Source organism: Denticeps clupeoides, chromosome 14, assembly GCF_900700375.1.
Source record: "Denticeps clupeoides chromosome 14, fDenClu1.1, whole genome shotgun sequence".
NCBI lineage: Eukaryota > Metazoa > Chordata > Actinopteri > Clupeiformes > Denticipitidae > Denticeps > Denticeps clupeoides.
In genome coordinates this window covers 9,760,427-10,257,389 of record NC_041720.1, presented here as the reverse complement: position 1 = coordinate 10,257,389, position 496,963 = coordinate 9,760,427, and the positions used below count along the sequence as shown (strand labels likewise).

At 42.9% G+C, this 496,963-nt stretch overlaps 33 protein-coding genes, 1 long non-coding RNA gene, 2 other non-coding genes and 1 pseudogene across 69 annotated transcripts; 31 read left to right on the top strand and 6 right to left on the bottom strand.

The window, feature by feature from the left end:
• Positions 1-27,956: 27,956 nt before the first annotated feature.
• On the bottom strand, positions 27,957-32,991 carry tmem200a (transmembrane protein 200A). Its single transcript, XM_028952990.1, has 2 exons — positions 32,513-32,991; positions 27,957-30,029 (listed from the first exon to the last, which is right to left on the bottom strand). The coding sequence occupies exon 2, from the start codon at positions 30,007-30,009 to the stop codon at positions 28,507-28,509; it is 1,503 nt and encodes a 500-aa protein (XP_028808823.1). The 5' UTR covers positions 30,010-30,029; positions 32,513-32,991; the 3' UTR covers positions 27,957-28,506.
• A 6,319-nt stretch (positions 32,992-39,310) lies between these two features.
• On the bottom strand, positions 39,311-70,853 carry l3mbtl3 (L3MBTL histone methyl-lysine binding protein 3). Of its 6 annotated transcripts, none has more exons than XM_029002572.1 (22): positions 70,741-70,853; positions 68,456-68,610; positions 67,909-68,020; positions 67,018-67,150; positions 65,570-65,708; positions 65,170-65,254; positions 64,818-64,912; positions 64,222-64,326; positions 62,575-62,710; positions 61,991-62,082; positions 61,477-61,628; positions 58,129-58,205; positions 57,686-57,771; positions 57,265-57,375; positions 53,619-53,733; positions 52,068-52,170; positions 50,237-50,377; positions 49,443-49,541; positions 47,527-47,615; positions 44,312-44,466; positions 43,821-43,883; positions 39,311-41,254 (listed from the first exon to the last, which is right to left on the bottom strand). In XM_029002572.1, the coding sequence occupies exons 1-22, from the start codon at positions 70,775-70,777 to the stop codon at positions 41,111-41,113; spliced, it is 2,424 nt and encodes an 807-aa protein (XP_028858405.1). In that variant the 5' UTR covers positions 70,778-70,853; the 3' UTR covers positions 39,311-41,110. The 6 variants fall into 6 exon arrangements, 5 of the variants coding, with proteins under 5 accessions (XP_028858405.1, XP_028858407.1, XP_028858408.1 ...); XM_029002574.1 differs by lacking the exon at positions 70,741-70,853 and adding an exon at positions 70,454-70,690; XM_029002575.1 differs by lacking the exon at positions 70,741-70,853 and adding an exon at positions 68,719-69,194.
• A 3,853-nt stretch (positions 70,854-74,706) lies between these two features.
• Positions 74,707-78,000, top strand: tmem244 (transmembrane protein 244). 2 transcript variants are annotated; one of them, XM_029002577.1, is made up of 6 exons: positions 74,707-74,869; positions 75,749-75,834; positions 76,485-76,561; positions 76,669-76,794; positions 77,196-77,240; positions 77,726-78,000. In XM_029002577.1, the coding sequence occupies exons 1-6, from the start codon at positions 74,777-74,779 to the stop codon at positions 77,821-77,823; spliced, it is 525 nt and encodes a 174-aa protein (XP_028858410.1). In that variant the 5' UTR covers positions 74,707-74,776; the 3' UTR covers positions 77,824-78,000. The 2 variants fall into 2 exon arrangements, with proteins under 2 accessions (XP_028858410.1, XP_028858411.1); XM_029002578.1 differs by lacking the exon at positions 77,196-77,240.
• A 166-nt stretch (positions 78,001-78,166) lies between these two features.
• arhgap18 (Rho GTPase activating protein 18) lies at positions 78,167-104,031 on the top strand. 3 transcript variants are annotated; one of them, XM_029002796.1, is made up of 15 exons: positions 78,167-78,778; positions 89,212-89,405; positions 92,083-92,318; positions 93,706-93,769; positions 95,057-95,205; positions 95,879-96,044; positions 96,414-96,505; positions 96,761-96,838; positions 97,284-97,443; positions 98,040-98,122; positions 99,513-99,716; positions 100,195-100,341; positions 100,779-100,903; positions 102,206-102,261; positions 102,569-104,031. In XM_029002796.1, exons 1-15 carry the CDS (start codon positions 78,570-78,572, stop codon positions 102,658-102,660), a joined length of 2,055 nt encoding a protein of 684 aa, XP_028858629.1. In that variant the 5' UTR covers positions 78,167-78,569; the 3' UTR covers positions 102,661-104,031. The 3 variants fall into 3 exon arrangements, with proteins under 3 accessions (XP_028858629.1, XP_028858632.1, XP_028858630.1); XM_029002799.1 differs by lacking the exon at positions 78,167-78,778 and adding an exon at positions 81,231-81,495 and having other exon boundaries at positions 89,215-89,405; XM_029002797.1 differs by lacking the exon at positions 78,167-78,778 and adding an exon at positions 81,231-81,495.
• Positions 104,032-105,944: 1,913 nt separating this feature from the next.
• LOC114803173 (enoyl-[acyl-carrier-protein] reductase, mitochondrial) lies at positions 105,945-108,164 on the bottom strand. Its single transcript, XM_029002547.1, has 3 exons — positions 107,287-108,164; positions 106,854-106,985; positions 105,945-106,324 (listed from the first exon to the last, which is right to left on the bottom strand). The coding sequence occupies exons 1-3, from the start codon at positions 107,309-107,311 to the stop codon at positions 106,188-106,190; spliced, it is 294 nt and encodes a 97-aa protein (XP_028858380.1). The 5' UTR covers positions 107,312-108,164; the 3' UTR covers positions 105,945-106,187.
• Positions 108,165-108,288: 124 nt separating this feature from the next.
• On the bottom strand, positions 108,289-231,399 carry lama2 (laminin, alpha 2). Of its 8 annotated transcripts, none has more exons than XM_029002539.1 (66): positions 231,182-231,399; positions 207,535-207,705; positions 205,109-205,221; positions 197,404-197,646; positions 194,072-194,251; positions 193,419-193,508; positions 192,782-192,899; positions 192,337-192,515; positions 191,835-191,934; positions 191,164-191,324; positions 189,640-189,780; positions 188,632-188,796; positions 180,607-180,708; positions 173,331-173,542; positions 172,069-172,180; positions 168,880-168,993; positions 167,085-167,212; positions 166,191-166,277; positions 160,132-160,343; positions 158,763-158,869; positions 157,922-158,185; positions 154,722-154,899; positions 154,137-154,273; positions 153,715-153,951; positions 151,960-152,103; positions 150,213-150,389; positions 149,867-150,052; positions 149,652-149,770; positions 148,432-148,549; positions 147,889-148,023; positions 143,283-143,407; positions 142,780-142,866; positions 141,858-142,051; positions 140,106-140,248; positions 137,308-137,406; positions 135,649-135,760; positions 131,437-131,599; positions 130,339-130,549; positions 129,806-129,922; positions 129,445-129,608; positions 128,691-128,829; positions 128,126-128,228; positions 127,928-128,044; positions 125,832-126,014; positions 124,939-124,944; positions 124,294-124,448; positions 123,526-123,669; positions 122,385-122,518; positions 121,959-122,118; positions 121,613-121,737; positions 121,366-121,528; positions 120,762-120,906; positions 119,995-120,133; positions 119,580-119,591; positions 118,473-118,593; positions 117,544-117,726; positions 115,628-115,776; positions 115,353-115,526; positions 114,086-114,269; positions 111,619-111,731; positions 111,095-111,284; positions 110,613-110,771; positions 110,364-110,517; positions 109,976-110,103; positions 109,075-109,297; positions 108,289-108,794 (listed from the first exon to the last, which is right to left on the bottom strand). In XM_029002539.1, the coding sequence occupies exons 1-66, from the start codon at positions 231,252-231,254 to the stop codon at positions 108,640-108,642; spliced, it is 9,576 nt and encodes a 3,191-aa protein (XP_028858372.1). In that variant the 5' UTR covers positions 231,255-231,399; the 3' UTR covers positions 108,289-108,639. The 8 variants fall into 8 exon arrangements, with proteins under 8 accessions (XP_028858372.1, XP_028858373.1, XP_028858374.1 ...); XM_029002540.1 differs by having other exon boundaries at positions 141,996-142,051; XM_029002541.1 differs by having other exon boundaries at positions 121,965-122,118; positions 141,996-142,051.
• On the top strand, positions 117,162-117,462 carry LOC114803072 (40S ribosomal protein S26-like; annotated as a pseudogene).
• On the bottom strand, positions 163,626-163,698 carry trnak-cuu (transfer RNA lysine (anticodon CUU)). The gene has a single exon. It is a non-coding gene; the product is annotated as a tRNA-Lys (tRNA).
• On the top strand, positions 166,714-167,637 carry LOC114803175 (uncharacterized). Its single transcript, XR_003751890.1, has 3 exons — positions 166,714-166,759; positions 167,428-167,481; positions 167,588-167,637. It is a non-coding gene; the product is annotated as an uncharacterized LOC114803175 (long non-coding RNA).
• On the top strand, positions 222,258-222,364 carry LOC114763987 (U6 spliceosomal RNA). The gene has a single exon (XR_003742461.1). It is a non-coding gene; the product is annotated as a U6 spliceosomal RNA (small nuclear RNA).
• A 781-nt stretch (positions 231,400-232,180) lies between the features above and the next one.
• LOC114763689 (vesicular inhibitory amino acid transporter) lies at positions 232,181-234,606 on the top strand. The gene is made up of 2 exons (XM_028953451.1): positions 232,181-232,459; positions 233,458-234,606. Exons 1-2 carry the CDS (start codon positions 232,181-232,183, stop codon positions 234,604-234,606), a joined length of 1,428 nt encoding a protein of 475 aa, XP_028809284.1.
• A 22,835-nt stretch (positions 234,607-257,441) lies between these two features.
• Positions 257,442-371,838, top strand: ptprk (protein tyrosine phosphatase receptor type K). 17 transcript variants are annotated; one of them, XM_029002253.1, is made up of 36 exons: positions 257,448-257,702; positions 258,658-258,681; positions 284,239-284,361; positions 292,675-292,946; positions 305,833-305,914; positions 308,038-308,150; positions 309,576-309,750; positions 316,484-316,777; positions 337,626-337,928; positions 340,179-340,288; positions 340,906-341,107; positions 343,357-343,462; positions 345,356-345,629; positions 345,958-345,994; positions 350,412-350,547; positions 354,185-354,214; positions 355,694-355,854; positions 356,453-356,488; positions 357,844-357,855; positions 358,956-359,140; positions 360,608-360,695; positions 361,458-361,591; positions 361,731-361,748; positions 362,520-362,556; positions 362,658-362,755; positions 362,950-363,060; positions 363,797-363,951; positions 364,226-364,361; positions 364,827-364,976; positions 365,702-365,875; positions 366,749-366,766; positions 367,103-367,234; positions 367,624-367,749; positions 367,860-368,023; positions 368,646-368,781; positions 370,558-371,838. In XM_029002253.1, exons 1-36 carry the CDS (start codon positions 257,630-257,632, stop codon positions 370,609-370,611), a joined length of 4,479 nt encoding a protein of 1,492 aa, XP_028858086.1. In that variant the 5' UTR covers positions 257,448-257,629; the 3' UTR covers positions 370,612-371,838. The 17 variants fall into 17 exon arrangements, 15 of the variants coding, with proteins under 15 accessions (XP_028858086.1, XP_028858085.1, XP_028858091.1 ...); XM_029002252.1 differs by having other exon boundaries at positions 362,944-363,060; XM_029002258.1 differs by having other exon boundaries at positions 257,449-257,702; positions 361,458-361,534; positions 362,944-363,060.
• Positions 371,839-372,088: 250 nt separating this feature from the next.
• themis (thymocyte selection associated) lies at positions 372,089-375,775 on the top strand. Of its 2 annotated transcripts, none has more exons than XM_028953049.1 (6): positions 372,089-372,359; positions 372,581-372,718; positions 372,823-373,284; positions 373,659-374,707; positions 375,284-375,416; positions 375,548-375,775. In XM_028953049.1, exons 1-6 carry the CDS (start codon positions 372,269-372,271, stop codon positions 375,670-375,672), a joined length of 1,998 nt encoding a protein of 665 aa, XP_028808882.1. In that variant the 5' UTR covers positions 372,089-372,268; the 3' UTR covers positions 375,673-375,775. The 2 variants fall into 2 exon arrangements, with proteins under 2 accessions (XP_028808882.1, XP_028808881.1); XM_028953048.1 differs by having other exon boundaries at positions 372,091-372,359; positions 375,281-375,416; positions 375,548-375,773.
• Positions 375,776-375,934: 159 nt separating this feature from the next.
• On the bottom strand, positions 375,935-379,173 carry leg1.1 (liver-enriched gene 1, tandem duplicate 1). Its single transcript, XM_028953493.1, has 6 exons — positions 378,879-379,173; positions 378,591-378,677; positions 378,212-378,396; positions 377,723-377,844; positions 376,887-377,125; positions 375,935-376,184 (listed from the first exon to the last, which is right to left on the bottom strand). Exons 1-6 carry the CDS (start codon positions 379,171-379,173, stop codon positions 376,033-376,035), a joined length of 1,080 nt encoding a protein of 359 aa, XP_028809326.1. The 3' UTR covers positions 375,935-376,032.
• Positions 379,174-381,509: 2,336 nt separating this feature from the next.
• LOC114763375 (trace amine-associated receptor 1-like) lies at positions 381,510-382,896 on the top strand. Its single transcript, XM_028953022.1, has one exon. The coding sequence runs from the start codon at positions 381,640-381,642 to the stop codon at positions 382,666-382,668; it is 1,029 nt and encodes a 342-aa protein (XP_028808855.1). The 5' UTR covers positions 381,510-381,639; the 3' UTR covers positions 382,669-382,896.
• Positions 382,897-384,101: 1,205 nt separating this feature from the next.
• LOC114763688 (trace amine-associated receptor 1-like) lies at positions 384,102-385,311 on the top strand. Its single transcript, XM_028953450.1, has 2 exons — positions 384,102-384,625; positions 384,698-385,311. Exons 1-2 carry the CDS (start codon positions 384,307-384,309, stop codon positions 385,309-385,311), a joined length of 933 nt encoding a protein of 310 aa, XP_028809283.1. The 5' UTR covers positions 384,102-384,306.
• Positions 385,312-387,036: 1,725 nt separating this feature from the next.
• On the top strand, positions 387,037-388,461 carry LOC114763686 (trace amine-associated receptor 1-like). The gene is made up of 4 exons (XM_028953448.1): positions 387,037-387,043; positions 387,236-387,569; positions 387,642-388,231; positions 388,426-388,461. Exons 2-4 carry the CDS (start codon positions 387,257-387,259, stop codon positions 388,459-388,461), a joined length of 939 nt encoding a protein of 312 aa, XP_028809281.1. The 5' UTR covers positions 387,037-387,043; positions 387,236-387,256.
• Positions 388,462-390,145: 1,684 nt separating this feature from the next.
• On the top strand, positions 390,146-391,200 carry LOC114763353 (trace amine-associated receptor 1-like). The gene has a single exon (XM_028952988.1). It carries the CDS (start codon positions 390,214-390,216, stop codon positions 391,198-391,200), a length of 987 nt encoding a protein of 328 aa, XP_028808821.1. The 5' UTR covers positions 390,146-390,213.
• Positions 391,201-394,710: 3,510 nt separating this feature from the next.
• On the top strand, positions 394,711-396,278 carry LOC114763747 (trace amine-associated receptor 1-like). The gene has a single exon (XM_028953500.1). It carries the CDS (start codon positions 394,905-394,907, stop codon positions 395,925-395,927), a length of 1,023 nt encoding a protein of 340 aa, XP_028809333.1. The 5' UTR covers positions 394,711-394,904; the 3' UTR covers positions 395,928-396,278.
• A 1,056-nt stretch (positions 396,279-397,334) lies between these two features.
• LOC114763748 (trace amine-associated receptor 1-like) lies at positions 397,335-398,901 on the top strand. The gene is made up of 2 exons (XM_028953501.1): positions 397,335-397,367; positions 397,508-398,901. The coding sequence occupies exon 2, from the start codon at positions 397,539-397,541 to the stop codon at positions 398,514-398,516; it is 978 nt and encodes a 325-aa protein (XP_028809334.1). The 5' UTR covers positions 397,335-397,367; positions 397,508-397,538; the 3' UTR covers positions 398,517-398,901.
• An 8,704-nt stretch (positions 398,902-407,605) lies between these two features.
• Positions 407,606-408,613, top strand: LOC114763684 (trace amine-associated receptor 13c-like). The gene has a single exon (XM_028953443.1). The coding sequence runs from the start codon at positions 407,609-407,611 to the stop codon at positions 408,611-408,613; it is 1,005 nt and encodes a 334-aa protein (XP_028809276.1). The 5' UTR covers positions 407,606-407,608.
• An 841-nt stretch (positions 408,614-409,454) lies between these two features.
• Positions 409,455-411,496, top strand: LOC114763682 (trace amine-associated receptor 13c-like). The gene is made up of 2 exons (XM_028953442.1): positions 409,455-410,389; positions 411,439-411,496. Exons 1-2 carry the CDS (start codon positions 409,455-409,457, stop codon positions 411,494-411,496), a joined length of 993 nt encoding a protein of 330 aa, XP_028809275.1.
• A 554-nt stretch (positions 411,497-412,050) lies between these two features.
• On the top strand, positions 412,051-415,207 carry LOC114763681 (trace amine-associated receptor 4-like). Its single transcript, XM_028953441.1, has 4 exons — positions 412,051-412,117; positions 412,160-412,186; positions 413,042-414,016; positions 415,122-415,207. The coding sequence occupies exons 1-4, from the start codon at positions 412,051-412,053 to the stop codon at positions 415,205-415,207; spliced, it is 1,155 nt and encodes a 384-aa protein (XP_028809274.1).
• Positions 415,208-417,700: 2,493 nt separating this feature from the next.
• LOC114763680 (trace amine-associated receptor 4-like) lies at positions 417,701-418,686 on the top strand. Its single transcript, XM_028953440.1, has one exon. The coding sequence runs from the start codon at positions 417,772-417,774 to the stop codon at positions 418,684-418,686; it is 915 nt and encodes a 304-aa protein (XP_028809273.1). The 5' UTR covers positions 417,701-417,771.
• A 3,103-nt stretch (positions 418,687-421,789) lies between these two features.
• On the top strand, positions 421,790-422,908 carry LOC114763679 (trace amine-associated receptor 13c-like). Its single transcript, XM_028953439.1, has one exon. The coding sequence runs from the start codon at positions 421,877-421,879 to the stop codon at positions 422,906-422,908; it is 1,032 nt and encodes a 343-aa protein (XP_028809272.1). The 5' UTR covers positions 421,790-421,876.
• A 1,864-nt stretch (positions 422,909-424,772) lies between these two features.
• LOC114763746 (trace amine-associated receptor 13c-like) lies at positions 424,773-425,913 on the top strand. Its single transcript, XM_028953499.1, has one exon. The coding sequence runs from the start codon at positions 424,818-424,820 to the stop codon at positions 425,853-425,855; it is 1,038 nt and encodes a 345-aa protein (XP_028809332.1). The 5' UTR covers positions 424,773-424,817; the 3' UTR covers positions 425,856-425,913.
• A 1,527-nt stretch (positions 425,914-427,440) lies between these two features.
• On the top strand, positions 427,441-428,472 carry LOC114763678 (trace amine-associated receptor 13c-like). Its single transcript, XM_028953438.1, has one exon. It carries the CDS (start codon positions 427,441-427,443, stop codon positions 428,470-428,472), a length of 1,032 nt encoding a protein of 343 aa, XP_028809271.1.
• A 1,673-nt stretch (positions 428,473-430,145) lies between these two features.
• Positions 430,146-435,886, top strand: stx7l (syntaxin 7-like). Of its 2 annotated transcripts, none has more exons than XM_028953504.1 (10): positions 430,146-430,302; positions 431,133-431,248; positions 431,322-431,391; positions 431,672-431,762; positions 433,103-433,240; positions 433,589-433,635; positions 434,068-434,158; positions 434,446-434,518; positions 434,620-434,702; positions 434,848-434,943. In XM_028953504.1, the coding sequence occupies exons 2-10, from the start codon at positions 431,164-431,166 to the stop codon at positions 434,941-434,943; spliced, it is 774 nt and encodes a 257-aa protein (XP_028809337.1). In that variant the 5' UTR covers positions 430,146-430,302; positions 431,133-431,163. The 2 variants fall into 2 exon arrangements, with proteins under 2 accessions (XP_028809337.1, XP_028809336.1); XM_028953503.1 differs by lacking the exon at positions 430,146-430,302 and adding an exon at positions 430,309-431,039 and having other exon boundaries at positions 434,848-435,886.
• A 689-nt stretch (positions 435,887-436,575) lies between these two features.
• Positions 436,576-437,605, top strand: LOC114763677 (trace amine-associated receptor 13c-like). The gene has a single exon (XM_028953437.1). It carries the CDS (start codon positions 436,616-436,618, stop codon positions 437,603-437,605), a length of 990 nt encoding a protein of 329 aa, XP_028809270.1. The 5' UTR covers positions 436,576-436,615.
• Positions 437,606-443,183: 5,578 nt separating this feature from the next.
• LOC114802998 (trace amine-associated receptor 13c-like) lies at positions 443,184-444,107 on the top strand. Its single transcript, XM_029002213.1, has one exon. The coding sequence runs from the start codon at positions 443,367-443,369 to the stop codon at positions 444,105-444,107; it is 741 nt and encodes a 246-aa protein (XP_028858046.1). The 5' UTR covers positions 443,184-443,366.
• A 1,681-nt stretch (positions 444,108-445,788) lies between these two features.
• Positions 445,789-446,565, top strand: LOC114802997 (trace amine-associated receptor 7c-like). The gene has a single exon (XM_029002212.1). It carries the CDS (start codon positions 445,804-445,806, stop codon positions 446,563-446,565), a length of 762 nt encoding a protein of 253 aa, XP_028858045.1. The 5' UTR covers positions 445,789-445,803.
• Positions 446,566-448,606: 2,041 nt separating this feature from the next.
• Positions 448,607-449,639, top strand: LOC114763675 (trace amine-associated receptor 13c-like). Its single transcript, XM_028953436.1, has one exon. The coding sequence runs from the start codon at positions 448,626-448,628 to the stop codon at positions 449,637-449,639; it is 1,014 nt and encodes a 337-aa protein (XP_028809269.1). The 5' UTR covers positions 448,607-448,625.
• A 3,416-nt stretch (positions 449,640-453,055) lies between these two features.
• LOC114763673 (trace amine-associated receptor 13c-like) lies at positions 453,056-454,182 on the top strand. Its single transcript, XM_028953435.1, has one exon. It carries the CDS (start codon positions 453,056-453,058, stop codon positions 454,088-454,090), a length of 1,035 nt encoding a protein of 344 aa, XP_028809268.1. The 3' UTR covers positions 454,091-454,182.
• Positions 454,183-455,353: 1,171 nt separating this feature from the next.
• LOC114763672 (trace amine-associated receptor 13c-like) lies at positions 455,354-456,121 on the top strand. The gene has a single exon (XM_028953434.1). It carries the CDS (start codon positions 455,369-455,371, stop codon positions 456,119-456,121), a length of 753 nt encoding a protein of 250 aa, XP_028809267.1. The 5' UTR covers positions 455,354-455,368.
• A 1,112-nt stretch (positions 456,122-457,233) lies between these two features.
• On the top strand, positions 457,234-458,253 carry LOC114803053 (trace amine-associated receptor 13c-like). Its single transcript, XM_029002326.1, has one exon. It carries the CDS (start codon positions 457,270-457,272, stop codon positions 458,251-458,253), a length of 984 nt encoding a protein of 327 aa, XP_028858159.1. The 5' UTR covers positions 457,234-457,269.
• Positions 458,254-460,713: 2,460 nt separating this feature from the next.
• On the top strand, positions 460,714-461,706 carry LOC114763671 (trace amine-associated receptor 7c-like). Its single transcript, XM_028953433.1, has one exon. The coding sequence runs from the start codon at positions 460,714-460,716 to the stop codon at positions 461,704-461,706; it is 993 nt and encodes a 330-aa protein (XP_028809266.1).
• Positions 461,707-462,644: 938 nt separating this feature from the next.
• On the top strand, positions 462,645-475,700 carry moxd1 (monooxygenase, DBH-like 1). The gene is made up of 12 exons (XM_029002325.1): positions 462,645-463,126; positions 464,364-464,510; positions 465,486-465,649; positions 465,793-465,880; positions 468,138-468,317; positions 469,161-469,263; positions 469,432-469,598; positions 470,566-470,757; positions 471,170-471,229; positions 471,903-472,045; positions 473,718-473,886; positions 475,327-475,700. Exons 1-12 carry the CDS (start codon positions 462,728-462,730, stop codon positions 475,483-475,485), a joined length of 1,971 nt encoding a protein of 656 aa, XP_028858158.1. The 5' UTR covers positions 462,645-462,727; the 3' UTR covers positions 475,486-475,700.
• Positions 475,701-496,963: the final 21,263 nt, after the last annotated feature.

Sequence of the window (496,963 nt, the reverse complement as noted above, 5' to 3'; positions counted from 1 at the left end):
AGCTGTCTGTCTCGTCCTCCCTGTTAATAAACCGGGCCTCTGTCTTATTGCCGGGGGATCGGTGAGGTTTGTTTAAGTTAGCGGTCAGGGTTGGATCCAACTTTCTTTCAAGTGAAAGGGCGCCTGGAGAGAAATGATCATTTCCCCTGACGAGGATGGTCATTAAGGCCATGGCGTACAGAATCTGGTATTAATGAATATCGTTGGTGGATCAGTGAAGTTGTCGCTGTAAATAATGAATGGATCAGAGCGTGTAAGTGGCTATTAAGAGGAATAATTGAGTTGGTGGTGCTGAACCTGGGACGAGGTGCATGTCGAAACGTCTCTTTCTCAACGTCACATGGAACAATATGCAGTTAGTCCCATCCCAGCTAATGGCTTTGACAGGCGTCCTAATCACCTCCCATATCCCAGCCTCTGATGCCTTGTATTAAGAGGTTTTCTTACCTTGTGGACTACGCATGTAATCTAATAATGGAACATTTTATACAGAATGTCAGCTGAAAGTCATAGACAGTGATAACAGGGAACATTGGATAACTAGTTTAAGTCATATAACGAATTTTCAGTCAATAAATAAAAAGATCAGTAGATTTAATGAGTATGTGTCCAGAAAGTCCTTCTTATATTCATGGAAATAATTTAGAGTAGGAAAGATTGGACTGTGATATTTTTTTTTATCTCAAAGTACATCGTAGTATGAAAGTGAAGTGATTGTCATTGAGAAACACTGCAGCACACAATGAAATATGTCCTCTGTTTTTAACCATCACCCTTGGTGAGCAGTGGTCAGCCATGGAAGGTGTCCATGTCAAACACTTTTGCATGAGGGTAAATTAATGGATTAGGGCATAAAAACCAAGTATATGGCGCCTCCTGGTGGGCTAGAGGCCCCGAGGTGTTACATTAAGGAAACCTAAGGCAGGTTTAAAGATTATGATTTTGATTCTTTGTCACTCCATAACATTTCATTGCACAAAAAGTATTTTGCTTGTGTAATATTAACAAATTCTTGTGCCTTTTCAAATGAAACAGAATTACTAAAAACAGATGTTTTTGAACCAGATTTACACAATTATGTTCAAAAGTTCGCATTCCCCATAAGCTTTCCCCTGGGGACTCCAAATGTCCAAAAACCATCTGCAACTCTGAACAAATCATTTGAAGTTCTTTATTAAAGGGCTTTCTGGTCCGACACTGCGATACCCACAGAAAGAGAGTTTGTGATTGGTTATGGGCAGATGTGACACAGAATGAGAAACAAACTGAAAATGGTCTGATGTGGAATGAGAAAATATAATTAATGGGGTTCCTAACATGTACTATTTAATTCTAAGCCGTGCTCCGATACAATGTCCAGTACATGGCCGAACCTCAGGTCAAGAGTGCTGGTCAGACTGTTTATCCATCTTAAGTCAATGTGAAGTGATTGTCATTGTGAAACACAGCACACGGTGGCACAACGAATCCCATCACCCTTGGTGAGCAGCGGGCAGCCATGACAGGCGCCCGGGGAGCAGTGTGTGGGGACGGTGCTTTGCTCAGTGGCACCTTGGCGGCTCAGGATTCGAACCGGCAACCTTCAGATTACGGGTCTGTTTCTACCATCACTGCCCCCAACCTTAAGGTGGTTATGAAGATTTTTTTCAGGAGGGGGTATTGACACAAGCACTGAGTTTCTCCTAATATTCCCCCTGACAAGTCTAGATTAACGTAAATCCACTACCTCCATTCTCAGGACCTCGTCACCTTTAAATGGCGGTTTAAGTAGTTTGACGACGGCACAATCAGGCCTGTGCAGAGTAAATATTTATTGAAGTAGTTTGGTTCATTTTTAAGCAATGACAACCACAGCCTGGCCAAGAGGCTGGAGGCTTTTCCGCCGGCATGCTTGCTTGGGCTATAATTAGCTGCTTTGCTCCTCTGCATCCAACCCCATGTTTCCTCTGTAGTTCCCATCATGGCCTCGACAGACTCAGAACGAAGTATTATTTTCCGTTCCAACACCGCTGTTCTGGTAATCAGCCAGATAAAGCCTGAAAGGAGTTTCTGAATGCGGATAAAGGAAGAAGACAGCAGGCGTCAAGACGTTAGACATAGACCATCAGATTATTTCATTTAGATTCATTTGTCTGCCGGCCAGCGGGGAGGTGAAAGAGACTCAGAATCTCTCTCAGATTTCCTTTTGCATGCATCATATTCAGGTTGCGAATAATAAAGACAGAATTTGCACACATTGCATCTTTTCCATTGCATCTTGTTTTGAAAAGAGAGAGCAAATCTTGTTCATAGTGCAGACTTAGCATTTGGAATATGAGAATATGAGAAAAGACAAATCCTTCGCAGTATTGACTTTATCACAATACCGAATACATTTTTTACATTTATGAATTTCATTAGATATTGACAATAAAACACTTAATTATTATAAAAAAAATTTATACCCTAGCATCCCGTCTCATCTTCAATCAGCCAAAATACACCCATGTTACACCTTTTCTCACCTCTCTCCACTGGCCGCTCACATTGAGTTCAAGTCCTTGATGCTGCCTACAGGGCTGTAAATGGAACCCTCCTATATCAATACAATACTACCTAGCTACACTCCTGCACACTCTCTCAGATCAGCAAATGAAATGAGACTGAAAATTCCCTCTTCACAGGGTCTCCGATCCCAATCAACTCTGTTCTCCTTTGTTGTCCAGGGCTGGTGGAACAACCTGCCCTCCTCCATTCGACTAGCCGAGACTACCACCACCTTTAAGAAGCAGTTGAAAACCCACTTATTCAAAAAGTATTTCAGACAAATCTAACACTTACACAGGCACATGCACACACACTGCACAAAATAATACAAAAAAAAATATATAGAATCATTTTTTTCTTCGTCTAGCACTTAACAATCTCCGAGAATGTTCTTTGCTGACAAGTTAGGCCTTATCAGGGCTCTTAGTTTTTGTAAACTCAAAATCTATAGAAATCGAACGAGAATTGCTGGTGTCTTCCTCCTGTAAGTCGCTTTGGATAAAGTAAATTAAGGTAAAGATGTAGTCACTGAATGGTGACTAAATTGGGATTTTTTTTCCCTCCAAGACTTACATTTTTTTCAAACTGAGACAGTATAATTTTACACAGGCAGCCCTCCTGGTCATCTGTAAAATCTACACAACAGAGTAAGAGCATCTACAGTGTCAACATTTCCAGTTTGTGCCACCCCACTGGCCTTCTGTTGGCTTGTCTTGCTTCTCTCCTCTTACTCTCAGCGTTCCCGTCCGTATTTCGCTCGTTCGCTTTCGCTCCCCCATCACTTCTCAGCAGACACGGTGTTGACATGTTGACATTTATTATTGCGCCTCTGCTCCTGCAGGAGAATTTACCCCCTCTCCACATCCGGACCCCCGTTGCAAGGGGTGGCCCGGAAATCAATCATGGCAAGAGGGGGATGCATGTAGTGCCAGTGATTGTGAGGACCAATCACGTTTTCACTCCAAGCGTGTCAGAAATGGGAGTGAAAGTACTGCCCTCGGCCTCAACAGTTCCGTTCTTCGCCCGCCAACGTCCACACACACACACGCACACACCCACCCACACACCCACACACAGCGAGTGGCTTAGTACTCTGCGGATGACCCCGTCTGCGCCGGATTTCTTACGCGTCTCTGATAAGCCTTACCGACCATGATTCCCACTCTTCCCCTCGAGAGACCTCATTAGTGATTGGCTAAATTCAACGTTTTTGGGGGCCTTCATTTTGTTATACTCATTCCAGACCCAGACTCGGTGCTCGTGGGAGACGGTGGTCGTTCGTGTGGAATTAATCCCAGATATTAAGGCTACTGGCGAGATTGGCCCTCGCTTCACATCGCATCTTGATCAGTTTCCTCTTCTGATCTGCCTTTCAATTCCTTTTTTTTTTTGGGATGGAGACACCGATTAAGTTGCCATTTAAACCCTTAAATCACAGCACAGATATGCAGAGTATCATTATGATGCCATTATGCCTCCTTTTCCTTCCATTACTGCAGGACCTGTTGGTTTTTCTCGGTATCATTAAGTGGAGTCTATGAGCAATAATGACTTGTTTTAATTGGGAGAAATGGGCCTGAAATGAATAGCAGGATGAGATAATTCCTCCTGGATTGTCAAAAAACTAAATGCAGACCCACACACACACAAAACAATCCTTTTGTAACATTGATTTGTTTGTGCCCTGTTGCCGCGTTTTAAAGGTGAAGCTGGACATTAGATGTCACGTCGACGGGTGTTTAAGTTTCTTGCTTTGTTTGGGACGCTTCTCAATTGGCTGATTTCTCTCCGACTGGGAGGTAAATGGTGTGGGTGGAACGATCCGGGGTGGAATGGGGTGTCATGTTGATGAGAGAAAAATAGGGAATTAAAACAGGAAGGCAAGCGTTGGGTTTGTGTTAACGATACTGCATGGATATATGGACATGGCTGATGTGTGTGTGTGTGTGTGTGTGTGTGTGTGTGTGTGATTGTATAGGGACGTGAGGCATGTCAGGAGAGGTTAGCGTGGCGTGCGTAGCCTGAGGGCTTAAAGGGGCTCCCGACTTTAAAAAACGGGCAGAAGCCCCCAGCAGACCAACTAAAAGCCATTAGGCAACCCCCCCCCTTCCTGGGTTTTTCAGCCAGAAGGCGGCCCAATATACTAGTGTAGAAATAAGCTTCCGTTTTTCATATCCAGAAGAGACTTTGAATGTCAACTTTGAAAACCTGGAACATGATTTTAACTTTTCAGAACAGATTAGAACCAGCGTCCTCGAGCATATTCTGCATTTAATAGTTTATCTGTGCATTTAAACAGCCTGTTTTCAGACACCCAGACTGGGTGTTTGTGACACAGTTCTGGCCCAGAATCCCATTTTGCAACATATGGGCATGAAGTAAAGGTCTGTCTGCTTAAGTCTGTCACACAATTTTGTGTTTAATTTAGCCTTTGATAAAGCTTTCAAATTTCTTCACCCCCAGACCCAGAAAAAGCATATCACATGGCATCAACAATTAACTATTAACCATGTTCAGTGGCCTTGGAGCTGCACCGGGTCCCTCGTCATGGTCCCTCACGGTCCCTCAGCATTCTCAGAACGTCTCTGATTTTAACTCATTGACATCCTCCAAGACAAACACGCAAACAACGGGGTCAAGAGCAGGAGAGTGGTCTCAGGTTCGCTTCATTAGAAAGAGTGTGTAAGGCGTGACCACCCGGCCGTGTCTGAGGAAATAATCACCGCCTCAAAAGTTAAAGTAAAGTGATTGTCACATGTGATACACAGCAGCACAGCACACGGTGCACACAGTGAAATTTGTCCTCTGCATTTAACCCATCACCCTGAGTGAACAGTGGGCAGCCATGACAGGCGCCCGGGGAGCAGCGTGTGGGGACGGTGCTTTGCTCAGTGGCACATTGGCGAATCGGGATTCGAACCGGCAACCTTCTGATTATGGGGCCGCTTCCTTAACCGCTAGGCCACCACTGCCCCTCTGATTTCTAATTCAGTCGCCCACTTGGAGAACCCATTACAGGCACTCACTTTCACTAGTTTTATGTGTGTGTGTGTGTGTGTGTGTGTGTGTGTGTGTGTGTGTTTTTAGCTAGGATGTTTCGTATCTCTCCACAGAAAACGATTTCTCATTCGTCTCACTCTAACTCTGGCAGTCATGCGGAGGGGTTTTTCGGGAGTGTGCTTCGAGTTTATGCATGTATTATTTACCACCCTCTTAGTGTAGGCCTGCGGTAACGTAAAAAATAAGGAACCTGACGGGAGACCAGAAAGGCGTCATCCATCAGGCTTCGCTGGTGAAGCTTCCTGTGAATACTTCGGCGTGAGACGTTTCGGTGTGGGCGTGTCTGCAGTGCAGGTTGGCCCATATTCTCATTCTTTGTTGTCCTTGGGATTTTTTCTTTTCTTTTGTGAGTCTAGTGAATCTGAGTTTTGAGAGGTTAATCCTCAGCTCAACACGACAAGTTTTGTTTTTTTTGTGGTCATGGTATAGTGTTTTAGAGAGATTTGCATTCACAAGTTCACTAATCTATATGCATGAAGGTGCCATGAACTATTGCTATTATACAACTTCTATATTAAAAGAAGTCAGTGTTGCCAGATCAGGAGCACTTGCTTGTGGAGAATAGGTATTGAGGAATACTAGTTTAGTAATAGGTTTCGGCCCTTTGTTTTATTTTCAACATATCTGGCAACACTGCATGTGTGAGTTGTTTTAATAGGGTGTGTGAGTATTGTCTGTCATCGCCATGGGCTCATTGCCTTCCAAAAAGGGACAGGTGGGTAGTTGGTGCTGATATTCTCCTTTATGTCTGTTCATGCTGAGAACGTGCAGGGCAGCACTCTTGTGCGCAGTGGTGGCCTAGTTGGTAAGGAAGCAGTCTTTATAATTGAAGGGTTGCGGGTTCAAATCCCGAGCAAGGTACCCTGCCCACACACTGCTCCCCGGGTGCCTTTCGTCGCTCCCCGCTGCTCACTAAGAGTCACTTTAAATCATCGTCATGGGTTCATTGGTTACAGCCAGTCTTCACTGTTGATTTTGCCTCGTTTTTTGACTGTAAGCATTGCTGAAAAATAATACATGGCTGACCCTTAAGGAGAATGCTTATGTTTTCTAATAATAATTTAGATGTGCACTCCGTTGCATCCAAGGTTTGCATTCTCCGTTGCATTCTCAGATTTAACCCCTTAAAACCATACCCATGCTATAGCATGCAGTGTTGATACCAAATTAATAAAATGTTATTGAACTAAGTTACTAAGTAATATTTTTTTTCTCTTAGATAAGAGAGTGCATGACGAGACCAATAGAGTCTGGAGTACCTATTATATGAAATAGCTTAATGGGGTTAGGAAATAGACCCCCTCCCCAGTATCTACTAATCCCACATCTATAAATCTCCTGTGACGTCCCTGCGGCCATGTTGCTCTGATCCAGCCACGCAGCACGCCCTGACGATCCCACATGTCTCTTGCACCCTGTGTGTCACTTTGTCCCCATCAGGCTGACTGTCATTGCCCAGGGCTGCCCACCACATGTTTGTGTCTGCGCAGTTTGGAAGTCCAGCAGTAAGCATTTCCCTCAGATTGCAGCATCTCTTTTCCTTTACGGAGGGATTTCACTGCAGTCTGCCGGTTTTGGCACCTGGTACCACCAGGCTTTAATGGTAAATTTTTTTTTTTAGGAATAATTGCCTCTGAATGACTTGCATACTGCTCCTTTTTTGTGTAGCGTGTCATAGTTTTTTATATTTTTAATTAAAATTGTGGATGTCAGCAGTTTAAGCTTAAAAACACATATGCAAAGTGTGTACGTGCATGCCTGTATCCTCTCACTCACAGGGAAACTTGTTTTCCCGAATGTTGTCATGGCAACAATCACTGTATTAAAATGTGCTCTCCGTCTCCTCTGCTGTACCGTGCGGCGGGAGGGGAGGATTGAACTTGGCTTTTAGCAGCAGCTCTGCCAGCATCATATCATCCTGCCACAGCCGCTCTGCAGCGCCGCTCCATTTATCCACATCTCTTTGATGGAGTCTGCTGCTGGTGCTGGTGATGGTGCTGCTGGTGATGGGTCCGCTTTGTTTCTTCATCTCTTTACTCGGCCGAGTTAAAAATGGGGCAGTGGTGGCCTAGCGGTTAAGGAAGCGGCCCCGTAATCAGAAGGTTGCCGATTCGAATCCCGATCCGTCAAGGTGCTACTGAGGTGCCACTGAGCAAAGCACCGTCCCCACACACTGCTCCCCGGGCGCCTGTCATGGCTGCCCACTGCTCGCTCAGGGTGATGGGTTAAATGCAGAGGACAAATTTCACTGTGTGCACCGTGTGCTGTGCTGCTGTGTATCACATGTGACAATCACTTCACTTTACTTTAACTTTAAAGAGTTTTTTTGCACTTCGCTTATCTGCCGTTTCTGTATTCAGAGACTGATTGCACGCAGGCTTTACTTTGAGTTTAAGTAATTTATTATTTGCAAACAAGTAATAGATTTCTGGTTAATTAATCATTTATATTCACCATCAGTACTTAATAGAAAAAGGGAAAATAGTGGTGAGATTTAATGTTGCAGTATACTTAGTGGAGTTCATACATACATAGTTTTAGAATCCTAGTTGGTAAAACCAGAAGACCACAAAGTCACAGGTTCAAACCCCACTTCACCCTGAGAGTCTTCACTGATTGTGGGGCACACTGGTGTCTGATAAATGCCACAAATGTGAAAATAGAATGGTGTGGACAGCCTGCAGGTGTCCCAGCCGGGCTCCTGGTGACAGTGAAGTGAAAGTGATTGTCATTGTGACACACAGCACAGCATTCGGTGTTGTTTCGTCTCCACATTTTCACACAACGAAATGTGTCCTCTGCTTCTAACCATCACCCTGAGTGAGCAGTGGGCAGCCATGACAGGCGCCCGGGGAGCAGTGTGTGGGGACGGTGCTTTGCTCAGGGGCACCTCGATGGCACCTTGGCAGATCAGCATTCGAACCGGCAACCTACGGGGCTGCTTCCTTAACCGCCAAGCCACCACTGCCCCTGTGGAATAGACTCCCATACCTGCAACCCCAGTGTGGTTTACTATTATAATTACCATTGGTAGTATAATATGAAAACTGTCATGCATCTATGCAATTTTCTTCAGTCATTTAAGTCTTTTCTGGCCACATTTTTGTTCACTGAAATAATTGTTCTACACTATGTTTTCAAGTTTTCATAAAATATCGGAGGGTTCATAGACTAATTTTAGTCAATTTAGTGGTCTCTTTAGTTATTTTATTTGATTGATGCAGCCCAATATTTTGACCCTTCTGAAGCGCAGCTTTTCTGTAACTATGGAACGTGTCTTCTCACTGCATCAGCTAAGACCCAATAACAAGCTGACAGGCGAAACGTGTTAATCTCTCAGTAATGAAAGAATCAAAGGCAGGACTGTGTATTTAGTACTGTTTCTCAATCCCCATTCCCTGTCAGTGGTTTTAATGCTGTGGCTGACCAACGTAATCTGCATAAATAATCATAGTTGCGTCCGTGAAAATCTGAATTCGAACCTTCATGTTGTAACTGTGAAAATCTTCTGTCACGATTGCGAGTGGTTTTGTGTCCTCGACGGAAATCGTCAACATTCTGCAACTGTTGATAACTGATGATGCTGAAAATAACTGTTGTTACTTCGAGGGGTGTGCGGACAATACATTTAATGGCTGATGTTCCAAGGTAATCCATCCCTATGTATGTTGGAGCGCCACCAATGGCAGCACTGTCACTGGAACACAGGAATTCTGTCTTGTTAGTGTCTGCCGCTGATACCTTGTTATTCCACTCCTGCAAACAATAAGGCACAAGTACAAAATGCTTTCCACTTAGTGAAAGAAAGCCTCACTTCATTTCTTTCCCTCAGCCTGCATGTGTTAAAAGTGCCACATTGTCACAGTGAATGCAAGGTGCAATTGCAAGGTAAACATCAAATTTTACAATAGCTTTTTAATTGTGATGTGTATCTGCATGGCAGATCGGGATTCGAACCGGCAACCTTCTGATTATGGGGCTGCTTCTTTAACTGCTAGGCCACCACTACACCATATATACATATATAAATTTAATGACTCCTTATATGAAGATGCTTTTGATGCTTATCAAAGATGCTGTGTCTTATATATATCTATATGACAATATATTCAGTCATCACTTCTTGCCCAATCTTGATTGTTTCTAATGAAAATCAGTACAATTATTTGCTGTATAAATTCTGGACCTTGAATTTGTGCATTATCAGAAGCCACCTCCCCTCATTTCTGCCCACGCATGAAGGAGAGGCACCGGTTACCTCAGCATCCAACGAGTTATGTCTCCACAGCCATCTTCACACCCTACACGTTCAGCAGTCATTAAAACCTCCCCTGAGCGCTGATCTCCGCTGCAGACGTCACTCCTAATGACCCCCTCCTACCTGCTGCACCCACTGGTCCTAATTATCTAACCAGCGGTGGTTTTTCACACAGAAGATTTAGCGGTGGGGTACAACCCGAACTTCTAGCCTGGGCTGTAGGCTGGATTTGATCCTTCAGCCAAAATTCATCTTATTCATTTCATTTTAATTCCTACTGCACTAAAAATTCATAACTTACTCTGGTAGCTGGTATGACTGTTAATCATGGAATATTTGCTTAGATGTAGAGAGGAACTTTATCAGCAACAATTAGTCTTGAGATCCGGTGTAATGCTCAAGTCCCTTTCCTGTTTCTATTCAAACCCTTTTCCTGTTTCAACAAAACTAACCTTTTTCACCTTTTTTAGTTGTCTTAAGATCACAAAATAGCAAAAGTTGAAGATGAATTATTAGCATAATATAAAATGATAACAATTGAATATTGTAAAATTTGGTATAACCATAAAACAACCATTCAACTAATAGATAGATTTTTATTATATGATCTCTTTATATGAAACATGTCTATTGGATATTTTATATCCACAGTAAATTTCACCGATCTAGAAATTATTTGTTATGATATGAGGCTTATTGTCATGGTACAGAAGGGATACTTGCCATTTCCTTCCTGTCTGCCAGACTGAAAAACCCATTTCCATATGAACCTGTTCCATTTTTCATATGGTGCTGTCACAAGTCTCCCCTAATCATTCACTGGTGGAGTGTCAGTTCCCTCTCACCCCCCCCCCCACTCTCTCTCTCTCTCTCTCTCCCCCCCTACCTCCAGTGGCATAATGTTATTCAGGCATCTGCTGCAACACCCACAATAACAACAGGACATTCATGTTGCCAGGAGGCAGAGCTTTGGTGATGGCTTCAGTAGGCTCCTCATCACTCTGCCGTCACTGGGGGAATCGAAGAATCCATGTGTGGAAACAGACCGGCCACCATACGCTGCACCCAATTTTCTGTAGCCAAAACTGAACGCAGCAGTGCTGCACACGTATTCTGAGCCTTTCGAAATGTCTGCATTGTAAAATACAGTTTTTTAAGGTTAAGTTATACCTGTGCTGTTTGTTTTGCAAAAATGCAAAATTGCCCTGGGTGGTAGCCTAGTGAGTGAGACCCACGCCTATGAACCAGAAGACCACAAAATCACAGGTTCAAACCCTGAGCATCTCCAGGGGGACCGGCCCTTTAACTACTGATTGTAAGGTGCTCTGGATAAGGGTATCAGAGCTCTGAAAGGGAGATATGTGGGTTTTTTTTTTTCAGCATTAGTAGCTGTCACTTTAAAAAAAAAAAAAAAGAAAGTGAAGTGATTGTCACATGTGATACACAGCAGCACAGCACACGGTGCACACAGTGAAATTTGTCCTCTGCATTTAACTCATCACCCTGAGTGAGCAGTGGGCAGCCATGACAGGCGCCCGGGGAGCGCTTCCTTAACCGCTAGGACACCACTGCCCCTAAAGTAGCTGTCACTTCAATTTCTGTAAGTTGCAAAGTGGTGCCTCCATGGATTGGACTAGTTTTTCCAGAATCTCCTACAGATGCTTGCTTGGATTGTGATCTGGATATTTTGGAGGCCAAGCTGTGTTCCAACCGTTCTTGAAATATTTGTGCAGTGTGTCAGGACACATTATACTGGTGATGGAGGGTGCTGCCGTCAGGGAGAATATCCACAATCCAAATGAAAGCAAGGTTGTAATTACTGGCTGATGAGCAATTTACGTTTAATTCTGTGTAATGTAATAACTTTTCTCTGAAGAGAAAAAAAAACTTTTTCTGAATCCTTAAAGGACCTTCAGTGGCAGGCAGATATCGCCAGCATCTCTCTGACTGCCGCGCCCTTGACATGTTCAGTGACAGCACTCCTTTGTTGAGAAATGAAACTGCCCGTCATATTTTCCTGAAAATGCTTATCAGCATGTAGGGTTGTGTGAGGGTGACGAAGTCACGAAGGGACCCTTTAGAGAGACCTGCTGATGGAGTAATTATCCGCACTCCAAGCTTCTTTTACAAACGTCCAACTCGCAGAAGAAAATAAAATCGTAAAAGCTCCACTGTTACTCTTTTATAATACAGTGATGAAAGCACATCTGGATAATTGGCATTCAGCGTTGCTCCACTAGCCGAGAGGACATCTGATGTTTGACACTGTTTCTATGGCAACAGGCCACTAACCTCTATTACACAACGTATTCTTTGCTGGATCAATCTTTAATTTTCAAGTGGGAATCACAGAACTGGGGACAACGACGATGATCACGCCCACGAGCATCAGTTTTCAAACCTCTCCAGACCTCAGTTGGCTGGATGGGCTGTAAAATCTGAGAGGCGTAAAGGTTAAAAGGTGAGATGAAAGGCGCTGGGAGGCAGCTTGACATGATCACGTCAAGGAAGGATCAATAACACCTAGATAGCATTTACCACCAGAACGCTGGATGTATTGACGCAGGCAGTACATTACAGTTTAGCTGATCAACAGCTTATTTGTGTAAGATTATGGTTGTCTAAAGAAAGAAAGATGATCAATTCTGTTAACCACATAAAAAAAGTTTTATTGCTGCATATTCTTTGCAAAGCAGAGAAATTCTTATTCCAAAATTGAGGGTGAAACCATACTAAAATTAAAAATGAAGATTAATTAAAGACTAAAAATCACAACAGAACAGCAGGGATACATAATGATTATATCAGGCTTGATTAATCAGATACATCCGAAACAAAATGAGACTAGACAAATCTATACCAAATAATATATGACTTTTGGGTGAGTGGTCACAAAAGAGGTAACAATGTTTACTGTAGTAACACTGCAGATTTTAGGGGTGCAATAATGTGAGGTGACAGATTAGATATGAGCAATATACTTAATATTAGAGTAAGATGTATATGAACATAGACTGAACAGACTGTACATTAAAGAAATCTAATAAAGTGCAGTGGAAAATGCCCAGTTCAATCCAACCCATTAAGGCAATGCGACAATATGAAGGATGGTGGTTGCAACTTAATTATATCTGACAGATTGGGTGCCAAATTTTTTGGTGAGAATTTAGAATTCACCTCTTATCACTTCTACACTAATTAAACCTTAACACAGATGCGCCTCATACAAGGTAACATTCAGTTCACACTTTCCCATGAAGTGCTGTGCATGTTTATCGTTAGTTCTCCAAGACAATTTGAGTAACATTTCATTTAAAAAATGAAAGGAGCTGCTGATTTGGGGCAGTGGTGGCCTAGCGGTTAAGGAGGAGGCCCCGTAATCAGAAGATGCCACTGAGTCGCCACTGAGCAAAGCACCGTCCCCACATACTGCTCCCCGGGCGCCTGTCATGGCTGCCCACTGCTCACACTGGGTGATGGGTTAAATGCAGAGGACACATTTCACTGTGTGCACCATGTGCTGTGCTGCTGTGTATCACAAGTGACAATCACTTCACTTTAATTTAATTTTTAATGATTTCTAATAAAAAGTGCATCTGGAGTTGAGTTACTAGTAGCTCATTATCGTGTTGAGCCAAGCTGATAGAGTTAACTCATTATCTGATTCCAGGGCAGTGAAAGACTCAATGAGGCTGATGAGTCATCTCAAACTGCACCCCCATTCCCCACAACCCCAACACATGCACACTTTTCAATTAAATATGAGAGGTGGCAGAGACACATTCAGGGTGAATAAGGAATGAGTGTTTTATTATTTTCTCCAGATTAAAAAAAGCCTGGATTATCTGTGTCTGTGCGACTCTACCCCCTGTGCAGAAAAAAAAGTGCCAGCCTTTGTAGCAAAATGCATCTTTGGTTAAGGTACAATTTCAGTTACTTGAAATAAAAAAATTACATGCCCAGTGCTATCTAATGCAATATGCAATTTTTCTCTTTTTAAATAATTTATTTAAAAAGCAATGTCACAGTGAGCAGGTGAATGATGTAATTTCCACAATACAAAAAGTGAGTCATTCAATAAAAAAAAAAAAAAAAAAAAGGCGGTATGATCTAGGCTTACACACACCACGCCAACTCGCAGCGCTGTGCTACGTCCTTCATTCCGGGTTAGAGTTGTTTTCATGGAAAGAAAGGTCAGACTGTCAGAAGGATCTCTGTTAAATCGCACTACATGCCATTTCCTTGGAAAAACACACTCGTTTGTTCTGTAGAGCCGCCGTTCCCTTCGAACCGCTGCACCCCAGCAGCTGGAGCTGGAGCCTTGTTCAACAAAATTAAAAAACCCTTATCACCTACAGTCTAAAAACCTACGGCCATGGTGCAGCATAACACCTACAGTAAGAGGTGAGGTACTTGGGTAAACACAAGGAGTCGGAGAAGACACTTACAAAAGGGTGCCGGTTGCCATGGGATCCAGATTTCAGGTTCCTTAAGCAGTCATTACACATTAGAGCATCCTTTTCTCTCTCTGGGGTGCTGTAGTTTCCATGGGGTGCACGGCTTCAAGCTTAATCTCTTTTAAAGAGAATCTGGCCTTCTGGAAAAAGCTCAAATATGCATATTTTTTAATTTTTTGGTATATTTAACAAAATGTCAATTGGGACTAAAGTAGAATGTTCTACAGCGAACATAGGATCAGTGTGCCACGTACCCCTAACGTGCCCTGTGCCATCTTTCCATCTTTCCGTTGTTTGTACATTATCCCACACACCGCCCCTGTCTGAAGAATGGACCCGGCTCCCGGCACTTGGCAGCCCGAAGCAACATCCAGCGAGTGGGGTGAAAGGCTCCATCCTTTTTTAACCACGCTATTGGCAGCTCGAGAATTCGAACAGAGAACCGCCTTCAACAAGAGGCTGATGGTACACACCCACGGAGCTCACAGGAAAGCATCTTCGGGCTAGGCAGCGGGTGCTGCATTTAATATCCACTGCTAGAAGGTACTGGACTCACCGTTTTTGCCTATTGTTCTACCTTTCGATGTATCTGTCTATTTACTTCTGTTTTTCCTTTTTCACTTTTTTCTCAATCGATGAGCTTGTATCTTTGTAAATGGACACAAGTTCTTTATATTTCTCAATAAAGACGAAACAGTTTGAATCTAATTCCAGTTGTCATTTATTCGAACTGAAATTGGTTAAAACTATAGTGATGTTCACAAGTTAATGCCCACTGTGAAATGCCAATGATGCTTTACTTGAAGGTTGAATCGACTGTAGCGGTGCTCCTACCTTTCTATCTTTGACAAATGCTGGAACTTTGCTACGGTTTTAGAGCTCATAAGATCCCATATTCTTTTGCTGTGATATTAAAACAGCTGCTAAATCACATCCCTCCTTCTGAAGCTGCACGCCACATATGGATCGTAGCGCGACCACCTGACTGTCAGGAATGAGCTCCATGTGCAGCATTCCACGACTCCATGACTCCATGCCTGGTTTTCCTTCTCAGGTGTTTCTTTGTAGCCATGACTGTTGTAAAAAGTGCTGTACTAATCAACCTTAACTGAATCGTACAATCTTTCCACGTTGCTGCACCTCGACAAGGCACGTTTGGAAGATGGATGGACAAATTACTGCTACTTCCACCGCACCATGTCCATGTTGTTTCACTTATTCATCAGTCGCTCTGCTTACTGTCACCCAGACGTGACATCAGGCTCCTGCCTCCGCCAGGCGGCTAATATGGTCAGATAATATCAGACTGTAAGTGTGTGATTTGGCACCTGCTATGGCGGGGGATCAGCAATATGAGATGTGCGTGATTCTCCACGGCAGACGATTAGCACGTCTGGAGTTTGGAGGTCTGAGAGATGTTGCCTAAAAAGGATGAGGTTTGGCCCGGGTTTTGGCACCAGAGGAATAGCTCCCCAGGCACATGGTTATTGATGAGAGAAGAGAGAGGAGAATCTCAACACTCGCTATCCCCACTCAGGCCGATTGTAAATGTCCCTTCAGCTACATCACCTTCATCTTCATTATTTGGCTGTTCCCAGTAAAGAGAGCCTTGCACAAACGTGTTAGTTTAGGCCCCTTTATTGTCCCCAGATGTGGAAATTTGCCTCTGGCTGCCCAGTTACACAACAAGCACAGTGTAGAAACCAATAACACACATGCTTCCAGTGTGAATGGTGTTTACCGATGAAGCAATTTTTTCCATTTTTGTATTACAGACTTAAAGCGTTTCTGAGGCCATCTCGTTTTTGTGATATTTCTTCATGTCTGGTACATGCATTTGCTTGGAGTCGTCAAATTTACTGTGACCTCACACTCTTTTGAATGTCACATAATGAAAATGAATATTGGCCCATATACTCATGCCTTGAACTCATGGACAACCAAATCAGATTTTGGTGGTCAAAGGTCATGGTTGTGTTGTGCGTTATGGAGATGGCCCACTTGCAGAAGCAGACTGGATTTAATTTAAAGAAATCTTTAATGAAACTAACGAACAAGATCAGACACAATTTGTCTAGCCTTTTGTTTCACATGTTGAGGTTTTTTTTTTCCTCTCAGACACCACCAACAGTTTCTTTTATTCTATTATTGATGCATGTTTTTTTGTGTTTAACAGCTCATGGGCTACCGGTCTACTCACAACAGAATCAGTATGCTTTATTTTTAACAGGGACAGGCAGGTTAAGTGCTCTTCAGTATAGGTGCTTATAACCCCCATTAATCTGACTGCTCCCTCCTATTGTTGTGTAATAATGGAGCAGTCGAGGTCTGATGGAGGAGGAACAGAATGCCTTGAAAACAAATGGATATGAAGGATTGTCTGAGTGTGTTAGTGTATGTGTGTACTTGGTTTAGGCACATTTTGAAATGAGGCCGTTTATCTGGTGGCTCTGATCTGACTGAGTCTGCATCTGTCCGTCAATTACAATTTTAGTATGTTTTATGTTACAAAATAAATTCAGCCAGGTTCTGATATAGCAGAGGTGGCAAAACTCCAGGCCGTTCCACCAGGTGATGCATTAGGCACCGATAGAGGGCTTGCATTTGTACAAGCTGGTAGGTGGAGTCAACATGTCCGATGTTACTGACCAATGAACACACCCACACTGAACTCTGTTTAACCCCCATGTAACACATCTCAACATGCAACACTCCATTTAAATCCAACCCGCTCATTTATATCAGCATTTAATATACATTCTTAACCAGAGCGATTCCAGTGGTTACAATGACAGTCCCCCGGGACACGATGGTAGGAACGTAAATTTGAACCTGTGAATTTATGGTCATCTGGTTCATAAGCAAAGATATTAGACTACTGCCACCCCTCAAGTCCTGTAAAGTGACCTTGTGATGTTGTGGCTCAGTTAGTTGAGAGGTGAGTTTCTACCCCTGGATTGGCTACTGCCAATTATATTAACTAACTGTGTAATTCTGATGTCTTTTACAGCTACCAGTGAAACTGTACATTTATTCCAATTAGGCAATGAGATGGATGAATACAGCCCTCACACAGCTCTTGAATGTATTTTCTTAACAGCCACTACCGGGCCAAGAAACCCTTCAAGAGCAAATCCAGGATAATACCCCTGAAAAGCACCAATCAGGCAATGAAGGCAGCAGCAAGTCTTGCCCAGGCACTCCACAAATCTGACCGTTGTGGGAGGGTGGGAAAAACTAAATCCTTTTTGAGGCAACACATTATAATTGGGTTAGACTTGGCCAGAAGGCAGATGGGAGACTGAGAGGCCAAGTTGATGAAAGCTCTATGAACTGATGAGATCAAATTTGTCTGTTCCTCTGGCTTCAGCTCTAAGATGTTTGGTCAAAACCTAAGACGGCGCTTAAACATGAGCATGCTACCACAGGGCATGATGGTTGTGGCACAGAACTGAGGGAATGCATTTGTGCTTCAAGGACTGAGAGGTTCATTAAAATAAAACACTTTGAGACTGACTGTTTTCTTTCTCATTGACTATAAAGAGCTCAAATTCATGCTTTAAACCTATACTACATCTCAGTAGCCATTTCATAGCACTTTGGGGGTCCCAGACAAAAGGGATCTGGAGGGCCCTACATTAAACCTAACCAGAACTGTATATGTTATAGTTGGTCTGGCACATGCTTGAAGCAATGTATGGATTTACCAGTCAGAATGCAAAATTGATGTCTTGTGTTATGTGAGAGATAGTGATATGGACATATGAGACTTGGTTTGATGCCACCGTGTTTCACGGTTGGAGGGATTAATAGATTTTATTTGGCTGTAGAATTGTTGCAGAAAAGAGACAAATATCAATATCTCAGCATATCAGTATGTGTTTCTGTCTTTCTGTCTTTATATGAAGAACCCCTTCAAGAACATGACTGGAAATTTCCTTCTCTGTTTGCTGTAATTCGTTGACCTTCCCTTATTCCATCTATACATCAATTTAAAAAAATCTATTAAAATCTATAAAGTGTATTATACTGCAGATTAATGGTTACAGTGTAAGTAAATAAATCAGATGTTCTGGGGATTTCAACTTGGGGCTCTAGGCAATTGACTTATTTGCTTTTGTGTCACAAAATGGATAATTTAATGCTGAAATTTAATCCAAATGTTCTAAAATATTTCTCATTTAATCTGCATATTACAAACAGGAATACACGTTGTATTGTATCACAACAAACGACGACAAAATGCAAAAATTCTTTGTTTGACAATCCATCTTGTGCTTGAAAATGAGTGCTGATATCACTAATATGACTGATATCACACATTTTACAAAGACTTAATCACAATTAGTGAAAAGAAAAAAAAATTGCTATAATTTTGAAAACTATTACAAAGACATATGTGCAACAGCCATTTGCTCCGAAGCCTGAGTAAATATGGAGGGTTGCGACAGGAAGGGTAAACGAGAAACAACAATTGGTTGCCGCTCATGTGCTCCCTGCAGACATGCCCGCCGAGTGAGTTTACAGTAAACAAGATTAACCACTGTTAACTATGTGCAAGCCATTAAATGGCAAAAAATACCTCACAGACAGCCAAGTGCCTGATTTAATACTTTATAGTCACATCTAGCTCATTCATCCATTCACCGAAAATAAATAGATGTAATAGAAAGGGACCAAGAATCTTTTGGAGGTGAGGTGCTTTGGAGAACTCATTTGGGGTCCTTAATAGGAGCTCAGCTCCCTCTGTGAGGGAACGCAGATGCAGGTCACTTATTCGTCCAGAAAGATGTACATAACTTCTTCTAAACCCCAGATATCTTGTATTGGCTTTTATTGGATTAGGCACCATTTCGATTTCCTTCAATTTGCACCTAGGTTTAGTTATACAGTAAGTCCAGCAGGTTGTAAATAACCCAGAAGTCTTCTGCACCCAGTCCTGTAACACAAGGAAAAAAAAAAATGCGCCGCCTTTAAAACAAAGCAGCAGTCGTCCAGACGTGGAGTGAAAAAATGAAGGGATTTTTCGCGCTTCAGCTCACAGTGCCTCATGCCTATTTGACGGTGAATGTTTAATCACTACAAGGGTCGTTGAGGAATGAAAGAGGACTGCGTTATTTATTTCAAATACTGGGGTACTTGCACTTGAGGATTGCTCAGATTTTTAAGACTTTCAGTCTTTTTTTTATGTCGTTTTCTGAAAGTGAACCGCTTGTATTTAGTGTAAATTGCTGTGTGGTTTTGTTTATTGCGGCAGGAGGTCAAGTTCACTCATGCTGTTCGGTTTCCAAAATCCAAATGAGGCTAATCAGGGAGAGTGGGAAGGAGATGCAAGTTGCTTATTGTTTCTGTTCTTAAGATGTCTGAAAAAACATTCTACACGGCATCAATAGATTAATATAAATATCAATGCATTATTATCCAGCACTTTATTACATCAATGTACTTACCAGTGATTAATTCTATAATATTATGTGTGTCCAGAAGATGACTATATAAAATCTATTTAACCTTAATCACATGACAGTTCATTTACACAAATTTCAAATGTGGCTCTTCCTTATCTGACATAGAAATACCAACAAGCATTTGTACTTTAGAGTTCATCTATTTATTTATGCTTGTTCATTTCTAGCCATGACTGACCTTTCACCTAGTCTTCATGTTTTCAGACTGTGGGAGGAATACAGTGAGAATTCAGTTTAGGATTCGGCCTTAGGTTTCCTTGTCAGAATATCCATTGTGTCTTTGTATAATTAACATCAGTACATGTAACATGTATATGTTAAATGTTATATGTGAGGAATTTATGATGCAGGATGTTAAGAAACAGCATGTCCCACCATTGTTTTTTCCAGCTTCATAACTATGTTATTAACAGACTACTTCATAAAACATTTTATTATACTGATACATTATTACTGTTGGCAAAATGTATGACTGAACCTTTCATTTACACTAAAGTGACATAATCTGCATGCACTGATTATGCTTCGGATTTATTTCACAGTATAATGTGCATTATACTATAAAAAACATGATTGTAATAGCCTATTAATGATTTTTAAATTGCCTTTATGTGTCATTTCCACTAGACCTATATACAATAATGTGTGTTGTCCTATCTGGCATCCCATCTGTATGTAAACTGTATGTAAATGTTGCTTGAGAATGGGTGGGAATGGGAAAATCCTCTTACTGTTTGCACAACCGTACAACTGGGAGAATAAAGATGAATATATCCTTAATGTTATTTAGATAAGAGTTTGAGATTTTGAGATATCTGGTGTCTGGGGAAATTAGAGTTACAAATGCTTATTTACAGTGTTTGATTGAACTATTTATGTTTCCAAGGGATTCCAAGTGTAAGTAAAACCACTTGCTTCAATTCATTTACATGTGCTTCATTTATTTACTGCTGAAGCGGAAAGTGAAGTGTATTTGGTTAGTTGATTGCCAACAGAACCCAGTGACAAAAGCTAGACAGGAAATGGGGTTCACTGGTTTTGGACCCTTGGAATCCAACTGACCTCGGTACAATTAAACAGCGGAAGCTCGTTTAGTGTAGAGGACCATGGCTTCAAGCTGCCCTGGCCGGCCTTCGGCCACCCTCTCCTCCCGCCTCTAATTTAATTGGGTTATCTGGGAGATCGCTGCAGACGGAGCGTGGTGAGGTGAGCGTGGGTGGAAGATGGCAGAAGTTGGAAGGCAAGCGGAGCCGAGCAGAGAGTCGTCACATTAAGAGTGTCGGAGCAGCGCAGTTCCTCGCCACCGTTTGCTCCTGAAGGGCCCTGTGGGTATTGTTATTCAGGGTTTAATAGGATGGCGGCGGTGGAGCCACCATTCAACATCTGTATTAAAAAAAAAAATCCCAGAGCTTCTGGTTAATAAACTAACACTTAAGGTCGAACGGCAGATAATTTTAGTGCAGGGGGGTGAGAAATAGTGTGGCGTGGAGTTATGATTTACCGCTCTAGTTTGGGAATGTGTTTACAGTGTACAGTTTTATTGTACAACCCCATGCCTAACAATGTAAACGCTGAATATTACAACTAAAAATATATATTTTATATGCTCACAGAAATCTAATTCTGAAATGCCGCTGTCTCTGCACTTCATTTATTCTGACACCATATATCACTGTCTGAAAAGATCCAGCTCATAAGGTTGGTCTTAACACTCACACACACACAAACACACACAGCATTAGTTCAGTCATCCATCTCAGCTCATATCCTCTCAGAACTGGTCTTCCTCATTTATTAATAAACACGTGGAGGGAGGCCATGATGAAACATTTCCTGTTCAACAAACAGCATCTATAGGCTGTCGGTTGGCAATGAGGTGAAGCAGAACGCACACACGCACACACACACTCAATGCTGAAATTGCTTCCAGTGTGCTCACATCTCTGGATTAGTATGTTCAGAACATGGATGGATGGAAAAGCCAGATAAATATTACAAGCCATAGGGCAGTAGAAGCTTCCTGGGTGGTAAATATCAAAGTTTCTGTTGTTCTTCGGGGGTTTATAGACCACAAGTGGAGTCAGCGCCACCAAAATGAGAGTGCAAATTTGCACATTTTGGGTAACAGCAAGACTTCTATTTGTCATTGTGAAATACCACCCAATAAAACATAGTGTGTACAAAGAAATGTGATCTCTGCATTCAACCCATCCAAAGTAGGAGTAGTGGGCAGTCATTAGCATAGTGTGTGTAGGCACCACCGCAGTCGAGGACACCTCAGTAGGTTGGTGGATTTGAACCTGTGACCTTCAAGTAACAGGGCCGCTTCCTACCAGCACTGCCACAATATGCATTATTATTGCAGTAATAATTTCCAATTAAAACAAACAAACAAAAAAAAAAACCTAAATAAAAAATGGCTGCTGTGTCAGGTATGACGCGTATAATTTTGCCTGTGATGTGAGGGGCGCAGGCTTTGATGATGAGGAATCGCTCGGATGAGGGCATGACTCAACTTCATTAGCGTAGCGCTCGCCACTGGCCGTTCTGACACTGCCACTCGCTTCCTTTAATCAGGACCCGCTAATTTCCCACGAGGCGCAGAGGGAGTGAGCGTTGGGTATAAAGGCAGTTTCCAAATGAACATTCGGGGCTGCCAAACACACTTCTGTCGGTTGATAAAGTTCTGAAGCCTTTCTCCTGGGAAACGTTGTGCCCTGCAGGCATGTGGATGTTCATGGACACAGTATTCCCCTGAATTTCAGCAGGATTATGCATCCTGCCGCACCCCAAAAAGTGGTCTTCAAAAGAAAATTCTCCAAACAAGTATCCATACAACCAACAAGTATCCAACAACCGATCCATAGACGTTCTACCTCACAACCTAAATGATCTGCTGCCAATGTCTCGTGGCTTCCAGGCCTTGAGGAGTGCGAGCCGTTTTGGGACCTACAGAATGTTAAGTAGGAGGTCAGATGTTGTATTTATTAGTAATTTACTGTGTCACAGAGCCAGTCCCAGGTAACTGGGTGCAATATTATATCAATATATTGTACAATTATATTAATAATTAGGGTTGAAAATGTAGCTCATATGCTCTCCCTCTCATGGGAGAGTGCAGGCCACGCCCACTTCATTCCCTGCACCCGTAGGCACGCGCCACGAACGTTCACCACCAAGTGTGAAGGGAGATGCCGTTTGCGCTCAGCCGCTCAGGGGTTCTGTTTAAAAGTCTTCAGGTGTTGTGTGCATGAGGAGAGCTCCCCCGCGTGAGTGTTGACCTTCCACTTCCCATTCCCACGCCCCCATGCATGTTTATATTTACGTTTACAGCATTTATCAGACCCCCTTATCCAGTACAACTTACAGTCAGTAGTTACAGGGACAGTCCCCCCCTGGAGACACTCAGGGTTAAATGTCTTGCTCAGGGACACAATGGTAGTAAGTGGGATTTGAACCCGGGTCTTCTGGTTCACAGGCGAGTGTGCTACCCACTAGGCTACTACCACCTTTGTTTAAGTGTCAGAAAAGGTTGGTGGAATCCATCTGCGTTCGAGAGCTCCCCTTTCTTTAACATAAACGAGCCATTTAAACGAACTCTTGTTGTGTCGTGACAGGAGTTGACAATCAGTCGACAACGACTGGCAGACAGACACGGCCACTTTCAAGCGCTGACGCGATCCATACGAATGTGCTTACAGTAAAGAAGACACAGCTGCATAAATGTTATACATTTTTTTTAACAGGATCATTTTGACAGCCCTAATTAAGTATTAACAAAGTTCATTATTATAAAAAATATATCTAGTTTTGAGTGTCATCTGATTCCTGTAGAAACTGTAATAAAAGCGCTCTTGCAAGTGACCTGTACCATGCCGGACCCCTCGTTGTCTAGTTTTAACATGCTTTTCATGTCTTTTCATACTGACATGCCACATTTTACGCTCTGAAAGCCGGTGCAGCTCATGCACGTGTCTGAATTATTTACTGAGACAGTCAGTTCTGTCCTGGAAACATTCGACAAAGAGGAGCCACAGAGAGAAGGGAGCGTCAGAGCAGGCCACAGAAGTAAAACTATTAAATATTTACTTACACTGCTCTTACATTTCTGATGGTGTAACCACACCTTGTTCCATATTACAGTAGTCATAAGTGTTTTTCAATATAATGATATTTATAACAATAAATATTGCTCATGCTCGGTATTGTGCAATGCAGGAAAATTGTATCTTTATGAAATGAAATTTAATCATGGATCAAGGGAACAGAAATCTTTCCATTTACAGAACATCAAAAATATTTGGTTGGATGATGGTTTGTTATGATATTTTGCCCACCTCCATTTACAAATTATGGATTTCACTGCACAGTGATACACAAACTGTGAAGTGAAAGTAAAGTTATTGTCACTGTGAAACACTGCAGCACAGCACACGGTGACACAACGAAATGTGTCCTCTGCTTTTAACCATCACCCTTGGTGAGCAGTGGGCAGCCATGACAGGCGCCCAGGGAGCAGTGTGTGGGGACCATGCTTTGCTCAGTGGCACCTCAGTGGCAGCACAGCGGCTCAGGACTTGATTACGGGGCCACTTCCTTAACCACTAGGACATCCACTGCCCAAAAAACAGATCTTTCTGGTTTAATTTATCAGTTTAAAAAATCTCATTATAGGGTGGTAGCAGCCTAGTCGGTAAGACACTCACGTCCAAACCAGAAGGTTCCGCAAAGTCATAGATTCAAAGTCACAAGAACATCTGCTAAATGCCATAAATTAAATTAAATCAGACACAAATGTTGAAAATTGGCTCTGCAATAATACCCACAAAGACTATGAAATATTTCCCTTACAGGCAGAATGTCTGCACCTTGGAGCCATGACTCAGCAGCAGTGTGGGTTCTCATCCGTACCACTACCAGGCTGACAGGTGAGCCTGGTGGGAGGTGAGGGAGGTTTCGTAACGCTCTGGTCAGACTGACCAACAGATATGATCACCTACACAGGAGGGAACAGAAGAAACATAAGTATTTGTCAAACATTGCTTAATATTTTCATATATTTTTTTAAACATTGAACCCACTTATCATCCTTAACCACTTAATCTTGTTAGGATCGCAGCTGCCCATCCTGAGACACTGGCCGCGGTGGGACGAAACCGTAGAAACCAAAGGAAACGAGCTCCAACACAAGGAGAAGATGAAAACTCTGCAAACACAAGGTTCAAGCCGGGATCCAAACTCTCAACCTAGGAGATGTGAGGCCGCATCACTAATCGCTGTGCCACCATGTGGCCCATCATTCAATTAATTTACTCTTATTGCATATGCTACCATTTTTTGTAAATCCCTTCAGTTAAATGTACTTTGATAAAACGTCATATAGCTACCGTGTTTTGTATTATTGCTGTCATAAATAGGCTACTATAGCTTAAAATCGCCTATAAAACTCAGTTAGGCTTCATTTGAGGCCCGGATCAAATATGACTGTAATGAATGTGATAGTATAATGAGATTATTGTGCTGCTGAGTGGTATTTCTGCTGAAGAGGTCAAGTAATCAGGGCACCGTAAGAGCAAGGGGCTGTCTCATTACTCGAGTCTGCAATCATTACAGTCAAATCGCCATTAACCTTGGGAGACACTTACATTGTCTTGCCTTCCAACTTCTTGGGGGGCATTTAAAGGGAATACATGATCCCCAGGCTGAATACTTCGCCTCGTGGATGTTGTTTCTAACAGAAGCTCATCTTTTGCGTCCTCCTGGTGAAAGGGCTTGCATTAGCAATTGCGTTGCCATGGCTGCCATACCAAAGACCTGGTGCCTGCAAAAGGAGCCAAGCTCCTAATGAGCTCCGGGTGTCCAAAAAGGTCTGGTGCCCCTGTAACCCTCGTGGCGTGTAAGATATCCGAGTGAGCAACATAGATCACATTTGAAAGACTCCAGACTGTATTATTCCCGTTTCCAATGTTCCAACATTTGTTTCTGGCTGATTTACAGTGTAATGATAACCTTTTATTACGGTGTGCTGTCAGTCTGCTGTGGATCATTACAACGGATGCGGATGCACCGATGTGCTTTGCAAGAGAAGTAAATGAATATGGCCCACTCAAGAACATCAGAGAAAGGCGCCACAGTCCAATCTAGTTTCTTCTCATTACTTTAAGTGTGTATAATTCAGGTGCTAGTCTTTCATTACAAATGTTATTCAGTAATGCATATTCATGCACTACAAATGATGTGCGGGGGTTTAATGGACCAGGCCTGGCTGAAGGTACGTTTGCAGTTTCACAACATTTTTTGCTTAATTTATTTTTCAGTTATTGTTTATATAACATTCTAAAACAACCTGACAATAATTTGCCAGACCATAAATATCAGAATGTAGATTGTACTGTAGTTAATCCAGCTATCTTATACTGGGGCAGTGGTGGCCTAGCAGTTAAGGAAGCGGCCCCGTAATCAGAAGGTTGCCAGTTCGAATCCCGACCCGCCAAGGTACCACTGAGGTGCCACTGAGCAAAGCACCGTCCCCACACACTGCTCCCCGGGCGCCTGTCATGGCTGCCCACTGCTCACTCAGGGTGATGGGATAAATGCAGAGGACAAATTTCACTGTGTGCACCGTGTGCTGTGCTGCTGTGTATCACATGTGACAATCACTTCACTTTATGTATCTTATACTTATTTTATCTGTCTATCTAAAATGACTGCATTTGGTTGTATGATTAAAATGATCCAAGTTGCTAAGTAGGCAACTATCTGGTTCTGCGGTCATCAAATGGGACAGCCCTCAGTGTTAAACGTAGCATATTAAGTTAATCTTAGTTTAATAGCTACCCCCCAATAATTTTTGACTGCCATGGGTCCTGATGGGAAAAAAAAATCCAGATTTTTAAATAACCGCTCAATGAGCAAGTTAAGGGGGTGAAGAGAAACCAAGAGTGTGTAATGTTGCCGTCCAAGTAAAAGCTCCCTGCTTAAGAGAGACTTCTACAGGCAGTGGACACGGGCAGTGGACACGGGTTCAAATCCCAACTGCCAAGGTGCCACTGAGCAAAGCACCGTCCCCACACACTGCTCCCCGAGTGATTTTATTACATTTTTGTTTATATTATGTTTTCATAAATGAGTTGGTGCGTCTAAACTTTTGACTGGTAGATCCTAAAACTAAGTTTTAAAATCATTTAAAAATGGGCAGTATACTTTGCCCTAAATTACTGGGGGTTTGTCCACTGAAGCACCTGAATCACCTGTGAAAAATACAATTTTCATAATACAACAACAATACAACAAACATAATACAACAAATAAATAGACCGCCATTATTAGTGGGCACACATTTAAAAAGAAGATCTTAAATCTGATTGAATGCATTTTGTTTTATACACAATCCACGTATTTCTGCCATTATTTGCTGGATATCTGATTCTCGTATTCGATCGGTGCATCCCTGATCCCCAGCCGTGCTTCATGTTGGTACACGACCTGTGCCGGCTGCACAAAGGCCAATTCCTATTCTGCCGAAAACGAGAACGATGCATTATCTGACATTTGTAAAGTAGTTTGTTCATACGCATATTTTTGTGCTGAACTGTTTGTGCACAACACTGTCTTGTCGTTTTCACATAAAGAGCACCTTTTTTTGCCTGAAATCTGTAAAAGCTACCACAACAGTGGGGGTGGAATTATAATGTATGGACGAGCGAGGTGGGTGTGAAATGAAATTACTTATTAGGTTGGCCTCTTCTTACTTGGCTTTGTCTGTCTTCACAGCACAAGGAATATAGATTCCAGTGGAAGGTTTTCCATATAAAACACACCCCTGGTGAACAAGTCATCAGCATAACGAACACGTGAGAGCCCCATCTTTTTTTTTTTTTACACACTGTGCGCATTTACGGCTCACGTGTTTTGTGCGTGCGTGTGATCACAGTGCAACAGAGACAGGTCGGAGGTATCCAGTCGAATTCGCTGTATTCGCTTCCTTTGATGCTCAGATGCTTCCTTGGTGTCTCCATAGACTCAAGGGGAGTAAAGCATACAGGAGAAGAAACATGGAGGCTCTCTCACTAGAGCTTAAAATGACACAGACAATTAGGCAGTAATTATTACAATGCACCCTGAGCGAAATCCAAAGATAATTGATATTGTTATATGAAAGAACAAATACATAAATAAACAGACCATCATATATAAATAGAAGATTTAATTAGGAAAATACACTATCAGACAAGAGTTTTCATCTTTATTCTGAAACAGATATCTTACACGTTGAGTTTTGAAATTTTCTTAAAAATAGCCGAGTGTTTTGAACAATAACTTTTAAATTTAAAGCTTTTTTTTCTTTAGCAAAATGCCTAGCTAGCTCTGGTACAACGCACAAACCGTATCAAACTATGTTACTTCCCCGTTTTTTTTTTTGTTTTTTTCAACTCAGTGAAGACAACATATTATCACAATTAAAACACATCAGGTTATTTTTCCCATTTAGGCTGCTGAAATCACTGTGATTAGATTCAAATTCCACATGAATTTGGAAATATTGTGCACAAATATTTATCCTGTGTCCCAGTATGTCCACCTGATTTGATTATACTCGCACAGTAGGCTACACTAATGCAACAACCACACAGTGCTAGAAAGAACGTAACACTTGAAAAAATATCGTTGTATTGCGGGAGAATCTTCATAGCGAAACCACTGGTGCGATGTCGCATCACGGGTCCGTGATCCATTTTTAAAACCTAGTTTCTGAGGTGCCCCTCTTCAGAGAGCCGCTTGTGAAGTCATCGTGCTCGAAGCTGAGGTTGTTGTGGGACCTGGAGATCATTAGTAGCTTCTCCTTCTTGGTGTAGTCCCGCTTGACAGACACCGGTGGCACCAGGAGCCGGTCCATGGGGTCCTCCTTGTTCTCCAGCTTCATGTAGCCTTTGCTGTTGCTGCGGTCGAGCCGGGGCCAGCTGGGGTGCTTCCTCTGCTCCGGTTGCACTGTAAGGGTGGTGTGGCTCCTCTCCAGGTCTAGAGACTTGGAGTGGGCGGAGAGCATGTGGATGGAGGTGTTCGAGCCAAAGTCCTTCCGGGCCGCCCCAGGAGAAAGGAACCTCCCGCTGCCTGAGAAAGGGGACAAGGAGGAGGGGTGCAGGCAGGTGGAAGAAGCTTCTGTAGCCGAGTTGCTCCTGAGGAGCGTGACACTTGGTGGTTTGAAGGCTTTGGATATATCCGGCACAGGCACGGACAGGGACTCCATAGATGAAGGTCTAGTTCTGTCTCTCGCGTATCCCTCGGAGTCCTCTGTGATGCTGTCGATGTCGGGCTCATCGATGACGCAGTTGTTGAGCTTGATGACAGGCAGGGTGAAGGCGCTGATGGAGGAGGAGACGATGGATCCAGTCTGGCACTTGTTGGACCTGTCATCCCAGGGTCGACCACCCTCTGGCTGCAACCCAAAAATGGACCTGGAGCGTTCCCTGTAGTGGGGTGCAAGGAGGCTGGAGCCACCCTTCGCCTCGCTCAGCAGGCTCTCCTCTTCCTCTGCAGAGCTTGTGCGCCGCAAGAGCCGCACGTCGTTGGCCATGCCGGAGAAGGACAGGAGAGTGTTCGCGGCCAGACGCGAGGCACACTGGTTCTCGTGATGGTACGTCCTTGAGATCTCGTGGTCGGTATAATGACCCGAATAGACCCCGCCATTCATGAAGCGGTGCTCCTGGAGCCTCAGGCTGTGGATGTCGATGACAGTGGAGTACATGTCCCTCATGTGGATGACCTTCGTCTCACGGTCGCGGTTCTCGTGGAGGATGGCATTGGCGCAAATGAAGATGAAGATGCCAATGCCCATAGTGAATGGTCCCAGCATCTTCATCTTCTCTGAGTGAAGGTGCTGTTCAAAAAACTGTGCCATCGCACCACCCTGGTCTTGGGTGATCTTAGTCTCGTTGGCCGTCGGTGCCTTCACCTCGGCCTCGGACACCTTCGCATGGTGTTTGTGCGGCCAGTACCCCAACACTGCCATGGCAATGCCCGCCATCAAGATCAGCAGCCCGAGAACCAGAAAGAACCCGGAGGCCGAGTAGAGGCGGATCTTCCCCCGGACGACCACCACATCGGCACGCGGCTTACGCTTGGGCTTCTTAATCTCCTGTGCTGGTTGGCTGGTCTGGATGGGCAGGTGGTGCTGGGAGCGTGCCGAGTCCTGCCTCTTCAGGGCAGCCAGGCCAGTGATCACTCCCCCCGTGGCAATCATCGCCACAGCCGGCGGTCGCCCTGAAATACAAACAAGCAGCCGATGAGCAACAGATGCATGTTTGCGTGTTTACCAGCCACCAATCCAGCAGTAATCTGAACCGCGGTGACCTTGTTGGTGCGCTCCATTTCAACACCTGTCATTCTGCCAGCCGATGTCATTTTAAGGGGCTTTGCATTGTTTAATTGGATGATAATATTCGTGCTTCAGCGTTAATTGAACAGACTTGCCAGATGGGAGGAAGGCATTGCTCTTTCATGGCATTTAAAAAAAAAAAATTATTTAATACTGGCGCGCACACTGGACAACAAATGGTCCCCATTTGTCACGCATTTTACAAATCTTTAGTTCCGTCCTCTTGGCATTTTCATGTGCGTCCATTTAAAACAGCAACGTCCAAAACACACACACACACAAATTTTTTATAAAAATAATAATATTGGTGGACGAGATGCTGTTTGGCAATGCGACTTGACAGCACAAGAACAGCCAAGCATTACTCAACACTGTCACGATCGCGGCCAGATCATCATACTAATAATATGACAACCCCAGGAAAAGTGCACAGTTCCCTGGTAAAACCCCGAGAGGACCCGGCCGAGGCCATCCACACGCTTCATGCCAGGCCTGCTGCGTGAGTTGTGATCCCCGACGCGCCCCACTTCAGGTCTGAAGAGTCACTTCACTGCGTTAAGAAACACGATTGCGGTGGAGGCCGGAATCTAGCGTGGAAAATCTGCCGCGGCGGCGCAAGTGCGCTCTTCGCCGCCGAAAACAAAATGCCTCTAATCCCCGGAGCTGGTACCCAGCGATAGGCCAGATGGTGTTTGGAAACAAGCACCCACAATTTTCAAATGTTCTTCTGGAGACGTTTGTTCCTCGCGCTATTAAAACCGCAAAAGGGACGTTACGTAAGTGCAGAGCTGGTAGTGGATCGCTTAGCGAACTTGTCGCCGGAACGCCGCTCACACCTGAGCAGTGAGTGGGAGGCCAGCGGGGCAGATCTGGCGCCCGGAAGAAGGTGTGGGTGTTATCTGGCCCTTTTGATGTCGACTCCCTATCAAAGCGCCAGGAAGCCGAACAGGGGCGATGCTGTCAATACAGGGGCTCTTTGAACTTCCGCCACAGACCAACTCCCAGCCGTGGCACTTTCTTTCAGCCGGGGCTGCTTCTGCGGTGCTATTTTTCAGCCATTAGAGGAGGAGAGGGCAAGCGACGCGTGTGACACGATTGACATGATTTCAGCCCATTAGTGTTATTCCCCTCATTGCTTACCGGAAGAAATCTGCACCGCTATGACTGCAAATGATTTTCAGGCACAGTATAAAATGCAATCACGTTTTGCACAATATACACTTTGTGGCAAAAAAAAAAAATAAAATCCCTATAATTAAGCAGCAGCTTCAGTCCTCGGTCAAAGCAAACGTCACTAAAAGGGGATCCATCCAGGGAAACAGAATTTCTGAGCGGATTCAAACCAATTAACCACTTTGGGTGAATAAATGAATGCTAACATCACAGGCCCATTAAAAAACGGCAACGCTGATATGAATGGCACGTCCCCTGAGACACAGCGTGCATCCGGATGCCGATAAGAAATTCAAACAGTCCTCTAAAGCCGTGCAATCTCCCTCAGTGGGAAGAAGAACAGGGCCCTGGTTACGAATCGGAATTTTATACAGGATTTTCATACGGTTCAATTGGGAACTTGAACTAAAGTAACATGCTGACGAACTTCATGATCATTTAGTGTATAATAGTATTTTAGTGTATATAATGTAGAATTTAGTGCATGGGGTGGTAGTAGCCTACTGGATAACACATTCGCCTATGAACCAGAAGACCCAGGTTCCATTGTGACACCATTGTCTCCCTGAGCAAGACCCTTAACCCTGAGTGTCTCCAGGGGGGGACTGTCCCTGTAACTACTGATTGTAAGTCGCTGTGGATAAGGGCTTGTGCTTGGGCCATAAATGTAATAAATGTAAATGCCACAAATAAATGTAAATGCCATAAATGTAAAGGATGAAGGCAGAATGACAGGGGAAAACCGTGTAGAGGGTCAGAGAATAAAATAATCAAATCATACACTTATTATGTATGAATCAGTGTTGTGGGGTGCCTCATATCTGTGAGATCCAGTATTATCCAGTTTCATGTAGAGTAACCAACATTAAAGCCACATGGCGCTCAAGACCACTCGAGCTTATTATACACCCCCGCCCTTCCCCCTAGTGGGGAGGCTGCTCCACCACGACGCCACTTTATTATTATGAAGGTAAATAACGGACCGGCCGAATTATTCCTATTACGCGTCGATCCGCAGCGTTACGCGTCACGCCGTCTCCGCGCCTCGGGCAAGGGGGGGGGGGTCCGTCGTTAAAAAAAAAACCCCGAAAAGTCTCCAACTTCCGCTTCCTACTGGCCACACCGTGTCCGCGCTTGGGTAGATTTTAACGTGGAAATGCCCACGGCGAGTTGACGCGTCCGCGGACGGACTCACCGGTGCGACGGAGAGCGAAGGTCGGCCCGAGTTCCCGCTACTCGTCCATTACGCGGACCGGGGACGCGGCGCGTCCATCCCCGCGTTCAAGGTCAATTCGACGGCGCCGGGAGCCGAGAGGGAATAACGCGCGTCCCCTGCCCTTCCATGTCCTGGGATGGCCGGTAAAGGGTGGCACTAAATGATCATTTGTAAAAAAAAAGTATATAAAAGCACACTCCTCCGATAACTTAAAAAAAATCTTCTTATAGTAAATGTTTTATATAAGAACAACCAGCGAGGAACAACTGGTGCGCGCTGCGTAACCGATATTCCAACCAACGCGAAGTAATCCCAAATTCCGCTTCCTCGGTCCTACAAGACGCAGGAGGAGGAGGAGGAGGAGAAGGAGGAGGAGAAGAAGGAGAAGAAGCCGGGTCCAGTTCCCTCCGACAGCCCGAGACGCTCCGAATAACCTGGAGTTGCGTGCGCGCTTTGTGCTCCACTATAAGTGACGCACGTCGGGAGGGAGAGGAGGGGAGAAAAGGGGGATCGAGGTGAAGAGGAAATGCAGATCCTGCAACAGTGATCAGAGTGCAACGTAACTCGTAAAAAAAAAAAAAGAACGACTGTAGTTTTATTTACTTTTTTTTTTTTTTACTCTGGTTAAATAGTGTCTTCGGTTATAATATGGCAGGATTCAGGGTTTTCATGTGTTTAATGCGACGCACAAAGGGTTAAAGAAACCAAAAGCCCCACGCAGATGCCAGAATGTCAGCAATTTCCTGTGTTTCTCAGTGGAAGCGGGTCATTTTCACCAGGAGCCACCGTGGGAGAATGGTGACCCCCGGTCCTCTGACTTTACCTACTAGCGGCCGGATCTTCTTGAGAGGCTGCGGCCCCGCTGTGGCCCTTTTTAGAGAGTCCGATTGCCGTTTTTTTGGGGTCCATAGGGGTTTGGTGGGGAGCAGGGATGTTTATGGGGGTTTCCTGTTGTCCCAGGCCTCAGAGAAACACGAGCTGGTTTGACACCGGGCTCATTTGCCTGGCTTAATCCTTTTTTAACATTTGCTGACTGACACCCAGTGGGTGAAAAGTATTTGTCAGAGCAACTGACCATCACAACCATATCAAGCAGAATGCACTTTTATTCAAATGCGTTATTCATTTCTCTTTATTTGACATTTTAAATTCAGAAATATAGGATGTATTTGGGTGAATAAGACAATGAGTTGAGACTTTTGACATCCTTCTTAAGATTCTTAAACTGCCTTCAGGAGAATAGACCCCAAGGCGCCATGCTGGTATAATTGTTTAGTTCTGTTAATTGCTAATTGCTCAGTGTCTTTGTTTTGCTCTTTGGAAATTGTTAATTAGTATTTTGCTCAGCAGAGCTCTTCTGCTCAGTGGTAGCAGTAGGTAGTCACATTTCTTTGACCATTAGGCTACTACACCCCTGATTTATGATTCTGTTCACATATGCGGTGCACAATTGGATTCATGTCCCCAGGTTGGTAGTTTGAGAGGAACAGGAAGTCTATTAACCAAACCGCATATCACGGTGATCTTGACGTACTCCCAATTACCCTCCTATACTCCTAATTAACTCCATAAAGTGACAGGAGAATGTCATCCCTGCTGGACAACATCTCCCACCCCCATGCAGGAGACCCTGACAGCACTGAGCAGCTCCTTCAGTGGCAGGATGTGGGACGTGGGACGGAGAGATTCAGAAGGTCTTTCCTGTTTTTAACCCTTGGTGAGCAGTGGGCAGCCATGACAGGTGCCCGGGGAGCAGTGTGTGGGGACGGTGCTTTGCTCAGTGGCACCTCGGCGGATTGGGATTGCGAACCAGCAACCTTCTGATTACGGGCCTGATTACTTAACCGCTAGGCCACCACTGCCCCAGAACACACACACATCCAGTACCCAGTGATTTGCATTTCATTGAGTGAAATAAGTATTTGAACCCTCTAACAAAAAAAGACTTAATACTTAGTGGCAAAACCCTTGTTTGCAAGCACAGAGGTCAAACGTTTCTTGTAGTTGATGACCAAGTTTGCACACATTTTAGAAGGAATTTTGGTCCACTCCTCTTTGCAGATCATCTCTAAATCACTAAGGTTTCGAGGCTGTCTCTGTGCAACTTTGAGCTTCAGCTCCCTCCATAGGTTTTCTATTGGATTAAGGTCACTCCATGACCTTAATGTGCTTCTTCTTGAGCCACTCCTTTGTTGCCTTTGCTGTATGTTTTGGGTCATTGTCGTGCTGGAACGCCCATCCACGACCCATTTTCAATTTCCTGGCAGAGGGAAGGAGGTTGTCACTCAGGATTTTACGATACATGGCTCCGTCCATTTTCTTGTTGATGTGGTGAAGTTGTCCTGTGCCCTTAGCAGAAAAACACCCCCAAAAGCACCTCCATGCTTGCGAGTGGGGACGGTGTTTTGGGGGTCATAGGCAGCATTTTTCCTCCTCCAAACACGGCGAGTTGAGTTAATGCCAAAGAGCTGAATTTTGGTCTCATGTGACCACAGCACCTTCTCCCAGTCACTCTCTGAATCATTCAGGTGTTCATTGGCAAACTTCAGCCAGGCCTGCACATGTGCCTTCTTCAGCAGGGGGACCTTGCGAGCACTGCAGGATTTTAATCCATTGCGGTGTAATGTGTTTCCAAAGGTTTTCTTGGTGACAGTGGTCCCAGCTACTTTGAGGCCATTAACTAACTCCTCCCGTGTAGTTCTAGGATGATTTCTCACCTTTCTCAGAATCATTGAGACCCCATGAGGTGAGATCTTGCGTGGAGCCCCAGACCAAGGTTGATTGATGGTCATTTTGTGCTCCTTCCATTTTCGAACAATTGCAGCAACAGTGGTCACCTTCTCTCGCAGCTTCTTGCTAATGGTTTTGTATCCCATTCCAGCCTTGTGCAGGTCTACAATTTTGTCTCTGACATCCTTGGACAGCTCTTTGGTCTTTCCCATGTTGGAGAGTTTGGAGTCTGCCTGATTGATTGATTCTGTGGACAGGTGTCTTTTATACAGGTGACTAGTTAAGACCGGTGTCATTAATGAGGGGGACTAATTGAGTAGGAGTGTCTAACCACTCTGTGGGAGCCAGAACTCTTAATGGTTGGTAGGGGTTCAAATACTTATTTCCCTCAATGAAATGCAAATCAGTTTCTATCTTTTATTTAAAGTTATTTTTTCAATTTTCCTTTTGATGTGCTATCTGTCACTGTTAAAATAAACCTACCATTAAAATTATACTGTTTCTTCGTCATTGGACAAACTTACGAAATCAGCCAGGGGTCAAATAATTATTTCCTCCACTGTATATACACACTTTACGTATGTACACTTACTTAGATTCAATGACTTTTTATATTATATGGTTTCATATTCTCTATGTTATTATTTTTTGCTGGGCTTACCTTGTACTGTCCAAATTGTCTGTGACAATGTAAATTTCCCATTTGTGGGACTAATAGAGGATCATATTATATTGGTGGTTGTGTCTGCCACCCAGGGAGCATGGGCGTGGCAAACAATCATTGTTGAGCTTCAACCAATCATGGATTCATGCTTAACACAGCCAACGTTTCAGGAACCTGTTGGAGCGCTACTAATCGGTCATGAGAAACCGTCTGATCGCTCACCACAAGTGACCATTTTTTCAGGAAATATGCTTATGTTAGTCAGATTGTTTGGTGTTTGGCACTAACTAATTTGCATCTTGGGGCAGATGTGGCCTAGCGGTTAAGGAAGCAGCCTCATAATCGAAAGGTTGCCGGTTCGAACCGCTAAGGTGTTCCTGAGGTGCCACTGAGCAAAGAACCATCCCCACACACTGTTATTGCTGCCCACTGCTCAAAAGCAGAGGACACATTTCGTTGTGTCACCGTGTGCCGTGCTGCAGTGTTTCACAATGACAATCACTTCACTTTCACTAAATGTGGCACAGTGAACTAATCTATTTTGACAGTATCGAATGTGAATGGGAAGCACCTACATACCAGAAGACTCAACCTACTGTTCATCCTCCGGCATTTACTCAATAAAACGTTTATTCTCTCACATCCCACTGCCATGTTGCATGGATGCACACGATGTCCCACATTTATGTGCCATGGCAGAGGCCATCAGGCAGTCGGTCTGCTAACAGCCTGTTCAGAGAATCGTGTCTATGAGAAAAAAAAAAAACGAGACAGGGAGGATATTACCACCTATAAGACAAGCACGTTATTTCAGGCATAATCTTAATTTTTTTTTTATATAGAAGCAAGAAGGAAACGTTTGGAGGTTAATCTGTCTGCTGTGCCATACCAAACGCTACCTTCTCAAACAATAAAAAAAAACAACCTCTTTCTATAAATCACATCCCGCTGCCTGTGTAGGTGTGATCACACCGCTGAGAGAGGGTGTGGGGGAGCAGCACAGATTAGCTCTTCATTAGCATTCCTCTTCCCGAATTAACAGACCGGGATGAAACGTGTAAAGACCGGTGCGGCCGTCTGATTAGAGTCCCTGGATTTAATCTCAATTAAACTTTTGCTTTTTTTTTTTAGTTTCTGAGTTTTAGTTTCTAATTGGTAACTCGTTTCGTTAGTGGATATAAAATTGGACCTCCATTTAATTGCTGCCTTCAGTTTCCCATTGATAAACTGATGCAAACTAGACTTAAAGCAAGACATAAACTACACACCAGAAAGGGCCGAAATTAACTCTACATGGGAGTGAGATAGTAAATTACATTTATTTGGGGTCATTCGGTAAATCTAATAAAATCAACATATGATCTACTTACTCTGTATTCTGTTCCCCCCGCTGTTTCTTTTTAGAAACATTGAGCTAATGTTTTTATTAAAAGAAAAATATTCATATTTTTCTTAAAACAGTGGAATGTACTGGAATAAACAGTGGAATGAATTTCATTCATTTTGCGATTAGCAAAGTAAGTAAAATGCATAACAGCAAATTGGCTTTAGCCTAGAACCCAGACGTCACTGTAATAATGTTAATGGCCATTATATTCAACGGAGGACTGTACTGTGAAGTCGTGGTAAACCTGCCCCATACCTATTTGTATTAAAGAAGAGAACATCAATGGCCTTGGTCTTTTTAAGTGTTTGGAGGTAATCTACTCAACATGAGCTACTCAAATACAGAAAAAAGTAGAAGTGTAAATGACCTCACTCTACAACAGGATGATAAAAGACACTTCAAGGTGAGACACGGACGTGAACCAACAAATTCCAGAGCCGTGACACATTAAAGGTGATTACTGTGGCTCTGGAGGGCAAGGGACATGTATGGTGGCCGCTGGCAGTTCTTCCATAGCTGGCAGGCGTATGACAGCAGATGTGCGGGCCAATCTCCCAGGACAAGGCTGGGACCCCGTTCCCCCAAACAGATCTCTCTCCAGCTGAAAATGAGCCATGGAAACTTGGCCATGATCGGCCACAAGAAGAAATGCATGTCATTCTTTCCATTCTGATAGCTTTGCTGAGTTTGGAAAAAATAAAACTCCTGAAATAAATCTGTTGAAAAAAATAATAAAAAATCCAACAGTCGCAGAGCAGCAAGTTCTAATATTGGCAAAGCTGCAGTTACAAATGTCTGAAGTGCACGTACGCACAAACATTGTTGTAGGATCTCACAGCGACAGCGCGTGAGGTGGCCACTGAGCGTCTCCATGGTGATGATGATGCCTGTTGCTGTGGCAGCGAAGCAGTTGCACGTAAGGGCAGGCAAAGGAAATATCACCGATTCAGTCCAGCACCACCGATGCCGGATCCTTATAAAACCATAAAACTTACACCCCCCCCCATATTTTCTTTGTTTCCTTCGAACATTCATTTTTCATTTCTTGAAGGTTTTTTTTTTTTTGTTAACGTTGCACAAATGAGCTCCCAGAGCTCAAGTTCAGTTAATTTTTTTTTTTTAAAACATATAACATGTAAGAAGAACTGGTTATGTATGCTTGCCTGAAGACAGAATAAAACCTTTGGTTTTAAATAAATTACATGTTCTTGCAGTGTCTGCGTAGCACGTACGGTATGAAACATGCAAAGGCCTCGTGGTCAAAACTGACTTGCAAGATCCTCTGTAGGACATCACATTCACTGTGACTCCTTTTAATACCAGAAGAGAGACCACTGAGAGCGGCTGAGCTGTGCAGGTTTCTCTTGCACTGCTTCACTTTTTTTTTACTGCTACATAAAATACACGTTTTAGAGATTTTGGTAAAGAGTCTGTCATGATGCTCCACAAACCTAATGTGGAATTATGCCACTGCCAACCAAGTGGAAGCTTCTGGCCCACTGCCCTGATGACTGGGATGCTACAAACTTAACTCAAATCCAGAGGGTTCTGTGTTAGCCTCAGCCAGAGACAGAACTCACACATTTAAATACAATAAAAGCAGGACTGTCCATTAAATAAAAAACTGAATAATAATAATCATTAGTCACACTTTGTTTGATTAATTTACATTCACATTTACAGCATTTATCAGACGCCCTTATCCAGAGTGACTTACAATCAGTAGTTACAGGGACAGTCCCCCCCTGGAGCAACTTAGGGTTAAGTGTCTTGCTCAGGGACACAATGGTAGTAAGTGGGGTTTGAACCTGGGTCTTCTGGTTCATAGTGTGTTACCCACGAGGCTACTACCACCCGCATGATTTAATGATTAATGATTTAAGCTTAATATAACATACACAGAGACAAGTGTGGGTGTGCAATTGTCATGAATGTGGGACAAAAGTACCCCCCTTGTCCCTCCAATGTCTCTCAGATGGTCACATCGGCGGTTTGTATAACGTTGGAGGCTGAATTCAAAGGGTGACTGTGACTCCGTGACCTTGGAACTTCCAACACTGGAAACCTACCAGTCGCTCTCATCAGCTGTGTTCCAAAAATCAAACATGTTTATGGCTTTGTTTCTTTTATTATTTTGTATTTGGTTAATAAATTAAGTTTTTTTTTTATGGTCTAAACGCATTATTCAGGATATGACTGACATGCCCAATATGTTGATCAAGATCTTACATTCCTTACAAATCAGACGCAACATGGAAATTTGTGCAAAAACACCCGAAAACCTCCAGCCCTGAATCATCATAAGGAACTCACGGCTCTTAAATGGCTGCGAAAGACGCCCCAAATCTCTTAATAAATAACAGTGAGAGGGATGGAAGAAGCAATGTCCTCAGGGGTGCAATTACAGAGGCGAGAAGCAGCTCGAGTTATCACTATATTTATTTGCAAATCGGTACAGCGGCGAAGCACAGGCTCAGCTCGGCGGATGATCATTTGCTCCGTATCCTCGCTGCGCGTCGCCGTTTGCGATTGCGGACATTCTCCTGCGCTGGCCTGAGCGCTAGCGACATTGAAATCAGTAACCGTTAGTTCGGGTACAGAAATGATCAGGTCTTCTCACGTTTGTTCTGGCAACGCTTTGACGAAGCTTAAAAAAGCACGTTACAGTCGGCAGGTACAATGGGGATGCTTCTTCTCATTCTCTTAACACGGAAAAAAAATAACAATAACTCGAGCGTTAAGGCGTGTTCACTGCTACGTTCTTGCTAGTTCTTGTTCATGTGCTTCATTTTGGAATTTCATGCCTTTTTTATCAGGATTCTTCTTCTATAATAGATAACCCGCTGCATTTGTAGAGCTTCGGGTGCAGCTAAAAATGTCTGTATATAGGGACCGCAAACATCGTTTTAATTTTCTTTTCGCTTTACTCGTGGGAAATGTTAACAGTGGCTTTTGCACCTTGGCCGTGACACGGAGTTGTGTAGTTGTCGTGTGAAAAGAAGAAGAAGTCGTTCAGGAGGCCTCGTCTCTTGCCTCCCTCATGAATTTATTCATCTTTCGAGCCGGAGAGCTGGAAAGCCGACGTGTCCTTTCTCACCCGGAAGCCAGTGATGGTCATGCCCAATCATAAGTGTGGAGTTCATAATCAACAACAACAACAACAAAAGAAAAATGGCGGATGCATTAGCTGTTATTTTGTGTAGCGGAAGGCAACCGTTCTCGAGTCAGCCCTGATACAGAGCCCTACATTCGAAGGCTGTGTAAGACGTGGCGCATGTTGCGAGGTCCATAATGGCACCATTTTTTTAACCTACTATATGAAAATAAGGTTTATCTGACAGCGTTACTGTCATACATTCACGATCCACACGATACCGGAGGATGGCAGCCAGTACGCTATTTTGCATTTGGTGTAAGCGCGTCTGACCGGCGAACTAGTGAATTTGACATTAACGAACACTCCCCATGCGCTACGTCTTATCTAGCGCCCCGAAACAGAACTGAGGGCACAAATGCATGATCGGTTTAATACAACGAGTCTGTAGGCAACATGGTTGCAGAGGGAAAAAAAACAAAGATTTCTGTAGTGCCTTATTTATACAGCCTATATGTAGCTAGGCTACAACTCCTTTTAAAAAGAAACACAATCTTTGTGCAATTCGTATGCGCGTTTTTTGTTTTTTTGTCTTTGCCTTGCATGAGTTCTTCTTCCGAGAAGAGTTGTATTTTTTTGTGCTTGGTTCTTCCTCTTGGAAAAAATCCACCGTTGTATAAAATAACCCCAGTCCCACCTCGCCTAGAGCTCGTTTGACGCCGAGTCCTCTGTTGTCTTGAACATCAGTATGGAGTTGTAGATCTTTAAGGCGGGCCCCAGTTTGATGCTGAGGATCTTCACCAGGTCTACCTGAGTTAAGAGCAGGAAAGCCTCGCCGTCGATTTGCTGAAAAAAAAAAAAAAAAAATCAGAAAACAGGGTATGTGTGTGTCTGTGCGCTTCACGCTCCAATATGTGCATTTTCTCAACTGCAATTTTATTCCTTGAAGAATGTGAAAAATTTTCTTTCCAACTTGTTATTATAGTGCCATTTCCGCTACTTTTCCTTAAAATTTCAATACTTTGTTAAAAAGACCAGTTGTTTTTATAAGGACAGCTTGTGAATGGCAAGTGAATTGATAAGGTCACACTGCTAGTGAATTTGTGCCTTTCCATGACCACAAACTACACTGAATAAGATCTTTTCCAGTTCAAGTCTGGGCCACTAATCTAAATCTGGTATTAAATCTGATAAAAGTCTGATATGAATCGGAGTTCATGTCACTCCAACATGGACGGCTCCAGAAATGAAGTTGGTATGGGAGGACTGTGACATTTTTGATCTTATAAGCATAGTTCAAATTACGGGGGAGTTATGCGAGCTCAACTGAAAAGGACACAAGTTGCCCTTAAAGCTTTCCCCAATCTAAAAATGATATGCCCATGTCGTGTGATTATTTGTGCTGTGGCCTTTATGTAGTGCTGATGTGTGGGTTGAATTTAAATTTCTTGTAATTTTACTGACGGTATTAACTGCAGGCTGCAGCTGTAATAGTACAATGTGTTCTGCTACTGATCGCAATGCCAGTACTTGAATATGTATGTGTGTGCCTGTCATTTGAGAACTGTGACCAGTTCACACTCAAATCTACAATTAGCTCAATTTGAACAATGAAAAAAGTCATTCTCGCGCCTGAAAAAAACTCAAAATTAAGCAGCAATGCTTGCAGTCTGAACGTAGCCTATGAGTTAAGGACTGATTGAGTCACCCAAAGATCACAACCAGTGCCAGATATCTTTATTTAGGGTGGTAGTAGCCTAGTAGGCTACTCGGCTATGAACCAGAAGACCCAGGTTCAAATCCCACTTACTACCATTGTGTCCCTGAGCAAGACACTTAACCCTGAGTTGCTCCGGGAGGGGGACTGTCCCTGTAACTACTGATTTAAAGTCGATCTGGATAAGTGCGTCTGATAAATGCTGTAAATGTAAATGTATTTATATCCAGACAAGATTTTATACAGTTTTGCTGAAGCGTTCAGCCGATGAGAAAGTCTGTATTCCAAATGAATCTAATATAGTCTCAACATCAATCATGCACTATCCCCACCAACTTGCTGCTTGAAAGGGAGGAATGAGTGATGTCAGTTTTGAAACCAATTTCTTTTTTAAATCAATTTCTGCTGAGCATCAAACACCCGACGCACTAAGCACGCAAATAACTTAGGCCAAATTAATTCCCAATTCATTTAACAGTCATGTGCATCCAACTAAAGGCTCCTCAGGTACAAGCTGGACATAGCGGCCCGGAGACAGACAAAGAGGAGCTAATGGGTTCAATGTGATGATAAAATGTTTTTATCAGGACACCAGGGAGGAGGTTGGGGGTTACTGGGTATTATAACAGATGCTGTATGGGGCTTGTATGGGGCTTGCGCTCTAGTGTCAGGTCAAGTAGGTCCTCAGCATTTACGTAATTTTAATGATTTTTTTTTTTTTTAGTGGGAGGAAACCGGTGACTGACAGCTCTGCCTCTTGATGCATCCCTACTTCCTCATTCTGGATTTAAACCTGTGCCTATCAATAAGACACAAAGGCCACACGCAGTGCTGCCGGATACCTGAAAAAATGCACAAAAACACACACAAAACTGACGAAACTCTCTGATGGGGATTTTACTGCCGCACCTACTTAACAAACTTACCAATACCTATTCATAACATATCAAACATAAAACCGGGCGCCAGCTCCTCTCTCCTGCCCTGTTCACCGCCGGCGTCTGCCCTAATAAATCATGCACACGTGGTAAACGAAGCCTTAAACTGCTTGCTTGACCTTATTTGATCTGCCACTGCTTATGTGATTAGAATTACGCAGTCGTTACCGCTGCAGCCCCCATCGCTGAAAGCGATGGAAGTGGCTTCACTGAGGGAATTAACGCTGACGTGTTAATTGTTATTACAGGCATCCGAGTGCCAAATTGTGCTTCGAGTAAAAGTGTATGAAGCTCCTGCATTACTTCACCCCGAGTATTATTTTAACATTAAGCGTTTCGTTTTATTGTTAATAGCTATCCATAGATTACTTCGAGGTCTAAAAAGGAGGTGCTCTGCGTAGCTGTTCCCAAACCAATAACGGCAAGAGGCTTGAAACCGGAGCTGAAATGAACGTAATTGAATTTAAATAGGCCTGTCTGCGGCGCTGGCTCAAGGGAAAAGTGGGACAGAAACAGCACAACATTTTCAGCAGAATTATCAAGAGCTCGTGTTCCCAGTCCGGCACCCCTCCGAGTGAACTGTACATGAATTTCCTCGAACGCGCAGCGAACACCCTCGGAGATACGCACGCACGCTGCTCTGGAAACGCGGAGGTTCAACTCCATTTGAAACGCTAATGTGTGCGTCTTTTTATCCCCTACTGGAACCACAGAGCATCCTCGTGGTTCGCGGGAGAAAAGGCGGGCTGTACCGTACCTCGTCTCTGAACGTGCGCACTTGCTCTTTACACCCGGGTAGAGCCTGGATGAATTCAGTCACCTGCCAAGCAACCAATCAGTCATTAGAACGGTTCACACGGAGAATTCAGGAGTAGCTTCTTCTGCAACAGCCCAGGGAGAGGCAGTTTAGAGGCAGTTAATTATTCAATTAAGTCTCAATTCATTCAATTCACACGGCATGAATTATGAACCCAGAGGCTATTTAACCATAATAATAACAACAGTGTATCTCAAAAAACCAAGTCAATGGAAAAAAAACACTAGCTGGACATTATGAATCCTTTTTTGACCGATCACGGCTAATATTTCACTTTACGTATAATGAAAATAGCATATATGAAGGTTTACCAATTTGAATGAAATTGCAAAAATTCAAGTGTAGTAGCACAACTCAGAGTGTCACATAATACGGTAAACAGGACATGGACGGACCAGCAGTGATATAAAAAAAAAAAAAAACCACGGTACCTGCTCCACCGTCCAGGCGGCTACTTTGCTGGCCGTGATTCCGGCCACCGTGGGCAGCAGCTTGCTGTGCTGGTCCCAGCAGTGCGGTGAGGTGGGCGAGGACGAGCCACTGGGCATGAAGACGGACTGGTGAAGGGCCTGCTGAAGGGTCAGCTCTGTGGGGACACAGCACAGATTTGTGATGTAAACTCCACTAGAGCTAACAAGAGCGTAACTGGGGTGCGATACAGGCTACTCTCACAGGGCAACACACACACACACACACACACACACACACACACACTCAAGAAATCAATGATAAAACACTTCATGTTTGAAACACTTATTGCAAAAAGGACTAAACAATCCAAGCCATTTGTCCTTCAGACCCACTCAGTAGACCTGGAAGGTGTAAGAGCCCAGTGTGTAAGTCCTCCCTCTTATTCCTCTACATTAATTCAAGCCTAATCTTTGATGCCCACTGCTCATCAAGGGTGATGGTTAAATGCAGAGGACACATTTCGTTGCTGTGTATCACCATCACTTTCACAGCGTACATTACAAGCTACATCTGGTTTCCGCTAAGAACAGCAGGGGGCGACCTATTTTTCAGGGAAACTTTAATAACAAAATATTAATACGTCGACAGCACTGACTTTAATGTCATTGCGAATTAAAGAATTAAATGAAGATGAACACATCAGGTAAACATGAGCGTGTAAATAGATGTTGCATGTCAGAAATGTCTTTACTGATGCCTGTACCACTTACCAATACAACAAATCATCCTGGCTAAATCACTTTATTAGTCCATGATTGTCGGTGCTGAGCTTTTCCTGTAGACTCCCCCTAAAGGATCCACAGGCAGTCCCTGAACTTTTAATATTAATAAACCTCTCACGGGCTTTCGAAAATGTACTGAAGCTCTTTGATGATTCTATTCATCTGCATATTACTGTTATTTTTCCCAGATAACGAAAGAAAAGTTTCTGGCAACCGCAGCGCATGGCTCTTGTGCGCGTGGGGGAAGGAACGGGTTTTATGTTACTCGTCGCAGAAACAAGAACCTCTTTGGGGACTGATCCTTGCTTAGAAGCCCCTCTAGCAACACACCCCCCCCCCCCCCCTAACAACATAGCCATTCTAACTGATGACAACTACGGGGCTTTGATAGGAGATGAGAACATTTACTGTGAAAAGGTCTCTGGAACAAACGTCAGAAGTCTGTGGTTAAAAAGGCCTCGAGCGCACTGGGAACAATAAGCACACGGCGGTGAGTATTTTGACAGGAAGGCAGAACGGCGTGGAACCAGGGTCGCAGGCCAGATGGTTCAATTTGAAGCAATTGGTCGTGTAAACTCAGAGAAAAATATTTTCCTTTCCCCCCAAAAAAACCTCCACTGGGGCCAAATAATACAGCAACATGCTGAGAAGGCCCCGGTAAACACCAGGTAATGTCTCGGTGTAATTTACTATAATGGCGATGTTAATGGCTGCTCTTTGTGCCGTCAAAACTGCGCTTTTCTACCCCCCTCCTAACCCGGCCAAGACCTTTTAGCCATTTAATGCCGTTCATCTTTCAGATACAAAAAAGCTCCTCAAAACTTCAACACATAATCGCCTACGTCATTTCTCTTTGGTATACGATGGTCCGCTCGAGCAGGCAATATGCTGGATGAGGGGGAATCCGTCATCTGCAACAAAATATTCAAGCAGCTGAACACACATTTGCCTTGTTTAATTCTCGGGCGACTTACGTAATAATATTTACATATGATTTGTTTAAGGTGCTGAAAGGCATGATGGGTAATGATGCAAGTCTGCATAAACAGGGGACTGGAATAATAAGTGCTTGCGTAGGGCTCGGCGTATATATTTATGCCAGATGAAAGGACGTTGCGTGCGGTGGCAGATCCGCTGTAGAGATCCTGATCAAAGCTCGGCTTCAGTAGCCCGTAGAAAAGAATCTACTTCTGATGGAGTCTGTCGTAACAGATATTATACATTTCTACTGTAAATTCCAGTCAAACGCACCGAAGGCCTGTGCTAAAATAACTGCTGTCACACACAAGCTGTTGTCTCTGTGGGATTGCTGCTATTTTTAATTACTGCTATTTTTTTGCTTTTAATTTTTTTTTTCCTAATTGTATTTCTTATCTCACTGTATATAGCTCCTTATATTTTATGCTGGTGTACTGCTACTAGAAACGGAACCTTCCCGAGGTATTAATAAAGTTCTACCTACCTACCCATCTACCTAATCGGCCTGCAGTGCACTGTTCTCAGGAGGGAAACGACCGTCTGAGAGGCTCATTCGTAGTTTTTCTCTCTCGAAAAAGAGAGATTCGCAGTGGCCCCAGCACTCCACTTGTTTTTGGCCGGAATGGCAACGTGAAACGACTGAATCATCAGCGAGACACAGCCATCCCCTCAATCAAGTCCTGTCTGCTCGGGACCAACGCCAGTGGCTGAGGTGGAAGAATGGCATGGCTAGACTTTGAAAGCTTTTTTATTAGTGAAGGGACAGGATGTGTGGAAATAAGGAAATAACGCCAGTTGTAAGCAGATGTATTATTGCAAGGGCCAAAACGCACATATAAATTACAATCCATGCAGCCTTGTTACATTTAAATTCATATTCATGCCATTTATCAGACACCCTTATCCAGAGGGACAATTGGAGACGATAAGTGTTGCTCAGGGACACAATGGTAGTAGAACAGTGGTGGTCTGGAGGGTAAGGAAACAGACCCGTAATCGGAAGGTTCATAGTTGTGGTTCATAGTTGAGTATGTTACCCACTAGTCTACAACCACCCTTTCTAATGAATTTTTAAAGAAATATTTGCATAATGTATACTATTTGGAGCAGTGGTGGCCTAGCGGTAAAGGAAGCGGCCCCATAATCAGAAGGTTGCCGGTTTGAATCCTGATCCGCCAAGGCGTCACTGGGCAAAGCACCGTCCCCACACACTGCTCCCCGGGCGCCTGTCATGGCTGTCCACTGCTCACTAAGGGTGATGGTTAAAAGCAGAGGACACGTTTCGTTGTGTCACCGTGTGCTGTGCTGCAGTGTTTCACAATGACAATCACTTCACTTTCACGTTTAGGCATGTCATCAACTAAATTAATTTCTAGATTAAAAATACTGACATCGATACTGATATTGAATAGGAAAAAATATTTCGTTAATTTCGTGTCCAAACCATAATAGCCATTTCCGAGTTTCTAAAATACCTTTGGTTTCATTGACGGATGACACCTCGCTCTCCACCCCTTCCTCCTCCACTGGCTCCTCGACCTTCTTCTTGCTCGGTCGGCCCACCCTGACAGAGTACAGAACACGGCGAATGAGTGAGGGCAGGCCAGGGCAACAGCCTCGCAGAAGAAGCTGAGCGTTCACCGTGCTGAAGAAGACAACGGGGAGATTAAAGGGTGGCGATACAGAAGCGTCCTGATTTACAGCTGCACTGGCAGAACCTCCTCCGATCCACCACCTCTGATTCTTCCTCTGCGGCGAGGTACGAGGCTTGAAAGCCCGCTCACGCTCAGATCTTACGTAAGGAGGAGCAGCCAAATCACAGTCAGGAGGTGTGTGTTTCAAAAGTATGTCTGTCAAGGGACTTCTGGGGAGGCTTTTTAAAAACTCTTCTTCTTCTCAAAGTACTCTTCATTGCAGCCGACAGGGGCACCTTCTCCACTGGTGTGTTTCTTTGTAAATGAATCAGGGCACCTGAGCGCACTATTTGGCAGGAAATTACCCCAGTCTAAACATCCAGTAGTGTAACAGTAGTCGTTTTGAATGCTTTCTAGGTGGTGTGCTCTGTCGAACGCTGTCTTCGAGGAACAGCTGGATAAAGCTATGAAGCTTAGTGTGTAAAAAAAGCATCAGAAAAACTCGAATTCATCACCGATGCTGCTTATGTTGCCCTCCTGTGTTACACATGTATGTGTCGAATAAGAGGAACCTGCTAGTTATTTAGTTGGAAATTCTATCACCAGGGGGGTTCTTTCGCTGGTCAGGTGGATCAGAATGAATTCTTTTCTTTTTTATTCTCAAGAACTACAACAAGATTGTAGAGCACACGACGAGGAAGACATTCACTGAAACTCTTTTTTTTTTATTTATAATAATGGACCCTTTTGTCACTGGAGACATTGAGGTTCCTCAGTGCGCCATCTCATCAAAATCCAGCCAAAAGAGAAGTGATTGGGGTCAGACCTGCATCATCTTCTCCCAAGGTGCCAAAAAGAATAACCAGAGAATTAATTTTTAATGTCTCTCAACACTTTTCCAATTTGGAGTTTTATTCGTTTCCAATTGTTCAGAGGTTCTTAACCTTAACCCTTGACCTAAAATTATATGACTGGGCAACATGTCATAAATATGGCATTCAATATATAGAATTTTGTTAAACAATGTCCAAATAAAGCATGTCTTGCTTTAAACATTCCATTAAGGCTTCAATAAAGATGCTGAAGTGGTGGCCTAGCGGTTAAGGAAGCGGCCCCGTAATCAGAAGGTTGCCAGTTAAAATCCTGATCCGCCAAGGTGCCACTGAGCAAAGCACCGTCCCCACACACTGCTCCCCGGGCGCATGTCATGGCTGCCCACTGCTCACCCAGGGTGATGGTTAAAAGCAGAGGACACGTTTCGTTGTGTCACCGTGTGCTGTGCTGCAGTGTATCACAATGACAATCACTTCACTTTCACTATTATATTAATTGGCAACACGGGTATACATATAACATGCATCTGAATAATACTATTTATCATAATCATTATTTTAGACATGGTGATTTATTGTAGACCCAGATCCTGTGAAGCAGGCTGAAGGACAGTGTTGGCAGGGACCGCGAGTGCCAGCACACATCCTCACCAGTGCCCCAGCATTCACACCGTGCATACAACGAAAAACACACATGGCAAGTGACAGTCTTAGCAAGCTGACGTGCGATAAAGCCGTCTAACTGATGCTGCCGAACATTTCATGCAGCAAGTCTGAACACGCACGCTACCGACCCCTCGCCGTGGTTGTGGGACTAATAAGAGATCGTCTTATCTGTAGAATTGTCATGCACGCGCATAGCTCTCAGTGTCGGTGGGGCCCGGAGCCAGAGGGTGAATTAAGTGTACATTAAACAAAACTCACCTTCGCTTGGTTTCTGTGCCCGCGGGCTTCTTCAGCGGCGGCTCCATGCTACCCCCTGCCACGCCAGGCTTCTCCACGCGGCTTGGCTTGTCCAGGTGACTTGAATAAATGGATAAGTGTTTACTGAGAAACCAGTACAGAATAAACACGATTCGGAGCAGAGCTGCTAATTGAACCCAAGCAGGAGTGAAATTGCCTGTTCTGACCATGTTATTGCTGTGGGAGCTTTATTGAGTACAAAAAAGATAAGTGCATAGCCCATTGAGACATACTGTATGTGATTTTGGGCTTTATAAGAAATAAATGTTGTTGTTGAATAGAACAGAACACAAAATGAAAGACGTGCTGAACATTTGATCTGCTTCATTCTGCCACCAACATAAATCAATTCGCTACTTCTCCAATCCAATCTCCAATCTCCAATTTTTGAATTAAAGCACCTTTCTTGGTAAAAGTCCTATTCTTGTCATGTCCACCAACACACTGTGAATAAAGTATACCATGAGAAAAGGATTGTAGGAGATGCAATACTTTGTGTGACATAATTGTCCGAAATGATGAAGTGGGCTGCTCTATAGGCCCCTCCCATTTTAAGCTTTGTTTCTAAATTACATTATTAAATTGAATCTTGCGGGCTGTGTGGGTAGTTAGTTCCCTGTCTCCAAAATACAGATAGTCATTAAGCTCAGCTTTCTTAACGGTTCCTTTTTATTCCCGTATACATACAGATACAAAGCTGGGCTGCACGGCAAACGTTTAAATTAAATTTAAAAAGAAATGGAATTCAGATTTACTCTGCACTGGAGAGGGCATCTGGGCTGGATTCTGCCCTCCTGGGTCGTCCCACTCCGGTTCCTGGCATCTCCCCACTCAACCTGTCTGGCAGCACCGAGCCTTTACTGATGTTGATGTCAGAGTACGGACAGCCCACGGCACTGAAACCAAACCAAACCAAACCAAACCAAACCAAACCAAACCACTTCACTTTAAAACCAGATACAGTGACAAGTGCGGCCTAACCACCAGATTTTACAAAATAACCATTTAGGTAATACACCCTCCCACCCTGCTGTGTTACTCAGGGGGCAAAATGCACAGCAATTCTGGTCAAATAGACAGGCCATTTTTCAGTACACAAACTGATTAGCATATAAATAGTTCGACAGTGGCGCTTGCTCAAGGTGTATCTGAGACGACAGGAGACAGAGGTGCATCCTTGAAACCCCAGTTTTATCTTAATGAGATGGTTTTTTTACCCCAGCTAAAGTTCTTGCTCATTTAACATTTTGCAAAATACATTTGCAAACAGTGAAAAAGCTGATCTTTTATTCTGGTCCCACCAAAACTACAGAAAAAAAAAAAACATCGGCTCTTATTAAAAAAGCGCCCCCTCCTCCCCACAGATGACGCTTTAATCCAGAGCTTGTTTTTTGGTCTTCATTATGCATTTCTAAAAATGTTTTTGTGTGCAGCAGCGAGGGATGGAGGAGGAGAGGGGGCGGGAGGGAGTCGGAAAAGTGTGATGAATACATAATCTAATACGGTGTGGATGTCAGGCGGCTCTCATCTCGCAAGAGCTCGGGAGGAGAGGCTTTATCAAGCTGGTCTGGTCCACCAACGTCAGAAGAACACGCTATGACGAGTTGTGATAACGAATGCCGCTGTATTTTACAGGCACTGTGCAAGAGGGCCGCTACATCGCATACCGTCGGTGCGCACACCTTCACATCTGTTGCATTACCAATGAAATGTTAACAAGAACACGCTGCCGGTGAGGTTCCCACGTTCATAAGCCACATGCTAACCTGGCATTAGCATTTCTTTACAGCCCTTCCATAGTATATACATATCTATTTGAATCACTAGCTAGCTTTGTTATTTAGCATTAGCATGCTTGTTTTTCTGTGCTTAAAAATGCTCTTAATTAGCATGAGCTGGAAAAGGGTGTGTTTCTGAATAAAATGTCTCGTTTGTCACAACTTGACAGATTTGTTTGTTGTCATTTTTCTATTGCCTACAACTCCACGTGGACAATGGAATTACAGTTAAATCAGTGTTACACAAAAAAAGTGAAATAGTATCCAAATGAAACAATTTGCGATAATGAATATTGTTGTTTAATATTCATAATCTTAGGAATTTTCCCCATTTATGTTGTCATGTTTTGAAATACATTGTCTTATTGGTTGAAAAATGCTGCTGTCGAGAGCGCTAAGTCCATGGCACAATGTGAAACAGACACTGAAGATAACCAAAAAAAAAAAAAAAAAGACATATGTGTGAACACAGCCTTACAGCTCTTAAATTAAACATCTGTTATGGTTCTGCACCATATTGGAAGCGTGTCAACCATCTTTCCACCTCCCCCATCGTGCTCACAGATGTTAATTTGTTAATAGACGCAAATACAACACCATACGGGCACCAGTACCTGCACCCATGCAGGCAAAACCCGATCAAGAGAATAAATGCATGCATTGTTCGAAACGGCCAGCAAGTTCAAGTATTTATTCTCTTGATCGGCTTATATAACATATATATTTAATTCCCAATGCTATCATCCCGCCCATGACAAAAGTAACCAGGCCAAGTGACCGTGTGTAGGACTGTATGAAGCTGAAATACCTGTGGTGTCCTGAATATCGAGCCCCTTTGATGTGTCCCACCCCCTTACAGCCAGGCGTGGGGCAGCCCCCCTGCTCCGAGGATTCAAACATCTCCAGAGGACCTGTTCCAGTTGGGGGGGGGGGACAGATGCGTAGACAGAGAGTGGGAAGGAATTAATTCAGAGAGCGAACACCTAAAATATGCCTTTTACATCTTCATTTGCTACAAAATCCTTGACAAGCGCCCCCCCCCCCCACACACACACACACACACACCACTGCCATACTCATGTAGCTCCAGAGCAGACGGCTATGCGCAGACCCACTTTGAATACACATTACCAACAGCTTCTCCCTGTCCCTGAGCAACCTGCCGACAGCTACGGCTGCCTGCGAGCCCGTCCTCGCGGTTACCATGGACACGGTTACAGAAGGAGGAAAAGCAGGATGAGGTGGCTGTAGGAAAGTTCATTGTTTGGCTCCTTTTCTTGGAAATATAGGACCAGACCAGAGATAACCAGGGAGAGGGGGGTCGAGTGTGACAGGAATAAAGAAGAAAGAATTTGGATGTGATGCAGAGAAAGAAAATAAAAAAACGTGTAAACGTCCCAAAATATAGGGAAAAAAAATGAAAAAGATGAACGTAACACAAAAGCAACAAGGAGAGAAGAACTAGACACAGGACAAGACTCGGTGAGCACCTTGATCTATTTCTAATCTTTTTTTAACATGCCCTTTGCCATCTTCGCCCAGAATTGAGCACAATCAGACTGGATCAACTGCCAGAGAGACAAGTTTGTCCATTGACAGCACAGAGACACAAAAGGACACATGAAAAGGCCACAAACGTATGTCAGTGTGTGTCTGTGGGGCATTTTGTTGTCTTGCAACAGGGGGATATTTCTGAGGCTTTTTTTAAGAGGCAACACATTGGATATCTTCAAGAATTCACTAGTTCGCCAAACAGAATTCTTGAACATGAATGCTGCTAATCTATCTGCATGTTTCAAAAGGATTGGTGACGGTGCCAAGAGGCAGTTTTAATATGAGGACAGAAAGAAAATTTGTGTTTGGTATTTAGGGAAAAATATTTATTGAGAATTCATAGAGGTTTTGCAGAACTCAAATCTCAGTTCAGTATGTAGTCCAATAATTATCACATAGTTTTGGTAGTTTTGTGCTTGTTTTGGAACAATTTTGAATGATTGGTACCTGATATGAATGATTGGTACCTGATATGAATGATTGAAGCAACCAGGTATCTGGCAACACTGCACTTCGTATTAACAGGAGTGGGTCTGAATTGCCCAGAGTGAGGAAGTACGGTGCATGACAATCATCACTATGAGGTCCTTCAAATAAATGTAAAATATCATTGAAGTTAATCTTCAGATTGTAAGAAACAATAGCACATAAAGAAAAAGTGCTTGACATACTTGATGTGGCATTTGCTCCCCATGCACTCTGTCTATGAAAACAGGGCTCTCTGTCTGATTTGAGGGGTACACGGTAATAACAGGCATCAGGAAAAGGCACGACCACCCCACTCTGACTCCTGACCCACACTCACTGATAGGAGGCTGAAGCGGGTGGCTGGTTTTGGCGCACCACCCGGCTGGGTGAATGTCAGGGCTGTCCGTGTCCACCCAGTAGTCATACTCATCAGTCCAGCCATCAAAATGGATCTGCAAGGCGAAAGAAGAGAGTAAGGAGAGGTCAGGGGGTTAAAGGTCAGAACAACATTAATGTACATTTCTAGAAAGAGAGAACTGAAATCAGAGCCGAGTTGTAGGCTGACAGCACAGTCAGCGACGACAACAGAAGTGTCTCTCGCGGTCTGAGGTGTTCTTGCTGACAAATAAGCCGGAGCCAAGCCTGCATGTGTGACAGACGCTCTCAATAATTATGTCATCATTGCCACATCTTCCACGGGAAAGAGAGCGCATTGTGGCATGGCAGATAAGCTTCTGAGAACAAATTTTGGCTGTGAAATACACTTGGGCCCACCATCAGATTAGAAGAAAACAAATTCATATTTTGAATGTGGAGTGATTGTCGTTGTGAAACACTGCAGCACAGCACACGGTGATACAACGAAACGTGCCCTCTGCTTTTAACCATCACCCTTGCTCGGTGGCACCTCAGTGGCACCTTGGTGGCTCAGGATTCGAACCGGCAACCTTCTGATTACGGGGCCACTTCCTTAACCGCTAGGCCACCACTGGTCATGACTAAAATCAGGGGAGAGCACAAACGCAGTCCCTGCCCTGTAAGTCTGTAGTACTACATAAATTAACCTAAATACAGGAGACACATGTGACCGTGTGTTTCTTGGTGCTGGTCACCTGCCTGGGTATTTGGGGAAGGTTGGGTCAGGAAGGGCATCCATCATAAAACTTTTACCCCATACACCAGATCTGCTGTGGTGACCCCTTAACGGGGAGAAGCTGAAGGGAGACAAGTCTCAGATCGGCAGAGGCTTGGGGCACCAGAGCTACAGGGGGAACTGCAATAGCAACCGCACAGCGCGCCTAAATAAAATTTAAATTGAACGCATTTTCACATCCACAATGCCAGTATGCGTGGCTGGAATACAATGTAAGTTGTCAATCACAGAAAGAGGCACATTTTTCTCTTACTCCTGATGTTAAGTGAAAGATTTTCCTCTGTGTTGCCTATTATGAGTTTAATGAATTTGATGTTTGAGAAATGAATAGCTATCTATAGCTGAATATCCGGTGTGTGAATATCCATTAGTGTGAAGTGAAGTGATTGTCATTGTGAAACACTGCAGCACAGCACATGGTGACACAACGAAATTTGTCCTCTGCTTTTAACCATCACCCTTGGTAAGCAGTGGGCTGCCATGACAGGCGCCCGGGGAGCAGTGTGTGGGGACGGTGCTTTGCTCAGTGGCACCATTGAGGTTTGGGATTCGAACCTGTGTCCACTGCCCGTGTCCACTGCCTCTCTTAAGCATGGAGCTTTTGCTGAGATGGCAACATTTCACACTCTTGGTTTCTCTCCACCCCCTTAACTTGTATGTGTAAAACATTTATTCTTCAACTTCCTGCTGCAGTGACTATGCTATGGACACATGTTACCCCTTCAAAAACAGTTACATTTAAATTTATACCACAATATATCAAATTATATACCGCAATATATACTGTGTACCGTCTAAGGTTAAATTGATTTCACAGCCCTTTGCCTAATTATTCCAGCTCCACTTTCAATAAATATATATAAACACACACACACACACACACACACCAATCTATCCTATGAACCAGAAGACCAGAATCACAAGTTCAAACTCCACTTACTACCATTGTGTCCCTGAGTAAGACTGTGTCCCTGTAATCCAGTCACACTGGATAAGGGGCAGTCGTGGCCTAGTGGGTAAGGCACCAACCACTAAGGTGCCACTGAGGTCAACATTCAATGTGCCCTTGAGCGAAGTACTGTCACCACTGCGCACTAAGGGTGAGGAGTTAAATGCAGAGAACACATTTTGTCGTGTGCACCATGTGCTGTGCCATGTTTCACAATGACAATCACTTCACTTTCAACCCACTCTGACAAATACTGTAAATAAAAATGTCTCTACATCGACAGAACTGGACTCTTTATTGATGACTTGTCTGCTCTGTGGTTCGACAACAGGTGCAGCAGTTCTGATCATGCTGTGAGCAAAGCTGCAGAATTTGATTAACATATTTATATGCAAACAAAATCTAAAGACTGTGAAGCAAGCTAAGAAGGTAATGCAATCGACTCATAACCGAAAGGTTGCAGGTTCAAATCCCAAACCATCAATGTGCCACTGAGGGTTTTCCTTAATTTTATTTTATTTTTTTTAAAGTGAAGTGATTGTCACTTGTGATACACAGCAGCACAGCACACGATGCACACAGTGATATTTGTCCTCAGGATTTAACCCATCACCCTTGGTGAGCAGTGGGCAACCGTGACAGTCGCCCGGGGAGCAGTGTATGGAGATGGTACTTTGCTCAGTGGCACCTCAGTGGATCGGGAGTCCGGGATTCGAACCGGTAACCTTCTGATTACGGGGCCGCTTCCTTAACCGCTAGACCACCACTGCCTGGTGCCCTAGGTGGCCTAGCGGATAGGGAGACAGGCCCATAATCAGAAGGTTGCAGGTACGAATCCAGAGATTCACAATGACAATCACTTGACAAAAAAAACTGCTAAAAATTATGTGCACCATGTGCTGCACAATCTTTTGCATCACAATGATTTCTTATTACACCATCAAACTAATGTTCTACCTTCAAGTGAACAGGTTTTATAGACTCCGTTTCTGCCGCATCACAGCATGTTATAAATACGTATTATTGGATATTAGGAAGAGATTTAGCATTAGCTGTGAAATTGCTGCCAAATGAACCAGCAACCTAATCAGTGGACGATTCTATATGAAGTTGACATAAAACGGCGTGAGTGGAATGACAATGCCTCAGAAGTATTTCAATCTTTCTTTCTCATCCTCTCAGCTATCGGCGTGATCATCTCTGCCACTGTCCCTGTTGGGGAATGGCCAGCGGTTCTCTATCACAAAGAGCCGTAATGGTGTAATGCTGAGGAGCTCTAATCTCTCAGGTGTGCCGCACTGATAAAGTGCCTCCAAAAACCAGAGCCCTTGGCTCATGGGAACAGGCCCGGGTCCGAGACGTTAGGGGAACGAGGTGAAACGTAATCCCCTAGCTATCCTTTAAGCTTGTTTCTGTCTATTTGATTTGTTTCGATTTACACCTTTACGCAATGTTTTTTGGCAGACTGAAATTTACTGGTGGTAGATATAATCGCTGTGCTAATTAATAACCGGAAGCTTTATTTTGTTTGCATAATAAGCTTCCCAGTGTGAAGACACAGCATTGCATAAATCCTGTTTTTTTTTTTTTTTACTCCACACGAGCAGAGAAGAGCTATCAGAGGAGAAATAGAAGGCTGATCACAGATTACACATTACTGATGATTCAATACTTACAGTCACCATGACAAGCAGGGGCGTGCTGTTATTGTCATTGCCAATGGACGCATTGCAACTAAAACAATACTGCTGTATTTTGCAATATTACCAGGCGCACTGTACAGTGGAACGTTCAGACTTGTCAGTGTTAACATCCCTGTGGCCCACCCTGTCCCCAACTGTGCTGTGTCTAGTCTGGATGAACTTTGAGGCTCCCCCTCACCTTGATCCTGTGGTCGTCGCTGTCCACCACGGTAGCCACCCGCACCAGCATGGGGTTCCTCTTGTCCACAGCCTCCAGTTTCATGTGGATCTGGAAGCTGTGTGGTGGTTTCTATGGGTGGACGAATCATAGTGCAGAATGAGAGCGCATTCTGCACTAAAATAAAGCTTTCTAGCAGTTTCTAGCAGCTGAAGATGTCTGGATCACGTGGTCACAGCAAGGACGCTGAATGATGCCCGACCGTTTGTATAATTTAGACTGTATCATTTACAGCATTTATCAGACGCCCTTATCCAGAGCGACCTACAATCACTAGTTACAGGGACAGTCCCCCTGGAGACACTCAGGGTTAAGTGTTTTGTTCAGGGACACAATGGTAGTAAGTGGGGTTTGAACCTGGTAGATCTGAAGACTGCCTCACCACTTTAAATGCCCGAGCTGGAGCCGGCGAAGATCCAGTCTCTTCGAGGTATTTCTCCCAGGAGAAGTTCTCCTCACTTTGGTAACCTGTGCAACGAAAGCATTGAGAACAAGGTCCAATACTAAAAACAAGTCTGTTGGAGTAAGAAGGGTTAATGTAAGCTTTGTGTTTTCACAAAAAAAAAGAAGATAAAAATCTAAAACCCCACGCTGAATGAATCATCTGCTTTCCCTGCATGTGCCCAAAGTCCACCAACTGCTTCCCCAGATAAATCACAGACCTTCTTGCGATCTGATTATTCACAATAATGTCAACTCAAACATAAGAGTCACTAGAGCTTGTGTGTTCCAGCAAAGTGGATCATTTTGACTTGCTTACTAATATTTGACACAGCGAAATGAATTATGCCTGCTGACTGTTGTACGTTCCAGTAAAAGGTATACCTGGGGGCGTGGTCAGAGTTCTGCCATTCTCCTGACACCAGCCAATGGGATGAATGTAAGGACTAGTGGCATCACACCTATAAACAGGGGAAAATATATACACATATTAATAGAATAAAAGTAAAAGGCAAAAGTGCTTTGTCCTCGTCACTGCATTCACTGCAGCACAGCACCCAACGAAACTGTGTCCTCTGCATTTAACAAATCACCCTTAGAAAGTGGGCAGCCATGAAAGCCGCCCAGAGAGTAGTGTGTGGGGACGATAACTTGCTCAAGGGGACCTCAGTGGCACCTTGATGGTTTAACCCACGACCCTGGTTACGAGTCCGCTTCCTTACCCGCTGGGCCGCCACTGGGCCAGTAAAAGGAAGCTCAGAGGTAGGGGAAGCGCACACAGCGGGCTCTGCAACGATTACGATTACACCACTGAACCGCCACAACATGTTGGGGAATAAATGTGGAGGTGGTGACAAATGCCCCCGATGTTGGGATGGCATACTGACCGTCCACCCTCATCAGCGTCACCATCGCAAGGCTACTTTATTAAATAACCCCGGGGTTTTTAGTCAGCATACTAGAACTCTACATTAAATGTGTGGAATAACACGCTGATTGGCTGAGAGGCTGCCTGGCATTCGCAACATAATTATGATTCTGGTTAGAGCTTTTGTAAATTTATGAAGAATGGGCAAGGGACTGTGGGGGCATTTACTGTGAAAAGGGTAAAAAAGAGGATGATAGAAGAGTGACACAACATGCAATTTGGGAAGAACAACAATGCGTAAAAAAAAAAAAAAACAATGAGAGAAATAAAAAAGCGAGCAAATCAGGAGGGACGGAAGGTTGTTTTATGGTGTACACTTATGCATTTATTGATGAACATGCATAATTGACATAGAGCACAAAACGAGTTCCACACATGCTGCGCAACAAGCTCCAATGAAACCACCATCACTAAACAACCACACAATTACACCCACTTTTCTTACCCCAGGTCACGCCACTGTAAAAATATTGTCAGTTTTGTATAGCGCCACCAAGTGTGAGTTTTTAGTTTTCCATATCGTGCTCGGACGCGGTTCATCAAAATCATGAGAGATCTGGGCAGGATGTTGGCAAGAAGTTGCATTTGAAGCACCGACAAGGACTTTATCCTATGTTGAACCATGTCTTAATGCCGTCATTTTTTCTACCTGTGGAAAGACAGTTTAACCTACATGCACCAAAACCTGGCACACACGTGTGTCGTCTCAAGACAAACACATTTAGAATTGACATCCCTGTGCTAAAATGCATAAGAAGTTTTCTCACGTCCTAAACTTTTATGTTTGGGTCGTTGCCACGACATCCTATAAACACCTGCATCAAGGCAGCAAGTTCAGCATTCCACTTGTCAAATTTTTATTTCTATCTGGGAAGGTATGGCTGTAAATAGGCTTTAAAATGACCTCTTATTTTCACCTCTGATGAGTTAAATGCGACCCGCCGCATACCTGCCCTGCCGGGTGACGGAACGGAATTTAAGACCTGTGAACCAAATTCAATAACTTTTCAAGGCCATAATTTACGAATACAAGCTTTTAAGACCCTGCAGGTACCCTGTACCCACTGAGTGTGGGAGAAACTACTGATGTGCATTGAATGATGCATTATACGTTGGTATCCAGTAATGATGGATCAAAGTTTCAACACTTAAACTGTGTTTGCAGCAGAAAAAATAATGAAGGCAACATCCCCAGACAGTAGTAGAAAAAAAAAAATACATTTCATAATTTATAATCAAAATATCAAATTCTGCTCTTTGGCACTTGAACCTGTGCTTTGTCAGCCACGGTGTCTGATTCGTTGATGATGTGACCAATGAGGATGAATTAAATGGTACTTGTGTTTTCATCCACAGTCTTTCATGTCCACAACATCTACTGTCTAGCTTTTCATCCCCCCGTCTAGCTTTTGAAGGCAAAGGAGCATGTCATGAGTTCCTTTAACTTGTGTGTGTGTGTGTGTGTGTTATGTGTATGGGTAGCAGTGCAGGATGGCGTCAAACCAAATTTTTTTTTTTTAACAATATACGGTTCGCTGCAGACACAGAAGAGCAGGGGCTGGTTTGAAAACCTATTCAAAAATAACGATCATGTCATACGGTTCACCACACTCAGAAACTAGAAAAGTAAAGAGACTCAGAACTTTTTGAGCTGCACCGGGGGGAAAAAATGCAACAGCAATGGTCTTAAAAAATAGACAGTAGCCTGTTGTCTTGTAATACTCTAAATAACATTATCAAGAGTGACACTGACAGAACTTGTTCAGAATTAGATCTGTTTAAATCAATTTTAGTCAGATTACAGTCCTCATTTCAAAATGATCCAACCTCTTCATCGCACCAGTCCTGTCTTGGTCTTGAATGGTGCTGTGTGAGGACATTAAAGCAACTAGGTACCTCTAGGTATGTCTTGTACAGCTTTTAAAAGCCGATGCTGCCCACGTCTTTTCTGGGGGAGCGTCTCTTATTCAGAGCCACTTCAAAATGTCCATCATAGAAACAGACCTACAACCCTTGTAGGTGCCAACAAAAAATGTGTATTTATACTTGGATCTGTCTCATGTACTAATGGAGATCCCAGGTTCAACATTGATTGATTTAAGTGTATACCAAAAAGACACCCACTTATATTCTACACACAATGTACACACAATACTGGCCCCATACAACCATTGAGGTACACCATTATCAATCATTCATTCATTCATTCATTCATTCATCTAAACCCACAAATTCAGGTCAGGGCACCAGGACAGACAGAACCTAGTCCACAGGCAAAAACCCAGGACTGGGAACAACAGGGAAAACAGCTCCATGGTTCACCACCATGCTGCCCATAACATTTCATGATCAAAATAACATGTCATGAAACACTGTATCACGTCAAATAAACATAGAACAATAATTGGTTTTAGCCAGATTATAATTTTTACATCAAGTATTCATACCAAACAGACCATTTCTAATTCCCTTGCTGTGAAAGAGCCTCCATCAGACTTGAGTGGTCTGAGTGGTCGTGTAGCACCATCTAGTGCTCTAAAGCATGAAAGGAGATTTTGGTGCACCTCTGACCTAAAGCAGAATCTGAATATGTGCATGGAACGACAAGACACTAAACAAGGTATCATCAGGTTATAAGATTCCAATATATTTTCAACACTCATCCCCAAAAATACGAAGCAATAATGACTTTAGCAATCAGAGCAATCATGACTTTAAAAGTTATTTCAACTAGAAGTCACTACTATAATATATCTAAAAAAGATATATATATATATATAAAAAAACCTTTCACCGAACATTACCAGTAGTCGTAGCTCTCATCCCAGTTATCAAAGTGCACCAGGAAGCGATTGTCCACCATGTCCGTTACCGTGGCGACGCAGATCAGGGAAGGGTTCTTCTTGTCAATGGCCTCCAGCTTCATTCCGATGCGGAATCCTAGAGGTGTTACCATCTGAGAGGCCAAAAATATGGCATTGTTAATCACAGGATTGAATAATTTCTATATCTAATTTTTGCTGAAATCCAATATTTATGTCACTTTTTGTGGTCAAATATGTCACAAAATTTGGCACATGGGGGTTTTCAATTACTTTTTTGACATTTAGGACATTTCCAGAGAGTCTTGCACTCAGTAGTTACAGGGACAGTCTTGCTTAGAGACACAATGGTTGTAAGTGGGGTTTGAACCTGTGACTTTGTGGTCTTCTGGTTCATAGGTTCATAGGTATTACCTTCTGGGCTACTACCATCCCAATTAACAATAAAAACCTCAACAATGACACAAGTCTGTGTCTGATGGAATCCCAGCCTTACCGTGTTCTGGTTCTCAAACAGGGCTTTGGGTGCTGCCTGGCCTTTGTTCATCTTAACGTACGAAGACCAGCTGAACTCTTCATCTTTCATTCCTGGATATTGGAGATTTGGAAATGACAGACATGCTTTTATACTGAGACATGTATGTTCAGCTTCTTTTCACAAATATTCAACCAAAATGTCAATCAACTGACCCAAAAGGTTATGAGAATGTTATACCACACTTACACTTTCCATGTTTATGAACCTTTGATCTTATATCAATCAATCAAATCATAAATCAGATAATACATTCAGATTGGTCGTATATGTTCACAATTTGTGCTCTTTTGCCGGGCTCACGTTCACGTCAACTCTGCGACCTTGCGCTACTCCGTACCGGGTTTTTCATTTCCGCCTACACGCACTGGCTCACCTGTATCGCCTGGTTCTCATGGCATGATCAAGCAACAGATCTGCAGTTCAATGAGCCTTTTCTGGTCTACCCTCAAAAACTGTAATTGAATCTATTTAAATGAATAATATACTAGATCTCTACAATGTTGTTTTAGGGTATGTTGAAATGCAAAACAGTCTCATTGTACCTTTTGGAGGGTGTAGCTTGTGTCCTGTTTTCTCGCACCATCCTGCAGGATGGATGTCTGGAGAGTTGGAGTTGACCCAGAAGTCATAGCAGTCTGAGTGCTTGTCAAAGTGCAGTCTGATTCTGTGGCCCGATACCTGCAACAAAGATACCAACACACTTTCTTTTTTAGTACAACAGCAAAAAATGTTGAAAAAGTCATGAAATAACACACTGCTCAAAAAATAAGGGAACACAAAAAATAAGACATCCTAGATCTGAATGAATGAAATATTCTTACTAAACATTTAAATATAATTTATCAACCCATGGAGGTCTGAATTTGGAGTCACACTCTAAAGTGGAAAAACTCACTATAGACTGATCCAACTTTGATTTAATGTCCCTAAAACAAGACAAAATGAGGCTCAGTAGTGTGATTGGCCTCCATGTGTCTGTATGACCTCCCTACAACGCCTGGACATGCTCCTGATGAGGTGGCGGATGGTCTCCTCAGGGATCTCCTACCAGACCTGGACTAAAGCATCCGCCAAATCCTGGTCGGTCAGTGGTGGGACGTGGCATTGGTGGATGGAGTGAGACATGATGTCCCACATGTGCTCAATTGGATTCAGGTCTGGGGAATGTGCGTCCCAGTCTGTAGCATCAATGCCTTCATCATCCAGGAACTGCTGGCACTCCAGCCACATGAGGTCTGGCATTGTCTTGCATTACCCAGGGACAACCGTACCAGCATATGGTCTCACAAGGGGTCTGAGGATCTCATCTCGGTACCTAATGTCAGTCAGACAACCAGGGGCCTGTAAGCACCACCCCCACCTGTGGACGTCGGGCCCTTATACCATCCTCATGGAGTCTGTTTCAGACCGTTTGAGCAGACACATGCACATTTGTGACCTGGAGGTCACTTTGCAGGGCTCTGGCTGTGCTCTTCCTGTTCCTCCTCGCACAAAGGTGGAGGTAGCATCCTGCTGCTGGGTTGTTGCCCTCAAACGGCCTCCTCAACATCTCCTGATGTACTGGCCTGTCTCCTGGTAGCGCCTCCACACCATGGACACTACACTGACAGACACAGCAAACCTTCTTGCCACAGCTCATAATGATGTGCCATCCTGGATGAGCTGCACTACCTGAACCACTAGAGTGGGTTGTAGACTCCGTCTCATGCTACCACTAGTGAAATCACCGCCAGCATTCAAAAGTGACCAAAACATCAGCCAGAAAGCATAGGAACTGAGACGTGGTCTGTGGTCCCCACCTGCAGGACCACGCCTTTATTGGGGATGTCATGCTAATTGCCTCTAATTTCCACCTGTTGTCTATTCCATTTGCACAACAGCAAGTGAAATTATTGTCAATCAGTGTTGCTTCCAAAGTGGACAGTTGGATTTCACAGAAGTGTGATTGACATGGAGTTATATTGTGTTCCCTTCATTTTTTACATCAATACATCAACGAAGAAAGAGAACAAGGGAATGCATGCACTTTTGGGAATGGATAGTAACATACTGGCCCACGTCCTATTTCTGATGAGCCAGCATGGTCAGCAAACATGATATCCATTGTCATTGTGTAATAAATGTGTAATAGATAGCAACAAAAGAGATATAATATCATGACCACACTTGCTCAAGAGTAAAAGCTTTACCTCAGCGACTGTCAGTACACAGTACATAGATGGATGTTCCGGGTCAACCCCCTCCAGCTTCATTCCAACCCTGAATCCATTCTTACTCTGAGGGTACGACTGGTGCTGCAACAACACACGAGGGGATTTATTTGATCGGTGCCACAACATGGCTGGTGCACGTGCTTACATCCTCATCGAAAATGAAAACGTGGAAGAACATGCTAGTCAGGCGGTTTTCCGTCCTCTCGCAGATACGTCTCCCAGTAGCTGCCCCTGCATCAGATTCAAAATGCGGATGCTGGCCTACAAAGCCAAACATGGGGTGGCACCAGCCTACCTCAGAGCCCTCATTATACCTAGCACCTCGGACCCTAGAGTACTGCTGGTCCCACTTGGGACCTTCCTCTTTGGAGAACACTTAAGACTTTCTTATAGTCTGACATGACTTATGTGCTGGTCAGGACTTATGTCCTGCCAGCTGATTATGCTGTATTGCCTTTTGTAGACTGATGTTTGCATAAAAGTTAGTAGTGGCAATAAAAAAAAAAAGATTATTATTAAAAGTCACATGAGCTTGCCATGATTTGGACAGGCCAGGAATAATGCTGTCTCACCTCTTTAAATGATTTGCTAGGGGCAGCAACAGATTTTTCTTCCTCCAGATATGAGGCCCAACACCAAGACTTCTTTTTTCCACCGTATGGAACCGCTGGAAACAAAAAAAAGCGCTGCAGGTGACACCCCAGACATCTATGGACCACCTAAATAAATTTATTTTAATATTAATTGCCATATAAAAATGATTTCGCTCATTAATGCTTTTACTTATTTGATGGTGGTGGAGACATGGTATGATTTGCTTTGTTCTATGCTTATTGATACTCACATCTCGGAAATTATTCAATATAAAAGGGACAAGTGGACCCACAACATTTGTCACCTGTCTGTAGGTGCCCTTCTACTCACTGTGCCTCAGCAGCGCTGCATCTCCTCTTCGTTTCCTCCTTCCCCTCTGGGGTCCCCTTGTGGTCTTCCTGTTGTCTTTCTCTTCCTGTTTAACAGCACAGAGTCCCTTTCATCGAACAAGCAGAAAGCTTAAAGGTAGTCGTGTCTCTCCTGTATCACCCAGGACACTGTTAGTCTAGTCCAGTTAAATGACAAACCGTCTTGGCCCGACAATTACCAAACACTTCAGCCGTGGTGCATCACGCAAACATCACCAGAGAGTCTCTGCATTCTAATTTACTCAGTACAACACAGAGCCTCTCTGGCTGTGACACATTTCTGGTGGCTCTGCACGACCCGCCCGAACGTGCTCCATATTCTAAAAGCAGCATAGCGGCAACGAGGGGGTAGGGAGACTCACGTAGTCCTCGTCCTCCTCCGGTGCATCCATCGCGCCGTCTGCCTCTTCGGGAACTTTCTCTGGCTGGAGGTGGCGCTTCCTGCTGGCCCCCACCGTCTCCCAGCTGCTTTTGGGGGCTTCCTTCTTCTGACTCTGCTCCCTGCGATCAAAACACTATTCAGTAACATGAACTCGCGTACTGATATCACGTACCACAATATGTCAAATAAGGGCATCATTAGTGGAGATATTTTACAAAAATAGTTTAGCAGTAACATGTATTTTATACAATATTACAATTATCAATAATTGTTAAAAAAAGTAAAAATATTGCAGTAAATAATCCAAGTTTTTGATGGTTGACCCCATTTCCATAACATTCCAACTAAAAAAATCTTGTTGTATCGTTCTATCAAGACAGGGTACAGAAACATAAAGAGTACTAATTAATTAGAGAATACTCAGTAAGTGTTATTCCTTTTCTTTGGTTGCTCGCCCAACATGGTTTACTTTGCTATTCATATTCAGAAAAGCAAAATAAGAGAGCAAGTCCATTCGCGACTGATAAACCCACAGCAACTGCATGAAATCAGCATGAAGAACAAAATATTATTACTGCGGCCATGCTGTGTGCATTCAATTAATTCCGTAACTAATGAAACATTAACACTCATGATCACACAACGGTCAGTTTCAAACCATGATCCAGTACATCACATTTTCTAAATTGACTTTTTATAAAACCACGAGGCTTTATAACCCCCTTATTTTCTCCTCAGCTTCCTTCTGCCAGTTGTATAGACGTCATTAGCCGCACGAACAGTATGACCTTGACAAATCAGCCAATTCACTTTCATTCTACTCCATATTTACAGTCCATCAGAATAAATGCCATTATGTCCTAACTGGTACAACGCTGGCTGGTTTTTTTCACACTTGCTCCTGCTATCTTTGTGTTGCCATGGCAGTGAAATCCTGGGAAGGGAATACCACTCTCTGTCCCGGATGAACGTTCACTTGGCCGTCTACAAGACAATGGATACATGTGGAGTGATGGGGGCCAATGGCAATGCGGCACTCTCTCTCTCTCTTTCCCTCCAGCTCGCTGCATCAGCGTCAGGTCTTTGCGTTAACAAACTGATAAATTATTATTGCCGCTTTCTGCGCACTCTGTGGCGCATGGTACCGAGCTGAGGGGTTTGGGGAAAGGAAGGGAGTGTTGACTCTGTGAACGCTTGTAAACGTTCAGCGGATGAGATCTGAGCCGGTATGAGATGTGTTACATCAGTGCATACGTCACAATATACACCTACTACAAATGAACGCTGTATATTTAATACCAATAAAACTTGCATGCACTTTTAGCTGAATACTTTGTAATAAATAATCACAGTAATTTCAAACAACATATTCAGCTGATGTTCTCGCTGTTAAAAATAATAAGTGTTTCGGCCTGAAGGGCAACTCACTCCTGCTGGTCCTGCTGCAGGCAGCGCTCGCTGCAGTGACGGCCGTCGGGCAAGAAGTCCACGGCGGAGCCTTTCCTCTGGCAGCGCACACAGACCAGGCCTCGCTGGGCCCAGGGACGCTCCTCTTTCACCGCTGAGGGCGGACAGCAAGAGAAAGCATCACGAATCATCAATTCGTGGCGCACAGGACGAAAAAAAAAGCAGTAAAAAGCCCATTGGTTTTCACTAATATTCACAAATTTCTTTGTGGCATTACAGTGAATATCTATACAAAATATTATCTATATTAGCTATAACATTAACTGTAAAAAAAAAAAAAGGCAAATTGTATGTTTGATTTTATGTATATAGATTTATTATATCCAGTATATTACATTTATTTTGATGTTTTTATTATACCTTGAACTAATTACCTAATTCTGTCTGAATCAAATATTGATCATTTAAACAAGCATGAACATGATTTATGGGCATGGTAACAAACATTTAGTGCAGTTTTTCCAAAAACCCATATTCTTCCATAATTAATTTTCTGCAACAAATAGTCTTGAATTCAAATGGAACGCTGTGTTCACTAATGCTAGTCTGTCACTTTAAAAGCTTCATTAATTATAAGACAAGCTGTTTTGCAATGATCTTAGTACAACAGTTGCACTTATTAAAGACGCTCTCAAACTAACATTTTAAACTTAATGACTTAAGTGACTATTTGTTATTATCCATTTTGGAATATATTTTGCATATTGCATTGTTGTTTTTCACAGGGAAAAGAGAAAACGAAATTGGCCCTAATCACCCCTAAACCGGAGTGTTAACGGCTGCTATTTCACTAGTAGGGAAGTAAATAAAAGTCCATTTTCCTTTGTCCAGCGTGCGGGCGGATTAACTTGCCTTCTTGAGCCGTGGGGACGGACCACGTGGTGGTTGCATGAGCCTTCTTCACGCTATCGTCATCTGCCTCGCTGGTTATGACCTCCAAGACCCCGAATTCATTGACCCGGAACTGAAGCGGCAGACAATAGACATAACGTCTGACTCTCCACGCTGCTCCAGCCCAGCACAAAGCCAAGACCACGGCCGGGACCGCGTGCAGGGAGGGGCCGAACGCACAACCATTTCAGTGCAGCACGCTCAAATCAATGAATATTTGCGATGTATATTTCAAGATATATCGTTCCATTCTTCCGCATGCAGGCTTTTCACAGTTGAAATAGGTTCCCAATAAAATTATACTATCTACATCAATGGTATTATTTGTTTATGCTGTAGTGAGGAGCTGAACAAAGCTTAAGCTCCAGTAATATTTTCGTAATAAAATGATCGAAGGAATATTTAAACACGTTGCCAGATATTTTGGAGAATCGAGTGATTCTTGTCTACTGAAGTAAAATTAAAATAAACCCTGATACTAAGGCTACACCTTAACAGAAAAACACACCTTCGCTCCCGATCGTAGGCCACAATGCTTACGAACCTTCAGCTCGCTTCCAGGCAACGTTCCCACCCCGTCTTTCCAATCCATTGCCCTGTAGACGTCAAAATCAGGAGCGGCTGCGTTCGCGGCGGAATCCTCCATGGCAAATACTGCGAAACCTGCAAAAGGAGCCGCATATCATTACTGTGACCTGCTCGCAACCTTAACATAGTGGCTCTGACTGCTGTAACATACAGATAGTGTGGGTAAAAACTCTTTATATTTACTTTTATACTTATGAAATTGATCAGACGCGCCCTTATCCAGAGCGACGTAGTGGTAGTATTACCCTAGCATGTAACATACTCGCCTGTGAACCAGAAGACCCAGGTTCAAACCTCACTTACTACCATCATGTCCCTGAGCAAGACACATAACCCTGAGTGTCTCCAGGGGGGGGACTGTCCCTGTAACTACTGACGGCAAGTCGCTATGGGTAAGGGCGTCTGGTAAATGCTCTAAATGTAAATGTATTCACATGGGTTTAAGTGTCTTGCTGTCTTGCTCATACGACGGAACATTGAACACAAACGTAGCAAGCACGTCACATTCGCGTGTAAAAGGCATTTTATACTCCGCAGAGCGTTAAATTCATCTTTAGGGCGAATGTGAAAGTGAAGCGCCGCGTCGTTCCGCAGCTGGGAGGCCTACAGCGCTGCGCGGGGCCGCCGCCAGGGGGCGCCACGGGCCGCGTTTCGCAGCGCCGCGCTGGAAACTTTCAGGACCCCCCCCCACACGCACCCACCCACCGTCCAACAATGAAAGCACTACGCGAGAAATGGAGACGCGAGGTCATCGCACGCGTTTTCCGCCGATTGCCGGGTCGCCGCGGCGCCGCCAAGCCCCCCCGCGGCGTCCCAACAACTTGTTTTAATTTATCGCCGCGCTTCCGCCCGCTTTTTCGCCCGCGAGCCGTGGAATTCGGCGCGGGCGTCCGGCCAGTGGCGTTAACGCGGCAAAATCGCAATTTATTTATTTGCCGCGGCGCGAATTCGGCGCAAAGCGGCGGGCGGAGCACGAGTTACCCCCGTCCTGCGTGGACGTGGGGTCGATTCGGACGCGCCGCGCACGCACGTGTAATTATAATGTAATGTGTGGGATTTCATCGGGACCGGGAAGCGCGACGACTCGGGAAAACAGTGCCACGGTTGCCGTCGCTCGCTCCAGCCTACGATAAAAAAAAAAAAACAATTATTATTCCGGGCACAATACTTTTTACACCCCGACAATTTATTTTTATAATACGATCCGGTTTTAAATGTTCTCCCCCCGCCTCCCTCAGTCGGAATAAGTCGGGCGTGTTTTACTGCCACGCAGTCGGCAAAAAAAAAACCCCAAAAACCGCAACTGCGTCCGACAGAGGCAGCAACAAAATAATAAAAAAATTAAAAAACACTTTCCGCCCCTTCGCTCCGACACTATTTAACGCGTTTTTAAAAGGCAGTTTCCCAAAATGGCGGAGCCGGAATATACTCTATATAATTTCCCAGCCGCGGGCCCGCGGAATCGCTGCGTTGTCGGCGCGGAAAATGAATTAAACGAGAGTTTAAAGTGGCGGCGGGGGGACGGACGGAGGAAGCCCGACGGAGGCGAGAAAATGTCATTTGTTGTCATCGTCGGCTTTTTTTTTTTTCTTTTTCTCTCTTGTCCGCCTCGTTTGACTAGCGCCCAGTTTCCAGTCGCGTCCATCCGCGGGAGAGAATGACACCGACGCTGGAATTTGCAAATCGCCAAAATAACATATATATACATCTATATGTATTAACATACACACGCGTATATCGCCGACTTGCTTATCGTCGCCCGGAGAGAATAAAACGCAGGCCGGCTCGCGTTTTTTAGCAACTGCGCTAATTTGCTAAGCTACTTTTTTTTTTTCTTTCTTAAAGAAGAATAATTTGATTTCGCGGATCTGTCGCATTGGAAAAAGACCCCCATTTTTTTTCCCCGGGTGAAAATTACCGATGGCGCGTCCGGCCGTCTTCTACTTTTTATCGCCAAGTTCCGCTCCAATCCCGTCGCCGCGAAGTAAAACGCGACGAAAGTAAAAAAAAGAAAAAAAAAAAACGCGACGCGTCGGGCTTTTGTTTTGGGTTTTTTTTTTTTTGCTCCCTTTTTCTGCCCCGCCGGTCGCCGCGTCCGATTTTGCGACGTCAAAACTCTCTTTTTTTTATATAATATAACGCGCCGCTGTATTTTTTCCCCCCGCCGTTTGGTTTTTTTTCTCTCTTTTTTTGTCCGCTTCTTACCCCAAATTCTCCCACGAGTGCTGCGGCCAGTGCGCATGAGCGGAGGAGCTGGTCGAGGACCGCGCCGCTTCGCAGAACCGACACACGATGCCGGGCGGCGGCGGCGCCGAACTTTTCACAAGGGCGAATTAGCAAAAAAAAAACAAAAAAACCAACAACGACAACATCCGCAATAAACACGCGTTTTCGCCCTTTAACAATACGCTGCGGCCTGCTGGTAATAATGCGGGAATAAAAAAGGGGAACTCGAATGAACCCGATTACGTGCACGCCGCCTGTTTTCGTCGCACGGACGCGAGTCGAGGCGACACGATGCACGCCGGCTACCGAGACGAAACTTTTACTGCTGAATACGAACGTCCGCTGAGTTAAAAACGACGTCGACGTATAGGGGGGCTATAAACAGACGCCCATACCCAGAGCGACTTACAATCAGTAGTTACAGGGGACAGTCCCCCCCTGGAGACACTCAGGGTTAAGTGTCTTGCTCAGGGACACAATGGTAGTAAGCGGGATTCGAACTTGGGTCTTCTGGTTCATAGGCGAGTGTGTTACCCACTAGGCTACTACCAGACCCAATATTCTACAACTCACTTTGTTGCAGAGTGGACTTCAGATGAGCCCAAACCTACATTCACGGCATTCATCAGACGTTACAGGGACAGTCCCACTAAGTGTGACTTGGACGTGTCCTGTTCAGGGACACAGTGGCAGTTAAGTGGGGTTCGAACCCGTGACTTTGTGGCCTTCTGGTTCATTTTACTCGCCAGGCTACTGCAGCTTGTTCTCGTGCTTGATTGCAGGCTTCCGCTCTGTCCAGCTTCTTGCAACACAATCACGACTTTATTTCTTCGTTGAAGTGTGTTGACAGTGTACACGCTTGCTTTCCCACACTTGTGTCCTTAAAATGTGCTTGCGTTGGGCAAAACAGAGTTATCAGTGGCTGTTCCGTGCTTAAAAGAACATGTAGCGTCCACTGAAGGTTTACCAAAGGCCTGTTATATGCATTCCCCGTTACGTTACTTAAACGAACCATTAGACATACAAAAAAAAACCCTGACTGACGCTCCCAAATCGAGCCCATTAACAAATAAAGTTTCTGTCTTCATTTCATCAATCAATTTTAATGCTGACAACAAGTTTCAGGAACCGTGTGGGTCAAAATTGCAGTATAACTACGTAGCCATGAGAAGCTCTGGCCTGCGAGACAGACGGTTGAACAGGGTTTGTTTTTTATTAAATAGCGTTGAATCGCTTTACCTTTAATATGATGACATTATTTAATGAACTGGCAGAAATTCAACACCCATGTTAGATCACGAGAGTACACTAAAGCCACCCCCCCTACCATAATCCACCTTCCATTAGCCCGATGTTGAAAGTAGATACAAAAATGTCTATGGTCAGTCCAGACATACAGAAAGATAACAACAACAACAAAATGTATTTCTTATATAGCCCAAAATCACATACAGTATGTCTGAATGGGCCCTACAGTTTAAACCCCCAACACTTGACCCTTCTGCACACAAGTAAAAACTCCACACAAAAAAAAAGAAAGAAAGAAACAGATATAGAGAGGGACCCCCTTCCAGGGTGAGCCTGCAAGTGGTGTCTGTGTAGTGATTGTCCAATAAGGAAAAGAAAGGCCTACAGTTGTAGAGGTGGAGAAGTCCCAAATGTAGTCCAGAGTCAATGGACATTACATGTCCATTATGATGCTACTGGTCCACTTGAAAATGCCTGAAGCTTTAGTTGTTAAACTAGATGCACAAGTAAATAGTGCAAAGAAAAGTAAAGTAGGACAGTGGGTGGCTGACAACACCGTATTGGTAATAACAGTGTGAAACACAGTATAAAACCAGTTCCAATAGTCAACCATGCCATCATTAGCAATGAGATCTTCTTTGCATGAAGAGCCTTATGAGGTTCAAGCACAATAATGTTTGCACATTTGAGGTCCCATGATGCAACATGGTTCACCAAGTTACGATGCCTGATGGGCGGTTGGGTGAGCTCATGCGGTCCATGTCGTAAGTCAGCGAGGCCAGTAGGCTTTCCTCACTGCGGGCTGTGAAGATCAAGTTTCTTCATCTTGAGTCTTGAGCGATCTCGAACGACCTGTTTGCATTTTATTAGAGCCTGTCGTGTGACACAAAATGGCGATGCTACAGTATTACCGTATTGGCCTAAATATGAGATGACCCCAAATGTAACAATGTAACAAATGTAGGGTGGTAGTAGCCAAGTGGTAACACACTCGCCTATGAACCAGAAGGCCCATCTTCAAATCCCACTTACTACCATTGTGTCCCTGTGAAAGACACTTAATCCTAAATTTACATTTACAGCATTTATCAGACGCCCTTATCCAGAGCTACTTACAATCAGTAGTTACAGGGACAGTCCCCCCCCTGGTGCAACTTAGGGTTAAGTGTCTTGCTCAGGGACACAATGGTGGTAAGTGGGATTTGAACCTGGGTCTTCTGGTTCATAGGCGAGTGTGTTACCCACTAGGCTACTACCACCCTATTAATAAATTGCTCCAGGGGGACTGTCCCCGTCACTACTGATTGTAAGTCGCTCTGGGTAAGGGCATCTGATAAATGCTCTAAATGTAAATGTAACACACTTGTTTTAAAATATTATTTTTGGCACTGTTTTTTTGTATAGACTGTAAATGTTAGACTTTTTAAAAGTATTTTACGAAAGATTCATATTCGGGTCAATGCAGTAATCTGAAAAATCTATATTACACGTATGAGGGTCAATAGATTGCTACTCCAATGCATATCACTTGTCAGCCAAAACATTTACATGGAACAGAAGACCTCTGCAACTGAAGCAGCCTGTTACGTCCCTGGACGTATCCCACCCACGTGTGTCCTGTCTCTTTAAGGTTGACTGAGCTCCACCTACCATCTGCCTATTGGTCACCTCCACCTATATAAACTGGCTTCAGATGGTGTTTGGGAGGTCCCCTGGGTCTACAAAGATCCGCAAGGAGCGCCGTTGGGGATCTCGTTCGTGTGGGTTGTTGCTTTGTGTGATAGACCCCTTGTTGTTAGCCTGTTAGCTTTGTGTGTGTTTATGTGGACTTTTTGTTAAGTTTTATTTTTAAGTTTGAGTTATTCCCTCTTTACCAACCTTTCCCCACACACTGCTCCCCGGGCGCCTGTCATGGCTGCCCACTGCTCACTAAGGGTGATGGTTAAAAGCAGAGGACACATTTCGTTGTGTCACCTTGTGCTGTGCTGTGCTGTGTAACACAATGACAAAATCACTTAATCTAATCCTTAGGCTGTTCTGATGTTGGTTAGCCGTGCTGAGTCTTCTGTTTTATTGTACATCTTGGCTCACTGTAAATAAAAGCACTGTTTGTATGCTTTGTTTGGTTGTGTGTGTGTGTAACCCCTAGACTTAGGAACATGACACAACCATATCAACAGTAGCAGTGGTGGCCTAGCGGGTAAGGAAGCGGACCCCTAATTGGACGGTTGCCGGTTCGACCGCCAAGGTGCCACTGAGCAAAGCACCGTCCCCACACACTGCTCCCCGGGCCCCTGTCATGGCTGCCCACTGCTCACCAAGGGTGATGGTTAAAAGCAGAGGACACGTTTTGTTGTGTCACCGTGTGCTGTGCTATGTCTCACAATAACAATCACTTTACTTTCACTTTGTACTTTCAGGGTGGAAAAAACCTTTAATGTACTTAGAACTCATTCCCAGAATTCAGGAGGTTTTCTACAGTGAAGGAAAACACTGTATAATGATATAGACTAAAAAAGGAAAATACTAAACAGAATATTAATATTAACTTTTGCATGGAGAGTATTAAAAGCAAGAGGGAAGTGGGGTATTTTTGTGACGAACATGAGCTGGGCCTAAGGGGCGGGTCTTACCTCGGCCCAGATCGAGAGAGGCTTTTTCTTTAGGATTATCCCGTTAAGGCCAACCCCTCGATGAGAGCTGTGCATTCGCGCTACCTGCGACCCGCGAGTGTCGTCAGGCACGATACAACGATCGGTGGCCATTCATGTTGTTGGACTACTGCTGCAGGTGCTGCTCTTCTACGTTCATCAAACGCCACGGACACCTGCCAATCAACACCAAGCTGAATGATACATGGGTAAAGACCAGGATTGTTTTTTTCCGTTGTTGAGGTCTTGGCTGGTTTCGGTGGGCTATTTGCAGGCTGAATGTGCGAGTGGATTTGGAGGTGACGTGTGCGCAGGTCAGCTTCCTGTTTATCTTAGACATGTGCAGATGGCTCAGTTCAAGTCAACAAGATATTGAGTTCATATGACTGTATACCGTTATGCTGAACAGTTGTTTGTTTACTGTCGACATGAAGTTCATGATGGGACATTTTTCGTTGCCTTAACAATTTTAAATTTTAAAAATGCATTACAAGTATTAGGAAACTGATAATCAGACTTGTGTGTGTGTGTGTACATATACACACCTTCTCATTCAAATGTGTTTTCTTTATTTTTATGACCATTTACGTTGGTAGATTCTCACTGAAGGCATCAAAACTATGAATGAACACATGTGGAGTTATGTACTTAACAAAAAAAGGTGAAATAACTGAAAACATGTTTTATATTCTAGTTTCTTTGCTCTGATTACTGCTTTGCACACTCTTGGCATTCTCTCGATGAGCTTCAAGAGGTCGTCACATGAAATGGTCCTCCAACAGTCTTGAAGGAGTTCCCAGAGGTGTTTAGCACTTGTTGGCCCCTTTGCCTTCACTCTGCGGTCCAACTCACCCCAAACCATCCCGACTGGGTTCAGGTCCGGTGACTGTGGAGGTCAGGTCTCCACTTTTTGTTAAGTACATAACTCCACATGTGTTCATTCATAGTTTTGGTGCCTTCAGTGAGAATCTACCAATGAAAATGGTCATGAAAATAAAGAAAACACATTGGATGAGAAGGTGTGTCCAAACTTTTGGCCTGTACTGTATGTATATACACATTGTGATACACATTCTGTTTTCTACCAGGTTGTCCTCCAGAACCTACTGATGTGCATGGTATCTTTTTATTCGATATACTTCATTGTGGTCAGCCTGTGCATTGGTGTACTCAGGTGAGGCCGACACATTCTCTTCTGAAGAGCTTCCTCCCCCGTTGTGTGTTGTGGCGAGCCACCGAGTCCCATTTCCTGTCACGAACGAGGCCTCAACAAAACCATTGCTTACAGTGACTGTGCCTAATTCTTTGAAACACTGTTCGTTGAACATGCTACAGATTAATGTTTGCCACCATTATTGTTCTATTAGACCTTTTTGGCTTTAATATCTGCCAAACAGTTAAAGTCAATTCCAATTCCGAATGTTTACATGGGAAAATGATTCACTCCGATAACTGAGTCTCTGAGATCAGTAAACTACAAGAAAAAACAAGAACATGACGAGTCCATGGGCATGGAAGCAGTCTTTTTAAGTAAATTTACTGTTTAACACAGAAAACAGATATTTTACATTACAACTGGAAGCAGTTATGCTATCTAAACTATTGTGGGTACATAATTCAGAAAGAAAAAAGAGAAAAATAACACAAAAAACGAGGGACAATTGAGTTCAACAAAATTCTACCCACGACGGCCGTGTGCCGTCAAAAGGCCTTACGCATGGAGCCCATGCTGATACGCTGGCCGCGGAATTGTGGCCGTCTGACCTTCGGTTGAAACGGGTGAAGCGGCGTATGCGTTAACCATCTTTCATTCCCCTTCTTCAGGGTGGAGGAGGTTGACAGCCTGCTGGCTCCCTTTGACTACACCACTCAGCCGTCATGGCAAAACAAAAAATATTTAGGTGAGTCTAGAATTGTCGCATTTAGAATATCATGAAACCACATTAATGGATGGCGGCATTCAGCGATTCGAATAAATCCTTCTTCTTTATGCTACTGTGCTGCACAGTGAGCGTAATATCCACGGAGGTGACTTATGTCCTGGGAGGCCTGATGTTTGCGTGGATTGTGGAGGAGTGGGTGTGGGACTACGCCATCACAGTCACGCTGTTACACGTTGGCCTGACCGTAGCAGGTGACTGCTGCAATATGAAATGCATTGCCGAAATCAAAAGGTCGGACAAATTTATAGAAAATTAGATCAGTTGCCATGATTACACAACGCATTCTTCAGAAATATGAACATATTCATTAGTTAGTAAGTAACTATTTTCAAATCAATTAATAGGCTCGAACTGAAAGCTGTTCAGACAATAACCAAGTAGTGGAGCTACATCCATCCATTTTGGTATGTTAATAGCGGGCGGTGAGAGCCGCTGTTAAGGCCTAACCCGGCTGTCTCATGCAGAAACCCACTTTAAGGAAAGACTTTGTTAACTCAACGTTTGCAATATAATTTCTTCCAAATGTATGCATGATGAGCAAACAGTAATGTTTTTAAAACAATGTACCATCATTTCCATTTTTCCTGTCCAGTTATGGCTGACTTTCCATCAACAGAGCACTGGTGGATCGCTCTCGGTAAAGTCTCCTCTGATTTTAAACACGTTTACACAGGGCCGGTCTTGATAGCATCATGGCGACTATCTAGAAAGTGAATGTAGACAAAGGGGTGGAGTCGCCTGACAGGACCCCACAGGCGTGACCTCGGGATCTGTGTGTACTCCACACCTGGACAGAACTTTCAGGTCCAAGACATGGGCTGCGTTGCTTTAGCACGTTACTTACCCCAGTCTGCACGGCAGGGCTGTGGAGTCGAGTTGTTGGAAATGAATGAAAGTGTAACTGCCATCCCTCCACCCCCAGCTCTAGCTAACTAGTAAATTGCAATGTTTATCATTATATAAATATTATCATTATAAAAATATGTATCATTATATAAAGGAAATGCCATTTCTGTTTGTACAAAAAGTTCCTAAAGCTGGATTATTTTCTCGCACATACAAATCTAGGCAACAAAAGATGAATTTTTTCTACATTTATGATATATTTCTTCGGTTTTCCAGGGTCTGGACTGGTGATGATGATTTTTGGAGGGCAGCTGCTAGCATATCGACTTTTCCGGAGCAATTTCGTCCACCCCACTGACCTCCAGGACTTCTAATGCCAGTTTTCTTTTCCTAAAAAAATGAAACAATGTACAGTTTAAATTTTTACATTTTATATGGTTTTCTACATTGTGATAGATGATGTGTAAGATGATGGTATGATAGTTTTGCAAAAAAAAAAGAAAAAGATGATAATTACATCATATTTTGTCTGTTTATTTCCTTATTTACCTCCAACGACTGTGAAAAAGTTAACAAAATATTAAATGTAATAGTTTACCATTATAATTACTGTAGGACTCCTGAAAATGAAAAAAATCTGCTAAGTAAATCAATGAAACAGGACGTAGATTATAATTGGCTTGAATGTGCTTTTGTCAATCAGACAAAAATGAGTCTTGTTTGGTGCGAAACGTGAGGGACTCGTGTTGCGTGGCTCGTGTCTAATCCCAAACATCTGCTGCCTGTATAAATCCGGATTATGCGGTCCCTCAGACTCGGAGAAGTCTGTGCGGTGCCGCGCCTCATTGTTTCAGCTGTTGCCCACGTTGGGGAAAGAAAGATCACGCCAACGCCATTCAGAGAGATCACGACAGCCGTATTCGTCAGGATCGTGTCCGAGTCCTGACCTTCTGACATTTCCACGGATCTCCAGGCAGGCGGACCCTAAAAATAGCGTCAGCTCGACGACACTTTCACTTCCAAGTGAAAGGCCGACGAGAGAGATCAGTAGTAATTATTTGTTTAATTCTGTATTTTTTAAAGTGATCTGTGTAACGTGCTACGTGGACCTGTGGTCTCAATGGAGGAGAAGAGCATTAATCATTTAATAAGATTACGGCAAGACGAGCCGGGGAGGGCTGGCCCTGGCAGCACCAGGTTTCATGCCGTGTCACACGGGACGGCCACCCTGGACAAGGCCGTTCCTGCCGCAATGATGGGGAGGTCTGGTGCCTTTCCAACGGCAGACCTCAGGACGGCTGCCCGGCTGGTCTGCTCGGTCCACCTCAGGTACACAAGGCCATGCATGCAACCGTTGCCGCCCCTGCCGGTGGGTGATGTGACAATGACGGACTAGTGGTCCAAGTGGTGCTCTGTTTTGAAGGACTAGTTGGACATTTACTATGTAAGATGGGGGATTTTGAAAAATGTCTTAATAAATGCCAGTGCAATCAAATAAAACGAAAGCTTCCAAGGCGCTTTTTCCTTGGAAGCCATGCAGCGTTGCCTCCACCGCATGCAGCTTACATTTCACCCTGTTCGTGTGGCCCCAAGGTGTGCATTTCACGTTGCTAACAGGTTTGTGCAGATCTTCGTCTCCGCACTGCTGAAGGAGAAGTGTCCCTTCCTAAGTGGACCGAAATCACAATTGTGTTGTTAATAAGTGAAGTGATTGTCATTGTGAAACACCACAGCGCAGCACACTGTGACGAAACGTGTCCCCTGCATTTAACCATCACCCTTGGTGAGCAGTGGGCATCCATGACAGGCCGGGGAGCAGAGTGTGGGGACACTTTGCTCGGTGGCACCTTGGCAGTTCAGGATTCGAACCCGCAACCTTCTGATTACGGTGCCACTTCCTTAACCACTGGGCCACCACTAAATCTTGACGAACAATAATAAAAAAAAAATGGGCTAAACGGGTTATGGAGGGTTTGACGTGACTGCGCCAGCATTAATGAAAAGGGTTTTGATCTTTCATTTATTTGTTCGAGAAATCCCGCTATGTGTGTGGGTGGTTCATTATGGACACAAGGCACATTCGTCTGGTTAATATAGGTGGCAGATGAACGTTCCAATTCAGCTCCACTGACAAATCTCAGTTATTCAAGTGAAGTTTTTTTTATTATAATAACTCAATGAACCGAGTCCTCCCACGTTCTCTGGTGGTGAAAATTTCACGGGAACTCGTGACATCGGCGTGTTCGACAGCGAGGTTAAAGAGCAGCTTTTCGTGCTTCTTACGGGCGGTACGCAGTACGGAAACAACGCGTGGAAGAAACGCGCGCCACATATAATTCGTATAATTCAGAACACATTTTCTCCGCTGTGCTGCCGAACGACTTCGTGGCGTTAAGGTCGGCGTCTGAAAGCACAGTTGATTACAGGATGCGGATTTTTCGTGACGTTTTTTTTGGCGTAAAAAACCTTCCGTGGTTGACACGCGGTTCTCGTTTCCACTTTAATTGTCGGACGTCGCTCCTGTTTATTCTATTCGAAACAAAAGGCGTTTGCTTGGACGACTGCAGTGGCCGAGCGCGGCCGCTAGATGTCGCCGTGTGCGGCGCGAATTCAGCTCGAGGTTGCCAGATATTACTATTTGCGCCAATGGGTCTTTGAAGGGTGACGTAGGCCGAGGTGCATTTTGGGTTGTCCAGAAACTGTACGTATACTGTACGGACCGTATACAACACGACTGCTATATTTTACGTGCTACACATTCGGTTCCCAATGATAATTTCCCACAAACGAGGTGCGCCTCACAAACCTACTTTCCGCAAAACAGCTTAAATTGTTAAATATCTGCACATCTTGATAATGTTATACGCGAGCCCGTTTTATAAGATTGCCCAATAGTTTGCATTATTTAATATTTTTGCCAAAATCAAATCATTTTGGAAAGTATGACATTAAATAAAAAGTAATATCTAAGTACGAGATACGAGGCCACAATCCGGGGTCAGGGCTCATTTATGCATGTTCAGGGCAGATAAGAGGACATTTTAGCAGAGTTAAGGGGAACTGGATGGCTACATATGCTTGTTCTCTATGTGTTCCTGGTTCTCCAATTTCACCGCTTCAAGAGACTACAAAAGTCACGTCGCTGTAACGCTTGCTGAAACCACGACCCGGTTTCTGCCTCTGCTGTGGCCGTTGTTAATTTTTACAAGATCTGGCAACACGATTGGCCTGCTCATGGCCCCAGCCGATCAGATAACAGGCCTTAAGAGTGTTGGAGCAGAATAAAAAAATAAACCCACTAATTAATGAAAAAAAGAGACTTATTTGAGCAGTCGCTGTTCATTTCAGCGACATATGCTGACCCGGATAGCCTGTTTATCTGATAAATGTTTTTTCCCCCATCGTTCTCATTGTAATATGTTTCTGCATTACCTGCAGAGACAATTTCACAACAATACCTGACCCGAACAACTCCCATCCTCCTCCTGGCCAGCCCACCCCTGCTATTTTAAGTGCGGGAAGCGCAGTTGTGTGTTTGTGACCACCAGGCTACTCCAAAAACAATAGCAAAATCATTATCTAAACCCTTTATTTAAAAATCCAACAATCTACGCAAAAATATACACCAAGGTCTTATTTTCAGACAAAACACCACCGACAGATTATTGATAAGACAACAGAATGTCCATGAAGTGTGAGAAAGCCTGGGGGTATTTTAATTTTAATACCCACGATTGAATAACTTTGCGACTGCGCATGCGCACTGCAGGCATCAAGCGACCGGAGAGTATCGGGTGAGATTCGCACGTGTTTTAATCGATTGCGCCCCAGCCGATTGGAAGAACGGAGTCTCCGCCCGCATTTCGCGCGGGGAGGAGGAGCGGCCGGCCGGGCGGGGGGAAGAGGAGCGCGGCTCGGCTCAGTTCCTCAGCCCGCGGCGGCCAGTGCGACATGAGTCGCCAGCAGGACGCGACGGGGGTCGTGCTGACCGGATACTACAGCAGCGGCACAGACTGCGCGGGAGACGCGGACGCGTCCGGCGCGGGGTGAGTCGAGTCGGGTTCAAGTGTAAAGGTCCGCGGGTGCACCGCGCTGGGTATAGCAGACGTGCAGAACTTAAGAAGTAGTTACTTCTTATACAATGGCGAACATGAGTAATTAATGGCAACATGAAGGGTCGTGAAAACCTCTGGACTTGACTAGAGGCACCAGGCAACTAAGAAAAAAGTTGTGCTTCTCTCTATCTGTCCATCTATATATCTAAATATTTATGTCCTATCTATCTATCTATCTATCTATCTATCTATCTATCTATCTATCTATCTATCTATCTATCTATCTATCTATCTATCTATCTATCTATCTATGTCTATCTATCTATCTATCTATCTATCTATGTCTGTCTATCTATCTATCTATCTGTCTATCTATCTATCTATCTATCTATCTATCTATCTATCTATCTATCTATCTATCTATCTATCTATCTATCTATCTATCTATCTATCTATCTATCTATCTATCTATCTATCTATCTATCGATCTATCTATCTATCTATCTATCTATCTATCTATCTATCTATCTATCTATCTATCTATCTATCTATCTATCTATCTATCTATCTATCTATTTATCCATCTATGTCTGTCTATCTTTCACAAGTATATTGATCTCTCTATCCTTTTAGAAAGGTGACCTGATTTGAATGAGTCTTGAAAGCCATCGACTACCTTCTTCCATTCCTCTAGCTGTGGGGTTTATAATTCTAAATTAATCTTCTGCAACTGGCACGGTTCGGGGCCCGTCCTTCCGTTGTTTGTAACCCTACAACCATCGCATTATTACACCGTCTGTGTAAACCGCGTGTGTCTCTGCTGACCTGAGCATCTCCCATCCTCCTCCTGGCCAGCCTGTCCCTGCTGTTTTAGGTGCGGGCAGCGCGGTTGTGTGTTGGAACACCGGTCACGTGACCCACTGTTTACTCAGAGCATCATGCTGCTTCATGCAAAGTGTGCTTTTGAATTCGTGTCCACGGATCCGTGTGAGGCAGGTCAAGTTCATGTTCGTTTTGCTACTTTTCTGACATTTCTTATCTGCTAATGCTGGATTCTATTTGTCTGGATCATGACAGCGGGGCAGAACAGACCCATGCGGTTGAATGGCTTTCTCCGGAAGTTTGGCCGACTTAAACTGGATTCCGGGGACTAAACTCCCACAGATCTCTCCGGTGTGGCCCGGCAAAACAACAGCCGCTCCCTGAAACGGGAAGATGGCAGGCCTCCGCGTCCCAGCCTGCCAGCTGTGTGGCCTCTGCCCGCTGTAAGTGTCCCGTCTGGGCCCGTGGCGGTGTGGCGCGCCAGCTGGCAGTGGCTCGTATGTCCGTTCCTGTCGGAGCGTCCAGGTCTCGCCTGAAGTAAATTACACGAATGCAAGGCGTGTCTTTCTAAACGGACCGATATCTGCATTACGCACCCCTATATTTGCAGAGTATAACCACATTTTGGCATGTAGATGGTTTATCTGGCCGCATAACCACATTAAGCATGTTCATTTGAAGGAAAAAAAAAAATTGTGCCCAGCGATTGCAAATTGCATTTGTCTCGAGCCGCGCTGTGTACACTTGCCATGCCGCGGCGAGTGGGAGAAAGTAACGCGTTTTTATGTCGGGTGTGTTGTGTCGATTGTGGCTTTAATGGCTACAGGTCAGCGGCAGTGTGCCGACCGTGGCTTTTTTTTTTCCCTTCGGGATCCGGGAACAGTTTTTGCCGCGTGCCAAGAGCCATTATGAACACGAGCTCGTTGCCCTTGAGGTCACGGGACCTTGATGTGTAGAGACACACAAACATCATGCATTATTCACAGTCAAGTTCCGCCGTGCTCGTTTTTCTTTTTTTTTTTTTTTTTCATTCGCTCAGCTTCTTCTCGGAATTAGAGATGCCACTCGGTCACTATTTCCCACTGTAAAATGTTCATAAATCACGAAACAGGATGAAAAAACAAAAGGCAACCTCTTCCAGAACTAGACAGTTCATTCCCTTCATTGGTTCGGCAGAGTGTGTTTTCGTTAGCATTAGCATGCAAGTTTTTTTGTTCACTCTGTCACCACTTTTCACTGTGTGTCAGATAATAAAGTCCCAATAACTACAGTTGAACATGACGTGGACAGATACAGCACGTTAAGTAATTATATGCATTGTTATAACGTTATTATAACATAGTTTTGCTGTAAATGTTGCATTAAAACATTCATTAGCCAAATGCTAGTGTAAATGTAGCCTAATGCCGCAGCATTGGTTATTCAACTGTTTTCATGCTTCCTTTTCTATATCATGTACCATGATAAATGCATTTTTGTTACTTTTGATTAATTCTTATATTATGACTGGTACCAAGCTGTAACAATAAGAACATTAATGACCATTGTTCTAGGCCCAGATTCTATTAAGGGGTTACAAATGAAATTCAGGGACAGGAGCATAAAACATTTATTCAAACTAAAACGTGTTCCCTGTGTGATTTACATTGTGCCTGTGTCAGTTCTATTAGGGCCACAGTTCGTGAAGCCCTGTGTGTCCTCGGTGCTCTGTCCCCGCTGTCCTCTGTGTCCCGTAAATGAAGGCCGAAGTGGCGTGCAGATGGAGTCACGGTACAGAATCAACACTGGTTATCACTGCGCCTACTCGTGTGTGCTCTTTGATTATTTTTCCATTCGCACTGTAAATACCCGTTACCCCCCCCCCCCCCCCCCCCCCATACACACGTCCTCCTAATTACAGTTCAGGTACAGGAAACTCGAAGGGACTTTATGGGCACTATTGAACTGTTCTTTTGCCAGGATTCTTTGAGAATGACATGCCTTGTGCTCTGTGGAACCACATTGATGCAGAACAAAGCAGAACCATTAAGAAAGTTGAAGTGATTGTCACTTGTGACACGGTGCACACAGTGAAATTTGTCCTCTGCATTTAACCAATCACCCTGAACTGCACTCTATTTGTGTCTCATTATTTACACAGAAGTGTAATGCATTAATTTTCAGGAACTTTGCTCTCTCAAAGGTCAGGCCTATGGACTTAACATTCAACCTTGTCTTCAGTTGCAGGATTATGAACCATATACAGGCAGAAATGCCTCCAAAACTTGTCTGAGGATTAAAATCCGGCTGAGGTACTATGCGCTACATGTAAAAATGTAGAGTACGGGGCATACTTTGCCACACGTGACAGATTTTACAGCCGTTTACCATGGATTGGCCATATAATGTGTGGATAATAAAGTAATAAACACAACCCAACCCTGCAAACTCCAATAGTCAATCCCAATACCAAATTTGACCAAGCCAATACCGGGGCAGTGGTTGGCCTAGTGTGTAAGAAAACAGACCTGTAATTGAAAGGTTTCCAGTTTGAATCCTATTTGTGTGGTCAGTGGTTCTGTAAGTCACTTGGATCTGACTTGCGCATGGAAAGGAAGACACATTCATAATGGTGTTCAACAGCCATGGTTGCCATGGCGCTGAAGACAAGGTGCTGCATCATCTGCTCCCCCTTTAAGCAGGATACACAGGGCTACACATGACTGTAACATCTTTATTTGGGGACAGTCCAGTTGTTAGGGCAACGGATAGGCATTCGTTCCTTGTTTGGCGATTAAATCACTGCGAATTGCTGTTGGACGTTCCCTTCTTTCTCCGGTTTCTGTTACCTGGCCTTTCATGGTGTTAAATTAGCCGAGGGATAGAACACGTTTGCACATTCACACTGCTTCATGTTTGGTTGTGCTTGCTGGCCCTCTTATGCCTTTAAAGAGACATATTTGCACTTTCCGTGTTCCATGTTTTTCAGTTTCTTTGTTCTCTTCTGCCTGAGAAGTCCCACTGGGACTTCTATTGGGACCAGTTTACAGCTACTTGTATTATTGCATCACCACTTCAATGAGTCTAGTGTCATATTCTTATATATCAAAAGTTTTGTGCCTTTTCTAAGTTATTATAAGAACTGCTACTGATTTGATGATCATTTTATGGGGCATGAGGGGCATATGTTATCATGAAAAATGATATAATTTAAACTTACTTAACAGCAGTTGCCTAGGTTACATGTTACATGTATTTTTTAAACATATATGATAATTCATATTATTCAATTTTGTTCAAGGGATGTGGAGATGTTTTGGCAACTACATGATATTGTTTGTGTATATACTAATAAAATTTATATCAGTATGAATATTCATGTTGCTATCAATTTGAATGATGTCAGGATCATATCAGATCTGTTTCTGTTTGTTGCAATTTCACCTAGCACATGCTCAGCGTAATCTGATATAGTCTCTTTTGTCCCCATTTACATTTACAGCATTTATCAGTCGCCCTTATCTTAGTTACAGGGACAGTCCCCCGTTGGAGGAACTTAGGGTTAAGTGTCTTGCTCTGGGACACAATGGTAGTAAGTGGGATTTGAACCTGGGTCTCCTGGTTCATAGGCGAGTGTGTTACCCACTAGGCTACTACCACCCCCCTTTTTCTGTAGAAAAAGTTAATAATACTGTAATAAATATCATGAAAATGGGAAAAAACACGATGATATTAATTTTAGACCACATCACCCAGCCCTATAATGGAGTGTACTGATAAGCCCAACAAAATAACACGGACGGCCTGAAAGTGAACCTGATCTTTGCCGGGCTCTTGCTTCGTGAGAGCTCTCTCTCTCTCTCTCTCTCTCTGTGCGCCGTGAGTTTCAGATTTAGGCAGGTGTGTGGCTCACCTGCCGCCAGAAATGTCATCCGTCACCAATACCTTGCGTGTTTCCTGTGGCCGTGAGCGGAGGCCTGACTCGTTTTTCACTTTACTTTACTTTACTTTACTTTATTTGGCAGACGCTTTTATCCAAAGCGACTTACAATGGGAAGACACCAGCAATTCTCGTTCGATTTCTATAGAATATCAAGTATACAAACTAAGAGCCCTGATAAGGCTTAGACTTGTCATTGAAGAGCATGCTCGGAGAGTGTTGGGTGCTAGACTAAGAAAAATTATAATGTATTTATACATTTTGTATTTGTTTGTTCAATGTGTATGCATGTGTATGTGTTAAATTTGTCTGTAATATTTTTGGAATAAGAGGGTTTTCACCTTCTTCTTAAAAGTGGTGATAGTCTCGGCTAGTCGTGTGGAGGAGGGCAGGTTGTTCCACCAGCCAGGGACAACAACGGAGAACAGACATGATTGGAATCGGAGACCCCGTGAAGAAGGAATTTTTAGTCTCCTTTCGTTTGCCGATCTGAGAGAGCGTGTAGGAGTGTATCTAGGTAGTAGTGTGTTGATGTAGGAGGGCGCAGTTCCATTTACAGCCCTGTAGGCAAGCATCAAGGATTTGAACTCAATGCGAGCAGCTACCGGGAGCCAGTGGAGGGAGGTAAGGAGAGGTGTAACATGGGTGTATTTTGGCTGATTGAAGATGAGATGGGCTGCCATATTTTGGATCATCTGGAGTGGTTTTATGGTGACTGCAGAGGTTCCAGCCAGGAGAGAGTTACAGTAGTCGAGTTTGGAGATGACCATTGCCTGGACGAGGAGCTGCGTAGCCTGTTGTGAGAGAAAAGGCCGAATCTTGCGAATGTTGTAGAGAGTGAACCTGCAGGATCTGGAGATCGCAGCAACATGATGGTTCAAACTCAGTTTGTTATCTATCCAAACCCCAAGGCTTTTTGCAGATGCCGTGGGTGTTAACAATAGCGATCCAATTTGAATTGAAAGGTTTTGCTGAGGAGAATTGTTGCCCGGAAAGATCAGAATCTCGGTTTTGGATAGGTTGAGTTGGAGGTGTCGCTCAGACATCCATGCCGATATGTCTGAGAGGCAGGCCGAAATTTTTGTTGCTATAGTAGCATCTTCTGGTGGGAATGACAGATAGAGCTGGGTGTCATCAGCATAAGAGTGATAGGAGAAGCCATGTGATTGGATGATGTGACCAAGTGAGCGAGTGTATATTGAGAATAGAAGGGGGCCAAGGACAGAGCCTTGTGGAACCCCTGTGGTTACCCTAGAGAGGACAGATGTCTCACCTCCCCATGATACCTTGAAGGACCTGTCGTAGAGATAAGAGGTGAACCAATCTAGTACGGTTCCTGTGACTCCTAAATCAGAGAGTGTGGTGAGAAGAATTTCGTGGTTAACTGTATCGAAGGCAGCAGATAGATCAAGTAGGACAAGGACAGATGATCTGCGGGCAGCTCTTGCAGCACGAAGGTCGTCCATCATTGCCAGGAGGGAGGTTTCAGTAGAATGCCCTTTCCTGAAACCAGACTGAAAAGGGTCAAGAAGATCATGCTTGTGGAGAAATGAGGAAAGTTGAGCCAGGACTGCTCTTTCAAGAATTTTTGAAAGAAAAGGAAGGTTGGAGTAGCTATCCAGTAGAGATGGGTTTAATGTGGGTTTTTTGAGCAGGGGAGTAATGACAGCCTGTTTGAAAGCAGTGGGGAATGTTCCTGTTGTGAGTGAGGAGTTAAAGACATGTGTCAGAGCAGATAATATGGTGGGCTGTATGGACTGAAGGAGGTGTGAGGGGATTGGATCCAGGGAGCAGGTGGTGGGGTGACTAGACTGGAGAAATTTAGACATGTCTGATTCAAAGAGGGGAGTAAAGGAAGACAGATTCCTGGTTTCAGAGGTAACAGCAGGACGGGGTCTGGGGTTAGGTGGTGAGAATTGTTTGCTAATGTCACCATCTGTGTCCTCTGCTCAGGAGCTTCCTTTCCATGGGCTGCAGGAAAGGAGGGCTGAGATGCATTGAAATGGGACAAAAGAAATTATATTGTCTGCTGCTCTGTGGTCAGATTGGAATGGTGGCTGCTGATCACAAAAAGGGGCGCAAAAACAAGCATTACAGAATATTACATAATCATAATAGCCATTGTTAGTGGCTTATATTTAGCATTTACTGCTCAAAAGGCCAATATAAAATGCCAAAAGGCTGTAAAACAAATATAAAATATGATGATTATATATTTTTGAGAAACATAATCAAATTATGGTAGTAAAATAGTGCATGGTTTATTGGAACTGCTGCGGTATCCTGATGATGTTTTTAATTTTTTTCATGAGGGGGGGTGTAACAGGATGGCATTTTTTTGTAATGAGTTAATAAAGTTCAAAGGCCAGTGAACAGCAGGGGTCTGCGCGAATGACATGCCTCTTGTGCGAAATGGTGAATGGATCGCTGCCCACAAATCTGCAAATAATTAACTGTTTGTCTGCACAACACAATAGTTTCATTCACGCAGTTATAGCAGAACTCTATTTATATGGTAATAAATACAATCTAAAACCATCTACATATGTGTTCTTATTTATGATCACTGTTCTTATTACCTATTGTATTTTTTGTGTTTCAACGTTTCCGAGTCATGCTCGGTGCAGTATCCGGCTGTGCCTTTAAAAGCAAACATCCAGAAATTATATATTTTAAAAGAATGTTTGATGTTTGAACGGTTTCTTTCTTAACAGTACTGTTGAATGGTAGTGTAAATGGTCGCTGTTAAACTGGGTCCATGGACCGTGGTTAAATTAAATTGCTACCACTGAGCACTTTTTTGCTGTACGTGTTGCTCTCAGAGTTTTAATGTTCCTTTAAACTCATTAAAACCAAGATTTGGAATGTGGCACACGGGTGCTGTTAGATTCTTGTAGAGTGACTGATGATGATCATGTTGTGCAGGGGTGTTGAGGGTTGACTTGTCGTCCCTTTCTCTTCCACAGCAGGACGGGCCGCTACTGTGTCCAGAGCCGGCCGAAAAATGCTCAGGAAAAGCCGCCCTACCGTCGCTGCAACTCCCAGGATTCCCTGGATGAGCTGGCAATGGACGACTACTGGAAAGAGATTGAGATTATCCAGCACAGTAGGGAGGGCGAGGTTGAGACTCAGGAGGAGCTGCAGCTGAAGGTGCCAGATGGTACGAGTTACTTACTCACTTTGAATGAACCTGCTTCTCTCTCCGTGTTCTTTCTTCTCCCAAACTAAAGCTGCTTGCAGAACATGATGTATTGATTGTGATCCAAGGACTAAAATGTTTGAAAAAGCAAAAGCGGCTAAGATTTTAACATGCAGAAATTCATAGCGGATTCTTTTAATGAACTCTTTTGACCTTCAAAATTGTTTCTTGATCTAATCTAGTTCATCCTGGTAGTTTAGTTACGTTTATCATACTGCCATTTAATGATACTTAAGTTATGATTGCTTCCATTCTCATTGAGTTCTCATTGAGGTTGAGGGATGTGTTGAACCTTGGTGCAGGAAATGCACGAGACAGGAAAGTTACGTTGCTTGGCCTTGCAGAGATGAGATCTCAGGCCTTCTGGAGGAAACATGCAGGGCGAGTCCGAACCTGGAGGGACAGGATGCACCTACAAACAGGAACCACTGAGGGAGATTGTTCTTCATGAGCATCAATCCTTGTCTAGCAGAACATGTGTGCAAAATGTGTGCACGTCTGCCTTTTTTAGCATCGGGGTAGATGGCATACAGGAAGATGAGGAGGTCTGTTAAACACAACATTACTGTTACTAAATACAGTATGCAGCATGCAACTTATCTATTTTTAGGAAACTGTTGGTATTGAGAGTGCACTTTGTTTCACTTATTTCACTTATTAAATGGGCTTAAAGGTCCCATGACATAATTTATTTTTGCTTTTATATCGGTCTTAGTGGTTCCCTAATACTGTATCTGAAATCTCTTTCCAAAATTCAACCTTGGTGCAGCATTACAGCCACTTTTAGCCAGACCCACAATTAGATTTCCCCTGGATGCGCCATTTCTGTGTCTGTAGCTTTAAATGCTAATAAGGAGGAGAGAGGCGGGACGTTGGTGTGAGAGGCCTATAGAAGCTCGAAATGATGCCATCAACACCATTCACCAACCATGATGTTTGGCATAGACAGGAAGTCGCGTTGGCGTGTTTGCAGAAAAAATAAAATTAACCCACTGCTTAATCCAATGACCAAGCAACTGCAATCCTTTGCTTGTTTTAAGCCACGACGGTCAGGGGACCTATTTTTTTTTGTGGGAGAGGTGCAAAATTCTCTGGGCGGGCAAAGCATGAGAAAGGGGAGGTAACCTTTCCCTGTGTGACATCATAAGGGGCCAAATTCCAGATCCGACCATCTGAGCTGCTGCTCTTTAAACGGCGAATCAGAATTAACAAAGTACTCTTTACACCTATCACCATTTCTATTCACTGCAGGACCCTAGACAGGCTAGGGGAACTCGTATTAATACTAAATTTTCTTCTTATCACTTAAGGTAAAGCTGTCATACCCATGCAATATAATTCTTAGGTGCTAGTATTGCTTACCATTTTATATATACAAAAAAATTACCATAACACAATGAATTACAAAAGTGATTAAAGACACTGAGAATGTATTCACCTGACATTAAAGTGGAATTATTGTCATATTCTTACTAAATTTTGCTTTTCTGCAATACGTTTGAACTTGTTAGTCCAAATTAAGATGTCTGATTTGGTACAATTTCAGTTGACGCAACAGCCATTTGGTCCACAACTAGACTTGGCACCATGCACATGCTACTTGATTCCCTCTCCATGCTTTGTACCTGAAGCAGTAGCATCTGCCTTCAAGTGAAACTGCAAATTCTTATGATAACATGCATCTCATTTTCAAAATAAGTACATTGTACTTATTTTGTACAGGAATGTGAAGTTTACAGTACACCATTGTTTGGGTATCTAGAAGAGACCATTAGAGACTCCTTGTAATCATCAAAGGTCAAGGAGCCTCTGCATATCAGTCTGACAGACAAATTTACTTAATGTTCTAAATCATGGTAAAGACTGCTGTATGTATAAAGGAGAACAATGTGGAGAAATATGAGACACGTATTTTTTGCCAGTTGTGGGACGTGATAGGCCAACTAGGAAAAAGTGCAATACTAACTGAAGTTGCCTCCTATCACAGTGTAGTCAGACACACGTCAGTCAATAGATCATTATCTCATGCTTGTACAATTTCTTAAGTGAAGTGATTGTCATCATGAAACACTGCAGCACAGCACACGGTGCACACAGTGAAATTTGTCGTCTGCTTTTAACCACCAACCGCCAACAAGTGCAAGTGCAACACCTCTGGGAATTACTTCAAGACTGTTGGAAAACCATTTCAGGTGACGACCTCTTGAAGCTCATCGAGAGAATGCCAAGAGTGTGCAAAGCAGTAATCAGAGCAAAAAACTAGAATATAAAACACGTTTTCAGTTATTTCACCTTTTTTTGTTAAGTACATAACTCCACATGTGTTCATTCATAGTTTTGATGCCTTCAGTGAGAATCTACCAACGTAAATGGTCATGAAAATAAAGAAAACACATTGAATGAGAAGGTGTGTCCAAACCTTTGACCTGTACTGTATGTGTGTGTGTGTGTCTGCTCAAATGGTCAGAAACTGACAATGTAAATGACTCAATGAGGGTGGTATGAGGACCCGTCATCAGAGTCTGGAGATGCCGTGGAGAACGTTCTGCTGCCTGTAACGTCCTCCAGCATGACCGTTTTTTCGGGTGGCTCAGTAATGGTAGAGCTAACCCCCTAACCTTTTGTGTTATTTATGCAGAGGGGGAACAGGAAGAGGCGTGGCTGACTGAAGCGGGATTGGCCACCCTGTTCGATGAGTCGGCCTCAGACCCGGAGGACAGCATGGTGCTCCTGTCTACACTAACGCGCACACAGGCGGCCGCGGTGGAGAAGCGTGTGGAGACACTAAAGCAGACACTAAGGAAGCGAAACAGGCCACACCATGTACCTGACGTCAGGGACATCTTCAAGCAGCCCACTGTGGAGGGGGAGCAGGTGGGCGCACCTCAGACCAGCAGATCAACATGGTCCTCAGAGCTACACAAATCTATACGTTCTTGTCTCTGTATACGTCTGGGTCGTTTACCTGTGCATGGATTTTGAATGGAGAATTTCTTAATTATAAGACCAGGGTTAATCCATGAACGGGAAAATGAGCCTCTGTTGGCATCTGGCATTTGTTCTTGAAGATGGATGAATATGGAATACAATCCTTTGTATAAATATAAAATTTCCAGAGCAGAAGCACTAAGAGATGATCTAGTTTGTGGAGGTTTTTCTGTTAGCCAGGGAACACAAGCCAGAAACTGTCCTTTCCTGCTAGTTTCAAGTGATCTTTAAGTCATCTGATCTCCACATAGCTTCTAATCATAAATCAAGGTTTTATAACAAGGAATACCTATAAAATGTAATGTGGGAAGTACCACCATGCCACAGTGAGGTCAACGGTAGAGAAACGTTTTGCACCTCGATAGATGATGACAGGAAGCAACACAATGATGGAAAGATCGTCTGGGATTTCTCACAAAAAACTTTGCTGCAAGCTACATGTAATTCTTCTAATCCTTTCATGTGTGAAAATATCCAATGGTCTGAACGATGTCAAAACTATTTGGCATTGTAAAGTCCTGAATGTTCTGCTGCAAAACCAGCGGTTACCTGATGAAAAATGAAGTTAAATTAAATTATTAAATTATTATTTAGTCATAACCACAGTTTGAGGCACAAAGTAATGAGGAAGGTCTTAAGGAACATCTAAAGATAAAGCAATGTCCCAGTCAAAGCCTGAGTCGAGTTGACTTGGTGACGTTGCCAGTTCATGGTGCATATTGGCAAATCGTGCATCTGTACTGAGTCAATGTATGCATGCATTGATTTCTCAGAACAGCAGTAGGCCGATGCTACTTGTCTACTAAGACTCGCAAAGATTATTTCAAATGTGTTAAAATATACAGTGAAAGGATATTTCAAATAAATGATTTAGCCAGTTGTGATTATAAACAAGTTTTTGCACTGCATACAGTTTGATTCTACCTGCTGATGTTGTCATTGATTAGCAGGCTCGAGAATGATTGAATGGATAACAGTGCATGTGCTTGGTGAACCATGGCTGTGGGAACCCGACAGAAAAAACAACTGAACTATTGCAACACTGCTCAAAACTGAACATGTAACATGTCATAAAATCATACCATATAAGTGCTGTATATGTGAGACAACTTGCTGTTGGACAACCTACTTATTATATTATAATATGCAATAAAATTGCATATTATAATTATAATTATAATTTTTTGAAACATATACATACTATTTCAAATTAAATAAGCCACATATTAGAAACCCTACTGACTGAGTGTATGCGTGCATGTGTGTTTTACAGCTGAGCCACGTCTCCAAGCCATCGAGCAGAAGTGAAAATAGAAAAGGGGATGCTGTGCCGGACGGTATGTGTCACAAGTCCTTCCTCGGCCTGGACATGTTGCTGTTCTCCACTGTTCTTTATTTTTCTCCCTTTCCTGTTAAATCTACTATTGGATCAGAACGTAGCCCTGGCTCAAAAAGATCTTATCAGCATTAAATACATTTTTGGAAGAGAAAAATAACCCATGTGTAACCAGTAAAACATTGACAAGTTCAGTTGTGAGCTCAGGAGCCAGAAATAATGCTGTGGCGATCTCCACTGACCTTTACATGAGCGCTCAGAAGAATCTGGGCTTCTTTGTCTGTTTTCTATTCAGCAGCTCTGCTCAGCCCATTAACTAAGAAACTCTCCATGGGCAGATGGGGCTTTTTGCTGCCACTGGAGTTCCCATTGTGTCCTTAAATGCTGATCATTATTATTATGAAACGCTACATGGTACACTGAACAGAACGTTACTTCTTTGTCACAAAAGTTATGTGAACAGAAATAATGTGAACTGACTAATATTTGAAGTCAGTGAGGGGTTTTTTATTTGAATGGTGCTAAGTACAACTTGTAAGTCTTGTTTGTAGCATATTTGCTAATATTACTTCAAGATACAAAATGTACATAAAACTGCTAGCTAAGTAGCTACAGCTATAATACATCACGTCAATACAATCACAATCAGGGATGAGAAGAGAGGATCCTGTGATGCGATGCTATAATGGTCTGTTGTAAATTGGGGAGGCAAAAGTGACAGTTTCAAAATGTTAAATGGAGAATCACTGCATATAAATGGCTTGGCTGTGTCAGTTTTTAACATTTATACCAATTTGTTTGCATATACATTTACATTTAAGGCATATCAAGTGCGACTTGCAACATGCTTCTATGTTACCATCAATGAAGTGATCAAGTGATCAAAGAATACAAGTAAAGTGATCAAAGAATTTTATTCACTCTGTTGTAGTTAAGACATCTCCACTTGTAATATAATAGAGAAATAATGGAGATGTTTGGCAAACCGCTAATCACAGTACTCATGAAATTGTTGCCTAATTAGCTTTAGCTACCAGATTCTGTGCTTTAATAGCCTTAGTTCCATTAATGTGTTTATAGTATTAATATTGGTGTTCTTTCATTGCCTGAACTGTTAATAATAAATGTCAGTAGTCATGTTTGATTTTAGATATGTTTTCTGAGCTACGATATTAAGTGTGAAGAAGCTGCCAGGACTCATTCACCTTTGCCATATTGCTTTAAACGTATATTTTAACACACCCTGTAACATGTGTGCTTGTGCGTGTCTTTGTGTTTGTGGCAATAGAAAATGGTGCCGCTCCCGTTGACCAGGGTCAGGCGCCGGAGTCGGAGACGGTCCTGAACCTGGAGGTGTCGTTCTCCGAGCAGGCGCTGAACAGCAGGCAACTGCTGAAGGGGAGTGCGGCTCCAAGCGAGGCGGACGACAAGCTGCCGGTGAGAGGCATTAAACATTAACACGCCACCCGGCCGCCTCTCACATCGACCAAAGTTTACCTGACAGAGAGAGAGAGAGAGAGAGCGAGAGAGAGAGCGAGAGAGAGAGAGAGAGAGAGAGAGAGCGGGGAAAAAAACAAGAAGCTGAACCACAGCAAGCTTCCATTGGCTTGCAGGGGGGTGGATGGAAGTCAAATGTTAAAGGAACGCTGATGTTGATAAGGGCAAAGACGGATTAGCTCTTTGCCCCTTGAGGTTATTATATTGCAACTGGAGATGTCTTGTTCATTATAGGCATTAGAAAAAGGCTAATTTTTACACACATTACGTCTTATTTGTTCAGAAAATATAAGACAAACTTATAATAATGACAATATAAAAAAGCTCAACCATTTAAATTAGCTTCAGTATCCAAAAGCCTGTAAAATGTCCTTCAAAATATTTGTAATTTTCAAATATTTAAAAAATTTACAACATTTTCAGCATTTGAGAAGATAGAAATACAAAAATATGCTATATATATATCCAGAACAGTATTCTTATTATGTAACGTTTTTATGTAAAGAAACTGTGTTTGTAAACTTTTTTTTCTCCATTGGCTATCATTATTTAGCGCCACCTGGTGACGCTACTGCATAATTTCATTGTGCACTTTAATTTGCCCACTCACCAGAGTTTCAGGTTTTCCCAGGACCGAACAGGCATGACCAAGGTTGGCGATCTGGCACCAGAGGACATGAAGAAGGTCCGGCGACTGGCCCTTATTGAGATGACCGCTCTGTTTGACACGGTTGGGATCGAGCTCAAGACCCACAAAGCACTCAAGCTCAAAGTGAAAGGTGAGGACAGGGTAATATCAAGGACACACAAAGTGGGTCAGGAGAGATTTTACATACATTACATGTCCACCTTTCAATAAACAAAGGATATGTATTAATATGAGCTTATAAATCACTTATTCTATTAACAGCATATAAATAGTATTAAAAAAGCATAATATTTCTGACTTTGTGGGGATTTATTTGCAAACGTGCTACCTGATCTTGTTTTTGCAATTACAGTCTTGCCTTTTGTACAATGCATAAGGTTACATCAGCTTATACCATAGAAATTGTACCTGGATGTTTCCTTGTTTTGATACCTTGTTTTCCTAGATTAGTGACATTAATTTTTGAAGAGACCTCTCTTGTTATTACTGCTGCCTGCAGAGTCTGGACTGTTTGGAGTACCACTAGTCACCCTGCTGGAGCAGGACCAGCGGAGGCTCCCAGGAACCAAAGTGCCACTTTTGCTGCAAAGGGTGAGGAAACAAGATTACTGCATATGCCTTTTATGAAGAAAGTTTTTATGAAAAAAGTTTTTGTCTTTCTCTAAATTGCGAAGACAATGTTTTTGGGTATCAGCAGTCTGTTGGTCGCTTTATTAAAACCAATATGTCAGTAGATTTGGGAGATTCAGGCTTATAAAGATTTAGATTAGTTTGCGGGGAAGAGAGCCTAATAAAGCACACACACGCACAGAAAAACACATTTTAATGAGCTCCTTGTGCCTGCAGCTGATCTGTCATATAGAGGATGAGGGCCTGGATACTGAGGGACTGCTACGGATCCCCGGAGTGGCCACTAGAGTCAAGGTTGGTTTCTCACAAAAGCAATGGAGTATGAGCAGCGAGTGTGCTGTTCACATGTATTTGGGATAGGTTTTGGAATTGGCCCTGCAGTATTCGAGGAGGGGATAAATGGTGCTATGTGCTAAGCATGTTTGCTCAAAGATGTCCTCAGGAGTTGCATAAATAAATAGATAAACACAATCTTTACTGATGATTTCACATGCGATGTATTGACAGGTGCGGGTTTAAATAATCCAGAATGAAGTGGCATATGTGAGACCTGTCAATCATTGGGCTCCTCCCATTTTAAACTAACATTAAACATCATGCTCTGGGTGACAAAAATTATTGCACAACAAATGCAAAGGGCAGTTAGTTTCTCTTCTATTAATGTAAATCCTGAGGATGCCAAACCATACACCAGCGAACCACACAGTCTGTGTGATGATATTTGTGTGTTTTGTCACAGGTTGTGTGTCAGGAGCTGGAGACCAAATTTTATGAGGGTCTGTTTCCGTGGGAGAGTCTGAAGCAGCACGATGCAGCGAGTGTCATGAAGCTCTTCATACGGGAGCTGCCTCACCCCCTGCTCACTGTGGAGTACCTCAGTGCCTTCATCTCTGTGCTAAGTAAGTCTTTCATTCTCATTTTCCTTCCAAATATCTCTTACTTTTTAGCCTTTGTCAATGTTACCAGACTAAAATGTACTGCAGCAAGCCATGAGGTGGCGACTGCAATACTTTTTGTTTCTTGTGTCAAGGCTGCAAGGTTTGGGGAAGGAAAAAAAAGTCATATTGCGATTACTGTGATCAATATTGCGATATGCGATTGTAATATGATAAATGGCACTTGCTTACCTATCAGTAAAAACTCTATTTCCATTCCCACCTGGGCTGGACATCACACATATGCCTTGTAAAAAGTGCAGGGTGCTTCAAGAGAGCAGCGCTGTTGAACGGGGTGGGTGTGGCTTTGAACAGCGTAAGAACTGGATAAAAAGTAATAAGCCCCCTGTAATAATTCTAACGTGTAATGTCTTTATTCAAGTAGTAGTGGAGAGATGGCACACTGCCCAGTCAGTAACTGTGCAATGTGAAAGTGTAGCTGTATCTAATAAAGTGGTCAAAGAGTGAACGTACATACAGGGCAGGTGCTGATAATAAAATAGCCAAAATTCGTACACATATTCACACCATGTGTTGTCCTCTCTCTGTGCTGCCATCAGAGCTGCCCACGAAGAAACAGCAGCTACAGGCTCTTAACCTGCTGGTGCTGCTGCTGCCAGAGTCCAGCAGGGATACACTAAAGGTACAGCCTCACACACACAGCATTCTGCTGTGAACTACACGTGTAGTTTATTAGATTGTCTTTGATAAAACTGGCATTTAATGGGTATTTGTACGGTAGTGAATGCAGACTCAGACTCGCTGCATGAATTCAATGGCACGGGTGGGTGGTAATATTCCTTTTCCATTCAGGCAAGCGTCTCTGGATGAGTAAGTGAATGCTAATTTATCCCACAATTATATGACTCACGTCTTACAGTCGCTCAACTGATTCAATCAATGAGGAAATTCATCTTTAGAAGGAGTTTAATACTTACTGTGGGTAATGACTGAATTTTTTTATTTTGGCTAAATTTGTGTGTCCCAATTAATTTATCTATGTTCCAAGAAGTGTACAGGAGTCTTGAACATCATTTGTTTGGGTTTGTTTGGCGACCAAACACCAGTTCAATGGACTGCCTGTAGTTTGTCACACTGGGGGATGCAGTTGCAAGTGAACTGCTGGGTTTTATTGATCAGTTGATGGAAGATAAAGGGGAGATGGCCCCAAAGAGGCAAAAATGCAGAAAAGGGTAAATTTAAGAACATCTATCTTTACAATTGCAGGTCTGATTTCTGTGGTCTGCCATAGACATAGCTGCATATGTGTAATTCCTGGCCTAAGAAAACACTGGATAACAGAATGAGACAAATCAAGGAACAAAGAAACTGAACTGAAGGGGAAATGAGACAACTCGTAGTCCCACATTAGTAGTGACATCATGTGGCCACTGGCTGCAATGTCACATAGCCAACCATAATCTTGTATGAGTGGTCTTTGAGTTATGGATGGTTTGGCAATTTTAAAGGAAATTGTTAATAGTGAAAAACTGTTACAAATTCTAGATGCCCTGGTATATAAAGATTTTACATGTTTTCCTGCAGTTTATATAACATAAATGGGTGGGTAGTAGCAGGGTGGTAGTAGCCTAGTGGGTAACACACGGCTTTGAACCAGAAGACCCAGGTTCAAACCCCACTTACTACCATTGTGTCCCTGAGCAAGACCTTTAACCCTAAGTTGCTCCACTACTGACTGTAAGTCGCTCTGGATAAGGGTGTCTGATAAATGCTGTAAATGTAAATGTCTCATAATGAAAATGAAAGTAAAAGTGATTGTCATTGTAATACACAGCACATGGTGACACAACAAAATGTGTCCTCTGCTTTTAACCATCACCCTTGGTGAGCAGTGGGCAGCCATGACAGTGAACAGTGTGTGGGGACGGTGTTTTTCTCAGTGGCACCTTGGCGGATGGGGATTGGAACAGGCAACCTTCTGATAATGGGGCCACTTCCTTAACCGCTAGGCCACCACTGCCCACCATTACTTAATCAAATTGCTTAATTTTTCCCTCCATTGGCTTTTTCAGTCCCTGGTAGAATTCTTCCAGAGGGTCATTGACCATAAGGAGCAGAACAAGATGACCTTGAACAACGTTGCCGTGGTGATGGCCCCCAACTTCATGTTCAAGGGGTTCCGCAGCAAGATCACTGAACAAGAAGAGTTTGCCATGGCCACCGGGACCGCAAACATCCTCCGCCTGCTCATCAGATATCGAAACCTGCTTTGGACTGTAAGACAAAAGTAATTTTCAATCAATAATATGACAATATTCTGTCATATTTGTCCTTTCCATGTTTTCCAAGGGTTTTACATGACAGGAAGCCATTTGATTAAGAATTACCCCCATTCCTTGCCATTCTTCACATTTTGTTCCCTCAAAACTGAGAATTAGCAGTTTTTGACTACTTTTTATACATTTATTTATTTTATTGTGAAGCAAAGGAAAACCAACCAACTCTTACTTCTCAACTGCTTTGTCCCCAAGCTCCTTGGTGTTCATTGTGTGCTGAATCTTCCTTAGTAGTGTTCCAGACTCTGGGACCTTTCAGAAAAGGTGTGGTTATACTGACAGATCATGTGACACTTAGATTTCATACAGGTGGACCTCATGTCACTAATTTTGTGACTTTTGAAGGTGAATGATTGCACCAGAATTTTTAGGGGCTTCCTAGCAAATGGGGTGAATACATGCCAATGTGACCTTTCAGATACCCAAGTTCATCATGAACCAGGTGCGCAAGCAGAACGCAGAGAACCAGAGGAAGCTGAACCGAGAACGGGCCATGAGGAAGCTGCTGAAGAAGATGGCCTATGACCGCGAGAAATCCGACAAGCCGGAGAAATATGTGGCAGAGGTGAGGCAGGCGTGCGGCAGTGTGCAATTTCCACAGCGGGAGCCACAGCCCACCCAGCCGAATGAATCAACGGTCTAAGTATGTGAATGAGTCAACTTCACTTCTCCTGCAGCTGTGAGAAAGGCTGGGAGGGAAAATGGCTCCCCTGTGACGCCTAGTGGATGTATCATGCATTACAAGTGTTGCTGTTTCGGGTTGCATAGCATGAGACTCCGCCTCCAATAAATCATAACACAATATCACAATTTGTGTATAGCACTGTATAGAGGTTTATATTAGATGTTGAAAGTACTGGTTCAGAAATAATATTTTTGTTCCAGTCACCTTCACTTTATTTCATAAAAGTATAGTTTGTTCTGAAGTATCCGTAGTTATATGGTGTAGATCATTAACTGTTTTTTTTTTTGTTTTTTTTCTTTCTTGTATTGCGTGTTCAGTCAGACATTGCTCAGGGCTTCATTAGGGTCCAGGCTCCACAGTTCCTGAAGGTCTCCATGGCCGTACAGCTGACCGATGACCTGCAGGCCTCTGATGTCCTCACACGCTTCCTCAGCCAGGACACGTCAGGCACTTTCTTTATTCTACGTCAGCAGAAACAAATATATGATTGTGCACAGTTATCTTTAGATTTGCCTGTTATACCTATTTATTTGTAAGTCTCACCAGTGAAGTGAAGTGATTTAACCCATCACCCTGAGTGAGCAGTGAGCAGCCATGACAGGCGCCCGGGAAGCAGTGTGTGGGGACGGTGCTTTGCTCAGTGGCACCTCAGTGGAACCTTGGCGGATCAGGATTCGGCAACCTTCTGATTACGGGGCCGCTTCCTTAACTGCTAGGCCTCCACTGCCACCATAATACCACCACCAGTGTGAATAGTGTTCTGCACTGTTAAATAGGTTTAGCACTGATCACTCTACCATACCATGCATTGTAGTAACGTATGAAAAAGTTGAATAGAGGCTGTATGTATATGCAAACAGAATTTGCACGAGATGTTCCTCATCAGGAATTCTAATTAACTGCCTTCAAGCACCAATTATCCTATTTGGTAATAAGATGAATGACAGTAATGCAATAAGAGTGATACTTAGCCAGACAGGTTACGCAGCCAGACAGGTTACTGCAGTTACTGCAGTTAGGTTACTGCAGTTATCTTCAGTTCTGTCAACCAGCTGTCACCAGGAGAGGGCCCATTCTGACATGACGGCACAGATTACAGCGTTTAATCATTACTGCAGACTGCAGGCTGTAGGTGCAGCACCCTGTAGTCACACTGGACTTTGCATGGGCACCTGTCCTTGGCCACGTGTACTTTGTGCTTTGAGGCAAAGCAGCAGAATTCACTGACATTCATGCTGAAGAACACGAGGGAAGAAAATCAGAATCCACATTTATCATTGTAAATATAACATAGGTGTAAATTGGTTATAATTACACACCACTGTTGTTCCCACCTTGTGTTCTGATTGGCTGAGAGGCATTCCCTCATAGTGCAGATGTTGAACAATGTCCGCAGAATGACCACAAGATTATGTATCATGCTGCTTTATTTATCATGGTTTACTGTTAAATCATAAATGGAAGTTTTCTGAATACTTATGTAATTGTTGTATTATATACAGAATTTTACAGCATTATTCTACTGATAATTGAATTATTCATATGCACAAGTGTTGATCAGCGAGTACATTTTGATACTGGTTTACTAGAACCTGGGCTACCTGGGCATGCAATTTAATCAGATATATGCTCAGATGCTTAATCACTTGTTAGGGGCCATTTTTGGGGTGCAAAGACTAGATGTTTTAGTGCAGGGTAATTTTGTTTTTATGCTCTTTTAACTTTTTTATGCTCCTGCTTCCAGCTCGCTGACTGTGAGGAGGGAGGATGTGTGTTTGTACGAAATCGGAGGGAACATCAGTAAGTGCACAGCCAAGCCGACCCTCACAATTTCAGGGGCTTTCCTTCATACATTCAAATGGGAATATTTCATGAAACGTGTGCTGCTGTCTCTGCTGGGGTAAACTACAATAGCAGTTAAAAACTTTTTGTACCTTATAAAATGGCCAGGGGGATGCAGGTAACAAGGTTAGCATTTAGTAATAAAGTGACCAATGCATGTCTAAATACCACTGATAAGGAGTAATCTGATTATCCATGGTGGAATTTGTGCTGAATGCGAGATCCAAGGGGATTTTTGTGACTGTTGTGTCGATGTTGTCTAAAGAGGAACGCTGTCTGGACGAGGAGACGTACATGAAGGCCCTCCTGGAGCTCAACCCCAGTGCGGAGTGGGTGATCAAGTCCATCCAGCGCTAAGCTGCCAGCACACATCTGGATTCCAAGGAACGTGATGTCTGGAAGCGGTTCAGAAGAATCCAAATTTTGTTCAGAGAAAGCCTTAAAACTGCTAATGTAATTGCTCAAATCACACTTTTGTACAGTCCTACGGTGACCTCTGACCTCGCACTGTGATTAGCTGAGAGGTATTCTGGGACATCTATGAAGTCTTATTTAAATGAAATTTCTCCTTATTTGCCTCGTTTTCTTGGTCATAGCGGGAAGAGACATCTGCTACTTGCCAGACTGCTGAGCGAAAGACTGGATGGTAAATGGAACTTCTTTTCACTGCGGCAGCTGATTCTCCTTTGTTTAATGGCGTAGTGGCCCGTGCTAAATGTGGATCTGTGGGATCATCGCAGGTCTCACTGTACTGGCTGACATCACACTCCAGGTTGTGTAATATTGCATCGCTAGCAGGATGACTGTGATTCTGCATCCGACACCCAGGAATTGCTGCCTTTTTACTGTACACCCCGGGATCACCAAAAGCGTGACCCACGTGCACTCCTGCAGTGGCTCAGCTGCGCCCGCTGCCCACAAATGTTGACCAATCAGGCAGAGCCCACATTTCAGAGGAGCTGCAGAACAACTGGACTCTAGAAGTATCACCTCTTTGGTATTTGGTTTATGATTCAAATAATATTCATGTACTTTGTTTATTAAGTTTCAAGCACTTTTGTGCTCACCATACTAGTAACAGTGAGCTCGATTAACCACTACCTGATGCTGATTGAACGCAAACAGGTTCCTTTTGTGAATACAAAATGTTCCCGATAACCTCACTAATTCATAATTTATTAGCCTAGCATTAATGTTAATGAATATTAATGTTTCGCGTTGACTTTAGCACTTGATCACTGAGCATTCTGGATTTGCATCAAGGAATAAACATACACTTGTCTGTATTTTCACTGCTCGTCAGACACCGTACTGCCAAATCGCGTAGCATCGAGTAGTTTCCGGTGAACTTGACTGTTGCTCTTGGTGCTGCGGTGAAACGCTGATGTGGGTATTACTGGATCATCCCTGCACAGCGGCTGCCGCAGGCCTCCAGGTTAATTCACGTTCGTCCCTGCGGAGTCATCATCAGCCACCCACGGGCACATTCAACGGAGGGAACCTTTAATTCATTTGATTCTTTGCATTGTAAATGGTCTGTTGATAACAGATTGTTTTGTGCACAGACAGGTCTGTACCAGCAGCGATACTCGTAATGTCATAGGTGATGTGATACACGACTGACCACTAAACTCAAGTGTAACATGTAATTCGGAATTCTTTATTTATGCTTAATTTTTTCATATCTGGTTCACAGCAGAAACATGAAATAAATAAATTGTAAATGTTTTAGTGAGTTTTTTTTGTCTACATGACATTTTTTTGTCGTTGCGTCTGTACGCTGGCCTGCAGGGCCTGCCTGTAGTATTCAACTGGGAGAAGGACGCATTTGGGAGGTGAGAGGCGTCCACACCTCATCAGTTCACAGAGGTCAGTCTTCAGCTGATGGACATCTACACTCACACACACACAGGGGAGAGAGAGATTTTCTTTTGCATTTCCCTGGCTCTAGTCCTGACGGTCTGTGGTCTAGATCTGTTAAGGCTCTGTCTGAATCGTCCTTTTTGTATGGACTCTGGAAACACTTAAATCTCCTTGAGAATAGAACATGGCCTCAGCCATCCTTTATTCACTGAAACAGAAGAGCATAGCGCCACCTGGTGCCCATAAGCACACATCTTACTTTGCATTTACATTTACAGCATTTACCCTCTTCCAGAGTGATGTACAAACAGTAGTTACAGGGACAGTCCCCCAGGAGACACTCAGGGTTTAGTGTCTTGCTCAGGGACACAATGGTAGTAAGTGACTTTGTGGTCTTCTGTTTAATAGTAGAGTGTCCAGCCCAACAAAATGGCAAGCATAAGGACTGATGCTTGACTTTGATAATGTCCTGTTTGAGATCTCCAAAACTGTAGCTCTTGTGGTCTGCAGTGGTCAAGACTAGGGTCACAACGATTTGAAATTTTGGTGTGCTGATTATAGTAACAGAAATAGTCCTGGGTTCACAATTATTTTACATGAATGTATACGTGAGTTATGTAAATTACACAAAGGTGTTACATAAAAATTTTGAACTTCAGAAGCTATTTATTGCAGCTTTTCAGACAGTTAGGAAAATAAAATGTGTAAATCTCTGTACATTTCACATGTGATTAATTTATCCATATGTGTATTTAATCACATATTTATCCATATGAGGGGTAACTACAATAGACCAAGTAATTAAAATTATACCATGTACATATCTTGTACATACAAGTCTTAAGAAGAGTCTTTTTCCCTGTTGCAGCCATTCCGTGTCCATTATCTGTTGACCAACACACCTTCATAATGATGAGCTTCTGATCAGATGAACCAAATCAGTGAGCAGTGGTTCAAATCCAGACGAGCAATATATATCAATTTATTATTATTTGATATATTAATTTTCCTTCCAAAGTTCTTTTTTTTTTTTAGTCTGTCAATGTTTACGGTCTCATGTTACCTGTACTGCTGCAAGCCATTCAGGGGTGACTGCAATATTTTTGGTTTTTTAATTGTGTGTCTATTCCCGGTGGTATTTGATAAGGGTGACGTGGGCTGTTGCCCAGGGCGGCATCGTAGATGGAGGCGGCATCATGGATGTTGCACCCCATTTTTTTCCTCCTTTTTTTCATGGCTGATAGTAAAAAAAAAAAAATCCTGAGGTTGAACTTTCCATGCTCGGGAGGTAAGCAGCCAAACAGTTTTACCACATAACTTGTTGCCCACTGGGCCAAGACATATAAACAGCCTGATATATAATAACTTTGTTCATCATTTTTGTCATGCTCCCTGGTGAGAATTCAATGAAATGATAAATTCTGATGAATTTTGTGGGTAAATGTGCAGGGAAATGAGCAGGTTATATAATATAAATCACCAGAGGCAAGCTTCCGTTTCACCTCATCGGCATCCATTTTCGCATCTCTCGTGAAAATTAAAAATGCATCACCTGACAATCACCTGATTCATGCAAAACTTTTACCAATCACTGAAAAAAAAAAATGACGCAGCAAATGACATGGAAAAGATAGGTACAATCGCCTGGAAGCTCCTGTTTGCTGAGCAGCAGTGCTGCCAGACGTCCGATAATTATTGTATTTGTACCATAATATGGACCAATAATTACAAAAATTCTGTAATGTATGATAATTTTACCTAGTTCATTTTATGGCTGTTATTTCATTAGCACAACAGGGTACAGATCTCTGTTTTCATCTGGCAGTTGTCTCATTTACATTTACATTTACATGTAAATGTAAATGTTGGTCTCACGTGCCTTTACAACCAATCAATGCACACTGTAACATGTGGTAAACCATGATGACTGGTATAAGCGTGGATTTGGATGGCCGAGTTGAAGTTACGGAGGATGCAAAGAGTAAGCATTTGCAACAGAAATTAATGGGAGAATTGATTGCTCAGCGCTTGCCGGTGGTGCCCGATTTCCGTACACGTTCCCTGATGACGTTAATCGTGCCGAGGCCCATCGCCGCAGCGATCTGTATCACCACTTGACCCACGCCGCTGTTCGCCCCATTCTGAATCACGGTGGAACCTGCATATCCACAAAAGATTTTACTTTAATGGCAGACAATTTTATCCAAAGTGACTTACAAGGAGAAGTCACCAGCAATTCCCATTCGGTTTCAACACCTTCCTCATGAGTTACAAAACTAAGAGCCCTGAAAGGGCCTAACTTGTCAAGATTTCATTGATTAACGATAACGTGATTAGAACAGAACATGCGTGAAGCAAAATGATTGTGACAGATTAAACTTAAGAAACAGGTATGTCATAATTTTTAAGTGCTATTATGATGATATGAACTTGTGTTTGATTCTATTTCGATGTAAAATGAACATTTTCACACCAGGGGAAAGCGGCTGGAAGTCGTGCAGCATCCTGTAGGCAGTGCAGGGGTTAACCCCGATGGTAACCGCTCCCAGGAGAGAGATGTCCCTTGGTACGGGGAGGAGGTAACCTGCGTCACACACTGCCTCAGTCCGCCATGTCCCATCAGGACAAAAAATATGTCTCATTACCCCCCAGTCCAATCAGAAGCCGGCTTCGTTTTGATCTCCCACCGAAGCCAGTGTCCACAGGGATGACCCAGTCTCCAGCGCTGAGAGATGTGACCTCGTGGCCCACCTCCAACACGTCTCCCACCCCCTCATTGCCACCCACTGCAGGGAATTCTGGGAGAATTGGATAAGTCCCTGCAGTGCGAAAACATCATTTAGAAATGAAAATGATTAGTTCATTCCTAGTAATTAATGAATCTTTTAAAGTGACAGACTTGGGTTAACAAACACATAATTCCGCTTGAACTCAATTGTTGCTGATCTACTATCCGACATTTCTAGCTAGTCTTTTATAACTCACCAGACAATTGTTTCCCATCCAAAAAACTTTTTAAATGACCATAAATCTCGAATGGTAGCCTATCTGATAATATTCTACTTTAAATTAGTTTAAACCTATATTTACTGGTGAATACAGCAGCCACACACGCCCTACCTGACCTGGTCCCAGTGTGGCACATGTTGCCTGTAGACCAGAGCTGAGCAGTAGTGAACCAGTCAGCCACGCTGCGTCTTCCTCTGACGCACCACACACACACACACACACACACACACACACTCCAGTATTCAGCGCTCGGCTCAACACCTTCCTTATGACAGCATGCGCAACACACACACACACACACACACAAAATGACTTGGTTTTGAATCGCTTAATTTCAACGAGATGACTCCGCCTTCCTTCAGACAGGCGGGTGTGATGCCACTTCCTTCAACTTCAACTTCACTGGTGCCGAATAGACACGTTCTTACACAACCAAGGCTGAGAAGCTCTGCAGGGAGACTCCGCTGTACAAAGTCTGCGTTTTCCTGCCCAGCTCCCACTTCCAGATTTACCGACACACAAGTCACCAGTCGCCATGCATACTTTCCAAAAAGTTTGAAATTTCTATAGCCAAGGAATTAAGAAAAATGTCTATATGGCTACTCTACATTCAATTAGCATAAACGTATTTACATTTATTATTTGTTAAAAAAATGTTTCAGCAGTTATTAGGAATACATCTATGTATTTATATCGGTTTAGCACTTCAGAACATCTTTGGAAGAATTAACACTACTGATTGTGTAATAATAATAATATTAATAATATTAATAATAATGAATAAACACATTTAACTTAATGTTACAATACAACAATACATTTAACAATTATTTAGAAATGAAAATTCTCTAAAACAATTAATATACCATTTATTTACTTTAATTTAATAACTTTCTGAAGTAATTTTATTGAATTTACAAAAACATTATCTGATTTAAAATGTAACATAGGTGTTTGTAATTTTTTATATTTTTATTCATAAGATTTTATTATGATTGTGAAGTGTGCGAATCAGTGAAGAGGAAGTTCTACACCTGAACGCATGCGGTTGTTCGGCATTTGGCGGCTGCCACCGCTAGACAAAAGAAAGACTCCGGCATGTTGTGCTGTAAGTGCTGTCAGAGGGTTATATTTGAAAATATGTTGGGATACAGAGTTAATCCACCACACCATGCACAAGCTACAGAAAACACAGATCTGGCAAAGAGACCGGATGACTGACAGATATCCAGAACCTTCTTCTACAGAATCTTCCTTCACCACAAGTCATTTTCCAAAAGGTCCATAATGTTTGCATGCTTTCAACAAATATTTTTGGCTGAAATCTAGATTTAAAAAAAAAAAAAAAAAAAGAAAGATTCTTGATTGAACTTTCTGCAGTTCGTCATTGGGCTTTGATTCGTCTGGGCCTGATTTGTTTGGTGAATGGGTACAGGAACTGACAGCTTGAGTAGGAGGAGGAGCTCAGGCAGCGGGACATGTGAGCGGCTGCACCCCTCTGAGCTCCAGAGCCTTGTTGAACTGGACCTCCAGGACCTTGCCACCTTTGGTGATCGTCATGCTGCGAATGCAGCCCTTAAATGACATGTTGGTGGTCAGTCCTAATTGGTTGCGTTGAGCTGGAAGACAAAGGGATCAGGAAAATTTACAATATATTCTAACTGAATATTTCTAAGCTGTATTACATTGCAAGACAATTTCCTTTTTTTATTTTACAAGAACCCAAACTATGTTAATTTCACATATTACACATAAATGATCCTCTGTTGTTCCAGAGAAACAATATTTTAGTGTTATTTATCTATATATACAATACAGTTCAAATGTCATAATGAAATAATGAATTTGTAATTCCAGGTTATTTGAAAGGCCGCGGTGGGAGTATCGGTGAGAGTGTACCAGGATAGCCCCCGACGTAGATGGGGTCACTGGTGTCGGCAGAGCTGGATCTGGTGTTGGGGCTCGCTGCCTCCACCTTCTGCCCGTCCACTGTGAGCTCCAGCCGATGTTTCAGCTTGTTGGCAGAGACTTTGTGCCACTGTCCATCGCAGAGCCCCGCCTCCTCAGCAGGAACGTAGGTGGCAGTGAAACGCCCAGCGCCATTATCAGCACTAAACAAAAGCTGAGGGATGAACAGATGCATGATGGGGTTCAGTAGACCATATCATACTGGGCCGAATAGAAGATTTCCTTATTTTTCAAGATTAATTATAACCTTTGTATTTTGAGCTGTCTACTGGTATTGTTTTTTTTGTTGTTTTTTTTCACTTGTGTTTACATTTATGGCATTTAACTTGTTTAGATCAAATTCCCTGAAAACCAGTCTTGTCCAATCCCAGCTCTTTCTCAACAGGACTCATATTATGTAACCACATAAGAACCACATAAGTATGACACCATAATAAGGGAAAACCAACATTACTCCATAGTACTGATGATCAAATAGCATAAGAATTACAAGAAACACCATCTTCTACGAAAATGCGGATTCTACGACACTGAAAGCGACACAAAGGCTGATTGGCTAATTGGCCTCTGAAGGATTCTGAATTTTATTGGTCGTATTGGTTGACTTGATCAGTCACCGACTAAATGCACTTTTAACCAAACTCTTGCCCGCTGTACACACTGCTCCCTTTGCGCCTGTCACGGCTGCCCGCTGCTCACTAAGGGTTGAATGCAGAGGACACATTTCATTGTGTCACCATGTGACAATCACTTCACTTTCATTAATGATGGTGTTGTAAGCAAAATAATATTGCTTTACTGATACATAAGTGATCAAATGAGCTTCTCTCACCTTGCCATTGTGGATCTCGATGCCCATGCCACCCGTCTGGCTGCTCACACCCAGCAGAACCCCGCTGCTCTTGGACGTACGGAACTCCAGCTCTACTAACACCTCAAGTCCTACCTTATATGCAGCCACTACGTTCACACACACACGCACACACACACACATGCACACACATATACGTCAACAACAATTTCTACGATGTTAATCAGCATGCTGTGATCTAATATGATGATGGTTGATCATTTAACTTATCTTAATATTTTCAACTAGCTGTAAGCTCATATTCATATACTCATTGATAACATTTATATTGTTTATATTACATGTTCAGGACTTGCTTGACAATCAGGGGTGTAAAATCTCATGAGTATATGGGACTTTGTGAATGTACCGGCAGTAGAATAGCCAGTCCCATCAAAATATGTTCCTTTCTCAGGGTTCGCAAAACAGGCGCCCACATTGTGGCTGGAGGTGGGATTTTCCAGGTCAACGTCTGCATCAATCATTTTGAAGTTCCTGATGCAGCCGTCAATGCTGTACACCACCTACACAAAATACATGAGCAAGTCACTAAACACCAGGTCATTCACAAAAATGAACGAATAAATAAAAGGCAGATCTGGAGAGAACTGAAACGTACCGGGCCAATTCTCTTTGTTGTGTAATTGACCGGCAGCCCACCGACATACAGCATGCCCACTACATCCAGGATGTCGGCCTTCTTAGGACTCTTGGTCTGTTTGCTGAAGCGGTTGTCTACAGTGAGGATTCCCATCTGCTTGTTCCTCGCCACTCGGATCTGAGGGTAGCAAAAAAAAAAAAAAATTGTAATTTGAGTTAACCCAAATCTACATTCAACTTTGTCCAGATTCAACTAATATATGTTCAGATAAACCATGTTCAGATTTATGTAATATATGCATTCATTTGTTAAGTCTATTTTTTGACTCACAATAATCTCTGTATCATTAGATAACACCAAATACAGTTGTTTTTTTCTGCACTGAACCAATCTGGCAACCCAGCATGGTTTAAGACATACAACATCTCTGACCACAAAAACGCTTAAAGTGACTCTGTGTGTGTGTGTGTGTGTGTGTGTGCGTGTGTGCACACTCCGACCTTGTGCCACTGTCCATCATTGATGGTAATAGGAACGCTGACAGACGTGTTGCCGCTGCCCAGGTCGTACCCCAGGTGTGCCCAGCCCTCCTTCACTTGCACCGTGGCAAAGTCGGCGTGGTTGATTCTCGCCATGTAAAACACCAATCCTGATTCTGCCGTGGTGCGCATCTCAAACTCGATGATCAGCCTGAAATTGTGCGCAAGTCACTGTGTGGTCCTGCTTAAAATACACTAACGCTATTAAATGCAATTTTTTTATACCTGTACGCATATTCATTGCATGGAGATTTGACATCATTCCATAATAAATCTAATATTTCTATTAATTATAAGGTAGGATGGTTGTAGCCTAGTGGGTTAGACACTCGTTGATGAACCAGAAGGCTACAAAGTCACAGGTTGCTAAATGTATATTTTAAAACCAGATGTTAGCATGAAACACTGCAGTATAAAACTCCATGCATTGTTTTGTTGTAATTGGTTGGTTCATTATGATATTGTGATGAGATTGCATTCTGTACTTGTTTTTAACTTTGCGGTCATTAAACTCGAAGGCCATGTGGCTGTTTCGTGAGAGTCCAAACTGCTTGGCCAAATCCAGCACTTGGGGAGCCAGATCCGCTGCACAAGGTATCTGCAGAAACAGAGAGAGGCTGTTACTGACTTCACTGCTATAATAAGCCTGCATTTATCTACATGCCAACGTACAATGCAATCTCATGAGTTGTGCAGATGTGGTGCAGGGATAACTGCTGATCGTGAGTCTCCTACAAGCGTCATAATCACATTGTTCAATGTCTATTCAGTTTAGAACTACACCAACATCAAGCCCATGTGTATAGCCCATGATCACAAACAGTATGTCTCAATGGGCTTAAGAACCACGTGCAACCACACATGCAAGTGGCTGAAATGCAATCTAGAATAAGTCCACCAATCTCTATGCAAAAATTCTTCTTCTACCTGGTAATCTGAATTTGGCTCCAGGTCAAAAGCACTGACCTGGACTTCTTTATTCATAAATGTTACTATTGAAAGAAACATAATACATTTTTGACCATATTAGCTTTAACTAATGCACTATTCCATGCACAGTCCATACAGAAACCTACCCTGAAAGTTTAGGTAAAACCCCTATTTCTTCTAGCACTTAACAATTCCCTAGCATGTTCTATTCCTGACAAGTTAGGCCTTATCAGGGCTCTTAGTTTTATAACTCAAAATCTATAGAAACTGAATGAGAATTGCTGGTGTCTTCCTCTTGTAAGTCACTTTGGATAAAAGTGTCTGCCAAGTAAAGTAAAGTAAAGTATTTCATTTACAATCTATTTGCTTTCTCCACATTTTCAAATTCTACCACCAGATGGTGCTATTGGGAAACGCCTCAACGATGGTTTTGCATAATTGCATAAAGGACACTCTCTTCTGTATTCTTTCATGAAATATTCTATTATTTACATGACCTTGTTCTGTGTGGGCTTTGCTTTTCTAGGCCTCTTGCATATGCGCTTATTCATTAACATAGAAACATTAATTTTCCATCCCCATTAGGCTCTCGTCTCAATGCGCCGACTGGCGCTCTATTGAACTGGCTTCTCACAAGCTCATGGTCAACGAGGACACGTTCAGACCTTTTAAATTGTATATTGAAAGTATACTGAAATGAGCTTCTGAGAAGAGAGACGACAGCTAGCAATGTCTGTGAATGTGATTAAATGAAATCTCATGCAATTAAGTTTTTTTTGAATGACTGGTTCAATTAAAGGCACAGAGCTGGGGTAAAGGAGAATGTCAGGATTTGACAGAGGTTAATGATCAGCATCAGTGAGTTAAATAGTGAAGGAAGAACACACATACATATAACAGAACAGACAAAGAGCAAGCACGTATGACACCCCAGAGGCAGAGGGGTTGCAGTTTAATAGTGCAGGCACCTCAGTTTGATGACACATAAATATCCAGCACTACAGTTGCGATCTATATTAACCCTATATCTTATCTTATACTAAACCTATTATCTATATTATATATTTAACCTTGTTCCACCAGGGAACATATTTACAGGAATTTTGTAAAGAACCTCCCTCACTTTCCAGATCCGCTTAGTCCTACTTAGGGTCCCAGCTGCCGGATCCCGTCCCAGGACTCTGGGCGCAGGGCGGGGACTAACCCAGCGCAGGGAGCACACAGACCATTCACTCACACCAGCTGACAACTCAGAGTCGCCAGTTCACCTAGTGTTCATGCCTTTGGATGACTGTAGTAGCCTAGCGGGTAACACACTCAACTATGAACCAGAAGACCCAGGTTCAAACCCAACGTATTTGAGCAAGACACTTAACCCTGAGTGACTCCAGGGGGACTGTCCCTGTAGCTCTGAAGAAGGGCGTGTGACAAGTGGCGTTAATGTAAATGTAATGTAATGACTGGAGGAAACCAGAGATCCTGGAGGAAACCCACACCGGCACAGAGAGAGCATGTAAACTTTGCACACAAAAGGTCCGAGCTGGGATTCAAACTCACAGCCTTGGAGGTGTGAGGTCACATCATTAAATACCTATCCACTGTGTCCTAAGCCTGTGAAACAGGTTAAAAATGTTTATGGGCTACTTCGGTTTAAAAAGGGTACTGGTGTTACATTCTGCCAGCGTCTGTGATAAAATTTGATCAGATGTTCCAGACCATAGGATGGTCATCACCTTGGGACAGTATCAGGTCAATGTTCTGTATTAATGAATTCTGGGAATCCTAATACCAGGAAAATCCCTTCTCACATAATGTTTCTACTCAATTCATAAAATCTTAAATTTTCTATTAATGAAAGCCAATCACAATTAATGGCAGATTGACATTCAATGCTGGCCACAATTCTTAATGAATATATAAGTGGGGGTTGTACCATCTCTACACTGAGTTCAGAAAGGAAGTGGTCGGCCTGGCAGCACGGTAAGCGCAGGAAGCCTGCAAAATGCTCTTGTGCAGACGTACAGTAGAAGGTGGAGGTTGCAGTGGGGCAGCTGGTGTAGGCTCCTTCTCTTCTTCCTCCTCCTCCTCTTCTTCTTCTTCTTCTTCTTCAACAGGAAGTGAGACTGGTGGGGGGCGAGGGGCCAGGTCTGGGCACCGGCCGATCTCTGCATTTTCAAAGGCAACTGGGCGAGAGAAGTCCATGGGCCTGGGGCAAAACAGACAGCACACATGAGGACTGCGGGCCACTGATCAGTGAGGGCCACTGAACAGTTATATTAAGTATTAGGTTTCATGTATTTAAACCACGATGATGCAAGTCGTCCTGAAAGTGTGAGCGACACCACAGTTCAGGCTTAACTTAGTGGTTATGTTTAGGTCAGGGGTCACCAACCCTGGTTCTAAAGGGCACCAGTACTGCACAGCTTAGATCTTTCAATGTTCTACCACACTTCATTCAACTCAAGAACTGGGTGATAATGAGTACAGAAGCTGAATCTGGGCTTCTAAATGAAGGTAAACACAAAAATGTGCAGGACAAGTGCCCTCCAGGACCAGGGTTGGTGGCCTGGTTTAGGGTATAAGTATGATACAACTATAGAATCTCCAATAGTACAGGACACAAACACACACATTATATATTTATCAGCAATGCTTTTGTCAATAATTTCCTCAACCTTTATGACATGCTCAACCTATACGCTTGTTTCCTGTTCTTTACAAATATGGTCTCTGCTCTATTCTAGTGATCAAAATCAGGGAATGGATTAAAAACAATAGAATCGATTTGGTCTGTGGTTTCTTGTATTGGTACTTGAGCCATTCTACTGTGATTAACTTGATGCACAGTAAATTGCATTAGTACATAATGATCAGTTATGTGTTAATTGTTTATTAAAATATTTTTTTGCTTGCTGCATGAATGTGAGGTGAAAGTGAAGTGATTGTCATTGTGAAACACTGCAGCACAGCACGCAGTGACGCACACAGTAACCATCACCCTTGGTGAGCGGTGAACAGCCATGACAAGGCGCCTAGGGAGCAGTGTGCTTTGCTCAGTGGCAACCTTCCGATAGTGTGTCTGTTTCCTTACCCGCTAGGCCACCACTGCCCCATATGAGTTTGCGGAACAAACCAGAACTGTCTGTCAGCAAACTTCCCAGTTCAAGATTAATGATCAACATTTATAACACTTCTTTGTCTTAAAATAAATGTGCGTTGTGCATTTAGCCGACATTGAGCTCTGGCTTGAGAAGATGAGAGTGTAAATAAAGACAGAGGAGAGACTCACACAGAGTTGATAAGAAGGTTCCAGATACAGCCTTCAAACGGGAGGTTTGGCCGCGACCCAGACTGCACATCGTCTGGGATTCCACCCAGGAAAAGCCGCTCAATGTTGAGGGTGTGGCCATTGGGCAGGGCGTGCTCCAGTTTTGTGTCCTCGTCTACCTGAACTGAGAACATTCTGGCGGGGCCAAAAAAAAAAAAAAAGATAAAGAGAAGAGCAACACGTTGGTACATACATACGCTGCATATATTCCTGTTCAGATGTAACCCGGTGCTCACCCCCCGATCCTCTCCAGGCGCAACGAGTGCTCGCGGCCATCGTGGAGGACACCCTGGTCGGGTGTGTGGCTGATGGATCTTGGTATATGCCTGCCAGTGAACACCACCACCTCCAGGGTGCCCTTATTCAGCTGCACCAGCAGGAATGGCTGCGGGGGGAGAGAACAGGGGCTTTCAGGAGAGGCTACTCCAAGGTTCTCAACAAAGTTGACACTCACATTGGAGTCTAATTAAGGATGCACTAGACAGTAAACAGTCTTGACCTGAAGTCTATCACACAGGCCGTTCACAAGAGCATTTATCAAAGGCATCAACTTCATGCAGAACCAACGCTCATATCGATTTTTCCCCTTGTAAAGTGCTTGTGGACATCAGAAACCAAGACTTTAATTCTCTGTGGTGGATTCCAATGAGTTATCTGGCCTGACATGCATGGCAGTTCTCCACTATCCGCTATTTTATTGACATTTTTCACCCAGGTCTAATCATTTCAGTGATCTCCTTCGTTGCTTTATTTGATTGATGCATACCAAGAATTTTGACGCTTATAAAATGCAATAACATCTTATCCATAATACGTGTAGTCCAGCATGATGGTTTAAAACAAAGAGAAAGTATTCAGAGCCAGTTGTCCAGTTGAAACCCATTAATCACTGCAGTCTTCAGCGTCTTCTGCTCTTTTCCTTATTTAAATCCAGGTGATGATGTTTTTTTGGCAGGGCAGTGTAGAGTATGAGCCTATTTTATGTTCCCTTGAAGTGAAGTGATTGTCACATGTGATACACAGCAGTACAGCACACGGTGCACACAGTGAAATTTGCCCTCTGCATTTAACCCATCACCCTGAGTGAGCAGTGGGCAGCCATGACAAGCGCCCGGGGAGCAGTGTGTGGGGACGGTGCTTTGCTCAGTGGCACCTCAGGGGCACCTTGGCGGATCAGGATTCGAACTGGCAACCTTCTAATTTTGGGGCCGCTTCCTTAACCGCTAGGGCATTATGAGCATTTTTTTACCACTTAAACTTTTCCATTATATGCAACTGACGTGCTTTCCCAGATCGACTTACAATCAGTTGTTACAGAGACAGTCTCCTTGGAGCAACTCAGGGTTAAGCGTCCTGCTCAGGGGAACGTTGGATTCAACCACTAAACAGAACCACTATCAAACCACTATCTTTCTTTCTATATACCTTGAAGTTGAGCAACAGAACAGAAAATGTACCTAATGGTAACCCGTCAGTTTCATGAAAACTCCCACATATTGCAAAAATGTTTTTACTCTTGCATGATGTTGCATTTACAAATGCTTTACACAACTGCAATGGAAACCCCTTTTTTTTGCATTAGATGTTCTAAAATACACACCATGTCTGGATTTATCAATACACATCCTCTAAATGAGCTGGGATATCCTTTTAAAAGTGAAACACTATGGTCATATTAGGGTCTTTATAATCCTGTACAGTATATGAGCAGGAATGTCTGATGTTTTTGTGGCTGTTATAGTGATTAAAAACAACAAGGCCTCCAGCCTCCGAAGCAACATGACCAAGAAGAGAAGGAACAACGGCCGCGCCAAGAAGGGCCGTGGACACGTCCAGCCCATACGCTGCACGAACTGCGCCCGCTGCGTGCCCAAGGACAAGGCCATCAAGAAGTTCGTGATCAGGAACATCGTGGAGGCGGCCGCCGTGCGGGACATCTCCGAGGCCAGCGTGTTCGGCTCGCAAGGACCGAACCCCACCGCCGCGCTTCAGGCCAACTGGTGGTGCACCACGAGCCCCTCCAAAGCCCATGAGAAACTTTTCCCATTTATGTACATTTGTGTACAAATAAAATGGAATAAAATAAAAAAAAAAACAAAAAAAAAAAAAAAACAACAATAATAGTAGGTAAGTAGTAAGGCATGCATCTCACCTCTCCAGTCTGTCTGCGCCTCCTCCTGGGGGTCTGGAAAAGCGGGAAGCCCCCTTTGCCATAGAGGATGATGCCGGTGTCGCTCTTGGTGCTGAAGGACAGGGAGATCTCTGTGCCGACGCTGAAGGATAAAGGCGAGAGCTCGAGGTAGCCGGGCTTGGGGAAGCTGACCGTGTGGAGGTTCTGCGGGAGGACAGGGATAAGAGACTTGGACAGTAAATGGGAAGAATCCCACAAAATTCAGGTATGCTGTAGGGAACAACAGGGACACTTGTGGTGTCATGCATGGCTGAATTGAATTGTGTGTCTGTTGCTTTGGTTGTGAAAGTTATGGAAGTTGTGGAATTTTCCAATCAGGACCATTTATGCAAACATGTTGCACAACACAAGCTATCAGTATAATTGTTTTAATGGTGCTATGGCGATATCTCTAGACACGCCCACCACAAGGCCGCAATTTGCATTGCTGAGTGCAGAGTTGTGAATGGGGCAGTTTCACTACATAATTAAGTAATAGAAAAGTCTCACAAAATATGTATTTTTATTAATAACGATTACGACAACAACAATAATAATATCATTATTACAATAAAGTACACTTTTGACTGAGATTTACTCATTATTTTGCATTTAAAGGTTGCATTTAGTTGTGTGGGACACCAAGCCCTCATGATGATCTGCATACTTTGCACAATTAGAGCAGACGGTCAAAGGTCAGGCAAAAGACATTCCGTTTGTGCTTTCTGAACTGATGCATATTAAAGCAGCCTGCAGTACGAGCCTCCATGTCTGTGTTTCCTAGATGCAGCAGATTTTCAATTTTCAACTGCCTTTTTATGAAATTGTATTATTTAAAGCAGTGCTACTGGGTTACTCTGTAAAAGATTGATTGTGCTTGTGTACATGAATAAGTCAAGCCATCCACTCACCTCTATGGAACAGCCCTTAGAAAGGCCTGTAAAGTCAGGGCTGCTCAACAAATTATACGGGGTTCTGGAAACTTCTATGTCTTTCAGACAGCCGGCATACTTCTTGGTGATGACCTCGGGCCTGTGATGAAATACCAAAAATTTGGGTTGGCATGATATATTGTATAACCTGTTTCTTAGACTGAAAAAGCAATGTTATGATGTGACATGGCAATATCAATATAATAAAACGTACCAGTTAAAATATAGGAAGTGATTAAAAGCAGCAGTGCGGTAAAAAAGAGGGAGTGAAAGCAGAGCTAGAAGCTAAGAAAGCTCTTCTGCACCTGCCACAATATAAGTACAGCCAGGCCCTCTAGCCCAATAGGATTCACTTACCAGCCAGACAGCAACAGAGAGGGAATTTAAAAAAAGTATGCCCAGTAGTTTTTAAAATTTTTTGTAAAGATTGGTCCCCAATGTTATGTTTTTTTTAAATATACCACATTGGCTCTAATATTAGACTTCTAAAATCTAGAAATATGTCTTAAAAGGGGTGTTGTCTTACATTAGTGGTCTAGAAAAAAGTATTACCAGTAGATGGAGCCAAATACAATGACTATGTTTATCTTAAAAATTGGGGGGTCTTTGTATATAGTTTTACGCCCTTGTGGAATCCCATGATTACATTTAGCAGACACCCTTAGCCAGAGTGACTTACAATCTGTAGTGAGATGGAGCAACTCAGGGTTAAATGTCTTGCTCAAGGACACAAATGTATAAGTGAGCTTTGAATCTGTGACTTTGTGGACTTCTGGTTCACAGGCACCTTTAAAATGAAATAATCAGTATTGTTCAGTACACTTAGTATATATATAGTATGATGTGAAGCACAAAATATGTAGATGTTTTGCAAGATGTTTTGCAAGACTGTCCATTACTATTAAATATATAACATTATATTTTAGAGTCTTCGTTTCTTCATTCTTCAATTTCTCTGTGATTCCAGAGCTGCAATGTAAACTCCTGCTTTGGTCTTGTCTCAAGGCGACAGTAAAAGAATAAGGTAAGCAACAGAAGCGCTGCTGATCACATGCAAGATGCTTGAGATCATGTAAAATGTATTACCTTGCATTCATACTGGGAAGACAAAAAGATAAGAGAGATATTGTTATGATTCAAGCTGAAGGTTCAGTCCCTGTTCAGTCACATGGACTCTGAAAAAATTCTGAATTAATACACTGAACACAATTAAACTCTCATAAAATATGAATGCCATCTAATATCCTTGTTTTCTATGTTAAAATAGATTAAATATGGTTTCATATTGTTTAACTGTTCTTAACGGACCCCTGTCAAGGTTAGCTGGATCTGTACAACAAAGTCTGTTCTCCTGTGAAGGCTGAAGTCAACTCACTGAACAGGACAAGAACAAAAAAGAAAAAATAAGCACAAAACATGAGAAACCTCATATCCAGTTGGGTCTGGGGGACAAGGACACTTCCGAGAAACATGCTGAATAGGAGCACTAAAGTGGGCTGACCTGTAGTTGCCGATGACGGGCAGCCCGCCAAAGTAGATTCTCTCATTCTCCTTCAGGTTAAGGCCGGAACTTGCTCCTTTGGAGATCAAGTCTAGTTGCTCCTCTTCTCCTGAGTTTAAGTCCACCACTGTCACGTCTCCTGCAGGCCCAGAGGTTAATGACACATTCATGGCCGACCCAGAGAACCACCTCATTTTTCTGTAATAACATGAATCTCTAAAATCTATCACAATAGCCACTATATTCTGAAAACCTCCATTGAAAAAAAGTTAACGATGACTCAATTAGAATCCGGAAAGTATTCATTTCACTTTTTCCACATTTTGCAATGTTACAGCATTATTCCAATACAGATGAAATTAATTTTCCCCTCAGCATTCTACATCCCATAATGACAACGCGAAAATTTATGCCTGGAGACAATCCTGTCTCTGAGGTCTACAGACAATTCCTTTGACTTTATGCATGGTTTGTGCTCTGACATGGACTGTCAAAAAGTAAACTTTTTTTCACATTATCATTGTGGGGTGTTTCTGATGTAAAAATGTATTTGTTCTATTTTGTAATATGCCTGTAACATAACAAAATATGGAAAAAGTGCTGTGAATACTTTCTGGATGCAGTGTATATGTGTATATCGCTGTATAATATGTATTTCTCTGTTTATCATATAGTCAAACACTAGTGTGAATATCAAAATGAACTCTCTAATTGCATATAATAGATCAATGAGTCCTTGAGGTCGGAGAAGTGATCTGATTGGTCACCTCGGTTCCTGCTCCGGGAGATGGTGAAAGACTTCCACTGGCCATCGTTGTAGCGCTTGGTGCTTGTGCTGGAACCGGTACCGGTGCCAAGGTCATAACTGACTTTGATTTGGCCACTTCGCAGCTCCACACTCATGAAGTCTTTCTGTCTCGGAGATAGAGAAAGAGAGAGAGAGTGTATGTGTGGCATTCACATAACACAAACTTGCACACGTATAATAAAGATACATATATGTTAGCTAGAATGGGCAAAATCCTATTAAACTATATTAAAATAAATGAACACTATTAACCAGCTGTGTTTTATTTACTCCCTGTGTGGGTTCTGACCTACGATGAGGCGATCCCTACACCAATTCAGATGATCCAGTGTGCATTAATGTCATCTTTTTTATGAGCATGCAGATAGTGGATATCAGGTGTGACCCGCTGAAAATATTTAAATGCACTCAATGCATTTAAATATTTTGGTGCCGCTCTCAACCTTTTCCCTCAATAAATTAATTACAAAATGCGTGATTAATTCATTGCTTGAATAAGCAAAGGAAGTACAGATCATGATCCTGCAGAGTTCTGGTTCTGCGCGTAGACCAGGGGCTGTTACCATGTCTTTAGTGGCGAGGTACATGACCAGCGCGTCGGTGGACAGGGTGCGGAACTTGAACATCACTGTGGAGATGTTGGGATTCCAGCGCGTTGGGCGGCTCACGGCTGCGTAGCCCTCCCCATCAAACTGCACCGTGCCCTCGGTGTCCGCCGGCTGAGGGCTGCAAACGAGCAGGCACACAGGAATTATCACTGATGGAAATAAACACGCAAACCCTGAACAGGAATTACTGTGGTACGTGTACCTCACTACACATCCTTTACAATCTCCCACTGTATCTCTGAAATTCCACAGGCCGATGGGCTTGTTGTCCAGGTACGTCTCTCCCATACACCCTGAGAATGTAGTAGTCTTCACAGCCTCAGCTTTCTACACACACACACACACACACACACACAGGTCCAGACTTATAAACTTCATGGAGCTCAAACCACGGCTGGGGCTGCACGCTAACATATAAAACAAATGAATGTTCTTGGCAACTGATAACACAGAATTTAGCACGAATAGGTTAAAAATACAACACAAGCAGCGTCTCCTGATGTATTAATAATTGTGCAGGCAACGTAAATGGACGGCTGTGCCCCCACCCTCACTGTGCCTAGTATTCCACCCACGAAGAGGTAGGCTTTCTGGTCGACGTCGAGCACGGTGAACGTCTCGGGTGACAGCGAGCTGGTTGTGGTCGGCATAATGCCCGCCCTGGGCCCCTCTAGTGGGTGCACAGAGATGCTGCCATTCAAGCCGCTCCTGAGAGAAGGAGATGAAAAGGTCAAACGTCACATTGCAATGACATTTATACGCCTTTGCAAATTATGCATTTAAAACCGTCATAAAAATGTAAAATCCTATACATTCAAATGAAGAAGGACGCTGTCATTGAATATGCGCAGAAAGGTCTTACGTGCACAAAGACATAATAAATTTGTTCCAATGTTTGTAATCCGCACGTGTGTATGAATTCAAGTACATGATGGAACTGTAATGTTGTGTTGCTACTGGAGCTGTGAAGAGACCTCGTGGCCTCAATGCGGTGCCAGTTCCCGTCGTTGATCGCCAGGTCGGGGTATTCCACCCTGCCTACTCCCGATCCCACGTCCCACAGGAAGTTCACCTTGCCCTTCCTCATCTCTATAGCCAGGAAGTCCACCTGCAGAAAATAAACCGATGAGATGCAGACGGGCAAACGGGCTAATTGAAAACACGAGAGCCCCTCAGCTCCTACACTCTCTCACTCTCTCTGCGACTCTCCCGGTTAAAACATGACCCCTGCGGCCCCGGAGGATGGCGCAGCAAACCCTGGATAAGGAGGCGAGGAACAAGGCACTGAGTGAAATGAAGAGGAGCCACAGGATTGTGATTTCCCCGGGGAAATCATCAGTGCGGGCTGATGGAACCGTCCGCTCGGCGCTCGCAGCTAATTGTTGCGTTCGGCGTTGCGGCGCATGCAGCAATATTCCACCGTTGTCTGCTGGGAGTGTGAGTGCGTGAACATAATCATCTTTTGCTTCCCCAGTCCAGGGTAATCAGTATTTCTCACGCATTTTAAAGGGGGACTGGCGGAGGAAGATTCGTTTCTAATGACTTTAAGTGTGACGTGGTTTGCGTTCCATAGGGGAGAAAAATTCAGTCGTTAATGAAGTGTGTCAGCTTTGCTTTCGAAATATCATGAGTGGATGCATGGCATGGTCTGTGAGGACATCAAAATTCCTGATTATGGAATTATTTGCATGTCTCACATGCAGTATCTCATTTATTCACAATGAATGCACCCAAATGCACTGAAACAAAAACAATTCTTGTCTATGTCATTCATATATATTAAATTAGTATGTGTTTCATGCACTGAAAATCGAAATAATGTAATTATATCCATTAATATGGAGAGCATTTTCAATGATGATTATGGATGATTTTTTGACAACCCTTGAATTCTTGGAGATGCAAGAGTGTACCAACACTGAAGGATGTAGCCATGTAGGTGGCCTGTAGACGTCATTTAGGCATTTAGATGGGTTTATTTGCTATTCACAGTCATTTAAGGATGTACCACTAGATGGATCTGCAGTAGTGTGACCGCATAACTGAGCTGACAATTGAACAAAATGGATGAAAGTGAAATAATGATTTGATTTTTTTCATTCAGTTCAGACGTACATATTGGGCGCTTCCCAGATAGAAGAGCAGGTTGTCAGCGGTGGTGGTCTTCACGTTCAGGATGATGGTGTTGTAACGGCCCTTCTTGATGTCGGGTCGGTAGCTGCGGATGCAGTCTCCACCGGAGGACACAGAAACTTTAATCTGTAGAAAGTGGACAGAACGAAAGGACATACACAGCATCTCACTGTAAGTTTGTTCACTGATTTATCCTGACCAAGCATCATGCATCCATCTAGCATGTTTTCTTTAAACACATAAAATATTTATGTTAATTAGAAATACAGCAAAGAATATGAAACTTTGATGTGCTGCAACCACATCAAAACAGACCTTATTGGCATGAACTCTGTAATTAGCGGTGATCTGTGTGCATGTGTGTGAAGGGTTCGCATGCGTGTCTGTTTTAATGGGCTCATGTATTAATAAATAGTACGCCATGGCGTATGGGGGAGGGCACACTCTGCATTCTGTGTGTGTGTGAGGGTGTGTATGCGCTGTATGTTTTTACAGATAACCGTCCAATTACCATATTCACCTGAAAATAACAACCCTCAAAATTGTTCAGGTCTTACATTTTGGATCTGGACCAAAAACTGAATTGTGACAGATGATGCTGCATTATGATCATTTGCGGAGTGTTTTAATTAGTCATCAAACTGGGAAGCCGTGTGTTCAGTTGGGGTTTAGGAACATTTTTTGAAATACATTTAGCTTTTACTATTAGTACTATCTGTGTGTGTGTGTGTGTGTGTGTGTTAGACTCACCGAATTGGCCTGCTTGCGTGCCTGGTTGATGAGCTCTTTGATCTGGGAGATGTTTCTCTTCAGGTCCTCTTGCAGCTCCTTAATGGGCTTTAGCTTCTCCAGCAGCCGCTCCGCCTCCTTCTCCAGGTCCATCACTTTAGCCCCCGCAGCATGGACTACAGGGGGGGTTGGCGGGTGCAGGCCAGGCCAAAGAGGGGGAAAGAACGGTGTTATTTCAGTATAGCGCTCGGTGGTGCCATGGTGGCCTATTGGTCCGGTAAACATTTGCAGAGGGAGCGGGAGGCAGGAGAGAGAACTGTAGCGAGAGCAGCACCTTAACGACACTTCAGCATTAAGGCAAAGACAGAGCTCTGTTATTAGGGAGCGAGGCGACAAGAAAACGGCTCGGCTTTCGTCCTTAATTAGCATAATCCTTTTTTTTCTCGGATTTTTCTAGCACGCATTAGGATAACACGCTTAGCGAAGCTTTCAGCGGCCGTTCTTAATGCTGTTGAAGGGAAAACAAAGAGACAATGCCTCTTTAAGGGGTAAAAAAAAAAAAAAAAAAAGACAGGAAAGGCCTAAGTCTTCATGCAGCACTGATAGAGTTCTCATGCACAGGCTTTTACAGCAGGTAAAAATACGCTGACAAAGAAGCATACATACTTATCGCTGTGGATGTTCGAAAGACACCAGGGGACACAAAAAAAGGGGGGGGAGGGAAACACAGAACAAGACCAATGTGAGACAGAGCAAATACCCAGAATACAATGTGAATTTTGTTCGGCATCATATCTGTTTACACGCTAACATCAAAAAGAAAAGGTTTCCTTTGATTCAGTAACTGTTCACTGGGTCCTGACTCCTGGTGAACCTACTTTATTCTACTTTTTTTCCCAACAGAAGTGTTGTTTTATTGTATTTTGATGATGTATTGTGCTTAAATTAAAATATGTTATATAAAACACTACATTTACATTTACATTTACAGCATTTATCAGACCCCCTTATCCAGAGCGACTTACAATCAGTAGTTACAGGGACAGTCTCCCTGGAGCAATTTAGGGTTAAGCGTCTTGCTCAGGGACACAATGGTAGTAAGTGGGATTTGAACCTGGGTCTTCTGGTTCATGGGCGAGTGTGTTACTACCACTATTTTTGTAGTATAACATAAATAGATGAATTACATGGTATAGACATGGGATTATTTACCATTAGATACTAAGGTTATTATAAAAAATCAAAATTATTATTTGTTCTAGAAATGATGAATGTAATACTGTTTCAATTTAAAAATGGGTGGGAATCTAAAAGGCCAGCCTACACTTGCCAATTTCCCATTTCCCAGCGGAGACTCTTCCCCACCGCTACCTGGACAGACTCCTCAGTGAATCTCATTACGTCTGTCGGCAATTCAGAGTCACGGATTCATCTCTGATGAAAAATTGTTCAACAGCAGTACTGAGAACTTTCTGAACCCGTACACTCTGAATGCCAACATTTGCAAAACTGCACAACCCAGACTACCCATGGCGGCAACAACTGAACCCATCTCGTACTATTTTTCTCGGGGTCTTGGATCAGGTTGTTGGCCTTGCTGACGTCATCCTCCAGTTTGCTGTAATTTCGTTGCAGGCCCATGAGATTAAGGTTCATGTCCCCCAGCCTGGCCAGCACGTCGTTGGCAGTGTCGTTGGCCTCCCCTGCCTTCTCTTTGGTGCCCTGGACCTTAGCGGCGACGTCTAAAAAAAAACCAAAACAGCGTCAGTACGCAAAATTTATATGGATGCCGGTACTCAATGGTATTTACATCTTATATCTCATTATAGACTTATTACTTATAGTTTATAGCCTAGATAATTCAAACAGGTTAATTCTGAATATATTGTTCCTGTACCTTATTCACTTTACCTCCTGCAATTCTTTTCTACTATTTGAACTTGGTAAGATGCAAAACATTTACATTTACATTTACAGCCTTTATCAGACGCCCTTATCTAGAACGACTTACAATCAGTAGTTACAGGGACAGTCCCCCCCTGGAGCAACTTAGGGTTAAGTGTCTTGCTCAGGGATACAATGGTAATAAGCAGGATTTGAACCTGGGTCATAGTCGAGTGTTTTACCCACTAGGCTACTTCCACCAGCTGCATTTCATTGTATTTGTGACGCTCTGCACCGCCCCTGCTGCTGAGTACTAGCCTGAAGATTACAAACCACACCCGCCTAACACACTGCACCTCAGCACACTTCCATTTAGACCCCGCACTTCCTCCAGTCAGCGTCTGGTCTTTATGCCTACAAATGTGACTCTGTCTATGCGTGTTAATCTAGAGACTATGTGACTGAGATTTCCTGGGCCTCACGCCGCTGTTATTTATTTGTGCAATCGCCTTGCCACTTTCTGTGATGCCCAGGTGCCACTGGGCTTACCCAGTTGCCCATCATGGCCACTGAGCAAAGCACCGTCCCCACACACTGCTTAAAAGCAGAGGACACATTTCGTTGTGTCACCGTGTACAGTGCTGGAGTGGAGTGTGTCACAATGACAATCACTCCACTGTCACTTACCGGTTAATTTTATAAATCCTCCTGCAGGACACACTGGTTGGCCTGGTATTGCATTGTCTATATTGTTTAACACTGATTCACTGAATTTTTGTGGTTTGCCCATCGTGCCTTTTCGCACTTTGATATTTTTTATTTGTTTGTTTGTTTTTCTCAATGTCGATTGTATGCGCCTCATCTCTCCTTATTCGTCATGGCATTTCCCTGTGCTATCACAGTACTATGGTGGTCAAAATGGTGAAAGTAATGTCATATACTTTAATCTATTCTAATCTAATCTAGGCCACAGTGTGTTATACTGGCAGTGAAAAAAAAAACCCATAAAAACTTATATTACTCAGAAAAAAGTTCCGGGCGATCTAGTTCCACAGATCACCCCAGAGTTTCATAGATCACCCTTCATCAATGTCTTATCTTGCCGGACAACGTCGTTAATTGAGGTTGGTAGCAGATGTTAACCACTTTACATGTAAAAAGAAAAGCTTGGCAGGCAAAAATGATGAAAATGAGGCGCCATGGTGGTTAGAGACACGCTGTCAGTGTTCAGGATTCATGAGATACCGGCGTTCCCAGAAGACCAATCAGGACGCGAGGGAGGCGCTGACTGTGGTATGACCGTGTTACGGAAGAAAAGTGCCGAAACGGAAGAACATTCACTGTCAGATTGTATGTTATTTATGTATATATAAAAAAAAAGACCCTTTATTTAGACAGTTGATAATGAGAGGTAAATGACACCCTTTCCAGATCTATCTTTTGTTGAAAGATAGAAAAAAAAAAAAAAAAAAGATGCATTGCACTACACAGTGTAAGGAAACCTTGTGGTAGATTGACAGCGTGCACTCAAAGGGCAAACTTTTTTCACTCAGCTGTCACAGTGAGTTTCTGTTCAGGTTTAACCTGGACATGTGAGCTCTGGCTTCTGTCAAATCCGAGACGATGGCCTTCGACCTCATACCAGCGGCTCTGGCATCGATTGTCCGTCACTGGGACGTCTCCTCACACAGACAGGAGAACGCAGGTGTGTACGAAAGCAAGCTGCTTTTCTGCTCTTTAATTCCGGTTTGACATACAGTGAGCAACCCACCGTCAGGGATAGAGGCCAGCTTGGCCATGGAGTCCTTCAGGTCTTTCAGAAGGCCTGTGTTCTTCAGTCTGGCGGCTTTCGTTCGGCCTTGCAGATCTTTCAAATGGTCTCCGTTCTCTGAAATGCACAGACACAAGAGCACGTTGTTAGGTGCAAAACCTCTTAAACAATTGCACACTGAACTTCCACTCAGCCCACCTTTCACGTCATTCTGTAAGCCCTTGGCTTCATTCAGTAAGCGGTCACTCTTCTGAAGAGAGTTCTTGCCGTTGTCCTTCAGAGAACCCTCAGGTCCAGTGGCCTAAAGACAAAGCACAGGACAAATCTTCGTCTCAGCACCATCAGCCGTCTCTCATCTAAAACCCCCTTCTTCTCGGGCATCCAATCTGCCTGTAATTCGTTTTGAATTGTGTTTGGGGGGGAAAAGCTATCAGCTCAGAGCATATGGCTTCCATTTAGGTGTTTGACTGAGGGGGACGAGCGTCTCCACTTCTCTCCCTTACCCTGTTATCCTTCAGAGAGAAGAAGAAAGAGAGGAGTGGAGAAGTATAAAAAGAAAGTGTTCCTCACCTCCGTACACTCCTACTGCAGGAGGGCTGGGAATGATAATAGAGGAGACCGAGCGGGGACTTTGATCTCCAGAGCGTGACAAATGGAAATGAATGTGCTGGCGCTAAAGGTCTGGAAACCAAATCTTCCCTGTTCAGCAAATTAGTGGGACAGAGAAGAGAGTGTGTGTATGTGTGTGCATGTGTGTTCTCACTAGCTGAACAGCCTCGGTCCCGTGGGCCTTTGCTTCTTTGGCCACCTTGTCTGCCTCCTCAATGAAATCTTTGATGTTCTTGTAGGCATTGAAGGCCGCTGTGGCATTGAAGGAAAGGTTCTTCGCCTCGGCCAAGATGCTGGAAGTGGGAGAATTATGAAAGGGGCGGGGCTTTAAGGACAGGATTTTCTGTACTTAAGGCTGGGTGCAGTTCAACAAAGGAGTTTTTTTTCTAAACTGATGTGTGTCCATTAGGCTGATTTAGAATGTCCAATTTCAGTTTGTGCAATTTAAAGGTAAATTTATGCAAGATAATGGCAAAACTATAGATTTTCCATCTCACTTTTTTTGTCGAAACTCTCTCTCCAGTTTTTTGTTTTTTACACAGAAATCATGAGAAAACTGGGACTGTGCTTTTCTTCACCTCTCAGCTGCAGATAACTAGTCAGATTGCTTATGTTTATTTGCATATTATGTTATGCTACTATTTATGTATACACAGTGGGGAAGAAGTCTTTGGCAGCCGCCGATTGTGCAAGTTGTTCCACTTAAAAAGATGAGAGAGGTCTGTAAGGTCTCTTCAACTGTGAGACAGAATATAAAATATATATTTTTTGTATTTTTTTTTCAAAGAATGTATTTGTATAAAGTAAGCATTTCAAATAAAATAAGTATTTAAAAGAAGCATTTTATTCATGTTACCCACAGTGCACACCGTGTGTCCCATATTCAGCGCAAAGTGGGCGTTGCCTACCTGTCGAGGATGGTCGCTGACTTGTTGAGCTGGGACGCATGGTCCTCGGCCCTAAGGAGCAGACCCGGCAGGGTGTCCCCACTCAGTCCCTGGGTTAGCCGGTTCACCTTGTAGTCCAGCTGGTCATGCAGAGGGGTCAGCTCCCTGCCCATCTGCTCCAGGTCCTACACAGAACGCAAACGATCTCTTAATGAGGTGAAAACAAAGATATCGCTTCACAGCGTCGCTATTATCGCACAGGGTTGAACACGTTCTTAAAATAGTTCATTTCCATATGAAATTAAGTGAAGCAGGACCCACACTGCTACTAACAATTTGGGGTCTGCTGCTGAGGATAAAAAGTGCTGAGGAGGAGACCCACCTCTTTCTCCTGATTGATATTGTCCGCGAGCAGGTTGGCCTCGGCGAGCATGCGCTCCCCGTCGTCTAGCACCTGCTCCGTGGCCTTCTTCATCTCCCCGGCGGCCTTCCTCTTCCTCTGCAGGCAAAACAAACATTCTCCATGGGCCCGATCTGTGCAGCAATTGTCAGTGTCCATGTTTGTGTGTTCGTGCTGTACTCCTCTTCCCTACTGTGTGCACTTGTGTGTATATAAATGATAAACAACTCATTTATGATCTTAATGCAGATATATCATATAAGCTTATCGCAACATCTTTCGGTTGATCTATTCTGTATTCACTCCCTTGAGATGCTATTACTGAAAAGTCAAACTAAACTACCGAGGGGATGTCCCCAGGTGTGCAAACTTTATATACAGAAAGTGAAAACTTGAAAACATCTCAAGAATGTACTATATTTAATACCATTTTTATTCATTAGGCTATATATCAGATTTGAAAAAATGGCATATTAAACATGTTTCTGTGCCTGTGTGTGTACCCCCCCCCTGACCTCCAGGGTGTCCAGGTTGCGCTGGTTATTGTTAGACAGGCCATCAGCCTCCTTGATCTTGTCTTGTGCCTCTTTCAGCAGGTCCTGCGTGTCGCTGAGTTTCCGCTGGTGATCTGCCATCTTTTCTGCCACCTCCTGTTTCAGGTCTTCCGTGGCCTGGTGGGGGTCCCCAAACAGACGCTTCACTCTCTGGAACAGTGCCTCCGCCGCACTGGGCACAGAAAGCAAGAGAAACGCAAATCTGTGAATCTGAACAGTTTACACCTCAGGAACATGAGTCCCGTTTCACTGTGTACAAAACACACACGCAATCCAACCCAAAGAACTTTCTAGGGTGGTAGTAGCCTAGTGGGCAACACACTCGCCTATGAACCACAAGACCACAAAGTCACAGGTTCAAACTCGGCTTATTGTCATCGTGTCCCTGAGCAAGACGTTAGACCCTGAGTATCTCCAGAGGGACTGTCCCTGTAACTGCTTATTGATTATTGCTCTGGATAAGGAGTAAAATGTTAACGTTAAACATTCTGATATTCCATGGTGTAATAATGGTGACCAATACCAGCAAATAAATAATAAATAAGTAGAAATATACAGACAAATGTCTAATTAAAGTGTCCAAGAGCTTCCTTGTTCACCACGAGACCATTTTTCGAAAAGATATTTCATATTTTGATGTGCTGAATGTGAAGATGCCATGTGTCTGTGATATTTATCCCGTCTGGCCACTAGATGGCTCTCTTTGGTTTTGGAATGCCCCCAAATTGCAATTCACTGCTACGCTAATTTGATTAGAAGGAATGTTATTCCTTGCACCCACCTCAGGCAACCTTTAATTAGTTCATTAAGATTTTACATAAGAAAAAGGAAAACTTTCTTCATTTGGCTGGGCTCTTCTCAACCACAAAATGCTTTAGTGAAAGCACAAACAAGCGGGCAAACACACAAATTACTCCACACAAGGTAAAATGAAGTGGAAAAAACAGTGGAAAATAAAGTTCAGGCAATGGCAAAAGCAGTTTAGCATATTCATGAATGTATGTATATTCTGTATGTATGGGAGGTATAATGGAGGTGAGGTGAGGTAAGGGGGCATACCCAAGCTCTTCCTCAGCTGTGAACTTCTTGCCGGAGAGCTGCCGTTTGCGTATGTCTGCCAGCATGGCTTCAATCTCTCTGTGCATCTCATTAAGACTCTTTTCTGGAACTCCATTCCTGCTGCCTAGAGTGGAGTTCAGCTCGTGGGCCTTATCCTTCAGAGCTACACACACACGGACACACACATACACATTAGATTGCATCTTAACATACAGCTGCATTGCCAGTAGGTCAGACTGCACAAGTCTACAGATATTTTTATTCCTTGTAAACCCGAGAGTGAGCAGAGAAAATCCCCTTTTTACATCTGATTAAAATGATCTAAGGATTTCCTCTAATTATCCCCTTTCAGGTGATCCCATCTGACCTTGTGAGTGCAGCTATGCTCAATTTAAAACCCCCAGCATTTCCAACATGGGGAGCACGTGCCTTTGACTTCACTAACCTGGAGTGTTCAGAGTTTAGGACGGATGGATGGAGATTCTCCAGATTTCCAAAATAACATTCTCACAACGTGCAGGGAATGTTTAAAAAATGTTTAAACCTGTTAGACAGGTCTCTCTTCAGTTCCGAGCTACAGCCAGTGATGAGAGGAGCTCAAAGGCACGGAGAACAAAGTCACTCAGCTGAGGAGGATGTGTGCCCCTCCTCCTGATTAAAAAAAATATAAATTCTCATTTGCTGCCTTAGTTTTTGTCCTTTCAGGTCTATTCAAAGAAATTCAAATTTTGCTTAGCAGGCTAACATACTTTAATCAAATTAATTTAGTCTTTGAAATCAAAACTCAATCAAGCCGTGTTCCAAAAAAAAAGGGTTACTCTGAGGATTCTCATTTAAGTATAAATCATGCAATTGAAATTAAAATGAAGCATAATTAGATGCGTGCCTCAAATTCCAGAAGAGTTCAAACATAAACAATTTAATATGATTACAAAGACAAAATGCACACCTATTTCAAAATCCCTGCTTGAGATAATTGCACACTGCATTTCAAAGGCAATTAAACCCTTTAAGGTGGACTGAATCATCAGATTTGATCTCATTTAGAAAGAGTTTAAAACTCTAGTTTCCGAATCATTCTGACTGGATGAATGGCAATGGAGTGATGGAGACAGTAAGAGTCTCTCTTGAATAGGTTCAATCATTCCAGTTGGGAAAATTGGGGTACCGTTCATTTAAAAGTAAGAGATTTGTACAGCATCAGAAAGGGGGCAGTATTTCCCCAGAATGACATGGACCTACAATGTGAACTACAGGACGTTGGCAGCTATATCTTATATATAAGTTGCGGGGGACAGAACCACAAATAATCATGCATCTTATTTGGGGGCAGTGGTGGCCTAGCGGTTAAGGAAGGACCGTCCCCACACACTGCTCCGCGGGCTCCTGTTTTGGCTGCCCACTGCTCACCAAGGGTGATGGTTAAAAGCAGAGGACACGTTTCAATGTGTGCCCCGTGTGCTGTGCTGCAGTGTATCACAATCACTTCACTTTATCACTTTATTTCAGGTGGCTCAGAAAAAAGCTTTAGCAGCAGACATCTGTCGGTATGGAGCTGCAGTCTTTTTGTTTCATAAGCCATTTTGACCAACATCTCTCTTCCACAAAAATCATGTTGTTTGTTTTGGCAAATGAATTACCCATGATTCTCCAGTGACGCAGTTAAATTGAAGCAGCGGCACAAAGAAAAAACATTTTAACAAGCACCATTAAAATGCTTGGTTGAAAAACTCATCTTAATAGAGATGAATTCCGATAATTCTATCAATTATGCAAAAATAATGATGGTCTGCTGAAAAAATCTGCTACACTTGGTATCACCCTGGCAGTATGAGGCAGGTCAGAACACTGCTAGCTGAAAATAGCAAAACAAGAAACCACATCAAAACAGTAATTTTCTTGATATCATTGGAAGGTCAAAAACTTTTACACCTTGCACAATATTATCAGCGTCATCTGAATTGACCTGTCCTTGGCCAGCTTGCAGTGACCGAGTGCATTGTCTACATTTACATTTACATTATTTACCAGACGCCCTTATCCAGAGCGACTTACAATCAGTAGTTCGAGGGACAGTCCCCCCCTGGACACAATGGTAGTACGTGGGATTTGAACCTGGGTCTTCTGGCTCATAGGCAAGTGTGTTAACCACGCCTCAGCCACGGCGACCAGGAATATCACACGATCGCACACACAAGCACGCCGCCCCCTGTGAGCACCCTGTTACGAGCCAGCTCGGGGGTTGATTAAGCTGCCTCTGTCCTCATTAATTACGGCCTCCCTCATTAGCCCAATCAACCTCCCTGTTAAAAGCCAGGCAGAAGGTCACCGCCCAACACCGCCTTATCACAGAGCCCAGGGCAGCGCCGGTCCACCACCTGAAACCCCGGCAAGTACCACCTCCATTTTCACTAACCACAGAGCCTATGTTTGCCCATTTTTTCCCCCCAGCTCCTTTCCTCCTTGTTCCACCCCCCCTCTCGAGGCTCTACCTCTTTCGGGGCCTGCCAGAGGCATGCTGGAAGTCGGGGTCTGAGCAGGATGTTTTTTCCTTTTCATGTCTTCAGGCACCGTTGCCCCAGGCCCACTTGCTGGGGGTTCATGCTCCGGTTGCCAAGCAGAGTAGTCGTGAGATGAAATTTTGCTGAATTGAGCATCAGTACCTGGCCACAAATCTCATTTACTGTGACCAGTCGAATTGTGATGACTGCCATGTTTGGTAGCCTGGAGACCAGGGTTCAAGACTGGATGTGGTGACTGCTCACCCCACTCACTACATATGGGCCACTAATTTCAAGCTGGATATAAACTGGATATATCCTATATAAGTAAACAAGAAAGAAAAATGATCTGTAATTACTGAAGATCTTTAAATTTAAGTGGGTGTAAACCATCAAGAATGAGGAAGTTGCATGAGATCAATCATATGGCTGGTCCCATTTTAAACTTTTCTAAAAAACATAATTATGGTCATGTTCTGTGTTAGATTCTAGATAGATTAGATAGAAGTAGCTTGAAGAATGGTCATGGTGCCAGATGTGGGCTGAGATAGGTGGATCCATGTGTGAGGGAACCCAGAGATGAGTGAAGCACCGGTTGGATGGGAGACATATGGCAGGGGATGTTTGATGGATGCACATGGGAATGCTTCCTGAAGTTTGATGGCACGCCCTCACCAAAGATGAGGATTACAACGAAATAACACATGCAAAGAAAAAAGCAAAGAAAATGAAGTGATTGATATTGTGAAACATTGCAGCACAGCACACGGTGACACAATGAAATGTGTCCTCTGCTTTTAACCATCACCCTTAGTGAGCAGTGGGCAGCCATGACCGGCGTTCGGGGAGCAGTGTGTGTGGACGGTGCTTTGCTCAGTGGCACCTTGGCGGATCGGGATTTGAACCGGCAACCTTCTGATTACGGGGCCTCTTCCTTGACCGCTAAGCCACTACTGCCCATTTACAGACATAACTTGCAAAGAGACAAAAAACATTACAAAAATTATGTAGACAGAATAGCAAATGTATTTGTCCTTGTCAGTCAACCATCCTACATTCAGTTTCCATTCAGTTTCAAATTCCTTTGCTCTTTGTCTCCATCACAATGCCATATGGCATTTCCTTCACCCACAAATGTCCATCTTTTGTCATTATTAAACAATCGTCCCCTCACAAAGCCCCATAAACTCGGAAGCATACACATGAGGGATTTCTGGGACATTGTAGTCCATCCAGACAAACCACAGTTCATCAGATTATATATAAGAACAATTAGCAACATTATGCCAATTTTTCATTCACAATTTCAATTTGTGTAACTTGACCGTGAGTAGAAAGACCAAGGGCTTACACCACATACAATGCTGAATGTCATATTCCATCATTGTCTAGGTGAGAACTTGGGGCGATGCAAATGCGGCAACTGTCAAAGGGAATGTTGCATATGGCTGCGTGACCCAGTGTTCACGGTACGTAGAATGTCCGCGTAGCTAGGCCATGGATGCCTAGCTACAAACGAACACTACTAACAATTTGAGGTATTGATTGACGTCTTGATTGAAAAACTTATGTGTGTTTGCATGAACCTGCAATAAAATGTAGCTTTCAGAAAAACGCAAACATGTACCTGAGCTGAACTGGAAAATGTGATCTCCCCTGTTGACTAGCAGATTTAATCACAACTGTGTTCAGTGTGCGTGTGCGCATGTACCCTCTGCAGCCAGCAGTGTGTTTCTGACGAAGAGCTCCAGGTCTTCAGCTCGCTTGTGGATGCGTTCGGCGTCTGCGCCCGTCTGCTCTCCATCTGCCGACACTTTCGTGGCCTGCGTAACAGAAATCCACCGCATGAAGCCCACCGGCACACAGAACGGTGCTCTGTTCTGATACCACGTTCCCCTAATCCAGGAAATGAAACGCATTTTAATCAAAAGTTCGTTTTGGGTGAAACAGTGAGACCTTCGCACTTTTTCGGACGACACTGCAGCCACATTTGCGATAAAGAACGTGAAGCTGAGACCGAAAACAAATATTTAACAGAATATACAGACGATCCTTGGTGTGGTAAACCTGCGGGAACGGTGTAAATCCTTACACACCCTGCACAGTTCTGAATACCCAACAGGTGAATGCACCGCAGTGAAGAGCACGGGGGGTCGCTACTCGAAATTTTAGTATTTAACGGTAACGGTGACAAATTAACCCGGCTCAACAAATCCCATAGTGAGTCGTTGTACTTAGAGTTACCAGAGAACGGCATAACAGAACAACGGGGTGACTCAGAAAAAGAAAAAGAAGCTGGGGTGGATGAAAGGAGGGAGAGACGAGCGTAATCAGAACGGGGTAACAGTCGAAAAGAGAAGGATGCTGCAAGGCTCGAACACACAGGCCGCAGTTCCTCCAATGCAGACTTTACTCTCTCGTCGCCCTCCGCTAATGACACAGCACCCGCTCCCCCGCTCCATTAATGCAGCCGTCGCTCGGGGGAGCAGGAGAAGGTGGAGCCCCGAACGCTGCGGTTTATTCTTGGATGCGAGGAGCCGGGAACAGGAACGCTGTGACGAGTAATATCCCTCAAGGCACCCGAGGCTGAAGTAACCTTTTCCGAGAATTTGTAATGAATTACATATTTCTGTGAGTGTGGGTAACTTTACACACAATCTACATTAATCGTGACCCACAACACCTGCTGCTTGGGGACATTCTGGAAGTCCCAGGGAGGGGAAAAGGCTAAATGGGGAAAAATAGGTATTAATTACAGTTAAGGATTAGGTAAAGGAGGTCATCTTAATCTTAAGTAAACACTTCATATGCATTTGAGGGTGTGTGCATGTTGTAAAAAATGATAGTGATTTCATAATAAAAGATAAACCTTAAAAAGGTTTGTCTTTTGGTTACAGAACTTCAGGGTATATTTAGATTTTGCCTTAATACAGAAGTTATATAGTTACCAAGTTGACAACCATGAACCCATGAAAATATCGACCATATTTCACGGAATACGGAAATCCATTTAATAATGGTAATAAGGTAAACGGTTTAAAATCATTTAAATGAAGAGATTAAATCAAGAACAATATAATGTATTTCATCTATGCACATGAAAAAATACAAAATACAAGTCACATTTGGTGCCAAATAAAGAATTTCTTTCTTTCTTTGTTTTGCTCTTACCTATTCCCCAAATGTAAGATGTATTTTGAAAGATGTGTAATTTCTCCACAAACGTATGTGTTTGTGTGTGTGCGTGTATTTGAGGCTGGTAGCAGCAGAATGATCTAAAAACCAGAAAACCCTCCTGCTGCTGCTGCCGCCTCCTGAGCAGTGTGTGTTCTGAACGCCGTCTCCTTGTTTGTGCGAGTGCGTGTCCTACCCTGCTGAGCAGCTCGTCCATCTCCGTCACCAGGCTGCCCAGGTTACTGTCAGCGAGCTGCAGAAGCCTCTCTGGCCCCCTCTGTGGCGACAGCATGTGCTGCAGCAGGACGACAGGAGATCCAAGCGTGTTAATGACAACAGCGTCTGCAGGAACCGCAAGATCACCTGCGGCGGCACTTTATAACATCGGGGGTCAGTAAAGTGGTCAGCGGAGGTCTGGTGGTCAATGAACACAACAATCAGCCAGCCACCACCGACCTGCAAAACCTGCTGCTTTCACAAGGGACTGAACGTGAAATTAGTGACTGAAGTAATGATGGAAACCAAAGCCACCACGTGGCTAGTGCCCATCCTCACATGGATAAAGAGATACTTAATTAAATCGAATTTGTATGAATGTACAACTGTAATTATAAATGTAAGTGCATAGGGTGAAGTGTGAAATAAGTCATGTATTTAACAATTTGTCATTAGAAAGCATCATATTTGATGTGCCATTTGACAATTCCATATGGGTAAAATTGTCTATTTGTACAGAATCATGAGATTTCTGTGCAATTCCCACCTCAAATTGACATAAATCAAAAAGGTGCCAAATGAAAAAAGTAGAATTAATAGATTTTTACAAGAAGTCTGACATGACCTGCAGGGCTCTTGGGTCTGCTGATGCCGACCTTGGGATGAGAACATCAAATAAACAAATGAATATGAAATGCATCTAATGTATGCAGTAAAGAGGCAGACACCAAGGAGGTCAGAGGTCATTAGTAATGAACAAGGAGAATTAACTCCTCTGAAAAGTGAGACAAAGTACGATACAAAAAAGGCAATGTCGCACACACACACACACACACACACACTCTCACACAGCCCGAGGACACAGTCGTATGGCCCTTCTCCCTCATTTAAACTCCCAGTCCCAGCTTCATCTATCACCAGGCCGCCTGGCGGATAGACAGCGCCACGCAAGGCCTCTCAGCAAAGGGCATCATGTCGCCGGCTCCCGCCTCCACGTGCCACGTCCCCCCAGCACCAGGACGCCTCCTGACTCCCCTCTTCATCTCCCCTCTCTCAGCCTCCCACCGCCACTCTGCCCTTTAGCAATAATCTGCATCTTTGTTGTGGCTAATCTCTTGGCCCATCTTCTCGAGCGCCTATTTATTTTTATCCGCCCGCTCCCCCGTGTTATCGCCGCCGCCGCCGAGGAGCCTTTGAATGTCGGTTTGGAGAGCGGGACCGGGTGTGTCTGAACGCGTGGGTGTGTGTGTGTCTGTGTGAAGCAGTGAGTCCGCCGCCGGCTTTGTTCTCGGCGCAAGACATCAGAAACAGCGCTGCTGAGACGCTGCGATTGTCTGGGGGAGGGCGGGTGCGAGGCAGATGGGAAGGAAAGACGCGGCGGCTCCCTTTGAGCCGGCCATCACCGAAACAAACAGGTCGAACTGAGGCCACCTTCTCCAGGTGGCGACTATAACCACAAACACATTTGTTCACACACAAACCAACTTACTGAGATAAACAGAATCCAGCTACTCCCCCTAATCCCTAATCTTATTCTGGATGTAACAAAACTGAACACAGCCTTGTCCAAAAACTGAACTGAAAAAAAAACTGAATACCCCTGTAGTCGTGCCATCCCATCCTCAACCGGGTCGGTGCTCCCATACACTTGACCCTTGACCCTTGACCTTTTGATTATTCCATTTTATGTTGTCTACCTTAAGTCTACTTGTTTCCCGGTATATAGGCCTACTCCTTCAGTACACCTTCTCGTTCAATGTGTTTATATTTTTTTCATGACCATTTTCATTGGTAGATTCTCGCTGAAGGCATCAAAACTATGAATGAACACATGTGGAGTTATGTACTTAACAAAAAGTGGAGACCTGACCTCCACAGTCACCGGACCTGAACCCAATTGAGATGGTTTGGGGTGAGCTGGACCGCAGAGTGAAGGCAAACAGTCCTTCAAGACTGTTGGAGAACCATTTCAGGTGGCGACCTCTTGAAGCTCATCGAGAGAATGGCAAGAGTGTGCAAAGCAGTAATCAGAGCAAAGGGCGGCTATGTTTTGAGTTATTTCACCTTTTTTTGTTAAGTACATAACTCCACATGTGTTCATTCATAATTTTGATGCCTTCAGTGAGAATCTACCAACGTAAATGGTCATGAAAATAAAGAAAACACATTGAATGAGAAGGTGTGTCCAGACTTTTGGCCTGTACTGTATATGTCTTGTCTTCTGTCTGCACGGGACGTTTGTGTGTTAGGGTAAAGGATGCTAAACACAGCGCTATGCGCTAGTGTGAGGTCAAAGGCAATCTCAGGATAAAAAAATACATATATATGTAAAACGCTCGGTAGTTATCTGTATCTTGAAGAAGAGAAACTAACCAGCCTTTTTGTTGCCGTGTAATTATTTCTGCCACCCAGAAAATTATATTTAATGGTGTTTTTTTTTTTTCCACAGATCTTAAAATGGGATTAGCCGTGACAGCTCATTCTGGATGATTTAAAGCCGTGCCCATCAGCACATCACATGCATAAACATCATTAAAGATCAAGTTTCTTTTTTTGACCTTACACTAATGATAAAGCAGTGCTTAGCCTCAGTTTGGACCCCATTTCTCTAGTTGCAACTGCGCATCTTGCATCTTGCTTGAAATCATGACAAACACTGATACTCCTTTTCTCAGTGGCTCCCAACAAACTCTCACCTAGCTTTCCAGGCTTGTGATTTATATAAAAAAAGATGATCGGCGAGTTTTCAGCGATTGGTGCGGATAATTGTAGAGGTACCTTGAGTTCGTCCGTCATGTTCTCAAAGCGGTACAGCACTTTGTAGGGTGGAGGCAGGGGGCCAGTGAGGTTGACGCTGTTGACGAGACGATGGAGTCTGTCCATGTCACTGAGTAGCAGGCCACTGCAGTCGTCATCGCAGGCTGGATGAAGAAAAACACACAAGCACACACACACACCCACACAGTAAGGATGGAGGAATGGAGATAAGAATGAGGCTGTATGTGTGTGTGTGTGTGTGTAACGTGAACTTTATGCTTTCTCCTTGGATGATGTCGCATTGATGAAACAAATACTTCCTGACTCTGCCACGGATGTCGGAAAACAAAGCCTGGAGGGGTGCATGTTTGTGCGTTTTCATGGCTTTGTGTGTGTATTGAACAGGGGTGGACAGGGTGGTAACGGCTCGCTGCACAACCATGCTTCAGGCAATAAATGTGTGGGTCAGTCACACATATACACACACACACACACACACACACACACGCAGTTTCACTAGGGTGATAACTATGTCAACAACCAAGTAGAGGAACATGCATGAGTGTGTGTTTAAGTCCAGGACATGGTCCTTGCACGCGCACATACACACACCTTCATGCAATTACCCAGGCCACCGGTGCTCCTTCAAAAGAAACAAACCTCTTTGAGAGGATAAATAACACTTGAAAGTAGCCATTTTCCATCTAGCAACCAAGCTGCACCAAATCCCGGAGCTTCTGTGCCCGCTTCAGATTAAACACAAGCGGAGGTTCGGGCGAGGTGGGCGGCGGGGAGAGCAGGAACTCAAGCGTGAAATTTAACACAGAGTGTGAAACGGCTTTCGGCGGCCCATTATGAGTGTTCGACATGCCACAAGCGATTGGGAAGAAGAAAAAGAGAGAGAAAAAAAAACACATACACACACACACACAGACTTCGACAATCATCAAGAGCATGTGAATTTTTTTTTTTTTTTCTATGGCCCGGAGCTTTCCATTTCATTCAGGGTCTGAAATATGAAATGCGGCAGCCCCACTTTCAGCACTGGTCTTTAATGCACACACACAGACACACAGTGCCAGTGTGAATGCACAGAGTGTGTGTACAGTGTGTACCATTTTGATAGACAGTGTCCTTACACACACAGCATCAGGAGACATGCGTCCCTCCACAGCACCCAATAAGCCCCCAAATTTTGTTACCATCCTCCTAGGCAGGGGAACTTGTTTGACCTCAGCGGTGTATCTGCAATGAGCTAAAGGTGTCACCATGACCAAAAAAAATACTAATGTTCATATTTCTAATATTGAATGCCAGCCAAATCACAGTTCATTCCTTCAAGCAATGAGCAATAATCATTTAGATAATAATGAAATAAAGGAAGTGAAGAATGAAATATTGCATGAGTGGAGAGGTTTTTATACATGTGAATAACTGCAATCCATAAAAATACAACCATCCATGATCAACTGTATTTTGAAAGATTTTCCTCAACATGAACGTTAAGAAGCACCAACAGATTAACACATAATTTGCCAAAATGTACCTTATAATATCTATCGGCCAATCAGGATCTAACAATCAGCAAGACCATGGTGTAAATGTATTTAGACAGATCAAATTTGATGTAAAAAAATGTACACATCATTTAGGAAAATGCATTCTATTCTAAAAAGTGCTTATTTTGCAATTCATTTGACATTTATTGGAACAGTTGTGTATTTGTATGATATTTTCCTTTGTGTAAAGTGTTAGAAAGTTATTGTTACGTACACACAATCCCAGCAGGCCCACACACATGCCTCTCCATGCAGCGGTCACACTTCAGTCCCGTGGCCCCGGGCCGGCAGCTGCACTGCCCTGTGCGGCCATCGCAGGCGTGGGCCAGCGCCCCCACCAGGTCACACTTACACTCCTCACAGTGGCCGCCTGGTGCCCGCGGGTCACCGTGGTAACCAGTAGCACACCTGCACAGGGAGAAGTGTGATTCATGATTAGCTTTGGTATGTGATTAACATGTGTCCGTAGAAACACACTGCTGATGCCTGTATGAATGAATGAATGAGCTTATGTGGAAAAGTGTCAAGAAATAATCACATTTACATTTACATTTACAGCATTTATCAGACGCCCTTATCCAGAACGACTTACAATCAGTAGTTACAGGGACAGTCTCCCTGGAGCAACTTAGGGTTAAGTGTCTTGCTCAGGGACACAATGGTAGTAAGTGGGATTCGAACCCGGGTCTTCTGGTTCATAGGCGAGTGTGTTACCCACTAGGCTACTACCACCCTGTATCCCATCATTTAGTGTCAGACCTTCTTCAATTTTATATTACATTCAATGAGCCCTCTCAGGTAATCAATAAGCCAGGTATAATTATAGTATAATTATGCTGGCCAGTCCAGCCAATGTGTTGTTCTTCAATTTCTTTTCAGCAAGTTATTGCATTCAGAATTAAACCATACAAATATGAAAGGCAGTCAAACAGCCCCATCTGGACTCAACTTGCTGGTCTTCATATGAGAACCCTGGTCCTCTGTAACACCAGCATGATATTCAGCTGTTAGCTCTGCCTCACTTCATTTCTGTGTGTGTGTGTGTGTGTATGACCTGTGTTAGATGTCATCTAAGACCCTAACCCTAACCCTTCAGTTTGGCAAAATGTGTTGAGTCCACAGGCTGCATGTCTCACCGTTCGCAGTATTTTCCCTCATACCCCTCTGGGCAGGCGGTGCAGCGGTAGTCAGAGAAACCCTCCGTCACACAGGTGGGGCTGAAACTACAGAGAAACCAGAGAGTCTGAGTGTGGGAGGTTCGGGGTGTGACTGTGTGTTTGACTATATACTGAATGTTTGTGTGAAATGGAGGTGATTGTGTGCGTGGGAATGTCTGCATGTAAATGTGTGCGTTCTGCTGAGGTCTTATTTATGTGCTGGAAATGGGTGTTGGAATATGAGTGTGTGGCTGACTGTGTATCTGTATGGTTTTGACAAGCATGCTGGTCTGTATGTGTGTGGGTAGGAAGCGACTATGTGTGTCCCAGAATGTGTGTGTATGTACCTGTGAATGTGTGAGTGTGCATGTTTGCTTAACTGCACGTCTATTTATATGAGATAAGGGCATGTGCTCTTTTTTTTTGCTTTTTATGACACTGTATGCATGTAACGCATGCATAGTGTTTTGCATGCTTATTACTTGTTTTCGGGATTGGTGAGGGGACAGCCGCAGGGTTTGCAGTCATCGGGGAGGCCACGCACCACGCCATAATAACCAGGAGCACAGCGCTCACATTTGTCCCCCACTGTGTTGTGCTGACAGTTCTGCAACACGAAAGAGACGGAGATGAAAAGAAAACACAAAAAGAGGGTGTCAAGAGAGAAGGAGAATGAACACACAAAAATCCATTCCAATTTGCAGAAGGCTCAAGAGAATAGTAATTATCATAGAACACAATTTAATTAAGAAATGCTCTTTATTTGTCCTTGCACAGGAAACTTTTCAGAACCTGTGGAGCCAGCCAAGTCCCATGAGAAAAATGGCATTACAATCATTGGCCACTTTATTACAATGTACCTAAACTCTCTCTATGTGTAAATTAGAAACAACAACACAGCTTGTATTGGGATGTTCTAGTCTGTAACTGGCTGGATAGCTTTACACCCTATGAGTCTGATGATCTCCCTCCACAACATGTCAGCCTCACTGCCCTAAACTCACAGCCCTAAACCATAACTAGTCATATTTGCTCCTCTGGTCAAAAAACATTGATGGGTGAGTGACTGGATTTACTACATTTACAACAGCATGTAGCAGACACCATTATACAGAGCGATTTATAATCAGTAGTTACAGGGACAGTCCCCCTGGAGACACTCAGGGTTAAGGTTCTTGCTCAGGGACACAATGGTAGAAACTGGGGTTTGAAACTGTGACTTTGTGGTCTCCTGGTTCATAGGTGGGTGTGATTCTCGATAGGCTACTACCACCCTAGACTCCAGTCTAGATTCTAGAGGAGTAGATGGGAATAGATTTAAAATGCATACGTAATAAATTGGCCCACAGGTTGTGCAATTGATTCTTTTTGTTCTCAAAAATGCAATTGTTGGGATTGTTGCAAGTGTGTGGTGGTGTTTAGTAGAATTTTTTTTTTAATATTTGCAAAATACTGAAAAGCATTGATTATAAAATATTTTGTTCTCTTTTTTTTCCTTTCTTTTCCTCGTGCATTTATGATGCGAGACAGCGAATGCTCCAATCAGCCAATGGAAGCTGCAGCCTACTGATCCGCAGCATTCCAAGGCTTTCATTAACTTCTTGTGTACCTCAATTACCCAAATTACCTTGTACACACTCATTTAACATTTTCAATTTGCAAACTCTGTAAAAATGCAAATGATATTGTTATTAGAGCAAATGCAAATCAGGCAGACTGAGTCAAAAAAACAAAAGGCATGACTTGGGGTGTGGAAATGTCCGGGGTTTGAACCATCCGACTCACAAGCTCCTGCACTGCAGCAGAGTCGAGTAACATGAATATCTCATGTTTTTCTCTGTTGTTTGTTTCAGAGTGGATTGCAGGACCTGCTTGTTTTTTACCTTTTGAATAAAAACTCTTCTCTCAGATATTTTTCAGTTATTCACCAGCACACACAACAGTATGTGAACTTTTAATGGAACGACAAGATACCCAGGATCGCTCCTTAGGGCCATAGCCCTCCCAATCCACCCCTTGCATGGACGTCAAGGAGCCGATGGACGATGTAGGTGAGGGAGCTATCCACCAGGCGATAAAGAGGAGGACTAGGGGGAGGGGGCACCAAGGCCAAAATATAGGGCTGACACGCATGGAGTGGGGCAGGGAGACTTGGTCGGAGGAAGGTGGACCAGGTGGAAGGGTGGGCAGAACAGTTACAGTGTAGATATTATAAGCTTCCGTGGTGTCGTACTACCTCTTGAAGAGTGTGGTTTGAAGTTTGCACTACCGTCGGAAAGCGACAAAGCAGGCAGCCTTGGTGAACCAATCTACCATCGTTAGGAAAGGTTGTCTTGCCATTGGACAAAAGCACAGGGGTAGAGCTTCTGGTTTTTAGGGGTTCTCTGCAATAGGACAGCCCCATGAAGGTCGGTTTGCCCCTCAGCAAGGAGGTCATGGGTTGGGCAACTTGACTGTAGTTTGTAATGCATTTGGCTGGACCCATTGCCACACCTCGAGGGCTCAGCTGGAACCCCAGGAAGGAGGTGTTGGGTACTTTTCTGCCGAGTTCATACAGTCAAAGCGTGAAACAGATGTCACAGGTGCAGGACCATGTGGGCTGCAGGGGCAGGTAGTCGGGACGTCAGGAAGAATCATTCAGCAACAGCGAGGGAAGATGAAACAAAGGAGAGAGCATGCAGAGAATCTTCGTGGGCAAACAACAGAACAGGCAAGGATAATCCAAAACGGAAGTCAAGAACAAGTCGACCTGATGTGAAGCTTGGTCAGTCTGAAAACACTTGCAGAATGGTCTGTTTATAGACCATGCTGAGCCCTTCCCCTTCTGGTTTGGCGACCCTGTGGGCAGTCGCTTGTCCTCTGCAGGAATGGCGGCTGTGACAATAATATTTTATTAATGTCGTTACCTGACTTTGCGGGGTGCTCTGGGTGTTCCAGTCCGGAATATTGGAATTGACTGTGTGTATTCCCGATGCCCTCATTGTGTGCACCCGGTGTAAAGTGTATAAATGTAGCCTCATTGTGTCTAGTCATCATCGGGTCATTATGTTTTTATATTGTCATGTGCCTGTTAACGTGTTCCTGTGTGCGTTGTTGTGAGTAAATACCCTGTTTTTGAGAGTTGTGCGAATGAGTCCTTTTTCCTTCCCTGCACTGTGCCCAATTACACAAAAGGCCATATAATATAACTCACTACAGAATTATTATTATTACAACAATAAAATAATTATTGATCATTTACACATACATCACTCTAGATTGCTCTGACCTTATCAAAGCATGTTATTGTAAAAAGTACATACAGTATATATGTATGATACATACACCATATTAAGTATCTTTTGACTCACCTCAGTGGAAAACATAACAGCAGTAGTAACAATAACAGTAATAACTAGTAACTACATAAAATGTCTTCAAAGCCTAACTGCAAGCATTTTAACTTTATGGAAAAAAGAATAAGAAAAAAGTATAAGAATATTAATAATGTACATATTTACCTTATTCTAGTCATTTACAAACGTATGTCAACAGTAATATTTATAAATATTACTGTATTACTGTAAATGTACAGTCTCTGACAAAAGTCTTGTTCCTTATCTATTTTGTAGAAACACCTGCTATTGGTGTTAGAAATAGCTCATATCAAAGGCTAAAACAAATTTAACTGCAAATACAAAAACATGTCAGCTGTGAGATCCAAATTTAATATATTGTATAACTTCCATGAGCTTGAAGGACTGCATCCGGTTTGGCAAGGATTCATACAATTTATTGATGAAGTCATAATGAATAGCAAAGAAAGCAGTCTTGCATGCCTCCCAGAGTTCATCAATATTTTTTGGTTTTGTCTTCCATGCTCAATGATGTTCATGTCTGGTGACTGGACTGACCAATCCTGGAGCATCTTGATCTTCTTCGCCTTGAGGAACTTTGATGTGGAGATGGAAGTGTGTGATGGAGCACAATCCTAATGCAGAATTTGGCCTCTTTAATGGTTGGGAATATAAAAGGTAGCTAAGATTTCTTGGTATTTCAGACTATTGATGTTGCCTTCGAGCCTGCAGATCTCTCGCCCACCCCCATACTGGATGTAACCCCAGACCATGATTTTTCAGCCACCAAACTTCACTGTTTTCTTGGTGAATCTCTGATCCATGTTGGCTCCAGTAGGTCTCCTGCAATATTTGTGGTGACTGTGGTGTAATTTAACAGAATATTAATCTGAAAAATCCACCTTCTGCCACTTTTCCATCGTCCATGCTTTTAGCAGGCTGTGGGCCTTGGCAAATGCCACACGTTTTTTCAATTGTCTTTTGTTTACTGCTGGCTTCTGCGCACTGTTTCAACCAAGGAGGCCATTTCGAGACAGACTGTTCTGGTTGACACACGGACTTCAGGTGACCAGGTCTCATGGAGCTCTGCTGCAGTGGAAAATGGGCTGGCCCATTTTCGAACGGTCCTCTCGAGCAGTTGTCTTGCGAAGTCTGCCCTACCTGGGCTAGTGAAAAATGTCTCTAGTCTCTTCAAATCTTTTTTTTATCCTCTGTACTTGACGCTAAGACAAATTGAAGGTGTCTGCCACATCACTAGTGGATCTTGAGAATCAACACTTTAGTCTCAGGGTGAATGTTAGGCATGTTTGCAGAGGTCTAGTTGCAGTTGATGTGAAGGTCTAGTGGGGTTCTGGGCGTCTTTTTATACACCTGAGACCTAATTGATCCATTATTAGTCACAGTAAAGCTCATATGACAAGGCGACAACACATTATTACAAAAGCTGTTGGCTTTTTACAAGAAATTTCTTGCAAAAAAAATCTTTATTAGAAATATATTTCAGCGGCACTTGAGGTCAAGTTGTACACAAGCAACAAGACTTTAGTCAGGGACTGTATGTCCAAATTTATAAATTGCAATAGCCTGAGGTATACGGTGTTTCTAAAGTCTGCATTGCCTTTTGCCCCAAATGTTAAGCTGCAGAGGCTTAATGACACTAATTAACATCCAGGCTGAGCTGGAGCAAGGCGATGGGGGCAAATTCACCTGCTCCCGCCTCCCGAGCTCCAGAGGTGGTGGCAGAGCAGCTCACCTGGCAGATGGAGGTCTCAGGGTCGCAGATGTCGCTGTGCCCGTTGCACTGGCACTGAACGCAGCTCCCGATGCCCGACCTGGATGCGGGTCCTCCGGTGCGCGCCGACAGGCGGTAGAAGCCAGCGGAGCATTCCTGCGGGCAAGAGAAATGGCTGCCACGGTTAGCTCGGGGGCCATGGAGACGGCAGGCCTGCTGGAGCTTCCGTGAGAGGTGTGGCACTCAAAATTAATCGGGTCAATTTCAGGCGCCATCTGTTCGCGGTAAATGTGCTAAACGCTTGTTTAAAAATTGTCAAAAAATTTGGGAATAATTGCCATCTGTCTTGTTTGCTTACATGCGAAGAAGCAGAATCTACAGCTGCACTTGTATCTTATTAATAGCACAATGGGAGGCACACATGGAGAGTTTCACATTAAAAACACTAGTTTGATGGTGAAGGGGGTTCGGTGACTGCATTTAGACATATATGCCAGACAGCGGAGAGCGAGGAAAGATGGATGAGCGGGTGGCGAGGGCTGACAGGTGCCCAGGTGGCCGTACCTCACACGACAGGCCAGAGTAGCCGAGGGGACAGTTGCACTTCTCGATCTGGTGGGCGCGGACACTCAGCGCAGAGGGTCTCCCTTCCTCCGCCACCTCCAGGGCGATCTCGGAGATTCTGCGAAGAGGTTTGACAGAAACACAGTTGCCATTTCGGAGGAGGAAGAGGTGGACTACTGCAGAGTTGCAAAATGTAAATGAAGCGTTTAGCTCATGGGATGGCTGAGTATCATTGTTTAAGACCCCATCAGTACAAACCAATGTAATGAGACTCCTGAAGTTACAAGGAAGACAACAACAGTCAATTACTTGGCTGCATCAAATGAACAACATGATCAGAGGTTGGTGTTTCAGGGTCAGAAAGTGGAAAAACTCTAGCTATCTAACTATTTTGACAACTTTAATGGTCATAAAAATGGGAATGTAAAGAAACAGCTTCACCAGAAAGCAGCTCCCATGTAAACAGATTGATTGGAGTCTTCAGTTGGAACAAATTCAGTCATATCCAAAAATCCTGAATCGCAGCCAACATTTACAAAGTATTGAGTGGGCAAAAAAAATGTTTTTTAAAAAACAAAAAAAAACATTGTGAGCCGTTTCAACATAAATGAGCATTCCTGCATTTTTTTTACTGCTTTTCTGCATTACTGCAATGACGTGCTGTAAAAGACATTGAAAGTTTACTGTAAAACATATAAATCCATGAAGGCTTCTTGGTTAAACATAGAATCTATTCACTGAATGTTCATTCATAGTGACAGAGTGTGCACTAACACACGTTCATAATGCGTCAGAGCGAGTGAGTACATGACGATAAAATGTAATTTTATTCTGTATCATCATCGCCCACAGCATGGTGCTCCTCAGCCTCTCCAATTCACTCACAGCATCTGTATCTCAATGACACTTTGTGGGTGTGCACTAACCTCCAAAGTGCTGTCATTGGCCCACAAGGAGACATTTACGATGCAAATTTGCAGCTAATTTGTTCACTTCGTGTCTCTTTAAGTAGGTCTGTGGTGAGCACATCCTGCATCTATGCATCAAATGTAGAATTGCACGGAATAGCACTATCTGGCTTCTTTTTTGGCTAGTGTGATCCAAGTGTGATCTTAAATTGAAGAAAAACAAGGAAACTCTGTGACCCAGTGATCCACCCGTATGTCACTCACTCCTCTGACTGCTTTAGATCAATAGTGCACCAGCCTGGTCAGAGTTACCTGCTCTGTCTCATCATGTTTCCATGAGAGGCCTTGATCAGAACGTATTCGACGTAAAACAGCACGTCCATGAAATCCTCTCGTGTCATCGCCCTGTTGTCACTGTGCTTCCACTCAGACTGAAGAAAGAAAATGTGGAATTAAACAACAGCGACCCCAACCATCCCCCCTCCGGACCCCGCATCGATCAGGTCATTCCATTTTCCCGGCCTTACCTCGATCATGTTGATCTCGTGACGGGTCAGCTGGCCAATCTGCAGGCCTGGCAGGTGGTGGACCATCACCTTGTCCCTGTTGGGACCGCCCTTGAAGACCACTTGGGGCTCGTAGGATGTGCGACCCGTCTCGTCGCGTGCCTCATAGTAGATGGCGTACTTCAACTTCCCACCATAGGCTGTGATCTGGTTGTGGAGTTAATAATAACGAATATGTTTTGTTATAATGTCTGTACTAGGTCTTGCCCTGAACAAATTTTATTTCTATTTTTTACTAAATAATTTAAGCACACATTTTGGCGTGTTTCCTAATGAGATTAGAAGTCAGCTCAGGCTACACACTCACCATGGAACCCTGGAACTGTTCGGGTAGTCTCCAGTAGTACGGCTCGCTCAGCTCCTGTGCCACAAGCTCGGCGCTTGCGATGATCTCCGGGTGCTGGAAGGAGACCCCGTACGTAGTCTCCTTCTGGTTCGACTTATCCACCAGCTTCAGGACCGTCTGCTCTGGCCTCAGAGTTAGCTGAGAGAGAAAGAGGCAGTTGGCCATTGCAGCTAATGACGCAGATCGGGAGGAGACGCGAGAGTTTCTCTGGCATCCTAGGAAGATTGCTGGGATTGGTCGCAGGGGCGCCCGAGTCTCGATGTGAAATCCTGTTCATGGCCGCTGTTTGAAGCCTCATGAGATCCTCACGGGATTAGTACAGAGTCTTTCTTAGGTATTGAACGAATAAGGTTCTCGGACGCACGTGTGTGCTTTATTTTCCTTGACACATAATTTCCTAGAACAAAACGCAGACAAGAACCGGCAGAACACCGGTGCCATTATTTTGGCTCTTTCCTGTGAGGTCTGTAATAAAGGAAGGACCTGGTTCTGAAGTGTGCGGTGCTATCGGGGGCTGCACTCTGAACGTGGCGTAAAAGTCTGTAAGTTTGTTCCGAGTTTGTGGGCTGACGGTCCTCTAAAGAAGGTGTGAGTGTGTGTGTGTGTGTGTGTGTGTGTGTGTGTGTGCAAGCGAAGATTCACAATCTCACGACTCAGTGGGTCAGAGAAAATCTCTCCCTCCTCTAGTAAGCGAAGCAGATGATTCTGAACCGGCTTTCTCCCTCTCGCTCATCCTGCAAACGCGGCGGCGAGGTTACGGCAACAGCCTCCCACTTCATTCGTCTGTCAGGCTTATTTAGACAAACACATCCCTCGGCCCGGCAGACATGGCAGGTTGTGTACTCTTTGCATGGGGAGAGTGTCGACAGGAAGTGCTTATTAAAACAAAACCGGAACACTTCCTGCTTGTGCAAGATAACACCATCCCATCATGCCCCTTTGCCGTGTAAACCTTTCGGCTATTACTACTTTATTTTCTTGGATTCTGTGTCGTTTTGAATCATTTTTACTCTGCGTGCCTGATCCTGGACCTGGGTTGTCAGGACTATTGATTGGACCAACCCGCAAGTCTGAGCATCCTATTCTGTGCAGTGAAGAGTCAGTTTTTCAGGGATCGGCGGCATGTTTGCATGTCATCGTTTCTGCTGGAGCGTTGCTTTAAGAGGAGTTCAGCCGTCTGACACCACCAGAAATACAACCGGTTGCAGCTGATCGGTGTATATTATCAGCATTCAAGCCCAAAAGTAATTTCTGAAAAATGAGTACAGTATGATCTGAATGACACCACGGCGAGTCTCTGCCCAGACCCAACATCCTGGGATGGAACCATGACCCTGATATGGATTAAGAGGTTGTGGATAATGAGTGAGATTGTTTGCACATTTAGAAAAAAAAAATTGTTCAATATCATAGAGATTTGGAAGATGGAGCGGCAGTGGTGGCCTAGCAGGCAAGGAAGCAAACTCATAATCGGAAGGTTACGGGTTCGAATCGGTACCGTCCCCACACACTGGTCCCTGGACGCTTTCATGGCTGCCGATTGTTCACTAAGGGTGATGGTTTGACAATCACAATAATGACAATCACTTCACTTTCACAACAGTGAGGTCATTATGATGTCCCTCACTACAAAAAAAGCATAACAAATATAAATCCTAAATGGGTTGTTGGTTGAAGAGACCCAAAGAGGACTTTTTAAGACACTCACCCACATGCGGATGAGTCCCTGAGCCTCAGTGCAGGCGCTGGACATTCCGAAACAGTAGCACTGACTGCACCCCAGAGGATTCCTGCTGCTGAGTCCGAACATCCCCACACGACATTTATCACATTTCAGCCCCTCCACATTAGCCTGGTGGACGAAGAGAGAGAAAGAAAGAGCAACATGAAATCCCATCAGTGGCACTTCCTGTGCAATAACTTCTCTTTATTCTTTCATTAACATAATTCCCAGTATAAACCAGCACTCCATTATAGAACAAAATTGCCAGTGCCAACAAGGTCACCAATGACAAAAGTCTGAACGTAAATGAGAAGAGGCGAGTGTGTGTGTGACTGAGTAAATTGTCTAAGTGCGGATGTCTGAAACTTTAGCCTTGTTGTTCCTGTCTTTAGGCTGGGCAACCTCCCTACCCGAGGGGAGGGTAGAGGGCAGTCCAGTCCATGTCCGGGTGGTTTGGGCCTTTATAATATTGGATGTTTTGTCCCCACAACAGCTGACATAAATTTTTGGATATTGCTCTGAAGAACGCGGGACCATGAAGCCGCATCTATTCTCATATTCATGCTTTTCAATCCCTTATTTGTTGCCCATTTGCATCGCGTCTGGTCCATTCGTACGGACTCTTGGATAAGAGTAATCTGAACATTTCCGATGAGAAGGCTGTTCCTCCTTATTGGACACAAGAAGTTTTTACAAATACTCACACACAACAACACAGTCCATTACACGAAGGACCAACTAAATGGGCAGCGGTGAGAGGGTGTGTGGCTCCTCCGTAACACTTCAGAGAACAACAAGGGACAATCGAAATGCTTCAAGCTGCAGAATCCCGCTGCTGTGGATGCAAACAGTCGTAATGACGGACTTTGTTTATGTGTTGATCCTTCTAACGTCTCGTCTTCGCCCGACAGGAGCGCAAGCGTGTTTTTTCCTCTTCTTGTTGTTAATGAGAGTCCTCACCTCCCGTCACCATGGCGCTGCGTGACAGTGTGTCAGCACGCCTTCACGCAGCTCCCGGAGAAACTAGTCCCCAAAATCACATCCCTCCATCTCCTGCTCTCCCGCTCACATGGACGCCTGCGTGGGAGCAGCAGAGCTGGGCGATGTGCTGCAGTACCATGCTGAGCACACACACACACACACACACCCTTACAGTCTGAAAATCCCTGTCAAAAATAAACATGCACACACACACACACGCACACATTCCCAAACAACCTAAACCTACACACACTCATTTACACAAAGTAGTTTAACAGACACTAATACACTCAAGCACATTCATATGCATACACACTCACACTCAGACACACACACACACACACACACCCTTACAGTCTGAAAATCCCTGTCAAAAATAAACATGAACACACACACATTCCCAAACAGCCTAAACATACACACACTCATTTACACAAAGTAGTTTAACAGACACTAATACACTCAAGCACATTCATATGCATACACACTCACACTCAGACACACACGCCCTCACAGGCCGACACATGCTGCGCTCAGACAGCAGTCGACTCGTTGCCCAGACTAATGTGACATTTAAAGGCGGTTACAATAAAAGCCTTAAAAGCAGCAAGAAGCCAGCCAGCCGCGGGCAGCGTGTCAATCACGCCGCAGCACGACCGTCAAGAGAGTCACCTGATCACATGTCCCAGCCCCGTCAGCTGACACCAGAGATGGGGAACGCTGCAATCAAGTGTGTGTGGATCATTGGCAGAACGTTACCTTGCAGGAGCACTGCCCCGTCCGCTCGGCACAGGCGCACACGTCCCTCTCGGCGTCGCACGTCTCCGCCGAAGAGCCTGCCACTGAGCACTGGCACACAATGCATTGTGGGAAGTCGCGGTAGCCCAGCTTGCACTCGTTGCACTTCTCACCGGTGAACTGGTCCCTGCAGGCGCAGCAGCCGGTGTTGATGTTGCACTGCTGGGCCTTCGAGCCTTCAATGTGGCAGCCGCAGTCCTGAAGGAGGTCATACAGGTTTCAAAAGATTAAAAACTTTATTTCAACTAGAATAACAACAGAAAATCGAAACAAAGGCACATATGGACTCAGACCACAGTTACTGCTGGGGGCTTAATATGAAAAAGCGTGTGAGACAGACGGATGGGCGGACGGACCGATCTGAGTAGTGGAGTTGTGCTCACCTTGCAGCCAGTGATGATGTCATGACCCCAGTGGTTTGGGGCGCATTTGTCACATCTCTCCCCCACGGTGTTGGGTGGACAGATGCACTGGCCTGTCCCCACATCACAGTTATTCCCCACATGAGCACACTGGCATGCTGCAAAGAGGCCACACACAGACACACACACACATACATACACACATTGCGAGTGTTTGACATTTCTCCATCAATCTCTTCATGCACTTCTGCCGCGCTGAACACTGTGCGAGGGCAGGTGAGGCTTCCAGCAGGGTTTTAAAGCTCACTGCTGTCAAACAGCCTGGCTGTTTCACTTTCCAGTTCTTACTGCAGCCAAAAGGGAATTGGCTGTCAGGCATTTTGCTCTATAAATGTGCTCCAAAAAAAAAAAAAAAAAAAAGATTTGCATGCATGAACGCAACATATGATGCATACATGACACCAGTGTCTGTAAGTGACCTTTGATATTTCCTATAAACACCTGGGATTTACTCAGAACGATGTGGAACTAAAGCAGGAACTGCCGGGAATAGAGCTGCGGTATCAGAATGAATGAATGATTCATGTTTCTGCATCGGTTCCTCACGTGTGCAGCCTCCCTCCTGGAAGCTGAAGTGGCCTTTGGCGCAGTGGTCACACTTCTGCCCGGTCACCCCCGGCTGGCAGCGGCACTGCCCACTTTCGTCACAGTCGAAGGACTTGGAGCCGAAGGAGTTGCAGTTGCAGGGGACACACCCCCGGCCGGCCTGAGGGTGCGTCTGTGGCTGGGGAGCGGAAGGGATGAGGGGGTTAAACTTCGGTTCCTCACAATTCTGCTGCCTTGAAAATGTTCATCGTGTTCAACCTTGATCCGTGTTTTTTTAACAACTTGTATGAAGTTTGGGAGCGAGAGAGGGTTTCAAAATGTAAAAATTCTAGATGCTGAACCTTCAGGGACACGGTTATGCACTAAAGTATAAATGAGTCGGCAACATACACACTTTGACAAACGCAAGGAAGCATAAAGAGTGTTTTTTAAGGTGTAAGAACATCTTCAGTGCTCCTTGATAAATTCTCTTCTCAAATATTGCCACATTTAAAGCTTTCTGAAAAATTCCAAAAGTTGGGCTGAGATCTGTTGACTGAAGGTCGCATCATCTACGCCACCATCGATTTCATACATTTTCAACCATCATCACCACCACTCCTATCAGGATAAAAATATGTCATCAGTTCACACACAGAGAAATAAAGGTACACACGGGGTACAATATTAAACCCCCAGTTGATTGTACCTCAAAAAGTACAAGACAGGTATGTTGTGACACCATCTTGTACCTTTAAAGGAACATGATTTGGGAAAGTACGTAGTTGTACCCATGAACCTGCACCACATGATCCCATGATCCCAGTTAACCCAACGTACCAACAAAAATGCTTGTAAATTGCTAGATTTCAGCTGCACAACAGTGACAGAATGGTTAGTGGATATTACCAATTTTTCCAAAAGTGGCTGATGTTCATGTTTGTAAAAGTATTTTTCCACAGCAGCATAGAACAAAAAAAACAAAACACAAAAGGAATGTACATGAAAATACATCAATGACAGAAAAAACCCCACAGACATAGCAGCATATAGCTGCATATATAAGTAGCACTACATCATACTTATATGTAAATATAATTTTAAGCTCCAGTCATGACAGGCACACAGTTGTGCCTTAAATGGCACAGATGACTAAAGGTACAAAAAAGCACCTGCCAGGATAGGTGCATTATTGTTCTTCAGAAGGGTACTGCCCCAGCGACAAGCATTTGTACCCATATATGTACACAGTGGTACTTCCATTTCTCTGTGTGTATAACAGATCGCCATCTACTGAAGTGATGCGTTCAAGGATTTTAATTGGTCAGCCATCTGCACACAAACCTACAACTCTGGCATGCCAATCTTACCCGAATAATCAAATTTAGATCGCAACTTCGAATGGGAGAGCTGGCAAATAATCCAGTCCAACAAATCAACAGAGCAAGCGTGCAGAGTAATTCACGATTTTATAAACGACATAACGCCAGGCACCACCACATGCTCACGTCTGATGCAGATGCTGTTTGAACACATTAGCAATAAAGCCACCCTACAATATTATGTTATGCAGTCCATATTAAATCAGTGTTTAAGCAGAGAATGGAGTTATAATTTCTCCCACAGAAACATGTGGTGAATAACACAATGGGTGTTTTGGCTCCTTAAACCAGCGAGACAGAATGAGCGAGTGTTACTGGAAGAGAGAGAGAGAGAGAGAGAGAGACAGATGGTCGGATTTTTGTGTAATGAGGAAGCAGTTGTTGCTCAAGTTCGATCCCTATCAGTCTCCCTTCACTGCGGCGCGGGTGCAGCTTGCAGTATACGTTCGGTGTAGGTGCCAACTGTGAGGCAGTATGGCTTTACCAGCACTGCGCTCTTCACAAACAGAGCTGATACTCCATTACCTCCAGATGCATCCATAATCTCCGGAGTGCCGTCATGTCCACCCTGCATCTGTCTCTCTCTCTCTAAAATCTCCTGTTTCTGGCAAATTCATCGTTCAACACTTTTCAAACGTTTGCTTTCAACCACTCATCTTGCATTATGGATGTGGGATAATGATGTCACAATTCTGAAAGTGAAAGTGAAGCACAGTGCACGGCGCTTGCCGAGGTGACCAGCACAATGAAATGTGTCCTCTGCAGTGTGTGTAGGATCTCTGTGCTCAAGGTTCATCATTCTGGAAATGTTGTGACCACACCGTTCAAATATATTTGAAGTTGATGATTAAGTTCCCAGCATGCAATGCAATGTGACCCTGCCTCTCCAGCTCACTTGCTATCTGGTTCTCTGACTCAGTGCTACTCTGTGCCATTTCCCTTTAGGACCGCTTAGCATCCAGCAGTGAAAAGGACATGGTTGCCATGACACCCACAGGTAAGTGACAGCTGTTTGTCGGTTACCCCTACTGGCTCGGAGCAGGTGCTGTTCCCGGGCTGGAGGGCGTGGCGAGATGTTTCACAGCCAGTCGCCTGATCAAAAGCTGCCATATGGAAGTGTGAGTGGACTTCCAGACCCCACAGCACGGCACGCAGCTCCGGCTTCACAAACACTGCCTTCAAAAGCGGCTGTGTCTTTCATTACACTGTGGTTGCATGCCTCGTCCAGTATACTGTTTACTGTCACAGTGGGTAGCGCTATGAACGTGCAGTCATGTAAATGAACAAAAAATCTTTTAATTACGCCATTTAAGACAAATAAAGAAAAAAAAAATTGCTAATCAAGTGAAAAGTGTGAAAAAAGTGAAATAAAAATTTCACCTAACAAATGTGTTAAATGCATATAAATATATTAATGGTGTCATTTCATTAGTAAATTATAATAGATGGGAGCTCGCGTAAGAGGACAGAAAAACAGCTCTAGGTTGGGAATGGTTGGTTTATCACACACAGATCGGCAAGGACATTTTATAGTCTCAGGGTCGGTACATGTTAAAGTGGGAGATGAGGTTGAGGGGCTGTGATGGATTAACCCATTGTTGTTGAGTCACCCATTCAGGGGTATGTCAGGGACAGCCACAAAGGTCCAGGTACAAGAAGGTGCTTTTGTACCAGGACGGCTGAATCAGAACAAGGTCTCAGCGTAGTCAGGCTGAAAACAAAATCCTGTCCCTCAGTTAATACCAAGTAACCAGAGCAAATGTTAGAAAGCTACCAAAACTCGTGCAGCACACCCACTCAGGAACACCAACACCCATCACTCGACATGCATCTCTTTACCCCCGCGGGGCGGTATGCTCCTCTGGGACAGCCCCCTCTCTGCACGCTCCCCCACTGCTCCACCTGCTGCACTGGGACCTGCTCGACGGGTCGGCGCGTCTCCCTCCGCTCGTAGCCCAGCCGGGACAGGCTACAGCGCCGGCCCACATAACCCGGCCTACAGGTGCAGTGGCCGTCCTGGTCGCAGCGCTGGGACATGGACCCCAGTAAACTGCACCCACAGGGCTTACACACCTGGTCCTCAGAATCCCACCAGAACTTGGACTTCTCCCGGTTATACACGTAGACAGAGCAGGGGAAACTGATGTGAGGAGAAGCTATGAAGCTGCTGATTTAGGTTTATTGATTATGGCTGATAAATCAAGAAAATCTGAAATCCAGAAAAGCAACATTCAACACAGAAACGTCAAACTACACAGTCTTTACTTGACTACGGCAATTTTTTTGTAACATTATAATACTGAGGTGCTAAGCTATTAGAAATTTGCACTGTAAGGTATCTGGGTTGTTTAAAACCAAAACACTTAAAATGAAAATAGTCTCCAGCATAAATCCAATAATGCTCAGTTTCTGACATTTCTTACCCTAACCCTAAAGAAAAACACTACAACAAAAGTACAACATGAAATTATAACATTAATTCACAATTAAATATAAATCATTCTTTTTAGAAGATTTATCCTCTTTGTTCAAAAAATTATAATAATGCTTTTAATTTGTTTTTTGATGCTCTATACTTTTTTTTTTTATCAAATACCCCGGGTAATATCATTATGATTTGCTACTTGGTGTGACTCCTTCATGCAACTAATATGTCATTGAAGTCGGTGGAGTTACTCACCACGCACTCATCACACTTGCGTCCCACCGCATGCTGTCTGCACTGGCACTGCCCTGTCCCTTTATGGCACACCTCAGACAAGGATGCATTCAGGTGGCACTGGCAAGCTATTGGGATAAAGAGAGGGACCGATTCAGAGACAGCAAACCAGAAAGGTAAATTGCACATTTCTTTCTTAAACACGTGTCAAAGTTGCCTCCTCACACCCGGTATAATTCTAAAAAGTGCAATAGCGCTCGCTGTAAATTTGCTCGGAAGGCCAAAAACCAAAAAAACAAAACCAAAAAAAAAAAAACAACAGCTTGCGGTTTACTACGGCAACAGCGTGCTCATAAATGGCGCCGTAAAAACACATTCATTACTCGTTTTAAAAAGCCAAAAGTGATCTGCAGGAGTGAGCTAGCACAGATGGCTCTGTGTGAATGGAGTAGAAGGGTTGTCTTTAGAACAATCGTCCACAGACCTTAGCACACGCTGGGGCTGAAAACACTCAGCGAACATCTCAGGAAGGACAGAAGGACTGGTGTATGGGGTCAGAGATGGGATTTTGATGAGACTCATTTTCATACTTTGAAATGGTGTCTGGTTTAAATTCTTCGCCAAATGTATGTCTGGGATTTAGTGTGAGCTGTACATATTGAACTTCTACTCATCCTTGCTTGAATGAAAGCCACCTCAGTCCTCAGGCTAACTGTTTTAATCACTCTCGATCACTAGATTAGTCCACGGGAAGTGTAGCCAGGCCCCCGCAAATATGAATCTCCACTCTTTTCATTAAGTGCAGGGCAGCGTGCGGGACCAGGAGACGGCCCTGTGCAGGTTCCTCTGGGACTGAGCCATTACATCTCTGCTACGGAGCTGCTGATTGGATTCTGCCTTTTTGTGACCTCTCTGGAATCTATGTGGGCAAGTTACAAGGCCTAAGAGCATTTGGAAAATAGCCCCACAGCGTTTTAAATTGATTCAGTAAATGCATCCAATTGGGCAACGGGGTAGCAATGTAAAACATCAGCCGAAGGGGCCGAATCATTATTGGGATTAAGATCCCAACTTGATTAAATTGCAAAATAAATGAAACTGTGTGATTGTTCTCAAAACCTTGTGAATTAAATCCATGCCTAACTTTAAAAGTTGAGACTGAGTCTATTGCAATATTTGAGTGCTACAACCTTTTTGGACTGAAAGTTTGTTTGAATGCAAATGTTACGCAGACAGGCATGAGATACATATCTCTGTTGATCACACAGGGGAGCATTTATCTCCACATACAAGCCTCCCATCTGTCATCGGACGGGTAGCCTACATGAATATTTCATTTGCCATAAAAGTGCCACCACCAACCTTGTCCCAGCCGACGAAGTGTACTCACGTTTACAGTTTTTGGCCACAACGGCGTCGCCAAAGAAGCCATCTGCACAGGAGTCGCAGGTCTCTCCCCCGTACCCCTCCCTGCACCTCAGACAGGTCCCGGTCACAGGGTCACAGCTACGGGGGGCTGAGAGGTCAAGGTTTCCATTACACTTGCATGGCTGGCAAGACCCTCCTGGCGCAGAGGGCTGGCCGAAATAACCGTTGGAGCATCTGCGCAAGCAAAACAAACACATAAACCATATCAGAAAGCATAATTCAAACTAAAAGCTTAGATTAAAAAAGGAACCAAAATATAGAACAAGTCAAACAGGAACCAATTTTTACATAAAAAAAAGGAAATGTTGCCCCAAAGGTCAGGTAGAACAATTTTTTAAATGGTTGATACTTTCTAAGTTTAATAAGCAGGCAGTTTTCTTCTGAATCCTTCTTTGTTCCGTTTGAGACCGCCTGACTTGCTACAGCTCTTCAGATTCACTGTGGTGTTAGTCAAGCACTTTTCCAACTATTTTTAATACCACCATGGCATTTACAGCTAGCCGTCCACTTAACATTTCTTCTGCCTGTTACCAACATCAGATTGGATCTCAGATTTAAATGCTAAATATAAATGCATAAAATCCAGTGTCCAAAAAAATATGTATGATAATCCTACATTATATTTACCCTTCTGCATCATTTGGGATGGTAAAAATTTGCGCGCACACACACATAAGCAAAAAGAAAAATGTTACAAGCAAACATCCAGGCAACAAATCATATTTCATTCACGTTAAGTTTTGCACTAATTGCCCATGAGATTCATTTACACTAAAAGCAATAACCATCACAGCCATTGTTTTGGGCTAATGTAATCCTTGTAGCTAATTTATTAAGATGTACACAATTACCTTCTAAACATACAACCATTACAGAGAGCACAAACAGGATTATAATGTTAAATGATCTCATGGACTTCTAATCATTTATTCCGTGCAGATTGGCGCTCACAGTAGATTTAAAGGTTTTCACAGCAGCACAGCACACGATGCACACAGTGAAATTTGTCCTCTGCATTTATCCCATCACCCTGAGTGAGCAGTGGGCAGCCATGACAGGCGTCCGGGGAGCAGTGTGTGGGGACGGTGCTTTGCTCAGTGGCACCTCAGTGGTACCTTGGCGGGTCGGGATTCAAACCGGCAACCTTCTGATTACGGGGCCGCTTCCTTAACCGCTAGGCCACCACTGCCCCATGAACAGCATATATGTGCTAATCCTCTAAAATGAGTAAAACAAAACTACAGAAACATCCTCACCAGCCACATGTGACTATAAATACTGTCTGACAAGCATCACTGTGCCTTGCTCTGTGTTTCAGAAGCAAGTTATTTATGTTTGAATCAGTGATTCTGATTTGATTACATTATATATTATTAAAATGGGTTGATAAATGTATTGTCAGGGATCACCTTTATACTATGATTGTATCCTGATTGCTTCACAATGTCTCATACTCCATCAAATCACCAAACGTGAGATATCTGTCGGGAAGTGGTGGTGTCCTAGACTAAAGTACACTTTACTTTAGTTTTATAGAATCTTCTGGTACCACAAAGTGTCAATTTTTATTGCCTTTATATTAATCTAAATTAATATCATGTGTCATTCCTGTAACCCAATGCAGGTCATAGGAGATCATAAGAGGAAATATGGTTGAATCAAACTTGTGGGAATTAAGCTGAGCAGGAGAGGGTACATTAAAACATTCAATTAAGACACAAGAGGGCCAGTCTGTGAAAGACAAGAAAAAAGTGAATTTTCTCCTCCATTTCCCTCCACCACTCTCCTCGCTCTTATCTGAGCGCCGATGAGCCTCTGTAATACGTCTCCCCCTGAAATGAATCATGTTTGGGCCTGATAAAGATACATGTGCCATCCACGGTCTGCTTGTTAAATGGCTTCTACAATCCTTATCTCGCCTCCGCTGTTCTATCTGCATGATAGGAAATGAGGAGCGAAATCGCTCCACATCGCTCGTGGTGGATCCCTTCTGTTGCCCGTGGCTTATTAATTGAATATGTTACTGGCTGTGACTGTCTTATGTGAGCATAAGCCGGGGCGTGCAGCCGCGCGTACGTGTCGGTAATTTCATTTCCACCTCCGAGCAGGTGCCTTGGTGAGTGGGAGGTGCTGCTGGCGCAGATATCCTGATCCCAGGGCGAGCCCGGGCTCAATGGGACGTCTGGGTCCTTTGGTAGCCCGCTGGCAGCGAAATGGACGAGTAAGAAAACAGGCCGATTGTGGGTTGCCTCCCGGTGTCAGGGGGGAGGCAGGATGCCGCGGCAGGGTAACGCGCGAAAGCTGCTCAGAGCTCATCTGCATTTCTCACAGATAAACGTTCATAAGGAACATCCAACCCCAAACTAATGATAACATGAGAGAGAGAGATGGACTAAAGTGATTTCTATATCTAAAGTACAAATAAAGGCAAAAACACACAAACAGGGTTCACTGGGCGGCTCCAACTGAAACTTTTTACAGGGAATGTGAACTTTTTACAGGGAACGTGAACTACATGATTAACTCAAAATCCCATTTTATTTAGAATCTGGCTTGTTGAAAATTCATCCCAAATTTATGGAATGACTTAGTAAAGAGATACAAATCTATTAACAGTTGGGTTAATGCATAAAAAGGATCCTAAAGGGAACTGTCATAGAACAGTCATATTCTATTTTAAAACATGTTTCATATTTTTTTGTCAAAGTTACATAAAAAAAAATGTGGATATAATATTTACATTTTAATAAGAAGTTGTGTGTAAGATGTTGTTAAGCTGGATATGGATCTTCCTTCTGTTGACTCCTGTGTCAAAGCATGTGTTATGTAGGGTGACCCCCACTACGTCTAAATCACCCCCTGTCATGATCCGGACCGGCAGGGGTTTCTCCGGATCTGGAGTCCGGACCGGAGTTTCATGTTCGTCTCGTGTAATGTTCCCTGATCGTGTTCACCTGGTGTCTATTTATATAATTGTATATAACTATCCTGTTCGTGTCTGTTCGCCGTCGGGTCATTGTGCGTGTTAATGTTCCCTTGTCTCGTGTGTAGTTTGTATTAAACCCCTGTCCTGTGATCGTGCGAATGCGTCCTCCTTCACCACCATGTCCAGCCCACCCGTGACACCCCCATATCGAAAAAGTGATTAATGGAGTGCAGTCGATCGTTCTAAAGTGAAGTGAAGTGATTGTCACATGTGATACACAGCGGCACAGCACACGGTGCACAGTGAAATTTGTCCTCTGCATTTAACCCATCACCCTGAGTGAACAGTGGGCAGCCAGGACAGGCGCCTGGGGAGCAGTGTGTGGGGACGGTGCTTTGCTCAGTGGCACCTCAGTGGCACCTCAGTGGCACCTTGGCGGATCGGGATTCGAACCGGCAACCTTCTTTGGTTGTTTGTGGGATTACAAGACGACTTCCTTAAATGCTAGGCCACCACTGCCCCAAAAGGTACGCCCAACGTGGGGCTCAAACCCACGACCCTGAGATTAAGAGTCTCATTCTCTACCGACTGAGCTAGCCGGGCACTTATTGTGTAGCTGAAAACTGCCACTGAATTGCCATTAGGATTTTCATACGGTTAACATTAAAGTCCACAGCCAGAGTCGGCAGACATCAAAGCCAACCCGTCCGGCCTTTTCAGAGATCCTGCTACTCACATTGCACCTGACAAAAAGAACGCAGATATGGTGGACGTTGGCACTGTTATCACAGAACGAGGTCAGGCCTCAGGATAAATACCAGATGAACACAAAGCCGCTTGGACACTGAGAGCACGCAAGTCCCCGTGGCCCTCGGCTCACATGCAAGTCAGCGTAGCCGTGCTCCACTTCCTGAAATGAAGGCTGAGGAGGCTATTCTTACGCTCCCTGGCGCCTTTAGAGGTATTTATGAACTCATTAGATGGCTGTGACAGCCACGAACTCCCCGATGCACGAGGAGAGGGCCGTCTTAAACACTGATGGCCCAGGCCAGGTGCCTGTCTCCCCAAACTAAAAATACCTCCGATTAAAACAGGAAACACTTTGGCTGGGCCTTCTTGACCCAAAGCCAGCTCTTCAGACACCATGTGTTGACGCCCATTTGGCGGCCAAACCAAACATGACCTCAGACCGCTTCATTCTAAGATCACATGCCAAGGAGACTCAATAGGGAAGTCTTTTTTTCCCTCGGCAAAAACCACGTGAGCCCTCAAATGCACATAAGCAGGAGCATTTCAAATTAAAACCTGCTGACGCCTCAGGCCACGTTCTGCTCACAGCAAGCCTGGTTCCATCCTGATGCAGGTTGGCATTACAACTTTTCACTTGCTATTTCCAGAGATGAGTTTTCATGCTGTACCTACTTTGGCGACACAGTTTCTTTGCCTGTCGTGGCCACAGAGTGGTCTTCTGAACTGCCTCAGCCCAGTTCACGGCCGCCTTATCTCGCTGCCTGCCTGCATTACCCCGAGCATTTTCACCCTGCTGCACCCACTTCTCCTGCTTCTCCATTTAATCCCTGTATTAATAATATGTAATAATATAGTGGATGTGAATTTAAGCTCTGTGTTAATCTGTACTATGAGTAGTTAGGTCGATTTCAATTTCACTAAAAACTAACATGCTAACATGTATTTAGTGATGGAAAGATGGTTCCAAGCTCTAAATGTCTAAAAAAGCAATTCAAGGAGCAACTCTGTGCAGTTAAAATACAGTGGTCTTTTGTTGTCACAGGTGGCGTTCCACTTTAGCCTGACTTGGATCAGCAGAACTGACGGACAAAAGGTTGGATGACTTTCCTATTCTGCTTCTTTTCACCTGATTCCCTCAATACTCCAGTGTAAGATTTTTTTATTACTGGTTTGTCGGCCCGGGTCTCAGCTGCTAGGTGAGCAGGCCTGTAAGGTAATTGTGTGTGTCAGTGACGCCCTTCACAGGTCCTCTCAGCAGAGTCTCGGGAGAGGTCTCGTGGGAACTACGCCTCCGTAGTGATGGATGGGTCCCGTTCAGTCCCATAAATGGGCTCCTGTCTCGAGATGGTCCGATGGCCTCTGTCCCTTCACCTGGACCCGTTTAACAAGAGATTCGGGCCTGCAGTGAGCAGACCTGCCAGCCCCACTGCCACCGTGGGACGACGAGGGCACTCTTGCCCGAAACGGTCCATCACCATCTGTCTACAGGGGCGGAGGTCACTTTCCTCAACATTTAGTTTTATTTATTTCACACACATCCCAAAGATGATCCCCTCCCCCCAAACACACACATTTAGAACAATTTAAGTGCAAAAGATGAGCTCTTAAAAACATTTAAAAGAAAAATGAACTTAAGAGAGTTCGGCTTGTGCCAGCAACTGCAAGAGCGATCAATCTTCCAGGGGGTCTTCTAGACCGTACCTCCTGGGGGGGCTGGTCTACTTTGGCAGAGGCTCCATTTAACTCTCACTGCATGCTACACTGATTCATCAGAGTGTTTTTCACCAGCCTATTTTAGCACTTTCCTACGGCACAGTGGTTACAATCACAGAGACAAGTGACGGGCAGCAGAAGAACACGTATCCTTCCGCTGAACCACGCAGGCCTACCAGCTGGACCGCTGCGAATCGATCCGGACGTGCCAATAGTCATGACTGTGTTCAATTCGGGAGAGATCCGTATATAATTACATTCAATTAAAACTAATTTGGGGTCAATCTTTAGCGCATCGACCCGGCCTCATCCCTAATCTCAAATGAAGTGTTCCATTAATCTTTCTAAAAAAAAAAACGCACTGCAAAGAGTCGGATACCCGCTATTCTCGCAATGAAACCGCAGCACAAGGCAATTACACAACAGAGCAGAGGGTCACCAATCTTCAAAAAACGCTGATGAGAAGCAGACTGAAGTTAAGTACAGGCAAAACAAATAATGGACCATAAGCAAAAGCCAGCAGAGTGAACTCCGCCGACCCTACAGCGAGTTTAGAATTTAGTATAACCATCGTCACCGCAACATCGGGAAGCCAGAAGGCGGCAAAGGTAGGGTGCCTCTGGGTCACTTACCTGTCACATCTTGGGCCGGCGTAGCCCACCTGGCACTGGTCACACACCAGCTGTCCACCGCTGTCCACGTGGCACGTCGGGCTGAAGCTGCGGCGTTTTTGGGCGAAAGAGTGGGAGAGAAAAGCAAAAAGGAGAATGACCGAGGAGCAACGGAACACACCCATCCTTCCGTTGCTACTTGGTCTGGGTGATCAGCAGGAGGAGGCCGGGTGCAGCTCCCGGCTGGTCCCAAAGATAGTGTCCCTTGCCTGGAGGGGGGGGTGGGGGGTAGGACTCGGGTTCCCGGACTGAGTCGAGGTGGAATGACTGGCTGGCTATTTCGGTAGACACTGGATCCACTGAGGCGGGCAGGGCAACGATGTGTGAGTGTGTCTTTCTTTAGCTGGCCATTTTGTACCCCATTGCTCAGGAATGCCCAGCTGCCAAAGGCCGCTGGTCCCAGACGCACCACCCCCTTCTGTCCACCAGGGGATTACACTCAATTACCTGCGCTTCGGTGGAGCGGCTGCCACGCCTCGACCATGAACTCACCACCCAGACAGCAGCACGGCCATTTTCAGCACCAAATGGTGTCATCATCAAGTACATTTATGATATTTCAACACACATAAGACACATATAACCCTAAAATATATATATATATAGCGCCTGTGAAATTAAGACACCAATTGAAAATAACTGTCTATTTCTATGGCAGCCATTATGTGTGCATTATTTGTTGAACTTCAGCATCAACAGGATGAGCTGCTGATCAGCTCAACCGAGTCTCAACGAATGAGGAACTTCTGTAGACTTAACCCTCCTATTACACCCCGTTTTGACTGCAGGCTCTACATTTGTTATCGAGAGCTTTATGAGATACATATTTTAAAAATATTCTCAACCAGCACATACTTGTTGGATGGATTCAGCAGGGGACATGCACATGGTTTGCAGTCATTGGGTGTCCCCTCTGTGGCGTCACCATAGAAACCAGGGGCACACTGGTCACAGTGAGGCCCTACTGTGTTATGTTGGCAGGCCTGCACATAAAGAAGAAAGGCAAATAGTTTTGTTTTTGCCCCAAATTCATATGTCAGAATACTTTTAGAAATGATTCCTACTGTCCAGTTAAATACTACGTTTACTGTGATATAGCAGAGAGTTTTGTATGAGCTATCATATTTTTCCCTTTCTTTTATTTTTTTCTGCACAATGCATAAGCACAAACTGTAACATCATTACTGTGAAATTCTAGAAACTGCAAGTTCCACTTCAAAACTGATAAAACTGACTCCTAACGGCTGAGAAGGTAAGAGAGTGTTCTTAAAGCGATTTGATGAAATGTTGAAAGTCCGGACTATAATCCAGCGCATTCCTTTCACCACCACCCCTTACCCAGTCACTCCTCCCCCCAGGACTGGCGTTAGCCCAAGTGACAGCGGCGTGGAACCTAATGAAATGAGAAGTGTTGTTTTAGAGCTGCATGCCTCGTTGGGCCCGATAAAACCCAAACGCTTCAGAGTCAATTATAGACGTCCACTCAGCACAACCCAGCAAGAAGAGAAGATTTCTTCGTTGCGGCCGAAGCTGGGGAGGCGGTGTTTGCTGAACTGAGAGAGGCTTGGAGGTCCTGAGGGGTGTGTGGCGTGTGCTCCACATCCACAATCGATGAATCTCCATCTATTTCCCAATCCTTCACCTCATTAACCCTCAACCAGTTCACAGCATGTGGCCGCAACACCACTCGGGGGGGAGAGGGCACGCTGTTCACTAAGCTGCTGAGCATTTCGCCTGGGTGGCGGTTTGCTGGCCGGCCATTGTGTGCTGACACGGAAATGCAGCCGACCATGACGGCGCTCACTTCGACTCGCTTTGCTCTGTCTACTCGATTCGAGGCCACAGGTCGTCACTGGAGGTCTTTTCTCACCAATTACAAAAAAACCCCAAAAAAACGCACTGCTGAAATATAAAAAAGGGCTGATCCGAGGTCAGTTCTGACAGCTTGGAGTGGCGAAGTCGGAAGGGCGAGGGGACGGTGATCAAAAGGACAGTGTGGACGGGGGCCCTGAGGGGACCTTGCTGACCAGTGCACTGTCCGAAGATTATTCCAGAACCTGACACACAGCTGACTCACCGCCCTGCCTCTTGAGGACTTGTAAAAGTGCACCGAATGAATGTGTCCTGATTAATTGCCATTATCATTGCAATAGAAATTTAGATTAAAACCATATATTCCATTACCGTCAATACTTCAGAGGTGCTACGTAAAACGAAGCATGTTTGAAGTGTTTGTTAATGTCAGATCCTGACAAATGAAAAGCGATGTTCATCTAGCTGCATGTTTGGTTTGTTGCGAAAACTGGTTGCTCTTCTGAAGGTATCTGGTTCACGCCAGAAAAATAAGAAAAATAACACTTGCTTGCAATACAAGTATTATGACTGGTCTGTTTATGGACAAATGATTCAACTATGAAAAATTTTAAAACATGTATTTTGGCAAATTTTCGCCAATGAATGAGGTCGATAGAGATATTAAATCAAGGTGTCACAATCCGAAAACACCCCACATTCTCATATTTCAGTTTTTTATAAGTTTCATAAAATGTGAGTCAAGGATAATATATAAAAGCATTTTATGATGCTGAGTCAGGGAGTTTTTATTGTTTTTAATCGCAAATGCACATAATTATTATATTTAATCACTTACCAAACACTGTCCAGTGATGTCATCACAGTTTGATGCATGACCATGGCAGAGACAGGGTTCGCAAACTCCTTTAAATGTGGTCCCATTAACCCTTCGATAGCCGGGGACACACGTCTGCAAAACATTAACTTAACTTTAATTAACTTCATTAATAAAAAGGCCCACACACACCTACACAAGTGCTCAATCATATACACATCCCTACCAGTCAAAGGTCTGGAACATCAAATACTCTCAAAAACAAATACAAAAAAGGTTACACTATCCAAAAAAAATGCAGAAAAAAAATTCTCCAAATAATGATCAGATTCTATAATCATAAAAAGCTGCTTGATGCTCAATTACAGAAAAGCAGACATAACGTTTTCGCAATAGGAACCCTTTCAAGCCCGAATAAAACCCATACGCATAGTCTAAATATGGGGTCAAACTATGTCAACTGAAAGTGATTATTTTTGTCATTGTGAAACACTGCGGCACAGAACATGGTGACACAACAAAATGTGTCCTCTGCTTTTAACCCATTAACCTTGGTGAGCAGTGGGCAGCCATGACAGGTGCCCGGGGAGCAGTGTGTGGGGAACGGTGCTTTGCTCAGTGGCACCTCAGTGGAACTTTGGCGGTTCTGGATTTGAACCACCAACCTTCCAGTTACAAGTCCACTTCCTTACCCACTAGACCACTACTGCGCCAGTACTATAAATGAGTGGATACATCAAAACCTTTGACCGATAATATACATTTATAACAGTCCATGTACCAAAAATGGACTTAACCCCCTAATTTCTAAGTATCTACAGGAAGCACAGTCTGTTTTTGGTTTATTCATTTAACCATCTCTGCTCATACATTGTTCTGCAGTCACTAATTAATCCAGCAAAGCTTTAATTGATGCATCAGCGCCATCACACAAAGAGGCTTTGATCTGAGGGGTAAATGGCAAGGTATGATTTTGCTGCCTTCATAACAAGCGTATTTAAAAAACTGAACAGTAAGAGGATTAGGAGTGAAAATCCTGATGTTAGGATCTCCGACTTCCTGCACCTCACCTCTACCAAAAGAGCTGTAATCCAGATATGGACTTTTTTTATTCACCCATCACGCACACCCACACACTCCCACACAGCGATCAGGCCCAGCACAGGCACTGACAGGTGAACGCTTGAAAAGGGATTCTCCAAAGAGAATGATTGGAAGAAAGTGAGAAGAGCAGATATATATATATATATATATATGATCACCAGACAAATAAACATGACCCTTTGGCAGCTGGAGCTTTCCTCCTTGAACCTGTCAGACCACAGAGGACACAAGGAGAGGAGGTCAGGTGGAGGAAAAAAGAGAGAAAACAACTGCTGAGCTGTGATGCCCTGACAACTGGAGTTCAGCTATGGAATCAGATTTGTGCCAAAATTTTGGAAAAAAAAAACTTTCCCAACATCAAGCGACAAAATACGACCATTGAAATGCTAAAGAAGAGGTTGGAATTTTGATAACATGCGTTTTTGCCTACATCTCGCTCTTCTTCATTTTTGCTTGTGAGACTATTCGTTATGCTGCTCCTTTTTACTCAAATACCTGCTGGCCGATAAGGCGAAGCCACGCTCACACTAGAGAATTGTGCAAAAGGTCCAAACGTATTTTCAGGCAGCAAAAAACGTTAAACTTGGTGGAGCAACTGAAAATCCAGCAGTGAAACTGTAAAAACGAGTAGCGTAACTGAAAGTCTCACAAGCAAAAATTCAAAAGAGCGGGATGTAGGCAAAAACGTATGTTGTCAAAATTCCAACCTCTTATATTGCATTTCAACGTCATTCAATGTTTGATATTAGGAGAGTTTTGTTTCAAAATTTTGGCATAAATCTGATTCCACATAGAATATATGGAAAATGGATGTCGTTCTGAATGGGCAGGAACAGTGTGTCTTGACTACATCTTGAAGTTCAGTCTAAAAATGCAATACTCACACATGTACATACATAACACCACATGTGTTCATTCATAGTTTTGATGCCTTCAGTGAGAATCTACCAACGTAAATGGTCATGAAAATAAAGAAAACACATTGAAAGAGAAGGTGTGTCCAAACTTTTGGCCTGTACTGTGTGTAACAAGACTTTTCCAAATGCTGTACCAAAATGCCCCCACTTTTATAACACAGAGTACAAACATGCACTCACTTCAACAAACTCACAACTGTGCACACAGACAAACACAGATGGCAACATGCAAACACGCATGCATTAAAGCATACTGCCACGCACACACACAATCTTCCCTGCAGACAGGCATAAAAAAGAATGCACACACACACACACACACACACACACACACACACACACACACACACACACAGCTGTCTCAGATACACTGTCATGTTCACATTCACATACACAAATAATAAATTCCATTGGCTGTATTTTTGTTTATGAAGTGCTGGAAATGTCACTCCAGGCACTATGAACACCAACCCGTGCTAATCAAACATTCTGAATGTAAAATATTCCTTCATTTGTTTTTTTTTTTTTTTTTTTTTGTCATTTAATGATAGCTGCAGAATTGCCATGGACATTTTGCATGCACCAATTGGGGTAGGAAAAAGAAAAATGTTTTAAGCAGTTTTTCTTCAAATAACTTTTCAAATTTGATTTGATTTTGACAGTGCCACATACTTTTTTCCCATCTATTTTATTTTTTTAAAACGTCTTACTTGAGAGAAAAGATGGAATACTAAATGTCTGACACACACACACACACACACACACAAGCTCTAAGGATTTCTTATATAAAGAGAAGATGATAGCCATGCTTTCTATTACTATTTTTTTCTGGGTGCCTAGCACCCGAACATCTGCTGCCGTCAGCACACCCAGCCATCGCTCAGAAATCAATAGCCGCTGCCTTTTAATGGTCAAGCCACTCTGAGAGGACTCTCCTGTAATAGCACATCGTTCTTGTGCCGCTCCCAGAATGCATCAGTACACAGTGTTCATAAAACACACTGTGCACTGACGCACATGCACACACACACACACACACACACACACACACACACACACACCAGCGCAGGGATACACTCGTTCCAGTCTGGACACGGTGTGCCCACCTTTCCTTTTGTGTTCTTACAAACCTCAATGGTGGGTCCAAACATCTGCACTGTACACATAGTGTGTACCTACATACACCTACCTCACATGATGTTCCACTGTATCCATGGGGACAGACACACATCTCTACAGCTGTGGCTTTCAAAGCACCCACAGCTGAATCACTGGCCACCTCAACACTCACTGAGCCCAACCTGAGAACAGAAGTGGAGAACTCCATGATAACTGTGGCAATCATTATGGCCTTCAATTTATCTACCCAGCTATACACACACACACACACACACACACACAAACACACTTTGTTATATAATTTATGTCCAAATTAAAGTGAAGTGATTGTCACATGTGATACAAAGCAGCACAGCACACGATGCACACAGTTAAATTTGCCCTCTGCATTTAACCCATCACCCTGAGTGAGCAGTGGGCAGCCATGACAGGCGCCCGGGGAGCAGTGTGTGGGGACGGTGCTTTGCTCAGTGGCACCTCAGTGGCACCTTGGCGGATCGGGATTCGAACCGGCAACCTTCTGATTACAGGGGCGCTTCCTTAACCTCTAGGCCACCACTGCCCCTTTATTATATAATTTGTCCATATATATGTATGCATGTCAGTTGATACAATTTGTCCGAAATGTTCAGTCAACAAATTAGTATCAAATGTCAGATACGGTATATATACAGTCCAGGCCAAAAGTTTGGACACCTTCTCATTCAATGTTTTTTCTTTATTTTCATGAGCATTTATGTTGGTAGATTCTCACTGAAGGCATCAAAACTATGAATGAACACATGTGGAGTTATGTACTTAACAAAAAGTGGAGACCTGGCCTCCACAGTCACCGGACCTGAACCCAATCCAGATGGTTTGGGGTGAGCTGGACCGCAGAGTGAAGACAAATGGGTCAACAAGTGCTAAACACCTCTGGGAACTCCTTCAAGACTGTTAGAAAAGCATTTCAGGTGACGACCTCTTGAAGCTCATCGAGAGAATGCCAAGAGTGTGCAAAGCAGTAATCTCTACATGTTTTCATTCATAGTTTTGATACCTTCAGTAAGAATCTACCAATGTAAATGGTCATGAAAATAAAGAAAACACATTGAATGAGAAGGTGTGTCCAAACTTTTGGCCTGTACTGTATTTTTAGACTTCATTTGTAAACCAATACCATCAAATAGGCCAAAGATCAGATTGTTCTTGAGTTATTATAAATAAACTGAATATTAAAGTGAATGAGTAAACTGAACTGAACTGAAGTGAGTGAATGAGTGACTCGTTTATGAATTTGATTGAATTGAGCAGATGAGCCGGTGAGCCTCCTGCTGCAGTTCCTCTCTCTACCTGTAGATGTCGACCTGCTCATTGCTGTAGGTGGCCTTGAGGAGCAGCTGGTTCACGTTGGTCAGGACCATCATGAGGTCCCTCCTGCTGACAGGCAGGCCACTCTCCTGATGCTGGAATTGGTCAGGACGCAGCACAATCCGCTTTAGGCTCTCAGAGGAAGGGTAGACCGCACCGCCAAGCCCTCTGTCAATCAGCTTTATCCCGCTGCCCTGAAAACAGATGAAATGTCAGAGACGCCGTCTTGCCTCCCTTCTCCTCGCCGCCACTTCGCTTGACACACTGCAGCCGCACTGATGGCCGCGTTTAATCGCCTTCTGTCAGGATGTGACAGCATCTGTCCTGCCTGACAATTAAAGCGGACATTGAGTGAACCACTGATGTGACTCGTATCAGTTCCAATCGCTGTGAAGTCACACGAAGTGTAAAAATGGAAATTTACAATGGCTCTAGGTGAGATTATTGTATTGCTAATCTCCAGACCATGCAACTCTACTGAAGGGATGATATTCCCTCATGTTTTGATGTAAACTTTGGAGGACTTTGGTCCAGTGTGGTTACAAAACTGCTCTATAAATACAAAGTTGGTGTAGGTGTGTAGCTGAGCTGAGATCATATTGTTCTGGTGCTATATGGACATATCATTAAAATGGTTATCTGTATGTTGGAGGGGAGGAACTAACTATCCACCCCGCTCTTTTGCTTGGTGTTTAATTATTTCTGACACCCAGAAGATGAACGTTAATGATCGATGGATGTTTTTTTTATAAACAAAGTTTACAATGGGAGAAGCCCATAGTGATGATTGACAGTTCGCATGCACCCTAATTTCTAGGCAATTTAAACCCCACTCCTGTCAATGTGTCACACTCCCAGGAGTGACAAAACATCTCATCTCCTCCATTTCCTTACATACCCTCCATCCCAGGACATGACAAGCGTGATCTCTGTTATCGTCATTCTGAATTCTGATTGGTGTACTAGTCAATATGAAATTAGGGAACACAGCCCATGCACTACATCTTGTGTAGCACCACGAAACTAGTGCCCATGGCTACTGAACATCATCCACATTATTTTAATAATCATCCACCACACTATCTTCATCATCGTCATCATCATCATCTTGGAAGGCAGCCCTCCCACCAGGATCCTGACAGTAACTTTATATTGATTTGCTGTGACCTTTGCCTTTACGGGGACAAGTGGATCCAAGCCATTGGCAGAAATCCCCGCAAATGAGTTTCTTCACACAGTCGCTGCTGTACGTGCACAGAGACGCAGAGAAAAAGAAAAATGTTTTTTTGGAGGGGATGGGAGTGCCAGCAATGACAGGTAAACTTCACCAACGCGATCATGCAACATGGCAAGTCTGAGGGATTACGGGAGACATTATTCATCTCTGCCGCTTATTTACCGTCGCACTGACTGCTGGGAAATTGCCATTTATAGAAGCAGAGCGCTTTTATTTGTTCTGAATTAATGGAGTGTACACATGCAAAACAGGGTTTAACTATCAATAATAACCTGTCATATACATCCCCACGCTGCTCCCACCGCGGGTCTGACAAGAGCTTTCCACACGGTACCATCTCAATAAAGCCACACTGGCTCTTCACACTAATGAGACTGGCGCTTGCTGGCATCCCAGGTTACACACACACACTCAAAGTAAATGTGACAAACATCAACAGGCCATCTGTGTAAAGTGGCTTCACAATATGCAAACATGGCATTGGTAATATGATGCCAAATGGTGGATCCAGTCATAAGGTTAGCAAAATGTAATTAGGGAGAAAACAGACACTGGCGTATGTGTTTATTTAATTGTTTGGAGTGTTATCAGCTTTAAAGCCTTTTTTGTGTTAACAAAAAGTGCCATAAAAATGCCCTTGGGAGGAAAAGAGCAGCAAGCCTCTTTGGCTGACAGCACTACGGGAAGAGTATGCGGAAAAGAAGACATATTATTGACCTGTCATGATGGATCTGGGTTGTGAATGAAATCGCCTGTGAATCTGCCCTTTCCCTCCAATATGTAGTGCATTCTTGCTGAACCCATGCAGACAAACACAAAAAAAGGTCACTCCCACTTCTGACACAAACGACGATGTTAGCAATGACAGAATGGCAGTTTAAATTGTATTTTTCATCTTGTAGTGAATTAATGGAAAAGTTACATTGAAATATACAGTGGAAGGGGAAAGCGAGTGAGTGAGATTATTAATTTTCAGTAAATCATAGAAGGGCATTATGTATATTATTGGGCACTGCAACTCTGTTATACTATATAGGTTGGAATATCCGACAACCTGAAATATAAGACAAAAAAAATCTTTACAAAATACCAATATTTGGCATTATCTACCAGAATATTTTTTGAAACCGTATATGCAATGCAAACATATTTTGAGAAAAATGCTTGTCCAATACACTATATGAAATCACATAATTATCAGTGCATTGACTGTGATTATATATTATAATTACAGCATTAACATTTAGCTATCCGAAAATACACATTTTACCAGAAGCCTTATTGTAGAGCCTGTCTCTATGTAAAATGTGAAATTTGTGACAATACAGCTATAGTCACCTGCCTATGCCCAGTGTCCTGGGATGGGATTCGGAAGCCGCCACCCAGTTGTGGATTCAAAGGTTATGGATAGTAAATAAGTGATAATAGGATAATAGGATATGCCACAATATGAATGCAGCTGTGGACAGGGGCATTAAAAAGATCTAAAAAAAAGCCGCAGTGCAGAAAACAGTGTCTGCATCATGACAAGACACACATTCCAGAGGACGTGAGATCCATTGTGTTATAATGATTTTACTCTTCACCGAAGCCAAAGAGCCACGAAGAGCAGCTGGCCATAGTTCACAACAATACCTTCTTCTGTAGGAACAGGGAAGAATGTCTACCTGTGAGTGAAAGTGCATTGTGATGCACACCACAGCCCACAGTGCACAAAAAGTTGTCCTCTGTATTTATCCCATCACCATTTTTTTTAACAATGGGCAGCCATGAAGGGTGCCTATGGAGGTGTGTGTGTGCATGATACCTTGCTCACGGGGACCTCAAAACTGCAGTGTCCTTACAAACTAGGGCACCACTGCCCTTCTTGAACCAACGTGGTCTTTCAACAGTGCGCCAGACTGCAGTTTGACCGCAGTCACCATCACTTCGCCATTGCATTACAGCGTTTCATCATGTATTCTGACAGCCAGTTAACACCTCATCTTCCCCTCTAAAAAATCTACTTTTTAAAGTGTTATACTGACTGATTCCACATGAAACCTGTCACAATTGTTTTTTTACAGCATTCATTTAGAAAATGGCCAAAGAGCAGTTCCTTTGAAGTGGCCATGGTGATAGGGACTATTCTTGAGACATGAAAGCTAATCACTACTGTAAACATGCACCACTCTATACACGGTTTCTAACCCACTCTGGGTGTTCTATACAGGAAGTAGTTCATGTTGGTTGAAATATTTAGAACTTTACAGTACAATAATATATGGCATTGCCACAGTGGTTAGTATCCAATAATAATGATTATTTTAAAAAGTTGAGGTTATAGTCATAATTGCCAAAACTAATAACATCAACGGTCCGAATTTAGCGGGAATATTTAATATGAAAAGGAGAAATAAACAACCAAGTGAGCACTTTTTGTCGATGTCTATTCATTTCTGTGACCCTGAAGAAGAAGATGATGCTTTTATAAATAAATGTCAGGAGTGGCAGACGGACGTGGTGGATTCAGGTTTCCTGAATCCAGGGGCAGCTGCGCATGGTGCCTGGTCTGACACGCCTGAGTGGTGAACATGGTTCAGGACCAGAGAGGGTGGTCAGAGGCGAGCAGGGTTCGAACCGGGAAGTCAAGCAGAGCAGGAGCCCTCCAAACATGCAGATAGGTTTAATCCAAGAACTGTAAACTAATGTGATACGTGAATGTATACATGATCTGTATACATTCAGAAATATACAGCATATACTTATCAAAAGAAAAGAGAATTTTATTAATTGACATCTAACAAATCAAAGGTGTGATCTAAAATCTCCTGGACTTTTCTTTGATCATAGACAGTTTAATAGACCGAGTTTGATTTCTCGCCACTCTATTCCAGAAGCAGGTCCTGTTTTTGTCTGACAACTGGAAAGGTAGTTGGAACTGAAATTCTGTAACACATTTCTCCTACACACTTTCCTCTCGTCTCCTTATGAGGTTTAGCTTAACGGCCAAGAAAAAGTTCCAAAGGAGATGAGAAAGAAATATAGCAATGGAAGCCAGCAGGAAACAAGCTCCAAATTCTCAACCGATGTGGGAATTCTGCTGCACCAACCTCCATATCAGCAGCAAAACACTGCAACGTTTTCTTTGTTCCCGGCCAAAAATACGTTTCCCTGACGAAGAAGTCCTGTCGGGCTCCTTATACAAGGCAAATAAGCAAGACTTTCTGTAATCTGCTCTCCCATTTCTCCCGCACTTCCACTGCATCCTCATTTCACCTGCTCAGATAACCAAAATGCTCAGAAGTCACCAGCTTCATACATGGTCAATGGGCCTGTGTCAAAATATCAGTTTTTCTTTCCTTTACTTTAAGACCTTGTGGACATCTTCACAGATTGAATATCATGATGATTTAAAGTAAAGTCATCAGTATATTCTATGTGTTCAGCTATACAACCTGAAATGAGTTAATAGTTTTATTTCATTTTCCATTCTGTAAGTGAAAAAAAAAATGTAAACGAGTGAACACACGATTGCGGTCGACCGTGTCTCGCAAACACATCAGTATAAAGTGCAGGTGCAGTTGTGTGACAGTTTCGTTGTTTAGAAGGCTGACGCCGAAGAGAAAGAAACTGTTCCTGTGTCAGCTGGTCCTAGTCTACAGGTTTCTATATCGTCTGCCAGAGGGCAGAAGGTCAAAAAGTCTGTGTCCATGGTGGGAGGGATCCGTCATGATTAAACTTGTGAGGGATGCAGGGATTGTGTCGTTATTGTGGCCTCTCCATTACGGTCTCCATTGCTATGGCGATAAGTTTTACAAAATTTCACCCAACAGTAAATCATGTACAGTCAGTTGAGGGGAAAATATATCTCAGCTGCACCAGAACGGCCCGACGGAATATGGCCACTTTTGGGGTCGTTTGTGTTCTTTTTCAGTTCATGTTACTGTCATGTTCCGGTCCGAAAGGGGTTACTCCTGTCTGGGATCCGGACCATGTTCACCGGTGTCTCGGATGTCTCACCTGCCTTGTGCTTCACCAATTAAACCCCGGATTCGTGATGTCAACGATTGCGTCCTTCCTCCTTCGTCATCTCGTCACCTCTCCGTCCTCTTCTCCGTTCACCTGCCTCGTCATGCCAGCATGGTTGTGACAGAAAGACCCAACCGCGCATTTAGACGCCGCTGATGCCGCCCCACTGAGATCAAAGGAGCCACGACTCGCCAGGAGGATGCCGCCAGGTTCCTTGTCCCTGGCCTTCCATTGCTTCTTGTTCTGCAGGGTCCCGACCCCTGCCTCTCAGTCCCGTGTCTGGTGGTGCTAAAGGTGAGGAGCGGCCATTCAGCGGGGCGAGCCGGAGACTGACCGCTCGTCCATCGTGAATACCGGACCACTCATTCATTCATTTATCATTCCTACCACTTTTCATCTCATTTTTTTTCTCTCCTCTCGAATCGATTCCACTCGATTCCTCTTCTCGTCCCTTCGAATCATTCAGACTCTGTGTATGGACTTCCCTCCCTCCTTCATGGACCGCTTTGCCTGGCCCGCCAGGGGTCGTGCTCTAAGAGGGGGGGGTTCTGTCATGATCCGGTCCGAAAGGGGATCCCAGACCGGAGTTTCACTGTTGTTCTGTGTAATGTTCCCTAATCGTTGTCACCTGTGTCAAATGTATAAAGCTGCCCTGTTCGTTTCTGTTCGCGTCAGGTCTTTGAAGTTATGTTCCATGTTCACCAGTGTCTCGGATGTCTCCCCTGTCTTGTGCTTCACCAATTAAACCACGGTTTCGTGATGTCAGCGATTGCGTCCTTCGTCATCTCGTCACCTCTCCGTCCTCTTCTCCGTTCACCTGCCTCGTCATGCCCGCATGCTTGTGAAAGTTACTGCTGAAGTTGGGGGGACGGAGCTTCAATTTCAGTCTCAGAGAGCCTAGCTCTCTAGTCAAAGCTCCTTAGAGACATCCAGGGAACACAAAAAGAAGGAGAACGCTGAGGCCCAGTCTCCGGCAGCGCTAATGAGAGCCAGATACCCCATCCCCGAACAACATAATCAAGCACATTCGGCAGAGCTTGAACACAAACACACACAAACACAGCTGCGGACTCAAGTATTTCCAAACCAACCAGACAGTCTGCCCAGACATATCTGTGGTGAACTATAGAGCATGAGAAGCAAAGGTCTCCAGAGAGACTCGGATCATTCAAAATATTCTGTATGATTTGCATCATAACACTGCTCTCTGGCTTGTAATGAGATCTTGCAAGAAGAATGCACAAGTTCTCTCCGCTTTAATGAAAACACTTAGTTTTGCGGTGGTTTCTTTGTTAGAAACACCTACCTTCCCCCTCACTGCCCGCTCTATTAGATGCCAATTTACCACTTTGGGTTTTTATAGGACGAATTAAAACCAGACTAAGCTTTTTCATTGCAGTGGGCAGCGAAGCCCCCGTGTCTTATGTGTGCAGACTTACCAAGTAATTTATATAACATAAATCAAACGTACACAGAGCTAAAGTTAGACTTTAGCACTTCCAGGGAAAGGGGAACGTGCTGGTTCAAAATCTAATTCAGGCTCGGGCAATTACGTCACTTGCTTCATCATTTTCAATAATATTTGAAAAGTTCATTGAAGTGACAAACAATGTTATTTACCTATGGTCTAGAATTAAAAATATTGTTAACATGAGTTTGAATCACTGTTTGGATGTTGTGTGTGCTGAGTTTGCTCTCCCTGTGTTGGCGTGGCTCTAGGCTCTCCAGTTTCTGCCTGTTTAAAGGCATGGTGAGTTGTCAGTAGGTGTGAATGTGTGAGTGAATAGCGTGTTTGTGTGTTAGACCTGTAGTTGCAGTTGGAAACTGCGACTCTGAGTAGGACTAAGCGGTTATGGAAGGTGAGTGATTTTAGATATAACATCAGATTTCTATTTATTTGTGACCCTCTCTTGGATAAATGGGTAAAAAAAGCAGATGCATGAAAAATAAATGACATTTAAATTTCAATTTGGCATTTCTGTTCCAAAATAGATGTCAAGAACCACTTACCTCAATAATGACTTCGGGAGAAGTGGTGATCGTCTTAGGTTGGTTGTCCCCCTCACTGTCAAATGAGACACTGTAGATCAAACTTCCACCAAATGCTCCAAGCTGTGAAGAGATACACCATTTAAAAAAAAGTCCCACATGAACAAGTGCATTTAAATACCTGCAATAGTCATGGAACTTGGTCATAGGTGTGTTGAAACAACATGGCATTCTACTAGAGAGTCCATATTGCAAAGATATATTGTCCATATTGTCTTTTTTCCCCCCAAGGACAGACTTACAGAGGCTTTTTGTGAAAAGGTGACTGGGTCTTGGCATCTAAAAAAACTGCAGAACACTTTTTCCTTTTTTTCAGAAACATTTTCAAATAATGGAACATCTGTTCAATGGAGAACATCTTGAACAAAGTCTGTTTTTCAGCTGATTGTGCTAGAAATTGACAGTTCCCTGCCCTCGCTCTCATTCTTGGTGAGCACTTACTGACTGGGCCTGGGCCTGCTGACCTTATATGAAGGGCAGGTTTTGCATATTTTTGGTGGCACAGTGCAATGAATGACCCTGGAGGCAGAAAGCAAAGCCTATAGTCCCAAAAGCTCACCATACTGATCCACTTAAAGTGACATGACAATCTTAGAATGGTGTATTCACCCAACACAGAGAGGTACATATAGATCCAAAACCATCTGTTCCGGGTCCAGGTCCCGTCAGAGCTTGTTTCCATATAATGTAGCCCCTTAACACATATGAATTCAATTCTGCCTCAAGATTCTTCTCTCCAGACCAATAGGACCATGCAAATAAAGGCGAAGTGCATTGTGGGGAGCAGACAGTCTGCACACCTCACTTTTTTCAAGTGAGGGACAGCGATAAATTGGAGCCAGGCTCTTTGCGCGTGATAATGATATTGTTTACGGCATCAAAAACCCATTCATTAAACCAACACCCACACCACAATAACAGACGGCCTTCCCTTTAACCTTGCATTAGTCACAGATACATGACAAGCATTCAAGCAGCGTTAATTTCACAGAGAGAATGGCAGACTGCTGGATGTACATACATGGGTTCAAGTGTTTTTTTTTTCACTTTATTTACTGCAACATCTTAACATAAACTATAAGGTAAACTATACCATCCTACCTATTACAGTATTAATAGTAGTACCTACCATGAGTGAAATTTCATTAGTAAAGATTCAATATAAAAAAAGTAAAAGTGAAGTGATTGTCATTGTGAAACACTGCGGTATAGTCCACGCTGCACACAACAAAATGTGCGCTCTGCTTTTAACCATCACCCTTAGTGACATTTACATTTACATTTACAGCATTTATCAGACGCTCTTATCCAGAGCGACTTACAATCAGTAGTTACAGGGACAGTCCCCCTGGAGCAACTTAGGGTTAAGTGTCTTGCTCAGGGACACAATGGTATTAAGTGGGGTTTGAACCTGTGACTCTGTAGTCTTCTGGTTCATAGGCAAGTGTGTTACCCACTAGGCTACTACCACCCCTGAGCAGTGTGTGGGCATGGCACTTTGCTCAGTAGCGCCTCAGTGGAACCTTTGCGGTTTGGGGTTCTTCTGATTACAGGTCAGTGTCCTTACCCACTAGACCACCACTGCCAACATGTATCGATACATTGAAACAGTAAAGTCAACTTTAAAATGACTTTAGTTTCACCTACATCAATGAAATACAGTATGTGTCTCACATACGACCCAGCAGTTAGTGTTGTTGCTAAGCAACATCATTCAATCTACACTCTGGCAGGAAGTGGACGCTAACCCTCCTGCTTAGTAGTAGATGCTTAACATTCCTAGGACCCCTTGGCAGACCCCAGTTCCATGTGCTCGTTTTATGCGGTGCATTGTTAACACAGATACTACATAAAAAAAAAGATTTTTGCAATAATAAAGGGGTCCTGTGTCTGGTGCTGATTCTTGGAGAGTTATAACTAAAGATCTGGCCAGAAAATAGAGATCTTGAGGTTAGAAATACCTCTGCTTATTACATCTTTTAGTCTGCTTAATTTCATAATGAAAATGTCTCATTCATTCACATTCCTGAAAACTGGAATGAAATTCATTGAACACACAGCACCCCTAATTGACAGAAAAACACAGAATTTTGTACATGTTTGCAGATTTATTAACAAAGAAAAATTGAAATATCACATGGTCTTAAGAATTCAGACTCTTTGCTGTGATGCTCATATCTCAGGTAGTGTCCATTTCTTCTGATCGTCCTTGATATGGTTCTACACCTTCATTTGAGTCCCGCTGTGTTTGATTATACTGATTGGACTTGATCAGGGAATCCACACCCCTGTCTATATAAGACCTTTCAGCTCACAATGCATGTCAGAGCAAATGAGAATCATGAGGTCAAAGGAACTGCCTGAAGCTCAGAGACAGAACTGTGGCCAGGCATAGAACTGGCCAAGGGAACCAAAACAATGATGCTGCACTTCAGGTTCCTAAGAGCACAGTGGCCTCCATAATCCTTAAATGGAAGATTTTTGGGACGAGCAGACTCTTCCTAGTGCTGGCCGTCCAGCCAAACTGAGCTATCTGGGGAGAAGAGAAGACGTGAGAGACGAAAAGAAGAACCCCAAAATCACTATGGCTGAGCTCCAGAGATGCAGTCAGGAGATGGGAGAAAGTTGTAGAAAGTCAACCATCACTGCAGCCCTCCACCAGCCAGGGACTCTTCTCAGTGCAAGACACTTGAAATCCGAAGGACTCCAAGATGGTGAGAAATAAGATTCTCTGGTCTGATGAGCCCAAAATAGAACTTTTGGCCTTAATTCTAAGTGGTAGGTGTAGAGGAAAAACAGGCACTGCTCAACACCGGTCCAATACAGTCCCAACATTGAAGCATGGTGGTGGCAGCATCATGCCGTGGGTGTGTGCTACAGGGACAGAACAACTTGTTGCAATTGAGGGAAAAAGTCTCTCCCTCATGTGGCAAAGTACAGGGATATCCAGGTTGAAAACTTTCTCCAGAGTGCTCAGGACCTCAGACTGAGCTGAAGGTTTTCCTTCTTACAACACAATGACCCTAAGCACTCAGCTAAAATAACAAAGGAGTGGCTTCACAGCAACTCTGTGACTGTTCTTGAATGACCCAGTCAATTAAACCCAATTGAGCATCTCTGGAGAGACCTAAGAATGACTGTCCACTAATGATTACCATCCAACCTGCCAGAACTGGAGAGGATCTGCAAGGAGGAATGGCAGAGGATTAGATCAAAAGGGGGCTTCTACTAAATACTGATAAAAGGGTCTGAAAACTTTGGACCATGTGATATTTAAGTTTTTCTTTGTTAATAAATGTCAACAATTCTGTGTTTTTCTGTCATTATGGTTTGATGGGTGTACATTAATCAAATCAAATGAAATTAAATGATTTTACTGTACAATGCATATATTGATAAATGATATATCTAAATGATCTTTGGTTAATTCATCACAGTTTTACTACAAATGTGAGACTATAGTAAAACATTATGAAGCATTTAACAACTGGGTCTTAAGTTTAGTTTCTTAAAGGGAACTAGCTGATTTAATCTGCATGATTTCAGCATTCTCACACATTGTTAAAGTTATCGGAATATAATGCAGCTCTGATAGAGCTGGCCAGAGTCAGTGTGGGCTGTCGAGCAAGACCTCATTCTATTCATTTAAAAGCAAAGGGGAGACAGGAGAACAGGCACAGATAGAGTTGAGATGACCCCACCACCACCGCCCACGGCTAACAGGAAATGAGCAGCGGTCCCTTCCACCGGGCTCTGCTGCAAACATGCTTAAAAACGAAGTGCGTCTCCCACCGACACGCTTGTGCGAGGACACAATGTTTCCTTCTCTCGTGCTCCGCTGTCCTCCCACTCAATTCTCAATTTCCCTCACTCACTTCCTCCCTCTTGAAATGAGATTTGCTCAGAGATACAGGGACCAATGCAGGCATGCATCCATGAACGCACACACACACACACACACACACACACACACACACACACACACACACACACACACACACTCTTTTCTGTCCCTGTGATTCTCTTCCTTTTAAAATGAAATTTCTTCCATACTCACACACAGACCAACATACTTTATGAGGACCCAAGGATAAATAAAAATCTACCTATGTGTAACAAAAAATGTTTCTCATCCTAAATCGGTCTTTACACCTTAAATTAACCAAAATAACCAAAAATAACCTTTTAAAAATGAATTCAAAGTTATATTCTGAGTAGGAACCAGCAAAATGTCCCCAGTTTAATTTTTTGATATTTGCATCTTTGTAAGGATGAAAAATGCACACACATACACACAATTTTATATCTTTCTGAGGACTTATGCATGCATAATAAATACACGCCTGCTTATATGTGACAAAATATTTCTAATCCTAAACTCAACTTTACCCCTTAACTTAACCTAATAAACAAAAGTTAATTTTAGTACTTTAATTTTTGTTGGAACTGATTACATTTCCATGATTTGGAAACAAATAAACATAACCTAAAATTGTTGTGAGGGTTCTGGGTCTCCTCTGAGATATTAATACAAAACACACACTGATTCATACAGTCTCTCTATCTTTCTTTTCTCTTCTCCCCTCTGCCAGAGATTACCTCTGAGAAACAGGGACCTACATGCAGAATCACACACACACACACACACACACACACACACACACACACACACACAACAAACACACATAGAAACTGTAAAATAAACACACACACTTTCTTTTCCGGTGCCATTTTCCTCCCCCATTTCTCTCTTTCATTTCCATCACTCTCCCTCTCTACACCACAGAGACCCATCCTTCCCACATCTGCTCTCCTCTTTCCACCCTGGGATCTGTTTGCTTTCATACCCAGAAGACGTCACTATGTACTCCTCCACCGGCCACCCACAATGGCACCCACAAAGCAGAATGCGCTCACACCACCCCACCCCAAAAAGCATCAGAACTTGTTTGTGCAAACATCTGCTTGAGCACAGTACACATATAATAGTTAACACACAAATACACACACACATCTGGCTTTCTATGGCTCAGCTGTACCATCAATTCATCTTTCTGAAGTATGAATTGTAGACAGAATATCACAGTTTACAGGCCTGTGGGTAATGGGTAATTTGTGGCTGCTCTCAGCCTCACATAACTTTCTAAAAAATTGTCCTTGTTGATGGTAAACATACAGCATGGCATCGCCTGGCTTCACAGCATTTTCCTGCTATGCACCTACCTCAAACTGCTGAATATAAAGCAACCAGCCCATACTAATGTATATTTCTCACTCACTCACTGTCCTTAATCCTGAGAATCTGGGCACAGTGTGGGGGACTCAGCCAGGACGGGACACTAGCTCACCACAGGGCACACACACCATTCACTCATACCTAGAGTCAATTTTGAGTCGCTACTTCACCTAGTGTGGATGCCTGTTGATAGTGGGAGGAAACCAGAAGACCCATGGGAGACCGTGCAAACATGGGGAGAGCATGCAAACTCCACACACACAAAGTCTGAGCTGGAATTCAAACTAACAACCTTGGAAGGGTGAGGGTTTTTTTTGGTTCATATTAATTAATTTTGTTTGTATTTTTTTTAAATAAAACAATTCGATTGTTTGCATTTAGTTATAAACATGATTTGATCAACCTATGCTGTGAAAAATGTAAAAAGCTACCACATACGTTATCTTGCTCACCTAACAGTTTTAACACCAGAGCTGCTCCATCTAGTGGTGTTTCCTTATATGACACTGAAAGTGCTTTACCAGTCATGTCTGAGTGTATGTAATTTTTACTCTATATAATTTTTATTCATTAAAAACTATTTCTTGAAAACTGTTTGACTACACAAACACAGAAATAATGTACAATCTACAATGTACAGTAAAACTGAGGGAGAGACTTTTTCAACCTTTTCTTGGTACAACTCAAAATCCCTCAAATTGTCCACACTGATTCGAAAAAAAAAAAGTAAAAACCCTGAACAAGCTTCACTGTTGAAATCTGTTGCACATGAAAAAGATGGCGTATGAGTCCTGGTAGTCCACGATGCCCACTGACAGCTAGGAAACTGTGTGTGCTGCTAATTTTAAGCCAGAGAAGTGTACTGGGTTCGGGACCCTATTCAACCCCATCTGGGTGGGGGGTGCTCGTTCTGCACAAAACACACAAAAGCAAGCGCCCCTGCAGAAAACACATCCAGCTCAATCGCGGCCATCCACCCATATTCCCCACGCTCAGCCCCACACGCACCCATGCACACACACACACACACACACACACTCTCTCTTCTGCCAGCCATGTCAATCTGTGGGCGAGGGGGGTGCAGTACGTGCTGGAGTGGGTACTCCGGCAGGCGCGGGCGAAATGGGTTCATTTATCATCATAATTGTCTATTAGATGTGATGGGTCACAACTGAGTGAGGAGGCAGCCGCCGTAACCGACGCTCCTCTCCTCGCCTGGCTTGCACGCCGAGGCCGGCGGCGGCGGCGGCCCGTCCACAGGCAAAACAGTCCATCAGCGCGCAAAAGATTTCAGCCTTATTGGTTTTAACTGTTGACTCCAAATCACTCACCGTAAACCCGCGGCTACACTCCAGCAGCTATGGATGCAAAGGTGTGGGCAAGGTGGGTAAAAATTCATCTTTAATAAATGCCGCGGTGGAGGCGTTAATGCAAAAGTGCGATTTGTCTTGAATATTTGATGCAGCTGCTGTTTACCTCCTGATAAAGCGTTGATCTGGCTGAATGGGAGCGCGGGACCACTCTTCATCAGTCCTCGCCGACACACCACGACTCATTTTCATCTAAATGAGAGTCACACGGCCTGCCTAACGCACGCCGGGGGTCACAGGAACCCCACGGGTCCGTATACGTACTGTTCTCACAATGCACACCACACACACACCGATTACGCGCCGTGTCATGCGACACAGTGCTGGCACGAATCAGGCAGAAAAAAGCACAACAGTTTGGCTTTTTCATTAGAAGCCGCGCTGTCAGAGCTAATGCATGTCAGAGAGAGGCTCCGATGGAACATGGCGGGCAGGATGTTCCGTCCGGATTTGTGCGATCGGCTTCCTCGGGGGAAAGTGCCCCGTTTCGGGTTTTATCTTGGTCCAACACACCTCAGCTCATTAACATATCGTCAAGTCATTCCTTAGCTAAATAAGGTGCAATATATATGAAATGGCATGAAGCATGTGACCCTGCCTTGACACTCATCCCACAGGTTTTTCATTAATAAAAGGTGAAATCTCGCTTCGTCAAAGAACCACACATCACGTAAAAACTGAGGACTTACAACCATCATTACAAGCCCTGTGGATATAATTTCAGCATTGAAATATTACTAATATAATAAGAATATTACTAATAATAAGAATTCTTTTATAAGGACCCCCCAGTGAAGTAACTTTTTAATCTTCAGAAGCTGTGACGCTAGCTGTGGTAGTAGCCTAGTGGGTAAGACACTCGCCTACGAACCAGAAGACCCAGGTTCAAATCCCACTTACTACCATTGTGTCCCCGAGCAAGACACTTAACCCTGAGTTGCTCCAGGGGGACTGTCCCTGTAACTACTGATTGTAAGTCGCCGTGGATAAGGGCGTCTGATAAATGCAATAAATGTAACTGTAAATATTATTGATATGATGGTATTTCAATGTGTCGATATGCTAAGGTTCAAGTCTATGTGTGAAGAATGGAAGGTGATGTATCAAAGTACAGTTTCTCTGTCTTGTTCAGAAAAAATGCAGTGATTTGCGATCACATTTTGCCTTCTGGTTTTCCCTTTTTTTACACATAAAAAAATATTTCCAACAACATAATAAGAAACATTAGCCTAGAATCCGCAGGACACTGGTTATTACATAAGGAATACACTGCGTTATACTATGGTAACAGAGAAAGGTGTGTCTGCACAGCACGCAGAGGTGTTACTGTGTCGGCAGACTGTGGCCAGACCGTCTTTGTCTGCGGTGGTGAGGACTCACTTTGTTGCCGCGGTAATGTGCCGGCGCGCTCCAGTAGTACACCTCTGGCAGGTGTCTCCGAGCCTCGGCGTGACTGATGCTCAGCCGCTGGGGCGTGTCTCTGTTGGGCCACACCCTCACCAACCCATCTGCGCCAGTCAGGAACCAGCCGGACATGTCAGACACCTGCAAAAGACACAGAAAAAAAAAAAAAAAAAAATGATGATGCTAAATCACCTTTAAAAAAATGCTCTGCTGACTACTGGCAGTCACGTCCTCCTGTCGACCACCTATTTATTTATTTCTTCGATCTACCAGTTTGCTTTTCTAAATTAAGCTCAAATTCAATTTCTTCCCAACATCCTTCATCGTGGTATTTGTCAAGCTGGAGGATATTTATTAGACAAGTTCAAATGTATGTTATTTTCATTAAGCTAAAGTTGATATTTGTGACCCATAAAAAAACAGAGTATATTAAGTTATTTGCCACAAATTTATGCAAAGTCTTACATCTGGGTGTGTAAATACACACACACACACACACACACACACACACACACACAATACGCAGATCCACTGTGATTAAAATAAATGGTGCTTTGACGGGAGAACTCAAGGTCAGGTTAATTGCAGAGACAGATGTGTAGCTGCCTACCACACATGGCATCACCCACTCCATCATCTCTGGTAATCTGGTGCCACCCAGCCATACACACACACACACACACCCACAGACAACCTTTACACACACGACCCCACAGGCTACTGACCTGGGTCCAACATGTGTGCGAGGCTCAGTAAAATCAGAATATTTACGACTCCGCACACACCCATTTATAATGAGGTTGGCTAGTGTGTGTAACACAAACACACGCACACACACACACACACTCGTCCAGACACAGAAAAACGAGTTAATGAGTTGTGGCAGTACGGAAATGAGAGAATGAGTTCAGTCCCTTTCAATTCTGTGGAGTATGCACACACACACACACACACACACACACACACACACACACATGCTCGTACATTGCTGTAGGCCCACTGGGAGTCGTGGCAATCACTTGCCACACCAGAGCAGTAACACTTCTCACAACCACGGAGATTGTCACCCTGGAGATCGTGGAATCCCAGCTTGCAGCGGTCGCAGTTGTCCCCCTCTACGTTCTCCTGCAAAACACAGATGTGAGAGATGAGGACGTGGAGCCGGGGGGGAGAGGAAGGGGGTCGGGGGAGGGGCAGCAGATAGAAAAGAGACGCCGCTATTTGAACGTCCACGCACCGCGACAGTCACCGTACTCCAGGGGTGTGGGAGTACAAAGTGTGTGTGCACAAAAACCACACACACAAGAAGCTCGGACTAACGAAGAGATGAAAGCCGCTGTCGGGTCTGCTGGGACGCAGGAAAAGCCACGCCTCTCTGAGCTCGGGCTGCCAACCGTCCCGTACACGGCCACCCAAGCCACTTCACCGGTGCTGCGCCGCGCCGGGGAGAAAACACCACAGCCGGCTCAGGGAGCGAAACGCAGCTTCATTCCCCCTGGCGGCCTGCATTTTTTTACATAGGAAACCAAAAAAAAAAAAAAAAAAAAAACCCATCTGCTCTCTAATATATTATTTTCTACCGTCTCCTGTCTCCTTTTCATTTTTTCTACATTCTACCTACGCTGGTGGCACTTTAATAGGACTGAGTGGACGGCTGAGCTCTGACGCTCACAGTCCCACACATGTGGGGCAGTGGTGGCCTAACGGTTAAGGAAGCGGCCCCATAATCAGAAGGAGCAAAGCACCGTCCCCACACGCTGTCATTGCTGCCCACTGCTCACCAATTGTGATGGTTAAAAGCAGAGGACACATTTTGTTGTGTCACCGTGTGCTGTGTATCACAATATATGGCAGTGGTGGCCTAGCGGTTAAGGAAGTGTAATCAAAAGGTCGCCGGTTCGAATCCCGACCCGCCGAGGTGCCACTGAGGTGCCACCGAGCAAAAGCACCGTCCCCACACACTGCTCCCCGGTCGCCTGTCACGACTGCCCACTGCTCACTGAGGGTGATGGTTAAATGCAGAGGATAAATTTCACTGTGTGCACCGTGTGCTGTGCTGCTGTGTATCACAATGACAATCACTTCAATCACATGACAGGTTTCAAATCTCAAGTTAAAAGGGATCTTTGCCACCAGAGAACCGATGCACGGCCAGAGAACAGCAAGTTGTCACGTTATGCGGCTAACGAGGAGCGGGATGGCGGTTCAACGTGTTGACTGGTGATCTGGAGAGAGAAGTCTCGGCGCGGCACAACAACACCTCGCCGCGCCCAGCTCAGTAATTAGACCCAATGAGGAGCAAAGTTCGCGCCGAGCAGACCGCATAATTGGCCGGAGAAGGAGCGATCCTGCCCGACACCCGCGCCGATCGACTTCCGGCGAGCAGGCCCTGACGAACACGAGGTAATTAGAGCGCTCGAATCCTCCGGAGGGTAACGCGTTCGTAATTTACGGCCCTGGGCCGAGTACCGATGACAAATGGATTTATTTTCCCCCCTCGCGAGATACCTTGCAGACGCAGGGGGGCTGACAGGGGTCCTCATTCAGGCTCCCGTCCAGGCTGCAGCCGCAGAGCTCGCAGTGAGGGAAGCCCCGGTGTCCGAAGGCGCAGCGGTCGCACTTCTCCCCCGCGTAGCCGGCCTTGCAGCGGCAGGACCCGGCCGTCAGCTCTGCGTGGGCACAGAAGACGAGAAGGTCTCCACGTTTTCTTATAGCTCTTCGCCGTGACATCTGCTCTGCTGGTTATTCTGAACGTTCATGTGGGTGCCTACTATTTAAAAAATCCACAAAAACTGCACCACACCCTTAATAAGCTGGACCATTAATAATGTTCTTTTACATCGAGGAAAACAGTGAGCAAAATATTTTTATATTTTTGTCCACAGTGGAAATTAAATTTCCTTCTTAAAATAGTGTTCTGGTGTTCCAAAGTCAAGAAGTGGCACACACACACTCGGGGTTAAGTGTCTTGCTCAGGGACACAATGGTAGTAAGTGGGATTTGAACCTGGGTCTTCTGGTTCATAGGCACCTGTAACTACTGACTGTAAGTCGCTCTGGATAAGGGTGTCTGGTAAATGCTGTAAATGTAAATCTATATTGAAAAGCAACCATCAGAATGCACACAGTAAACCTAATTTAAAAAGTAAAGCTATAAGCAGATGGAAGCGGAAGACCCACCCCCGTCAGCCTGCGATTCATCAGGGATACAGATGCCATGTATGGAGCCCATGGGATTACAAAAGCAGGGTCGGCATGGCTGATCTTCCTCTGGTTGTACCTGAAAGGACCACAATAGATGTCTCAAAATTCATCTGAATAAGTGGTTTTATCTTACCTTTGCACACCTGGATCGTGAAAATAGAATATTTAGAAATGAGCCTTGAAAAAACGTTCAGGACAGATATCCATATTCATGTGTATTTCTTGTCAAAATGTAGACACTACAATTTCACTGGTTAACTCATGAGATTCCAGGTTATAACACTATAATATAATAAAATAAAATGCTAATTATTTACAATAAATGCATCCTCATAATCCAATGTAATGTTATATTAAAGCAAATTACTGCATGTTTCCAAAGCATCACATTATTGCTACTGTAATAATTTTTTTTTAAGGTTGCACTGCCTTAGGCTCCCCGCGTGTCCCAGGTTCGACCCGACCGGACGTGTCTTACCCCCACGGATCTGTAGAAGCCGTCCACACAGGTCTGGCAGTTGATCCCGGCCGTGTTGTCAGAACACCCGAGGCACGTGCCGCCCCCCTCGTACTCGCCATTACTGTTCAGGCTCAGCTTCCTGTCTGCCACCGTCTGGTTGAAGTAACACTCCTCGGATTTCCCGTGACAGTTACACTCTGAAGCGGCAAAACAAAAATGGAGTTGAAGACAAAAACAACAGCATCGTATTTCTGTGACACAGATCCCTCTGAGTAGATGTAATATTTAGCCTTGGAAGCGATTCACAGGCCTCACGCGACAAAGGCTTGGACCAACGGCGGGAAAAAAACCATGGGCTCACCAGTCTTTGGTGTGTGCTTTACAGCGTATTAGGTGTGCACGTCATACTGCCTGGCACAATGTAGCTGTCAGTTAAAACGGGACGGGAAAGGTGGCATCTTACTTTCACAGACGTGCCGCGTCAGGAACGTCCCCGCCATCCACGGCTTCTGGTTGTATCCGGGGCAACAGCGGTCGCAGCTCTCCCCGCACGTGTTGTGTTCGCACTCGCAGCTGAATTTCTGACGGGTGATGAAAGGACATATAGCCTTTCAGGGGAGTTTGACTAGTGACACCGATAATATTGACGCTGAACATGAAGATCTTGCTGGGGGACACTTTTTTTTTTTTTATCAAAGTGGGAAGAATAGTACCTGCCAATCTTTACAAAAAAAGCATATATAATATCATAATCCTATTTGCATTTTGGAAATTCCAATGTCTTTGGAAAGTAGTTTTGTGATGACCAGGACTTTGCAGCAGGTTGGGCCACATCCTTAAATGTCTGCAGTAGTCCATTACTTCAAATGTATTTCGCATTTATACTACAGTAAAGCTGCTTCTATTTATGAATAGTTGTCAGAAAAATAAAATCTCACTTTTAGCTACACTTACATATATGTACTGATCTTGAAATATGGTTTAAGACAGCATGAATACACATTTTGCAAAAAGGAACTGAATCAAGATTGTGATTGTAATACATTTTGCAGTCAAATGTTGTCTGTACGAATGTAGAATGCAGCGACACTATTACAGACCTTGGTTTGGGCATTGAGAGGGCAGGCTTTGGCGTGTCCATAGCAGATGCACATCCCACCCACCGAGATGTCCTTAATGGAGTAGTAGTACTGCAGTTGAGAAAAAAAAAAAAGCAAAATAAAACCAAAGTGTCATAACCACAGGCTCCTTTATCACACACTTACATTTATTAGGGCTTTGCCAACGAAACAAAGATCTATTATCCTGCTCCCAAGCTGCTCATTGGCGGTCAGAATCCATTACTGTGTTTGAAGGCAGGGAGAATGTAATCCACGGCCTCATCGTGCCGCTCCCCTTTGGGTGCGACTAAAACCGAAACAGTGCTTTGTAATGAAAGATTTCTCACTCGAAAATTAAGCCCCTGCAATCTGTCCGTTAATTACCGTGGATGGAGGAGCTCGCCTGGTGACGGATGGCGAGGGCCAAAGTCAACACATGATGAGGTGGATGTTTCTTAGGAAGGAACAGATTTCTTAATTATAGACATTTTTAATTAAGACCCATCTGTCTGCTTAGGGGAACGCAATCAACACGGTAAGCCGTTTGCCATTCTTCACGGTGGCTCGGAGCTCACAGATGCACCAAATGCAGACATTATAAAAAAAAAACAGGGAAAGGTGTGCTGTAACTCATTTCCGTGGAACAGACTCACCCTTCTTGTGACGATGGGGTCAATCTCTCGTGGGTCATTAAGAGCCAGGGTCATGAGGTCAGCATTGAGAGTTCTGATTCGTTGGAACTGCAGGCGGATGTAGCGTGCAGAGGTGAAGTTGAGTAAGGTCGGCGAGGGATCGTCCGCACTCGGCCGCCCGTTGATCAGGGAGGTGTGGATCTGTGTTGGACACCATGGAAAAGATAAAAATGCAAATGACAATATTCGATTTACACCGACAAACTGGTGTGCCTATCACGAGCCACCCTTTTGCTGACCATCTAATATAGGCATCTTGTCACACCTATGCCTGGTCTCCAACCAATGACCTCTTCAGCCCTATGGTTCAGTCACCTGTGTCTTGTGTTGTAAATACAGAGTACAGATCTCAGCAAATGACGTATGGCTGGGTAATGTGCGTGATCGGATGTCCAAATTGTTCTTGAAACAGTCTATCCAGACGTCATGGACTATTACTGTGACTACTCTCAAACAATTAGGTAAAGATCCGTTACTACACCTTGCTCCTCACCTACAAATACATTTCCATACACTATACATATTGCCTTGTGTAAAATTGATCAAATTTAAATTTGACATTTTATGGCATTTATCAGATGCCCATATCCAGAGCTCCTTACTATCAGTAGTTACAAGGACAGTTTCCAAATGTCTTGCTCAGGGACACAATGGTAGTAAGTGGGGTTTGAACCTGTGACTTTGTGGTCTTCTGGTTCATAGGCCAGTATATAAGAACGTAATGTCATTACATTGCATTGTATTGCTTGAAAGACACTGAATTTCCTGACTGAGTTACACACTTGGCCAATATTCCGTGTATAATTTGCATGTAAATGTATTAGAATAATCAATGCATATTATACTGAAGAAGTGCCCTGGGACGGAAATCACAGCAAACTACGAACCTCGCAGCACCCCGGCGAGCAAACACGGGGACACAGGCCTTTGCGCAGTGTTTGCTCATTATTAGCTCACGCGCGGATGTGGGTGTCGGAATGAAAAATAGTTCAGGAAGAATGAGAATGCTTGTTTCAGCCCTGCAGTGTAGGGTTAATGCTGTCTCCTAATTAAAGACAAGGTCTTTTTTTCCCGTTTGTTTTGAAGAAGCCGTGGAGTGACATTTCAATCCCCTCATTACGGTTTCTCTGTGATCATGCTACTAGGTGGCTGTCAGCCCATGAGCAGGAAGCTGTTTTTCCACCTTGTGTGTGTTTACTTTGAAAAGAGGATGCTGAGGAGTTTTGAGGAGATGCAGGAATGGCGGGGGCAGAGATTTGGAGTAAATTTAAACACCTCTGGTAATAAGCGTGTGAGTTAAGAAGCACCACTCTTTCTTCGTTCTCTCAAATTGTCAAATTCATCTTGGCCATTCAGGGCAGACACGCTCCTCATTGTGGTTCTTCAATGTGTGTGTGACCAGAAAATAGACATTGAACTTTTTTTTATTAAATTTCAAACTGATACTAAAAAGAAGGATCATAAGGATTAATAAAATAAAAAAAAACACAATCATTGATGATATTTGCTCATGTGGCATGGGTTTAAATCGTAGGTAGGTAGGGTGCATGATAAGTAGGTAGGGTGCATGAAAGCTGTCATCCATCAGACACGTCCAAATTTTAACTGGTAATTAAAGATCATGTTCTGGGTTACGGAAATAAAGAGGGAAGTTTCTCTCTATTCTTCAAGATACAAATAAATTAAAAGTGCTTCTTTCTAGTTTTATCTATTTATGTAAACCCTGAGGATGCTTACTCTACCAAACAAGCCCCACACCCTCTGAAGTCATTTTAAAAAATAGTGCCCTTAATGTTTAAACTGTAAAAAAATGTTGGTTTTGTGGTTTAAATGCATATTTCATATTCAGAACTATTAAGGATGACTGACAATGGATATTAGCCGCAGGTTTAATTTGTATCATTTTCACACATAAATGGCTTCTTCCAGGTCCTGCCAACAGGATCTGCACTGTCTAACTCATGGACAGATGGTCTGACATCCGCCTGTACTCAAATCAAGTTCACAATCCTCGCTTCCTTGCCAGCAACAACCCCAAGCACATATATATCCATGATCCATGATACTACCATCATCATGTCACGTGCTGAAGTTTTCTTTCACCAATGTGGCCCATAAAGACAACTGATGCTCACACGGGTGTTTTCTGACACGCAGTATAAGCCTTTAATTTAGAGACAAAGCAAATAAGCAAAAATCATCTTAAAATAAGTAACTGGTATCGCTATTTGCATGAAATGTGCTATATAAATCTGTATAAAGTGGTTAGGGCTGAGTACCAATGAACTGCTCAAAAAATTGGAAACAAAATCTGGCTGTCTGTGTACTGTATAGCTTTTGAAGTCAATGAAATCCCTGGTGATTGGCTGTCTAATGTAATGTGACACATCATGTCATAGAGGCCAGAACTTAAATGCACACTTTTCCACTGTTACAGTTTCATGATAAAACCTGCATCATAAGTTAAATGCATTAATGCATAACTTAATGTCACAATCTTAGTGCATAGTGCTGCACTTGGTGGCAGTTTGAAAATAGTACCTTTTATGACAATAATTGATTAAAAATCTAACTAGTATCAAAAAACAAGGCTTCATTATGGTATCAGTGTCAAAAATTTTTAATTATGTAACATGTAACCTTCAAAAAGATCTCATCCTTTTGAATCACTTTGTAATTCTCCTATGTTGCTAATTATAAACCCTATGTAGCTAAATTTACCCTGCTAAACCTTTATGCCCTATTGCCTCATTTTAATACCTTGCACCAATGTATGACCTTTTTCATGCCAGCTACGTTATCTGTGCACTTAACCCAATTAAGGTTTAACATGAAAGCTGCCATGTTAGATTAAATACAGATCTAGTTCTGCAGGTTCAGTTTTAAATCCTTCTGCAACCAGATGTTGGTTGAAATGCCATTGACAATTGACACAGTATTGAAATAAGTCAACATGTCAGCATTTTAGCAGTGGAATAAAGAATAAAAAACCTGTCCACTGTGTGTTACTGTATAATGTGTTCATTTGTGCTTAAGCAGGCCTGCAGCGCAACTCTTACCCCATGAAGCTGCATCATGATAATAAGCACCACGCCAATTAAACCGAGCATTATAATTACACATTACACAATTCTTTTGACACCACAATTCTTTTGTTCTCATTAAAATGTACCCCCTTGTGTGAAACTGTAAGTACCCATTTTTTTCATATGCGTGTTTTTCATAATCTGAAGTCAAAATAATATTAATGCTGCACACTGGCAAATATTACAATGAACTCTGCCAAATGATACCTCTCCATTTTCCAGTGGGTGGATCTTGGAGTAGAAGGATGTACAAATGACCTCATCATCATGGGTGTAGGAAGGCGGGCCAGTTCGAGGGACCACATTGAACCGGGTGATGCACTCAGTGTCAGTTATAGCGTAGTACTGCCATGGGTAGAATGTGACCCCATCCAGAGAGCGCTGGAGGACCCAGTTGCCTGGTCGAGGGGAGTTGGCCACTTTCAGGATAACATAGGCAATCTGGAATACCTGGGGAGCAAACAGACAGCAATCCTGTGATCTCTGTACAACATTAGTACAACATTAGACCTTGGTTACAAGCAAGGAAAGGGTATATCAGTGAATGAAGGAACTAAGAGAAGACCAGAAGGGCAGGGGGATTCACCCAAGGGATGGATGCAGAACTGGCACTAACAAGCTTGGGGCTTGTTCACTAATCTAAGGTCAACGGCATCTGAACGGCATCAGTAAAGTAAAGCAGAGCAGGATGAAATTTTAGTGGACCTTGGAGCAGAGCAGCCTAGAGCAAATATGAGTGGAAAAGCCTCAAGGTTATAAACCTTAAAGAAGTAAAGTAACTCCTTACAGCTGAAAATCATCACTGACCTTCAAATTGCATTGACCTCTTGATCACCAATAATAGTGTGTCTTAGAGTGCAAGTGAACATTTGTACCATGAAAAAAAAACCTTGAAGCATCCTTGATATTGTGTTGGGAAGAATGGGAAGAATGTACAACTTAAAGGGGTCCATGGGAAATGGGGAGTGGGTAAGGCAGACACACGCACAGGGATGCGGCGATTATCAAACAGAGAAATGTGAAACAAAGAACAAAGATGCAACACAGCATGCACACTAAGATAGCGGAGTCGGGCACTGAACGCCGAACATGGACCCAGTCAAGGAAAATCTACCCAGACTAGGAATGCGGACCATGGATCCAGACTAGGAACATAGACCCAGACTAGGAATGTGGACCATGGATCCAGACTAGGAACATAGACCCAGACTAGGAATGTGGCCCGTCAACCCAGACCAGGAATGTGGACCATGGATCCAGACTAGGAACGTGGACTCAGACCAGAAACGTAGACCCAGGCTAGGAACGTGAACTCAGGGCACTTTCACACCTACAGACATTAGTCCATTTGAATTCATTTGCCCCCTTGGTGCAGTTCCTTTGGTCTTGTGTGAACACAGTAATCGCACTCAGATGTGCATTTGAATATAACAGCAAAATCTGGTGTGGTCTGCCTCCTGTTTTTCTTTTTGTTCTTCCAGCATTTACACGTCTGAAAGTTCTCAATTGATTCAAATGACGCATTTTGGTTCACTTGGATTTTTCCCTGTGTGAAAGGAAGAGCAAAATGATGCAATGTTGAAAACTAACAACTGATTTGGGCCATAACAAAATGTGTACTCAGTCTAGGAACGTGGACTCATACTGGTTGACTGACTACTTGGTTCAACACCAAGGCTGATTCTGGATGCAAACCAAATTGGGTGTGACTTGCCCATCACTGCAACAGAGACTCCTGCTGTAAATGGGCACCTAGGGTCTGGGTTGACAGCGTGCGACATGCTCCAACGCAGTAGGTGAGAAGATGTGGTCGACTAGAGGAGACATGTGCTAGTCCTCGTCCCTCCCGGGCTGCAATGATATTGCATTAACCTTATTCCAAAGATTCTGTCAAAAGGGTCTCTGAATCTGCTGCTTGTATTCTTTAAGCCTGTGGGGCATGTTTAATGAGGCAGAAAAAATTCAATGAACGCCTTGATTCCCACTGAGAATGCAGAAGATAATCAGTTCTGAAGGTAGTATATGTGTTCATCCAGCTCTAGGCACTCACTAAATAGCCAAATGTAACTTACAGTAGATAAAGGAGGCATTATAATGCAAAAACAAAACCAAAAAAGTACATACTATTCAACAGATAAATAATTAATCACATGGTAACAATTATCTATTTATAAGTACCTATCGGCAAGAATCCTCTGACACTTTCTCGGGCTTTCTCTGGCTTCTTTACTTCACTCTCTAATGCAAATAATATGAAAAATCTGAATAACTATTCACATTCTATTCATATATGTGCTGTACTTTACTGTGTAGAATTGCTATGACCCCCCACAGCTGTTAGATGATATCATTATTTTACTGTTAATTTCAATTAACATGGCAATAATTATTAAACAAAAAAAAAATGTACAAAAAAACTTTTTGGATTTTTTAACAAAATAATTATAACAAAATGGCATTTTTAAAGATGTGAACCCGTGTGCCGAGAACAACACAGAAAAAGCCTCAAGCCGGTACGAGAGCAGCGAACAGCTTTCCCAGTGGCCAGAGGGAGAAATGTAGAAAGCCAAAGAAGAACAATTCCCATGATTCCACTCAGTCTCCAGTTCACTAGAGGAACACCCGAGGGCCCTCCAGTGCCTTTTCTCTCTGTGTCATTGCAACAAAGAAAGGGCTCGGTTTACACTACCCTGCTGGACCTCGAGAAACCCTAAGTCCCAAGTTTCCAAAGCGAGCAGTTTATTTTCTGCCAATCACAGCAAAACTAAAAAAAAAAATGGAGACATTAAATAGGCAGGAGTGTTGCCCTTATAAACAAACTTCATATTGGTTTGGCCCACGTCATCAGAGGTGCCCCGGCCGCGCACAGCGGTGGCTCACCGGCCCTTTTCTTTTCATCTTGCCTGGATGGCGGTTTCGGGTTTCTGAGTCTACAAAGGAGCAAGCGTTATCTTCACCACACTCACTGCAAACCGATACGTCTGTGTTCGGACAACTAGGGAGACGGCACAAAAGAGACTTTGTCTCTCTCCGTCGGCGAGGGCTGCCTCGAGAATAAAAGAAGGGGTCTGGCCGAGCGAGTCGGCTTGCGGGGGACCGAGGCTGTGTACCGCCGAACATGGATGGTGGGTGTATATGCGTATGGGTGTATCTGGCACTTGGAGGCAGGTGTTCCGCGGTGATGACGGCTCGAGCCACCTGAGGCTTCTGAGGTTGAAAGGGCTGAAGGCAGCTCAACCCAATCACTGTCAGGGCCAAGACGCCGCTGACAGCCCCATCAGCCTGCGCAAGGCAGAATGACAGGCCGTCTGCACCCCGAAATACGTCCCAACATCCTTTAATGCGTCTAAAAATAGCTGGGAGGGGAAATGGCTTCTTGAACTCTTCCTTCTTTTGTGTTCCAGAGCGGAGTCCCAGGATGTTTGTCACTTATCAACACACATTAAAGAACCTGAACCATAACAAGGCAACATTATCAGTCCATTACGGTTCCAATATGAACATAAAAAGCGTAATTAACTTTAAAAAAACTGGGAGCAACTCTTCAACACACACTACTAAAAGGACTTCATTTTAATGGCCCGATGAGTTATCGCTGTGTTATCAGTTATCCTCCTGCTGAGAGAAGCGATAAACCATGCCAGTCAAAGGCTTTTTAATTAAAAAAAAAAAAAAGCAGAGAAGAAGTTGACAGCATCTATTTTTGGGGATGATATATTTTTTTTTACAGCACCGGGTGAAATACACACGTAAGGCCAGGTTCTGTGTGGTTAAAAAGCTGCCTGATAAGAAAGCTTTAGTCTTTCCGAACTCGCTGTCAGAAATAGAGCGGCGGGGACATGTGTGACACGGGGCGACTTTTAAAAGCAACGCCTGCGGCATTTGACATTTGTTCAATGAAGTTCACAAATAGTTATTCATAAGTCACTCGTCATTCCTGGTCCGCAATTACCTACCAACTTAATGGTCCGCGTCTAAGTATGGAGCGCCAGGTTGCGCTCTTTTGTCTCGCAGGTTGTAAATTACGTGCTGTCGAGTAAAGGGCGGAGGACCTTAACAAAGCTCACCAGACCCACGCATGTTAAGGTACAAATCAGCTTTTTGCTCCCTCAACCCAGTTCATTCCCACTATGAGTGAAGCACATTTCAGGTGGATGATTTATTTTTTTTTGCTAAATAAAGTATGAACAGCAATAAGTTTTGATCTATTTCGTCAGTTAACAAAAAGTATGCTTTACGAATTCGGCTTTTCTTTGGTTTTTGGTTGGTGTCCAAAACACTCGGGGAAGTGCAATGCCGTGCGCAATTATAAAGCGGAGCCAGTGGTCGCAGCGAGCATTAAAGTCGTGGGAGCATGGAGCTAATGAGTGATGGGATGGCGCTGGCCCAGCCGGGCGGACACGTGGCAGAGCTGCCAGGCCCTAATGACTGCAGTTCCCCATCCGAGAGGAGCCGAGACGCTGCTGCCGTCCGGGTCCGTCATTATTCAGATACCCACCCCAGCGGGTGGGGGGGCGGGGTTGGGGGGCTTTCTGGATAACGAGAGCGCTGATGTCACGGCTGATAACGATACAGACTCTTTCGCCTCGGCGGTGACAGCCGGCGCGGCGGCCGCAGGGAAAAATGCGCCCGAATGGCGCGTAAATAGGATTCTATTTTACAGTGCGCTGATGGCGCAGACGCCAGTGCAGGACAGGGCTGATGCACAAATACCTTGCCATGCATGAAGGAAGCAGACGGACTGATCCCACATACAATTTGCATAATTTGCACCTCAAGACTGTATTTTAAAACCACAAAGACTCCCAAAATAATTACAATAATTATGTACACTTAATTCCTCTCTTTCACATATACACGTGCGCATTATGTATGTGCATATTTATTCCTCAATTAAATATTTTCTATGTTCCTTCCTATTATTTATGTATTTTTTTTACATTTGTAGATGTGATAATGAAGAGATGTCAATTGCAAAATTGCAGAATGTCAAGTGTCCTCACGCCTAATTGGACGTTCTGTATCAGTAAGGTTGACTGTCTGCCTCATTCCAGCACTGGTTGCTTTGACAACAGCTACTTGTTGCGAACATTCTCAAAGCAAGCAAATTATCTAAGAGAAAAAAAGTTATCCTCAACATGGGCCCCGACACCCCCATAATCAGAAATGTATTAATGGTACAATGTGCTGTGTAGAAATTCTGAAATAAGGAACATTTTAAATATGCAAAAGAAAGAATATTTTGATTTAAAACAATCCCGAACATTTACAAATGTTGGTAAAACCATGAATACAAATGATTTGCTTTTTATGCAAATGAATTCATACAGAGGACATGGCTGCTGCAGTATGTCTGCAACTTAACAACTTGCAGTGATTACTTTAAACGGATTCACGCAGCGAGTGATAAATAGTCAGACACAACTCTTTCCAGTTTCCTGTCAGGAGATTGGTGCTTTGAAAAATGAACCTGTGACATTTGTTTATATATCCCTTGGCACAACGCTGCCACTGTAATCTTTATGCACAGTACCGGGTGAAGTGGAGAAGTTCAGTCGACAGCACGGATGGGCATGACTGATGGACAGGCGCTCATTAGCATGTCGAACTCGGCTGCCTCGGCACGTCCCTGTGTCAGATTTCAGTCGCTGATTAAATGCAGGGACGTATGATTTATGAGCGTCGCAGTGTGTGAGGAGACACGCCCATGCCAGTCGATTCCCACGTGTTAATCACGGGTGATACAGGTTTACCTGCACACCCTGCTCACTGCTTAGTAATCACTGTGCAATGTCCACTCATTAAAAATGTTTGTACAAACACCTACTGGCATATTTCAAGCATAAGGTTCCTATTTCATCCAATGATTACATACAAATATATTATATAGATATTCAAAGATGTCAGTAACTAAACCAACAGTTGCCAAGGCTGCTCTCTACTCAGGGTCATATAGGAAAGTATCACTAGAAGGCGCTGCCTCACAGTGAGCAGTTAAAGAAAGTGACAGTGAAGTGATTGTCATTGTGAAACACTGCAGCACAGCACACGGTGACACAACGAAATGTATCCTCTGCATTTAACCCATCACCCTTGGTGAGCAGTGGGCAGCCATGACAGGTGCCCGGGGAGCAGTGTGTGGGGACGGTGCTTTGCTCAGTGGCATCATGGCAGTTCGGGTCTGCTTCCTTATCCTTACTATTTCTAAGTTGTGAAGTGAGCAAGGTAGCAAGGGGGGGGGGGGGGGGGGGGGGGGGGGACTGTCCCTGTAACTACTGACTGTAATTTGCTCTGGATAAGGGCGTCTGATAAATGGTGTAAAAAAAAAAAAAGCAGTCCGCTTACGTCAGTAACTGAACTTTTTTGTGTACAAAGCCCACATGGACAAATATAAAAACGTTGTGTATATTTACCCTGTCAGGATCTTTCTGATGTACAGAAAAAAAGTCACAGAGGTATTAAGAACAAAATGACAACAACAAGGTGATTTTTCCGAATGGGCACAAGCCATCATCCATCTCCTGATCTCAATTTCAATTTTTTATTTTTTACAGTGTGTTTTTGCCCCTGCCTTGCTTCAGTGCAGCGCTGTGACATACTCAATTCAGCCGGCTCAGACTGACATGGTCATTAATTTCAGGCTGACCCAATGTTAGCCTTCTGTGCTGTACAACAGCCTTGTATTAATGAAGGAGATGTACTTGCATTTGATGTTCCAGGAAAGCAGGGAGACGCAGAAGGATGCCTAAAGGACTGTGCGTATGGTCCGCTTAGTGTGCGACCTTTGACCCTGACAAGCCATAAATCAGCAGGGGACAAACTCCCATGAATCACCAGTTGCTGCCGATTGCTGGGAGAAGCCACATCTGCAGATTCATCGGTGATCGCTCGTAGGGCCTTGGAAGGAAGGCAGTATTTCTCCCCTTCCACCAGACAAAACATCTGACCTACCCGTGACTCTCTCTTCCTATAGGATTCTCAAATTCCTCACACCACCAAACTCTCACCTCTTTCCCTCTGTCTCTGTATACTTATTCAGTGTCTCTCACACACTCTGCTTCACCGGAGAGTGTTATTAACTGCCACCATGGGTTTTGAACAATTTCCTGTTGCGGGTCAGGAACATTACAGCCGGTTTCAGAGTCATATAATCTGGTAAGTGGCTCAGACAGAGCAGAACGAATGAAAGAAAGAAAGTTCTAGTGCTTAACCAGAAAGGCTTGTTTGAATGGTACATTCTGGTATCAAATGCTGCACAGTGCCACTGAAGTTAACCTCTACGGCATTTTTGGTAAGTACCTGTCGAGCTGTAGCTTGCACAATAGCATACGAAGGAGAGTAAAGATAAAAAAAAGAGAGAGTTAACCCCCTCAAGAAAAGACTCTTAAGAACTGTCTTTTTTGTAAAACGAACAAACAGGAAACGCGTTGGTCTGAGGTAAATGGTCCTTTTTAAAATGAATTGCCTTTAATGCTCTTCCTCGCTGGAGCCTGAAAAGAATGCATCTGAGCGAACAGCGATCATCCTGTGACGAGAGCTGAGCCCCGGTCACCGATGAGTGGTGAGGGAGGGGGCGAGTAATGGTTTCCATGTGAGACCTGCCTCTTTCATGAGGAGGCCAGCATCAGGACGACATACTTCAGATCGCTGTCTTCAGGGCGCTCTTTGAAGACGCGAGCCTCAGAGAACCCAATCCATAACACAGCCCTCGGAGAAGACGCAAATTTCAACCACTCACACATCCATCATGAGATGGACATACAAAAGAATGCACGTACACACCCAAGCACATGAGCACCGGCTCCAGAATATACCGTGTAAAAATGACACAGACAAGGTGGATACGTCATACAAAGCAGACATAAAACCAGACGTGCAAAATGTAATAATTGCAATTAATGCAGTGTCTCACCTGCTGCAAGTCCAGAGTAATGGTGACGTAATGGTAATCCATCCCGTTCTTGATACTCGGGCTCTGCCACCACCTATTGGTCCCGTCAATGGCATACTCAATCGGGTGTTTCTCTGGATAATTAAAAAAGAAAATATGACAGTTACTCGCTTGGGTGAGAACAGGATTGAAAACAGGCGGAGGAACCTTCTAGAAAATCTCCCTGCTGTTATGCATCTCCTGTGTCTAAAGTGACCTTTAACGCTCTATGGCCGCTTATCCATCATGCATTACAGGCAACTGGGGAGAATGGCAGGCATGGAGGGGAAAGCAATCACATGGTCTAAACAGCACCGTTTGCCAGTTTGTTACTTATAACATTTTCTCAGTCTGAGGTTTTACTTGTAGGTGGCATGGATAAGACTGCTGGTTTGGGTGTCATCTGGCTGTGTTGGCCTAGCGGTTAAGGAAGCAGCCCTGTAAGGTTGCTGGTTCGAATCCCTATCCACCAAGATGCCACTGAGGTGCCACACACTGCTCGACCAAGGGTGATGGGTTAAAAGCAGAGGACATTTTTTGCATTTCGTTGTCTGCAGCGAGTGCTGTGCTATGTATCACAATGAAAATCACTTCACTTTCACTTTCACCTTCTCAGCTGACATGGTACTGGAGCCAAAGCAGTAATGGCTTTGAACAGGCCAAAAAAAACCCAGCTCTGAACAGACCCTGCTGGTCTGGAACCAGAGAGCCACCGAAAGAACTGGTATCCAGACTACACAAGCAATACAATAAATCAAAAACAAATAAAACTATAAATACATTTAAAAAATTCAGCAGTCTGTTCAGTGCTGTTTTCCAGGTCTCATGTGGAAACCAGCTGTCCTCTAAGACACTTGAACAGGCATATATAAGTAATTAAACTCTAATGCTAAGGTGCAATGATGAAAATTGTAACATAACAACGTGCACAAGTTGTCAGGTGAAATAGAAAACACTGTGGTCACTGTGAGTCAATGATATGCATTTTCTGATGTCACACAACATTATTCGCGGTGACACTGTGTACTGTGCTGCAGTGTTTCACACTAAAAGAATAATTTAGTTCTGTAGTTTTTGCTTCAATTATGAATTTTTCTATCATTTTACTACGGGAAAATTGTGTTTGATTTCAAATGTAAGAGTAAAGTTTCTTCTCCCTCCAAAGAAGGCACTCTTAATGAGAAGATATGCTAATTATCTTTCCTCTTGTCCAACGCACCCCAGTCAAAAGGTACAAATGTGTCACAGCATTTAAAAAGGGAAATGATTAGTCTGGAAATCTGGAAAGGAATTAGTTACAGCCATTACCCGATGTCAGGCGGCAGGTGAAAGTGTTCCTATTAATTTAAACCTAAAAAGATGCATTCCCCCCCCCCCCCCCCCCCCCCCCCCCCCAAAAAAAAAAAACTGTGAGTAGCCATGACCTGACGGATGCTAAAATAAATTCATCGGGTACAAATGGTTTGATAATTTGTGGCATCTCATGGGCACACATTAATGCAAAAAAAAAAAAAATGATTTACAACTGACCATCCTGTGTGATAAGAGTAGAAAAACAGTAAAAAAATCCTGAACAACCACTCTCTATTGTCCTTAGGCAGGCTTCACTATTGTTTTGTGCTTCCATGCCACACTGCCTGCAACAATTCAGACTGGGCAGGAGAGCAGACTTTCCAATCTTCCAGAGAGATTTTGTCTTCTTCTGTGTGAAAGATGCTGGTGTGAGCTCTTTGCAGAGGTAATGGATAAAACGGCATCAGCCCCCTCTAGCCGGTTACTGGTATGCTGGTGTGTGGGAGTGATTTACAAATAGGAACGCGGCAAAAAGACAAGTCAGAGGTTTTCAAAGTGTCCGGGTCAGCAAACTTCGGATCACGCGCAGATACTGGGCAGATTGCAAATTGATTTCGAAATACGTAAATTTATGGGCCGTAGGACACTGGGCTTTGATGAGACCGCACTACAAATGGATCATCTAAAGACTGTGTGTGTTTGTGCATGTACATGTGTGTACACACTTAATAAATGCACCCTCACACATTTTTTAAGAATTTGTCTCAATAGCCTTGTCATACTGGCTTTCAATACAATCAGTGTAAGGAAACCTCGATGATAAATAGGATCAGATTTGGGAAATGATTGCTTGGTGGGAAGCAAATACTGGTGATGAAATAACGGATGATGATGCTGAATATAAAAAATACAAATATATTTTTGAACAATGTATGTACTATTACATGTGCAAACGTTCTCGTTTTTACATATGTGATTTTGGTACAGAAGAGAATAGAATTCAGTGTTTCATGGACAGGACAGTGTTTCATGGACGTGTTGTTCCCATCCCTTCAATGCTTACAGTATAAATGCACAGGTAAATATGTGTCTGAAATGAAGGCCATTGCGCTCACCAAATGGCTTGTCACTGTGGAGGTTGCAGAGTCGACACTGAGGGTTTCTGACTGGTTGGCCTGGAACGTGCTCCACCAGCTTGCAGTACATCTCTGGCCCTTTCTCTCCACATGTGGCATTGGCTGTGATCTCCGCCATGGTGGCCAGGTTCAGCACAGCAGGGAACAGGCCTATGACAGAAAAGGAACAAGAGCTTAGCACCATTAGATACAGGACGGGTTCTCAGCTGACTCAAATTTAGCACAATGTCAGTTTATGGCAGGCAATGTTACACACAAAGCTGCATTATAAGCCATTATAACCAACAAAGTGGTGATGAAGATGTGGGACAGACAGCATCTCCTGAGAAGATAGTGAGAAGATAGTAATACTGAGAAGAGAGCTTAAACTAAGAATTGAAAATGTAAGATGTAAACTTTAACTTGAACAAAAGAAAATATGTTAATGCTAATATCAGCATTAATGCTAATTACTTTGCATATTTAAGTTTAGTTTTTTTTGTCTAGACTGCAAAGGTGCCCTTTTTTCAGATGTCTTGTCAGAAAACAAAGGATGTTACTTTGAATCTCTATTGTTATTGTTCATTACAAAGATTTTACTGTTGTATTAATTGTTATTTAAGGTTTTGGCTTAACATTTGGTGTTAATTGAGGGGTTAGTTAAAAATCAAGCAGCTCTAAAAGCTAGACATTAAATTGGTGGTATCTGCTTTTTTATTTTCTGGTAAAGCCAGACAGCGGAAGGAAAAAAAACATGTAGCAGACAGACCACCAAAACCACCCCAAACTTTTTTCCTCCTAATTAGTTCCATGGAATGTTGAAACACCGCTTTATCTAATGCGCTCAGTATCTGGCAACAGTGAACCATGATGCAGCTATGGATTGTGGCGTCCATTCGTGGACAAAGATGGATTCTTGTTCAAATGAAAAGCTGAAGAGCGGCAGCAAATGGTTTGCATTTCCAACAAAAGTCGCATGCAGACCCCCTCCTCCCTGGCGCCTCAGAGCAAATGTAAATCAGCTGGGGGGGGGGGAAGAGAGGTATGTGCCCTTCCTCTGTGTAGGAGTCTGGGTCCTCCAGCCCCGCCGCTATGTGGGAACGGTGGCTCAGAATCAAAGACTGGAACCCAATGGCTCCCAGCTGTTCCCCCAGATGTGCGAGGCAAATGGCGCTGCGAAGAGCGTCTGAGAAGGAGGCGAGGCCTGGGCGCAGGAAAATAAACTGCGTTTTAATGCATCCTGCTCAATGATCCGTACGAGGAACCAGGATCTGCCGAGATTAAACGGCTCACAATTACAGAGGGGCAGATGACCCCTCATAATTCAGCGAGTTCTCCGCCTCTGCTGGACGTTGAAGCCAATATATCTTTTATGTTTTGTTGTTGTTGCTGCTGCTGCTGCTGCTCCACAACAGCTCCATTATTAAAAGCTGCAGAGTTCAGATTGTGAGGGTATGTTCTTCTTCGTGGGAAATTCGTGAGAGCAATTTGTGTCTATTTTTATTATCAATAATCATTTCAGAATGGGAACCAAATATTGGATGGAAAAGGAAGAGAAGAACAGGAGGATTCAATGATTTAGCATTTAATACATAATGCTCGGGTATAGTGGAACTCATGTGATGCTCAGTATTTGTACAAAAACATTTAGAACAGTTAACTTTTTTTATCTGACTGGGAAAAAAAATTGCTTTGCGTGTAGATGAAAGGCATTAAATATATTTGACTGTGACAAGACTATTGCATTAATTAGTCTTAAAAGCTACATGAAGCGGATGTACATGAAGATGATATGATTGCTTATAAGGGTGCATTTCATACAGTTCCGCCTGACTTTTTAATCTCTTTTAATTCATGCTTCATTCTTCAAAACTCCCAAGATACTGTTAGAGATGCATCTTCACTAATATCACGTGTACTAATAGTTTGTGAAAAAAGTTGATTATATCTTGATATCCCTCATAATCCCTTTGCTCCATGGAAGCAGGCCTTCTTGTTGACCCATGTGTACGTAAAATCACAGAGCACTTTTTTATAGAGACCAGAAATGATGGAACGACCTTCCAATTAATGTTATACATCAGACATGTTGATGCTGATATAAAGAAAGCATAAAAAAATGCAATTATGATTTTTGCGCATTGTAATACATTATTGAATACATTCATGGCAAAAACATCAGGACTGCAAGATTTTTGACTATTTCTGACTGACAAGGTACATTTTTACTCAGGGATGTTATTTCATCATGTACCACTGCGCTTCATCTACAGATGAAGGATAATGAGCCAGTTAAGTTAGGCCACCTCTCAGTCGTTGCCTGCCTGCCTGTCAAACTCGACGGGCAGCTTTCATCAGTAACGCTGAAATACTGTAAACTAGAAAGGATGGAGAGGCTTCCATAGAATACGTTTATTTATACAACAAATGAAGTGGACAGCAGCACAGGGATTCGTTGCCGCTTGGCGCAGACATTTCAGTATGGAAGACATCAAGTGTTTTTTTGACAAGGCAGCCGCGATTCTCTCTCTCTCATTCTGAGAGGCCGGGTGTGGGTTGCCAATGCTTTCTTCATTCTTCTCTGTGTGTTCTCTCCAGCGCCAAATCAATAATTCTGTTGATGCTAGGCCCATTCGCATCTGGTTCACGCTGATACCTTATTCCGGTTGACAAAACTAATTATTGTTTCATGCCGGCTCCCGGTCCGGAGAGTCATGTTGTCTGCAGTCATCATTTCGGGAGCAATTCCTGTAAGGAGGCGAGAGCGGCCTGCCCATCAGCTAACTGCTCTCTGAGCGTACGTTCCTCTGCATTCCCAATGAAGGTCAGTCCAGCACTAGCACACAGTAGCTCACAGCCATATGAAGACCTGCGATGCAGAACGATAAGGTGCTCACTACGCAGACAGTGTCTGGCTTGTGGTCTGGGTCAACCCATGATGGACCTTATCGTGGTGGTGGGGTTTGTGGACCTTTATGTTCTCAGTTGTATGCCCCAAGTAGTGTCTCCCACAGCGAACTGGTCTAAGGTCCAACTTTTCCTCCATAACTAAACAATAAAGTCGAAGTGCACCCTGCCTGGTATGGGGCAACAGCGCCTCATACCGTATTTTACAATACCATGTATTTTGGCCTGAGAGATGAAAATTTTCCCATTTTCAGAATGTCTTCTTTTGAATGCATTTGAAATTGGCTCCAACAAAGGAACGTCTGTAGGGAACATGGAATTTTCATCCTGAATACTGTCTTCATCATTTCGTATAAATCATCCTGCAGACTGTATAAATGAAAGACCATCTGTAATGATGTTTAAACATGCGACGTATTGACGGACAAGGCTTTAAATCATCCAGCAAATGTCAATCAGCTGGCTCCTCCCGTTTGAAACATTTTAAGAAAAAAATCCCAATTACAGACCAACAAAAAAGGGTTGTTACATTCTCCGACCACCACTACTGTTATTTTGTGGTCTCAAGATATGCAGAGCTAGCAACATCGTCAGTAAAATTACGCTGCAGATTCCCATAAAACTGCTGTCCTTGAAATATGTCTCCACATTCAGGCGCATGCTTAACCCTGTTGGTGAACAGGCTGGAGAGGGGTCAGGTGGGAGTGGATTGATTGATACGGCAACATTTATTTTTCATCTGGCTGGTATTCATCAAAGTCTGCAATCCTGCTGCGAGCCCCATGTTATCTGTGCAGAATGCCAGAGCCTCACGCCTGGACACTCAATCACTGCAGTAGGTCATGTTGTATGCCTGTGTATGTGTGTGTGAGAGTGTTTTACATGTCTTTTTCATCAACGTGCGGTTCTTCATGGTGCTAAAACCCATTGGGAGGCTTACAGAGTAGCCAATTAATAACATGCGGCAATAAAAAGGTAGTGCAATGTTTATATGCACCCACACAGATCACATAGTCAAAAATATTTGAATCTCTCTCCAGTATGCAAAGCGAGAGTGAGAGAAAGGATGCAACTTATGAAACAAAAAGTACAAAAAGTACATTTTTAAATTGTTGTGACTCACACTGCATGCCTGTGTGTGTGTGCAGTGTCTTTTTTGCACAAAGCTGTGAAATACTTCCAAATGTGTCTGTGATTTATTGGTGACCCAGTGTTCAGAGCGTGTTTTTAAATACTTTTTATTATAAATATGATAATAGTCATGCCAAGGTACCTTAAATCTAATTTCTGATTGTAGCCTGATTTTTTATCCACCTTTACCATCACAGGTGCCATACATCCACGTGCAAACATCTTTGTGGTCTAGCCTTTAAATGCTTATTTTGACTGCATCATTAATCAAAATGCTGATGGCTTGATGTCGCTTATCATGAAGTTTGAATAAATCACTTTGATCACAAAGTTCAATGAACGTAAAGTTTCTTTCCCAGTGATATCTCTCAATTTATTTCAAGTTATTTTTGTGGTCAAAATGCTCTAGTGTTCCACAATGTAAACATTTGTCCTGCTGAACCTTCTTGGGTATGTGTTGCTGGATCGTAACGGCTTTGTATATCTTGCCATAGTCTCCCTAACCAATCCATTTAAGAAAGTCAGATTGTGCACGCAAACAGCACTCAACTACCACACACACATCTATAGTCAATGTACATCAACAATAACAAGTATTTCTCTCGTTTATTTTTACAAGTTTCCAAGCTTTTCCTAGACTCTTGGGTGGGGTGATGGATGTGAAAGGGATTTTGTACATTTTGTTGTATGCACACATGTGTCTGACACCTTTCTTCCACAAATTAGCCAGATCTTGGATTGGCAACACTCCACTGAGGTCCCCTTGAGCAAGGTACCATCCCCACACACTTCGGATCACTTTCATCTCATTGAAAAAAATTACCAATGATTCTCTACTTGGGAGACATCAAGGAAAACCAAATACTGTACAGTCAAAAAATTCATGGTCAGCTGGCCAATTTTGTAATAATTCTTATTTTGCATTTTTGTTCTTCATGCACGAACACATTTTCTTTGCCATGTCTTGTTCTGCTCTTGTTTTGACCTGGACTGTGTGACTCTGACACATAATGAGGAATGAAGGTTGTTTGTCATGTGCCTTGGCAGGCAATTACAAACCCGTTAAGTCCAGTGTAATGCAATCCGCACAAGCAGAGGAGGCAAAAAGCCCACAGTGCTGTCAAGCTGGCCTTGATGACAACACACTGTTTCCTAGTAACTAGATGCGTGCATAAAATTCTGCTCAAATTTGGAGCGACTTCCTTAATGGAAGATGATGACACTTCTAATTTGCAGCTGGGAGAGATTTTCATTTTATTTTTTATTTTTTTGGGTTACACACAAAAGAACTTAAAACTAACCCCATTTTATCATCTGCCATATTTAATTTGTCACCAAAACACTTATATGCAGCTTTGAGTGAGAGTAAATTGAAAATCTATCAGAAAACTAAAAAAGAAAAAATTCAGCATGAGCTGTCAGAATGAAATGGCCTACGTCCCCGAGTGTCAGTGGCATCAGTATCTCTCCAAAGGGCCGCACCCACTTTCAATCAGTTTGATTGAACCGCATCCCCCATACACACACATGCCTGCCAAATTTGCATTAAAAAAATTCCCAAATTCAGAAATAATAGCATGGACAAGTATGATTACATTGTTTTATGTACAGTTATGTACACTCTGACTCTATGCACATATAGTGACAGGGTACGGGTTTGCATGTGTTGTGTGGGTGTACGTATTTGTCTAATTAGTTGTGCACCACATCTGCACACTTGAGGAGATAATCATTGTGTTTGATGGATCAGTGTGTTTCGTTCAACTTTACACCAAATTTCGCAGAGATTTTAAGTGCCAAACTGTAGCCGAGTCACTATAAGTCCAACAGAATTTGTTCTGGAGGATGAACCATGTAAACAGGTGATACAGAGCGCCATAAACAATAAAACATAAGCGCAGACGAACATCAGCAAAAGGTTCAGTGTCAAGGAGGCAGACATAACATTTCCCAGAGGAGGATTGCAAGCTAACATCAGACTTGTAAACAGGAAAGCGCACTGTTTGAAGCGTAATTCATAAAAAAAATACAAGCATTATACACACTGTCTAGACGGTGTTTCTTTTTGGATCCAGAATATTTGTGTGTGTGTGTCCAGATCAGATCAGAACACACACACACACACATAGACAGACCATAAACACAGTCTCACAGCAATTTATCTTTTTTTTTCGGCTTAAAAGCTTAACTGGTCTACTTCATGAAAGAACACGGATGTAAAGTGCGGCTGAATGTGTAGTCCAATTCAAACGTCTATCCCAAATCTCTCTCTTTGTAAAATACAGTCTTTAATAAACACCTCCATTATGACACTAAAATAGGTTTAGTGAAATCCACAATGACTGTACTACATCTCGCTTTAGCTTCTGATGAAAATGGTGCATCAGACAGCTACAGATCCTATATTTGTCTGTCTGAAAAGTCATTTAGTTTGACGTTGATGGAAATTCAATGAAATTTCAGCAGATTAATTTTTTTATGCTTTTGCTTGAGGGTGAAAGGAAGAAAAAGGAAGAAAACACACACACACACACACACACTGCAGATTATTTATGATGAAAAATATGTAAGTGCTTGTGGTGCCTGGCAACTAAAGAATTCCATTTGATCAAACCGTATCAAAATTACAAAGGAGACGCCAATGTGAAGTGTTTGCTTAAAATTCACTCATTGCATCTGAGTAAAAAAAAATTATCTTGTTCGGATGAAGAAAAGGAGAGTGTTGCTATAAAGCAACTTTAAAGCAACAACTTTTTACCCCCCCTGCTATTATTCTTAGTTCAACTTTGGCACAAGGTAGCCCATATACTAATACAAGAATGTTCTATGATGCTGGATCTCTGCCCACAGCTTTCACAGCTATCGCTCAATTAAAAACAGATCTCTTCATGAATAAATCAGCAGTCCACCATTGAGCGGCTCTGAGCATTTGAAGAGCACATTGCGGAGATTATATTTTCAAAAAAGAAAATTTACAAGGAACTGAGGTCATTTGTAGGGAAAGTTATTAAAATCATCTCGTGCAGACATTTCCCCTCCGTTCAAACCCACGTCCCCCCAGTTGTGAAATGAAAAAAACGTCTGTTTCTATTTTTTCTTCATTCTCAGTCAGATGAGAAAAGTGGCTAGAGTTAGTTCAGTAGTGTCATGCCTCTGAAGTCAGTGCCCAACAGCACAATGTTCCTTAGTAAGCTTTCTGATCATACATACAATCGAATTAACAATGGTATAATTTCTAACCTCTGTTAATTTATACAAAATTGATATATTTTACATCTTATTGAATTACACAGACATTTTATGGCTGATATGTTGCTTACACATTACCCATTATGCAATGTTGCTTGTATGATATCAATGGGACCCTTTTGCAATGTTGCTTGTATGATACCAATGGGACCCTTTAAACATTGATTTACTTTTACATTTGGCATTTAGCAGACACCCTAATCCAGAGCGATATACAATCCGCAGTTACAGGGACAGTGCCCCTGGAGACACTTAGTGAGACACACAATGGTAGTAAGTGGGGTTTGAACATGTGACTTTGTGGTCTTCTGGTTCATCCTCGAATGTCTAACCCACTAGACAAACCTTATCATCTCTGTTTGTAATACAAATCCTTATGATTGTGTTCTGGATGACAGAAATGATGGTTCTTTTGGTCTGTTTATGTTAACGACTCCTTTGACCTTACACTATCGACCAAGGGACTGCGCTTGGCACCAGATTTGAAATTAGTGCCCCTAGTCTTCTTTATGTGGTCTGCACTAAATCACTTAACATACACCTTGGAATAGATTAACATTATCATATATTGTTGAATGTCTCACAATTGACCCTGTCAGCTCCACTTGAAATAAGACGTCTTTGCCCAAGTACCAATTGTCTTCAGGGAGAAGCAAAAAAACTGGATCTTAACCATTATTCTCATTGGTGTGAAGTGGACGAGATTTATGTAGCAGCTGCCTACGTGGCGGTGATGCTAACAAGCGGCATTTACCCGTCGCAGACAGCCTTGCCACCATGCCACTTCAGAGAGTGATCCATCTGATATAGTGACTGGTAAATCAGGCTGTGGTAAATCTGCAGACTAGCGGCCTGTAGCCCTGCAGTGATTTACTGTCGCTCTCATCCCAGTCTCATTAGGACCTCTACACTAAGAGGAGCACTCCACCGACCTCCTCATGGCACATCCAAGGCCACATAAAACATACTCAGCAGCTGTTATTTGTTTGAAGTGCAAAAGTTGAATATTTCCTTCAGATCTGATTTATAATGTGCAACAGCACATCTGAGTGCAATAGTGTGCCCTAGGAGTGTAATATAACAACATATTTATTTCTTTATTTTGCTCAAATTCTAGAACTAATCATGGCTGCTTCAATGTCACAACGTGCATTAGAGATGCATTACAGTGGCCATGCCGCACACCGTTTAAAATGTCTATAAACTGATGGATTCAAATCATTTTCAGACCATTACACAGTCACACCCCACACTGATCTGATCTGCTCTTTACCTTGGGCTTTCCTTTCACTTTTAAGCAGAACAGGGAAAGTAAGGATGTCTGATAATAATGCCGTAAATGTCAATATAAATGTAAAATTCTGAATGCAGAATTTAATCATCTTGTGTTGATATAATAAAGTTAATGCAAATTAACCAGACCGGTTGATCTGCTGTGGCGACCCTTAATGGGAGCAGCCGAAGGATGAAGAAGTGAAATCTGTGAATAGAAAGATTTTTCATAGACATGTGTCTCCATAGCAATGTAAGATGGGACGTTGCAGAGCCATGACATTTCTGCGCTTTTGTTGTGCATGGTGATTCAACACCTCCGTTTTCACATGTCTTTGTCGAACGTTTTCATTGCAACATTTGGCGGCCCTCCCCCGAGCCAAAGGTGCGATGCGCTGGCTGTCGGGACCGCCTGCTCTCTTTGTTTTCCCCAGACGGGAGGCACCGGGGGCGTGACGTCAGAAACAACAGGTTCTGATTGGTCTGCGACAGCTTCCTGTAGGCCAGGTGTATAAAGGATTGTTCACGTGTGGTAGCGGGACTTCACTTTTTTTCTCAGCTGCTTTTCCATCGGAAGCCTTCAGGCTTTCGAGTCTTTTCTCTCCTCTCATTTTTCTCCTGGATCAGGTGATGCCTGTGAAGCTTGGTTCAGTCTTTTTTCTATCTTTTCCTCCTGTCTTTCATTTTGGTTTTCTCTGTAACATTGGTACCCTTTTTACTTACTGTAACTGCAATAATAATTTACTGGTGTTAATGAATTAGAAACTGTTCATCTTTTAACCTCTATTGTGCCATGCCTCTTTCTGCCAGGTAACATCAAGTTGGAGTGGTTTGAATACAGTGCTTTTGTGTGTTTTTTACTCCATTCTCCTCGGTATTTACAGCAACAACAATAATATTAAAGCAATGTTCACTTGTAGTGGAACGGGTATCGATATCTGCAGTAATGGATCTGAAATGTGGATCAGCCTAGTTCGATCCCTAGTTAGTGGGACAATCCCCATGGACCAACTCAGGGTTGAGTGTGTTGCTCAGGGACACAAAGAAGTCATTCAATTTTGCATAATGTGATTTGTAATCATCTTGTGAGATTGCTGAAATTGCACAGTGTGTAGAAGTTATGATGAGCTCACCAGTTCCATTTGCATCTAGGATAAAAAAAATAAAATTAAAATACATTTTTGAAATATTACCTAAGGACAGGATGACCTTTTTTGTGTGTGTTCGTGTGTTTGTCTTCTTGCATTTTGTCTTGTCTTGTGAGGACCACACAATTACACACACAGTTTCACCATACACTCCAGGTTTCTTCTCTGTAGTACCTCCTATGTTGTGGTCTGCAAAACTCATTTCCTTCTGGCCGTTTAACTGCACTTCCCTGATGGAGATTAACAATATTACTGCCGCCGTAAATCCCAGTTTTACTGCAACACTGGCTGCTGTGTTTCACTCATCAAACATGGGTCCCTGCAAAACAGCCCTTCTCAAAACTTGGATGAGTCTCTGTGTTGCTGTATTTAATCTAAAGTGCCAGGCCTCTGCTGGGCTTTCAGCTGTCATCAAATAAGGAAACTAAAGCTGGAGCTGATGACCACAGGACACCTGCTGAGGTACCTCTACACCAAAACATGGGAACACAGCTGTGTTTTTGGATGGTGTGAGCAAATACTGCCACATAATGAGTCACTATCCTACTTTCTCCCTTCGCATACACTCAACACACTGGATGGTGGTCGGCAAAAAAGACATTTAAACTAAACCCTAGGCCTCTATGGACGTCTGTTTGATAAATGATAAATCTTGACAACACTTCACATGTCAAGGTGCTGCCGAGTTGTAAGAATCCGCATACACGTTGGATCAGTGTCCCGTTCATTGAACTTTACTGTTCTCCATCCATGCTTCAAGTCTAGGACTAGGCTCAGTCCATGAAAGGGAACCTTCAGTCTCCATTTAGAGTGGTACTGTGATAGGATGCCACCTCTGTAATGAGATTTCATCCATTTTCTGCTGAAAGGGCTATTATTGGCAACTGGAAGCTTTTAGGAACAACAGAAACCCGAAGACCAAGTCACAGAGCGGGTTAATGTCTCCCTGCCCTACTGCACTGTGTAAACTGGGATGCTGGGTGGAGGGAGAATACCGGAGTGGAGCTCTTTTGGAGGGCTTTCTGATAGGCCCTACTGAAGGCCCCACTGAAGTCTTAATACTTCAGTAAACGAAGACATTTTGACAACGGCAACAATACTGCCTGACTTCATAAATGCTCTACAGAACGAATGGGCACAAATTCCTACAGAATCACTCCCAAAGCCATCCAAGAAGAGTTTACAAAGTGGTGGAAGTGGTTAAAGCTGCAAAAGAGGGACTTCTATATTACAGTCTATGCATAGTGCTGTATCTGTTTTTTTTTTTTTTATAATTTTGCCAAAACCTCAAGTAAACTTTTTTGTCATATTTTTTTTTAATTTTGGCTGTAAGAAAATGTGATTAAATGGAACCTTTGGTATGAAGTACATGCGTCCATATACTCTATATAGTGTATGTGTTATTGGGAGTATTGAAGATTGAACACAAGAGAACATTAAAGACTTCATGCCTGCTTAACAAACCTTTAAAGGAAATATCCCTTTTGAAATGAATCAGTTGCAACCCCAAACCTCTAACAATTTCTGAATATTATCTGAAACCAAATTCATATTGCTTGCACATTAAGTACCTCGGTGTAGGTGTTGTGTTTTGTTGAAGTAGAATTTATAATTTATAGATTTGTAGCAAAGTATCTGTGTTATGTAATTTGTGTTTAGTTGCCAAAGTTGTTCTAAAAATCATCAAAAGAGTCAAATATGAAAGAGCCTTTACAGTCAGAATTCACGATGTAGGCTTTTTTTTTTATTGCCCTGCCTCTGTGTCTACCACAGTCCCTCAGCTTTGTCCTTTCGCGAACACACTCGTTCTTTCATAAATGAAAGCATGTCGATCAGACTGATAGATGTTGCGCGGGGCACAAATCAAGAGGCAACAGAGAAACGCATCTCGAACGCGGCGTTCTGCCTGTAGTCCGCCATTCAGCCAGGAACATCATGCTCCCCCATCTGCATTTTCAATTACTCAGACGCAAGCCTGGAGAGCGCTGCTATTTCCTTTCATTATGGCCAGATATTTCCAAGTGCGTATCTCAGGGATGAATCACGCAGCTCTCACTTATTAGCATTCACTGGCCTGATGTACAGTTAATCCTAAAACACAGTCCTGGTGCTCCTAATGCCAGCAAGGCAAATAGGCCCAGATAATACGCTGCCTGTCAGCTTTGCATCTTTAGCAGAAAGTGTTATTAGTCGATGAATCCACCGGTTAATTTGATATATTATTTTTGGCAGCAGGCCTTAATGTGAGCTTCAGGAGGAACGTGAGACATGCAGCTTTAATGAATCGGGTAGTGTTCACTTCTGCTTTGCGACATTTAAAATTCAAAGGAAGCCTACATCCTAATTCATTAATGTAGAGCATGCAGAGAGCTGGATTGCTTACTGTCATTTAGCGGTTGATTCATGCCTGCCTAACAAAGTATTAATCTAAGATTAAAGGCTTTCATCTCCAATGTGAAACAATCATGAAAGGGTTGATGTAGTGCCTGCATTGGTTATCTTAGTTCCTTACAAGATCCACTTGTACAATATAAAGGGTTTAGAACTAGAAGGGTATAAGTGACATTTCAAGAGAACTGGATCTACGTGTATCAGACTTTCCATTGTCTGTAAAGGACAGCAATAAATGCAATACCAATTGTAGGATATCTAGACACTAATATCATTATGCAAATTCAGTTCAAGCTCTATGCTCATGTCATGTTTTGGTCTTCCTGATTCTAAACCCTCAGTAGATACAGGGATGTACCATTACGATACATGACGCTTTTGAGTGAAATGACTACATATAAGAAACATGATTGTTTGTAGATATCTCACTTCTTGTGGGAGCCTTATGTCCACAAATTATATATAAGGTCGTGGATTTTTTTGTTGTTGATGAGAATGAAATTCTGCCCATTTCAATAAAGGCTAAAGGCAAACACATATCATTTTTGTTCAAACCCAGACTGCTTTGTCATATGCTTGAAGGCGGGTGTCTGTCTTTATATACAGGATCGTGCTTAACCAAGGGAGGTTCCTGGCCTGTCTTTTCTGCAGTGAACTGGGACGGTCTCATCACCTCTGTCAAGGCATAGGACTTGCAGAGCTGGACTATGCGAGCAGTAGTGACGAGCAACCCTGGCTAGAGACACTGTCAGCCCCAGAGGACACCTTCTTCAGCATGAGACATGGTGGTTTGGCTGCACCTTTCCCATATTGTGTTCTTCTCCCTTGCCCTTAGGGGCAATTTATCCTGCTGTCCTGATTGTGCACAGGTGAGTCCCCTGACAATATGTTCCAGGGTTCAATACAAATGAATAGGCCTCCTTCATAATGTGTATGTGTATCATTAAACTGTGTATTATTAGGCCTACTCTAATCTAACAGAGACCAGAATCTAAAGAAAAAAGACCAGAATCGTTTGCAATTCATCATCTGCATTACTTTAATGACTGTGACTGCCCTTCTGACTTATAGTAAAAATATTAACAATATTAAGGGCTCTGAGTTTTCTATCTACTGCCAGACTTGCTCGTTTATTTTTCTGCTGATTCATTTTTATTTTCAAGGCAAATGTTCCAACATTTATAGGACAAAAATCTAAAGCCTGGAGTTATTTCAAGGCCAGAAATGTGATGCAATAAAAGAACTGGGCCGATACAGTGCAATATTTTACTTAATGGAGACCCTCGTTAAACACGTATGAAGACATTTTTATATTGAATTTTCTGGTGGGGGAAAATGTCCGCCAAGGGTACTTCCACCTATTGGAAAATTAAAGCAGCGGGAAAATGAAGCCCCACGGTGCAGTGCATGTTATAAATATGTTAAGGGGCTATTCCACTTGTCAAGGCACTATTTGTTTCCAATGAATCAGTGCTAAGCACCTCCAACAGACTTCTCAATAATGCCTTATTTGCTGGTACAGCAATATGTGTAATGCGAAACAAATGGAAATCAGACGGGAACTTGCCCCAGAGGAGCGGGCCGGCTGCCTCACCGGGTCGCGGTAAAGTCCCAGACAGGGGAGCCAAACAACCATTAGTTTGGGTGTGTGACACCAAGTTCAATTCCCCACACAGAAGGCAATACCAGTAATGTCAGCGTGTGAAAGAATGCAGATATGAACGGGGGCTAGTGCCTTTGAAGGAATGGCTAATTGACTCCGCCCCCTCCCTTTTTTCCCTTTAACAATCTTCAGGATTTGCTGCCGACATTGATCTTCCACAGCTCTGTCTGCATGCCTTTACTGTTGTGTTGATATCGATCACAGCCACTGCATCAAACTTTCTCTGAGGGAAAGTCTATACGAGTATAGAGTAGCAGAGGCCCTGAAAGCAATCTGACTCCTCTGTTTCATGCTGCAGCAGCAGAAAGAAGTGGGCAGTTTGATGTGCAGGTGGGCCAAAAATTCACAGAAAGACGTCTCAAAGTCCTGCGAGGGTGGGGAGACGTCAGATGGAACAGAGGAGGATTCAGACAAAAGTACAACGCCTACGCCCAAGACCTAAGAAGGACGACTAAAGACTATAGAAGACGTATCTCTGTATTCACATCACAGTGAATTTACCACTGGAGTCAAACAAGATAATGAGATCCTTTACAGCGCACCATGAAAAGGAGACATATTCCAGCATATGCTGTGGCAGATTTATACTCGTCTAAGCTGTTGATGCTCCTAAAGCATTTACTTCATAAGATTCTGAAAAAGGCCTAATGGAAACTATTTGACATCCTAAGACCTAAGTAACAACTTGTGATTTGCCTACTTCCCCTTGGGAAACATCAGGCAGCCTGACACAAAGCATTGTGATGACTATTACACTCTGCACAATGGAGACGTTTAGATGCAACATGTCAGGGAGGCAAATAGGGACACAATCCTCTGGCTCACTGTTATCATCTGAGTATGTGAGTATTGTCCTGACATCTATATAAAAAAAATGAGCAAACAAATGTAAGAATTATGGACTTACTCAGAAGTGGTGGCAGTATTAATTACTGGTGTTGGGCTATATGGCAACAGATATTGTGCTTGCTACAGCAGCACATATACTAAAATTGGATCGATACAGAGAAGATTAGCATGGCCCCTGCGGAAGGATGACACGCAAATCTGTGAAGTGCTCCATATGTTTATGGGGCATTGGTGGCCTAGAGGTTAAGGAATCCCGAGGTGCCACTGAGCAAAGCACCATCCCCACACACTGCTCCCCGGGCGCCTTTCATGGCTGCCCACTGCTCACCAAGAGTGATGGGTTAAAAGCAGAGGACACATTTCGTTGTGTGCACTGTGTGCTGTGCTGCAGTGTATCACAATGACAATCACTTCTCTTTATCACTTTATATACACAGATTTCACAGAACAACTTTATAATGGGCCGATAATGGAGAAATGGTATAATGTGTCCTGGTCTGATTAATACTTTCATGTACATCAAAAAACATAATTTCTGTCAGAACACAATCTTAATGTTGTTAAGTAAATGGGAACAGCCCAATGATTGACCGCTCTTGCACGTCCTCATTCTAATTTTATTTTATAAATACTGAGGAACTAGCAAAGTCCCTTGCTTATTGCATAGTGCTGTGCTTAATGGCAGTTCAAAAAATAGTGCCCTATGATACATAACAGGAAGAAGGCAAGCAATGTTTTGAACAATCACACTACATCAAGTCTAGCGGAGACCTGATGGGTCAGGGTTTTTTCAGTATCTATTCAATATTAGGTGGGTGGTGTTACTGGTATGTATGAAACTTCTTAATGCAAAGTGCACCTAAAATTCGAATGTATTTCTTTATACAGTACAGACCAAACATTTGGACACACCTTCTCATTCACTGGCCTCCACAGTTACCGGACCTGAACCCAATCGAGATGGTTTGGGGTAAGCTGGTCCACAGAGTGAAGGCAAAGGGGCCAAGAGTGTGCAAAGCAGTAATCAGAGCAAAGGGCAGCTATTTTGAAGAAATTCGAATATAAAAATGTTTTCACCTTGTTAAGTTGTGTTCATTCATAGGTTTGATGCCTTCAGTGAGAATCTACCAATGAAAATGGTCATGAAAATAAAGAAAACACATTGAATGAGAAGGTGTGTCCAAATTTTTGGCCTGGACTGTACATATTTTTGCAATTTGCAAACCGGTTCTACGGTTACATATTCTGAATTGTGCACCCCCAATTCACACCAATCCATTATTACATTATGGTCGTCAGACATCACTGTGAAAGTGTGGGGAAACGTATGCCCTTTAATAACAACGATGCACTCCTGGATGTGTTGCACTGCTATGATACCCTCTCTCATATTATTGCTCAAAACTGTCTCGGAGGTAGTAGAAGACCCAGGTTCAAACCCCACTTACTACCATTGTGTCCCTGAGCAAGACATTTAACCCTAAGTGTCTCCAGAGGGGACTGTCCGTATAACTACTGATTGTAAGTTGCTATGGATAAGGGCGTCTGATAGGTGCTGTACATGTAAATGTTAAAATTATGGCTAAATGCTGATAAATGCCATATTTATCATATTTATCATATCTGATTGGCTGAACCATATTCAAAGAACTGCATCATTTGCACAGCTTCTTTATTTGAATGCCCTACACACATGACTATTAAGAAGTCATCTCACCATCACAACATCCAAGTCTTGTCACATCAGTTCTTGTAAAGGCCAGCCTTAAATAATTCATGGACCAATCAAAACCCTGTCCTCAGAATCCCCTTGTCATGTGACATTATCTTGCCGCTAGATCAGCCATTATAAATGGCAGGACCTCTCCACCGAAGAGCCTAACGCGCAGCATTCATATTTCATTTGCCCCCGGCCCTTAACATTTGCTTTGTCGTTAGCTTGAGTGTGGCTCACCCACAACGTTTGTAATGCCGGGGTGAAATTCATAACCCGATATAATAAGCCGCGCCTGCCACAACGGTATTTGTCCTGTCCCATATATCTTGTGAGGCATTAAGAATTCAATCACATTTTCCAGGCAAAAATAATGAGTTTGTTGTTCAGTGTTTTGAGGTCCCTGATGTAATATGTGAAGTGTGACTGTGGACATTGGTAGAAAATAAACCGAGCAATACATGCCGGCATGATGGCCATGATAGAAGATGAAAGGGTTAACTAAGGTCAAAAAGAAACAATCAAACAAAAAAATACAGTTAACACCCACCTCATCCTTATTATGCCAAATGATGGGAGATTTAAAACTTTGATATTTTGTGAGATTTCTGGAAGTTTCCAGAGGCTCAGACCTCCCCTTTGAGGGAGCAATTTGTACAGGCTCACCAAAATGGACTGGAAAATCAAAGCCTGGATTTTAAGATATGACATTCAGATGGTCATACTCTGGTGTAACCAAAATAAAATCATGGATCCAACCTGTCTTGTATGAATAATTCATGCCACTGATGCTGGTGTAATGGTGTGGGGCATTTTTTTAGGCCCTTTCTTACCAATTTCTGGCCATGTCCATCCTTTTATGACCTACTTACGGCAGCAGCCTAACGCATCATATCTCAAATAATCTGAAACTTGATTCTTAGAAATAACAAGTTCAGGGTACTCCAAAGGTCCTCCACAGTCATCAGATCTCAATTCAAAAGTGTCTGGTTGATCAGGAGAAGCATATCATGGATATAGGGTGGTAGTGGCCTAGTGGGTAAGACCCTTGTGTATGAACCAGAAAACCCAGGTTCAAATCCCACTTACTACCATTGTGTCCCTGAGCAAGACACTTAACCCTAAGTTGCTCCAGGGAGGGACTGATTGTACTACTGATTGTAAGTTGCTCTGGAGAAGGGCGTCTGATAAATGCCATAAATGTGCAACAGACAAATCTGAAACAACTGAAAGTGAAGTGATTGTGATACACAGAAAGTGATACACAGAAAGCACATGGTGCACAAAAGAAAAAGCTGCTAGCAGTGGGCAGCCGTGAAAGGTTCCCAAGGAGCAGTGTGTGGGGACGGTGACTTGACCAAGGGGACCTCAGTGGCACCATAATGGTTCGGCATTTGAACCTGCAACCCTTCTGTAACAAGTTTTCTTCCTTACCCACTAGGCCACCGATGCGTCAGTATGGACTAGTTACATTTTCAACACCTTGTTGAATCTATGCCACAAAGGATTAGGCAGTTCAGAAGGCAAAAGCGGGTTCAACATTGTACTAGCAAGCTATACCAAATAAAGTGGCTGGCGAGTGTATGTATAATGAATGAAACAAGAGCATGCATTCACATCTGTATTTACCTTTATACGAAATCCTGCCACAGGTGAAGCATACATGTTATGAGCCTGGGATTACAGGAATGCGCATAAAGAAAATGAGCATTTTCCCGCTGAGAAATCCTGTGCATTTTTATTTTAGATTTCCATATGGGTCTGCCAGCAAAATCGCTCAATTCAATGGACTGAGCAGTTCTCCAAGGAAACACTCTCACTCAAAAAAGAAATTGTAATTTATAAGTCATTTTAAAAAATAATTTAAAAGAGCATCAGTACTGCTGCACCAATGAACTGTGCCTATTTTGGAAAATTAAGCCTGGATTAGCAGTAATGGAAAATATATCAATAAACTCGTCACTCTGATCAGCCACAACATTACAAATATAATTCTGGTAACCTCAGCGTAGATACAAAAGATAGGTACCAAATTGTGAGGTCTGAGGTCAGTGCGGTTTGTAGTGGGGTGTTCCCAGTATGCAGTGGTTGGTGCCAACAAAAGTAGTCCAAGGAAGGATAAATGGGCTAGTCCTGCTGATCTGATCCCACATAAGATACCATGGCACAGAACAATGCAAACCTTTATGTTGATCATGAACTGGTCATGCTGGTCATTTCCATCTTCAAGCAAGGATTAAAGACACGGAGTATCCTCTGGACTAAATGCACCTAACCTCTCACAAAAAATCCCCACTAATGTTTATTCTACTAGCTGTACTTTAGGTTTTTAATTGTAAGGTTCTTTGTGGTAGTATGTAAATTATCTGTTGAACAGAAATGATCTTGTTGATTTGAGTCTAGATATACAGGTATGAAGATCAGACATGGACTACAGAACACCGATGTACGTCGCTCTGGACAGGAGCGTCTGCTAAATTCCATAAATGTAAAGGTAACGAACATGCAGTACAGCAGCTCCCAGACAGTCTGTGTGACCAATCCTGACCTGTTCCACATTTCTTTTCTCCCAACTATGCCACTTCAGCCCATGCCTTCTGTCAGTGTGTGCTTTAAGATACATTTGCCTACATTTGCTTTTCTTGAGTTGTCTGGATTTTTCGAATGTCATCCCCTGCTAGCACCAACATTCATTATCTGAAATTATTTACACTTTCTTACAATGCTGTTCTTCATTCGTGTAATATTCTCTGCCTGGATCTATAGCTTGCTGGGAAAGGCTCCAGCACGCCACAACCCTGAACTGGACAAGAAGATGAATGGATGGAGGTCTGCTTATCACTTTCCCAACTGTCATCCTGTTTAAACGCCAGAAACCAGCATCATAAGCTGCTTATAGGGTTCTAGAAGGGCTCTAGGGGATCTTAAGGGGATCCTTTGGTAGAAGTTTGGTTTGCATCAGATAATCTCCCTAATGACCAAGCATGTAGAACCACATGTAGTCTGTTACGTCCCTGGACGTATGCTCCCACGTGTTCTGTGTGTTTGGCTGTGTTTTTGCGTTCTGTTCCTTTTAGGTTGACTTCGTGGGAGGAGTTGAGGCCTACCAGCTCCATCTGCCATTGGTCACCTCCACCTATTTAAAGAAACTTCATATGGTCTTCGGGAGGTCCCCAGGGTCTGCTAGGCCCTTATGCTTTTGGGAGGTCCCCAGGGTCCACGGAGATCTGCATAGAGCTCCGTTGGGGATCTCATTCGTGTTTCTTGTTTCGTTGTGTGATAGACCCTTTGTTGTTAGCCTGTTAGCTGTTAGCTTGTCATGTGCCGTTTTTGGTAACTTGTACGTGTTTTAGTTATCCCTGCTGTTATCCCATCCCTTCCATTAAGCTGTTTTGATGTTAGTTAGCTGTCCTGAGTCCTCTGTCTTATTAAACCTGTTAGCACACTGTAAATAAAAGCACTGTTTGTATCGTTTGTTTGGTTGCATGTGTAACAGGGACCTCCTCCTCTCCACACCCTTGTTGCGTTTCTGAGACCCCTAGACTTAGGAACGTGACAAGTCACATTCAGTTGCTACTTTCATTGTCAGTGTAATATGTGGTGGAAATACAGTATATTACTGCAGGTCATATTCATGACAAAGGTTTCAGGTCATATGGCACAGCTTTACTTCCGGAGCACTTCCACATCCATCCTCACCTCGAACCCACCCCGTCAACATGGCTGTGGGCATTGATCTGTCTTAAGGAAACAGTGCAGAAATGTCAATATTGCCAGATGTCGGGTCAAATCCCAGCAGAGTGTCAAGCCTTCGGCGGCCGACTGAAACCGACACAGCGGTTTTACCGTGAGACCTTTGCAGGGCCGGGATGCCCGGGGCGGTGCTCCCACATCAGACCAATACGGAACACCAGGGAGAGAGAGGCAGTGAGGAAGGGAAAAAAATATATATATATTTGTAAAACGTATTTTGGGATCTAGCCATAAGGGCGCCGTGTCTGTAAGCAGGGGAAAGAAACGGAGAAAGGAACATGAAACCATCCCCCATACAGATTCAGAGCCAGCCATGAGAGAGCCAGCGGTCAGATCTAGCCGCTAAGACAACAAGCCCCCTACGGTTACTTTTACCACAGGGGTCTGAGCAAAACTCCCCTGGGCCTCCAAACATCTGCTCCCCGACCAGAGCCAGTACCCCAAGCCAGAGGTTAACAAAACAAAATTCAAGGAAATTCATGTAGCAAAAAAAAAAAAAGGAGGTTTAAAATGGTAATTTGTAAATCTCTGTCTCCATGACAATCATTATCATTTTTCAATGTTCGAAAAAAAAAAAAAAGAATTAGTGTGACTAAACAATAGTCACAAAATAACGAAATATAAAAAAATGTGTATAACATGTGGATTGAAAAAAAGTTTCTTTGTGATAAACAGCAAGCACAGCACATGGTGCCATAAAAGGTGCCCGGGGAGCAGTGTGTGGGGACGAACCTCGGTGGCACCTTAACGATTCAGAATTTCAACCCGGAGATGAAACCTTCAGTTACGCCAGGAAATAGTACTTAACCAAATTCACACAATGTGATTGGTAGTTAAGTTAGCCCTGCATATGTACAGTACAGGCCAAAAGTTTGGACACACCTTCTCATTCCATGTGTTTTCTTTATTTTCATGACCATTTTTCATTGGTAGATTCTCACTGAAGGCATCAAAACTATGAATGAACACATGTGGAGTTATGTACTTAACAAAAAAGGTGAAATAACTGAAAACATGTTTTATATTCTAGTTTCTTTGCTCTGATTACTGCTTTGCACACTCTTGGCATTCTCTCGATGAGCTTCAAGAGGTCGTCACCTGAAATGGTTTTCCAACAGTCTTGAAGGAGTTCCCAGAGGTGTTTAGCACTTGTTGGCCCCTTTAAGGTCTCCACTTTAAGGTCTCCACATTAAGTACATAACTCCACATGTGTTCATTCATAGTTTTGATGCCTTCAGTGAGAATCTACCAATGTAAATATGTACCAATGTAAAAAAAAATGAAAACATATGTCCAAACCTTTGTCCTGTACTGTGTGTTCAACTGGACCCAAACTGGTAAAGATGCTCTGCACATGCTCCACAGTTCACTTCATATTGCAGCATAACCGCAAGAATCACGTGAAGTTAATTTGCAAGTAAAGATAAAATAAGAAAGTAACCCAATTTTAATTAGGTTTTCTCATGTGACTTATTTACATGAGGTGGGTTTAGGAGGAGGCTCATCCTATGTTACTGACAAATAATTACAGCTGTCCTATTGTTTTTTTGTGATTCCTGTGGAGGCTTCACCTTAATCTATCAAATGTCCCCGTGTATAGCACGTACTGACAGTTCCAAAATAGTGCCGAATGAAAAAATCTACTTCTTACCCAAAATCCTAAGCACCTCTTAACTCAGTGGCCATTAATGGGTAGTTTAATGCTGATGGGGTTTTTTTGTAACAAATTGGGGAAAAAACATAAGATTCTATCGTTTCAGTTAAAAAAGAAAAAATTATGTCCAAAACATTGTGCATTTCAGAATAAATTCATGTTATTCTGCTATTCATGTTCCTGACAAACGGGACAATTCCAAGCGATCGCTAACACACTCGCGGCAATTTATCAAATCATACTCTTAGCATCTTTTCATCAGTATTGACTATAGTCAGACTTGAACTGGTTCAGCTATTCATTGCGGCAGCCACAGAATTAACTATTGATTTTCTCCTCAAAGCATTTTGAATTAATTCTTTTTTTCTCACCAAAAGCTATTTCAGAGACACGGCTCTGTTGAGAAACATGTTCTGTAGGAAGGCTGTGATGTTTTTCTCTTCTTTATCAAAATGGGAGCAACTGAAACAAACAAGAAAAAAAAGTATATAGGATAAAAAAAAAAACAGCGGATCGGCAGGAAGAGGGTAAATTGGGTGAGGGCTGTGGGTTCATCCCTGAACTGGGAACCATTGGCAAGACCTTGATCAATGCAAAGCCACCTCTACTGGCCCGGGGTCACCAATAAAACACTCCCAACAGCCACAGGTCGGCCGAACACCAACCGGGCCAGATATTTATGAGGCGGGACCTGCTGATCTCAGATCAGTTTGGCCTTCAAATCGCATTTCGACAAGTCAGCAGGCCCCACAGCAGCCGCTGACCTTGTGGCCGTGACAAAATGCGCCGGCGGTCGAATGGGACAGGGCATAAACATAGCACGCGCGCACTCGTCTCATGACTTCCTCTCACCTTTCCTTTGCTCTTTTTTTTGTTTTTGTTTTTTCAAACAAGGGATAAAAAGAAGCCTATTTCTGATTGACAGCCGCCTAAATTTAGGAACCATTTGCTGCCTGGGATTCTGCCGTGAGGGTGGCACCTGTTTCAGGACGAGTGCCCTTAATGTGGCACAGAGAAGAGGACAAAAGCGCACGCAATTTCCCCCATGCATTAACGCCCGGAGATTGCATGGAGCGGGAAAAAAAAATAGAAAATATAACATGTTGTGACAAGGAGATTATTGCGCACACAAAAAGCTCATCTAGTTCCTTTTTTTTTTTTTTACAGCTTGGCGCTGGAGGTCCGAGCTGCGTACATGTCCCCCGGCGGACAGGAATAACCGCGCGTCACGGCGGTCGCGCCTCGCGTTTAATAAACGCGTTTATCAGTGCGTTCACGCGCGGGCGCGCGCACGTCGCTTCCGATCCGCCGCGCACGCGCACGGGGGGCGGGGCGTTAAAAAAAAAGTTACCAGATATCAAAACCAGAGTGAAACAACACTGAAGTGAGAATTTTTATATATATATATATATATATATATATATATATATATATATATATATATATATATATATATATATATAGATATATATATATATATATATATATATATATATATATATATATATATATATATATATATATATATATATATATATATATATATATATATATATATTCGTTGGTTATCATTTTTATGGGACGAATTAACAGGACAGTTGGTTAAATGTTAGTATTTCAATTATCCTTAGCCAGCGTTTAACATTTAAATTGCTATTCCTGTAAAAAAAAAAAAAAACACGTATGGTCCTTTCTGACCAAAAACCAATAACGTTCGCTTGCTTTCATTCAGATATCACGCCAAAAAATGACATAAAGTGAATGCGTTTAATTACGGGGCCACGCGTTTTCAGACTATATTGTTGTGACAAAAGCGCGGCTGCGCGGCGTCCTGTTGTGTTAGGATGTCATTCACAACTCGGAATAACAATATATATATATATATGTATTACTACATATATTAATGTTTCACTCACCCCTCTGCTGAGCGCCACTGCATTGCCATAGCAACGGCAGCAGCGCGAAGACGGCGACAATCTTCCTCCTCATCTCGGAAAGCCGCGAGCGGGGCGGCGCGGAAAAGTGCGCGGCGCGTCCGGAGTTCGGGAAGTTGACCAGGACAACCCCCCCCACCTCCCCGTCCCCCGTCCCCGGCCCGCAGGGGACCGGTGAGGGAGGAGAGGCGTCCACGCGTCAATACGCGTACATGTGCAAACGAGCGCCTATAAATATCACGCCACGCCAGAAAGTTTCCCCCCCCCCCCCAAAAAAAAAAAAAAAAAATCTTAAAGCGATTACATCTGTCGTTCCACACTCGTAAGTCCTATTCCAATCACAATTGTCCGTTTGCAGTACTTTTAATGAACTTTCAGCCTGCTACTCATAGAAACCTATATATGTTCTTATTAAATGTCCTTGACCTCCTCTGCTCCCTCTAGTGTTCAGTTCAGACCTACATAAAGGGGTCACTTCGACTTGGAAACTATATAAAGTGAAGTGATTGTCACATGTGATACACAGCAGCACAGCACACGGTGCACACAGTGAAATTTGTCCTCTGCATTGAACCCATCACCCTGAGTGAACAGTGGGCTGCCTTGGCAGTCGCCCGGGGAGCAGTGTGTGGGGACGGTGCTTTGCTCAGTGCTCAGTTAAAACCTGTAACCGTTTTTAGAATGAAATTTAAATGTGAGAAGTGCCAGGCTCGCCTTTGCGTGACTGCGGGTTTGAGGTAATTGTGCGCTGAGAGTTCGAGAGATGTCAATCTGCGCCATGATGCGCTCGCCTGCCGGCCTGCCAATTTAGCCAATCGGCTGTGTGTCTTGGGCACTGGACCTTGCTGCCGCCCGTCCGAGGTGTTGACAGGTGAGAAGTCTCGGATCCCCGGGGGAGTCTTTTTATGCCGACCCGGGAGGCACTTTTTTTACATTTTGCTCCAGAGTGCGGACCGTGCTGAGGCCGAACCTGGGGCTGAGATGCCGCGAGCGGTCCTGAAATGGCTGGGGGGGCAGGCCGGCCTGTTGTGGTCCTCCCGGTTTCACGTCGGGGATGAGGAGAGCCAGGGGTTCACGCACAGAGACGAGCTGGGCAGATGCTACGGACTGGACAACCAGGAGACGGTGCAAGCCTGCACCTCCAGCCCAGACAGCGGGGATGGGCTTCAGCTCGGCAGCTCTGACAGGAGATCTCCAGCGGGACCCTACCCCAAAATCACGACCTGGGAGGCAGGATGGAACGTCACCAATGCCATTCAAGTGAGTGTTTATTAGACCGAGACAGGACCTGAAAGTCAGCTCCAAAAAAAAAAAAACTTTTTTTTGTCAATATACAACCAAAGGGTATAATCCCTGACTATTATAAATTAATTATCTTTTAATTACTTGTTAGAAAGAAAAAATCCATCTGAGCCCTCAGATGGCTAAAATATTAGTTTGGGACGATGGTGTGAGCCCATTTGTCGTTGCACTAATGCATTCCCTGGTCTAAAAAAGCTCAGTCTGTGCGAGTGGCACTTTACAGCTTCATTTGTTTTCCACAGTCTCAGTCATTTTATCCCCTCCACCATGTGCTGTTTCACTCTAATTACCAAACATCCCATTATCTGTCCCGGGTTTTATCTGAGAGTGTGTCTACATGTTTGTTCGGGATCACATTAAAACAGCGTAGTTTACCTGCCATCTATTGTTCCCTTAATCTCAATCTGAATGAGAGATGACCTGTGCCCAGAATAAATAATTACTTGCTGTTTGAGTATAGCATTTTTTCTCTGTCTTCTGTTGCCTCATTGATGATATAAAATTAGATTGAACGTACTTTTGTGTTGCCAGGGTTACCTGTTCAGTAATATATTCTGTTATAGTATGTTATAAATTCATTCATTCTGTACATTTTAAAGATACATGCGTGTGTAGAACAAATTTGAACTGCTTGTGGGTATTGAATTTGCCACACACTTTTTGCCTGTCAGCATCTACATGAATAAGATATCAATTTGAATACATTTTTATTAGCTGTCAACCACATCCTACATGCAAAGCAGACCTCAGTGTTTTATATAACCGCCAAATAGTATTGCTTTAAGCAAGCAGCAGTGTTTCTGAATATGGAATATGTAATATATATGTATTTGGCATCGCATGTATGCCAGCCCTGTACGAGGAGAGATATAAAAATACACCACTGCATGGTTGGTCATGGCCAGCGCCTCATTATTAGCAACTCAAATGGCTGCTTTTTTGCACCCCTCCATCAGGGAATTTTTGTCCTGGGTCTGCCGTACGCCCTCCTGCAGAGCGGTTACCTGGGCTTCCTCCTCCTGGTTCTGGCAGCGGTCATCTGCAGCTACACCGGCAAGATCCTGATCGCGTGCCTCTACGAGGAGGACGAGGACGGACGCCCCGTCCGTGTCCGCGACAGCTATGAGGACATCGCAAACGCTTGCTGCCGACACTTGTGTCCGAAGTTTGGGGGGAAGGTGGTCAACCTCGCCCAAGTGGTAGAGCTGTTGATGACATGCATCCTGTACCTGGTGGTCAGCAGTAGTCTGATGTGCCACAGCTTCACCTTCATCACGCTGTCACCATCTGCCTGGACTCTGGTCACCTTTCTGTCCCTGGTACCCTGCATGCTGATCCGAGACCTGCGCATGGTGTCCAGACTTAGTCTCCTGTGTTCCCTGGCCCAGTTCCTGATCACCTTCATCATCATTGTCTTCTGCTTGCAGCAGGCTCATCGTTGGTCCTGGAGGAAGATGGTGCTGTGGGTGGACTTTGAGAAGTTCCTGGTGTCCATCGGTGTCATCATCTTCAGCTACACGTCCCAGATCTTCCTCCCAACCCTGGAAGGCAGCATGGAGGACCGCTGCGATTTCTCAGATATGATGACATGGACTCATGCCCTGGCCTGCATTTTCAAGACAATCTTTGCCGTGCTGGCCTTTCTCACGTGGGGTGAAGATACCAAGGAAGTCATCACTGACAACCTGCCCACTGGCCTCCGCCTGGTTGTCAACCTTTGTCTTCTTGCCAAAGCCCTGCTCTCATACCCCTTGCCCTTCTATGCAGCCACAGAGGTCCTCCAAACTAGTTTTCTAAAACTGAGGCCAAGTGGAACTACTCCAGAACGAGGAACCCTGGTCCTCAGAGGAAGCCTTCTGCTGTTGACCTTTCTGATGGCCACATATGTACCCCACTTCTCCTTACTAATGGGCCTGACTGGCAGTGTGACCGGGGCGGCCATGACCTTCCTCCTGCCTTCCCTCTTCCACCTCCAGCTTAAGTGGAGCACGCTGAGCAGCAGGATGAAGGCCCTGGACGTTCTTATTCTGGTGCTGGGCTCCCTTTGTAGCCTATCGGGTGTCATTTGTTCCATTAAAGGGACGATCGAGGCGTTTGGGAACTGATAAACAAAAGCTTGTGAGCCACATGGAAAACTGATTACCTGATCAATATGCGGGGACGCGTTATTCCGTGTTTAGGTTGCCTCGCTCCTGTGTGATGTAATTAACCGCTGTGCTTACATACGACCATCAAGAAATATTAAGATACAACAGGAACAGTTGAAATCATACAAATCAGCCATTTGAATCGCTTCCTCTTATCATCAAAAAGCCACGGTGATCCTTGATAGAGGTGAATGAAACCACACAAGCTTTGGTCGCGCTGATAAAAATGTTTCTAGCGCTTTAACGCTTCTCTAAGGGAGTTGCACTATAAAGGACAAAAAAAAAATGTCTCGAGCTATAATTGCTTGCTCAAGAGATGTATTACTTCCTGAACTAGATTCCTTACTCTTAACAATATCTGCGTAATTCCCGCACAATTTATGTGGTTTTCCGGCTGATTAATGTGACTCCTCAGTGCAGCGGTTGATTGCCTCTCCAACGCATTTCATCCACAAATCAACCGAACTGCTGCAGAAATCAATTAAACAAGTGAGAATCAGGCGCTCCCCTCTGTGATCCACACGAAAACGTAATCAATATCAGCATCCAATCCATCACGAGATGATCACAATTAATCGGCGGATCGCGAAGGCAGATCCCTGGCGCTGCATATAAAACGGGGTATCGAGAGTGAACGTTGTCGGGCCCGCTCTTCCTTCGTGCGTTCTGCGCTTAATAAATGCCATCAGTCACCGGGCGCTGCATCGTTCAGGTCTGTTTATTTTCAATAATGAAAATGTCCCTGAGTGTTTGTTTAAGTGTGCCGCGGGGGGGGGGAAATCGTTCTTGAAGTGTTCTTCTTTCGTGAACTTTACTGTGGCTTGTGTTGGTGGCTTTCGGCTGTTAAATGTCAGTTCATTAGTGTGCCGTCTTCAAGCATGGGATTTGACATATGACCCCGGTTGTCAGGGACCAAGCTTAGGCCCCGCTTGACGCCGCTGCTTACGATGATGTGAGCTGGTGTTTATTAGTTATTTAGTGGATGGTTAGGAAGATGCAGCAGCTGGAGAGATGGGATTGGTGTCACTGTGCTGCATGGTTCTGCAAGAGATCTTCAGAAACGTTCTCAGAGGGACGCATGTTTGGCAGGCGCATGCAGATTCCAGTTAGGCCCGGTCAGCCTGGACACTCATTGTTTTGCACAGGGGGTCAACCACAACAATCCAGGACAAATGAATAACATCAGTTTTCTCAATGTTCCATCCAAGAAGCTCTGTGTTTTCCCCACCCCCTTCACATTAAAATGGCTTTTATTCCCTTATTTTGCTTTCAGCTGTTTATTTGAATGCCCTATAATAGCAAATCTGGTGTTTACTTATTCATTTTCAATATATTTCATCATAAGAAAATTACCCTAGCTGTGCTGGCTGACCCCCGAGCCATGGTTAAACTCTTTCTATTGGGGTAATTCAAGGTCATTGACCTGCATCTCGGTATTTCTAAATGTATCGAGAGAGAGAGAGAAAGGGAAATAGAAAGATAGAGCGAGCGATGCGGATTGCAAGCATCCCTATTTGCACGGCCGCAGTAATTGACTATAGAAGGTTAAGTGGGTACCATGGCCCCTGTGTCACATCTTCTAACAGCAGCACTTGTTTTCATTTGTGCCTCCGTTCCCTCCTCCCCACCTCCATCTCCTCCAACCCCTCCGGCGCTGTATCACTCAATCATTTCACTTATTACAAACCTGACACCATGGGAACCATGACTGTCAAGGGGGCCCTACAAGACAACACGGCAGATCCAAGGAAAAAGACAAAGGAGGAGGAAGATGAAGATGTCTGTGTGAGCAGCATTTCCAAAACAGGTTTTTCAGCCCTTATTTCACCACGTGAAGCTGCTCTAGACTCTGCCTTACTGTCTGTTTAATTAACAGTGAGTGTTTAGCATGTTTTCTCATTGAGGAAAATGCATGTTTCTAATGAGACTGTCATACTGCCAGGCTACTTGAGGAAGTAATTGTTTAAAAAGAAAAAAAAAAACTTTCCAAAAATACGTTTTTTTGTGGCTATTTTATGATAACTGTCTGGCAAGTCAGTTCACCGCGGCGCTGAAAAATGATGTCAATTTATTTTAATAAGCGCAAACAGCAATCACATTGACATTCCTTTTTAGAGCATGTCATTGTGTTCCCACAACTTGGCAACTTGGGTATCATTGTAAAATTGGAGTTTCCCACTTGTAAATACAATTTTGAGCATTCATGTACATACAGCTGAAAAAGATTTACAGCAGCATCAATTATTGACGATCAAAACTAATTTGACCTCGTTGTGCCCTTAATTCTGTATTAATACACATGGGATGTGCGATGCTGGCTGTGTGTGATTGTGGCCACGTCGTGAAACCTCGGCAGTTCATCTGGGCCCATTTAATGTATATCTCATCAAGCCAAAAAGAGTTGAAACGGACTAGCGGAAGCTCGCAGATCCGCAAACTTGGCAGTGCTGCGCGCAAAGCTCTTTAACGGGGCCAAATCCAGTGCGCTTTTCTCCCCCCCTCATGTGTCTTAAACACATTTCTTCCCTCTCTTTTCCTTTATACTTCTCCCTCCTTTCACTTATCCAATATCACCAGCTCTGTCAGCCCACACGCTGCTTGCACAAACCGGCCGTCGGGCTCCTGGCACGTCATCCGCACCTCCGCTTGCGGGTTGCCCCCTACGCCACCAGACTCCAAGTGCGGCTCAGGGGTTTGGAGATGTCTGAGGACGGGGCATTCGGGGCATTCTGCTTCACTTATCCCCGTTGAAATAGCCACTCAGGCAGCGACGCACTGGACTCTATAGGTTCCACTTATGTGGTCGGGTTTTCGTTGGGGGCTTTTAGACGAACTGAATGACAGAGACAGCAACTCGACGCTCCCCCTACTCCGAGGGACTTTATTAATCCCACATTACTGACTCAAAGACAGCAACAGCAACTCTGTCTGGCAGCTCTGTAATTACAAATCCATTTTATACACTTAAGGGGGAAGTGTAAAGGGAAAAACATGCAAAAAAAGGCTTTCCTCTCTGTCTTTTTATCTCCTCTTTAGAGTAACCTTACAAACATATGGGTCACAGTGAGCGGCCTAACACGTTTCAGACTAAACTTCACATCACAGAATCCAGATCTTATGATATCTGTGCCCGTCGCTTGTTTTTGACAGCCGAACATTTCACAGAATTCCACTTCAGTGCCTGTGAGATGCCGTGATGTTGCCAAGAACTTTGCTGAAAGCACAACGGTGACGTTTTACTATTAACTGGGTGCGCTTAAATGCCTACAAAGATGGAAAACAAGGAAAAGAAGAAGGACGCGAGCCCAGTTCAGCACAGCTGCATCGGTTTGCTGCCAGTACTGCACTCGGTTCAAAGCGTTCTCCTCACTTATCACTTCAATCAGCTTAAACACTTCAGTTGTGTAGGAAGCAGAAAAATGGCCATGCAGTCACAACACAAAGACTCAATTTCCTACATACGGGGGAAACCACTCTCCAATTCGAAAATTTAAATTGGGGTGACAGAAAAATTGCGGTGCAACCAACTGTGCAACAACTTTTTGGCATGTTGTAATTTTAGTTTGAACGAATCAATCATGAAATCAATCAAAAGACTATTGACGGAGAGTCTTTCATGCAAAATATCAATATAAGATGCTTAGCAATGCAATAAAATGAAAAGGTATATAAATTCTATAATTTGAATTTTAATGAAATCTATAGAATGATCAAATTAATGAAAGATACATGAGATCAGGAAATGTTTTATAAAAAACTGAAAAAAATAAAAAAGTAATAATGGTGTGCCAAAAAGGTGTTTAGATTTCATACAGGGGTACAGTTTTATCATCGTTTGCCATCTTGTTTTTCTGGCTTTAAACCAATGCAAGACAGTTTTTGGATCTCATACCGTCTCTGTTCAACTTAGCTGTCTTACCCCACACTGAACCGACTGATTAGGCAACTTTTGCAACGTTTTGCATAAACGGATTTGATTGGTTGCCGCCTGAAAGGGTCAACATTTTTAAGTTACTGCTGCAAGCTGCACAAACTGTCCCAGAATTTAGTGCAGTGGTGCATGATGTCACCCCATTCAAAGCAAATGGGAAGCGCTTACATTGATGTCTTCTGCACGTTGCATCTCTTTACAACACTTGTTTTTGTAATAGTCTTAAATATTTAGGCTTTAGGCTTAATTCTTTGCTCAATGTGCAATTAATTATTTTAAAAGTATACCTGTTTCACAATATGCTCAATTTGCCACTTTACTTCTCATGTTTTTTAGTTGTATGTCTATTTACATCGGTTCTTATCTACTTGAAGGTCTTGGACTCTGAGTATTCAGAGTGAAACGACTCCTCCGAATTCATCATGCACCGTAAATGTATTTCACCCCATTGTGCCTGTTTGCTGCCATTTCTTGCAATGCCTCTGAGGAACCATCCAGTCTGAAGAGAAAACTTGCATGTGAAAGTATGTGATTCAGTGATCAGCTCACGATTTGGCACGCTCTCTTGAATGCCGCAGCTGTGCATCTCAGCTCTCTCCCACCAACCCGCCCACCAACCCGCCCACCGAACACAATCCCCATCTACTGCAATTACTCAAAACAATTACATCCAGCGCCATTATAAACCGGCCAAATGTATAAACACTCATTAAGCGTCGGAACGTTTGCGCCGTTAGCCGGTGCGGAGGGCCGAGGCCAGGGGGCCCTTTTTTTCGAGTCAGCACCAAACGTGGCTTGTGCTTCGTACGAGAGTGTGGAATGAGAGCCCTACACCCTTAATTAATTAGGCAGGCCTGTAACCTACAGACTATCTCCACAGACTGCAGGCAGCGGCAGGGCTGAGTGGGCTGGCTTTCTTTCCCCCCGAAGGCTTATCCCTCCCCGGCTATGATACAGCTGGCACGGCAACAACTGCAAAAACAGACAGATGGAGAGAGAAAGAGTGCACGCGCGAGAGAGAGAGAGAGAGAGAGAAATGGTGAAAACCCTGTTCCAGGTTCAATGGGAGGGGCCTCTCGGGCTTAAAAAAGGAACGCCGGACAAGGACTCAGCCAATAGAGGGCACTCACCCTCATTACATCCTCAACCGCTTCCACCCTCCCCAACCACTCTCACGCATGCAGATACCTTAAAAAAAATGATCTGGAAAGAACGCTTCTTGCATGTCTTTTTAAGAGACTACATTAACCCAGCAGTAAGCGATCGATTGGGTTCCTGTTCAGGGAAAAGAAAGAGAAGGAAAGAAAGCGCTGTTTTCCCATTCAAGCCCTTCCTTTGGCAGCAACTCTTTTCTTTTCCACTTCATTCCGTAGCCATAATGAGGCCATTAAGAGGTTTCAATTCTAGTGGTGGGATAGGGGGTGGGCTTGCAATTGTTTTTTTTTTTTTGCGCAGTAACAGCCCTTTAAAGCAGGATGTCTTTTCAGCAAGGCGCTGGACTCTGACGCCTCTGCAGACGTGACACTCTCTGTGGCGATATTGGCTTTTTCTCATAAGGCTGTATTTATAGGAACCAGTGTAATGAACAAGGCTTCAAGGGCCAGCGGTGACCCGGGACGACATCATCAGAGCCCGTCTATTGTCTCGACACTTCTAAAGTCTCCCTGAAAGACAGAAAAGTCTATTCAGAGACAACGAGCGCGTACGTGTCTTTCTCATTACAGGCACAAGATTAGGTTGTTTGAACTAAACAAAGGATGCAGTGGGTGATTGTCAGACGTGGTCAGGGATGAAATGGCCGGGTTGTTATTCGGCAATGATACATATCAGATAAGAAACGGTTCTCGATTTGATATCTGCAGAGGACAGACGCAACAATATATTGATTAACGGAATATCATAGTCCAAAATAGGCCTCAATAATATTGCAGGTCAATGGCAGTGCTTGCATCGATTACTGTAATAATTAGGATTATTTGAATAACATTCTACCATTGTTCCACCAGTCTGGTGAGAACATGAAGAAGGTTGCAGGTACCAGGGTAAGTCAGTGTGTCCGAAATTCCATACTAACAAGATAACAGCATTTTAGATTTGTTTTTAGTATAAAACTAAGAGTACACACAGTGCATATTATTTGCAGGGAAATGTTGCATTGGCCTCTACACTGGCTTAAACATCCCACAATGCAATGCAGCTGTGACGACAGTAACGTGAGAGACTACAGTGGTTTGCCTGCGGATCAACGTTACAGTTGATAAAGAACAGGTATTTCAGCCATGCATGTAGAAGCTATGATAAAAAGCCTGAGAAAGGATACCACTGTTTATTCACACAAAAAAAGAATGTTGAAAGATAATACACATATTGAACAGGTAGTGCATCACATGAAACATCATATGAATATTACCATGCTGAGTTTTTGGTGTCGTTACACCCCAAGAGGACACCATAGATAATAATATGTTTTTAGAACTATGCGCAGTCAAGCCAATTCTGCAATTACTGATATTAGACAGAGCAGATGTCTGTAGAGTCAGGGGGACACAGAGACACGGAAAAAAAAAAAATCCTCTCGAGGCCGCAGCAGGCTGGACACATGGACCACGCATGATGCAGGTTAGCGCTGGCTGTCCGCCCCCAACAACCCATAAGCGATTATCCTGTTTGTGTGTGTGTGTGGAGGACGAGAAGGACCAGGGGGCACCAGGAGGCCTCTGATCTGGCACACTGGCACGGCCGCTAGCAAAGTGTGCCAATCCGGATTCAGATCCAAGCCTCTGTCGCAGTAATACCCCGCCGATAGGGGTATTACGGCTGGTGGCATGGGCCTTTTGTGAGGTAGAGCGGTGCCGTGATACCGCCATCAGCAGCTGGAGAGGTTTTGGGGGTAGGGCGGGTAGAGTGGTTCCCTGCCAATATCCATTTAGCGAATGTCCAATGAGCTAAATATCTTGCACTCGCCCTCCCAACACACAAACACAAACATCCCATTTCCGACAGTAGTTTGTTTCATAACGGGCCAAATGTGCGCGTTGTAACGCTGGCTGTGCCACTCGCACCCCCACGATCCTGGCGGCCGCGATCAGAGCTGATTTTCAGGAGCGAGGGACGAAGGCAGCTTGCACTCTTATCATCATCCAGACTCAAAGAGCTCATTGTTTAATTTGGGAGATAACAAACCAACGGTCACTGTGCTGATAAGGGTGCGCTAATGGTGCCCAGACCCTATCAAATGGCTCGGCATGCACAGTGGAGTCTGAGGACAAAATGAGAAATGTGACGGACAGACACACACTCACACACACACACTAAAATCATGCATGAAATTTTGTTATGAATTTAACAACGTCCCTCAAACTTGGGCCGACTGAGCTATTTCAGCAAGTTAAGTGGAACATAAACAATGAATGCATTGTGAGTGGCGGAAAACAAAAGGAGCCCAGCGGCGAGCCTCCAGTGTGTGTGTGTGAGTGTATGTGTGTGTGTGTGTGTGTGGCACGTTTGTTCCTGCAGAGGCAAAGCGCTAGCCCACTGCACGCATTTCAGTCCCATTCAAGCTCCCAACAAAGGCCTCCCCGTTCATGTGGGTATAATTAAGGAGAAATAAGTGATTATGATAAATGCCATTGTGACGGCGGAGGCAGCCCGTCCGATCCCTCCGGGTTGGATGAATACACGCTGGCAGATAAAAGCCACTGTCTCTCTTTCAGCGCAAGCCGAGAGGAAACAAAAGCCACTCTAATGCTCTCGGGGTGATATTCCCCCAATGTCTCAGATATTATATCAATATAATAGATGCTACCTGCGATTAATATTCATTATTTTCATACATTGTTCATTATACTAATATTGTTTGATTTTTTTTTCTTCGTCCCCTTCATGCAAACTTTTGAAATATGTCACCTATTGTCAATGACCTTTTAAATATTTGACAACCAGTATTAAACACTTTCCACAGAAAAACACACAAAACAGTCATCAACATGTATACCTATCTATACTATACTAAAGTGATTGTCTTTGAGAAGCACAGCACATGGTGACACAACAAAATGTGTCCTCTGCATTCATACCATCACCTTGGTGAGCAGTGAGCAGCCATGACAGGCGTCCAGGGAGAAGTGTGTAGTGACAGGGCTTTGATTAGTGCCACCTTGGCAGTTCGAGATTCGAACCTTCGGTTTATGGGGCCGCTCCCTTACCCGCTAGGCGACCCTTGCTCCCGACCAACAAGGCAAACTGCTTTTATTTTCTTTAAAATAATATATAAATGTTAGATACACATACAATATAGATGTTCTAATATAAAAGGGAATTTATAACCTTGGAATTGGCCTTTCAGGACTATTTTCACTTGATGTTGTGCCTTTATAATGGTGTATGTGACTCTTGAATGCCTTAAAATGTTGTTATCCAGGAAATGTTCATAGACACGCCTTCCCCACAACACACCCCTGTCTGCTCCAAGAGTTTTAAAAAAAGACACGGGGAAGTAGATATAAGCATAAGAATGGAAAATGACACTTTAATCTGTTATGCTAAAGAGGCTTTTAGCGCCACCTTTCCAGTGACAGCCCCCCCATTTGCTGCTATTCTCGCTGCAGCGATGATAATTGTGGGCCTAGTTAATTATTATGAAATCAAACGTGAATAGGGCAGTTGGCATTTCAGGCTTGGCTTAAGACAGGTAAACCCCCCCCTCCTCCCCCAGCCGGCATACCAGGGACTCCGCCTGGTATCCTTTTCCAGTGGCGTGATCTTTAAGTTAATGATTTGCCAGGCGTGGGAGAAGAGTTGCACGGCTCTTTCATTGCCGGCCCGGCTTGATCGTGTTCGTCAGCGGCGCTGTACGGAGAAATAACGAGGAGGCGCATTATTTATTTATTAATTTTTTACTGAAGAATCTACTGAAGAAGCAATCTGATAAAAAAGGCAGCAATAAGCTGAAATCTTATTAACATGACTGTGTAGCTGTATCCTAATCGAGTTATGAACACAGCCAAACCAATTATGTACACAAATGGAATTAGCGGAGTTAAAATGCCTACATAATTGGATCGTGTTTTTCAACTTTCGGGAATCTAAAGCTGTTGCCAACCTTTTAATCAATAAGCAAGCTGACATTTTGTCACAGCTCATTAAAATAGTGATCCCGTGGTAATTAGTACTATCCTGAACGGTAGCAGATTAAACGAGGTACTGCGTCAAAATAAAGAAATAAAATAAAAATCCTACGGCGGACCTAACTTTAAAGAAACTTTAGTTTGTCTCACCATTTATACCTTGACGTGTCCCACCATGAGCATTATTTAGGGTTCAATTAAGGCTGAAATGTATAAATAGTGAATGAATGTGCATGTTTCTTTTGCTAGAATTCAGTCTAACTGAACTCTGAAGAAGAATATCTTCAGAAAGAATGTCCCTTGAAATAATACTGGATAGGACAATGAGACAGCAAAATATGTGACAAAGAATGAGGCATGTGGAGACACTTTCTTCCCGCTCCTCTTTTACCTTCCATGTGCGTGCAGAAAAAACACGTATTACACCAACAAACTGACAAATGGAAATTAGATGTCAGCCCAGGTAACAGTTGGTTATGATGGACATCTGGGGGGGGTGCATTAAACACTGCAATCTGGACACGTTGAAATCAGAAATAATTACAGTGTTGGAAGTAGCGTAAATTTCTCTCTGTTCCTGCCAGTGGAAGGTAATTAGAAATAAGGACCTTGCAAGAATCTATGACCATTCACAGGAAAGGAGCCATAGCAAGCACTTTCCATCGCTGATATTGTGCTGAAATCGGTGTAAGTCTTCTCCAGAAAATGCAACCCTGTAGCTACAAAGTCTAGCCCTGTGAATAAGGCCATGCTTTATGCTGCAAAAACTTTTACCAAATTGCCAGATTTAATGTTTATTGTGTTTGTGACATTCCCAATACCCTAGGATGAAGCCCACAATGTACAATCACATATCGTGATATAATGGCAATATAATGTATACACAGTAGATGTGTGTCTAAAAGTTCCAGTGTCAGGGGCATTTTAAACATTTGACCTGCATCGCAGGAAGTGAATTTGGCATATGTCATGTCTGGATGTTATGGACATTTGCTGAAATCAAATGCATTACGGCAAAAATATTTTTCAGTGCATTAAAACATTGACACATGAGACATTAATAAAGAAATAAAGAGTGTGAGATTCAAATAATGCTGCGGTAAAATACAAAATATGTCTGTTTATTCAGATATTTCCCATATAGGTCATGTGGAGGCTTCCTTTGATCTTGAGACGAGTGGCCAAAACCTTCTTTAAACAACTAAAGCAGACAAATTCGGGCTGTGGAGCAAATGGATGGGTTTGGTGCATCAACACAGCAGAGCGATGAAAAGGAAAGGACTGCAGCCTCCGTCTAAATGAAGGAGTTTCTCTGCCCTCACAGAATAGAGCTCTTCCGAGGTGAGAAAATGCCCGTGGCAAAATTTTGGTGGCACCCATGCCTTTTAACTACCCACTAAAGAAACTACACAAAGTCTTCACAGTCTGCCTGGTACTGAAGCTGGACACCAGTAATGACAGCCAACCGTGTCTGAGGGTTCATGAAAAAAAAAAAAAAAAATCCCCATGCGTCTGTACCACACACTTTGATTATCAAATCAGCATTTCTATTCCCCTGTAAAACAATGGCATTTAATCAATTACGCAAGATGAAGGCTCCGCCCGTGAAGTGTGCTGTCTGTGATGCCTCGTACTGTCACCGGAATCAATGCAGAGCTGAGCGCTAACAACTTATCTCAGCACCCAATTACAGGAGCTCTCCTGGCCTGTCTCGGCCCATGTTTCCAGCGGAGGGCGTAGAAAACCCTTTACTGGACCTTACTAGTACTTACGGGGCAACGATACAACCAGATACTGACAGCGTTCGGGGAACAGAGCTATAAATAGCAAATGTAATTAATGCCATTCATTTGAGACTGTGCGATTTTCAGACTGCCTTAGGCATCCTTCTTCCTAACTTCTTATTCACCTTGCCCCTGTCCTTCCTTAAGTTCCTCAAATTTGAGACAATTAGAAGATCTAATGACGAGTAAAAAAAAAAAAAACCTCAACATAGATAATTCACTTGCATTTTTAAATATTTTGGGCAATTTTATCTCTCATTAGAATTAAAAATTATAATCAGCAATGGGTAAATGACCTAAACCATAGCTGTAAATTACATGTACCACAGCTGAGACACGTCCCTTTCACCCCAGTTATGGCATAAACATAACAAATAAAACGCACCAAGCATCTGTTGGTAAGAAATCATGTATTCAGCCTTATGAACTAAAATAACCTCAATATAGAGGTACCGAGACACTGTCCTTCCCATGACCCTATCTGGAAAAGTGAATTATATTAGGTCATTATAATCCTTGACTGTAAGGGAATCTGCCATTTCTGTCTCGGCGGAGTAATATCAGCGTTGGTTTAAAGAGGGAGGGAACAGTTCCAAGGCAGGTTTCAAGAAAGCAGCTTTGACGTTTACTGGCGCATGTGTAAAGGGCATGGCCAAGGACCGTCCACACACCTCTCAGCTGAGCACAGTTGCTTGTTGAGGAAGGCCAATAAACGCTAAAAGAGGAGGTTGGTCAACAGGGTGGCATAATGGACAAAAAAAAATGCCCGCAGAGCGCCGCCGCTGTAACCGTTTAGCCCGTTTTTACGGCAGCAAAACGAGTCCCTGTCAGATTGAGGCAACGCTCATAAAGATCCAAATTAATTTGCTTCCATGTCTGGATTGCAGTGTAAAAAAAAAAAAAAAAACATCTGGCTGGAGTAATTACGCTGATTAAAGCAGCCAGGCGGAGCTGTTTTCAGGTTCCGTGCAAAATTGAACAGATCTCGCCTATTTTCAGCGGGAGCCTCCCCCCAAAAACACCGACAACTGACAGCCTCGTCTCAGAATCCCTTCTTGCAGGAGGGTTATTGATGGTGCTGACAGTGACATGGCACACATGCTGAGAGACAGACAGGCAGGGAACTGAACCTACTTGAACCCTGCAAAAGGGAAATAATCCACTGCTCAATGCAAAAATAAGACGTCCTAGATCTGAATGAATGAAATATTCTTTATAAATACTTCATGTGCTGACAACAAAATCACAGAAAAAAATTTGTGATGGAAATCAAACTTATTAACCCATGGAGGTCCCCTCGGTCGTGACAAAATGACATTAACCACCTAACCTAACAAGTAAACTTACTGCTGTGATCCTCAACCCACTCTTTTTTCAGTCTAGCAGGATAAATGATCTTGCTGAAATATAATCTTGCATCAAAGTAACATCCACAAGAAAGGGCAATGGTTGGCCTGGTTGGTTGGAAACGGACCCGTAATCAGAAGGTTCTGGAGGAGTAGATGAGACATTACATGCTCATGTAATAAACTGGCCGGCAGAATGCACAGGAATGCTTTCACAGTGTTTCACAATGACAGTCACTTCCCTTCCCTTTCCAATCCTGAATTGGCAAGGTTCCACCGAGGTGCCCTTGAGTAAGGTACCATTCCCACGCACCGCTCCATGGCCACCGCTGCTCACCAAGGGTGACGGGTTAAATGCAGAGGTGCCATCCGAATCATATCAGTGACAAAAACGATCACGTTCGCTTTCAGTTGCTGCGTCCATGGTTCTGACCACTGGAGAATGGAGGACATCCCGTCCGTATGAAATGTTCACTTGTTGACCGATATTCTCAGACACCCGTGTAACAAGATAATCAGTGATATTCACTTCGCCTGTCAGTGAACATGAAGTTATGACTGATCAGTCATAAGTACTGCATAGACACCGTGCTGCAGTGTGGAGATGAAATCGCACATCTGTTTTTGTCTGTTTAGCCGTTCCAACATGGACGAAAAAATAAAACGACGTGGGCACCAGAAACAGCACCAGTTTTGTTTGGGTCACGCAATGTGAAAGCACCATCATCGTGATTGGCTAAACTAGCCACTCCCCTCAGGCAACCCCTCTCGCTCGCGCTCGCGCTACCTTTGAAAAGCCAGCTGTGTCTCCTGCTCCCTTGTAGAGGGGTGATGGTTGCATCCGTGCCCTCCGTGGCTCTCCCGGCAGGACTGTGGCTGGGGTTCCTCTCTGTTCCGGCTCCAGCTACGTCTGCCACAAAACGCTGAACTCTGCCAAGGCAATATGCCTTTGGTGTACCTCCAGCATTCTGAAGATACGGCTCACATGTGCAGATGCCGAGCCAAAGGCAGAGAGGCCCTGTCCAACGCTTCCCTGGCAGAAGTCAGAGGTATTTGAAGTATACACTCCAACTAGCTATAAGGCCTTCATTTGAAGCTATTTTCGGGACTGGAGCAACCAAATCATTCTGTTTTTGGAAGAATTGAAGAACATTTTATCCAACATTGTCAGCTGTGTATCTGAAAGTCTGTCTCGGATCAACACACACGCCTGACTTGTAATAATTTTTCAGATATTTGTGAACTAGTGCTAAGTGTGACACTAAGCCATGTGTGGGGCTTGTTCTTTAGTGTAAGGTCAAAGGTGGCTTCATGATTAACATAAATGTATTAAACAAGAAAGAATTCATTCTTTCTATCACCAAGGACACTGTCTTTAAATACGTTTTTATAAACGGAGATTTAAAATTGGAGGAGCTCCATGATTGACAGCTAGCACACAGACCACTTTAAAAAAGCAATGCTCAGTACATTCAAGTTCAAGTTGAGCTTTATTGTCATTTCAGCTACATACAGGTTACACAGTTCACAGTGAAATGAAACAACGTTTCTCCGGAACTTGAGGCTACAAGTAACGTTTAAACAAAGTTTAAATGTTACATAAAGTGTATGTAACATAAAGTAGCATAAAGTGACATGAAGTGCACATGTGCCACATCAACAAACTGGGCTACATAAAGTGCAAAAACGTGGGAGGCAGGCAGTGCAAGACAAGCAGTGCAGGAGTAACAAGAGTAGCATCAAACTAAACATGTAGACAACCAGTGAAATTAGTCATTAAGGTGCAGAGTAACAAATGTGAAAATGCTGCTGGGTTAATGTAATAGAAATGTAATAGAGATATATTCTGAACATTCTGAACAAGAGGTAGAGTGTGTGTGTGTGTGTGTGTGTGTGTGTCAGTCCAGAGTGAAAAGTCCCTGAGTGTTCAGGTGTCTGACGGCCTGCGGGATGTAGCTGTTGCACAGTCTGGCTGTGAGGGCCAGACACACTCGTGTGCCTACTGTGTCGTGTCATCGTTGGGTCATTGCTAGTTTCCCTGTCTGAACATGCCTTGTGTTGTGTTGCATTAAATCCCCTTTTTGTCAGTTGCGCGTTTGCTTCCACCTTTTTACCTGCCCTGTCTTGCCCTGCCATTGTGACGAAACGTAAGGTGGTCGAGAGAAGCCGAAAGTGTGAAATGATGCCTTTAGAGGAAAAGCTCCTTGTTTTTGATAGCCTCAAAACTTCAACTTCTTGCTTTGTTTGCAATTTTTCTGTTTATTACATAGCCTCACTTGAATTATTTCATAGTCCTCGGTCTTCAGGTTTATTCTTTAATGTAAAGAACCATAAATTGGTAGGGACATACAAACCTTTGACTGAGAGTGTATGTCTATTTCCTGTCTGGCAAATGATCTAATATCTGGCAATCATAAATATCACAATTTGACTTTGCATTTGTGAGCTTGGGGAAACACACAGAGACCCACAGGGAGAACATGCAAAGTCACCTGCTGTGCCACCATGTTATTATGTACCTCACTGCTAAACTGGCAGACTGGTTTTCAATAAATAGTCTCATTAAACTGACTTTTATTGGCTGGTACTAGCCAAACCAGGTACCAAAATAATTTCATTTTTCCTTTCGCACAAATTAATTTCAAATTCAAATGGCAAACATGTCACAAAATAGCAAATGTATATTTGCTACTGCTATGTTAGAAATGAATGTGGCTGATTGGCTCACTCTCTCAATGGGGGTTTAACAGTTAATGAAGCAGCTGACTTAAAGATCATTATAAATCCGGCAACATCTACCCTGCACACAAGCTCTTTAAGGAAAAGACTGGTCATTCCTGTTCTAAAACATCTCTATCTCGTTACCACTATGAGCCCAATGTGTGACACCGACTGAATAGTAACATGCAACGGAACACCTTGACCTTAGCAACCTCTATTCAAAATAATTGAGAACAGATGATATTCTAGAGTCAGGTTGAATTCACCAAATGTAGAAAGTCAGTAAAACTGCCTGATCAGTAACAATCACATGGCAGGTTGAAGCACAGACAGTTTAACAAATGGACAAACAAAGAAATCTGGTCTGGAACCCATGAAGAACAGGAATGTGGCTCAGCGTGCCCCAGACAGCCCTACCCCCATTTATTCTACCTGACACCGATCTCCAGACAAAAGAAAGTAAATAATACCTGACAGCTGTATGGCGTCCATGAAATTTTGATGATAGCCTGTTGCTGTGTAAGAGCCCCATATACAAATCATGTAGAGTTGCAGTTACCAAATATTGGCATGAACCATGTACTAAACTGTAACCTTTAACTCATTTTACTTTTATACCAGACCAAATAGGTAATACACCATAACAAGTAATGCAAAATTTTGCAGATTTATCTACACATTTATAATTTTGACACCACTCTATAGACTTTTGTGAATTTTTTAACTAATTCACATGTCTGACACTGAATCACAAAACAAAATATCCTGGATGTCTGATCTTGAGGAGAGCACCACTGAGCTTATCAGGTTTGAAAGCTAGTGATGTAGTTCTTGAGACTATTTTTTGTGGTCATTGTCTCGTTATTTGGATGGTGGTCTTGGTCTCGGTCTTGTCTTGATCGTGGACATAGCGGTGTTGATAAGAAAACAGCGCAATTTAAAATAATTTACATTGTATACATTGTATACATCAATTTAAAAAATGTTTCATTGTATGCATTTTTTAAAACATGTTACATTGTATACATTTTCTCAATGGACACTGACAGTGTGTCACAGTCCACACACATCATACACATTGCATCATAGCGAAGTCAGAAAATAAATGTCGTTTTTTGACCTGGGTGGTATCATTTTTGCCCGTGCGGTTTTCTATTGCCTATCTCTCACTCTGCATTTTCTGTTGTCCAACTATAAGGAAAAACACCTAAATCTGACAAAGAATGTTCTGCCTGCATAGTACAGTTGTCTGTTCAGGGGGAGATATTTTGTTTTTTTGCAGCTATCTCACTACCACAGAGCCCCTTAAAAATACCTGTGTGCACAAGTTAGTGAAAGTGAAGTGATTGTCACTGCAGCACTGCACACTGTGACACACCGAAATTCTGTCCTCAGCTTTAATCCATCACCTTAGTGAGCAGTGGACAGCCATGAAAGGCACCTGGGGAACAGTGTGTGGGGATGGTACCTTGATCAGTGGCACCTTGGCGGTTTGGGATATCACAATTTTCTATACCATGGTCTGTGAGTGTAAGTTTATTCAATATTTCTAAAGCTGATCCCTCAGAATCGGCTAATATGATTCTAACCTTTCTATCTTTTTTTGCTTTAAGGTCATTTTCTTAGCACTTTGTGAACTATACCCATCTATACCCATGCATTTTCCCCAGACCTTGTAATTGTTTCTGGATGAAGTGAGTAGAGTCTGAGCCTGGCTGAGTAGAATCCCGTGTCTATGTGCAAGAGCAGCAATAATTTAATTGTATGACATTCCAAAAAGAAAATAAAACTTGATTAGCCGAGTCCTCTCCATCATAAGGTGTGTATCTTTTTATGAGATGTAAATTAATGTAGACTAAATTATTTTAAATAATTTTTTTCCAGCGCATGGTATTTTAGGGGCTCTGTACACTACCTAAGTTAAGTCTGTAGATCAGTGAACCAGCACTGTCTTACTAATGTTAATTTGACAGATTCGCTCGAAGAAAATGTAAACCTGTCAGTTATCAATTTGAATGAGTTGAAGTTGAGCTTTATTGTCATTTCAGCTAGATGCGTGTTAGACAGTACATAGTGAAATGAAATGACGTTTCTAAGGATTCTGGTGCTAGTTACATACTGACAAAAAGTGCACATGTGCAACACAGTCAAACTGGGCTACATAACGTGCAAACAGGGGACACAGGCAGTGCAAGAGTAACATTAACAAAAAACATGTAGACAACAAGACAGACATGAATGAATTCTAAATGTGCAAAGTAAAATAGTGCAAATATTGTTGTGCAAAATGGAATGATGCCTTAATAGATAATATTACAGACAGATAATATTACTCAACACAACAGAGGTAGTGTGTGTGTACCAGTGTGAGTGTTCAGGTGTCTGATGGCCTGGGGAAAGAAGCTGTTGCAGAGTCTTCCAGTGATTCGGTACGTTTTTCCGGATGGTAAGATGGTGAAGAGTGCATGTGAGGTGTGTAGAGTCCTTCACAATGCTGGTGGCTTTCCTGATGCAGCGTGTGTTGTAATTGTCCGTTATGGAGGGAAGAGAGACTCCGATGATCTTCTCACTAGTTGGTGGAGACGCAACTGGAGCCACCACGGTCGTGTCATCGGCGATCTTGATGATGTAGTTGGAGCTGTGCATCACTCCACAGTCGAGGGTCAGCAGGGTGAACAGCGGTTTGGTGGTGCTGGAGTCCAAGATCCAGTTGGGGCAGTGGTGGCCAAGCGGTTAAGGAAGCGGCCCCGTAATCAGAAGGTTGCCGGTTCGAATCCAGATCTGCCAAGGTGCCACTGAGGTGCCACTGAGCAAAAGCACCGTCCCCACACACTGCTCCCCGGGCGCATGTCATGGCTGCCCACTGCTCACTCAGGGTGATGGGTTAAATGCAGAGGACAAATTTCACTGTGTGCACCGTGTGCTGTGCTGCTGTGTATCACATGTGACAATCACTTCACTTTAGTTGAACATTTATATAAACATTTCTCTAGTTCATCCCATCCCTTTTTCTCTGATAAAATGGTTGTAGGAGAGGATTATTTTTTCATCAGGCCTTGTAACTATGACAAATCTGTGAGATTTTAAATGAGAGATACATGGACAATATAATTGAAAAGATAACATTAATTGGAACTTTAATGAGTAATGACACTTTACAGCAATGTTTTTCTCTCTACAGTTAATCTGAATAATGTAATGTCTGTTTTTGGTCTGGGTCTTAACCAGCCTTGGTCTTGGTCTTGCCATAGTGTGTCTCAGTCTCGGTCTTGGTCTTGGTACCCTGAAGTCCCTGTTGTGTCTTGGTCTTCATTCCCACAAGTCTTGGATGTCTTGGTCTTGGTACCCTCAAATCTCAGCAGTGTCTTGGTCTTGGATTCTAGTCTCAGCAATGTCTTGGTCTCGGTTTAGGCGGTCTTGACTACAACACTATTGAATGCTGCTAAAAGGACGTGGCTGGCTACCATTTCAAATTTCCCCCACTGCCTTTGTTTACTGACATGCTAAACACCATGGCTGAGGGAGACACAAGCTGGTGTGGGTGAATGGGAGCCAACAAAGGAGACCCTTTTTCACAACTGACCTATCAGGTCACAGAACTGTGACCTATCACTATTAACCTGGAACAATATGGCAAAATGTGGCACACGATACATCACTTGATCTAAATCAATTTGTAATCATTTGTAAAATGTACTGTATGCTTCCATGTTAACGTCTCCATATTAATCTGCCTGTGTTTGAAAAATGGAACTGTCACGTTGGGCTGGACATGGCGGTGAAGGAGGACGCATACGCACAACGTCACAGGACAGGGGTTTTAATACATAACACGAGACAGGGGAACATCACCACGCAATGACCTGACGGCGAACAGACACGAACAGGATAGCTTTATACAATTCTAGAATCATGCACAGGTGAACACGATCAGGGAACATTGCACAAGACTAACATGAAACAACAGTCCGAACTCCGGACCCGGAGTCACCCCTGTCGGACCGGATCATGACAGAATCTCATATTGGTAGGTACTTCCTTATGGATTATGCACCACAATACAAATCAAATAAATCGACTTTGACTTCACACCACATGATACAACAATTGCGTTACGTAAAGTTTACATATACAATATATAAATTTGTTATCTGTGCACTCTTACGAGGAAGGTGCAGAGATGATAAGGGTTTGCAGTAGGCGGGGAAGTGAACATATAATGCATGTGTGCTTCTTCCATCTGTTCAACAGGCGACATATGTCTCAGATTTGACAGGCTTATTTCCTCCCCTCTGTGGGTGCCCTGAATAAGCACAGCAAGAGGATGTTTGTTACATTTGCCCAGCATCCATTCTTCCATTCTCAGTGTTCAGACAAGCCTTCGCCCACGGTGAAGGTTAAAAGGAAACATTCATGGTTAACCTTTTCTTCTTTGCTACTGAAAGTGCCCTGAAAGTGTAAAATGCCCTTAAAAATTTACAAATTGAAGTACTACCTGGAACATTTTTGGCTGGTATGTAAGATTATTGTGTAAGCGAATGCATTGTGGCATTAGTCCAATGTTTCTTTGCACCGTCAGACCAACTGCAGACCAACTTTGGGGCAGTGGTGGCCTAGCGGTTAAGGAAGCGGCCCCGTAATCAGAAGGTTGCCGGTTCGAATCCCGACCCGCCAAGGTGCCACTGAGGTGCCACTGAGCAAAGCACCGTCCCCACACACTGCTCCCCGGGCGCCTGTCATGGCTGCCCACTGCTCACTCAGGGTGATGGGTTAAATGCAGAGGACAAATTTCACTGTGTGCACCGTGTGCTGTGCTGCTGTGTATCACATGTGACAATTACTTCACTTTAACTTTAAAACTGCAGACGTGCAATTTTGGGATTTGGTCACGCTCCGGACATTTCCTGCTATTCCGGACCAGGATTTCATGTTGCCTTGTCTTGTGTTCCTCATTACCCCGATTGTTATCATCTGTCATTATTAGAATAAAGGTATCCTAGCTGTGTCCTGTCCTCGTGTTGAGATTTGTCTTTTACCCTGCGCCACCGTAGAGGTCCGGGCACACCCTACAACGGTTCCCGGAGTTTAAATTGCAGGCCACACCCCCTTGAATGCCTGCACCTGATATCCTCCCTAATGAAGTTTGCCTGCATCGTACACGCCGAGCTGATGAGTGAAGGGACACGCTGTGTGCGCCCTGGGTCTGAGTAGGAGGAACTCAGGGGGCCTTGTATGTGTGCGATATTGCATTCGATTCGAATGTGCTTGTTTTTCAGGTTTGTAGTGTGTCCCCATGAGAGTGTGAACTTTCCCTTTCCCGTTTCCACTCCCCTTTCCCTAAAAGTAGAGCCCTAAATGTTGGTTTGTTCAGTTAAAAATACAAACTGTTAAGTCCCGTACCTGTCTCCTCCTCCTTTCTGTGTCGTGACACCCTGTTTCATGTGTGGCATTTGTATGAGGATCCCTACACCTGTCATGATCCGCTCCGAAAGGGGTTAACAGTTTCACTGTTGTCCTGTGTAATGTCCCCTAATCGTTTTCACCTGTGTCAAATGTATAAAGCTGCCCTGTTCGTTTCTGTTCGCCGTCAGGTCTTTGAAGTTATGTTCCGTGTTCACCAGTGTCTCGGATGTCTCCCCTGTCTTGTGCTTCACTCATTAAACCCCGGTTTCGTGATGTCAGCGATTGCGTCCTTCCTTCCTCGTCTCCTCGTCACCTCTCTTCCTCGTCATGCCCGCATGGTTGATGACAACACCCTGTTCAGTTATTTTTTCATCCCTGTGCTTGAGGGTCGTGCATTTCCGTCCCTCCTTCCCCGCCGCACATTCCTGACAGATTTTACCAAGTGGCTTTCTAAAATATGAGCCTCCTACTCTTGATGTTTCATCTGTTGCATGCAGCTGATTTACTGGGTTTCCTTGAACATTGACAATTTACAGATTCATGGATATCAACATGAAAATGTGGAAATGTATATAGACTGATTCCATATGCCATTCAGCAGTAAAGTAAGCTTCTTCTCAAGGGCCATTAGGCCATGTAGTTGAACACACGCATGATTGAGATTATTGATTATAACTAATAATGCATTAATTGAAAATTTATTCTCACTATTTACCTATATAAAGCTTTCATTTCTTGTTGTGCAAGTACTGTGAAAATGACCTGCTGTGTACACACGCTTACATTGATGTGTTTGCGTATTCAAGTTAACTTTGAATGCGTAGGAACTGCATTGGACCAACACTGTACTGTAATTTCACCGTTACGACATGACTGAAGCCATAGCTTCATATCGACAGATGACGCTGGTCCACACGACACTGTGATTCTTGTGCTTTTTAAAACATTTTATTATCGTAGCTCTTATCCACCACGACTAACTCTGGAATCAGCTCCTCCTTAATTACGGTGTAACTACATGCCATTAATGCAGTAGGAACATGGAATAAATAGGCCTACATGGAAACAAATTACTGTTTGGGTGAGAAGTCTGACACTTTTGCAGGCACTGTGAATAAATGCTAACAAAAGTATTCCAGGTCTGAAACAAATGTTAAAAAGCCTTGCAGCTATTTTAATAAGCTTGGCCTTTCTCTCGCCCTCTGGAAATGTGTATGGGTGCCCCAGGTTATCAAAGGTGCTGTTTGAGGATCATGTTTATATTTCTTTCCCTTTCATTTTCGCACAGCCCGGCTGAACCTGCGGCTTTGAGCATCTATATCCCATTCGCTTTGTTGTTCCAGGTTCTGGAGGGGGATTTTCTGCTCTTCTCTCTTGTTTCCCCAAATTCCATCCACAGATGTTGCTTTGCTGGATCAGAGACAGCGCGAACGCTGGCTGGAGCACGTTTGTAAGGCAGCGGCGGTCTTGGCGTCGCCCAGACTTTTCTGACACCTGAAATTGGCGCTTTCTGCAGGCTCTCGCTGCCCACTTCCCCCGGCTGGTCGGACACGTTCGGGAGGCTTTGATTTAAGGCTGTTTACATGGCGGCCAGACCCCGCTGCACCTCGGGAGCGCGTCCGTGGAGCGGGTGGGGGCCACTTTCATGATCAAGCTCCATCCAGCTGACTGGCAGCGGCGCCCACGCATGCACACACTCCCTCCTGCCTAAAACCTGAAGGATTTTGTAATCCACACAAACCTCTGCCTCCCCGAAATCATTTTTTCCTTTCATGTAATGTTCTGAATTCCAGTTCAAGTGAAACGTGCCTGGCTGCTGTAACTGCATGTGGTTTCTCTTAATGTCAGGAATTCGTGTTTTTATATATATATAAAACTACATATAGTTACATATATATATACAAATATATAACTACAATCCCTGCACTGACACCACTTGCAGGCTCACTCTACCCTGGAAGGGCGTCCCTCTCTGTATCACTCCATCCCAAGGTTTCTTTCTTCCTTTATTTCTCTCTCCTCGAGTTTTTCCTTGTGTGTGTGGGGGGGTGTCAACTGTAGGGCCTGTCAAAGCCCATTCACACATACTGTATGTGATTTTGGTCTATATAGGAAATAAATGTTGTTGCTGTTCTTCTTATCATGAGTAAGAAGTACAACCACCGCTCATGACATCATTTTCTGTGGTGAACTTTGACCTAGACCTACAAGTAAAACCGGATGAACTTTGGCAAGAGACAAAGTAGAACCCAACAACCATCGATTGATTCTCAGCCTGTGCATTCCGTTCCCAGCGTCTTCACGGGGGATGACAAAGCGGCGCGGGTGTCGCTCGAACCCCAGACCGCGTTACGCGTTCACGATACGTGGCGTGCGTGGCTGTGGGTGTGTGCACGTTAACACACGCGTTTGGAGAGAGGGTGGGAGAGGGAGAGAGAGAGAGAGCGGGAGAGAGTCGCCGTTCGCGCCGTCGGCAGAGGGAGCCTCCGCCATCTCCGCGCGGCAGCCGTCTCGCCGCCGCCGCCGCCGCGCTGACGTCACGCGCGCGCGCGCTCGCGCGCCCGCCGCACTCGCCGCGAAACAAAGTAGCCGAGCGGAGCGGTGGGAATGGAGCGCGCCGGTCGGCCGGAATAACTTGTCCGGAAACTTTCCCGAACTGACGCGGCAGACATGGATACGGCGCTCCGGGGGCTCCTGCTGCCGCTGCTGCTCCTCCACGGGCTCGGGGCTCACTACCCGCCCGGTAAGTTGGACCCTGGCTTCCCGCTCGGTTCCGTATCGCGCCGTGCAAAGTTGGACCGGGAGCGCGCACCTGTCCTGACGAGTAGTTACTCCGCGTGTAGCCGTACGCGGAACGCGCCTTCGTTCACAGGTGGGGATCGGGGCTCTTTTCTTTTTTTCTAAATGTGCATTTTCCCCTTTGGTCCGGGAAAAAAAAAAGTTTATTCTGACTCTTGGCCAGGGTTCGACCCGTGTGACTCTTGGCGGAAGTTGGGGGCTTTAAATCCGCGTAGGAACGGGGCTCGGAGGACGCGGCGGGAGCGCGGAGCAACTTTACCTCAGGAATGGAAATGACTTTCTTTCTTTCTTTCTTCTCTTTCTTTTTTTAGAGAGTGAGGGTTTGACAGAAATGAACCAGAAATGTTATAAAGAAACGTGACAATATTTAAATAAAAATAAACGTATGAAACTTAAAAAATAAAAGAAGAAAGAAAAAGTTTAACGCAGCCACGGCAGGCGTTGTTTCACGCGTGTAAATGTAAGAATCTGGTAGGAAATAGGAATATTTCTGGGTTCAGTGACGATAGCCTCTCCGTTTTCATCTTGTTCGCTCCGCGCCAAATGCGTCAAATAAAAGTTCCATTCTTGTGATTTAACCTGAAAGGACATAAAGCTTGTTATTTAAAAAAAAAAAACAAGTCCCATGTCAATCGATTGGGGGTGGGGGGGTGTTCGTACCTGGTCGTGGAGTCCCGACATGTGCCCGAACCCCCCCCCCTTCCCACGCAGAGCCCCACAGAACACAGCTGCCCCGGTCATTTTCTCAGCAATTAATCGGAATGTATCATCCCACGGATTAATTCCATTAATTCCAGTTAGGGGGGATAAGCGTGGTGTGATGTGGATCGCCTGTGTATTAATCCAGATTTTATTATTCCTTTTTTTTTTTCTTCTCCCCTTTCCTGTTGCATCCTCAGCGCAAATGGGACATGCGGAGAAAGGTGAGTTACGGGGGTCATGTGGCTTGTGTCGGTATTAACACCATCCTCCTCCATCCTGCATTTAGTTTTTTTTTTTTTTTTGGGGGGGTCTGTGCGCTCTGAACACGTTTAGGGCTGCCCGGGCTCCCCAAACGCTCCCATGAGAGAACAGACCATGACCTGCCTCCAAAATTAATCTCACAAAAATCTTCCCTAGATTTAATAGAACCATGCTTGGCACTGGTATAATGGAGGGCTGGACTTAATTCTACTTTAATTAAACCGGCTCAACAAGTCTCGAAAGACTTCTCTGGGGCAACCAGAACGCTGTTTTTAAGGTTCACAGCCCACACGTGCGTGAAAAATGTATTTATTTCATTTTTTTTATTACACTCTGATCACTCCTCGTCTTGTGTCCATGTTCATTCATTCATTCATTCGTTCATTCCATGTGTTTGTGGTCCTCTGCCCACCTGCAGTATTGCAGCATGCTCCGCTGTGGATTACAGAGGCCGATTAAATCTATTTTGATGTTTGGCAGACATTTGAAAATGACGCTCGATTCAATTTTTCGATTAGGTTTCTGAGGCCGGGAGGCATCTTGAGGTTTTTATTTTTTGTGTTATTTTTTTTCCCCCTCCGCATGCGGCTCACGCGGGTTCCGAGACCATTGTCATGTCTGGTTATTTAAATTAGAATAGGAGAGTTTAGCATCGGCAGCGCGCCGCGGCCTAGTCAGCTGGGGAGCGAGGGGCCAAAAAAAAAAAAAAAAAGGCACATCGACAGAACGCCTCGCTAGCTGCTGACAGCTCAGTGCCGCCAAGGCGGCCTAATGTCTTTGTTTTATTACAGGTTAGGCGACAAGTCACAAGTTGCTTATCACAGCACATGAGGGAGAGTTGCACTCTTTATTCTGCACACCATCACAAAATCTATTTAAAGCCCGGCCAGGTATTGTTTTTTTTTTTTTTTTTTTTTTTTCCGTTCTCCGACGCCCCCCCCCCACACACACGCTCCAAAGTTTTAGATTATGCACGGCAGAATCAATAGCTGCCAGCATGTGTCAAGTGATTTTTGCAACGGTATGGATTTTTAATTTTCATTCTCCCAACTTCAGCCAGTTCTGCATAATTTCCCACCTTGCCTTTATTTATTCCTCAGCTGCTCCGGTGACGGTTTTGTCAGCATGTTACTTTTCTCCCCCCCCCCCGCTCCCCTTCAGGATTACACACAAAACAAGTTATTCTTGTCATAAATCATGCAGTACGCCCCCCTCCTCGATTTCTTAATATTATTCTCGTGAAATGACCTTTCCGCGTGGCGCTCGCGCCAGAGTGCTGAGCTGTGAATGCTGTATTGTGGAGCGAAGGGCCACGGGGCCCTCTGCGAGTGAAGGAAGTGCCACGGGGACCTTAAAGGGGACATGAAGTGGACAGGGCGGGAGACAATGAGCTCAATTCAATCAAGCTGTTCTGTGCCACGTTAAGGGAAGAAGGAAAGAAGAAGAAAAAAAAAAACTAGGGCACTGCGGAACAGAACAGCAAAATAGCCTCATTCCCATTGAGCCAAGGAACTTGTGTTCTCTCTTTGTTCTCTTTTTACGACTGCGGGCCTTTATCCGCGTTTCGGCACACTCCCAACACCACTGTTTGCATTCTTCACAAAGAAAAATTCCAAGCTTCGGTTCTCAAATAGGTCAGCGCGCATCATGGCCTGTCGAACATTAACCGGGGAGTAAATCAAGGGAGGTAGCGTAATGGCACCCTTCCGAGGTGCCCTCGCCAAGCCTGGTCTGGGAGGGCGGACCTGAGAGGATTCACCCCGCGTGCGTCCAAAAAGGAGCCGAAGGGAGGAATCTCCGGACCCGGCGCACTGATCCGTCCTCTTTGTCACCGCAGCACTTTGTGGATTAGGCCCCATAATGGCCGTCAGCGGCCCATTCTCGCTCGGGCCCTCTTAAGCTCCTTTCGAGAGCTGACAGGAGCGGTTCCTAAAGAGGGCGAGTCAAATGGGTTTTTTTATTTAGTTGTTTGTGTATGATTTTTTTTTTTTTGAGTGATCTCTCCATGAAGATTATGATGCAAACATATCAGCGAAATTAAAGGCGTTTTGTAAAGTGAAAGGCTCTGTTTTCTTTGGGTTTACCGACGCCGTCACATCTGTCGAGATCCTAGTCAGATTCCTGTCCACGCACTGTCACAAGCCATCGCACGGTCACACCTCACATTTTATCCATCACGGAGAGAAGCCTTCGGGGTGGGCTAGAGCTTAAAACCGGAACAGGAGCCGAGGACGCCCTCCAGCCACGCCGACTCTCGCGATTGGGCACTCCAAAAATCTTCGTAAGCCTCGTGGCGTTTCGCACCGTTCCTGCGCTGGGTGCATCTGACGGGTTTCAGGCATGAGGAGGTGGAGGGGACGCTGCAGCCAACGTGTGTAGTGATTCAAAACAGACACAGCGCCTGTCCTGTCACATGCAGATACACTAGACAGACCTTGAAATTATGCACATGCATTATCCGAGGAGGAAACCGCTCTGGCCACTTCATTAGAGATGTATTGGAGCGCATTGCGTATTTATACACTTCTTAATAAATAATGAATACGTGTTAACCTATATTGTTCATTTAAAGACAAGCCGTGCATGGTAATAACGTGTTTGAAAAAAAAAATGCTAAATGTACACTACTGTTGAAAAGTTTAGGGTCTTCCATCGGGAAAAAACATGAAATTGGTTTGAATAGAAAAAAATGTAATAATAAATAGAATAATGACACAGTAATGCACGCGTTAATAATAATAGTATTAATGCACTATATCTTTATTGCTTCTTTTTTTATATACATTTTCAGCTGTTCTAAGATCATTGAAAGTAGTTTTCTAATAATCAGTGAAAGTTTCCACTGGAAATCAAGACTAATAGTCACTGATATGCCGATATTCCATCATTAACAGGCATTTCCAGCAACCAGAGTCATTTACAACATGAACAATATCTGGACGGAAATATCTTTCATCTTTTTCTTTTTTTTTTTCTTCTAAATGACCCTCATCTTTGAAGGAGTTGTTACCTCTGTAACCAGTCGTGTTTTACTGCTCTCGGATGTTACCGTCGCTGTGAGTAATCTCGGTGAACTGCGAGGTATGCGTCTCTCCAGGAGCTCTGCCAAGTCGGAACAAGTTTGTGGGTGAGTCAGCATGCAAGTCACGGACCTGTTGATGAGGTCTGTCCCATTTCACGACTCACTGTTTTTATGCGTCTGCTTTCAAATCAAGCGAGAGTGTTACTTTTTAATGACCAACGCCTGTCTGGTTTGGATTTGGTGGGAACTAAAATAATATAGAACGAAAAAGAAAAGTCCTCGGGCCGCAGATTCACAGTTTCGCTGACGTCTTATTCAGAGGGCAGCTAGTTCAAGCAGAAACGCAGTTCTAATAATAAAAAAAAAAAAAACCAGAAGCAGCAGCTTGATTTATCTGACTGGTATATTAGCTGCCTGCTCGCATTTAGTGTTCTTCTTTAGCAAGAGAACCATCAGGCCAAAGGGGGTTTTAAAGGGAAGCCATCATTTAAAAAAATATGCTGTATGTATAGAACTTCTATTTCGTTAAAACAGCGATGAAGGTTGAACTTGGCCTGCTTAGTGTTCTCCTGTGTTGCTCTGCCGTGCAGACGGTGGATACGCACAGGGCAGCGAGGCCACGCCCAGTTCCAGGCAGCGGCTTTAAACTATTTGATGTGTGTATTTCCGTATGATTGCAACTGTGTCTAGATAAAGTAACTTTGTTTCTGTGTTGTTGTTTTAAAAAAATGGTTCTATTTAAATGTAAATATGTAAATCCTATTAGGTATGTACCATTATATGAATTTCCATTTGAAATTTGTGAACTGGGTATTTTTCTGTCTTGAAGTTTGTTGAGTGATGTGACGGTAAACACCAGTGCCGTCGTATGTCAGAAACAAGACCCACGGGAGACGGGGAATGCGTCAGTCTTCGGCGTAGGGGATCATGGGGTCGTAGTCTTTACAGATCTGCCTTCTACCGCAAATAAAAACTCTGTCCGGTGACTGTGGCCTGTGCCTTTTTAAAAAAAATAGAAACTGTAGTATTATTCTTTTTTTTTTTTTTTTTTCTCCGGCGTGTGCAAGTGTGTTTTAATCCCTCCCCCAGACCAAAAGTCTGGTGTTTGTGTTCTCAGCGTCCACTTAGGGCTTTCTCTTCCACATGTGGTTTCGGTTAACCGCGGCCTACCCATGTTTGAAGTGAAATTAGCAGGGTCATTTGGGTAGACCAGTCACTCTGAAGAATGTGAAATCCAATCCTTCCTTTTTGTCCTTCGGTTTCTGCCAAGCCCGGGCACGCGTTAACATCAAACATTCAAAAGGAGGCGACATCGTGGTAAATACCGGAGGAATAAAATACTGGACGTCACCGGAGGAATAAAAAAAGGAGGTTTTGAGGTGTCAGGCGTGCCTCTGACGCTGTTCGTTGAGATGCAGAACAGGGCCGTGGTTTGTCAGCGACATGGTTTCCATCCAGCTGAGCACTTTGATAGGGTCAAGCTCACCCAGCAGGTTAACATTTATGGAGGTTAAATAGCTGCATTTCGATCTGATTAGCAGATCTGAATTCTGGCGGGAGAAGCAACAATGGCTTTCTCACGCTTAACGTGAGCGGCACCGTTCTGTGCGGCTGAAAGCTGAGAGTTTTAACACGTACTACTTACTGCCGCCTGCTCTTTTGTTGTCCCTCTGTCATTAGCTTAAGAAAAGTGCAGTGGAAGCACCGCAGAACGAAGGCTGGGAAAATGAAGCTTGAATGTCAGCGCCAGAGCCGTCAGAACTTGGACATTTTAAAGGGAATGAAAATTAATGTTGCCGATCCTAATGGTTCATCGAGCATTTATCCCTTCGGTTGCCGATAATGTGGACCGTGCCAGTCATTTTCCACCAATAGCCGCTAAACCCTGGTCCATTAAAGTCCTAAATGACTAGCTGCCGAATTCAAAAAGCTGTTTCATTAGCCCAGAAAATCTAGGCAAGCATTACCATTCTCGGTTATCGGGTGGAGGTGAACGTATAGGAGCAGTAATGATGTTGTATTCAAATGAGCCCAAATTAGACCGAAGTTCACGGAAGCGATGGCCTTTTGGTTCCTCGGCTCCCACCTTCCATTGACATTGGCCCACGCTTCACCTACACGCGTCATTAGGACCGTCACTAAACAGAACAATTACTCTGCATGGTGGGGAATCAGGAAATTGTTCTCTTCCGTTGTCGCTTTCCAATCCAGGCCTGCAGTAGCCAGTTTTGGGGGGTCAACATGACAGCAAGCGAAATACAAATTGACAAGCGCAGGTAGATAAAGGAAAATGACAAAATAAAAGAAAACGCAATGTGAAGTGTGTCAGTAAGGTCAGAAGAAACTCGACTTTACAATCTCTGCATGTTTGAATGATGATGGAGGGGTCACCCTCTACACAATCATTCACCATCTTTGTTTGGGTCTCAAACCCAAACATTCTGTCGCGTAAAGATTCGGGTTTTGAAATCTGACAACAGCCGAAAACAAGCTTGAGCAAGGGTCAGTTATGAAAAGCCACACGCAGCAAGCACAGAGACTGGCGATTGTTGATTTGTCAGATATGGGATTGTGGTTGGTGACCGTCGGTGACTTCAAAATCAGCCTTAAAAAAGCATTTTATTTTTTTTTTTAATAGATTTTCCTTCATTTCGTGTTTTTGAAGTGACTGAAGGCCATATTAGATGGCACAACAAATTTTTATACTTTTGAGTCCTTCTGTGGATTGTCATCCTAGAGGACACAACTCCATTCAGGATGAAATTTCAACACAGGAGAGCCGTCAATGACGCCCGTGCCCATCTGTTTCCAAGCCCTCAAAAACCGCCATCATTAATTGCTGTTCCATCTCATTCAGTCAGACTCACTGTCCACATGCTTACATTTTCACGGATCGCAATTTCCACCAGAGCTGCACTTCCGATTTAAACTGCATTATCACAACAAACCTCGGCCCGGAGGCCGAAATCTCCCGGGGTTCTCGGTGTTAAGCAGCACCTGGACCTGCCAGTTCTGGGGTTAGAGAGGCTCTTTGATGTAAGCCCACCACTTAGTCACAGTCTCCTTTCAGACACAAGCCGATTCAGCCACAAAACCCGCCATTGTTTGCCAGTCTTCACAGGGAGGGGGATGCCGGCTAAAAGAAGCCAGAAGACGTGGCCGCGAATTATGATAACTCGACTTCAGCCGAGACTTCGCGGGGCCATAATCTCCTTGAGAATACTCCGCACCTCGCCTCGCACGCTCTTTCGTTCCCTCTCTCTGTCTGGTTAAGACATTTAGTCTCATCAAGGAGACGTTTGTCTCTCCGTAAGAAAACACGTTTGACCTTTATGAGCGGAGCTGTGGCGGGCTGATTTAGGAAGAGCCTGTGTCAAGTGCGCCCTCGTTCCGTATTCAAGCAGCTTATCAGGCCCAGCCTGAAGAGGCTGCACTCTGGTCTGGCTCCGGTCCACCACGGCTAAGTGTGCCAGTGTCATCCCCATGTGTCAATCAAAAGAGCAGCCCGCGTGAACGCTAATCTCCCCTCCGATAGAGGAGGGCAGCCGGAGAGGACACACTTCATCAGTGGAGGCCAGGAAGTGACAGAAGAAGCAACGTTGCCGCTGCTGCTTGACGTTTCGTTTGTTTCAAAGACATAAATGGGAGCGGTCAAGGTCAAGCTGTCTTGCAGGTTCGGGATGGTCACTTTCAGCTGGGACGGGATTTTAATTTAATGGACCTTCTGTCCAGCTTCTACAACTGGAGGCAGCTAAGTGTCCTCTCTGGTTGGGACTAGCCCTAGTTGCATGTTCGAGTCTGAAGATATGAGGAACATTCGCTCAGATGTCCAGCCAGAGAACATTGTTCCTGAGTTCCTGCAAACATGTGGCCCTGGACGGACTAGATGTAGTCCTTGTTGGCAATGGGCGTTAGGTGTGGAGAACTCTTGAGGTTGACACCGCAGCTACTTGTCGCCGACTTGGTCTCCTCAGATCTCAGTGAAATGAATACGGACGGGACGAGCGGCGGCCCAGTTCCTTCGGATGCTCCCTCGCGCCGGGGTAATTAGCAGGCGCGTGGCGCGTTGTTTACCGTGATGCCGCTTGGCAGGTTTTTAATTGTAAGGCCGCGGACTTGCTGGTCTGACAGGCTGTCTTAATGAGTGGGCTGTCTGAACAGAGGGGGCTGATCCGGCGTGACAGACTCTTCCAGCGCTAAGCCCAGCATGACTGTTTTGGTGGGGGGCGGCTAACCGGGATGGCTAGCCGCCGCCGCCCGCGATCCGTCATCTTCCCCTGTCACAAGCTCTGTCAGCCGCGGTTAGCCCACATCACTTGATAGATCCCCCCCTGCCCCCCTCCTCCGATCTTCCTTGCTTGATGTATCACGAAATTGTTTTAACTAGAGTGACTGGAAAGGGACCCACTGTCACCTTCCTGTAGGCGAGGGAGGAAGCGGTGAGGGACAGTCAGCCTTAACCTGGGTTCCTTATGGACTATTGCCCTAGCTCTATTAACGTGACGACTGATGCAGGTCCTTCATCTCCTCGTTGAACTTTAAAATGACACCACTGGACATCAGCGACTTACACCACCTTTTGATGATGATTATGATGAGAACCCTTTATTGTGGGAACGTAAAAAAAAACACCTCAGCAACATAAGCACATAAGCACACGACAAGTCAAATTCATTCGCGACAGGGGAGGGAAAATGGGCATCAGCCCGGTTCCGCTGCCAAGTGTCCTTGGGTTGGGCGAGAAATGAGAGAGTCAATGAGAGGGAGATTTTTCTAGTTTTAACCCACTGATTTGAGCACGGACGTCCATGGAAAAAAGTTCGCAGCATTAGAGAAAATCCTCTTCAGTGTTCGCCTTTGTTTAGAAAGATATCATATCTGACAATTAATCAGCGCGTCCAAGGGAACAGAGGGAACAGCGGGGGTCTTTTAATACACGATTAAAAGCCTGAAGGTAAATAATCAGATGGAGCCCTTTATGGTCCTTGTGACCGCAGCACAACTGTCACTCTTAGAGACAATTTATTTATTTACAGGCCTTTTCTCGCACAGCGGCTCACATGACAAGAGTAGAGCGGGAGATCCGGACAATGGACTGAAAAATCGAATGATGGGAACGTGTATATTCTGCAATAGGTCTCCCACCGTTGGTGAAACGTCTTTATGACGCACACCGGGAAGGCATGTATGAATGTTTCGGTGCGAGTGTGTGTTGGTGTGTGGGCTCGGTCGGCCTGTTTCTTTTCCAGCTTCGCAGTTGCATGTTTTGACAAGTTGAAGGCCACAGTGAATTGTAATGACCACCAAGTTCAACCTCTCACCCCCCTGGATGCCTGTGGAGTCTGCAAAATGCTGCTTTTGTTAATGGGTTGTAAGGCAAGAAACTTTAACCTGCTTGGTCGTCAGTCATAATTTAAGTCCTAATTAAACTAAAGAATTAAAATGAAATAATTAAGGAAAAGATAAAAGAACAAAGGTTTCTCATCCACTTTTGGTCACATGATTTTTCCTTGTACTTATTAAAACTAATCGTAATTAACAGTTTAACCATGTCTCTTAGCATTAAGATACGAGGCATCAAATGGTTCACAATAACAATATTTATCAATAACCATAGTATAATTGCATCAATAAGAAGTATTTGCAAGTAATATATTCTAGAAAATTGTTTATTCTGAATATGGAATTATAATATATTTAATATTTTGTTCAGTCCTAGAAGTGAGAAGATTATATCACTAAGCTCAATTGAGACTGAAACCTAAAAACAGAATTGAACATTTATGGTGGGGAAAAACACACAATTCTCAGTAATTGTATCTGTCACAACATTTCTAGTGATTTGCTTGTCTATTCAAGCGTAAATATGTTGACACAGTGTTCTTTTTAATCAACGTTTTGCCGCATTTATTTCCTGTTCCCAGTGGACGTGGCTCAGGACGGGAGGGCTTGGCCGTTTGAGTGAGTGAGTTGACAGACAGGGTTAACTGGGGGTTAATGGCCACACCCAGCTCTCCTGAACATGCACGGCCGTGGTGCACAAGGCGTTGCAGGGAGTCTCACCAATCGAACGCCTGCTCGGAACAATTCAGAGCACCTCACCGGTTGAAATTAGGACCAAAAGCTGCTCTCCTGGACCGGAAGCCATGTTGCCCACGGACCTCGGGCTCTGTGCTGTTTTAGTCGATAAAGAAGATGCTATAAAAGACACGTCTGTTGGGATTTACAGGCAGCGTCGGCTCTGGGAATCGACTGGCTGTAGTAATTAGTTGATCTTTGACCCAGTGGCCTTTTCAGCTGAGCCTCAGCAGGCCTGACGTGGCCCAGGCTCTGCCTGGAAGCAATGAAGATGAATTGATGATGGGGCTTTGATTGATTTGCAGTGAGTGGAGTCCTGCAGTCATTAGCGCAAACTCCCCAGTGATCTCTGTTCCAGAGGCCATGGATGAAATGCCTGTAGTTGCAAAGGTCAGACCTATGGATGGATTATAATAAATTAAGAATTTAGTTTGTGAGTCCACCTTTGCGTCTTGTGAGTCGTTTACCTTCTAATGTAATATTTTATGAAGGGTTATCGATTCGAAAACACACTTTGTGTATTCCGAAATGAGTTGTGTGTTAGATGTCAGCCTGTTGGGCATGCGTGTGTGTGTAGGAGAGTGCGTGGGTTGGGGTCAGTGTGAGTCCGGATGCCGTGTGCAGGACGGCTCAAGGCTGAGCGTTGGGGCTCTGAGAAGCACAGATGGCATTTATATTTAAATCACTCAGAAGCACCAACATCTCTTCCCCGCCGTTGATTTGGCGAAACGCACAGACTCTCTTTACTCTGTTCAACATTTAACTGCGTTAATGTACTTAATATGAAAATGTTGGCCATATGATGAGATTATTTCTAGATTTCTGAATTTTTCTCTTGTTAAGGGTTAACAAATAATCTAACGTGGACACTCCTGTAGTATAATACAGACACAATATAACTTCAAGAAATAACATTTCAGTCGTCATACATGGTTAAACTATGCGGTCATTCCAGTGCTGACCCAGTGTGGAGTCACTGTCAGTGAAGATCATCCCATCCCACAATGCCCCGCAAACTGGATCAGTCATTGGGTACATTGAGCATCAGAGCCCACTTTACCTCCCCCTCCCCGTTACCCTGCCAACCTACGTCAGCTCAGCCTGGCCGTCCCTGGGTGCTGCTGTCACAGCGGAGCGAGGCGATCCTGCCTCTTGCCACGATCAGTGGGCTCATTCTTCGGTTGGCAGCGGCGGGCACGGTAGCCAGTAGCCATCTTGGCCCGGCTGAGAGCTGATGCATTGCCTGAGACAGGCTCCTTAGTGTTGCTTTTTTTGAAGTTTGTTAGTTGATGTTCGATTACTTTTTCACATGTGGAGTGTTTACCGTGCCAGTAATGTTTCTTCTGATCCAGCCAACTCCCCCTCTTGCCGTTTGATTCGAGAAAATCCATTTCTCTGAGTCTACTGACCATGGACAGCTATGAAACCATTTTGACTTGTGGTTGGTTGTGGTTCATTCTATCCCTCAGATGTGTGTGCTTCCTGAGATGTAAGACCTTTTTTCCAACCTCCAGACAACAGTATATCGCCTGATCACAGTTCTACTGTCATTAATAATAGTAATGTTATTAATATAGTTGCTGCTTTGTTTGTGGTTGAAAGGAAGATGGTGCATTGTGTTCTACAGACACCAGAAACCCACCATACGTGGTGGCATCCAATGGGCAAAAGCATGGCACTGGCATATGGGGCAGGGGGGGTTGAGGTGCAGAAGGGGTCCAGATGGCTCACTTCTCCCCCATCTACCTCTCCCCCTCAGTCAGCAAATGTCGCCGTCAACCAATGACCTGATGCCGTCACTTCACCACGGGCAGCTTTCGTCTGCTCGCCCGCACTTTTCAGCCCGAGATGGCTCTCAATTGCACAGCATCTATGCAATTTGCTTTTAGAAAAGTACACGGGGACCAAAAAAAAAAAAAACAGGGTTTGCCCGCCATTATGGCGGAACAAAAAGAGAAAGTGCGCTCCTTCACTCTTTTGTGGAACAGTGCTGGAATGCAGGTTCGGCCCACTTAATGGCTGTGTGAGTGTGGCGCAAAGACTGCCCTTCCAGGCAAGTGGAAACAAGAGAAAAGAGCCCTTCCAACCATTAGCATGAGGCTTTATCTAGAGAAATGGAGGTCGTGGGCTTAAGCTTCACCAGGAGGCAATGCTGTTTTTTTTTGTTTGTCTGTTTGTTTTTTTGATTGCTTCAGGCAGCCGTCATTCTCCGATTTTTAGTGGCTTGACGTGAGTGAGCAAAAAAGTACTCTAGTTCGGGATTCAGAGAAGTTGTGTAGGTTGCCTTTGAGGTGTATGTGTATCTGTGTGTTTTTTTTTTTTTTTTTATTATGGAGGACGTGTGGTGAAGCTGATATGAATCATGTGCGACTGGTGCAGCTACGCTCAGCTGTTTCATTCTGGGCTTTCTTTACCACGATCAGCATTCTTCCCTCTGACTTTTTCGTAATTGTACATATATGCAGGACATTTTTTATACATATTTTTTCCATATGTACTCGTATATGAGGTGGTCATGTGCTATGCACAGAATAGATTTTCCCCTTTTGCCCCACCAAGGCCATCTTCATTTTTAAATCATTATGAGTTTTGTAAGTCAAAGTTTTGATAAAAAATTGCCCCTGAACACCGATAAAAATGCATTATTCCTGTCTTTTGATTTTTAAGAAATATCATTACCACCCTAAATTCTACATTGACCTTGTGTTAAATTGCCCATTTCTACAGTTGCGGTGAAGGAAGGCTGAAATATTTTTTTTTAAATGTATTTATTTTTTTATCTATAATGAAATCTGCTGCACCTTTTATGAGCCAATATCTTTTATTCAGTCCGCCGTTCCCGTCTTTTGTTGTAATGGTCATTAGTAATCTGAATGTGCGTCTGCAACGCTGCGTTTTTTTTAACTCGTTGGGAGGTATATGTTGAATATTGTCAGAATCGGGGGCCATTCACAGGAGAGACGAGGTTGTATGGAGATGGTCTGGCATGAGATGAGAAAAAAAAAAACTGAGAGGACACGGTGTCTTTTTCCATGCCGGGGGAAATTTTTGATTTCACAGCTGTAAGCGGCGCTGTGCCAAGCAATTATCAGAGTACGCTGCCCCCCCCCCCATCCCAAATAACAAGTACAAACTTTCATTCACAGCTCCGTGCTCCCAGTTATGGAAGAGAAAGGCTTTCATGGGTAACTGGTTTGTGTGAAAAGAAAGACAAATTAACCCCCCCACCTTCGCCCATATCTTGCAAAAATCTGAAATTTTACTAAACAGAGGGACAATTCTGACATTGTTTGATGTCACATGATCTGGGTCCTTGTCCCCTGTAAGATTGGTGCAGCGGAGGCTGATCATGAACTCTTCCTACACTCTTCCTCTTTCTTTCCTACAGACGACCCTCTGTTGTTGTCCAGTTTAATGTAAGTAATGAAACTGGACATTTGCCTTTGCGCTGCCAAGAGGCCTGGGCTCTTATCTGTTCTGACCGAAACGCGGGCCTGTGAAAACCTTCCACTTTCCTGGACGGGGGGTTCATGTCACCGCCGCTGAAGGACAAAGTGAAGAGATTGCGTTTTACTGGCCTGCAGTCGCTTGCCACAGGGAAGCTACATTTAAACACGTTTGACTGTCACAACCCAAACCACCAATCTGCAGCTCCATTTACTTATGTGTGTAATAAAATTAATAACAGAAAGATTTAGTTGATGGCATATGTTTAAACAAAAACAGGAGTTAACTTCTTTCTAGTAGAAGCGTACAGAAACAATATAATGCAGGTGCGTGTGTGTCCATATGTGTATATATATTCTTTAAATTGGCTTTTTGAATCCTGTGTGTGTGTGTGTGTGTGTGTGTGTGTTTAACACTGGGAGGAGGGTAAATCCCTGTAACAATGGTCGAGTGTAAACAGCCTTTTTGGCTGAATGTCTGGCCCTCGGGGCAGCGCTCTCATATATCCAGGTTTGCCTGTCCAACCACTGTGGCTTTTCCCGAGGCTGCTGGCCACTGGGATCGGCTCACGTTTGGATCTACATGAAAGGTAGCAGAGAGAGGAGAGAGAGCTTCCATGATTGTATACAATACGCTTCAGCCATTCATGGGTTTTTCATTTATATGTATATATGGAAAATCTGTATTTTTGCTTGATGGTTAGTGGATATCAATAACCAATGTGATTTATAGTTTTCCATAATGGAGACTTTAAAGATCAGCCATTATTGATATCTTGATATATAGTGGTGATATTTATCATGCATGTAAAAAAACCCGGAAAAACACCCCTTCAAAAACACCCCAGAAAAAACTGGTGTGCTCATAAACGCCTTGATCTAAATGACTCATTCATTTTTTTGTGTTGAAGGTTGCAAGGATTGTGAGTGAAGGTGGTAGTCCTGGACCTTAATTTGTAGAGACAGGGCTGAAGAAAAGGAGGAGAGGGGCAGGGTTATCTCAGGGGGGTATTTGTTCAGACTGGGTGTCTTTAAGACGTTGTTACATTACCCTGTCCTTGTAATTGCAGCTGGGGCTGGGGGGGCAGGGCGTGACTCCGGGACAACAGTTTGGGAATGTGTGTGTGTGTGTGCGCTTCTGTCTCAGGCCCCTTGGGCTACATCCTCCTACCTGTGTACGTCTCGCACACCTAGAGACGTGAGTCACGCCAGCTTCACGCCCATTTCCTGCCCGTGACGGCTGTTGCGAAACAAAAGCAGCACAGAGCCGCAGACAGAAGGGGCCCTGGTCTCTCACCTCTGGTAACTGCGCGCCCCCCCGGGGCGTTCTGCCGATGACTGTTGACTTTCCCGCCGTCCTCCCCAACCGCTGGTGATTCATGCACGTCGGTTGTAAAGCAAACTATTTCCAGCCTGTCCTAATGACTGCCATAAAGTTCCTCCCAACTCCCAGGCCTCATTTAACTGGGGAGGCCGGTGGCTGAGCTCCTTTTTTGCCATTTTTCAATCTGCCCGTAAGAGACATTTGACCAACATTTGCAAGTAAAGGTGAACCCGGACCCCCGTCCCCGTGCCCTATCTGTCTCTGGTGTTATTTATGATTTACGCTACCGGAGCGAGCGTTAATGGCCGCTATTAAAACGTGATGGTGGAAGCTGCAGCAAAATGAACTGCTGTCGGGCATTAATCACTTAAGGATTTTTTTTCCTTTTCTCGTGTTGTTTCCCCTTTTCCATCCTCACAGACTCTCAATTAATTACGAAAAAAAAAAAATCTATAGCAGATCAGCCCCTTTTCAGGTTTCGTTGTCAATCTGCAGCGGCCCGAGGTGGAAACCGTGGCCCAGGAAGGTGCTGGCTTGTTTTATGCCCTGCGTGCTGTAGAGGTTGCTGATCTTTGTTTAACTGATGCTGCATTAATGGACTTGCTGTCCCGGCGAGCAGAAATTAGTGCACTGTAACTGCTGCTGTCAATCGATGAATAAATGACTCTGCACTTTGGAACAGTCTGGTAAGCCCCCCCCGCTATCTACTTAGCTCAGCAGCTCGGTACTCTGACGCTGCCAAGCATTTGTTTGGTGGTGATAGCGCAAAACCTGGACTGGTGAGTCTTGCGCTGAAAGCCACAAATCCGCTGCTCGGGCTGAAATACTGTTTGGCTTAATGGTTACAAGGCCTGGCACGCATCTGCGCGCTCCCCGTGGACGTTACTAAACTCCCGTACATGTCTCAGCGTGGAAATATGCTGCCGAATCAGGACATATGCTGAATTTTAAACTTCAGATGCTTCCTGCATGTGCCAATGCGAACGAGGCTTACTAGCGCTATTGTTCTTGGACGTCGCTTTTGTTCTTTTTTTTTTTTTGGTCTTATAAAGTGAATAAAAAGTCGGTTCGCAAGTTCAGCGAGAATGGAAGCCAAAAAGCTCAGCCTGCAAATATTCAATTAGCTTTGTATTTTTACATTGGGGCAAAAAGTATTTGGAAGCCCCAGTTAAACAGTTGAGAGACGTCTGTAGTTTTCATCACAGGTGAAAATTGCGAGAGTAGAAAATCCAGGAACTCAATTTGTTTGATTTTTTTTGGCAATGAAAGAGGTCTGAGAGGTAAAAATGTTTCCTGTAGGTCTTCACCAGGTTTGCACACACTGCAGCTGGTACTTTGGCCCATTGTTCCAGGAAGATCTTCTCAAGAGCTGTGATGTTTTGGGGCTGTCACTGGGCAAAGATTCTCTATTGCAGCGGTGTGTTTGGGAACATTGTCATGCTGGAAGATCTAGACACATTTCATCTTCAATACTCTCACTAATGGAAGTAGGGTTTTTACCCAAAATCTCATCATTCATCCTTTCCTTAATACGGATCAGTCGTCCTGTCTCCTTTGCAGAAAAGCAGCCCCAAAGCATCATATTCCTGGGATTCAGCTCAGCATTCTTCCTCATCTGACCACATGACATTCCTCCAATCCTCCTCTGGATCATCCAGATGGTCTCTGGCAAACTTTAGACGGTCCTGGATATGTGCTGGTTTAAGCAGGTGGACCTTTCAAGCACTGCAGGATTTTAATCCATGATGACGTAGTGTGTTACTAATAGTAACTTTTGTTACTGTGGTCCCAGTCGTCTTCAGGTCATTGACCCCGTGTAGTTCTGGGAAGTTTCCTCACCGTTCTCAAAATCGTTTTTACCCCACAAGGGGAGATCTTATATGGAGCCCCAGGTCGAGGGGGATTTTCAATAATTGCTCCAACAGTTGACCTCTTCTCACCAAGTTGTTTAGCTATTGTAGATCGGTTCATACCGATCTTGTCCCTTGTGTCCTTAGCTTTCTGGTCTTGGCCAGAAGATGTCTGCACTCTTGGTTGCCATTTCATTAGCAAAGGTTGGTGCAACATGCAAGGATGTCTTTTTCTAAGGACAGAGAAAGGAAATTCTGAACACTTGATGTCCCAAATGTTTACCCGGTCTCTTTTAAAGAGAAAATGTTTGACAGTTGGCCCCTGTCTCTCTGTGACCTTGGGATGCTGTTAATGGACAGCCCAGCCTGGGCTCCAATTTTGCGTCAAGAAACGGAGAGACTTTTGCTCTAAAGAGTTTGTGCTGTCCCAGGGAGTTCTTTGTAGCAGTGTCAGTCACATCCACGGCCGGAATAAAAGCCACACCAGCAGAACAACAACAGAAGTGCTGCGCCGCAGCAAAGCTTTAGATGGCTGCGGAGCCCAGGGCTGCATTGTGTCACCTCCCTCAGCTTATATATATATTTTTTCTCTCCAGCCTGCAGCTGGAGTCTTTGGTGCACTGACGTATTATTATTATTATTTTTATTTTTTTGCACATTTTCTGTTCTTTTATTTATTTTTTTTCCGGCTACACACTGTCCTCCAGGAGGCTTCTTCTATTTACCAGAGCTTCTTTTGTTGTGGAGCGTTAAGCCACGGGCGGAGGAGGGGGGGGGGCAAAAAAGTGAGAGATGGGGAAGGGCTTGAGTTGTCATAAGGTGATGGGCAAGCCAAGCATTTGCCTGCTGATGTTTGGAGTGGGTGACTTCGACGGGGGCCCCGCCCCTCGGAGCCAACGTGGTTGAGCGATCAGGCCTCCTGCCGAGCGCTGGCCACTTTTGACGGGCTTATCACCTCCCGCAGACCACAAATCAGCAGCCCATGCAAGTTCGCTCATTCTCTCGCTCAGTTTCTCCCTCCCCCGTTTCTGTTGCTGTTAAATAAGATCTGTCCATGTTTTCCTGATGCGGCGCACACGCTGCAACTTGTCTCGGTGGTTCCGACAACGAAGAGTCTGTCTAAAATACGGAAGGATGCATATTAAAAAAAAAAGTGTTTTGGCTCCGTAAGCTCCCCACTTGAATTGTAGGGTGAATCAGCTGACTCGCCTCGGCTCGCCTCCGCAGGCAGTTGACTGGAAGCGCAGGTACCGGTGCTGCCAGCGTTCCCACAGACACCCAGCACCCTACTCCTGCAGACACAGACGCCTCTTTGTTAATTTTCGTATCTCAGACACCTAAGGTCATTCAAATGTTTGTTGTTCTGCATGCTTTCATTCCAGGAATTTCTTTTTTTTTTTTTTTATTTCCGTGGATGGTTATCATCAAGGTTTTTTTTTTTTTTTTCTTTCATCTTTTAACTCGTGCCTGAGGGCTACCAGAGAGAATGTGGCAGGGAACCTGGGTTAATTACATTTAGGTTCAAATGGTGGTTGTCACTCAAGTGGATTCAGTCTCTCTTTTGTGTTTTTGAACACGCAGTAAACCAGTGCTGGTGTAAATCGCCCTAGCTGCCAGTGGGGTAGCCATACGCGCTTACCCAGACTTACTTAAACCATTCACCACCTCCAAAAATATCTGCCTCTCCCAAGTACTGCCATTATGGCCAAAAAATTAAAATATGTAGCACAGGCCTATTTTCTAGTTCAAAATCCAAAGAATAACAGTTGAGTTGAATTATGACTTCAATACATAAATACTCTTGCCAACAATGGTGTGACTATAATTCTGACTTATTCACTCAGTTTTTTTATGCTTTGCTTAAGTAATTATTTGAAGAATTACTTTCAATGTTCTGTTAATGATACAGACTGCTGTTAAGCAAAAACGTCTGATCCCTGTCGAGAACGTGCAAGATGTTGCAAATGTAAGAAGATTCTGACGACTCATCCCTGTCAATCAGCATGTCCCATTTCCAACCCGTCCCTGCGTTATATCGATAAGCAAGTTTGAAACTTGCTCTGCGTGGTGCGGGCTCTACCGTGGTAATTGGGGTGCTTGACTTTCTGGGATGAACAGGGCTGCTACAGGCCGAGTGGCTCTTCACCACATTTTTTTCCCACCATAATTTCTGCTGCCCTAAAATTGCGCACCCCAATTTCACCTCTTGGTTATTTACTGCTCCACTTAACCCCAGTGCAGCTAAGACTAGTTGACATTTCGTGTATTTTTTCCCTTTTTTTTTGTTTCCAGCAAACCTAGCACAGGAAAACCAGACAGCACTCCAGGATTGTCCACAAAAGACAAATAGGCCAACGCAACAAACCGCTCTGCTGACATTTCAGAACTTGGACCACACTGGATTGTTTGCATGTTCTTCCTCACATCTAAACTATTTCAAACATGGTGTCTGTTAGGACAAGGTGCTAAAGAAGCCCTAGGAATGTGGATCTCAGCCAGTCCACATCTCACCCTCCTCCCACTCTCCTGTAAACCTTTAGAAGTGTAAACGTTGCTCACAAACGGAGCTCGAGACGTGGTATGTACGAGTTATTGCTAATATTGCAGTAAAACTCCTCCTGAGCAATTCTTTCAGCGGCAACGGCTAATTGTGAGGTCATGCTCATTTCAAGGTTTTAGTCATTAGTCCTGTCATATATGTGAAGTTTCACATTCTGAAATAATTGCTATACTATCATTAAATTAGCATCAAAACTAAAAAGGCAATGCTTGTATTCCAGAGGCAGATCGTATTACAATTCTTTATTATAACCTTGACATTTCAGAGCTTTTTTTAAACTGCCCATGCACTAATTTCCACTTGGAAAGAAAAGAGGTGCAGTAATGTGAATACGCTGGCAGATAATGATGTCAACGGAAGTCACATACGTGAATTTATAGACAGATGGAAAAATGACAAGGGGTAGAAGGGGGTGGGGAGGGATAACAATAAATGCTGAAGAATTTTCAAGAGCGGCCCACACTTTCTCTAATTATACACTTCATGTAGACGCTTTTGTTCCTGAAGCTCAACATACAAGAGAGGACTTACATTAATAAGTAGGTACAGGTTAATCAACTGAGTTGACATCTTTAGGGAAATATAGAAACTGCAGGTTTGCAGAACCTGGGTTTTTAAGGCCATTGTGTTTGTCATGACAAAGTCTTTCTCCATGTAGGAGAACATTCGCTACATTACCAATCAAAAGTCAAGAGTCATTTAGAAACATCCAAATTTTGATAGAAAACTTTGTCCATTTAACAGAACATCCAACATGGTTCATGTTGTAAAGGTCTATACTAGCAGGAAACGGATATCTGCATCATTACCAGCAACAATTAATGTCAAGTTCCAGTGGAAGGCTGTGTTCACTTAATGCTGTTCACTAAGTCTTAAAAGGTTTTTGTTTTCAATCTAAAAATAGTTGCACTCATTAAAGAAGCAATGGAACTAACCAAATGCAGACTTGTTGAGTGTGTTGTACATCAGCAAATGTGAATTCATTATTTCAAACTTTGTCAGACTTTTTCTTATTTGTTTTGCAATTGTATTTGCAATTAAGTTTTTTGATTGTTAGTCTAGCTTCAGATTTCTGATGAGTGTCATGATGCTCTGAGACTGTGTACATTGTTGAGTCCTAATAAAACACTTAAACAACATTCCATGTCTTCAGATTGGCCATGGGATCTCCTGGGTAAAATTGAGGTCGGAGCCAAGTGGTTTCGTGTTTCAACTGCTTGGAGTTTGTTTGAGTGGAGAGGTCCTGAGGAGGTGAACTAGTTAACAAGTTCAGCTTTTTGAGCCCTGAGAGGTTTCTCTCACAGACTCAGCTAAATGATGACATACATGTCCTGGATATAGATAGACTTGAGCAGATTTGGTATTTGCTGAAGGAATTTTCATTTTAATGTCCAAAATTGGTTCCCGACCTCCATGTTGACTGTTAATGTAAAAAGTGAATTTTCAGAAGAAAAGGGGGGTGGGGAAGAAGGCAGGTGGGGGAAGGGGCATGGGGGTGGCCCACTGCAGGTGGTCAAGATCGCAGAATAAGCGGTTCTAATTAGCATGCAATTGGTTTGCATCTCTCGACTGTTTGTACTGATTCAGCTGAAATGTTCACAAAGCTGCCTGGAGGGAGAACGCCCCGGAGCCAGCCCACCATTGGGCCAGGAGCTAAAACAGAAAGAGAGAGGAGGTAGATGGAACAAGGGAGCGAGAGATGGAAATGGCCAGAGGGTGGGGGGAAACTTGAAGAAATCCCACCCCTTTCCACCACTGGGTTTCAAAAGTTTGCATGTTCTTGCTCATGTTAATGGGTCGTCATTGAATTCCTGGGAGCACTCTGCTCTTGTTTAACAAAATGGAGGTATGCACTGAGCTTTTATCTGGGACAGGCTCATCGTGGCAATGCAGACCTTCATGAGTGCTGAAGCGTGGTGGCCCCCGTGATGGTGTAAAACAAGTCCAGTGCCGTGTTTTCAGAGACGCCGAAATGTGACCTTGCACTACTATTTTCTGAATTTAGCCCAAATCTCCTGTTGCCCATGGCCCCATTGGAGCAACACCGAGATCAAAATCTGTTGCTCTAATGATAATTAAAAAAAAGAAAAAAAGAGCAAAAGATAACATGGGTCTTTCAGAATATATTTTTGTTCAGTCAAGATTGTGGATGTATGGCTTTGTTATGGTAAAAACATACATATTGTATTAACATTATACTTTTTATATATGTTTGAGCAATGTTTTTTTCAAAATTGATAACATCATTGATGAAGAAAGGTTTTTTCTTTTAGAAGGTATAGCTACTTTTACATCTACTAAATGTTTTGTTTAATTGTGATATGGATGGTTTTAGTTTTGAATTATAATGAAGTATTATTTAAAAAAAAAAAAATTGTGTGTGTAATATATATATATATATATATATATCACACACGCTCAATTTTATGTTCCTTTTAACTTCATATGGCATCACCCTGGACCTCCAGCTAAATGAAGATGTAAAATGTAGTTACAGCGTTAGCAAAGTGGAAACTATTTGTGGTAGGCTTTTTTTTTTTTTTTTAAGCGACAGGCACCTCACTGTTAATTCATTTCAGATTTTGGCTGAATGGCGCTGACTTTCCCACTTTCCCCTGTTATGCACATTTAACCTTCCAGATCATATTAACTCCCTCCTCCACCTCCGCCGCTGCTCAAACAAACCCCGGTGGATGAGGATGTTATGTACGCGTAGTGATAGAGCTGTTAACCCACTTTTATCGGGGGATGTGAACACAGCTTCGCCCTTGAGGTTTATCAGCCACAATAATTATTTTATTATGAAAATGAAGTGCAGACCATTATTTCATTAGCAGAGCTCCAAATGAGAGTCCTTTAGATTAGCATGCAAGTCATTTAGCCGGTGCCCTTGCAGGCGGTGCACAAATTTATAACTCATTTCTTGCCCATCTGGAATTGCCTCGAGTTGTTATCTTGCTATTAATACAGTTGCAACTCCAGTGTCCTGTGATGTATGCCCACCCAGGCCACTGTGATCTACAAGGTGACCCTTGCTAATGGTGAAAGGAGCCTTGGGAAAATTCAGAGAGAGTGTGTGTGTGTGTGTGTGTGTGTGTGTGTGTGTGTGTGTTTTTTAATGTTGGGCGTGATTTCATACCTCATCTCAACATGCCAGGGCAAGGCTGTGGAAAGCGGTAAATTTGACGTGCAGTTGTTTCGAATTAAGTGCCTCGGAGTCGTGACTGTAATCACATCCAGAAGTTTGTGGTGGAGCTTGCGAGCAATTACTTGATTTAACTGCACCCTCCCCCTGCCCACTTTTGAGTCACCTCGAGGTGACATGTTTGTGAAATAATAATAAAATAAAGGAGAACCCCGTGACTGCTGCACTGTGCCCATGTGCCGGAGACCGTCAGATGGCATGTGTGTATGTGTGTTTCTTTGTGTGAGGTCTGGCGCTGCTACGAGTGATTGTGTGTGTGTGTGCGTGGCGGGCCATGGTAAAGACGTGTGTTTGTGTGAGCCAAGGCATGAGTGTGTGGGCAGGCGGATTTTTGCACGCTCTGTTCCCTCAGTGTCATGTAGTACTTCTCTGCTCAAAAAAAGGTCAGTTGTATTTGTGCATCTGGGATAATGAGGACGGGTACAAACTGAGCCTTGAGAGCTGCATGTCACATTACACCGGGCGTGACCTTATTATGACATTTGGTGACAAGTGATTCTGACGGGTTAAATAATGTGGTTTGGTATCAGTGCTGTACATTATTTCAAATTGTGAAAGCATTTAGATATCACAGTTGTGTTACTTGTAGCAGTTTATCCCAGCTCCAAGGAGACGTGATTCTAATGTTGGAATAACATATCAGAAATAATTGCATTTGATGTGTACAATCCTGGAATCTGTGCATTGGTTGTAGTGACAGTTGGGCTTTGAACCAGCCTTGAGGACACGGCAGGACACCTTGTTTTTTCACACCGTGTTGTAACTCTCGAGATTTACATACCGGAAAGCCAAGTGGGATTACGAGCTGAAGTGGGAAGGACCTTATTACAAAGTGTAGAAAATGATTTTTGCAGCGCTGTGAGGCTTTGGCATTTGCATACATTTGATCTGAGATGGCAGCACTGGCAAGCACTGAGGATGTGCTGAGTTGTCACCTTTCAATTGGAGATTACACTCTAGTAAATTGAAACAAGTTATTAGTTTGGATCCACTCTGTAGTTAGTACATTGCCCTTGTGCTACATTTCTCGCGGTGTTCACAAGTGACTTCTTTTCTGTATGTTATAAGATAATAACCCTTTATTAGTACCACAAGTTGGAAAAAGTCACGGCAGAAAGTGGACAGAAGAAAATAAGAGCCACAGAAATAAAGAATAAAGAAACTATACGTAAAGAACAGTATCAAAAGTAAAAATATAAATCTGCGTGTATTGAAAACATGAATGAATATATAAACTTAAATAAATGAAAAAAATCTGTGTATTTTATATATATATATATATTTATATATTTATATATATACATATATACACACACACACACACACACACACACACACACAGAGTGGATATATGCACAAATTGCAAAATAAGAAACTACCATGGAGTTTTGGATGTGTGTGTTTGTTAGTCTATGTATGTCTGGTCAGCTGCAAGGACTTTGTTGTCTGACAGCTGCTGCAATGAAAGACCTTCTGAATCTCTCCTTCCAACATTGTGGATGCAGGAACCTGCCACTGAAGGAGCTGTCTCCTGCATGGGTTGGGAGATGTTTTTCAATATGGATGACCCCTTAGCCATCGTTCTCCTGTCACTCACTGCCTGTGCTGGGTCCAGGGTCATCCTAGAGCAGAGCTGGTTCTCCGGAGCCTCTTTCTGTCCCCAGCAGAAATGTTGATGCCCCAGCAGACCTCACTGTTAAAGATGGTGTATGCCACCACAGAGTCATAAAATGTCCTCAGGAGTGGTCCCTGCCCTCCAAAAGACTTGAGCCTCCACAGCAGGCACAGTCTGTTCTGCCTTTTTTTTGTAGAGAACATTTCTGTTATGTTATGTTCAGTGGTTGCTGTGGAAGATGACCACCAGATCCTAAGTTCTTCCATTGTTGATCTAGAAGTGAAGTGATCGTCATTGTGATACACAGCAACACAGCACACAATGCACACAGTGAAATGTGTCCTCTGAATTTATCCCATCACCCTGAGTGAGGAGCAGTGTGTGTACTTCTGCTGGCACCAGTTCACAAAGTCCTTTGTCAGTTGCCTGTACCCCTTGTCCCCAGTAGTGATTATGCAGTGGAGTGCTAGTAGATGGTGAAGAGGAATGGCACCAGAACTAATCCTTGTGGGACCCCCTACTGCAGACAACCTTGTCCAACACACAGCCCTGAGTTCTTACATACTGTGGTCATTTAGTGAGGAAGTCCAGGATTCATGTGGTGAGGCGAGGTGAGGCTTCACCAGCCTGTCCCTGTTGAATTGTATGTATGATGGTGTCATTGTCATTGTGAAACACTGCAGAACATGGTGACACAACGAAATGTGTCCTCTGCGTTTAACCATCACCCTTGGTGAGCAGTGGGCAGCCATGACAGGCACCCGGGGAGCAGAGTGTGGCGACAGGCCTTGCTCAGTGGCACCTTGGCAGAACAGGATTTCGAACCAGCAACCTACTGATTACGGGGCCGCTTCTTTAATCGCTAGGCTACCACTGTCCCGTGTGCAGTGCTGTAGTATTTCACAATGAAAACCACTTCACATTCACTAATAAAGTAGTAAAATACCGTTGAAATCCAGGGAACACACCTGACAGAAGTGTGTTGGTTAAAAATTCGCCTGTTCACAGTTTTCATAAAGATAGTGCTCTTCTGGTGTCTATGGCAACCACATATCGACTGGGAATGCACCCTAACTGGTGATAATCACATTTTCCCCCAATTTTGAATTACTTAGGGCCACACCCATGTTAATTTGTGTCAATACACTGCTTCTAAATACCAGCAGGAATCACAATATTTATTAATATGCTAATTTACTGGGGGCGGGTGTGATTGGTTGCGTAGAACGAAGGGTGTCTTTTTGAAGGAGATTTGAATATTTCTCTTCTTACTGGTCCACTGGGTGGATTTAATTAGCACCTTGCTTTTGTCTGCATTAAAATGCAAATTGTGATTTTTTTCCACTGTTTGACATCGCTCAGAAGCTTTAAAGGTCAGTAGTTGAGCTGAAGAGATGGTGTGACCTTTCTGTAGGTGTGAAAAACCATCTCCTGGTAATGAGCTGAGGAGCTGGGGTCACCGGCAGGGAGGCTGCGGGTCACCGACGCTCGCTCGTTAAATTATTTTACATTCCGCAACGTTGGCTTTGGCTGAACATCTTTGATGTACGCAACCTTGAGACAAATTTCCGTCCTGCTCACGGGTCCCAGCATGTCATTGGCTGCTGCAAATGGTTTTCACAGTTTTGAAGTTTCCGGCTTCTCTGTGACTCAAAACCTGGGAACTTTAGTCTCACTTTCTTTGCTTTCTCCCGCTGAGTTTTTTTTTTTTTTTTCTCCTGCTCCTCGTCTCCCTCACCCCTCCCCTCCTTTGTCTCTGAGAATAGTAAAGTGCAGAATATCTCCCACCCACAAGCAACAGCATTGACCTCAGGTGGAGGCAGCGACTGGGATCAGCCTCCCATGTCAAAGTCATTAGAGGCCTGTCTCTCCGCTGCACTTCCGGCCTCTGACAGCATGTCCTCCGGTCTGAGGAGCTGACTCGGGGGCGGGGGGTGAGCAGTGTGTGGTTGGGGGGGGGCGGCTGGCTGAAAGGCTTTTGTTTTCGCACCCATCTCACAGATGACTGGCTGCAAGTTATGCCTATGGCGCTGGCGAAAGAGAATGCGGAGACGGAGGCACCTCGCAGTTCCCCTGTCACTTTCCCCACACACTGTGTTACTCAACACTGAACCCAACCCTTACCTCCATGGACGGGGGACGGGGGGACCTGAGAGCTACTTCATCATCCACCTACTCACCCATGTCCAAGTAAAACGTAGCGATCCAATTACCATCCTGGCCTGAGTATGAGATTCTTAGTGGCATTTCATCTGCAGGTAGATGGTGCCAAATATAACATTGTGTTATGAGTCTCATACGAGGGAGCATGGACTTGGGCCAATGCGGTAATTCTGGTGAGCGGTCTACCATCGCTGTGTGACTCATTTAGAGAGTTTGGTAACGAATGCTGTGCCTCGCTTTCCTTTGCCGTGCAGGCGGATGTACCTTTGATGATGGTCCGGCACAGTGCGACTACCAGCAGGACCCGTATGATGACTTCGACTGGACGCATGTCAGCGCGCAGGAGGTTCCTTACCTGTCCTCAGAACTGCCTCAAGGTAGGACTTTTCCGGCCTTTCTGGTCAATCCTCACATTGGCCATCAACGTTAGTGTAAGATGGGTTAAAATATCAGAGTTTTATCCCTGAGCATGTCGCCATGGGGTTTTTAGGGCACATTGTGGTAGACTGCATGGTTTTCTGCGGCCAGCTGTAGGGCTGAAACGATTATTCGAATAATTCAAATAATTTGATTACAAAAAATGTTCGAGGAAAATTCTTTGCCTTGAGGCTTCATCTATTTCACCAAAGTCGTATACGTGTTTCCGCCTACTGTGGAAGTGACGTGTTTCCACCAATTGTGGAGCTCCACACCAGGTGCAGCCAGGTGCGCTTGTTGTACCTGAAGCACATTTCAAAGATGGCGGAAAATGAAGATACCGGTGTGCCTAAAAAGCAAATGGGACCATTTTACGCTGCGTAAGGTGGACAACGTAGTGCCGTGTATGCACTGTAAAACGGACCTTTCCTACCATAAAAATACGTCGTCAATGCTACAGCACCGGAACCGAAAACATATTCGATAGTTGCAGCCCTAGTCCGCTGACATGATTCCCGGCTCATACCCCCGACGCACCGTAATTCCATCTGCTGAGCAGTAGCAGCTTAGTTTAACAAGATAACACGAGGTTAACAGAAGGTCTGAAAATGATTGTTTCCTTCTCAGGACTGCGCTAATGTTTGAAGATTGACTGAGTGTGGCAGTTAATTGTACGGTGCCGTTGTATGAAGCAAAAAGGCAGGTATGAGGTGATTAATCCCCAGCTTCTCCGGGCTTTTGTCTCCGTGGCTGGTGCTGTGCAGTCTTAATTCCCGACTGTTAGCTGTAGTTAAAGAAAAGCCCTTTTCATCACTGTGGGCTTTGTGGGGTTGTGGGGGTTTAAAAAAAAAAAACGAAGGTTATTTTTGGCCAAGAAGCTGTCGCACGAATAAAGTTTTTCAAAATAAGATCCAGCCGGACTGTTTTGTGAGGATGGCACGGGCCAGACCGACCTTCGTCATCCACCTCAGTCGGACCTTAATCACTTTGTTTTTAGGACAAGGGGAATTATGTGATGTGTGTAGGAAATTAAAAGCATTTCAGCTTTGGCAAAATTTCACAATTAATTAGATATTAGGTAATTAATCATGCAAGGAGGAAGCAGGGAAAGGTCGCCGGCACTTAGTTTGAACAAGGTTGCGTCCTATCGCAACGTTCGCAAATGAGGCCTGGCACGCTTTTTGTTGAGTCGAAGACTGATTACCGCGTATCTCGGCCTGCACAGACTGCCACCGAGCTCAGGCGTGATTTGTCACTTCTCCCGAAAGTCACCTCTGCAGTCTCCTTACCATTTTTCTGTTTGAGGACGCGTGTGCACGGGTTGAAGTTTTCCGCCATCAACTTCCGAATCTCGTTGTTTCCTATGGGATGGGCGCCTGAAGAGCACCTTCTGCTGCGGCCAGAGGCGGGCAAAGAATCTGTAGAACTTCTGCGCCTTGTGACGCATTAACGTGCAACCAATAGAAACATCAAAGCATCTGATCAGTTATGATAATATTAGAACTGATTATAAATTTATTATAGCATTTTGATTCAATTGTATCATTTTATCGCGACACGGTGAGGAAGGAGAAAAATGTTGGATGCTGTAGGTCTGCCAAAATTTTTTGGATTAAAATAACTTTAATCCATGGTATGCATACACAGCATTGATTTGGTTAAAACGGTGAATGTGCGTTTTTATCATCTGTTTGTCAGTGACCATGTTAACAAGTCGTAACAGATGGCTTCTGTGAATGGAGAACTCAAGACATGGTCTCGCGACCAATATTGTGATTTAAGGCCTTTATTTCCTGCTGCATTTCACATCGGTACTGAAATGGAATTCAATGAAATGGAGTAAGTGTAACCAGATGTCACTCAGGTTTGAAGGGGACAGGCTGTGTGTCCCCATGAATGTCCTGTCCTGGACGCTGATGGCGTTCACAAGCACAGACAAACATGCTCTTTTAAACACTGCTCCCATCAAGATTGCTTTGTTGATGCCCCCTTATGTCTCCAGTCATAAAAAGCAATCGCGTGTGGTTAGACTTTCCATTACAGACACTCCTAGGTTACTCTGACCCAATATTTGCTTTCTATCTCATCTAATTTCTGGGAATGCCTCATCTGTATTCTGGGAACGAACTGCGGGGAAAGCAGCCAACAGCAACACCGCAAACCGACAAGTTTAATCCCAACTGACTCAGACGTGTGAGCCATGGACCACCATTTAGCAAATATCAAGGAACAGAAATCCCCCGGTTCGAGGGAGGTGGTCTGTTTGCCCAGCAATCCCCCCTCTTCGGTACGCATGTTCTAGTGACTTCTCTAAGAGAGTTCTCATCGGTCATACTTGTGGGAATTAAAACGCAGCCGCATTAGGGAGTTGCCGTGACTAGATAAGATTTGTGCTGTAAGCTCACCAACTCTCCCCCAGACTTTATCCTCGCTTGCTTCAAATTTTTCCCATTTATTTTTTCATTGGCCAGCACCGAACCTGCATCCAATTTGCCACAAGCTCATAAGGACTCAGGGTAGAAACGACCCTTGACCCTGTCTGTGCCCGCGTGTCCCGGTTCGAAACAGACTCGCACCTAGTCGGTGTGCGGGTGCCGGTGCTTCTGCGACGCGGAGATGACATCCCTCGCAAGGTTGGATACAGGCGGCCGAAGATCTGCTGTGATTACATTTCACGTCTCCCGGCACCCGACAAAGGATTTATTTCCCCTGACAATCGGTTGAAGCCTCTCCCTAATGTGGGTCAGTCTGGTGCATTAAGGAGCGGGTGCCTGTTTCTTTTTTTTTTTTTTTTTCTCCCCACTTGACTGTAATAGAGAAACACTAATAGAGTGACATGGGTGAAAAATCTCCCCGTCCACTTTTAGGCTTTACAAATGAGGGTGCCCCACTGTCTCCTGTTGGTGTAATTGTCTCACTTTTCTCGCTCTGGCCTTTGGAGAGTGACGGCCATCTTGCTCTTGTCATTTGTTGCCCCAGCTGCCATCTTATTAACTAGATAAAAAAAAAAATAACAACAATAAAAATAACAGAACAACCAAATACTGTATATCAGTCGCAACATGGAAAACACCCGTCTAATATTGTGATGGTCCTTCTCATGCTTGTTGTGACCAATCATGGATGCTTAATCAGTAACATCTACCTTAAGGCTTGAGACTGAGTAGATCATGCCCCATAGCTGAGGGTTTCACCGTTCCTAGACCCCCTGACAGAAAGGTTTCCAGCCATTGCTTAATAAGAGTCCATGTTATTAACAACTTAAAAATGCAAAGTGATCTTAAATAAATGGTTGGAGTTTGTTCAATTTAATTGGCCGGTTTTCTGAATGCTAATAATTCGAATGGAATACGTTGTATTGTAATTAATCTGCAAACAATGAAACAACAGCTGGCGCTGGTACTGTTTTTGAGCGCGTCGAAGCCAGATTGTTAGTAATGTTTGTACAGCAAGTGACAAGTGGCCAGTTGTTCCAACACATGACTGATGTATTCATGGAACTGGAGTAAAAAAAGTCCTATTGTTCGCTGCAGGAGAACAGTATGACCGTCCTATTCAGACAGATGGCGATAGAAGCGATACTGTAGAACTCTAAACTGGCAATTGCCAGTCTCCACTCTGAACTCGGTGGCGCTGGCTTACGAGTTGGCACCGTCACTGTGCAGCGTTTCGAAATAACGGGTGTGTCTGTTGAATTTGGGTGGGCCCCATCTGCCAACACGTCAGCTAGTTTTTTATTTATTTGCTTTTTGCACTGCGGTTCTCTGCGACTGAGTTTTGGTGGTGATATCTGGGACGCTTCCATAAATTACCTAATGGATTCCTTGTGTTTTCCTCTCTTTCCCTCACTCTAAACACAGTTCACTTTTGCAACGAAAGCCCTGCTTACTTCATGTTAATTTATGAGATAATAAATGGAAACCATTTGTTTTTATTGTTCTCCAGCTGGTAGAACCTAGCCTAAGTGGGTCATTATGTGGTTGAGGTTGGTTTTATGAGGTGGGACCTACTGTATACTGGGCTTCATAATGCCCCACTTCCTCCATGAAGGCGTCTCAGAACGGCTCTTCCAGATCATTTCCTCAGGCTCCTCGCCAGCGCTGTACCCCAACACTGCAGTAATTAGTCTTAGCTCTTGATTAGACAGCATTGCCAATCGTGGCATTAGAATAATCCCGACACATAAAAAAAAAAAATACTGAAGCCTCCGAGCATCGCATGCCAGTGTGCATTAGATGATACGGCCTTTTATGAGCTTTCTGTTGATATGTTGTCCAATCCCATCTCCATGGCGCTAATGTGCTCACCCAGTCCCAGCGTCAAATGAGCTGGGGATCACACAAACATCCTAATCACATCCAAATGTGGCCTTTTGTTATCTTTTTCTTTCTATTAGCACATCTTCTATGTGGATCCTTGTGTTACTTTCCTCAGTAATTTTATAGAGAAGGACCTTTATGCACAATGGCGTCCGGTTTCTAATCTACGTGTTCTTCATGTTGTGTCTCTGTGCCGTGTAAATAATGTTGAAACCGCCGCTATTATGGCGAGGAGAATGTTTATGTCTTAGATCTGAAGACTCGACAAGAATTCCGGAGAATATCTTAGGACACAGTAAACGATTGCAGCAAGCTCTGATGTGTTCTGTTTTGAACACCAGATAAGGATCATTTGAATCACTACACACTTCAGACAGGTGTCAGTGTCCAGATTTTATTTCTGCCCATACTTGTAAAGATAATGCCCAGTTTGGTAAAAACAGTGATATTAAACGAAAGAAATCAGTACAGGATTGGATATTTGAATCAAAACAAACTACTTAGAAGAGCAATTTGCCAAACATGGTCATGCATGTCTCTATCTAGTCATCATCACCATCAAAAATGGGGAATCTACTGGATTAAGATTGTTTGTCGGCTTTCATGCTAAACCATCTACTTAACTGGCGCCAACATATCAGACACTATCCTTTTGTAATCTCCCTGAGATTATTCTCATTCTATAAAATCCCTAGTGGATTGCTCTCTTTTATTGCGGAACTTTAGTGGCCGTCCTGTTAGAATCAGGAGGTTGATAAGTGAAGAGATTGTTTACATTTGTGGCAACATTTTGAGCGAAACTGCTGGGTTATGTTAGGATATACTGTCAGAGTAGCTTGGACTATATTTAAAACTTTATAATAGATTTAACACTAAGGGAGGGTACGCTAATGTCACATCAAGTATGTCATAAGTTTTGACAGATGAAGTGAAAATGAAGTGATTGTGATACAGTGCAGCACAGCTAATGGTGACACAACGAAATGTGTCCTCTGCTTTTAACCATTACCCTTGGTGAGTGGTGCAGCCATGACAGGCGCCCAGGGAGCAATGTGTGGGGATGGTGCTTTGTTCAGCGGTACATTGGCAGTTCGGGATTCGAACCGGCAACCTTCTGATTACAGGTCCTGATTACAGGCTACCACTGCCCCAGATATATACAGATACAAACATTAAATGGCAACAGTGTTGCCAGATATCAGATAAACTAGCTGATTAGTATTTAACTGCCAGAACTACCTCACATACTTGTAATTCCTTAGTGCTTCTCTCAACAAGATTTTTATCATTATTATTTTTCAAACCGGCTCAACCTGGCAACACTGAAGGCAAACTTTGTGCTAATTTGCTAAATAAAAGTGCTAATTTGCAGTATATAGGGCAGTGGTGGCCTAGTGGTTAAGAAAGCGGCCCCATAATCAGAAGGTTCCTGGGTGCCTGTCATTCCTGCCCACTGCTCACCAAGGGTGATGGTTAAAAGCATAGGACACATTTTGCTGTCACCGTGTGCTGTGCTGCAGTGTTTCACAATGACAATCGGTTCTCTTCAAAGTCATAAACTGTTGCACAATTTTTTATATATACATATATGTGTGTGTGTGTGTGTGTGTGCGCCTGGTCATCACAAAGACACTCATTTGTGTTTACGAGCTCATTCTGTGCAGTACAACATACCAAGGGATCTACATTTACAGCATTTATCAGACGCCCTTATCCAGAGCGACGTACAATAAGTAGTTACAGGGACAGTCCCCCCCTGGAGCAACTTAAGGTTAAGTGTCTTGCTCAGGGACACAATAGTAGTAAGTGGGATTTGAACCTGGGTCTTACCCACTTGGCTACTACCACCCTGATACTTGAAATTGGTGGTGGTTTTTTTAAAAGTCGATCTTAAATGCCACACTCAGTTGTTCTCCATCTGGAACTTATGGGTGAAGGCACTTTTAAAAAAAGTCGTTGTTCTGGCAACTTTCAAAGCTCCATGTGGAGACCTCATCAGATAGCAGCCCAGTTCCTCCCTCTGGCCACAGTGATGATGTACGACATGAGTACAGCACTAAGTGGTTTCCAGAGTGTGTTGGGAAACCAGCACTTTGTGGCTTAGAGATCGTGTACTCAACTAAACATTTGGGTTTTCTTTTGACATAAATACCATGTTTCCTCCCCCTCTTCTTCAGTGAACACTGCACTTGTTCGGTGTTTGAAAGTCAGACCTACTGACCGATTCATCATTTCCTATTTTTTCCCTCTGGGAAAATGAGTGAAAAACAAAACAGAGAAAGTGAAGTTAGTCCAGTTTCAAACAAATAGTTTGTTTGTTGAGTTTATTTTATTATTTTGTGTAGTATGACAATACTACACCATCTGGTTATTTTACATGGCTGTATTATTGCTGCACTTTGGATTGTGGGAAAATGCTGGGTTAACATCCACTTATCACCCTTGATCTGAGTGTAGAGCAGTGGGGGGTAAATCCGCCTTCCCTCCAGGGGTTTGGGGGGCATTTGTAGATATATGGGCTGGCCATTATAGGGATGGGAGCTGAAGTGGGGAGGGCTGAGTTTTAGTCTTTGCTATACAGACACCTTATCGGGGCTGTGAATTCCTTTGCAGAGTTCAATATATTTTTTGAAATTATTTGGCAGAAAAATGACAGATCATCTCTTTAGCTTTTATTCTGTGTTAACTTTGACCGTAGTTTAAGATGTAGCTTTTGTGTTTTACTGGTAATTTGTTTAGCTACCTCAATTATATCCTGGTTTCTGTACTATAATTGCCCCAGTTTTAGTCAGTAGTGACTAATAGTAATTTGATTAATCTAATCCTCAGGTTGAGTCATGCCATTACTATCATTCGGTTTCATGTAGTGGAAAGTTGAGTTTTGATCAGTTGTTACAGTGCCATGCCTAATCCTTGGGATATATGGACCAGGAATTTTTGTTGGTGAATAGGGAAAGTGCTTTGCTATGTTTCGTTTGTAGGGTTGGTTGTTTGGCTTAGTGTCTCATCACAACACAACTAGCTTTTTTCACCCTCACACAAAATCACTGCTGTCTGTGTACATTTGTAATTTCAAAGCTTCCTGATGCCACAACTCTTTATTGTAATTTATTTACCTTAAGATGCATTTCTCCTACGAACACATGGCTAAAATCATATGCAGAGAAGTATTTCCCATTTCCTCTTTCTTTTGTTCTATTTGGCACCGGATAGACTAAAGCAATCATAAGGAGCACAGCCTAAGGAAAAAAAAATCCCTCACTTGGCTGCATACCATAACCAGGTTCACTCGTAGCCCACTCTTTTACCACACCCACAGAGGATTGTGATAAACCGGAGTGGAGAGGATCAGTGCTGCGGGCCAAAAAGTGCGTCCTACTGCACTACTGCAGCATCGGAGTAGAGGAACGGTGAACAGATGCACTGTCGTCGTGACAAATGGCGGTGAAATCTGTCCGCGGCCGGCCCTCCGGGATGGCACGTAGGCACATTCTGCTCATATCGGCCTCCCTCAAATGCTCCCAATCTGTAATGGCATTTGACGTTTGTTTAAGAACTCGTATGGGTGGCTGTGTGTAACGTCTTACTGCCAAAGAATCCATTTGGAGAAGAATCTCATCTCGGTGTGAAAGAGGTGAAACGTCGCATTTGCCTCTCCGCTGTGTGCCAGAACGCTCCTTCCTGATGTATTCTGCTCGCGTTTCGTACAAATGGCTGGTGTAAATCCTGCGAGCATCTTAAGCCTGTTGAGTGATGCAAATGATGTGCTCTTATTAGCCATATCGATACAGCAAGTCTTTGTTTGCTTAGTTTTGTGCAGTTTGCTCAGGTGCGCTTACCCCTAAATCTCTTCTTGAGCTAAAATCTCTGGTTGATTGACATGCTGACACCCACCCACCCCTTTACTGATTTCCTTGTCTTTTTTTTTTCCCTCTTCTGCTTGCATTCCCGCAGGTTCCTACATGATGGTGGACTCCTCCCAGCACGATGTTGGGGAGAAAGCTCGGCTCCAGCTGCCAGTCATGAAGGAAAATGACACCCACTGCATCGACTTTAACTACTTGCTCTACTCCCACGATGGCTCCAGCCCAGGCACGCTTAACGTCCTGGTGAAGGTCAACAAAGGGCCAATGGCCAACCCGATCTGGAATGTGACAAGCTTCACGGGAAAGGAGTGGCTACGGGCAGAGCTGGCCATTAGCACCTTCTGGCCCAATGAGTACCAGGTACACACCTCAACCTCAATCAAGTCAACCCTTCACCAGAGTAAAACCTTATTATGAAATGGCTCCCAGTTTTGGTTCTAAAATATTTGTCCACCACTGCACAGCTGCTTTTAGGAAAATTTTGCTGTTGCAAGGAAACCATAACCTTTTAATGAACTGGGCTATATAAATTGGTGAAACCATTGCACTTATTGCATTTCAGTTATTTATTGACTATAAATTAAACTAATGAAGTTATAGTCATAAAATAAGACTCGAGGTGGGGCATTACATTAAATTTATAATGGTTAAGTGGTTTTCACAGGGCTCAGTGTCTTATTGTGCACTATTTTCAAACTTGCACTAAGTAAAGCATGACACAATAAAGATGGCACTTATTCACTATTACGAGGTCACAGGCATCCCTGGGGATTACGTGTATAAACATATAAAACAAGAAAGATACACAGTCTTTAATTGTATTTGTGATGTATCGATAGTTTATTAGATAAAGAAGTAAGAGAAGTAGAGGCAGTGGTGGCCTAATGGGTAAGGAAGCAGACCCATAACTAAAAAGCTGTGGGTTCAAATGTGGAATTGCCAAGGTGCCACTGAGCAAGATACCATCCTCCATATATCTATGTATGTATGTGCAGTACAGGCCAAAAGTTTGGACACACCTTCTCATTCAATGTGTTTTCTTTATTTTCATGACCATTTTTCATTGGTAGATTCTCACTGAAGGCACCAAAACTATGAATGAACACATGTGGAGTTATGTACTTAACAAAAAGTGGAGACCTGACCTCCACAGTCACCGGACCTGAACCCAGTCGAGATGGTTTGGGGTGAGCTGGACCGCAGAGTGAAGGCAAAGGGGCCAACAAGTGCTAAACACCTCTGGGAACTCCTTCAAGACTGTTGGAAGAAAACACATTGAATGAGAAGGTGTCCAAACTTTTGGCCTGTACTGTATGTGTGTGTGTGTGTGTGTGTCTGTCTGTGTGTGTGTGTATATATATATGTATATATAAGAACCATAGAACAACATGTAACCCTATGTAGTTACTATATATTACACATCATAACCCAACTTTAACCCATCATGATAAACTATTTTGTTGCATTGGGTGTTTTACATAGCTGTAGATGCTGTATGAAGGTTCTATTAAATTAAGCTTTTAAATTACATAATCCTTGTATCACATTGCAATATAACGCTTTTGCTTTAAAAGTCATTTTGGAGATGCAGGTCTTCATCTAAAACAAACTGAGGCCGTTTTTGCGGAAGATTGGTTGCTCTAGTACCCCATGCTTCAAAGACTAGCTTGGCCCGTTTTTAGGTATTTGTAACACACATGGCTGAACCCGTGGTCTCATGATCTACCTTTGATGAGTTCAGTCAGGTTTTGTTGACGAAGGCACAGATGCATGGATCTTTAGAGCTCAGGCTTCATTCTGCCTGATTCTTTCCAGGCCCACATTCAAATTCTTGATGTTTTTTTGTCTGCTTTATGAGACAGTGAGCCGTTTGTCTGTGTATATACTAAGCCGACAAATGTGTGATCTCAAAGCCGGAGCCAATTGTAGTTTTTCGTCTTTCATTATAATTAAATTCCCAAATTAGCTCATTTACAAAGGACATCAGGCTCTAAATGGTGGCAGTTTTAGAACTAATTATGCAAAGAACATGTAAGGCATCTGTGATGAACTGTGGACATGTGAATACGTCTTTATTCAGTGGTGAAGTTATTTGTATTCATGAAATGTCAGTTGGGTAGCAATTTTTCCAAATGAGAATGCAGACGCAGCCACTGTTTTCTAAATGCCACCGGAGTTGCAGAATTTCTTCTGGGGGCATTTGTTTAATCCTGGACCTTTTTATTGCCATTTTATATATGTATATAAAAAAAATGCTCACCCGGGTTAAACTAATCAGTCATTTTCATAAATTCATGCAAGTTAAAGTAAACTACTTCCTGCAGTACACTGGGGAAAATGCAAGCTCCAGGAGAGGTAAAAGAGGAGGAAATGACTTTGGATGTGGAAAGGGAGTTTCAGGTCTGAACAGGTAAAGAAAAGTGCAATTATCTGATAAACATTTTAGGAAGTGAAGCACCCATAGCTTTAGGCAGATGGGAGCAAATGCTCTCTCAACGTTTAATTAGTCAGGTATCTATAGTAATTGCACACTGTTGGAATTTGTGTATTTCACCATAACATTGTTAAAAGGTTTCAAGGGGTGCAATAAAATCAGTTTAACATTTTAATGGTGTTAATCCAAGTGTGGAGAAGTTTTACCATTTTGCCGTTTGTCCTACTTACTGCAAAGTTTTGATTAATGAAGCAATGCAGGTTCACCTCCGTTAGGTGTCCCACCTGGACTTTTGGTCTCTGGTGTCTTTGAAATGGCATTGTGGATATTGGGCAAAGTGAGCATTTCCCCGCAGAATTGTCTGCTTGCACTGGACAGGTCAGACGTCCAGCCCATCCAACCAACGTTCCAGGTTTGAGTTGCCTAGGTGTCCTGCATTCCAGTTATTTGACATCTGAAAGGCATCACCTCGAGTGATCGCTTGGCGCCAGGCTGCTTTCAATCTCGTCCTGTGTGTATTTCCCTGTAGACAGCATCTCAACTCCCATCATCAAAACAGCAAACTTGGGAATGTCTTTTGGATGAATAGCATCCGTCATTCCAGGAGAGGAGCAGTGACCGGAGAATTGGGCACGAGGAGCATTGAGGATATTTTTGTGGACATTAATTAGGGATGTGTTGAATGCATGACTCTGTGAATGTGCCAATTCTGAATATTGAACTTAATAGTTCACTGTCTTAATAAGAACCATTAAATCAGGATGTTAAAATATATACAGTCTATAGTGACTGCCTCTAAAGTACAAAGCTTGTTTACCGACAATAGATATATTTGCTTAAATTTCTATGCAGATATTACAGATATATTTTAAAAACTAAATGTGTCACCTTATGTAGAGCATCATGATATAACCACAAGCTAATCTAAAGCACCACTCACGATTGCCAACAGCTCACTGAGACACTTTATGATTCATTTTGCTTTATGGGACATTTTCATATCATTACTTTCGAACAGTTGTAAACAGTGGTCTTGTGGTTGTTCTTTGCACATTTTTATTTTTTACTCACAGTGCCTGCTGGGAGGCAAGGCTCATTTGCTATATGGGTCTGCAGTACTGGCTGCAAATGCTTGATCTTTGAATTAAAATATTCACTGTGTGTATCAATGATGTGTGAGACGACCCGTCTGGGATGTACTGCCAGATTCTGTTTTTATTTATTTATTTCATTTAAATTTTTTTTAGGAAGCTGCCAAAGTGCCTCTTGTTTCTTTAGCTTATCACTCGCCCGCATTTCACTCTCTATATCTGTCTATCGTTGCATTCTTCATTTATCTACTTTTTGAAATATGTAAGTTTGAATCTGTGCTCTTTGTTTTTTTGCCCCTTCATTGCCAGAGAGATTTATGGGCCCTCTTATTAGCATTTTGCAGCTTTTCCTGTGTTACTAATGAAGGCCCTGGCCTGTTCCCTGACTAATTGGCTAAAATTAATGATTCTGTTCTGCAGGTCCGCCCATGTGTTCCTCAAGTGTGCGAGAATTTTAAGCGTCTGATTAGTGCGGTTATTATGTTAACCGAAGGTTCGCTTTATTAATGCCCTCTTCCCAGAGTCAGGCCTGCAGACGGGCATGGCTTCTGATTGGCTCTCACCTGACAAAGGCTGCCGTAATTGAAAACCTCCTTGTCATGTCTACCCGACATTTCACTTCCTACCAAAGGCAACAAGATGGGTAATAAGCATATCAGAGAGAAATGAAGTCGTTGACGTCCTGTGAAGTTGGTGTTTGTCATGCGGCCTGAGCAGGAGGAGGGGAGCAGCAACAGTGGGCAGAAACAGACCAAAGTTTACATTTACATTTACATTTACGCCATTTGGCAGACGCCCTTATCCAGAGCGACTTACAACGTGCTTTCAAGTTACCATCGATGAAGAAGTTGTTTAAAACTGTTTAAAACTGAAAGCCGGCTTCTTGTTTCCTCTTACTAGGTTGCCTCTACTAACTGAAACCGGTCACTGCAGTCATGCTGCACTAAGGACATTGACTGTTCGATTGTAGAATAGTAGAAGCGCATTATGAGTGCAAAAAAAAAAGAGCATTATGGGGTTGACCCTGGGAGGACAATGTTGCAAACTGTAGTGTTTTGCTGGAACAGGGTGGTCAGTCGCCGTCTTGCCGGCCAGACCTGTGATTCACAGACCCAGATTGGCATCTGCTGGACGACATTTTGCTGCTTCCCCCGCACTGTTCCCGAAATGGCGCAGAGAAGAAGGACATTTGAACATGACAAAGCCCGTCCCCCAGGGTCCCCATCCCTCTCGCTCCGCAAGGGGCAGCCAGGAGAGCAAGCTCAGACATCTTAGCCAATAAACAAGGCCCAACACATACGGGATTAAGTATCATTTGGGAGTGAAGGCTTTATAATTAATACCCTGCCATATCAGAGGGAGGATGCTAATGAAGCAGACAGGCCAGTGCCGGCATGTTTGGCTTCTTCAGCGGCAGGCTGCCAATTTGACCCTCGGATCTTAACTCTCCCGGTGACCGACCCCCCCCTCCTCCCCCTCTTTTCCTCTCGCTGCGCCACCCCGTCGCCTCCACCCAGGACTGAGCAGCCCGGGCGTGTTGTATTTATCCCTCAGACGTGGGGGGATGTCACGGACTGGATGTGCCCCTCCAATTCCGAACGAGGCGCACTGAAGTATGCTTTTGTATTAAATTTTTTTTTCGACTGCAAGTTGATCAGGCATGTCAAAAAGAATGGTGTTATATTTTGGAGTTGGAAAGAGGATGTCTCTCCGCTGTGGGATTATTAAATATTAGATGATATCCAAGTTGTGCTGGTGAATGAGAATGTCAACATTTTTGTTTTGTCAGATTTATATTCTGTGGTAATGCTATAAAATATACAAGCTGTTTCATTATAATTTAATCCTTTCTCCCCCTTCCTCCGCCCTTTTATTATCATTATTTGGGCCGGGTGATGGGCATAATCATAAATAGTTCATGGGCGACGCTTCTGCTGCGACGCTTGACAATTGAATTACTTCCTCGGGAAATGTAAACAACCATCATCGGGTATTTGGCCGTCGGGAGAAACTTTGACCTAAATGCTCTTAGTCGCTGAAGATGCTGCTCTGAAGCAGTTTTTTAGCGAGCGCCCTGGATCCCCGAGGAGACTTGGCCCCTGCTTTGGAATAAGAATGAGCTTTTTTTTTTTTTCCTGGATGGGCCTGAATTGCTTGTGAAGCAGATGTTTGCTTTTTTTTTTTTTTTTTTTTTTTGCTCGGGACCAAATTGTTTTGTGGATTTAACCAATCAAGCCTGTTAAAACAATTATGGCTGCGGGCGCAGGACTCCTCCGCCTGATGCAGCCAAATAGGCGGCGCAGGTGTCTGAGGGCTGCCCGTAGCTGGACACGACTCGGGAAATCTGTCTGTTGTCCATCTGTCTGTCCTACTCAGAATGAGCTTTAATTTTTGAAAGCGTTAGAGCGTGAGTTTTTGTTTGTGAGATTAAGGTTACAGTTTTTCAGTGCCAAAAAATCTGAATATTTAGAGAGCAGAGTATATATTATACAGACACATACAGTACAGGCCAAAAGTTTGGACACACATTGATACATTGATATATTCTCACTGAAGGCATCAAAGCTATGAATGACCACATGTGGAGTTATGTACTTGACAGAAAAAGGTAAAATAACTGAAATCATGTTTTATATTCTAGTTTCTTTGCTCTGATTACTGCTTTGCACAATCTTGGCATTCTCTCGATGAGCTTCAAGAGGTCGTCACCTGAAATGGTTCTCCAACAGTCTTGAAGGAGTTCCCAGATGTGTTTAGCACTTTTTGGCCCCTTTGCCTTCACTCTGCGGTCCAGCTCACCCCAAACCATCTGGATTGGGTTCAGGTCCGGTGACTGTGGAGGCCAGGTCAAATGTGCCACTGAATAAAGCCCTGTCCCCACACACTGCTCCCTGTGCGCCTGTCATGGCTGTCCACTGCTCACAAATGGCGATGGTTAAAAGCAGAGGACGCATTTTGTTGTGCCACCGTGTGCTGTGCTGCAGTGTTTCACAATGACAATCACTTCACTTTCACACTGAGGTCAGTCATGAGACCTCCGCCTCCTCCATCAGCCCTATCCCACTTTCTGTCCCCCGTCACCTTTTAATCATGAGTTTTCTGAGTTTTTCATGTGCAGACATCGCTTTTATTTTACTCCCCTTTCACTGGAACATTTCCCTGTTATTCTGGTGGATGTAAGGTGGGACGCATTCCTTTGTGTTCTAACAAAGGTTTAGAAAATGTACCGTTTATTTAGGCATTTAGAACAGCCGTGCTGACCTTTGAGCCACCACGCTTTCCTGGATCCAACATTTAATATTCAACTGATCCATTTCAACTGCACATTCTTCAGATGATTAGCAGTATTATGCACATCTGATGTGGCTTGGTTTAATGCTCTGGAATGGGGAAAAAAAATTAATTCAGTCTGAATTTCCAAATCAATCTAAATCATTGTAACATGGAATATGGCAGATGATAATGGAGAGCCGTGTGCTTATGTGGTTTTATGGCAAAATCTGAACCAAGAACAGCAGTGATTCTGCAGAATTTAAACTCAACCAGCCTAAAGACAACTGAGCAAAGCACCATTTCCCTGTGACAAATGATTTCAGACATTGTGCCACCTGGCCTCTGTGATACTGGAGTCTACACAAGAAGGAGACTGATGGTAAGCTGGGAGAGATTTTCAAAAGCAGACAACCTGCTTAACACAATTCTTGGTTTGCTAACTAGAAGCAATAACAGGCAACGCTGTGCTTGCAAATTCCATTCTGTGGAACTTTTGTGGAAGGAATAAAGTAGTTGTTTTAAGCATATTTAGCTATTAATTGACATCAATGACTCTAGTTGATAATAACCATTTTAACACATTCATAGTAAAGGATCAGCCACATGAATTGATAATTCATAAGGTTGTAGAATGTCACATAGCAGTAATAGACTGTGTTCAGGGCCAATTTTCCAGCAAATTATCAGTCAAGATATCAGTCAAGGAAGGGAAGCAAGAATTTCACAGACACATCCATAGGTGGGACCAATCTAGTAATGATGTTTAAAGGCACATGATGGCCCTGCAGATGGGAAAACAAAGAGGAGACAGTGTGTAACAGTAAAACATCAACAAACTACTAAAAAAACTAAAGGTCTTGGAAAAAAAAGAGGCTCGGGCATGGTATATCGTATATCGTGAATTTAAACATTAAAACATTCACTACACAATATCATTTTTTCCACTGGTTTCATATTTGTGGCTAGTTCGCAAATGTATATTGACAATAGCAATTTTTTTTTTTACTTTTAATAAGATCCTATCATAACGTATATTGCAGGGGGCAGACGAATGGACTTCCTAAACCTCTGGGAGCCATATTTGAGCATCATATGAGCATGGAGATGAAACCCATTCATAGAGATGCATGTATGTAATGTATACAGTTTTGCTGTGTGGGTGAGTGTGTCAATGTCTGGGGATTGTTTGAAGTAGTTTGAAATGCTGAGATTGTTAATTTATACTTCATGATTTTGTTTTCATTAGTTTTTAAGCTAATAGTTATTAGAGAATCTCATACAGTCTCTCTATAATGAAGACATGTAAAGCCCTAGTTGTGATATCGCTGCAGTTGGAGGGGTAAGTTGTCAGGTAAAAGTTCACTTGCTAGGTTTCCTTCTCCAGACTCATTAAATTGTAAAGTGCAATCGTTACAGTTTAGCATTGCCATATAGGAATTTATCCTTCAGAGGAAATGATCAATATGAATGATCTTGACCATCACTTTTCTACCTCTCCCAGCCCATTTCTCATTTTTCTGTGAGTCTGGAACTTTGTTACCTTTGTGTCCCTGACCAGCCTTGAAGTTTAGTGATTGCTTATGGAAATTGCTCCTCTCTTGCTGTGAATCAGGCAAATGATTGCTAGAAATGGATCGTTCTCCACCAAGAGATTACGACTCAGCCTAGCATAAAGGCTCTTATAGAATAACGGCGGAGAAAGATCATCTCAGTTCCCGCAGGAATATATTGCTTCTAATAGTCCATCCGAGGGACGGGAAGAGTGAGGGGTATACATTGTGGTTTTTTTATGACCCGTCTCAGAAGAAGAGTGGTTGATGGAAAAGAAAGAGACAGAATGAGCTCTTTGGCACATTGGAGGCATGAATATAGGTTGCATCTTTCTTAAAGGGGGGAGAAAACACAACATTTCACCTGCACATGTCCTCCTCCCTGAACTGATGAATGACATTTCCCGGCTCAGGGGGGAATAAAACCCGCTCCCTCGTCACATTTGTATCAATTGTGAGTTGTGTGTGTGCGTCTGTGTCTTTCCTGTCAGTGTTTACCCAACAAGAACCTTGGTAATGATGAGTGAAGCAAATGCAAATTAGGAGGAGGTGAAAGGTTGGGGGTGGGGGGTACCCTTTTGACGGGTGAAGTGATAAGAGAACAATACCAGCAAACATCAGGTGGGCTGATGAGAGGGTGACAAAGAGAAAGGAATGGGGGCTGCTGTTGTGTGTGTGTGTGTGTGTTACTTTGACTCAGCCTCCTTGTGACTAGCTCCCCTCTTGTTTTCTCATGAGAGATTTACAGTCATATAGAGTGAATTTAATAACTTCCTAGGTCATTTGTATCTGACAAATTAAGTGATAAATATGATTTAATTACTATTTGTTGACTGAGCGGGAAGGATCTTTGCAAGTCAATACAAAGTTGCATGAGATATTGCTGCATGAGATATTGCTGTCCTGATGGGTTTGGTGTCTTCTCGATCTCTACTCTGATATTTTCCACTGAATTGGAAAAACGACTAATCATAATCAATCACGAATCATTCTGACGAATAATGGATAGTGACATTGAGATGATCCTGTACACCTGACTTACACTCTCTGTGCATGAAAAAAAGACAAGTTTACAGGCAGGCATATCCCATTCGAAAATACTGTAATGGTGCACTCAAAAGATGCATCAACCATATCTGCTTTAAAAGTCAGTCTCAGTTTTTTATGTAACTATTATCTCTGGCTTGAATGAATTCCAGGTCAGAACCATCACAGGAAGTAAAGAAAATGCAGCTCATTTGTAATTGTTTATAATGAATTGCAGCAGTTTACACATAACCTTTGACAACCCTAGACATAATAGAGCAACAAAATATCCAGCAAAAAGCGTGGCGAATGCTATCGAGTTGGCACAATGTGTGTGTTTGCATGTACATGTATGAGGAATCGTCCACTTCCACCATAAAGCTCTGTCTGCTTGTCAACTAGCATCTGAGTCCCGCTTTTCCCGGAGGGATACTAGAAAAAGAGTATTATGTCTGCTCGCACACCACCCTCCGCTCCGGCGTACTCAGTGAGTGGCCACACTCTCGCATTCTTTCGCAGCCTCACAAACCATCAACATCAAAGCTGCCTCCGCTGCTCTATCGATCTCGCTACACGCAGAGTCCTTGTTGTAATCGATGTCTCATAATTTAATGCATCGGCATCAGGACCTTTTAAGAGGCGTTCGCAGGCTAATAGTAAATATGACTGATGGGCTCTTGCGGAGCGTGGCGCCTCCGACTGCAGGAAATGGATTTGTTTGCGCCGAAACGAGATACAGGATTGGATCGGTACAGGTGCTTGTTTGTGTTCTCTTGTCTCCCTGCGTCTCCATCTGCTTTTTTTCTTTCTATCTCTTGTCCGTCTTTTGCACTTTCAAACCTTTTCTCCCTTTCTGTCACTCACCCGATTTGTGTGTGTGTGCGCGCGAAGCAGAAAACACACACACACACCCGGCCTCTGCTCTAACACCATGTGCTGATCTCATAGTCACTAAACCTGCGGGCCCCCCTGGACTGGGCCCATCTGTCACCCCGAGATCAACAGGGTCCCGCGGCCCCGGCACCCCTCGGGTCGCCTCGGCTCCCCCGTCTCGGCTTCTCCGGTTGTCAGAAGCTCCAGGCGCCTGCACGGTCTCCGCACACAGCCGGGGCCGGAGTAGAAGCACTGCCTCTTTCCTCCATTGCCATTGCACAAACACTAAACTAAACTACAGTTCTATCACTTTTGCTCTGTTTGGTCAGATATCAGGAAAGATTTAGGACAGATGCTGCCTGGCAAGGTCTATAGCCACATGGCCCGGATCGCCAGTACTTAATAATAATTTTAATAAGTGAAGTGATTGTGATACACAGCAGCACAGCACACGATGCACACAGTGAAATGTGTCCTCTGCATTTAACCCATCACCCTGAGTGAACAGTGGGCAGCCATGACAGGCACCCGGGGAGCAGTGTGTGGGGACGGTGCTTTGCTCGGTGGCACCTTGGCGGATCGGGATTCGACCTGGCAACCTTCTGATTACGGGGCCACTTCCTTAACCGCTAGGCCACCACTGCCCCCCAATGCAAAGTATAAACATGAAAAGAAATTTCAACCGTTGATTTTTGTACTTCTGATTTGTAATATTTTTATTCATTCACCGCAAGGTAGGATGAGAGAGCGTCTCCTTTTGTTCAGGTGCAGGATTTTTTTATTTATTTTTTTTTTACTCTTTGTGGGAGAAGCTGTCACCGGGGTGGGATGCAGTGTCTCAGGTTCACCTCAGCTGGGTGATGTTAGCATGGCCTGTCATACACACAGAGCAGTTAAGATAATTGCTCCAGCCCAGCTTGTCATACAAGGCAGAGCGGGATTTTGTGTGTGTGTGTGTATGTCTTTCTGTCTTTAATTTGTTTTTCAGCCTTTTTCACTGATGGCCAAAGCCTTTTTTTCCTCCCCCTTGTCATAGAAAATGGTTTTTCTGTGGTCTGGAGATGGACGCTTTCTCTCCCCTGGCCAGACTCTTGATGTTTTCTTTGAGACCCCTGAGTGCAGAAGCGGTGGCTCGTTTCTACCCCCCCACCCCAAGCCCAACCTTTACACTTTCAATTTCTGGTGGTCAGACACGATCATTGTAAAGCCACTGGCAGATATTATTACTAGGGAAATAGGTTGAAGCAGGACGGAAACATGCAGAGGAGAGTTTTTTCTCTTCTTTCTAATACTGAATGGAAAGCATGTGAGGGGAATGGGAAGTGGGCGAAGATTTACTTCATAATCAGCTCATCTGAATTACCGGCCGAGTGCCGGCTGGAGATTTGTTTTAGAAAATGTCAAATGCATTTATGGGAAGATCTCTTTAAAAGGTTGTGAATCTCAGCTAAAAGCCAAAGGGGAAAAACACACACACACACACACACAAACACTCACATCGCTATCCTCTTAGGTTTAGCCACCGACAGCATATAGTTCATAAATGAAACTGTAACAGATTTTATTTTATTTATTTCTCGCTTTTTTTTCCCTGCTGGGGCTGCTGTTATTTAAAAGGTCAGCATGTTCAGGAACAGAGTTTCTGCTCAGGCTTTGATGTGTAATTTCAAAGGTTAATTCCCTTTCCAGTGATAAGGTGAGAGGTACGTAGATATCTCCTCCATCGAACACTTGGTGCTGAAAAGAAAAAAATAAAAGGCAGCTATTGTGTCGTTTGAACCTTTGAATTCTTTTGACCTTTTTTTGAGTACTTTTTGACTACGGGAAGGAGACCTTGTCCCACTTAAATTTCATTTTAAGAATTCATATGGTCTCCCTAAGAGCTAGATGCCCATCACCATCGTTTTCACATGGTGGAGATTAAATCAAAGTGTGTCTCCGAGAGAAAAAGGAAGAGTGTGTGTGTGTGTGTGTGTGGGGGGGGCAGTATTGCACTGCTGTTTATGGTGAGGGGAGATGTATTTGTGTTGACCTTTCAGGCTGCAGTCAGTGTGGGAGGCTTGAAAGGTGGAGCAGGCTCCTAGACCTCTGTGGGTGAAGCTGGTTTAGTGAGAGCACCTTTGATGGGAATTTTTTCTTGGGGTGAATTTCAGTTTTTTTATGCTTTTTGTGTAATTTCAAGTGTTTTTTTTCCTCTTCTGTTCTTGGTCTCATAATACGGAAACAAGAAAAAAGAAAAGATACAGAGGACACTATATCAAACAAGTGTGGGGATGGTTCGATAGTGTAAGGTCAAAGGCATCCTCAGGATTTACATAAACTGAAAAAGGAAAGAACCTCTTGGTAATTATCTGTAGCTTGAGAAGACCGACTAACTTAATAATTCTGCTGGTGTGTAATTATTTTTGTCACCCAGAAATGAATATTTATTGTTTTTTTTAATAAAGAGAATTTAAAATGGGAGGAACCCAATGATTGACAGATCTCACACTCTCTACATGTTCATTCTAGATGACTGAAACAGATGGAAATCATTAAAGATTGTATTTTTTTTTCTTGATTTATTCTTTTATTTATGTAAACCATGATTACACTTTTGACCTTACACTTGTGAACAAGCCCCATGCTAAGCACATAGCACTGCCCCTGGCAGAAGCTTGAACAGTTTGCCCGTTGTCAGCGAATGGTTAACTAATGTTGCTGCTCGAATTCCTGTTGACTTTAAATCCATCAGTTGTTAAGTATTCTGAATCATGATCATATATTTTGGATCTCTTGCCTAATATATCATCTGTATATTTTGTGTGCCTATAATTGACTCTGAAAACAATAAGCCCAACCATTAATTGCTTCGTCAATATGTGTTAATAACAAATCCTAAAATAGTGCTGCCATAATTCTGTAGTATTTTAGAAGTTGAGTGGCAGTAAATATCCTCCTTTAACCCCCCCCCCCCTCCTTTCTCTCTGTCTTTCTCTCTACCCCACCCCATCCACCAGGTCATATTCGAAGCGGAGGTTTCAGACAGGAAGACAGGCTTCATTGCAATTGATGACATCCAAGTTTTGAGTTATCCATGTGGTAAGTAATTACAATGGTGGTAATTACGCAGCACCGCTGCATGGCTGCTGATGGTTTTCTCTCTACACTGTGCAAATGAAGATAAGTGGGAAGGTGACATGAGTGGGTCGAGGGTAGCGAAGGTGAGGTACAAGGTTGGCATGGGAAGATAATAACGTGGGCAGAACTCTGCTCTGGAACACCCACATCCACAAGGAAGCGATGTAAATAAATGAGCAAATCAGTCAATATGAAGTGCTGAACAAACAAAGAAGTAAATGTGACTGACCTTCAGTTTCGTAGTTTCACCATTCAACAAACTTTTAAACCAATTTTAATACGTCTTGTTAAGAATTGGTTAACAAACAAAAAAAACGAATAAAAAATTACGGGGTGTCAAAAAATAAATTCTCTACATGATTCATCAACTCATCTGAGAGTTAAGCTGTCCTCCTAATCGTATTGTATTGGGAAGGGAAACTGTCCAATTAAACGTCAAGATATCTCAAGATATAACATTGCAGCATCAATGTTGATTTTTTTACAATAGAATTGTAGTATTTTTTTTGCTTTAATTCCATATAGCACAATTTGTTCCCTGTTCAGTGTAGTTTTGTGCTATTAAATACGGCTCCTGCTTTGACCAGAGCTGCTGAGAAAAAGTTACCTTTCGTGTACAGTATGACAATTGCTCCTGATTGCTTTACAGTTGCAAGAAAAAGTATGTGGTCCCTTTGTAATTTAATGGAATTGTGCACAAATTGGATCCAAAGCACACCATGCTTCACCACCTACCAACAGGTGCCTCAGCAGAGAGTCAGACACTCAAGACAGGAAAGGCTTCTACCGTGACTTTGCAGCAGGACCGGACTGGATAAGGATGAAAGCAGCAAGAGCCAGGAAGACTAAAGGGATTACATGAAATAATGGAAAGGGATCCCAATTAATAGCAGTGGCCTCAGGGGACAGGGTTTTCAAATGCAGCAAAGATGCTGCTTAACCAGCAACAGTAATCCTTCTGAACAAAGCTGTAAAGCTTTGTAGCACTGTATGCCATTATTAGTTGTGACAGTCAATTATAGGAGAGGATAAAATCGATGGTGTTGGGACCTGGTGTACTTTAACTACTCCTGGGGTTCACCGCATCTGTCGGTTCTCATGAACTACATCATATTTATTTAGCTGGGCAAAGAAATACATCAGTAAATATGTTTCCATATGGAATTGAGAATGCTGCTACATATTTTGCCCAAGAGGAAGTTGGATTTTGTGGTTCTTTGTCAACTAGGGCTTTATTGTCAACTCAGCCCAGTAAAGTAAAGCGTATAGTAGAGATGAAATACCATTGCCATGGACCAAATGGTGCAAGACAGAACCCAAACGGAACAGCAGCACATCCAGGCAGATCGACACTATAGATAAATATACTACACGATGTAGTAAAAGAAAAGATAATATATCAGATAATATGTCTTCTGTGTCCTTGAAAGCTGTTCCCATCTTATATATTTAAGTCTCCTATATTTTATTATAGGGACAAATGGCTACATGCTACTGCATATCTGTATTAGTGTGTTACTAATCATATTTTGTGCTGGGTTATGCAGGCAAATTTGCACAATTTGCTTTGGGCAGTGATGTCAACTTGCGACTGAATTTGAAGAAAGTGCAATTAGAAGTTATTGCAAAATAACGCTAATCGAGTGAAAATAGCTATAGGCAGGAATTGTCTGCAGATTTGCCCTGCTGTGGGTGAATGATGACAAATTTTAAATGCGTTTTACGGCAGACTGGTAGCATTTCTTTGAAATGAATAGCAGTAATATACTATGTCGGATAGTGTTTGGATCAAGTGTAATGGAGTGTTTCTATCTTCTTTTTTTTTTTTAAACACTGCCATAAAGCAGGCCAACATTTTTCATTAAAAGCCTGGTCTTAACTGCTCGGTTCACACAAAGTTTATGTTTTTTCTTTTTTCTGCTCCTAATTCCAGCTTGTTTTGCTAGGTTCCTCTTGGCCCCCGTCCAGTATGTATCTTTGTGTTCCAAACGAATCGTCATGAATATTTAAGTGGCCTAGAACTGCTTGTTAATATGCTTTCTTTCAAACGTGTGTTGCCCATTTCTCAATTTATAAATTTGCAGATCGATCACCACACTTCCTGCGGCTGGGGGACGTGGAGGTCAATGCTGGACAGAACGCCACCTTTCAGTGCATCGCCACAGTCCGTGACGTCAAAAACAAGCTCTGGCTACAGGTACTGTAGGGCAGTGTTGGGGGGAAGGGGGACATATTTTGTCATCCATGGAAACAGCAGGCACAAAGTTGCCCCTTAATGGAGTTCCACACAACTTTTTCGTAATGACACACAAACTGTCAAAAAGATTTTTTTTTCTTCTTCTCCCCGCCACTTTATTTTCTTCAAAATTCCTCTGCACTATTCCCATTTCTTTCTGTTTTAGTCTCTCAGTTGGTCCTTGCTGCTTGTTAATGGGAAAGTGAGCATATCTTCCTACTCCCAGTCATCTAATGATCCGTGTCACTGGGTCTTGTGTGTGTGAGTGTCTTCAAATGTGCATACACGGATCAGCCATTACATTAAAACCAATATCCTAATATTGTGAAAGTGCCTCTGTTTTCCTTCAAAGTGCCCCCTGGTCTTAAGTGTTTACTATCCTTTAAGGTGGACTTTGTATATTGGATGTGTTTATTCAGATGTTCTGCCCCCTCTCTTGTGACCAGACTTAAGTAACATCCGCTCCTCACTCCCCATGCACATCAATGAGCCTTGGGCATTTTTACCTTTACCACACATGGTAGCCACTGCATACTGGGAACACCCCACAATTCCTGCTGTTTTGAGATGCTTTGACCCAGTTGTCGAGCATCAACAATTTGGCCCTAGTCAGGCTTGATCTTGATCTTCTTTTATCCTGCTTTCAAATTCAGGAACTGCTGTCTAATATATGCCAACAATGACAAATTGTCTTATGTCATGTACATGAATGTTAGTCACTTCATCTGGTTTTAATGTTTTGGCTGATCCATGTGTGTGTTAGCAGTGGCAGACAGCATCCTGGAAATCTGCACAAGGTTTGTTATTATGTATGTAAGTAATGGAGTTTACACCAGAACTTTTCAGGACAAGTTAAGACTAGTATTTTGTCACAGATGTCACTCAAATGTCACCAAGCCCCCAGAAATGTAGTGAAACAAGTCTATGAGAATGGGTGGAGCTTTCTGGTGTATTCTGATGATTCAACAAGGCAGGCTGTGATGCGGAGTGGGGTGAAGCCGGAGTGCAGGAAAGTTAGAAAGTCGATGTGACCTTTCCACCAGACACATGAGTAGGTGAAAATGTAAAAGAGACAGTGCAGTCTGTCCAGAGCTTGTCTGATTATGTTCACTGTGTGTGAATGTGAAGTGAAGTGACATGCCTAAATAGATAATGAATTGACTGCTGCGTGGATGTGTGTTTCCACCTTGCGGAAGGCTACGCTGACGTTAATTAATGATGACGCAGATGAATATCAGTTGATGGCAGATTTCTTTTCTGTTTGTGCGGAGCTAAAATTTGGCTTTACGACACAGCACGGCTTTTATTGTTCCACAGACAAATAAACATGAAACCTAACCACCCAAGAATGGAATTAAACCATTGGATTTTTTTTTTTTCCCACAGAGGCGAAATGGGGATGACATTCCTGTTGCTGAGACAAAGAGCATTAGCAACCGGAGGTTTGCAGCGTCCTTCAGGTTGAAGGAGGTAACCAATCAGGATCAGGATCTATACCGCTGTGTGACCCAGTCTGAGAGGGGCTCTGGAGTGTCCAATTTTGCCGGACTCATTGTCAGAGGTATGCCTTTTTGGTTCATTTCCTTGCACTTAAGTTAAACGGGCATTGATCATTTTGGACATTTACTGAAAAAAATGTTAAGTTCCATTTTTTTTATGTTTTATTTTTTGTTACATTCCTAAGTGATAAATAGCCAGAAAAAATCTAGCTAAATTTGCAATTTGCTATGGCTATCAATAATTTAGGGTTTAACTGTATGTGTCAGGTCTACAAGCATCATTACGTGAATACATGAATAAAAAAAAACAGCATCTGTTTATGTAAATGCCTTAAAAGTTGGACAAATGATATTTAAATTAGCATTACCAAAGGGAGGGCGAGGCAGAAGCGTTTCATGTTGTGATGTGTGAAGGCTGTTTGCGCAAAATTCCACTCAAATAAGGCCAACGGAGAGAGCCAGGCACTCTGCCACATGGCCTCACTTTAACAGACACCTCTGAATCAAGAGCTTTCTTTGAATATTTTGCATATCCGGGGCCAGATGCTGAATTAATTCCCTCTCCTCCTCCAAGCCTCTCGGACGACGGATGGGGGATCGGGTGGGGGGAGGGTCCGTGGAGTTTGATAGTCTGCGTTCTGTTCTTGTTTATCTGAAAAACTGTAAAACAAGTCTTATTGTTGGCACAGACCAGAGGGCTGGAGAACCCTGGTGTTACAAGTACGCTGAATATTAACTGCACTGACAGCTCCGGTCTCTCGCTGCCGCTTGAAGGCCAACATCCTACTACAAGGATACAAAAGACAGTAATTTTAAAGGAAATTTTTGGGCCATTGATACAGGTTGCCATTAATGAGAGCTGGCACAGAGTTGCCCATTGTCGCTTATGTCCCTGGGCTAGCACTTTATTAGTGGCCACTCTCCCAAACAGGAAGTGACAGTGGACGCTCCTGGCTGTTTCGGTCCTCTTTGTAACAAATGAAAATTTGTTCTGTGGAAGAGTATTGATCTGCATGCATGTGACGGGAACCAACAAAGCTGGGGCCCACTTCAGAAGGCACCATGTGTCCTTTTTCATTGAATGCAATTGTGCCCTGCCTTTGGTGTTCAAAGGTGAACTCAATTGATGGAGACACTAATTTGAGCAGATGAAAACAAAATAGGCCTACTCTGTTATTACAGCTAATTTGTGTGATGATCCGGGTAGCTTTTGACACGTTGCCAACATTAAATACTATATCAGAAATTTTAAACGTTTAAGTTTTAAGGGGCTGTAATGAATGAAACCTGGAATCACATCTGATTCCATTGACAATAGTCATGTTTCCTTGAACTTTCAAATGACCAAACGTCTAAATTGTTTTCAGGAAATGCTCCTAATGAAAATGTTTTTCCCCATACGTCTCATACATTGAAGTGGTAAATTCTCTTGCAGTAGTTAATATAAAATATGTTCACATTCTAAAATACACGGTGCGGCATGTGTCCTCCCAGAAACCCCTCATATTTAATAACGTCTTAATAACTTGCGTGGCCTTCGGGTTGAAATGATGATGCCCACGTGATGCCCATGATAACTTTTTGGTAGTTGGTAATTGAACTAAAGTCACATTATCAGAAATCAGATCACATCACAGCGGAGAGCATTTCCATGTTCGCTCACTTGCTTGTTAATACCTAGTCATCTATTTGTGAGTTTTTGGTGTGTGTGTATGTGAGACAGACAGAGATTGGGAATGTGCAGGCCTCCTGTCTCTCTCTCTCTCGGCGCTCTAATGAGTGCCGATAGTGTGCTGTCATCTCCCCCGGTGAGCTGGTTGAGCGCCGGGGCTAGTGTGCCACTCCGCCGTAAACAAGCCGGCTGATTGGTGGCAGAGACGCCTGTCAGGCAGCCAAGCAGGCTGGGAAATATTTGCTTAAAAGTAGATTAAAAATGCCTGGGCTGCCAGCTATTCCCCCACTGACAAAAGCCTGCAGTCTGACATCCCCCGGCTCAAAGAGAGATTGTTAAACTCTGATGAAGCTGCATTGGCTGATGCCTGGTAATGATGTGGAAGGAAAAATTTGGAATGCAAACATGCTTCTAAAAAGCTGGATGGGAAGGGGGAAGCAAAGAAAGGCTTTGGGAAGTCAGCATTGACATTTTTTGTTATTGTTATTTGAACTGATAAACAGGAACAGGAAACTGGGTTGCTCTTATGGTGCATGAGGAATTTGACTATATCTTAATCATTGCAGACTATCCCATGGGCATTTGCACTTTATTAGTGTATTAATGGAACTACATTGTCCCCACACTTTGTGAAGTGATTGTCATTGTGATACACTGCAGCACAGCACACGGTGACACAACGAAATGTGTCCTCTGCTTTTAACCATCACCCTTGGTGAGCAGTGGGCAGCCATAACAGGCGCCCGGGGAGCAGCGTGTGGGGACGGAGCTTCGCTCAGTGGCACCTTGGCGGATCTGGACATGAACCGGTAACCTTCTGATTACGGGGCCGCTTCCTTACCCACTACGCCACCACTGCCCCACTAGTCAACTTTATACACGTTGATTGTATGTTACATTTTGTAGCATTGTTTTTGCCCCCTGCAGTAAGTGAATTTTAGTGAATTGAAGTCCTAACATCATTGCTTCCATGGAGTGTAACCGCTACAGCTTAAGCACCTTCTCTGGTTGGTTTCAGAACAATTTTCAGCACCACCCATCCCCACTGTGAAATATTTTCTCCTAACCTGTATCTCCATCTACAGCATCTTATTCAAACATTTAGTGTTCCATTTGCTTTAATCATTATTGGACTAGTGTGGTAATATTTGGGAATGAAGGGACTGAGTGCTTTGGTGGGACTAGATCAGCTTCTGCTGCTGCATCCTCTTAACTGTGTCTTTACTCTTTTACTCAGATGGATTTTCAATTTTGCTCCGTAGAATTGAAGGCACTAATGGCCCACCGGGGTTGTAGCGTATGTATACCATCTGCCTCACTATCAGGCGATGTTGAAGAAAATGCCACATTGCTTGGTAGCTAGTTAACTGCAGCTAAGCCGCTAAGCTTTTATTGCTTGTTGCTCTTCTATGAAGCTGTAGCTGTGTATGCTGATGTTGGTCTCTGCCATCACCAGTACAATGCAAAGTGAATTTAAAATGCCTTTGATTGTATTTTATATGCCAGTAGGCATCAAAGCCAATACCAGTAACGCATTAGCGGATGTTTTGGTGCCTCAACAGGCCAATGCTAGTCACCAAGGCTCATATCGGCCATCGTGGATGATTGGCCAATATATAAAGGTGCATCGCTAATTTATAGTGAGTCTCATGACTCTCCCTTGTGGGTTCAGACTGAGGGAGCAGTTGTCACCCTGTTAGATGATGGCCCTGCACACGTCCAGAGCAGAGCTTGTCTGGAGGAGGTAAGCGGGGCAGGCAGTTGCGGGGGGCCTATCACCCTCACAGGTTGTGATGGCATCAGTCAGCTGGAGATTGTGGCGCATGCTTTGTTGTTGCAGGGCCCGCCCTGGAGCTGTCACACCCAGCCTCCGAGCTTGTCATTAATTTCAGGAAGAGAAAAAAAAAGACGACAGAACAGACTGTTTTCCTCAAGCAGAGAAGGTGTTGCAGCTACCCCCGTTTCCTCCCATCTCCTCTGTCTATTTATCATCGCCTCGCCCCACTCGTTCTTTTGTTTGTTTTTCCCCCTTTCTCCACTCCTCTCTTCTTTTACTTTCCCTCGCTACTCTCTAATCATTTTCTCCCCTCCCCTCCCCTCTCTTTTGCGCTCCTTCCCACCCCATTTCTCTGATGAAGCTCCTGCCTCAGAGACCCGGCTGTTGCTCCTGGGTACTCTGCCGACTGCATCGGCAATAAATGAAAATCAATTACGATTAGAACGGCTCGTGGAAGGGTGGGGGAGGGGGGGTGTAGGAGCGGACTGGCAGGCGGCAGTAAGTTGTGCGGACGCTACGGGCGGATGTTTAGCGCCGCAGCCGGCGCGGGAGGCGGGGAGATGGATGAGACAAGGTTCAAGGAGCAGTAATGTGAGGACTCAGAGCCATCCTTCCTGCCTGTCAGCAGCACATGATGGATGGGACGCCTGGAAGAAGCAATAATACCAGATGATGAAAGATTCATCTGTGGGTCTCCCGTGACTATCTACCAGCTCAGGTCCCCAGTTACTCCACGGGGCCCCTCCCTCCCACAGGGGCACCCCCACCCTTCCGCACCCCACTCTGTTATTAAGTACCAAACGAGGTGGCTACATCTTCCCTCTGCTCACTCTCATATCTCATACTGCTGACGTTCGGAGCGCTGTCCAGTAAACTGGAGCTATCTAGAGCCTTCTAGAAAAAGCAATTTTTGCGTTTAATTGCTCAGCAAATACAGACGAGTGCAACGACGAGCCGAGCTGAGGCTCGCTATCTGTCACCACAGCTATGCACAGCTATTTTCCACACCTCATTTGTTGTGTGTGTTTGTCAGCGACCCTAATAAATGACGATGAACAACCCTTGCATTCAGACTGAAGGGCAAATTAAACATGCAGGTCCTGGCATGAATTAGGTCTTTCTGTACAAAACTGTTTAATGGCGTGGATTGAGTGTACATTCTCATGTATGCTTAAGAAAATGCATACAGACATTGTCACAATGCTATATATACATAGCGCATTTACTAATATCATCATTTAATTAAAATAATCATAATCTCAATTTGTATGTTCGGTTTTGTTGCTGACATGATCCCAAGATAACTGAGATCTAATTAAATGAAGGGAGGAAATTCAGGGATGGGGGTTTGCTCCTTTGTGGTTTATAGTGTCCCACATGAGGAAGTTGGGTGCATGAGCACTTACAAGTATGGATACAGGTAACTAGCAACTGTAAACCCCGAAGAGATACTTGATGTTACATCATGCCCCCGCGTCTATTATAGTGAGAAAACTAGGCCCTTAGTTGTGTGAATGAATGCATACACTTAATTTTAACTGCATTCAGATCAATTCATATAATTTCATCCATCATTATCCATCCAATAAATGAGCTGACATTTTGACTGAATGCTTTTTCAAACTGAAAACGCCCACAAGCGGAGAAGGGTGATCACGGTTCTCCCCATAACGACATAGTCTTTAGCATAACACACCACTCTGTCATTCTTAGGCTGATTGACAGTGTTATTTTTCCCAATTAGGTGGATTCAAATGAAATGTCAGGTTTAAAACACTTACAATCAACCGCGTCGCCTACGTACTTCCACATTTCATACACGTATTCCCAAGAATAAGATCTGAGTTAGGATTCATGCAGTGCTATGGCAGGGAGTGTAGCAGATTCATTAATTTGTAACTCTGGTTATTAAATTAAAGAGGGGAGGAAATCACATTTTGAGTGTAATTCTGAGTGGATCCCAGCACCATGCATCTCATGAAACACTGATAAGACCAGAGACAGAAATTCGATTTTGAAATTAAGAAAAGGGGGCCCTAATTGAAAACTAATAGGAGCACATCCTGGCCCACGGGAGTGCAAATCACCAAGGAACATCACCGCTGGGATATTTTTTTCCGCAAGCCCTTGCTTGTCACACTGTCATATCCGCCAGGGGACCAATAACACGCGCGCACACACACACATACACCCACACCAAAAAAATGACAGACAATTACGTGCCAATTTGGAGGTGTATGTAGATGTAACCCAAGTTAATAAGTGTTAGCCGCGTAAATGGGCCTCGGTGGGCCAGGCTTGGTGGAAGCATTAATAATGCCAGTCATGCATGGGGCCTTGGCTCCGTTTTTGTTAGCATTGTTGGACTAGCTACTGCTAATCTTGGTGTACAGGTGGAGATAGCAGGTGGAGGATTGGGGTTTTTTGGCTGCAGAGCGAGACGCTGGCATACGTGGGCGGCTGGGGAGAGAGTCCGCCCAAGGTTTCTAAACATGTGACTGATGGCCACCACCTTATAGGCCACGCATCCATCATCCAGTCGAACCATGCGGCAATCTAAAGACAAAGCCTGATCTTGCGACTCTGATTTGCGAGCATTGGCTTCTCTGTTTAATTAGCTGCGACAAATGGGTCAGCCGGCAGCCATCTGGGGTGGGAAAATTTTCCTGCCCGCGGTGCATGGATCTCGGCCTGCATTTGAGCAGCCCGCTGTTCAGAAGCACTTTCGGCTCCCGTAATCATTCTCTAAAATGTTCAAACTGCACTGAGACTCTCTACAGCACACACACACACACACCAAAAAAAAATGTGTGTGTGTGTGTGTGTGTGTGTGTGTGTGTGTGTGTGTGTGTGTGTGTATATATATATATATATATATATATATATATATATATATTCTCTTCAGCTTCTAAACTCTCCTTGCCATTGACAAAAATATTAAATAAAAAACCCATCTTTGAGGCTTTTGCTTGAGGTAATTGCTTCCTATTTTGCGCTGAGATTAAATCATTTTTTTTTGTGTGTGTAATGATGTGATGTCTGAGCTGTGTTCATTTTTTTTCTTGAGTGGTCTGTCTTGCCAAGACAGCGACTGCTGAAGTCCAAACACCTCCAGTCAGCCTCAGGAGCCATCTGGTTTGTCTGCTGAAAGAGTGTAATGGTTTGGCATCATGGGTATAAATCTAGGGACCAATTAAATTACGTTCCTTTCATGTAACTTTAAAATACAGATCTCATTTGATTGTCTTTAATTGGACAACACTAATTTGTCATTGGTTGTTATTGAAAGGAACACCTCCTTATTTACTTCCTGTCATGCATTAAATGTTTATTTCCTCTTTTGTAGAGCCCCCGAGACCCATCGCACCTCCTCAGTTGCTAGGCGTTGGCCCAACATACCTTCTGATCCAACTCAACGCCAACTCCATATTTGGTGACGGGCCTATCATCCTCAAGGAGGTGGAGTACCGCATGACGTCGGGCAGCTGGACTGAGACCCACGCTGTCAACTCTCCCAACTACAAGCTGTGGCACCTGGACCCCGACACGGAGTACGAAATCCGCGTCCTGCTCACTCGGCCCGGGGAAGGGGGTACTGGCCAGCCCGGCCCTCCTCTCATCACCAGAACCAAATGTGCCGGTGAGCAAGGTTTTTTTCCGGTCATATTTCAAATTGGATTTATTTAGTCTTCTTTTCATTAAGTTTCCTCTGTTTGCAGCACCTTCGTTTCCTCTGTGCCTTACAGCTACTCTGAATTTGCATAGAAATAATTGCCTGGGGTCTCCTTAGCAAAGCGTCATTTGGAAAGCCAAAGAAAAATAAACAGGGCTCTGTCACTCTCTTAGCACCGCTCTCATATGCACTTGTGTGTGTGAGACTCTGTGTGAGTGTGTGTGTATTTGTTTTTCTTTTTTCCATTTCTTTTCACATATGAAGCAATATAACCACTGTGCTCCTCTGGTGACAAGCCCCTTTGAATCCATGATTAGAAAACCGGTGGCTGCACCAGATCCACCGCACTTCCATTTGGTTTTAGTTTGGCATCCTCGCAGTCTGGGGGGGGTTGCTATGGTACTGGTACGAACCGGCATGCCAGCAAAGCAGGCCTGCATGCGGCTTGTATATTAGAGGTGGGATGGGCACACGTTGCGGATGGAGTCTGCAGATGGAGAGGGGTTATTAAGAGTGATGGGGAATTTATTCAGTGTTTCATTACTGGCTACGCTGCTTCCCCCGCCAGTGCCGGCGCGATCCATGTACTCCCTGGCCTCCTCGCTGGAGAGAGAATGCACCAGCTGTATTCCCAGATTGAGATTCAAAGGGGGATGCCGCAGACGTGGGATTTGTCCTTGCTGTCAAATGGGGTTTGAAAGCTTTTCTTTTTTTTTTTTTTAACCCCTGGCACAAGGGAATGGCAGTTTGTTCACTTTCAACCCACACAAGCCAATCATTTTATAGTCTTCCCCCAGACTAATTGAATAACAGGGCATTATATTGGTTATTAAATTTAGGTCTTTAGGACTCCCTGTAGTATCATCGTAAGAAATATCATGACGCTGGAATGGTAATATATTTTTAGTCACGCAATTTTGTTGTGGAGGCAAAGATGCATAACAGCCGTGTGGCTCTAATTTTCAAGGCCGGGGATCTAAAGCTTTAAGCAGCAGGAAACCCGTGTGTGCAAGCATCTGATGTGCCTCCTTTCACACCAAACCCCGCTCTGATTGCTTGCATTTGCAGATGTCATTCAGGATGCAGACTTTGATATCGCTCATGCCGAGTTTGATTGCCCCCTGCAGTAGGCTTCTCGCTGGACTTTCACCGTTTTGGGCGATTTAACTAGTGTGTCCATGCGTTTCAAGCTGAAATATTGTATACTTTTGATCTAGCAGCAGATGATGTTCAGCCAAAGCTGGAAGACATTAAACATCTAGTAGGAAGTGTGAACACTCTTCCCTGAGACATTAGCCTACCTTCCAAAAGAAAACCAGATCCCTTACAGATGACCCTCCGCAACTTTAGAAACCATGTTTGACTTATTAAACGAAACTATTGGTGAAATATAACAACTATTAGTCCATTCTGTGCATGCAGACCCACCAGGCATGGGTCTGGGATCAATCCTGTGGAGCCTGAATATCCCTCTAGTTTTGGCACAGATGCTCTAAACATACATGAACGTTGCCCTTTTTTTTTTTCTTAATAATGCTTGGTGGGTTGAAGACCAATGGGTGGTTTGTTCAGTCAGTCAGACAGATTATGTGCTTTGCCACCCTGCCCTCAACCTTAACTGTTGACTGCACTAGGCACCTTGTGGGATGAAGTACCAGCCTTTTTACAATAACAAACCTAAATTTTGCATTTCCTTGCAGAAGAAAGGCATTGTGGGAAGGACAAAATAAACAGTGCAATAAATGAACGTGAATTGAAGCCAATCTCACATTTCCTTATTTGCAGGGTGAACGAACGCATTATGAAAATGCTCCGGGCGTCGTGTCTCTCGGGAACCACATTTGTTTTTGTCTGCATGTCTGGTGTCTAATTTATTTCTTACAAATGTCACGCCATTTCTATGAAATAATATATTGATATTTTTTCTCTATTGCTTCCCGCACTGTTTAGATAAATGACAAAGAAATCAACCACCGGCAGGCTCCATGCTAAAGCTTATCACGAAGGCCACGTCAGCAAACGAACAGGCCACACATTTGATCGACACCAACCCCTTCTCTCGTTTCGCTTTCTCCGAGCACTCAGTAAATATAGTAGGTTCATAAGTGTCTGAAGAGACTCGTGACACTTCTGACACGTGACACTCCTGACCTCTGCCGTTTGTCTGTGCATATTAAAACACGTTTCGTCCAGCTGCACGTTTCGTCGCCCTGCAGATGGTGTCAGTGCAGAGACACAAGGTGGTCAAGTAGGATGACCAGATAGTCCATGCCAGGGAGGACACTTTCCATTTATAGCCTGTACATTTTACATTTATGGCATTAATAAATGTATTAATCCAGAGCACCTAAAAACTAGTAGTTACAGGGACAGTCATCCTGGAGACACTCAGGGTTAAGTGTCTTGCTCAGGGACACAATGGTAGTAAGTGGGATTTGAACCTGTGACTTTGTGGCCTTCTTGTTCATAGGCGATTGTGTAGTACACAGCAAGAACTCTCTAAGTGAAATTGTGACCTAGATCGAGGTGTTTTCTTTATCTTTTTCTTGACTATATGGTCAACCTAAAGGTAGACTCAGACTTGAATGACCTAGTCACATTTGGAGATCCCAGATTTTGGGCAATCCCAGCCCCTTTTTTAGGTTAGCTCTGCGCTATAGCTAATTAGCATTTGGCTTATCTGAACCACGGCGATGGGGTCTTTAATTGTGTGGACAGAATACCTGGCTGGGCGGAGTTTTTCTTCTGGTGGGTGCTAATCGGGAGAGGGAGAAAGCACCAGTGTGCATCTGCCGTCCCACTGGACCCGTCTCATGTTCACGGGGAGCCGACGACCGTCTGAGCATCTTCCCGCTTTTCAGACAGCAAGGTTGCAGAGGAGCTCTCTCAAGCATAAATGTCAAGCCCGGAGACTACCCACACTCCGGCACTACAGAATCATTAAAATTACAGGGAGAAGGAAGAAAAGACGGAGCTAAGTTAAGTTCCTCCAAATAAATTGCCATCTTCGGAACGGCGAGGTTTGTGAAAAGTGCTCGAGCCGGCACCCGGTCTTTGATTCAGCTCGCTGAGTGAGCGAGGGTCAGGTCATTTAGAGTGCAACATGAAAGACAGGTTCTAACACACTACACACGCCCGACTCTTTTAACTACACACATTTGGCAAAACATCCTGGCCAAGCCTTTTCGACAGGAGTGAAGGAGTTTTTTTTTTTTTTTCATTATTTTCGAGTGAGGAGAAACGAGCCAGGGAAGTTGTTATTGAGTTAAAAAGGAAAGTCGCTGGGATGTTAATCTGGACCCCGCCGCTGAATCACTTCCCTGCATGACAGGCTGAGAAAATTAAAGCTGCTAACACTGCGCCTCGGCTGCTTTGATTTGCCCAGAGTCCCGCGTTTGTGCGTTACCTCAGCTCACCCTGGCAAACGCCTCCTGCCATCTGTAACAGATCTGATTGGTCTTAATGGTCCTACACGTCCAAACAAGTTGCCTATTTGGGGTGGTGCGGACGGCAGCAATCTCAGACGAACTTGGTTCAAAAGAGCAATTAACCTTCACTGCTGCAGAAACTCTTGCTCTTCAGACACTTGGGTAACATTTATTTATTTATATACGGTACAGGTCAAAAGTTTGGACACACCATCACATTCAATGTGTTTTCTTTATTTTCATGACCATTTATATGGGTAGATTCTCACTGAAGGCATCAAAATTATGAATACACACACACACACACACGCACATGTCAAGCTGATGCTCCAATTCTACAAAAAAAGGGTATACATGTGTTTGTGTGTGTGTATAAACCCTTTTTTTGTAGATTTGGAGCATCAGCTTGACACATTTTCAGTAGATATAAGACGGAACAGCTAACTCTTGGTGCCTCTTGAGTAAGCTTTCTTTGACTTATCCAGTTAAAAAAACATGGCGGCCTTGGCTCTGTAAGTAGTTTCTGAGGTGACCGGCAGGGCAGAAGCAGAGGGGTGTTGTAATTATCAAAGCAAATTGTGGAACCTGAGCTGGCGAGCCGCGGCACTGCTGATTTCGCACAATGTGAATTTCACCGGATAACCTTGTCGGTACACATTTCCAGTGGGTGCTGCTCCCCCCTTCTTAACTGAAGCAATTTCAATTAAACCACCCAGCATCACGCCTCTTAATGAGCACCTAGCCTGATTGGAGGAGAGGTCAAGGAGTCATCCTCACTCTGGAGAAGCACCAGGTTCTCTGTATTGGAAATTCACGTCTCGTTGATAATACTTTGGCTTCCTTCACCAATTATTGGCACGTGTCTGGTGCAGCCAAGCGAGTTCATCTGATTTATCACAACACTGGATCTTTTACTTGTATCAGAATTCTTTGCATCTACTGATTGAAGGTCTCCAATTTCAGGGATACTTATCAGTCCTCAGTTGGGAAGGGATATTTTATTAAGAAGTCATCCATCTTGAATATGATTGTTCTAAAAAATGATTAATCAAAGCAATTCAGGCATTTTTCTCATTTACGGAAAGAAGAAAGCATGGATTTTATTTGTATTTCAAACAGCAGGGAAACTATGAATCTGAGTAATTAATTCTTTAATAAATTAGAAATTGCAATGGTTTTCAGAAGGCCTTGGTTTGCAGAAAGTTTTTAATCCTCCATCCTCCTCAATTCAGACCATGAGAAGTAAAAATAACCCTTCTTTTAACCCTCCAGCTCCCGTACCCTCGATGAAATTAGCATAAAGGCTAAAGTTGCTGGTGCACGTGTCGAAATGTTGAAGTCCGTATTCCTCCACTCGGAGGAAATATTGGCAGCGAGGGTAATGCCCTCATACTAATGTATATGATTCTCATGCAGTGACTGGTGGGGGGACACCGAGCCTGTAGATTACTTTCTTCTCCTCGGGCGCTTTCGGAGTCGCTCCCGTGGCAGGCCTGGCATTTCTCCTCCTCTCCGCTCCATCTCTCTGCCGCTCTCACCCCCTTGGCCTCCCCCAGCTCTACCCTCTCAACATGGGAACCGGAGAGATTGGGTTGTGGATGAAGATGAATCATAAGAAGGACTTGTTATGACACTTTTGACAGTTCACATACAGAGAGAGGGAGTGAAAAATATACACTCTGATGTATGATTTACATCATTCTCATGGGCCACGGCTGCGCGTTTCTGCCTCTCCATTTTTTATGCTCCCTCAACGCACCCTGTACTCTTCCTACAGCCTTTTCACTCTGTCAACAGGTTCGATCCTGTGTTTCTCACTGCTGGCCAGATCTCCAACTGCTTCCCATCATCCTGCTGTGCACCGCGGTCCCCGGACAGGAAACGTACATATGTCTCATTTTCTCTCATCGCCTCAGTCACACGCCCCATCCCCCACACCCGCCCCTCTCATTCGTCCTACTTTTAATCATGGCTACCTGAGCACAGGGGACCCTGGGGAGGTTGTGCTTGTGCATTATTTTGGGCTATTATCATTAACTGCGTAACTGCGGTGTGCTGGCATGCGACCATGCCTGAACGCGAAACTGCTTATTTTACAAGAAGGAGAAGGAAAGGCTTACGTCAGCGTGATAAATGTGGTGCAGCGCGCCACAACAGACTCACAGCAAACCCCCTCATATCAATTAGAACAGATTATATACACCCGCTCACGATGCTCTCCAGATTTAGAACGACAACGGACCGTTCTCAGCAAAAACTTGGACTGTTTGTCTCTAGGGATTTATCATCCGTGATTAAACACCAAGGTTGTTTCCCTTGTCTGTACAGTGGAATGAAGTGTGTCTGGTGTCGTTTTTTTTTTTTTTTTTTTTTTGTTCCCTGCAGCCACAGGAGCCGAAATTGAAAGTGCCGGTGCTTTATTAAGTTCCATGCGAGTCGGCAAAGGACCTCGAGCAGAGTCCTCCCTAACTGTGTGTCTCTTATTTACTGCGGTTCCTCCACCTCACTTCCTCCAGGCCGTCTCTGTCACCTTAATATTCAAGAGGCGGCTGGCATTTTCGCTTGTCATTTGCTCAGTCATGCCACAGCGCTCGTTGTGGGCGGAAAAGCATCGGCAGACAGCTAGACATTCGGGCGGTGAAAATTCGAACTTTTGTAATAAATAGGGTTTACAGATTGAGGGCACAGCGCTATGCGCTTAGCTAGGTGCTTGTTCACTAGTACGAGGTAAAAGGCATCTTTAGGATTTACACGAAAAGAAGTCTGGGTCTGTGGGTCGAAGAAGAGAAACTGCCGCTTTTGGACAAGTCACCGGTGGCACTATGGCTGTGACAATCCTTCCCAATGATTGTGTTTGTTTTTGCTCACGGGTCTGAGCCACGTTAAATTAATTCATTAGAGCCCAGGGCTCACCTGTAGACCCCTTTAAATTGAAGCGGGCGCCCTTTTCGCTGGCGACAGAGGGGAGGGAGAGGAGCCTCTTTCAAGCTCAATCGCAAATCAGCAAGAGACCCCGGCCAGACCTCCCTTTCTTTCTGTAGAGCTGGCTAATGTCACCTCATTTTTGCAGCATTTATGTTTAAACAGGGCCAATTGTCACACCACACAAACGCACACATGCACTCGGACACATTTGAATAACCAAGGCTACCACACTGACAATTCTGAAACGATTTAGGAAGCCGATCTGTAATTGTACTCGATTATTCAATTAGAGCTGCAATGTTTGGTGTACACTGTAAACTGGTGATAATATATATACCAAAAATGTTTTGTATTATGCTTGTGTAGTATGTGTAGCTGACCTAAAGCATTAACCATGGTGTCGTAGCAAATTTGCTCATGTATGTGTGTGAGGAAGAGTACAATTCCGCTAGTAGTACTTTGACTAGTGTTTTGATGTTTGTGAACGATTTGTTCAAAAGAAGGAATCCTTTAAGGTAATGTACTGAACCGAATCACTTCAAGTGAAACATTAATTTTTCAGTGCAGTTGTTCAAGTGTATCTTGAAGAATATATATTTATTTTAATTGTCACGATGGAATTCAGACTGAATACCTCAAAAAGAACTGTTTTGCCCATCACTAACTTTTGCCCATGATGTGACGACATGTTAAACCAGCTCAAAAACCTGCAAAACTCTAAAAACCTGGTTGGACGCAATTCTCTGGTTTTAAAAAGAGGACATGTCCAGGGGTAGATGTCCGGGGTAATTAAAGAAGCTAGTCAGTCCAAGGCAAATTTTCCACTTGCTTTTTGTCATCTGATAATGAAAGATTATGCTCAAGTGGCTCTGTGAAGCCACAGAGTAAAAAGTAAGGTTGCACATTTTTCTAAATGCCCTCCAGGACTTTTAAACTATCTCCTTTTCCCAGGCACAGTAACTTTAAACAGGCCATAATGGAGAGATGTGGAGGTGCAGAAGTTGAGGAGATGGGGGTACACAGTCGTTCCCCTTTACAATCACAGGACAACGGGTGCTCGCTCAGGCTCGGCACGGGAGAGCCGATAAAGACACAAATGATTAATGTTTGCTCAACAGTTAGCCTAGTCGCACGCCGCGGCATAAACAATGAGGCTGCAGATCCGCCCCGAAGTTCCTGGATTATCTTCCACCGTATGTGAGCTGAAAATGTTATTTAAATGTAAATGACTGTCTAAGAAGATTTGGGAGATCCTGGCACCAACTGTTATAGCTTCTTATAATGCAAGAAGGCAACAAAAAAGAGAATGCTGCTCACCTTTGGCAACATTGAGGACTATTTCACAGATTGCTCAAATATTAGTGTCCAGATATTAGTCTTCTACTTTGAAAGTGAAGTGAAACACTGCAGCACAGCACACGGTGACACAACGAAACGTGTCCTCTGCTTTTAACCATCACCCTCGGTGAGCAGTGGGCAGCCAGGACAGGCGCCCGGGGAGCAGTGTGTGGGGACGGTGCACCTAGCCACCACTACTTTGGTGTGTTATTGGGTAACAATTAACCCTTTAATGCCTGAACCAAGAACTAATGGACAAATTATTTTTCTTTTTATCTTTAGCCTGTATTAGGCCCTTTAACAAAATGTAAAAAATGATGTTTGTATTGTGTTTGATACTTTGGGCATTACACATTACAAATATGTTTTTTGTATCGTATTTGATAATAACAAACATCATCATTCTCTGACCTGGTATTCCAAATCCTATCTTTCGATTTGTCATCTGTCTCTACAAGGCCCTCTGTCACTTAAATAGTCAACTTCCTTTTAGCCGTCTATGAATTAGCCATGGGATAGATATTTGTGAATCCCAAGTCTAACTGTTTGTTGTAACTATCACATTTCAGTCTGTAAATTGTGTAATTGATTAATCAAAACACCGTATTGTGGACTATGGAAGACAAATGTATATAACAAATACATGTATATGTACATAACATAAAAAAATAAATGATCACTAAATCTCCTTTTATACTGGCTGCATGTGAGAATTGTTGTAGTGCAAAAGTTAGAAGACAAGCATCAGATAGTTTACAAAAGTGTTTTATGCAAAGTTTATATCTCATGGTAATGCAATGGGTCTCAGAAATGCATGTCTCGAATATGATATGCAAGGCATTAAAGGGTTTAAATACTCCATCATGGATGTAACAGTTATCACCAACATTTTTATTACACATCTCAGCTTTTTAATATCTTTCTATTTTAATATCAATCCATTGCACACATTTCCCTTAACCTTGAGAAAGACAGTTGATAACAAAATATTCAGCAAAGAATGTAATAATGTTTTTTGACTCAACCTTCCCCTTCGCCTATACCCCCCTTGGCCACTGTTTAGCTGCCACAGGCTGCGATGGTTTCTGTCGGGCCCTTAATGATATTTATTCTCGTGGCTTCATTGCGCGTAATCCACCTGTGCACGATCTTAAAAGGTGTGCACGGACTCCCCCCTCCTCCAGAACCCTTATCGCCACCTTCCAGTCTACTTCCATTTGAATTTCAAAGAAGGCCAACCGGAGGAGCGCTGATTTGCTCACGTCCTCCCGCCTCTTTCTCTTCCTTACTTGCCACTCCTTGCTCCTTTGTCTTTTCAGTTCTTTATGTAGATACATTACTGCTCTCTTTGTGCCAGATTTTTGCAGTGTGAGTGTGTGACTGTAGATTCCCTCAAGCTTTGTGTGAATATGGACGCTTGAATGTTTCCTGCCCCCTGGCAAAACTGCAGGAGAAAATTAAAAATGGCTGGCAGTTAAAAATATTTTTGTATGAACATTGTTTCTGTTCAACTTGTGGAAAGCAGTCCAGTTTGCTCTTCTGGTTGAGTAGCAGTAAAAGATTAATAAAGGCCCATTCTAATGTTTGGCATGCGTGCAGGCGGTAATCTGCAACCAAACGTGCTCGTTGATTTGTGGCACCGCTATGCAGGTAGCAATGAATGTGTTATGGGTAATTTCTCTGTAAATGGGCTAGCTTTTGTTGGAATGGCTCTCGTTTGTCACTGTTAATGGGGTTACATTACCATCCAAGCCACTGCTGAACTGTACTTGTACTTGTTCCACTGAAGACATCGGATCGCCAGTGTGCTGGGTACATTGCCATGAACTGACAGCTCAGTTTCTTTTACTTTGTTTTATGGCTGAGCATCTATTCAAGATCTGCAAAATTAAATTTTGGCGACAGCTCAGAATGCAGGTAGGCAGTGCTATTAAAAAAGAATTTCTATGACATTATGTTTACGCTGTGAGTGAAATGAACCTTTCATTTTAAATATTTTATATTAATGTGGTTGTGACCATGTAATGGGCCCCTGTTATTTGCTTTTATATGGGTCTTATTGGTCCCCTAATACTGTATCTGAAGTCTTTCTGAATTTCAGCTGTGGTACAGAATTACAGCTACTTTTATGCAATCACACAATGAGGTTTTTTCCTGGATGTGGCATTTTGGTGTCTGTAGCTTTAAATGATAATGAGGAGGAGAGAGACGGGACGAGGTGAAGAGTGGCCTATAGAACTCTGCCTCGCATGACGGAACTAAGAAAAACACATTTGTGTTCATTTTCACGTCCAATCATCGAGCTACTGCAATGTTGACTGCCCATGGAATCCCTTCCTGCCCTGTTTATCCAGGTTTTTGCCTGGACAATTGTTCTGATTTTGCCATATCTATGTACAGATTGTTTTCTTAAATGGACAAATACCAAATAGTTGTTATTTGCAGTTTCCATTCAATGTTCCTTCATCACTGATTGCATTCTTAGGTAATGTACCAGGGCTGTGTTAAAAGAGTCTTGAAGTACGTACCAAATTGGATGTCTTGATGGGGGCACGGAAAAGATGTGCCATTTAAATAACACACATCATGAAGAGTAATAGAAAACCCGTCTCTGACTTTGGTTAATTGAAAATGGTACAGATTGTTGAACGAGCAGAGATGAAATCACCTCCTCTTCCCACGACCCCAAATGCATTTTTTTTTTATCTGCAGCCGTAGCTCTGGGTAATTGAAGTGATCCCAGACCGACATCAGGGTGTCTTCTTCCCCTCCAGGAATAGTGTGAATTAGTTTCATCCCCATTTGCGCCCCATGGGGAACGAGGTCTGTGGGGAACACTCACTTTCTGTATTATTATTATTATCTATTCTCCCCTGTTTCCAACGGATTGTCACATTCTACATCCCCACATCCTGAAGAAATGATTTATAGGTGCTTGGTGAAACATAATCAAGTTTGTGAAGGACTGAGCAGCTGGAATGACCGGGTTCCTGACTACTAAGAGACCCATGATCTGTCTTTTTTGGACATTTGTGCAGCAAATCCATTACATAAAACAAAGTATGATTAAAGGAAATTTCTTTTTGGGTTAAAATATTGTTACACATCCTTTTTTAGAAATCAGGATTTATGATATATCCATTAAGGGCACTATTCTCTTGCTGTGCTTTTTTTTTATATAAATATGATATTTATATAAACATGCTGTTACATTGACTGACTGAGTCCAAGATGTTCCAAGCTTGGTGGTTCCACTTAGAAGCTGGGTGTCTTCCAGCCTGTAGTTCATCCTAACAGCAAACTTGAAGGGCCGTGCATGTGTGTATACTGCTCATCTGCGAGTGTGTGGGGTAGGCCATATTTCGCACATGACGTTATCTACAGACAGTTCAGCGGAGGCAGAGAGAGGCCAGCGGGCCACTGGAGGAGAGGGTCAGTCCTCTGTCAGACACCGGCCCGGTCCATCTGCATGTGGGACGAAAAGAGAGATTAGGTGCTGGTGGACGGCTGGCTCTCCTCCCCTCTGAATGACGGGAGTTCACCCCACTCTCCAGGGGGTGAGCAGCGGTGGTATAGAAACTGTGTGTGCGCGCAAAGTGGATTGCTGTGGGTTTTTGGAGCTGATTATCCTGGTGTTTTGAGCTGATTGTGTGGTGGTATCAGCATAGCTTTCAGAATCCTCTGCTGTGATGAGGCATGATGCTGAGAGGCTAATACCTTCATGGAATAACACAGGAAATTAGTCTGCAAGACTCGTTTTCCTCCTCCGTTCTCCTGCTCTTTAACTGTTTTTCAGCTTGTTTCTCCGCAGTGGTCAGTTGATGATGAGTAAGATGAAACCCGGGCTCATGTTTTCACAGCCGACCAGATGTGCTTCGGTGAGAATCGTGTGACGTTCTCCTCATTCAGGCACAGCAGAATGTAGAGCCTGATTTATGGAGGAGATCCACTTTAAATAATAAAGAAACAGGATTACATCTATAAAGTTCAAAAGGACAATCGCCTTGAACCACCCACCCCCCCCAAACATATGCCACCTTCTGATTTGCTGTCATTTATTTGGGAAAACTCAAGCATTTTCGGTTGTGCTCGGTTGCTTGGAAATCCATTAGGGACTGACTGTCAGACAGAGGAAGCTTTGGGAGCGTGACAGGAGAAAAACATCTGATGATGGTGGTCTTGGGGGGATTGGGTCGGTGGGATTTAAAGTAATCCTGTATTTCATGCAAACAGAGTCCGGCAAGGCAGGTTAGACCCTCTTAAAAAATCACAATGGCTTAAAAAAAAGGCTGGTGCGACAAAGGAGCATTGCTATTCTCTCGTCTCTGCATCTGTTGGATTTGTACTTTGACTCCTCCTACTCCCCCTAGATGGCTCCTCTCCCACCCCTATGATCTATGAACCGTGTAATTGGAGATAAGGCAGGGGACAGACTTGTGCTTTGCATTCTTCTTGTTTATTTCTTGATAAAACTAAAAAATACCTTGAACTGAGTAGTCCATCCTCCTGTTGGTTGTCACCACTGCAGATCAAATGCTTTGGTCATCTGGACAGTTGGCATGGCAAAAGATTTACTCCAGACATCCTTCCTCACACAACCCTCCTCATTTTACTTGGCTTGCGTCCATCACCAACAAATAAGTTAAAATGCATTCAGTTGAGTTACACTTGTAACTAGATACATAGGATACAATTAGACCATGAAAATCTGAACTAGAATATCTCACATTATTTGAAAAGTGTGATCAATCATCTGAAAAGTATTTTCATTTTTGAAACCACATTTTTGTTTATTTAGACATTTTTTGTTTTGACATTTAATGTGAGAAAAGTTTGAAAAGGTAGAGGATAATTTCAGTGGTATATTATTAATTGATAAGAATGTGTGGTAAGTAGTTGTTTTTATTGCCGTATTCAGCCTCTGACGTTTTGCCAGTTTTCTCCATGTTCTAATCCTCTGTGATGACCGCACGTCAGCCACCTTGGAGGAACCGAAACCCGCACCCTGGTTCAGATGAAACACAGAGCAGCACAGAGCCTGATTCGTGTCTGAGAGCATGTTTTTTTCCCCGCCAGATACTGCTCGGAGATGTCGCTCAGCTTTAAGCAGATGATGAAAGGTGCCCTTAAGGTTCTTCTGGGGTCTTATTTAAAGCGAGACGGCGCTGTCTTATTAAAAGCTTATCAGTGGAGATCAGAGTTCTGAAGCTCAGCGAATGAGCTTTCCTGGTTCCTCTGTCAGGCTTCTCAGGAAGACTTGACAGGTACAGGTTGCTGGAGAGCGCAAGATGTTTGTCCTGCACACCAATTTTATTTTCTTCTGGAGCTGTCACCATCTTCGTCTTCTCTGGTGGTGGGAGGTCTGTTTATCTCCCCCATGTTAAGTAACGTATGCACCATTAACTAAATGTAATGTCTTAGCTGCTAAAGGTTTATGGGGCACAGCGCGTCATAAAATCTCGTTGACTGATATCATGTTCGCCTTCCTGCCGGTCCACGGGGAGCCTTGCTCACAAGGAAAAACGCAATTAAAAATAAATGATATTGGATTCACCCCCCAACAGCCCATCAGTGCCTCTCCTGTGAGACCTTTTTTATTTATTTTTTTTCGCGGTGGGCAAAGCTTTCTTGTGGAGCGGTTCATTTATTGGTTCGATGGGAAATTGAATTATGGGAGAACAAGTTGGGCAGCTTGGCTGGTGATTGGCTCTCGCTCTCAGGAAAGCTTTGCGCAGAAGGGGGGGTCGCCCCCGGCTGGCGGGGCCAGGGTGTCGGGGCGAGACCTAATGGGGAGGTAAATGAGGTAAACAGGGCTGTTATTAATGTCTGTGTTTGAAAGCCTAGCACTTCTCTGGGGCTAATTTTCCATTTCCAGCCATCCCTGCCAATGTGCCCAGGGGTCGATCCCACAATGGGAGAGACGGAGAGAGCACTCTTCAATAAGACCATGCATCCCTCAGAACCAAATTACCACAGGGGCTGACAAGTGGCACTCGGGAATTGCAGCGTTTGACCCAGCAATTTAGATCAATTAAGGGAAATGGCGCCCATAGCTCATCCCTCCATCCTTTTATACTTTTGAATATTGACATACGAAGACAAGTGAATAGGAAAGGCAGCTCTGCAGGAAACATCAGGTCTGTAGGGGCGAGTCCAAAGCAGAAAGATCATCTTCATATGGAACTTCTAATGATGAAATGAGAGAGTGTGGGGGGGAAGGCCACACTAACAAGGCCAACGGAGTAGGTGCAGCTTGATTTTTTCTCTCCTTGAGAAGGTCACAATGTCCATGAATGCAACAAGAGCTCTCAGCAAACAAAAGCATCCACCTTTAGGCCATTACGTAAGATTATCTTTGGAATTTTTATCATACATGTCTCTGAATGAGAGCCTCCGCTTTCTCTCAAAAGGCTTTTGTGGAGCCTTGTTCATAATGTAAATGTTGTCCATCTTGTTCCTGACTACTAAGGAACCATTATGCATTATGCATTGAGTGTGAGTAACGTTCTGGTGTTGCTCTTTTGCCAGGATTACGCTCAGAAGTTGAAGCTTTTTTGGCCTCATTTTCTCATTTTGTTGCCATCAGAAATATTTCGATTAATCAGATGTCGCATTTGTTTGTGCTGTCAGAGGAAAAAAAAAAAAAACAGAAACCTATGTCACCATCACCTGAATTTATCTGATTAATCCACAATTACGATCCCATGGGGCTGCTTAATTCCATGTCTTCCCGATAAAAAGATGACACGCTTCCTGCAGAGAAGAGTCTCCGGCAGCTGCACCGGCCCCTCTCTGCAGAACGCTATTGCCGTTGCAGGAGATAAAGGAGGCGTTCTGCTCCGAGGGGTTCAACTGCCAGCTTCTATATGAAAGCTGGCAGAGCCGGGGAGATAGTGATGATGTTCTGCGGAAGTCCTGCACTTCTGACTGACGTTAAGCAGTCAGGAAGCCTGGGAAGCAATCTGCGAGCAAACAGCAGACTCCTGTTGCAATTAAAGATCTAATCCATGTGTAACCCCCCAACACACACACACACACACACACACACACACACACACACACATGCATGCACACGCTGGAGGAAAAAAATGGAGTGTCTTGTTTTTTTTTCCTCATGGCGGGCGCGGCACCTGTTGGGGTCTCTTCGGAGAGGGGCACGTTAAGCCCTTCTGCGCTTTATCTAAGGAAGAGCGGCAGCATTTGCATGAGGAAATCGAACACAAACAGTGCTCCACTTCATTTCTGCCATCTTGAGGGCCCACTGGTGTTTTTCTAACCGGAGTCAGAAGCCCGCGGATGAATGTGATTTCCCTGATCAGGGTAATTTAATGAGAGAAGCGGATGCATGTGTGTTTCATGCAGGGCAATAGAGCGGAGCTAAATATTGAATTACAAATCACAAATGATTGCAATTCCTGTCATCATCAGTTTTGAGCATTTTGATCATTTCGCCAATCGACCCATCACATGATTAATAACAAAACAATCACATTCATATTTTACCACATGACATATAATGAAAATATTGACTGGGAGCCTGGCCATGCCCTGTTTGGTACTCATCATGAACTTCTGACCTTTGCATCTGGATTAATTACCGGATTCTGTTCCTTGCCACGTCTGACTGACTACCATAATAGGGTTCTTTTTATTGTGCTTAATCCTTCACTTCCTGCGTGTCCCTCATGCTGCCACCTTGAACGCGTTGACCCTGTGGGCAGGACATTTTCATACACTTCACGCACTAATCAGATGAATAATATGGGTGCTCATTTATTGCATGAAGGTGTTTAGATTTGGCATCCACCACGTGAGGCGTGTTGAGCTAATTACAGTACAGGCCCGCAGTCTGCATTATGGATCTGGAATTATCATTTTTCTGTGGAAAGGATTGCATTTGATAGACTTGTTCAGATACTGTGTCTGGAATATATCAAATGTCCAAGCCAACTCCAGCCAAATGTAGACAAGGAACCGACGGTGTCCTTTCATTGAGTAACCATCACTATATTAGAAACGCTTAATGCTAGTCACATCTAAGGCCTTGATTTATATTAGTCACAGATGTTCTGCTTGGTCCTGTAATGTCTGTGCTCTAATGCATGTTCAGGCTGTGTCTAATTAATGGCCCCTAATCAATTTTCTGTATGACCTGGAATTCAATATAGAAAGCAGTTTGTCTTTTATGTTCAACTCAAACTGATTTTCTCATCGTGTTTTTTTCCCTCCCCCACTTTGAGGAAATTGTGACCAGTCCACTGAAGGCATTGCTTACTTTTCTGCTCGTTGATTAGCGTAATTGAATGTGATTACTGAAAGGTAATCAAACACAAATCAGATTTGGTCAGGTACCCGTGCCATTTAAAAAGTCATTGCTCATTTGATTGCTATCGATTTTTCCGTTTTCTCCCTGAAAGTCCTGAGTGCTCAGCGCCCACCGCTGTTTACTTTTCCTGTATGTAAATGTTGCTCTCGGGCCGGTTCAGTGGCGCTGAGATGAAGTGTGTATTGTTGCTGTGGCCACAAAGTACAGGCGGCGCCAGACAAAAGGTTTTGTTTTCAACATCAATAGCCGATTTGTCACAGCTATTAAGGGCACAGAGATGCCAGAGGAACCTCAGCATTGGGAGGAATCCCAGATGCACTGCGATCCGCCTGCCACGCCCCTTAGTAACCCCCCCTTATTTTCTAGATCTTTGGTGATAAGAGGACCAGGGAGCAGATAGGGTTTATGGGGCCATCTATTTAGCGTTCTATGTGTGTAAGGTCATCACAAGGTTAAAGAAAAAAATAAACGTAATAATATATACAGTGGGTACAGAAAGAATTCAGACCGCCTTAATTTTTTCACTCTTTGTTATATTAAAGCCGTTGCTAAATTCATTTAAGTTGTTTTTGCTCATTAATGTACAGACAGCACCTCATTTTTGCAGATTTATTTTAGCAAATGGCTGGAACATAGCAAAGAGTGAAAAATTTAAGGGGGTCTGAATACTTTCTGTACCCACTGTATATATACACGCACAAACACTCACACACAATTTTTTGTGACCTCACTATATTGTCGTTTATATTAACTCATACCAAACAAATATACATATATAATGTCACAATAACAGTACATTCATGTATTGTTTTTACTGTGGGAATCCCTACCCTAATGTAAGTTCACAAGAGATATGCTTTTTTCTTTTACATTTCGATCTTCGTGGAATAAATGAAATTCACTATGGCGTTGGGCAGGTAGACTAATCATTAAAGTTAATACAAGGCTTCACAGGTATCGATCAGTTCTTAAAGGGTACACACGTTTGTTAATCATAGGCCAGGCAGCAGAATAAACAGCAGTATGCAGAGAAAGGTTGGGCCGGATAAGATTGGTAATTATCTTCTAAACAATTATGGGTGTGTTTTTGTGTGTGCCTGTGATTTTTGATGAACATTAAATTGGTCTGACGTGGTAAAATGTACCTTTTTCCATTTTCTTTTCTTTAATCTCATCTCCTTTCCTCAAACACAATTGATCAGACTCGGGCCTTCGTGTGGATGCATACGAATGTGCCGGCCAGCCCCTTGACTGACGCGTCCGACTCCTCGCCTTGACAGCTTAGGCTTAGTTTTTGGGGGCTGCGTGACGCCTTCCGCGGATGTTAAATCGTTTGGTCATTCCCGAACGGTCTTGTCCAGCTGAGGTCTGGAATATCCGTGAAGCTCCACTTCTGCTTATGATGCAGTGTACCCGCATCCCCGCCCGTTGCAGATGATTGATCGTTTAATTGTGGCCCTTTTCTAGAGCAGAGCGGTCATCTTTCTCGCTGACACTCGCTACATGACAAAAATGAGCTTTGAGCCGCTGTTGCCCTTGACCATTCCCGGATACACCATTATTATTAAAATAATATATATATCTATATATACCGCAGACTTACTCATTCATTTTATTTCCACCACGTTCAGCCCCAGACCTGTCGAGATTTAATGCGCTTTTGCCTTGGCAAGGATCTGCTAAAATGGCATGCTGTCACTGGCTCGCCACTGTGCCGCCTGCTTTCCCTAGTGAGTGACAGTTAGATAATGACTTGTTATAGGTAAAAATGGACCTATGGGAGTCGCGTGTCTCGCCCTTGTATTTGTTTTTTCCTCCGCTCGCTTTCGTTGCTGCAATTATCTCTGAATAAGTGTAAATTGCCTCTACAGAAAAGGGGTCCCGCTCTCGTGTCACACTCTCGTGAGCAAGAGAGGAGGAGAAATTGAATTTTTACTCTCTTGTTTCCCCGGGTATGTATTAAGCGAGCGCTCTGCTCCGAGACGAGTGGGGTCAACAGGTTGGTCTCAGCCTCCTCCTCTCTATTGGCGATAACCTGCGGCTACTCAAGGAACAATTGCCGAGCACCCCCCCGATGTGACTCGGAGGCGTCTAAGAGGAAACCGCTACATACAGTCTCCCCAAATGTTTTTTTCATCACATGGAGGTCATCAGTGGGCTGTGCTCCAAATGAAAAAACCCGGGGGCAGTAGCTGATAATTCTCTCTGCCCATTTCAGTCTTTTTTTTTTTTTTCCTCTCCTTTTTTCTTCACCCTCCCCTCCCTTCTCCTTTCTGTGGAAGTACGTAGAGATTTAATTCACTTCAAGTCGGTTCAGCATCCATTATGCGATCCACATTCTATCCAGAATGGCTTTTTTTTTTGCCTCGGCTGTACAAGAGCTTTGTTTTTTAAATCACCCGAAAAAACAGTCAGTTTAAGGTTAACAAGTCTTTACGCCACGGATTTTTAATTTAATTAGACTACAAAGGCATGGCTTCTTCTACCCAACTGCAGGTAATTATGCTCACTGGGGGGCCTTGGCACACATGCACCGCAAAAGTTATCGTTTTCTTCCCTTTTATTCAATTAAATTGTGAGATGACATTATTTTCTCTTGCCCAGTCTGCTTATGTGAAGAATTTTGAATTTAATTATATATATATTTGTGTGTGTTTATAAATTAAACAACAGAAGACCACTGGCTGCCCTGTTTCCATTTTTTTTTATAGGTGGCTCTACAAAAAGGATTTTTTATTTGCCTTTGCAGTGGCATAACACTAATTAAACATAATATTACTAATGTGCCATGAAAAGCTACGTTCTGTTGTTCTGGTTTTGTAAATGTTATAAAGGTGCAAACAGAGTTGTTGACCAAAAAATGCAACCCTCATTGTGTTACAATGAAATCACTAATTTGTTGAAATCAGCCAAGTTAGGATATTTTCTACATAAAAAGAATGCTTGATTCGAGAAAGAGAGAGAGGAACCATTTTGCCTTGAGGATGGACCACTTTTGGGAATGGAGGCTTTTAGCACAAAGTTGGGTTCCTGTGCCAAAATGGTGGCTTTTTCTTTTTTTTTTTTTTTTTTTGTGCGAATACCGAGCCCCGGGCTGTCCAGTTCCCGCTCATTAGCCCATTATTGAGGTAATGAGAGCAGAGCACTGGGGCACAAATATTCACTGGTACAGAAAAGGCTGGACCCAGACTGGCCTGTGAACTTTTCTGTGTCAGTGCACTCTCGCACCGTAAGCACTGCTGTCCTTCGTCTCGAACTGGCTGTTAGCGCCGCTTCATCGACGTTGTACCGGTTTCCATTAATGATCTGTCCCCTTCGAAATGTTCCAACAAGCTATTATTATTTGAATTGAATTCAAAATCTTTTGACGTAGCTGTATGGAAGTTTTGATGTCCTCCATGCCATAACCTTTGAAGGATATTGCTGCAGATGGTGCTGGACATTTTTCACAGAAGGCCATTGTGTATGGTCTGTAATACCAGAGCATTATTAACTCGTTAATTTGTCTTAAATTAGCTATTTTTTGTTTGGAAAAAAAAAATTCATCTTGTTAGCCTCTAGATGCCAAATAAACAACTCACTCCATGCAAGCAACAAATCTTCTGCAAATGCGTGAAAAGATCATGGCATATCAAGCAGATTACAAAATGTAGTAGTGTCTAAATATGGATAAAAGGACATGTCTTTTACTACTGTTTGTTTGTCTATTATATTTCATATGTAGGAAATCGTATTGTCTGACTTGCGTATAGAACCTACAACAAAGTGAATAAAATGATTGTATTCATAGTTGGGGGTCTGAGAATTGATCACTTCATGGTAACATGAAAGCACGTTGTAAGTCGCACTGGATAAGGGCGTCTGCCAAATGCCTTAAATGTAAATGAAATTAATGTTTAGAACAGTGACTGCGTTATTGGACAGCGTTATGGCTAAATATACTGTATAAATACGGTATTAATATATATTTGTAACATACAGACAGTTAAGAAGCACTGGTGCAATACACTGACCATACATTTCTGTCTAGTGATAGCTGTCTGAGCATATAAGATCCATAACACCCCATAATTTCCGGCCTTATAACACTGCCTCAGCGTTTAACTGGCCTCAGCGGCACGAGTCTCAGTAATGAGGCAAAAACTGCTATTTGCATCATTGCCCCAATCGGGCAGGTAAATTGCACAATTAGAGTAATTAGTACCCTGCGTGGCATGGTTCGTTGATGGATTGCAGGTCGGATTATATTGACTTTCTCCCCGTGTGATGTATTGGCTAATTTAGAGGCTCTTAAAAAGCCTCTTCGGGTGTCCTCATGGTCAGCCGCAGGCATCTGCTGCGCCGGTCCCTACTTCCCAAATGCTGAATTTACGATGCTGGTTTGGTGCCCCCCCCCCCTCTTGGCCAGGGAGACTTCACTTTGGCTCTGAATATGCTATCATCTTTTGAATACCAAATAAGGGAGTGGAGATCAAAGTTTTGTGGTGCTGTTTATGCATTTCTTTTTCTTTTTTTTTTTTTCTTCCCCAATTATTCCCACCGGCTTCGAACCTGTAATTGAGTAGCCGAATGGAACTTTTTTTTTTTTTAATGCAGAGTCACCACTCATCTACATATGTGACTAATGTGCATGTCAGCACTGATATACAATGGAGCATGTCTAATATATGGATTTTACATTATTGCCCGGGTTGGTGCTGATTGATGATCTGGGATCGTTAAACAAATGAGTCATGTAGCCGAATGTAGTTATTACGACGGTGGGAAAATTACACCCCTGGTCTTTTGTCCTCCTCAGAGCCAATGCGGACGCCGAAGAGCCTGAAGATCGCAGAGACACAGGCCAGGTTCATTGCTGTGGACTGGGAGTCCCTGGGCTACAACATCACCCGCTGCCACACCTTCAACGTCACCATCTGCTACCACTACCTCAACGCCCGCAACCAGACTAAAGCCGACTGCTTGGACATGGACCCCAAAGCGCCGCGACACGTGGTGGGGAACCTGCCTCCCAACACCAATGTCAGTCTGAAGATGATCCTCACCAACCCAGAGGGGCGGAAGGAGAGCGACGAGACAGTCATTCAGACGGAGGAAGATGGTACGTGGCTCGAGGTCCACAAGCCTCATCCTGCTAGCATAGACCAATTTTAAACATATCTGGGATTCTCTTTCCCATCACACTGCTTCTACATCTATATCTTTCTGTCTTATGCTCGCCCACATCTCATAAACGTATTTGTTTATTTCCATGGCTTCAATCAAACACCTCCTACCCACACCTTCTCCACTGAGGGATTGAATCATGGCCGGCGAATTACAGTGGTGCGGGTCCGCGGGCAGATGAAACTTATTCACACGTACACTCAATCAGCGCTGCCGCCGCCTCGGGTCGCACGCCACACATGATTGCGAGGCAGGGCACATCTTCCTCGTTGGCTTTTCTTAATGGATCGGGGTGCGGCAGATGCTGCGATAGCAGGCAGGAGGCCCTTAGCTCGTAATAAACGCCCGGGGTCTGCACTCTCGAGCAGGGGAAGGTCTCCACACCCTGGCTGATCCCTTGAAGTGGTCCCCTTTTCAGATTTCTCTGCACGTGCTGAGCCAGCCTGGAGATAATTGCTGAGAAACAAGTCAGTGCTCTGGTTGAACCAGAATTTATAAAAATACAATTTTTTTTTTATTGCCTAGTCACAAGCAGGATTGCAGACTGTAAATGTTTTTCTTCAAGCAATATATTTTTTACTATTGATATTTAAAAATAGAATTGGATTCTTTGAAGTGAAGGAAAAATATTAATGTCTCGCCTGCCCTGCTTCAAACGGCAACGCGACGTTCAGCAGGATACGTGTGCCCGCTGATTTGCTTTGAAAGGAGAGCGGTCTCGGTGGCACAGATTTGATGAATAGGATGCCTTGTCTTCGGGCCGTGAGCCATGCCTCCGTACACAGAGCGTTCTCAGTAAGTGGGGAGAGACAGCCGAGCGCCCGCTCTGATTGGGAAGACAGCAGACTTTTGTGAGGCCACCGGCCCTCAGGGCTCCTTCCTACCAAAGGCTTGAGTGACACGCGTCCCGTACACTCCCCCATGGTAGAGTCATGTGACTGCGATCACTACCGCACAACATGTCTGATTTGAAGGAGAGAGGTTTGGACATTGCACGGCCAGGGTCTGGACTCTCAAATCCATCCTTGAACTTACACAAACATCTGTCCAGAATTATTACCAGCAAATTCTACGTCTCATCTAAAAATGAATAAAGATATTATTGTCAGTTTGGCCCTGATTGACATTATATGAAAAATTATTTAATATAAATCCAAGTTTCCATAGCCTGTCTATGGTCCTGCAGTGGCATAAGGGGAGTTTTTTTATTCTGTAAAAACGGCAACATGACGTCCTGTCTGCGCAAACATTGTTGTTGGTGAATGGTGTTGATGAGATAGGGTGGTAGTATGAACCAGAAGACCCAGGTTCAAATCCCACTTACTACCATTGTGTCCCTGAGCAAGACACTTAACCCTGAGTTGCTCCAGGGGGGGGACTGTCCCTGTAACTACTGATTGTAAGTCGCTCTGGAAAAGGGCATCTGATAAATGATGTAAATGTAATATGCAAATATACATAATTTCCTTGAATGCCCCTCAACATCTATAGGCCGCTCTCCATCTCCTCATCACATCCTTTTCCGCATCATTACCATTTAAAACTACACACACACAATGGCACGTCCTGGGGAAATCTCATTGTGGGACTGGCTCAAAGTCATGTCAGGGGACCTTTAACACAGCGATGTTTTCAGTAACAGAGTAGACAGAAATGAATTAACAGTCAATTTATTTAAAATAAAATAATGTTCTGTTGAGATGTACTTTCCTCATTTTAAATTTTTTGGGTTTCTTAAATCATCAGGATACACATGTACACTTAAAAAATTGGGATGTAAAAAATAATGTGAAAATAAATTGAATAACAAAAGTGGACTCTTTCTGAAATGCAGGCCATGTGATTTTACTCTTGCATGTGTAGAGTATATGAATGTTGTTATTGGATACAAGGTCTTTTCAGAAAGGAGTGTACCTTTTGATACCAATATGCATCTGTTTGCATATTAATTAAAAGGATATTAATGCTATTGAAAACAATTATAAGCCATTGGCTGAACCTCATGCATTCATAGTTTTCGCTCTGGCCCATGTCATCAAGCCATTTTCAACACAGTAGAATTAAATCCATTATTGGCAGAATGGCGGCTAAGTGGCTTTTACACGTGAGGAGGAGCTGTAATGCCGGCCCACCTTTTCATTCAATGCTTCAGGAAACTTTACCTCCTCTCTGCCCCTTAATGCAGTGCCTGGCCCCGTTCCCAGCCAGTCCATAAAGGCCACACCGAACGAAGACCAGATCTTACTGTCCTGGAAGGAGCCACTCGAGCCCAATGGAGTCATCACACAGTATGAGGTAATGAGGCACCACGCTCAGAGAGGGAGGAGTGGGCGGGAGTATTTGGGGGACTGGGGATGGCGGGCAGGGGGGATACGGGGGCGGACAGGCCGTTTGTTGTCAGCTCACATGTGGGTTGAATATTTGAAGCATGTGTTTCAGGGTTTGCAGGTCTCTATTGCGCTCGGGGACCTTTAAGATGAATGTAGGGGGTAAAGAGGAAGCCATGCTTATGCTCAGTGTTGGTCGCTGATGACTTGAACTGAGGAAATTACGTAGAAAGTTTTTGCTGTGGCAGTATTCTGATTGATGGAGAGGCTGTATCGGTTCAAAGGTGAGAGCTCACATAAGCACAGAGAACAAGGATCACCTAGATCAGATTTTGTAGTGATAGAAATGATTACTATTTATTCAGCATTTATTAGAAACATTCATCTGTGAAAATGGGAGTGTTGCCCAAATCAAAATTAAAGTTGACACCTGCAGCCCCCTGTCGCCTTGACTGCATTTCACTCAATGACATTGTCTTCGTTGTAATGCAATTAATGTTGCATTCATTAATTTTTTTTAATAAGTGATTTTTTCAAACGTTGATTTAGCGTCATTATCTTTTTTCCCCCCTCTTCTCTCAACAGATTAGCTACAGCAGCATACGATCCTTCGATCCATCAGTACCATTGCTACGGTCGCCACTGATTGTATCCCTACCCTGGAACTCTTCCCACCACATTTTCTCCCAGCTCCATCCTGGAACCACTTACCAGTTTGTCATTAGAGCAAGCACAGCCAAGGGCTTTGGCCCGCCCACCACCCTCAATGTGACTACAAACATTTCAGGTATACGCACGCCTCATCTTACGTTTGTTACTCTGGGGCATGAAGCTCTATGTCCAGTAGCTTAGTAAATGGTATGATGTGGCTGTCTGTGATCTACTTTTGTACTTTGGCTAATTCTATAGTCCTTCGTCTCCAGCTTTGTGCTGTTATAGATCTCTGGAGCGTTTAGCTCTATGTTTTAAATACTAGGTTGTGAGGATCTGTTGTCTGCCACTCTTCTTAAGTTTGCGTGTGGCTCTGTCATTCGCTAGCACTGTGCTGTGCAGCTCAGCTGGCCATGTAAGTAAGCTCCCAGCATGCATCTCCTTTGCCCTCTTCATTCTGCCTGGGCTCCGGGCATGTGGCCACTGTTCCTCTAACGTGGCACCAATTACGCACACAGAGGGAAAACCCTAAGCAGTTGAAAAGGAAGAATGCAACACAATGCAGGGAAACCCAAAGTTGTCAGACAACAATAACAAGAACAACAAAAAAACTCATTTTATTTGGGGTATCATTGTCACCAATGCATTACAGTATCAAGCATGGAGCAGAAGGACAAAAGAGGAAAAAGAGCTTTTGGAATGGATGGTAAATTGTCCAATTGAGCAGATGCGAATATAGGAGTGTGTTCTTTTCCCCCGTTTTAGCACTCTCTAGACAACCCCTTTATGGAAATTTCTCCATGATACACATCTGTGAAGTATCTCTCGGCCGTGCTGGCTGCTGTAGAGTGCCGCTTACGGTGGCATAAAACCTCTGGCGATGGAGTAATTTCCTCCAGTGCGCATTCAGAGCTCTAATCTTTGGCAGCCATGCGTCGTGTTGCTGGCTGGAAGTATTTGGGTTCTGTTGAAGCGACAGCGGAGGAACTCATTACGTGATAATGCAAACTACACGCTACATTCAAAGCAATCAAATTAAGCAGGTGAATGGAAGCTAAAAGCTTCTTGACATACCCTTGAATGCTAAAAGTGGACAGTGGCTTTTGCCATGAAAGAGTGGTCCTAGAGCTGGAAAGTGTGTGGATTTAAGTTAATAGAGCTAACATAATGAAAGTAGCATGCAGGTCTAATTGGGGGAAAATATAATTTTGCCTTTTGAGCAAAGTCCCTTCTGAAAAATTACATCAAGGAAGTCAAAAATGGAAGCCAACAGGAAGCCATTTCAACTCCGGTGATATAATAAACACACACCCTGACTGTCATCAAGTGGAACCACATTTGGCTAATGGAACACCTTCAGAATGCATCTCATTTCTGTGCCTCTCAGCCCCGTTCCTGTCAATTATTGTTTAATCACTGTTGCTATTTTTGTGGAGCCTCTTATGTCTTTGATGTATTGTCCATCTATGTCTGTAGCTTGATGGTTTGTAGCTCGGTTATTACTGTGGTGTGTGATTCTATTGTTTGATGTAGCTGTGTAGCTACATGGGGTGGAGCTTGATTGTGGTGTGGGTATCTGTTGTCTGTAGCTCTTTGGTATGTAACTGGGATTTCTGTGGCTTGTAGCTTGAGTTTCTGTTGTGTGTAGCTCTGCTGTTTAGTGTGATAATTGAATCGCTTCTGTCTTTGTCTTTCCAGCTTGGTCCATTGTAGGTCTATAGTGCTGTGGAAAAGTCCAGTGAAAACAAAACCACAGTTTATCTAAGCCGCAAGCTTTGTTAAAAAAAAAAAACTCTTAGCCAAATATTGATTTACCCAAACTGTTTATTGCAGAATGTCTTAAACAATGGCATTATGTGTGTAGAGAAAGAGACTCTGTCATGCTATTGTTCTCTGAGCAGCAATACAATATTGTTCTCAATCTGAAGATTCAATTCAGTTTAGTTTACAGATGGATGTACATTAGAATGGATCTGTCCATACATTTGTTTGTAGGTCATTAATTTGTTAACATAGTTGGGAGAGACCCGTTCTTGTAGCACATCTGTAGTAATTATTTATCATTATTATTTGTGTTTTACACTTTTAGATAGTCCCTTTCAGAGATGGAAAAAACTTTAATTACTTTCACTATTGCCTAAAACCTTTGCACAGTGCTGCATGTCTGTAGCTCAATGGTTTATATCTTAGTTACTATGGTGTTGTAATCTATTGTCTGTAATTCAGGGCTGTGTGCCTCTACCTGTGGAAACTTGGTAGGTAGTATAGTCTGTTTTCTGCTGCTCCTTGGTTAATAGTATGTAGCTAATACTGTAAATTCTACTGTGTCTAGCTCTATGTTGTGTAGCTTTAAAACTGACAGGCTTCTGCATTTTGTCTTTCCAGCTCCTACGCTAGAAGAGTATGACGGATTGGAGGCCTTTTTGAACGAGACAGCAACCACCATCACTGTCCTTCTGAAACCAGCCCAGGCCAAAGGAGCCCCAATCAGGTTAGCAAACCACAATTTTTTACCCCAAATTCATTCCTATTTTCACCAGGATTTTATCGGCCTTCCGGACTTCTGTCTCACTGTTCTCTTGTTTGTTGAAAGCTGCTGTCGGGAGATTTGTCCATCTTCCTGCCTTCTTGGCTGTGCTTGAGGAGAGCTCTGGCAAATAGACTTGTAGCAAAAAAAAAAAGGCACACAGGTGCTCTGCGGGGACTTTAGATATTCAGGACCATTGCCTCGTTGATCTTCCATTTGATTCGGCCATTGTTGGCTCGCGCCGTTTCATTTCCCCTCGTCCTATCGCCACAGCCAGGTATATAGAGTCTGGAGGTATTTGTCATAAAGGGGATTGGGAGATAACTCCTGGCTCTGTGACTCAGTAAATCAGCTATTATGCGGAAGGCTTGCTGGTCGATGGCGAAATTGGAAAGGTGGTGCAGTGGTGGTTGTGGACAGCGGAGCCAGAGACAGACAGGCCCTGACCGTTTTCCCCTCTGCCATCACTTTGCTTCCTCTGGTTTCTGTAAATTAATTTTAAATGATTTTGCCTTTTTTTATTGCTTTTGCACCATTACAGATATAATTAAGTTATTGCAAGGGATGTTATTGCAACTCCTTGATTCTCTCCACTTGTAGTTTAAAAAAAAAAAAAATCCTGCCTCTAGTTTGCCCGTCATCTGCATGCTCTCCCTGTGTTGGCACAGGTTTCCCCTGGGTCCTTTGGTTTCCCCCTTGGCCATTATACTTGTGACCATTAAAGATTTCTTCTGGGTGTCTGATAATTACACATCAGCACAAAATGGCTATGTTTGTTTCCCACATACTTATCTGTTTAAATATAGAAATGAATGATATGTGACAGCCCATGTCGGGATGCAGTGCATAGCACGCTCTGCATTATAGAAGATCATCTCCGGGTTGGAGGACACCTTGCAGAGGTGGTTAGCGCTGCTCCCATTCGAGCCCGATAGATAATCACACGGCAGATCTGCGCCAGCGTAATTTGGGGAAAGTTAGTTAAGGATGCCGTTTGAGCGATTGAGCTATTACGTGCCTCCAGCCATCTGCTCAGGTAATTTGTAACAGTTTGTCATTGACAAGAGCTACTAGATGAGGGGTGGGGGGTGAGATTGAAAACACCTCTTTGGCGGACGGAGGCAGATTCTGCGTCCATCTGTGCCAGCGTTACCCCGTGTCACTTGTGCTTTGGATCTCTCACGTTCTGGGGCCAGAATAGAAGCCAGGACAAGGTCAGGGAGGCCAGAAGAGGAGCCGTGGAGCTGCGATACGCCTGCGGGGCCGTTCGTTACGGGGAGGGGGCGGGCGAAGTGTGTAGAGGTCCCACAGGATGATTTTGAGCCGCGGAGGCAGAGGAACCACAGAGGTTCACAGCTTCTTGTCCGGGCAAAGAAATTGCTTGCACTGTCTGGCCCAGGCCCAGTCCCTGATGGCTTTGTTTGCCTAGACACTTTGTCCACACTTGTTCATGGCACATTGGTGCACTGAGAAGGAGACTGAGGGGAAAAAAAAAAAAAAAAAAGAAGTAAACGTGTTTCGCCGAGTGGATGCTCATCTGCTCTCATTTAATACGCTCTCATGGATCACTCACAAAATAAAGACTCCTTATTAAAGGGCATGAGATTCCGAGGCGAGGCGGTAGATTAGACATTGCGGCAAATTAATTGGCATTTTCTGTGGCGATGGTCGGGGGTCAAGGTTGTGTGTTATTCTCCGAGAACAAAAGCTCATTTGGCTCGTTCTCAGCGGGCTCCCCGAGGTGAAAGATTGCTCTTTAAGATTGTGTTGATTTTGTGTTTTTCCTCTGGTTTTGGGGGTGGGAGGGTAGAAGGGCCGGGTGTTCAGGGGACTGAGGCATTTCTACTGTTCCCACAGTGCCTATCAGATCGTGGTGGAGGAGGTGAACCCACACCGCTCGAGGCGAGAGGCCGGCGCACTGGACTGCTACCAGGTGCCCGTCGCCTTCCAGGGCGCCTCTGGTGGCGGCTCGCCGTACTACTTCGCCGCCGAACTTCCGCCTGAAACCCTACTGGAGCCGTCACCGTTCACCGTGGGAGACAACAAGACATACCATGGCTTCTGGAACCCTCCGCTGATGCCTCGGAAGAATTACAACATCTACTTCCAGGCCGTGAGCAGCGTTGAGAAGGTGCCCTCTCATTGTTCTATTAAGCCAGAAAAACAGTGGGCTCCAACAGTCAGAATACAGCATATTTGAAAAAAAATTGTTTATACTAGTTATCATGTTGTGGTAATAGGACAAAATCATCATAACTTGAGCACTTCTTGTTAAGATAGATCACTTTTTGTGTTCATGCAGCGCATGCATTAGGATACAAAACCATTTCATTTCAAAATGCATAGTCATAGAATAGCATTAGAAACTTAATCTGAGACATTTGAAGGCCCACTGCATGTTATACGGCCACCTGTATGCCAATGTTGTTTTATGGACTTTTTGTTTGTTATATTCACAGGAAACGAAGACACAGTGTCTGAAGCTGGCCCTTAAAAGTAAGAAATTGTTCTATGTATGATGAGCATTTGTTTCAACAGAGCATCTTTCATTTAATCATTTTCTTTTTCCTTGTCTTTATGCACTCGAAAACATACACATTGTCTTCATCCCTATTGCTTTTATGAAAGGTGAAAGTGAGGTGAAAGAAAGAAAGGTGAAAGTAATTGTCATTGTAATACACAGCACAGCATACGGGTTGTGGGGGCAATTCTGCTCAGTGGCGCCTCAATGGCACCTCGGCGGATCGGGATTCGAACCGGCAACCTTCCGATTATGGGGCCGCTTCCTTAACCGCTAGGCTACCACGGCCATGCGAATGCCTCTTAATTTCCTGTCGCTCAGCCAAGAGCGAGCTGGTGTAGGCGGATTCAGGGTTTCAGCAGAATTAGCGAAAGCTTATTGGTGATATTTGCGCCGCTAAAGCACCTTGTTCTGCCGAGAAGCTCGGCCCTACGGAGCTCCTGGGATTTCACCAGGCAAGCTCACTCCGCTCTTAGGGTTGATAAGCCATGCTGATGGGTATTAACTGAGGGACTGTCTTTTATGTTATGTAGTGGTTACATTTAGTTGTTTTTTTATATATATCACAGCAATATAGAATTCAATAAATGATTCATTCTAACAGTTTTGTTATCTACTTTGATAATTTAATGCTATGGGATGTTGCATAACTGCATTTAAAAACAAAACGAACAAGATTGAGCTTTTTGCTGCATTTATCCCTAACATATGTCCCATTAAAATCTTTAAAACCTCATTTCCCCTATTCTCATCCCATAGTGTCACTTTAATAGTTTTTGGGGGGATAGAAAAAATCCTCTTAATGTTCTATTATCGTTACAAGCATGTTTGTGAAGGATGTTGTTTTTTTTTTCCCCAGCCCATGGTGGAAAGCTTAGAAAGTGCCATGGCCATGCTGTTGGATTATGAAATGGTGAAAGTGTATAATCCCTAGACATCTGGGCATACATTACCATGAAAGGCATTTTTTTCCTGTCAAAGTTGCTCTACTTCGGGATCAGACATGGCATTTTGTTCCATTGTAGCTAGGCGGAGCTCACGTACCAGTACATGTAACATTTAGTTGAATCTGATGGAGGTTAAGTAAAAGGCTGGGCATTTTTTTCACAACTTTATTATTTATTACAGATTAATAAATGCTAAATTAAAAGGTAAACTTTTTAATACAGATTTATGTCTTTTGCGGTTAATGGCATATGATTCCTGGTGGCGCACATGATATCCCAGTATATACTCTACTGATGTTGAGGTGTGCATGTTTGTAATTGTTCAGCAGGGTAATTGTTGAAAAATTATGCATGATATGACCTTTAGTCACCAGGTCGACTCACCCGTGGGAGATTTTGGAGCATCTACTCCACCACAAACAAAACTTGTACACCAGGCCTACTTATTATCTGTTTAAACCGGTCATTTTGTACATGATGTTTATGTAAAAACCACTATGCAATATTGGTAAGTGTACTTGTGCTGACCATGGGCTGCATGCACAGCGTTGACTGTGAACAGGATTTCATTAGGACCCTGCTGGAAAGGCTGAGTAATTGCACATGAGAGCACTGTTTTGTTGTTGCTGCTCTTTTGTCACTGGCTTGCCTTTTCTTTTTGTTTTGGAGCCATCTGACGGGCCTGAAGGATTGTCAGAGCAGTCTGGGGAGGATTCGATACAGTCTGTGTTGGCCTTGGTTAGAAGCAGAAATAGATTTTCATTTTAACCGTGATATATATTTTTTTATTTCAGAAATGGATGTAATCCAATTCCATTTGAATTCCTTCCAGTATCTTTTTCACAAATTTATCTCATGAGAACTGACAGAAACATAAGTATTCCTGAGGCGCTTGGCAGATTATGTCTGCAGTAATACCTTGAAGCATTTGAAACAAGCCACTCAAAATTGATTAATAACCTTTTTAGCCCAAAGTGTCAAAATCCATTGTGAAGCCCTAACCCTGAGATGTCGCTGACTTTCATTGTAAGGCAGACAGTAAGTGCTATAGCACGGTCGCTCTTAAATCAAGTAGAGTCAATCATTGCCTCCAGCTTTGCCTCGGTTATGAATTATTGGATGGAGGGGTGATGGTCTTTCTTAATCTGCTATCAAGTCCTTCGCCCTTGTTCTTTTCTGTATTAACGCTTACATGAAATATAAACTCAGTTTGCTCTGAATTACTCTGTTCTTTAGAGCAATTTTTTTTCCTTCCTCGGGTGCTCTTGGGAAGAGAGAAGTCACCTTATGATTGGGTGCTTGAAAAGATTACTGGAATTTTGCTACTTCAAAGTTGAGTTTTGAAGGTGGGGTGGGGGTGAAAACGAGGGGGGCTCCGGCGACACGCGTCCAGTGAAATGGTGTGTGGATAACAAGGAGGAGCGGCTGGGCTCGAGTGTCATGACGTGTGACACTGCGCGTGGGCGGCAGGCATGATGTCGAAAATCCAGCGAGGTATTTCGGGTTTCGCCAGTAATGCAGCTCACAGCCTGTCTGCTGTGTAACAGCATCACCGCTGGCTTTTAATGACCGTCTGCCTAATTAACATCTAGTTATTGTCGCCCTTAATTGAGAAGCACATTGTTACTTCATCCTGAATTGAGAGGAAAAAAATACAAATTCAAATAATCAGAAATGTATCATTTATATTGCCGTTATTAGTTTGTTAACATGTAACTTAGTTTTATAACCAGTATTACAATTGGAGTGATTTTTAGAGTGCTGCTATTGCATGTATTATTTAGATTGTTTTTAAGGGTTACATAATTTTTTCATGTTTATTTCTATATTAATAATTAATTATTCCTGAAATAATGGAAAATAATCTCAAGATAAAACTTTACCATTCGATCCGGACACTGAGCTAGAAGGTCTCTGGTATGATTGCAGTCTGTTTACACCATGTCTGTATGTGTGGTGTGTCATCATTAGTCTTTCAGCATCATCCAAACAACTGGTTACGGAGGTACGATGGCACCTTAACCGGTCCCTCCAGATTTTTACAGGTTCTTATTTTGTTGCAGCCTCAAATTCCATTTTCTCAAAAAAAAAAAAAAAAACATTTTTTTACCATGAAATTGTGGGAGAAAGTGAGACTAATAATTTTTTGGTATAATTAATTCCATTAATTGATGCATATGTAAGGACAGAAACAACATAGTGTTTATTTATACACAAGAGCATCACTCATGTAGCGTGGCTTCAATTCTGTAAAATTCAATATTTTCTGGAGGATTATGGGTCTAGGGTCATTTTTGGCCTTTCATTCTCTTGATTTTTCTTTTAAGCATATAGACCTGGTCTGACCTGATTTTTGTCTCTTAGTGGCCTTTTGGATTATCAGGGCATTATGGGGCATTTCCTTGTCCGCTCTCTTTTGCCACTCTGGGAACAAATGAGATGTTGTGAATAGAGCGGCGATTCACCTCCAGGATAAGAGCCATGTGCTGGGGCCGAACACCTGACCCGTTTATAAAGAGGGGTTGTACATTAGTAGATCAGCACAAATGCAGTCTGCCGGGCCGCCCGCCTTGGGCTGTTGGGAGAGAACAGTGAAGGAAGGGAGGGGGGTTGGTTGGTTGTTCTTGAAGACACAGATGCTAGTTTGTTGTTTCATTTTTTTTTCTGTCCCCTCCATGTCAAAAACTAGGACATATTATGGATCCTGAGGAATAATGGAGGACTGACCAAAGATGTTGGGCTGCTTTGACTTTTCATGGGGCGGCCATTGTGCTCTCTGTTAGTCACTGGGATTTGTGGTAGCCACTAAGTGGCGAGGAGACGTCTGCACCCACGTCTGAACGCGGGTTAAGGATTATGCTGTCAGAGCCGCTTTCCATTTAGTTGAATGCAATGTTGGTGACATGGTGAAATTAGGTAACAATTTATCTGGCATGTATATTACTATCTGGACCAAATCACATATGCAGCACATGAGCAAAAATTTTAATAATTCATAATTTTATCATTTCTGGTTCACACAGCCTCTGCATGATCTTATTATTGCTGAGTAAACTACTCCTGACATTTAAACTGAATGTGAATGAATAAAGTCTCAGCAAATTAAAAGATTATAATGATAAAGCTGATAAAATTATTATAAAACCACATTTTATAATAATTATTCCACCAACAACAATAAAATGAATAATAATAATAGATATTATGTATTTTAACTATGCAGTAGTATAAATTCTTAGTTTTGAATATTTATTTGTTCTAGTTGTTGCTGTAGTTCTGAAGTTGATGTAGGCTGAATGAAGGGCTTCATGTTCAGAGGCGCATGGTGCACCCCCACTCTCGTTCCTCGTGTTCATCTTCCACAACCTCAGCATCTTTACTTTTCCTGTGTTTGTGTGTAGTGTGCATGTTCTTGTGATCTGAATCATTTTGCACCTTCCCCCAGGAGCCACAGAGGAGCCGGAGGTCGTGCCAGACCCCCTCCAGCAGACGGACCAGGTGGTGAAGATCGCCGGCATCAGTGCAGCCGTTCTGGTCTTCATCCTGCTGGTGCTGGTGGCCATCCTTCTGGTAAAGAAGAGGTGAGTGGGTGCTGTTCTCTCCAGCTGCTGCTGCTACTGCTATGTTCACAGGCATCTTCATCCTCAGCCATGATCATGTCCAAATCCATCCCATAACCCCTTCTGCACAAACACCTCCAGCAGGACAGATCAGAGACTGGACAGTCCCTCCAGGCAGAGAGAACGTACTCCTCCAGCCTCCGCCCCCGGGTCATCTGAACTCTCCCTTAGTCATGCCCTCGGGTCATATCCAAGCTGCATCGCTACTCTACACGCACACACACACACACACACACAGGAAGCCACAAATGGATTATCAGCGCTTTATTGTTTCTTTTGTTCGTAGCTCCGGAATCAAATGTTTTCAGTTCACTAGACAGTAACATGTGCAGTAATATGGAAATGCGGTAACGAGCATGGTGAAGGATAACTGTCAGCGCATCATTAGTAGTCTTTGGTTGAATGGCTATTGATTTTTTTTTTACCTTAGCTCAAGTTCATTTATATTTATTCTTTTCAGAGAAGACCTTTCTGAAAGGCCTTGCCTCTTTCTTTCTTTTTTTATTTTACAAAAGGGGCCGCGTGAAGCACTCAAAATCACATAATGAAAATTTGTGCTGCATCTCGGAGTGTGCTCATTGTGTCATTACCTTGGCACTCGGCAGAACAGTTTCACCTTGGAAAATTCCAAGCATTCAGGCCCACCGTCAGAACCACAAAGAAACAACATCCCTGCCACTTTGCTTCTGATCAGACATCAGAACCATCTCATCACAACGTGTTTTTTACTCTTCATTTACTTTACAATACAAAATTGCCCGGAATTTGTTTAGACTGTGCACTGTGTGTTGCTTTGTGTGTGTGTGTGTGTGTGTGTGTGTGTGTGTGTGTGTGTGTGTGTGTGTGTGTGTGTGTGGAAATGCAGGTCACACGGACGGGAGGGTGTCAGAGACCAGGTGGAGCAGTCATTGGAGTTGAGACTAAATGATGTCCCGCTGTAATTACTTTGTGAATCTCGCATCGATTGCTCGCCATTGCTCAGATGAGCTGGCGTAATGAATGCAGGATAAGTGGACTGTTCCTGGCGCCTGCTGAAAAATGTTTTGGAAGAGTCAACATGTTCTGTCATTTTCTGCAGGAGATTGTTTTAAGGACGATCGAGGAGGAAGGGGGAAAAAATCAATCTAAGCTTCTCCTTCAGCTTGGAGTCTGTGCTTTTTGGGTGGATTGGGGTGGTTGGATTTAGGGATAGGGATAAGAAGGGATAGAAAAGAAAGAAGAACAAACTAAGACACATGAAGGAAATAATCCTTTTTGTGACAAATGTCGCCATCGGGTGGCCAAGAGGAGCAACATCAGTAATTTTGTATGGTGAATAGGTGACATTGAATCATATTCTGAATTATAACTACTAATAAATAATTTTTCAATCATAAAAACTCCTCAACGACCGAAGCAGTGGTTTGACTACCCTACATGTCATTAGCGTCCAGACTGGAGAAAAAAGGAGAGTCTTGTGGACACACTGAGAGCCCTTGTTGAGATGATGGTGTCTGGCCATCAGGCATTGTGGGTTGTTTTTTTTTTTTTTTTTTTTTTCTAGTTGGGGGCTCAGTTAGAAACAGAAGACAAACTCAGGCTGCGACATGGACTGCTGATGAGTGAGATTCCCGAATGAATACTAATGGATAGCGCAGCCCCGTGGCTTGACTGGATGTTTTAGCAATTAAAGCATCATTTAGAACCTCCTCTCAGCATTTGAGCCATCGCTCGCCTCATCGCGGCTTATTAATTTTCTTCTTTCCTTCCACCTTTTAATCTTTTTGGTCTTAAGATTGCTTTGTGGTGTGGTGTCTGTGGATCTGTGAAGCCTCTCCTATACAGTGGATAGTAAAGTAGATCTTTAGTGGATCCGCCCCCCCTGCCGCAGTCTTATTGTGCCAAAAACAATAAAATATCTTGCTCTGTGGCTTTGCATCATTTACACAATCCAGCGACTTTTGACCGTTACATTATGAGTTGTGTAAATCTTCAGAACCTTCATGAATTTCATCTTGATTCAAGTCACACGGTTCGGTGTGTTCTTGTGGCTTAGAAAAGACATTATCTTGTTTTAAATTGCTGTGCATTGGTCACACGTAAAGAGATGGGTGTATTGAATGCGGCCCTAACAGCCTGTGTTGCATTTACAAAAGGGCACCTTGGGAACCGTTGGGTTCGTACTTAGTTCTGTTGCATTTTGGCAGAATGTGTAATATTTTCCTTTGAGTAATTTGTCTAACAGAAGCACTTGTCCATAATGTCATTACTCCCGCTTCAGTTTTGGATGGCTTCCTGGCTTGTAATTTCAGACCGAGAGCAGGAGAGGTCATTCCGAGCCACAGGGGGCATTTGGTGCTAATGAGCCGTAATCCACTAATCCTGCTGGGATGTCTTTAAAATAACTGATGCTTATTGAATTTTCAATAAGACTAATGTGACCAGTTTTTTTTTTTTTGTTTTGTTTTTATTTGGGGGGGTGCGTATGTTTATTTTTATTTATTTATTTGATTTATTTAATCTAATTGGATGGAGGGCATCAGCTTGATGCTCTGCTCAGCCATGACCATAAGAGACTCAGCGTGCTGCAAGGAAATAATACGTGTTTATTATTTATTATGCGCATCTTGTTTATTTGAATGCTATAATAATTTTGGAGGAAGGCCGTCTCGTTTGCTGTTGTGAAGTGTGTGTTAATTGAAATCCATCAGCACAGATTTAATAAATTGTTTTTGCAAATATAAAATAATACATCAGCCTCGAGTGGATGAGATAAACAAACGTTTTTCTCTGCCTCCTACGTAACACTTGTTCAAGGTTGGAGAGGAAGAGCACTCCAGTAACATCTCAAGTGTATTAAAAAAAAAAATCAGTGATTTCACTTTTTTCATTTGCATTTTGTGTGTGTACGATGTGTTCGCCCCTCCATTGACTGCACATACACAACTTTCCATTACTAATGTGGGTACAAATTGTCAGTCTCACTGACCCTTAGCATTCTGGGATGTGTATTTGAGACATTGTGGTTCCTTCAATACTCGGGAGATACTGCATCTTTAAAATGGCTGTTTTTATGACTTGTTTTTTGCCCATAGCGTCTCTTATTTGATTTTCAGCATTTTATTGTTTTTTTTTTCCAGCTGTGTTTAATACATGCTCCTCATGCTTTTTACCTTTTTTTATGAGCCTTTATTCTTGAATATTTTTTTTATATCTATCTCATTATTTGTAATTTACTCTCATTCTATTACATAAACAGTCTCTTGACTGTTTCCTTCAATATAACTAGACACAGTCGTGCATGATCTGCAGCGATTCGCAGTTCCCAATTGAAAGCTGCATGCAGAAACTATTATGTTTTGCTGTTAAGTTATTTTTATTCTTTCATCATCACTAGGTAAATGTAATGAAGCAGTTAAAAGTGCATGTAGGCCAGGTGATTCAATAAAAAATGCATTGCATGCTAAGTGGAATGCTAACATAAGAACTCATTAATGAAGGCATTTGTTTGACTGGCACTATTTTCTGCTTATTTTATTTTACTTTTTTTTACACTATTGATTCACACTTTGCATTCATCAGTATTTCTTTATCTTGCTGTTTCTGATTTGCTTGCCAGGAGGACCTACTATTCTTACTCATACTACCTGTAAGTAAAAAAAGGATGAAAGAAATAGAAAAATATAAAATAAGGGGTTGCAATTGTCCTTGCTTAGTTTATGTAGTGTTTTAAAGATGCAGTATCCTTTTTTCAAGTGAAAATGCACAGCTCTCAAATCGGTTGACCACTGCCATTGACCAGCTCCAGCAGTCTGCTTTTTCCAAGCCATTACGACCAAAGCCGTGTTATTTGAAAAAAGAATGCTGCACTTGTGTCCTGTATTTCTTTATTTTATCATTTTTTGGTTGTTTTATTTTATGTTGCATGCGGATGTGTGTCGTCTTTTTTTTTCCACTCATCTGTTCACTCACTAAAACTTCTCTGTTCATCCATTTGTTTTGGGGGAGTGGTGGAGCCAATTGTGTGTTGTCATCATGCCACACAATTGAAATGTTTTTACCCCCCCAATCCCATGTGTGTAGGATGTTTCCACCATTATGTGGGAGTAGCTTGAGTACTGTAGGTCTCCCCCACAATGTTCTCACTGCAAGAGTTGCCAGACCCCTCCCCAAGGCGATGAAAGTCACTGTTGGATGGCCAGAGCTCTTAATTCGTCTGTGAGTTTCAGGGTGGGGGGGTGGGGGGTGGAGACGTTTTCAGCCAAACTGGGTTGGTGTCCCACCTTACATGGATGGGTGGAGCTTCTCATGCCTTTGCATTTTGTGTTTGTCACCTTCATGCCACATCTCATGACATGAGCCACCGCTCTTCCAGCCAGTGTTGCCTTTAAGAAAAGAAATTGTTCATTCAGATACGCAAGAGGAAGATCAGATCATAATGTAATTCTCTTATTAAAAATGATAAATTGTCTAAATTGCATTGCATAGTAAATGAATAAACAAAGCCATGTGTTTTTCTGGCTTTAATATTTCCTTAAACACACTTTTAGATATGAGAGTAGACTTGCTTCTTGCTGTAATTAATCTAGGCTGCTCATGCCTGTTTGTGACTCGTTTACAAAGCCTGATTGGTGGAAATTGCTTCTGTCCTAGTTGCCTGCACTGTATTATGCGGCCATGACGGGGCCGAACTTCACCACACCGCGAAGCATTCAACTTTCGACTTTCACCTTCTGCCTTAAAAAATCCACTTTCCTTATTAGCATTTACACAATCATATATTAACACACAAAGGGTTTAAATTGCTACGTTGGGGAGGATTTATGGCAAACTCTTTCCTGGTTGGTTCATTTTATGTATTTTGCTATGGACACACTGGGTTTTTGGTGGTCAGAGTTTGGCTCTTTCCTAGAACCCTTTTCATGTTTTCTGTTAGCGATGCAGGGACCTCTGAGCCGTTGTGTGTAAATGTTCCTTTTCCGTTGTCATGGAAATAACACGCTCCTTAAAGCCATCCCCCCTCTCTTTCCTCTGTGTGACCGTGTGGGTAATGGGGATTTTATGATCTTTTGAAAGTGATCTTTATTTATTTATTTTTTTTCTAAAAACTACCTGTCTGGTTCATTAGGAAACTCGCCAAGAAGCGCAAAGATGCCATCGGGACCACCCGCCAGGAGATGACCCACATGGTGAACGCCATGGACCGCAGCTACGCCGACCAGAGCACGGTGCATGCCGAGGACCCCATGTCCGTCACGTTCATGGACTCGCACAACTTCAGCAACAGGTGTAAGTAGCGCCGCTCCGCCCCGCCACATGATACGTGTGAGAGCCACGAAGCCGGTAGTCCGCAGGGAGGAACTTTCCTTTAAAACGCGATGGGGGGGCAGGGTGGGGGGACTTTTTGTCTCTTTCCCAGTATGTGTGAGAATGTGACCTGTTGTTTGAGTTCAAGTTCACATTTGCAGCCTGTGAGCTCTGGTGACATTTTTCCATGTAATTGACCTTAGAGAGAGATAAAATCTTACAGAATGTGAAAGTAGGTACTGTATCGTTACAAGAAATGTCTTGCAAATTTGTTCACAATGGCTCAGCATTTTTTTTTTTTTTTTCAAAATGGCATTGCTAAGGTTACGCTATTAGTAATCACTTAACGCGAAATCCGAACACCCACTCAAATCACAGATTTTCTGTTATGACTCGTGGTCCATAATTGTTCTCTGCCATTCGGGCCTAATGACTGCCTTGTTGTAGACTTCTTCTTTTTTGTGTTATTTGATGGATTATTGTAGCTCCGAGGTGAGCAGCTGCATGTGTCTTCCAGGGAGGGTATTTTACTGTGGAATGATTTCTTCAATCTTGCCTTATCGGCTTTATTTCCTCACAGTGCCAAATGATCCACTCGTGCCAACTGCTGTGCTCGGTGAGAACCTGACCTCTTTAGTGGGCTTTTTTCCCCTTTACCTAGCATGCAGTGTTCCTCCATTCTCTGTAGTCCTCCATCATCTGTATGTGTGTGTGTGTGTGTGTGTGTGTGTGTGTGTGAGTCTATATTCAGTACAGCAGGCTTTTCAGTCCACACTGGAGACCTTGTTTAAGTTAATGAAAGAAGAAAGAAAATAATGAAGTTCTTGTTCCCTGATCATTGACCCTCTTTTTTTAGATGCACGATATTAAGCTCATAAATATCATACAGTTTAACCTAGTGAACAACTAAGTGAACTTGAGGAATAAGTAAATTTGTGTTCTATAGAAGATTTAATACAATGGTACAAAGAACTACCTACAATAGAATTTATCAGCCAGGTATCTACATAAAAAGTGCTCCTCATGAATTAAGGACTAAATGCTGCGATTTGGTTCATTCTTCACAGACCGGCTACAGGCAGGAATCATAGTACAGGCTCAGGATCAAGTTGCCTTTTTGGACATTTTGTCACGAGAAAACATTTGAAATACTTAACCCTTCCAGCACCTTTTTAAGCTTGCTAGATGAATGTCAGTGTGCTGTAGATGCTCATGATGCCACCTGATCAACAACCAGTATTAAATCATGTGTTACTTCAGACTCTAAACTACTGAAAACCAGCCAGATATATTTGTTTTAAGTATTTTGTAATAATTGCGTGTTATTGAATTTTTGAAAAAGCTGCATATTGTTTATTTGTTATTCAGAAATCATTGGGTTGGCACAAGCGTACATCTGAGCGTTAACCTTATGTCGTCCAACCGCACATGGAGATGTGTTACTTTCGGTTTGTCCCATCCGTACAATGTTCCCTTTCTGACAGAACTAGGGTAAAGGGTGACTCATCAGGTCTGATTTTTTGCACGTTGAAGCACCATGCAAATGTGTGTGCCACTGGAAAGACTGCAGTCGCAGATACCAGCAGCATCCCTGCGCCCTTTCGATTTCTGTCAGTGATGGGTCCCTCGTGACACCCAGCACATTGTTTATGCCTTTCATTTTCCTTGTTTTTCCATTTCATTTTGTTAATTTTTTGTGAAGTTATTTGTACAATGTTCTATATAGGCTACAACATTTTGTGCATGCAGTGTTCATATGCTTTGTAAGCACTTGTGCACGCTCATAGTGTGGTTCTGAAAGCTCTCATATAAGTGTTACAAAGTGCCTTTAATTTACATACCTGGCATTCTGAATTCTGCATTCTTTCATGACACAAGTTAAAAGTCGAGTAGACTTTTTCCCTGTGTGTACTCTCTAAACGCATTCTTAAAAAAAACTTTTCTCTCCCTTTTGCTGACGTTATTATAAAGTGCCAATTACGGGTAAGTGTGTTTACTGTTGTATGGGTAACTGTGGGATGTTCTATCGAAAGTAAAGAAAAGTTAAAAGTTATAAACAGACAATTTTCCAAGACTTGTGTATGAAGGATGAAGAATACTTTGGAGCATACTTTTTATATGTGTGTGTATGTACTGCACACGTGTAGCTTCTTGTGTGTGTGCAGCTGTGGGCTTGTGCGTGTTCTTTAATGTGCCCTTTCTTTCAGTAAATGGCACTCTTGTTAAGTGGTTCGCCGGGCTGGTTAATGTGACTGTATGTTTCCCCCGATCCCCCGCACCCCATCTGATGAATGGGGGCCAGGCGGCCGTAGCTCAGAAGCCACCCGAGCAGAAAACCCGAGAGCTCGCGGCTCAGCGGGCAGTGGGCTTCCTGCCAGGCGGGGCGGGCTTTAAAGGGGGTGTAAATCTTGCAAGCAGCTAAATGGGGACCCCTACATACACACACACATTTAATATGGTTTATGTTAATGTCATTAATATCACAATTAATATTATTCATGTTACACAATATTATGCATCTTCACAATTATACTCCCAAGGAGAATTTTTTTTTTTTCATCTGACTTTATTTCTTAGTAGTTTTATATATTCAAATATTTAATTGACACTTAATTTAATGACTATAATTCAGGCAATATACTAAAAACGCAGCACAATTATGGGCAAAATTTTTAAATTTCTAAATTATTATTATATAATATTCAACAGTTTAAGCGGTTTATATTTTATATTCTTATATTATTGCTTAATTAATTAATCAATATACATAAATAAGCACACTCCCATACACATGTATGCTATTTACATACTTTTCCATCGTAAGATGTAACTTTATCCAAGTAGCTCAGCTGATAATGTATGAAGCTTGCATTTTTTACAAGAACATCCAGGATGTTCTTCTAAATTTGTTTCAATATAATGTGTGCATGGCAGTAAATACTGTGTGTGCTGTGTATTTGCTGTAGTGTGTGACTTTGTAGTTTTTTTTTCTGTCCTGGTCAGTCCTGAGCTTGAGCCACTGGCGAGTGAAACACTTTATTCTCCAGTCACTAGTGACACGTTGCGCCATTCCCTCTCTACAGATGAGAATCACACCACAGCCGCAGAGTCTAGCCGCCTGCTGGACGTGCCGCGGTACCACTGCGAGGGGACCGAGTCACCGTACCAGACAGGGCAGCTGCATCCGGCCATCCGTGTGGCCGACCTGCTGCAGCACATTAACCTGATGAAGACCTCAGATAGCTACGGCTTTAAGGAGGAGTATGAGGTACTGATGAATTTTACACGCGTTCGTATATACCAGTGCTTCTCAATTATTTTCTGTTCTGTTGGGAAGCGCTGATATGTACACACAGTCACGATAGCTCATTCACTGACCCTCAGCACTGTTACCATCCATTCAGATAATACATACAGTACATATAGATACATATAAACTTAGAAGCATATTATTTAGGTCCAGATGCAGTTTATTCATCAGACAGGATTCAGTCAATCAACACACGCTATGTAATGAACGCAAATGAAACATTTGTACATAGGTTCATGTACACTTTCTGATATCATGCACATACATACTGATATCATTCATACCAGACTGGTCAGATTCCAGACACTGGTCTGAAGAAATAAGTCAGGGTCAGTAAATAATTAAAGTAACTAAAAGGTAGAAAAGCCTGACGCAGTAATGTGTCACCTTAACGTTTTTTTATTGACCTTATGGCTGCAGTTTTTCAACCAAAAACACAGCACAAGCAGTAAAAACTACAAAAAGACACTTAGGTGCACTCTCTGTAGTCTTCCCATCTGTCTTTTCTTTTTGGCAACAAGTCTTTATGGCCGCTGTGGGAGAACGAAGCGATAAAGTCACGCGTTGAATTGGGAAATCGCGGCCGAGCTGAAATTTTTCGGCTTTCATTTCAGCACTCTTGTTGTTACATTCAGACAGGAGATGAAGCGCGATGTCACTTCCTGTCGGTGCACTGCAGTTCTTGTCTTGTCGAGTTGGATGCGTTACCGCAGGCCCTGTGAGTGTTTCCTGTAAGCATGCGGTTTGCATTTTGCTCTCCCTGCAGACACCCGACTGCTCAAATCTCACCCCGAAAAAAAACGTTCCAGTACTAACAAGGGCTCACGTTCCGACCTGTTTCACTGCAGGATTATGGGCTGTCAAAACTGAATTTGTAAACATTTAATGCATTGAAATAATTCATACAGTTAATGCAGATGCATTTTGTCTACTTCCTGCGTGAGTCTGACACGGGTGCGAAATTCACACTAGACAGACACATAACACATATTCACCCTAGACAGACAAATGGAGACGGGCATTGATGGAGTTTTAGGGCCGATTTGTTATTTTCAAAAGAAGACACATGGCTGCTGACTGACTGTTTCCTGGCTGAACTTCATTTGGATTACATTTCCCCCCCATTTTATTAACTGTGAGAATACCAATAACACAAATGTTAATGCCTGGTCGCAGCATTCAAGGTTTTTGCGGTGAAGGGCCTCGTCACCACGGCCTACTCTGTACACCCACTTCTTTAATCTGCACAGGCTGTCGGTGCACAACAGTGACCTCGTAAGGTGCACTTAGTTCCCCTTTCCATGCTGTGAAATGACTCCAGCAACCATGCCGAGTGACTGAAGCCATGCGAGTCAGGTCCTTCACTGGGTTCGATGTTTCAGTTCCATTCACTCACTTCTTCTTTTTTTTTTTTTTTGGATGCAGAGTTTTTTTGAGGGGCAGTCTGCCTCTTGGGATGTGGCAAAAAAAGAACAGAACAGGACCAAGAATCGCTATGGAAACATCATTGCCTGTAAGTCTGTATTCTGGACGTATTAAACCCTTTAACCTCTGCAGGACCCAACAGACATCCACTCTTTAACTTTCTTTAATGTAGTTTCTGCATTAATTAGGTGTAGGTCTGTTAATAATATAAAAGAGTTATCCATGGTCCCGATTATTCTGGTTCATATGGGGTAAATCCGGCCCTCCAGGATTTGTGATGCAGAGAACACAAATTAATTCAGCCAACCTCCATGCAATATTTCAGACTGAATGTGCACATTTGTGCACATAAAAACATAAACATAACAGACCTATATACATGCAAACATCAAGCCACTACATCCTAGCAATCCCAGCTCACACTGCACAGCATCTGTGACCTGACATGAACATCCCAGGGTAATCCAGTGCTGACTAGAGGAGGATGGGTTCCCCCTGCTGAACCTTAATTCCTCTCAATGTTTCTTCCTTTTTTCTCTTGAGCACTGGTCTATTGTTAGGTGGTTTGACGATCAATGCACATTGTAAAAAGCACTGTACAAATAAAAAAGGATTGACATTTGTGACCCATGCTTTCTTCTCAATGGAAGAAGTTGCCTATGATTTTTTTATGAATTGGTAGGAAGCACACACACACACACACACACACACACACTGCAGCAATTCCAAAACAAATCCTGGAGGGAATGGTTAATATCCGAGTACTATTCATGTTAAGGCAAGATGCAGTGTCATGTGACATGGTGCACAGTGTGCATTTTTGAGAATGCTAACGCGTGTCCTGTTGTAGATGATCATTCTAGAGTGGTCCTGCAGCCATCGGAAGATGACCCCTCCTCCGATTACATCAACGCCAACTACATTGACGTAAGTGGCGATGCCTCCTCCATTGGCGAACGTGTGAGAAACATCTCTCCTTCTCTCGTATGTGAGGCCTTCTATGCATGCTCTTTGTCAACAATATGAATACAGCTTTTCTTTTTTTCCTCTTTGTTCAAAGTGCTTGTACTCACTGACATTGTTGTGCTTTTCTTTCACTCTGCCTATCATTTTTGGGCTGTAGATTTGGCTGTACAGGGATGTAAGTATCACTGTAGGAGACCCAAACCCCCCTGTGCCCTGTCATACCCACCTTCCCTACATTCCATCTCTAATTATTCGCCTATGGCACGCTAACAGACATCTGCATGCAGGGGCATAAGACGCCCCCACCACCATCCTCATCACCACCCTCATATATGTGTTTTTCTTTTCTTTAACTCCATGCTGTGGTCATTGCCTTATTTTTGCCATTTCATCGTCCTCTTGCCTGTGGTTGTCTCTGATCTTGAGTTGTTGGTTTGGAGAAGGCAAGCTTAATGCTTTTGGGATGTTTTATCTTTGTATGTGATGAGTGCTGACTGAGCACTTCAAGCTTTAGCTTCTGTATATCTTCTTTATATCTTGCACTAGTGGCTAAATAGACAATGAATTATGCACAGAGAGCATTTAGCTTATGTAAAAACTACTAACTGAAAGACTATTAAAATAAATATGGGCGGTGAATGAATGTTTTATGCGCTGCAAATTTTCATGAACTCGTAGCTGAGGCAGGCATCCCTGTGAAACTAGTGAGTGTGGAGTGTTTACATGCTCTGCATGAAGTAATGATTTTGCTGCAGTGATTGTGTGCGTTTTTCTTCCTGGAATGTAGTTTTAATTACATGATTTCTCGTTATTAGTGCAGATCAAGGTTTTTGCTTTTAATTAAGTGACTATAATCCAGGTCACTGAGTCAGTCCTTTTCATCTAGTGCTGGCATGTTTTATTTTATCTATTTATATATGTGTATGTATTTTTTATTTCATTTTAGGGCTATCAGAGGCCAAGTCACTACATTGCTACTCAAGGTAAACATTTATGAAATTTAAACTATATAAATATATATATATATGAAGCCGAGGATTTGGCTACATATGCATACATATGTGTCTGATTTCTATTTTAACAGGCCCTGTGCATGAGACTGTGTATGACTTCTGGAGGATGATCTGGCAAGAACAGTCTGCTTGCATTGTCATGGTTACCAACTTGGTGGAAGTTGGACGGGTATGTGTTGTGACCTTAATCTTCCACAGTCTTGTTATTTGTTCTCTTTTTCCAAATACTATACCTGTAGAATTGGCCTGGTAGTTGGTAGTTTTGTCCCTTTTTTGGGGGAAAATGTCTATTTGAAAGCACGCAGTGCATTTGTTCTGGCTCCCATTCTCTATGTAAGTAGTTTCATGGTGTTGTAGGTGAAGTGTTATAAATACTGGCCTGATGACGCGGAGGTCTATGGCGATTTCAAAGTGACTTTTGTCGAAGTGGAGCCACTGGCTGAGTACGTCGTCCGGACATTCACCTTGGAGAGGGTGAGTGCATGACGTAACATTAATGCATATGATGAATGAGCTTACAGAATGTGCCACAGATGGATACAATGTCATTGTAAACACACAGTCAAAGGGCTTGGAGCCCCCATGAAAATATTTTATATAGGAATTAACAGGTGTTAATGAACAGATTAACCCTAACTAGTTTGTGAAAGCTAACTGGTATTGAATGTCATATAGGTAAGAACTGCTAGATGTGGCTGCTTTACTCCAAATGTTTCAGCTAGTTGAACGGGTTGAATCCTTTTTGTGTACTGTGTATATCATATTAGATATATTACATATGGCTCATTTACCAATGAGGTCACAAGGTCAATTCAACAGATCAAATTAAATGTAATTAGTGTTTCAGAATTCCAAATACATTTTGACCCCACTGTAAGAACAGTACATAACAATTTGTACCCAATAGTTTTTAAATTTTAAATTTACAAATTTCAGCATTTTGATATGTACATGATGACGATAGCACAGGGTGGTAGTAGGCTTGTGGTAACACACTCGCCTTTGAACCAGAAGACCCAGGCTCAAACCACACTTACTACCATTGTGTCCCTGAGCAAGACACTTGAGTGTCTCCAGGGGGGACTGTCCCTGTAACTACTGATTGCAAGTCGCTCTGAACAAGGGCGTCTGATAAATGCTGTAAATGTAAAATGTAAAGATTTGAATTGCAATGAAATTTTTGTGGGGCCTGTATTGTTTTCCGCCGCAGAGGGGCTTTAATGAGCTGAGGGAGGTAAAGCAGTTTCACTTCACTGGCTGGCCAGACCACGGAGTGCCCTACCACGCCACTGGCCTGCTCTCTTTCATCCGCCGAGTCAAAATGTCCAACCCCCCGACTGCTGGCCCCATTGTGGTGCACTGCAGGTATGGCTTTTACACACACACGTGTGGTTGGTTTTTGCTATTTCAAATTCAAGCTTAAAAATAGAAATGATTGGTGTTTGCCGGCTTGTGAAGCAATCAAGAGTAGGTTTCAGAAAACCCAGTAACAGCCACTCAGGGACGCGACTGTCTCAACAGGATGTGGTTCTGTATTTGCCTGTGCAGGAGAATTGGAGCTTTTTTGCTATTGTTAGACAGCTTTCTATGCATCTCCTGTGGTGTTTAACCCCACCCTCCTATTCTCTCCCCTCCTCAGCGCTGGGGCAGGAAGGACAGGGTGTTACATCGTTATTGACATCATGCTGGACATGGCTGAGAGAGAGGGCGTGGTCGACATCTACAACTGTGTCAAGGCGCTGCGCTCCCGGCGCATCAACATGGTTCAGACAGAGGTAACTGGAATCAGCTGATTATGCAAATGCCAGCAGACGTGACTCCCATGAAGGTTGCAGATACCCTCGTCATTGTCCACAGTCAGAGGGGATATAGTGTAGATATAGCGCAGTAGTGTTTCTATTTATGATGGTGCACTGTCCAGGGGTTTACCTGCAGGCTTCCCTACAACCCCGACGTTGATACTGTAAGCAGGTTTACAGAAGTGAAGGATGGCATAAACATAGAAACAACCCTGTACCTAAACCCACAGATAGAACATTTCAGAATATTGGGCCCACATGAATTTTGCTAAAGAAAAAAAATTGGATGACATAATCCTGCATCCGTCAATACATCATATGCACAAACATCAATAAAGATTGTTGTTTTTTTTCTTGTTTTATCTGCTTATTTAAATTTTGAGGGTGCCTTTGACCTTACACAAAAGAATCAGTCCAAAGTTTTGACCATCTGTTTTGCAGGAGCAGTACATCTTCATTCACGATGCCATACTGGAGGCCTGCCTCTGTGGGGAGACGGCAATCCCGGCATGCGAATTTAAAGCGGCGTACTACGACATGATCAGGATAGACTCCCAGAGCAACTCCTCACATCTCAAAGATGAATTCCAGGTACTGTGTGAGAGTAAAACTACTTCCGAACCACGGACATCATCGCTGTAACTGGGATTAATGTATCTGTAGGGACAACAAGTTATCTTGCAGTGTTTACCACACTTAAAAAAAACAACAAAACATTCTATTCTTCAATAACTTAAATTGTGTTCAATAACTTTGGATATTATGTTGATTCTTTTAAAACAGAATCAGTCTAGTGTCCTAGGGTATAACAGTCATAGCATTTCATAGATAAGTAAGAGTATAGCTTGTATACTTTTAAGTTTTAGAATAGTTACAAAAATATGTTATGCTTGTTTTTCAACAAAATAATGTGAAATCGAGGCTTATTGGCTGTAGACTAAGTAAAAAGTTCACCCATTGCCTCCCTATGATTTACTCTTAACAGAAGAAGTATTTTTTGTGAATCGTCTTTCTTTACCTACCAACTACATGAGGTGATCCAACTCTGTCGGGACTGTTGTAAAAAACATCCCCATTGTCTAGCCACCAAGAATGCAAAAGTTTACTGCTTTGAAGAACTTCTAATACGAAACACTTTGCTTTGTTTATAACATATCCTTCTGTGTGGTATTTAATAGTTTTGACCCTCCAGTTTTATTCTACAATGTTATAACATTCAAAGAAAGACACATAAAATAATATGTTTGTGAAAACCTTTGACTAGAGGTGTAATATTAATATTTTAATGTTTTTTTTTTTTTTTTATCATTTCACAGACCCTGAACTCAGTGACTCCCCAACCCCAAGCCGAAGACTGCAGCATTGCCCTGTTGCCACGCAACCATGAGAAGAACCGCTTCATGGACATGCTCCCCCCGGACCGCTGCCTGCCCTTCCTCATCACCATCGACGGCGAGAGCAGCAACTACATCAACGCCGCTCTCATGGATGTAAGTGTTCCCCCTGCACCGGCAGCTCTGTCCATGTTCTCTGTGCGTACTGTAGACAACAGCAAGCTAGAGACAAATCCAGCTTCTGCCCTTTTTTTTCTCTATCATGATGGACAGCACAGGACCAATATACAATATAACAGTTACTCTGTAATTATTTCATAAAAAATTCTGTATTACTTATGCAATATGTATCATTTCAGTATTATTCCTTATCCTTGTATAATTTTAGTTAAAATAGTGGTGCATGTGGTCCTGAATTAAGTGAAGTGATTGCTATTGTGAAACACTGCAGCAGATCACATGGCGACACAACGAAATGTGTCCTCTACTTTTAACCATCACCTTTGGTGAGCAGTGGGCAGCCATGACAGGCGCCCGGGGAGCAGTGTGTGGGGACGGTGCTTTGCTCAGTGGCACCTCAGTGGTACCATGGTGGATTGGGATTCGAACCGGCAACCTTCTGATTACGTGACCGCTTCCTTAACCGCTAGGCCACCACTGCCCAAATTATAAATCCTTTTTTTTTTTTTTTTAAAGTCCAATAATATTCTTTTAAATTAGTTAAAATTAAAGGGCGAGGTAAGTGTTTATTTTATATTTTGACTACTTGACAGAATTTTTTTTTTTCCAAATGGTGAATATGGTGTAAGCAGTCACTTTCAAGTGGTGCTATGAAGCATATCTCAGGATATAATTTTCTGGAGGTCATGTCCATACCATGAGGAGATGATAATTTTTGTAATTCTTCAATAACAAACTCACTCTAGTCCATGAGCTTTATACAAAAAAATTACAAAGAAAAATTTGGAGGGTAAATGCTAAACCAGTTCCTCGTACGTTTCATAATCTCTTGGACTTTTTCTAATCAAGCTGTCAGAAGAATACCAGGTAATTTCTGAATTTTCACCTCACAGTCAGTACTGCTTCTTCTCTAAAACTGGATTTGTTTCATGGCTTAAGTGGTATGTCAGCAGACCTCATGTTTTTTTTAACCTCTCTAAGGTTGCTAATGCATGAGTAACAACATGGATGCCTGGTCTTCTTAACATGCCCGTTGTCACCCCCCCCAACATTTTTGACAGTATCCATGGTCTTTGCATGTTTATGTGTCCACATATTGTTCATCATGGAAATCTGAACTCTCTTTAAATCTGTGTTTTGGTGGTAGGACGAAGATGTTCTTGTTTAAAAAAAGATGTTGCTCTTATTGTCACCCTTTTGCAGAGCTACAGACAGCCCGCCGCCTTTATCGTGACCCAACACCCCCTGCCTAACACGGTCAAGGACTTCTGGAGGCTGGTGTATGACTATGGCTGCACGTCTATAGTGATGCTCAATGAGATCGATTTGGCACAGGTGAGTGGTTCGACCTCCTAACAGACCTCTACAAGATCGTATTTTAAAACTAAAGTAATTAGGATTCAAGTAATTAGTGTGCCAAGACCCAAACTCCATGTACTTATTCCATATACTTTCACCAGTAGTAACCTGAAGTTTATGAATGATATGTCTTATCCATAGAGTCTTAGATGTTTATGGTCAGGTTTTTTCAACTCATGTCCTCAGGTTAGAAGCCTCTTTGAAGAACCACAGTTTACATAATTGTGGTTTAGACAAGCCCTCGACCGAAATCATTCATGGCCAAAATCATTCATGTTTATGTTCTGTACGTACAGTATGTTTAGTGATGCACTCAATACGAGAAACGGAGAAAGAGAAAATGTTTCCTTGTTTTCTTCAATCAGGGCTGCCCCCAGTACTGGCCAGAGGAGGGGATGCTGAGATACGGCCCAGTTCAGGTGGAATGCATGTCCTGCTCCATGGACTGTGACGTCATCAGCCGACTGTTCAGGATATGTAACCTGACAAGAGTGAGTATGCCAGGGGTCATGCCGAGAATGACATGTAACACAGTGTGTAATTTATAATTGAATAGTAAAAAGGCCTTGATTGTTGAACTTTGTGTGTTGTGATGATACAGCCACAGGAGGGATATCTGATGGTGAGACAGTTCCAATACCTGGGCTGGTCTGCACACAGGGAGGTGCCAGCATCCAAACGTTCCTTCCTCAAACTCATCCTCCAGGTGGACAAGTGGCAGGAAGAGTGTGAAGAGGGGGAGGGTCGCACTATTGTGCACTGCCTGTGAGTAATGGACACACCTAATTTCTTTAAATGTATCAGTTGAAAAATTAGCCTCAGTGTGTGTGTTAGATGCTAGATGCATAAGTCTGTAAAACCGTGTCAATAATCTCTTTCAGAACCTGCTGGTTTTTACCAGACAGAACTCAAAAATCTAGATGAAAATGAATAATATTTGTCATATTTCAGTCACTATTTGCAATAGCTTTCATATAATTTCATACAATTGTGGTGCCTTTGGGTTAGTGTATGGCACCCGGCTGGTGCTGCCAGATTGGCTGTTAAGAATCTCAAATGTCTAATAAATAAATAGTCCAAAGGGAAGTAGCTTCTCATTGAAGTAGCTGACACATAGTTGTCATTGCAATTAAATATTTTTTTTAGTATGTGGTTTAGTACATTTGTGGGTGGATATGGTCACATATCTGGCAACACTGTGCATGCTGTGCTGCACAGTTAGTTTTTTTGTGCTCATTTATATTCAGCAGCTGTATGTGCTTAACATGCTGATCTTCCTACTTGCTTTTAAAAGCATTCCTCACAAGATAAGCGCCATCTCTGCTGTACTTGTGAGGGCTCTGTATCTCCTAAAGTAGAGTAATACATCCTGCGCTCGTGTGTGCAGGAACGGAGGTGGGCGCAGCGGGATGTTCTGTGCCATCAGCATCGTGTGTGAGATGATCAAGAGGCAGAATGTGGTGGATGTTTTCCACGCGGTCAAGAGCCTGAGGAACAGTAAACCCAACATGGTGGACAGCCCTGTGAGTAAACATGACCCAGCCGTTCACCTAGTCAAAGCACAAAATACTGGCTACAGGCCCAGAAGTAATGTGTGGGCTCACTTTATGTTCTTAGACCAAGCCTATTCCAAATGTTCTAGTCCATCCCCACATAGTATTGTAGGGAATATGTCTACTTTATGAATTTAAAAAAATATTTTTTTGTGGGGTCAAAAGTCTCAAAACCAAATGGGTGGTTGGAGTCTAGTGGGTTAGATTCTCGCCTATGAATCAGAAGACCACAATGTCACAGGTTCAAACCCTGAGCAAGACACTTATCCCTGAGTTGCACCAGGGGGACAACCTTCTGATTACGAGGACGATTCCTCACTTGCTAGGCCACCACTGCCCCCATAAGGGCATCTGATAAATGTAAACATATGGGCATAAGTGACATACCACTTTTAATCTAACTTTGTGGGTTTTACTTAATTTTTTGACGCATTTTTTTAAACACATGGCTGACAGTATACATAGTCAAGAGTGAACCTTTGGCACCAACTGCTGAATAATTTAATTTATTCATATCATTTTGCCAGTAGAACATTTTCATTTGATATGCATACCTCAATTTTTCCCAAACTGTCACTTATGCCCCACCTTTCTCGGCCCTTGGTTTGATTTGTTGCTTTGAGATCTTCATTCGGATCATCATACAAGTCCAAATTGAGTGAATAATTAAAAACACTGCTATACCAGTATATAAGTATACATGAGCCAGTTTTAATTGGCTTTATAGGGATATGGCCTGCCATATAAATAGGGGTGAATTATCACCTACCTTATTTTGTCATGCTTGTTCTCCCCTGCTACTCTGAAGAATAAGATTGATTTATTTATTTATTGTCACTGGTACACACAGTAACTCTTACCTATTTGAGAGAGAAAGTTAGACTGACTGCTTCAGATCGATTCTTCATTTAATTATATCTGACAATGACATGATGGCAAATTAAAATAAACACAGCTAAGAATGATATCAGATTGCAGTAGCTCTTAATTTTCTCACGGAATTATCTTTAAGAAGGTAGACCTGCTGTTGGCCATAATGCTAGTTACTGACATACCTGGCCCTCCAGGGGCAAGGCAGCACTTACATTTTACATTTACGCCAATTATTAGCCACCCATATACTGCGTGATTTACAATCAGTAGTTACAGGGTCAGTCCCACTGAAGACATTCAGGGCTAAGTGTCCTGCTCAGGTATAGAATGGTAGTAAGTGGGCTTTGAACGTGTGCTCTTCTGGTTCATAGGCGAGTGAGTTACCCACTAGGCTACTACCACCCAACATGGTCTGTCTTATGCAAAATCCAGGGCGATGCAACAGCTTCAGTTAGAAGGAAGGGCAGAGTCTGTGTGATTGTATGGGTCCAAATTGTAGTAGAAAAATCATACTTCTTCCAGCTTGCGGTTATGCGTAGATAACAGTACAGTGCATCTGTGCTACCAGCTCCAGATGCTTCAGATACTGCACTCGCTGTAATATTTCCCTTCAGACACTACTGACTTTGCCCCAGAAGTGAAGCTACATGTCAATTAAAAAAAAAAAAAAAACAGTAAGTCAAAGACTATTTCCAACTGAAGTGTTGGTGGTAAACATGAATAACTTTGCCACATCCTCTACACACTGCATGTTGTGAAATGCTCTTCAGCTCCAGCATACACAGCCTCAACTTGAGCAATGACTCAAAGGTGTGGTTTATTAAAGTTTATTTCTGTTAATACTAATAATAATCTTCCTTATTTTGCCCACAGGAGCAGTACCGCTTTTGTTATGACATTGCTTTGGAATACATCGAGACATCATAATGGTGAAACAAGGAGAGCGACAAGTTCCTTTTTTCGTGGAGCCACTTCCCCACGGCTGGGCTATTGAGAGACGTTGTCAGCTCGGATCATTTGTGGTTTTTTATTTTATTTTTTTTTACATTAGCACTCTCCATTGTACTGGAGCGAGTGTGATGTGAGCGGCTTGTAAATGTCTTCATTGTACTGCAGCGTGTTACAGTGCCACAGAATCAAGTGCTGGCCACTAGGCCTTGTTTGCTTCATGTCTTTTTTTAAATGATTTTTATGTTTTACTATTATTAATATTATTATCTTTGTTACATTTCGTTTTTTGTTGCTATGCAGCCATTGTAAAAGGGTAACACTAATGCCAATGTGTTGCATGCTAAACTGTTTTCTTCTATATTGCCATTATTGTCAGTATACAGTTGTATCAGCAGAATTATATAAATCCATCAGCAATGTGAAAGAAAAAAAATGCACTCTTTATGAATTAATATAAGTGCTGCCGTGTGACATTGGCTTGGTAACGTTCGTATCGTGCACTGATGGCTGACCTTGTTTCATTTTTTTTTTTTGTAGCAAATATTAATCATAAGCCAAAGACTTATGTAAATATGTCTATATGGATAAGCATATTGTTTGTATTTATTGTTTACTTGCATTCTTTTTTTGAAGGCTAAAACAATCATTCATCATTCCATGTTTACTCGGAAATATTTGTCGTTTTTACTGTAATTGGTAAATTGTTGCTTTTTTGTATTAGTTTTGGTTTTATCAGTAGCAATTCTTTTTTTTTTTTTTTTTAATTCACATTTTTTTAAGAGCTCAGTGATGTTACCGTAGTTGGTTTATGTAAATGATTGTGAAATCTACACCCGGCTGTGGGAAGATCGGGAGGAGATCATATAAGAGTTCTATTTTTTCTGAAGTCTTAACATTTGTATTGAGCTTTTATTTGTTTTGTTTTGTGGGCCAAGAGAGGGGGATAAACCACAGTTATGTATACAGTATTAGTCCCGGTATATTAGGATTAAAGCCACCGAAAGCGATGAGCAGCCAGGAACACCGATGTTGGGACTCGATTGACCAATTTAATTACAAGGAAAAACATTCATCCTGTGAAATCATGAAGTCATGTTTCATCTTTTCGTCTGTAGTTGGCTTACTGACTGTAATTATAAAACAAAAAATAGTTACAGGAATAAAAAAATAAATCTTTGAATAAAAAAGTAAATATTCACTAAATGTTTCCTTTTGTTGTTTGAATTTGTGGTAAAGAGTGTGAAAGATGGAAATGAAATAAAGCCACTTTGGGCTCACTGCATCAATAACTAGGGCATTTCTTACACTTTAATTTATTTGATGCGCAGATGTCTGAAGGTCGAGCGCTTGCGAATAAAAAATTCTGCTCTTGAAAAATGCATTTCCCAGGAAGGCGCAGTCTGCTTTATGAGTTGTGGTCGATGCACTGACACTGACTTCCTGTCTGTGGATACAGCAGCACATCATCTCACTGTGCACTTCAGACCTCTGCTGCTCGCGCGGAGAGACGGAGCGTCGAGGGCCGGGCTTCGAATCAAGCAGAACCCCTCTGGCCGCCATGGAGAACCCGTAGCTTGCGCCGATCCTGCCATTGGAGCTGACCAAAGAAGGTCTGTGGCCGACGGCGATCGAGATGGCGATGACCCTGAATGAGTTCACGCGCTCCATGGACCCGAGATCACTGCCGAGGGTTCTACAGATCCAGTCGGGCATCTACGTCCAAGGTACAACTTTAGAGAACAAAACATGGTTCCGTATTTGGTTTTATGGTCTCGTATTGACTTCCTGAATTCGCTTTTGCGACAAGTAGACGTTCTGTAATTAATAAAGATTATTGCACATGGCTATATCAATTTATTAAGCATAAAAAAAAACATGAAGAAAAACGAATTCATTTGTTGTGTGAAGTATAAAAGTTTTTTTCCTGCCATGTTGTCCTCTCCAGGTTCTGTGTACGAGTTGCATGGGCGAGAGTGTTGCCTCTCCAATGGAGAACTAATCAAGGTCATTGACATCAGCATAACAAGGTTCATCGCCAAGGGAGCCAATGACCTTAGGGTTGACCTTGCTTTGGACTATCCAGGTGTGTTTGGGCCTGACCTCTGCCCCAAATGCATAATGACGAATCAATGGCAGACAAAATCTAGGCAAAAATTCTGTTTCAGTTTCCGTGTTTTCCTTCATCAGGTCTTTTCAAGATAGTGGCCGACAAGCAGCCATATTTCAGCGTTCGGGAAATTGCAGATTCGGTGCACGTTAGCTCTCATAGGCTGGGCCAGCCTGTCTTCTACACCTCTACTGAGCTGAAGTCTGCAGAGGGAACCATTAAAGCGGGAGAGAACTTCAGGATCACTGGCCTTGAGGCCGAGAAGGAGCCGGGACATCTGCACTGCGAGCTCACCAAGAAGGAGGCCAGACATGGCTTCACCCTCAGCCTCGCCCTGGAGGGGCAGTTTTACGAATGCGAAGACAACCAGTTCTACACTCTGAAGGAGCTGGCCGAGTGCAAGATCTTCAAAGGGAGGGAGAGGACGGTCACTCGGGCCAAGTCCTTGCCAAAACGTGAAGATGTCCTGCATGATCCACTGGAGAACTACTCCGGGGAGTTGAGTCTCACACCTGTGCACGAGATCCAGGCGGTGATGAAGTGTAAGACCCTGGAATTATAGCCACACCGTGATGTGTCGTAATTTAACTTCTACTTGTATTTGCAGTGAATCAGTGAACATGAAAGCGGGGCTGGTTTTGGACCGTCAGGTTCCGCAATTCCTTTTTTGTTCCAGGAGTCGGAGAAACAAAATTCTGATTATGTTTTGATGTTCAGTCATTGCTCTAGCTGTGCAGGGACTAATGAATTTCTCATTACTGAAAAAATAATGCACAAATGAGAGCTGTGTTCAGGGCGTCAATAAACCAGGCCGTGCGTCAGTGTCTAACGAATAATTTTAATTTTATTGTTCCCAGGTGGCATTTTATAAAAATGATCGAGCTTTAATTGTGCATTTCTAAAACATGCTCCGCAGATCGAAAGGAAGTGGTGCTCATTCCTCCGAACCTGGACGTGGAGGTGGTAGATGTCACGGAGCACCATGATGCTGCAAGTTTTGTGCAGCCCCTGACCCTGCGCGATGTTTTCGCGAAGCCTGCAGAGCTGTTTCCTGTGGTGGCCGATGTGATAGAGATGCCTTTCCACGTCCACGAGGAGCTGGACCTCCTCTGTCGCTCCAAGAAGATCGTCATCCATCGCGCCTATGAGGCCAAACGGATGCTGGCTTCGGAAATGTGCCGCGACGCTCAAAGACACTTCCTCATACCCATGTCCTACAATGGAAGGTTCAAACGGCGTCCGAGGGAGTTTCCTACTGCCTACGACCTCAAAATGGCCAGGAGCAACAGTGAGCAGCTCCATGTTGTGGCCACCAGGGCTTTCGAGTCACATTACGACAACCTGTGTTCTGTGGTCATTGGGGATCAGTACCTCATAAAGAAGAGCAAGAGCACAAATGAGCACAAGGGTGGTGATGACCACGTTTCAGAATCTTTAGCTTGCATGAAGATTGAAGGGAAGAACTACGAGTCGGTTCTGATCCCCATGTTTATAGAGGGGGGGTTCGTGGAGGTGCTGCATGACAAGAAGCAGTACACAATCACTGATGTCTGCCAGACGTTCCCTCTTCCCTTCAACGTCAAAGTCTCGGTACGAGACCTCACCTTGAAAGAGGACGTCTTGGCCGGAGCTTCAGGCCTACAGATAGAGGAGGAGATCACCGACCCCTGCTTGCTCATTTCCACCCCTGACCTGTCAAAATGTTGTGAGGTTCCAGTGAACCGGACCCACATGACTGTGCAGCTCCTTCAGAACTGGCAGAACCCTGGCATCTGCTCAGAGGCCAGCGGGCATTCGTTGGTGGAGGAGATCGGTGAGGACATTTACTACACCCTCCGGAGGTATGCTCAAGCCACCCTGCGCCCCCCACCCCGACCTCCCAAAAAGCCCAGAGAGCCTCCAAAATCCTCGGCAAAGCCAAAACCTCCTAGGCACAAAAAGCCCAACTCTAGCACCTGCCCAGAGGTAAGCAAGCATGTTAAAGTGCTTTAATTACATATTTAAACCACGTATATATTACTCTACGTCTCTGTACCCTTTGCTTAACCCAATATGAAGTAAATAGAAATGCAATAAAAACAAAGCTCCAATTAACACACTATTGTGCTGCCATCTAGCGGCCATATTCTGAAAATCATCTTAAATTTAGGTGCAGATGCACTGTCATGTTCGTTGATGTGTGCCTTTCAATGAAGAAAATTACAATGCAATGTTGACCTATAGATTGATATATACTACTATAAGACTGAGACTCTTTTTTTAAGGATTAGACAGCTAATATTGCTCTTAAATAGACAATTCTTTTATTTGACTATTTTAAAAACAGCAGCCTTAATTTAATGATTTAATCAGTGTCATACGGTTTTTGGGTTATTTGGATTGTTAGTATAAAGACCCGGACACCCCCACTTATTCAGATGTATTTTGACAAATCAAAGTCTTGTATTTGACCCCGTGACAAGCATTAGCAGTTCCGCTGTAAGTCCCTGCCTCTCTACAGTGTGCTGGAGAAAGCTAACATTTTACATGTGTCTACAGCAGAGTCCCCATGTCACCAGTCCTAAAGAGCCGTCACTTGTCCTCAGCACGACACAGCAGAACAAAAACAGTCCAGCATCAGGAAATGAGAGGTCTGTAAGTCCCTTCAGCCTGCCTAACCCTGAGCAGCAAAAAGGTGGGTGAAGCCTGTCTGTCCCCACTTCTTTTACATTCTTTTGCTTTTGGTGTTAATAATAATAAATACTTTTATGTTGATCAGTATTTTTGTAGTCTGAAAGTATTTGTTATTTCTGCCTTGTATCACAGTGGACAGTAAGGAAGACTATCCGAAGGCTGTAGCGGAGGATGAGGACAACGTGGATGATGACATCCATGAGTATGAATACATCGATGAAGACGAGCTCAACCTCATCCGGGAGAAATTCCTGTGAGAAGTTCCTGTGCCAGACCGTGCAGACAAAACCGAGCACAGCACTTCAGCTGTTAACAGCGTCTAGATAGCTGTCCTGAATCTTTCACAAAAAAATTCTGCTAATAATCCAATTACAGAGAAATTCTTCTAATAATTCAAATGATTAAAGTGAATAGATCAAAAATGATTTCATGCATCCTTTATTGATGGTAAATCTTAATTTGTTTAACTGCTTCAAAGTGTATCCAAGCTCTAATAAGAGCAGAGCACAAGGTGGGGAGATGGATTTTCTTCTGGAATCCACACAGACAATGGTGATAAAAGGCAAACTGGTTGTACTGAGCTGGTTCTGGAGTGTAGGACAGGAGGGCGACACTCTTCAGCAGTTGGTGGCCATTTCTGTCAGGACCGACAAGAGGCCGGACACAGCAAATTTCGGGTTCAGGAGCAGGTCCTCCAGAAGAGTCCGGCCCTTCTCCCGAGCTACTTCTGAGCACATGGCACTGCGCCACAGACGCACCAGAGTTCCTCCTGCCAGATGAAAACATTCGGTTATTTTTGTGAGCAGTATTAACTTAAAGGCTTATTACATGATATATTGCCATCTGCTGTACCAAAATTATAAGGCATTTGCCTTGTCAGTTTCATTCTCTACAGAATAGTAAGCACGACATGCACTTTTTAAAACTGACCACAAGGGGGAGACAAATAAAAAACCGTTTTCACTCCTGCCTTACTTTTACTAGTCTAATGCATTTTGTCAAAGGGCAGGAAGTCAAGTAAGGAGGGTGCAAACTGGGGTGAAAACTAGGTGGGCTCTAGTTATGAACTTTTGTTACAATCTTGTTTTATATTTGTGGAGTGAGAAACTGTACTGTGTGACCTTTTGACCTCTGATCTAACATCACAGACCCTTCAAATACACACATGGACCCCATCCATCACCTAAACCTGCTTGTTCAAGTCAGGGAAATTGAGAAGCTGGACAGCTTTTTTGCATGGTCATCATGTGATTATATGTACGAACATGATGAATTAATAAGCATGACTTATTCTTTTCAAATGCATGTATTTGGAGAGTTGGTGGAAAGCAGAGCAAATCCTGACCCAGAACAGGCCACTCATAGCAAGACAGCAAAAGTAAAATACAACCCCCCCCCCACACACACACACACACACACACACACACACACACACACCCCACCCCCACTTGTAAGGGGTATCGTGTCCTACCAAGAAGCTTGTTTGCGCTGCTCATCCAGCTGAAGATGTACACAGTGTGATTCTCCTCTGTGCTTAGGTCAGCGATGTTCGGGGCTTCGTCGCCCTCCTTCAGAATGCGACTTGGGAGTGGCCTCATAAACTTCTCCGATTTCTCAATGCTGGACTGGAAATGTGCAGCGGCGACATAATCTGATGCACTAATCCAGCTGTCACTGAAGGACACCTCTTTGCTGGAGTAGGGGTTCTGCCTACAGGCAAAAGGTCAGATGAATACTGGTTGCAAAGGATTACAATCAGGTCCATTGGTGTGATCTGTTAATTAAACATGAAATATCAAAGGCTTCTACAATGATTAATTTTAGATTTTATAAGAGATTTTATTTTTTCTTTGTTTTAAATAATTTGTTCCCAATTTTGTAAACTATAACTTTCCTCTTACTGGTATGATTGAGTCATTAATTTTTCAAAATAATATGTAACAAAAGAAAAAATCACAAACATTTTATAGAAACTAGTTAAGGGACCAAGGGGACAGTAGTTAGGGTGTACCCAACTGAAAATAAATAAGAATGCACCAAATAACCATGACATTCATGTCCATGATGAGTGTATATGTACAAGTCCTAGTGCCTTATTACCATTCCTATATAAGATAATAACACCATTACTTGTCAATGTACTCTGGTGTAGTTTCATTTCAGATCCGAGTTTTATCTTCTGTTTTGGCCACCGTGCCTATTTTCTGCTTTTGTTCATTTATAAATACAACATAATAAGTTGTGCACTTTTGCCTGGTGCTCGTACTCAAACATGATAATATGTAAACCAAACTTAGGGTTGCTCACCTCTGCTGGCAGCTGGATGTTGCCTGTTGCAGGGAGGCTTGCTGGGCATCCCACATGGAACCCAAAACACGATCCTTCTTCTCCAAGTCTGTGCCTTTACTTGAGCTTACAATCTTCAATGTCTATAGATAATAGTGTGAGACCATAGTGTGAACAATTATGTGAGAACATAGTGTGGCCATACTGGCCACTAGCAAGTATGTTACTCTCATTTAGCCTGACATTCTTTCACTAGGTACAGGAATAGTCACCATGGGGTTGCCACAATAAGGCCACATCTGGCTCATTGGTGAGGGTGTTCGCCACTAGGCTACCATTCTATGAGCAGGTATGTCTCATGTACCTCTTGGAAAAATATGTTCATTGGAATTAAAATATAAACATTACTTTTAACAACTAATCTCATTCTAATTGTTTTCATGTTTTTAATGTTGGCTACTCTTTGGAAGCTTCTGCCTGATGAATGTAATGTAATGATTTCATCATTGCCTTAAAGAAAGTTTCCCACTTGGACATCATGTCTGGGTACTTTTGGGAGCAGTCTGTGTATGATATGCAGTAGTCCTGCGCTCCATCTGCAGGGGCCTGAACCTGGATCTGAGTGACTCCATCACCTATTACTCCTGTGTGCACCGCTGCCAGGAACGGGATGACGGACACGTAATAATTCACACCTAGTGACACAGGTAGATGACGTTTTGTCTTTAGGCTGCTGACATGGCCTCATGGACAATCATAGAATCCAATCATCGAGTTTTTTTTTTTTTACATTCATTGTTTTCATCTGTATTGCCAAGAAAAGTGCTCCAGATTATAACTGAGGTAAAAAAAAACAAAAAAAAAAAACAACGGCAATGAAAAAACTTACATGCCCAATAACTTTGAGGTGAAATGCACATGGGATCTCCACTATGTTTTCCACAAGTAGTAGCACCAGTGGGATCTGCCAACCGACCTGGTAAATGAGGACATCAAGTGTTCAGTTGCGTCACTGAGAATCTCCATCACACTATGGTTAAAATTTACACTCAGAATGCAGAACAAATGAAGAATACCCCCTTTACTATTCATTTAAATGAAGGGCGAGTTGATCCAACATGCATGCAAAGAACCTGTTTTCATCACAGTTCCTGAGGTGCTGCTTGTAGTTTGGTACCTGATTTCAGCTTCCAGCCCAGCTGCATTGGGAGGCCCCATAGAGGGCTGTCAGAGGCGTTGGCCCACAGGAAGCTCATGTAGTCAGCAGTGGAGTTCATCAGCAGCCGATACATCCCCATCCTCTGCGAGAAGTCCCATGGGTTGATGGTGACCACCCCACTGCTCAAGGGAAATTTGGAGAGGTCAGCCGGTGCCTTCTCCCAGTCGACGGGGAGGCCATTTTCTAGAACCACCGCTGCATCAGTCAGCAATGCTGCCACAGCTATTGCTATCCCTATCCTGAGGAAATGCATTCTGGGTGTTGGGAATGGCCACTAGAGTATTGCTGATTAGCTGACCACCTTTAAAGGCTTTCATCAAGTGAACTTTGACCTCTGTTGGCATATGACATTGGCTCTTTCTGACCGTGCTTATCTTGAATGTTTGTAGCCAGACTAAACATTAAGCAGACACAGATACACAAATATCGCAAGATGTGAAAATATAGTATGTCATGCAACAAAAAGATTATGGTTACTGTATATATTAATTGTAAAATTACAGATTTTATGCACAATTAAATAAAATTTAAACATAATCAGAAACAGATATATATCTAAAGAGTTATGCAATAATATTGTTTCTGCAGACAGATAATAAACTCAAATAAGGTAGGCCAAGGCAAACTGATTCGGAACTGATCTGAGGTTGAATAATCCCTGAAACGGGGGGGAATAATACTCTGAGCGGGGGTCAGGCATCATGCAATCTAACACAAGGCCTTCTCTATGGCCTTGATGCCCTGTCATTGCATGATGCAAGAACTGTACACAAGGCAAAGAGCAATACCCTGGGGTACTTTTTACTTTGTCCTTAAACACTAAATAATCCTGCAGCTTTGCTCCCTACAGCCAGCTATGAAGGAACAACAGGCGCTGCTGTTTTGGCACCACTCACCCGCTGTAAGTACTTAATGAGTCCCGCCGCTGAATGAGGTGTGAAAGCAGCGGCCGGAGTCAAGTATAGCCTCATCATTAGAGGTGTCACACAAACAATGAGGTGCAAAATCTAATGAGACGACAACAAAGCCCAGAGCAAAGGTTGAACTAATACACGATGCTCCGTTTAATTGTTCCAGAGGACTTTTGGGTGCTTCTGCTGGGTAAATTTTTTTTTATTTAAATATAAAAAAACAGCATAACACTGAGTACAAATATTTCTTATGCAACAATAATGAAAATGATAATAACTAAGCTGGTAAATGACTAAAATACTATACCAACTAGACTAAAATACTATACCACTTAGACTAAAATACTATATCAACTTACTTCAACTTACCAACTTATTTAAAATGACTTTTGGTACATCAACCGTTGTACCAATCAACATAAACCGAAGGCCATTATGTTGAAATCACTCCCGGTATGTTACAGAATAGTATTTATTTAAGTAAAGTGATGGAGACAGCAGACAACAGCAAAGTTTACATACTGCACACACAGGCCTGCTTTTAGAGGCCTAAGAGATCATCAGTAAAATATAGCCTTGTCATGCAGAAAACTTTATTAATCCCAGAGGGAATTGCTAATGCAATGACTGCAGCAACACACAAGGACACAGGGAGACACAGAGCAATATAAATTAAAATAAGTGGCATTACAATTCCAATCATGATTAAAATTTCTTTTAGCATTTTTTTTAACTGTCCCTTTGCTAAGTTTGCTAATGGCAAATATCCAATTCTTTGTTACAAACCATATTAACTGTAAGAGTTCATAACTAAACTAGATATTGAAATATATAGTGCTATGACAGTGTTAAGGCCATTGTTGGTAGTAGTAGTAATAATAATAACAATAATAATAATAATAATAATAATCATACATTTGTATTTGGAGAATAAAGCCTTACTGTTGCAAGAAAAAAAAAGCATAAAATTCTGAGATTTAATTACAAAATTAAAGTAAATTGATGTTAAACTTTAACTGTAGCCATGGCCATATTATAATTGCCTAACTAGTCAGTGGTCGATATCATACAATCAAAACTTTGTAATGTTGAATTTTTGCTGAACTACGTATTTATTTTGACTGGTGGAATCATTCTCTGTTGTCAGGATTGGGCCCAAGTGTGTATCAAGCTGCTGCCAATCAAGACAGGAGTTTAAAGGCGCCATGCAGCTTTTTTCGGTCCGTTTTCGGCCCTTGCGCTGTTTTGATTTTTGCTTAATAAATCCTTGTTTCCTGGAATGTCCCGTCTCTGCGCTTCCTTACCTCATCAGCTCGCTGACGTGACATCTGTAACTCTTTATTAATTCAAATTACTGTATTAATATTATTGACTGGCTGTGGTGCTATAGGATTTTGGAAAAAATACCTAGTCCCTAGTTGAGCTGCAGTCATCAAATCCTCTTTTTTTTTCTTGTGTTCTTCGTCATCTGATTGCAGAAGACTCTAAGGACAATGACACTGATGTCTCTTTTGTCCCCTCGAAACTCTAATGATCTGGTCTGGCAGGTCTGGTGACCTCTGGGAATGCTGTCGTGGACACATGGTGTCCCAGGTGCATATACTTCATTGACACATAGAGCAGGACAGAGAGAAATAAATAGCGTCCTCTTTAGATGGCCTTAATCAGAAACAGGAGGTAAGACCTTTGGCCATTTGATTGATTTGCACTGGATGATTTTATTGACAGTCGAGATAAAAAGCTAGTAACAGATAACATTTCTCCTAGTCTTTTCTTCCTTTACCACCGGGTAAGGAAGAGCTGTTAGGATGGAGTTGAAAAATGTAAGTGATAACATTCTCCTTTGCTTTGAATCTCTGAACGGATCGTGTCAAAAGTTTGCTTATCCGCTGTCTGTTCGCATTCCGCTCTACTTGTTCTTTGGCGCGACGGTGTTTCTCACAGTACTCGGCAACCTGCTGGTCATCATCACCATAGTCCACTTCAAGCAACTCCACTCGCCAACTAACCACCTCGTCCTCTCTCTAGCAGTGGCGGACCTGCTGGTGGGGCTCCTCCTCATGCCCACTTGCACTATACGTTCCGTGGAGACCTGCTGGTACCTCGGCGACTTCTACTGCAAGATCCACTCCAGTTTTGACGTGACCCTGTGCAATGCGTCCATTTTAAATTTGTCCTTCATTGCCATTGACAGATACTATGCGGTGTGCCACCCCCTCCGCTACCAAGCGACCATCACCCCCTCTGTTGCAGCCGCCATGGTCGCTGTCAGCTGGAGCGTGCCTTCCGCGCTCGGGTTTGGGATGGTGTTGCTAGAGCTTAACATAATGGGCTTTGAAGATTTCTACTATAGCAACGTTTACTGCAAAGGCGGCTGTGTTTTGTTCCAGGGCGGATTGTCGGGGTCTTTGTCATCAATACTTTCTTTTTACGTTCCTGGTATCATCATGCTGAGCATATACCTGAAGATCTACCTCATCGCCCAGAGGCAAGCACGAGCCATTCATGACAGAAGCGGGCCCAGCAGCTCATCTGGCAAGCAGGCGGCCATCAACAAAATGGAGAGAAAGGCAACCAGGACTTTGGCTATAATAATGGGTGTGTTCCTCATGCTCTGGCTGCCCTTTTTTGTCTGTAACATCACTGACCCTTTCATAGGTTATTCCGTCCCGTCTGTGGTTTTTGACTTTGTTGTGTGGGTTGGATATTTCAATTCGACTGTCAACCCCATTGTGTATGCTTTGTTTTACAGCTGGTTTAGGAGTGCGTTCAGAATCATACTGTCTGGCAAAATATTTCAACCAGATTCATCAAGAACTAACCTTTTTGCAGAGTAAAGAAAAAAAATTATGCCATGTTGATTGTCATTACAAAAGACATAAGCTCACTTGAAAGTCTTCCCCGAGGTGTTTAGGGGTAGCTCTAAAAAATTAATAAAAAATCCACTTTTGTACCTGAAATATAAAATGAATTTATCCGTCTGTGTCTTCCTCTGATTGGACAATTACTAATTTCAATTATTCTTATGTAACTAACAGTCTATATGAAATATTACTGATTGTATTAATTGCAGGCTGAAGTAGAAATAGTAGAAAGTAGTTTTTTTCCCATGGTAACCTTGTCATTGATCATGCTGCATTACAATTACATAAAAACATGCACATGTGTAATTCTATGTGGATGGGTTGGTGGTTTGGCAGTTAATCAAAGGTTACGTAACAATGGTATAACCCAGATTTTTCTCTTTTGTGCGTATAAATAATTTTGGCTGTATAAAGTTGATTGTAATGTTATATTAACGTTGTGCTACAATATTGTAAAATGACATTTGTTTTGGTCAGAGTGGAATGACCAAAAACTACAAAAAAACTTAATTGAAAATTTTAATGCATTGTAATGTGAAACAGTCCCACCATTTTCTATTGTTTTGTAATTTAGTCAATACATCATATAACAACATGTTCCTTGTCCTTATCTTGACATGTAAACTTACATGTAAACTTGACTGTATGTGTACTCACCGGTTACCCCTTTCTCTCACTTCCCAAACAGACCTGCATGAAGTTTGAAAATGTAATTTCTGTACAAATTTCTGCAGAATTTTACTGTCATTTTGTGAACAAGATTGTGCATTAAATTTGACATTAAATTAGCACATGAAATGTTACATGCCAAGCATTTTAAGTTTGTTTTTGATTGATGTGATTTTGAAACATCATGTCCAGAGTAAGCAGAATTGATAATAGATAATAGCCAACAATAAGAACATTAAGGTTGTGATTTCATATTAAGATGATGAGAAGCAAAGCAGAAAGGAGGCAAACACAGGAAATGAGGCCCAAGTGAATTTTATTCAGTGGTGGCCTCTAGTGGAAAGGGTCTGTTATGGTTGGACTGGTAGGCTTTGTTCCTAGATTTATGTTTTTGGGTTTTTTTTTTGGTGATGTATGATATATATATATATATATGTAATTTTACAGACCTGATCTGCTCTGACACTGCTCCCAACACAAACCTATACACAATTTTATAAGTACTAGTGCAATGTGTAAGGCTTTAAATTAATCATTTGCATTCCATACATTTTCTAAATTCTACATTGCATTGCTGCATGCATTGTTTTCATGAAAACCAAGAGATAATCAAACATGAATGGTGAACAAATGGGAAAGCTTCTGGGAATATGTCTGATGATGAGACTATAAATCAGGCCCCTCCACCTACACTTATGTCAGCAGCTACTGCTTGACAGAGGTAAAGTAAAGGACACTTCTGAGAGCTGAATCTTGGAGTTTCATTCATTTTCATAGCATTTACAATATGTTATGCATGTTGTAATATTGCATGGCTGTAAATGTATAATGTATACCCTGAATATTTTCTTTCTAATATGTTATTATATATATTTTTATTATTGTGTTTAATGGATAATGGCTTTCATCATTGACATTTTGCAGAAATAATTCCTTTGGAACATGGAAATGGGACAAAGCATAAATGGTTCTGATGACATAACTCTCTGTTATGAATCTCTCAATACCTCCTGTCAGAAGTTCATCTATCCTCAGTTTGTTCGGGTCTCTCTATATATCTTCTTTGGATCTTGTGTGATTATTACAGTGTGTGGCAACCTGCTGGTCATCTTCTCCATAACGCAATTCAAACAGCTCCAGACACCAACCAATTACCTTGTTCTCTCACTGGCTGTGACAGATCTGCTCTTAGGGGGGCTTGTGATGCCCCCCAGCATGATACGAACTGTAGAAACCTGCTGGTATTTTGGTACATGGTTCTGTAAAATCCACTCCAGCATTGATGTGATGCTGTGTAACGCTTCCATTTTAAACTTGACCTTTATTGCTGTTGACCGATACTGTGCTATATGCTTCCCCCTCCATCACCACACCATCATCACTCCATCGGTGGTTGCAGTCATGGTTTTTGTAACTTGGACCATCTCTGCCACTGCAGCATTCACAATGGTGTTTACAATGGAACTCAATTTGCTGGAAAGTATGAATTTTATCTATAATAATATTAAATGCGATGGGGGATGTGTTGTGTTTAATGGTGGATTATCAGGTTGCCTTTTCTCACTACTTTCCTTTTATTTCCCTGGAATTATTATTCTAAGTATATATTTAAAAATCTACTGTATTGCCCAACAACAGGCACAAAAACATCATGGCAAACTGGAAAGGAAAACTGAGAGAAAAGCCACTAAATCTCTTGCCATTGTTGTGGGTGTGTTTTTTGCTTGCTGGTCCCCATTTTTTCTCTCTGTCATTATTGATCCATTCACAGGCTACTCGACCCCTCCAGTGTTATTTGAAATATTTGGCTGGTCTGGCTATTTAAATTCCACATTAAATCCAATGGTGTATGCTTTATTTTACAGCTGGTTCAGAAAAGCATTCAGGCTAATTGTTTCTGGAAAAGTATTTTGGCAGGACTGCAGAGTCACATTACATCTGGGGTAATTTTGCAGTTTTTGGATGGAACATTTCAATGTGTAGATAATAAATTAGTATCATTATATTGCATTATAACATGCTATTATAATGTTTTTAGAAACATTCTTTTAAAATGAAAAATTATTCTGGTGTTTAATCGGTGAATGATTACTGATTCAGGAGGAAACATCATCCTTGCATTTTCAGCAGTGATGCTTTATGAAACTAAACTATAAACCAAATCCTAAATTCCTGAACTGCCTTTTGGCGGCATGTAAAAAACAAAACAAAGCAAAAAAACAGGAATGTACAGACATCCACTTGGTGTTGCTTACTGTATTTTGTTAAGGCAGAAAAATAAATGTCAGTAGTTTTATTGTGTGTTCTCGTTTGTCTGCGCTATACTGTAAATGTTCTTCAGTATTCAAATGGTTCAGAATGGTCAGTGTTAACATAATCCACACCGAAGTCATTGTTAAATGAAACACTTTACCGTGTAAAGTCTGTAAAAATGACACTATTCAGTGTTAAATGACAGTGACTCCGCCCCTCCACCATTTTATTATTAATAATCATAAAAATGAAACAAATGGAGATTTATTATGCTGAAATGTCAGCTGAGTTGAAATTAAACAAGGGCATAGCAAATTTATTAAAATGTATTCAAATATGCATAAGTAGCACAGTCATGGTTTGAGGAGAAGCATAGTATAGGGACACTTGCACAACCAAACAGAGGTGCTTTATTGCAAAACTGAGGATGATGAGAAGGCTTAAATAGACAAATAGACATTATGTTAGAACTCAGAGTTGACAAGGCAGGTCAACAGTAACAGGAGGAAAGAAGAATCATGGACCGAGGAATGTTTTCAGGAAGCAGCCTAGCTAAACCGTGACAAAAATGAAAAGTTAACAAAAGCAAACATTGTAGTACTGAATAGTACTGAAGTACAGTAAATATGGGCAATATTCTTCTCAAAAATTAGAATTTAGAAAGTTCAATCATTCTTCTGTAGTGCATGCAGTAATTGATATAATATAAAATGTTACATTATATGTTTTGTTGATCTTTTTTAATAAGTGAAAGTCTCCTCTGGTTTAATATACGAACGAGAGCCGGGGTAAGCCGCAACACCACACGGATGTTGTCGTTCACGTTCTAGGTTGAATCGGGGAAGGGGAAGAATGATAGGGAAGAGTAGAGAGATGAGGAGATGATCAGGACAATCATGTGACAAAATTTGTTTTGGCCTCTGGATCTTTGCTACTCTTGCCTCTGTAATAGTTTTATATATCAGTGCAAGCTTTTGTATTAAGAAAAATTCTTTGCAAAACCAGTGCTTAAGTAGTTAATTGATTAGTTAGTTAATTCTATGGACAGATTTACTACTGAGACTAATAGTTCTCACTGTAGACAAAGGATAAACAGAGCTTTCAATGATAGAGCTTTATTCGGGGGGCATCTGAATGCACATTCTGTACATTCTGTAAACTTTTATTATCAGATATTTTCGTGGTAAAAGTGATTCAGTAACATGTCACATTAATCAGACCCTTATCCAGAGCGTCTTATAGTAAGTAGTTACAGGGACAGTCCCCCCTGGAGACACTCAGGGTTAAGTGTCTTGCTCAGGGACACAATAGTAGTAAGTAACTGCTGGGAATAAGTTGTATGATGACGACATGGAGACTCAAAAGTATAAATGAGACACCTTTGTGTATGCTGGTGTCTGGAACGACTTGCCAGAGGTATTGTAAGGTAGACTTCTGTTGACTTCTGAAGTGTGACAACAGATTTGAATTAGCATCAATATGGGAGTTGCACTTGTAAAGCATGTGCATGGGCACATTATTCAACAGCAACGTTTCAAAATGTTGTGGCTTCTACAACACAAATGTAATGAAATGAAATTGTAATGAAAGGATAATGGATTTTATTCTCGTTTTACAGAAAATATCCAAGGAGCTGAACATGGATCTGACAAGCAATGGCTCTGATAACATTCCTCTCTGTTATGAATCTCTTAATACCTCATGCCAGAAGGTCGTCTATCCTTTGTTTGCTCGGGTTCCTCTCTATATTTTCATTGGATCTGCTGCCATTCTTACAATATGTGGCAACCTGCTTGTCATCATGTCTGTAGCCAGTTTCAGAAAGCTCCAGACACCAACCAACCACCTTGTTCTCTCACTGGCTGTGACAGATCTGCTTTTGGGGGGGCTTGTGATGCCCCCCAGCATGATACGAACTGTAGAAACCTGCTGGTATTTTGGAACATTGTTCTGTAAAATCCACAACAGTGTGGACGTTATGTTGTCCAACGCTTCCATTTTAAACTTGACCTTTATTGCTGTTGACAGATACTGTGCTATCTGCTTCCCCCTCCATCACCACACCATCATCACTCAATCTGTGGTTGCAGTCATGGTCTTTGTAACCTGGAGTGTTTCTGCAACTGCTGGGTTCACTATAGTGTTTTCTGTGGAAACCAGTTTTACAGAAAGCGAGGGCTATGTTCATGTAAGGTGTGATGGAGAATGTGTGATGGAGAACAGTATCTTAACAGGTTCTGCTTTCTCAGTTGTTTCTTTTTATGTGCCTGGGGTTATACTTTTCAGCATATATCTAAAAATCTACTGTATTGCAAAACAACAGGCACACAAACAGAACGACAGAATTCAAAATGATTCTGGACATCAATTCGCAAGCAAAGCTGAGAGGAAAGCCACTAAAACCCTTGCTATTATCATGGGTGTATTTTTTGCATGCTGGTGTCCATTCTTTCTCTCCATCCTTATTGATCCATTCACAGGGTATTCAATCCCTCTAGAGTTATATCAAATATTTGGCTGGACTGGTTATTTAAATTCCACATTAAATCCTATGGTCTATGCTTTATTTTACAGCTGGTTTAGAAAGGCATTCAGGCTAATTTTGTCTGGAAAAGTATTTCACTGGTAAGGTGAAACTTATGGTGGTGCCTTCATAGCTTCATTTTAAATGTGCATGTCTCTTAGTTATTTTGTTTTTAATCATTATATGATCATCTATACCTCCTTTGACTGTAAACCCTTTTTATCCCTGAGTTTAATAAAGATATCACTTTGTTCATTTTCTGCCCTGTGTGGGTACATCTTCAGGTTTTGGCATCCCAGAGTGGTCTGGACTCCCGTTGAAGAAGATTTAATTGATGACATCAATAATGTGAATTGATTACATCAATAATGATGGGATTTTTAAGGTGTGTTTAGGATCCTGGCTATGTTAACATCACCCACTACCTGACTCTTTTTATAAAGCTAGTGATGGTCATCAATACCCTGTAAAACCTGTAAAACCGTTAAGCAATAGCCATTGTCAGTGAATTTAAAGGATTTAAATTCACTGAAGGAAAAAGTGTCAATTGTCTTGTATAAAAGGAAATAAAGTTTTAACTTGATAAACAAATTAACTAGCAATGCTACAGTAGGGCGATATAGCCGAAGCTAGGACTTATTGTTCACAGTTGTAATCATACATTTACATACAACCATAATATCAATATTGTGGTAATTTGGGGCTTTTCTGTCATTTAGAAAAAAACAACAATCCATCAAATATGAGGGTGGTAGCATCATGCCCCCTTTCCCCCCGAGTGTCAATGCTTTTTCCTGTGCTGGGATGCCTAGGTGGACCAGAGGGGGTGCAGGCTGATACACCTGAATAGCAAGGCCCTGATCATGCCCAGCAGATGCTGACACCACCGGTGTGATTGCGGGCCAATATCACCAGACTGCACCATGGATGGAGAGAACATTCTCCAACATGCAGCCCGAGAGTTCTCCATGTCTCCTTCTGTTTAAAACTGCACCGTGCTCAAGGAGCAGGCACCATGCCAGGAAACCAATTAATTTAAATGAGCTCAAATTGATCTCCAACTCTACCAATAAATGCCGCTAAATATCCTACTAAATGGAGACAGGTTGAGCCGCAACACCACACGGATGTTGTCATTCACGTTTGCAGTACAATTCGGACTGGGCAGGATGAGAGGAAGGAGTTGAGAAGAGAGGAGAGGAGAAGACTAGGAACGGTCTTACTTTGAGATGAAGAATAGTCTAGTTTGACGGGTGACTGAGCGGCTGGCAGTGGCCATCTTGCCAATTTTTAGGAGTCACCTTACCTCGTTTCTGTGTTGCTCCCAGCTTTTTGATTAAAATATTATAGTCAATATAGTCAAGATGCTACTTGCTAAATTGCTTTAGTTTGTGTTTGTAATCTCTGAGTTGTAGAACCTGTTTGTATAATTTTGTCTTAAAAATTCAATTCAAACTTCTGCACCAAATTCTTATTTTTCATCATTTTTTAAAACAATCAAAGTTGCAAGTTGTGCTACCATTCCAGTTCAGAAAATACACAGTTAAAAATAAAAGCCAAACATGGCCATGACATTCAGGTTTATAATGAGTGTGTCAACTTTGAACATGCCAATTTTTTATAGTTTTGTCATTCTCAGATGTTCCTCAGACGCTTGTTTTCAGTATTATACAATATAACTGGTCTATATCATTTCAAATATTGTATTTTTCTGTTTTATTATTCATTTCAATTCATTGTATTTTCACATTGAATGTGAGCATTGATGAAAAGTAACTGCAAATCATCTCCCTCAGGTGATTACAGATGCACTGCCCCAACACACAAGCCTATAAATGAAGCTCTACTGTTCCTCTACTTCATTTCCATTTACTCCTAAGCTGAGGTAAGGGTCCTGACATCCACTCTGACAGTGTACTAAATAGCTTATTGATAAAATGTTCAATAATAATATTGTACATTTTTTTTTATTTTAATATTTATTTTATATGTGCTACGTTTTAATTCCAAATATTTCCCTCCCTGTTTGATTAGAATATTTCTGCACTTGGAATATAGGAGCGTCTACTAAAATGACTCTTTGCTACACACACCTCAACAATTCTTGCCCAAAGATAATTTATCCTTTGTTTGTTCGGGTTCCCCTCTATGCTTTCTTTGTAACAGCAGTCATTTTTACTGTGTGTGGCAACCTGCTGGTCATTATCTCCATAGTTCATTTCAAGCAGCTCCACACACCAACGAACTACCTCCTTCTCTCACTGGCTATCGCAGACCTCATTGTGGGTGCATTCATCATGCCGCTCAGTATGATTAGGACCGTTGAGTCGTGCTGGTACTTCGGGAAGCTGTTCTGTAAAGTCCACACCAGCACAGATATAACATGTTGTACTGCTTCTGTTTTACATCTCTCTTTTATTTCCATTGATCGATACTATGCTACACATAATCCTCTCACATACAAATTAAAGATCACTGGTTCTCTGGTTGCAGGGATGATCACCATAGCATGGGGTGTCTCAGCTCTGTATGGTTTTTTGATGATCTTCATGAATTTATGCATTTTGGGAATCGAGGATCGTTATTACAGCATTACATGTGAAGGTGGCTGTTTCTGGTTAGTAAGCAAGACATCTGGCTCTCTGGCCTCGGTTTTGTCTTTCTTCCTTCCAGGTATAATTATGCTGAGTGTATATCTTAACATTTACCGTATTGCAAATGCTCAAGTTCATGCAATTCATCAAATAAACATGCAAACCAGACAAATATCACAGGGGAAAATTGAGAGAAAGGCAACTAAAACACTTGCGGTCATTTTTGGGGTCTTTGGGTCATTCTGGACACCATTTTTTGTTTGTTATATTACTGGTCCATTTGTTGATTATACAGTCCCTCCAGTCTTGCTTGATATCTTTGGATGGGTTGCTTACTTAAATTCTGCATGTAATCCAATTGTTTATGGATTATTCTACAGCTGGTTTCGGAATGCTGTCAGATTTATTGTTTATGGAAAAGTGTTTCAACCTAATTCTTCATGGTTTAAATTGTATTCAGAGTGAAGCAACCTCCCATCTTCCCTTTGATCCCAATGCTTAAAAAAGCATTATATGGAAGTATAATATTTAGGGTGTATTGGCCTGGCTTTTTTTATTCTTCTTCTTATCATTATTATTACTAAATAATGTTAATGTTAATTTTGTCAACCATCTAGCACTGATCGGTTGAAAAAAATATCTTGCTTATAATATATTTAAACTATCTTGACCACTATAGACAGTGTTAGCTGAAGACAAAATATGACATTATACTTCTTGTAGTTGCTTTTACAGATTTGGTCGCCCTTCTTTAATTTTTATTTTTGTTCTTCCTGTTTGTTCACAGCCTGTTAATATGTTTTATTATAGTGATTACAGGTCCAAGTAGTGGATTTTTTGTAATAGATGTAGACTAGACCTTAGAAACTGTGTAGAAATTGTGCATTGAATGGTCAAACATTAGAAATAGCACATTCACCAATAGGTTACACTTTAATAAAAATGTACATTTTGGCTCATGTCTATACCTTATTGGGATAAATGAAAAATATTTTTATTGCCTAACTAGGAATGTTGTGACTGTAATATACCATACATACACGTTTAGCCTAGTGAATAACACACTCGCCTATGAACCAGGAGATAAATGCCATAAATGACACACAAAAATTCGTACACAATTTTTGGTCAAAATTGTTGTTATGTTATGTATCAATTAAAAAACAGTGTATAACCAGTAATTACTCTACAGACAATATGTTGCATTTTGAGTATACAGCATATAAAACCAAATGTCATATTTTGTGTAAACTCAAGCCACCATCTCATGAACTGCTTGGTATACATAATCTATGGTCACAACTTAGTCAAGTCCTACCATAACTCAGCTGTAGGTGTGGCCAACCATAACTCATTCATTTCGTGTTTCACATTCCAAACCGAGACACTCATGACAGAGTGACGGCATGAGGCATAATTGCATGACAAAGTAACAAATTTAATAAACACACGGGGCATCACATGACAGGTAGGAGGTGGAAACTGTGATTCTCACTTTAAAATCAGCACCGACCCAAGGTTTAATGCTCATTGATTGAGTTCAGTTCACCGCTCTACTAGTCTTGATTCTTCACTGCTGACAGAACTGTAAGGCCGAACCATTTACGTTTATGCCAATGTGGATGTTTCAGTTTCGGCTGTTCAACGGTCACAGATTAAATTGTGAAACTCACCTACTCACCTACCCTCCTTTCGCAACATCACTATTTCTGCATGACAGTATTGTGGCAGTATTTATGTTTTGAAATGAATTTGTAATTCAATATCAGTTAATGAAAGACAGAATTTACAAATGTAATACACAGACACATATAATATATTTTGTAACCCATGCATTTAGAAATGGTGCATGCATTTAAATAAATCTCAATTATGTTATTCTGATGTAATTAACTTCAGATTGTCACATCCACAAGCTGACGGGGGGATAAAGTGCAGGATTGAAGGATTTTATTAATATAAGGAAACAAAACCAGCGCGAGGGCCAACAACAGGGGAAACAAAAGGGGAAAACATAAACCGCCCTTTTAACCGCCTGTCATGCAGATTGGTGCCAGGTGCGTCTCCTGGTGCACCCAATCATGACAGAACCCCCCCTCCTCGGACGGTGGCAACCACAGGGCTCCTGCCATACTGTGTCCTCTAACCGGAGCCCTGGACCCTCTATCTGGCTCCCTGATGTCGTCCTGCATGGCGGCCTCGGTCCCTCCAACCTCCACACAAAAGCCTGGGCCGAACCTTCCGGGTTCCTGCGTCGCTCCCTGCCCCACGCAGGGAGGTGGTCCCAGACCATCCGGCAACCATTTCCTGCACCCCTGGGTGGTGCCTTCTGGGCACATACTGCCCCTCTCGCTGCATGTCCCTGCTGGCAGTGTCTGTTTGAGACAAGCAGGCCCTCTTCCTGCCTGTCCCAGCTGGATCCTCATGCCATCCAGGGGGCTCTGTGGCGCTCAGGCCCATGATTGGCCCACCCTGCTTACCGGCTACCGGAGGACCCAGCCCCGTTGCTTACCCACCCACCCTCCCCTCAGAAGGAACCCCCAACTTGTACCACACCCCCAAAAAAAACTTTGGGGGAGCACCCTCCCCCAGGCTGGACAAAGGGGTATTTTTTGGGTTTGTCCACCTTGTCCTGGACTGGTGCAGTTGGGTCAGGAACTTCCTCCCTGGGGTTCTGCTCTGCTGCTTGGTTCGCCATGTGGTGGACACAAAGAGGAGAAGTAGGGGTGACATACAGACACAACACACATATGCACATACACACAGAGAGACAGCCAGTGCTGCGTCCCATACCGTGGGGTCTTCCTGCACAGGATCCTGGCTGGTTCTGGGTGTGGTGGTGGGGCAGGGTTCCATCCATGGCTCAGGCTCTGGCCGATCGAACTCCACCCTCAGTAGCTCTAGGAAGTTCCGGTAACCCATCCTGTCTGTCTCTCCTCGTTGCCACAGGGCTACACCCCAGCCCCATCCTGACCCAGTCAGATGCGCGAGTATGGTGTTGATCTACTCTGCATCTGAGTGTGAGGGAAGTACACACCATAGGATGTTAAGAAGGATTGGCATGTACCTGCTGCTCCGGAGAAGGGTTCGGGCACAATGGGCACTTCAGCGCAGTTGTTGGCTGCCGACTACCACCAGCTTACCTCCGCATCATCCCCACAGACCTGTCGACAATTGCGTACGGCCGTGATGGGCGGAGCCATCTCGGCACTGACTGCCCACCAACTCGGGTCAAGTGTTAAACAAGTGTTCTCACCGCTCTTTTATGTTTGTTGTTTTTTGCCTTGTGGGTTCCTACATGTTCGATGGGGTCTTCGATGCACATGCGCCCCCTGGTGGCACGGTGGTGGCACGGCTGCGTTTTTCTGCCAGCATGCTGCATTCTGTCGTGCTAAATACAGAGTTGAATCAAACAGCTCTGGCCACCCAGTCACCGCCATTAACAACCTCTCCTCCTGTATGGTGTCCTGAGCAGACTGTCAGCAGCCCAAAAGTCTGATGGATTGTGGGTAAAAAGTGTGCCTCATTTCCTTGATCCAATCTAATATTCCATAAATTCTGTTTAAGTTAAAAGTTGTTTCCTCTCTTTCCTTCTCCTCATAATGTTGTTATAGTCTGCTACTACATAGGTTCTCATTTCTGTACTAAATTGTTATACTAAATTTGATCCTTATGATAAACATATTAATTTAGCCTGACATTTAGCTGTATGTAAGTTATACTAGTGAGTTTTACAGAGTGAAAACAATATATGTTTTTTTAACGAAAATGTTAATAAAGCAATTGCCGTAAATATTTTCTTTTAAAAACACTTTCCTTTATTCTAATGCCATGGTAATTAGATGGGATTCATGACATGTGGGATGTGTCTTCATTACCGTGTCACAGGGTTTTGTTTTTTTGTGTGTGCATGTGAGCTACAGCTCTATAAATATTAGTGTGCACAGTGCTTCTTGACATTCTTGTCCAGAAGACTTCAACCTTGCGTATGTGTTTATTCATCACATTAGCTGTAACACTGTGCAATAGGATTTTACGTTATATGTTACGTATAACAGAGCAGTTTATATGGAACTGCAGCATCTGTGATGGTTTGTCCGTGACTTTGGATAATGTATTTTATTTATCTTGTCTCCTGTTAGAAGAGAACTGATCTTGTGTCACTAGAGATGGACCAGAGAAGCAGTGACAATATAGTTTTTTGTTATGACTCGCTGAATGGCTCATGCCAGAAGGTAATCTATCCACTATTTGTACGCTTACCTCTCTATTTCTTCTTCGCCATCACCGTGTTGCTCACTGTGTGCGGCAACCTGCTGGTCATCATCACTATAGTGCATTTCAGGCAGCTGCACACACCCACCAACTACCTTGTTCTCTCTCTGGCTGTGGCAGACCTGCTCCTAGGGGCAATAGTGATGCCGCCCAGCATGATACGATCCGTGGAAACGTGTTGGTATTTGGGCAAATGGTTCTGCAAAATCCACAGCAGCACTGATGTCATGTGCTGCACGGCGTCCATACTAAACCTGTCTCTGATCTCAATCGATCGATACTATGCTGTTGGCCGACCCCTCCAGTATCAAACTAAAATAACCAGCAATGCAATAGCTGTGATGATCACAATAAGCTGGGGCATATCGGCTGCTGTGGGGTTCGGGATGGTGTTCCTGGAGCTCAATATTCTAGGAATCGAGGAGCTGTACAACAGTATTGCCTGTGAAGGTCGGTGTGTTCTTTTACAAAGTGCTATGTCAAGTACTGTATCGTCCGTTCTTTCATTTTACATTCCCGGTGTTATAATGCTCAGCATCTATCTGAAGATCTACTTGATTGCACAGAGGCAAGCACAGCTTATTCAGGACAGCAACGTTCACAGCAGGTTCAACGGGAAAAATTCAGCCGTAAGCAAGATGGAAAGAAAAGCAACCAGGACCCTTGCTATAATCATGGGTGTGTTCCTGTCACTGTGGCTGCCCTTTTTTGTCTGCAATGTCATTGACCCCATCATCGGTTATCCGATTCCCGATCTAGTGTTCGATTTCGTTGTGTGGGTTGGCTACTTCAACTCCACGTTTAACCCCATTGTGTACGCCCTGTTTTACAGCTGGTTCAGGAAAGCATTTCAGATCATTTTGCAAGGAAAAATATTTCAGCCTGGATCATCAAATATAAGGCTGTTTTCAGAGTGAGCGCGCAACATCAGCACTACAACATGAAGGTTTCCAGTTGTATTCCACTTTATAGAGATCAATAAATTGTTAAATGTTTTTAATGGGAAATTTCATGAAAACTTTATTAACAAGCTAGATAAGAAAATAAAATCTACTGCAAAATGAATTTAGCACAAACTGTATCTATTGTATGAGTACCTCAAACGTAAACCTTTGCTCAAATCTGTCTTCAGTTGTTCATACTCAGTGGCCTACAGCAATTTTCATCAGTTGTCATTATGGCTTTTATAATAATAATAATAATAATATGAATGGAAAATTTGCTTTCTTGCCTGCTCAACTCCATTGTTTAGCTTTTATTTTGTGATTTAACCCTGTACACATCACATATCCTATGTATATGTTTGTCTTTATAGCACAGTTTCTATAATAAACCAAAAACCTATGCATAAAATACAGTTTTATGTGCATATTTTCCTTCGTATGATTAAAATAAAACCAGGAAAATACACTAACTTGGGCATTTCATGTTCTAGTTTGTGAAGTTATGCCTTCAAGGGTGATTTTTTCATGTTTGTAGAAGCACAAACAGTGTACAACCTCCAGGGTTACAGACTCAGTTGTTTCCAGGCATGTTTCACCCAATGAGCGTCCTGGACAAACCTCTAAATAAATACTTACAAAAGGAATATAACACAAAGTTATGATAATGGGACACAAATTTAAGATTATCAAGATTATCCTTCATAAACACCCTTTGAATTGAATTTTTAGACTATTAGTCAGGCTTTGACTTAAGAAGCTGTAGGCCATGTCATTAAAAATATTTTGTCCTGTCCACATGTAAAATGTGACTGAAATTGTTCAGACTGCCCTGAACAGGTGGAAGATATATTGATATATTGGGTAGTACCCAGACATTATGACATGCCATTTTCTGATCTTTGTTACATATCAGTGCCATCCACTGACATCGGAAGCATTGGAAACATGCGTCTTTTTTACAGGTTCATGATATTGATTGTGACAATGCAGGGCTATTATTCTTTATTTGTCAAGTCAGAGCACTCATTTATATATATGTATATATGTGGGGAAAATAATCAACAGTGGATCAAATTAATATTTTGCATACTGTATATATTCATATATCTCTCTATATAGATGGTATTTTTTTACTTAAGGACAATGTATTTGTCATGTTGTCTAGAGGACATGATTTGCTTTAGCTAGTGCAATTAATGTTATGAGTTGAATTGAGAAGAAAAAATTGTGAGTGGATTCTGCTGATAGAAGCATCAGACTATAGTTAATACCAGAGATAATTTATTTACTCCCAGCTTCCCTGCGATGTCTAGGGAGTGGCTTGGTGAACAGTGGGGTATAAAAATGCTCTCTTTCCATTTCTCCAAACCACATTTAGCATCTAGGTGGGACTGATACCTTTTCTGAATACAGGTTGGTCGCTCATAAGGCTTCATAATGCGTATAATATGCAGAATGCAAAAAACATTTTAAAGTAACATTGTCTTACATGTACAGATTAACAATAATTTTTTTTTTTCATGCATTAACCTTGAATATTTTCTATATTTCAGAAACTGAATACGAAAAGCAGTCTTAAATTGGATGAAAATGAATGGCTCCTGGCAGGTTTTAATATGTCCTCCAATTGTTCGTTTTTCAGTATGCATTATTTTAGTACCCATAACTGTTGTCACAGTTTTTGGCAACTTGCTGGTCATAATCACTATAATCCACTTCAAGCAGCTTCATACACCAACTAACTTTCTTATCCTCTCTCTAGCAGTGGCAGACCTCACTGTAGGTGCCATGTTGATGCCTTTGAGTATCAAAGGTATCTTAGAAAAATGCATGAATACGGCAAATACGTTGCAGAAGAACTTTAACGTGATGATGTGTAATGTGTCTGTTTTAAATCTGTCCTTCATCGCCCTCGACCGATATTACGCTGTAAGTGACCCCCTCCGCTACAAATTTAAAATGACACCGCCTGTCACTGCCGTCATGATCACTCTGACTTGGAGCGTCCCTGCCGTGGTTGGGGGTGTTCTGGTGTTCACAGGCCCTAGGAGTGTGCAACTGAACAGCACCTTTTCAGGAAATGTTTCCGGTGACGGACATTGCTCCCTGACCATCAACGTCTTGAGTCAGTTTCTCTTCTCTCTTGTTTTTTTTTACACCCCCTGCACAATAATGATTTGCACATATTTGAAGATTTACCTAATCGTGAGGAGGCAAGTGCAGGCAATTCAGGATCAGGCCATGAAGAATATGACATCCAAGACGCACATGTTAATCAGCAAAATGGAACGAAAGGCCACCAAAACACTTGCCGTGGTCTTTGTGGTGTTCTGTATGTGCTGGGCGCCCGTTTTTATTTGTGTGATGATTCAGTCATTTCTCATCCTTTCAAAATCGATAGTGTTCTATCATGTAATCGGATGGATTGCCTATTCAAACTCGATGTTTAATCCTTTGGTTTATTCATTCTTTTACAGTTGGTTCAGGAAAGCCTTGAGCATTATTGTATCAGGAAAAATATTTCGTCAGAATTCCTCAAGAATGAATTTGTTTTCTGAGTGAAAATCCTATTGATCCTACGTTGCTTTTTTCAGCCTTGTACTGGTTTCAATTGTGATACATTGTTGATGGTGGTAAGGATATGATTTTTCTTTTACATTTTGTGAAAACAATATGATATTTTTCCCAGTATCACAAATCAATGTTATCTCATGCTTTTGTAGATTTTGTGGTCAGCTTTGGCTCCTCGCGCCATCTGCTTCCAGGAAGCTCATGCTGTGTAATGGCTTTCCTCGAATATACCAGTGTCTCTTGTTCTGTTAAGTCCTGCTTGACTGCGCTTTTATTTATGTCTATACAACGTTTTATTTGACTGTAACAATTAATTTTAAAAAATTAATTTGACTTGACACTGAAGACACTGCCCTACTCACTTTTTCATGCCATGTCTTCATAGTCATGTAAGGTCCAGGCTACAGACATTGCACAGTTGCAGTCTGTGTTGCACACCAGTTTCTGTATTCTTGGTAACGCTAAATAAAGTTTATGTACTCATAAATAAGACATTATTGATTAATGCCCTGAAGCCATGTACCATTTCTCCTCTAATAATATATACATTTTGTAGTTTCTGGTTTCAACTAAAGTTCTACATATAAAGCAGACATCATAGCATAATTTAAATTCATGACATAACCTCAATTTAGTACACAATCCACATAGCAAAAGACAGACTAGGCCACATTTAGGCCACATTTCTCATAACGTTTAAAGAAAATGGAATATATTGATAAAGAACATTACTGTAATTCAATTTAAAATATGTTTTATATACAGTATTCACTATGATTTATTTATAAATCACTATTCATAGTGATGTCTTTAATTTTATGCTCATCAAATTATTAGAATTATTTAAAGCATCAGCACAAAGGGGCTGCCCCAGGGCGTAAGGACAGCCCGTATGCACACAGATCTGAATGACCAACCTTGGTGATGTGAGGTGACATTTACATTTACAGCATTTATCAGACGCCCTTATCCAGAGCAACTTACAATCAGTAGTTACAGGGACAGTCCCCCCGGAGCAACTTAGGGTTAAGTGTCTTGCTCAGGGACAAAATGGTAGTAAATGGGATTTAAACCTGGGTCTTCTGGTTCATAGGCGAGTGTGTTACCCGCTAGGCTACTACCACCCTCAGGGACACAGGGACACCCACTGTGTTGCAGGATTACCAGCTTTAATTGCGATAGAAATGGTGTGTTATTTTTAACTAGGTTGATGTGCATTGTAGAATTTGCTGGAATACATTGGACAGTTTTTGAAGTAAGCTGTTGACACCATGTGTAAGGTGAATTCCTTACATGATCAGACAAATTGATAGACGGGAGCAGCGTGTGTATAAAAATACATTAGATGTACTTGTTGAAAAAAAAAAAAAAGATCTTGTAAAGATCTTGCAAGTTACTATTTGTATATTATTCCTTGTAATAAGTTACACTACTGTCACACAGTTTTTAATATGGGCGACATGGTGACATCAAGTGTTACCTGTCTGGCCCAACGCTGTTTTCACTGAAAATTTTACATGGGGGACAGTGCATTGGATTGATGAATGGCATTCTTTTACAAAAAAAAAAAAAACAAAACTACAGTTTAAAAGCTCTGGGCCACTGAAAACTCACTTGTTAAGGGTAAAACAGGATGTGTGAAAATATCAACTAATAATGTGCACATAGATTGAAAATTGACATTTCCACGTAAAATAAATATTATTGTAGCCTGCAGTATTTAAGGAGGAACAGACAACTTGAATAAGAAGCTGTGAATAATGAGCTAACTTTGTCTATTAATTTACATTGGGGGGATCCTCAGGTTGGAAGATGGGTGTTGAATCAAAATTAGTGCAAAATTAACACAGATGGAAGATGGACAAATCAATGTACTTGCGGTTTGGAACCGATTCCAACAAGGTTCCTTAAGCAAATAGCACCCGATATTATAAATTCTATCCTCAAAATTGTTAACTCATCGCTTAGCACCGGCCACGTACCAAGTTCGTTCAAGGTAGCAGTCATTCCCCTGATTAAAAAGCAGTCAGCTTTCAAATTATAGACCGATATCCAACCTTCCGTTTATATCAAAAATCTTCATCGTAGCCCAGCATCTGAGCGCATACCTAGACAGTAACAATATCCACGAAGTACAAGCACTGAGACAGTGCTGGTTAAAGTGGTTAATGACCTGCTGTTGGCCTCTGATCAGGGACGCATCTCGCTGCTTGTCCTGCTTGATCTGAGTGAGTCGTTTGACACTATCGATCACGCTATTCTCCTTGCCAGGTTAGAGAATGTTATTGGGATTAAGGGAACATCCCTTGAATGGTTCAGATCATATTTGACCAACTGATATCAGTTTGTGGAAATCAATGGTGTTTCATCTTCACATAGTAAAGTAGAGTTTGGTGTTCCACAAGGTTCTGTCCTAGGTCCATTACTTTTTTCTCTATACATGTTACCTTTAGGCGACGTCATCCGCAAACACGGTATTACCTTTCATTGCTACGCTGACGACACACAGCTGTATCTGTCAGCATTGCCAGATCAGAGGCAGCAGCTGAACAGAATAAAAAATAGTCTGAAGGACATTAGACAGTGGATGCTCACCAGCTTTCTCCTGTTAAACCCTGACAAGACAGAAGCGCTTGTACTTGGGCCTCAAGCAGCCAGGCTTAAGCAGGCTGACTACACAATAACCCTGGATAGCCTTTCTATTTCACCAAGTATTGAAATAAAGGATCTAGGTGTCATCATTGATGCAGGTCTCTTTCAATTCGCACGTAGATAATGTCACTAGGATAGCATTCTTTCACCTTAGAAATATTGCGAAAATAAGAAATATCATTTCAATGCATGATGCAGAATCTCAAAATCTGTTTTCTCTGGCTTTTTGTTAAAGTCCTAGACGCTCATTTCACTTCACTTTGACACAGTGTCAATTATAAAGTCCAGTTTATCACAGAGTCCCCCTGTTAGACACAGACAGTGTTAAATTCACCCTAGTTAGGCTGTCCTAGTTATGGTACCGGGCCACTGTACCCGGCACCAATATACCACTATAACCACATACTTCAGTATCAGTCGTACGATGCCACCGTCTGCCGATGCTTCTGTTTGTTTTCTCCGAGACACGGAATCAGGCGCCCAGACTACTGGCAGATCCCAGTGAAGAGACCAGCAAATAAATCCTGGTTCCTGACAACTGCTAAATGAGGACATAGCATGAAACAAACCAGAGGGTCACCACAGCCACCACCACCACCGTTACAACTACAGCTTCAGGGACCAGTAGAATCATTATGGACACGTAATCTAGACCATGACACTGGAATACATTCTGGACTTCTCCAACCCTACAACTGTAGGACTCATTATGTGTGTGTGTGTGTGTGTGTGTATTTCTATACATCATAAAATTTGGATTACCTTTACAAAAATGATTGAAAACTGTTCTGACTGCTGTGCGTGTTTGTATTAGCAAATATAATCGTGATCAGGTACATGTAAGGGATATTGAAATCATGACTCATTGTTAGGCCACTTTTTTTACCTTTGTGACCCGTTGGGACCACCAAAGGGACCATAACACCTAGTAAAGCAACAACTGAGACCCATTACATCATTCAAAACACATTGATATATTCACACCTTTAATAAACAAGATTTATTATCAACAACATTAACCGGAATGGATTCTCCACAGATTCATTAGCAGAAATTCTCCCTGGTTTGCATAGGATGCAAGTTTTGTGACATATATATTTTAATAAAACATAATTGAATAATTGTTAATGAACTAGTTATTCTTGTGCTGTTAATTTTTTATGTTTTCCAAAGATTCCTCAATAGCCTGTATAACAATGTTCAACTTTCTTTAATCAGAGAGGCCCCTATCAAATTCATTGATCTTTGTATTTATTAATAAAATCATTGCACTAAGCAATAATCTAATGACAAATGCACACACAGTTGAGTGAATGGTGACAATATTGATGTGGAAGCAAAGGCCCAGTACTGGAAATGAACATTAGAACTTACATGTGAGAATTTGAACAGAAAAAAGCAGTGTATCCATCCAATATATAGTCCACTCTTTTGTGAAGCTGGTCTAATTGTCACATAACAGTTCGACCTGCGTCACGGGATGGGAAGATGGTGACAGTTGATTCCCAGCATGCTTAATAATCACCGAGCTGAGCACATTGCTCAGTCATTGAGATGTTCTCAGTCAAAGCTAACCTCAACCTGACTCATCTCGAAGTATGATTGATCTGTTGTCTCTCCCAATCCCAAATGTCTCCCCTTGTTATTTGTCTACTCGTTTTGAGCAATAATTCCGGCGGACGTTGCAGTTTATTAAATGATTTGCCTTCATAGAATAAAAGGGGCACCAACTCCTTTGCGTACTCCTGCAATTGGGTTCCTTCATGTCCAGCTCGTGGTGTCGAACTTGCATTTGCTTGTGACAATAATATGCTTCCATTTTGGTTGATAACCTAATTAGCACCGTATAGAGCGAATAGGTGGATCCTCAACACAAAATGCAAGTGGTGACCTCTAGAGGCAGACAGGCTGCTAGGGTCAAAATATGACAGCATGATTCCATACATGCCTAAAAGTGCAACTGCGCCCCAGTTCAGGGGCTCCACACTTCTACGGTTGCATTTGAAAAATCACAGCACGGGATCCCTACTGCTCCATTTTGAGGGCTCCCAATGCAGAATATGATGACCCAGTAAAAGAGTAAAAGAATGAAAAAAAGGATGTAAATGTACAAAAGTATATTTAATAATAAGTAATTAAATTATTTAGGTAATATGTGCATTTCTTAATTATTTAAATTAATGTAAAGTTGCAGAGACCATAGATGATTTAAAGAGCATCGGAGCTTTGACAGTGTTTTTTTTTTTGGCCACTAGTAACCTTAGTCACTAGTCAGTCCAACACAAATGGCAATGATTGGTATATGGGAAAATTAGGGAGAAAAAACAGATTGTGTGTGTGTGTGTGTGTGTGTGAAAATTTGGATTATAATAAGTAACTTTGAAATGAAAAGGACATGATATTTGTATTTGTCAGGATTGCCTGCAGCTGGGCTCCACACCTGACTCCAATCCTGACGCCCCATAAATGCCGGATGTTTCCGCCCCTTCTAGGTCTCCGGCATTTTCGTGAACTTCATTTGGCAACCGTGTGTATGTTTGTGATTTGAGTTCTGGCAATCGCCACACGGGTTAGTTTGTGTTCCTTGTTTAAGTTAAATCGTTTTCGGCCACCGCGCCCGTCTTTATTTGTGTTTAGTGTTTGTTTATTAATAAAAAACCCCTTCCCAGTATGCCGGAGACCTCCCCAAAAGCGCAGAGGTCAAAAGCAGAGGAGAAAATACACCGCGAAGGATGCAGCCCGGCGCGGCGAACGCGGACGCCAGGGGAGAGACGCGCCGCCCGTTCTGGTGGAGCGTTTTCTCCCCGAGAAGCCGTGGTACGCGGCGCCGCGTGATGACGTCACCCCCGGGAAACTCCGCGAAACCCGGAAGCGACAACGTCGGCGGGTGAGTGGGCGGAGCAAGGACGTTGGCGTCGGCAGAAGCGAGGAAGTGACGTGGGCAGCGAGCGCAGAAGATGCGACCCCCACGATCTTCGCCATGTCGAGCCAAGAACTCTGCGCTCTGCTGGCAAGGCTCCCCGTGGACTGGGACGACACGGACGACGATGAGAGCACGGGAGACGAGAGTTGGGCTCCGCCCATCGCGCCAGTCTGCGATCGTCGCAAGGTCCGTGGGGACCCAAGTCACTTCCAGGGGGGTGAGAAGCGACAACGGCCGGCGTCCCTCCAGCGAGGAGGTGGGCAGGCTCCAGCCCGAATGGCCAGAGTACTGCCCATGGGAGTTGATTCTACCCTGGGTCCAGGATGTCTGCAGGGTGGACGACCCTCGGAGTCACCGGTGGGAGGACACGGATGATGAGAGCGACAATGACGTGGATTTTTGTTGGGCAGTCGGGGCCGGGATGGCTCCACCCAGCGCGCGCGTCCGGGATTGTCGCGACATCCATGAAGATCCACGTGACTTCCGAGGGTACGAGGTCGACACGGACTACGACGAGGATGACGGCAATTGGGCAGTCGTGCCGGGATGGCTCCGCCCATCGTGCCCGTCCATGATAGTTGCGAGGTCCGTGGAGACCCACGTCAGTCCCAGAGGTGCTCAACAGCGAGGAGGAGGACAGCGATGCGGGGGTAAGCTGGTGGAACAGGGCGACAGGAGGTCGCCAGCCAGCAACTGCACTGCCGGAACTGCCTCACAGGGAAGATGCCCTCCCAGCTCCAGTCGCCGACCCGCCTTCCCTCTGCTCGGACGTTCCCCAGCTGAACGGCAGCGCATCACCAGCACCCTCGCATGCTGGAGAAGACGTCCACCACCCCCCACGCCACACGCCCCCCACCATCTCCAGCGACGTGCCCAGCCCCGTGTGGGACAGCCCAATGGTCCCAGGACCCTTCAGTGGGGCAGCAGACACGGATGAGATCAAAACCATCCTCACGTGTCTGACTGGATCAGCATGGGGCTGGAGCGCAGCCCTCTGGCAGCAGGGAGAGACCGACAGGAGTTTTCGGGACTTCCAGCAGAGACTGAGGGCGGAGTTTGATCGGCCAGAGCCTGAGCCAGGGATCGAACTCTGCCCCTCCACCACATCCAGCGCCAGTCAGGATCCGGGGCAAGAAGACCAAGCACTGGCGGGCGACGAGAAGGTTGCACCTCCCGAGATCCTGGCTGTGCCCCCTGAGGAGATCCCGGAGAGCCCAGAGAGGGAGCCAGATGACCTTCTCTTCTGGCTGTCTCTGTCTGTGTGTGTGTGCGTGGTATATGTGTCCGTATGTCGCCCCCCACTTCCCCTCTTTGTGTCCACCAGATGGCGACCCAGCCGCGGAGCCGAACCCCAGGGAGGAGGTTCCTGACCCGAATGTGCTGGTCCAAGGCGAGGTGGACAAGCCCCAAGGTACCCCTAAGTCCAGTTGGGGGGGGCGCTCCCCCAAAGAATTTTTTGGGGGGGTGCAGTTTGGGTTGGGGACTCCTCCTGAGGGGAGGGTAGGTGGGGAAGCGATTGAGCTGGGTCCTCCGGTAGCCGGTGAGGAGGGTGGGCCAGGCATAGGTCTGTGTCCGCCTCCAGAGGGGTGGAGCGCCATAGAGCCCCCGGGTAGGTATGAGGACCCAGCTGGGACAGGCAGGAAGAGGGCCTGCTTGTCCCAACGGACGCAGAAGGGGCTAGCCGGATGGTCTGGCAATGCCCCCCCCCTTGGCACCAGGGCCGTGCAGCGAGAGGGGCTGCATAGTCCCAGAAGGCACCAGCCTGGGGTGCCTGGAACAGTCACCAGAGGCTCTGGGACAATCTCCCTGCGCGGTGCAGGGGGTGACACAAGACGTGTCAGAGGGGACGTGTGGAGACAGGGCCCACACGTACCCAGATGGATCGGCCCTGATTATTGTGTGCAGGTACGGGAGTCCGGGGCCGCCATGCGGGACCATGCCGGGGAGCCAGGCCGAGGGTCCGGGGCCGCCATGCGGGACCACGGCGAGGAGCCAGGCCGAGGGTCCGGGGCCGCCATGCGGGACCACGCCGGGGAGCCAGGCCGAGGGTCCGGGGCCGCCATGCGGGACCACGCCGGGGAGCCAAGCCGAGGGTCCGGGGCCGCCAAGCGGGACCACAGCGGGGAGCCAGGCCGAGGGTCCGGGGCCGCCAAGCGGGACCACGCCGGGGAGCCAGGCCGAGGGACCGGGGCCGCCAAGCGGTACCACGCCGGGGTGCCAGGCCGAGGGACCGGGGCCGCCACGCCTGACCACGCCGGGGAGCCAGGCCGAGGGACCGGGGCCGCCACGCCTGACCACGCCGGGGAGCCAGGCCGAGGGACCGGGTCCTCCAAGGGGAGGATACAGCAGGGCAGGAGCCCTGTGGTTGCCGCCGTCCGCCCCGCCGCCTCCACTGATGGTACTGTTGGGGCTCCGAGGACGTAGCCCTTGGAGGGGGGGGCTCTGTCAGGATTGCCTGCAGCTGGGCTCCACACCTGACTCCAATCCTGACGCCCCATAAATGCCGGATGTTTCCGCCCCTTCTAGGTCTCCGGCATTTTCATGAACTTCATTTGGCAACCGTGTGTATGTTTGTGATTTGAGTTCTGGCAATCGCCACACGCCTACGGGTTAGTTTGTGTTCCTTGTTTAAGTTAAATCGTTTTCGGCCACTGCGCCAGTCTTTATTTGTGTTTAGTGTTTGTTTATTAATAAAAACCCCTTCCCAGTATGTCAGACCTCTGCGCTTCCTTCCCCCGTAAGTCCGTAGTTGTGACAGTATTCTTGTTATATAAAGTATATTTGCACTTATCTTTTTATATTTTACATTATCTGGCCGCTTTAGCTAAATATGGTGATTGAAGAGAAACCTTCAGAATCTTTTTTCATTTTTATGGCAGCCATTATTTGAATTTCAAGACCATCAATATGATGATCTGCTGAATGGATGATCAGATCCATTAAATATCACAAAACGTTTGAACGAATGATAACAACTGCTTTTCACCTTCCAGTTGCATCCTGTTTTGCTGTTGAAACCATCCTGAAAAAAGTGAAAATGTTATTACTATCTTTATATACTGTATATAAATTATAATTAGGAACTTGTTTAGTTACTTTAACATTATTGTAATATGTAGCTAATTGGAATGAATATAAAGTATGTTTAAGCCCTACTTTTGTGAAAACCGCTCTTAAATGGTATTGCACTCAATGGTATTGAAAAAAAAAACAGTGGTGGGTGTTACCTGGGGTATGCATGGGTGTTTCCACCAGCCAGACTTCAAACTAGAATCTATATAAAGCACAGATGTGGTAGGTTCAGATGGTCTGCAGCCACATGTACTGAGTTCTGAAGATCTGAGTGTATTTGTTACATTACTGGGCTGTTGTACTGGTGATTTGTTTCTGTAATGTGAAGTGTATTTTCAACGGCACTGTATTCACGTTTAGACCTGTGTGTTGCTGCTTGAAGAAGTGGTGCTAATGTCTGTAGAACGCCGCATGTGTGCCCACAGATGTCTTCACCATGAATGTCACTGATGATGCAGATGATTCTCTGTACTGTTTCCCTCACCTGAGCGACTCTTGCTTACGAGCAGATAGATATCCCGTCACTAAAGCGATCATGTACACCTTTATGCTGGCGATCATCCTCGTGACCGTGTTCGGGAACCTGCTTGTCATCATGTCCATCTCTCACTTCAGGCAGCTGCAGTCCCCGACCAACTTCATCATCCTCTCGCTGGCGCTGGTGGACTGCTTGCTGGGCTGCTTGGTGTTGCCGTACAGCATGATGAGGTCTGTGGAGGGCTGCTGGTACTTGGGAGAGACAGTTTGCACGCTGCACTCGAGTCTCGACATGGGTCTCAGTGTGGCCTCCATGCTCCACGTTTCCTTAATTTCAGTCGATAGATACTGGGCCATCTGTGATCCTCTGAGGTATGGGGGTCATTCTACAGCACTGTTTGTGGCTGCTGGTACCAGCATTACCTGGCTGTTCTCCATTATGTTCAGTTTTGGGGTCGTGGCCTCCAAGGTGAATTTGGTGGGCATGGAGATGCTGGTCGAAAGCTTGTGTGTTGGCACCTGCGTTTTGCTTTTTAACAAACAGTGGGGCATCATAGCACCCCTTTTGACATTCTTCACTCCAGCAGCAGTGATGGTTTCACTCTACCTTAAGATCTTCTATGTGGCGAGAAGACATGCCCAGAGCATATCTGATAGACTTGTCACAACTGCCGTTTCAGATCAGAAAGAGAGGAAAGCTGCAAAAACCTTGAGTTTTGTTGTTGGCGTGTTTTTGCTGTGCTGGATGCCCTTTTTCATAACCACGATTATTGACCCTTTTCTTAACTTCTCAGCCCCAGCCAGTGTTTTTGATGCTCTTGTGTGGTTTGGTTACTTAAATTCCATGTGTAATCCTCTAATATATGGATTTTTCTACCCTCGCTTCCAGAGGGCATTTCATATCATCCTTTCAAGGCAAATCTTTAGACAAAATTCCTCAAACACAAAAATGGACACTGCTTAATTTTTTGGTTTGTTTTTAATTAATTGAAACATCTTGTATTATAAATACTGACATCTGGAAATGTTCAGATTAAATAGTTTTTTCCATATTTTTACTAATGGTTGGCTTGACTGTTTAGATTATACATGCAAACTGTACACTTTGTATTAAATTGTGATCTGACTTGATTGCATTTCTTTGTTATAGCTTCCAAATGCTGCATTGAGAGCTGAGGTGTAACATGAACTGTAACAATTTACTTTGCGTATGTTCATAACACATTAATAATCATTAATAAATGCACTCATTATTTTACATGAAATACATCTCCTCCTTTTATTTGGACAAGACAAAGACTGTTTGCTTTCATGGAGAATAAAGCAGATATCATAAACCTTCAAGTTCAGATCAGCTAGCAGAGCAGATGTTTTTACTAGTCTGGTGATTCAAAAAGGCAAGGCCCATGTAAAGCCTGAATAGATCTTTCCAACCACTAAAACAAATAAATCATTTAAGCCACAGTGGAAAAAACATGTCGATATGCTGGATTGCTCATTAGAATAAATTTTAATTGAAATAATACCTGCAGAATAATGAAAGTGGTAGGTCAAAATCATCCAGGATTGAGTGATCGGGCCTCGATTAGATGAACAAACTAGGTGTACATTATAGACAGGATGTTTCTTTAGGCAGTTTTATCTGTGGTAGGTGTGGAGAGGTGGGTGTTAACTGTAGACACTCAGAAATGACAATATATAAAGCGAAGTCAGGAGGCTCGGCCCACAGACAGGAGGAGAGTACTTTACTTGAAAAGCCTGACAGTTACTTCTCTCTGAATAGAAACAGCGATATGGGCAGTGATATGAATTTCACCAGAGATTCGGGAAATTCACTCTACTGTTTTCCTCATCTGAGAAACTCGTGCATGAGGGCGGAAAGGCACGTTGTCACTAAGGTGGTCATGTACTCCGTGTTGCTGGTCCTCATCCTTGTGACCGTGTTCGGGAACCTGTTTGTCATCATTTCCGTCTGTCTCTTCAAGCAGCTGCAGTCCCCGACCAACTTCATCATCCTCTCGCTGGCGCTCGCGGACTGCTTGCTGGGCTGCTTGGTGTTGCCGTACAGCATGATGAGGTCTGTGGAGGGCTGCTGGTACTTGGGAGAGACAGTTTGCACGCTGCACTCGAGTCTCGACATAGCGCTTTGCATCGCATCCATGCTTCACGTTTGCTTGATTTCGGGTGACAGGTACTGGGCCATCTGTGACCCTTTGCGATATGGGGGTCATTCAACGGCACTGTTTGTGACATGTAGCATCACCATTACTTGGATGTGCTCCATTGCGCTCAGCTTTGGACTGGTGGTTTCAAAAACAAATGTGTTGGGCATGGAGACGCTTGTGGAAAACTTGTGTGTTGGTGCCTGTGTTGTGCTTTTTAACCGACCATGGGGTGTCATAATACCTCTCATGACATTTTTCATCCCAGCAACAGTCATGGTTTCAATCTACCTGAAAATCTTTTATGTTGCACGAAGACATGTCCAGAGCATGAATTCCCAGGATTCATATCAGAGAGAGAAAAAAGCTTCAAAAACTTTGAGCTTCGTTGTTGGTGTGTTTCTGCTGTGCTGGCTGCCGGTTTTCTTCAACATCATTATTAACCCGTTTCTTAAGGTCCCGGCTCCAGTCATTATTTATGATGTTCTTGGGTGGGTTGCATATTTTAATTCTGTGTGCAACCCACTAATATATGGACTTTTCTATCCTCGTTTTCAGAAAGCTTTTAAAATCATCCTATTAAGATGCATTTTTAAACATAATTCCTCAAATACAAAAATTTCTCCTGCTTTATTTTGAGGACAAAAAAAAAAACAAGCACATCATTTTTAAAAGTGACATGCAATTGACTATTGTGAATTAAATAAAACCATGTGTGTAATACTATATGTGAGGTAACCAAAAATATATTTTAGCCAAGTGAGAAGTTGGGATAGTGACTGCTGTAACAGTAAAACATGTTTTTCATGAAGATATTAAAAGATTAAGATTTAAATTTGAAGCCCTTTACAACATCCAATACTAGACAATAAAATAATCATATCTCCTCATATGCAGGGCTGAAGTGCTCTCATGAAAATGTTGTGGCTGATTATGCTTTGTAATAGTGATCTTTAATAAAATGGTATTCCAAGTTATCTGACTTTACAATAAATGTTATAGCGTTCTAAACTGTATGAATCCAGTCCAGCGGTAGTATAAGGCCATTACTGAAAAGTGAGAGCAGGAAATTGTGTTTTTAAGACTCATGCGGCATAAACATAGAATATTAAAATAATGAGCATTTATTAGTCAGTACATCATTAGCTTTAAAGAGTACATTATTCATCTTGATGCACATTATTCATCTTGAACATAGGCTTAATTATTTGAAAAACAGGCCTCTGGCCTACTAGAATACATTTTGAAGACAGAAGCTATGAGACTACCTGGCACGATACCTCAAAACTATCCGTCAATTCAGTTTAAAAAATAAAAAGAGGCATTCTGGGATATACGTGTTGTCTACAAACATGTTTTGTGTGATTTTGTCTGAGGGTCATCAGTTATCTTTGGCCCTGGTGTTAAAACACAAGGTATGTGAGAATGCTTCAGGGAGATGAGCCATCATTGCAAATTGTGCCCAAGGGTTTGATTGTGTTGGGCTGTCTGTATCATAAAGACATCATTAAAATGAGCGTTTCCAAATGATCCACTCCCCGCGTCCCCAGAGACAGTGTGTGCATGACAGGGACAGGGACACAGAAAGGGTTGAAGAGGTTCGATGTCACCATTATATTTAATCTACTAATAAAGAAATTTTATATTTACTGAATTTAGCACAATATTTAGCAACTATGCTTTAGTCAGGTGCACATAATGAATATTTTCTTTTGGTCTGCAGCTCAAAAAGTGACCCACGCTAGGGCTTCTATCATAAAAGGCCAAGCTACAGAATTAGAAAATATGACATAGTAGGACATTAAAATGTATTTTTTGTATTCATAATACATGTATCCAATTAAAGTACAACATATGAGAAAATGCATTTAGCATCTAAAATGAATTATCATTTGATTATTTTTTAATTGCAACACGTCCGCATCAACATTATTAAAGCAGGAACACAGGCTTGCAATCACGTTAGCACATAAATAGGTTTTATGATGTTAAATGTAATAGCAGCTCTTTTATTTGACACAACACCAGCTAGCCTGTAAACGATACACCAAAGTTAAACTTCCACTTCAACATTGGCATCTAGAATGACTACAAGATAAACGTTTTGACGCACTCTGTGGCAGTTAGGAAGACTAAGATGGAGCCATTTTGAAGAATCCAATGAAACATATCTAGAATTTCTGTAGCACAAAAAAGTACAGAATGTTTCATGAATCTGGTTTCGCCTCGTTTTACCTTCATGGCTGCTTTGTTCACTATTGCCATCGTCAAAAGTCGCTTCTGTCACGGCCGTTTGGCATGGCGAGGCAGGTGATCTGAAATGATGACAAGATATGATGAGGAAGAAGGACACATCCGCACGACGCACGAAACGGGTTTAATCTGTGATGAACAGGACAGGGGTAACAAGTGAACAGGTAACATGTAACAATGACCCGAAGGTGAACAGACAAAAATAGGGCAGCTTTATACGATCAGACACAGGCGAACACGATCAGGAAACATTACACAGGACTAACGTGAAACGAGTAACCCCTTCCGGACCAGATCATGACAGCTTCATGAGATGCTCATTAAACTTCAGGACTGTTTTCTAAGTCGAGGTGGTGGAGAGAGGCCAAGAGTGTGAGATGCAGTCATCACAGCAAAAGCTCCCTGCATTGGAGAGACTCAAATGTTCAACTTTTTACCTAACTGTTTGTTATATTTTGTTTATAACATAATGTTGTGTGTTTTTTCATAGTCCTGTATCTTCAGTTTTGTTCTATAATATAAATGAGTAGGTGTACTGTATGCGCTTCTACCACTCCATCAATATATCTAAAGGGACTGCAGATTGCATAAATGATAATTCATTGTTTCAATATCGCAGGTAGAGTATGGTTTGGGCCATGTCATCCCCTAATTACACAGCACTGCTTATGCCAGACATGCATGTTTCAGTAAAGAACAGGGACAAATACGTAATCTGGTCAAGGTGTGGGTGTTACCCACCATGGACTGTAAAAAAAAATGCATATAAGGAAGATGATAGAGTGTCAGATGTCACACTCTGAGAGGAGGGGTGTGGGCGCATGTAACTGTTGGCTGGTTTTGTGCTATGGTATGACTGCATTGAAATATAATATGTTTTCACTGTGATTTGTTGCTGTGAAGCCTGACTTCATGATTTCATGGAAAGACTATTGATTGGTTCTATATGTATTTTCTGATCATGAATTTCACAGAAGAGTCAGATGATGTGCTTTACTGTTTCCCTGACCTTCGAGATTCCTGTCCGAGGGCACACAAGCAGACTATCATCAGGGTGGTCATGTACATGTTTATGCTGGCAACAATACTTGTGACCGTGTTCGGGAACCTGCTTGTCATCATTTCCATCTGCCACTTCAAGCAGCTGCAGTCCCCGACCAACTTCATCATCCTCTCGCTGGCTTGCGTGGACTGCTTTCTCGGCTCTCTGGTCCTGCCGTACAGCATGATGAGATCTGTGGAGGGCTGCTGGTACTTGGGACAGGCAGTGTGCACTTTGCACTCCGGTCTGGACATGACGCTCAGCGTTGCATCGATACTTCACCTATGCCTGGTTGCAGTTGACAGACACTGGGCCATATGTGATCCTTTGAGGTACGGCATTAAGGTGACAACATCCACTGTGGCCTGTGGCATTGGTATTATCTGGCTGTTCTCATTTACATTCAGCTTTTGTGTGCTCCTCTCCAAAGTGAATTTGGTGGGCATGGAGGCTTTCATTCAGAACGAATGTGTTGGAACCTGCCTTTTAATTTTCAACAAACAGTGGGGCGTCATTGTTAGCCTCGTGGCCTTTTTTGTCCCAGGGACAGTGATGTCTTTGCTCTACCTGAAGATCTTTTATGTCGCCAGGAGACACGCCCAGAGCATCTCTGACAGATTTACCGCACCCTCGGCTCCACAGGCCTCAGAGCAGAGAGAGAGAAAGGCTGCAAAGACCCTGGCGTTTGTGATGGGAGTGTTCCTTGTGTGCTGGCTACCATTTTTCATTACTACCATAGTCGACCCATTCCTTGGTTTCTCAACACCGTACAGTGTTTTTGATGCCCTTGTATGGTTTGGGTACTTTAATTCTACATGTAACCCTCTGATCTATGGGTTTTTCTATCCTCGTTTCCAAAAGGCTTTTAAAATGATCGTTTCAAGGTATGTTTTTTTCCACACTGCTGATTTCAAAGGTGTCACATTTTAATGTCCTTCCAGTTGCACAACCATAACCAGTTTGTATATCTGATGTGTCATTAATAATTAAATGAACCACTCTGTTTTCCATGTTCTGCTGATGTTGTTACATTTTGAAATAGATTTTAATGGCCCAATAAGACTTTCTGGAAGTCAGCCTGTACTTTTAACTCAAGTTAATAGAAGACCACACCGGGCCACAAAAGTCAATATAATAACATTGGAAATGTACATAGACATTTATATTGAGATATTTTCTGATATTTCTATTTATCTTTGAAAACAATGATTTCTTTTCTTTATTTCAGCCACATGTGGGTGTATTTTCCCAGGTTATATAAATGTTTGATTGGATGTCATATGACCATAGACATCCAAGGTACCAGGGGTTGCCATCTGCCACAGCTGGTGAAATTGTTCACACCCCTCCCATATATTTTTTCAGTTCTTCTGCTTTAGGTTGCATTGGTGTTTTTACCAAAAGACTGACATTTACTCAGCACATTAGCAATAAATCATGCTGAGGTAATTCTAATATTCAGTGAAGCTTTTAAGGCAAAAGTCTTGCATAAGTGAACAGGCATTCCATTGGAACTCAAGACTAATTGTTGCTGATAAAGTTTCTCTCTACATTTATGCAAATATTAAATATTTAACAGACATTTCCAGCAACCATAATCATTTAGAATATGTCTACACAAAAATACACTAATCAATTTTATATTAATGGAAAAACAATTGTTTTCTCTCAAACGCAAGAATCCATTTGAAGACAATTCCTCAGACATTTATATGTTTGACCTTAGCTAGGACAAGGACATAGAGACATACACATGGAAATCCACTGCTGCCACATTTTGTGAAATAAAAATATTCCACTGGACATAGACTGAAAGGACTTACCACTAATTGTGTGAAGTCTGAAAAACGCAATTAATGACCATACTGACAATTAATATAAATAATAAATTTTCTGACATATGTGTGGAATAACTAGTTTAATAAACTGGTACATGACCAGTAATATTCACATTTCCTTCTCTGCAGCTCAGAAAAAGTGACTCATAATAGAAAATGTGAAATAAATATTTTTCCCACACACCCTTGTCCCTCCTCCAATCTGGAAAAAGGCTTTACACCATATGGGCCTCCACCGGCAGAATAAAGTGAAAGTGAAGTGAATGTCATTGTGAAACACTGCAGCACAGCACATGGTGCACACAACGAAATGTGTCCTCTGCTTTTAACCCCTCAAGAATGTTTCTTCCTTCAGGCCATCAGACTCCTTTCTTCCCTCAGGCCATCAGACTCCTTTTATACAGCTCTTTCAGTATATAAAATAGTATAAACTGACTTATTCTTACAGACAACTGATTTTTAAGCTTGCATAATTAATTTAAAAGTTACAGTTCACTGACAGGTTTCTGGCCAGCACAGTGTTCCTGTTCAGTGCTTGAACATGTCATACCCAAAATAAACTAAATATATGCTCGGTTGGTCAGTTTGGACGGTTAATACCAGCGTCATTAGAGACAGATTGAATGTTAATATAATTACCAACCACAAGAAGTCAGACGCAGTGTTGATAAGACACTGGAAATTGAAACCAAAATGCTAAAAAGAATTCTGTAATATTTGTACTTGTCCTAATATTTAAGATGGGTACTCAGATAATGTGGAACATCATTTCATTTCAATGTATTTAAAAATGGGAAGGTTTCGCAGACATTTTAAAAACGGTTGCCTCTCACGATGTGAATTTTTTTTCTAATTTCAATGAAATTCAAGGCAAATCATTATCATAAGCCAGACATTCAAAGTTCAGTTTATATATGTTATGTTGAATAGAGCTCCAGGCTTAATGAAAATATTCATACAACAAACTAAATTTTAACTCTTAGTACTGTGCTTTCATGTGTTAAATTTAACAACACTTGTGTTTCTTTTAGACGAGTGACATTGTTGTCCCGTGAATCACATCTTTGTTCATTTTAGCTGCATATATTGGAATTGTATAAACATTATTGAAGTGTTGCTCAGTTTTGACATTGGTTTTAAATGAAATGTTTTACATTGAAATGTTTGGTGCATTAGTTTTGCCTGAATGCTTGTAGAGTTTTATAGTGGAAGTTCATTTTAACAAATGAGAGTAGTTTCCTGTGTCTCCTGCATCACAGGGCAAGTTTTCAAACTGCTTGTATGGCTTTTGTATGGCTTATGTCTAAAAGTGTGAAAAAATGTGAAAAGTGCATCCATATATTTACAAAAACAGAAATTGACTGGAAATTCTACAGAAATGGGTGCTGTGGAGCTGTGGCCTGTTTGCCAGTAACTCTGTGTCTCTCTTTTTACACCATCACCATCTCAAGACTCTGAAGCTACTTTAAGCTGCACCATAAACTTGAAACAAACTTGACCGTCAAACAACACTCCTCTGTTCCCCGTACATCTAATGGAACACGATGTCCTCCAGTTTATCAGTGGAAATTTCCTTTGATGTAATGTACAGTAAAGGCCAAAAGTTTAGACACACCTTCTCATTCAATGTGTTTTCTTTATTTTCATGACCATTTACATTGATAGATTCTCACTGAAGGCATCAAACCTATGAATGCACAAAAAAGTGGAGACCTGGCCTCCACAGTCTCCAGACCTGAACCCAATCGAGATGGTTTGGGGTGAGCTGGACCGCAGAGTGAAGGCAAAGGGGCCAACAAGTGCTAAACACCTCTGGGAACTCCTTCAAGACTGTTGGAAAACCATTTCAGGTGACGTCCTCTTGAAGCTCATCGAGAGAATGCCAAGAGTGTGCAACTAGCACAAACAACGGTTAATCAATTCCCAACACATACCCACATACAGACCCACAAAAAACACAAAGGGAGTAGGAGGAGGGGAAAAATGGCCATCACAGCAGATGTGCGGTGCCGGCAGGCCTGTGCCTTTCCCTCCCTGCGTTACAGGCACAATCAGGGAAGTTCTTTCCTCTAAAGGTATCTTCGGGACCCTTTATATGGACTGCCTTCCACAGGATTTGTTCTTTGGTTGCGTTTTGCAAAACCTTGAAACAAGTGTTTGTTGGTTCGTAGCCTGTTGCTTTGGCTTTCTGCCTTTAGGGGGCATCGAAACATATTTATTTTTGTAATTTATTAAATATTTCCTAATTCCACCCTGCCCCTGTGCACATAACTGCACATACATTTCATCAACTTCATTTCAATTACCAATACATGTAATAGCCCAGAATGGAAATTGAAAGCAACTACTTTATCAACTAATATTATGAAGGACAGAAATAATGAAATTGTGAGACTGAAACTAGTAAGCAATAAAACTGTGACTGAATAGAAATTCCCTGCCAAAAATGACGCCGTTTCACAGTGCACCATAAAGGATACAATGTTGGCAGCAGTAAAAGATCCAATGATTCCTAAAAGTGACACTGGGTGGGTGTTGCCTTGTGTGACATGGTGTGGGTGTTGCCTTCAGACACTGCATCTATATAAAGCAGTGGTTGAACATTCAGATAAAGCTATGAGCGATACTCAATTTTCAATATCTCACTATTTAGCTTTATTGTAGTAGTTATACATCTAATAATGTGACATTATTAGTTATCTTACGTATCTTGGTTGATGTACTTATCATGAATCTCACTGATGATGCAGATGATTCTCTGTATTGTTTTCCTCAACTGAGAGAGTCTTGCTTAAAAGCAGATAGACATCCTTTCACAAGGGCGATCATGTACACCTTTATGCTGGCGATCATCCTCGTGACCGTGTTCGGGAACCTGCTTGTCATCATGTCCATCTCTCACTTCAGGCAGCTGCAGTCCCCGACCAACTTCATCATCCTCTCGCTGGCGCTGGTGGACTGCTTGCTGGGCTGCTTGGTGTTGCCGTACAGCATGATGAGGTCTGTGGAGGGCTGCTGGTACTTGGGAGAGACAGTTTGCACGCTGCACTCGAGTCTCGACATGGGTCTCAGTGTTGCATCTTTGCTTCATGTTTGCTTGATTTCTGCTGACAGATACTGGGCCATCTGTTATCCTTTTCGGTATGGTGGCAATTCAACCGTGCTGTTCGTGGCCTTTGGGACCAGCATTACTTGGCTGTTTTCTATTATTCTAAGTTTTGGAGTGCTGTTCTCAAAAGTGAATTTGTTAGGTGTGGAAACAGTTTTTCTGAACTTGTGTGTTGGCGCCTGCGTTTTGATGTTTAACAAAGAATGGGGCATCATAGCACCTATTGTGACCTTCTTCCTTCCAGCAGCTGTGATGGTTTCGCTCTATCTCAAAATCTTCTATGTGGCAAGGAGACATGCCCAGAGCATATCTGATAGACATGGCGTGGATGCATCTCCCCAAATTTCTGATCAGAAAGAGAGAAAAGCTGCAAAAACCTTGAGTTTTGTTGTTGGTGTGTTTGTCCTGTGCTGGATGCCGTACTTTATAACCACTATTATGGACCCTTTTCTTAATTTCTCTGCTCCAACCGGTGTATTTGATGCTCTTGGGTGGTTTGGTTATTTTAATTCCACGTGTAATCCACTAATTTATGGGTTTTTCTATCCTCGCTTCCAAAAAGCTTTCAAAATGATCATGTCAAGATTAATCTTTAAACACGATTTTCTAAACAAAACATTTGATGCAGCGTAATTCCTGATTTTAGAGAACTGATTTTAAACATATGTTGTTCTGCTTTTGATATTGTAAATGTAACCGTGAGTGTGATATCTTGTTATTCAGGAATTGTTTTGTGACACTTAATAAAAAAAAATTTAATGGTGGTCATGCATGTTCTGTGTATTCCATTTGTGTGACGATGATAGTTTATTTTGGGGTTCTATTGAGGCCTTGAACATTGCGACTTTCACCTGTTACACAAGACTTACACTGCCTTGAAAAGCACATTTAAAAATGCTGGAAGCATCAGAAAGTGGAAATGTTGCAAGCACTTTGTCTGATTAAATGTCATGAAGGATAAACACGAGATTACATTTTTCTTGATCAACTGTAAAAATTGCCAATCATATCATATTTCCTTAATTTCCAAAATCTTCGCAGGAGCCAGTCATGTCGGTACACCTTGTTCACCGACTCAAATACAAAGGCAGTTGTGCTTTTTGCACATTATTGTTTAATGCACTATATATGGGGCAGGAGGAATGGGTTTGACTGGGATTGCTCCCACAAAAATGCAAATATGACTTAATTTAAAACCAAGCTGGTAAAGTTAATTTATTTAAACCTTTACATTATACTTTAGTTACGTTTACTTAGTTAAACCTTCACCCTGAAACATGGAGGGTTCAAGACGCTTAATAATATGAAGACTATTTAATAATGATTGAATACTGTAATTAATAATGATGGTGATATTACTCGTTACCAAGAGGTTGCAGGTTCACATCCTATCACTGAAGTCCCCTTGAGCAAGGTACTGTCCCCACACACTTTCAACAACAACAACATCAACCATAACATTTATTTCTTATATAGCCCAAAATTACATACAGTATGTCTGAATAGGCTTTGACAGGTCGTAGAGTTGTCACCCCCCCACACTTGACCCTTCTGCACACAAGTAAAAACCAATAAGAGAAAAAGGCCTATAGTTGTAGAGGTGGAGAAGTCCAAAGTGTAGTCCAGTGTCATGGTCTAGATTATGTGTCCATTATGATGCTACTGGTCCATTTGAAAATCCCTGAAGCTGTAGTTGTTATGGTTGTGGTGGCTGTGGTGACCCTCTGGTTCATTCCTGCTAAGTCCTTGTTTGGCAGTTTCCAGGAACCAGGATTTATCTGCTGGTCTTTTCATGGGTGTCTGCCAGTAGTATGTGCGCTTGATTAAGTGTCTCGGAGAAAACTTTCTCTCTGTATACTTTCATGGCTGCCCACTGCTCACTAAGGGTGATGGGTTTAATGCAAAGGACACATTTTGTTGTGTGCACTGTGTGCCATGCTTGCTGAGTATCCCAATGGCAATATTGGAACACGCTGAGTGAAGCTGGTGAGCTTGTGAAGCAGAGGGAAAATCAATAATATAGGTTGAGATTTTTCATCCTATAATTTGATCTGTAAATCTGTTTATTCTATAAATCTGTTTTATTAATCTGTCATGGCATTTTCAGGGAGGAAACATTTAGAAGTAATTTTGAACCACTGAGAGGTCCCTGCTGCTGGTGACTTTACTTCTGCAAAATAGGTTGGGTGAACAAAGCGAGTCATATGCAGGCCAAAGACCCTACAACAAACATCATCGACCAATTCACACTAAACCCAGGGTCCACCCAGGAACTTCATCATCATTAATATATTTATATCTTGTGTACATTTCTGTGTATCAGCCATGTTCTTTTTCTCACTCCATCGAGAACAGACATATGGGGACATCATGATTTTAGCCGTGTTTCCCAAACCTGGTTCTGGAGGAATGTTTTTTGTTCCTGCGCCCATGGCTGCCACACTCATTATTAGGCCATGAAGAAACACCTCAGCCTAATTAAGGTAGGGTTGGAGTGAGGAATTTTTGGAACATGTCCCTCCAGAACCAGGGTTGGGAGACTGATCTGTGAAAAACATGAAATCAAAACATGTTTTTGTGAAGTCTTTTCATGGAGCCTTGTGTCAAAACATTAGATATATGAGAATGCTTCAGAGAGATGAGTCTACGTGACAGAGGTGATAATGGTGCCCAGTGGATCGATCTTGCCATGGTGTTACCTGTTTCAACGTTGCCTCATTAAAAGGTTCCTTTCTAACCCCCTGAGGGAGTTTCTGTGTTGTCCTGTGTGTGTCATGCAGTCATCAGTCAGTCACAGTTACCTTGAACCTAAAATAAAAAAATTAATGATTTTAGTTGCACTTCATGTCAACTTATATTATTATGTTACTATATTATTACTAAAATAAGGCGGGTTTTATACTTGTGTACATACTTTATGTACACACATGCCCATTGCATGTTCTTGTGAACCTGAAAGGGGGTCCATCTCTGAATTACTTTTCCCAAGGATTCCTCCATTTCTCTATGTGAGTTTTCTCAGGAGTTGTTCCTTGTGTCCAGAGAGGGCCTAAGTATAATGGGTGTCATATGTAGCGGTTGTTAAGCCCACTCAGATATACTGCTTGTGACTTTGGGTTGTACAAAAAATAAATTGTTGTTGTTGTTACAAAATGATGTATTAGGCTTCCTATATGAACACAGTGTCCACTGGTTCTATATCAGTGGACCAACCCAACAATAGATGTATACTTCTAAAGATGTTTTAGTATACATAATCAAAAGGAATTTAATGTATAATATTAAGTGTAGTATGGCTCACAAGCCACATTTCATATGGCTCTTACATATATTAAAAAAAAAGGAGTTATCAAAATAATATTTGCAGATCAGGTCTTAGCGAACCAAATTAGCCATATTTAATGATTGAGGTCTTAATTAATTCTGTAAATGATAAGAGAATCTGCAAAATGCTGTCAATGTAAATATAATTTTAAAAGTCCAAGTGCAATGATGTGAAGTTTGAATGAATTGCACTATTTTTACAATACAATGGAGCAGTGTTGCTTCTAATGTGGTACCATTCAGATATGCAGACCCATAATACTAATGACTCCCCCTTCCCTCCTCTCTCCAACCCACTGACTTCTGTCTAAGAAGGTCACATTACTTATGCAACTGTTTATCCCAAACATGTGATCTACCATTCACAGATAAAAAGGTGGGCACTACTGGCTCAAACTGCCACTCAAGGACCACCAAGGACGCAAGGGATAAAATCCTGGTTTAGTGCCTCATCAGAGGTCTTTGCTTCAATGACAATAGCCGAAATTACCAAAAGACAATGGAGCTGGACGAGTTTTTTCAAACGAATGGAGCTCGTTTTTGCTATCCTGAAGCGAATGGTTCGTGTGTTAAAGGCATTTATGGTGACAGGCTGAAAGTAGCCCTCTACGTGATGTTTTTTTCTGGAATGGTAGTGACCATTTTGGGTAACTTGGTTGTTATTGTGTCAATAATGCATTTTAAACAGCTCCACACGCCAACAAACATGCTTGTGATGTCTCTGGCCGTGGCGGACCTATTGCTGGGTTTGACCGTGATGCCCTTCAGCACTCTGAGATCTGTGGAAGGATGCTGGTATTTTGGGGACAATGTTTGTACCCTGCACTCCAGCGTCGACATGTTCCTCACGTCCGCCTCAATTTACCACTTGGTTTTTATAGCCATTGATCGATATCAGGCAGTTTGCAACCCGCTTCTGTACCCGACCAGAGTGACCATTCGAACAGCTTGGCTTACGATAGCAGTGAGCTGGGTGACTGCTGCCGGGTATTCTTATGGGCTTGTCTACTCAAAGGCCAATGTGAATGGGTTAATGGAAATGCTCCAGTCAACATACTGTGTGGGTAGTTGCAACCTTCTATTCAATGCCGTGTGGGGAGCGCTGGACACTTCACTAACTTTTTTCCTGCCTTGTACTGTTATGATGGGCTTGTATGCAAAAATATTCTTGGTGGCAAAAGGACATGTTAAAAAAATCGGAGAACTCAGCCGTAGCATGAAAGTAAATGTGTCAGGCACAAGCTCGCAAAGTTCTGAGCGAAAGGCAGCAAAGACATTGGGAATTGTAGTTGGCGCTTTTATTTTTTGCTGGATGCCTTTCTTTGTGAATTCCATCATCGATCCGTTCATAAATTTTGGTACCCCTGCCATTCTCTTTGAGGCTTTCATCTGGCTGGGTTATTTTAATTCTACTTTAAATCCAATTATATATGGTCTCTTCTATCCATGGTTCAGAAAATCACTATATCTAATGTTCACATTTAAAATATTTAGCTCACAATCATCGGATTTAAACATATTCTCTTCTTAGTATTGACCTGTTCACTACATTGTCATAAAAGTAATCTATTTATTTACCATTACTCGTTTAATGTGTTTAGTAATTGCCACAATTACACTGAACATACAGAAGAATGGGAAAACCTGCATGAATTCATTATACCTATAAATACTTGGTTATAACCCATAACAATTAAAATAGTGTACCATTTACATTTGTATTTGATAAAATCATGAGAATCATGACTCCAGATTGCCTGATGGGGGTTTCATGATATTTGAGCGTTTTTCAAAACCATTGTTGTTAATCCATAATCATTTACAGAGAATAATGATGAACATGATGGTCTACACATAATTTCAGAGAATAAACAAAGTAACCTGTCAAAGAACTGCATTATGCCATGTTTCAAAAATGCCTTTTGTTAATTCAACATTTACTGCTATAAAATATCATAAAATTATTTAAGCAAACACTGCAACCCTGTGTATTATTACAAAATTAGAGTTCACATTACATACAGTTATGGTTTTTAAGATTCTACAGCACAGTGTATCCTCAATTGATGTTTCCATAACAAAAAAGGCTCCCATTTTTACTGGAAAAAACTTGACATTTTATATAGGCACACATTTGTTTGTTTGTTACATATTACACCACATCAGTGGACATCAAATGTACACTTTTTCTGCACTGACTAATATATGAACTTTACATCATAATGTGTAGGGCTGATTATTAACTATTTAGACATACGGTTACAGTTTAGACATACGGTCTACAGACATAGTAAAATGAATTCTTTGTACATTCCTTGTGTTTCATCAATAAAGTTGATTGTGGACGATTGTGCACCCTAAGACCTCATGATTCTGGGCTACCCCTGGATGAGTCTCCACAACCCATAGGTCCATTGGAAGGACGGCACCTTGGTGTTGGATGGCCCCCAGTACCTGAGCAACACACGGCAGTTCCCACAACCCACAGCCAAGCCACAGTACCATACTTCCAACCAAGCCATACCCCTGCTCAGTGCCACTCCTCCAGCCAAACAACACCCTTGCCAACTACCATGACCACATCCCTTGCCAACTACCATGTCCCTTGCCAAGCCAGGCCCCTTACTCAGTACCACACTTTGAGCCATGGCGAGACAAATGTTTACTCTCGCCCCAGGGGACCACTATGGACCCAACCAAGGTGACAGAGGTCTTGGGCTGGCTTATCCCAATGATGGTGTGCTAGCTACAACAGCTCCTGAGGTTCCCCTGACTGCGTTGGGACTCCCCCACCGAAGAGCTGGCCCTGGAAGCATTGGTTGGAGAGGGCGGAGCACCTGTTCATGGTGATCACCAACAACCTGTCCTACCAGCCAGGTATGAAAAATGCCAAGGCCAAGGCCCTCTCACGTTGTTATGTCCCAGACGTCTTGTTAAAATTTGCATCTTTAATTGTCTACAGCTAGCATTAGACTAATGCGCTACAATTGCATTTAAAACAAATTATTAACTGATTAACATTAAAGTATTGACATATACATAGGGATCCCCGCTTATTTAGCTGTAAATACATTTCATGTCCAGTCCAACAAAAATCTGAATTCTTGGTCGTAGAGCAGAGAACAGCAATCAGTGTGAATCTGGTAGCAATATTCTTGATGTCTTAATACACTGGCAGCAGTGATTAATAATGTGATTTCATGAAGGCAGGAGTTATGACATATCTTCCTCCACCCCACCCCACTCATTATTAATCTGTGAATGTCGTTAGAGTAGGACTACCCTTTTCCCCAAACATGTGATCTTCTGGCATTCATCAATATAAAGATGGACACTCTGGTTCAAACTGTCATTTGACAAGAGCTTCAATATTCAGCAAGTTGCCTTGGAATGGATAATTTTTTTTGGTCTTTGCTTTAATGACAATGCAACAAAAATAGATGACAATGGGACTGGAGGATTTTATCAGAACTGATGGGGATCAGTTTTGCTATCCTGAATCTAATAGCTCGTGTGCTAAAAGCATTTATGGTCATGGGCTGAAAGTAGCCCTGTACATCATGTTTTTTACTGGAACTACTGTGACAATTTTCGGTAACCTGGTTGTAATTGTGTCAATAATGCATTTTAAGAAACTTCACACTCCAACAAACATGCTTGTGATGTCGCTGGGTGTTGCAGACTTGCTGCTGGGGTTGCTGGTCATGCCCTTCAGCACTGTGAGAACTGTGGAAGGATGCTGGTACCTAGGAGAGGGATTTTGCTCCCTTCATTCGGGCTTTGACATGTTCCTCACGTCTGCTTCAATCTACCACCTGATCTTTATTGCCATAGATCGATATCAGGCAATTTGCAGTCCACTTCTGTATACGACGAGAGTCACCATACGCACAGCTTGGCTCATGATTGCAATAAGCTGGACTTTTGCTTCTCTCTATGGTTTTGGACTAGTCTTCTCCAAGGTGAATGAAAAAGACCTTAAGGAAACATTCCAGTCAGTGTACTGTTTGGGTAGTTGCAACCTTATGTTCAATGAGGTGTTTGGGGTGCTGGACACTTCATTAACCTTTTTTCTGCCCTGCTCTGTTATGATCGGCTTGTATGCCAAAATATTTCTGGTGGCAAAAGGACATGTTAAGAAAATTGGAGAGGCCAAACACAACCTACAATTAAATGGGTCGGGGACATTGTCCCAGAGTTCAGAACGTAAAGCGGCAAAAACTCTTGGAATTGTAGTTGGTGCTTTTATTCTTTGCTGGATGCCTTTCTGTACAAATTCTGTAATTGATCCTTTTACAGATTTTGGCACTCCTCCTGTTGTCTTTGACACATTTGTCTGGCTGGGATATTTTAATTCAACATTAAATCCAATTATTTACGGTCTCTTCTATCCATGGTTCAGAAAATCTCTCCACCTTATGGTCACTTTCAAAATATTCAATGCACATTCATCTAAATTAAATATAATCTCATCCTAAACAGGAAGCAGGAAAAGTGAAGTTTAAGGAAAAAAAGCTTCGTCAGCTCTTATAATAAAGATGCAATATACAATATTATTTGAGTGCAATTAAAGTAGAAACACACTTTTTATGCCTTCTTTGTGTGTATGAGCACAAATATTTGACGGTCATAAATAATTGTAACTCATTAATGGTGTTTAGGAAAGGTTTGTATTAGCATAAAATGAAAAAAAAAAAAAAATCTTATTTGAACATATCCTCATTGCTGGTCGTTGATGGACATCAACAGCTTCCCCCTGCTCTGCTTGCAGCTATAATTATATTCACATTAGGTACTGCTGTGCATTAGGCCCAGTGGGCCACTTTGCCTTTATGCCATCTTGCCTTTATACTTTGTTGTATTAATATTTTTTTTTTTATTCCTTTCATGTTGGAATGACAATAAAGCATCCTGAACTTGTTCAAAATGGTTAAACACAGTCTCTCACTTGCACTATAAACACTAAACTCCATGCATTGTTCATGTTGTAAAAGACTCTGGTTTCTGGAAATCTGCATGCATGTACATTTATTTTAATCTTGATTCAGCATATATTAGTCTTGGGTCTGGATGCCATGTTTATTAACCCAAGTCTGTCCCTTTAGAAAATTAGTTTAGTGCTGAAAACAGTTGGACAGAATAAAAAATTCCAATTAAACAGGCCCAATTCATTCTAGTATCATATCTAGCACATCTATAGATTTGGGTCTGACTACATCATTAATTCTTTTTATCCATTTTTCTATTCCAACACATTTTTTCTTTTATTTCTTTCATGAAAGAAGTTTTAAACAGTAGCCTATGTGTTACTATACTGATTACACTAAATTGAGACAAATTGAAACGTTTGAAATTTATTTGATTCCAGTAAAAATGAATCCCAATGCATTGTGATGGCCACTTGTTTTTGCTATTAGGTAGGTTGTTTAGAACTTTTTAAAAATGTAAAATGCCAAATTTTTGCTTATTTTTTATTACAGAATGAGATCAAAAGTTCTTAAGTCCCACTAAGGTGAACAGCAAAAGGTCCTTACAATAATTTACTAACTGACTATTTTACTGAAATAAGTTCCTTTCTTGAACAGATCGGTGAACCAAGAAACATCATTCACTGTCGGCGTGACATAGGCAGTCAGCCCCTCCCAGCAAGAAAAGAGATTTTAATGCATCTTATTTCTTTGTCACCAATGAAGGCTTTAAGCTACCAGCTTGGGGAGTGCATGCAAATTTTGCATTAAATTCAAATTGAAGTTTATGTTTCCAGTACAATGATGTTTCTATAGATTGGTTTAAATCCATAATTTGTTTGCCTTTGAACATGCAGGATGAATATGAACATTTATGACTCCACCCCCCACCCCACTCTCCTAGTGCGTGTCATCACTTTCATACCCTTTCCCTGAACATGTGATCTTCTGGTGTTCATAAAAATAGTGATGCACACTTCTGTCACCTGACAATCTTAAAACAAAAGAAGCACAAAGGAGCAAATCAAGCTTACCTTGGACTGGAGTATCATCATTACCCTTTACTTTAATGAAAATGCAACAGAAATAGGTGGCAATGGAGCTGGATGGTTATATCCGAACTGATGGGGATCAGTTTTGCTATCCTGAATCTAATCTCTCTTGTTTTAAAGGCATTTATAGCAAACCTGAGAAAATTGTGTGGTACATTGTGATTTTGTCTGGAATAACAGTGACCGTTTTAGGTAACCTGGTCGTTATTGTGTCAATAATGCACTTTAAACAGCTTCACACTCCAACCAATATGCTCGTGATGTCACTGGGAGTCGCGGACTTGCTGCTCGGCATGTTGATCATGCCCTTCAGCTGCGTGAGAACCGTGGAAGGGTGCTGGTATTTTGGGGATTTCTTCTGTACCCTGCACTCCGGCGTGGATTTGTTTCTCACGTCCGCCTCAATTTACCACCTGATCTTCATAGCCATAGATCGGTATCAGGCAATCTGCAACCCGCTGAAATACCCAACTAGAGTGACCATACGGACGGCCTGGCTGATGATCGCGATAAGCTGGTCCATGGCTGCTTTTTATGGTTACGGGCTGGTCTACTCCAAGGCGATTGAAAGTGGGCTGAAGGAGAAGCTCCAGTCCACATACTGCGTGGGCAGCTGCAATCTCCTGTTCAACGCTGTGTGGGGCGCACTAGACACAGGACTGTCCTTTTTCCTGCCGTGCTCTATTATGACGGGCTTGTATGCCAAGATATTTTTTGTGGCAAAGGGACACGCCAGAAAAATTGGAGAAGCCAAGAACCGCATGCAACTAAATGCATCAAACACGGTGTCCCAAAGCTCGGAGCGGAAAGCAGCAAAGACCCTGGGAATTGTTGTTGGCGTTTTTATTCTTTGCTGGACACCTTATTGTACGAATTCTGCAATCGACCCTTTCATTAATTTTGCCACCCCTGCCTTTCTCCTTGAAGTATTTGTCTGGCTGGGTTACTTTAATTCCACTTTTAATCCTATTATATATGGCCTCTATTATCCATGGTTCAGAAAATCTCTTCATCTTATGGTCACATTAAAAATTTTCAGTGCACACTCATCTAATCTGAAAATACTCCCCTCTTAGTGTTGTTCTGTTAACTACATTTTTTATTACACTGTTTTAAAATGTTCAGTCATATTTGAACACTGTACACCAACCATCTACGGAAAGCAGTATGAACAGTTAATACAGATTTTAAGACATTTGCAATGTCTTGTGCTTCTTTTTTTTTGTCAGATATTGTGTCAGAAGATGCAATCTTCAGTCACGAATGTAACTGAATTGTAGACCTTATTATGTCACACGAATTCAAATATTACATTAGACAACTTAACCTAAATAAAAATGACCTGACTACAACCACAAAAAGCCCCTGGTTTGAGCACCTGTCTGAGCTGCAGGAAGCACTGTCTGTTGCACTTTATACCATTCTGACCCACCTTGTTATCATATTTGTGTTATAATATACAGTACAGGTTAAAAAAACTTTGGACACACCTTCTCATTCAATGTGTTTTAATTTCACCTTTTTTTTCGTTAAGTACATAACTCCACATGTGTTCATTCATAGTTTTGATGCCTTCAGTGAGAATCTACCAACGTAAATGGTCATGAAAATAAAGAAAACAATAAAGAGAAGGTGTGTCCAAACTTTTGGCCTGTACTGTATATATAATTTTCTGCCTTTTTTACAGCTTTATACAGAGCATTTCATTTTCTTTCAAGCATGACTATAAAGCATCCTTATTCATCAAATCTGTTCAGAACTGCGTTGTGTTGATGAACTTTTGCAGTGTAACAATTCCGTTAGAGTAGATGTCAATCGTTTAAAAATATTTTGAAACAGGGAGGTGGGATATGGTTAAAAAGCCAACTAATACATTTCTTGTAGGATTAGCAGTTCAGGCCAGTAATGTGTGCAACATACTAACATGCTCAATGTACTCAGTGTTCTCTTTAAGTTCTTAGGTCCTCTGAAGATTAAATGTTTTAATACACAAAATAATACAGTAATACAGAACTACTTTAAACTTTTGTAACAAAGGCCTTCATCCAGGGGTGCCCAAGAACTCCTGACACAGGATTTACACTACAAATGTTCATCTGCAATAGAGACTGTTCATCATGCACTTTAATTGGAAAAAGAATGAGGTGGAATACACCCACTATTTGAATAAGGGACTGTATATAAACTGTATACAAACATTGGGGCAGCCTAGCAGTTTAGGAAGCAGCCCCAAAATCAGAAGGTTGCCGTTCAAAATCCCGTGCCGCCAAGGTGCCACTGAGCAAAGCACCGTCCCCACACACTGCTCCCCGGGCGCCTGTCATGGCTGCCCACTGCTCACCAAGGGTGATGGTTCAAAGCAGAGGACACGTTTCAATGTGTCACCGTGTGCTGTGCTGCATTGTTTCACAATGACAATCACTTCACTTTCACTACTGTTTACATGAGGGGAAAATTAATCAAATCCATCAATTATCTTCTTGTTTTTATTAATATCTAATAAATCATGTCAATCATGCCACATGGTGGTGTCAAAGGAAGTCACATGTACACATATTAGTAATTCCCATAGAAATACTGAATTTTTTAAGCACATTGTAATGCAAAAAATCTATTAATGTCATGCGATCTGGTGGTTTTAATCAAGATACAATTTGCACAAATACGTACGGGCATAGTTAGGTTGCAGAATCCGCTGCATATTAATCAGATTTGCAAAATCCCGCCGCCAGACGCCAACGTTTGACCTCCTGACCTCCTGCGGCCGAGACGCGGCCGCGCGCAGTCGCGCCCACGGGCGCGCGCCGGGCTGTGATCATGTGACGTGGGATGTGACTCAAATCAGGAAACCAGCAGACCTCGCCGCAGACTTTCTGCTCTTTTTATACCCCCCCCAAAGTCGCCAGGTAAATATACGCGCAGCGCGACACTCGCGTCAACTCCGGGAACGTTTAACAAATGGCGTGAATAATAAGTTATAACAACGATAAAGAAATTCCTGACGTGCGCTGCCATTTCCCCGTCAGGGTTGAAATATTTCTGGACGCTCGTAACTTTCGCAAAAAAAAAAAAAAATGCTGGAAATGATAAAAGTTTAGCAGGACAGGGTAATGGTTAGAATGATATAAAATAGGAGTAAAAGACGAATAGCGACGATAGCAGCTGAGCAGTGAACCATTAACCCGCGTCGTGCGCATTTCCGCATTTTTCGCGTTATGGAACGACGTGGTAACATGGAAGCACGTCGTAAGTCGCCAAATGCCTTACATGTGAGTGGAAGAAACGTTGCGCCGAGATTCCAGCACTGGAGCTGCAGTGCAGGCCGCAGCTCCTCAACCAAGATACTGCTGGCGTCGAAAACCGCGACAATGTCACCCACGTCCCCTGCCGCTTTGACGCCCGACAAAACCTTGTTGCTGCCGGGGATCGCCCTTCCCTGCTCTTGAGTTTGAGCGTGGCGTTTAAAAAAAAAAAAAAAAGACACAACACCGTGTCGTAATTTCTAAATGACTGCTCAGACCGCCACTTTATGGATAATGCATTTAGAAGGACCTTTACCGTCGTGGCCTGTGTTCATCCAGAAGGTGGAGGATTAGCACATGCCTCAGAAGAAGTGGTATGGCCATTTGCTGGCAGTATTATTGTGAGTGTTGGGTGCTTTAACGCTGGGCTGCTGCCTCCGACCTGTTCACGAACTCTCTCTTGGTGGAAATGTTTGTAACGTGTTGCGTTTCAGGGTTTGGGCACGGGCCGCTCGATGCTCTGCCATGGCTTATCACACCGGAGTGCCCAAGGATCCAAATCTGCTCGCACAGACGATCGGCTCCAACATACAGAAGATCACGCAGCAAAGTAAGGGAAATTACGGGAGTACAGTACGGCTTTGTTTTGACAAAAACAAGTAACGTGACGTTATTTCTACCAGCTTCTGAAATACAGAGGATCGTTAATCAACTCGGAACCCCGCAGGACAGCACCGATCTGAGGCAGACACTGTGAGATGTCTTTAAAATGCAAATTAAGCGAATAAAACTGAAATTTTGGTGTGTGTGCTTGGAATTAAGTTTTAGTGTAATAATAAAAATGCTACACCTGGCGTTTACATTACGTATCTGTCCTGGCTTATTCTTCCTAACATGCAGTCATTTGAATTTAGTGATTTTTTGGCATTTTGGGTTAAGTTTTATGTGGTTTTTTTTTTTATTTTTATTTTTTTATTTAAATGTCAAGTCAAATATCCTTCTGAAGTATTTTTATATATATATATATATACAGACAGCAAAAACAGCAATATGTGAACCATCTTGCAAAAGAAACAGACAAGTTTGTGAAAGAATTTGGATCCTTACCAGCAATAACTGAACAGGTATGTACCAAATATATTACCTTTTTTTTCTTCTGGCTGAAGTGCTTAAGTGTACAAAGTAACCCAAACCTGTTTACACACAGATCACGCTTTCATTTTGTAATTTCATAAAAAAGACAACAGTGTACAGTGTGCAGTATCCAGTTCTGGCCCAGAGTTGATTGAGTCTAGTAGAGTGTTGTAATTTGTGTTGTAATTTTCAGTGACAGTTGGTTTCAACATAACAGTGGAGCGTTGTCATTGCTGCGTTGCACAAATAGCCTGCCCTAGTACACTTGTGTAGATCAGGATTTCATGGTTTGTTGATGAAACGCAACTAGTAAACTCTGTATCAAAAACTGTAAACTGTGAATATGAAGAGTCTTGTTGGTATTGCACCAATACTTTTTTTTTTTTTTTTACGGTCAGACTTTGGAAAAAAATTCATTTTGATGCATGTGGTTTCCTTTAATGGTTGTGTATGTGATAAATAAAATCGGAATCTAGAAAATACTTTCCTCACTTCAAAACGGAACAAAAGTAGGATTTTGTAGCGACTTACCCTACTGCTGAACTCCCTTCTTCCTCTTCAAACACTCCAACATGTTTGCGTTTCAGGTGCTGGATCATTGCCGTGGTGCTCCCGTGCCGTGCCATGTCGCTTTTGCATATTTTCGCGCAGATTTCTCTGCCTCCGCCATGTATCTGTCCTCTACCTCCGCTCGTTTTTTAAATTTTTGCTCTGCGCTGTCTATGAGGCGGCAAACTCTGCTAGCATCTGTGCGCGAGAGAGTCCGAGTGTGTTCACTCCGCGCTCAAATAAAGTTTTTTTAATAATCAAATGTCTCCGCGTCGCGCAACATAACGAATCGATTAGGAAATTTGTTGCCAACTCTTTTACTAATCGATTTTTATCGATTCAGTCGATTCGTTGTTGCAGCCCTAATCAGTTCCTATATACTACTATATGTAGTACATCTTTCTTAAAAAATCGTATTTATTTTTATTAAGCTGCAGTATGGGTAAAATAGCATTTGCAGTGATTTTATTGATAGGCAAGCAATTTGATTTATTTTATAATAATTTTTTTCCCCTCCTCGAGTCGCACAGCTCTAAAATTTGTTTCAATAAACCTGCAGAAACCCTGATCTGAGCAAAAGGATGATGGTAATAAGATAGTAGGTCTCTAAACTTTGTGGGCTAGCTGGTTGAGTCGACCGATCGCAACAAATACCCAATTCACGATGACAATAGGAAATATTTACATTAAATTTATATAAATTGACATCCTCAATTACAGCTTACAAGTTGCACACAGTTAGCACTGAAAAGTCTTCACCCATCTGACCTATCTCACCCAGCGCCAACTGAAGCTCCAGAGAGACCGACTGGTTAACGATTTCTCCAGCGCACTGGTTGTGTTCCAGAAGATTCAGAGGCAGGCCACGCAGAAGGAGAAGGACTTTGTGGCCAGAGTCCGCGCCAGCTCCAGTTTATCAGTACGTACAGAAGGCAGAATTTGTTTGCGCTGGTTCACTTTCATTTCTCTTTATGTGGCTTGTAAAGAGGACATTGTGGGGGGAGGGGCTGCATTCTGAGGCCGAGCATATTGTTTTTAATTCATATTCATCAGACATAATGAGTATGCCGGTTTGCTCCACTGATTTACTGACTGTTCAAGTAATAAATGAATTTTCTTTACTGTAATAACCTAAACGAATTGGACGATCTTTTGGACAATTTCAAATTTGCTCAAAATTATTGAAGCCATGGATAATTTATGGACAAAGCTAGATTGATTCTGTTGTTGCTTTAGGAGCCCGTTTTTACGTGTTGTTTTTTGACAGAGTGGGCCTGATGACAACTTTGGAGGAATCGCTTCTCCCTTTGAAAGGTTCAGAAAATTTACTTAATACAAAATATATTCTGTTATACTCACTAATTAGGGCTTACCATGCTGTTGAGGTTTAACATGCACTGTTTTATGAGCCTCTGTTTAAGTAGAACATCTTCTGTTGGAATGACTTGTGGTCAGGTAAAATGAGGTCTTGGAATAAAATGTATATCATTTGGAGCTTGCCTTACCTTATAGGCTGTTATAGGCTAAACTTTAGGTGTAGCGGGAATATTTAAACTCTTTGTGAAGTAAATATTAGCCTTATAAGGCAAATAGTAAATCCATAAGGGAAAATGTATTTCTCTGTGTGCATGCAGAGCATTATATAAGAAAGTCACTCTCAGACTGTCAAATCATTCCAGTGAATTTATCAGCACCTGCGATTCAAGTCATCGTTATTAAAAAAAAAAAAAAAAAAAATCTTTACAGCCAAGTGCAGCCACAGGCACAAGAAGAGGCCTTTGTTGAAGGGGACCTGCAGCTCATCCAAGAGAGGGAGAGGTCCATCAGACAGCTGGAGGTGAGGTCCAGACTAAAGTGGGCTCAGTGTGAGTCTTTATCTAGCATTATGTAACAAAGGCATTGTGCATTTGACACAATTCTTCACACTAGGCCTTCTATTTGAATACTGCTTAAAAGCCAACTTAATGGGCATAAATTACCTGTTTGACGCAATTAGAACTTTTTTATATTGAAATTGGTGTTAAAAAAAAGAACAAATTCAGATTCTTTACAGCACACCAAAACCAGACAATAGGATCAATAAAATCCAAAGCATTCCTAATTGCCTTGCCATGTTTTTTTTAGTCAGACATTTCAGGTATCAATGAAATCTTTAAAGACTTAGGCATGATGATCCATGAGCAAGGAGATATGATTGGTAAGTATTCTAAGATTTCACTACTTCTTAAGAAATTGAATGCATTAAGACACGTATCATTTTAAATTAATAGAAACATACATTCTTTTGTGCTTTCTTAGACAGCATAGAGGCCAATGTTGAAAACGCAGATGTCAGTGTACAGTCTGCCACCCAACAGCTAGAAAGAGCAGCAAATTATCAGGTAATTATGCCTTCATTATGCAGCATTGGCAGATGTTTGTAGAAGGTGAATTACCTGCATGATGCTTACTTAGCGCATTACTACATACGTTACATCAACAGTGTGCAGGGGCATTTGACATGTATGTTTCTTCTGCTCTTTCCAGCAAAAATCACGCAAGAAACTCTGCATCATCATCATTATACTTGTGATATTGGCGGTTGTCATTGGCGTCATCATCTACGCTTCAGTAAAATCATAAGGCCTTGTAATTAGTTGGATTCTTTCAAGATGTCTGCATTTTCAAACATGAAATAGTGTAAATAAGCACAAGCACTCTAGATTCATTTTACCAGAACATCAATTTAAAGAGACATGTATGTTTTATCATGTAAAATCATGTAAATCATGCTGTTTCTGTAAATTAGAGATGTTATTAACTAATGAAGGAGAAATGATAGAAATGTAGAAATGATCATTTGACATTGCCAATAATTGTAACAGTATATCATATTATGTATTCATAATGGCCTTACCTAAAAGATTCACGACTTGTGATATTTGCATTAATTACTGTACAGGTTATTACTTTTTCATACTTGTTCAAATATTTTAATAAAATGAGAGAAGTGAGGGGGTGTGCATACTTTTGCAAGGCACACTAATAAAGGTGTCTGACCCCAAAAACTACCAAATTGCTCAGTATCATCAGCCATTCATTGTGTGTTTAATTGCACAGCAATTGTGTTTTATTACATGCACTTTTGCTGGGGAAAGACCTAAAGGCAGACAAAGTAAGGAACAAAAAAATACACAAAAAATACTACACATGCAATCATAGGTGGGCACAATTATGGTAACCAGTGAGTACAAGACACAGGTCAGGCAATCAGAGGATTCTAAAATTGACAGGATGGGAATTCTGGCCCAACAATGGGAATTGAGGCTCACAGGTCGTCCATGTGACACCTCCAAGTGTACTTAATAACATAATGGAATATGTATCTACTGCAAGAATAAAAATGGCACATTCTTTCATTTTTCAAGTTTTGTTTGTCACCATAGAAAATCAGTTTGACATTTTCTTGACACTAAAATGATTCAGTAAGAAGGAATAATTACTTGTTTCGTGGTTTACTGTAAAAACTTAAAACTTGCATTTGTCATGTTAAAACAATTATGCAATAAAAAAAGTTTTTTTTTGTCCACTGCCAGTCATTTTGAACAATTTTGCCTTGCAAAATAATCTCCTTTTTTTTAACATAATGGTTCTTCAAAGGGCTGCTCTCAAGATCATGGAATGATGGAACAGAAAACAAGGCCTGGATTTGAAAACTCTAGTCTCGGAAATATACATTCTGGAAAACATTTCTTTAGCATTTGAACAACAAGGCAACACCTTGTGAATACGTGCAACCTTCTACATAACGTCATGTTCAGTAAGAAAATCAATTTTGATAATGCCAAATTCAGTGTCCTTAGCATCAATCTTCATCCATCAGTACATCAATATAAATTTTTTAAAATATATTTATGTTATGTGCTTTTCTATTTCCAAGTTGTTCTTTCAAAATCCACACTAAATTCCGCTTTTTTACCTCATTCTTTTGCCACTCTATCTGCAGCCCTTCACTGCAGTTATAAAACATTAATAGGATCCCCATTTTTTCACAGTTGGCAGCTACTGCCACGTTCGTCTGTAAATAGAATTCCCTGACACATGACCTGTTGCCTGGAACACTGGCGTAATTTACAAGGGAAGAGAATAGAGACTAAAACACCTGACACCACCTTTATACATATGCATAAGTCAAGTCAGAAGAGGGTGGATCAACCAGTAGCCGGAGCATTGAAATATCAAGCGGCAATGTTGCACTTGGCCCCGTGGCTACGGTCAAGCTTCTTAGTCGACCGCTTCTCGTTGTCTTTGAGGAATGTGGGGACCTGTGTGCCTGACGGAAGATAATGAGACTGACTGTGTACTTTGTGCATGCACGCTGTCTTTGGTGTCCTACACTGTATCTTACTCATGTGTTGTGCTGGTGATCTTTGTGACTGTATTGGGAAACCTTCTCGTTGTCATATCTGTCTGCCACTTCAAGGAGCTCCACACGCCCACCAACCTTCTGATCCTTTCTCTGGCTCTGTCTGATGCTCTGGTCGGAGGCTTTGTGATGCCTTTCCACTTTGTCTGGCTAATCGAATCCTTTTGGTATTTCGGAATGACCGCCTGCAAGCTGTACAGTTTTTTTACCTTCTACATTCCAACTGTGTCGGTTTATAATGTGACTCTGATCGCAGTAGACCGTTATATAGCTCTGGTGGATCCATTACTTTACCCTACAAGGGTCTCGCTGAACTCTATTATAACTGTGATACCACTGATCTGGGCCGTTTCTTTTTTCTACAACATCACGGTTCTTTACTGTAATGGGATTCTCACCGATTTATGCCAATCTTGCTCTGGGGAGTGTATTTCGCTAGGAGAAGTGTGGTGCATAATCGATTTTGTGGTGGTCTTTGTGTTCCCATGCTCTACTATAATAATAATTTACATCAAGATCTTTGCAATTGTAAAGAAACACACAAGCGCCATCAACAGTCAAAAGGACGAGAGGGTTCCGAATAAAAAGGACAGTGCAAAGTCTGAGAGGAAGGCAGCTAAAGTCCTGTGTGTTCTTGTAGGCGTCTTTTTAATATGCATGATACCGTGCTACATTACTAGCTTCCTGTCCAAAAATGTAAGCAGCCAGCTTTTCAACAACATGCTAAATTACGTTTTGTCGTTGTTGTACCTCAATTCATCAATCAATCCAATCATTTATGCGTTATTTTATCCATGGTTTAAGAAAAGCATAAAAATGATAGTAACGCTGAGAATTTTCAGTTCAAACTCGTCACTGATTAAACTGAAACACCCCTAAATCCTTTCACTGGAAAATATTTGCAGCCATGTCTCCAGGCATTTTGTAGCATGCAGGGTAAGGTGTAGCCTAGCTAGAAATATGACTGGCTGAATTCTTTCTGCTGAATTATTTCAGAAAATTGCAGAAAACTGTTTCATTATTCAGATTTGTATTCTGTAGCAATATGGCAATGTAAAGCATATCTGGAAAAATCACTTGCTAAATTTTTTAAACTGATCATTTCTGTATCATTGTTAAAAATTAAAAAGATTGTGTTGGGTTTTTTTTTGCAATAGATCATTTGTGTTTTTGAAAAATAATTTTTTACTATGTGCTTAACGATAATGTGTAATGCCGATGTCTTTGGTGAACAGCGTACAATTATTTGCTATGAATTACTGATTTACCTTTACGGCAATTGGCAGACGGCCTTATCCAGAGCGACTTACAACATGCTTTTCAAGTTACTAAATCCTTTTCTTACATGTTTTTTATTACTTTTTTTTACTTATAATTTTCAGAGGTTTTGTTATTAGTGTACTTAAGCAAATGAATGTGCCAGTGCCATGTTGAGTGTATATGCAGATTCTTGCAACAGTGCTTATGTGTGGCTTTTATTAATGTGTAAGGATAAAATTTTCTAAAGATTTTTTCTATTATCAATATAATGAATAGATTATACAGTAATAATGCAAAAAATACATTTAAATTGTTTTAGAATAAGTATAATATTTTTATAACATTTTAATATTTCTATAACAAAGTTACAAGATGACTTCAAAACATCTTCCAGGCTTAAGTCAATGAATTACTAAAGACATCCCTCAACAAATTCAATTAAGTAATGCTCACATATTATGAATAACAGTAAACCATATCACACAGTGATTCACTGATTGCATTTTAAACTGTGAATTATATTTAACTAGGCCTAATAGGCCCGTCATATATTGCACAAGGAAGGAGGAAGCAAGTCAATAACAAATTTTAATATAAAACAAAAGGGGACCTGGCCAATCTGAAAATGAAAGCACATGGAAGAGACAAACCACAGACAGATCTCCATGGGGCTGGCAATGGCATCAACGGGTCCTGGGAACTCAGAAGCTTGCACTCACTTGTCCTTGTCAGAGGTTGCTTCCCTCACAACCCATCTGGAATCTCTGATGTACCAGAAGCACGAAAGGATCCTGATGCCTTGCCCTGAACCTGGACACCCTGCTGGGTTCAAATAAGGGGATGCTTATTTATACCAGGGGACAGGGAGCTGAAATGGGTGCAGGGAGGCTATGAGGAGGAGGTACATGTTTGAAGTAAAATTGAAGTGATTGTCATTGTGAAACACTGCAGCACAGTACATGGTGACACAACGAAATGTGTCCTCTGCTTTTAACCATCACCCTTAGTGAGCAGTGGGCAGCCATGACAGGCACCTGGGGAGCAGTGTGTGGGGACGGTGCTTTGCTCAGTGGCACCTTATCGGCACCTTGGTGGTTCGGGATTTGAACCAGAAACCTGATTATGGGTCCGCTTACTTAACCGCTAGGCCACCACTGCCTTGTGATTAGGGTGTTGGTTTCACAACACTGAAGGAAGTCTACATTTTGTCAGGACAGGACGATCCCAGTCATCCTCAGTGAACAATCCCTCCAGTCAGGTTGGAGGAATGTTCCGGGCACTCACCCAGTCCTTGTCTTTGTGCTCCTCAGCACCATGATGCCATACATTTACATTTACATTTACAGCATTTATCAGACGCCCTTATCCAGAGCGACTTACAATCAGTAGTTACAGGGACAGTCCCCCCTTGATCAACTTAGGGTTAAGTGTCTTGCTCAGGGACACAATGGTAGTAAGTGGGATTTTAAGCTGGGTCTTCTGGTTCATAGGCGAGTGTGTTACACACTAGGCTACTACCACCCATCCTTGATGTCGTCGTAGCCTCCATCTTTTTCAACTACTTGACAACTTAGGAACAGGAAGTGAGTAATGTGTGTGAAGAATATTTTAATGGAAAACAAAATGAAGCAATCCAGAAACAACACCAATGACCACTGGTGCAATGTGTACATGAAACATACATGGGCAAAACCAAGCAATGACTGAAGAAACTAAGGTACTATATAAAAGGTGCAGGTGAGACAGGAGAACAAAACAGGTAGACACAATTGGCCTGATGGGTGGTACAGTGAAAATAAAGTGAAGATTGGCTAAACTTTATTAAACTGTTACAGCAGATATTTTAGTATTGTTTAGTATTGTATGAATAAACCAAACAAACCTGTTGTCAGTAGCAGTATAGTAAAGTAAAAAATTACTCATGTGTATAAATTAGACAGCTTAGATTAAAAGAGCAAACTAATATTTTTCAACTACTGTAATGAGAAAAAAATGGTTTTCCACTGTGCATCCATACACTGTAATGTTAGCCGCTGTTCACTTTTTTCAGTTCAGTAGTCTAGTGGTTAACAAACTCACCTATAAACATGAAGACCACAAAATCACAGGTTCAAACTCAAAATTTGCTACTTGTGACAGGCAAATGTTAGGGCAGGGATGAGACAAGGTCACAGCAAATTCAAGCTGGCCTGAGCACTGAGCTAATTTGCAACTCCATTACAAGGTAAACAACATGCAAAGTCAAAAGTACCATCCTTTGTTAGTTGCAATGCTTTGGTTAGTGAGGGGGTGTCCTTTTATTAATTTAGAGGGTGTCCTCTAAATTAATTTGTTTAGAAACGTTGCCTGGACAAGCCTATGTGAAATCTTCATCCTAACATTGGTTTTGGGTAAATAATAGCTCGGTGTGCTAAATAACTAGAACCCAAGAACCATCACATGACTCTGGTCACAACATTCACTCTGCTCAGCAACTCCAGTGTGACAGAATGACTGAGCCCAATATTAACCCTGTGGATTTTGTCACATTGTGTGTCATCACCTCGAAGATTCCCATGAGATCGTGTGCTGAGGCTACAGAACCAATGGATGGGCAGGTCCACCCTCACCTCTCAGGAACAGGAGGGACTATGTGCTTATTGTTCTTCTCCCACACATCATCAAGTCATCTACCCCACATGGCCGGGAAATGCGCCAACCAGCTGATCGGAGTGGCACGACCAGCTGGGTCCACTCGCCACTATTGACCCAATAATCACGGTTGACCCTTCCCATGGCTCCGACTTGGGGTCAGCACAAATAAAAGACCTCTACCTTCATAAACTCTGCTGCATCCAGGAATTAACTCAGCATTTGGCAAAATACACAAAATCCCACTCGAACCTTCACTGATCACTCACCATCGCCGATGTTGAAGGCTAGTCAGTGGCATCCAGTCTCATTCACCTACAGACCTCACCCCTCCAATTATGCATGGACACTCACCAAGAATGCATTTTGTTCTACATCATCCTAATGGTGACCTCACCTCTTCTCCTGGGACAACCCACGAATTGGAGTCTCGACTGGGGTCTATACTACCACCAACACTGTCTCCAGCCACAAGCACCATGCATACCCTCACCACTATCTCTGTTTCCCTGAATCTGGAAGCAGTAACATCATTATACAATGACCTTGCATCCCTCCATGATACCATGAATCTTCAACCCTCAAAATGCCAGTCAACATCCTCCTCATCAGCCGGAAGATATGGCTATCGAATTGCTGCCTGGCACGGTGCCTCCCCAGGGTCACAGATATGCCCTCACCAAGGCCGAACACCAGTTTATAGAGAAGTACATGTTGGAAGTGCTGCAAAAGGGCACCATCAGGCCATACACCTGTGAAAAAACGTTCTCCTCTGGCCCTGACCACATGACGCTGTTTTTCATCCCAATGGGGCGTTAGGACACCGTAGTGATTCAGTTTGAGCTCTGTATGCTGTCTTCCAGCAATTCCCTTTACTAGAGACCCACGTCCAGCTTATGAGGGCAATTTTAAAGAGACTGCTCACCCACTGGCTGTACTGTAAGCTGGAAAAATACACATTCCCCCCAGTGCTCCACCACTTCCCTGGGTTTGTTATCTCGCCCCAGAGTGTGTTCTTTGAACATCTCGACTTCCACCTTTCCTACAGGCCATGCAGTCTAAATATCAAGGCCGACGCACTATCCCGACAGGAGCACACCTGACATAGAGTCACCCAATCCATCACCCATCATGCCATCAAAGATGATTGTTGGTTCCCTCCAATGGGATCTGGAGAACAGGGTCTAAACAGAACAGGCCACTGATCTCCCCACAACAGTTCCAACTGGATGACTGTACATGCCAGCAGCCTATCTACCGGCTGTCCTGCAATGGGGTCATGGGTCCCCACTCTCCGGGCACAGACATGCGTAGAACAATCTGATGGGCCATATGGAATTGAATGCAGAACTATAGACCATAAACAGCCGCCTTGCATACGTTCCTGTTTGCTCTAGGTGGCACAGCACTGTATGGAGGCCCATGGAGATGGCATCATCTGTTGACCTGTTTGTGTGGCTGGCCACCGAGAACCTTCACCTGCGCACCGAGTCCAGAAAACTGTCACCCTGGCATCCTTCTCCTGCTCCAGGACAACCTTCTCCATGAGTAATTGAAGGTGGGCCCACATATTCTGTGGAATGGAATTTGGACTCACGTCAGCGGGGCAGGGGCACCCAATACCTTGTCTACTGGATGGGCTACGACCTGGAGGAACAGTCCTGGGTCCCCGGCAGGGTCAATGTAGACCTGGTCCTCACCGCTGAGTGCCGGTGGTGCTCCTCCTCTGTCCCGGGGCCGTCAGGGATCGGCCCTGGAGGAAGGGAGGGGCTCCTGTCACATGATTCTGGTCACGTGCCTGTCACAAACATGGAACCGAGTGACATTCAGCATTTAATCTTCCTCAGCTCTACTCCTCAGAAAGTAAGCCTCTCTACTCCAATTATTATTTGCGCTCAGGTGATTGTTTACACAGGCCGCGTGTTGCAGCTTTGGCTGTTTTATGATCACAGATTATCACAGATTGTCACAATTTGGTTTTCCATATCACACAATTTTTGCTCTGGCCTGAGAAAAACTCCAGTGTATTGGGGTGCCAGAACTTTTGCACGATGCTCCTTTAGTTTTTCAGTCCACAATTGTACAAAACAAAAATAAAAAAAATTTCATAAAGTTTAACTTATTTTTCAACTCCCATAAAATTTCACAGTAACAATAACAGAAACACAGTAAAAATATGATAGTAACATTTATGTGCCCTTACTTGTTGCTATTCTGTATGTATTTATCTATTATTTATTTTAGAAATGGTGCTGATTAATCGTGAACAATAATTCTCTGTATAATCCACTGGAGGTGTGCAAAAATTAGATTGTCAGAGGAATTAATTTAAGATGATGTCATTTTTCACATAATCAGATCTACATGCGAGTCTTTATTAGGGGTGGGGTTAAAAAAAAAGAGAGAGAGGCAGTACTAGAGATGCAAATATATAAAAAAAAAAAACACCCCACCATCTGCAGGCTGATCCAGAGCACCGGCCATGTCACAGAATTCTCAGAAGTCTGCAATCGTGGCAGCACTCCTAAAAGTAAACTCCTCCGACAGCTGTTCGCCCTGCGCAGGAAGCCCTGCCTCGACCCCGGCGTACATCTCACTGTACGCGGCCGCTGCAGCCGTCGTCCTGCTGACCGTGTGCGGAAACTTGCTCGTCGTCGCCTCTGTCTGTCACTTCAAGCAGCTGCACACGCCGACCAACGTTCTCATCCTCTCCCTGGCCTTCTCTGACCTTCTTGTGGGGCTGTTTGTGATGCCCCTGCAGTTCACTTGGTTGATAGAGTCGTGCTGGATCTTTGGACAAAGCGTGTGCCTGTTCTACAGCTTCGCTTCCTTCCACCTGAGCAGCTCGTCTGTTCATAATGTTGCTCTCATTGCTATGGATCGTTATTTTGCTCTGAATAATCCCTTCTTTTACTCCAAGCAGGTGTCTGTGAAACTTTCAGTCATCGTTGCTTCACTTAACTGGGCGGTGTCATTCATTTATAACTTTGCTCTTCTGTACTTTAATGATTTTTTTACAGTTCTACTTGCAGTCTGCCCCGGGGACTGCCCTGCTGCAGCAGGGAAAATATGGTCAGTCGTTGATTTTGTGGTCGTCTTTGTGCTGCCGTGCTCGTTGATGTGCATTTTGTACATCAGAATTTTCACAATTGTTAAGAGGCACATCAAAAGAATTAATATTCAAAGGGACAATCATAACAATGGCGATGTGAGGAGATCAGAGAGGAAAGCTGCAAAAGTGCTTGGCATCGTGGTGTCTGTCTTTCTGCTGTGCTTAGTTCCATACTACATTTGCAGTTTCATGTCAGGCGCCACACATTACTTGCCCTTTGATGAGCTAATAAATTATACAATGGCTTTATTTTATCTGAATTCTTCTGTAAATCCTGTCATTTATGCTCTGTTTTACCCCTGGTTTCAGAAGTGTATAAAACTCCTTTTATCACATCATATATGTAGGGCAGACTCTTCACTGATTAAAGTTAAATAGCATGACTGCACACACATATGTGTGTGTGTGTGTGTGTGTGTGTGTGTGTGTGTGTGTGTGTGTGTGTGTGCATGCGTGCGTGCGTGCGTGTGTGTGTGTGATAATAATTGTTATATTTTTTGTGTTTATTCTAAGCATGTACTATAAATGGATCAGCATGACAGTAAGCCTTAAATGCAGAATTGCCCTATATGATATGTTTAGCATCATTTTCATTGGTTAGTGATAGAAGCATAATTATAAATAAAGTAAATGCTTTTCATCGGACAGTGTTGAAAACCACAATATCTATCGTTTTGCCTTCATGTCTTGCACAGTATTTTATGGAAAAAATTAGGTATAATTTTTTACCAAAATGAATTCAATTTAAACACTTCATAAAATATACATTAATCTGAAAATAATTACATGAACATGAGCACAACAAATACGGTATGTACACCAGTTTAGGGGTATTGCTTTTAGAGGTAATTTACTGATTAGAAATGTTTTTAAATAAATAAAAAAAATTGGCTACTAGCACATTGTTTTTATAATTTTTACAAATACTTTGGACACAGTTGTAATTGTACCTATTGTAAAATTAATGTCATGAAAGTACCAGGGATCCAAGCAATGATAAGGTGTATGTAGACATAAGAACATGTGAGCACAGTGATTGGCACAGTCTGTATACATCTCAGTAGGCTAAAGAAAGACAACCACCTGAACATAATGAAAAATTTACATTGAGAAACCTCAAGGTTTCTAAATGAATTCAGAGAGGGACCATTTTTGTTCATTTTTAAAGATATGCATGCATTTTGTATACAAGCAAATCCTCCATGCAGTGGTGATTTCAGCTTTGGCATGAAGATCCTTCTGGGTGACCCTCTGGTACACCTCACATACTCAGAGTAGTTAAAAAAACATAGACAAATCAAACGTAGGGTGGTTTGATTGGAGATTTTGCTCACAAGTGCACATGTAGCGGGATTGTGGTCATGGTGCCCAAGGCATCACACCTCCATGGACGTAAGTCAGGCAACTTTCCTATGGTTTTCATCCGGGATCTCCCCTTTCCTCTCGGCAACAAAAGGAATGCCCTCTAAATGTATTTGCTACACTAACAGTGTGAGCACATGCCCTGCAGTGGGCTGCCGCCCCTGTGTAAGACCCCGCCTTGTACCCAGTGTCCCATGACAGGCTCCAGCAACTGATTAGAAATAAGTGATTATGGAAAGTGAGGATCGGTGTGGTCACTCTAAATATTGGGTTTCATTTGATGTTTTGCAAGATTTTAGTGGGAGTGCATTATTACATTGAATAAAGGCCTCAAAATCAGGGTTTCCTTTATGGGAGGAGTTGGATGAAGGAAGGCATATAAATTTGCACTTTCAAGGAGCACTTCAGTCAAAGTGTTTGAGACTTAAAGACACACACATCAGGACCAGGCTTCATTGTCTATCATATGGATCTGAATGCTAACCAGACTATTATCGGCCTCCTGTCCTCCACTGCATCGTGTCCAGAGGACGTTGCATCGCCTGGAGTTTACGCATTTCTGTATTTGAGTGTCGCAGCGGTGGTTTTTATAACGACGTGTGGGAACCTGCTCGTCATCATCTCTGTTTGCCACTTCAAGCAGTTCCACACACCGACCAACTTCGTGATCCTCTCTCTAGCTGTTTCGGATTTTCTTGTTGGAGCTTTTGTGATGCCGTTTCATTTCGTAATGCTGATTGAGTCTTGCTGGTTATTTGGGGCCATGTTTTGTGTTCTGTTCTATTTCGTTTTGTACAACCTGACGTTCATTTCAGTATATAATGTTTCTCTCATCGCCCTTGATCGCTACATAGCCCTTAGTAACCCATTTTTCTATTCCTCAAAAGCCTCAGCCAACATGATTTTCACCACAACAGTGCTTATCTGGGTTGTCTCGGTGTTCTATAATTTTGCTCTTCTTTACGTTAATGGGAACTTTACTGATTTCAAAGTGTGCGATGGAGTTTGTCTTCCTGCTTTAGGGCCGGTATCGGGTATATTTGACCTTACAGTTGTTTTTATTCTGCCATGTGCTATAATGATGGTTCTTTATGTTAAAATCTTTGCCATAGCCAGAAGGCATGCAATTGCAATCAGGGCCAACATTAAGGAGATTAGAAGAAGTGATCTGAAGAATAACGCCTCCATGAGATCAGAGAGAAAAGCTGCTAAAGCTCTGGGAATTCTAGTTGCTGTCTTTCTCTTTTGTTTAGTACCTTATTATACTTGTTCCATAATTAATGGCTTTGTGAGTAAATTATTAGATACTTTGATCATTGCAACATTAACATTGTTTTATCTTAATTCTACCTTCAATCCTGTCATTTATGCATTTTTTCATCCCTCATTTCGGAAAAGCATGATTCTGATATTAACTTGTAGAATATTAAGTAAGGACTCTTCAACTATGAATGTGTTGCTGAAAGCAAATTGAGTTTTATGCAGAGCCAGCATGCTCATTGAGTGGGTTTATAATCTTGGAGTAAATCTGCTGTGTGTATGTCACTCTTATATTTCAGTGGCTTTCCAGATTACTAACACATATAGTGCTTAGGCTTAACAGCAAATAAAATTGGTCAGGAATATTTCAACGAATATGCTATATACTAAACCATCCTGTAAATGCCAATAAAAGTTATGTCTGGGAATTTTGAAGAGATATGAATGCAGTATTTCAAAACAGAGGCTGTGCTGTCTGCATGTGAAATGTCGCATTCATTACTTTCTCCTCCAAAAGTCACAACTGTGCAAAGAATGGCCAATTTACACAGACGCACACAGTTATATGTAGAAATGAACATATGTAAGACAAGTGACCTGAATAAAGTAAAAAATGCTTCTATGAAGTGGTATTTCAATCTCCATCCACATTGCTGGGGAATTGAGAATTCTGGTCCGATGTCAGTGAGGGACGTGGTGGCGAGCGTCATGGCCTCACAACTTCAAGGACATGACTTTGTGATTCCCTTTGACCTGTGTCTTCGTGTGTAATGTTTCTCTCATCATGTTTGATCACTTCATAACCCTAAGAAACCAATTTCTCGATTCCTTAAAAGTTTCAGTGAATGTTATTCTCACCACATCTTCGCTCATGTGGATGACCTCACTGCTGTACAATTTTGCACTTCTTTTTTTGAACAAGATTTTTGCAGATTTAAAAGCATCTGTGATCTTTTTCATTCGCTCTGGATAAGGGCGTCTGATAAATGCTGTAAATGTAAATATAGGGAGAGGAGAGATCTGCACAATCATGACTCCATGGTATCAGAGCAAAAAGCTGCTAAAGTCCTTGGAATCCTTGTGTGAAGGGATTGTTGTTGTTTTGTAACACAGCACAGCACATAAAATGTGTCCTCTGTTTTTAACCCATCACCTTAGTGAGCAGTGGGCAGCAATGACAGGTGATATGTGAAATGGGAATAACATTTTTTTTATTGCTTTTCTTTTTTTTATTTCACTGATTTACCTCCACAGCCTGATTTTGTAGGAACATTTCATGTCTTACTTTTCCACCGAAACACATTACATCACTTGATTTAGGTTTTTTGAGGTGTCAGTGAATATTTGATTTTGAGACACTGACTGAATTGCAGATCATGGCTTGCGCTGCTTTATTCATGACGCTTGCGCAGCGACATCTGGTGGGGGCCTGGTCATCCGCAGGTTTTTCCAGTCTGTTCCGCTGGCTACAGTCTGGCATTCGGCCACCATTGGAGTCATAGCCCATTCAGTGCACTTCTTTTCACTTTTACCCCATACTGTCCACATGCTACAATTTTATCAGGCCTACACTTTGTTAAAGTTGTCCAGCTTCATGTTAATATAAATAATATTGTAGATATCTGACAAATAATACTGTTTTTTTTAATTCAGTGAGCTTTACAGCAATTTATTGCCAACACATCGAACTGCTTGCAGTCATATTTTGAGCCAACATGCAAATCCACCTAGATCATTAAGATCTCACTGTTCTGAGTTCCTGATATCATGATAAATGTTTATTAATTGTTTTTTAAATCTGATTTGTTCATTTTTGTGTTGCTTTAAGCTGTCCCTGCAATCAAATGGTAAGATGATTTATCAGTCTAACATTATTTGTTCTCACATTTCGTGAAACAAAAAATAAAGTACACTAGACCTAGAATATGACCAGTTTATGCCACTGTATTGTTCATAAAAATTTCTGTAGAGAAACATTAATTATGGTTGAGTTTGATTTAAAAATGTTGCTGGTGGTGGCGACACCAATCCAAAGCGGTTTCATTTTTAATGCATGGCACAATTAAACCTTCTAATCTTTATCTCTTCTGTCCTTCTCTCAGCACCATGGAATTATGCTGGGGCAGGAGGATTTTTTTTTTTTTGTGAAAAGCCACTCCCATTTATTGTTCACAAGACAATATACCTTTAAGGGAGGGGTTGGCTAGAGGAAATAAATATGCACTAAAGAGTGTACTGTTCCAGACCGTGTCATTTTCCAAGACGCCCGGGCCAATGAGTCATGACAAAGTCAACCAAACTCATCAATGCCTTCTCCCATCCAACACATCTTGTTCAGGCAACAACACGTCTCCAGGACTTTACGCATTTCTGTATTTGTGTGTTGCAGCAGTGGTTGTTATAACGGCGTGTGGAAACCTGCTCGTCATCATCTCGGTTTGCCACTTCAAGCAGTTCCACACCCCGACCAACTTTGTGATCCTCTCCCTGGCTTTCTCTGACTTTCTTGTTGGCGTTTTTGTGATGCCATTCCGCTTCATAATGCTGATTGAGTCTTGCTGGTTGTTTGGGGCAGTATTTTGTGTAGTTTTCAATCTGTTCGTTTTCCATCTGACCTGTGTTTCTGTGTATAATGTTTCCCTCATTGCTGTTGAACGTTACATGGCCCTAAACAACCCGTTCCTCTATTCTTTAAAAGCCACGGTCAATGTAATTCTTTCTGTAATAGTACTCACATGGGTTCTGTCCCTTCTCTATAACATTGTACTGCTTTATGTTAATGGGAATTTTTCCGATGTGACTGCATGCTCCGAGGACTGCCATGTCATAGTAGGGGATGGATCTGCTATTTTCGACCTTATAGTGGTGTTTGTTCTACCATGTGCTACAATGATGATTCTGTACTTAAAGGTTTTTGCCATAGCCAGGAAGCACGCAATTGCCATTAGGGCTAACATCAAAGACAGGAGGAAAAACGATCTCCAGAACAGTGACTCAATGAAATCGGAGAGAAAAGCTGCTAAAGTCCTCGGAATTCTGGTGTTAGTCTTCCTAGTTTGCTTAGTGCCATTTTATATTAGTTCCTTATTTCTAGGCTTTATTAAAAGCCAATTCTATTATGGATTAATTGATAAAACTCTGACGCTGTTTTATCTCAATTCTACCATTAATCCTATGATATATGCCCTTTTTCACCCATCATTTCAGAAAAGCATGAAGCTAATTTTAACTTGTAAGATATTCAGTAAGGACTCTTCGATAATAAATGTGCTCTCAAGAACAAAATGAAGGTCACACAGATATATTTGTTCATTGGTTTTATATAGTTTCTGCTGTTATCTTTCGGACCAAGTGTCATTTTGACATGTAAATGAGAGTGATAATATGTGTCCTTGCCATATCGGAATAAAAGTGCATGGAATATTGCTTTGCATGGGCCTATTTTAGGGAATGATCGTTGAATGTCACGACTTCATTTTAGTCTTTAAGGTGTTTTCAAGGCTTTAGGCCTTCAGCTATCATGTGAGTACTGATACCATAAAATATTTTTTGTATCATTGTCTATGTTTAATTTTTAGATGCTCCACTTTACTTATCTATTATATCTGTATGTAGTTCCTGAACATGCTGGTCAATGTGACTGCCTGTATCCTCCTGGTTAATAGTATGTCACTCAAACAGAGAGGAGAATAAACCTTTTTTAAAGCCAAAGAAGTTTATTTCTCTCCTTACTTTTTTAGAAGTCTGTACAGCATGTATATTAGCTAACAGTCTTTCTGATTTGTTTTATTAATACATCCTGCAAAGAGAATGAACAGCAATGAATCTTTAAAGAGATACTGAAACCAGTCATTAATGGATTCTCTTGAAGTTCTGAGTGCACCAGGCTTCTAATCTCGGTTTCATAAATTCTTCTGTGGTTTGTACCACATGAAAAAGCACAACTACAAGCACCTTTTTGTCAGTTGTGTGTGACATTTTGGCTAGCGAAAACGGTCTGTGGTTTTTTATTAACAGCATGTGGAAGCCTGCTTGTTCTAATCCAAGTTTGTTGATTAAAGCAAATCAGCCACACTCCCCATCATCGCTCTAATTTCGGATTTGCTTGTAGAAGCTTTTGTTAAAGAGAGTCAAATAAACCTTTGTATCTGAACCAACTGGCTTTGGCTAAAATGCCCATTTTCTTTTGATAACTATAACCCTATATGATAACTTCTAACTAGGCAGATTGCCTCCACCAGCCAGCAAGAAAATATCAAAGCCTGAAAAGTAGCCAATAGATCGAGGTAATATACATATGCATCTCGAAGCGGTGACTACCTGTTGACTGCCCTGCCTTCATGCACAGCGGCCCAGCCTGTGAGACAGGCATCCGTAGTCACGGTCTTTCTCACGGACACGACACCCAGTTGCATGCGGAACAAAAAATTGCTCACTCTCTGTCACCAGCGGAGAGCTGAGAGCCAGCCTGCCAAGGCCGTGACAAAAGGGGCGAGGTGACGACGGGGGCAGAGAGTGCAACGGGGGAACATAAGTGGCCATTGAACAGTGAACATGCACAGCTTTGCCCGTTTCATGGGGGGACGAAGGAGGGGAAAGGCCAGATATCGCGTGGCGCTGGCAGTCCCCCTGTGGCGAGGGAAATGAATCCCTAGGTCTGCCGCGCATCTTACTGCTGGGGGTGCGGCAGCGACGGCGTGTATGATGGCTTCATCTCATGTTTGAAGTTGGTGGCCTTGGGTTGGGCTCGGGTCTCAGCTGTCCTCCCAGTGGCCTGGGGGCCAGGTGACTTGAAGTCAGACCAGGAGCACCTGTTTTTGCGGCGGGGGTCCCAGCCGTGCTTGGGGGGAGGGGGCTTCTGCTTCTTTCTTCAGGAGGTCGCACCTCTGTCCCATTGCCTCTACTGTTGGGCCAAACAGTTTCTTACAATCCACCGGGGTGTCAAGAAATTCCACCTTCTCCCGGTCACTGAGACATGATTCAGCCCGCGAGGTGGAGGCCCAGAGTACGGGCGCAGCTCTGAATGTCGCCTCGTGAAGTGCGCAAATTCAAATCTGAGATCATGCAGATCTCCTGCCAGTTGACTGGATTGGGTTCCAGCTGTTTCCCCAGCTCCTCGAGTAGATCCACTTGGTACACCATCAGGAGCAAGGTTGGGGGCAGTGGTGGCCTAGCGGTTAAGGAAGCGGCCCCGTAATCAGAAGGTTGCCAGTTCGAATCCCGATCTGCCAAGGTGCCACTGAGGTGCCACTGAGCAAATTTTACTGTGTGCACCGTGTGCTGTGCTGCTGCGTATCACATGTAACAATCACTTCACTTTATTAAGGTTAAAAAAAATTAATCCTCACCCTTAGTGAGCAGTGGGCAGCCATGACAGGCGCCCGGGGAGCAGTGTGTTGGGATGGTGCTTTGCTCAGTGACACCTCAGTGGCACCTTGGCGGTTCGAGACTCAAACCCACAACCTTCCGATTATGGGTTGGCTTCCTTACCTGCTAGGCCACCACTGCCCCCATGAAGTGTTTGTTGGGCAAGTGCAGATGAGCTAAAATTTTTCTTGAACATGGAGGCGGTGAAGCGCTCCATTTCACCTGGGAGCGAAAATGAAGCCCCTCTGGTCTGGTGGAGGTGATGAGCCACTGAGGTCTCGGCCGTGGGAAGGGGGCTGGAGAGCCCTGGCTCCTCCATGCCACCAAAGTCCAAAACAGCGTAGCCCATGACGGGTACGCAGCTGGAACAAGACTTGTCCCAGTGTCATTCCACCTTGCTCACACACACAGACATAGTGGGTAGCCACTGTCTGCATGGGGCAGATGAGAAGGAAGTCTCTTCAATCGGAAAAGGTGTCTCTTGACGCAGAGGTTGCCCTGAGGGGCAGGACGGTCAAAGCCCAGCCTGGCTGCATCTCTTTTCTAGACCTCGACCAGAACAAAGTCCCTCGGGGAGGGCTCTCTGTGAGCCTGCATTCTGCAGCGAGGTCCTTGCCAGCTCGCCTGTGAACATGTCAGCAGGGGGCAGCCACAGTCTGGGCACTGAGGAAAGTCGAGCGATCCTCACGTGGAAGAGTGTGAGAAGGCCTCTCCGGTGAGCTTCAGCAGATGATATAGGGGAGGCGGGGCTCCTGGTGGGTCGCTGCCATTGGTCCGTCTGCAATGGAAGTGGTGTCATTGGTGCTTCCACGACCAGTCATGCCGAGGGCGTTCACATAGTGAGATACAGAGCGAATGTTTGAAAAAGAACCCAAAATGAACACATACCACCTTCCTAAACATTAAACAACGGACGTGTCCTTTTTCATCAGGATAATGAATCCTGTCACACTGCAAAATGGTTGAAGAATGAGGAACACGGCCACAAGGTTGGGATGGTGAGGTGGTCTCATTCTTCAGCGTCAGTGGGATGTGCTGGTCACCACGTTGCACGCTGGTGCCAGATACCGCAGCAGATACCTTCATGACATTTAACAGAGTCAATGCCTTGATGTGTCAGGGCAGGAGGACCAACTAAACGTCAGGTGGTTGTTACGGCTAATTGGTGAATGTTTTATTCCTTACAGACTCAAAAGCCCCTCCCAATTTCTGCTTACAAGGCAAAGTGATTATGTCAAGCTTTTAAGGGAGGGGTCAGTATGAGAAAATACTATAAATTTCCAAAAAACAAAATTTTGTTTCAAACCTTGCTGGGAGATAATATAAAGCTGATGGTTATGGACCTGAAGACCTCAGGACAGACGTACCTTGAGAACGCTAACCAGACTCATCTATGTCTCCTATCTAATTCGTCTTGTTCAGAGAAAATCACATCATACGAGCTTTATCTGTTCTTGTATTTGTGTGTCGCGGTGTTGGTTGTTATAACGGCATGTGGAAACCTGCTCGTCATCGTCTCAGTTTGCCACTTCAAGCAGTTCCAAACCCCGACCAATTTCCTGATCCTCTCCTTGGCTTTTTCCGATTTTCTTGTTGGCGTTTTTGTGATGCCGTTCCGCTTCATAATGCTGATCGAGTCTTGCTGGTTGTTCGGGGCAGTATTTTGTGTGGTTTTCAATCTGTTCGTTTTCCATCTGACCTGTGTTTCAGTGTATAATGTTTCCCTCATTGCCGTCGAGCGCTACATGGCCCTAAACAACCCGTTCCTCTATTCTTTAAAAGCCACGGTCAATGTTTCTCTAATTGCAGTCTCCCTGACCTGGGCAGTCTCTTTTTTCTACAATTTTGTCCTTCTTTATGTTAATGGTAATTTTTCTGATGTGAACACGTGCTCTGGAGACTGCGTTGTTAGTATAGGAGATGTATCTGCTTTTTTTGATCTCGTGGTGGTTTTTATTCTGCCGTGCGCTACAATGATGATTCTTTACGTTAAAGTTTTTGCCATAGCCAGGAAGCACGCAATTGCCATTAGGACCAACATTAAAAACAAAAGGAAAAAGGACGTGCAGAGCAGTGACTCGATGACATCAGAGAGAAAAGCTGCTAAAGTCCTTGGGATTCTCGTGTCAGTTTTTCTAGTTTGCTTAGTACCATATTACATTTGTTCTTTATTTCTTGGCATTATAAAAAGCAAGTTTTATTATAGTTTAACTATAAACATGTTAGCACTGTTTTATCTAAATTCTACTATTAATCCTATGATTTATGCATTGTTTCATCCATCATTTCAGAAAAGCATGAAGCTAATTTTAACGTGTAAAATATTCAGTAAGGATTCTTCAATAATAACGGTGCTCTCAAGAACAAGATAACAGCAAGACAAGCGCATGTTGTGTTCATATTTCCATTGGAAATGTGGGATATTAAACAATTACATCAGCCCAACTGGCTTGGCATCTTTAAAAATCTGGATTTTCTTCTTAATAGGAAATATCCAGCAAAGTTGAGTAATATTTTATTTATACAAGAACACAGGTCAGCACAGATGCATGATATTATTAGAAGGCAGACAGATAAAGAATGGTACTTCCCATCAAAGATGTTTCTGTGTGTATTTGTTACCTTGTGGTTGTAAACAAGTTCAGTTCAGTTATGGGAGAAATTTTCATAAGTTTAGGCAGAAAGAGACATGATTAATGTGACACTATACCAATAGCTGGTTATGTGCTGGTTAAATGAATATACATACTGTATATAACTGAAAATCAATAGCTGGTTAAATGAATATACATATATGAATGAATATATAAATAAAGAATTTATACATTTTTTAATTTTTTCAGCATTTTTAAATTGTCACTGGACCTTCTACTGAGGTTTTCATTAACCATTCTGTCCTTTCAATCATTAAAGATTACAGGATTAGTTAACATTACCTTTAATTATATAATGAAAACAATTAATTATTGCTATAAAATTAGATCATTACTAGAACTTACTTCCTTAGTCGCTTGGCCCCATAGCTGCCCTTATTACTATTAAAAATTTTATAGTAATACTCATGACAGAGTGTTGCTGCATTTAATGATGAACTCCTGTTGAGACAAGCTATGGAATGCTACAATGTTCCCTTTAATGTGATTAGCTACATTAATTTGCTAAATCCACATTGTATTTCCAACCTCTGTTTGGTAAATTGAGCTGCAAGTGGTGCAACAAGCTGAATAAAAAGCACTACTAAAAAACATATTTCTGCTGATTGGGTAAGACATCATGTGACATTTGCATGTAACGTTTTGCTTGGAGGTGGGGTTTATCCTGAGAATGATCTATATGAGTTTGCATGAAAGCACCTCAGTGTTTCAGTGCCTTCAATGCACTGACATAAACACATGGACAAAACTACTCTAGGATCCATGAATTTTACGAAGATTAGCCTGCCATCTTCCAACTCGTCCTGCTCAGCGAGAGACCTTTCATCAGCGCCCTACACATTCCTGTATCTGTGTGCTGCTTGTGTCATTTTCATAACCACATGCGGAAACCTGCTTATTGTCATCTCAATTTGCCACTTCAAACAACTCCATACACCAACCAATGTCCTGATCCTCTCTCTGGCTTTTTCTGATTTTCTTGTTGGCATTTTTGTGATGCCAATTCATTTTATAATGCTGGTTGAATCCTGCTGGCTGTTTGGTGCCTTGTTCTGTGCACTCTACAACATGATTGGCTTTCAACTGACCTTTGTCTCTATACACAATGTTTCACTTGTTGCAGTAGAACGTTACATAGCTCTCAGTAACCCTTTCCTCTATTCTAAAAAAGTCTCACTGAATGTGATTTTTATTGCCTCTTTAATGAACTGGGCGGTGTCACTCTTCTACAATTTTGCTCTCCTTTATTTTAATGGGAATTTCACTGAACTGGAAATGCGTCCTGGTGAGTGTCTTCTAGTTATTGGTGAAGTGTGGTCTGCTGTTGACCTCTTTGTTGTATTTATTCTGCCGTGTGCTACAATGGTGATTCTGTACATTAAAATATTTGCTATAGCCAAGAGGCATGCAGTTGCCATTAGGGCTAATAATAAGGACAGAAGATCAAAGGATGTGCATGCCATAAGATCTGAAAGAAAAGCTGCCAAAGTGTTTGGAATCCTTGTGTCTGTCTTTCTCATTTGTTTAGTTCCATACTATGTTTGCATTTTAATGGCTGATTTAATTAAGAGCCAATCATTATATAACGTGCTGAGCAACATTCTGACTCTGTTTTATCTGAATTCTGCTATCAATCCTATAATATATGCTTTATTCTACCCATGGTTTCAAAAGAGCATGAAAATCATTTTAACCTTTCAGATATTTGGCAGTGACTCCTCCCTGAAAAATGTACTGAGAGTCACTTAATTAATTATGAATGCTTGTTCAGCATTGGGCTTATTGAGGTTTTTTTTCCTTTCAATTTTAGATGCCAAGTACATTTGCATTGCATTTTAACACATAATACAAAATAAAATAATTTGGGCCATGGCTGCAATGTTAAATTCTTTTTATGAAGTCAATGCACCCACTTAAAAGCACATTGATTATATTAAATTTGGAAGAAATGATTCAGCAGGTTACAAGGTTAACTTCCCATTCCAAATACAAAAGGATTCTATGACTTATATATATTTGGGCTTTTGTGTTAACAGTGCAATGACCTACCTTAGCCATAAAGTGGCAAAAAAAATATATAAACCCCTTTGACTTTCATGTTTTTCTTCTTTAATTTGTCATAAAATGTGATCGGACATTCATTATTCAAGGGTATAGACAAATATAATGTTCCCTAAAATAATAACACAAAAAATTATGATCTTTCATGTCTCATATTGCTCGTGGAAAAGGTGAAGCCTTGCCCTCAAAAAAGCTAATTGGATTCAGGTCTCTATCCGAGTACACTGAGCAGCAAGTTGTCAACTGCTGACTGAAAAATACATGGAGGCGTCTTAAAAAAAGGAGTTAGGGAATGTGGACTAAAATGAAAGCAGTGTTTTCATTTCACTCCTACAAAAACATTACATAATTAATTTATTCTTGTGCTTACGTTATCCAGATCTGTACTGGATAAAGTGCCAACAAATATTAATTCTATACTTAATTATAAAATTATATGTTTTATAGTTATAAATGCTTACTTAATGAATATAATATTGGTACATTCCCCCATTTGTGTGTGGTTTTGTTCTTCTATTCAATTCAATAAACCTAAGTTTACACAGGAGACCATTTACTAACTTTAATTTAATGCTGTGGCACATCAGTGAAGGTTTAAAGAAGGAATTAAATCCCAATTAGCTTTTTTTACTGATTTGTTAAGCTCAAATTAATGGATGAATGTTCATGACCGAGATGGGACACCACGTTCCAATCCGTGGACAATTTCCATGGCAACAACACGTACGACCAGATGGGGAAAAGCATATAAAATCTCACACAGGTAGGGGCATCAGCGGATGATCGCCTGTGGCATCTTTCTCACCTTGAACTCAGACCAGAGTGCGTCTGGATCAATGACTCAGGACATGGTCAACCTCTCAGACCTTTGCTACAACCTGACGGCGTGCTCCGGAAGGGTGGCCGCCTCGCCCGCCCTTGCACTGCTGTACGTTTGCTCCGCGGCCGCGGTGCTTTTCACCGTGAGTGGGAACCTGCTCGTTATCATCTCCGTTTGCCACTTCAGGCAGCTCCACACGCCGACCAACCTCTTGATTCTCTCCCTGGCTGTTTCGGATTTCCTTGTAGGCCTTTTCCTGATGCCGGTGCACTTGACAATGTTGGTCGAGTCCTGCTGGATTTTCGGAGAGATGTTCTGTTTACTGTACAACATGATTAGCTACCAAATAACATTTGTGTCCATTCACAATGTCTCGCTTGTTGCCGTAGAACGTTACGTCGCTCTTAGTAACCCGTTCTTCTATGTTAAGAGAGTGTCAATCAGTGTGATTTTTATTGCCTCGCTGATGATCTGGGTTCTCTCACTGTCTTACAACTGTTCTCTGCTGTACTTCAATGGAATTTTTTCACATTTTAAAATTTGTCCAGGACAGTGTTTTCTCACAATAGACGAACTGTGGTCCACTGTCGATCTCTTTGTAATATTTGTTCTGCCATGTGCCACGATGATCATACTGTACATTAAAATCTTTGCCATAGCCAAGAGGCACGCTGTTGCAATCCGGGCGAATGTCAAATGCAGGGAAGTGCAGAACAGCGACTCCATGAAATCGGAATGGAAAGCCGCTAAAGTGTTCGGGGTCCTTGTGTCTGTCTTTCTGATCTGCTTGGTGCCATATTATGTTTGCATTTTGCTGGATGACTTCATAAAAGGCCAAAATGTGTATGATGTAATAACCAACATGGTGATGCTGTTTTACCTAAATTCTGCCATCAATCCCGTCATCTATGCCTTGTTTTATCCATGGTTTCAGAACAGCATGAAAATGATTTTAACATGCAAAATATTGGGTGCTGATTCCTCACTGAAACATGTGTAGGTTTTGAGATGTTCATATTTTTTTTTAGATCTGTCATGAAACCTGATTTTGTTTACCTGAAACATTTCATTTGAAATGCATTATATGTGTTTTGTGAATTCACTGTGTATCAGCACTAGTGCAATATTAGAAATTAGCTGCAAATGCTCTCAGTGATGGTACCTGAATAGACAAATTGGCACAACAAAGACATAGAAATAATTCTTGATGAGCCTGTTCCATTTTAAAATTCTTTGCTGAAATGCCCTTCTGCTTCTCACCCCCCACAATGCAAAATGAAACCTTGAACTTTATGGTCATAAAGAGGAAAAAACAGGGTGGAAATTGAAAAGCATTTTAACAACTTTAACAACTAAATTGATGTTTTTTTTGCTCTGTTTCTTTACATTCTGATGAAATGTTTTAATAAGAATACCAAAAATGTCTACATTGTGGTTACTAGTTTTAATGGCAGTGGGGCTCTCCAACTAGAAATGCAGGCAAAGGTCAAATTCTTTCTTTAAAAAGTATGGTTACACATTATTATTACGAATTGCATTAAATCAAGCATGAAACTCTTTAAACAAACGTGGTGCATAAATAACTAGAATTAGGATTAGATCTATGATTAGTCTATTAATGCTTTGGACATCTGGAAAACTGCTGGATTTTCAACTTTCAGCCATTCTTCTGATGCCCTTTGATACAACATGTACCTGTGTAAAATTATGTGGAGACGGTGTAAACAGAGACCCCCAGACTGGTGGGACATATTACTGGAAAGAGGGGAGAGCAGCTTCCTGACAACATCCTCATTTCAAAACAAGTCACACAAGTTCCACCAAGCATTATGTATGGAGTCCAGTCAACTTCAATATAAATGGTTAATGGAAGCAACTAAGAACTGCTTTTCTAGGTCTTTCCCCTAGAGCAGAGATAGAATTAGACACAAATAATCACTAGACGCAGATATTTTTTTGTGGTTTTTGCCTCTGCTCACCAAGGCTGAATGATTAAATACAGAGGACACATTTCATTGTGTCACTGTGTGCTGTGCTGCAGTGTATCACAATGACAATCACTTCACTTTCACTTCACTTTTTAAGCTCAAAACCGCAAACACAGAACGTACAGGAAACAGCCTGGACAATAAAATCACAGTGAAATCAACTACAGCTACAATGCCCCACAATTTTTGAACTTACTGATCATAAATTAGACATAAAGGCCTCTCTCCAAATATATGAAACCTTTGGTTCATGGGCAGTGGAAGAAAAATTCAATACCATACCACCTTTATTTATAAAGCACTGTAAAATACAGTATTAGGACCCAAAGTGCTGTATAGAGAATTGAGCATTATGTAGAGTAAAATAAAATAATATGTATAGAGTTAAATGTAAGATCATAAAATAAAACTGATTTTATAATAATAACATAAAATAAATAAAGCACAATCACATAAAATAATTTCAAATTGACATCTTACAGTGTGTCAAAAGCTACGGAGAAAATATGTTTTTTCAGGCGTGATTTAAAAACTGAGATAAGAAGCCCGTCTAACATACAACGGCAAGTCAGTCCACAGTCTCAGAGCTGCAGCAGCAAAAGCACGGCTTTGGCACACTAAGGAGCAACTGACCAGCTGACCTTAGAGGCCGGGAGGGTGTGTAAGGTTGTATGAGCTCTGAGACGTAGGGGAGGAGTAAGGGCAAAAATGAAGGATAACATGTGAGGTATATTGTGTTGGACAATGGGGGAGCTTCAAACAACTATTTTAAAGGCCTTAAAGCATCTAATTGTCATGCTGGTTTGACATGGTGAGGCTGGAACGGTGGCTGGACATGGCGAGGAAGAAGGACGCATGGTGAACAGGACAGGGGAGACATACAGTAACAATGACCCGACGGCGAACAGACACAAACTGGGCAGCTTTATACAATAAGACAAAGGTGAAAACAATCAGAAAACATAATAACACAGGATCAATATGACACTCAGGATGGAACCCCAGACCCAGAGTTACCCCTTCCTTACCAGATCATGACACTAATACATATTGCATATTGATTTAATAACCCTATTTGTCCTCATTGTTGATCTTTCTGAATGTGCTTAATGTCCTGTTTGTACTGCATGTCCAGGAGGACAGTATTTCCAATGTTTGTGGTTGAGGTTTACTTTAAACCTTTACTTTAATGTGAATTGCTTTAATATGAAATTACTTTTGCTGTTTGCTGTACACTCCCTGTTGGCAGACAAAAAAGTAATTTACAGATAGATGCACAAACATAATTTTTTCTGTAAATCCCCTCTGACGAACATGTCACACATGAATCTGTTCCTAATTAGACGTTAAAAAAAAACAAGGTGCATCACGACGCATAAACAGGCATGCCCCTGCGCTTTAAATATCGGGAGTGGATATACAGGAGAGACCCATAATGCTCTGAGGGCCTGCCGGGCAGCTGCAACGCAGAAATGTATCTGTGTCTATGGAACGCCAACGCCTCCTGTTCAGATTTCCGGCCTACTACTTCCAGCGTGCTCCTTTTTTTGTTCGAGGCAGTGGTCATTTCTCTGACTGTGTGCGGCAACCTGGTCGTGATCATCTCCATATCTCATTTCAGGCAGCTCCACACCCCGACTAACTTCCTCATCCTGTCCCTCGCAGTAGCGGACATGCTGGTTGGAATGATTCTGCTCCCAGTACAGTTCACCAGCACATACATGTGTTGGCACCTGGGCACGGAGTTGTGCATTTTCTACGGGATGTGTTCTCTGCACTTCACCTTTGTGTCCATATACAACGTGTGTTTAATCTCCCTCGACCGCTTTTATGCTCTTAGCCATCCGCTTCTGTACCCGAACAAGATGACTCTGAAGCTGAACGCGCTGCTCATATGCACCAACTGGCTGGTGTCGTTCGCTTACAACCTCGTTTACTTCTACTTCAGCGGCAATTTCACCATGGACATGAGCGTGTGTCCCGGAGAGTGTGGTTTTTATGTGGACGAGAACTGGTCCATTGTGGATTTTTTCTTTGTTTTCGTGTTCCCCTGTAGTGTCATCACTCTTGTGTACCTCGCCATTTTCTCTATCGTGAGAAAGCATGCAAAGACGATAAGGTGCGCGAGAGAACAGAACAGAGCTTTGGGGGGCAAGCAGGGTGCCCAGCACGTCCCTGGGGCATCAGTGACAAAAGCGGCCAAGAATCTCGGGGTCCTGGTGCTGTTTTTTTTAATGTGTTTGCTGCCGTACTTCATAAGCATCGTCATTTCCGGCGACAGTCAAAAGCGTGCAATGGATGATGCTGTCGCTGCCACAAAGATTGTATTACTCCTGAACTCTACCATTAACCCTATCATTTATGCACTGCTCTACCCCTGGTTCCAAAAATGTGTGAAACTCATTTTTACACTAAAGGTTTGCAGCTCAGACTCCTCACTGATCAATGTCCTTAAAAAAAATTAGCAGTGATCTGTCCATTTTATGTTGCTGTGACACCTGTTTTTTTTTATCTTTATGATCGTCATGATTCTCTTCCTCCAATGTATATTGTATATTGTATACAGTATTCAAATTTAAATGTATAGAAAAGAATACCCTGTATAGAGAACACTACTTTTGACAGTGGTAATTATTCGTTTTGGGCTCACAGATGCACGAAATGGCCAAAAAGTGCACTCATCAGAGCACTACTCACCAATGTCGAAATCAAATATGAATGGTCATTTATGTGATTTATGGTATTTCATCGATATTATAATCTATGACATTAAAATGAATAAAATGTATTTCACACTTATAGATGAGCATAACTGTATTTAGTACAAAATGTATTTTGTGAACAATTAAATACGTTTGAAAAATGTTTTTTGTTTTTGAATATTTCTGATTTCTAATCATCACATTTGGGGTGAGAATGAAGATAAGCTCCACAGCGCCTCCCGTTTTTCCAACTAAAAACCAGTGGCCGGACGTGGAACTGCAGCCACCTCTAATTAATGGATGCTGCCGACATAAAAGGCCCGATTGAAAAGCAGCCTTTGCGACATTAGACTGCACCGGAAAATGAACCTTTATATATTATTTTAAATGTATATATATTGTTTTAAATTTCAAATACCATTTAAATTTTTTTGGCCAGATGCCGGTCGAAATAAAGCCCCTTTATCTTCCTTCCCGAATCAGATCTTGCATTATGAATCCACGAACTGCTCTGCGGAAGTAGTGCAACTTTCGCGCTTCCATCCCCGCAGACATGGCGAGAACAAGACTTTTCTTTAAATTAAAGGTCTCGGGGAGACGCTCGTTGCCGCGGTGTTATTATTATTATTATAATAATTATTACGTTTGCACGCGGAGCGCAGAGTTAAAGTGAAAGGTGACGCGAGTGGGACGAGTCTCTGCGGATCAAAGGACCGCAGCGCAAGTTGGGACAGATTTTTCTGTGGGAGGAAAAGAAAGCGGGTCGGGATCCAGTCCCCCCCACATGGACATCAGAAGACAAACGCGATCCCAGTTCAGAACTCCGCTCAGAGATACACACACACACACACACACACACACATATATACATATCAAATGTATTATTACTATTATTATTATTATTATTAATGATAATATGCCGGAGCCACTTCTGATCGCTTGCTTGTTCGCGACGCTGCTCGTTCCAAACACCTTCTCCCGAGAGACTTCGTACAAGCACCGGGCTGCGCTGGACGCCGACGGGAAATACGACGTGAAGTGGCGGTTCGACGGCGCGACGATAAGTTTCGAGGTGGCGGTGGCGACGCGGGGGTACGTGGGCTTCGGCTTCTCCCCCAGCGGCGCGATGGCGCGGTCGGATCTGGTGATCGGCGGCGTGAGCGGCGGAAGGCCCTACCTGCAGGTACCGATCAGCTGCGAGAGCCTCCGTTCCCGCGATATCGATTAACTAACTTCCTCTGACGGAGCCGAGAATCTGCGCTTTCTTACTCGAGAAAGTTCATTTTCTCTGGTGTCAAGTGCTGTTTCTTTTGCATGTGTTCACAGTCACCCGAGCATCACATTTATTGTAATATCACAATTAATACTTATTTATAAGTACAAATGAAATACAAATGTATTTGTTACACGTTTCTTTGTGCATTAACAGTAGAAGAGTTCATATTAATGTCTCCCTCATGTTATATGGAGGATCTTTGAACTATTTTTTCCATCAGTTGCTCTCTAATTAACACGTGGTCGGCTTTCTTCTGATGGTGGAGCCTGTACCAGAATCCAAAACAAATGAAGGTTGAAACAGTATTGGGATACCACACTCATACCCCATTTCATGACCCATAAAAAGTAATCATGACAACAAACAACAAACAGGTACTTTGTTGTACAGGATAATGTGCTGTGTAATTGACTGGGTGGGAAAAAAAAGGTGTTGTTATGTTTTATGTTAATTATGATTATTCAAATGACAGCTCAAGACCTTCCTCTTTAAAGAATATTTAGATTAACTTGTAAGTTTCTTATTTTTGAACTTGTGTACAGAATCTACAACATAGTGAATAAAAAGATTGTATTCATAGTTGGGGGTTCTAGTGAATCAGAACTGATCACTTAATTGATGGTAACTTGAAAGCACGTTGTAAGTCGCTCTGGATAAGGGCGTCTGCCGAAGGCCTTAAATGTAGATGTAAATAGTGATTGACATTGTGAAACACTGCACAGCACATGGTGACACAGCAAAATGTGTCCTCTGCTTTTAACCATCACCCTTGGTGAGCAGTGGGCAGCCATGACAGGGGCCCGGGGAGCAGTGTGTGGGGACGGTGCTTTGCTCAGTGGCACCTCAGTGCAACCTTCTGATTGCGGGGCCAATTCCTTAACCGCTAGGCCACGACTGCTCCTTAAAGAAAATAAAAACAGGAGGGAATGGGCTGTTGTTAACCTCTATTTGATTGGGATTAGATTTTTTTATTTATTCGTTTATTTATTGTGAATTTCTGTATTTTCTAGCATTCTTTCTGCTTTAGTAGTCCACTGTATATTTGTTGTGGAAACCTTTGGTTGATTGAAAGTAAGTTTTGCTTTCATAGGCTTCATGTAGGTTGCCATGTATATACAGTGCTTCACCTACATGCTTTCAACAGGATTATTTTGCAGACGCCAGCAGAATGGTGCACAGGGACCCCCAGCAGAGCTACCGACTGGAATATGCATGGGAGAATGACACCCACACTGTCCTTGGCTTCAGCAGGGACCTGCTCACATGTGACCCAAACGATAAAGACATAACGGTAGGCGTGCCATCAACTTTTCCAAAAGGTGAGATGAGGTGAGAACACTTGACAGTCGTGCTTGAGGTATGTATGCACTTGCTATAGTGGCTGAATGCCTAGATATAGTGCATCTGATATTAGTCCCGTGGAGGCATTTTTAATCATGCAAAGTAAATCATAGAGCCTTGCTTCTTAAACTGTGGTACCATGGCCCCCATAGTCGTACGCCTGAATATTGTTAATAACTCATGCCCTTGACTGCAGAGCTGACAGCAGGTTCCAGTCGATAACAAACAACATCCGTATTCAGAATGAAATTAACTAGTTACATAGGCCCATGCGACTAGTTGTAATGCCATGATGTCATAACAAAGGTACTCTGAGGTTTTACTCATCTGCACCTCTTCTTCGTTATGTTCAATTTATAAAGCATTAGAACAAGAACGTTTGGGCAGGATTGTGGTTTCCTTTGCTCTGTGCTTCTAGTTCTAGAATGTTCATTTTCTGTGGTGTTAATTGCTGTATCTTTTGTATGTGTTCACATTCACTAGAGCATCAAATTTATTGTAATATCACAATAAATACTTATTAAGAACAAATGTAATACAAATGTTTTTTTGTATTTTCTTAATAGTAGAAAAGTTCATATTAATGTTGCCCTCGTGTTGTATTGATGATCTTTAAAGTAGACAATATTTTTCTATAATTCTGTAATTTGTTGATCGTTGGTTTCATTAGAAATTTTGTACAAGTCCAGTTGATAACAGTTTCTAAATTATAAATACTTAGTTGAAAATTATTTACATTTGTCTAAAATGTAGTGACCCAAAAGTTCAGTGAGAAGCTCTTTTGCTTTCAGCCATGCCTGTTTGAACCCCCCGTGGTCCCACAGACTCATCCTGGGGTGCTACAATGATGTACTGTTTCGAATTGCAAAGCCCCTATTGTGCTATACAAAGCCATGCTGAAACCCTGAATTATCCCTCTGGCCAGGAAAGCACAGTGAGAGTGATCTGGGCATACCACTCGGAGGATGTGGGTCCTCTGGGACCCATGTACCATGGAGTGAACCGGGGGAGGAAGAGTGTTCGGTTGCTCAACCCGGCGAAGGGCACTGCTGTTCCTGATGGTACTCGTTTTTTTGACCTGCGGAATTCGTAAGTGCATATCTTGGATAAACATCAACCCTAAACGCGTGCACCATAATGGCACTAATATAAAGTTATTTTCTTCTCGAAAATATATTTTATTCATAATAATAAAAAAATCTTTAATTTTTGTCCCCCTCTTATCTCTCAAGACAGGTACCTGTACCTAGCAAAGACACAACATACTGGTGTCAGTTGTTCAGGTTCCCAGAGGTGCAGAAAAAGCACCATGTCATCAGAGTAAGTAGGAAGCCTCTCGCTCGCCTCGTCCTCGGTTTAAAACTGTAGACGGCCACGTCGCACACACTGTCGATTCAGCGAATTAGAGCTCACCAGCCAGAGTATTTGTGCCGGTGCCAGAAGGACTTGACGCCTTGAAATTAGTAACAGTAAGGGACAGCATCCCACATCTTATTTACCTCCGTCTGATGGCGCCAGGACCCGTGTTGATTCATGGGTTTTCATATGTGTGTCACCTCCTCTTCTCTCTCTGATGCGTGTGTGTTTTTTCTTCTCCCCTCTTACTTTCTGAGTGTCATGAAACACACTATTGCCTTGTTTATTCTTTGAAAATTGCTTTTTTTTTTTTTTTTTTTTTTTAAATCTGGCTCATTTTTTAAATTATATATCCCAGCACATAATTAAATCTGCTTCCCAAGCCTGAGAGTCTTTGAAGTGCACTTTAATTAAGGAAGGTAAGACTTCACTTAGAAAGTTCATTTCAGTTTCAAAAGGAACAGCAGCTGTAGACAGTCACAGATCACCCTGCCCCTGTTTGCCTTTGATCATGTGACCGTCAGTCTTACAGAACCCAAGCCGAATGGCTTCCATTAGTCATGACGAGGCTTGATGCCTTGCTCGGTGTGTTAATTGTTTGCTATTTCCCATGGCAACAGCCACTTGTTTGGCCTGCTTGTTCTTTGGGCCAAATGATGAGCTCCAGACAAATGAGACATCCCAGTCTTTTTTTCCACATGGCCCCGTTTGTCTGTCTGTCTGTCTGTCTGTGTGTGTGTGTGTGTGCATTTGAGCCCCAGCACTAGGGGCTCAATGTCCTCATAAGCTTTTTTTATGCCGTTTTTATTTTGAAAAGTCAATTATATAGGTAGCTGTTAATTTCTAATAGTGAAAGTGAAGCACAGCACAGGGTGACACAACAAAATGTGTCCTCTGCTTTTAACCATCACCCTTGGTGAGCAGTGGGCAGTCATGACAGGCGGAGCAGTGTGTGGGGACGGTGCTTTGCTCAGTGGCACATTGTCAGTTCAGGATTCGAACCAGCAACCTTCTGATTACGGGGCCAGTTCTTTAAACACTAGGCCACCACTGCCCCGTCTGTTCCACATCTGCTGCCACATCTGTTACATCTGTTAAATATTAATTACCTCACAAAGGAGGATAAAGTCGGTTTGTGCGTGCATATGTCTGTACTCTTCTAAACCAATAATGTCTACAATTGTCTTGGAAGATGGTCTGCATTAGGTAGCAGCAGCAGGACACTGTGGTACATTGTGCTGCTGTCTGTGTCTCCCATTAGCCAGACCAGATGTTTTTGGTCACGTGACTGGGTCACATAAAAAATATTGACTTGACATTTTCCATATTAAGCCCATGCATTAGCATCTACAGACAGCTTATTGTTAAATACAAAATAACTAAGTGTCCCCATATCAGAATGAGTGCGGGTGCAGAAATGATATAAAACACAAGCTGCTGTATCGTAGCAGCCAGATGCCTTGTGGTCCTTCTGTCAATTGGTGCAATTTTTTCCAAACCAGATGTGGGGCGTGCGTGTTGGGTGTGTGTCCTGGAGCATGATTGAGATCTGCTGTTTTATAACAGAGCAGAACGTTTTGCTGGCCCAGGTGTTTTATTAAATACCATTTTTAGATTTACAGCACAGCTTCTCTGATAAAACCAGCTTTTTTATATATGAGTCTAGACTACAAGTGGGAATTTACTGAGCAGTGACAATGTGTTTGTCAGAACCACCCAAAGACCAATTTATGTTTGCCCTTTAAAAAAAGCACAGTATGATCCGATCCAAACATGAAACGCGACGGCTCCTCAATCAAAATAAATCCGCCGCAAGGAAAGTGAGAAGAAAGAATGTTTAAATATTTATCCCGTGGTCTGATGCCATATTTCGGTCCCAATTCGTGCAGCTTGAAAAGAATCCCTCTCAGTGTGAGGTCACAGTTCACTCTGCGGGGGTCTGCTTTATTTAGGGCTGCAGTTCAAGCTGGGAACCCGCCGTGTGGGAAAACAAAAATAATGGAAAAGGGAGAGAAATCCCTTATTTTGCCTCCAGCTCTACATTTGCCTGCATAATCCTGTTTTTCCTCCATGCAGAGCTGCTTCCTTTTCAGGATAGGTTGGGTGGGCTAGTGATGACAGGAAACACTTTTATGTAAGCTTTCCTAATATTGATTGTTTTTCAGTATCGTGACTGTCTCTCTCTCTCTCTCTCTCTCTCTCTCTCTCTCCTTTCCCCCAGATCGAGCCTTTGATTCAAAAGGGGCACGAAAACCTGGTGCACCACATTTTGTTGTACCAGTGTGATAGAGATTTGGACGAGGATGACCTCGGCACAGGGCACGAGTGCTACCATCAAAATATGCCAGATTCCTTTCAGACTTGTGAAACTGTAGTGTTCGCCTGGGCAATTGGCGGTGAGGTTGGTAACATCTTTTTTTCTCCCTGCACCCTTTTCAACCGTTAACACTGGCAAACGCTTTGTTCGCCAGTGAGGTGCCTCAGGTGCCTGCTTAAGGCCCAATTTGCATGCTCCTGCCAAGATATACAAATGCAAATACCTTTAAAAACATGCTAATAAATTAATGGAATAAGAGGGGACAATCTGGACGTCCTCTGAAACTTAAAATTTTAGTTAGGCATCAGATGACAGTTTTTACACTTGTCTGCAATCAGGTAAAATCCTTGGAGTCATAACTGATAGAGATTGAAAGTAAGTGTGCTGGGGTCTTTTAATGTTTCTTTTGAGATTAGTGATGTTAAATAGATATAGATTAGCATTAGGTGATGAGTTAATGATCATAGTCAAAACAAATGAGCGGGCCAGTGGTGGCACAGCAGTTAAGGAAGCGGCCCCGTACTCAGAAGGTTGCCGGTTCGAATCCCGATCCACCAAGGTGCCACTGAGCAAAGCACCGTCCCCACACACTGCTCCCCGGGCGCCTGTCATGGCTGCCCACTGCTGGGTTAAATGCAGAGGACAAATTTCACTGTGTGCCCCATGTGCTGTGCTGCTGTGTATCACAAGTGACAATCACTTCACTTTATAAATGAACTTTGTCAGAAAAAAATGTTCATCAGCAAAATTTCTCTTATGACACATGGTTCTGGGACGTGTTTCCCCGTTACCAGTTTTCTTCAAAGACATTTGAAACCTGGACTTGATTAATTTTGTTTTATCTGTTAAATTATATGTTTTATATTTGTATTCTTTTTTCTGAGGCTACCATTAGGAATAAAACATTTTATCTCTCTTGCTGTACAGGGTTTTACCTATCCACCTCACGCCGGTCTATCCATTGGCACTTCAATAGACCCATTCTTTGTCCTGATGGAGATTCACTATGACAACCCTGCTCTCCATCAAGGTAGATTTTTAAAAAATATGACTATATTGCTATAGTGATTTTGTCAAATGCTGCTATGACTATTTCATTATAATGAAATTTGACCGTTTACATAACCTTCTAGCTTCAGCACTTTTGAGTGTAATTTAAATGAATAATTAATAATGAGACGCTGAATCTCATCCTCAGGAATACTGGACAGTTCTGGTCTGCGTTTTTTCTATAGCTCTGACCTGCGTCGTTATGATGCTGGGATCATTGAGACCGGTGTGTGGGTCAGCTTGTACCACATGCTACCCCCTGGCATGCAAGAATACATCTCAGAAGGTCACTGTACACAGGAGTGTCTACAAGAGGTATATGGAACTAGAAGCAAACAGCAACTGCATGAAATGAATGTTTAATGCTGAGTGTCCGGTTTACAAACTAAATAGGAACTATTACAGCTAGAATACCAGACTATTTCATACCAGAATTCTGAAAATATACAGTAAGATTTAACATATCAGTGACTTTGTGGTCTATTGACTTTAAAGGTCCCCTGATGTGAATTTTTTTTAATATAGGTCCCCTAATACTGTATCTGAAGTCTCTTTCCGAAATTTAGCCTTGGTGCAGAATTACAGCCACTTTTAGCCAATCCCACAATAAGATTCCCCAGGACGCACCATTTTGGTGTGTGTAGCTTTAAATGTTAATGAGGTGGAGAGAAGCTGGATGGTGGAGGTGGAGGGCCTATGTAAGCAAGGGGGCATTCGCGTAAATAATGTCATCAACACCATTCACCAACCACAATATTTTGTACAGCCGATGGAGTTCCTTTTTTAGTGGAGGGGTGGGAAATTCTCTCGGTGGAAAAAGCCTGAGAATGAGAACGTAACCTTTCCCCATATGATACACTAAGTGGACAAATTCGACCGTCTGGTCTCTGAACAGCAAAACAGACAGGGTAGGGGAAGTTGTATTAATGTTAAATAATATGACAAAGTGAAATTTTCATGATAAGGGACCTTTAAGTAGTTCTAGGCCTTAGCCTGTTGATCAGTGGCATTTTCATACATCAGTAATCAAATAATGTCCAAATCATTATATATATATATATATATCAGTCAGCAAACTCTTTAACCCTTGTGAAGGCTTTTCACTAGTCAGTGTCATATAAGGAAGCACCACTAGATGGAGTTGTCAGATTGTGTTCAAGTGGCTCGATGCACAGGTCTGGTAATCGATTGATGATGCCTCATGCAGATAAATATCTGAAATATTACAATTGTATTGCAATTGTAGATTCCGGTTTCACAGTTGTCCTTGTTTGTTACTCAGTCCCTAGATCACGAGATGCCAAGCGGCATTCGGGTGTTTGCCGTTTTGCTGCATGCACATTTGGCCGGACGTGCCATCAGAACCCGGCACTTCAGAGGCCAGAAGGAGCTGAGGCCACTGGCACACGACAGTGAATTTGACTTCAACTTCCAGGAGTTCCTGGCCCTCAGTGAGGAGAGGCTCTTACTGCCTGTTGGTTCTTTCTTCTTTATTGCAAAAATCTTTGTAGACTGAAAAGTTAGCAAAAGGGGATCTAGCAAGCATCTAGTGACAAACCTAACCATAAAATGGCCTTGTTGCCATAATGGAGTAGTTGTGTGGTAATCTGATCGCTAAACTGACATTATTATCGGTGGAAAAGGAGTTAATTATTGCTTTTGGTCACACTTGCCGAGGACCTTTCTTTCTGCCTTGCATTATACCAGTAAATCAATCCTTTAAACGTCTTTTAATTTGCCACTCATCTCTATGTGGCTCAGTGGGGTCAGTCTTGTGGAAGTGAGCAGAACAAGAAGAGGTGTAGTTTTTACATGCAGACTGCAGTATGTTGCCTCCATCCCTAAAAAACAATATCAACTCATCATAATCTCTTTCATTCTTTTAGGGAGATCACTTAATCACAGAGTGCAAGTATAACACAAAGAGCAGGAAACAGATGACTTGGGTGAGTATGGGATTTATAATCTAATCTAACATTATTAGCTGCTGGTAGATTTAAGGGTTATGATGAAGCACAGATTGCCCCACTAATGTATGAGCATGAACCTTTTGTAAATTTCACGGTTATGTCCCGACACAAAAAACTCATTTATTTTGGAATTATCAGTCTAAAAGTTACTATCGTGCTTCATGGTTGGGATTGAGACAGAATTGCAGTGTGGTGGTGGAACAAGCCTGAAAGACCTTTTTTGAACTGCTGTCTGAAGACGTGTGTGTTAGAAACTGTGTGTAAACACAGGCCCGGGAGCCCAGATGGGTGGCTGTTTGCCGCTACTGGCACGGTTTCTTACGGAGACATCAAACGCAACACATAACTGCAGAGTGCGGCTGTGGAGCCGGGCCGCCCTTGTTCTGGAGATGCTTTATGGTTCAGAAGTTGCAACCCCAGTTTTACTGGAAATGCATGAGGCACAAATGTTGCGGCCATCTTATTGAAAAGTGCCAGTGAAATATTGGTGGTCCCTGAGCTCATTTCTGTCATGCAGGGAAACTAGGGAAAATATATATAATAAAATATACATACATTTTGGGCATTTTCACATTTACTGTATGAAACAGGCTCGGGCTTGTTTTGGTCCATTTTTTGCATGAAGCTAATCGTTATATCCTGTTTACAGGGGGGGCTGAGCACCAGGGATGAGATGTGCCTCAGCTATCTGCTCTACTATCCCAGAATTAACCTGGCCAGATGTGAAAGCCTCCCAGAAATCAAAGGCCAGCTTAAGTTCATTGGAGTTAAAGAGATCCAGATGCCAGTCAGGTAATGTTCACGCTGCTTTCTCCTTCTAATTTACCCTCTTCACTTTTGCTTTCTGCCTTTCTTGTCTGTCTAATGGACCTGCACCATAATGGGTAAATAGAAAATAGCAGGGGTGGGGGGTAGTAGCAACTGAAGACATTTGCCAGAAGACCCAGGTTCAAATCCATTGTGTCCCTGAGCAAGACACTTAACCTTAAATTGCTCCAGGGGGACTATTCCTGTCACTACTGATCAATAAGGCACTGGCCTCCTAAGCCAGGGATTGTGGGTGGGTGGTAGTAGCCTAGTGGGTAACACACTCGCCTGTGAACCAGAAAACCCATGCTCAAATCCCACTTACTACTATTGTGTCCCTGAGCAAGACACTTTACCCTAAGTTGGTCCAGGGAGACTGTCCCTGTAACTACTGATTGTAAGTTGCTCTGGATAAGGGCGTCTGATAAATGCTGTAAATGTAAATGTACGTAAGTGGATAAAAGACATCTGATAAATGCCGTAGTGTAAATGTAGCAGGGGTGGGTTACCCCTTTTCATGGATGGTGACTTGACTCAGATTCTGCTGAAAGCCGCCATGCAAAAAGTATCTCTGCAAAACTGTCTACCTGACAGTGAAACTTGCATTGACATTTCATGTACTGTTTCATGGTGGTAGTAGTCTAGTGTGTAAAACAAAAGTTCAGACCCCACTTTCGGTGTGTCCCTGAGCAAGACACTTATCCCTGAGGGTATCCAGGGTTCCTGTAACTACTGATTAGATAAGGGCATCTGATAAATGCCATAAATGTTAATATAAATGTCATACTCAGTAGAGTGCACATCTTCCAGAATTTACCCTAAAATAAAGCCATCGCTTTAGAGCTTGATTGTTAGTGGAATTCCTATGCTCTTGTTCCCAAGCCCAATACTGGCGGAACTCATCTGTCTGCCAGCATGTAGTCAACTCAACCGTGTTGCATTTAGTTGGTATTACGGTTGCTGGCTGCACTATTGCTCAATGTCCCTTCCTGTTTTTTCATGCCTCGTCAGACATTTGGAACTTGATCTTAAACTTACTCCACTCAGCCACATGGTGAAATTTGATGAAAGTTTTGCACTGCTCAGAACCATTCTGTCCTGCTTGATTGAACTTGGACGTTGTCAAGTTTCTGGTATAGTAATTTCTATAAAACCCAATGCTGCACATGTGAGCGTTTGTAGATCTTATCTGTTCATCAAATACCGAAAAATGAGTTCTCATCAGTATACTTAGATCTTGGCTAGAAGGAAAACAGTAATTATTTCATTCAAACAGGCTATGTCTTTGCAGGTGTGCTCCTTATTTTGGGTCATGTCTGGGTTCAAATTATTTGTACTTGTACACTAAATATTTTTTTTCCATCTTCCACTTATTTTTCCAATTCAATCATAGAAAATAAACAGGTTGCAGAAAATTATATATATATTTATACACACACACACACACACACACATGTTGACGTTTCCTGACATTTGTAGCCAGGCTCTTTGTGCTTCCTGAAGGGGATTTGGAAAAGCGCACAGGGTTCCAGTCTAAACAGATGTAATAGCCAAAAACCCCACCCTTTTTCTTTTTTTTTTGCACCGTCACCCATAAATAAAAGTCTCGGTGTCATTTTAAATTAGTGTGTTGCTGACCTCACTGACCTCTTTAAAGGAGTTGGCCCTTTGTGATCAAGAGTCCGAAGAGGTACAACAACCTGTCCTTCACTGAGGCTATGGACAAGTTCAGGTGGTCGAAGAAGAGGGGGGAGGCCTTCAACGAGGTGGTGCTGCAGCTGAAGATGAATGTGCGCTGTTCCAAACGAGGTCAAGAGGAGTGGTCGGTGAGTGAAGACCCGTACAGGCCACGGCGGACGTCATTACTCCTAAAATATCTGTCTTCTGCTGAAGACCGTGCATTCTTTTACGGTGGGAAATGTAGGGATTATGGGATCAGTGCCAATCATGTCCTCCTGAGCTCTGTTTTTTAGTCCATTACTATGAAAACTGAGACTCGTGGATCTGTGGTTCACATACCAGTCTTCATTCTACATGTATGTTCCATGGTTTGGTTAACATTGGGCTGGTTTTAACCTGAGAACTGCTTTACATTAGGGTAATTAGTTTTGCCAGATTTAAAATTAGAACATCTAGGTCAGGGGTCACCAACCCTGCACAGCTTAGACATTTCCATGTGATAACGAGTACAGAGGTTGAATCATGTGTACTAAATGAAGGTAAACACAGAAATGTGCAGGACAATTGCCTCCCAGGACCAGGGTTGGTGGCCCCTGGGGCAGTGGTTGGTAAGCAGGTAAAGACAAAAAAGTACCCATTCGAATGCCAAAACACCATTGTGCCACTGTGGTGCCAATGAGCAAAGTACCGTCCTCACACACTGCTCCCTAGGTGCCTTTCATGGCTCAACACTGCTCACCAAGGTGATGGGTGAAATGCAGAAGACACATTTTGTTCTGTGCAGCGTTGCAGTGTTTCACAATGACAATCACTTCACTTTCACCCTGATCTAGATGATAATATTAATAATGATAATAATAATTTTTAAAAATTATTGTTTTTATGGTATTTAACATACTGCTGGCTGACAAATCACTGGTAAGGAGAGGAGAAACCCTGCTGGCTGGAGAGAGAGAGAGAGAGAGAGAGAGAGAGAGACAGACACTCAACATCAGGGCAAATGTCATTTAATAAGAAAATAACAAAAATACATACAGAAAGAATGGCCCATGAGTTGGGGAACTCAACACAGTTGGGGAACTCAACACAGACCATGGCAGGGTGTCACATGTTGTTGGGGTGCATAGTGTGATGGGTCGCAGTGAATCAATCAAATCATGATTGTGAGAGACCAGCCTCAATTTTTATTAAGGGGGTGTCATCCAGAATCATGATGTCTACATCCACGATCCACCAGGCATGAACATCACTGATTGGCTGATGGTTATAAAAATGATCACTGTTGGACAAATTACTGGTGGTTGGAAACCACCAATAAATCAAATGTATTTCTAACTTAGTTTAATTGACAAGTTTGTCAGATTTAATTAGAAATCTGATTACATTTAAATGTAGTGATAGTAATGAGTTAATGTAATTAATTAGTTTTGATTCTAACTTAAACAGTACCTTAAAATGACAATTTTTAGAAAGTTGCCTGAAAATGATGTAAACCATATTATGACCTTTAGGCCAATTAACAAGACACCATTTTACATTTCATGTCATGATGACACTTAGTTGGACGTCTTTCTTCTTTCATGTAGGTTCAAGGCATGATGGTTCCTCCCCCAGAACTAACAGCGGAGGTCAGACCTCCACACTCTAACTGCCATAGGAGCAAGGCTGCACAGTCCCAGTCTGGACTTCCTCTTCTCATTATTGTGTGCCTGTTGTCATCCGTCCACCTCCGGCCCAGTGTTTAGCTTTAATTCTGCACCATGTTTTTCATTTTGACACACACCATCAAGACTACACTATATTATATAGTAAATACACTATATTCATTATATATACAGTGGAAATTTTTAATTCTGGGCCGAAAAACAAATGCAGTGATTTTCAAAGCTATCTATTTGTATGTCAGTATATTAATTTTATATGTATTGAAATGTACAACATATACAGTACCATACCATACTGGGTCCTGAATGTTAAAGTACATCATAAATAAAGTTATATAAATAAACTTTATTTTTCCATGTATTCATTCATTTATCTGACAGCCTAATAATAATATTGTACAATGATGTAGTTAATGCTATTCCTCAGTTCCTTCAGGTCCTCACAGACCTCACATAACTGTAATTATTGAAAATGTGGTAAAAGAAAAGAAAAAAACATCCTTTATGAAAGGTGACTGGGTGCGTGCCCCAAAAATGCTGACACTGATGCTTGGAATGATCCCATTATCCTGAAGGCTCACACACGGTTTACGTAATGCCGCTGTTACGGCCTCGGACTCCCTGGTACTGCACGGAACATGTCGCACTAAAGCAGCTAGGCCCTTTTACTCAGATTTACCATGATTACTGTGACTATGAGCCAGGGGCGCCAGCATGAAAAATAAGTCCCTCTCCTAGTTTCTCCCATTGCAGAGGATCTGGACAGCATGGCTTGAGTTACATGTGAATAGAGGAGAAACGAAGGTAAGAGTTCTGACTTCGGTGGAGACTGCTTTTATTTTTATTATTATTATTATTTCGAATGAAACATTGGGTCAGTTAGAGACATATGGAATTGTCCTCAGTGTACTCTGCTTGAGACACGGTCTGTATATGATTTTGTTCAGGACGTGTCTGTGTGACGAATAGAGAAGTCAGTATTCCTCCTTCATGTTGCTTGTTATCATTTTATGGCAAGTGGCTGCCCATGCCGGCTGGAACCAAGGTTGCTTGACAGTTTAATAATATATATATTTTTCCTTTTTTGTCCACTTAATTTAAATGTGTAAACATCCCGTGCCTGTTAACATGAGGAATAAGTAGAAATTGAATCGCACTTTTGATGCAGATTAATATGTCATCATTAGTTCTTGTCTACATTATTTTCTACTGATTAAGACCTATGTTCTGCTGTGAATTTTTTATTCCACCATTTTATTGTCTATGGGTTATTTTTAAAGTGTCTTGATTCGTCACAGTGCAGTTTTAACACATGTCCAGCAGAGGGAAGTGCAGGATAAGCTCGAAGATGGGGCTGGCCTGTTACGCTCGTCTAGCCCATAATGTTGCAGATGCCATTATGATAACGATTTATGCACTGGCAGATTTTAATTATGCATTATGTGCAAAGCACACGAATGCTAAATTCTAGACAAACCTATTAGGATATTTCTAGAAATGGACTTTTGTGTGTTGCAATTTGTGAACATCGTGGATGATGGTTTATTATATCGAGATATTCCCAGGACCTCAGGAATGTTTATTTGACACTTGTGACAAGTTGCTCAGATAAGCTGAACAAAAGTGTTAATTAGACTTAATGAATATTTTGGTGTAATATTTTCAAATATGTCTATGTAGTTGGTGGTGGGTGAAGCTCCTAAACGTCTCGTAACCGTTCAGTCTGGCGTAAACAGACACGCGGCCAAGCTACAGGGGCAGCGGCAGACTCGCGGGGTCAACAACTGCCCCCACCTGGCCCAGCAGAACCAGCCATTCTCACTTCATGCCCAGCAAGGCGGTCTGGAGGAGGGTGACTCCCCACTGTGGGATGTGAAGACCCAACCAGTTAACAATTACTGCACCCCGTCTGAGGCGATACGTAAACACTTTGATATCACTGGAGGCCAGCTGGGACAGGGCCAATGTTTTTCCTGTGAAAAGCGCTGTTATATTACATATCGACGGGCTGCAACACAAAACAGCAACCAAGAGGGGCGGCAGAGTTTATCCCTTGCTTTGAAAAACACAATTTTTACTTCTATAAAGTATTTATAACTTTCACATTTCAAGATCATATTAATGTACAATACTGTTCAAAAGTCGAACCCAGAAAAGTCTTTTTTTTTCCCCAAATCAGTTGAAAATGTTACTAGTCATTGCCAACCTTAGAAATAATGATACACAACTAGTCTGAATTAGCTTCATTGATCAGTGCAACGCTTTTTTCAGCTGTACTAAAATCATTGCAAAAGAGCCTTGATGAACAATTAACCTTTTAGTGCCATTGAAACTCGAGACAAACTGTTGCTGACAATGTCTCTTCATGTATGCTGATATTCCATTTATTAACTGACATTTCCAGCTGCCAGAGTCATTTTTACTACATTAACGATGTCTGGACAGGATATCGCCAAATGACCCTAATGCAAATTGGATGCACCGAATGCCAAATGCATGCAGAACGCTCAAATGCAGCACTATAAAAATGGAATCGTGGGCCATACAGTGTTTCCTTATTGGCACATGCTAATAAAACCACCGTGGTTTTCCCATTACTGAACTCAGTCCACCTTCATTATCAATGTTATTGGAATAGCCTGGTCTGTAAGAACACACTGACCTACATTTCACAGCTCTAAAAGCACAGTCATATGTTATCAATTATTTTTTTTGCTCCCTAGCAGTCTGCAACTGTACATCTGTAAAGAATTGTAACTATTTGCATATTTACTGACGATCGGATCGATAGAAAACCGAAGGAGACGGTGAGGAAGCAAGAAAAACTGAGATATGTCTGTTTTCTGTGGGTTGTTTATTTTTTTTGTGCATTCTTGGCTGTACCATGTCATGGTACAACCACCCGGTATGATTCTGGCCGAAAGCACAGTCAAGGCCAGATGCCTCAATAACGCGGACAGTATTTTTAGGCCGAACTCCGGCCCACGGGAACTATATCTCTTTATTTACCTTTCAGTCAGGGAGAGGAAATAGCTGCAAACCAAAAGCTACAAGCGTGTATGAAAAAATTGCCATTCCTGCCCGGGCCTACGACTAATATTCATGCCCACCCCTGCTCCGAGAAACACAGGGACTCGTCCCGGCTCATTCCAGCAAATTTCATCAAAACCTCCGTGGATGTGCAAACTTTACTTTGGAGCGGGAGTGTTGTTCATGCCGTACCAGATCTGTGTCCGAGGACATTTGGTGTTTGCAGTGAGAGTGTGCTCAGCGGCGGGCCGTTCTGAAAGGGTGTATTTAAAAAACTGTAATAAATAAAGATCTGATGCCCCTCGCCTGCCGTGCCTCTCTGGCTAAACATGAAAACCGCCGTTATGGATGTACCTTGAATACTAATACTGGCCAGTTATGCACTGGCGCGAGTCCAAGGGGGATTAGGGGTGGGCAAAATTTCAATTATTTACCACTTTGCAAGTGCAAAGATTAAAACTATAACAAGAAAGAGTCATTCTGGACACAATTTTCAAGCACATGCTAAGATTGGAACTTTTTTTGTAGTAAGGTTAAAGGCACGATAGGGTTTACTTAAATAAATCAATAAATAAATCGATAAACAAGAAAGAACAGCATGGTATTAACTGTATCTTTAAGAAGAGAAACTCCCCCTTTGTAATATAAGGACTGTTGATCTTTATTGATGTTTGTACATGTTTATGTGATGTATTGACATGGCATGCGACGTATTGGCAGGCATGGGTTGGAATCATCCAGAATGAGAAAGTAGAGGAATGAATGACAGTTTTCAACCGTTGCTCTGGGCTTTTCCCATTTAACCACATCCTTATAAAAACGTCATGAGGATGTAAGGATGTTACTTTCTCTTCATCAAGATACAGATAATTACCAGGCTGATCTTTCATTTTTTTTTATCTAATTATGTACTTCATGAGGGTGCCTTTGACCTTCCACTAGAAAATTCATGTTGAAGGTGGTACCTCTCTTTCCTCTGTCCTGATCTGGCCGATCAGACCCAGCAGCGAAGTGTGTCTTCCAGAATCCTTCGAATGAAACTGAGTTACAGGGTTCCCCACATTCCACCGACACCTGTGAAAAACGTCAGGCATTTGATTTGCCAGCGTCAGTGACGCACAGAGTCTGCATGAACTACCTGTAACACTGCACTGCATGAATCACTGTCAGAAACACTGTGTTCTTCCTCCTGGAATATAGTTCAGAAACATTTTCTATGAATAATTCCACAATTTCATGAATAATGTCGACATTTATATACATTTTATAATTTGTAGTCATATATCATATATGTAGTCACACACGTCAAACTATTCAGATCATTCACCTTTTGAACGGTTATGGTTTAATGTTTTTTGGAGACAAAGTCAGAGAGGAGAGATTGTGTTGTTTTGGACTCATACAGAGCATAACCAGAGACACGGGAAGCTGTGGATGGAGCTGCCAGATAAGAGGAAAATAGGAAGGCCTAGTTGGAGGTCCATGGATGTGGTGAGAGAGGAGGTTGGTGCAATGTGGATAGAAGGGTTGATGGATTTTGTGAGAACTTGCTTATGAAGAATTGGCACTGAGGACCCAAAATCTCATGTAAGATTTAAGTAATTGTGACAGATTGTTTCTGTGGCTTTGGGTGTGTTTTGATGAATTTGGTGATTTTAAGCTGAAACATTCAGATAACTGGCAACAATGGCCACACATACTGTGCACATGTGATGGTTAATGAGTTTTTTTTAAATACGCCTTTTTCAAATTGCCTGAAATACCTCGTCTATTTATTTATTTGTTTCAAAATTTCTGTTGGCCCAATTTGAGTGAATATTGTAATTAATGTGAAATGCCTGTAATGATTTTCAAATGTTCTCCCACGGCACATTGTATTACAACTGGGCATGTAGTATATGTTGCATATGATGCTGCACATGGTTTAATTTAACGTCAGCGCCATAAGAGCAACCCTTCATGTTATACAACAATGGACTTCGTAGTATTATGTCACTGCATTACGTGTCTCCAGTTGTTACATAAAGGTCAACAGTAGTTGCAACTATTAACCATTGTAAGCACATTTCGTCCTTGCCATTAATAACTTTGTCTGAAGCTGGTAGACCAAATATTTGTGGAGCTGCAATGCATCACCCCCACCACCCTTCATCCCCTTCCACTACCACAGTATCATATTTTTAAAATTTGTATTTTCATACCAAGATTCCTTGATTTTCTACACTTCCCCATTCCAGCCACCTTCATGAAGGTTAGATGTGGTGTAGACCCCACAAATCCCAATGCAGATGCCGGAGGAAGCCGCTCTATCCTATTCTCTGCCTTATTTGAGGAAGAGCTTTTGCCAAACAAAACTCCATACACCATTACAAGTCTCTTCTCCTGGCCCGGGCCTGTTACCGTGACGACAGACAGTGTTTGTTGATGAAATTACCGAGCATGTTAAGAAGAAAGAGCACGGGCCGTGGTGTTTCATTTCAAATGTACAAAGCTTCTTTTTTTTTTTTTTGTGCAATTCCACAGGAGCCACTTTTGAAGGACCACAAAAGGGTGGGCTTTCATGCGATTCCCACCGACTGCAGATGAACTGGTTATACAAGGGGAGTCTGTCATTAAACGGAAATTAGCCGGTACCATTCCAAAAAAACAGCAGGCCAGCAGACTTACTTCCTCCACAAAATTGGGACTCTTGTGAGAAAGCAGGTCCTCCGCTGCTTGTAGGCCTCAGTATGTGGTCGGCTCTGGGTCAGTTCCTGTTTTTCTTTCGACCGGGATGGTAACCTGTGCCCCATCGGAATGTGGGTCCATTTGTTTTGGCTGGGAGGGAACGGGGTGGCATAACCGACTGTGTGAAAGGTCGGCCTATGGCATATCGTTGCGGGGGAAAAAAACAGGGGTGGGGTGGTGGTGGTGGTGGAAAACAGTAGGGGAGCTCCCGGCGCGCATCCGTAGCACCTAGCCTACGGCAAACACTGGCGAAGCAGCTGTCAAAATGACACCCGCAAAACATCCCGCCAGCTGAATGGCTGCTGTTGATTCTCACGGCCGCGCTACTTTCGTCACGGCACGCAGACGACCCTCTTTCCGCTTTCCCTGCGTGCACGCACCGCGTTCGCCTCTCTCTCCAGTCCAGACAATGTGAACGTTACTGATTTACGATCACTTCATGGCCCCCAGCTCCCCCATTAAACGATAAGGCCAATCTTGTAGTTGTCATGCCTTCTACTTCTTCTCCTTCTTTTTTTTTTTTTGTAAGTTTGTACACCTCCAAAGTGTTGCTGCCCTGTTCCAACCAGTTTGAGCCAACCCCGGGCAGGACACGGCCTCAGCATCAAGAGGCATTTTGATTAAAGTGGTCAAAAGCAGTTGCACAAACATTCTAAAGTAGCTTACGAAAACAGCTCCTCAGGCCGGGGCATGAGAGAGGCCTTATGCTTGCAGGAATGTATGCTAGACCTTCTTTCCACATTCTCACCCAACACAGGGTCTCTTTGTGGTCCGCCGTGCAACCGCACGGCTTGGTGCACCTCTCAAGAATCTGGGCCTGTTTTTTCCCCTCTCACTCACTCACTCACTCTCTCTCTCTCGCTTTCTCTCTAGCGTGCATAACTTGTTTATTTGATTTCTCTACAGGAAAAAAAAAATCGGTGCGTCTGTAAGCATACATGTGCACTTCAGAGACTTTGCGCCATGTCATGCTCTGTAGGTGACTGCGCGTGTGCCGCTTTTTCGTCCTCGAAGGGAGTCTGTCCACATTCATTCCCAGGAGATATAAATAGAAACAAGATTTAAATCAGCTTCTTTTAATAAGCAGAGGCTGGCACTTGTTTTTACTTTCAATTAGGCGATACTGGAGACGCCTTCCTCGCGAGCAGTCAGCACAACATGATGAAAATTTGTCATGGCCAAGTACTGAAGTACGAGAGAGTGCGAATTAAAGGGAATATTTCTTTCGACATTGAGTGCCATGGTGGAGAGTTTAATTAGGAATGGAACAGAGCCAAACTTTAATTTTTTGTGCAAATGTGCATTTATAGATATATATCGTGTGATTATGGATAAGTGTACTATAATGTAACTGGAAAAAGAAAAAAATCTGGATTGACTCCATGGTCTTTCAGTAATACTGTTTTTCCTGTTCAGGGCTGCATAGCCAGAACATTTTAAATCTTGGACACGAGAAAATGATTACGGGCTCTGACATGTGGATCACTCAATAATGTTAGTGGTATTTGTAAGCCTACAGCAAAAGAGGTTTAGTGCTGCTTAGATAGGTAACAGCATTAACCAGGGACATAAAAAAAAAAACTTTATCTGAACACCCCCTTCAAGTTGCGTCATATGCATATTTTAAATGTATTACGTGCTGTCTGTAATGCATTATATTGTAGGTCAAGGCACCATAGAATGTCTTCTAAATGTTTGCATTAGACATTTGCATTATATAATGTGGGTATTCATTACCATATTGGACTGGACTGTAAAGAGTTGGACTGAAAGGAGTTAAAATGCAATGATGATGAATTCAAAAAAAAAATTGAATAATTTCACCTTGCAAAATCTGTAAGCATTTTTGCACCATCTATACAAATTACAAAAGGAAAGGGGTCCCACAACCAGATTTTACATTTACATTTACAGCGTTTATCAGATGCCCTTATCTTACAGGCAGTAGTTACAGGGACAGTCCCCCCTGGAGACACTCAGGGTTAAGTGTCTTGCTCAGGGATACAATGGTAGTGAGTGGGGTTTGAACTTGTGACTTTATGGTTTTCTGGTTCATAGGTGGCTTTCTAGGCTACATGATCTATTCTTGGGGACATCTTAATGATCCCATATACACCTCAGATCCACAGTGGAATAGTTCAGCCGAAGGTTTTGCTACGGTCCTCATGGTTCCCTTACCTAATCATCAGTCAAACTGTGCATGCAAGTCAGCCTGGGAATTAAAATAATAATGAGGAGGAGAGAGGCCAGACGAGGAGGAGAGCGGCCTATTGAAGTGAGCAGACATTCGTGAAAATGATGTCATCAACACCATTCACCAACCACAATGTTTGGTGCAACCATGAAGTCGTGCCAGCATTTCTCCCTTAAAAATGTTATTAATCCACTGGTACTGCAGCATCTCATGTGACGGACCTAAAAAATACATTGTGTTCGTTTTCATATCCAATCACCGAGCAATTGGAATGCCGATCACGTTTGGAAGCCATGACGGTCTATTGAGTTCCTTTTTTATGGGAAGGGTGGAAAATTCTCTGGGCAGAAAAAGCCTGAGAAAGGGGAGGTAACTTTTCCCCTTATGATGACATAAGGGGAGAAATTCCAGATCCGACCATCTGAGCTGCTGCTCTCTGAATGGTGAAGGACAATGAACAAAGCTCTCTTAATACATATCGCCATTTCTAGCCACTGCAGGACCATAGACAGACTAGGGGAAATCGTATTGATGTTTAATAATCTCAGTGAAATTTTCATATTAGGGAACCTTTAAATATTAAAGAAAGGTGTTATCTTTAACATTATTAATTTTGGTAATCAGTTCATGTCTATTAATAAATAACAGCCATTATTTAAGCAAGGGTGTCTCGCTTTGCATCTTATAATTAATCTATAATTCTGGCCTACAGTCAAAAACTAAAATTGTCCCAAACACACAAATCCAATTTGTCTTGGACGCTTTGTACCGAGTCCTGGCCTTTAATAAATCGACTCACAGGGACATTCCAACATCACTAAGCTCATCCTTGGCCAGCAGCTCTGTGAACATTAACAATGAGCTCACGGCTATTAGGAGTACGTGGTGAGACAACAGCGCGGGGCGATTTTTTGTTTATAATGCTCTGCATGACAACAGCCGGGAGGTAATGGCTGGCGCACTTATGGAGCTGATATTAAAATCAGGAATGCACCTCCCTGGCGTCGCTGAGCACGTCTTCCATGACAGCAGGGTCACAGACGGGAGTTTCTAAGTCGCTTCCTCTTCTAATTCTTTGTTAGCCACATTGCAACAGTTATTTTGTAGTGTCCATTCATATCCAATTCCTCTTATAAGGCAGAGACTGCGAGAACGACCTGAAGTAAACTGTGCAGGATCACTAAATCCTGTTCACAACCCTGGAATGTCCTAACGGGGAGCAGCACAAGTCGTTGTTGACCCCAGGCAAATAACGAAGCAGCCCCCCGGCCCAATGTTGAACTAGGCCCCTCTGTCCAAATACCTCATGCTTTTACAGTGGAGATTTTTCTGGCCTAAAAACACCCCACATGGACACACGTTTGCACCAAAACAAGGACACACACACATATGCACACCACACTGTTTTCCTCCTACAAGGGAGGAATTTATCATATTGAAAACACATCACGGCCTGAGGTCCTTGGTCAGTCTTGGTGCTCGGTGAGGCGCTTGTTAACAGGCATTTTGGCAGTACGTTGGTGTTGGGGTTGGCTGTGCCATATACTCTGCAGCCGAAAGCATGGGAATCATGCGAATGTGTCTGGGAGTGAAAGTGCACGGCCACGGCCAGCGTGTTGACACAGGCCCATATGGCCACTGGCAGAGAGGGGATGGAAAAGAAAACATATATTCATGTGTGACTTTTGCATGCACATGTGCTGAGAAGGTGACTGGTGTTTTGTAGCAGGTCTTATTGATTTGAAAGATTTTTTTCCTCTGTTGTGTTTTTTTTTTATTTAATTTCATTTAAATCTGGATGTGCTCTAATGTGCTGTTATGACGCAGACTTGTGAGGTGTTAGGGCCGAAGGAGAAACCTCTGAGATAGAAAGCAGGCATGGATGGATGCATTATGAGCTAAACTTTTCCTTCTGCAGATACGCAATGAAATCCAGATAGATCCAGCCACTCTACATTGGGAAAGAAGAAACCACGTTTTTTAAGTGCTATAGTCTTGAATTGGATTTGGGATCCGAAAGCTATTCATTCTGGGAGTCAACATTTTTATGTTAATTAAACCCATTCAGTTGAATGTGATGAAAAATAGTTGTACAAAACTCTTTGAAAAATGAGTGATGGCTGAATGTTGAATTCATTGCCAAAATATTCTCATGTACAAAAGAAAGCATTCCGGTACTTTTAGAAAATAGCATGTCTATATGTGTATATGTGAGAATATATATATATATCACATAATACACACATATATGTGTGTGTGTGTGTGTGTGTGTGTTGAACAGATCGTTTTCTTCAACATAAGGATTACAAAGATCCGTAAATCAAGTTTAGGCAGTGCACTTTCCCCACTTTTTGGCTGAAAGTAATTCAACTTGACTGCCTCAGGACTGCTGACCTTACCGCGGGTGAATTGCACGGCACTTAATTAGCCCCCACATACGGACTTGCCTTGGTTCGAATGGGTGCGCACCCCTTTATGGTTGAAGTCAGCAAATTCAGAGGCCACTTAGAAACCCTGGCAACGACCGCGGTGAAGGTCAAATATCATAGTGGGACCAGAATGCCCACACCTACTGACTCACCCATTTTTCCAATCAAAAAACAGTGATGCAAGATATTATATTATTCAGGGAAAGACTGGTTTGTAGGTTGTGGCCTTTTCTGTGAAAAAAGGATCTGTTCCTTTATCTGACACCTGATTGTTGGTCTTGTATTTGCACCTTTTATATGCCTTGCACTACCACAGCATTGCAAAACACAAACAACACTGTATCTTGAAACTTGAAAGTATGCATTTTGACAAATACATTTGCATTTTCTACTTGTACCTTGTTCATTCTGGCCAATTGTTGATATTCTAAGGTATTTTTGGCCAAATAATATATCAGTATCATATTATTAAATCATATTTCAACCATAGCTGACACCTTTATACATTTTATTTATTTATTCCCTAATTGACTGTAGTTTAGTGCATACTGTGTACAGATCAAACAGGGGAACACCAAAGTATGATGAACTTGCCTGAAAACCAAACTTATTTTCTTAAGTAAATGAGTTTGGCTTCAGATCTTGGGTTCCTGCCTTTTAGAGGTGACGTGATTGGCATTTGTGATTGGCTTAATACATGTCATGCCCAAAACTTCATGCTTTCTGCTTTCTGTGACACGCCAGGTCTTCGGGTCCTACTGCCTGAAGGTCCTACTCTGAATCGTACCCAAAATACAAATTCTGTTTATAACCTTTTCTGCACATCGCCAAACCCAACATTGCAACAAATAAACAAACAAGATCCAAATGTGTCCGAACTGTGTATCTTGGGAAACTGGTGGCCAGCTGCCTGCTGTATCTGGTGTAAACCAGGTCCGTAACATCATTGTCTGAAAACAGAGCTATGGGCAGCAGTTCAAGGTTACTTCCCCTTGGCTCTAGAGAGAGTGACCTGAATGATCTCATCTGAGTGCTTGCCGCAGTGCATCACTGGCATTCTGATCTATGGAACGTGACCTTTTAGCACAATGAACATTTAAGATACAGTTGAGGCCGACCTCCTCCATCCAGTAGCTTAGCACCAAAGCAGAACCAAAAACAAAAGGAAAAGAAAAGCTATTTTAATTTATTTAAGAATGATTTAAGAATTGGTTTCCTGATTGTATGTTTTGGCTGTTAAATTCACCTTTGCTCTCTGGTTGGTCCTTCCTCGGACCACATGGACCCACATGGAGCTGACACCCCACACGCACGGGTGGCCATTCATGGATGTACACACTCACCCAAACCAGGCAACATACACTTCCCTGCCACATGCGTCTGCTGCATAATCATACCACACACAGACTGACCAAAAAGCACATCTCCACTGAGTACGGTAGCCAAAACACAGGCTGTGGGGTACGCTGAAGAGCTCCTCCTGGAACGTACTGTCAGAAGGCGCGGTGGTCGACACACAAACAGCAGCACCATGAAGCCCCACCATTCGCTTCCTGTGGTTTTTACCTCTCAGGAAATAAAGTTGCTATGTTCCTCTTTGCTGAAGCTACATTGTATGCAAATGCTGTTCTATTAATAATCTAAAGGGGCGGCCCATGTGCTGCTCATGAGTCTCCAACCGTTCAAGCCGTTCAGAATTTTTTATTTCATTTCTTGAAACTTCATAAAATTTACAATGACAACAAGTATTCACATTTTCACAGTTGAAATCCCAATAGCGGTGGGCACAATCATTCAGTAAATAGCATTACTCTAAATAATCATAAAATAAAAACGTGAAACTAGTGCCCTATTAGTGTACATGAAATGTCAATTGTGCCTTGTATTGCACACGGTATAAAATAATCAGTTTATTGTACACTGTTAATAGTCATTGAATTTCTGAACTTTTATAAAAGTTTTAGTCACCATGAAGCTAGTATTTTCCAAATCCAAAGCTGTGGTAGAGAATATTTAAGTAATCAGAAAACTAATGCATAAACAAAGTATTTATCTATTTTTGGGGGTTTTGTTTTATGTTGCACACTATGTAACACATGGTAGAGGCCCGGTGTGGAACAGAGTTGGCAGCTGGCCGGAAGGCCCCCAGGGGTCCGTACACTTTTAAAAATAGCGACATTTCACCCTCACCTACGATTCAGGAATTTTGTGGCTTGTTTTCTTTTTCAAATTCTTTCCCTTTCCCAGCCATCATTTTCCTCAAACATCCAAACGTAGGACCAGTGACTGCATTTGTTTTTGCTGAGCATGCAGCAACCAACAAATAAAATAAGGATTAAATATTATAAATCAGAATCTGAAAACTTTATTAATCCCGAAGGAAATGGCTTAATTTCCTTAAAAATAAGTAATCTAAATTCTTTTTAAGCATTTTCTTTGTTCAATAATCCAAAAAATGTGATTGTTGAACTTCATATCTACAGACATTGTTTGAGCTGGAAAAAATGCCATTAATCACCTCCTACCAAATTAAAAACCACATCTGTTTCACCTCACTTGCCTGCTCTGAAAGTGCAGCCAATGCAAGATGAATAAAGTGCAAACTTCATGTTGGAGAGAGTGGTGGAGGGATTTGGGACAGGTGCCTCGAGATCAAAGAATGCCACAGAGAACCCTTCCAGGGCAAAGCTTTGTGGTCTCATATCATGAATTTGACCCCATCGCAAAACTTCGCGCCAGGCTCACTAAAAGGCCGTCCTGTCATAATTGCAGTCTGGCGAGAGCTCAGGCGGACTGCAAACACACAGTTCCCGTAAGAAGAGGAAATACCACCTATGGGCAGTCCCACACAAAATACCCTGCACCTGCATAAACATGTCGTGCAACCCGTTCAGTGAAAGACTGGCAAACGCCCTGCAAGGACCAGCAAATTGCTTCAGCATTATGTCTCGAATGCAAACGTGAAATGACTTTCTCACGCGCCTCCAGCCTGCTGCTTTGTGTTCGCCTGTGTTCGTGGGAGCCTCCCTCAACGTTATGAAAAACTGCACGTGGAAAGAAAAAGGAAAGCTCTCAAAGCAGACAGTAGACAATGTGAATGGCATTGGACAATTATAAATTATCTAGCATAAAATAAAACATATATCATGAAGCCCTGTGAGGCCCAGTTCAGGGTTTGTTCTTGTCTTGTGCCCATAAATTCCTGGGAGAGTCTCCAGCTTCCCCACAACCCTGACCCAGGATCAGTGGGTTTACTTAAAAGAAAAAACCATGGGTAGATGGATTATGAGGTCAAAAGAAAATGTAAACATGTCTGAGAATATGCAGTGAAGAAAGGGGTGAACATTTCCTGCTAAGCCTTCTGAATTAAGAGCAGTATTTTGCAAAATAATTTTAATAGCCAATTAACCCTTTTGTCATTTTTCACTTTTAAGCATAAAAACTAGGAATGGGCTAAATGCATATATGTTCATAGAGGCAAGTTTGGTTATTTGAAAGTGTTAACATCTGCAAAGATAGCTTGTTTTAAATTGACATCATATATCAGACGCCATTATCCAGAGCGACTTACAATCAGTAGTTACAGGGACAGTCCCATTTACATCATTTTACATTTACAGCATTTATCAGACGCCCTTATCCAGAGCGACTTACAATCAGTAGTTACACGGACAGTCCCCCCCTGGAGCAACTTAGGGTTAAGTGTCTTGCTCAGGGACACAATGGTAGTAAGTGGGATTCGAACCTGGGTCTTCTGGTTCATAGGCGAGTGTGTTACCCACTAGGCTACTACCACCCAGTCCCCCTGGTGACACTTGATCATTTAGAGCATGGGTGCATACTACTCCCTTACTTCCAGTCTGAATGCATATGTGCATTTGTGTTGTTGTGCAAGTCCTTAACCGCTAGGTCACCACTGCCCCATCACTTCACATCTTCTTCTTCTTAAGTCAGGTTTTGGCGGAACAGCAGTACTCGCAACAATAGTGCTTTTCCAGACATATTTTGACAAAATTTGGGCTACTACAGTAGTCTTACATCTACATTTACAACATTTATCAGACACTCTTGTACAAAGCAACTTACAGTCAGTCATCACAGGGACAGTCCAGGGGGACAGTCCAGGGACACAGTGTTAGTAAGTGGGGTTTGAACCTGAGACTTTCTGGTCTTCTGGTTCTTAGGCGAGTTTCAGTTTGACTTATGTAAAAATGTACAGCAAGCAAATTTGGAGGAACATGTTTCCTGAACTCAGGTCTGTCTGGGTGTTTATAAAGTTGAAAGTTGAGAATTTTGCCAGTATTTCTACCCCCGATGTGAAGGTGGGAAGCACATCAGCAGAAGATTGGGGCATTTGGGAGACACTGGCCTTTCCCCCAGAGGAGATCACTCAGTGCTTGTACAGTACCAGATGCCCAGATTCCATCACCACCCATGAGGAGCTCTGGGCTCCATGTGTGACGTTTGCTTTGTGTTTCTACACCCCTAAGTCTGTTGTGTCTTCAGGGCAGCTCACAGGTTTATGGTGAGATAAGTCAACATGGCGAGGCGAAGTTCAGAGCAGGGGGTCTTGATGAGTAAACACTTTTGCAGCATGGCTCCATTCACATGAAGCATCATTCAGCCAAATTACAGACAGGGTGGTGGCTACGTCTACACAGGAACACTTCTGGTATTGCATTTGCACAAGACGTTCTTAAATGTAAGCCCTGGTTGTCATGGAACAAAATAGCCCTCCCCCATGCCAAAAAATGTGCCTTTGATGTAGTATCATATTAGCTATGTAATATTTTTCCATATACAAGAAAATATTGAAAATATACATTTGTATTATTTATTTCTTAACTTGATAACTATCTGATAAACTAAATGATCTGAGGGCTCCGGTGGATGGAGGAAATCTGGATTCTCGGTGAGCTCACGAGGACAGTTGCATCACTGAGGTTTTTTTCAATAAATATCCAGCCCCACTGCACCAACCAGAAGCGATGGAGATGCTGTCATCAGGTGCCTCTGGAGGCAGAAGGTGTTTGTTGGAATGACCCAACACTGTGCCTGCATTCATGCGATATTCACAAGCTTGAGTCTCCTGGTGCAGTGTGGGAACAGGCCTGCAGTGTGCTGCACCGTCTCGCCCGACAATCGGCCTCCATATTCGTGCTGCTGAGCTAATTAGAGAACGAATGGCTCACTTAGGAGGGGCCCAAGCACCGAAGCTGGTAAAATTATCTTAATGCAGAGAAAAAGGAACACTTATCACTCTATTAAAGACAGTTGGGCCTGTTATTTGTATTTCCCTTCGTCTAAAATGAGCTTACTGGTCACGTTTAGTCACACTTGCAGTCAGGGAGTCTTGTGTTTCTAGCCAATTACTGCTGGCTAGAAACGTTTCCTCACTGTTTGCAAATTTTCTTTCTTTCTCAGGGTCCAGCACCAGATTTTTATCTGCTTGCCTACTGTTCCCTATTCATTCTTTCTTGTTTTATGTAAGCCTTCCATTCCTTCATTGACCCCACTGTCTGGTCATCTCTATAGGCTGTCTGGACATCTGGGCTGGAGGCCAGCCCTGTCTGTGGCCGCCGGCAACCCCTCTCTTCAGCAGCCCACCCATCACAGCGGGCTCACATCTGGGTCTCAATCTAAAGCTCCCTCCCATCCCCGCCACCTCCACCACCTCCTCTGGTGTTCACCCCAGCGCATGCCGCTTTACAGGGAGGCCCACGTTTGGGGCTGGAAATGCATCTACCAGAATGCTGAACAGCGCTGTTTTAGGTAACACCACAAGCTGAGGTCTCTGCAAAGACCTTAAATGACTTATTTTTAAAAAATGAATAAATAATCATGTTATTACACAGAATTACAAAGACCACACCACTTGACAACATTGATACCTCAACCTTGTGAAGGCCAGTTCAGTGAGAAGAGCCTTGCCAACAGAATATTGTACAAAATTAAAGAAAGGCATTTTATTTTTTTCCAGTACTTTTATAGTTTCTTCATACTTTATCCTATTCATTTGCTTTATGCAATACTTTTCATATGAATAAATGCCCATGGTATGTAGTAGACTAACACGTGGAGTATGATTTATGTCATGCATATGTGCACGCATCCTTGTATTTGTTACATTTTGTTGCAATAAAGTGATTCTTATTCTGAAAATGATTTCTAAATATAAAAGGGTGACACTGTTTCTTCATGTTTTAGATCAGGACTAGTTCTCTGGCAATTAAAAGATGTCACGTTACACAAACAGTTTAAAGTGACACATTTCATTGTAAAGTAAAGTTTATACGTGATAATGTAACTGAAATTGGGAGAAGTCCTTGGGAGCAATATAATGATGTGTTGCTCAGGATTTGTACTGGGTCATCTAAGTTTTTACACTCGCTTAAAACCTAAATGCACACCTTATAGAAATGGGAAAATATGTTGAAAACTCCGCCCAGACATGTTGAAAGTTACGTAACTGTCGTGGGAGACCTGCTGACTTAATTTACTGTTGAGAGGAAATGCCCCTCACTCTCGTGTGAAAGACCCTCATCACCCAGACCGTTCGCTCCGCAGTCGTTTTTTCTCTTCTTTTTCTTTTTCTTTTTTATTAAAACCATCTGAGCGGGTGGGCGTCTGTTCCACTTTTAGCTCGACTCTCTGTCCAGAAGCCGAGGCACATGCTGGGCTGTCACTGTTCCTGGGGATGTAAAAGAAACCGTCCATGCAGCGATAGTCTGGGTCCCACAGAGCTGAACAGGGCTCCCATTGTTGAGCAACAGCACAGACTGGGGATGGAGAGAGCGAGACAGAGAGGGGGAGAATGAGAGAGAGAGAGCAGCAGACAGGTGACATCCAACCACCATTTGTTCAGCCTTTTAAAGCACAAGGCCCAGATGTGAGTCACTTCCAGACAGATGCTTTTCGGCTGTCCGTGGATAACATCAGGCAATGAGACACCGAGGCCGGGTCAGCGTCTGTGAAATGCGTCTTGTTGCCAAACACATTTTGAGTCCAAAAGCATGTGCAATTGCATGTGCCTGGTTACACAAGCTACTGTCTGATTGCTGCTGATGCCGGATAAACAGTTTCATCATTTTTTAAGCTCATGGTTATTCAGTTTATTCCCCATATAAACCCATTTAAAAACTGCTATGGTTAATAAGCCCGGCATTTCGTAAAAAGGGTGATTGTGGGATCAAGTATGTGACTGGATGAGCCAGGTGCACCTCTGAGGTAAAATAATGAATAGCGATATACAAAATTTACACAGAGCTGCTTTAATGCTGCATTTGATGTGTGTAAGGGAAGTAAAGTGTGTTAAAGAAATATGTGTACACTATGTTATTTGTTTTATTTATTTATTTTATTGTTAATCCATGAAGCAATTAATTAAATATAAGCGTATTTGGGAATTGTTTTGTACAACCATAAATCTTATTCAAACTGTGGTGGCCCCAATGGTAAGGAATTGACTCATAATCAAAAGTTCACGGGTTCGAATCCCAAACTGCCAAGGTGCCACCAAGGGCGAGCATTTTGTTGTGCTGCGCTGCAGTGTATCACAGTGACACTTTTACTTCATTGTGACTGTGAGCGGTTATATCATAAAGGTATTTTACTGCTATTTTTACTGCCAGTAATGAATACTTTCTAAGTATTATGCAATAACCTCTTACTCCTTAGTTGCTCCTTTGAAACTTTTCCTTCGTGACTGAATGAATGTGCAACAACATGATATACTAGGCCTGCAAAAATCTACTGCTCATAACCTGTCACGACTACGGACTTACGAGGGAAGGAAGCACAGAGGTCTGACATGCTGGGAAGGGGATTTATTATAACAAACAATAAATACAAGGAAACAATGGCGCGGTGGCCAAAAATGGGAAATAAAAGGGAACAACACAAACGAACGTAAAAAACACGTAGGCGTGTGGCGATTGCCAGAACTGAAATTACGAACACCTACACGGTTACAATGTCAAGTTCACGAAAATGCCGGAGATCTCGATGGGGCGGAAGTCTCTGGCATTTATGGGGCGTCAGGATTGGAGTCAGGTGTGGAACCCAGCTGCAGGCAGTCCTGACACAATCGAAAATGACAATTGCTGAGATTAATTTGCATTAAAAGTAATAATGTGTTGTGGTCTCCATTTTACTTGCAATCATTTATGGGTTTTGTACAGTGAAAATATGCAATCTATATATTTTCTTAGGGAATGTACAGGTGTTCATGAAGGCTACTCTATTTTAAGTTTTTGTTCACCCACCGTTTTGACACTGGTCACAAGCTCATGACGCTCACGTTTATTTTTGGACACAACTCTCACAAAACTCACCCACTTGGACAAGGGGAAGAGTTCCTTTTTTAACCATGCGGGGGATGGAAGCGAGGCTAGGAATAACTCGGGAGTTTATGGCGTGTGACGCTGCAGGTGTGGTCTCACAGGTTCTTCGCTTTCTGCCTGCAAGGGTCATCTGGGAGATGATTCATATTCATCTGTTTATATCACTTACCGAAGACCTCCCAGATCCTGAGGGCAACAAGTTCAGGTTCAGACCTCACAAAGGTTATTGTTTCAGTGCAAACCCTTGTGGTGGACAGACACAGCTTTCAACATTAAATGGCACCATTGTATTACCCATTGTAGCAATTAATAATATGGAGAATCCAACAAAACAAACTTGCTGGATTCCTGGATGACGTTATCAGTCTTGCCTCGTTCTCGTCCAAGAACAGGTTCTAGACATTCTTCCCACACATGTACAAAAACTGAACAAGTCATTCTTACTCCCAGTGTTCAAGAGATGCCTTGGGAATGTAATAAATGTAGCTGAGGTTTAATAAAAATCTACAGAACAGAACATTCATTGTTTCTGTGCTCAGAGATTAGATAAAATTGTTCTTATAGAAATGACAAATATGCACTGTAAAAAAAAGGGGGAAATATTTAAGCTGCGAAGCCACTGCTACGTGGCCATGAATTTGGCCATAATGCTGGTTTTAAGTTTTCACACCGTTTTGTTCTTTACGGTGTGTCAGCAAAACTCAGTTTGAACTTAAACTATATTTGAGCAATGATTCAAGGGGTAGTCAAAAAAATATTCCTGTAACATGGCGCAGTGTTTTGCCTGGCGGGTAATGAAATGGACCCGTAATCAGAAAGTTGCCGGTTCGAATCCCAAACCATGAAGACACCACTGGCACTGAGCAAAGCACCGTCCCCACACACTGCCCCCCGAGCGCCTGTCACGGCTGCCCACTGCTCACCAAGGGTGAAGGTTCAGAGCAGAGGACACGTTTCATTGTGTCACCGTGTGCTGTGCTGCAGTGTTGGACAATCACTTCACTTTAAAACATTCTTTTGATTCATCTAGTATAATGCATGCTGAAGGCAAACATTTTTTTTTATTACAGATTCATTTGTAGAATGCTACACTGCAAATTTGTATTTTTTCCCCAAAAAAATAAATCTCTGGGCAATTAATATGAATTATGGCACCATTGCTTTCGAACAACCATTTCATTGTTTGGGAGTAACAAAATCTCATTTGAATGCTACCGAGATATTGCCTGGGATGCTTGTCTACACTCTATCCCACCACAAGTCACACCCTCCTATTGTGGAGCAATTGTGCCTATAACAGTTACTTTCTAGATCTTTAGACGGGTCTCTTTGGTTCGTTTTTTCTCCATTTCAACAGACTCGCACTTGGGTCCTTTGCTTAACTCATTAAATTAAAGAGTTTTACACGCCTTTTTAACTACAAAAATATCAACCTCACCATAATTCCAACGAACACTGCCATATTACCCACACCCAGTAACCTGTCTGTAAATTGCTGATGACATTTACAGCATTTGGCAGACGCTTTTATCCTGAGCAACATTAGTGCTTTAAGTGCTTTAAAATATCAATCATTGAAATCCCACATTTGGTTGACTAGGATCCTATCTGCAAATACCATTTGCTTAACAACTCAGAACCCAACCTTTTTTAAATATACATAAGTGCCCTTTTTAATCTATGTATGTTTTTAGCTTGAATTTGAAGATCTTTAGTGACTCAGCTGTTTGGACATCTAGTTGAAATTCATTCCACCACCTAGGTGGCGAGACAGAGAAGACTCTTGATGTCCTAGTACCTTGAGAGATGGTGGTACCGGACGAGCAGTGTTGAAGGATCGGAGAGATTGAGAAGTGAAGTGATTGTCACATGTGATACACAGCAGCACAGCACACGGTGCACACAGTGAAATTTGTCCTCTGCATTTAACCCATCACCCTGAGTGAGCAGTGGGCAGCCATGACAAGCGCCCGGGGAGCAGTGTGTGGGGACGGTGCTTTGCTCAGTGGCGCCTCAGTGGTACCTTGGCGGCTCGGGATTTGAACCGGCAACCTTCTGATTATCGGGCCGCTTCCTTAACCGCTAGGCCACCACTGCCCCATAGATTGAGGTGAGTGAGGAGTGAGGAGAAATCTGTTGACCCTTCCTTGGCTTTGCAGGCAAGCATCAGTATTTTGAATCTGATGCGGGCAGCTACAGGAAGCCTGTAGGTCTATTTTACTATCATGAAACCATCTTGACAGCCAGAGGAGTCTCAACAACATACCAGAACACTCAAATGCGGTCTGCAAATACAGTGTGGCCTACACACTCATATGAGTATTACAAATGTCAACTCATTTAGGGTAAAAAAATACATTTTACATTTTAGCTCATATCACTTACATTACTGACTTATAAGAAGCTGCATTTACAGACTTCTCTCTTTCAAACCTCTGAATTTTCCACATAAGGAATCATCGGACGTCTTCAACGGGCAGGGAAAATATTTGAAAGCACTTCATAGGGATTCATTTGAGCGACTCCACAATAAATCATTCAACTGCGTAGTGAAAGTCACAAGTGGAAAACATAATTGGACATCTGATCTCCACCAAGCGCTTCATTTCAGTCAGGCGCCATTTTAAAAAATGACAATAAGCTCAGATTCAACTAAATAGATGAGGTTCACACATATTTCCACTTTAAAATGTCAGCCTCAGCACTTGGCATGGAGGCCACAGGACCTTATACTTTACATTAATTTATGGCAAAGGGGGAATCAGAGAATTTTGGTGAAATCACTGTGACAAATTGAGCATTGCGACAAACAGGTACAGGCAATGGCAATAAAAAGG

What these genes read in the sequence shown, in the direction of transcription:
- tmem200a (XM_028952990.1), bottom strand. Translation starts at nt 30,009, where the DNA reads ATGATTGCCACGGGGGGAGTGATCACTGGCCTGGCTGCCCTGAAGAGG.
- l3mbtl3 (XM_029002572.1), bottom strand. Translation starts at nt 70,777, where the DNA reads ATGCGCACTGGCCGCAGCACTCGTGGGAGAATTTGGG. An exon ending in GCCTACGATCGGGAGCGAAG is followed by an intron (nt 68,021 to 68,455) that starts GTGTGTTTTTCT and finishes CTGCCGCTTCAG; the next exon opens with TTCCGGGTCAATGAATTCGG. An exon ending in CGATATTCAGGACACCACAG is followed by an intron (nt 50,378 to 52,067) that starts GTATTTCAGCTT and finishes GTTTGGTTTCAG; the next exon opens with TGCCGTGGGCTGTCCGTACT.
- tmem244 (XM_029002577.1), top strand. Translation starts at nt 74,777, where the DNA reads ATGTTGTTGGACTACTGCTGCAGGTGCTGCTCTTCTACGTTCATCAAA. An exon ending in CCAAGCTGAATGATACATGG is followed by an intron (nt 74,870 to 75,748) that starts GTAAAGACCAGG and finishes GTTTTCTACCAG; the next exon opens with GTTGTCCTCCAGAACCTACT. An exon ending in GCACTGGTGGATCGCTCTCG is followed by an intron (nt 77,241 to 77,725) that starts GTAAAGTCTCCT and finishes TCGGTTTTCCAG; the next exon opens with GGTCTGGACTGGTGATGATG.
- arhgap18 (XM_029002796.1), top strand. Translation starts at nt 78,570, where the DNA reads ATGGAGGAGAAGAGCATTAATCATTTAATAAGATTACGGCAAGACGAG. An exon ending in GTCTGCTCGGTCCACCTCAG is followed by an intron (nt 78,779 to 89,211) that starts GTACACAAGGCC and finishes TCTCTTCCACAG; the next exon opens with CAGGACGGGCCGCTACTGTG. An exon ending in ACTCAAGCTCAAAGTGAAAG is followed by an intron (nt 96,045 to 96,413) that starts GTGAGGACAGGG and finishes TGCTGCCTGCAG; the next exon opens with AGTCTGGACTGTTTGGAGTA.
- LOC114803173 (XM_029002547.1), bottom strand. Translation starts at nt 107,311, where the DNA reads ATGTGCCACACTGGGACCAGGTCAG. An exon ending in CCACACTGGGACCAGGTCAG is followed by an intron (nt 106,986 to 107,286) that starts GTAGGGCGTGTG and finishes TTCGCACTGCAG; the next exon opens with GGACTTATCCAATTCTCCCA. An exon ending in CCCTGTGGACACTGGCTTCG is followed by an intron (nt 106,325 to 106,853) that starts GTGGGAGATCAA and finishes GTGGATATGCAG; the next exon opens with GTTCCACCGTGATTCAGAAT.
- lama2 (XM_029002539.1), bottom strand. Translation starts at nt 231,254, where the DNA reads ATGAGGAGGAAGATTGTCGCCGTCTTCGCGCTGCTGCCGTTGCTATGG. An exon ending in CACATTACCGCGGCAACAAA is followed by an intron (nt 180,709 to 188,631) that starts GTGAGTCCTCAC and finishes ATCTCTTCACAG; the next exon opens with CTTGGAGCATTTGGTGGAAG. An exon ending in CAACAAAGAGAATTGGCCCG is followed by an intron (nt 110,518 to 110,612) that starts GTACGTTTCAGT and finishes TATTTTGTGTAG; the next exon opens with GTGGTGTACAGCATTGACGG.
- LOC114763689 (XM_028953451.1), top strand. Translation starts at nt 232,181, where the DNA reads ATGCCGCGAGCGGTCCTGAAATGGCTGGGGGGGCAGGCCGGCCTGTTG. An exon ending in ACGTCACCAATGCCATTCAA is followed by an intron (nt 232,460 to 233,457) that starts GTGAGTGTTTAT and finishes CCCCTCCATCAG; the next exon opens with GGAATTTTTGTCCTGGGTCT.
- ptprk (XM_029002252.1), top strand. Translation starts at nt 257,630, where the DNA reads ATGGATACGGCGCTCCGGGGGCTCCTGCTGCCGCTGCTGCTCCTCCAC. An exon ending in AATGGGACATGCGGAGAAAG is followed by an intron (nt 258,682 to 284,238) that starts GTGAGTTACGGG and finishes TTTGCCGTGCAG; the next exon opens with GCGGATGTACCTTTGATGAT. An exon ending in GCACAACTTCAGCAACAGGT is followed by an intron (nt 355,855 to 356,452) that starts GTAAGTAGCGCC and finishes ATTTCCTCACAG; the next exon opens with TGCCAAATGATCCACTCGTG.
- themis (XM_028953048.1), top strand. Translation starts at nt 372,269, where the DNA reads ATGGCGATGACCCTGAATGAGTTCACGCGCTCCATGGACCCGAGATCA. An exon ending in GATCCAGGCGGTGATGAAGT is followed by an intron (nt 373,285 to 373,658) that starts GTAAGACCCTGG and finishes CATGCTCCGCAG; the next exon opens with ATCGAAAGGAAGTGGTGCTC. An exon ending in ACTCTAGCACCTGCCCAGAG is followed by an intron (nt 374,708 to 375,280) that starts GTAAGCAAGCAT and finishes ATGTGTCTACAG; the next exon opens with CAGAGTCCCCATGTCACCAG.
- leg1.1 (XM_028953493.1), bottom strand. Translation starts at nt 379,173, where the DNA reads ATGCATTTCCTCAGGATAGGGATAGCAATAGCTGTGGCAGCATTGCTG. An exon ending in ACCTCAAAGTTATTGGGCAT is followed by an intron (nt 378,397 to 378,590) that starts GTAAGTTTTTTC and finishes CTGTGTCACTAG; the next exon opens with GTGTGAATTATTACGTGTCC. An exon ending in CAGCGCAAACAAGCTTCTTG is followed by an intron (nt 376,185 to 376,886) that starts GTAGGACACGAT and finishes TTCATCTGGCAG; the next exon opens with GAGGAACTCTGGTGCGTCTG.
- LOC114763375 (XM_028953022.1), top strand. Translation starts at nt 381,640, where the DNA reads ATGGAGTTGAAAAATGTAAGTGATAACATTCTCCTTTGCTTTGAATCT.
- LOC114763688 (XM_028953450.1), top strand. Translation starts at nt 384,307, where the DNA reads ATGGAAATGGGACAAAGCATAAATGGTTCTGATGACATAACTCTCTGT. An exon ending in GTATTTTGGTACATGGTTCT is followed by an intron (nt 384,626 to 384,697) that starts GTAAAATCCACT and finishes TTATTGCTGTTG; the next exon opens with ACCGATACTGTGCTATATGC.
- LOC114763686 (XM_028953448.1), top strand. Translation starts at nt 387,257, where the DNA reads ATGGATCTGACAAGCAATGGCTCTGATAACATTCCTCTCTGTTATGAA. An exon ending in GTATTTTGGAACATTGTTCT is followed by an intron (nt 387,570 to 387,641) that starts GTAAAATCCACA and finishes TTATTGCTGTTG; the next exon opens with ACAGATACTGTGCTATCTGC. An exon ending in GGCTAATTTTGTCTGGAAAA is followed by an intron (nt 388,232 to 388,425) that starts GTATTTCACTGG and finishes GTACATCTTCAG; the next exon opens with GTTTTGGCATCCCAGAGTGG.
- LOC114763353 (XM_028952988.1), top strand. Translation starts at nt 390,214, where the DNA reads ATGACTCTTTGCTACACACACCTCAACAATTCTTGCCCAAAGATAATT.
- LOC114763747 (XM_028953500.1), top strand. Translation starts at nt 394,905, where the DNA reads ATGGACCAGAGAAGCAGTGACAATATAGTTTTTTGTTATGACTCGCTG.
- LOC114763748 (XM_028953501.1), top strand. Translation starts at nt 397,539, where the DNA reads ATGAAAATGAATGGCTCCTGGCAGGTTTTAATATGTCCTCCAATTGTT.
- LOC114763684 (XM_028953443.1), top strand. Translation starts at nt 407,609, where the DNA reads ATGAATGTCACTGATGATGCAGATGATTCTCTGTACTGTTTCCCTCAC.
- LOC114763682 (XM_028953442.1), top strand. Translation starts at nt 409,455, where the DNA reads ATGAATTTCACCAGAGATTCGGGAAATTCACTCTACTGTTTTCCTCAT. An exon ending in AAAGCTTTTAAAATCATCCT is followed by an intron (nt 410,390 to 411,438) that starts ATTAAGATGCAT and finishes TATTTAATCTAC; the next exon opens with TAATAAAGAAATTTTATATT.
- LOC114763681 (XM_028953441.1), top strand. Translation starts at nt 412,051, where the DNA reads ATGGCTGCTTTGTTCACTATTGCCATCGTCAAAAGTCGCTTCTGTCAC. An exon ending in CGGCCGTTTGGCATGGCGAG is followed by an intron (nt 412,118 to 412,159) that starts GCAGGTGATCTG and finishes ATGAGGAAGAAG; the next exon opens with GACACATCCGCACGACGCAC. An exon ending in TTTTTTCCACACTGCTGATT is followed by an intron (nt 414,017 to 415,121) that starts TCAAAGGTGTCA and finishes AAATATTTTTCC; the next exon opens with CACACACCCTTGTCCCTCCT.
- LOC114763680 (XM_028953440.1), top strand. Translation starts at nt 417,772, where the DNA reads ATGTACACCTTTATGCTGGCGATCATCCTCGTGACCGTGTTCGGGAAC.
- LOC114763679 (XM_028953439.1), top strand. Translation starts at nt 421,877, where the DNA reads ATGGAGCTGGACGAGTTTTTTCAAACGAATGGAGCTCGTTTTTGCTAT.
- LOC114763746 (XM_028953499.1), top strand. Translation starts at nt 424,818, where the DNA reads ATGACAATGGGACTGGAGGATTTTATCAGAACTGATGGGGATCAGTTT.
- LOC114763678 (XM_028953438.1), top strand. Translation starts at nt 427,441, where the DNA reads ATGGAGCTGGATGGTTATATCCGAACTGATGGGGATCAGTTTTGCTAT.
- stx7l (XM_028953503.1), top strand. Translation starts at nt 430,996, where the DNA reads ATGCCTCAGAAGAAGTGGTATGGCCATTTGCTGGCAGTATTATT. An exon ending in CATTTGCTGGCAGTATTATT is followed by an intron (nt 431,040 to 431,132) that starts GTGAGTGTTGGG and finishes GTTGCGTTTCAG; the next exon opens with GGTTTGGGCACGGGCCGCTC. An exon ending in AAAGAGCAGCAAATTATCAG is followed by an intron (nt 434,703 to 434,847) that starts GTAATTATGCCT and finishes TGCTCTTTCCAG; the next exon opens with CAAAAATCACGCAAGAAACT.
- LOC114763677 (XM_028953437.1), top strand. Translation starts at nt 436,616, where the DNA reads ATGTGGGGACCTGTGTGCCTGACGGAAGATAATGAGACTGACTGTGTA.
- LOC114802998 (XM_029002213.1), top strand. Translation starts at nt 443,367, where the DNA reads ATGCCCCTGCAGTTCACTTGGTTGATAGAGTCGTGCTGGATCTTTGGA.
- LOC114802997 (XM_029002212.1), top strand. Translation starts at nt 445,804, where the DNA reads ATGCCGTTTCATTTCGTAATGCTGATTGAGTCTTGCTGGTTATTTGGG.
- LOC114763675 (XM_028953436.1), top strand. Translation starts at nt 448,626, where the DNA reads ATGAGTCATGACAAAGTCAACCAAACTCATCAATGCCTTCTCCCATCC.
- LOC114763673 (XM_028953435.1), top strand. Translation starts at nt 453,056, where the DNA reads ATGGACCTGAAGACCTCAGGACAGACGTACCTTGAGAACGCTAACCAG.
- LOC114763672 (XM_028953434.1), top strand. Translation starts at nt 455,369, where the DNA reads ATGCCAATTCATTTTATAATGCTGGTTGAATCCTGCTGGCTGTTTGGT.
- LOC114803053 (XM_029002326.1), top strand. Translation starts at nt 457,270, where the DNA reads ATGACTCAGGACATGGTCAACCTCTCAGACCTTTGCTACAACCTGACG.
- LOC114763671 (XM_028953433.1), top strand. Translation starts at nt 460,714, where the DNA reads ATGTATCTGTGTCTATGGAACGCCAACGCCTCCTGTTCAGATTTCCGG.
- moxd1 (XM_029002325.1), top strand. Translation starts at nt 462,728, where the DNA reads ATGGACATCAGAAGACAAACGCGATCCCAGTTCAGAACTCCGCTCAGA. An exon ending in TTTTTTGACCTGCGGAATTC is followed by an intron (nt 465,650 to 465,792) that starts GTAAGTGCATAT and finishes TTATCTCTCAAG; the next exon opens with ACAGGTACCTGTACCTAGCA. An exon ending in GCAGGAAACAGATGACTTGG is followed by an intron (nt 471,230 to 471,902) that starts GTGAGTATGGGA and finishes TCCTGTTTACAG; the next exon opens with GGGGGGCTGAGCACCAGGGA.